At 32.6% G+C, this 463950-nt stretch overlaps 21 protein-coding genes and 1 pseudogene across 27 annotated transcripts; 13 read left to right on the top strand and 9 right to left on the bottom strand.

Moving 5' to 3' along the window:
- Nucleotides 1-1692: 1692 nt before the first annotated feature.
- LOC130453154 (histone H2A.V) lies at nucleotides 1693-3179 on the bottom strand. Its single transcript, XM_056792762.1, has 4 exons — nucleotides 3028-3179; nucleotides 2820-2897; nucleotides 2278-2391; nucleotides 1693-2220 (listed from the first exon to the last, which is right to left on the bottom strand). Exons 1-4 carry the CDS (start codon nucleotides 3028-3030, stop codon nucleotides 2026-2028), a joined length of 390 nt encoding a protein of 129 aa, XP_056648740.1. The 5' UTR covers nucleotides 3031-3179; the 3' UTR covers nucleotides 1693-2025.
- Nucleotides 3180-27611: 24432 nt separating this feature from the next.
- Nucleotides 27612-62055, top strand: LOC130453153 (monocarboxylate transporter 12-like). Its single transcript, XM_056792761.1, has 6 exons — nucleotides 27612-27746; nucleotides 54004-54329; nucleotides 55861-56041; nucleotides 57829-58054; nucleotides 58112-59004; nucleotides 61681-62055. Exons 2-6 carry the CDS (start codon nucleotides 54015-54017, stop codon nucleotides 61956-61958), a joined length of 1893 nt encoding a protein of 630 aa, XP_056648739.1. The 5' UTR covers nucleotides 27612-27746; nucleotides 54004-54014; the 3' UTR covers nucleotides 61959-62055.
- Nucleotides 62056-86683: 24628 nt separating this feature from the next.
- LOC130453178 (monocarboxylate transporter 14-like) lies at nucleotides 86684-110688 on the top strand. Of its 2 annotated transcripts, none has more exons than XM_056792788.1 (6): nucleotides 86684-87006; nucleotides 92958-93668; nucleotides 99772-99964; nucleotides 100034-100191; nucleotides 101991-102213; nucleotides 104418-110687. In XM_056792788.1, exons 1-6 carry the CDS (start codon nucleotides 86998-87000, stop codon nucleotides 104714-104716), a joined length of 1593 nt encoding a protein of 530 aa, XP_056648766.1. In that variant the 5' UTR covers nucleotides 86684-86997; the 3' UTR covers nucleotides 104717-110687. The 2 variants fall into 2 exon arrangements, with proteins under 2 accessions (XP_056648766.1, XP_056648767.1); XM_056792789.1 differs by lacking the exon at nucleotides 86684-87006 and adding an exon at nucleotides 89893-89933 and having other exon boundaries at nucleotides 104418-110688.
- Nucleotides 110689-115758: 5070 nt separating this feature from the next.
- On the top strand, nucleotides 115759-117399 carry LOC130453189 (transcription factor Adf-1-like). The gene is made up of 2 exons (XM_056792805.1): nucleotides 115759-115891; nucleotides 117047-117399. The coding sequence occupies exons 1-2, from the start codon at nucleotides 115759-115761 to the stop codon at nucleotides 117397-117399; spliced, it is 486 nt and encodes a 161-aa protein (XP_056648783.1).
- A 2933-nt stretch (nucleotides 117400-120332) lies between these two features.
- LOC130452650 (SPARC) lies at nucleotides 120333-147936 on the bottom strand. Its single transcript, XM_056792007.1, has 7 exons — nucleotides 147812-147936; nucleotides 130643-130734; nucleotides 130460-130586; nucleotides 128165-128427; nucleotides 125246-125448; nucleotides 122254-122401; nucleotides 120333-120531 (listed from the first exon to the last, which is right to left on the bottom strand). The coding sequence occupies exons 2-7, from the start codon at nucleotides 130712-130714 to the stop codon at nucleotides 120469-120471; spliced, it is 876 nt and encodes a 291-aa protein (XP_056647985.1). The 5' UTR covers nucleotides 130715-130734; nucleotides 147812-147936; the 3' UTR covers nucleotides 120333-120468.
- An 8568-nt stretch (nucleotides 147937-156504) lies between these two features.
- Nucleotides 156505-159483, top strand: LOC130440432 (uncharacterized). The gene is made up of 2 exons (XM_056773548.1): nucleotides 156505-156878; nucleotides 158795-159483. The coding sequence occupies exons 1-2, from the start codon at nucleotides 156725-156727 to the stop codon at nucleotides 159421-159423; spliced, it is 783 nt and encodes a 260-aa protein (XP_056629526.1). The 5' UTR covers nucleotides 156505-156724; the 3' UTR covers nucleotides 159424-159483.
- Nucleotides 159484-161299: 1816 nt separating this feature from the next.
- On the bottom strand, nucleotides 161300-179205 carry LOC130453464 (sorting nexin-6). The gene is made up of 8 exons (XM_056793241.1): nucleotides 179021-179205; nucleotides 178528-178755; nucleotides 178239-178360; nucleotides 177858-178186; nucleotides 169354-169469; nucleotides 166150-166332; nucleotides 163292-163401; nucleotides 161300-163227 (listed from the first exon to the last, which is right to left on the bottom strand). The coding sequence occupies exons 1-8, from the start codon at nucleotides 179021-179023 to the stop codon at nucleotides 163134-163136; spliced, it is 1185 nt and encodes a 394-aa protein (XP_056649219.1). The 5' UTR covers nucleotides 179024-179205; the 3' UTR covers nucleotides 161300-163133.
- Nucleotides 179206-179949: 744 nt separating this feature from the next.
- On the top strand, nucleotides 179950-182240 carry LOC130452881 (methionyl-tRNA formyltransferase, mitochondrial). Its single transcript, XM_056792371.1, has 4 exons — nucleotides 179950-180441; nucleotides 180493-180693; nucleotides 180749-181050; nucleotides 181863-182240. Exons 1-4 carry the CDS (start codon nucleotides 180293-180295, stop codon nucleotides 182219-182221), a joined length of 1011 nt encoding a protein of 336 aa, XP_056648349.1. The 5' UTR covers nucleotides 179950-180292; the 3' UTR covers nucleotides 182222-182240.
- Nucleotides 182241-184125: 1885 nt separating this feature from the next.
- On the bottom strand, nucleotides 184126-200838 carry LOC130453364 (major facilitator superfamily domain-containing protein 6). 2 transcript variants are annotated; one of them, XM_056793067.1, is made up of 9 exons: nucleotides 200650-200838; nucleotides 198842-199105; nucleotides 198551-198781; nucleotides 195776-196068; nucleotides 194911-195251; nucleotides 194472-194837; nucleotides 194113-194406; nucleotides 193349-193562; nucleotides 184126-193239 (listed from the first exon to the last, which is right to left on the bottom strand). In XM_056793067.1, exons 1-9 carry the CDS (start codon nucleotides 200757-200759, stop codon nucleotides 193226-193228), a joined length of 2127 nt encoding a protein of 708 aa, XP_056649045.1. In that variant the 5' UTR covers nucleotides 200760-200838; the 3' UTR covers nucleotides 184126-193225. The 2 variants fall into 2 exon arrangements, with proteins under 2 accessions (XP_056649045.1, XP_056649044.1); XM_056793066.1 differs by having other exon boundaries at nucleotides 193356-193562; nucleotides 200650-200827.
- Nucleotides 200839-206694: 5856 nt separating this feature from the next.
- Nucleotides 206695-214107, bottom strand: LOC130452649 (acidic mammalian chitinase-like). Its single transcript, XM_056792005.1, has 7 exons — nucleotides 213992-214107; nucleotides 212509-212697; nucleotides 212214-212446; nucleotides 211961-212088; nucleotides 208605-208734; nucleotides 208318-208503; nucleotides 206695-206989 (listed from the first exon to the last, which is right to left on the bottom strand). Exons 1-7 carry the CDS (start codon nucleotides 214050-214052, stop codon nucleotides 206735-206737), a joined length of 1182 nt encoding a protein of 393 aa, XP_056647983.1. The 5' UTR covers nucleotides 214053-214107; the 3' UTR covers nucleotides 206695-206734.
- A 1994-nt stretch (nucleotides 214108-216101) lies between these two features.
- On the top strand, nucleotides 216102-217817 carry LOC130453050 (putative uncharacterized protein DDB_G0288959). The gene is made up of 3 exons (XM_056792642.1): nucleotides 216102-216398; nucleotides 216546-216741; nucleotides 216792-217817. The coding sequence occupies exons 1-3, from the start codon at nucleotides 216186-216188 to the stop codon at nucleotides 217604-217606; spliced, it is 1224 nt and encodes a 407-aa protein (XP_056648620.1). The 5' UTR covers nucleotides 216102-216185; the 3' UTR covers nucleotides 217607-217817.
- A 3973-nt stretch (nucleotides 217818-221790) lies between these two features.
- On the top strand, nucleotides 221791-326032 carry LOC130453065 (LIM domain-binding protein 2). 3 transcript variants are annotated; one of them, XM_056792657.1, is made up of 9 exons: nucleotides 221791-222152; nucleotides 243673-244285; nucleotides 303531-303627; nucleotides 306738-306840; nucleotides 313709-313881; nucleotides 317077-317286; nucleotides 319863-319995; nucleotides 320391-320518; nucleotides 322410-326032. In XM_056792657.1, exons 1-9 carry the CDS (start codon nucleotides 222119-222121, stop codon nucleotides 322686-322688), a joined length of 1770 nt encoding a protein of 589 aa, XP_056648635.1. In that variant the 5' UTR covers nucleotides 221791-222118; the 3' UTR covers nucleotides 322689-326032. The 3 variants fall into 3 exon arrangements, with proteins under 3 accessions (XP_056648635.1, XP_056648636.1, XP_056648637.1); XM_056792658.1 differs by having other exon boundaries at nucleotides 221794-222152; nucleotides 319863-319986; XM_056792659.1 differs by having other exon boundaries at nucleotides 221892-222152; nucleotides 320391-320522; nucleotides 322410-322526.
- LOC130453188 (ubiquitin-60S ribosomal protein L40-like) lies at nucleotides 326030-326360 on the top strand (annotated as a pseudogene).
- Nucleotides 326361-330035: 3675 nt separating this feature from the next.
- LOC130452827 (nuclear pore complex protein Nup154) lies at nucleotides 330036-351757 on the bottom strand. The gene is made up of 17 exons (XM_056792296.1): nucleotides 351300-351757; nucleotides 350810-351043; nucleotides 348783-348943; nucleotides 348290-348561; nucleotides 347787-348180; nucleotides 345445-345796; nucleotides 345147-345382; nucleotides 344838-345090; nucleotides 340680-340930; nucleotides 337510-337784; nucleotides 336529-336676; nucleotides 336213-336472; nucleotides 334226-334466; nucleotides 333407-333635; nucleotides 333234-333354; nucleotides 331217-331345; nucleotides 330036-330231 (listed from the first exon to the last, which is right to left on the bottom strand). Exons 1-17 carry the CDS (start codon nucleotides 351574-351576, stop codon nucleotides 330105-330107), a joined length of 3960 nt encoding a protein of 1319 aa, XP_056648274.1. The 5' UTR covers nucleotides 351577-351757; the 3' UTR covers nucleotides 330036-330104.
- A 241-nt stretch (nucleotides 351758-351998) lies between these two features.
- On the top strand, nucleotides 351999-363007 carry LOC130453332 (uncharacterized). Of its 2 annotated transcripts, none has more exons than XM_056793008.1 (8): nucleotides 351999-352166; nucleotides 353012-353242; nucleotides 353472-353829; nucleotides 354164-354342; nucleotides 354591-354696; nucleotides 354750-355000; nucleotides 359608-359732; nucleotides 361348-363007. In XM_056793008.1, exons 1-8 carry the CDS (start codon nucleotides 352124-352126, stop codon nucleotides 361495-361497), a joined length of 1443 nt encoding a protein of 480 aa, XP_056648986.1. In that variant the 5' UTR covers nucleotides 351999-352123; the 3' UTR covers nucleotides 361498-363007. The 2 variants fall into 2 exon arrangements, with proteins under 2 accessions (XP_056648986.1, XP_056648987.1); XM_056793009.1 differs by having other exon boundaries at nucleotides 352004-352166; nucleotides 354594-354696.
- Nucleotides 363008-369192: 6185 nt separating this feature from the next.
- LOC130440538 (beta-mannosidase-like) lies at nucleotides 369193-391446 on the top strand. The gene is made up of 14 exons (XM_056773777.1): nucleotides 369193-369345; nucleotides 370508-370657; nucleotides 370748-370896; nucleotides 371593-371798; nucleotides 373767-374019; nucleotides 374082-374229; nucleotides 375011-375296; nucleotides 375348-375455; nucleotides 379596-379789; nucleotides 382461-382738; nucleotides 383980-384127; nucleotides 385589-385809; nucleotides 387964-388164; nucleotides 388734-391446. Exons 1-14 carry the CDS (start codon nucleotides 369237-369239, stop codon nucleotides 388971-388973), a joined length of 2691 nt encoding a protein of 896 aa, XP_056629755.1. The 5' UTR covers nucleotides 369193-369236; the 3' UTR covers nucleotides 388974-391446.
- Nucleotides 391447-394939: 3493 nt separating this feature from the next.
- LOC130452974 (DNA polymerase iota) lies at nucleotides 394940-397215 on the top strand. Its single transcript, XM_056792530.1, has 2 exons — nucleotides 394940-395092; nucleotides 395190-397215. Exons 1-2 carry the CDS (start codon nucleotides 395082-395084, stop codon nucleotides 396856-396858), a joined length of 1680 nt encoding a protein of 559 aa, XP_056648508.1. The 5' UTR covers nucleotides 394940-395081; the 3' UTR covers nucleotides 396859-397215.
- A 2328-nt stretch (nucleotides 397216-399543) lies between these two features.
- LOC130453045 (exocyst complex component 1) lies at nucleotides 399544-423234 on the bottom strand. Of its 2 annotated transcripts, none has more exons than XM_056792636.1 (10): nucleotides 422553-423234; nucleotides 422189-422501; nucleotides 421349-421702; nucleotides 418955-419069; nucleotides 418696-418868; nucleotides 417144-417322; nucleotides 413158-413510; nucleotides 402392-402537; nucleotides 402207-402329; nucleotides 399544-399946 (listed from the first exon to the last, which is right to left on the bottom strand). In XM_056792636.1, the coding sequence occupies exons 1-10, from the start codon at nucleotides 423077-423079 to the stop codon at nucleotides 399722-399724; spliced, it is 2508 nt and encodes an 835-aa protein (XP_056648614.1). In that variant the 5' UTR covers nucleotides 423080-423234; the 3' UTR covers nucleotides 399544-399721. The 2 variants fall into 2 exon arrangements, with proteins under 2 accessions (XP_056648614.1, XP_056648615.1); XM_056792637.1 differs by having other exon boundaries at nucleotides 422718-423186.
- Nucleotides 423235-423475: 241 nt separating this feature from the next.
- On the top strand, nucleotides 423476-424220 carry LOC130453079 (TM2 domain-containing protein CG11103). The gene has a single exon (XM_056792670.1). It carries the CDS (start codon nucleotides 423519-423521, stop codon nucleotides 424038-424040), a length of 522 nt encoding a protein of 173 aa, XP_056648648.1. The 5' UTR covers nucleotides 423476-423518; the 3' UTR covers nucleotides 424041-424220.
- Nucleotides 424221-426512: 2292 nt separating this feature from the next.
- LOC130452900 (FAU ubiquitin-like and ribosomal protein S30) lies at nucleotides 426513-427880 on the bottom strand. The gene is made up of 4 exons (XM_056792404.1): nucleotides 427423-427880; nucleotides 427210-427290; nucleotides 426990-427155; nucleotides 426513-426751 (listed from the first exon to the last, which is right to left on the bottom strand). Exons 2-4 carry the CDS (start codon nucleotides 427282-427284, stop codon nucleotides 426588-426590), a joined length of 405 nt encoding a protein of 134 aa, XP_056648382.1. The 5' UTR covers nucleotides 427285-427290; nucleotides 427423-427880; the 3' UTR covers nucleotides 426513-426587.
- A 598-nt stretch (nucleotides 427881-428478) lies between these two features.
- LOC130452840 (cyclin-dependent kinase 8) lies at nucleotides 428479-434268 on the top strand. Its single transcript, XM_056792316.1, has 7 exons — nucleotides 428479-428875; nucleotides 428932-429231; nucleotides 429757-429898; nucleotides 429954-430167; nucleotides 430277-430458; nucleotides 430968-431209; nucleotides 434045-434268. Exons 1-7 carry the CDS (start codon nucleotides 428657-428659, stop codon nucleotides 434141-434143), a joined length of 1398 nt encoding a protein of 465 aa, XP_056648294.1. The 5' UTR covers nucleotides 428479-428656; the 3' UTR covers nucleotides 434144-434268.
- A 1427-nt stretch (nucleotides 434269-435695) lies between these two features.
- On the bottom strand, nucleotides 435696-456695 carry LOC130453185 (odorant receptor 59a-like). Its single transcript, XM_056792803.1, has 6 exons — nucleotides 456692-456695; nucleotides 456093-456465; nucleotides 447964-448063; nucleotides 447803-447907; nucleotides 442281-442439; nucleotides 435696-435767 (listed from the first exon to the last, which is right to left on the bottom strand). The coding sequence occupies exons 1-6, from the start codon at nucleotides 456693-456695 to the stop codon at nucleotides 435696-435698; spliced, it is 813 nt and encodes a 270-aa protein (XP_056648781.1).
- Nucleotides 456696-463950: the final 7255 nt, after the last annotated feature.

The raw sequence follows: 463950 nt of genomic DNA, 5'->3' as shown, positions 1-463950 counted from the left end.
AACTTCTTTAGTTAATTACTCCAGATCTATAAATACTATAATAGTATTTAAAGCAAATGAAGTCTCCAACATTCCACTCTTTTAGTAACGTACTAAAGTAGTAGGCAAATCTCCTGCTTGGTGCTCGTCACCAATAATGTATCATATATTTTTAGCCTTGATAAAGATCAAACAAAAGATCGAACCGTTGGCATTTTAAAAAACTTTTGGACGGTTTTATTTTGAGTCCTCAACCCGCAACACCATTCGAAATTAAAGGGAGTATTTGTGAACATCTGATTTATCTTCGATGAACTTTCGATGACTATTTTCCCAACAGATACAATATATCCATCTTAATCAACAAACACTTACTAACATTATACTACTCATTTATCCATTCCAACTTTTCATACCTGACACTAGTGTGGGGGAATGCTGCTGCCACACATCTATTGAATGTTCTGCAAAACAAAGCTATCAAACGAGTCTTTGGTTTGCCTCGTCTTCACTCTACATCAGGCTTATACCTCCCAAACGGAATTTTAAATGTAAAATCTGTATATACACAGCAAGCAGCCAACTTTATACACAGATGTCAAAGGAGAGAGTTACACTTCACAATCTCCTTTAATGTGGCTAGGGATACCATCACAGTGTCAGATCAGCAGACCATCTACGAATCACAACAGCAAGAACTACAATGGGCCAAAGGTAGATTGCATTTCGAGGACTTATCTGAAAGATAAATAGATAATATGATCTAAGATTAAAATTGAGGCGCCTAGAATCAAAATCCGCCAAGTCCATATCAATAATAATGTTTTCATTTTCTTCGTTGCTGAGACCTTCGGCTTCTTCTGTTTTCCAAACTTCGATAAAATTTTACCGTTTCGTGGTTTCTTCACCCTTATATACTTTGTTAGCAGTTTTACAACATCCTTTATTTTTGCAGCTTTAAGGCTAACTCCTTTGTTGATGACTTTTGAGTTCATGTGAGACATCAAACTTTGGTTTTGTGACAGATTTTGCTTGACAAGTTTCAGTTCTATAAAAGACTTCACACTGTATCAGAATGTTATTTTTCTTCTTGTTCTTTTTTAGCATAATTCTTTTTAATGGATTGAACTTGAAGTGCTACAAGTTCAGATTTTTACCCTTTTCCAGATTCAGACTTCCAGTCTTTAACCGGAACAGTGACTCCAACCTGATGAACGGTTCCATGTTTCCCCAGAACTTCTTCATTCTCTTCTGGCTAAGTATAGTGTCCTTCTTTTTCAATCAATCCAAACACCCTGTGGAAAATAAAGCATAAAGGGTAAACAACTAGCAGAGGACCATGGGTAGTCACGTGACGAAACCAGGCGCTCCTGAGCATAACTTTGAATTGCTTTGTTCTATCAAACAGCCCCAAATATCCCATTAAGAGTTTTTCAAAATGTAAAACATAATCAATTTGTTAAATTTATATTTTTTTAAACTTTTATAGCAATCATTTTTGTCTTATCAATATTTTATTTAAAGATTTCACAATTAATATAATCAATTATTTTGATGTATGAAAAATATATGTTCTATCAAATTTTATTGCTTTTTTTACCTGTCATTAATGACTACATATGAACTTCCTAAAATTTTTTCGGACCTTTTTTTAGGTTCGGTAGAAAAAAAATTGGGAAACACTGAATTAGATGATAGAAAAATACAAAAAACTCTCTTTGTAAGAAATTATTTTATTAAATGAACACAAAATACATTAAATTCTAAATGTAAAATCAACTATATGCTAAAATAAGAGAAAAAAATTTAATTACAAGGCACGTCAACGGAAACTTTATATTAGTTACACATGGAAAGAAAAAACAAAATGACTGTAGATTTTTGAAAAAAATCTCAGTCGTAATATTAAAATTTTTTTAGTACTTTTCTGCATTGCCTTGCATACAGTAACATATGCATCGAATAATATTAAAACACATCATCCGACACATTTTTCCAAGTCTTGATATTACTATAATATATGCGTATTAAATACAAAATTCAAACTTAAGCTGGTTGAGAATGTGCACCCTTCTTTCCGATAAGGGATTTGTGAATGTGGGGGATAACACCACCACCAGCAATTGTAGCTTTAATCAAGCTATCCAATTCCTCATCTCCTCTAATAGCTAATTGCAAGTGACGTGGAGTTATTCTCTTTACTTTTAAATCTTTACTAGCGTTACCTGCCAATTCCAATACCTTAAACAAAATATTTACATTCGTCACAAATATATAAGTTTTTTAAAATTTACTCACCTCGGCCGTTAAATACTCTAAAATAGCGGCAGAGTATACAGCAGCAGTTGCACCGACACGTCCATGGCTTGTAGTTCTATTTTTCAAATGTCTGTGAATTCGACCAACAGGAAACTAAAAACAATACAAACCAATCCAATACTACCAAAAAATGTACATATATTTTATCAAAATTGAAGAAATAAATGTTTTTATACATCCTATTTTGAAATATGATAAAAATATCTATAATCTTTTCGCTTTACATTAAGTTCAGTTAATCGGTTTAATAGTCAGAAATGACATTTGGACGATTAGACATTACCAAAAAGTACCCGCTAAAAACATAAACCATGAATCATATTAACCTAGATAAAAAAAATTGATATCGATTATAAAATAATTCTAGTTATATTTCACAAAGTTATAAATAATGACCATGAACCTTGTTTAAGTAAAATGAAACACCATTTATCACAAATTTTACGAATGGGGGTTATGATAAACTAACCTAATATTTTCAATACACTTTCACTTGATATAACCATAAAAAAATATCTTACCTGTAAACCAGCACGCGCTGATCTGGAAACGGCTTTAGCTTTTGCTTTTCCGCTATCTTTACCAGCTTTACCACCAGCCTAAAACAATAAAACATTTTATTTATATTCACACTAATATCACAGGTTATTTTTTGTAATTTCCAATGGAATACATACGACGTAAAACTTATAAAAATAACACTTGCATTAAATTTACATGAAAACTTACCATATTACTAGTATTTTGTCGACTTTAAAATGCAAACGATTAGTCTTGACAGCTTTGTATAAAATGTAGCATACGCAACGCTAATGGCGCCAAACGATTAATCTAAGCAAATGACAAAAATCCTAATCATGCACGTGACTTATGGCAACCAATGGTATTATGAGAACGAAGCGGGAAATGACTTTATTGATTGAAGTATGGCTTGGCTTGGATTTTGTGAAGATGCGTTCCGTTACTTAAGTATTTGATAACTGCGTTTTTTTGTGCTTATTCCTTTACTAACTATGATAATTAGAAATATGGGAATTTTATATTCTAATCATATTCTGCGGTATTCAAAATACATTACCGTATGTTCTAATTGTTGTAATTTAATATGAAGTTTCGACATGGCTATTTATTAAACGTATCTTTGATAGTTGTATATTATGTTTACAATGGAAAATGATTAAAAGAAAACTAATTTTATAAAAAACTTTCCAAGATCAATCAGAAAATAATTTTACTGTGTAATTAATTGGAGTACGAAGTAAAACAAGTAACATTGAACAGAAGTATTTGAACGCAGGTGTAATGTCATCTGCGTTTGACATTTTTGACAGTGAAAGGTCGAACTGAAAAATTTTGCTTTTAGAATATATGAATTTTTGAATTGAATTCGATTTTGTTTGAATATATTTGATATTATTTAAATTTTTATTTAATAATATGAGTGTATTTGACGTAAAAAAATGTTTAGTGAATATTACTCTTAGGCACAAAGTATTTACGTTGATTTATGTTTGTGATTGATTATTGCAACAGGTGAAATACAGTGAATAACTATTGGGATTTTTTTTAAACAATCACGTGTGGTAAATTAATAACACTTATCAATATATAATAAAAATATTTCGTGAATATTGGCTTTGTCAATATAATATTGAAAATTGTTAATAATTCTAAATTTGCCTTTTGGGGAGCTCGTGGAACTTATAATTGATTTTATGTACAATATATATTTTCAACAATTTTTTTCCTCTAATTTTTTCCTTCTATTGTATCTTTCATCTCTCTTACTATTTTTATTATCCCTTTTACAACCACTTATATAAAGGAAATATTCATAGTGGCGAGTTTTATTTGAAAACCACGTCATAGTACAGGGTAAAAATAAATAGTGTTCAAATAAAAAAATAGTATTCTTAACTTAAATTATGTTAATATTTACCAATATTTGTATACAGTTAATTTTTACTCGTAACAGTCGAAAAAAACGATCTAACATTATAATTACAAAATATTCTACATTCCACGATTATTTTATCTGATGAATATTTATCTTAACACTCAAAACGCCTCATAAGCCATTCTACTTAAGTTTACGACTATTATGCTCTGGACTAAGGGAAAGAACTGGTCATGAACATGATTGTCGAGAGTACTTAATGGAATGCGCCCTGAATGCATCTAGCCGAATAACTAGTCAAGACTCAAAAAAATGCGTCACAATTTAAAAGTATAAATAAAAAACTCAACTCCATACAGCCATTTCGTTTAAAGTTTCGCACTTTCTGTTAATTTACTTGAACTGTTTTTCTTCACTTATTTTTTTGATATTGATATCTGATCACTATTTCAATTCTTTATTGGAAAAAAACAGGGGCCAAGTCTTCATTCAACTTTTTTAATCTCTTAAGTTTTTTGTTCCTACTGTAAAATTTGGGGCTATGGAGTTACGAGATTAAGTAGCATTTTTTCAATGAATTGTGAAGAGTGAAAAGAAAATAAAATCAATAAAAGAGAATAAATGAATATGGTTCAATCCTAATAGCACGTAGGCCCTCCCTCTACTTCTTATCACTGTATTCCTGCGTCGCGGCATGCTTAATATAAAATTTAGGGGACTATGACTTTGAATCCTTTCTTTGAGATGGTCCCATAGATGTTCTATAGGATTCATATCCGGCCTGTTAGGTGGCCACTCTAAGGGATATTGACATTATGTTAGTAGCTAATAGTTTGTCTAGCCAAGAGCGTTATCCTGCGTAAATAAAAAAAATTGCTTGTTCGAAAATCATGTTCAAGCATCTAAACAAATTCCTCCCCAAAACATTTCAGAGCCACCATCAAAAGGCACTTTAGGAGAAATATTACAGCTGACATACCTTTCTCCTTGCCTTGGCCAGACACGCTCACATCCATCTGGAGCTTTAAGGCTAACAGTAGTTTCATCAGAGAACAGAACCCATTTCCAATCAGTGATGGTTCAATGCTGATGTAGTCCTGCAAAATTTAATCTTTGAACTTTGTGTTATCTAGTAAGCAAGTGTTGCTTAACCTTTCTTCATGCAAGCGTCTTCTAATAGTTCGGGATGATATATCGATGTTTCGAACATCTGATATTTTTAATACAGATTGCTGGTGACTCTCCTGTTTCTAAAAGCACGTTGTCTAAAAAAAAACGATTATCAATTTGATTAGTGCAACGTTTTCGCCCTTGTCCTGGTCTGGTATGAACCCATTCCGTTATGTAGCCTCATTATGTGACATATGCTGCATTTATGTCTTCCTAACAAACCAGTAACATATCGCTTTGAATATCCTTTATTCAGGAGAGTCGATGCTCGCACTGCCTCCTCCATTAACAAATTTTTTTGGCAGTTCATTTTTTTAAATGATATTTTGCTTTGTCAGTACTTTTTAAAACTGTTGACACAGTTTTAGTCTAAAACGAGGTTTAATACGAATTACAGATAAAACTAGATTATGCGTAACTATAGTTAATTTAAATAACAACTGTCATTGTCAAACAAGGTCCAGATGTTTGTCCATTACCATTACAGCACTGTCTGGCAATTTTTTTAGAAATTCTTGATCATCACCAGTTTTTTTACCTTCATCTATCAGCAATTCATCTTTAACTTTAAATCCATGCTTAAATCCCGCATGAGGGATTATTGGACGTTTATCTTTCCCAGATGGATTTTTCCAAACTGTAGAAAATCCTTTAAAAAAGTATCTACTTGGAATATTATCCGAGTCTAATTTCAAACTAGACCTGACAAGAACTGTTTTTATATTTTAATAAAACATTATCAACAACGCAAGAAAGAACAAAATATACATTATTTGTTTACAATTTATAGAAGTGTCAATCATAATGTACATTAAAAGTGCTGTGTAAAGCCGGCTGCGATTTGACCAATCAGGAATCAACAGAATTGCCAACTTAAATTCAAATTGATTCATCTGGTTGAACAACGGGATTAGTGCGTAAAGTCAGTTTAATTTTGCATTAGAAGAAACTATAGGCTTTTATTCATCCCTTATAAAATATATTATATATTTATTCATAATTTAAACATTTTAATAAAGATTAGAACAAATTAACAAAACAACAGACGAATTCAATTATTAACAATACTAATATTAAGGTGCGTCTACACGTGAGAGGAACTCGCCGAGAGTGCTCTCGAGAGATTCTCGCGGAGTCCTTTACACATGAGAGTGAAATTAACCCTAGTCCACTCTCAGAGAGCTATTCGCCATGGCAACTCTCGAGAGTATCCTCAAACCGTTTACACGTGCGATTTCTATTAGTTCTGAGAGTTACTTAAGCCAGTAAACATCTCGTGATTTCAGTTCAGTGCTATCAGCTCTAGAGTTTTAATTCAATATATACATTATTCAAGATGTCTTCAAGGAATCGAGAAATAGCAACGGCTTTGTTGATTTTGTGTATGTCGAAGAAAAACGAATCAGAGAAGGAAAAAAATGGGTCAGGTCTTGGGTCCAAAGACAGAATAATTTAGGCGCTTATCACACATTGAATGGAACTAGAAGACGACCAGCAGTTTCGAAATTTTTGTAGATTTTTAAGTGTGGAAGTTTAATTAATAGTACAATTAGTGAGCTCATTAATTTTTAAAAAGAACACTCCAATGAGAAAAGCAATTTCTGTTTAGAAGAAGCTTAAAATATTTATAAATAAAAACGTATTCAATTGAAATAAAATGTTATTAATGTACAAAATCACACAACTCAACAAATTCTTGGGATGGTGGGTTGTTCTTATTTTCGGGCTCAATGGGTTTTGAGAAGGTGTCGTCGGGTGGAGAAAAAATGACCTATGAACTGCTGGCAGGAGAACTCAAATACTCATCGATTTTAGTTCGTACTCTCCGAATTTGTCGTGATCATCGGAGTTTCTGGTGAGCACTTCTAGTACTGCTTTAACACTTTCACTGCCATGAGCTCATAGAGAGGTCAACCTGTGTGCCATGCAGTGATTACCAAAATATGAATTTTATGTTATGTTATATGGTTTTGTTTGTACAAATAGACTAATGTACAACAATTTTTTTCCATAAATTGACAAAAAAATTGTGAACACGGGAGCCGTGTTCAAGGCACCCAGTATGATATCTGATGGAATGTGCCACCGATAGGCCTAACGCGTCCATCACAGTTTTTCAGTAAACTAATAAAAACACTTGGAATTATGAATTATAAGGTATATTTGAACAATCAAGGATAATAATAAAATATTCTATAAAATCTACAACTGTTCGTGGTAAACTCTAAAACGGGGTGTTAAACACAATCCGGGTTCTCCAGGACATTGAGGACAAAAATATAGTGATGCTTTTTGCACATTCCGGGTTTGCCAGCAGTTCTTACATCTGCGCCTTTTTGTATTACCCTTTGCATCTTTTGGACAATGGTCTGGCAAATGAAATAATGCAGGTTGTCTGCGATTTGCTTCTGGTAGAGGATCTAATAGACTTGTTGTTACAGATAATCTGAGGTCGTAAAGATTTAGCTTCGTTAGTGCATCTTGATTATGCATAATATATGCATTTTTCAACATAACTTGACTTATGTGAATAACCAGCTTTTTGTACCAGCGAAGAGTTTTATGTTCACAACTGTAATAACTAATAAGCTGATCACAATGATATATACCACTCTTAAACTGATTATATTCGTTAATTAGCTGTGGTTTCAGTTGTTCCCTACCTCTCTTGGAAACAGTTGGTACCAAGTCGTCTCCAAATTCCGTAGAAATTGCGAGAACCTCCCTGCGATCTCTCCATTTACATACACATGCAACAGTTTTTTAGATAATTCGACGCTAGTATAAAAATTATCTAAATAAATCGAGTGACGCATATTAATTTCATCCTCCAGAAGCTTCAGTACCACCTTTTGAACGTGTTTTCTTCCGCCTACATATATAATTTTATACCGTATTTGTGGCGTTTTCTCTTGACATACTGGCGAAAATTAATGACACCGTCATTGTCCAAATATTCCTTTTCTTCGCACATAATTTTTCGTTTGATGTGATAATTGGAGTCGCTTCATTAGAAGAGACTGTGGCGTTTTCCAAATGAATATGCTCGACAAAATTGGCATCTAAAAATGGATATACAATATTAGTGCACTTTAAATATCACAATTTAAACAACTGCTATTATTGGCAAATCCAGCCCAGTATTTATGAAATTCACAAATATTGGTTAAGTTTTGAATCATTATGCATATTATTTATTTGATTTTTGCACATTTGAATTATAAACCAAGTCAAATTCGGAGAAAATATTGAACCAAGTGTCTCCACAGAATACAATCAACCCTTGTATTGTTGTATAAGCTCTTCCTTCCATTCCAACTGATATTTATACCTAATTTTCTGTAAAAATTGTCTTAGAAAAACTTACTAGATTAAATTGATAAGGAGCGGCTTCAAGAGATGGGACATTAAAACTCAATACCGAAAAATAGCACAAATAGCAAGTTTTCGTTTCACTGGTTCCATTTCAACTCTTCTTATTTTTCATTTTTTTTTTGAGTTCCTGAGAAATCTGTAATTATTAAGAAAAACAAAGTTTGATAAATTGTGAATTGTTAATTGAAATGTACAATTTTTATTGTTTATCTGAAATAAACTTACTTGATTTCTCAAGTTGTGTATTTTTCTACTTATTTCCACTATATTTCTCTCAAAGTCTTTGGCTAGCTTTTCAAGAAGTAGGTTTTTTTTAATTCTATTTTTATAGTCGCGCTCCTTAATGTCCCAAAGGATTGGATTAAACTCATATGCTTCGATGAGTCTGCAAATTTTCTCGTGCGTCCATGAAGACATTCTTGAGAGTACTCTCAGAAATTCAATTTGAGTTTGACTTTCTTTACACTTGCTACTGTGACGAAAGAGGAGCAGTTCTCGGAGAGTTTCCCTTCTATTTCCAGCGAGAACTATAAGGACCCTTTACACTTGCAAGTTTTCCTCTTGAGTTTCTCTCGATAGTGAAAAACACGCACGTGAAAACACACCTTTAACGGGTGCACTTGTGCAGTCATTAAAGTATGTTTCACTAGTGCCTAAAGTAGAATTTTACGCACTCTAAACTGTATCTAAAGTACGTACTTTACGCATGGCAGTAGAAAAAATATTTAACATTTAAATCTAAATAATCTGATTAGAAAAAAGTTTTTAGCGTTTTTGAATATCATGTACTGCACGTTTTGTTTTCTTTATGTTCTTTAATGAACCATTCGATATTTATGATCATCTGGTTAAAAGGAATTAAAAACAATTTCTTTGTTATTGTAACAATGAGGATGATGAAACTAACGAATCTTCTGCATCATAATTTTTTGTTGCACTAAATCCGCTAAGTAATGACACACTTTATTTCTGTTTTCAATTTCCTGGTTAACTTTTTATTTCTCGAATATTGCATTCAAAATATTAGCAGCAATTTCAATTTAAATAACCTTCGAATTGGAAAAAATTAAACAAGGCTGTACTGAACAATTGTTATTGTTACATAAAGGAAACTAATCTAATTATTATCCTTCGACACTTTGTAATAGGAGTCATGAATGATTATCAATAATACAAAATATATCGATACATACATCAATTTAAAGATATACGCTGTTGCCAAATTCTTTGGAGATTCAGAAAGATCTGAAGACGCAGAAACAAAAATTATTAAATGTATTATGAAGTATAAACAAAATTTTTTAATGGTAGTTTTTCATTCCCATAAACTATTTAAGACGTGTCCAAAATTGACGATATCATATGCAAAATTACAAACCAATATAATAGATGTATTGTTAGTTATTGTTATTAATAGAATCTAAAGTTTGACCCACGTGCGTTATTTTTATAGCGGCAATCTCTTTATATTTTTTTTAATACCTTATTCACAGTACGTTATGGCCGTTTTTGTAGAATCAATTTCTAGGAGGCCCTTTTGTTTATTTACATTCCAGAACCGAATTATCGAGAAATTCATTTTGTATAAATATGCCCCAGTTTATAAGAGAGGAAGATCGTCGGTGTTGCAGGTTTTCTGCGGTTTTCCTGTAATCTGGTACATCGGTTCATCAGACAAGTGGTCGACGATAAAGAATAATTCAACCACAGCTGAATTCGCCCTCCAATTTACCCGCTTCGCTATTAAATAAAGAACAAAAAAAAAATAAAAGAAAACAACTAAAATCACAAAATATATCCCCAAATCTGTAAAGAACCGCTTTTTATGAACTTTCCTTTTTTTCTTCTTTCTCCAAACCCCGTTTGGTTGTTCGTTGTGTGGCCTGGAGCAGCACCACAACCCCAGCCTTGCAGAGGACCAATCCCTATAGCAGGGCGAAATCCAATGAATCCCTCTCATTATGAAAAAATTTCCTCATCCCTTCCAAAAATAAACGAATCCCTCTCTCTCTCTTTCAGTGAAGAAGTCATTAAATAATCTGATGTCATTCCAAATACATCTGGATAGAAAAGTAAACTGTGGATTTGAATAAATTATAGTTAGTGAATAGTTAAGTCTTAGTGGATATTTTAGTGAATAGTAAATAGTTTAGTGTACTTAGCTTAAGCGTATAAATAAACTAAGTAAGTAAGTAAGCTAGCTAAGAGACTAAGTGACTTGAAATGAAGTAACAAAAATCCAATTGATAATTGGTGCGGAAAAATTCACGCATAAGGTAATTGTAGCCGACATGATTCTGGGAAGGACCATAATGAATCTTCGTGGTTTTCAATTGGACTTTATAGAAACAGAAACATTAAAGTGGGTTCTGAAGAAGAGTTCCTTCATCCATCTGAGAGTAACACGGTGGTTGCAGCTGTAGAGGAAGATACTGTTCTACTTGCACGAAGCGAAACCATGATAGCAGCGCGGCTACTGGGATCATGAAAAAGATAAGCTGGTCATGACGGAGCCATGGAATCACGACGGAGAGGCACAGGAGTACTAATTGGAAAAGGGTTAGTTGCGTCGGCGAAGGAGACCTCAGTACGTGTAATAAGCATAAATGATTACCCGATTACAATTCAAACGTCTATAGTCTACTAAACGACGACAACCGAAATGCCCTTATTCTTCTTTTCTCAGCTTGATTCAACGATGCACCAGTTGCTGATATCACCTGTTCGAATCAGTCTTGAGAATTGTCAGTTGTCGTTGTTTGGGCGGAATATGAATGTTACTGGTACGTAGGATCCAGCCCTTGTTGCCGTATAGTAGAAAATGCATGAAAACATAAAGTAAAATTATTTGATCTTCTTCAACAACTACTTTTGCTTATAAAATTACTACCGATAGGAAATAAACAGGACTTAAGGGCGATTCATAAATTTGTCTTTCCGTTGTTTGCCGTTTGACGTTCGTAGCAAATTCTACACCCTAATTAAAAACTTGACGTTACTAACGTTAACCTAAAAATTTTGTTATCCTTTTTTGACATTTCTACTGCTTTTTGTTTTGGTGATATTTTGTGTTTTTGTTTGTAATCTGGTATTTATGAACGATATTATGGGAAATAAAAAAGAGTTTTTTTATTGGGAGCATTATGTCTTATCGTTTGTGCAATGGCAATAACAACACTTGAAAATGAAAAGAATATGAGAAGGTTCAAAGTGAGACTAATAAACAGAGGTCTAAAATTTAATGTTCCAACTTTATACGTCATATGTCAAACGTCAAACTTCAAATGAAAACGGATGTAACTACGAAAGGTGTTATGCATTTCAATGCTTTTAATTTTGTAACCGCAAACGGAAAGTCAGCAACGGCAAACGGAAAGTCAAGTTTATGAATCAACCTTAAACATTCTATTGGAAAGAAAGCTGGTACACCACTGTGCTTTTTAAATTACGTTAAATGTTTTTAGTAGCAATTCTTAATGTCTCAGTTGATAATTGAGGTTAAATAAAATGTAATTACCAGTTGAAATATCCGAAAAAAAAAACAATACCCAGTTACGAAATCCTAATGATGCAGAAGATAGTATAATTTCATCATCTTTTATTTATTGGATTTAATTGATAAAACTGGTTTTGTCTGGGTCTTACTGAACTGTTACGTGTCATGAATATTGACAATAGATTTCCGATGAATTGGGCGGTGTGGAATTTTGTTAGGATACACGGAATTGTGGAATTTCTTTATGACCCGTTTTAATAATTATTAGGAAAATCAGTTATTTTCCCACGTAACATCTATTTTTAACCGGATTGAAATTTATGATTTATTATATACAATAAAAAATTGAAAAGTATACGTAAATATTTTCATGAACATTATTTTTTTAATATTTTTGTATCTGGTAGCTTCACCTTGTATTAGGATGAGTTTAGAGTCTTTTCTATTGACAACCTCAATCTACACCAAGAGTGAGAAATCATACGTGAAAAAAAATGGTCTTACTGCGATATTTTGGGTCATAACAGCTAAAAGAATAACTTTAAGTGAAAAATTTAAACAACCTTTTTTATAGAGCTATTTATGAACTATATTTTGTGTTTTTTTTTCTAAAATCATTATTTTTCGAGATATTTAGGGAAATCGTGAAGGGAGCTGGGGGCAAACAGGGCTTTTCCGGTAAAAATCTTCAGCAACAGTTTCAGCGAAATAGGAGTGTTCATTTTTTCAGAATTTTATCCGTATTTTTGGTAACATCGAGCACCTAAAGTTTTTACCACTAGCCACCAATGTCTTTAAGGGAGGGAAATAATAATTTGATACTTTTTCGCAAAATATAAAACGTTACTAAACGCTTTGTTATGAATTTCACAATATAATGATAGAAAATGTTTTGGAAATATTTTCCATCATGAGCTGCTACTGCTTGAAACATTAGGTGTTATCTTGCTTCTAGAGTTATACGTATTAATTATGTATATATGTAAAATAATTAGCGACAAAATCAAAAATGGTAATGGACTGCTCTGAATTCGTGACAAATGGAGTTAGCCTCTGCTAGCGACCTGGACTCTAACAACAAAGCATCGGGCAGATATGGAAAATCCTTCAGGTCTAGAAACACCGAAATGTTTTACAAATGAGGAGTTGGAAATTGCTATAAGTAATATGAAGAACGGTAAGGCTCCGAGATATTTTGACAATCGTGTCTCTAATTGCAGTAAAAACCAAACCAGAAGAAGTTTTGAACCACCCAAATAATCTATTAGAGAAGCAATGGTTCCCGGATGCACGGAAGAGAGCGAGAGTTGTATTGCTTCCAAAGGAGGAAAAAATTCAAACGAATCAAACACCTACAGACCGATATGTCTAATTAATTCCTTTGGAAATTTACTGGAATGCATGATTGCGAATAGACTAATTAAGGTGATTGAAGAAGAAGCAGTACTTCCTCCGAACCAAACACTCAACGGTGTCTGCAGTAAAGGAATTGCAAGAAAGAATGAAAACTAGCAGTCAAAAATGGGTGCTAATAGTTTGTATAGATATTAATAACGCTTTTAAGACGACAAAATGGACGAGTATTGATATGGTCCTTAAAGAGTGGAAAATAAGCCTATACTTCGTCAAGTGTACGATGGATATTCCACAGGGTTCGGTTTTAGGACTAGTACTATAGAATGTTACATTTAACGAGATCCTCGAGTTGAAATGCAAACCTAAAGTGGAGGCCATTGCATATATTGGCGACCCAGTGTACTGTATGGAAGGTAATAAAAAACGAAGATCAGAAACAGCGGCTCTAGCACTCCAATGACGAGCAAATGGCCTAAAGGATAGCTCCGCAGAAGACAGATATTGTAGTTATAAAGGGACCCAGAAACACAAATGGTCCTCTTAGAATGGTGGTTGACGGATAGATAATCGATGCTAAAAATAAAATCAGGTATTTAGTATAGTATAGTATATAGGTATAGCACACAGCATACGTGGTAGGAAAGGCAAATAAGAAGTCGGCGCATCTACAGAGACTGATACCGAATGAAGGAGACTCTGGGTATTGCAAACGCATGGTATTGTAATGGAGATAGATAAACATAATTTCCACGCAAAGAAAGGGACTGTTGAAGGTTACAGCGAGCTATAGAGCCGTACCGACTGAAGCAGTCCAAGTGATATCGGGATCTTCCGCCCCCATGATAGCCGAGATATGCTTCCTATACAAAATAGAAGGTAGACTTTTGGGTAATATGGCGCGTGAAAGGATGGGATAGGCTGGACTCTAAGGCTCAATGAACGAAACAGGTTAAAAAAATTATAAGATCGTTCGGAACCTTATAAAATTCGGAAGACATCTAATGATGCACCACCTATGGGAAAAGGGACGGCTCAGGCCATGTCCTGTATGAATGTGTACGATGGAATATGAAAGAAATGAGCTAGAGGAGGGAATTGGAGAAATATCACCAGTCGCAGAGAAAGTGTGGAAATAGGTAAGTGATTTCATGATAGAAGTGGTGAAGAGGAAAGAGAGGGAGGGCAGAGAAGGACATGGGTAAGTAGATAGGTGATAGATATAATGGGAGGTACCTTGATGACATGACAGTATTTGTTTTCAGGCGTATATCACTTGTGAATGATGGTTTAGTAAGTAGAAAGTCCTACAGATAGCACCTCTTTGAGGAAGAACTTAGCATCACACACACCTCAGAGGACAAAAAAAAAGACACCTGGACACTATGAAGTAGAAGGGAACTACTAAGGTAGATAGGATTGCTAAAGGTAGAGAAAATGTCCTAGAGACAGAAGAAGTGCTACTATAAAATCGCATTGAAACAGGAATTAGAGTCAAACATAAAGTTATATGGTCAAGCTGAAATCACTGTTCACACTACCACTACACCTACACTCACAATCACACTGTCTGACGTGCGTTTCGATAACCAAATTATCGTCTTCAGAGAGTAAAGGTAAACTGTTTACCTTCAGCCACATTTTATTTAAATTATAGTTTTTAATTAAATAATTCGATTAAATAGAATTCTGAAAATTGTCAACGTGTTAATAGGTTATAGTCAAGATATGTACATGTACACCAAAGTTCAAAATATAGAAGATATATAGAAGATTAGACAACTCGTGATGTAAGATTATGCAGCTCCGAATTTTAACTATGAAATGAAAAACGTAACCTAACCTCCATTGATATGGCTTTGCTTTACATCCTTATACTGCAACTTTTTTGAAATTTCTGTTTTTTAAATTTAAAATTATTGATTGTAAGCAATTTTTTTTTAAATTGGCACAAACACCCAAACCACGTTATTGGTTATTTATTTATTGGATATTATTTAGTACCTACCAATGTTAAAATGGAAAAAGTCGAATGAAAACTGCACACCATTTTTTGTTTAATTTAAATACCAGCTTCAATAGTCTGATGATAATTATAATTAAAATAAATCTAGAGACCTTCAACACGAATTTAAATTAATGTCTACGAACTAAGAACGCCCTTATATATACTAAGTGGTGAAATTAACAGTCCCAGACATTCATTCATAACGTCCAATATTATTCAAGTGGTTTCTATAAAAACAAATACAAATTTTTATATATTATTAACAATATTTATTATGAGATCGTAAAAATAATTAAAATAGTTGAATTAACATTAATTGACACCTTAGTGAAAGTAATTTTTATAAGGTCGCCTATTTTAAATTGAAAATGATAATTATTCATAATTCACTGGTTTATTTCTGATAACTTGACTAAATAATCTATAATAAATTAACATGTTTTTCCGTATATACATTTTAGTTTTCTACATTCTATGGTTGATAAAGAAAGCTTATTGTTTGTTGTTAAAAAATTTAATATAGTTTAAATCCAGAATTGTATAGAACGACTCGTATTTCATATTCCGATCAAATTAAGATGTACGCCCTCAATCAAAAAGAGGAGGATACAGTACTAGTTGATATAGTTAATAAAAAAGTCATGTCTACTCCAACACAGTTGCTGTTAGAAAAAAATCTTTAAGATGATGCTGGAATGATCACATCCACTTCTATAGTCTATTTTGAGAGAGTATTAAATAGACTATAGAGTATTAGAAATAGAGAGTATTAAAATAATAAAACATTCGTAATCCATAGGCGTATCGCTTCTTTTAGCAGAAGGTTAGATTATTTTTTCAAATTATATCTTGAATATTCAGTTTAATTTTTCCACAAGATATGAAGAACATTGTGTCGCATTGGTTATACAGGTATAAGGGTTTAAACAATCCTAACAGGTTCATAAATAATAATTTCAACATAACAACTCACCAGTATTCGTAAAGCTACTTTTTACAAATCCAAATCGGAATCAGAACATGAACTATCGCAACCAATAATTACAATTAGTGGCTGTATCATTTTTTCAGTAAAATTGTCCAACTTCCAAGTTTTCTCTTCTTCTTAAATATAGGGAAAAAATTATGACAAAAGTGGACCCAAGAAACGCATAGAAATTATTATAAGAATTTTAGGTCCACCACTAGAACGCTTATTTGAAAATATAAATTTAAAAAGTATTTCTGTGCATCTCTTCAAATAAGAGATGTTGTTTGAAAGGGGTAGAGGGCACTGTTTCATATATTTTAGATATTGCGATTTCTCTTGATTGGAAGTATAAAATTACAAATAAGTATTTTAAAAGTAAACTTGATTAACATTATACATATATACACCTTACATCCCCTGCGGATAATAGCCACCCTTTCGGGCTCTATGGATTCTCCTTAGGCGGCGAATCACTCCGTTTTGAGTTTTCTAGGCCTACTCTCCAGCTTGTTACAGCTTCCTGTTTGCTTTTCTCATTATCCTGTTCCACTCTATCCTTCACGATTTTTCTCCAGTTCCTCATCCCCTCCTGTAATATCCTGCAGTTGCTCCCAACGACCTCTTGATCGTTCTATGTCCAGCTTCCACACTGTCACTTTTCATTTCATGGCTTTCGGATATTTTCTAAGTATATGTTCAAACCATTTAAACCTTTGGATCTCTATCACGGCCATTATATGACCATATTTCACCTCGTTCTTGATCTCGTAGTTAATTAACCTTCTTTGGTATCCTCCATCGATCTTTCTCTGCATTATTGGAAGACTGGTCTAATTCTTATTCTATATATTTTTAAATTTGTGTTCGTGCTCAGCTCTTCATTCCTTAGAAACCTCAAATACTCTCAGTACGCTCTATTTGCCGCTCTGATTACATCCATGTTTTTATTATTTGCTTCGCTTAATGTCTCACCTGAGTATTTGAAATCTTTCAACTTTCGCTCTTTGGAATTGATATCCTCCAAGAATTATCTCCTTCTCTATATTTGTTCTTCTCCTAGTGATCAACATATACTTTTTGAACATTAACCTTCAACCTCATTTCACCAGCTTTTTCTATTAACTGCAATATAAGTTTTTCTAAGCTTATCTTACCCTTTGACATAAGCGCGAGGTCATAAGGCAAATCCTACTATCTGCGTACTGTTTTGAGATAAAGTCTCTCCAGCATCTATCTCATATATTACTCCGTCTATTGCGAAGTTGAGCAGAGTCGTTGAGAGAGCGTCCCCCTGCTCTCTTTATACTGGAATCAATTCGTAAGCCCATCCTCTGTCAAGATGTTGATTTGAGAACCGCCTGCTTTATTCTTTTCCTGTTAACATTATCAAAAGCCTTTTTAAAGTTCACAAATATCACATGCAGGTCCATTCCGCGTTCATAAAACTTTTCTACTGTCTGTGACATCACATGCACTTCATCCATTGTTGATGTGTAGGCTTTGAGACTCTACTGATAGTCTCCGAGCTTCTCTTAGATATATACGATTATTTTATCTCCTATGAGTGTGCTCAGAATTTGTATTTAGGAGTGTTATTTGTCTATAACTATTGTACAGCTGGAGGTATCTCTTATATCCCATTCTGTGGGCATATGGTTCTTTACACATATTTCCTTAATAATGTCGTAGATTTTTGTTATTAGATTTTCTCCTTCATTATTTATTATATTATATGTGATGCCATCTAGTCTTGGTGCTTTCCTCTTCCTCAGCCGGTCAATTCATCATCATGTCGCTAAATCTCTTGGATTATGGCTAGCGCTTGGTGCGCCTACATATCCCTTTATTGAGGTGGATTACTCCCGTTGCTCTTTTGTTATAGTTTTTTGTTGGTCCTAAATTCGTTTGTCACTTTATCCAATATCTTCTGTTTTTGGATTTGGCTATCCAGTCTACTATTCCTAGGATTTTAGTATCTTCTTCAATTTGATGTCTCCAGATATTTCTTGGTCTGCCTCTGCCTCTTGGCCAAAGAGGTATCCATTGTGATATTCTCCTTCTGTGGGTTTCCTTTTTATGATGTGTCCTGCCCAATTTAGTCTTTATCCTTTCACATACCTTATTATATTTGCTCTATATATGTCATAATAGAGGAATCCATATTGGGAGTACAAGATAAAGCCTTTCTTTTTGACGCCATATTGTGAAGAAAGAAAAAAAATATTTTTAAAAATAAATACTATTTAAATGTATAAGTGATATCAATTTAATTAATGAAACCTAACATCATTGGTAATTTGAGGTGAGGGTGGGACAAAAATTTATGTACCACATATTTCACAATAAATCTTTTACCGCATTAAAATTGACTGCTCCGTGATAAACTCTTTACAAAACCAATCAAGCAATTCGTAATGGTGTATGGAGTACTCTTATGCAGGTTGATGAGGTTTTGGTTCTTGATCCATCCATATTATTTCCGATATGTGCAGAGCATTTTATAATGCGATACAACATTTTGTTTTCAACAAATACAATTAAACGATTTCAAAGTTCTTTAAACAGAACATCATGCAACACAACATCATTATAGAGCTGCTATAGAATTTTTATGAGATTGCTTTGTTATAAAATCTCTTCAAGATATGCGAGAACGTTTATTCAACAGTTCTATAATTGTTTCCTGCAGACCTTACAGAGCAACTTGAAGAACTGAAAAGTTCTATAGAATGGAGCCCATTTTTATGTTGTAAGAACATTTTGAAAAATGTTCTTAGAACAAACAGTGCTCTATAAAATTTGTTCTGAAAACGTTCTTACGATTTTTATAGAACATGAAATTGTTAGCTGGGACATTTCTTAAGATATATCAGTCTGCGCCCCTTTTCTGATGGTGGATTTATTTATGATACAGCTATGCAATTCTTAATACAAAGGGCTTTTGTCCAGTCCAAACCATATCGTTCTGTATATCTTATTGTTAAAAAAGACCAACTGAAAACTTGTATTAGCCCACATGATATTTATATTATTCTTTAATAATAAAATTTAAAATAACCGTACTAAGTTTTGCATTAGAAATTAGGTTTTATAACTCTTTCGTAGATAAAAATAGACTTTAGGTAACTACATATTGATGGTTTTAAATCTAATCTAACCCACACTTGTCATTGGAATGATTATATTAGGATCGGGGAACCGCCCACACCAGGAACCGGAATACGTAACACCTTTTTGACGTCAGCAGATATATTCCAACTTCCGATAACTGAATTACTTTTTTTTCTAGTAAGTTCACGAACACTATCAATGTCAAACTACGTTAATTATTATGATTATCAATGGTAGTAGAGCATATGGGAAAACTTGAATTTATAACAAACGTTGTGAACTTTTTTTTCCCATGGGTTTCAAAATCAATTTATTCTAAAAAAAAAAAAAAAATAAATACATTATTCCAATAAATTAAGATACTGGATTACGTAATTTTTGACGTAGGTATAAATTATAATGTATATATTTTTCTAGTAAATTATAAGTAATGAAATGTATTGGGTTTTTTCAAAATGATAACCTTTATTATGGTGAAAGAAATGATCTACTCTAACTCAAATAAATTTATATAAATAAGTCAAAATACTGGCCTCAGGCACAAATAATAAACATCTTGATGATGAAATTACTGATACAAACAAGGCAAATTAATACTATATTATTAATATATAGTTAATTCGAAAAGTACGTAAAGCAATGAATCCTAATCAAATTTTGAATAATCGGTTATATTTTCACTTGAATGATTGTGTAGTACTGCAGAACAAAAAAATTTAGTTTTAAAATAGAAAAGTTTCAACAACCCCGAAAGAAGACCACCTATTCGTAAACGATGGCGAGAATGCTGGACTTAGTCGTCCGGGGAAGACTTCCTAACAATGTTCAGGTTATAGCCCACTAATACGATCACCCATGTTAGAAGGAAGAAGGATAAAAGATCTCGTTTACACCAAGATGAGATGATTGAAAAAATACGACAGGCAATATAATGTATTTCAATTGATTCTGCTGTCCTATCCGCCCGTCAGCGATTGATTTCATGTGTAGAAAATGATGCAAGACGTTTTGAACTATTTGAAATACACGAATCTATTCTACGCGATTTTTTCATGTACCGGGTGGACAACTAAGAACGGCTATCGTCATATCTCTGGAACTGATTATATTATAGCTTCAGACAAAAAATTATGACAGGGCCTCAAGAAACACGTAAGAAAGCAAAATTTCAAAATTTACCTAATTCTGTACAATAATCGAAGACAATAATCTCTTAAAATATTAGGTTGGGAAGAGTGGAAACCTTATTATGAAAAAATGCCTGTAAGTACGGTTCTGCTCAGCCGATTTTTATAAACCTGTTATTTTGGAAAAAGCCTTTTTCCAGCAATACAAAATATATAAATTCTAAGCAATTAATGGAGAAAGGTATTGAGACTTTCCAAGAAACGAAATGCCACTTTTTTTAAACATACCCTTAGCTATTATTTATTTGGTTACCCATAATACCAAACCGAGCTTACTTATACTTTCATTTATGATACAGCATAAAATTCGAAAATTCTGGAACAAACATATAAACAGAATGGAAGACAGTACACTTGTTAAGAACGCAAAAATGAACAGCCCAGGAGGAAGAAGACCACCTAAACGATGGCGAGAATACTGGACTTCGTCTTCCGGGGAAGACTTGCTAACGATGATCAGGTTATAGCCTACTAATACGATCATCCATGCTAGAAGGAAGAAGGATAAAAGATTTCGTTTACACCAATAGACCCACGACTAGATGATTGAAAGAATACGACAGGCAATACGAAGTATTTGAAGCTGTCCGTCAGCGACTAATTTCATGTATAGAAAATGATGGACGACATTTTGAACAACTAGGGCACTACTAATTAGGTAGTAGACTAATTAGTCTAGTTTGTTAAGTTTTAGATTTGTTACATGGTGTATTAAATGATTTTTCTCATTGTTAGTAATATTAGCTTTACATTTAGAGGACGCCATCTTGAGGCAATAATAAGACCATTATGAGAACTGTTTGAATTATTGCAGTTAGGTTAGTATAGGAAATTTTTATTCAGAATAAATTTTTAAATTCCGTTAGGACGAACCAGCCTAGTAGACGTTTGAAGAAAAATTCTCGCCGTTTACACATTTTTCAAGATATCAAAACTGGTCCGAAACTCTTGCCGACAATTTATTTGACCTACCATGGGCTTAGACACCTCATTTTATTAATTTATTATTTTTATAAATACTTTTAAAAATATGTAGTTGTAATTGTAGTCCTACTCTGAAAAAAATCATTATTATATCTCGTTAATTTGCTACAACTGAATATTAAATTATAAAACGTAAATAGACGAGTAAAATGTACCTACCTGTAAGAGCGTTTGGCTTAAACAGGGTACCAGACGTGAACTGAGCCCTTTAATAATCATGGTAGTAAGAATCGTCTGAACTAAAGTCTTCATTTGATTGAATTATGAAGGGTTGTAAAAAGGGGGATACCACATACTAACATATTCAACACAGTTTTTCCTAAGTTCTTTTCGGTCTGCTGCTACAACTTTCTTAAGAGTTTACATTTTCGTAATTTTATTTCTATGTTTGCCCACATACTCTAGTTAATTCAACAATTCTTATTATGATTGCTGAATATTTTCCTTTTTTAAACTTGCCGTCTTTGTATATATAAATCATATTATATTATTAAATTCATACCTGTCTTTATTCTCACTACACTACGCCATTTCATTGTCTTCAATCGCCTATGGTCTATTTATTTATGAATCAAATGAATCTTACCGAGCGACCCCACTGCTTATCGCAGACTGTCTTGTAGGAATATTTCGAAGAAATTGTTTACATACGCTTCGGTAATAGAAATACATTTATGTTTACGATTTGATGTTTTCATTGATAAACAGTGGAGATGATGAGTCCACGTGGACTGACATTCTTTTTCAGTTCTCAATTTGGTATGAGTGCCGTGCGTATTTATGAAATATTGGCATTCGGTATTTAATGTTAATTTAGTTTACTTTTTGAAAGCCTATTCAAACTATTATGTTTCTATTTAAATTCTTAAGAGAGATATGCGAATATCTGAAATAATGTTAAACAACGCCCTCTAGCATTCACGTTGCTAATTAAATTGCTTAGAATTTATATATTTCACATTGCAGGACAGAGTGTTTTCCAATTAACATAACAGAACTGCACATTCGGTTATTTTTTAATAAGAAGGTTCTCACCCTTGCCCACCTTTTATTTGAAGAGATAGATTAAACCTTGTAGAATAAAAAATGCGCAGAATTTGTTGAAAAATCTTAATTGCCCATCCGGTACTACGTTAACTGACGCTATAGTACCAGTGGTCTTATACACTGGCAAACTTAATGAACGAAGTTTGTTATTGCTGGATAGACGCCGAGTTAATAATTTTTTATTCGTAACTTTCCGAACTGTTTAGTCCTATAGAACGATTTGAATTGAATAAAAATATACATAATGATCCATAAGTCCTTTAAACTGAAAATTGACGAAATAATTTTCAATTCTTTGTAATTTGAGCATATAAACATAAAAATTGTAAATGTACGCAATGAATTGCAAAATAAAAAAAAGCATATAAAAGATTACGTTGTATTAATCTATTATCATATCCATCCCAAGAAATTTGTAATAGTTTCTTGTTTGATAAGTGCTTATTCTGCACTATCAGCGTCTTTAAAAATACATTATTTATCACTATATTGTCATTGTTTGTTATACGAGGTACATCCACAAAGTAAGTTCAAACGTGATACAACAAGAATTTTTTATGTAACGGCATAAATTTTGAAAGACTTATCACAGCATATTTTGTCAAGCTCAAACAGCGCAATGGCGCATCCAATGGGGGTTTTGGGGGAAATTTAAACAAAAATATATTTTTGGGATATAAGTACTTATAAACTTTCCATTTTGTATAGAAAATACCTTATTAGTACAATATGGAAATCCCTGAAATCTAGAATCAAAACATGGAAATCCGGCAACCTAGCATGGTACATCATAATCAAATCATGTACCAACTACGTGTAAAATGTAACGTGAAATACTATAAATTGGAAGACGAATTTTATTTCGCCCAATGTCAATTGCAGAAGACAGCTATGCGAGGAATATTTCATAAATACGCACGACACTCATACCAAATAAAGAAATGAAAAATAATGTTTACTCCCCGTATAAAATTCGGTAAACATCTAACAAACCGTCAGTCCACGTCTATGGTAGATCAAACAAAATTGTCGGCAATTGATATTGGAAAAACTATAAGTACAAAAGCTATAATATTAAAAATGTCAAAGCGGCAGTTAGATATGCTGATTTTTTTTTCAAAAAAGTTATTTTACAAGTTACAGAAGAATTTGAAACAGAAAGTCATTATAATGAAGGTTCTAAAGGTAAGCACCCAGTGTTTATTTATTCATAATGATTTTGTTTTCTTGAGTTGTGTACAAACTATAATCTAACCTATACAAAATTAAATTATTATGCGACATTGCAGGATATCGATGATGCGCTGTTGCCAGTTCTAACTTTGAGGCTACCAAGTATTAATTTCTTAGCGAAACTTTTCTTTTATTTATTTAATTTTTGTTTCTTTCAGTAATAATAAAAGTTGAGAAGTATCTCTATTATCTTTTAATTTAGATAAAACATTTATTAAAAGAAAGTTAGTTGAATATTACACATTTACGCGTGATCAATCCGTGATCTAACAAATATTTTTTTCAGTTTTTACTTCCTGTATATTTTAATTTTAGCGATTGATAAAGATATCCCTGAAAATGACCATCAGACTAAGCAAGTAAATAATCAGATGATAAGTAATGAATGCTGGGATTTCTACGATATAGCTAACTTTTTAAATACAAAATTGACAAATACCAGAAAGAAAAAAAGTTTTAAACGAAAAGTGGTATCCATCGGAGACGTTTTCCTACCCTTTATCAGGTACTAAGAACTTAAAATTTCAGTCCAAAAGGCTTCACAAGTGGAAATGGTTAAGCTATTCCAAAAAAGATGATGATGCCTATTGAAAATAGTGTGTTTTATTTCATAAATTAATCAGTGCAGATTTTGGAAAACACGAAAATTTAAGGCAGTTACGTTTGGAACCTTTCAATAATTCGAAGAAATCAGCAGAACGTTTTCACGAGCATGAGCAGCGCTGCTACCATAAAGAAAATGTCGAAGAAGCTTTTATAATTTGGTGAGGGTTGTTTGCCATAAATTTGAAAGAAAGTATTTAATTTAAATAGTTACTTAAGGCCGCTTGACATAATGCAATTTAACGTGCAAGAAATTTCATGCAAGTCTCTGCAAACAGTAAAAGTAAACAAATTGCTAACCTCAAATTTTTACTTATAATTTGTACATAGTTTAACAATGAAAATAACGAAGCTAAGTTTTACTAAAATCTGATGAACTTGCATAAAACAATCAGCTGGAATTCATCTGCGCATGCTTTTGATCAAGAAATATTGCGTATTGCATTGCATTGCACCTTGTATTGCATCATGTCAAGCGGCCTTTGAGATTATATTTTGTAGGTGTGCAAGAGCCAGAGCATTTTCAATTAAAAAGAAAAGAAATAAATTATGGGAAACGGAAAGAGGGTGCAGTCGATTATAGAGAATGTTTTATTCTGCGGAAGGCAAGGACTACCACTAAGGGGCCACCAAGAATATGACGACCACCTAAACAATGTACTTTCTAATGCAAAAAATAACGCTTCGTATACTAGTTGGAAGATACAGAACGAAATAATTGAAATTAGTATCGATTTAATTCTTGGAAATTTAGTTGAAAAAATTGATTTTTGGTTGTACTTTTCCGTACTTGTCGATGAAATTTCCTGCATAGAACAAAATATCCTGTTTATTCGATACATTGATTCAATATTTTCCACTATAGAAGAGCTTTTTTGCAGTTTGCACCACTTGAAAATATGACAGGAAAAGAAATTTCAATGAAATTTATAAAAAAAAATAAAAGCGTCGGAATCGACTTTGATAAAATGCGCGATGAAGGGTATGACGGTGCAGCAACAAAGACCGGAAAGTTTAATGGTGTTTAAAGGCTTTGTATGTCCTCTGTGCGGCAAATTTCTTGAACTTAGCTGTTTCAAATTCCTGCGACTTGTCTTTAATAAGGTTTAGGTACTATAGGAAAATTGTAGGACTTTTTTCACATTCCGAAACCATAAGCTATTATTAAACAGTGTTTAGAAGCATCAGATGTAGTTTCTGGCCTTGAAAATTAATTAAATTATTAATAGAAAGGTATAACTCTGTTATTTAGAGCTCTATGATCCTGTTGTACTAGCACTTGAAAAGAATGGACAGACAAAGATTCAGCTAATGCAGTAAATCAGTTAGGAACATCTATAGAAAAACCAGGATTTGTTATTTCTTTAGAAGTTGTAAATCAAGTATTTAGCTTTAGTAGTATTTTATGCAAAGCTTTCCAGCAGCGAAATATTGATTTGAAACGGGCTGCAAATTTGGCGGAAGATACCATTGGTGAACTCCAGAGCTTGCGTGAAATTGCTAGCTTAGAATTCAAAGAACTATTTTTAAACGTAAAAAAATTGGGCGAAAAGTTTGAGTTTTCTATAAATAAACCGCGGACTAATCTACATCAAACGAAAAGGTGTAATCCCATTGCAATAGAACGTGCATTTATTAAGTATAGGCCAAAAAATAAATACATTAGGTATTGTTGAAATAAAAGATATCACGTATTGGATTGCGCTACGGACAAAAGCCGTAAAATCCAAGAAAACAAGCAAGAAGCTGACATCAGTATACCGATTGAGTGAGTGCAGTCCAAGTGGTAAGTGCATTCCGTACGATTTCGAAGGAGGCCGCCGAGGTAATTAAGCAACTAGTTTAGGAAAGGAAGTGAATATATCTCCGAACAAGAAAGGACAATGGGGATGTGAACTATATCAAAAGTGAGAAGAGACAGGCGAATATGAAACGATGACAAAAGAGTCTTCCAAGGAAAGGTGGACTTACCGTTTAATTCCCAAGAAAAATAAGTGGATACAGCACAAGCACGGCAGTGTTAACTACTACCTGACGTAGATACTATCTGGATATGAGTGCTTTCGGGCATACATGTACAAATACAAGTACGAGAAGTTCCTGGTATCTCCAGATTGCGGAGGGATGAATATATAGATACACAAATGGATTGTAACGAAAACTTTCACAACAAAAGTCCTCCAGGACCTTCGACGCGAAGAGTAGGACGTGTCACAATTGATAAACAGTGCGAGATGCCAGGCTATGTAACAACAAGCTCCCTACTCTGATGCAGAGAAACGTAGAAAGTTGGTTCGTGTCCAATTGACGACGACGAAGAACAAAAAGCGCCCAACTCGTCATCCTGAACCTCCAACCAACCAACATTGATTGGGGGATGCAGGGAAGAGCAAATTATATAATGCCTCCTTTGCAAAGTAGTACCTGATGGAGTATTATAGGCCTAGGGAGACATAAGTGGAATAGGTTTTAGTGCATGCAAAGTGCAGGAAAACTTTACACGCGCCTATAAGTCACTTATGCGTCTTTTCTACGTTTTCTATTTCCATGGGGTTCCTCCTAGAACCTGAAGACCTGACCAGTCTACGCTTTTAAGCAAATCAATCATTAGAATTTTCTATTGAAATATATTCGGCTACAATTAATGTTATTTGCCTACTTCTCCATTAGGAAAAAAAGTCACGTGAGCTAATGCGTCTACTAAGAGACTATATTCTCGTTTCTTTTGCGTATTTAAAACTATGTATTTCCAGAAATTGATTCCCAATTTATACATCAACGACAAATGAAAAAATACAAAAGGAAAGACGTCTTTTCTTTGACGGTTGTGATATGTAGGAGGGGGTACAAATCTAAACACAGAGTAACACACCGCGCGCATTTCGATTTCAGTTCAGTTTCGAGATCTGAGCGCGCGAAATCGAAGCTTCGACTACAACCAGAGAAATTTTTATATTCAGTGTTGATTAGTGGGATTGTGTTAATGTAGAGGATTGATTTCTGTTTTCAAACAGGTACGTCTTTAGTTGAATCGATTTTATTATACCGAAAATTTGTTGTTATATGTTAGGAATCGAAATTTTGTTTTAAATGTATAGAACATTCATTGTATTTTAATTTTTTTGAATATCAAATGTTTTTAATAAACGAGGTCTTGAATTTTAACTATTCGTTAACAAAAACTGAATTAAAAGGTTGTAGTAATTCATATTGATTCTAAGGAAATTAAATTAATTTAAATAAGTCAAAAATAGAAATAAAATCGTTATAAACAACTTGATTTTCGAAATAATGACGTTATTTGACGTATAACAAAATAAACTGAAACTGAACAATCGAAACGCTATAATGAGAAAAGTATTTTCTTATTACAATTATATGAGACTGTATTGTGTAATAAATTATTTAAATATGGAAAATGAATAAAAATACACCGATTTACACATCTATTGAATGCTATTAATAACGATGTATAATTAAAGACTTTAACCAAATATATACGAAGGGTAGCCAAAAATAACCGGAATTATTTTTTAAATGCTATATGTTTACAAATATTTACAAAACAACCTTATCCCCTGCAAAATATTCTCCATTACAAGTAATACATTTGTCCCTACTGTGCTTCCACTGTTCGAAACATTGTTTGAACTAATCTTTAGAGATGGCTGCAAGCTCCTGTCTCGTTCTTTTCTTGATGTCTTCGATGTTTTCAAATCGCTATCCTTCCATGCTCATTTTCATGCGTGGAAACAATAAAAAGACGCACGGAGCCAGGTCAGGCGAGTAAGGTGCGTGGAGCAGCGGAACCATGTTATTTTTAACCAAAAACTGGCTAACAGTGATGGCTGAATGTGCATGTCGGAAGAACGAGTCACCTGTTTGCTGAACCGAGCTCCAAGATATTCCACTGATTTCAGACAGTTGATCAATTGTCTGTCGACGGTCTGTGCGCACAAGCTATCGAATTCTATCAACGTTTTCATCGATTCGGGCAGTTGATGGACGTCCAGAGCGAGGTTTGTCATCAATCGACATGTCGCTATTTTTAAATCGAGAAAACCACTCATACACTTGAGTTTTCCCCATAGCTTCATCTTTGTAAACAGTTTTCCACATTAAAACAGTTTCAGCAGCGTTTTTACCGAGTAGAAAACAAAATTCTCACGGCGGCACGTTGTTCACTTAAATTTGCCATCATAAAAAAACGAAGCAGCACTGAAACAGCACTACCAAAAACGGTCACTAGTGACAAACAGAACGTCGCAGGTCAACGGCCCGCGCGGCACTCAACTGGCGACGAGTTGCCTAGCGCAGGCCCTAGCGGCAGAAGTCAGTACTACAAAAGCTCCACCAATGGCAATGCTATTCGGGTTACTTTTGCGTACCCCCTCGTACGTTCAAGATTAGTTCATAGTAGCGTTTTGAGCGGCAAAGGGCCATTAAGCACACGCCATGTGCCATCGCCTTTACGAATACGTTGGTACACATTTCTCCTTTTCCTTCCCCAATAAAACAATAATCTTTCTACCCCTAACTGACCGATACCTGACCCAGGAAATTCCAAGTTACTTTCTTTTGGGAATTCCAAGTTTCCTCTCTTGAACAACCTTTTTAATGGCACGCCAATAATTTAATTCTCTCCGATATACCTGTTATACCCAGGCGAAGCGTTTTAAATCGAAGAGAAGCTCATTTTCTCTCGGGACGGCGAAGCGAGTACTTTCCTACGTATATATTGTTTTGTTGACGTATATATAGTAATTTTTAGTAGTCATCAAACTTTGTTTATTGTGTTATATCTTCATCATCCTAAAACTAGCGGCCATAGGCTCGTCGTGCCCAAACTTGACACTAACAAAGGCCGATGTCCTTTGAGAAACCGATCAGGCACTTTGACTTGAACCGTGTGATGACATTAAGCAGGTTGTTTGTGAGACTAATCCAAATGTTTGAACCGCGTAGGTTTAGGTGCTAAGCACTCAAAGATGACGTGCTCCAGCAGCACTCCGAATCATCCATGATGCCCATGGTGTGGGCGTCTAAGATAACCGTCTCACTAGTCGCATTTCGCTCAAATTTAATCAGAGCATTTGTTTGATAATAGACCCGATACCTTGGAGGACATGTTCACTGCTTTTTACTCTTTGGTTATTTTGACTATGTTCAAGATATTATCGTCTTGTGTTTCAGTTTTTAAAAATCTTAATCATTAATTTGATATATTAGATTTCGAAAAAATAAATTATATTGGCGCAGTCAATAGGACTTTATCACTTCAAGCAAGTACAGTTCGCTTCTCAAAGCACTTAAACGTTTAGCTCATAGGTTTTTTTAAATTTACGAATATTTCAAAATTACCGAAAGACATTAAAACTGCCTAATGAGTTATTAAAATTTTGAGAAAGGTAGTTTAGAACATTGGTCGCCAAAATTTTGAGTTAGTGAGCCATCCTAGCATTTATAAACGTTTTAGCGGGCTACCTAGTAATATTGGGCCAAAGAAAGTACCCAAAATGGGATTTAAACCAGTTTATTACAAACGAACATTTATTTCTAGTATTAATCAAAATATATAGGAAGTGTAACAAAGAAAGTCTAAGTGTTTATTTCAATAAAAGGAGTGGAACTCTTTTTAGCCATCAAGTTTGGAGAGTATCTTGTAGCCGCCATTCTGATGCAGTTGTCCAAATGTTCATCACTCAATCTGTTTCTATATTTGTTTTCTATAAACTTCATACTTAAAAAAGATGCTTCACACAAGTATGTAGAACTGAACATAGTTTTCAATCTCATTACTGAAAATCAACAACTTCTATTTCAACGGCAGCCTGATCTCCACCAAAATGTTTTACAATACAAGCTGAAAAATCTTCTGTATCGATCTCTATAAAGGGAGAGTTAACGAACTGTGATTTTAAAATCTTGGAATCGTTGATTAAATTGTTGTCTGAAAGAATTTCCACGTATTCTTGGTAATTTCTAGGGTTTTGTGGAGGATTTTATTTGTCAACGATTTGCTTCAGACTAGGAAAGTGCTTGTTCTCAAACTGGGTTATATTTTTTTCTCACAGCTTGAGCTTTTTTAAAAATGATGTTACATCTGAAATTATTCCACCGATGTTCTTATCTTTGCCTTGAAGCTGCAAGTTTAAGCCATTCAATTTTTCAGTTACATCAGTAAGAAAGGAAAAATCTTGTAGTTATGAGGGATCTTCCAGTTCGGTGAGATGCTCACCCAGATCTTACAAGAATTTCACCAGCTAGCAACTCTTTGAAACGTTGCATAACTCTGCCTCTACTAAGCCTGTATGAAGCAGCAGATCACCATACTGGCATTCTAACTCTTCAATTAGTTCTGTGAACAGTCATATTTGAAGTGCATTTGCCCTTATTTTATTCACTATTTTGACATTGTTTATACTTGAGAACTTTCCACACAGTGACTGCCGGTGTATGATGCAATGGTAAGACAAACATTTTGGTATGTCATTGTCTTTGACACCAACTTCTTCACAGGAATGTTTTCAGATTCAATGAGCTTTTTAAATGCTAAAAATATATCATTTCTAGTTGTATGAACAGTAAGCGGCAGAAAATAGCCAACTGAGCTGTATTTATCAAGTTGTAAGGAAAAATAACTACAAATATCAAAATCAGTTTTAAGCTGCGAAACTAAATCACTGTATTAGCAAAAAGCTGAACAGATTTAATAGCAAATATGATCGCTTTTTCATCAAAGTTATCAAATAATGTATCTGAAGCTTTTAAAAATACAGTTTTAATCAACTCACCATCTTCGTACGGTTCCCTATGTTGAGCGATGACCTTGGAAACCCTGGAAACCCGTAATGATGCCTCGGTAGCTGCCTTGTTCTTCTCTAGTGTTTTAAAAAAAGTTGACTTTTGTGCATTTAGCTGAGATTTTAACTGCATTACCTTCTCTCTTCTCAGAGGTGAATTCAGTGGATAATGTTTTACAATTCCACTGTGAACTGTCTTTAAATGACGCTCAACATTTCCTTTCTTTCCAACAGAGACATTACAAAGTAAACACACACATTTATCTTTAACTTGCGTAAAAAAGTAATTGGTTTCCGACTCTGCTTGATAGTGATAGGTTTTCGGCTTTTTGCTTGAACTAGCTATAGTAAAAACAAACAAGGAAAGAGCTTAAACGTGAATTAAACACATACCTCACTATGGCTACACACTTGACAATAAAAGTCTACAAAAACGTGTAACTCTGCCAATGACTAATCGACTGCAGCGCTCCCAGACACTCAGTGTTGCCAACCCGCGTCGCCGCGAGCTACCCAAAATTACACAGCGAGCCACCGGCTTGCGATCGACTGTTTGGCGGCCACGGGTTTAGATTAACAAAAATAATCAGTTAAAATTTGGCAATAATTATGTAAAAATCAAGAAAAATAGACTGACCTCATTTTTTCAAAAAAAAAAAAAAACACAAATAAGAACAGTAACCTACAAAATAAGAAGTAGTGGTGACAATACAAAGAAAAAAAATTCATTTCCCGCCTGATCTCAAATCGAATCGGACGTTTGCCCCACGCGGATCTCTACCTACTTGATCATGATAGAAGAGCGGACTTTTTAATAGCACTGTATATAAAAAATCGGGAAAATACTAATGAGAATTTTCCAAAAAACTATTTTTAAATATATTATTTGAGAAAATAAAATATTAATGCAAAAGTTTTTTGCCGATTTTCATTAAAATTATGTATTGGATAGTTTTTATGCCTGGAGTACACATTTTGTCGCAATGAAATAGAAATCTTCTTTCAGTATATTTTTTTCTGCCATTCTAAATTTTTTCACTTCTGATTTGCTCCTCGGGTTAGTCTATATTTCAGTATAATTTTTGTATCAAACACCAGTGATTTCTAGTGAGTTTTGTCTCACTAAAACTACTGAATCTGATCTATTTTAAGTTCGTCTAAATCCGTTGTGAAGGTCTAGTTTCGAAAAAGAAAAATTTAATTGTAATGGTATAGTTATATTTTCGTTCGGTAATTTTATCGGTAATGTAGTAAATGACCTTCCCTCCGGTCAACTAATACACTGATAATTCAAATCAAAACAATCACATGTCATGTACTATAACCTAACAATTTACACTAATGATTTACATTTTAATTATGTTGAATATTCATTTAGCACATTCCAAACTATTTGTGTTTAGATATCAAATTTGGAAATATTTTTATTGATACTAATAGTACAGTGAAATGAGATTTTGAGTGAAAAAATGTTATCAAGACGCTCAAAATTCATATACTTTTTTGAAGGAAATATTGCTTAATACGAGGGTTGATCCTTAAGTTTTGAGAAAGAAAAATAAGAACAAATATTTAGGGGGTATAAAAATAAATCAGTGTGGGTCAGACAAGGACTGTACGGCGGATGACCTATTAAATCGATGTTTTGACTGTTCAAAAACGTTTTTGTTTGATCTGATGTGCGAGAGCTCGCATTGTCGTGGTGGAGAATGATTCTTCCATTGTTGTAACTGATTATATCTAACACTACTGGCTAACAAATGCTGGTGTACCATTCAGAATTGATCGTACTACGCTGCTCTAATGAGACGGTGGCGATATATCCATTTATTCCGAATAAACAGTCCAAAAGCCAGCGAAACACGGCGGTCGCGTTTCATTACCAAAAGTCTAATCGAGTTGATTGGCACACTGCTGTTGGTTTAATCCACATCGAAAGTCATAGAATTTTATCACACGATTTAATTCCATTTTTTGGCGAAGATGAATGTTTCAACTCTCTGTAAACAACTCAAATACCACCATTATGACAACACGTTTTGAGTACGCTCATTAAAAATGTCACACTTCATGATGGCGATGTCAGATTTGACATATTCACAACTCAAAACTTAAGTAGCAATCCTCAAACACTTCAAGTGGATTTGTCTATTGGTATGTCGAGACGGGAACTTAACAATTCGATATATGTATATCAATTTGAAGCTGTTGGTCTATGATTTCTGCTAACATGATTCTAAATATAGTAATTGGAATACAGCAGGGATTTAGTTTTTGTTGGTCATATCAAAATTTTGTTGATTCTTCAAAATTCCCAAGACATTATTGAAAAGTACATAAATTTATTCCTCTTTACCACATAAAGATTATCTCAAAATATTAACAGGAGATTAACACAAGATTAACACAAGATTAATGCAATTACTTTTTTACCTCTTTTTGGGTTCCCCAGTATTCCTTATTTAGAATTAATAACAAATCAGTTCAACAGTGGCATCTTTAAAAAAACTTTAATTGGAAAATAAATTGGAGGTATTCGAAAACGCAACGTACTTTGATGCTTGTCTCTACGATTATTTTATGTTTCCCGATATACCATTTCATACCAAAATATTCTGATCAGTTTTATCACTTAATTTAATTCGTTTGCTTGAACAAAGATCAAGAGTTCAATTCAACACACTATTAGTAGTAGTTTTAGTATATTTTGATAATTAAAATAATATATGTTCAACATTTTATACTTTTTAGGGTCGGTTTATCAATTTATCTGCGAGATTAACTAAGTTAACCTTGAATCGATAAAAGGATAACTTTTATCTTTTTTCCAGCTGGTAGATAAGTAACTGATTGATATCCATAGTATTCAACTTCCAAAACGGACATCAAATTCTTTTGTTTTTTATTTACATACTGTATTTATATTTTTGTCAAAGATGACCTTTACTTGTTTGTTGTACAAATCATTTATTTCGAGATATTGGATGTTTTGGGATTCCAAAGTTTATCCATTATTTAGAAAAAAAGAAAACGATGACTGGCCAATATGACTGATTCACTTACACTTTACAATTAGATAAACTGAGCGTATAGTTGAGTTGATGAAGATGCGTGAAGATGAAAAACATTACGAAAAGACTCCAAACGAGATAAGTGAATGTTGCAAAATATAGAAAAAAGAAGTAAACTGAGAGAAAAGCGAAGATAAGAAGAAACCACTGACCCGACCGGAACATAAAAATCAACGACGAAGAAATCTTTTGGAAAAAAAAGATCAAATACATAGACGTAACATTGGATCAAGGTCTCACTTTAAACGAATACGTGAAAAACACTGTCGCCAATGCTGAGACAAATACTATTCGTGAATGTCCAGTGGACAACAAGAAATGAGTAACTTTCTGGAGAGACAGGACCCCATGAACGACATGGCAAAAAGCTATTCAAGGATCTGGCAATACAATCTAACGAGGTATTAAGGCAACTTATCAGGTACACCAGAGATGATTATAGAAAATAAGGGAGGTCGATTAGATAACTCGTTAATCGATAGGTTAAGTTAAATTAGTAAAAAATAAAAAAAAATCTTCCCAGATCCTAGGTTTTCCGCACTTCATACGCAACTGCCGAGTTGTACATCAGGAACAGCTAAAAGACGACTAGAACGAGACAACGAGAAAACACAAGCACAAACACATCCACACAACCAAGGAGACAAGATTTATAGCCAACAGGCTAACTCTTAACAAACAGTTAAGACCTCCAGAATCTCCCATAGAACTCAGAGGAGAAACTGCGACGAGGATGAAGACCTGTCGAAATGATATGGAGTGGCTTCTTCGTATCCATCTATAGATTTATCCAGAGGTGGATGTTTAGACATAAGGGCTTTCTCACACGAGTGCGCGCGCGAGCGTGTGGGTGTCTGCAACGAGTTAGCTGATACAGCTGCCCATGAAGCAACATAGAAATTTATGAAATATTTATTATAAATTCAACCAAAAATAAATATTAGTCGAAATATTTAATGTTATTTTTGCATGATTTCCACTAGGCCAATTATTTCATCATCTTTCTATTTAGAGTACATTAAATGGCCTCGCATCTCTTTTACAACGTTCGTTTATAGTAATTATAAGATCATAAAAATAAAATTGTTTAGCGTATTAATGATTCAAATACGATGAATCAAAGGAAGTTCTAGTTAATTAGTGAACGTAATAATCTTTTACCCTTGAAAAGATCTTATTAAGCAACATTAATTCATTAATGATTAGCGTAGTAAGAAAATTATTCGAATTAACGATAGAATAAATAAAAATAATGAAGAGTCAACGATATTAGAATTCCTTCGTTACTAATCCAAAACGGTCATTTTGAATACGGCTTCGTTTTTTTGTGATTTCGCTAAGAACTTCGATTGTGTTGATCATGAAATTCTGATTAACAAACTAGAGTATTTTGGCATCCGAGGTGTTCCTTTAAAATGGTTTTTATCTTACCTTGAAAGTAGAAAACAACTAGTAGGAGCTAATGGTAATGTTTCCAGTAATTGGCAGTTAGCAGTGGTGTACCTTGGGGTCTTAATCTTTTTAATTTGTATTCATTAATGATGTCACAGACTTACGAACTAACGGTAAATTCACTTTATACCATTACTATTAAGTCCTGGCCTGGTTTAAACACTGAGAAAACTTTAGTTTTGTCCTACAAAGCAATTCTACAGCCTCTAAAACTCAACAATGACTTGATACAATAGTCAAATTCGATCAAGGCTCGCTACATTTATGGTTTAAGTAGTAATTCTATTTTTAAAAATATAAAATTTTAACCATCCCCGCTCTTTTCATTTTTTTTTCAAATCGTCGGCCATTTGGCTGTGGAACCGGTTCACCAGGTTACAGGGAAAGCGCAGAAAACCTGCATGACAAATACATTTAATAAATTTGGGAGATTAGCATTTCTTCTTTAAAGACCTTATTATTTTGTGACAGAATAATCTAAATATTTTCTGAAATTTTCATAAAGCTACCCGAGCTAATACAAGTTTTTTTAAAGAGGGATACAAGAAACAGTTTACAAATATGGATTCATTTATTAAAAATTATTAGTTTTATGATAAATACGCAAAATGTGGATTTATAATTTAAACGATGTAAAAAATCGAGCTTATCTTGGTAATCTTTGCAAGGATAGAGAACAACTTATATTGTCAGCTGTCTTGGACACAGGTGAGCAAAATTTGATCACACCGGCCTACAGCCCCGCCAGACTTCTCTTTGTCCCTTTGCCTTAAAATATCGTTTAAAGGACAACATTGAAGCCTATATAAATCTGGATAGCAAAAGTAGTATGACAACAAATTATACCGATCAATATATTTTTAAATCTAGGTCTTGACGTATTACTTTCCCGATATACCCTGTACATTGGAAGGTAATGAATGGAAGTCAGTTTGTTTCAGCTTCGTGAATGAACCCCACCAACTATGATATATTATCAGTTTGGTAATATTCCTTAGCTTTTCTTAGTAACATTATGATACTTTTGAAATTATAAATAATCAATTATTGTAATTAATAATATTGAAACGATAACATCTTGTGTAATACCGATTTATTTCGACATTAGCAATAACATTGACATGAACAAATTTTACGAAAAATTAAATAATGACAAGCAGAAAACATTTACAAACAATTAATACAATAAAAGATATCCAGAAATTTAATTCCCGAATAGAAAATATCAAAATAATATCAATTTAATTGAATTTATATACAGGGTGTTTCCAAATTCATGCGACAAAATTCAGGTGATGGCTCGTATGAAATTAAGATGGGTCTTTCCTATACCAAAATTTCTCAGTCCACCCGTTTTTGAGATATCGCCGTTAAAGGTGGTGACTAATATTCAGTACTTATTTTTTTTTCTAACATTTCTGTAAGGCTTGAAACTCAATCGTTGCTGATATTTTTTCGGCGTAAAGACGTATAGTTTATCGATATTTGCCCTACCAAATGAAATGCATATATAACGCGAAATAACTAACTTCAAACTACGCACGGCACTAATACCAAATTAAGAAATGAAAAATAATGTTTACTCCTCGTATAAAATTCGGTGAACATCTAACAAACCATCAGTCCACGTGGACTCATCATCTCCACCAATGAAAGCATCGAATCGTAAACATAAATGCATTTCTATTGACCGAAGCTGTATGTACATGCAATCATAATTGTTGAATTAACTAGAGTAAATAAATTTTACATTTATCGAGAAGTCACGAGTTGAACATGTTATCAAAGAAGAAGATTCAATTACAACCGTTCATAATTGAATCAAATAATGATTCTAGTTCGGAAGATTCTGACTACCATTATTATTTATAAAGATACTTTGGGATTTGTACAAAATTTATTTTCCTTCATAGTTTTTGCTTTGAAATTTCGTTTACCAGATAAAAAACGATTGGGGTACAAAAGGGCTCAGTTCATGTCTGGTACCCTGTTTAAACCAGACGCCATCACAGGCAGGTACTTTTTACTCGTCTATTCACGTTTTATAATTTAATATTCAGTTGTAGCATGATAACGAGGTATAATAATGAATTTTTTCCAAGTTCCATGTAGGACTACAATTAAGTGCATCTGTTTAAATAACGACGTATAATGCCGTCCAATTTATAATGACTCGATTGGTTTTTAACGAATACTTCCTCACATAAGATAAACATATTTTTAAAAGTATTTATAAAAATAATAAATTTATAAAATGTGGTATCTACGCCTATGGTAAATCAAAAGAAATTGTCGGCAAGGGTTTCGAACCAGTTTTTATAATCTGCAATTGATATTGGAAAAACTATAAGTATCATCAACAATGTTTCACATCAGTCTATTGCATTTTGAATAAACATTAAGTAAATACGGTAAATGAATGATCGAATTGACAACAGCCTATTGTTCTAAAACTTTATATGTAATTAAAAACAAAATAGTTTGTCATTTCCAGCATTTATTATGAATCGTATTATATTTTACATCAAAAATAATAAATTATGGTGTTTATTTTTTTATTTTTTTTTTCTCTGCAGCTATCGGCTTTAGGAAAAAATTCTTAAATAATTGTTTTCCATAAAAAAAGTTTTGGTAAGTATTTAGTTTAGGTTGCATACGCGCCCGATTTGAAATTTGGGTTTTTTATGCTGAAAAAGAATATATATGTATATGTTGGCCGCGGAAACGTTCCTTCCTTTTAAGGTTTGAACATTGGAAAATGTACACTATCTTCTATTACTGAAGTTTCTATCTTTACTGAAATTTAAAAAATAAAAAATAAAAAATTTGGGTCACCACCAACCTTAATTTCATCCGAGTATTCACTCCTGAATTCTGTCGCATAAAGTTAGAAACACCCTGTATATATAACACAGATGAACAGGTCTTATAGGCACAAGCTTGGAGTAGATCTACTGCTTTCCTCTATTTAGTTTTCTTCAACGCTAGTTCTCTATTCGTATCCTTTCTAGACCTTCCATACAAACTTTTTTCCTTCTCGCCCCTAGTCTTCTTATTAAGGATCTTTTCACTCAATTATCTTCGTCCATTCTGGCTATTGCTCTGATTACATATCCCATCCCAGCATCTGTCCTCATCAATTCGTTTTGCTTCTATACTCCTCCAAAAATCCTTCTAAATACTTTTTTCTCCGATATGTTTATTTCGTTTTGTTATTTTTTGTTTAGTTGACAGCAATACTCGCTGTCATATAACACCGTTGGTTGTATACTATCCAATAAATGTGTAATTTGGCAGTTCTTGAAATAGTCCTCGGTATCCAAACATTATGTTCTCTCTCCCCAGTTTTTTGTCGATTTTCCTGGTCTCATCTCCTTGGTTTGTCACTGTCACATCTAGGCAATCGAACTCCTAGACTTTATCAAATCTAACTCTCTGTTTGGCTCTGTCGCAACTTTTAATTGATTGGAGTTATTCCCTTCCCATCTCCATATATTTGGTTTTGGTAATCCAAATTCTGTTTCTTTCTTTTCAAAGAGTAGTTCCTCTTTAGTTCTACTTATAAGTACTACATCATCTGCGTAGGCAAGGATTTGTATTTTTTGTTGTAAATCATACCCTGGGTTCGGATGCCACTACATCTCAGGATCATTTCTTATAAAAGATTGAAGAGCACTATTGATAGTTGGGTCTTCTTGCTTTAAACCTCTTTTTGTACCAAAATTTTCCAATAGGCTTACCTCGACAATTACTTCAGTATCGGTGTTATTCAACAAATGTTTTTTACTAAATGAATCATACGCTTGTTTGAAATCTACAAAGAGTAGCTGCAGGTTTAATCCTTGGTCATAGATATTGTTCTGGATTGCCTCTAAAATGAAAATTTAATCGCTAGTTGACTTTCCTTTTTGAAGCCTCCCTGGTACTCACCCACTTGTTCATTCAAGTATTTCCTAATCGACTTTTTATGATTATAGCTAAGAGTTTGTATACGACTTCCAATGAAGTGATACTTCTATAATCCACACTCTAATCGAGAGAGTATTAAAATAATAAAGCATTCGTAGTCCATAGACTATAAGATTATTTGAAAATAATCTTATATAGCCAATAACATTAGAAAAATGGGATGAGTACTTCTCCAAATTGTTTACAGAAACAAGACCAGAGTTCAAAAATCAAAAACAGGACAATATAAACATCATCACATCTCCGCTTAGAATTACAATTAAAGAAGTAAAAGACGTTTGTCAGTCACTAAAGAATCGAAAATCTCCAGGCCCGGGTCAAATAGCACCAGAGTTAATTAAAAATGGCACTGAAAAACTTTTTTCTCATCTGCAAATGCTTTTCCAGAAGTATATAAATGGGGAAGCGCTACCCCAAGAGTGGAAAACATCTTATATGACTACCGTATATAAAAAAGGGGGCAGAGAAAATTGCGACAACTACCGGGGACTTACAGTGCTGTGTACAATATCCAGAATTTATGGAAAAATCATAGAAAATAAAATCGAACAGGAATATTGCAACATGGAGGCAGAAGAACAGGCAGGCTTCAGAGCGGGGAGGTCGACTATTGATCATTTATTTACGATTTCGCAAATAATTGATAAGAAAACCGCCAAAAATCAAGAACTCCACCTTTTGTATGTTGACCTTAAAAAAGCATATGACAGCGTATCGCAAACAAAACTATGGGATGCCTTGGAAAGAACAAATATAAATGCGGCCCTAATAAAAGCAGTACAAAAGCTTTATGAAAACAATAAATCACAAGTAAAAATAGGAAACAAGGTCTCAAAAGGATTCTCCATCAATAAGGGGTTGAGACAAGGATGCTGTCTGTCACCCATACTCTTCAAGATATACCTGGAACACGCACTAGCACACTGGAAAAGGAAATGTAAGAACACGGGCATTCCATTAATCGATTCCACACTATATACCCTGTGTTTTGCAGATGACCAAATAATCTTGGCACAGGACTACGAAGACTTAGAATATATGACAAGAAAGCTAGTAGAAGAATACAGGAAATGGGGTCTAGAAGTAAATTTTAGTAAAACGGAATATATGTGTATTGGAGGAGAACAACAAAATTTAATACTTGAAGAAACACAACACAAATAAGTCATTGTACAAAATACAAATACCTAGGCATGATCATCACTAATGATGGAAGATTAGATGAAGCAATAGCACAAAGCAATAACCAAGGAAGACAAGCAATAAGACAACTAAATAGTGTATTGTGGGACAAACAAATATCCAAGGAAAACAAACATCGAATATACAATAGCATAATAAAAAGTATAACAACATGTAGTAGCGAAGTCTGGCATCTAAAAGAAAAAACAGTCAAAATGCTTGAAGCCACAGAAATGGATTATTGGAGACGCGCGGCAGGAATATCAAGACTGGAAAAAATAAGAAACGACAGAATCAGGGAGATCATGAAGGTGCAATACACGATTACGGAAGACATTATGGTGAATCAGTTAAGATGGTACGGACATGTCCAAAGAATGCCTGAAGACCGCATACCCAAACAAATTTTAAATTGGGCACCACAAGGAAGAAGAAAGAGAGAAAGACCAAGATTAAGTTGGAGAGAAGGTATCGAGAAGGATATTCGAGAGAGAGGATTGGAAGAAGATCTTTGGGAAGATCGAGAAAAATGGAAACTGGGAATCGGAAGACGGCGAAGAACGTTTTAACCCGATTAATAATATAAGTCCATAGACTTCTTTTAGTAAGCAGATAAACTATTTTTTGAGTTATACATCGAGTATTTTCGTCATCTACAACTACAGCTTGGAAGTAAAAAGTGCAAGTTTTTCTAAAACATTTTATTTTTTCACTAGGTATAAGGGTTTAAACTTTGACTTTTAAACAACATTACGTTCAAAAATAATGATTTATTTTAAATTCAAATCGTTATCATAAGATGAACTGTCGCAATCAATTCACAATTAGGGGCAAAGAGAAACATTGTCCTACTTCCACATTTTATTTTCTTCTTTAATTTACTGTATTTTTCCAGTTTTTAGACTTCATATTATTGATGTCCTTAAACAACCGTTTAACATCACTCATTTTGGAAAAACTATTTTTTTTTAAATTTCTACGTATATCTGTACTCATGCCAGTTCAATCGGGTTTAGATCGCAATCAAACCACCGCCATTTCACGATTTTCTGCAATTCCATCAATTTAATTTTTTTTAAATTTCTCTTTGATAAGATCTATCATTTGTACGAACCATTCTCTAAAGATATCAGCATTGCTGTCACCGGTACGAGTAGATTCAATAGTCAATAAACCATCTTTAACAAAACCGTTTGCATATAGCAAAATTTTAAGATACGGCTACGTAATCTTTAATACAAAAGGCTTTTAACAAGTCCAAATGTGTTTCTATTGATCTTTACAGCTTATGATTATAAAAGATCAATAAAAGCCCAAAAAATTTTATTAGTTTAGGTACATTTAGATTATTTTGTAGTAATAATTCTAATGACGTTACTAAGTTTTGAATTAGTAGTTCTCTTTAGGGCCCCATACACGGTCAATATTATCGTACAACCCACAGTTCAATAAATTTGCGCAACCCACAGTTGAATAGTCGTCCATCTTGGTTTGAGTGACGAGATTTAGTTACCATGTGTGATTTGGATGCTGCATCATGTGTGGTAGTTGCATTGCTAACGAAGCCGAAGAAGAGGAGGAAGCGGATATGGATGAAGGAATGGTTGAAAAAAAGGAGTGAATTTACTCATGAAAGACTGCTGAATGAGCTTCGAACAAGTGAGCCAAATGACTTTAAGAACTTTGTCAGAAGAACACAATTTATAAGACACACAATTTCAAACAAGACTAACATAAGAAGGTGGGCAGAGAACTGGCAGACTGACATTATATTGCACAATTTATTTCTAAACTTTTTGAATTCACTCAATATAAAATATTGCACAATAATATTGACCGTGTATGGGGCCCTTTTTTCGTAAATAAAAAAAACTATAACAAAATAAACGAATGGACTATATCAAATGTATTTTTTGCATGCTACATTTCTAAATTATTATCAAGATCGTATTTTTTCCCTCATCAATATATTTGGTCATGGTTATCACCTTGTGAATATTTCGTTACGATTTAGCGATCTCTTTTATATCATTAATGAAAAGTGGAAACAGGTTAAACAGTAAACTATTATTATTATGATTTTATCAATTATTATTTTACATACTAGATAGTTGTTACAAGGTTAATGAAAATAGAAATCCAACATTTAGATGAGAAGATTCTAAAATGGACGTTAAACAGTTATCAGTGTAATTAATCCCACTTTTTCTTAATTTCTCACCTGACAAACAACGTGTTTAACGTTATTGCTACTTTTTCAGTGTAATTATGCGTTATGTTTCCTTACATTGCCTAAGATTTATTTTTAAAAGACACTGTTTATTGTTTAATTACGTGTTGTGACTTTTTGTGTTTGTCTTTATTATTACGAACTTATCTCCGCCCTGGGTCCGGTTCTGGATATAGTAGAATTCTAAAATTCGGCGAAGGCGACATTTTTGATAAAATTCCCGGAATTCATTTAATCTTTGATTTTATATCAGTTTTTATAACAAGCGGTTTATATACATTATTTCTTTTGAATAATTTCTAGGAAGGTTACATTATATTCTAAATCTATTACCCAAATCCTGGTAAACCAGATTTAAATGTCATTTTATTATTATTAGCAATATCTGTATTTTGAAGAGAAGAGAATGAATTACTGTGTATGATTCAAGGAAATCTACAATAATTTCAAAAACTGTGTAGTTATTTAATTTTCTTCTCAAAGTTTTTAAAGGTTCGCTAGAAACTATAGGTTTTAATAATATATTGATACGAGCTAACTAAGTGAAAGGATCAAATCCGTCTTCCTGTCTTCTAATGATAAATCTGTCTGCACTTTTTGAATATATCCTCATGGAATTTTTCCAGCAACATTTTCTGTATATGTATATGAAGTTTGAATCTTTACTAGTAAAACTTGAAGATATCCTTCTATAAAAAGATAATATTTAATTAAATTCTACTCAATTAGAGTTGAGACTACGAATAGAAAAGAAGTAGGTTTGGTCAAGCATCTTTCCTGGTAACCTTTCACAAAGACAGAATTGATTATTTTTTGAAGATTCCTACTCTACAAACTACAAATGTGATATACTCTAAGATTATTTACACCAAAGTATATTTTTTAACGTTTTTTCCTCATTCATATCTTTTTTGTTTCGTGTGAATGAAGGTTTCACCTGTTATATAACCCATGTTCAAACTTGGACCCAATCAGATGTACCATAAAAGAAGCAGAGGCCGTTTAGCTGTATCTAGCTAAAATATACTTATGAAAATACTTAACAGTTTACTAATCATACGCACGTTCCTGAAATAAAATGTTTGCATCATAGTTACTTGTATATCTCGCTTCTTCTGTTAAATCTACTCTTCTTAGGGGCCATCCATAAAGTACGTCACACGTTAATGGGGAAGAAGGGTATCACCGAAGTATGGTATCGTGTGACAAGGCCACATGTTAAAATTTAAAATACTAAAACGCAAAGTTTGAAAGTGAACTGAAATTTAAAAAATTTTATGAAATGTTGGACTTTATACTGATTTTATTAGATTATTATTTATAAAAATGTGACAACCAGTGACAAGAACGAGGTGAGGGGTTCAAAAGTCCCTTATAGCATCTAGCCATCGTTCACTACGTTTCTTTGACAGCTGGTTAGGATGCAGTTTATGTTTGAACGACGTATTAGCCGGAAATCGAGAAAAAAAATTAAAAAATTGACAGTATCCCTTTCAGATCAACTTCCATACCTCATCACCGCGCAAAAGTAGTTTTTTTCGAATGAGATGGACAGGTTAAACAAAAGTTATATATATTTGTCGTCCATCAGCCATATTCGTTTTCAAGTGGCAGCTATTTGAAAAGGTTTATTGTATATGAACTTATAAACTATATAATAAATTTGGCGTTTGTCAGAGTTTGTTCAAAATTCTCTTTTTCAATTCTACTATTTTTTTTTTAATTGTTCGTGAGTAGTTGCTTCCCAACCTTCAAAATATACGTTTCGTTTAAAATTTAGCACAAAAACGTTCAATTGACCTAAATTAAGGCACATTAGCAACATTCCTTGACTTCTCAATAAAAGAATAGTCTCCAACAACGTCATTTGCGTAATCAGTAGTTGCCTTATATGGAAAATACACAATACAATATGATTAATGCGTTAATTTAGATCTACCATTCTTTTCCATATATTTTGGCGGTTACAGAAATTGCAGAAGGACAAATCGATGCTGAAGAACGACCGGAAGAAAATCTCACCAACCATACCATCACTTTCGAGTTGAACTTTTTGTCTTTTGAATTCACTTTCTTGCCTTTCTGACAATAATAAATCTTCTTATTTGCTGTTTCACTCCCGACAAAAGTAAAATATGACTCGTCGTCGATAACGATTTCCAAATCTTTACCAAGCGAAAACTAGTTGTCACTGAGACTTTTTAAGTTTTGATTTTGAGACAATTTGTAGCTTCTCAGAATATTTGGATACCGGTTTTCTTAATTTATGAACTCTATACTTTATCTTTTGAATTTTTTACCCAATTTTCTCAAACTGATTTTCAGTTTTTGTAAGCTCTTTGACCAAAGCTTATCTCTTCTTTTTTTGCTCTTCTGTCTGATCCTGACTTTCTTCCAATCGAAATAAATGTTCATAAACCTTGTCAATAATTATTTTACATCGTTATATTAAGTTATAAAATGCTCCATTAACGTACCGTCTCGGTTTACCTTATTTTTGTCTTACATTAATGTGAGTGTGAAGAATCATATATCTACCTATTTAACTTTTAGTTACTATTGTTTTCGTTAAGATTTATTGTAAATTGACCCACCCCTGACGGGATCCAACGTAGTTAAGTGATTCCATATGTCCCTTAGGGACTTAAAGTTCCATTAACTTATCAAATTACCCTTATTCATGTATTGATGTAATTATAACGACCATAAATATATAATAATTTGTATACAATAGAATTAGTATTTAAGAGAGCATTTACACGCATAGTATGTTCTTAATCGTCTTGACATCCAACGAGGATAGTTAGATTATTGAAACCACTTTATTTATTTAGTTTTTTTGCTTAATAAATAGTTTTTTACTAAGTTGTGAATTAAGTTATCCAACTTAATTAAATATTCTAATAGAGAAATAAACTGTCAAATTACGAGAAACAACATTCTGTCAACGCCCTCACTTGCTAAGCTGTCAAAAAATATTCGGATTTTTGTCCCCACACCCTTACATATTAAAATATCTACTAAATTACTATTTATATTCCTATAAAAATTGTATTGGTTTTCCCTATTATTTATTCTAATGATTATAAAAATCCATTGAACAACAACGTTTAGTTATTTATTATTTCACCTTCACATTTTTCATTTGATACAAAAAATGAGTGGAAAAAAATTAAAATTGTTAGTTATCGATAGTTTTGCCAACAAAATGTAATATAATAATTAAAACAAAAAACATTATTAACCGCAAGTAGCTTCCAGTAGGACATGATGTCAAAATTATAAGTATTGCATCATTTTTCTAAACTGGATTTGTAACACGCACGTAGGGTAGAGTGGGGCACGCTGCATTAGTAGGAAAATTCAAGGTCGATATTTTCTTATCCGGACAGTTGAAAAAATATATAAATAAAAATGCCTCTCAGATTATAATAAAGGCAAATTTATTTTGCTATTAACTAAAATTAGGTAATTACGAAATGTGTAAAATAGAAAAAAAATTGGGGAATACAAAACTCAAATCGAGTTTACTATGACGATTCTAACCTTCTACTTCTATGTTTTTAAGGAACAGAAAGCTTATTGTATAGATTTGGCATAAAAAAATTTGGATAAAAATTTCTTTTTTGTTTATTAGGACCATAAAAATTTATTTTCAAAAAATATTCAATTTCAATTTCATTTCACGTTTTGAACGTTACTTTCTTGACTTTTCTAATATTGTGAAATCAATCCTTTCACGTCTTTCTAAAGGTGAGAACAGAACAAGTGAATGGAAGAGTCCAGAACAGATAAATAGCGGTGAAAATTTAGAATTATCTCGAAGGTTTTAATCGATGCTTTCAAAAATCCAATAACTTTATTATTGTATTGAGCTCATTTAGTGCTAAATAGAGTAATAACGCAAATGCAATCTCGTTATGTATTCCTAACATCGACCGCGACTTAGAAAAGCTATTTTTAGCCAAAAATTGTTGCTGTGTCAGCTGGTGCATTGTCATCGTGGATGAATTAGTCCCTTAACTGCCACAAATCGAGTCTTTTTTCAAGAACACTGTTGTTCTATGTTCAGAAAACATTCCAAATAAAAAATTTTCGTCTTTGTCATCAATCGATATTTATAAACCTTACAAATCACTCGTATCCTTCAGTCTACTAGTAAAGTGCAGTGCTATTTCGGTTATTGCTGGAACCCTATCGTGTGAATAGATATTTTATATTAAAGCCTAGTTAATTTGACAAACTCGCTACTATACCTCGAATTACGACCACCATTGGGGTCCCAAAAAATCAGTTATTGAGGTTATGCTTTATTATTAAATTGGAACTACAGCTGCATCAAATGGGTCTGATGATAAACGCCATTAGATATCTATGAGTGAATCTTGAGCAGCCGGTTCTCACCTTTCTTACAATGGTTAAGTTTTGTCTAGAAAGTCCTGCGAAGTTACATAGTTGAGGGTATTGTCTAGAATGTGAGGAATTATCAATGGTAATCGAGTTTTGCTGCCGCGTTACTCTGCTTTTTCTTTTGAAGTGAAATTTTAAGTCCTTATGGATAGTTTTATAGTCAAGTTATATAGTAACAAATTAATGGTAACTGTGCTTGTGAATTATATTTATATATACAGAGGGTGTCTTTCAAGTAATGTAAACGAAGCTCTCATTTTCGAGATATACAGTGGAAAGCTGATGTGTTTTTAGTATAGGCCAGTATAGGCCATGTATGTACGACTCTATCCCTAGCTTGGAAGCCATTATTGGCCCAGACTTGGTGGGACTCTGGAATGATAACAATGTTAAACCCAAAACTGGTCTACATCCCAGCTGGCTGCTTGTAAAATTTTTAATATATTGTTAATGAAATTTTAGTTTTGTGACAATTTTTATTAATGCATTCTACTAAGTATTAAGTACATAAAAATACTAGTTAAATAATTAGACATATAAAGAAAATTTTTATTGTCTTGTATGCATAAAAGAATTTTATTCATGAAAACATATTACTTTTAATGTTAAGATATCTATTATAAATAATATATTAGAATAAAAGTTATTCAGAGTTCTATTAAGGCTGGCTGACTATAGAATGACCGGAGCTAAGTTACCCAGACTTCAATCAGGCTTGGTTTGCCAAGATCGGGTTTCCCAGCCTTGGTCCAAGCTAAGCCCCGTCGTTCAAGTTTGATGGGCTCGCTCATACATGGGATATTATTTTTTTCTCCTATATTCTATCTCCTGCTATCATTGAGCCGAGGTATTTGAAATATTCTATTTGTCTATCTCTGATTTATATTTTGATATCGCATTTCTTCGTTTCTGAGCTTATTGTCATCATCTTGATTTTATCTTTGTTATCATACTGTATTTTTTGATTGTTTGGTATTACAATTCGGGATTTTGGTTTATGGTCTCTTCTTCCTTTGCAAATTTGATCGTGTTTTCAATGTCTCACACTTCTGTTAATGGAACTTTATACATTTTTCAGTGCCCTACTTTATAGCTTTTTGATAAGTTTTTATTTCTTTTACAGCCTCATAGAGTTATGACGTATTTTTTTTATTAATATTCAGACCTGTTCTAAGTTTTGGTTTATTCCTTTCCCGGTAATATATTTTGTTTCCTTAATTGGTCATCCTGAACACCGTCCCTGTATGGAAAATGAGATAAAGCTAATACAAGTATGCCGCACTTGATAAGCTTATTTTGAATAAATGTTTGTATAGAAAAACATAAAAATGTTATTTTTTTGGTCAAATTTATTCACATGGTATTTATTCTAGTTATGAAAAAACCGGAAGTTACTATTTATCGTTTCGATCTAATTTCCTGGTAAATAAACTCGTCTACCTTTTACTGGTCTTGAAATATAATACAACCGGAAGTAATAGGAACATGATAAATTAGACGGTTTCTAAATTGTAATTTAAAAAATCGAAATACAGAAGAAAAGAAATTCATTTTTTTGTTCTAAATTCCTAAATTGTATTACCATCTTCTTCATATTTGTAATGATCTTAAGATAATGATAAACTCAAATTTCCTCATTTAAATATTTCTTCTTCTACTAATAGAGTACTAAATAAAGATCTAGTAGTTTTTAATTTCGACGATTATTGAATCTCGTCTAACGTTGAATGCGACAATATCGATATTAACATCTTTAATAGTTCGATCTTAAAAAAAAAATAATAATCTCTATATCGGTTTCGAGTTAATTGAGTCTGGTCAGAATATAGTAGTAAGCTTTTAGAGTCTGTAATTAGAATTGGAATCAAAAATAGTTCGAAATTGTTGAAAATTTTGTTATGAGGATCAGGTATGACTAGGAAAATGAATGTAAATAATAATAAGGCAGAAAAAATAACCTTATCCATACTGACACATGTATCAGAAACGTGGACACACAAAAAAGCCCAGTACAAAGTAGAGAAACGATAAGATGTTTGTCCTGAAAATGGAAGAAGAAAGAATGATACGGAAGATATATGGAGGATGAGTTTACAACAACAAGAAAGGAAGAACGAAATGAGACTCGTGATTTTAATACCCGCCATAAAATTTTAACTTCTGTTACAACGTGCCAACTCGTGATAGTGGTTGTCATTAAGATTAGACAACTCGTGACGGAAGATTATGCAGTTCAGGATTTTAATCATGGAATGAAAAACAAAACTAAAATATATATCTACAGGATATTTCAGTTCCAAATATATGTTATTAATTAAATCATTGTCCAATAAAAAATATTCCCCCCGGTTAGTTAATGTATTATTTATAAAATTGTGAATTTACGTTAGATAACGTAATCTAACCTAAGAATTTAGAAATTCTAGGTTTTAATTTCTGGATTTTCCAACTTTAGAAGGTGGATTGAGTACTAAACTCCAGGTAATACTCCAAGGGAATCCGTTACGAGATGTATTATGTACTCGGATTACTTTTTCGTTTACCTAAAATATGACCGTCTCGAGTTGAGGCATTCTTAATTCAAAAGATTGAAAGCGCACCCCAAAATGGAGCCGAACAGAAAAAATAAAGTTGGTTGAGGAAAATGAGGATCAATATGGATGGAAAAAAACACAGGATGGGAGAGGATGAAAACAGCTGGGGAAAAAGCAATCAACTCCAACAATATTTTCACTTGAAAAGATCTAAGATATTTGAAAACTTAGAAAATATGAATCATATGAAAAAGTTATTAAAACAATAATATTAATGTTTATACAAATCTCAATCCGTACTATCAAAGCTATTGTGGGGTTCTACAGACTTTTTTTTATAACGATCATTTCCCAAACAAGTCTTATAATCGACATATCTATACATGGAGGCTTCTTATAAGATTTTTGACACAATTCACATCCGAAACTACTCATCTTTTTCCGTTTCATTAATTCATTCTTTATTAGTGCAAGGTAGTCAATTATTTATTAATTATAAAATATATTCAGTGGTTGTTTCAATAATATATCATTCGAAGCAGTTTAATTAACAAACTTTTATTTTATAATGAGATATTTTTTACCCCATCTTCCCCTACGTGGTAAAGAAAGATGCATTCTACCGCTATCGTATAGGTAAATAATTTTGTGACGACTACAACGGCACAATTTTCTAAAAATAGAATTTCATCTTCCAAAGACTTTTTATTGTAGACAGGTTGTAAAATAAATGCTACAACTAAAATCAGTGGCGTTCATAGCATTTTTACACTTTCTCTTTATGAGTTTGGAATTACTATTTGCCATTTTAACATTAAAATGGTAGTGAACGAAACTTTTCAACCACTAGGTATACTCCAATGGAACAAACGAGCTTTTTGGTAAAGAAAAAATATCAAACAAAAATTAATAGTAGAAAAAAATAGTTTCCAATCGAATTTTCATGGATCGAATAAGTGTCGATCTTGCTCGATGTTACTTCATGGCTGGTACAGAATTTCCAGCCCGAACTTTTCATATCATAAATGCTCAATAGGATTTAGGTCTGGGTTACGAGCTGGCCAATCCATAGAAGAGATTTCGACATTTCGATTTTTTCGCTTTACTTTTTTGATTATTTCTATAAAATCTATAAAATAACAAAAAATCGTCTCTTTGTTTATCTTTTCGATACCCCTCGTAATATAATACATCCAAACTCTATCTAATAAAAATATATTTTCACTTTTTTGGTTCCCCTTGTAATATGGACGATTTTTTAAAATAGTAAATTTGTAGAAAAAAAAAATAATACGAGGGATTAAGATAAAGTAACAAGCATTTTAGCCAATGAGTGGGATTAGCATCGCCATTTTGGTTTTATTTATAGGAAATCACTCGTAATTTATACATTATTCATAATCGAAATGAAAAAATAGTTTTCTATTTTGTCCCGTTCACTATGACTATTTGTTATAAACTAACTTTCGCCTCTAAACAAGTCGAATATATAGCAAAAACGAGATTCATAAAATTACAGAAAGTGAAAAAACACGACCTTCCTAGAAATTACTTCAAAGAAAAAATGTAAACAAATCGCCGCTATGATAAAAACACATATAAAAACAATCCTCAAACGAATCCCGCTTTCGCCAAATTCAATGAATATGGTCTTCAAAATTTCCTAGAAATTCACTTTTCTAAATTAAGTTGGAATTTTGGGAACCATAGGTTAGTACACTGTCTAACCCGAGTTTCGATAACCAAGTTATCGTCTTCAGAGACTGCTATTTACAATTTTTCAGCGTACATAATCACAATATTTTATAAAACTAAAAATTAACAGCTGTCACTACTTTTTCAACTGATATTTTTTTGGCTACGTCTAGTATTTATGAAGCTCGCATCCACGCTACAGTGTTTCAGGACTTCGTCCATTTGAACTGAATGTGAGAAAATACCTTCTCGACATAGACGTTATATAGATATTGGAGTGTCATATACACTGCGACCCAAAGGATCTATCTTGCTGCGATAATGGGGAACATTGTGTTTACTGATGATGTGTTCATCCCTTTCATTATAACAAAAAAGGGCCGGCTTCACGGCACAAATCGGAGACGAGTTTGAAACGATATGTTGGAAAAATTACAATTTTGGAACTAGACGACATACTTAAATATTAGTTTGTAAACAATTGAAATATATAAAATATTTCTTGCCACATTGTAGCATTTCATTGAGCTTCTTTCGTTTATCGAACTTGCTAACTTCATATACGATTTATTCGACATCATAACGTAATTGAACAAAAATTTACCGGCCGAATGTTGAATTTCTTCTGTTACCGAGAACATAAGCCTTTGTATTTCCCTCTGAAACATAACATAAAATCGAATAAAAGGATTGAATAATGATAACATTAGGTCCAAGTGCTATTAAATTTTGAATACAAACTTGTAATGCCATATAGTAATTAAGAAATTCTTTTAATTGGTTCATATAATAGACATTGGGGGAGCCCTAAACAAAAATGATTGAAAATTTCACTAAATGTTCATATTTAAGCAAATTTCTTCATTTTTCCAATCACTACACTAAAAGGAACGAAATTCATATAAAAAAGTTAATTCTATTATTTCCTTTTGAATTTTGAAATTATGAAGATAAATTTTATCACTTTGTTAATTTGTTTGGCATCCTTCGTAATATAGTAAAGAAATTATGTTCAACAAACTTGCATGTAAGAAAAAAAAAAGATTTCTACTTTTTGGTCACCTCTCCAGCCTTAGGATGAAGTTTTCGCCGATGAAACTGGTGTAGAGAATGACGTGATCCCCTAAAATTTCTTCTATGTATCGCTTTTTGCTTCCATTGAAATGCACGCATAAGCCAACCATGAACCTCCTCCTGAATCCTCGTTGTCTTTAATGCGACACTGCGTAAATTTTTCTCCTAGTCTTCTGTAGATTCATCTTCGTCTATCGCTACCATACAGACACCCTCAGCTTTCGTCTGAGAGGAGAACGTCAATCCAATTAATGTGCAACTGGCAAATCTTTCGGGTGGGTTAAGGTTAATTTGAGGCCAGTAGCTTATCTCTTTGGCTCAAGGTTAACTGCATTGAGTCTTCTGATTGTTCAGCCTCTCAGAGCTACTCATCACGTTTCTCTGAGCTCTGTTGGCACTTGAACACCAGTGAGGACCCGATTTCTCAGCGATTTTCTTGATAATGAATCGGTCATCTCTTATATGCACCTTTTTCTTTCGGAACGTCGTCTTCGATGAAAGTTATCAGTCTCTCGGTAACGGCGGTAAACTCTGGAAACAGAGCATTGGTCACTTCTCGCTGCATCTGGCATTGTCGCAATATGGTGACCACCACTTGAACAGCTTATCATTTGTTGTGAAAGCAAGAAACTTTACAATATTTGATATTATATTGAAGCTAATGCGATTAGCTAAAAGATTTTAGTTTTAGTAAATGTTGAAAGGGTACCAATTTGATAAATCAAACGAAATTTGTATAAAAAATTTTATATTCGTCGTGGCGTATAGATAGGAAGTAGTTGGTTCTTTCTTTAAATAAAATGTTAATTTATCGACTTGGATAAAAACGTATTATTTTTACTTATTTTCAGATAACCTCAAAATGCCTAATACAATAACCGATACTCCAGAAAAAAGTGGATACCAAAAAGTATCTTTAGTGGAATCGGAAGAAACAAAAGACTGGAATGAAAAAATAGATAAAACTGTGATAAATAACGATGAAACAGATCCTTTAGCACTAGAAGTTTCAAGTGATCCAGATATAATCATACCACCTGATGGAGGTTGGGGATGGGTAGTAGTAATCGCTTCTTTTGTTTGTAATTTGGTTGTTGATGGTACAATATTTTCATTCGGTACATTCCTTGAGAAAATTGCCGAAGAATTTGGAGTCGAAACGGCGGAAGTAACGTTGGTAAGTTAAATGTTTGTCCTAGAACAAAGCAATTGTCTGTATATTAAAAGAGATGCTTAATTTATGCGTTTTTATGTATATCCCTACTCCGACATTGCTTTGCTATTTTTTCGAAAAATCATGACGATTTTCCGTCGATTTCATGGCTAGTTTTTGTATGTAAATACAAAGTAATAGAACTAGATCAAGCAATTCAAGCATACAATTCTATGGAACGGAGTACCTCAGGATAATATTTTCTGTTCCTAAAAATTATCTCTCTCTATTATCTCTCCTTATATATTGCTGGTCAACGTCTCTTGTCTTGGAACCTGGTGAACATAAAATGGATTTATACAAAAAAATAAAAATAGGAATTGGAATAAAAGCAAAAGTTGACCTTACGACGTTTATACATCATTTAAAAGTGTCCTTTCAACTTTTACTTTTATCTGAAAACTAAAAAAGTGAACATCTTGGCGTTTAGAATCCATTTATATACGGAGGGCACCCGTCGAGCTTTATGTATCAAAATAATATAAAAAGAAATCACAATAGCGGAAGGACTATTATGAAACTGCGCATGCGATCGGTCCCTAAACTAATTTGGAATCAAACCCGCGAACAAAGCTAATATAACTTTCCAGTAAACATTGAAAAATTCGTATTGGCAGTGTTTTAATCTTTTTATCACAGTATAAACATCAATTTTTTGGCTATTTATATTTTATTCTCTGTGCGAAACAGATATTAGTATTTGTACTGATTCTAGATTACCCATATCGTACGAACTACCTTTTAATTCGATTGGTTAGCGAGCTACTCTAGATTCCTAGACATAGGGGATAATGTTAGAAGGAAAAAAATCGAATACGTAACATCCTGGGACAAGAGATCCGAATGGGAAAATATAATCAAAACAGCGAACTAAACAGAAGGACATGTATTCGAGTCAGATATACCGTCATATCTTCTCAGTATTGACTTGAATTTGACATTGACAGAAATAACTGAGAATAAAATAATTTAATGAGTCATGGAGACGTCCATGATACTAGAGGAATTTCGAGGTAAAATATAAAATGAAGAAATGCGTAGAAAAACAAAAGTTATGAATGCAATTGTCGTACATTTAAAATTGAACTGATAGATAGATGAAGAGAATGGTGTACCAGGTTAGGTACTGAAACAGGGGACGACCGCCGATGCCATGGACGGAAGATTTGACATGGATATCTTCCAAATGGATCCATGGTGCTTGAAATCGAGTAAAATGGTCTAGGTTATGTCCAGTAGTAGAAGATACGTGCTAAAGATGATGATGTTTCAAAAACAAATCTCTCGGAACTCAATTTTTGCGAATATAATTCCCAATTAATTGTTGATATCTCAAGTTGAGATCGGTAACTTTTCAGATAATACAGTTCAGTCACTTATTTAATGAATTTTGTCAAAATTGTGTTTTTAAAATACTTGTACCACAAATTATTTAAGTTTTTTAAATATTAATTCTTCAAATAACGATATAAATATCAATTATTTTATTTTCTAGATGGGGTCATTGATGTCCGGTTTTTATTTAATAGTTGGACCATTCGTTAGCGCCATTGTAAATAGGTACGGTTTTCGACTGGTGGTGATCTTTGGCAGTCTTCTTAGTGCAGCAGCATTTGCCGTTTGTAATTTTGCCACAAGCATTACTGCCCTCTGTGTTGCCTATGGATTTATTGGAGGTAAGTTATTATGTAACATAAAAAACAGCATAAGCTACATAACATTTATTGTAAAAGCTGCAATTAGATTGACGAAACTATTTATTGATGAAACTGATTCGAAATTCTACAGATACCCCAACAATTTCTAATAGCTTAAGTAGCGTTCCGAACAGAAATTACTATTGGGTGACCTCATGAGATGGAAGAAGGAAGATGATCGTTCGTTTTCATACACAATCAACACGACACATAATTGCTGCATGCTTTAAAACAGCAAGGAACCGTAGTGAAGAACTAACCTCTAATATTAACATTCATCAATGCTGGGATTGTACTAAGGGGTGCGATAGATAATTCAGATGGCATTTTCATCAACAATCAACACATTTCTGCATGCTCTGAAACAGCCAGTACTCGTACCGGGGTATTCTGTTTGACAAAATTGGTAGTGGAGAACTACCCTTGACACCATCTCTAATATTAACATTCATCAATGCTGGGATTGTACTAAGGGGTGCGATAGATAATTCAGATGGCATTTTCATCAACAATCAACACGACACATTTCTGCATGCTCTGAAACAGCCAGTACTCGTACCGGGGTATTCTGTTTGACAAAATTGGTAGTGGAGAACTACCCTTGACACCATCTCTAATATTAACATTCATCAATGCTCTGGGACTGTATTAATAAGTGCACCATATTTTTCCAGCCTATATCTAGCAAAAGGGCGATAGATCTTTTAGTCTAAGTTTACCTGTCAGCAGAATTCTTCTCCTTCTTTTGTTTTGATCGGACGTGCGGAACCTTTAATTTTTACTCGTGGTTACCATAGATAGAACGTCTTTGTTGATATTGTACGAGTTTGAACTTGGACCGTCTTAGCAGAGTACCATCCTACGGAGCCAAAACAGTAATAGTCTGTAATATATTAGAGCTTTCTCATCTCTTTATGCAATTTGATTAATTTTTGGTACAAATATCTATTGCTTAGATTTTAGTTTCCATTCTTCTTTTAACTATTTTTTCCACTCTTCCCGATCATTTGCTACTTCATTCATCTGCTGGATTGTTTTCACTTGTCTTCCTTCTTTCTGTGCTTCATGTAACCAAGCTTTTCTAGGTTTTCTATTTCTTTTTTCCTTATATCTTTTTGCTTCTGTCCCTTCTCTTATTAGGCTTTGTTATATTCGTACTTCAAACGTCTTATAATTATTTCTTATGCTATCTATTCTTGTTTTCTCTGCTATCTTCCTTAGCTATTTGCACTCTGCTGCTACCTCCTTCCGAATACGAGAGTTGCTACTTAAGTTTTGAGATCGATAAAATTTTGCATACGTTTGAACCAATTTTCGAAGTATTTTGGTTTAGAAGTACCAACCGCTTCTTCAGGTGTAGAAAAACGTTGACCTCACAATTTATTTTTGATCTGCGGGAATAAGAAGAAATCATCGGGTACCAAACAAGGACTGTGCGGCGGATTACCCATCACTTCGATGTTTTGACTAATCAAAAACATTTTTGTTCAAATTGATGTGTGAGAGTTTATTATCGAGGCATTATCGTGATAAGAATGATTCGAATTATACCTCAATCTCACAGTATGTTACATGATTTCCATTTTCTATTATCTAGTTCTTCTTTATCATCTTATCCATGACGAATATAAATAGGAGAGGACTGAGAATATCTCTTAGTTTTACACCCATCTCCATCCTAAACTCTGTCGATCTTCTACCTATTTGATTTTCCTCTTTTACATTTTCATACTTTTCTTTTGTTGTTATTTTTTATTTATTTTCAGGCATTGGTTTTGGATTTATTTACGCCCCATCTGTAGTAATATTAGGTTTCTATTTCGAAAGATGGAGGGCATTAGCTACAGGTATTGCAGTATGCGGTTCCGGTATAGGAACTTTCCTTTACGCCCCTATGACTGCTACATTAATAACCAAATTTGGATGGAGACAAACGCTGCTAGTTCACGCTGCTCTAGTACTACTTTGCGCCGTTGCCGGCTCCTTATATAGGTAAATAAAAATTAATAATCTTGTTTTAGAAATTTTAGAATTAATTTATATTTTCAGACCTCTAAAACCGGTGAAAATAGACCCCGAACCCACAACTGAAGAATCAAAAAGCGAATATCAACTACCTACAGCTACCCAACAAAAAATGGAAGCGGCCATTAGGATGATGAAAAGAGGCTCCGACGCGTCAGTTTTAGATCACCAAGCATCAATTCCTCGTCTTCTGGGTGTTAATAACAACTCTGTATATCCCAGGATATCGGATGTTTATCACACGATATGCGTCCCGAACGGAAACGTAACTTCCAGACCGCACGTAGCTTGGACAAGAGAGAGAAGCAAGACTGAAGGAAAATTACAATTGACTCATTTACAAAAACTAAAAATGCCGAAGGAAAATCATAAGAGCCACGAGGTAGTTCGACCGTTATATAGAGACGATATTTTCTTTAATGCTAGTTTGAAACGTTTGCCCCAATATACGTCACAAAGTTCGGTACAATATAATTTATCAGTTACGAGAGCTCCTACTAAAAACGACGTAGAAGAAGAGATAACGAATAAACGTTTATTTTGCCCCGAAGCTCTTAGAAGAGTTCTGGGTACCATGTTGGATTTGAGCTTGTTTAATTCACCTTCGTTCATCGTATTAGCTATCGGTGGGTTCTTTACCATGATGGGTTTCTTCGTACCATATATGTTTTTGGTTGATAGAGCGAAGAGCGGGAATATTGATAAAACGACAGCTGTGTGGTTGGTTTCTACGATGGGTATAGCGAATACAGTCGGAAGGGTGTTTTATGGTGTTATTAGTTCTTTTCCTAAAGCAAACGCTCTTGTTATCACGAATATCGCTTTAACGATCGGAGGATTGGCTACCATATTCAGTGGATTACTACTGACTCCTGCATATCAGTTCAGTTACTGTGTCGTCTTCGGTCTTGCTATTTGTAAGTATACTTTTTATATATATATATATATATATATATATATATATATATATATATATATATATATATTAGGGGAATGTGGCCTAAAAAGGCATACCATTTTTTCTATTGAGTGCTACTTGCAAACTGGGAACTTCTAGTTTAAAGTGAAAAAGTTTTATAAAGCTTCAGGAATAGTACTTCCATTTTCAATTTAGAACGACGTTCATTTTAACATTTTATCTTATTGCAAACAAAATGAAAAATGTCATTAACTATTTTACCTCTGTATGGTGCTATGGGTAAAATGGCATATGGGGTTACTACTTAAGTTTTAGGATAGACAAAACATTTTTTAATTGAACCAATTTTTGCAATTCCTATTGAGGTACTTCCAAAACATGTGACCTAACCACTTTTTAAGTTATAAAAAAACGTTGAACTTGCAATATATTTTTGATCTGCGGGAATAGAAAGGAATCATCAGGTGCTAAACAAAGACTCCACGGCGGTTGACCCATCAATTCGATGTTTTGACTGCTCAAAAACGTTTTGGTTTCAACTGATGTGTGGGAGCTCGCATTGTCGTGTTAGAAAATTATTCATCTTCTACGTTTGCCCTGGTTTTTTCGAACATTTCTGGCAAATAAATGCTGATGTACCATTCAGAATGGACCGATCTACGTTGTTCCAATAGAACGGTGGTGGACATGTTCAGTTATTTTGAATAAACAGGCGACCACTTGCTTCTGCAATTGGAATTTTTTGAGCGATTGTCTTTTTGACATCCAAATGCTCATGTAATATTGAATGTATGCGAATGAAACTAATGCTCACGTATGCCTTAATCTCACGGTATATCACATGATAATCTTGCAATGTCAGTTTATGCTCAGCATCGATGTTTTCTGGCACGACAGCCGATTTTAGTCGACCTTCACAAAAATCATCTTGTAGCAAAATATGACCAAGTTTTTAGTACGCCCACTATTAAAAATGTCAAACTTTATGATGGCAATGTCAGACATATTCACATCAGTGTTGCCAAATCTCAAAACTTAAGTAGCAACCTTCGTACTTCGAAGAAAACTCTTAACAACATATTAAATATAAGTAATGAAATTCTTCATATCAAAACTAAAGAAAAAATGCATAGGGAACACATGGAACTACTCAAAAATATACACAATAGAATACACATACAATATACCGGTCAAAAGTTTTGCCCTACAAATCATTGACAGTAATAAACTAATCGTTAATAATCGATTTTAATGAAAAAAATAATTTTTCCAGAATTAAAGAATTTATTCCAACGTTATCCTTTATATATTTACATTGTTGCCAAGCAGATATTTTATAGAAATTCAAATACATTCTCTGATAATAAGAATCCGAACAATGTTTGTATTTTGTCGGGGAGTGTCTAGCTATGAATTATTTTTTTGTGTTTATGATTGTAGTTTAGTTCCAATTAGCCCTGTGAGATGCAATAACGTGCTGTGATTTGTATTCTTTGGAATAAGACATCTTTTTGTGAAGTTCGTATACGAATTATCTTCGTTCTCGTAAATTCAGACTTGTAAGTTTTAAAATGGTTAAATCACAGATCACTCGTTGAAACTCGTGCATTAATCGCAATTCTTCATTTCCTATGCAAAAGTATCCGTACCATTGCCGCCGAATTAAAAATACTTTGAAGTACAATGGAAAAATGCATCGATCTAGAGCTTTGGCGATAGAAAAAGTTCAGAGCGACCTCGAAAAACAACAAAAACGTGAATGCCGACTCATGGGCCCAGAGATAGCAGCTCAGATCAATGAATCTAGAAATCTGCCTTTGTCTACTTGTATAATGAAAAGGAGTTTAGCCTTTTTGAGAGGGCGGCATTGAAAGTCTAAGACGTCAAAATAAAATTAAGAGGTTGCAAGGGGCTAAAGAATATGATAATTGAACACATGAAGAGTGCGAGAGAGTTTTATGGAGTGATGAGTCAAAGTTTGAGGTTTTTAGGTCTAAGAGGAGAGTGTTTTGGCGCAAGTCAAAGGAAGAACGATTGTTAGATCTATGTGTAAACCCGACTGTAAAACACGGCGGAGATTCGGTGATGGTTTGGGGATGTTTTGAAGGAAAAGCGACTGGAGACCTGGTAAAAATTGAAGTAATTTTGAAAAAAGTAGGAAATAAGAAATATTAATGGAAAATGTAGTACGTCTGGACAGTGCCTGATCGACAGACAATTTATTGTCCAGCATGATATCAATTCCAAGCATTTTTCGAAGTATTTCGATCCTTAAAAACGATTATTATATTATAATAGAAATACCATAGAATACTAAAATTGTGTACAAAAGCTATAAAAGCAAAAGACAATTACATCAAATCTTTTTTATTTTATTATTGAAGAAAACTTAGAAATCTCATCTCAAATAACGTCAGGTAAATAGTTGCTATTGCGGCCAGCTTTTAAGTCTACTAGATAGTTTGTTTATTGACTTATGACACGATTTGAGCGGAGGTGGATATGTTCTTTAAAATAAAAATATCAAAATCGATCGCTTTTTTTATTTGTTGTGTATCACACAAACTATAGGGTGGGAAAAACATTTGACCAGTAGTGACAAACCACTAATTTATAGCTAACTAAAAAGTTGATTTTATAACTTTAATAATCATATAAATATTCATTGTTTCAGCTTGTTTTGCATCTATAAGACCGATAGTAGTAGTGGATCTTCTGGGATTAGAAAAATTGACGAACGCTTTCGGTCTTCTCCTCCTGTTCCAAGGAATTGCGGCGATCATCGGAGCTCCATTAGCAGCGGCTTTTATGAACGCTGCCGGAAGCTTCGACGCTTGTTTCTACTTTTCCGGTGGATTGATTATATTTTCGGCAGTTTTGTGCTACCCTTTGAATTACATTAACGCTTGGGAGAAACGAAGAAATTTAGAGAAAAAAAATTTGTTAGTATAATATGTACATATTATATTTATTTTAGAGTATTTTTTCTATTTGTAAGAGACTCTTTCTATATTATGAAAGAAAAGAGATTAAATTATTTATTTTTTTACTTTTTGTTATTATTTCACATTAAATTTGAAAAGATTTTGGGAGTACGAGGAATGTTTGAGAAGTTTACTATCTCAACCAGAAGATGGAGAAAACTACAGACATTTCTGTTGCATAGTTTATATTTGACTATCGAAAAGGTAAGTCAATGAAGAGATTTTTTGAAAATGAAAAAAATTTGGTATCGAACTCTAATATTTGTTTTTGAAAGACAATTTCCAATACCGTGAACCGAACCAACGTCCTGATTTTTTCCACCATAAATCCAACCTTTATCAATAGCTCAATATTAATATCAATATCAATAATTACAGCCAAAAATTTCCGATTAGTTTGGCCCGAGCGAATTTTAAGTAAGCATATGTTTTTCATTAATATTCTAACAAGTTTGAAGCCTGTATTTCAAATACCGAAACCACAATCAAGATCTAAATTTTTTTCAACGTATATCTAGCCTTTATCAATAGCTCCTTATAATTACAGCTAAAATTTCCAATTTTTTAATCAAAAGCATGAATTTCATTAATATTCGAACAAGTTTGAAGCCTTCTATTTCCGATACCGTGACCCCAACCAACATCCCAATTTTTTTCAATACATATCCAACCTTTATCAACACATCTTCATAATTAATGCTGAACATCTAATTATTTTTACGTAAGCGATTTTTTGAACAAGCATATGTTTTTGCTTATTCGAATAAGTTTGAAGTCTTGTATTTCCGATACCGTGACCCCAACCAACATCCCAATTTTTTTCAATACATATCCAACCTTTATTAACACATCTTACTAATTACTGCTGAACATTCTAATTATTTTTACGTAAGCGATTTTTTGAACAAGCATATGTTTTTGCTTATTCGAACAAGTTTGAAGTCTTGTATTTCCGATACCGTGACCCCAACCAACATCCCAATTTTTTTCAATACATATCCAATCTTTATCAACACCTCTTCATAATTAATGCTGAACATTCTAATTATTTTTACGTAAGCGATTTTTTGAACAAGAATTATTCGAACAAGTTTGAAGCCTTGTAATTCCGATACCGTGACCCCAACCAACATCCCAATTTTTTTCAATACATATCCAACCTTTATTAACACATCTTACTAATTACTGCTGAACATTCTAATTATTTTTACGTAAGCGATTTTTTGAACAAGCATATGTTTTTGCTTATTCGAACAAGTTTGAAGTCTTGTATTTCCGATACCGTGACCCCAACCAACATCCCAATTTTTTTCAATACATATCCAATCTTTATCAACACCTCTTCATAATTAATGCTGAACATTCTAATTATTTTTACGTAAGCGATTTTTTGAACAAGCATTATTCGAACAAGTTTGAAGCCTTGTAATTCCGATACCGTGACCCCAACCAACATCCCAATTTTTTTCAATACATATCCAACCTTTATTAACACATCTTACTAATTACTGCTGAACATTCTAATTATTTTTACGTAAGCGATTTTTTGAACAAGCATATGTTTTTGCTTATTCGAACAAGTTTGAAGTCTTGTATTTCCGATACCGTGACCCCAACCAACATCCCAATTTTTTTCAATACATATCCAATCTTTATCAACACCTCTTCATAATTAATGCTGAACATTCTAATTATTTTTACGTAAGCGATTTTTTGAACAAGCATTATTCGAACAAGTTTGAAGCCTTGTATTTCCGATACCGTGACCCCAACCAACATCCCAATTTTTTTCAATACATATCCAATCTTTATCAACACCTCTTCATAATTAATGCTGAACATTCTAATTATTTTTACGTAAGCGATTTTTTGAACAAGCATTATTCGAACAAGTTTGAAGCCTTGTATTTCCGATACCGTGACCCCAACCAACATCCCAATTTTTTTCAATACATATCCAATCTTTATCAACACCTCTTCATAATTAATGCTGAACATTCTAATTATTTTTACGTAAGCGATTTTTTGAACAAGCATTATTCGAACAAGTTTGAAGCCTTGTATTTCCGATACCGTGACCCCAACCAACATCCCAATTTTTTTCAATACATATCCAATCTTTATCAACACCTCTTCATAATTAATGCTGAACATTCTAATTATTTTTACGTAAGCGATTTTTTGAACAAGCATTATTCGAACAAGTTTGAAGCCTTGTATTTCCGATACCGTGACCCCAACCAACATCCCAATTTTTTTCAATACATATCCAATCTTTATCAACACCTCTTCATAATTAATGCTGAACATTCTAATTATTTTTACGTAAGCGATTTTTTGAACAAGCATTATTCGAACAAGTTTGAAGTCTTGTATTTCCGATATCGTGACCCCAACCATCATCCCAATTTTTTATACATATCCAACCTTTATCAACATCTCTTCATAATTAATGCTGAACATTCTAATTATTTTTACGTAAGCGATTTTTTGAACAAGCATTATTCGAACAAGTTTGAAGCCTTGTATTTCCGATACCGTGACCCCAACCAACATCCCAATTTTTTTCAATACATATCCAATCTTTATCAACACCTCTTCATAATTAATGCTGAACATTCTAATTATTTTTACGTAAGCGATTTTTTGAACAAGCATTATTCGAACAAGTTTGAAGCCTTGTATTTCCGATACCGTGACCCCAACCAACATCCAAATTTTTTTCAATACATATCCAATCTTTATCAACACCTCTTCATAATTAATGCTGAACATTCTAATTATTTTTACGTAAGCGATTTTTTGAACAAGCATTATTCGAACAAGTTTGAAGCCTTGTATTTCCGATACCGTGACCCCAACCAACATCCCAATTTTTTTCAATACATATCCAATCTTTATCAACACCTCTTCATAATTAATGCTGAACATTCTAATTATTTTTACGTAAGCGATTTTTTGAACAAGCATTATTCGAACAAGTTTGAAGTCTTGTATTTCCGATATCGTGACCCCAACCATCATCCCAATTTTTTATACATATCCAACCTTTATCAACATCTCTTCATAATTAATGCTGAACATTCTAATTATTTTTACGTAAGCGATTTTTTGAACAAGCATTATTCGAACAAGTTTGAAGCCTTGTATTTCCGATACCGTGACCCCAACCAACATCCCAATTTTTTTCAATACATATCCAATCTTTATCAACACCTCTTCATAATTAATGCTGAACATTCTAATTATTTTTACGTAAGCGATTTTTTGAACAAGCATTATTCGAACAAGTTTGAAGCCTTGTATTTCCGATACCGTGACCCCAACCAACATCCAAATTTTTTTCAATACATATCCAACCTTTATTAACACATCTTACTAATTACTGCTGAACATTCTAATTATTTTTACGTAAGCGATTTTTTGAACAAGCATATGTTTTTGCTTATTCGAATAAGTTTGAAGTCTTGTATTTCCGATACCGTGACCCCAACCATCATCCCAATTTTTTATACATATCCAACCTTTATCAACATCTCTTTATAATTACCGCTGTGATTTTTTAAAGAAGCAAATTTTTTGAATTAGTATTCGAACTAATACATCACTCAATGTATTTGTTAAATTTTATGACATTTCGATTAATCCGATAAAAGTGATAGCCATTTAAGTGAAGTTACTTTTGTTATTTTCAAAACAATGGATTTATTATTGCTTCTTGATAAATAAATAAAACTGTACATGGTCAGCAATGGCTTCAGAGTGTTATCCGGACTCTGCTCGATTGAAAAAAACTATTTATTATTACTTTGCTGAATTTAAACGTGGTCTTACAGATCCCGACGATAGCGAACGTTTTGGTCGTCCAAATGAGGTGGTTACTCCAGAAAATAGAAAAAAGTCCGCAAATTGGTTATGTCTAAACGTAAATTGCAATTTCGTTAGATATCTGGGGCCGGAAAGATATCAGAAGGCAATGTGTTCACAATTATGCATGAACTTTTGACCATGAGAAAAGTTTTTTTAAATTGGGTGGCCGCGTTCACCCACATCCGACCAAAAAAAACAACGTGTTCATGATTCAGAGCAGTGTTTGGTCCTTTTACATGTAATAAATCAAATTTTTTGCGTCAGAGTATTGACCTCTAATAAATAGAATAAGACATAGAGTTTTTGAATCGTTTGATTGCAAAAATCATTGAAAAACGGCTTCATGTGTCATGACATCGAAGAAAAACCCACTGTTTCACCAAGACAATGCACCGATGTACAAGTCGATGGCAAGGATGGTCAAATTGAATAAATTACACTTCGAATTGCTACCTTATTCACCGTATAGTTCAGATCTGTCCTCCAGTGACTATTGGTTATTCGCTGATCTCAAAAAAATGCTTGCCGGTAAAAAATTCAGCTCAAATGAAGAAGCAATTGCTGAAACTGAAACCTATTTTGAGGCAAAAGATAAATCTCTCTGCAAGCACGGCATCGAGAAATTAGAGAAGCGTTGGAATGATTGTATTGCTCTTCAAGGGGATTACATTGAAGAATAAAATCGATTTTTACCAAAAAAATGTGTTTTTCTTAGTAATTCACACGACTTGCTTGCTTGGAGACCTGGCTTTATGGACTACCCTCGTATCTAAACAAATTGATAGCTCGTATTCCCAAAAAGTGTTTCCATAAGCCTCATATTGATTGTTTTTCATATATTTTTCATGACTTCTATAAAACATTTTTTTGGAACATTCTATTCTGATCGATTCAACTTTAGTGACTTTTTGAACCAATTGAACATTTATGAGGCCCCGTTCTCCCAATACCCTGACCCTATGCAACTTCCTTGCCAACTCAGTCAGCCAAGGGCGCAATAACTCTTTAACTTCGTCATTAGTGTTGAATTTTTGAATTCCGATGGCTTCTTTTAGTAATCCAAACATGTGATAGTCGCAGTGTGATATGTCCGGACTATAGGGGGGATGTTCTAGTATCTATCACCCCAGTTCCGATATTGTACAGAGTATGAGACGCGCCGTATTATATGGTGATAGCGCGCGTTATCCTGAAGAAAAATCACACTTCGCGCTGGAACGCTTCTCTGTTTTAAGCGGGTTTCGCGTGTATTTTTAGAAGGTTAGAGTAGTATGCAGCATTTATGGAACATTGTGTGCGCAGGAATGCAAGCACTCCTCGTCGGTCCCAGAATACAGTGATGATTCGCGTTAAAAAAAACGACCCCTACCGCCTCGTGTTGCGTAAACAAGTGGCGGCATGAATTTTTGCTCGAAGTTAACAATTGGAGAACCCATCGTGCCGTTATTTTGCGATATTGAAGGTGTTCGTGAATTATAGACTTCACACTACCAATACTAATGCCGAGTTCAGTTTACGGTCCTCCAAAATGAGCTGCTCTACGCGACAAATGTTATCTGGTGTGACGCTGTTTCGTAGTCGACAGTTTCGCGGCCTTATTTGAACGCTTTAGCCCAATTAAATATAACACACCTACTTAGGCACTCACTACCGAATTGATTTCGTAAAAGCCGTGTTTTTAATGCCCTTCCACATCTAAAAAACGAAAGATAATACGTTCAGCAACGTCCGTCGGTACTTAACGTTCCCTCATGGTTGTAGAATGCGAGTGAAATATGTGTTCGCGACGTAAATTATGCCATATTATTAAGGTGATATCAGATGGTTCACTTTTCAGTTCATTCGGATGATCAAGGGAATGTTCTCTTTTTTTCATTCCACGCTCACAAGATACACACAAAATGACACTTTATTCGCTCATTTCCTCGAATATGTCGTCAAACGAACTCGAGTGAACGTTTTCTTCGTATTCATACATTTCATTTTTCGTTCATTCGGAGTGCGAGTAATTGATGCCGAATGCCGAATTCCAACATCGCTGGATTGGTATACTAATAGATTCATTTATCACTTTTGATTCATTTAATGCCTAGACGTTTCATTCTTAATGAAAGACAGAAATGAATAAAAATTGAGCCGTCTGATATCACCTTTAGGTCGGGCGCAAGTTGAGATGTGGTGAACACGTGCAGGGCAGCACAGCGCAAGGAAAGGCATCTCGAGAAAACTGTGTAGCGCAGTTGCCTCCGCATATTGAGACCAGTTCACTGCTGCATTTCGACGAAAGTGGACAAGTTTTCTCCTCTTTAAATTTCTCCTGACATAAATCACTTAAATTTGAGCTCTGAGTCGAATTCTGATGACGAGCTCTTAATAATACTTCTATTGTATCAGAAGTCAAGATCGAAACAGTACAGAAGTGAATTTATGAAAAAAAGCTCACGGGGAATTTTCGCTGTCGAGGGAACTCTCGAATGAACATTTTAATAATTAATTCCGTCTTAGCCGAGCTGAACTCGATGAAGTTAGGATGCAATCGTGGCCCAAATATCTTGCTTCAATTTAATTTTCATATAGATCGGTTCACTTGTATTATATAACACCGAGTGGTTTCGTACTAGTTCAATCAATTTTTCTTCACGAGATTTCATTTTTCCTAAACATCTGTAGGCAACTGTGTGAGTGTGATGCCACGTCCGGCGCAGTACTGCCCTGCCCTGCTCTGCCTCTCAATTCACGCGGGCCCATTAGATAACAAGAGTTACAGAAACTGTGCTGCACTGCACGGCGTCTCAACTTGCGCCCGGCCTTATTAAGGGAGTCAGTTGTTAACACATTATCAATCCGGGACTTTCAAAACATACAGGCGCGCCATCTACAGCGTTTGTCTTGATTATATTTGAACCTTCCTCGTATATATGTTTTGATGTCGGCAGGAAACATGACGTGTCATTTTTTTCATTCACATTATTATTGTTTGGTGGCTCTAGTTTCTAGTAAATTCAAAATTTTATACAATTTTTCTTTTGACAAAGAAAAGGTATTAACCAGTGTTATTAATGAGGAGGACGTTTGATCTCGATAGTTTGTGGTTTGATTGTATAAATAATTCGAATATTTCTGAACGATTCGCTTTATTTATAATTTATCAAATCTGAACAAATTTTTTATGATTACATAAGACGTTTAAAAATGAAAGTTCGTTAAAAGATACAGGGTCGTTGTTGTCTCTATACTAAAAGTCTTCGTTGCGGCTAAAATCCGTTCAAGATTCCGCAGATACAAAGAAATACGTTTGCTAAACAAAGATAACGAATGTTTCGCATGCCGAACAAGTTTGAAAATATGGCCCCTGAAGTGTGTGTACCACTTTAAAAGTTCTGTTCTAGCGACCAGTTGCAAAGTAGCGGTTGCTCGGGCCTCTGACGTTCTTACCATGTGTTTATTTATATCGTCTTTCGTTTTAAGATCTATTTTTGTTGTATTATCACCGATAATGGCTAAAGACCCACGACTGGTATGTATGAAGATACCTTTTGGTTTCGTACTTATATGTAATATTTTTCTAAAGTATCGAATAAAGCACGGTTATGTTTTCTTGAATGAATCGAAACGGGTTTCGAAACGTGGTAAAACTGTGTTTAAGACACGCGCTACCAACATTTAGTCATCAACTGAATATATATTCGAATGAAATTGATTCGTAATAGAAAGTGATGCAATTCGTTTGAGATACATCAGATTTTTTTTAAGTAGAATCGATTAAAATTATGACATTTTCATACGTTAATAATATACGGGATGTAAGAAATGTCAGAAATTGAGTTGAAATTGAATACATAATATTTATGGCCTGTCGGCATTTTTTCAACAAGCCAGTTTTTATCGAAATGTCGCCTCTTTTCCGTTATTCTTTGAAAAATGTTATACGCAGGTATAAAAAGTTCTAATAAGCGTAATTTTTAGAAATTATATTTAAAAACGATTTATATACTGATTAAAATATGAAATATGAATATTTTTCGGTCTTACCGATATAAAAAAAATATGAACTGGTTGTTTAACACGTTAATGCCCAAACTTTTTTTAATTGATTTTCGAAATGGTCTAGAACAAATAAATCAAAATCAATAAAGTAACGCCCAAGCAACTAAAGTTTCTTCTGATAACTTAAGGAGTAATTTCTATCGAATAAGTCAGGATTTAAATTAGGATAATGACCATCGAATAGTGTTTCTCCGAACGTCAACAATTTATATTTAGTCCAGTGAGTACACCCAATTAGAATCAAAACCCACGAAAATTAGTGATGTCGTTGATTTTCCGGATCTCTATCAATACAGTAAAAGTTCAAAATTTTGGCCGCTAAGCGATAATATTATTGTTTAAATTTTCAAAATTTCGAGTTTTGCATATAACTCGGAATCTAAGCCGAATATCGAAAAAAGTGAAGGGATCAAAAATAGTTCAAAAAAATTCCTACAAAAAAGGTTCCTTGTGATTTTTTCCTAATCTCAAAATTACTCTTATAAAAAGCGAATTTCGTGTTACTGGATTTTTTTAACAGTGCATTTTTTGCGGGTAACTCAAAAAAGACTTAAAATTTACAGATAAATTTCTGAAAAAAAATGCCGAGCTGGAAATTACCTTCGAAGAAGTTCAAATATGTTTTTTCCTAACCTAGAAAAAACTCTAAAATTCCAGAAATGCTCTTTTAAAATCTTTATTATTGTAAGTACTCTAAACGATAATCCTTAAAAACGCTATTCTTGTGAGAACTTTATTTGAATATTTATCAAAAATAGAGAACATATTAAAAATCAAATATAAGAAATCCATTGCAATCTAGTCGATATCATCATCACTCTCGAGCATTTCTCCAAGAGAAATTCCGTGCTCGTCAGGGTGTCTTCACTGTCTTCTCCTGCAGGACTGGTCTCTCCGTCAAAAAATGCTTCTTCCTCCAAGTCAGCAGGAATGAGATTCGTGTTTTCCAATTTTAGGGTTCGCCATTTAAAAGTTTGAAAATCGGTACAATGAAAATACTTGAAACCGTATTCACGCAAAGCCAAAATTCCTATTTGCTGATGAATTTCGTGAAATAGAGGCTCTACAGAATCAAATTTAGTAGGTTTATCAAGATCACAGTTGAAGATTGTATAATCCATAATTAAATTATAAATATATAGCAGCTCTTTGTTATCCAGCATGCCTGCCCACTTAACTAAACTGCTATACTAACCACATTTTGTAGTAAAGCCGTATTTTACGACTTGATACTCCGGGCTACATTTGCTATGAATATTTACATCAGATTTGTGAAGAAAGTCTCCTTCATTCTTATATTTATCGAAGAAAATCGCGATCAAAACAATTAACCATTTCACTAATCAAAGAGTGTTTTAATGCTGGCATTTACGACACTTTACGTACTACAAAAGAAACACAATTAATTTTTTACCTTGAAGCACTCCCATTAGGTTCCTTTTCTGCCATTTCATTATTTTTTTTTTCACAATTTTCATTCAACAATTAACATTGAAACTTTACACGTGCACTAATTAGATGTCTTTTGTCGTCTGTTTTCCTCCGACGGCGCCCTCTACACCCGTTGAATCTTCGGTTGATGTATTAAAGGAACTCTCCCAGTAGGAAGAGCGTTTCTTTTTTATATCACGTAAGCTTTAGTTTTCCCCCGTATGATGAGTTAAAACCAAACGCTCGAAAATCGCAAAAAGATTTAAGAAAAAAATGTCGTTTTGGAGCTCTTGGCGAGTTTTCAGCTTTTTGATGGGAAACCGAAGGTTTTACGAACTTATTTGGGGAGGAAATTGAAGCTCGACAACTCAGCTTCAAAATGTATGCTTTATTTTTCTCATTATTTTGCGAAAATGTCTGGTATTCAACAACTTATAAAAAAGTAACCAAACTTGTCAACTAAGAAAAAATCTAACATTATTAAAGTAATTTTTTTCCTATCACAGAGTGAATTCAAAGGTATAATTGGTCTCATTTTAAAGGTAATTGTCTAATTGACGACCTCAAGCAAGGGGTCGCTGCTGGGTGTAGCAGAGTCACAGGCACATGTTCATCCAGGCAACCAACAAAAAACAATTCCGTTGGTTTTGTTTTCAAAGAATTTCAAAAGAATTTCAAAGTCTGAATTTTTTTGCACATGCAGTTGTAGACAAGAGACTCTAATGAGTAAAATGCACTTTCTTTCGTCCTTAAATGTTGAGTTTTCGAGAGGAGCAGTTCCTTCTTCAGCCGGGACGTAATTTCCCTCAGACTCTATGTTGCGCGAAAACTGTTTAGTAAGATACGACTCCAAAGTTTAAGCGTATTTTACAAAGAAATTACAGATCTTAGAGAAAAATCACAGAGAACCTTTTTTGTAGAAAATTTCCTAAACTACATTTTTGACTTCCCCACTTTTTCCGAAATTTGGCATTGATTTCGAGTTATTTGCAAAATTCGGAATTTTCAATTTAAACATAAATATATCGCTTAGCGGTCAAAATTATGATGTTAACTTTCATTGTATCGATAAAGCACCTTAAGAACTAGCTAAATACAGAAAATCAGCAACATAACTAATTTTCATGGGTCAGGAGGTGTGATCATTGGACTAATTTTATAGTTGATGGAACACAAAAAAAACTACATTTTATGTTCGTGATATATAGAAAATTATAGTTTTTTCTCTCCTCCTGAAAAGTTGTCATTTTTGACTTATGTCAAAACGGGGGTCCATGAAAATTTATTTAGTTTCGATTGTTGAGACTTACCGTTACCGCGCCGGCCGCTGTCTCGTCCGCAACGCTTGTTCAGACATGCAAATTAATACGACTTGTAGTGTATGTGCTTGCAATCTTGCATGAACTTGTCTGATTCTTCACCAATAGGAATACGAAAGTCAAAGATAAACGTTGTTTCCGGAATTTCATAAAGTCAATCGATATTAGTTTGTACAGTGACTAAATTTGTACCCAGAGTTTCGAAATGAAAAGTAAAGTGAATAGATAGGTATTAGTGATTTCCAGTGTCGGAAAAATCGATTCCAATCGCAAAAGTTACTTTATTGGCAAATAAATGGATCTCCTGACATGGTCGGGCTATATCGTGGATTTATAAGTCATTTTAAAAGAATTATACCACAGGTAACATCTAGTCGCTTCAATTTGTTATTGATGCAGTTATCAGAATTACAGGCAATGTATTAAATATGCGCATGAAAATGATGAAGACTTCCAACGGTTGCTGTTACATATCGAAGTTGGTTGACGAAAGATTTTATTTACTTGTTGACTCAGTTTTAGAGTTTCTGGAACTAAAGATCCTGATTTAATAAAAAACCTGAATTTTTAAGCAGACTTCGCAGATTGACAGATTGGTTCAAAACATTTAATGTTTTGGAAGGAAGGAAGGAAAATATTGATCGTCGCGACTTTTCAGTTTTCAAACTTGTCGCAAGTAGAATGCCTTGATGAGGATATTCAGACATACGTTCAACATTCGATTGCCCTGCATGATGATTTTAAAATCAGATTTGAAGATATCCTATCGATGGAAATACCACCATGGATCATAAATTCCTTTGATGAAACGAAAGTGGAGAATGTGATATTACAATACCCTCGTCATATCTTCTCTAAAAAATTTTAGTGCCTTATTCACAATAAAAAGGAGCAGATTGAATATCACAGAACAGGGAGATTATTACTTACAAAACTCAAGCCAAATATTGATAATTTGCTGTCAATTCATCAATTATATGCCTCTCATTAAATTTGTATTTTTTTTGTAATTACCATTGTAGAAGTTACATTACAAGGGCTTAATTTTGTTTTTATAATACTTGTAATATAAATTCATGGAGTAATTTATTTCAACTGTTCCGAATGGGAAGTTTTCTAAATAAAATTAGTAAGAACTGATTGGTGTTTGTACTGTGAGTCACTGTATATTTCAAAAAAGTGTAGTTGGATGGAGTCACTTATCCAACTTCGCTTTTTTGATATAGCATAATCAATTTAGATTAAATCGAAAGTTTGTTTAATTGATTTTATTATTAAATTACTGTTTAAAAGTCTTAGAAACAGAGCATAAAGTGTTTGATAGAAAGCTCTAATACCTAAACTCCACCTCTTTTAATTTTTGAAAACTCGAATGAAACGACATTTTATTAAAAATGTATTCTAGCTGGATCGATTTATCGCCCTCGAAACCTTCTGTATATTAAAACATGACGTTCATTTTTTTATAGTTTACTTTTCAAATAAAGTGTAAAGTTATTTAAAAAGTGCTTAATTAGTTTACTATTGTATATATAAGAAGTGTTTTGTGCCAGAAGGTACATTTTCGCAAAAAGTATCAAAGAAAAAACAAAAAAATCACAAATCACTAAATATATATATGATTATCACCACAGTTTAAACTTTGTTTGGAAAGTGATCCCTGACCTGCCATAACAATGGCTGTGTGTGACCTATAGTACTATAGTCTACTGTAGCACAGATAGACATTTCCAAAATAAGTGTTTTTTGATCCCAATGAGCATTTAAATATGATAAAAATAAGTGCAAGGTGGTGCCTCGAGTTCCGATCGTAGTGCAAAAAAAGTCCTGATACGGTCCTGTTACAAAACATTAACGAGTGTGTGGAAAAAATAACCGGCGATTTATAAATTCAAACAGATGTGTTGTGTAGGTAATTGTTGAAGAAGGAGTGGTCGATTAACAGCTACGTGGGAGAATGCAAGAGAAAAAATATAGTAATTAGAAAAGATGTATTAATTAGGTGGGCGAAAGAGAAGGTAATGTCTGCCTAAATATTATAAGACATATGATAGAAAAACTAGTACGTCAATAGTCTAACAATTACACAGATAATAATACAGGGGGCTTTAAAGAAAAGGGATCCCGTCTCTAGGATAAATATAAAACTGTAATTATTTGTGGTTTGCTTAGTAAAAAATATTATACATATTTTCTACGGTTTTACTGCAACGGCGGATTTACGAAAAAAATTATGGAAATAAAAATAAATTAGCACCGTGTAACTAATGTTCTCTATGGAACACAGACATAAAAACAAATTCATTGGAAGTATCAGCTTCCAAAACATATTCGTAAAAAATTTAAATACAAAGTAGTTGTGTGTAGTAGTGTCATTTGTCAAAGTTTAACCATTCAAAAAATTCTGCAAACTTCGAAATAAATGATAATCAGATGGTGCCAGATCAGAGTTGTGTGAGTGATGTGGCATCACTTCCCAGCCAAGCTCCAATAGTTTCCCACGATTTGCCAAAGATGTGTGAGGGCTTGCATTATCATGGTGGATAAGTAAATTTGACAATTTTTCATCCAGTTTCATTAACTGTTAATAGTAAACATGAGAATTGATTGTTTGATTCCTTGGAAGCAGCTCAAAAAACACAACACCTTTGACAGCATGAGCTTTTTTGTTTATTTTCAGCTTTCGATGTGGTTTGTGCTGGTTCATCGAGTTTGATGCATTATTGTTTTCGAACTATGTCACTGTACAGGACTCATTTTCCATCACCAGTGATGATCCTTTCCAAAAAGAGTTTGCTTCAGTTCTTAAATGTTGATTCTTTGTGTTAAATGAATTTCTTTTAATACCCAAGACATTCAAGTGTTTTTCAATTGTTTTGTGCGATACATGTAGCCTCTTCGCACCTTTCGAATAGTTAAATGACGATCCTCTATTAAAACGGATTATTTTTACCAATTCTGATAGGGGTGCACTGTTAAGCAATGAGCACCATAAACTTCACATATTTCTTTGTGAAACGCAGCAACTTTCTTTCACGCACTAATTGCTTCTAAAGTTACATTAATGTGTTCAGTATCACGTGACAACGGCAAAGTACAGCACTAACATAAGTTATTAAAAAAATAAAGGCAGGCCCTCTATCAGTGAAAAGCGAAAGAACTTATTTGCCAATCAAAGGCAACGAAACTTCGGTTGATCAGTATAACTATTTCAAGCTAGAGTCGAGAAGACAAAAAGTAATAAAATGTAATTTCCATCAAGACAAATGTTACAGAACTTCAACATGACAATTCCGCTCTTATTTCACAGTCCCAAATACCGAAAAACTATTTATAGTTCGCATAGAGGAATATTACACCATAAATCTAAGAATAACAGAAAGTATATGACACTGTGTGCAACGTGTATTATCAGGCGACAACTTGACGTCAAAATTAATTATTCTATACTATAAAATGAGTATTAGTGAAAAAGAAATTATTTATTATTTTTTACCTGATAGTCCGGTCAAATTACACCAAAAAATAAGAGAGAAGCTACATAAATATTACCATCAAGCTGAAAATTAGTAAAATTGTTTAAAATACAATTTAAATTAGAATTTGAATGTTCCCCATCATTTCCGTGTATAGATAAATTTTATTCAAGGTGAAAGGTCAAAAAAAATGTGTTTTTCGCGATTATCGGCAAAACGGTAAGTTTTATCATGAAAATACCTTAGACAAAAATTGTAGATCATAAAATTATCTACAAAAAAATGTATCAATACTTTTATTCTGAGATATAACGATTCAAAAAGTTGTAAAAGTTATGTTTCAGATTTACTGTCGTATTTAATAGCTATAATGATTGCATGAGATATACTGCAAACAACATCCTGGAACTTTAGAAACATGTCCATCAATTGATAATTTATTTAATAAACTTATGACAGTTCCCACCAGTCAACAGAAATTTCTTACAAATACTCACAACAAATCTCGGTTCATTTCATTGTTGTAAGAAAAGTTTACTGCTGAAAATATATTGGTGAAACCATTAAATACGACAACTTTTACAACTTTTTGAATGATTATATCTGAGAAACAGTGGGGAAAAAATATTGATACGTTTTATGGAGATAATTTAATAATCTACAATTTTCGTCTAAGGTATTTTTATGATAAAACTCACCGTTTTGCTGAAAATTGTGAAATACTCATTTTTTGACCTCGAACAAAATTTTTTCCATACCCGGAAATGATGAGGAACATTCAAATTGTATGTTCAATTGTATTTTAAACAATTTTACTGATTTTGAGCTTGTTGGGAATTTATGTAACTTAGTCAAGTATTATTTCGAGATGACAAAATTTATTTTTCATTTCGAGAATTTGTTGTCATTCCACGATTTTCTGCGATTCCATTAATTTTATATTTTTTAAGAAGGGAACAAAAATAATATAGTTTCTCACCGGTATGGAACTAATATTCTTCGAATTTAACATATTCTCCAAATCTTTATTGAAGATCTATCATTTATACGAGCTATTCTTTACATACATCAGTATTTGTGTCCTCATGGTAGTCACCTGAACGAGTAGATTCAAAAGTCAACAAACCACACTGCCAACAAAACCATTTCAACTGCCCATGCCGATGTGTACTATTATCAGTCTGCGCTCCTTTCCTGTTGATGGATTTAAACCAGTAGATGAATTATTTGGAAAACTTTCTCTTCAAGTTTCATCCTGCCAATATTTATTTGGTGTATGTTCCTCATTCAATCTAATCAAAATATATTTCTTCTTTGATTAGGTACTTTCTTTTCGGTACTACAATGTTTCTTATTTCTATTAAAACAGACTTTCTGGAACGCTTTTTCCACCGTAAGCCTATTTTTCCTAAAAGTTTCCAGTGCTTCGACTTTGTCTACTGTCGGAAATTATTTTCTATAGAAGAATGCATCTACTTTTCCTCGAAGTCTTTCTTTCAAATGTTTTTCTGTTTGAAATTTTGGTTTTCGTGGAGTTTTTTGTGCTGTTCGAAACTCACCACATTTTTCTTCTTTAATATCTTTGTAAATCGTAGTTCCTAGCAAAAAGGATCGATTTTTAGGTGTTTTTGCGGTCTTTTCAAATTCCCCATAATCACAATATGTTGTATACTACACCTTGAGAGTTACAACTTAAACTGTTAAGCATATACAACTTTGACCTCGTTACTATATGGAAAAATCTAAAATCGTATTTTAGGTGAAATTTTTCGGGAAAAGATTCTTGGAATTATAATAAAGCGAAATTTCTAACTTTTATAGGCAAATAGGCACGAGGATGGTCCCAGAAGTACCTGGCCTGCCCTAGAGATGATGGTAGTTGCTCGAAAACTACCATTGTATTAGAAAGTACACAATCTACTCAGCACATGTTTCAAGTTTAAAGACGCCACGTTGTTTAATATTTGTTTGGCAGACATCAGTAGGGAACGTTTCCAGTGAATTTGTAAATATGGGAAAAATTGGTCATCGTTATGTGATACATTACTTTTGTTTGAAAGGCATTAGCCCAACCAATAAAGAAGCTGAACTAGATTCTACTCTGGGTGAGACTGATCCTGCATTATCAATAGTAAAATATTGGGTAGCAGAGTTTATACGAGACCGTACACCTGCGAAAACCATCATCGCAGTGACCAATGGAAAAAAACAGTGTTGTGAAGATGTTTCCATCGAGTGTTTGGCAATGTTTCAAGAAATCTTTGCGCCATTTCATAACCATAGATGGAACGTTGGTCCATCACTTCACACCCGAAACAAAAGCACAATCAGAACAATGGAATGAAAAGGGACAACCGGCTCCAAAGAAGTCAAACCCTTCAATCTGCAGGTAAGGTCATGGCAACGGTTCTTTGGGATGTGCGTGTGATAATTTTCATTTATTATTTTGAAAACGGAATAACTATCAATGGCGAGTATTATACAAACTTATTGCAACGTTTGAGCGAAGAAATCAAACAAAATCAGTTGCATTTGCGTGAGAGGAAAGTGTTGTTTCCTAAAGACAATTGCACCAGCTCACGCATCCCTTATTGCAATGGCCAAAATCAATGAACTGAAGTTTGAATTCGTACCTCATGCAACCTACTCCTCCTAGGATTATTTTCTGTTCCCAGACTTATTAAAATGGCTAGGTGTTCAAAAATTTTTCAACAATGAAGAGATGATGTCGGTAGTTAATGGTTATTTTGAGGAGATTGACGATTCTTATTATAAAAAGGGATTACGTTGAATAATAAATATATTTTATTCCAAAATTTTTGTGTTTTCATTGTTGGGCGAGGTACTTCTGGGACCATCTTTAACACACATATTTTTGCCTTTTTCTAAACTCTTTCTATTGTTATGTATGGCTATAAAAGACCAATAAGAAAACGAAAACTTGTATTAGCTCAAGTACATTTATGGTAATTTTGGATTAGTAACTAAGTTTTGGATTAGTCACCGTCACAGTACCTCCCGCACGTGAGTGGTCTTCTAAAGATACTCGTCTTCAATGAATCAACATAAACCAATTTTCAATTGTAGAAAATGATGGACAACGTTTAGTCAAAAATTTTATACCTCAATTTAAGACATTTTCCAATACAACTTGACTACTGAGTCAATAATCGTCATAATAAAATGGATATAAGCAGCAAGTTGTAATTTTGTGTCAAGCTTGTTGAGACTTTTCACTGACGCGTGCATGAAGATTTTTGCGAACGCACTCTATTTATCACAAATGACGAAGAGCTCACGGACCCTTTTTCTTAAGGAATGCTTGCATCGAGCGCACGTCAGTCGAGCGCTCGGTGCATCGAGCGCACAGATTATATAGAAGGGTGCATCGAGCGCACATTTGCTGGTATTAAGACGGTATCTCCAATCCCTGTAGCTTGAAATGTGTATTACTGTAAATAAAAGAAGAAAAATTATAAAAGAGTTAACAACAGAGTAACAAAGAGTTAATACTTTCTCATCAATGCGATTATAGCCATAGTCTCCTAACCTAACCTAACATAACCTAATCTAACCTAACCTAACCTAACCATTCTTAAATTAAAAGGCTTTTTTGTGGACAATTCAAAATACGCAATTTTTCAACTATTTTGAATCTAATACCAAAAATGAACTAATTCTTAGAAAATATCATTTTTTCTATCAATTTTTGTTCAATATTTTATATAATATTGAACATTTGCTCATTTTGGAAAATCTTATGTAATTAAAATTATATTTACAATTAATTATAAAATGTTGCTGATGGTTTTTCGTTTCGTCTCAATGATAATAAATTTTGTATGTTTGCCCATCTTTAGGATTCACTTCGGCAGATCAAATTTTCTTGTGCTTTCGTCAAACGATATTTCGGATTCGACACTGGTAGTGTGTGCGCTAGATGTACGAAATATTTTCTAAATGTGCCTGTGCGCTCCTCGTATCCAACGTTCTTAACGACCACTACTCTAGTCTTTAGTTCAAATAGATAAAAAATTTTGACTATTCCCCGGGCGCTACGTTGGACGACAGATAGTGTTTTCGTTATTATTAGAAAATGAAAACTTCCACTAACTTTTTGTTTTTAAGTTATTCTAGCTATTTATTCCCTTCAACAAAAGGATAAAAGTAAGTCGTTCAATGAACAGTGATAGTTCAGATTGAAGTTAAGTTATCATCTGCCGTCCTTAGTACGTCTAGCTCCAAGTGACATTTTTCTCAAGAATCTGACTCAAGATTTATTGAAGGAATAGTTGTATGCCAGACCAGACATAAAAAACCTTTTCAATGATGTGAAAGCATTTCTAAGCCTTCGTTATTATAAAAGGGGTGTTGATGACATTGAAAAGATTGATACATTTTCAGATGCAGTTCTCAATGGAAAACGGCTAATAGGTATAAAAGTGTGGGAAACATTCCAAAATAATATGCGAAGATTGTTTGCCTTGAAAGGCAATAAAAATAAGATGTTTTTAATTCCTTTTACCACCTAAAAATTAACAAATTATTAATAGCAAATAAAATCATCATCAAGAATAATAGTTCTTCCATTATCAATTGCAGAAGACAGTTATGCGAGGAACAATCAATATTTCATAAATATGCACGACATTCATACCAAATTAAGAAACTCCCCGTATAAAATTTGGTAAACATTTTACAAACCGTCAGTCTACGTGGACTTGATGAATGTGTGTCAGAATCCATCATTTCCACATTTCTATTAGCCGAAGTTGTCGGAGGGCGTATGTAAACAATCTCTTCGAAAAATTCTGCGATAAGCAGTGGCTTCGTTTGGTGAGATTTCTTTAATAAATGAATTTCTTTAAATAAATAGAAATATTGCGTACTTTAGACCATTGGCGAATGAAGACAGTATAAAATTACTGGATTACAATTGAGTGCATCTGTATAAATAACGGCGAATAATGATTCGATTGCCTTTTAAAGAATAGTTTGTCACATAAGATACACATATTTTTAAAAGTATTTATAAATATAATAAATTCATAAAATCAGGTATCTACGCCTATGGTAGATCAAACAAAATTGTCGGCAAGGGTTTTTATAATCTGCAATTGATATTGGAAGAACTATAATTAAGTTAAATAGAAGAATAATGGTGATTTTGCCAAAAACTTAACCGCCTGGCGGAAAGTTCTATTATAGGCGGAGAACACTGGGAAGTCCTGTCATAGCGGAATCAAAAAATTTTTATTCAAATAAATATAGGAATAAATTAAGCTCGGTAAGCGTGGATTCCTATTGCCGAAACAATGTAAAAAAAAATTATTGAAAAAATGGAAAAATGTTTTACCTGCATCGCGGATATTAATTTTTTTTATGTATTCGACACTAAATTTAATTGGATTTTAGAAAAAATCACGCAAACCACTTTTTCTTGCCGGAAGGGTCTGACATACCTATTTGAGGTGTGTAATGGCTAAAATTTGTCCATTAATCGGAAACTCCTTTTTTTTAAATTTTATACATTTTTATGTAATTTTTAAAAATATCTTGTTATGTTCGCTCAAAACCTGCCGGAAAAATCCCGCATAAACTATAGCATCTACTCCAAAATGTACGATGTTCAATACATTTATTTTGGAGTAAATGTTTTTTGTCCAATAAGATATATGTTTCTCTGCTTAGATTTAAAAGAATATGAGGATTAATATGATTTAAGGAATAATATGAGAATTTTTAATTTAGATAATTGAAACAATTAAAATAATATTGAAATAATTGACAGGAGTTTATTCTCAAACTTAGTATTATTGATAAGCAGCAAAATCAATTTCATCTATATCACAACGGATCTCATTTTCTGATTCTTCACTTTCTTCTTCATTTAATTGGCCACTGAGAATTTCTTCAGCTTTTGAAGATGCTGCTGGGCCTTTTTACCACAATGGTTCCATGGCCATTTTCTTGATTCAGTTGCCATCCACATTCTGTTGGTTCAAATGAAATGCAAATTGGCTCAGTGGCATTTTGCCACATTGCGTTTATAAATATGGCGCATAAAACTTTTTGTGACAAAGTTTTCTAGCATGGAGGAATATTGCTAGAATTTAAATTTATAAGACCTTTGTAAAATTTTTCTTTGTCACTGGTGCTTGCAAAAAATTTCAAGAATAATTCAAATCTTACACTAACAACCTTATTCTCTAAATATTCGTACGAAAGGAGACATGTAGCAGCTCTCGGTGATTTTGGATATGTAGCTATATCTCGAGGAATAACATCAAATTTACGTCTTTTATTTGATCTTGATACGGATGTACTATTGTCTGATGATTAATATTTATCAATTGTTCCTCATGATTGTCAGCTTTGAATTAATTGATAATGCCAACAGTATCATGAAGTGTTTCTTTGCCATTTATTGTATCGACAAAACGATCACAATTGTCGAATGCGACGTGGGTACATAAATCTTTATCTCGGATGATGCCTGCTGGGATTATACTATTTTCTTCAACTGCAGTATAAGTCATTTTTGTTTCTAATTCCTCAGCTACAGAATATTACACACAATGGTCGTATTTATTTAAAATTTCTACTTCCAGTTAATGATTTTAATGATGATCCCAACATTTGCTGGCTTTATTCTTCCTTTATTCACTATATAAATCAAATCGCTGCATATTGATTCTATTCTTGTGGTATCTTCATCCGATAGTTTCCTGCGTAAATTTGAACCTTTTATTAAATGTTAAATGAATGACTGCAATGAATCTGATATATCACAATCTCTTTTTGTGATATATGTCGAATTTATTTTTCGTGGTTTTTTAGTCCTTACGTTTAATATATCATAACGAAGAATCAATAGCTAAAACATCATCATATTTATATAAAATTTTAGCTTGTAATTGCTCCATTCGATAATTCTCAAAATCACAAATTATTTCACGTTCTGCAACTACAACTCACTAAATTAATTGTCACTATGACACAGTTCAAAAATATAAAGATGCAACACTTGTATCTAAAATAGAAAACGAAACCACATTCGACACTTGAGGTAAAGAAAACTGACGGGACAGAATAGCTTGTACCTTATAAATGCACAAAGACAACCGTACCTGAACTAGAGAAAAAATAAAATATAATACTACAAAATTCTAAATATAATATACATATAAAATAATATAAAAATATTATAAAAAAATACAATAAAAAATATTTTTTTATTCACTAAGTTAGTGACTTATTTGGCTTTGTTTTTTTGTTTGACAGTAATTGTATATTTGGATCAAGCTTCGTAACACACAGCTTTAATTGATCCTCTAAATGTGCATCTGTAACTTGCGTTCTTATATTTGTTTTTATTTTTGACATTAGAAAAATTTTTTCTAAACGCTTGGATCTTTTGCCACATTTCATAAATATACCTCGTTCCACCTTGCAGGCAAATATTTAAATTGTTTTGTTTTGTCATCATATCAGACAAAAATGCAAGGTTTCTGAGAAATACTTCTTCTGATAGATCACAATGTTTTCCTTGTTCTTGATAAAAGCATGTCGTCGTAAAAGACAAAACTTTTATCAAAACCTGACCTGTTGATAGCCAGTAGTATGGTAGGTCAACACTATACGTTTCCTCATCTAAAGAGAGCATCTGCCGAAATTCACGATAACGCATTGCATTTAAGCGAATATAGTTGACAATGGCAATGGTTCTATCCAGAATGTCTTGCAAAATGTTAGATTTTGCGCAAAGATTTTGCTGATGCAAAATGTAGTGAAATGATATCAATTTGTTCAAGTTTAAGTTTTCCTTTTTTAACAAAGCAACGAATCCTTCTTTTTTGCCTCTCATGGAAGATGCGCCATCGGTGCAGACACTGACTAAATTACTAACATTCAATTGTAATTAATTACATATTTCTTTAAAGTTTTCGAAAATATCGGCTCCGCTAGTTCTTCCAGTTAATGTACCCAACGCAAGTAATTCTTCGTAACATTGAAAATCTTTAGTTATAGCACGAATAAAATATAAAACTTGTGCCGAATCAGTTTTATCAGTGCTTTCATCTGAAGCAATTGAAAAATAAACATCTTCATTTTGTATAATTGTATAAAGTTGCTCTATTACATTTTGCGCTAATTCGTGCTGTCGATCTGTTACAGTTCTTCTGGAAAGAAGTAATTGTTTGTATTTGTCGACATTTCTTGGATCTAGCATACTCACTGCTTCAACAATGTCACTAAATGGTTTACCTCTTTTTCCAAGTATATGTGCTATTTTATACGTAACAGTAACTGCAGCGGAATTTTGATTTACAAAGGCACTAAAAGATGCCTGCTGATGATGCTTCTCATTTTTCAACTTTTGAAGAGCAGCTTTTCGTGATTCACCTTCTAAAGCGAAATATTTATGTTCTTTACGAGTCAAGTAGTGTTTATTTGCATTCGCTTTTTTTAAAATACTTAAAACTGTATTGCACAACAAACCCATCATTTTATCTTTCTCAGCAGTAAAGAAAAAAATCTAACTCCCATTATACATTAAATGTTAATTAAAAATGTTAAATTAAAAAATAATACCTTTAACAAAGTGTATACTTTCTAGAAATACAATAAAACCGTGTAACTGTTATAAGCACGCACTGTTAACTACAGTTTGCTGAAGATCGCAACAGGGAAGCGTTGAGAGATGCGAGTCAGAGAAGCCAAAGCAAGGTGTGACACTCAAATGGGAGATCTGAAACCGAGTTTTGTTTACTTCTTAGACAAGGTAGTTGGCGCTGCTAGCGCTACTTTAAATTTTTTTGCAAAGACAATCAGCTGACTAATGAATGGCTCTGTGTGATCGATGATGCAATCGATTATGGAGTGTAGAGAAGGAGGAACATCTCTGGGTTAAAAAATGTGAGCTGATTTTTGATGGGTAAATAGGTGGCGCTGATTATAGAGGGTATTCGCTTGAATTTTACGCGCTGATTTGAAAATAACTGTATAGTAATGCTTTAAATAATGCACCGTGATAATGAAATTAGTAGTGAAACGATTAACAAAACAGAATCTCGTTAAATTAACTTTATTATTTAGCTATTTATTTGGTATAGATAATACATATATTCTAATATGAAAAAAAAGTAGAATCATGTAATAATAATGAAATAGTATAAAAAAAACATTTTGGTTGATTAAAATAAAATATTGAATTTTATCCGTAACTAATATAATAATTATAGCGATATAATTAGATTAATAAAAATAATAGAATAATAAAAAAAAATATTTCGGTTCATAAAAATAAAATATTGTACTCTATCCGCAACAAATATAATAATTATAGTTTTGTTAAAATATCATTGGTAATTAGCTTATGCAAGCAGGTACAGAAATATATCAAGATCCTAATAAAAAATAAAAATCTAATAAGATATTAAGGATTGCACAGCTTTTCACATGAATATAATCAGCGCCACGTATTATCCCTACAGAATTCAGACCATATTTTAAACGTACCGTCCATAAGAGATGTTCCTCCTTCTCTACACTCCATACAATCGATGATGAGCTAGCATGTGGCTGCTCTGTATGACAAATTTTGTAAATAGTATTTTGTAATTTTAATTTATTTTCAAATAAATATTACATAGAATATCATTCGTTTCTTTTAGATATGTAAATTACATAAACAATGTGGAATGTTCAGTAAAGTGAAAAATTATTTATTTGGATATAAAACCAACATTTCGGCAATACTCTGAAAAAAGCATAATTGATTTCTGAAATTCTGAAATCTCCGAATAAATAATTTTTCACTTACCTGAAAATTCTACAATTTTTTAATTCCCAATATTCCTTCTAAATAAAAAAAGAAAAAAATAAGAAAAAAGAAAAAACACACACACATAAGCCGGCTTTTTTTTCGTTTAGTTCATTCTTATTGCAACTTGGGGGCGCTAAAAACTGTTTAAAAAATTAACATTGAGTGTCCAAGTCTGAAACGGATGGTCTGTGGGACAGAGCTTCGCTCATGCGTGTTAGTATCCGTTTCAGACTAGTATTCTGACATCATCTTACAATATGACTGTCTTAGGCGGGATTTTTCTTGCAATAATAAAACATTTTTCCATTTTTTTAATAATTTTTTTAAAATTGTTTCGGCAATAGGAATCCACCCATGCCGAGCTTAATTTATTATATAAATATATTATATAATTTATTCCTATGACGGGACGTTCAGTGTTACCGGTTTCTGGACTATTAGTACAACAATATAATACACGATAACGATAAACATAATGTCGATATTTATTTCTTGGACACCCCCCGTATGTACCTTATTTTTAGATAAGAAAATTATTGAGAACGAGACATTCAGTATAGCATTGTTATCGTTAAAGATAAAATAAAATCTACTTCCGTTGTGATGCTGAAAAAAATTTATTTTAAAAATCTTATTGCAAATACTATGACGTATTATCAGTTTCATATTAAATAAATATGGTTGTTGTTAAAAATAACCGTTGAAAGTACAAGAATTGAATAAATTACAGAAAACAATTTAGTGATAACCTTAAAAACTGCTGCTTTATCTCGGTTTGTCCAATCGCTTATAACGAGCAAGCCGATCAACATTATTATATATTCATACAAAAACCATACTTAGTGTGTTTGTCGCCTTTTCAAAAGTCAAAAAGAGGTGAAGGTTGTTCGATAAAATAATACTGGAATAATTAAAACGAGAATTTATACAATTCTACTGTGTGTTGCATAAGTACTGCACGAGGAATTCTTCGAGGCGGAATAGAAAGCGGTGAACAACAGACAAATCGCGAATCAATTTTAGGAGATTGTATCAATGACGAACGTAAGTTCACTACTTTTTTATATTTAATAAATCAAATACTTTTTATTATATTAATAAAATGATAATGTTACATTGTCCTTTATACTAGATTATTTACGTGAAAAAATATTTTTATTATCACGTGTGTTATACAATTAACAAAATCAAATTAAAACTGTGTTTAAGAATGTTATTTTACTTTAATGATTAGTTCAATATATTAACAAGTGTTCGAACAAAAATCAGTAGATTAATTATACAGAGGTAAGTTGAAAATATTCTATATTTATATAATGATAATATACGGTGTTTCAAAAGAAACATTACATTTATAAAAAGGATTTTAAGAAATGTTTAACGAAAAAATGTTTATTACATATTAAAATATATTGCTTCGAAATTTATTTCTTAACAATAACATCGTCCAAATGTAAAACGTTCCGATGACAGCATTCATTTAATTAAACACCTGATGGCCGCCATTTCGTGACAGATATTTTCTTTTAATTATCTCAGGAAAATCGTGAAATTTAGATTTGACATAACACCGCAAAAAAAATCCGTAGGTGTTAAATTGCGACTGCATGAAGGCCAACTTATGTCACCTCTCCTGGAGATCAATTTGTCAGGAAAAATTCCTCTCTCGACAGAGGTCTATTAGACGTTTGTGAAATTGGTCTGTCCTGCGCTACAACCATGTTCTTGGTTGTATTGATTGAAGTTTTGCAGTTTAGGCATGGAGAAGCCGTCTAAAATAACGTTACAAATTCACTGAAAATGTGTGATAAAAATGAGCTTCATCCGAAACCAAGATGCTGGTCATTGTTGGAAACCGCTTAACATCTGATTTAAATCAAGCCTCTTAAGGCTTAAATTCTTGCACCAACTGATTTCTGTAAGAGTACAAACCCAAATCTTTTTATAAAATGTGGTATTACGATGATTTATTCTCCTTTGAAGCAACAGCATGCTTTCGAATAGCTGCGTTCACGCAAAATACAATACAAAGGTGAACTTTCTTTTGAGACACCTTGTATTAATTGATAAACGAACTGGCAGTTGAATTAAAGAAGATGATATACCTTAAAAATCCATCCTATAAACATTCAAACGAGCTCAACAGAAACTAGCTTTCATAAGGAAGACCAATACATCAACTTACAACGATTCTGCAGCTTTCTCTGTCAGTGATTGCTGTCAACTTAAATATCCTCGGGACGTTATTACTAAATTTAAATTTATTTTTTAGTAAAAAACAATAAAAACATTTTTTTATATTAAATATACATGTACTGTGTCGGCAGGCGTCAATAACGAAGCAAACTGATAATTTTTATAGAAAAGTATGGATTTACAAACTTATTACGTGATATTTTAATTTGTATAGATGATTAATTATATCATAAATCTTCTAATAATATAAATAACAAACTTTATGTTGTATTCTGCTACTTTCCCTGAGACTTTTTAGACCTTGCATAATACTAATTATTCGACGAGTGGTAGTTGTTTTGAATGAAAAGAAATATATCTCTCTATTTTCACAATAATTTCATCTCAACATTCGTTGAACATATGTATTATTTGTGAGAAAAATAACTTGTCTTAAAACAGAGTTAGTGATAAATAAATCAGAACAAAAACTTTTTAAGACTTGTTCAGAGTATCCGATATTGAATTTTGTGATTACTCTAGTTATTTCTTTATTCAATATAAGTTGTGAGCAAAACAAAAAAATCGTCTTAGGCGCTACCACTGCTATTGCAAGTCACTGGCAAAAAAATCAAATTATATTTTTCTTGATGAAATATCAAAGCTAATGACATTAGCTTCAAAATTATATTAATTATTGAACTCCTCCTTGCTTTCACAGTCCAAAAATATGTTGACGCACCACTTGAAAGTCTTGAAACCGATATACATGTCCGAGAAGTAGCCTATGCGATGAACATGAGTTAGTCTGCTGTTTCCATAGTTTTTAAAAGGGGCAGAGATGACAAATTCATTGTCAGCACATCGCTGAGAAATCTGGCCATCGCTGGTGTTCAATTCCAACTAGAGCTCAGAGAAACGGGAGAAGTGAATGAGCAATCAGAAGAAGACTTAAGCAGCTACCTTTGAACCAAAAGGCCAGCTACTGGCTCCAAATTGAACAATAACAACACAGACCACTCATTAGAAAGCTAAAGGCTTTGGGATGTGGAAATAAATTGTTTTTTAACGACACTTTAATTTCTTACGAAGCTTACTAATAGGAAAAATTTCCTGTTTTGTCGTGGGGATGGGTATTAACAAGGCTTCTTTAAAACTAGCTATTAAATCCCTTCCGTGTGTATGATTTTGCTGGGGGTTATCTCATATCCCCAAGACCCCATGGTTCCAGTTGGGCGCTCTAAATTTTCATACCTAAGAACCTCTACCCACGAGAAAAAGTCCATCCATAGCGATAAAAAGAAATTTGTTTATGGTATAGCCTTGTATAAAAAATTGGATTAAGCATAGGCATGTTCGTTTTCAAATACATAAAAATGTAAGTCGGGATTAAATTTTATCACATGGTAGCTCTCGTATTTGGAGAAATTATTATATTATGTTATCCATTATGTTGATAATAAAAAAGGAAATTTGTGTCAGAGATTTCTTGTTTGTCGCCAAAATAGACTTTAATATAAATCTATTGTTTTAAGTAATGCACTAATTATGATAATCCAATCTAAATAACATCTGACCATTACAACTGAAACGTTATTATCTATATCCTCGTTTATTATTTAATAATGTTATTTGAACTAAATTGTTGTTATTTGGAAAATACTTATCATTATATTAACAGCAACACTAAACGTTGAAACTGGTTTACAACTGCTGATAATACATGATAACAAATTTCATTTATTTGTCACCTTTCAGTCGTTTATTATAATAATCAAGAATGTATATATACAGAGGTTAGTACGAGATATGTACATACTAACTTTTTATACTGTTTGTCGTTAAGGCAGTTTGACATGGTGCAAGACAACTTGCAAGAAATTGCATGCAAAATATTTCATATATTAAAATTGCAAGTCTCTTGCCATTTCATCAAGCTACCAGTGATAAAAATTTCATAAATAAACTAAACAAATTACTAACATCAAATTTTATTCAATGTTTTGTTTTTATTTGATAAGTTGTAGGCTAACCAAATAATTTTTGTTACATTTCAATTTTTTCCTTAAGTAACTAACAAGATGGTTGATAGTATGCAGTTCAATTAGAAATGTTTTCATAACTCCTGTATGTACAACAATATAAAAATCTACATATCTCCTAAACCGTGAATTTTATCGAGTATCTTTTGTTGAAAAAAGTCAAAGAATCATAAAAAAAAATTTTATTCCTTGTAATTTATGAAAGCGGAGCACTGTAAACCGTTTCAATGGGAAATTACGAAAATATCTCAGGGTGGATATAATAATAACATCTACTAACTCTTCACTAGCAAGGTTATACATTAAATATTATCGTTATCCGTTTACAAATAATTTATGACAGTAATTACCTATTAGATCAAAGAATAAAAAATGATAAAATTAAAAAAAAATGTACAATAAAATTATTTCTAAATTCAGATAAAATGGTGTCAATAAAGGGACATACCAACGAACTGGTTTTAAATATGTCGACGTGGTATTTAGATATTGTTAAATTTATCGATTTATAACTATGTATACAGTGTGTGTTAAAAAATTTTGTATCAAACTACACTTGTAAGGAAAAAAAATCGACTCAAGTCGCACGCTCGCGCTCAAAAGTTTCTAGCAAAAAACTTATAGCTTCCATTCTATTTCTGACTTTAGTATCTCATACCCATTAGTCATAGATCTGTAATGAGTGGTATATTTTTTTGGTAAAGAAAAACTTGCAAACTAAAAGTTTCAATAAAAACCAACTCGGTTTTTGCTTTAATTGAACCGCCCACTCAAACCATTCAGGAACCGCCTCCAAAAGCAATGTTTATCAAACAATACGCGAATTTTTCTCCAAGTCTTCTGTAGATTAGTCGTCTTCTATCGCGTCTTAGAAGAGCCCCATTTGTCGTTAGTCCAATTTACGCGATCTCTGGCAAATCCTAGACGAACTTCTCGGTAGGCTGGGGTTAATTAGGAGCTAGTAGCTTTTTGGCTCAAGGTTAGCTGCCTTGAATCTTTTCTGACTGTTCAGCTACTCCTCGCATTTCTTTGAACTCTTGTCGGAGTTGAACAGTAAGGGGCCGATTTCTCAGCGATCTACTGACAATGAATCGGTTATATCTCTCGAATGTGCACCTTTTTCTTCCGGGATCGCGTATTCGGTGGAAGTCGCCAGTCTCTTGATAACGACGGTAAACTCTGGAAACAGCAGATTGACTTATTTTCAGCGCAATTGACTCTGACCTTGTCACAATAGGGTGACCGCTTGAGCAGCTTTATCACTTGTTATGTCCATTTTTAAGTTGAATTCGTGTTCGTTGTTGACGGAGATGTGTATTTTATAAGGATGTTTACTGATCATAATATATTGTATCAATTTTTTTCTCGCGAATGTATTTTTCAGCGTTGTATAATTTAATTTTTCAGTTGTTTTACATTGAAACTAATCTTTGAGATAGAAATTTAAATTTTCCTGGACTATTTATAAAAAAGTTGACCCGTGGAGGGATAATCGTTCTTCTTAACGCGAGTTAAAAATTTTTTAAGATTATGTCGAATATACTTGGCAACAATGCAATGATACTCCTACAAAATAAAGGTGTAACATCCTGAAGAAATATTATTATTCAATGACCTTTAAATGACAGAAGATTATTGATTTAGTTGTTAGAACTAGTAGAAGCAGAAGCAGTGGTGCTAAAACAAGAGATACGTTTTCCATTAAGTCTGAAGACCACCATATTTTTTATGAGAAAAACTCATTAAATTGGTGGTCAGTCTTCTTACTGGTCAAATACTACCTTGAGATGATAACCATGGCAGAAATCAACTGCAAATTCTGCGAGCAAGTCATAGAAACAGCAGAGTATCGAGTCCGCGAATTTCCTTTCCATTTAATCAAAGGGTTTAGGCACCTCGAAGGAATAATGCTAACACCTCACGAAGATATGAAAACCTCTTGTACAAAATATCTTCTATAATTGTTATTTATCAAGTATGAATTAATAAAAACATGGAAAAGTGAGTTTATCTTTGAGAAATAGAAAGTCAACTACAAACTAATATAGAATTGAGTGTATGCTCTAAACATACTGGGTGACCATACTAAAATATTTATAACAGGATTGGGTACAATTCTAAATTATAGTAAAAAAATTCACTAGATCGAAGATAAATGAAACGTTTCATATTTCCTCATTAATTTAATGAGCATGCCGTTTATGATGATAGGCGTAGAAAAGGCAAAGGACTAACTAACTGAAGGATACAGACTCTAAGACTTCTTAAGATCTGAAAATATCGTAGTGGAATAGACCACAAATCACAGGCACCTGAATTTATATGGTTGACAGAGTAGATTCTGTTGACCAGAACTACATAAAATATTAACCAAGTTAACAGCATTCATGGGGTTTAGTGGCTCCAAGCTTAGCCAGATCGTCGGCAATTTCAATGCACATTTAGTCCTCTATGCCCAGGGATCCAGAACTGCTTCACCAACCATTCGCCAACCAGCTTATTATGTGCTTCGAGGTATACCTATCGATAAAATAGTATAAAAATTTTTATACTCTTTTTGTACAAAATTCTTGTATTATAGAACAGGTTAGGGCTGCATCTGCCACCACCGTTGAATATAGGAGGGGATCTCTCTGAGTCAGGGTACTTCTAAAGACGAGAATATGTAACCACTATCCATCGAACTCTCAACAAACGAAACATTAACTAAATACAGTCATTTTTATTTTAACGTACGACCTGATATTTAAACAAAGTAAAAATTCTATTTTTTTACAGGACAATTCAAAAGAAAACCACCAACCAGAAGAGTCCGAGCATGAAGATTCAATTCCAGCACCGCCCGATGGGGGATACGGATGGGTGATCGTTTTCGCTTCGTTCATTTGTAACATGTTAGTAGACGGTATCATCTACTGTTTCGGAATTTTTCTAAAAGACTTATCTATACATTACAAAGAATCGGAAGCTAAATTAGCATGGGTGGGTTCACTATTAGCCGGCGTAACCATGTTAGTCGGCCCCGGAGTTAGTGTAGTCACTAATAAATACGGTTGCCGGATATCCTGTATGTCAGGAGCTATAATAGCATCAGCATCCTTCGCTTTATCGACTCTATGTCCTTCCGTGGAATTATTAATGTTCGTTTACGGTGTATGCGGTGGTATAGGATTCGGTTTAATGTATGTACCAGCTGTTGTGTGCGTGGGGTATTATTTCGAATCGAAACGATCTTTAGCTACCGGAATAGCCGTTTGTGGTTCCGGTGTTGGTACTATAGTTTTCGCGCCTTTCGGAAGGTATCTATTGGTTACTTTTGGATGGAAAGGGGCGAATTTAGTACTTGCAGCGGTATGTCTCAGTGGTGTTATCTTTGGATTCCTCATGAAACCTATTGAATATAAGAAACCGGAGAAGACGGTGACTATGGTCTATCAAAATGGAACACCTGCTATAATGGGCGATTTGAAGAAAAGCTATACGAGCCTTGTAAGTAAATTCCGATACCAGCTTTACACTATCGAATTAAAAATGTAGACAAATATTTATATGAAGGATCATTCAAGAATTTATCTGCATTTTCATTAGATTTCAGTATAATAGTTTTATTTTAATTTACTATATATCTGTATGCTGCTTCGTTCAAATCTTAGTACCGAAAGTCGTACAAACTGTAAGCAGATGCTTGTAAGAAACGATATATTCAGAAAGTAAAACACAATCTTCTCAATTGCATAAATGGATCAAGGTCTATCTGGTCCTCAGTGATAGCAAACCACATGGCAAGCTTTGGATTAGATTATACGGAAGATTGTACCATTCCTGCACCAGTATGTCATGAAACTCTCTAGAATTTCAAGGGGCATGCACATGTCTCCCCGTCCCATCCAAAATGTGTTTAATGGGATTCAAGTTCTGTATATAGGTTCTGTAGTCTCCAATAATAAGCATGAATGATAAACATGATTTTCTAGAATTTCTATCAGGTACTTGCGCGCAATTAGACTAATTCCGTGTTAGCGTCAAAAGATATGCTTCCCCATACCATAACTGATCCTCCACCAAATGGAAGACGCTCGGCAATACACGCTTGAGTTTATCTCTCGTCTAGTCGTACGCTACACTTTTACACATCTATCTGATCCCATAAGGCATAATCGCGATTCATCGGAAAGGAGTTCTCGCGCAAAATTTAACTTGACAATTTGGTGTTCACGGGAAACCGGTGGTCCAGTAACACTAGTTTGAGAAGATGATGTATGTTTAATACATTTCTTAGTTCTTGAAGATGGTTTCTAAGGGAAGCTGCAATGACTGTTCGGTTTCTCAAAACACTAGAAACTACTGTTGTAGTCTTGCCTCGTCCTGAACCAGTTCTTCTCTTCGTATCACTGCCATATGCATTGTACATCTTGCCGTTTCGCGCTGACTGCGGCCATCTTCATCACAAACAATTTACAATAAACAGATGAAAAGACAAAAACAAAAAATTTGTGGGAATGGTTTTTGTCAAACGCTTATCAAAACAACAGGAACTTTCTGTTTATTCAAGCAATCAGGTACAAATTTCTAAAATAACCTAACCCTAATTTTATGTTCAGTAGTGTATATAAGTGTTACAAATGATTATAAATTTTACTAATGCTCGAAATATTTCAAGAAAAGGTCATCATTCCGTATCTTGGATTGGTAAAAACGAAAAATAATTGGGAGTTTGACTAATAAAAATATTTCGTAACGCCATCCGTATTCACGATAAAGAGCGTTGAGATTTATACCAGTTTTTGCCCTTTTTTCCTACATTTGTTTTTATACCCCATTCTCATAGAGGGTGCTTGTTACACGATTCCTAACCAAGTATTATTGAACATAATTTTCCTTGAGGTTAGTGAGCATCATTCAATATTTCACCAAAAAGGTACTATGTACTATTTTCGGAATATTTTGATAGGAAAATTATGGAGTAATAACGATACTGGTATGAAATAATGATTTTAATTTCAAGCTAGATTTTTGCTTTTACCGAAACATCCTGTAGAATAATAATTTAAACTTCCGTATTTAATGAACCATGATCATTAAAACTTGAAATTAACCTCCATGGGTCGCGATTATTAAAATGAGAATCAATATTTAAAATTAACATTCAATATTCTGTCCTGATTTTCATATTATTTTTATTAAACGCAAATCAAAGACGAAGCAACAAACTAATCGTCAATAATCGACATTAATGAAAAAATAATTCAATATTAATTCAATAATAAAAGACGAAAGAATTTATTTCGAAAGTATTCCAACGTCATCGTTTATATATTTACATTGTTGCCAAGCAGATATTTTGTAGAAATTCAAACATTCTCTGATATAGTTCTTCCAATATCAATTAGCAGATTATAAAAACTTGTCGACAACTTTGTTTGATCTAAAACATCATTATTATATCTCGTTAATTGCTACAACTGAATATTAAATTATAAAACGTAAATAGACGAATAAAATGTACCTGCCTGTAAGGGAGTTTGGCTTAAACAGGATACCAGACGTGAACTAAGCCCTTTTTGTATTCCATTCGTCTATTAGAACTTCGATAGTCTTTTATCTGACCAAAATAATTTTGTCGCCATCGAACTATCCTTGACAATTCGGTTATTGCCATCCGTTTATTCAGTTTTTTTTGTTTAAATCCACATCTGCTACTTTTTGCTGTATTACTTCTAATGTCTCCTTATATAAATTATAAATTGTCCTACGTATAAAATCTTGAGTAGCTTTGTCAACTGATTCCAGATTTTATGTAAACGATCCACAGCAAACACTTTCGTTACAACTCGATAAATGAAAATTCATTATTATACCTCGCGAACTTGCTACCATTGAATATCAAATTATAAAACGTAAATAGACGAGTAAAATGTATCTACTTGTAAGGGCGTTTGGTTTAAACAGGATACCAGGCGAGAACTGAGCCCTTTTAATACCCCATTCGTTTTTTTTTCTAGAAAACGAAATTTCAAAACAAAAAATCATACATAAGATACAGAAGCTAAATAATATCCCCCAGAGTAGCTCAATCAAAATACTCTACTCCAAAAAGAAAATGAATTTTAAGAAAAAGTTTTAAAAAACGATTTTCGATTACCAGGCTTTAAAAATGTGAATCTCTCTTGACTATTGACGTTCAAATAAAAACGGGAGATACTATTAGATAAAGAGCATTGAGAAGACCTATTTTCAATTTTAAATGCGGACGAACTAAAAAAGACAAGCCCCATTTCACACATGATATTTTTAGGTTTCACTTCTCTACCACGTAAGAAATTCTCAACAGCACATACATAATTTAGTGCTGTTGTAACTATGCATTCGTATTTAATTGATAACGAGGTCAAAAGTCTAAACAATGTTTAGAATGCTTCAATTAACCAACAAAAGTCATTTTATGGAAAATATACTTAATTCTAAAAATATTGTTAACTTTGCCAACTACCTTTTATGGTTTTGCCCAAGCTTGTCTTTAATTGCGCGAACCAATTCATCAGTAACCAAAAACGGATGGCGATTCTTTCCAAAAAAGATCGATTATTGAATCGAATCGAATCTTAATCTAATGAATCGATTCATAAAAAAATCGGGGTCTAAAACAAGAAAGGCACCATAATAAACATTCTCTGGGATCTCTTATCAATAAAATCAGGGATTTTTTTAGTTCAGGGAATTCGATAATATTAATTATATTTATTACTATATCAAAGTATGAGATCAGATATAAAGTAAAACATTTAGTACAGTGATCCAAGTAAAACACCTCGCAATTTTAAAGACCTTCATGGATTAGTTGGAAATTTTGACAGAAGATCAAAAATGATGCAAATAACAAACCCGATTTGGTGCCAATGTATGCTTCTACCCCAGGGGTGAATGCCACCCTTACTCCGGGGTGGAAATTTGAAATTTTAAAATAACACCGGGAGTCGATAGAGAATCGAATTTTATGCACAAAATGCGGAATGAAGTTTTTTATTTAACTCAATAATTTCTGAGTTATTCAAGATTGAAAATTAAAAAAAAACGGGTTTTCCACCATTTTTCACGAAAAACTCGAAACTACGGATTTTCTGGAAAAAATTATTCTATCAAAATTGAAGCTTATAAAAAAAACAAAGAAATTAGTCAGTTTAAATTAAATTTTTTAAATAATATTCAGCAACTTATGAGTCACTGAAAGCCAATTTTTTCTTTTTTGTAAATTTATGCAGAGGTGTGAGCTCAAATAATGGAAAACATTTTTAAAGTACTTTTTTAGACCTTTAAAATGACCTTTTATAAAACATGAAAATTAAACGAATTATGACTAAAATAAGTTAAGTAACTCGAATTTGAAAAAAAAGTTTGTCGGTAAATTTGACACCAAAATTAAAATTAATTGTAGCCCATGTAAAATTATGTTTAAGCCCTAACAATACATTCAAAAGTTTGAATGGTTTGGAACACGTATATTTTGAAAAAAGTTATTTAATGTGAAATTTTTTTTTCAATTTAAAAAAAAAAACTAACGAAAATCAACGAAAAAATTTTTTTGGAACTAAAATTTAGCTTTTATTTTACTGAAAATTTGGTTTTTTTAAAACTCACATAGCTTGAAAATTAAACGAGATATAAGCGTTTAATGTATTGATTTCAATGCTAAGGGAGAGACTTTTTTACCCTTTAACATCAAAATTCTCTGAATAAAAGGGCCTAGAAGAGTTGTAATTCTCATGATTTTGTAGCTTATGAAATTTCCTACAAAATGATGTATGGATGAACGCAAAAAGCTTAAAGGGAAGCGGAGTTATTATTAAAAAACCGAATACATTTTTCTAGAGATAATGCTGGATAATCACGAAACGTCTAAGTTTTGATCTTTGTGGAGTATTTATATAATACATGCAAAAAATAATGTTTGAACATAATGAACCCAATAATTGCTTCCATTTAGTAATTTGCAATTTTTCCCATTCTGAGGGGTGGTTTTTGGTGATGGCATTATTAAAAATATTGAGGGTCAGATTTCTTATACTTGAAAAAAAAATTCTCCTATCACTATACAAAATATAAAAAATTTCATGTTTTTTACCACATTTTTTAAATAATCTTTGTATGAGGGGTTGTTTCTAAAGGTAGGTGAGGTGTAAAATATCAAAATATTAAAGTCATAATACAGAATAATCAGCTATTAATTTAAACATAACTATAGCCAATTACCGCTTCAATTCATTAGTTTTCAATTTATTGGAGTAAGGGGTGATTTTCACCCCTTAAAAATAAAAAGCATACTTTGCGACCAAATCAAGTTGAAGAGCAGAGTAAGATGAATTTAATTCCAAATTTTCAAAAGATCGATTTAAAATTGGTTTCGGTAGATTTTAAGCTTGAATTGCTGTACTAATTTACTTATATTTGTATTTGGTACATTAAAAGTTGAGATAATAGATAATATAGCTTATAGTTCCTAATGCTTAATATCTAAGCTTTTTAAAAATAACAGTCTGTCTAGTCTACTAGGATCCGAGCAGTTCCAACCATCAATTGCGATGTTGCCTGCAATTGAAAAAAGCCGTTCACATGAACATGAGATCCCTCGATACTCAAATAAATCACGGCTATCGAGTGAACATGGCAATAGATTGTTATTGTCAGTAAATATAGGATCATATTTTGTGTGCAAAACTGCCTTTTTTACCAAAACAGAAAAAATTGAATGTCGATTTTCAAGGGTGAAATATCTATCCAATAAATCGATTCAGTACAACATATCGATTTAAAAAATCAATTTATTTGCTCCGAAAAATCAATTTCAAATCGCCATCGACAGTCTACGTCATTCTTCATCGTGTACTTGATCATGCTCTTTATCGAGCTGTCTGGTCCATCTTCTAATAATTAAATCACTCATAGCATTTTGTCTGTAAACATCCATGCCTTTTACCCACAAAATATAAGTTAAATACGTTGTTTGATTTTACCCAATTTTTACTTTAAACCTCAATTCCTCATCGACTTTGAAACAAAAAACCAAGTTAATTAATCAGGATTTAAGGGGGTCATGACCCCCATGACGCCCCCCTGGATTCAAGCTTGCTGACATTATAAAGAACCACACAAAATTCTAATTCTTGAGTTTCTTCTGCTGACGAACGTTGTTCACCCTGTATATAAGATTATAATTTGATAATCAGTAAATCAAAAATAAAGATATATTTTAATTTCACAAAGATTACTTAACACGGGATGTCCTGGATAAGAACACAGAGCAGAGTCATACAGGGGAGCCCAAAATATGACGATTAGGCATATTGAGCATTGTTTACACTACCACTACACCAACACTACACCAATACTACACCAACACTCACAATTATACCAATTACACTGTCTGAAACTCGTTTCGATAACCAAGTTATCGTCTTCAGAGACAATTTACCTTCAGTCTTTGAGGACGATAATTTTAAAGTCTATAACTCATTATACAAATCAATTGTCATATTTTGAGCTCCTATACACATTTCGTTTTTAAAATTTTATCATATCAATTTACTATGTGTTACAGACAGATTTATCGGCATCAAGACATTCACTAGCTAGTAACAAAAGTAAAAAAAGTCAAGTACTTCCTCCATTAGCGAGACAAGACGTCCTTTATACAGGTTCAATAAGGAATCTAAAAGAATATCAATCTCAAAAATCTTTACATGATTTCAGACAGAGCATGTTGAACATACCCACAGACAAATCAAAATACAGTAAGTGAATGAATTAAATAAGCATTGAAACAAAGTTACATAGTGGATTTGTAATAATTTTTCTTTTAGGTGTTAGTTCATCAAGACTGTGTAGAATTTTTGGCGATTTATTAGATTTGAGTTTGATCAAGAATCCAGTTTTTATAGTGATCATTCTATTAAATTTTATGGGTTTTATAGCTCTGTACATTCCATTCGTTTTTATAGGGGAAGCAACAGAAAAAGACGTAAGCATTTTTTAGATTATCAAAATAAAAAAATAACATATGATGGATTTGGCCAGTGTTAAAATAAAACATTAATTAATGAATTAACATGGAATAAAAATCGAAAAATGAACAAAATTAATTTATTATTTAATTTATTCGTGAAGTTACTGAGTATCAAATTTATTTTCAAAAGTGGCGCTAATTGTCGATATTGCTGGTGCAATAAGCAAAAATTGTGTCAAATAAAAATCAATGACGTCGAACATCTGGAATCTGGAATCTGCAGCTCTTCTTAAATTTCCGAAAACCTAAACGAAACAATCAAGATCTTTCACTATAATTCACTATATATAGTGATGACCTCTCATACGACCCCTCGTTTCAAAGTTATAGGCCTTTAAAGTTGCGTAATCAAAACATTTATTTAAATATATTTTCTAAATTACACATTCGAACATTATGAATGTTCACTACTAACTGAAAACCAGGGGCGGCTGAAGTCCAATGGTTAATAATCCGTAACCTGTACAATCTAAAGATAGTAAAAATTATTTTTTTAATCGATTTTTTAACATTTTGTTTAACTCAATAATATTTATGGTTTAGGAGACATGTAGATTTTTAACAATACTTCATTGGAAGCAAACAACGATTTTTCAAAATAATATTATTTAAAATGTCTTCAGCTAGCGATTCAGTCATTCTATTTGAAGTAAGAGAGTCTGCAAATGCTGTAATGGGTAGTATAATACCTGAAAAATCAAGAAGTAGATAGGCTTTGGCCTACCAAAAATTTGAATAATGGTGCGATTTGAAAAATATAAAGAACATCAACGAAAAGGTACTACTTGCTTATTTTGAAAATTTATTTCATTTAAAAACTTTAAGGGCGTCGACTTTGTGGACTACATATTAAATGTTGAAATCTGAAGTCATGCTTTTGGCTTGGCTGAAGAGACAGTTAGCAGGATACTAAGCGGAAAAATTTTGACGAAGGAGAATGTAGAAAGATTTATAAAAGAGACTGATGACGAAATATTTCTATTTGCAAAAGTACCACTGTTCCTTAGGACGCAATGATTATAGGGATTGCGGAAGTCTGTAGGAAGGCTGAAATCACGTTCCTACGATAAGACGTTTTTGATGAAGGCACCTTTTTTTTCAAAATTACAATTCCAGAAAGCAAAACACACGTTATTCGTTAATTTGTAGTCACTGCTGGAAATAATATCAATCTTGTTGACCCCTTAAAAAGTATAAAAATCTCATTCTGTAAAGAAATACAGATTTTTTATGCTATATTGTAATGGAAAACGTGGCATATAATCCGTTGGCATAAATACCAGTGCTTAGTACCTGGGTCTATCTAATGTCAAAGGAAATTTTGGAAATAAAGCAAAACGAAGGAGGGAAATCCAACAGGCTATGATGAGAGTTCATTGGAAAATAACAGAAGAATTTCAGAAAATATTCTGGGCCAATCCCCTGGCATACATGTAGATATCACAGCTTCAAATGAAATTAACATTAGACAAGAAGTTCAAGAGAATATTCACCGAGTAAATGGACTCACTTTAAATAACTGTTTGTTTAATAATGTTATTTTCAATGATCTTGAAATACTATTGAATGAGTTAATTGTCAGTTTTTACAGTAATTAATAAATTATTCTTTGAAACTTAAACAGTTACGCAAAGATTTTACATAACTACTTTTCATAACTGATATATAAAGGTTACGAAAACTGTGCAGTTAAATATCATTTTCCTCTCTCGTTATGTAATATATTATTTCTCTATTGTATTATATATTTTTAGGATATCAGTAAGGATCAAAGTACGTTACTTATATCTCTTATGGGTATAACAAACACCGTGGGACGAATAGTTTGCGGTTTCATTGCAGATTTTCCAAAAGTTAATACTTTATTAGTTAATAACGTTTGTATGATAGTTATGTCGATTGCACTAGGTGGAATAGCTTTTTGTCATCATTACATTTCGTATGTTGCTGTTACTTTCATCTACGGCAGTGCGATGGGTAAGTTTTGCATAAAAAATTATATGTATAAGGTGAAACGCGAAATAATACTCAACCAATTTTAAAACTAATGCACTACACAAATATTTACCAGATTAGTTAATAGAGCTCGTCACCTGTCGTTTCTGTTATTGCAGCGCTTATCAAAGTCATCACCAGCTGTGGTGAATTTCGTTTGTTGACGACGGCTCTCCATTTCTTTCTGCTTTGGGTATTTATGTAGTCTTCTGTTAAGTTTATCTGATGTAGTTCTTTCTTGGTAGTTCTTCCCCATTTTCGTACCGATCTGCCACCTTTCTTTCTACCTGTTCTATTTCAAACATATTTACAGTAACCTATTGACATGAACATCTCTGAGTCCAAATTCTCGACTAACACTTTTTATAGTCCTTTAAGTAAAAATAGATAAACTACATCCCACTAGATTACATGATATCAAAGAGGAACACCCCCTTCTGATTACACAGATAACACAGTCGTCGTAACATGTTCTGCCGAATACGTGTTTGAATTTTTTTGGTTTTGGTGAACCAGAGATTGTTGTTTTGTTTCGGGGGTGTAATGAAACAACCACGTTTCATCTCCTGTGACGATAGAGTCCTACAACTTCTCTTTGTTGCTTACCCCCTTATATTGTTGAAAAAACACAGTCAAATAGTTTCTCCTTGTGTCCTGGTTACCTTGTTTAAGCATTCTCCATTGTGCCATCGGAAGTTTCAAGTATGCGCTCAACAATGTCAATATTCTTATATCATTTCCAGTTTATTGAAAATATGTGATTTTTATATGGATTTGATCATCCATTTAACACATTTTTGGATCTTACTGCAATTTTAATGCCAGTTAGGGGGCCTAAACGTTTATTTTCAGATTTAAAACGGATCTTCCTATTTTCACATTTTCGGGTGTAACCTCAATTTTTAGGCAAGTTATTGAGCCTAAACGTTCATTTTTAGCGTTGAAATAGATTTTATCATTCATTTTTTACAGTTTCAGGTCTTACTATAATTTATAGGCCAGTTAATGATGCTAAACATTCATTTTTAGCTTTGAAATGGATTTAATCGTCCAATTTTCACATTTTTGGGTCTTACTGAAATTTTTAGGCCAGTTAGTGAGCCTAAACGTTCATTTTTAGCTTTGAAATGGATTTAATCATCCAGTTTTCGCATTTTCAGGTCTATCTCCAATTTTTAGGCAAGTTATTGAGGCTGAACGTTCATGTTTACCGTTAAAATGGATTTTATCATCCATTTTTTACAGTTTCAGGTCTTACTATAATTTATAGGCCAGTTAATGATGCTAAACATTCATTTTTAGCTTTGAAATGGATTTAATCGTCCAATTTTCACATTTTTGGGTCTTACTGAAATTTTTAGGCCAGTTAGTGAGCCTAAACGTTCATTTTTAGCTTTGAAATGGATTTAATCATCCAGTTTTCGCATTTTCAGGTCTATCTCCAATTTTTAGGCAAGTTATTGAGGCTGAACGTTCATGTTTACCGTTAAAATGGATTTTATCATCCATTTTTTACAGTTTCAGGTCTTACTATAATTTATAGGCCAGTTAATGATGCTAAACATTCATTTTTAGCTTTGAAATGGATTTAATCGTCCAATTTTCACATTTTTGGGTCTTACTGTAGTTTTTAGGCCAGCTCTTGAGCCTAAACATTAATTTTTAGCTTTGAAATGGATTCAATCATCCAATTTTCACATTTTTGGGTCTTACTGTAGTTTTTAGGCCAGCTCTTGAGCCTAAACATTAATTTTTAGCTTTTAAATAGATTTAATAACCCAATTTTCACCAAACATGAATTAATCTTTAAGAAGCTGATCTTCTGGACAATCAGATCCGAAGCCGGTGGTCTTCCACTCCGTTCTTCATCGTAAACTTCCATGCGACTTTCAGCAAAAGCATTGCACCATTTGTGGACGTGCTGAACGGACATGTACTCTTCATTATTAACCTCAGTCAGTTACCGATGGTTCTCCAAAGATTCGAGAGTGGGGTAATAACTGCACACAGCACTGTTGTCGGATTTAGCCTAGCACCTTCCTTCGACGCTGTAGCTCATTGAGACCCTTACTTTCGATACAACCCTAGTAAATGAAACGTGAAATGATATAATTATATTTCTTAAACTATGAAAATTATTGTAGAAACAATTGAGATGTCGTTATAAGAAACATTTTCTGTTTCAGCTGGTTACATCTCATTGACATCGATTCTATTAGTAGAGTTCCTCGGATTGGAAAAATTAACGAGCGCCTTTGGACTTCTAATTCTCTTCAGAGGTTCCGGAGCTCTAATCGGACCACCTGTACATGGATTAATCATGAAATCGTTTTCATATTCGCACGGTTTTTTGGTAGCTAGCGGTTTTTTAACTATTTCGAGTCTATTGTCGTGCTCGATTCCATTTATAAGAAAAATTAAAAGAAACAACACCAAAGATAGATCGTTAGAACCAGTGAATTTAAACGTTGAAGAGGCAGCATAGAATAAATTTAAAATGTTTTTAGAACTCGGAGAATGTACAGTAAGAGGAAATCAACTACTATGCCTCATATTAGTCGAATATATACGAGGTTTGATCAAAAAATAGAACAAAAAAAATTATTAATAACAAAGTTGAAAAAAAAATCACATGAAATTTGTATTAATCTCATTCACAATACTGCCTAGGTAAAAACGAAATCATACCCACGTTATAGTATTTTTTACGACTGTTGGTGTGAAGACGTTTTCCTTGTCGAACATTTTTTATTCTCGGGAGGAGAATATAGTAGAGGAAAATACTAATATCATATTTATAATTAGACAATTGATTTTTATAAAAATATTAAATTTTTTGAGTGACGTTGAAAATCACATAAATACATGTATTGTTTACACAGTAAGACCAAGAATTTATGTACGACATTTCCAATCTCTCAAACGAGTGTTCGACGCGAATAAAAAATTATTAATAAGTTGATTTAATAGCTAAAATTCGACGAAATAAACGTTTCTTCGTATTTCTACGTTACGAGAAAAATACGAGAAACACAATAACGACAAAAGAGGTAATAACATTTTTGGGGGAAAGCCCTATGTGAGTGCCGTGTGGAGACGTCTGTTGATATTGATCTTAAGCTTCAGTAGATGGAAGTGTTCGAGAAAGACATGCCTTAGAAGCTTATTCCATAGGCTTGCTCTTCTCCAAAGAAATGTCCCCCGATAAAATAGAGTGAGATCAATGGCCTTTCTCCTATGCTCTAAACTGTTCAAGATTCTGATCAACTCTGGATCGCCTATAAGTCGAATGTCTCTATTCTGTATTGAGTCGAGCATCTTCAGACCTTTGAGCCGAGCTCCAAATGTGCGAGCAATACTTAAAGATGGAGAAATATGAGCCTTGTAGAGGATTAGAAATTGTATTGCTCTAACCTCAAAACGGAACAAGCGGTTTTCCGAATTGTTTAGAGAGAACCAAAATCTGAGCCGCAGTGTCAGGCTTTTTTGTAAAAACAGTATCCTAGGACTTTGTTGCATTGAACTTGCACGGTTCAGAGGACCGGAATCCTAAATATGGATCAAAAGTAATTTTTTGTGTTTTTTTTTTAACAAAATTATATAATGTTACATTATTTAATTGATTTGTGATAATATTTTGTTTCAATATGAATTTACATCATAATTATGTTACAATAATTAAAACGTCAATATTTTTTGCATACACCCATGTAAATACAAAAAAATCTTAGGAAATAAATAAAAAGAAAGAAAATAATTATAAGAAACTATAAAAGAACTTTTAGCATACATTTTCATAACATGAATTTCACAATGCTGTTACATGTTCCAAACACAAATATTTTGCACATAATTGGTAGTAATATTTAGTTTTCCTATTTTTCCGCCAATCACATACAGTACAGCGACCTTGAACTCCGGGAATTCGGGTTGGTACTTCTTGTTCTGCTGGTTCTTGGTAGATTACTAGACACAGCCCGTACTTTTCGGTAGTAATTTACTAGTAACATTGATAGTTGCAGTAAAAATTCTCTATGTTGTGTCTTAGATTCATCATCTAAAGATGTGTAAACTACAAAAGAGTTTATCCCTGCTACATTCAACAAACTAAAACAAGGCACAATAGGCCATCATCTTGTAGCACCACATCTACTCCGCTTTTCGTCTGATTATAATCTATAATCATCTCAGGTTTAATGTCATATCCATGATGCATTGTAGAGATAAGTAAGACATTCCGATTTTTTTTTTGGAATATGAGAAACTAAAGTAATTCCTTCATAAAAACCAAACATCGAAGAACCAATGCATCTACCATTGTTTTGTACAAATTCTATTGGCAACTGTTTTTTATTTTTTCGAATAGTACTCAGTAAAGTAAATTTTTTTGATTTAAGACTATCAGCTAGTGGAATACTACCAAAACAATTATCTACAGTAATATTTCTATTGGTACCATAAATGTGTTCACAAAGTCTTTCTACTACTGCTTGCGAATCTGTACTCACTTGAAAAGGGCCATTGAGCTGCTTTCCAACGTAAACTTCCAAGTAGCTAGTATAAAACTGCTTCGCATCAGAAATAGCAAAAATTTTAATGCCATATTTATTTGGTTTACTAGGAATATATTGCCTAAAACTACATTTTCTTCGAAAAGCCTCAAGTTTTTCATCTATGGTGACGAAAGCAGAATGAGACTAACATTGTTTGATATTGTTTTTGAATCTATCTATAATCGTTTTTTCTTCTCTGGTATGAATATTATCAAATCGAATACAGCGCAAGAGAAACAGAAATCTTGCCCTATTCATTACAAGCCTGAAAGTTTCAACACAAGTGCCATCTGCTCTTCTGAATTCATGTGATTTGCTTTTCTTACACAAGCAAGAAAAAGAAGGCCAATTAGGGCTTTAATTTCAGCAAGGTTTGTAGGTTTCACATCTCTTTCTCTGCTATATTTATTTCCAACATTCTCAATTTTTATATTTGTACATTCCACAACTATATCTAGCATTTCGAATTGTTTGACGGTTGGCAATCGTACATATTTATTCGTGGTACGTGTTCTTACATTTTTCGGTGATTTTTCCACTTTGTCATTTTATCTCTACCTATAAAGTACGGGTTTCTCCTGAAACTATCATCATTTCCCTCTGTTTGTTCATCTTCAAACTCTTGTTCAGTATCACTAGATTCAGATATTTCTTCTATATGATCAATTTCATTTTGTTCATCCTCATCATCTTCGTTGTCATACGTCTCTTCTTCAGTCGAAACTTTCTCAAATAATCTCAATAATCTTTCTTGTTCCTTCTCGTAGTCCATATCTATATAATATATATAAATAAGGAAGAAAAAGTTGAACTTCATCACTTACCGATTAAAATTTACCAGATCTTATAGAAAAGAACAAAAATGTGTACGCAACAGTCGCGCCCGGTGTACTAGAACCTGTTCCCTAATAACGAAGTTACAATATTGTATTTTACTCAGCACACGTACTTCACCGGTGGTGGATTCTCTACTATAGATCGAGTAGATCATTGATGTACAGGATAGAAAGAGTAGGTGTTAAAATCCATCCCTAGGAAACACCAGCGATAACCTCAAACCTTTCTAAGGTGTGACCGTCGATAGCGAGCTGGATGGATCGGTCATTGAGAAAGCTATTAAGCCAGTCGATAGGTGAAATAGAGATAATAGAGAAAAGAGTTTGCATAGAGAACCTGTTAGTTCAACTGCGCATATATTTAAACCGATAGGTGGTATTCTATCAGCGCCAATGGCTTTATTTATGTCCAAGCTTTGCGAGCTTTTGTCACATCTCTTTTTCGAAATTCCCTTTCTGACATCGATTGAACAACTTCAAGTAGGCTGAGTGGTATTTTCCTCCGCGAATCGAGACTTGAATTTGAAGCTATCATGCGAATAAACGTGAAAAAAGAATTCAAGTTTAAAAAAATTAATTTAAGATCCACGATGTACAGAAACTTATTGGTTCCTTTATGAAGGTAGCATTATGATTTTGAAAACAAAAAAAAATTATTACCTAACAATTATTTCTCCGTCCAACGTCATCGAACTAGAGAACTGTATGGAGAACTTTCCAAATGTGTACCCAAATATCATAGCCAAAGTCAGGTTGAATTATAGACAAGACCGCACGTTTTGACAAACTTACGGTACAAAAGAGAACAGATTTAATTGGTAAAAAAATCGCCTTATGTCTCATGTTTACGATTAAGAAGTACTTCGACACATTTTTCAGGTCTTTATCTTCAAAGTTAAAGTGCCAGTAGCCCCCTGTAAAATTCAGAATTTTCGTTCCATTTGAATCTCAATTTATCCTCACAATTAAAAAAACTGATGACTTGGTGAACGACTTTGAATGGCATATTTATTTAGATCGATTTGAGTCACTAAGATTGTCTTAATTTAACTTAAAGTAACCGGAACATTACAAACTTATCACTATTTACCTCAACACTAGTTACTATAAATACTGCCATGAGAATCTATTTTTTGACCACACCTTGTATAAAAGTAACAGTACAAAATATGTTTTTGTCACTCTACTTAGAATTATCGAAAAAATTTTTTGAATTTTAATATTAATTTTGATGAAATTTAAATTCTGTTTGTTTCAAAAATATATTATGTAGTGACAAGAAGCGAATCTGCGCGTTATATAATTACGCCGATCTCTCCTACAACTTCGGGTAGTTTTGGTTCAAATCATTCAGTAATCGCTTAAGGGGGTATTCTGGTATAGAAAACATTTTTACTCACAATTTTGTTATGATATTTATTGACTTTTTAAAAATATACAAAAAATATAAAAATATCAGAATTTCAATAAATTACAGGCCAGTAAGGTGGGGGCTCCAAAAAAAGAGTGCACTGTGGTTGACATGATTCCAGCCCTTGTAGTAATATTAAACAAAAATAAACGGGGCCACTGGTTCACATAATTCCAGCCCTTGTAGTGATATCAAACAAAAATAAACGGGGCCATTGGTTGACATGATTCCAGCCCTTGTAGTGATATCAAACAAAAATAAACAGGGACATTGGTTGACATGATTCCAGCCCTTGTAGTAATATTAAACAAAAATAAACGGGGCCATTGGTTGACATGATTCCAGCCCTTGTAGTGATATCAAACAAAAATAAACAGGGACATTGGTTGACATGATTCCAGCCCTTGTAGTGATATCAAACAAAAATAAACAGGGACATTGGTTGACATGATTCCAGCCCTTGTAGTGATATCAAACAAAAATAAACAGGGACATTGGTTGACATGATTCCAGCCCTTGTAGTGATATCAAACAAAAATAAACAGGGACATTGGTTGACATGATTCCAGCCCTTGTAGTGATATCAAACAAAAATAAACAGGGACATTGGTTGACATGATTCCAGCCCTTGTAGTAATATTAAACAAAAATAAACGGGGCCACTGGTTCACATAATTCCAGCCCTTGTAGTGATATCAAACAAAAATAAACAGGGACATTGGTTGACATGATTCCAGCCCTTGTAGTGATATCAAACAAAAATAAACAGGGACATTGGTTGACATGATTCCAGCCCTTGTAGTAATATTAAACAAAAATAAACGGGGCCACTGGTTCACATAATTCCAGCCCTTGTAGTGATATCAAACAAAAATAAACGGGGCCATTGGTTGACATGATTCCAGCCCTTGTAGTGATATCAAACAAAAATAAACGGGGCCATTGGTTGACATGATTCCAGCCCTTGTAGTAATATTAAACAAAAATAAACGGGGCCACTGGTTCACATAATTCCAGCCCTTGTAGTGATATCAAACAAAAATAAACAGGGACATTGGTTGACATGATTCCAGCCCTTGTAGTGATATCAAACAAAAATAAACAGGGACATTGGTTGACATGATTCCAGCCCTTGTAGTGATATCAAACAAAAATATACAGGGACATTGGTTGACATGATTCCAGCCCTTGTAGTGATATCAAACAAAAATAAACAGGGACATTGGTTGACATGATTCCAGCCCTTGTAGTGATATCAAACAAAAATAAACAGGGACATTGGTTGACATGATTCCAGCCCTTGTAGTGATATCAAACAAAAATAAACAGGGACATTGGTTGACATGATTCCAGTCCTTGTAGTGATATCAAACAAAAATAAACAGGGACATTGGTTGACATGATTCCAGCCCTTGTAGTGATATCAAACAAAAATAAACAGGGACATTGGTTGACATGATTCCAGCCCTTGTAGTGATATCAAACAAAAATAAACAGGGACATTGGTTGACATGATTCCAGCCCTTGTAGTGATATCAAACAAAAATAAACAGGGACATTGGTTGACATGATTCCAGCCCTTGTAGTAATATTAAACAAAAATAAACGGGGCCACTGGTTCACATAATTCCAGCCCTTGTAGTGATATCAAACAAAAATAAACGGGGCCATTGGTTGACATGATTCCAGCCCTTGTAGTGATATCAAACAAAAATAAACGGGGCCATTGGTTGACATGATTCCAGCCCTTGTAGTGATATCAAACAAAAATAAACGGGGCCATTGGTTGACATGATTCCAGCCCTTGTAGTAATATTAAACAAAAATAAACGGGGCCACTGGTTCACATAATTCCAGCCCTTGTAGTGATATCAAACAAAAATAAACAGGGACATTGGTTGACATGATTCCAGCCCTTGTAGTAATATTAAACAAAAATAAACGGGGCCACTGGTTCACATAATTCCAGCCCTTGTAGTGATATCAAACAAAAATAAACAGGGACATTGGTTGACATGATTCCAGCCCTTGTAGTGATATCAAACAAAAATAAACAGGGACATTGGTTGACATGATTCCAGCCCTTGTAGTAATATTAAACAAAAATAAACGGGGCCACTGGTTCACATAATTCCAGCCCTTGTAGTGATATCAAACAAAAATAAACGGGGCCATTGGTTGACATGATTCCAGCCCTTGTAGTGATATCAAACAAAAATAAACGGGGCCATTGGTTGACATGATTCCAGCCCTTGTAGTAATATTAAACAAAAATAAACGGGGCCACTGGTTCACATAATTCCAGCCCTTGTAGTGATATCAAACAAAAATAAACAGGGACATTGGTTGACATGATTCCAGCCCTTGTAGTGATATCAAACAAAAATAAACAGGGACATTGGTTGACATGATTCCAGCCCTTGTAGTGATATCAAACAAAAATATACAGGGACATTGGTTGACATGATTCCAGCCCTTGTAGTGATATCAAACAAAAATAAACAGGGACATTGGTTGACATGATTCCAGCCCTTGTAGTGATATCAAACAAAAATAAACAGGGACATTGGTTGACATGATTCCAGCCCTTGTAGTGATATCAAACAAAAATAAACAGGGACATTGGTTGACATGATTCCAGTCCTTGTAGTGATATCAAACAAAAATAAACAGGGACATTGGTTGACATGATTCCAGCCCTTGTAGTGATGTCAAACAAAAATAAACAGGGACATTGGTTGACATGATTCCAGCCCTTGTAGTGATATCAAACAAAAATAAACAGGGACATTGGTTGACATGATTCCAGCCCTTGTAGTGATATCAAACAAAAATAAACAGGGACATTGGTTGACATGATTCCAGCCCTTGTAGTAATATTAAACAAAAATAAACGGGGCCACTGGTTCACATAATTCCAGCCCTTGTAGTGATATCAAACAAAAATAAACGGGGCCATTGGTTGACATGATTCCAGCCCTTGTAGTGATATCAAACAAAAATAAACGGGGCCATTGGTTGACATGATTCCAGCCCTTGTAGTGATATCAAACAAAAATAAACGGGGCCATTGGTTGACATGATTCCAGCCCTTGTAGTAATATTAAACAAAAATAAACGGGGCCACTGGTTCACATAATTCCAGCCCTTGTAGTGATATCAAACAAAAATAAACAGGGACATTGGTTGACATGATTCCAGCCCTTGTAGTAATATTAAACAAAAATAAACGGGGCCACTGGTTCACATAATTCCAGCCCTTGTAGTGATATCAAACAAAAATAAACAGGGACATTGGTTGACATGATTCCAGCCCTTGTAGTGATATCAAACAAAAATAAACAGGGACATTGGTTGACATGATTCCAGCCCTTGTAGTAATATTAAACAAAAATAAACGGGGCCACTGGTTCACATAATTCCAGCCCTTGTAGTGATATCAAACAAAAATAAACGGGGCCATTGGTTGACATGATTCCAGCCCTTGTAGTGATATCAAACAAAAATAAACGGGGCCATTGGTTGACATGATTCCAGCCCTTGTAGTAATATTAAACAAAAATAAACGGGGCCACTGGTTCACATAATTCCAGCCCTTGTAGTGATATCAAACAAAAATAAACAGGGACATTGGTTGACATGATTCCAGCCCTTGTAGTGATATCAAACAAAAATAAACAGGGACATTGGTTGACATGATTCCAGCCCTTGTAGTGATATCAAACAAAAATATACAGGGACATTGGTTGACATGATTCCAGCCCTTGTAGTGATATCAAACAAAAATAAACAGGGACATTGGTTGACATGATTCCAGCCCTTGTAGTGATATCAAACAAAAATAAACAGGGACATTGGTTGACATGATTCCAGCCCTTGTAGTGATATCAAACAAAAATAAACAGGGACATTGGTTGACATGATTCCAGCCCTTGTAGTGATATCAAACAAAAATAAACGGGGCCATTGGTTGACATGATTCCAGCCCTTGTAGTAATATTAAACAAAAATAAACGGGGCCACTGGTTCACATAATTCCAGCCCTTGTAGTGATATCAAACAAAAATAAACAGGGACATTGGTTGACATGATTCCAGCCCTTGTAGTAATATTAAACAAAAATAAACGGGGCCACTGGTTCACATAATTCCAGCCCTTGTAGTGATATCAAACAAAAATAAACGGGGCCATTGGTTGACATGATTCCAGCCCTTGTAGTGATATCAAACAAAAATAAACGGGGCCATTGGTTGACATGATTCCAGCCCTTGTAGTGATATCAAACAAAAATAAACGGGGCCATTGGTTGACATGATTCCAGCCCTTGTAGTAATATTAAACAAAAATAAACGGGGCCACTGGTTCACATAATTCCAGCCCTTGTAGTGATATCAAACAAAAATAAACAGGGACATTGGTTGACATGATTCCAGCCCTTGTAGTGATATCAAACAAAAATAAATGGGGCCATTGGTTGACATGATTCCAGCCCTTTACAATAATTTATTACAATAAAATTAAGAACTTCTGACTCATCGGCAGATTTTTTCTCACCGCTCATCTGTATGAATACCATGATGCTTATTAAAATTTGCGAGCCACCCAACACAAACTTGAAAATCGTATTTTGTCCTAATTATTGATAAAATTGTTGATAAAAAAAATTGGCTTCTAAAAGAATGTCTGCAGAAATTGGGACATGTCTCTTTCTCTGTTTTTAGAGCCATGCAAAGATGGCTTCCGCTATTTGAGGATTTTTGTTTGTTTAGAGAATTTTTCTTTTAGAATTGTTTTTAACAGATCTAACGAAATTTTCAATTTTTTCTCTATTTTTCAAAAAGTCGCGAACCGTAGCTCTTCCAATGCAACCAATTTTAGATATGGCTGCTCCACCATTATCTGAAACACTTCTCAAAAGTAAATAAACGCAGATGTTTGCTATTGGTAATACATAACAAGAAATTAACGGTATAACAGACTAAAATGTCGCCTATTTTCGTTCCATTTCTTCGAATTATCTGTTAAATTAAAATACCATTTGTTATATGTACAGCTAGATCAAAGAAAAACACATAAAAACCAAGAAAAAACAAAAAATCCCGAATTTTAACACAATTTGCATGACGTCTGATTACTGAGTGTGTCGGACTGACGTGTTGTAAGATTGTCGAATGTCAACTGTACTGCCACTTAGCAAAAACACAAAATAAGTGCCATTTTGGCTAGTTACATCTTATTTATATGTTATATATTATAAAAACGGCAAATTTAATGACGGATTTTTTTATCAGAACTACATATCAACTCGTCCCTGTTGTTAGAAATCTCCATAAGGTTTTTTTTCCTGAATTTCATTTAAATGAAAATCATTTTTTGTTGCTTTTTCTACTGCCATAAACTTTGTACCCTCGAAAGGTTAGTCTAGTCTAATCGAATTTTTATTATTTTTTATAAAAACAAATCGAAGTTTTACGTCAATTTTGTATATTGTTTATTAATATTGTACATTATATATTATATATTTATAGTATTTATTAATAGAATAATATATTTTGTATATTTTAATAAATATATTAGACATGCGTTATTGTTTTTTTAACCCTTAAGTAATTAAAAATGTAATTGGAAAACATTAAACAAATCGAAAAATAAATACTATTCAGAGTGATTGAAATGATTTCTACTATTAATTTACTACCAATAAGCATAACTAAATTATATCCTTTCACAATGATAGTCCTGTGAGCTGTAATTTCTAAAAAACTTGATATCGTTTTCGATGATCTAATACTTTTTAAATCCTTTCATCATTTGCATTCAAATATATTTTATAAAATCGTTTTATTTTTCCTATTATTTTTATTTTACGGTAATTAACTTCATATTTATGATAAAATTGGAAAACAATCCTAACTACTCTTAATACAGACCATTTCACAACACGTGACTTTGGCAAGTCGGCCATTTTACCTGAGTTCCAAACAAATTAATTATTCTCCATTTGTTAAAGTGCGTATTTTGTGTTTTAATTATGACTCTTGTTTTATTTCGACAAAATAGATCAGATCTGACCTTAAAGGAGTCTGCCCACATGACCGTAATAGGGAACGTGTCAGGCAAAAAAATATTCTTTGTATAGAAAAGCATAGCACTACGTCCACTACCGTTCCGTCACCGATCCGTACCGTCGCGTGCCATGCAAGGAGCGTTGATAATTGTCAGCGAGAATATTTTGCCGGTGCCGATACACTCATAGAGATATTACCATAGAGTAGGCATGCCTACAAGTGAGAACGTCTCGCGAATGAAAAGAGAAAGAGAATCATTTATGTATTTTTATCTCTTTCTATTGTTGCGTACTGCGCATGCGAGTCTCTGATTCAACGGGCAATGGTAAAGTGCGTACACGAAATCTAATCAACGCGCATGCGCCATTAGACAGAGACAGCAATACATAAATTATTCTCTCTCTCTTTCTATCGGCCAGACGCTCCCACTTGTATGGGCGCCTATAGGATGCCTACTCTATCTGTAACATCTCTATGGATACGCTCCGCGCATGGCACGCCACGTTGTCCAGCCGATGCGCGCAGGCAGCAAAAGGGTGATTATACGGGTTACAACCGCGTATGAGGACCGTTATAAACGCGCCTCAAATGCCTTCACTGAATCTGGTTAAGTCACATGTTGCCAGTTGAACAGGACGCACGTATCTATACGGTGTGAAATGGATGACGAAAAATTAATTGAATTCATCCGTAAATATGAGTTTTTATATAATCTACAACACCCGAAATATATGGATACTGCGAAAAAGGAAATGGCTTGGAAGGAAATTTCGGAAGAACTGAAACAATCAGGTATGTTTATTAAATTATTATTTATTTGAATAAGCAATTTGATTACATGGTTATCCAGTCCAATTGGCCTTCAGTTGTTTGAAAGAAATCTGCAAATTGATCGCGTACTTCAAAAGCGGTAGAAACTGCATTACCCCCTTGGTGTCTTAGGTTCTTAAATTGTACGGGAGTATTTGTTTCCGTAATGTGTACAGTTTCTCCGCGTCTTATAAAATTATATAAAATACAAGTTATTAGTACAATTTTCTCCGCAAATTCTGGCTTCAAATGCAAACGTCTATTATAAATACGAAATTTCTGGCTTACAATACCAAAGGCATTTTCCACTACGCATCGTGCTCGGCATAGAGCCATAGACGATAGTTAAAGTGACGTTTCTTGTCATCGTTAATCGATTGTTGTGATGGATAAGGTCTTAGGAGATTATTTTTCAAAGGGAAAGCTTCATCTCCTAATATTACACACGGTGAAGTTATATTACTCCCCGGGAAAAGTTTGCTACTCGGAATATTAAATTTATTTTCGAAAATAGCTTTGCCCATTTTTGATTTTGACAAAATACCACCGTCACTATCTTTGCCGAGAGCTCCTACGTTAACGGCTATGAAGTTATAATTAGCATCAACCAAAGCTAAAAGTACAATAGAAAATGTCCTTTTATAATTAAAATACAAAGAACCACTGATAGGTGGTGCTAAAATAATGACATGTTTTCCGTCTATAGCACCTACGCAGTTAGGAAAATTCCATTTATTCCAGAATTCTTCTACATTTTTTCCCATTGTTCTCTGCTAGGCGTAGGAATACATTCTTGCAATAAATTTTTTATTATAGCATCACATACTTTCAACACGGCACGTCTTACGGAACTGATACCCATACGATAGCTAAAAGCAATAGTTGTAAACGAATCGCCAGTTGCCAAGTACCTGTAAACAAAATATTATTTGACTAAGTAATTATTATGTATATGTTGTAGTGTATAAATATATTTGTGGATTTATGTATTTATGTATGTTTGTCCATCGATTTTCCGAAACTATAAGTCCGAATGCAAATATTCTTTTTGTGTTGGGTTAGGGTATAGTTCAACTTTAGGAGCAGTGCGTATATCAGTATTATGTTTTTTAAAATGTATATTACGTTTTTTTACAGCTGCAGCTTGTAAACAAAGATGGCAAGGGCTAAGAGATGCATATAAAAGAGCAATAAATAAGAAAAAAGGCAAAAGTGAACAGGCAGCCAAGAAAATTAAGAAATGGAAATATGAGGATGAGATGTCTTTTGTGGGTTCATTTTTGGTCGCAAAAAAAACTTTAGATAGCGTTGACTTTTCGAGTGACGATGAAGAGTCTCAAGAAGAGGTTACTGAAGTCCAGAACTTTAACTCCGGCAATAAGATCAACAGTACCGACGCTGTGGATGTGGCTGCTCCTCACGATACTGAAATTCGGAGTGAAAACGACAGTATTGTTCATAATATATCGTCACAACCACAACCAGAGTGAAGTAAAAAAGGCAAAGGCAATAAAGAAGGCGAAAGTTCAACCGAAACAGTCAGCATCCGCTGTTTTGATGTCTAAATTGTTAGACGAGCAAATGAATGTTTCACGACAGTGTGACCACGACAAACTCGATCGTTTCTTTTTGAGTATATCAGCAACAGTAAAAAAATTTTCACCTTACCTACAAGCAATAGCAAAAAATAAGACATTCAGTTTCGTTTCTGAAATGGAGTTACAGCAGCTCGCACCACCTACACCTTATTACAACTACACCTCAATATACCAACACCCTATCTCCAGCATCGAGTTCTTCAAGCGTTGAAACAAGTGCTGCACCTATACCTACGTCTCCTTGGAATACAGCTGGCAACGATTGGAATAATCGGTCTGAAAATATGTTTCAATACGTCTCTAATTCATTTTTATACATAATTGAAATAAATGTTTCATTAATAATACGTAAAAAATTTATTTACTTACCTTAAACACACAGCAAGCTTTTCTTTAGACATTCGGAAATACTGAAAAAACTTTTCTTCGTCTTCAACTAAGTGCCTGTACAACGTCCAATATTCTCCTTCAGTTTTCCGTTTTTTTATAGTCTCGTGAATCCAATAGCGTCGAGTGGGTTTTTGATTCTCTTCTTCTTCCACATCCAATATTATTGCCATTTGTCTCACAGTTAAACTTTTAATAGCCATATAATACCTATTTTATTATTTTATAACTCGATAACACTCCCCAGAGGTCCAGGCAGTACTGATACACATGCGAGAATGAAACGACTTCTTATCAATTTTACATCATAAAAATTGCGGGTGGGCAACATACGGGTTACACCAAACTGGCATCATACGGGCATTAAACGCCGTCGATTCGTTTCAGTGGGCAAAGCAAGCCGTATCGTATTGCCTTACGTGCTTGATACGTTCATAGCACGGTCATGGTATGATACGGTGTAGTGGGCAGACTCCTTAATAAGCGTTGATGTAAAGTGGCATGCCACGGGATATCAGATGAAAACCGTTACTAAAAATTAATTTTCGTGGGAGAAGATTTATTGGAAGGAAAATTTAATATAAAACCGGTAAATCAAGTCATTAGGTTTTAGTTCACCTTCAATCTCTGAAGACGATAATTTGGTTATCGAAACGCGCGTTGGTGTAGTGGTAGTGTAAACAGTGTATTCAGTATGAATATGGTCAACGGTTCCAGAAATTCCAACTGAACTATATATAGGTGTACTTTTAACGTGAATTCAGGAAACTGCGAAATCGGAACTGGATGGAAAGGAATAACATAGAATACAGTGAATATTCTGTGTTGTAAATTTAAATGACCCGTGAAAATAGATTATTTGTGCCACGTACCATCGAGGGCACTGGCATCGAAAATCCGCCATGTTGTTTCCACTGAATAACAACTAAATATGCATTTATTCTTAGGGTATGTTCTGAGCCTAGCACTGCGCAGAATTTCGGTAAATCCCCCGGTTATAATTGAAGAATACTAAACCGAAACAGTGCTAAACGAAACAGCGTTGAGCAGGGTCTTACTGTAGTTTAAGGCTGCTTAACATGATGCAATACAATATGCAATGCTATGCAAGACGCAATATTTTTTGATAAAAAACATGCGCACATGAAAATCAGTTGATTGTTTCATACCTACAATATCTTGACATTATCTGTTTTATGCCGTTTTTATTGCGTGCAAGCTGCAATTCTGGGAAGTTAATTTTGACTTAACAACCAACCTATCCATCAGGCTACAAAACCAAGGCATCAGCAGATATAATTATTGATAGTGATACACTGACCACTTTTTCACTTCGTTACTTAATTATTTTTGTTATCATCATTGTTAAACCGGTCACAAAATAATGAAACAAATTTTAAATAAGATATTTGTTTAACTCACTTATTGAATTTTATTTTTTTATTTTTTTAAAAAGTTGATGTTAATATAAATATCTGTTAGGGCAGACATCTCAGTATTTAGAAAATAGACTAAGAGGTCATCAATACGATAAAAAATGCCATGAAATATCAAAAAACTTCAATTATAAAGATTCAAAAATTCTTGATACGGAATCTAATACTCGAAAAAGAGAATTTTTAGAAATCATTCACATTCATAAGAACGAAAAAGCTATAAATGATAAAAAAGACCTGAATAGTTTAAGTAAAATTTATATTTCTATTTTGGAAATTCTAATGAAACTACAAATAATGTAATTGATTACTGATACATATCTGAGGTATAAGGACCGAGGAAAAATTAATTTTTCTTATTAGAACAAAGTTCTATTTTGATATTTATGATGAAGGTGATTTATTGTTCAATATAAATTGTCAGTGTCAATATCATATCTTGATAAAGACTTAAAATTAGTCGAAACTTCAATATTAATATCTGTTACTTAATTTAATTACTTCGCAACACAAGAAGTCTTCTAATTTATAGAGTTATATTGGTCTGAGGTAATTTTTTGTAAAATGTATAAAAATAAGTTATAGAGCAAAAAAGAAAATTTTTATAAAAAAATTTTCACTTTTTTGCTTATAACTTCTTTAATTTTAAATTTAGGCCTAAAAAGTTATATGAACATATTTATAGGCAAAACATTTTGCAACAAATTATGTCTTTACGAATTTTTTGTAAGACGCATAGTTTCTTAGATATCGCGAAAAAGGGGTTTGCACCCATTTTTCCATGGTTTAGCTTCTATTAACCCCCACACATGTACCAAAAATAAAATGTGCTCTGAAAAATTCAATATTCGGTCCTTAAATTGTAATATTGCAATGAACTATGTAGAAAATATTTTGACATAAAAGTAAGTCATTATTTGTGTAAACTGATACTAAGATTCTTAACAAACCTTAAGAGCTTAATATATTGATTACAGGAAGGATTTAATTTAATCTTAGAAAGCAAATTAATACGTTTATTCAAATTTACAAATAAAAACTTAAGCTACATTAAAAATGTTAAGTTCCAAAAATAATATGGCACATTTTTAGCACGAATTCTACAGCACTTTAGGCTTATTTACAATTTTCGTTGTATTTATTGTAATTCTAGGTTATCTTCAGCTTCGGCTATTTCTTCACATTGATGTTCAATTTCCTCCTATAAATATAAAAAAAAAATAATGTTGATAATGCTATTTAAATTCAATACTGTTGCCACTTTTGCCAGATGACAAATAATTATCAATTTTTATTATTTGGTCAAATAAAACTACGCGTGTATAGTTCTTCTAGTATCAATTGCAGAAAACAGTAATATTCCTTCTAAACAATCTGCGATAAGCAGTGGTGTGGCTAGGTGGGATTAATTTAATTCGTACATTTGTTCAAATAAATAGAAATATGTCGTTCTATAGAACATGGGCAATGAAATTGCACAGTGTAGTGAAAATGAAGACAGGTATGAATTTAATAACAAAGATTTCGATATACAAACATAGCAAGTTATTTTAAATATATTCGAATGTTTAGATAAGAAGTGCTGAATTAATTGCATTATTTTCTAAAATGCCGTATGATTACAATTTATTAGCACAAACGTAAATGCCTCAAACATACGCGATCACGACTACTATGATTTGGATAATGCAATTCTGCAGTTCTAGAAATGTCAGTCAAAAATTAATTTTGACAATTAAACAAAATTGAAATGGCTCGAAAGGCATTTGTCAAGTACTCAATGTTTGCAAACAGAAATCTAAACCTCCAAGTCAGAATAGAATTCATGGAATGTTATGTGTGATCAGTACTGCTGGACAGAATGGAAACTTGGACCTTGAAAGCTCAAACGATACCCTGGACAGACAGAATCACCGACGACGAAGTACTAAGACGCATTGGTCGCAAAAGAAAGCTCTTGACAACAGTGACGGACTAAACCCGTCAGAGGTTCGGGGCGATAAAGTTGAATGAGGCCCCCCAGCTTTAAGAAATGCAATTTTACAAGTTTTTTATTCAGTTCACACTTGAATGTGTATAAATAAGTGTTTATGTTTATGTTGTTAAAATCTGGTAAGTGAAATTTAAATTCTTAAATTATTTAGACCAAATAAACATATATACCTACAATATGGAATAGTCAGTCGTCAAGATAATTTTTAATCAGTTTAAGTTTATAAAAACTCCTCTCGCATGATGCAACCGAGATGCAAATGTTCAAAAAGTATTGAAGTATAAGCGATATACAGGGTAACGATTCACTGAAGTCCCATTTTATTATAAATTAAAGGATTTATTGGGCTCTCCATTTGGCAGCAACGTCCATACACGGTGGCTTTTACATGCCCGCGGTACGTTAATTTCGCAATGGTGTTGCTGGGTTGTGAACTCGAAATAAAACTGTCCAAGAGTTTTTTAAAATGCCAACGTTTCGATCTTAGTCGAGGCTAAAAATATTATAAATTATAACTAAAACATTGATAAAGATGAGTTATAATGTACAAAATATTTTTAGCAGTGATAAAGATCGAAACGTTGGCATTTTAAAAAACTCTTGGACAGTTTCATTTTGAGTACTCAACCCACAACACCATTCGAAATTAGATACTAGGAAGGACAATAATGTCAACAATGACATTTTAATATAATGTTTAAAGAGAAATTTGGCAACACACCGCAATAATTTCATCATTGTTTTAATTTAGTGAGGGCGATGAACGTATCTGGCAACGTTAAATTTTAAGAATCAGTCGTGAGGTTACTATTTGAATATTAATTATGTGTTAAGATAAAATGAATAAATAATAAACTAGCAATAAAAAACAAACTTTCAGTGCATTTAAAGAATCAACACAATATAATAAAATTTTAACAATTTGCTTACCTCTTCTAATTGAAGACATTTTGCCCATTCCTTAAGAGTAATACGGTGATTGTTATCGGCATCGCACGAATTCAAAAACGGACTAATGCAATGTTCGAGAGCCATCAATGGGGCTCGAATGGGGAATAGTTCATGACGAGAAACAGATCTAAAAATAAAAATTGACAATTTTGAGTATATATTTTTAGATATATTTCAAATAATAGTAATAGTAAGATCCCCAAAGATGGTATATTGGTTACCGAAAATTGCAGATAAAAAATAACTAATAAATACTGACTATTACAGACATTTTCAAAGTTTTACGTTGTTGAACATAACTTCAACCACAATATTTTGTTATTTTAGTGCGATATAAATTTATCAGTATTGTACTCGAATTCACATACTTAGGTACCCATATATTAGCAGTAGGTGTAAAATACGTTTATTGATATGGTAATATAGATTTAAAATCAAATTTATACGAAAAAACAAATCAAAAATCCTATTTGACGGTCCCTTGTACTTGCGATTCGGTAAATCCGCCCCTGTTCTCAAGTCGAATGTACCGGCCATAGACAATCTGAGTACCGGTTACGATGTTGCCGTAGTGCTTTTATATTCCTTAAAATTAATTCTAGCCTACACTAGATTTTCGTACAGTACTAAAAGAACGAATTTAGGAATAGTTGGAGCATTTATATATATAACAATAATAAAATGTGTGAATTTTATATTTAAATTAACCAATTAACGCCTAATTTACTTTTTTTCAAACGATTTTAATGAAAATTGCAGAATATCTTTAATTAGAAACTTACTGCGTAGAAAAAAAAATAATACTGCGTCTAAATTAATTCAAGTACTCATTTAAGGACGCCGGATGTGCGGGACTATAAATTTTATGTATTGAGACAATTCATTAATTGTTACTAATTGCTTTGTTATTGATTCATTGAAATGGGTTAGTATGTATACGGAGCAAACAAACCGGCCCTGTACAGATGAGAAACAATTTCTCGGAACTAAAGAAACAATACAATTAGGGCCGATCCTCACTATAAAGCCGTTCACAGTTCGTTCTCGGTCCAAACTCGGTTTGATAAAATATTATGAGGTAAATAATAATATATGTGTGCATTCATACTATCCGTAACAGTCAAGTTTCGCTTGAAACCGAGTCCAATCACGATCAGGTTCGAAGAAATTTTGTTTGAGCGAGATCGAACTTGTCACGACATGTACCGTTAGTGTGAATATTGTTTTGTTTCGGGTTCAGTTAGCTATTACCCGCTAAAGCGATCAGTATATCAAATGCAATAAATTTTGAGTTTATTTCTTTATTTTTACTGTGATTTTCTTCAAAATCAGTAGTAGTCCAATGCATTCGATAAGAATTTGTAAGAATTTTTCTTCATCATTAATTAATTGGGGATAGAGCGTGTAATATTCTCCTTTTTTTCGTTGCAATAAACTTGGATGCACCCACATTCATCTCATTACTTTATATTTTCTTCTTGTCTTAATAATATTATCTTTTTCGTCAAAAAGAAGACGTATAATCGCTAATTCTTCAATCGAAAAGTTTAATGACATTCTTTTTACTGCAAATATTATAATAATTTTTTAATCATTAATTATCTACGAGCCAAATACATCCGACTTTGATTATTGACAATTCAAGACTGAATCGTGAAATGAGTCAGATTGTATAATGTGAACACGATTCGACTTTACCAGACCGAATTCGGTCGAAAGGCCGCTTTACATAATGCAATACAACGTGCAAGAAATTGCATGCAAGTCTCTGTAAACAATAAAAGTAAATAAACTACTAACCTAAAATTTTTTCCAATATTTTGTATATAGTTTAACAATGAAAATAACGAAACTAAGTTTACGAAAGTCAACTGATCCGTTATGCCAAAAGTAACTAGATTGCAACTTGCATGCAATAAAAACGGCACAAAACAGATAATGTCAAAATCTTACATGAAATAATCAAATGAACTTCATCTGTGCATGCTTTCGATCAAGAAATATTGCGTCTTGCATTGCACTGCACGATGTATTGCATCATGTCAAGCGGTCTTAAGCGACGTGCAATATTCCACTATGTAATATTTTGCAAGGAATTGCATGCAATTTATTGCATGATTTAAAACGTTTACGTTATAACATTACAAGTGATTTTAAATTTTAGACGTATCGTTGTACTAAAGTAGCCTCCATAGAGTTGAGCTTAGTTCTTAACCTCAAATGAATAAAAAAAATCGGAGAGCTGTTGAAATTGAAAAATTGGTGGATATTGGAAAGAGTCAACCCGTTCACCAGTGAAGGCCAGGTACGGATGGAAAACGTAAAACAACAGCTCGGATGGATCGCTGTCTCACGATTGCTGCATTGTGAGGCCGAACGCAATCCGCTAGAATACTCCAAAGAGGCCTCCAACAAGCTCACATATGAATTGGACTGTGGACGACTGGAAAGAGGTATTGTTCACGGATGAGTGTAGAACGTGTTTGTATGGCAAAAATAAGGTGTACAGAAGAGCTGGAGAATGGTATGCCACCTGTAATCGGTTACCACGGGTTGCGTATGGTATTTCTTTTCAGGCATACACGGATCTCGTCTCATCTAATTGACAGAGGCGCGCTATGCTGGATTTGTTGCTAATGGTTTTCTATTAATACAAGATAATGCTCGACTGCATATGGCAAGAATGGTAACGGTGGTTGGTATTGCAAAAATGGACCGGCCCGCTCCGATGTCAATCCTATTGAACATATTTGGAACTAGCTCAAAAGACGCCGTATATCTGCTTCATCAACACGTGAAGAGCTTACTTTTTGTGTGTGCTTTGTTCATTTATTTTTGTGTCAACTGAAAGTGTTGTTTATTAATCAATTTATTAGTAAAAAAATCTAGAAACCATATAAAAGTGTGAAGAAAACATTCAAACTAGTTTTTTTAATAAATTAGCAACTAGCAACCTTTGTAAAAACTTTACCTGTCTGGTGGATGTCCGTCTAAATCGCAGAACTTCCAAATGGCGGCGTTCGTCCAACGGCGAGTCATATTAGATTCAGCTTCACGTTCCATATTCAAATAATGGGGAGTCAATTCTTGTCTGTCGGCCAAATCTCTCATGATGTTGAACAACCAATCGCGCATTCGTCGTGGAAAATCAGCCATTTCTTCTTGCGAACAATGCTAAAATTTCGAGGTAATCAGAGCAAAACTTTTCACATTCATTTTGGATATTTTTACACAACAAGCTTAAAACCCTTACAAAGTTTAAGTAATAACCGAAATAATAGTTTTAAAAGGAATTTGAAGATGATGAATTTTACAGTGTTTAACAGGAATTGCACGGTGAAAAAAACTATGTAAAAAATATTATAATATGAAGCATATTTTAAGGTCATTTGTGGCAGCAATTTTGGTTGCCTATCTGGTCAGTTGGAATATAATTCCTCATACCCCTTACCCCTCACATGGAACATACAGTCGATAAATAAGTGGCCAATAGCAGTTAATATCGAAACCATTAGTGTCTTTCTCTTTCACCACTGTCGTTTTATTTGAACATTATTATTGCAAGACAATTCGATTCTTGAATTCTTGGATCAATATCTCTTCTGTTTCTGGCGTTCTTGGTTTACAAAAGTCTTTCCCGAGCCCGTCGATATATCCTGAGTAACATCCACTTAACTGTTGTCTCGTCTCTTTCTTTTTCCACAGTTAACTTTATATAAACTTTAACTTCATATAAATACAAACAGCCCAAGCTCTTTGAGACCTTGTTATCTGTCGATGCAATGTCCAGAGTAAATACTGGATGTGGTTTAGAATTGTCTTGTTCTAAGATAATCCGCTTTCGGTTAACTAAACTTGGATACACACAATTACTTCGGCATTGATAGCTCGACCATCTTCAATTATTTCAAAGGACACTAAACCTTCATAATTCCACCAGACGCAGGTTCTGATGATTGCCCTTTTTTTAATCACTGATTTTCCAATATTGATTAACTTATTTTGAAAATTCTGCCTTAAAAAGTGTGGAATACATTGACTGTCATTATTGAGGTGTTCTGAAATGACTTGATCAAAATTGAACAGCATCTCCATTACAATTAAAAAATTTCCTCATTGATACAACTTTGTATTAGTCCCTCTGTATACCAAATTTTGACTCGCTGAAAATTGTATTACCGCAATCAGTCCCTCAACGATATTGCTCCATCTCTTTTTCTCACTATTGTAAACAGTTTGTTGTTACTCATCAATAATACAATTTTTTCATTGATAAAATTAGATGCGACTTGTCAATTGTGCTAGCATCGGCTCTGAGTAAACCTTAGCATTTAACAGGCATGCATTTAATTGATAGATTTCAATGAATGGTGGCAATTACGAGCTCTTACGACCAACTTGGAAATCTTAAAACACTTGGATACAAGTTTTTCCACCTGATAGTTTCGAAAATATTTAAATTATGAACTGACCACCCTGTATTTTGCGTAATAATGTATAAGAATCTTTAATAAAACTATGCAATATAACCTACTATATAAAAAAAAATGATAATTGAAATGAATTTACACTCGTAAGCAAAAAAATCGACTCAGGCGACACCCCTACAATCGCAAGTCACTAGCAAAAAACTGAATTCACTGACTGTCCAACAATATTTAAGACTTTTTTAGGCTTGTTTACCATAGTGCTAATTGGGGGTGTCTGAGCCTTATAAAAGGTTATCTACCTGACTTATCACTTATCACTTTGATCGTCGGTGTTGCAGGTTTTCTGCGGTTTCCCTGAACCGGTTGTCCACAAAAAACACAAAATTCAAAAAAAAATAATAATAATAAAACCTCTAAAAAAAAATTTTTACTTGCAAGCTCCACTTCATTTTCTTCGGCCAAAATACCCCGCTAGAAATAGTTAGACGAAACAACCACAAGCCCAGCCCTGCAGTGTAGCAATTCCTATATCAGGGTCTACTTCAAACAAACCAAATTCCTTACAAAAATCCTCCAATCCTACCAAACTTTGACCAACGAATCTCTCTCTCACTTAGCACTATCAGTTAGCCATCAAATGTTAACTGATACATATCTCCGTAGACACAACAAACAAGAATTCAACCTAAAAATAGACACAACAAGTGATGAAGCTGCTCAAGCGTGACAAGGTCAGAGTCAGCGAAAAGTGGCCAGTGAGCCGAACATAAATCAGTCTGTCGTTTCCAGAATCTACCGTAGTTACCAAGAGATTAATGACTTGGTTCTGGAAGAAAATGGTCCATATCCGATAGGAATTACCGATTCATTGTCAGCACATCGCTGAGAAATCGGTTCCTCACCGGTGTTCAAGTCCAAAAGAAACTCAGAGGAACGCGAGGAGTGACTGGACAGTCAAAAGAAGACTTAAATCAGTTAACCTTGAGCCAAAAGGGCCAGCTACTCGCCACAGTCCACCGAGCAGCTCAACTACGATTTGCTAGAGACTGAAGAACGTTCTCTTCTCATATGCAAGCAGAGCGTGTCTTCATAGTAGCGATAGAAGAGAACGAGTCTACAGAAGACCTGAAGAAAGATTCGCGCAGTGTTGCATAACCGTAGCTTTTATAGGAGGTTCCTGGATGGTTTGGGATGGCATTTCAATGAAAGCAAAAACCGAGTTGGTTTTTATTGAAACTGGCGGTGGAGCAAGGGATTAACGGCGAACCGATACGTAGAAGAAATTTTAGTGGATCACGTCGTTTCATAGGCGAAAACTTTATTCTAATGAACGGCAATACCCGTCTGCAGTTATATATTAAAAATTAATAAAATTATATAATATCAATTTCGAAAATTCTGCCTACAGGCTATTGCACAAAGTAAACATTTAGTTTTCAGTTGTATATTAATTCACTTACTGGCATTTCTCTACATTGTCCGTAATATTCAATGTGTACGTGTTTGTATTGAGGCCCTTTACATTGAGGGTCTCCTTTATCGCACAGACATCTTTGTTGATATATAGCACAATCTGACGACCAAGTTTCGTTGTGATTGGAGCATACTTTGCGTCTAGATTCAGTTTCTACCGGACATTTTGGAATACAAACACATTGAGGTTCACCCAATTCGTCAACTTGACAAACCCTTCCGGCTCCGCAACGTACTTGCATACATGGGTCTGAAATTCATACATAAATTTATTATCAATAAAAAATTTTTTCTACGCCCATGTTTGTAAACGTCAAAAATCGCACAGTCAACATACACGTGCGTTTTGAGAAGAAAACTTAAACTTCTTGATTTAATTAAATTACAATCAAATTTTTATTTACGTAAGAATTTATTGGTCTATTTACACAAATTTAGTCAATTAAAAAACATAAAAACTTTTAGCATTAGCGAGGTTTGAAAGAGTGCTGCACCTACATGTAGGCAGCACATTATGCAATTTCCTTAAAAATAGGATACGAGGAGAGAGTTTTATTTGCGCACAAAGAAATATCAAAAAATATGAAGCCATCTTCTCTATGGGCCATTTATTTGATGCTAAGAACTACACTAAACATTAATAACAACATTAACATAGCAAATTATCCAAAACTAATCGCTCTACTGAGGCGGAAATCGGATGGTTTTAGAAGTAAAAAATTAAAAATCCTTTCTACAGAACAAATTAATAAGTTTCTGAAAAAATGCCCCAGACGATAAACATTTGTTGTCAAAGGTAAACAATTAAAATCTCGTTTTTTATTGGCTATGATAAAGCATAAGAAAGAATTAACGAAAAAGATCATTAATAATTTCTTAATGATACGAGGACATTTTCTTGTCAAATGTTTCAATAGAAATGCTACAGAAATAAAAATTAAATGTAAAAAATGTTGTAAAAATTTCAAATTATATTAATAGTAAAATTATTTATCAATTTTATATAAATATTTAATTGGGTTTTTGAATATTTAACATGTTTTGTTTGTATCTTATACTATTTTAATAAATAAAATGTTTGACAATAATTTTTTATTATTTTTTTTGTCAATTATGTTTATCGTAATACTGAAAAGAATAGGCAACATTTGGTAATTTTTAAAAATATTGCAACTATTTAGTTTCTAAGAATATTTTTTTCCAGAGAGGTGTCAATAGCAATAAACTTCCCTCGTAAGAAATTAAACGAGTACTTCTTGAAAAATGGCGCACTCTACCGGCAAAAAAATTTGTCCCCTATATTGAGACCATCCTTTAACATTACGTCCAGAATCCTTATATCTATACTGGTGTTTTAAACACACAATCAAGAAACCTCAACAAATGCATACATTCATTATTCACATGTATTGTGCACTTTTTATTAAATACTTGTGTTCAATCCCCGCAATAGTAAATTTTTTTCTATCAAATGCATCTCCTTTCACTAAGTGAAGACGATCGAGTAGAAAACACAAACATAACTCATTTTTGATTAATGTTGACTTCGAAAACACTTTTTAGATTTCCAAAACACGAGCACTCATAACCTCTCAACACCTTTCAGTTGAACTGGCAATGGCGTTGTCAAGGAATTACGTGTTTCCATATACTCATATACAACTGTTGCGTACTCCCGATTTTAGTCGCGCTTGCGCACTGCAAGCAAAAGTGACGAGCCATGAGCGAGAGAGCGCTGTCAATATAGGAGTATTACATTTATGAATCCAGAATAATTCAAAGTACAGGAAACTGTAATGCATACCATCACATCCTTCCAATGTTCAGACGTATGTTGGAGCGCGAATCTTGGTGCAAACGCTGGACGCACAATTTTGATTTAATTGTGATATAACATAATGTAATACTTCTATATGTACAATTGGTACGGGAAAAAATGTCTCCACGTTACAGTGCCGTTATTAATTTTCTCTCTCGTTCGAGACACTTTATCTGTACTGCGCATGTTTGAGAATGCGCAGAACCGAGTTGGAACTTCGTAGGATAGAGAAATCGTTGTCATTCTGTCTTCCTTAGTCGAAACAGCTTTCAGTATAGAAATTGTTCACATAGAAGAATTACATATATGGGGTATAAAAATGCAGGGCCGGCTCGAGTAATAATTAAATTAAAAGTAAAAAAGAAATGATAAGACTTTTTCTGTTTATTTCAGCGGTGGAATAACTCATAAAGTGGATGCATTTAATAATAATTATTATATTATATCGTAGTCTTATATTTACCTACTACAGGAACTCTATTATCAATAACGTCTGAATCAGATGGTGGTGCTACGGGTGCATCTTCTTCTTTTCTTTCTTCTTGCGATTCGCTCGATATCACCTTTTTGTGTGTGTGTCTATGTTTCGACTAAAATTTATGAAGTTAATTAATATTGGTAAATAAGAATTCAATTGCTCACTTACGACTTTCTCTCCTGATATTTCTGAAAGTAGACATACGACTAAAAGTGTACACACATAGAATAGGAACTTCATTTTATCCGCTGAATGTCAATCTGCAATAAATTATCACAATTAACGTCAACAAAGTATAACAATCATTAACTGTTATTAGAATGAAAACTTTTATACTAGAAACAGATTGAATTATTTCGATTTTGACGTTTCAAATATCCTAAAATATCAAGATTTGGTTGTAATACCGACGAGAATTTAATGAAATTAAAAATACCGTTTACAGTAAAAAATTGGTGGTGACGCTCAACGGATTGGCAACACTGAGTATCTGGGAGCGCTGCAGCCGATTAGTCATTGCCTGAATTACACGTTTCTTTTTCTTAGACAGTTATTGTCACGCGTGTAGCTAGAGTGAGGTTATGTCTGTGCCGAATGAGTTTAATTCACGTGTACACGCTTAAACTCTTTCTTTGTTTGTTTTTACTATGGCTAGTTCAAGCAAAAAGCCGAAAACCTATCACTATCATGCAGAGTGGGAAACCGATTACTTTTTTACACAAGTTAAAGTTAAATGTGTGTGTTTACTTTGTAATGTGAGTGTCTCAAATACTTTTGAGATATAAGCAAAAAACTAAACCCTTTTTTTTTCACTTAATTGCTTATAACTTTTGTAATTTTGGGAAATATACTTCGCTTTTCGAATCTTTTTTCAGATTTAGAATATCTCTAAAAGGCTTTGAGATATGAGCTAAAACCCATACCCTCCGACAATGGCGTCGGTCAGTTTCCAAGCAACAAGCTTTCGAAATCTGTTACAAAATTTTTTTGAACAATTATCAATGTCATTGGGTTATTACTACTGGTAATCGATGAGTATCAAAACAAGAGGTATAGTTACAGTTGATTTAAAGTACAGAAGAAAGGACGTGGCTTCGTAATGGTATTAAATCTTGAATAAATAAAGGAAAAATCAAAATAATATCGGTAGTCGATATATTTCACATTTATTTTTTCTCGTTGTACGATCAAATTGCAGGAAGAGTTTATCATGAACCCGTGCCATCATCGACAAACTGTTGAGATATATAGCAGGATACGCAAAGATAATAATATTAATCAAAACTGTGTCACGATGAACTTAAGGTCAAATAAAATATAAAATAAACATTCTAACCTATTTTTGACGCTAATGTGCGTTAAGATAAACATTTCGTTATAATAATTTCTAAAATTGTTTTGAAAAATAAAAGAATATTGAGAACGATGGTAATGAAACGAAGTTTAACAATGTAAAGTTTTTCAGATTTGTTCACACTCTTTCTATTCGTGGGGTGAATTATACACTGATTCTTACGTTCTTAATTTATTTATACACTATACACTATTTTAATAATTTACTTATAAATGTCATTTTACTAATTCACTGCAACTATTTATTGAAAACTAACTCATTGCGTTACATAAACTCATTTAAATACCACAAATAGAATACTACTAACAAAAAGAAACACAAGAAATAAATAGACTTTCCTAGAAACTATTTCAAAGATATAATGTAATAAACAATAAAAAGCCTATCAAAGGCGCATCCGTCATCTACAAAAACAGACCAAAGGCGCCGCGCGAAGTCGCCTAACTCCAAAATTCTATTACAGTCGCACAGAGCCGGCCCAAGGACCCACCCCGTGAGCCTGTCCGCGACTATAATAACTGGATAACGTGATAACCTCTTTAAATTCATAAAATATTGTGTTCCCTTCCCCTCCCTACTTGAAGTAAGAATTAGGGCTTCGCACTTCAGTAACTCAAAGTTGTAACGACAACTTCAAATGTAAACAACAGATTAGAGTTTAATAGTCTAGGCTAACAAGGTAAAAATGATGTATTGCCTCAGATTTCAATAAACCTGCATCGATTTGCATGAAAATTTCTAATTAAGCTTGACTTACCCTTATCTTCAAAACATACCCTATGCCGATATGTGCGTGAGGGATGAAAACTACCCCTTATTGTAAAATTATAAGTATAAGCATTTAATGAGTAGAAAAGTACTTTTAAGGTCTTGATAAAAAGTTGTTTAAAACTTCAAATATAGTATTGACAATTTTCCAACCCTGCTTAAAGTATTTCATCCCTTATAAAGTATCCCCGGTTAATTTGAAATTATTTAATTACTTTGTGGTAGCTCACTTATATTTATATAATTGACTCAAATACTTTGCATCCCAAATGTTCAACCCTTATAAAATATTCCTTAATTCGAAAAAAAAAATATTTATATACGTATTTATTTTTTTTATGATTTATTTATTTTAATTTTTTTTATTATATTATTATTTTATTATTATTATTTTTATCTGTTTTTACTTGAATATTATGTATATCAAATTTTCAACCACTATAAATCATCCCTTACGACAAAAAATGAGAAAATTATTTACAAAATTTATACAATGTTATACTTATAAGTCCCTTAAAAATTATCTGTAATGGGAAAAAAATTTTAATTACACTGGAGATTTGTTAAATTAAAAAGGAAAATTCTTCTTTTTCGTTTCAGTGGCAGTTTATGCTGATTCTCCACATTCGCTTCTTCATTACCCAAGCAACAATAATTGTCCAATTAATGGTTTCAATATAATCACGTGTTGAATCACATTTTCTTAACTTTCGTTTTGTAGGACTAATATTTGTACGGCTTTCAGACATTATTAGTAGATTCAACATTTTTTTAATGTGTATAACGACTTCTACGTGCAGCATGAACATGCAGATCCTTAGACAGCTCCAGTGTGAAAAACTTTTTATCACCTCTCTCAAAAAGTATTTGAGTTATGCATGAAAAATCGAATAAACGAAATTTTTTTTGAGAAAAATTTACGTTTTCAATCACAAATAACTATGAAACTATTTGCTAAAAACAGTTTTTGCTCAAAAGTTGGTCCTCTATGAATTCCCGCGGTTATTTTCAACATAAAAATTTTCACCCCTTTCTTGGGATGGGACTCACCTCTAGGGTAAAAGCACACATCGACGTAGGGTAGATTTTGCTTTTTGAGGTATTCCCTACATGCTGACCAAATTTCATTAAAATCGATGCAGGTTTCTGGAAATCGGAGGTGAAAACCTTAGTAGCCTGGGCCATAAGTACAGTAACTTATTTGTATGTACATGGCCAACGACAGGGAAAAATATATCAGAGCCAATTCCACTACCTCCTATAAAAACTTTCCCTCATCCTAATTTTCCAACGAATCTCTCTTTATATATGTATCAGTAGCTTTTAGCGTTCCGGGAGCATCTCTTTGCATAATTAAAGAAGCAAGAATCGGGAGAAAGTCTTCCATGGAAAAGACGAAGAATAGCTGAATTATCTCTTTCTCTGTTCTTTATTTAAGATTGAAAATAAAATTGATGTAGAAAGTGTGATTAGTTTGAAATAAAAAAAATGCCGCATTTTTATGTGGAATAAGTTACTTTACTTTAAATGTAAAATAAAGTACATAATTTCGTACTCGAACTTTTTAAGATTTTCAAAGTTTCATTTGCATTTAACCTAGTTCTTCTATCTTTATAAGTCCCAAAGAAAGCTCATAATCGAACCTCTGTAAGTAAAAACCTTCATAACTCAAATTATTATAATAAAAAATAAACAAACAATATCCAACGCTGGTTTTAATCAGGTTTTCAGTTTCAAAGACTGTAAACATCACATGGAGATAAATTAGTTGACTCTGAAGATGAGATTGTGAGGACAATTTAGAATTAAGACTGAACCTCGCTTATGGAAACCCTGGAACAACGAAACTTCTACCGCTTAATGGCCGACACACACGTGTCATACAACACGGACTCCGGTTCGATTTTGATCCAAAGAACGGATCGGTGCGAGATCGGAAAGGATGAGCACACATGTCCTACACGAGTTCTTTCCGATTTCCAGCTCTGGCTCGATGTATTCGCCACCAGATAATAATATTATTTTTTATTAAAAAGATGACAAATATTATTATCTGCAATAATGACCTGTACAATTTTTGTCATACGATGCGCGGTTCGCGAGATATTTAATAAAAAGTGTTTTTCAAGATGGCGGCTGAAATGAAGCCTCCCACATGACGCCCACTTGGATTTACATTCAGGGGACACCTCTGAAAAAAAAATACTTGTTCCCGTACGTTTTTTACAGAACCTACTTTTTTGGTTGGGGCTGTGGGACTATTTATAAAAGCAACAAATTCAACCGTAAACTACACGTCGCGACGTACGAATCGGGCTTATTAAATTTACATTTATTTATTTTGGTTCTATTATAAAATTAAAATAAAATCTGTAAACAACTCGGACCAACTCCGTACTTGTCATGGATATTGTGTTTATGCGTCCACTTTGTATGTAATAAGTAAGGGTAACATTTAATCTGTTGTGTACCTTTGACATTTAATTCCTTTTCCAGATCATGTCTTTGTAGTTTCGGCGTTTCGGTACTGCTAATTTCTTTGGTCATACAGTACTGGATATTTCCTCACTTATTCAATAAGTTCTTCCGGTTTTATACCAGACATTATTACCGGACCTAGCACCACCGGATTTTTTTATGTGGGGATACCTGAAAAGTAGAATCTACTCCTAGGCTGCTTAACCCCAGGACACAGTGTGGCCCGCGAAGGAATCTTAAGTGGACCGCGCGCAAGTGTGGTTTAAAAATACGCAACAAAATCAAAAATCCCGCGGCGCACATTCTGGATCTAGTAGTACGCTGCATAAATTACATACGTGCAAAAGCTCTTAACAGATGTCAATTCGGGCTATTATTTGAAAAAAAAATCAAAGAATATCGAGAGTTACAACTGTATTGTGCTGTGCAATGGCTTTCAAGGGGCAGCATGTTGAAACATTACTGAAGAATACTTCATAGTTGAGTGATCTTGCATTGCCTCAATATTTTGAATCTCAAATTACAGGGTAAAGGGAGTTCACTTCCGACTATGTTTAATTTGATAAGCGGATTCAAAGCAAAACTGAATCTCTTCAATTAGCTCTCTTTCCCACACTTGAACATTAGAAAGGGGAGCTCAATATTGTTTCTGTTAATTACTCTAAATACCAATCTAAAATTAAATGCTTATCATAGTGATTTGAGAGGAGATTTCAAGATCTCGAGATTAAAAAACAATATGTAAATCCTTTCATAATAAGTTTGGCTGAAATAGTTACTTATCCTGCCAATATTCAATTAGAACTTGTTGATCTGCAAAATCATGATACGTTGAAAAACCTTTTTGCTAACAAATTGTCTTCGACAGCACAAAATTCTTCAGAAGATTTTGCAGATTTTTGGAAATTGGTACCAAAAGGAGAATTTCCAGCAATAACTGACCTGGAGTTACAGTTTTAAGTAGTTTTGGATCAACATATGTATACTTTTTTTCAGATCTTAATTATGTAAAAAATAAATACCGCACATCCTTAATTAAACAACATATTTGTGTCTTGTTGTTACTGTCAACGTCGGATTTGTCGCCAAACATAAGTAAATTATTAAAAGACAAACCATGGCAGAAATCACATTGATTGTATAAACAAATTTCCCTAGATTTAAGTTCAATTTTGTTCCTTTATTTAGATTTTACATACATACAATTTGTTCCTAATAAACAATAATTCAATTTTATTTTCTTAATAATTAAGTTTTTATTGCGCTTGTCCTGAGAGTAACTGAAACAGGAAATGTAAGTGGCCCGTCGTTAACGACTGAATCCACCGTTTGGCCCGACTCCTCAAAAGGTTGAGCAGCCTTGGTCTACCCAATAACCCAGACACGCTTAATCAGTTGAAGACTAACATCCGAGAAGAAATAGAAGGTATTTCTCGCGCAATGTGCCAGGGAGTTTTTACCAATTTGAGATCTAGATTCGAAAAAGGTTTGCAGCACGATGGTGCACACCTGGATTATGTTCTTTTTAAGAAATGAATTTCCCAGATGCATATTTCAAATAAAATAAGAAATTGTATGTGGATTATATTTAGTTTTTTTATTATTACTGTTTAAATTCGCAAAACTTTCTAGCTCACCATGTATTTAGAAATGAGTCTTCAAAACGTGTTTCATTGGCACGAAACGAGGGCCATAAAAGATCGAAACGTCAATTTTTATCTTTCTTTCAAAAATTATTAGAAACGAACTAATTTTAAAACAGAAGAGACCTAAAATCAAGAACATTTAGAAGCATAAACATATCAAAATTTTTAGTATACTATTCAGAACAATCTAATTTAATCAGACGAAAACATTTATAATGGGAAACTTTGCAGCCATCGTTGTTGCCTTAAATAAACCTCAAACGAATCATCAAATTTCAAATAATAGGAAAGCGGTAGTAAAAAACGCATGTTGATGTATCATAAATCAGCCGATTTTTATTATATTGAAGTCAACAAGATTCCAAATGAACAGGAAATGTTAAATGAAACGTAAGCTAAAATAAATATACAAATAGCGAAACAAACAGTTACGTTAATATTACGAGGATTGTGTTTGTATTATAAAATAAATGAAATACTTTCTACATTTACAATTTCAAGATCTATACACTTTTACATGCAATTGAAGAGCTTAGTGGATGAACATGTTAAGTGACATTTTTGAGGAAATCGAGATTTTCATGTGGATGAACATGTTATTCTCTCCTTTAAACATAGCATGTTTCCCCTTTTCGCTAACCCTTCCACTAAAGCTATTTTCAGTAGATGAAGTTGTTATGTGCACAGGTCGATGCCAAGTTGGTAATGAAAGAACATGTTATGGGTACAAGACATCTTCTTCCACTTTAAAAAGTTACGACCTTGAGTATCATGGCATGTTCTTCCACTAACGAACATGAGGTCTTAGTTGCATGGATAACCTCTAGGTAGTTTATAAATATCTTCTCTAATGTGTAACGTGTTTCTTGATAGTTTCTTTCTCAAAAAATAATATTCAGAAGATAGTTTTAATAACTACAATGGAATCAAGAGGAAAACGTATGGTTAGAGAAGCTCTTAAAAGATTGAAAAGTGATTCTTGTGACAACAGGAACTCAAGCGGTAAGTGCAAACAAATTAAATTTGATGAACAAAATTAAATATATGAAATTGTATGCAACAGGTTATACTTTGTGTTTATTAGTTAATAATAGAGTACATCCTCGCTTTTCCTAACTAGTAATATCAATCAATCGGTTTACAGTCGGATTACCGGTAACGTAAATTAAAATAACATTAGTTTACAAATGAAGTTTTTATGAAAAGTGTTTTAATTCTAACAAAACAACTACCTAAAATAGTGTAAGATTATCTTATTTAATTAGATAGAAACATTTTTTAGAGAATAATCTTTGGTATTGTACTTTTGCCAATATCGGATTCCCGCAAGATAACGTAGAAGGTACTTTTTCAACGTTTTCTTTTGAGAATATAGGGGAGCTTCCAGACAACAACACTTGTCGGCTTTTCGGTTTGTTTGAGGGTATTAGATATTATACAGAACAGTGGAAGAAACAACCATGTTACTGATATGACTTCTCACTTCAGAAATTTTAAAGACCTCCCGAAAAAACTGAAGCTCATCAATCGAAAAAAGATCATTCTCACTGAAAAAGTAGCTTTCAGAGATGAGGTTAAATGGATAAGAGTTGAAGAATTTGGCTCATACCTATACAAGGATTGCTATGATCCGTATACTCTTTTCAAGAAAGTCAACTTGTTGAAACAGAATCGTTGTGCGACGAAACCCGTCCAAGTTGAAGAAGTTGACCTGGAAAGGACCACTGAAACCGGAGCTAGCTTGACTTCAGAAAAAATTCAAAACTTACAACAGCAACTTCCTTACATCAAAAATGAATATAAATATTTTTACGAATCGGTGATCAATAAGGAAAATGAAAAAAATCTCTTACCATGATTATAATTTTGCATTAATTTTTTTTGTCATGTTTTTACAGATCTGTTCAATAAATATTTTTCTTATATTTGTTTGATTTCAATAAATATATTCCTATTCCTTAAATGTAAATTATTTAGTTTAATGTTGATGTTGAACATGGACATAACAAGTTTTTCAACTAATACGTATTCATGTCTTGGAAATATGTAGGTGAAAGAAGATGTCATGTGCTATAAATTTTGAAAATTCTCTTTTATTTGAAAAGTCAATAAGGCACAAATATTTTGAGTAATCAAACTACAACAACATGCAAAAAAACTGCGGATTGTGTTATGTAGAGAAAAAGAGCAAGTTAAAAACTTTAAAGCTGATTATCTCGAATCCACTTATTTGTCTCATAACATCTTTATCCACTAAGCTCTTCAATTGATCATGGTCTGTATCTTTTTACACTCAAAAAATTATGTACGGCCCATATAATTTATAAATTTGATCTAGGTCACAGTTGAACAACATTGCCAGAATAGTAGTCGGACATTGTGAGGTTAATATCACCGTTTCTGAATGGAAGTTAACCTCAGAAATCGACAAATAAGTCAATTTTGATTAACAAATGTTTTATGTATATTCTTTATACTAAGTTTTCGACCCAAAAATGCATGTTTTTGAATTCTTTTGTAATAATAACAGAAAAACTATACATTTTAGAAAAGAAAATTAAGAACAAAGTTGAAGTATATAATTTGGCGAAGAGTTTGTTTTTTATAAATTATCATACCTGCAATATTTATCCATTGATTTTTTTTTTAAAAATCACGATTTATTTGATTTTTTTTAATTTGAATTTAAAATTTGAATATTTTGATTTTTTGAAATTATTGTTAATTATTTTAATGTATAAGTCTAAAAATTGTAATACGGTTTGCGGCTCCAAAACTTGTTATAACGCATTTGTCGCGCTTCTTGCAAGAAAATTAACTACTATGTACTATATCAGTTGCTCTTAATAGTGGAAACATCTACAATTCGCTCCGAGTATCACTTCAGCGTCACAGTAATTATGTTTTTCAATAGAAAACGGAAAAATTTTGGAAAAAGTATAATAAATAGTTATAAATTAGTCATCAAAAAAATGTAACAATTTAATACTTACTTCAATTTTATAATTATCTTGAACAAGCCAAAAACTCAAATATGTAAAATGATAAAATATATAACAGAATGCAGTAAACGTATATATGGTTAAGTTGCTTTAAACTGTTTTTTCAATTAAATAAGTAAATATTTTTTTATTATTTTTACCTGACCAAAAGACATGGATATTATTACAAAAACAGAATTTCAGTCCATCAGCCATCAAATAAAATTTCAACCAGAAACTATGACCAAGGGTGAAAATCTTGTTCTTGCTGGACATGTTAGAGAAGTTGAGGAACATCGACAAAACTTTGACAGCTTTTTAATAAAGTCAAATAATAATTTATTTTCTATGATGTATAATTACGTAAAAGTCAAAATTGTTGTGATTCTAACAACTAAGCTAATTAGTTAAAAGTCAACACAGTATTTTTATAATTAGTTATTGAAAAAGCAATATTTATTAAGTGAGTAAAAAGTGTTATTGTATGTTACAATAATGTCTATTTAAACGAATTTTATTATTCGTTACTAATTTGTTAGTTATAAACAAGTTTAAAAGAATATAAAGTTTATTACGAAAAGTTTAATTATTAATTTTATTGAAAGCTTACAATAAATTTACAATTTCTTACAAATTTTCGTATGTAATCATTAAAGTTCTCAAAGAACAATTTTCATAAGTAATAAAATATTTTTCATCCCTCACTTTCAGGATCTTTTTTATCAGAAATAATTGGAGGCTGTAAATTTACCAAAACACAACAAATATGCAAAATATCGTCAATGCAGTGGAACAAATGTCGTGGAATTTTATGCAATATTTGATAAGTCCTTAACTACTGCATAATTCTTTCAACGTGAATCCTAACCCTTGCAACACTGTATGTCTGTTGAGTTTCTTCACTTGAAAACTCACTTTTCTTCTCTAGAAAAGGTGGCATAACCATTTGCACTTTCTTACCACTTGCGTCAATCACTGTTCTAATTTCTGGAAAACCTTTGTCAGCCAAAACAATGTCACCATCTTTCAATAAATCCAACAACCCTGACTCTATATTAAGCTGAGAATCTGATTCAGATCAAAAAAATTCAACGTATATTTGTTTATAATTTCGGTTATAATAGCCTCTCGTAATGCTCAAAAAACTGTGGAATAAGCAAGCACTAACGCCATTTTATAGCGTATACGTTGATCCACAAAAAACAAAATACCAGTTAACACCAGAACAAAAGAATATAGCTTTAGAAACAATTAACGAGTTATATGAAAACACTGGACTGTTACCCAGGGCCGTAGCTAGAGGGGGGCTGGCCAGGGCAGAGCCCTGATAAAAAAAATTTGAGCCCTAGAGCCCTAGTAAAAAAAATACTATAAGCACGCGTCAAAAACTCTGGAGGAGTTGGCAGTAGTCAAGGATTACATACACAATAAACCAAAGTCAGATATTTTTGCTGAATTATATAAACAAAGGGAAGTATTTAAAAATACACACGCCCTGTTTGCGACAGTATATACCCTTGGGTGTAATACTGCAGTAAATGAATCTTCGTTTTCAACATTAACTGCAATTAACAGACCACAGAGATATTCTATGAGTCAGCCTCGTATGGCCGATTTAATTTACTTGGCTTTTGAAAGTCGAAGAACAGAGTCCCTCGACATGTAGTCATTTTTAATAAAATTTAACAATCGTAAACAAAGAAAATTGCAACTTTTTTAGTTTTAATCATTTTAATTATCTGTCTGAAAATTTATTTTATTTGTATTTGTGTTGTTTTTATGATTTTCTATGTAGATATTCTAACAATTCTAAGTGTTAAATGTTATGAGTTTTAAAAGTGTTCTGTTATTTTTGTTTTTTATCAAAGCATATTTGTTCACATGTAAGTCAAAGAATAAAATATTTTTTTCATGTTTGGTTCTAAAAAACTTTTAGCCCTGCTAAAATTTTGGTTCTGACTACGGCCCTGCTATTACCTTTAGTAATAAAGTTAAACGCCCACAGTGCTCCATTTAAGCAAGTTATGTTTTCGGACGAAGTAATAAAAAATGTAAACGGACTACAATGGTGGTTATCACAGAATAATGAGCCGGGAATCTTGAAACAGTTGCCAATAATAAAACAGTTCCTGTGTGCAACTGCTTCTTCAGCTTCAGTAGAACGCGTATTTAGAGTAGAACGCATATTGTATAAAGAAAATGAATAGATTGAAAATATACAGTAATAAAATTTAGGTCTTACGTTTAGTTTAAGAGTTTGGAATAATGTACTTCTTTTTTGTTGTTTTGGCTAAAAACAGATACTTCTTTTGATTTTTTGAGAAAACTTTTATATTATTTTGTTATTGAAATCTGGATAAAAAAGAAAAAAATTGATATAACGCATGATTTTAATTTTAAAAATCACGCAATTTAAATCATGATTTTAATCACTTGATTTTAATCAGCCCAAGCCTGATCGAGTTATGTTTCGTTAAAGTTAAAGAAAATTTGAAACTTGAAATTGTGGATTTTTCAAAGAAAACTTATACATACTTTTTTAAAGAGTTTGAAAAAATCTTTAAAGTGAACTATAATAAAAAAAATTTGCTTTATATGTGTTCAAGGAGGCTGATTTTGATTGTTTTTTGTTTGTAAAATTATGGAATTTATCTATAAAACAAAAATATATTATTCTCTATGTAAAATATGTATAATTTTCACAATTTATATGGTTTTGAGGGAGATGTATATTTATAATTGGACATTTAATGTTTTTCAAAATATTCTCCATTCAGATCAATATATTTTTGGATGCGTTTGAACGAATTCCATATATCCAAAAAATGTGATTTGAACACATCAACTGCCTCTTCAGATGTAGAAAAACGTTGACATCGCAATTTATTTTTGATCTGCGGGAAAAGAAGAAATCATTGGGTGCCAAACTAGGACTATACAGCGTGTGTCGACCATGCTATGTGACATAAATAAAACGAAAATCCATCCACACCTGACTGACCGATACCTGACCCATGAAATTCTAAGTAACCTTCTTAATATCCAAACAGCATACAATTAAATTAAGCCTCCCCAATATACCTAACTTTGGGAAAAACCAAAATCCTTCTACATAGGCGAGGAGTTTGGAATCGTAGAGAAATCCATTATGTCTCGAAATCGCGTAGTGACGAGATCTCGAACGCCGAGATTTTCGAACACTACAGGCCAACAAATGCTGGTGACCATTCACAAATAACGTTGCTCTAATGGAAAGGTGGCAACATGTCCAGTATTCCGAAAAAACAGGCGACCATTTGAAGTGCTTCATGCGAGAACAGCTTTTGTTGGATTCGGTCGTCTTCAAAGACCCATACAGTCGATTGTTGTTTAGTTTTGGGTTCATACGCATAGATCCATGATTCTGTCACGATATTGAAGCACCGCAATTGAATTTTTTCAGCATTTCTTCGCATCATTAGACACGAGCTTTTTTCGAGCCATTGGCAAATTATTCGGTTTCCAACAAGAATAAATCTTTTTTACAACCAAATATTAAAGAAATAATGAATTTAAGCGATCTGAGCTAACGCCCTCAACCACACGATATGTCGCATGACGATCTTTTAATATCACTTTATACATAGCGGGAATGTTTTCTGACACAACAGCCGATTTTGGACGATATTCACGAAATGGTAGCTAAGTGCGATTAAGATTGAATTTCGGAAAACCAACGGAAAACGGTGGACTCGAGATGGTGCTTCAACGAAAAAAATCAAAGCTTGTTCAGCACACTGCTGTTGGTTTAATCTACGTCGAAAGTTATAGAAAATCATTGCGATTCAATTTTTTGACCAAGATGAACGTTTCAAGTATTTGTAAACATCTCAAATTTTACTCGTATGACAACATGTTCTGAGTACGTTCACTTTATGATGACAATGACAGATTTGACATATTCACATCAGTGTTGCCGTATCTTAAAGCTAAAGTAGCAGCCATCGTACTTTGTTAAGATATTTTATATTGTTGAAAATAATTTTTTTCAATTCTATTTTCCGATGGTTAACGTGTTAAAAAATTTTTAACTTGCATTCTAAAACATAATATAGACTTCGTTTTCATAAAAATTGTGAGGTTATTGACTGTACTATAAATATGACCAATTTTTCTTTGTATTTCTTTGCCTATATGTTCACAATTCTTATTTTTTCAACTTTGTTATCATCATCATCTATGATTTAAATTAAAAACAACACCAAGATTTGAGTAAATAATATTTTTTTAATACATTTTAAATGATTTTTTCAATCGATACATTTCAATCTTTCGTTAAAGTTGGGGTGGACTGCTTTTGTGTCAAAAAGATTCATCTGTACATCGAAGCTATCCAATTATTACTATCTTTCATGAAATGTAAAATTAGATCAAGGATATTAAAACATCCAATAAATATTGATGTCGAAATATTGATTAAATAAATTGACTGTTATTAATCTCTGACATAGTTCAAGAAATGCACATCATTCTCGTTATATTCAAAATTTTATAATTTAATATAAAAGTTGTTTAGTCTATTTTTATGAATGACAATATATCGAAATAATAATTCAATTTCTATTTACTAAAAACTATTTTTTTTTTAAATATATAATTTTATTTAATTAACAACTGAATTGATACTTCACATCTTTAACACTCACACTAGATAGTAAACTTCTTTGGAACAAACATTAATAGGAAATAACCGGTAAAGCCCCAAAACTCCAGATGGTCTGCAGAAACTTCGCATGGAGGAATTGGGGTTGTAACCCAAAGATCTTACTGTGGATGTTCACGGCAACTGTGAGACCAATCATCACATATGGGGCATTGGTTTGGAGTACTAGAACTACTCTGAATATCACGAGGAACAATCTGTCAAAGGTTCAAAAACTAACTTACATATGTGCAGCTGAGGTTATGAAATCATGCCCAACAGCTACACTAGAAGTAATTATAAATCTCCCACCTCTCCACATAGTATTGGAAAGTGTGACAGTAAAAACATCACCAAAAAAACCGTCCCTAAAAAATGACCAAACTACCTTAGCTTTAGGATGGTAAATCAAAAAAGTTTGGCTTTAAAAAAATTTACTTTAATACTAAGCTGTAGAATTAAGTGGAATCAAAACACCATACGCCTTCATGGGACCTGAACCCTTCTGTGGTATCAGGTCCCAATTATTGAGACAATCTACAAGGGCTGAAATAGGCAAAGACTCTCCTGGGAAACTATAACCGGAGTATATCAGCCTAAGTAAGAATCACCTACGAATATTAACAAGATCCCTATCGGAGCACTGGACGCTAGACTTAACAGCTGTTGTACCTCTATCCACATTCTCTCGAAACACTACAGAATTCCAGAGCACTACACCTGGGAGAGGATGAAATAAAAGACGAAGATATCTGGCAGCTACAACCATCTCACATTCTAATCTTTCTGAGAAGACTGGGATGAACAGATCAGTTGTGAACATTGGGCTCCCCAGTATCGCAGTAAGAAATGGAACCCAATAAAGTCTCAAGTGATATTTTCATTATCCATTACCATTATATATTTCTGAGGAAGAAGATTTATTGTTTGTTCCAACCATTCTTTAAAAATATCAGCATTGATGTCCTTATGGTAGTCACCGGAAGGAGTAGATTCAAAAGTCAATAAACCACCTTTAACTGCCTCCATTTTCCTAATGGTTACGATGCTTTTTTCCAGCGAAAAACTATTTCTTTTAAAAGTTACCACAGTATGCTTCGACTGTTATCCTTATCATTGCGAACCGTGATAAGAAATTTGTAAGCCATTGAAAATTCTTTTCTAAAGAATAACGCATATACTTTAATTTGAAGTCTTTCTTCCAAATGATTTTCTATTTGAAATGTTGTTTTTCCGGAAGCTTTACGTGCTATTTGAAACTGGCTATTCTTTAATAACTGTAAATCGTAGGATTTCTCAATACCAAGCGTACAGCTAATTCCACTGTTTCACACTTCCATATATGTTTGTCTGTAACTGATTTGAAACAAATAAGGGTTCCTACTAAAGTTTTAAGTTATGGCAACACTGATGTGAATATGTCAAATCTGACATTGCCAACATAAAGTTTGATATTTTTAATATTGAACGTACTCAGAACCTGTTGTCATAGGAGTGCTATTTGCTGTTTACAGAATGTATTGGTCGCACTGTTTTACGTATAACGAAAGAAATTTTTCTAGAATAAAAATATGACGAAATTTTACACAATAGTGTTTGTCGTACTCGCGCGAACTCAGCTGAGTAGCACAATAGCTCTCAGATTGTTTGAATGCTGTCAACCTGCCGTATCGATACGCGCGACTCGACGAACGTCGCGGCGTAATTATTATTTTAGGTTATAAAATGCGATAATCAGCAGTGCTGCAGTCCACGTCGGAGTTGTTTACATTTCGTTCTTCATGAACGTTTTTTACCATCTCCATATCATATCACTCAAGTTAATGGACATCCGACGATTCCGGATGGTGAACAGCATGATGGAACAACATTTGCACCATTCTTAATTCGCCAATGCCTACCTATTCAACCATTACACACCTTCACAAGCATGCCTTACGACCTCTATTGTCCAAGTTTACGTCACGATATAGAAAAGAGATGCTGCAATACATGTGGTATTTATTTCGCATCCATCATAAAAGTTGCAGAACATCGACGTGCGGTTCATCATGCACGAGCTGTACAAAATCTTAAATTGCGACCATCGCGTATTGTTACAATACGGGCGACTGAGCTTCTATGTACAAGCGACAATGGTTTGGATTGGCTCAATCATAGCGAAGGTGAAGGAACAGATGATTTCATTGAAAATTATTTGCTTATTTTGGTTCCAGTAGTCACTCTTGAGACTGTGCACGAGTCTCTATGGGTTGAATTAGAATAATCTTTTATTAATTTACGTTGAAGTATCTATTATTTAATTTCATCACAGTGATTTTAAACTAAGGTAATATTCTCAAATCACATTTGTATACTAGGCTTTCATAAAAATAACATTATAAAAAATATCACCTAAGATTGGGGGAGGGGGAGGTAGTAAAGGAAAATCTTACGAAATCTCATCAGGGGGGGTGGGGGAGATGAAAAATCCTAAAAAATGTCTACTTAATTTATGGATTTATGAATTTATTGTCCCCTAATACAAAATTCATAACTTTTTTGGCAAATAACTACATAGCAAAAATTCTGGATATAATGATACAGCTATGTAATATTTAATATACAGACTTTTGGCCGGTACAAACCATTTTTTATTGTTCAGTAAAGTACTGTGACGAACAAGCTCGCGAAATGGGTCCTTAGACCGTCCCTGTCCAGTTACAATGGAAATTTAAAATTCGGCGAATTCTCTCGGCGCCTTTGATTTGTTTTTTTTTATAAATAACGGACGCGCCTTTGATGAACTTTTTTTATAAAAAGCGGTTTATTACAGTATTTCTATTAAATAATTGTCATTTCTAAAGTCTATTTATTTGTTTCTTGTATTTCTTTTTGTTCTAGAGCCTTGTAGAATTCTATGTTGGGCAGTAAATTAGTTTTAAATAAATAGTCGTAGCGAAAAGAATGAATTAGTAAAAGTGATCGCATAAATTGTTCAAGTGATATTTTTAAGTATATTATTATAAGTTATGTGTGTAAATAAATTAAGAACATAAGAGACAGTGTTTATTAATTCGCCCCACGAATAGAAAGAGTGTTAATAAATACGAAAAACACTAATAAAGTCCGAAAACTTGTATTACTTAAGTATATTTATAAAAATTTTAGATTATTCTGTGGTAATATTTAAAATGACCGTAGGATGTATTGGATTAGTAAGCCGGTTTTATTACTCTCTCGTAATTGAAAATAGACTATAACGTTTATGATTCAATATAATAAAAGTTTTAAAATTCAAAATAATTAACTTAATATTTATACTGAAGATATATAGAATTTTTAAATAAACGCCGATCAAAAATATAAAAATTTGTAATATCTCGATATAAAAAATGACTTCATCTGGATATGTATAGGATATTCGAAGGTTAATAAACGGAAACTTACTCAGCCAGATGTTCTCCTACTTCTCACTTCACTTGACTAACTAATCAACTACTGTTACTGCTTGTGTATGAATTTCCTATTTCAACAGTCGATCAAGCTCTCAGTACAATAAAAGCGCCCACATTGATGTTGTACACGACCCATGGACGTTCGATTTCAAGAACAATGGGGTACTTATCTATTTAATGAAATAATTGTTATATAATACAGTGTTTTTACGGATTCGGTGTTTCTTGCAAACAATCAGTATATTTTATTTGAATTCATTTCATGAAAAATACTCAAATTACTATTTTGAATATAAGAACAAGTATTACTGTCAATTGGGGTGACTTTGCCCCTCGGAGTATCTTTGCCCAGCTTTGGAGAAAATGTACAGTACTGAAGCGGGTGTGACTTTATGACTACTGGGTAATGTTGTTATACACCCAATTTTTGATATATAATATGTCATGGCTTCCAAATTACATATTGTAAACGCAATTTAACCCTGTCTACAAATAGGATATATATTCTGTGTCAACGTGTCAAAGTCTGCATTCATTTGATTGTCTTTGTTTTATTTGGTGTAGGTACGGCTTGTTAAGTGTCAAGCTAATTTCTGTCAAAATCACTAAACCTTGCAAACTTTGTTATGTTAAGAAAAAATTAAGTGCTGTTCAGAGCTACAAGTATGTTTTTATTATGTTAAATTTGGTAGTTGAAACTATAAAAGAATGTGATGTTATTGTTCTGACGTATTTGAAAAGTAATGATGTCGAACGTTAAAAATCGCAACATCTCGGGGTTTCTTTGGGACACAAGTAACGTTCAAGTGATACACCGGTAGGGTTGCCAGATTAGTGCCAAATGACCTTAAATATTAGGAATTTGCAAAGTATTGAATCTTTTTGACAAAAATTTCGGGAATCTTGAAGCGCTGCTTGTTTGGGAAATCGGGTCCAGCCACATACGAACTTAACAGAAGAAACGAAAACTATTTAATCGCAACTATTGAAGATTACACTGACTGACAAACTTTTTAACTAAATTTTTTTATATAAATCAAATTTGACAAGACACGAGTCTACTTCGACGCGATTAAAACGACAACAACCACTTACTTCACTATACCGACTACAACCATGACAGACACTAATTCCACAACACTTCTTTTCAGATTGTCACCTTTTGAATTAAGATGTATCATACGATCATATCTTAAGAAAATGAGCAAAAAAAATAACTTGCCAGGGGCTGACTGGGTTAAAAGCTTTATTAAGCGACATCAAACAGTGTTGTCACACAGGTTTGCCAAAAAAATAAAAAATGCACGTCCTGCCATAGATGCAAATGTGGTTAATGCTTTTTTCGACCACCTGGACAGAGAACTGAAAAACGTACCTGCCACTAACATTTGGAACTATGATGAGACAAACCTTGTAGATGACCCAGAATCCAAAAAAGTTATAGTCAGACGAGGCTGTAAATATCCAGAATTCAACAAAAGCCTGTACTTTTATCATGCTTTGCGGCACTGCATCAAGAGATGTCGCCCCAGTTTATGTAAAACTACAAGTCGCCATTGACAAAAAATCCTTTTTAATCTGTACCATGACAAATTTTGGAAGTGGCCACAGAAAAAGAATGAAATCTGGTACACATACGATATGGTGGTGAAGAAAATCAATGAACCCAAATTGGTAACAAAGAGGGGACACTATGACGTTCCAGAATTACACGACGACGTGTCTGATTAAAGTTACTTTGTTACTTTTAAGCATTTAATAACATTTTTTATCTACTTATTAAGCACATCTTTTGTAAAAAATACTTGTGTTTTTTTTCTTATTTTGGTAGTTTTTTTTTCTAGCGCAACTGGCAACTCTTGTGTTATTGCCCTCTTCTACGATGTTGGTAGAATGATTAGGCGGGGTTTCTTTATGACTGGGGTCGATTCGTATGGAGATATAGGCCAAATGATCACGCATCACAAATTTACCCCAAATCCAGTGAAACTTTGTGCCGCATTTTGGACGGCCGCAAAACCAAGAAAATAAGAGTAGTCGTGGATATTTCTGAATGAATATATACATTTATAGATATAAATTCCAGTAAAGGTTTAAAATTAAAAAAATATACTAAAAAACTATTCACAAAAAATATAAAAATCTGTCACAAAGTCACCCTCGCTTACGGTACTTAAATGTTGATCCCAGTGATCCCAGAGGCGCCTAATGTACTTGGATCAATCTTCCCAGATGTACCAATGGCACCACTGAGTTTTTGGCTGTCTAGGAATTTCTTATCATTCCAAACAGCTGTTTTCTCTACCAAACATTCAACAAGTGTTTTATAGTGGTGTTAAACTTTAGTTTGTGAAACCTCCCTGAACAAAAGGTTAGTTAAATCAACTATATAGTTTATTTAGGTATATAATGAAGATTGACTATAAGTTGTTATGTTTGTTTAATTCGTTTAATTAAAATTAAAAAACTTGGTGGGCAAAATCACCTCGTACTTCACCGGAAAACGGGGCTTCTTTGCCCACCTAGTTTTAGTGTTTAATCTTCATAAAATTACCATTTAATACATTACAAAGTGAACAAACCGTTTGATTTTAATCATTTATTCTATTCTCCATTTCGGAAATTTTTTACCTAGATCTCAAAACTAATTTTGAAATATTTTGTTGTAATAGTTTATTGTAATTATTTTCCTATTTTCTCCCTCGTTTCAGATATCCCCGCCATGGTACGCAACTACAAGGGAAAGCTACATAAATTATTCAAAAGTAGTTCTTCAGTCGGACCATGAAGAAGAAGATTGTAGACTGTTTCCTCTGGTATGGAACCAGATAGCATCACGTACAATGTTGGAGATTTCCTTGTTGTTGAACTTAAAGGAAAGAAATCAGTGGTACTAAGCTTTTGTATTGATGGGGACATAGAAGTTTCAGTCTTGTGAACATCTGACAAGGGAAAAACTTTCAGATTCCCTGAAATTTTAGATAAGGCGATCATTTAACGCGCAGACATTGATATCAAAGTAGATATTCCACAAGAAAGAAGAGGAGTTTTCAATTTTTTACGCCATTTTTCTAAATATGACTTTTAATTTTTTTGATGTGTGTATTAAAGTGCTTATTTGAACATCCTTTATGTTCATTAGGTATTTATATTTATAGTATAACTGTGATCTAAATAAGTATATAAGATTTTTCATTTTTCTATGAAAATATACACTGAATAAAGTAAATTTAATTTTGTATTCTCTTCAATCCTGGTCCTTCCAACATACCAGATTGTTAGATTGCCCACACCTAGAATATGAACCTATAAACATAGGAAAATGGCGGGGGGTAAAGTTACCCCTATCATGACGATGACTTTGCCCGCCCACTTTTTTATTTTTGTCGACAAGCTAAAATGATGTCATCATCAACAAACCTTCTAATCCTATGTGGATTATGGATATCACTTTTGGCTCTTTAAATCTTTTTTTTTTGAGGTGGATTACTCCTCGTTTTCTAATTTTTATTTTCTTTATAGTTTGTCGTTTGTTTTGGCTGTCTTTGTTATTATTTTCCATTCTTTTCGGTTCCGGCATTTTGCTATCCAGTATAATGATGTAATAGAAATTCAGTTTCAATTAATTCAGTAGTTTCAGATCATAGTCGTTCAAATGGGGTGATTTTTTTGTTCTGGAAAATCCATCTACTAAAATCCGAAATTTGATTGTAAACTTTGAAAATTGGCGCCGAGTCACCCCGATTGACGGCATGGAAAAGTTTCAATTGTAGAACAATGAAGCAGAAGGCATTAACCTTGAAGATTTGAATCTAAAGAGAACAAACATCACTTAAAACAGTGTTTTCTATTACGTATTCGTAAAGTACGTACTTTAAACACTTTCGAGTGCGTAAAACTTTACTTTAGGCACCAGTGCGTATAGAAACATACTTTAAGCAGCAATGCATGTAGTAAGTTATTATTAAGACGTCTTCGTAGGGTTGTAAATAGAGTACGAGGCTCAGATGCAGGAGGTTCCAGGTTTAAGTCGCGCTCATTCTAATTTTTTTCTACGTATGTAGTTTTGTTTTGTTAATTTCTTGATTTAAATATTCAAACTTTAATAAATATAAACTGTATTTTATAAGAAATCAATAAAAGCGTTATAGTTTCTTATACTTAATGAAAAATTAAAATTACTTTACGCACTAATGCGTAAAGAAAATCAAAATTTTTGCTGGTAGAAAAAATATTGTATGCAATTCGTGTGTAAAAGTGTTTCACTCATGTAATTGTCACATTCGTCGGAAAAAGGTTATTTTAAACGCTAAGCTATTGTGGTTCTTCGACTTTTTTATTTATCCCACTAGATTACTTCATTTTTCTGAAATTTCAAAGCATCCAAGTAAACCCATTTTTTTAGAAACTATTTTTATCGTTTTATATAACGATATAAATTTGAAAAATTTTGTAATTCACAATTTACACAATGAATCAGATGTACACCACTGCTTTATACATAAATAATATTATTATCTTCCTTCATTGCAAAAGCTATAAATAAAGTCGCCGACATCTAATATGGAACGCAGTTTTATTTAAATGTTTATACATATGCGACCTTATTACAATTAATCGTACGATTTCATTGTAGATTGCAGATTCAACTTGTTGAATTCAATTAAATAGAAACCATTTTGTAAATACATAATTATACAATAATATTTTTTCTTAAGCACAACCTTAAAATAATTCCCGCTCACATTATCTACTATTTATTAAAAACGTTAAGACGCTTTTAAATTGTAGTCTTAAGATATTTTAATAATAATGTTAGTATAAAAACAGTAATTTAATTATTGAACATCCCTCGTATAACAAAAGTTCAATATGTATACTAAAAAGTCACATTAGTTATACAACCTAATAAATCGCCTTGTAATATAAGTTGCATAAATGCTGGTTTTCAATATTTCTTTTTATAGTAAAATATTTTACCAACGGTTTCAAAAATTCCAAATTATAAAAGATGTACCTTCTCGCCATACTTAATACGTTCTAATTAATTATAATTATGCACTTTTATATTTTGTGAAACATAGATAAATTGAGAAATTTAAATTGTATGGATAGAGTTAATATTAAGAGGTATAGGTATAAGAACTTGTTGAAGAGGACCCGAAGAAGAAGAAAGAGAAAAAACATCAGTACACTAGTCTGTATCTCTCTCACTCTACTCGAGTGGTAGAAACAGCAATGGTTGAGAATTTTAGTTTTATTGGCAAGTAGAAGGAGATCGGGAGTGGTAAACCGCTGCTCTTTCTCCCTCTTCAAAAGTTCAAATCCACTCCCTCTCTCTCTCTATCTATCTTTAATATTAACTCTATGATGAATATTAATATTTATTATCAGTAATTACTCGTAAGATACGCAACAACAAAAAAAATCGCGGTGTTATATGAGTTGCATACGTGTTGGTTTTTACGATTCATTTATTATGAAATATTTTACTGAGGGTTTCAGAAACTCCTACTTAGTTATAAAATCTTAGCCAACTTTTTATACTTTTAGCGTCTAATAAAAACAAATTATTTCATTTTTGCATTTTATTAATACGTAAATAAAGTATTAAAGTGAAATTTTGTGGCTTTTCATATTCATACTAGTCAGAAGTCGTTAGATATGTAATATAACAAACCGAGGTATAATTAAGTTGCATACGTGTTGGTTTTCACGATTTATTTCGTATACATTATTTCAGCAACAGTTCCAGAAATTCCAGCATTGTTATAAGAGATTTGTTTTCTTGTAATACTTTTATATTCTTATCAGTTGTAATTGCGCATTTTTGCATTTTTTGAGTCCATAAATAAATTTAAAAAAAAATTGTGGATTTTCATCTTTGTAACAATGAGGAGTTGTTAGATATGCAACTTAACAAGCCGCTGTGTAATATCTGTTGCATACATTGCCACTATTTTATATATAGTATTTAGAAATATAATTTAAGAAGGCAGGATTGGATTTAGGTAATTTCAAATTCTTAAAATACCTTCAATAACACAGTTTTTATTATCACATTCTATAGTTTCTAGAATATATAATCGAATACATGGATTAATCATTTCTATAACCTTGAAACAAATTAAACAGTCAATTATAACTCGAAACTATAAATTACTATGATTGAGATTTTTTTTTATTATGCCATTTCTATTGTTGTTTGATTCCAATTTCAACATAATTTGAAATTCATTTTTGGATTTAGTTTATTAATAGATATTTATCGGTTTCTGTTAACATATTACTGAAATATATTGAAATTTTTTTTAATTACAATTTTGAAGATATAATTCTTGTTCAACAAGTTAATTAGATCTTCAGGGTAAATTATGTTTCATACACCGATATGAAAAGCAAAAAAAGAGCCGGCACTATATTTTTTAAAAAAATTTCTATTTACATAAAAACTAAAAACACCTGTTTCCGGTCATTATTGAGTTTCGTTTAAAAACTAACAAAAACAACACATGATTTTACAGACTAGAATTTTTCCTATTAAAATCTACAATAAAAAATATCGGGATACGACAATGCTGTTTCAGTGGGCGAGAGGTCATTCACAACAAGCTTTGTTTTTTATTTGTCAAATTAATGGTGCCACAATATTAATATGAAATAGATTTTATACTTTCCGTTGATTATTACGAAATGTCATATTTTAGTTCCAAAGAGATGAGAAAAACAAGTCTAATGAGTTTTGAATAAAATTAACAAAATTACGGATGTGAAATATATTTATTTTTAATCGTTGTGTCACGGCAAATTTTACCTAACGATCTATTTGATTTAAGCTCATTGAAATTCGCGTCATCTTCGTATTTGCTTGAGGAAAGAAAAGTATTTGGATAAAACTAGTAATGAATATTTTTAATAAAACACCTCATTACGTAACCGTCCCAGTATAGAAACTCTGTCATCTAACGTTTATATTGTACGTTAGGCCGGTTGTTGAAGAAAGCGCGCGAAAATTTTATTTTTAGAATAATGTTCGATATTTTTTATTAGAGTGAATCCAATGAAGCATAATAGAAACTGGAGTCCTCCCTATATTTGGTCATAAATAAATCAAAAAATAACAATTTTCAATATTTTTTTTCTCATTTTGTTCATTTTTTCGCCGCATTTAAGATAAAAAATTCCTCAGTTTGACAACCAAAATTTCAATTTCAATTTTTGGCCGATGATTAATATGAAAACAATGAATTTCTCTTGGTTTACGAAAACTGTTCTTAATTTTTTTTTTCAAAGAATGACGTAGTTTTTTTCGAAAAATGGATTTTAATAATATAAACAATTTTCACAAATTATTACAAATTTATTAAACGTATTATTACTATTATTGATAAAAAACAAATTTTTTATACGCTAATTAAACAATTGTGAAATTCGTGCAATGTTACAAAGTATGAAGCATAAAGAAAGGGAATCATGACCTAAAAAATTTTTAATAATTTTCATAAAATTGTTTCAATTATAATAGTGAATTGTTTTTTTTTGTTTTTGAAAATATAGATTTTTATAACCAAAAATAGGGTGAGCCGCACTTCCAAATCATGACAGATTTTATAATACGAGTGGAAATAGAATTATACACAATACAAATAAAATGTATTATAAATATCTAACAATGTATTAATGCCTTTTACAGCGTTAGTTAAGATTATTCACCCCAATCACACCATTTGAAACCACCACTATGCTGTATGACATTTTTATTATATCGAAAATAGGCATATACAGGGTGTGGTCTAAAATTGGTGGAATTTTTTCAAAGTAAAATTCCGCATCTACACACGGTTGCCAACGTGGACTGGAATGCTATTTAGGTCCTAAATCACAGCCTGTTAGATTGCCTCTACCGAGCCATGATGCTTCCCCTTGAGCGTCGATTTTATTTTCGGTAATGGAAGAAAGTCTAGTATGACCAAGAAAATTCTGGTAGATCGCTTTTCTATTGGCCTTTTGCTCCTCTGACAATAATCGCGCACACTTTCCTCATAACTAAGTTTTCTGTCACGATCTCAAAAACTCTTTCCCTACCTTCTCCGTATATCATGTGCTAACTAGCCATGACAGCATCACCTTAGTCCTCCTCAATCATGCCGTGAGTTTTTTTCTCCATTTTACGAAACTTTACACAAAATTTGATTGCGTATCGCTGCTCCAGTAAATTCTCCATGATTCTCAGGAGCTTACAACACAAGCGGTCTGCTTTTTTCAACTCTGCTCCAATCGTACATGCACAGACCGCTTCTCGTCCATACGTTCGTTCAGGAAAAAACAGTCCCACTACTTTCTGAACGGACCCTGCATCTTTTACGACACGTGAAATTTGAGACAAAATATAGTATTAATTCGAGTGGAAATTGTGAATATTAGAAATAAAATAGTAAATAATTACAATTTGAAAACATTCTCGGGTTAAAAACTGAGTTTTGTTATTATTTGTTGATTAACATTGTTCATATTTTATACACGTGTTAATTTACATCACCCTATATACAAATTAAAGTGTTAATTTCTAAAAACGAAAACGCATTGAGTCACGATCTATTATAATCGATTAGGAACACGATTAAAAATAGTCGCCAGCTTTTATTTCGAATAAAAACATTATGAACGTGTCTATAATTTCATTTCTAGTTCGAAGGTTAAACGCCGTTGCTACTAACTAAAGTGGTATCTTAGTAACAAACTGTGCCGCTTCCAAACCTACTAATAGAATCGAATTATTCAACTCGTCAGGTTATTAAAATTTGTATTTTGAAAATAGAAACACGGAGAGTGTTCAGTGATACTGTAGTCTTGAATTAGATTGTTTATATAATTTTTTATTGGTTAATATTTGATTTTGAAGATAATGTCGGAGAGTAAACCCGATACGGTGCCCGGATTGGGATTTAAGGATAAAGAAAAAGCATTGGATACGCTGAAAGTTTTGGAAGGAAGAGATCCCGATTACCAAAGATTGTCTATTAAAGGACTTATTGGGAGAGCTAAAAGGACTTTGACGTGTAAGTTTTTTTTCTAACTTTTCAATACTTCTTTCAAATAATGTTTTATATTGGGTGATTTCTCGGAAGCATTATTTAGACGTTGTTAACAAAATTGACATTGTTAAAATGTGAAAATGAAAGTTCTAACATACGAGGTGATTTATTCAAAAAAGTTAAGTGAAATAAGGTTTTTTTACACATTGCAAATTTGGGGTAATTCTTTTCTGAATTTTACGAAAAATTTTTTTAGAAAAGTCTTTTTAAAAAAAATTCTATAGTTTGCTCTAGAAAGTGATTTTTTAGTTCTATTCTAGTTGAAAAGTGGAAATAGATTTTTCCAATTCTAAAATTTCCAATAAAGTAGCTAGATCATACAAGGTGATAGCTAAGAATTATTAATGCATCTAAATGTTCTTGATTTTGGGTCACTTCTGTTTTAAAATTAGTTTTTATTTTTGATAATTTTTAAAAGAATGATAAATTTTGACGTTTCGACTTTCTTCAAGTCTTTATCAAAATATGATATTGACACGGACAATTTGCTTATTCATATTGATCTATAGATCACCTTCATTATGAATATCAAAATAAGGATAAAATTTAGAATTATTATTTAGATGTTGTGAAAATATGTCTTAAGGGGTTTTTGAAGGTGACAAAGTGGTCTATAATATTTGGAACTTCATTATTTTGAAAATTCAGGGATGGAAAATGATCAATTAAACTTTGAAAAACTGTTAAATTCATAACATACAGGGTGATTTATTTAAAAAATGTTTCAATATATTCGTTTTTTGAACAGAAAGGCAAACTTGGGGGGAATTTCCCCAGGAATTTAGAGAAATGATTTTTAACGGTTTTTTATTATAGTAACTCTAAAGTATTTCAAGTTTTTTGTATTAATATTTATTTATCGTAATTTTTGCTTTTAATTTATCCAAAAAATTAAATTTTGTTCAGATTTTGCGACTAATTTTTGTTGAAAATAGAAAAATTGGATAAAATTCGAAATTAAAATATTTTATTTATTTTATTTATTTAGGGAAAGAATAATTCAACCCTGTTTCTAAATACCCCGTAACTTTAAAAATTAGTCATTTAAACAAAGAAAAGCTAAAAGATGTTTTGAAAAATTGAGGCATCATCCTGTATATTCATGTAGGTACAAATTAAAACAATTTTTCAAAAATTTATAATATTTGTGATATTTAATCCTGAATATTTTTATAATTATACTGGTCCAATCGATCGTTATTTAAAACATATAGTGTATCATTAGATGGCTTTCAAATAAGCAAATAAACTTGAAAAAATAGTGAACTTTATAGAACTTCTACTAATTTAATGGTAAGTCCGGCTCTGCTTAATCAATACAACCACATTCTTATTAGTCATTTCAAAACAACATGGACGCTACATGAGGTAAATGTGCAGTATTTCATTTTGAATATAGATGTCTCTGATTATATACGATGAAATTTTAGTATCTTGAAATTTTTTTTGTCTTATCTATATCGATCTCAATATCATTATTGCCTGTTTTTTCAAAAAAAGCATATTGTTTAAGTTCATTTTTCAAAGTTTGTTAACACGTTTCGTAAATAAATTTATTATTGCTATCCCGCCCTCTAGTGGTGGGTATACGAATTTGTGGATCCCCGTTTTTTTCTTCAAGGTAACTGTATTGTTTTCATTATGTATTAGAAGATATGAAATAACCTGTTTTTGTTAACTTTATTGTGGATAAAAAAAATGTGAAATTTCATTCAAATTCAAATCGTGCTCATATCCTTAAAATAAACGATGAAACATCCACCCACTTTAACCTAGTTTCTATTTGTTCACTATCAACATGACCTTGACAACATAAATTTAAAAATCGCGCAGGACCGTACATAACAATGATGTTTCTAATATTTATTTTTTTATTATAGTAACAAAGGATAAAGAAAAAGTTCAAAATATCAATGATGCCGTAAAAGTATTCGAAGATTTTCTAAGAGACTTTGAAATCAACAATCTTTCAAAAGAAAACAGAGCTTACTTACCCGTAGCGTCAACAGAAGTATTCTTACCGCTCAAAGAAAAATATGGAATCGAAGATAAGCAAATTGATGCGTTTCTGGATGCATATTCCAAGAAAGCGAAAGGTGATTATAAGAATCTAAGGACCATTTCAAGTGGAGATGAAAAACCTACTTGGGATATTGTTAGGAACGCAGAGTTAAAAAAATTATTAAAAGCCATGGAGGAATCTCGGCCAGATTTGTGGGAGGATGATTTACCGACAAAAGAACATCTCGAACTTATTTTGTGGGCTTATAGTCCGGACGCTAGTAAAATAAAAAAGAATTTGGACACGTACGCTTCAAAATTAGGAACTAGCAAGAAAGTAGACAGCGAGAACGATGAGGAGATGAACGACGATGATGATGATAAGGAGGAGGAAGAAGAAAAGGAATCCGAAAAGAAACCGGAAAAAAAAACTAAAAGAAAATCGTCGGGCGATACTAAAGATGAATCGCCCGAAAAGAAACAGAAGAGGAATGAAGATGACGAATAGATTTTTTATGTTGTAATTTTTTTGTATTGTATTTTCAAATATATTTTTACTTATTTTTTATGTTGTTTAACTCATTCTAGTTTGTCATATTGGCATTCCCGACTGAGAGAAGTAAAAATCTCTTACTCCAGATAGTGCCCAGTGAAGACATCCTCCTGAGATTGCATGCTAGGAAGCCTTGTAATTAATAGGGCATGGTCGGATTCGTGGTGATATAACAGGACAACCCCATGAAGGTATTGGTCGAACTGGAATTCACAACTGTGACAAATTAGAAAAAACTTTTAGACGGGTCGAGGTTGGAGAAAAATCGAATTCCAAATCTGGTATTAAAAATTGAAGGTTATCTACTTATAATAATTTTGACCTTGATAAAATGAGATCAAAAGAACATTGGAATCTAATACAATGACCTCAAGGATATATAAATAACACACAGAAGAGTTGGTTCAACTTGGGTAGCATTTAGTCAGTTTCGACATATCTTAAACAGAATTGATTCATTTCCAGTAAACCAAAAAATAAAATATATGAATCGTGTAGCGACAAAGTGACTGGAAACAACAACACATTAAGAACAATACAGAGGACAATGGGAAAAAGAATTTCATTCAAAGATAGGATCCTTAACGGGGAGATTAGAAGAAGAAGTAGTGTTGGGAGACAAGACTTTAAAGATGGCAACCAAGAGACACCAAAAGAAAAATATGACAATATGAGAGACAATATTGATGATATTGAGACAGTAGCAGGTAGACACAAGACAGAATAATTTGGAAAACATTAGAAGAGGCCTTTGTCCAAGAGTAGATGCATAACAACGAGATAGGAGTCTTATTTTGAAGAGGAATATTTTTATGTAGATTTCAGGAATTGCCCTGATAGGAGGGTAGTGTGCTATATAATGAAATAAATGGAGAAAAAAAATTGATTCGACGAACCAACAAACGTTTTTTAAAACGAGTTTACCAGGTTACTGGAAAACTGTAGAAAACCCGCAAAACAGCAAAGAAGAAAAAAAATACAAATTCTAATACCATCGTATACATAATGTACTGAAATGATTGAGATGTACACACACTGTATTGAGGTGTCAGGAATTTTCCTGAAATAGGAAAAATTTCCAATCAGTGCTGGTATTGTAGAGGATTATAGAAGGGTTGTTTGGTATATAATGAAATAAATGGAGTAAAAAAATTGATTCGATACACCAACAAGCGTTTTGGAGAATGAGTTAACCAGGTTACTGGAAAACTTCCCTAACAGTTATCGAAGAAGATACAAATACAAATTGTAATACCCTTGTATACATAATATACCGAAATGATTTTATATATCGATATTATCACTTTTATTATAATACAGGTAGATAACGTCAGTCAGCTTTCCAGCAATTTATAAAATTGAAAAAACTTGTATTCATTTAGTACTTAAATTTCGGGGTTTATTAACAAGTTTACAATATACCGTTCAAACGATATTTAACGTTTACCTACATTAAGCAGAGCACAGCATAGTGGGAAAATCCGACAAGTTTCTCTACTATTCTAATAGCAGCTTTTTAATAAGCCATTTCGCAATAAAACTGGAAATAATAAGGTTTAAAATAAAGAAAATAAGTTCATAAACTACACAAAAACATATGGAAAAAGTATTTGTTTACCCCTCGGCGGCAATTTTTAAATGAGCATCAGCTGATTTTGACAATTCGTTAGATTATTCTTCTTTTCCTTATAACTTCTCCTCTACCTATACGATTATACAGTTAACGAATAATCTAGAGGTAATTGAGTTTTTTGCTATTATATATTATATTATTGACACTTTTTTATTATTATGAGGGAAATAAATAAATCAATAAAAAAAACTATATAAATAAATATAATTTCTTTTATTTAAATATAAACATACGATCATCATGTATATATATTATTTTCTTATAACATATGAAATATCCAAATGAAAAATTGGATTTTTGAATTTTCCGAGGCTGGTAGGTTTTTTGAAAAATAACAAATATATTATCAAGTGGTGAATAATGAAGATGGTGCTTCGAATTTTCTAGAAAAATCGAATTATAATAGATTTTTAATAAATCAACTTTTATATAAATTGATTTGAATATGAAGAATCAAATTAAACAGATTTTTAATTAAAAATTTTGTGGGGAGGTGAAAACTACATAAAAAATTTTATTATCATTTTTTTACAATATATAATATAAGAAAATTTTATTTTTTATGAAATTGTTAGTCACTTTGTTACTTTTAATAATATTTATAAATTTGAATTTTGTTTTTGTTCGGTTTTTAATCAAAAATTTTCAGTCGGGAATCAAATTTCCAATAGATTGACCTAACCGTATTTGGAAAATAAAAAAAATTATAAAAAAGGTTAATATTTTAATGATATAGGAAAAAAAGTAATTGGAAAATGAAAAAAAATTGAGAAAAATAAAAATATAAATATTTCAATTATGAAGGAAGAAAAAGTATTTGGAAAATAAAAAAATTATAAAAATGTATTTATTCTAATGATGTAGAATAAAAAATTATAGAAAAATATAAAAAATTGAAAAAAATGTAATTATTTCAACGATGAAGGAAAAAAGTATTTGAAAAATGGAAAAAACTTTAAAAATGAAAATTATTTAATGATATAGGAAAACAAGTAATTGGAAAATGAAAAAAAATGAGAAAAATATAAATATTTCAATTATGAAAGAAGAAAATGTATTTGGAAAATAAAAAAAATTATAAAAATGTAAATATTCTAATGATATAGAAAAAAAAGTAATAGAAAAATAAAAAAAATTGGAAAAAATTTAATTATTTCAACGATAAAGGAAAAAAGTATTTGGAAAATGGAAAAAACTTTAAAAATGTAAATATTTTAAAGATAAAGAAAAAAATATTTGGAACATAAAACCAATGATAAAAATGTAAATATTCTACTGATATAGGAAAAAAAAGTATTTGGAAAATAGAAAAAATTGAAAAAAATGATAAAAATGTAAATATTTTAATTATAAAGAAAGAAAATGATTTCGAAAATAAAAAAAATTGGAAAAATACAAAAATGTTAATATCTTAATGATATAGGAAAAAAATTAATTAAAATTTGAAAGGATTATGAAAATGTAAATATTTTAATCCTTTCCTTTTTGTTTTTACTAAACAATGTATAGCAATAAATTTTGAATCCAGGGGGCAGGAAATGATTAGAAAATAAATCAAAAAAGAGTTTTTTGAAAATACGAAAAAAATTCTGGAAAAAATTGAATTTACTATGAAATTGTTGGAAATGATTTTTGAAGTATTCACAATACAAAACGAGATATTTGCAATGAACAATTTAAATTTAGTTGTTTCGAATATAATGATTTAAAAAAAATAAAATATATTATATTTTTTTTGGTTTTAATAATCAATACTTTATTGTATTTATTTCACTTCAGGGATTGATACTAATAGAAAATCAACACAAAAAAGCTTTTTTTCAATATTTCGAAAGAATATAAATGGAAAATGGAGAAAATAAAAAAAATTCTATCCCCCAAATAAAATTAAATATTTTTTAATTATAAATCCATTTCCGGACCTATATTAAATAAAATATGAATAATCCTGAACAAACCAGCTCGGATTAAACAAATATCCTACAACTTGATATGAATTCATAATAGAAAGATTTAAAAAAAAAATAAAAATTCAAAGTAATTCGTTGAGATTCGCTATAGATTTTTTTAATAATTCGTATTGGCTACGGGCGTGCTTGATTTCTAATTCGGCCATTTCAATAAGACTGAAAATAGTAGAAAAAAACACGAATTTATTCACTTTAAATAAAAATCACTAACGGTGCTTACCTCTTCCTGAAAGCATGAAGCCTTCTAGTTTTAAAATCCAGTAACTCTTCTTTGGCTTGCGCGGATATAGATTCGAATTGTTCACATGCGATAGACTGAGCTTGTTCTGCCTATAGAAAATAATAAATACGGATATAAAATACGCACAACCCAGAATATTTTCTGTAATAACACAGTTTAATGCAAATATAAAATATATAGCATAAGATTCCAATGTGTGGTATTCAATCGACCCCGAATTGGTGAGTGACGGCTGCAAAGTCCAACTCGTTTAGATGCTGGGTCACTAGGGTTGATTTGCTCGCCAGAATGGGATCAGAGATAAGCCTTAAACTCACTCTTGGTGTATCTATTACACCTCTAAAAACAAACTCCGCAAAAATGCATAAAACCTCAGACATAAGACAAGCTAACGCTCTATACATTTTAGCAATCAATTTTTGTCTTCTATCCAGACCTTATCTGGAGGTGTCATCCATTAATCACGTTAGGCTCAAAAATAAGAGGATAAATTTCAGGAATTAATCACGAAATATCACAAGAGGTGGTTTTCTTTATTATTTTTATGCCAATTAGATGTTTTTAGATATATATTGCTAGCGACTAGTGATTGCAATCAAGCAAAGTGGGAACCAGCGGCATCCAGTTCAATTTTAGGCTCTGCTAATCAGCAATGCGAATCCGCAAGCATCAGCCGGTGCAAATTTATTCAAATGGCCGCCTATAGTCTACTCAGCAACGCGTTTTACGAGCGAAGTTGCCGTTCAATCAAAAGGCACAGGATAGGGTTAAGGAAGTAATCATGAAATGTCACATGAGGTGGTTTGTTTGTTTTCCACATCAATCACACAATCTTTATTATTTTTGTTCGGATTGCACGTACACCTATCGCGCCACCGCGACATGTCAGTTATAACTATCAGTTGTCAGTGTCACTTGTCAGTCAGTTGTCGTTCGACTCGTCAAGTCGTCACTCGTCGACGTGTTTTTGTTTTAGTCGATCTCCACTGCAGTAATAGTTATTATAAGGTTTATTTATTTGTCCTCGACTTACTATTCTTAATTGAAGATATCGTCCTTGTCCATTATTATATTTTATTATCGTTATTATACTGCTGGACTACCATTTGTACAATTTAAATCATATTTATACCCAACATTTTACGTGGGAACGACAAATTTCTAATTACTTTGAGGTTAGTTTTAAATTTGATAGATTTGATATGATTTTTTTATTTCAATCGCCAACTATCTGTACTAGCCACTAGTTATTTACAAAGTCAGAAATTATTGCTTCACGGGTACTATTAAAGGATATTTTTTTGAAAACCGGCACAAAAGGCTGTTGATGACAAAAACTATGGCATTATTTTAAGAAGTCTGAAAATGGAGGGAAAGCAAAATGTCTACTATGTTCTAATTTTTTTAAAAATTAGCCAATGTTCTACCACTGGCCTAAAAACCCACATGAGAACCAAACACTATTTAATAATAGGTCAATCATCAAAATTCAACGAAAAAAATAGGATGGTTTTAGTCTTAATTCATTTTGTACGTTTTCAGATTTAATTTATATCATCATCATGTCTTTCAATCCTTTGGATTATGGATATCGCTTTTAGCGCTTTAAAATCCTTTTTTTGAGATGAATTACTCCTCGTTTTCTATTTTTGTTTTCTTTATAGTTTGTCGTTTGTCTTGACTGCTTTTGTTATTATTTTCCATTCCTTTCGGTTCCGGCATTTTGCCCTCCAATTATCTATATTAAGTGCACTTATGTCTTCCTCTATTTCGTTTCTCCAAATTTTTCTCGGCCTGCCTCTTTTCCTTGGCTATGATGGGGTCTATTCCGTTATTGTTTTGATCCTTTCAGTTGGTTTTTTTCTCATTATATGCCCAGCCCAGTTGAGTGCTTTTATGTATCTCATTATATTTTTCTTCCTCAGCTCTTTCTCTATTTCTTTTCTTTGCTCTCCTTTCTCCCTCCTATGTGATGTTTGGACCTGTTATAGTTCTCATTATCTTTCTCTCGGTTCTTTCAATTTTTTCTTATTTTCTTTATGTGATTTTTACATTTTTATTTTGTTTTGGTTGGTTATGTTTTTTGTTTTTTTAATAAGTTTCTGTTTCTTTCTTAGGTTTGATAGCCTTTTCCTTTCCCCTGTCTCTGGATTTTTATTTAAATAATTTTATATATATGTAATTAATAAGTTAATAAAATCATTTTTGAAATAAAAAATATGAAAATTAACAAAAATATAATATTTAAGTTAATACCTCTTGTATTTCAGGCGCCTGTATGCATGGAAATAAAAAAATAAATAGATATGTGCAGTAAAAAAATGTAACAGATATATTGTTAATAACATAGCAAAACCTTTTTAATAACCTCAAAATTTATAATATTTTTGTTGCATCTCCTTAGAATAATTTTGAAACATCTAAAACTATATTTTATACGCTCAAAATTTTTTTTCTTCACTCGTTCGAAACTTAAAGTTCCTTTACTTTTGAGAAACCCTGAATGGTTATGTATAAAAAAAAATTAATGCATCTAAATGTTCTTGATTTTAGGTCTCTTCTGTTTGAAAATTAGTTTTTTTTAATAATTTTTAGAAGATAAAATATTTTGATAAAGATTTAAAGAAAAGTCGAAACGACAAAATTTATTCATTCTTCCAAAACTTATTAAAAAAACTAATTTTAAAACAGAAGAGACCTAAAATCAAGAACATTTAGATGCATTAATATATCAAAATGTCTGAGAAATAAGAAATTGAAGATGTTTAGAAAAATTATACTTATAATTAAATTTATGTTCGGTTAATGGCAAATAAAATAAATTGAAGTAAACTTACCGCGTGAATTTCTTTATTTTTTTGTCGAGATTTTTCTAGTACTTTATTGGCATTTTCGTAATTTGCTAAACACTTGAGGCGTCTCACTAATAAAGCTCGAGCAGCCTGACAATCCCTCATATAATACCACAGTGTATCTGCTAATTTTAAATCCTGATCGCTAGCTACACGACTTTCTAATTTCTGTAACAATGAAATAAATATAAAATTAATAATAATAATAATAATACCGTGAAACATCTCAAGTTGTGCACCTTCCTATGTTGTACACATTGTGATAGAACCAAATGAAATACATTGACTCTTATTGGAGAATTTGTCTCTAAGTTGTACACCTCTCTATCCAAGGGTGTCGTCGCCCCGCTCCCTAGAGATCAAATGTAGCGACCAAAATCCTAAGGTTGTGCGAGCAATTAACTTCCTCGCCTATTAATAAATTCCGCATCTAATGAAAAATTAAGGTATAATGTATATTGTAGAAAGACATCCGTTTTTAAAATCGCCGACATTTTCATCACGACTATATCAGATTTGCAAAAACGCAAAGCCATTAACAGTGTAAAAAGTGGGTAGGTATGGTGTGTGTGTGTGTGTGTGTGTGTGTGTGTGTGTGTGTGTGTGTGTGTTTGTGTGTGTGTGTGTGTGTGTGTGTGTGTGTGTGTGTGTGTGTGTGTGTGTGTGTGTGTGTGACCACCAAAAATACTAAAACTTTTTTCGGGAATCAGTTTTGAAAAGGAACTTGATACCTAATATTTCCAGACTTTGCGAAACAAGATGGAATCAAACACACAAAATCATCAGAGTTATTAAATAAAATCTTCCAGTAATTCTTAGTAAGTAAGCCTTAAAAACATTATCTCGGGAAGGAAATAGTGCAACTCGGAAAAGTGCCTTCCAACTGCATGCGGCTACTTCCAGAATTTCTTTAATTCTCGGAATTATGTTGGTAGTCAAATAGTCAGTTTTGATGGAACCCGTTGTCAACGTACTCCAATCTGTAGCTTTGGACGTGGCCAAAGCCTCGGAACAAGTTAAAAGGATGTAACGTTTTCACTGCTCACAGTTTGCGTTACTTTTGTTGTTATAAACATTATACAATGTAAACTTACCAATTTCTTTTTGTAAATAATTTTATTTATAAGATATTTTGTCATATATGTTTGAGTAGAAATATTTACATATTATATTTCATATCTCTTGTAGTTTTGTTTATACTTGTTGGTGACATACAGTTTAATTTGTCCTTTTGTTGAACTATTTTTATATAAACAAATTGAATGTTTGGTTTATTTTCTTTTGAGGTTAAGTCTTGGTCTACAGGACGCAAGCATTATTCCAAATTTGCCAGACGTGGTATAAGTGGTTGCAGAATTATGTTGTTTGTAACAGCAAAATTGCTTCCCCTTAGAAGGTTTGAGCAGCATCTAGTTAATTGTTCACGAATTAAGTTGTTCGTGCAGTATTTTGCAAATTTTGAGGATATTAAATTTTGGTTGTTCAGTCCGTTGAAAGGTTGTTTTGATGAGTGATTTGTTAGCTGGTGTTTTTGAAATTGAGCTATGTTTGCACCTGGCTTTGAATATAGAACCTTTATTGGGCTTTATAACTTAGACAACGTTAATTTGGAATTAACGTCAAACCTCGATTCGTGGAACAACCTAGCTCGGGACAACTAACTGAATGAACTTCTTTATTTCTTAACCACATTCCACGGATATGGTTGTATTTGTATTATTCTGACAAGTAGGAAGCCCTTATGTGTTGTTACAGGTCAGATCCACTCATATTAGTTCTTTTTGTTGTAAAAGTTACTTCATTATTTTCTGTAAACCAACAAACTCATGAGTTTTGCGGGTATTTTTGTTAACCTTGTTTCTTTTTTTATAATTTCAAATATAAATAATTGTGCCTGTCTTAACGTTTAGTTTTATTCCTAAAGATATCTCAACCTATTTCTTTACTTTTCTCAGTTTAGGTTAATAAATTAAGTGGCGCCTCATTTGGGAATTTGAAAACATATTAAAATTTTGTACATCATAAACACTACAAAATCTTGCAACGAACCCTGACAACACACATTTACATGATGAGCTTAGTCTGAGCCCAAAATGTGTTCTTTTAGGTTACAAGGATTTTACTTTTAATTAAAAACCACCGTGAAAATTCGGAAAAATTGACAGGCGAAATTATAAAGGAAGCTGATGTTGTTGCAGAGAAAGTCGGACTGGAGGAGGACATTACACTTCTATACCGCGTATTACGGGAAAACAACGTCATAGAAGCAATCATCCAGCAGAAAGCCCTTCAGATTACTGGAAGAGGTCTTTAGTAATACCATACTTGGATTCAATCTTCACTTCCTTTGAAGTACGTTTTTCTGAAAAAATCACGCCATCATTCGCATTATCTAAGTTACACCCGGTGTAAATGCAAAATATGACAACTGAAAATCTGAATCTATTGCCCAGTTTTATAATTTATCGAACATAAAGAATGAAATCGAGCTTTGACAGCACTTGTGGCACGATAGGCTTAATCTAACAAAGCTAAAAATTGTTGATGTCATAAAAGAAACAAATTCCGTCTTTCCCGAAATGGAAAAAGAATTAAAAATTTTGAGGGCTTTACCAAGCACGACCTGTACAGTAGAGCGATCCTTTAGCAGCCTCAAAAAACTAAAAACATGGCTAAGAAGCACCATGGTAGAAGATCGTCTTAATGGTCTGGTCATGATGAGTGTACACAGAGCTATAATAGATAAAAAACTAAATAATTTCAATGATAAGTAGTTGAAAGTTTTGTGAAAAATCCCCGCAGGTTATGTTTTGATTAAATATTATTTTTGTTAAAATAAATAGTTATTACTATGTTTAAAAGTTTGATTTATTTATTATTATTAGATATATGAACAGTGAATGTGAGGATGGTATATTTAGAAAGAATATGATACAAGCAAAAGTTAGTGATTTTTCCAAAACTGTTAATTAATTATTTATCTGTTGGAGTATTAACTCTTTTGTGACTATTAATTTGTTTTTTGTAGCATTGATATTTTAATTATTTTTATAAGTATGAGCAAGTAATTATTCAATAAATAACTATCGAAGATAAAAACATGTTGAAATAACTTTAATGATTGAACTAAAGGTGTACGAGATAGAGAGGTTTCACTGTAATAATAATAAAAAAAAATATGACACTTACCCTAATTTTTTCGAAAGTATCCGAAACTTTGGCGAAATATTTATCCAATTTACCGTTATCACTGTTTGCCAATTCGATTAATCCACTGGATATTTTGATATAAGTATCTGCCAATTCTATAAATGAAATAATGGTAAGAGTATGATAAGCCACTCCACGACGTTCATCATGAAACTCTATACATTGGTGTTAAGAGAAATCGATTTAACATATCTATTTTATGCGGAAACATTTACTTTCGGAGATACGGGAAGCGGCGGTTATCTCAGGAAGGCTAACAGATATCGAACCATAGATAACTTTGATCGATAGATCTCATCAAGATCTATCTGTGTGTGTGGAGTCACGATGATTGATGCATACGCAAAAGTTTCATCGGAAACAGTATTCGAGTGCATCATTTTTATCAAAAAACAATTAAATTCGATCAATAGATGGCAACAGTGCACTGCTACACTTTATCATTTGCAATTCGATGCTCGCGCTATCAACATCTTTTTCTATTGTCAGGGTGTCGAACGGATTTGGAAATTTAAATTCAAGGATTTCAAGGTCTAAGAAAATGATTTTTGAAGGAAAAATTTTAGTCATAAAATAAGCAATTAATTATGGAATAATTATTATCAATACAATATGTTAGTTTACATTAAATTATAAATGAATATGTGAGATCTGCATTATTTTGACATTTTTTTTAATCTGTCTTTGTTTAATAAGTTCAATTCTTGTTGATGTTCTTCTTTTAATCTGTTTTTTTCAACTCTGTATCAGCAAATTGTTGTTGCTCCTTTTTATCGCTTTTTCTTTTGCAATATCAGATTACTTTTCCTTACCTTTGAAAAAGCCTTAATCATATAGCCAGTAATATGAATTTCTTTAACGCTGCCCGCAGCACGAATTGCTTCGTGAACGCTACTCAGCGCTATTAGACTCTATTCTTGTTGATTTTCAACTAGAAATTTTTGTCAGTTTTCATGAATCTATTTGAAAATTGTTTTAAATATTTTTTCAGTCATATTGAAATTACTATTGTTATTGAATTATCGTTGTAAGATGAACTTTTTAAATGACGTATTAAAGGCGATAGATAATGACGACTGAAATTCTATTTTGACATTTTAACTTCTTGATAGCAAGCCGCTGCGCTGACTGACTCACGAGCCTCTCCTCGTAAGCCTTGCATCTTCGCCCGGATGTTTGAGGCTACGACCTTTGCCCGTCGCTACCTTCTTATTGCTTCTAAGTTTCGAGTATAGAGTTTGAAAAATGCCGACCTGTTATCAGTGTATGTGAGTGTGTGTGTGTGTGTGAGAGAGAGAGAGAGAGAGAGAGAGAGAGAGAGAGAGAGTGATGCTCTCTCTCACTCACTGATAATGGGTTTGGTCGTCAACCCGTTTCGCTAAGTGCTGCCCTTATTGGAATTTGTCTTTCATTATTCAATATAAAGCATAAAAATAGACCTTTTCAAGGATGCTCCTAAAAAATCAAAGACGTTTCCAGGTTTTCAAGGTTGAGATTGAAAATCAAGGACATTTCCAGGATTTCAAGGAAAGTTAGACACCCTGTATTTTTCAATCTTTCATTCATTTGAACCCAGGTATGTACGCTTTTTTACGCTAATTCATTATTTTTTACAGATTCACTTTAAATTTCATACTTCTTTAAACTCATCATGTGGTCACATAGACGCTTGACCGAAGAAATTTGCTTTGCGTAGACAATAACATCGTTTGCAAATGAAATTTTATCCATCAAGAGGACCCTTTGGCACATTTTGATGCCCTTGCAAAGCCTCACACTCTTCTTCTCGGCTTTAAGAACCAGGTTCGAGGGCTTGCGCTTACTTTTGAGGAATATTTAAAGATTAATGTTCGCTTGGTCACAGGATCTAGCTGAAAGTGATTGTTCCCATTCGACTAACGCAGAATACTACGGTAGATTTAGGAAGGCGATAACATCTGCTTTTTTATCCTCTCAAGAAGAGCGAGAACTCATTGGAGGTCCAGGCATTATCGTCTAAATTGACGAGGCTAAATTTGGACGACAAAATTTTTATAGAGGTCGGCAATTGAATTGACACTGGCTGCTTGGCATGATTGCTAATGGATCGGAAGCCATCAGATTTGAAGCTTGCTCCAACAATGAAAGAGCTTCTGAGGTCTTGATGCTTCTAATAAAAAAATCTATACTCATGAGTGGGTCAATCACAAAGAAAGTTTTGTTTCTGATACCGGGATTCATACACTTACAAAGGTGTGATTACAATTGAAGTGCCCAGAATCAAAAACTGCTAAGTCCATATTTTTTCGAAGTTGAGTTTGATATTGTTTCTTACAGATTTTTCCATGCTGAAATATTTTGTAGCATATCCCGCCACATCCTAGAGTGTTTTTAGGTCAGAGTTGAGGTTTAGTTGCAATATCCGCCAAGTTTAAAGGCAGTTACGCCATTTTCAGTTTCAAAATCATCCAAATCGGCCAATAGGAGCGCCTAGTTTCGTCAAGTGTCTACCCATGATCCTGTGCGAGTTGTTTACTCTGTATGCTTTATTGTCCACAGGGTGTTTGGATAGATTGAGAAAGATTTGAAAAAGAAGGACACTATTCTTAAGCCAGAAGAGTATGAAGAAGTTGTGGGGAAACATGAAGTCGTTTATCATGTTGGGAGTCACTGTCCCGGTTGAAGATTGGAAGTCAGAATCTGAAAATATGCAAATAAAACCGAACCTGTGGCATTTCAAGTTCAATCTAAAAAGGATTATGCTGAAAAAGAACAAGAAAAATAACATTCTGGTCCAGGGTGAAGTCTTTTATCGAACTGAAACTTGTCAAGCAAAAAAGCAAAGTTTAATATGTCTCACATAAACTCAAAAGCTACCAACAAGGGAGTTAGTCTTAAAGCTGCAAAAATAAAACACTTTGGACCAGGGTGGAGAAACCACGAGATGCTAAAATTTTATTGAGATTTGGAAAACCAAGGAAGAAGCCGAAGGTCTCAACAACGAAGCCGAAAATCTCAACGATGAAGAAGATAAAAACATTATTGTTGACTTGCGCCACACGCGCCCCTTGGGTGCATACACGACGCTATCCGCTAATCTCATGTGTTATTTTGGCGTGAGTCTTACATATTTTAATAAAAAGAAAAGAAGAATTAATTTTGCAAAATTTTTTTCTTAGGGTTTAGAATGTACCATTTTCTAACCTTTGACCCCTCATATCTCGAGAACCACTGAAGATATAAAAAAAATTGCTTCTGGCCACCCTTTCCCACGATACTCCACTTGACTTTCTAACGTCAATAATCTAGGAGGAGTTAGCGGAGACATAAAAACATTAATGTATTAAATATAAAGATGAGGAAGAGGAGACATTTTACAAAACATTAATTTAAGATACTTTGCAATAATTCTAATAATCTAACGCAAAGTTAGGAAATTACATTTAGAAAATACAAAAATTAGGTGCTTTTTAGGTGCCAAATTAAAAAATTAGGTGCTCTGTAATTTTAACAGCAACGGAATACTCAAAGTTGCGGTGCTAGGAAAACGTGATACTAGCAACGCAATGAAAATAATTACAATACATTAATTATTGAAGTAATAAAATAAGGTGCTTATTAGGTGCTAAAGAGTCAATATTGTGATAAACCAGTTAATTTCCGTGAGACAACGAATCTAAAAATCAGGTATCTCTATCTCTAAAATTAAAATCGATACTCAATCAGATATCAACTAAGTAGGAACATTAGGTGCTAATTAGGTGCTTGTGGAAAATTTAGATATCGAAAATCATATGTGAATGGAAGAACAATTCAGGGTACCTAATACTACTAAAAAAAGGCAAAATAAAAAATTTATTATTATATATTATTTAAAATGTTGAATAATTAAGTGGTTTAACGGAAAAAAGAAAACATTGCAATACATTCGACTTTATGGGTGATAAACAGAACTTTCAGAACAAAAGTTAGTGAAGAGATCTCTGAATTTCAACTTATTAAAGATGGAGTTCCACAAGGCAGCGTCCTAGGACCAGTCCTGTACCTGATATATACCTCTGAAATTCTAACCTCAAACTACACTATGACAGGCACATTTGCTGATGACTCAGCGATGCTGGTTATACATGAGGATCCAATAATAGCTACTGCCAAGATTACTTAATCTAGATCGAAGAATGGCTCGAATAAAAATTAACGAAAACAAATCTCAGCACATAAAATTTACCCTAAGAAAAATGAAAAATCCAATGTCCTCCAGTTACTATCAACAACATATTGAAACCCATAATATATATATATATATATATATATATATATATATATATATATATATATATGTGATGCCAAAAGTTGGGTTCAAGAAGATTTGAAATTGTTTTTTGTAAACTACTTCTTTCCTGATAGTACATGAGAAAATTACAAATATATCCAATTTTAGCTTCATAAACCATTCCTATGAGCATTGTAAAGTTTGAATAATAGCCGACCTCCACGATAATTCTTTCTCTGGTTTGTTGACTTCCTTTTTAAAAATCGATCTCTATCATCCTTGTTGTCCAGATTCGCCTAAATCTGTCCATGCTTATAACTTGAACAAAAAATTGGTGTTTCGATAGTTTTATAATTGGACCAATATTCATAACTTGTGTTCTTACATCTTCGCTCCATTAGGAGTAGTAGTGCGAGCTTTTGTTTTCATTCCATCACTATCACATCTTGCCATAAATAAATCATCCCCAAAAAAGAGCTTGTTACACTTTCAGGTTTATTTAGCTTTACAAAAACCCCATGTTGTCTAAAGAATTGTTCAATAAAATTGGAACATTATCAGTTATTAACCTATAAAATACCCCATTATCACTATTTTCAGAATCACTTGATGGAATTTGTAAAATACGATTCTGTCTAGGCTTAAATACTTCTTTCGATTACTAATTCAAGATATCAAGGATTACTTGGTGTCCTGAGTCACTATCAGAATTCATTTTTCATTGAATAAATTTTGATTAAATTCAAACTGCTTAGAAAATTGTTCTATAATAATTAGATGTATTTTTCATAATTTCAGTTTTCTAATGTGACAAAAATAACATAAAACACATAATAAATGAAAAACAATATGAGTGAATATACACTATTTGATTTTTATGTTCCCCTGAAAGAAATGTAATCTGTTTCTGTTCCATTCAATATTTATAATTTCTCTATTTGACACTATTTTTATATTTGTAATGACGGGGTCCTGAAGATTATTCCATTTGTTTGAGTTTTAGAAGCACAAGAGGAAAATGTGTTACCAGGGAAGTAACACTATTAGACTTTATGAAAGTTGGACAATTTGATTTGATTTTTTTACAGACCTTGACAATATAAAGAAAAATACTTTTTTATTTCTTAGTGCTTGTATCAACGGGTCAAAATAAATAAAACATATACACCCCTATTAAATACTGATTACAGTTATAGGAGGTATTGCTTACATGTTATATGGTGTTTCTGTGTTGTTTTACAAATAGTTTTAAATATTAATAATTATACTCTGTTATTTAATCTTTTATTTATGATTTGATTGATATTTGTAACAAAACAGCTAAGTTATTGTTTTCAAAATGGGCGAAAAAGCCACTGCGCAATATGGGATGAAACAGTGGCTGCTCGTGGGAGTTGTGAAATAACATCATACATTTTGAAATGGATACAAAAAAATTTAGGTGCTGAAATAGTGGATCTGACTGACATACCTATATGGAAGACGATGAAGTTCATTCCGTGATTGAGGGGGCCAAAAAGCTGGTTGGTCAGACACAAATGATAGTGCCATGAGACTGGCAACAGTTCGTTCGCTAGTGCCGATTCAAAGATTTGATAGAGGGAATGACATAACCCTCAAAGAATTGAAAAACTTTAAGTTACTTTATGAACAAAACAAAGCACTCCTTAAAAATAACAAATGTAAACACCAACAGAGAGAAGTTTTTAATAGTAGTGAAGCAGTAGAACTGCAACTTAGATCATCTGAATCAAACAAGCTTTTATATAAAACCAACTTCCAAGAAGAATATAAAATTGTAGACCTAGAATCTAATCGGCGGAGGAAAGAGTCCCACCAAGTATGGCCTACAGAACTATCAGTTATAAATACAAATCCTACGCCTATGAATGAAGATTATTATTAATGCATTATTATTATTATTAACACTAAGGATTTTTTATAATTTTGTATGTACAGTTTAATAAACAGTTTTCTTATAATAAAATGAGTTTTTATAACCTTCTTCTTGATGACCTCTAATTATTATTGAAAATCGTGAACAACAATAAAAAGGAAAATTTGACATTAAAACTGCTCTTCTGTAAAGATTGCAAAATGTCAGATATATAAATTATAGTATTAAAATATTTTTTATTATACAAAATACAGTCAGTCTTCACAACTTATTTGTGTACCTGACCCACCAAAATGGAATGATTGAACTCCTGAAGAATATTTTGTATTATAATTTTCTGAAAATTCAATATGAATCACAGCATCTTTATCAGTTATATTTTATACTTTTAATTGTTTGATATTGATGGATTATATTTGCTTCATGCTTTAAAAAATTAACAAGGTTTTCCCCAAGTTTCTTCACAATATTTTTTGGAGCATGATTGAATGTTATATTGGTATATTTTCAAACCCTGCGTTTTTCTGATTTTCGTATTCAAAATGTCCTCTGTAATACACAAACACAACTGTCGAACTTATTATAATATATTTCCATTAGAACATTCTCCCATAAGACATTTTTCATTGTAATCGTCACGACATAAAAAATTAAGCATAGCTTTGAAAACCTATGATGTTTGCTTGTTTGAGGGAAGCCAAGGTTAGCTCCATGTTTGCATGAGTTATACATACAAAAGTGTCTCTTTGCTGGATGTTTGGAGGTACAGCCCAAAATGGTCGTAGGCTGCATTTTAGCTGATTTTACCTTATGTAATACTGTCATTTTTACCTGGACATAATCTGCTATTGCAATTTTCTTCTAAAAACTCTGACTATTTTCTCTAACTTCGATTTCGTTTTATCATTTCTTATCTTCCGTGTTATATCTAACAAACTTTTATTTCTAGTACATGACTGTCTTTTAGGTTTCATATTTATTTCTTTCAATACTTGACTATTGGATTTTAGATCATCTCAATGAATAATTGTTTCTTCTTCCCCTCTCCTACAATCTTTCTGTGAAAGATCAGTTACTTTTGAGTTTGGAGTCATTTCCTGTTTTCAGATGCACCGTAGTTTCTTTTTTATACACATATACTTTTTTTACATAACTCCTTAATTTCACATTTGTTTTTTGTAGTTCATTTCGTATTTTTCACTGAATTTCTGATCGACTTTTAGCAGCAAAAGGGATATTGTTATGTGGAAGTGGAGGCTTGTATTCATCATCACTCAGGTGGTGTTGCCAGATAGTTTCTGGTTGATTGTAACTTTACGCGATCTCTATGATTTCTAATCTTCTATCTCCATACTTTTGTGATTGCTCTTTGTTCCCTTTCACTATGCTTTTAATTTGTCCCTTCTATTTTCTCTTTTTATATTGCTGCCTTTCTTTTTCTTTTAATTCAGCATTTTTAACCAAATCATTTTTAATTCTTTGGTAATTTTCTAGAGTAACTAAAACACATGAAATGAAGCCTTAGCACATTCAATATTTAACGAAACAAAATTTTGTCACTTCTCTGGCGATCATGTATTTCCTTTGGTAAGAAATATACCAGAGAAGTGACAAACTTGCACATAACTTACAAAACTAATATCACTCGCTTGTTACGTCTTTTTTATTAATATTTTTATTTTGACAGAATATGTTTCGATGTTTATGAAAACATATGACCATTTTAAAAAATGGCATTGTATTTAAAGTATTTGGCCATAAAATCATTATTATTCTTAAATGGGGAAGTCAGAACAGAGGTGTATACATTTATAACTATTTTAAACTATTAATGCCTTAAATTGAACAATTATTGTGAATAGAGTATGTGGGCAAAATAAAATGCCATATTCTTTATTACTCAAGCATAGAGAAACGATATTATAGTAAGTTGAATATAAAATTCGTCTATGGACCTATGGAATTCAAATAACGTGCATTCGCCCATATAAAGTATACCATTTTAAGTGTAAAATATTTATTATTTGTAATTTCGGTTTTTGAAAAAAAGGTTTCAAATGAAAGTTACTCAAAATTTAAATACCTGAAAAAATTCAATATCATGTCTTCACGTTCAAATTTGGGAATAGTGGATGCTTGGCTTGTGCCAAAAATGAATCCCATGAGTCTTAAACTCAAAATTCCAAAAATTTATGAGAAAATCAGTGTGACTTACTTACATACCATAATACATAAGTACAGAGGTCTGTCTGAACCTTGGTCAAATCATCATAAAAGTTCATGATGCAATAAAGGTCCCAAATTACCACTAGATGGTTAAATATTGTGACTTACCTTTGTGTTTCTCGGTCATTTTATCTGTCCGATGAGTAGCTTCCTTCAATTGGTTATAATATTCAGTTAAAGAGCTCATTTGTTGTTCAAAGAAGTCATTAACATCCCTAACTGTGGCATTCAAATAGTATTGATCTGTGGTACTACCGACTGATCTAAATAATCCACCCAGTTGCTCCAATTTTCCTTTAGGACGAGCGCAAAGGTCCTGATCATATTCTAGGAAAACTTGCAGATGTTGATCTTCTCTAAATACCGAATGACTTGCCAAACGCGTAAGGAATACTTCGTGCATTGCAACGGTTTTTTTAAAAGTAGCTAAATATTCACTAAAATGAAATAGTTGATGAAAACGTATTTAAAAAAAATTGATCAACTTACGCTTCTAATTCCTGTTTCATTTTGGTGAACTCCTCTTTGGTCATGGTACCTTCGCCTTCACCGAGGCGTTGTAATTTTTCACGGGAGGAATCAAAATTTGGACGGGGAGGCGGAGGAGGTATCTATTATCAAATATATTGACAATTTCTAATCAAATTTTTTATCTTTAAACTAATTTTATGTAATTCACTTTCACTAAGTATTTAGTTACCAAATTTATCAAAAATTCATTCATTTTTATTATAAAGATAACTTCAATTTAACATATTTTACAAATTATTGTACTCACAATATATCCGGCATATTTGGGTTCTTCTTCATATCTATCATGCAGCCAAATAAATTCCTCATGTTGTCTCACAACCAAAAATTCAGGTTTTTGAAAATTCTTCATAGTGGTACGAGTATGAACAGTGAATTTAACTTTATCTTTTTCACTGAGAGCATCTGATATATCTACTACTAACGAATTATCAGTAAGTGGAACATTATTTCCTTCCTCTGGTGATTTATCTGTCTGGAATGTCAATAAAAATTAACCGGCTGCTATATTAAAAACATAGTTATATTCTTAATATAGTTTTTATAACTTATTTTTTTATAACTTATTACATTTAAATAAATACTGAATATTAATTTTTCATTGCCGGTAAATATAAATGAATTAATTTATTTTCCTTTGGTACTTCGGTATATTTATTAACTCTATCAGAGGTTCAAATAATCACATACGCCCCTCAATTGTTAACATTAACAAGTTTTTTTAAATACATAACACTTACCATGATTGAATTTATAGCAAGACCTAAGAATAACAACGACGCTATAATTTAATAAATCTAATCACTCCAATTATACTAATGAATATAAATATATAATCATTGAAAACAATTTATTTAAATCGCTTGACAAGTCAGCAAACGCAAAACACTACAGTAAATCTGAATTTGTCAAAATAAACAATGTCATTGGAAGTACGTTCCACTAGTATTGGTGGATTAAATTTACTCCATCTTCAGAACGAAATAAAATTTTTCATTTGTGAACAAACTTGTAAATTCGATTTATGAATCCATGGAATTCTGCTCCGAATACAAACAAATATTAAATCATGTTTATAAGATATTTCTGCACTTATTTTCATCATTAGCAGTGCCAATTCACGTCATTGTGATTATTTTCCAAGAATGATTCGATTTTTCGATTATTCTAATAATCAAATAATCAGTTCCTTTATTCGCAAGACAAAACGATGAGCAACGTAAGGCTAATTTCACATTTAGCGAACTATCGTTTAATAGACTTCTAACCGACAAATAGCGGACGTCGATACGGAAATTGGATCTTTTTACATTCACCTGGCTGTCGGTTGTCGAGTAACCGAGATCTTCATTCGGTACTGGTTCGTGTTGAGTAATGGATGGCAATAAGCTTATGGCGCTGTACAGGTGTGCTGTGTGTAGAGACAAGTTTTTCAACTATTCCAGTATGAGTATTATACTTTTGCTGATTTATATGTAAGTAAACCTGGCGCCATTTAAGCAAAAGTCGGCTAAGTGTGAAACTACCCTAATAAAAACCCGAGAACTCCTATGATTGATTCGTAATCGATTATTAACGGAGTCGATTTGACCCGCGAATGCAAAATTCAGAACTAAGGTAACCAACCGTATGTGATGATTCTGCGCAATATTAATTACGTGTTACAACAGGGCAGTTACCATTATACGAACTATTCTGTTTTGTTCCAACCGACTTAGGTATCGTGTTTGAACCGTTTCCGGGACAGTCTTTTCGACACTTGGTTGATAGCAAGTACTGTTACCAGAACCGTGTATAGCCGGGGTTGCGTAAAAAATATTTAAACGCTTTCAATAACCGTTTCAAGAATGGTCCAGATTAGCAAGTTGGAACAAACTTCGTGATGAAAGTTCACTGTGATCGGTCACTAGAGTGATTCCCAATCAAATCCGCGAACAAAGCTATTGATGAAAAAAATAACCTTTTATCAAGTCTAACCTAACTTTTAATACAATGATAAATATAAAGTGGAAATGATATATTTAAATATAGGTATACCTATAAGAATTAAAATAAGTGTACTTCCTATACGTTATTTTGCGTCTAAACCGCCATGGAGTGTTTTATTTTTTGGGACAGATCAGTTTTCTTTGTATACTTTGAAGTCACTTAACAATCTTTAGTAAGTTTTTACTGAGATTCCAAAATTAAATGATGAGTATTTTAATTTCAGTTCTAAATCTAAATTAATTAAAAAGCTTGATGTAGTTACCAGCTTTAAGCAAAATGCTAACGCAATTCAGATTTACGCAAAAAAATACAATCTTCCATTATACAATTGGCCAAATGTTCCCGAGGAAACTGTATACGATGTGGGATTAGTAGTGTCGTTTGGTTATTTGATACCAGAAAGAATTATAAAAAAGTTTTCTTAGTTAGTATATCTAATAAACACCCATAGCTAGGTTAATATAGTTGCCATATTGTAGTGGTATTTTGAATGTACACGCGAGTCTTTTGCCGAGATGGAGAGGTGCGGCACCAATTATTCACGCTATAGCAAATGGTGATAAGGAAACTGGCATTACTATTATGAGAATTAAACCTTATCATTTTGATATTGGTGAAATTCTCTTACAAGAAAAGGTTCCTATTGGAAATGATACGGAAATGCCTGATTTATATCAACAATTAGGAGAATTGGGAGCGAAATATTTGATAAAAAGTCTCGAAAATTTATCAGAATATATAAAAAATGCTAAATGCCAGTCATCAAATGATGTTACATATGGTAAGTGATTTCTTTACAAATACTTTATGGTATATTTATTAAAGGGGAGTTATTTTTAATATACAGGGTATTTCATACTACATACTACAAGCTATTTTAATTAAATTAAAATGTGTTTTTATAAGGATTTTCAATAATAGTCAACAAAATATATTCATGTTGGTTTCTTATACTCAAATTAGATTGTAGAAAAATCAACAATAGTGTTATAAAAAGATTTATTCACATTTTGACTCACCCTATATTATAAATAATTAATTAAAACAAAAACCAAATATTTTTATTTATTTAAATTGAATTTCAAAAATTGGTTGTCAATGTCAATATGTGACATATGACTTCATAGAAACCTTGATATAAAGAGAGAAAGAACATCTGTATACCACTCACCATCTTTCTTTTCTGTATTTTAATTGGGTGGCCATGATGTGATGTTTTGAGCGGTGGGGATGGCAAAAGCAGAGAATAACAAATTTGAATTTTAATAGCAAGTAGAGAGAGATAGAAAATAGTAAACCGAAGCTCTTTCTTTCTCTGTGCCAATAATACAATTTTACCTACATGCCTCTTCATCTTTAATATTAACTCTATGATCAGCAGCTCATTCAAACGCCATCTATTAGAAAACTGTGGCTTTTATAAATCATTGTTCTTTTCTAGACATTTTCTACTATTTGTAAGGATTTTCGTGCCTTTTTTGAAATATTGTAATTTTGTATTGCCATATTCATGTACCAAAGAGATTCTTAAATATGAAATTAAGTACAGGGCGTTTGTTTTCAAAATACATAGTTATTTTTTTTACTTCCTAGCGCCAAAAATTACACATGATTTCACAACTATAAACTGGTTCAAAATGACATCTGTTCAAGTTTACAATTTATACAGAGCGTTGAGAGGCTATTTGGTACCAGTTTCAACCTGGCAAGGGGTACCTATCAAATTACTAGAAATAAAACTTTGTAGTGACGTTTCTACGAATTGTATAGATAAGTATCCAGGTTATGTTATGTACGACAAAAGGACTAAGAGTTTAAAAGTTTTGTGTGGAGATAAAAGTTTTGTAACTATCGGTAGTGTAGGTATTTTCAGTAAACGTATTATGAACGCAACCGATTTCAGTAATGGATATTTAAAAAAAGTGCCATTAGAATGTAGATATTTTAAATAAATTCTTGATTGTTGATAAATTATTTTTTATTTATAATACCCGATAATAATTTCCAGTTCTATTAAAACTAATTTTTTGATAAACTGTTTGAAAAAATAGTTCATAACCTAGCTTTGAAAAGTGCTTGACATATAGCGAGATAACGTGATGTATAGAAGCATGCGCAGAATAAACATCCATGCAATTATATCGCTTTGTTGCCATTTTTATTGTTATATTTCTAGGAAAAAATCTAGTTACTTTTAGATTAACAACAAACCATATGTCATTCATATCAGTTGACCGAATTAAAGTACGTTCGTCTTCTGTTGTAAATCTAACCCGGTAACTTTGTGACTTTTGTTACTGTCATTTGTTTGGTTTACTGTCAATTATGGAGGTTTGACAGTTGGGATAGGGTTCGATTAGTAACAACCCTGAGGAAATGTCAAGAGTCTTTCATAGAACATGTGATATTCCGATCTCGGAAGATGTCTTGTTCCATGTCAAGTTGCCATAATATATTCCAAATCAAGTATAAAAAAATCCATTTCAAATGTGCAGGTGACTTTAAAAATTGTAATTATATCTTTAGGATCGCTCTAAGAACCAATTATTTCGTATTTTTTATTATATTTATGCTTGATGCGTTAACTTCAAAACAGACTGGTTCAACTGCATTATTCTAATACACACGTGAGCAAAAATTGTATTTTTCTTAGTAAAATATTAAAGCTAATAGCTACAAAATGATATAATATATTGTGATGTTTCTTGCTTTCACAGCTTTCTTTATGCTTGTTTATAATAGTTTTAATAACGAGTAACTGACCCTTATAAAAGGTTATCTACCTGACCCACTACTATTAGTTACCCATTAAACGTCAATCGATACGCAACTCCCTTAACAATAAATAAGAACTGAAAATAGACACAAGAAGTGAGCTGTTCAAGCGGTCACCCTATTGCGACAATGCTAGAGTCAGCGAGAAGTGGCAAATGCGTACTGAACTGGCAACTTTTATCTAATACGCGGTTCCGGAAGATTTCTCAACATATCCCTGAGAAATCGAGCCATTACTGGTGTTCAACTCCAACAAGATCTCAGAAAAATGCGAGGAGTGGCTGTGAGTGGCTGGACAGTCGGAAGAAGACTTGATGCAACTAACATTGATCTACAGACCCCAAATCAAACCCAGCCCACCTAGCAACCGGAGAACACGTTAATTGGACCGGCAAACAATGGGGCTCCATTCTCTTCTCAGACAAAAGTAATATGTGTCTGCATGGTAGCCATAAAAGAGGTCGAGTCTCCAGAAGATGCGCGCAGTGTTACATAAGAGAAAACGTAGTTTTTGGAGGATGTTCCTGGCATTTCAATCGAAGCAAAAACAGAGTTAGTTTTTATTGAAACTGGTGATGGAGCGGAGGAAACGGTATATAGGAAATATTTAAGGCGAAGGGCATTGCCTATCCACATACTGCAGGTTTTGTACGGCAGTAGTTACAGAATGTCGAAATCGCCGTTATGGACTGACCAGAGCGTAGCCCGGAGTTAAATCCTTAACTTGAGAGAAAAATTCGTGCTAGAAATTCTGCACCAGCCACACACTGAAGATGGGATAGCATAGGACAAGATCAAGTAAAGAAACTTATTCGATCCATGAAAAGGCGATTGGAAGCTTATTTTGACGAATTTTAGCTTATATTTTCATTGCTCAAGATTCCTTTTCGTTTTGATATTATTTCTTTACCAAAAAAATAACTCAAGAACAACATACACCACTCAAAATAAAGCTAATGGAAGCTACAGATTTTTGCTAGATACTTTTGACCGCGAGCGTGCAACTTTAATCGATTGCTTTCATCACGAGGAATATTTTTAATGAATGAGGAACATTTTAGGGATTTTAATAAAAGTCATATTATTATCTATATTATTATTGAACATTCAATAGACTACATAAACAATAACCATTTTTATAAAACATTAGAATAAAACGCTTTTACTCATTTGCAACGATATTCTAAAAAAATTATAAATCTTCACGTGAAAAACAAACGCAAGAATAGAACACAAGACTTTGGATATTAGTAAAATATTTGTTTTCCTTTTATTGAATATTTTATTAATAATGATTGTTATATATAGTTTGTCCTACACCAATCCTATGTTAACACTAGACGGCGCCAATGCCAAATGCCAAAAAGCTGACAAAGATTCGAAAAATGAAGGTTTCAGCTAAGGATCTTTTTGCAATGTTTAGTAGGATACCTTAGTCATAATAAATTCCGGCTTCAAGAGGCTTTAGAAACATCGCTCCACGATGTGCACATACAGTTTAAAACGTATTTTACCATGGATTCTCCTCCGTAAGGTATCATCTAAATAGTAGGGGAAATGAAAATTTGGTAATAAATAACCTGTAAAAAGTTATTAATCATGAAATGGGGGTAATTTTTGTACTATAATTTTTTTTGTTCCTATATTATTTGAAATTTGGTTTTTATGATGTTCTATGAATGTTTAACTTTTGAAAAATTGAAGAATTAGCTGCGCCAATCTACAACCTTGAGTGTAATGTTACTTTTTGTGCCACGGTGTCAAAAATAGCGGTAAGTTAAGTTCGGTAATGGCGTTATTTCAACACATATTCACTAAGAAATTCTATTGCAATATACAAATAACCAAAAGTTTTTTATTATTAACAATTTCCTATCAAATTATTGAACATTCTTAGAGTCCTGCAGATGCAGTGTCAATGACTTGGAAGTGTCTGTTTTCCTTACCGAAAACACGTATAAATGATGAAATATAAATTATGTTAAACATCTTCGAAAATTACGTTTCGTTGTGATCGATGGAGATACAGACATGAAAGCCCACCGCTCAGGATGCAACTGTTTTGAAACAAAGGCTGCAAACCAGTTGATCTTGGAACGGCTTGGCAACCTCGGCAACGTATAACAGCGGGGAATCACTCACGAGGTGATTCGAATAAAACTAGTGTGCAATCGGTTGTATGTGACCATGATTCCGCGATCTTAGGTGTTGTTTCATTTGATTCTCATATGTTCATTTGGTTTTTTTTTTCAATATAAGTGATCAAGAACTAACTCTCAAATTTGTGGGGGAAATGATTTGTATCGAAATTCGATATAAATCTATAAATGGATCTAATATTCTCTCTGTACCCTGCGTTATCTGCGGTATTGATAATAATCAATGACGTATTTCTCATCTGAGTCTGAATACATTGAAAACTTACGTTTCACTGTTGCACCAACTGATTTAATACCGTAAACAGGGATTACTTTATACTCACGGGGTAACTTTATAAAAACCTGTTTTTTATTTTTGAGCCGTTCTGGCGGGCTTAATTTTACAAATAGCGATCCTCTGGTGGTGTCGGGGTTTCAAGAATCAATTATCAGAGTGCGCTGACATCGCCCGTCGATTGAAACAGAAAAAGATTTTTCGCAACACTGATTTATGTGTTATTAGTGATATCAGCTGTTTTCAGTTTGTTGTCGTAACCTCTTCTGGTGCCATCAACTGAGCAACCTGTTGAATTCGGGTGAGTTATTTTCTGATTACACAAGATGATTTTGCCTTTTTTTATTTATATAATTCAATTCTACGATTTACTATGAATTAAAACATAAAACAACACAAGTTAAAGGGGTAACTTTGATACATGGGGAATTCTGAACATGGCCATGGGGTTACTTTATCATGTTTTATTTATCACTACAGTGCTGAAACTTTGTATGAAGCTGTGGATAAATATCTCAAACGTCAGATAACAATCAGAGCTGCTGCTGAAAAGTAAGTTTAACTTCCTATGTTGACATGGAAATGTGTTTCTTGATGAATGCATTTGATTTATACAGGTATCTTTTTGTTTGTTATGCATACGGTATTCCAGTTGCAACTATAGCATTATACATAAAAGCAAAAAAAGCAGCGAAGGAAGAAGCCTCAGTCTTAGCCAACCTCAAGTCGCCAGGTCGTCCAACAGTGTTCTCCCGTGAGGAAGAGGAGGTTCTGACTGGTTATATCCTGGCAGTGGCAACCTATGGCTTTCCTCTTTGCGTGAATGACCTAAAAGTAATTGTCAAGTCTTAACTGGAAAAGTGTGTCCGGAATGTTTCCATTTTCAAAGATAACCTACCTGGAAGTGACTGGGTCAAGCTTTTCATGGGAAGGCATCCTGAAATCACTCAAAGAGCGGCCAAAAACATATCATTGAGCCGTGCCTCTGTGGATAAGACTGTGATTGAAGACTATTTCAAACATTTTGAAAAAGGGGTTGAGGGGGTACCACCTTCAAATATTTACAACTATGATAAGACAAATTTCCAGGATGCCCAAATGCTCTTGTGAAAAGAGGTACCAAGTAACCCTGAACTTATAAGAAACGCAACAAAAGCCTGCACCATAGTAATGATGTGTGGGAATGCTGCTGGAGATTTGGTACCACCATATGTCATCTACCGAGCAGAGAACGTCTATAATACTTGGAATGAGGGAGGGCCACCAGGTTGCAGGTCGTTAGAAGGCAACAGGGAAAAAAGGTTCACCTAAGAGACAATTTATCTTCTCATTTCAATTTTGATGTCATCAAAAAATGTGAAGGAAATGACATTGTCTTCGTAGCTCTTGTTCCCAAAGCAACCCATCTTCTGCAACCACTAGATGTGGCATTTTTTAGACCATTAAAGGTTGAATGACGAAAAACATTGGACGCCTGGAAAATGACTCCTCAAGGCAGAAGGTGCGGGACTGTGCCGAAGGATATGTTACCCAAATTGATCAAAACCACCTTAGAAAACTTTGAACACCAGAGCTACACTATTCAAGCAGGATTCCGAAAATGTGGAATTTTCCCATTGGATCCAAATAAAGTTCTCGAAAGGTTAAGTGACTCTGTCTGTGATAAGTCTGACTTCAAAGACAAGATTCATGAAAGCTTTGTCGAACACCTGAAAAATATTCGAACTGAGTGTGTTGCAAAAAAGACATGCAAAAAAAGCTGATTATCCACACTGGGAAGGGCATTACAGCGGATGATCTTATGGATCCCAAAGATATTCCAGCTGTTCCCGCAAAGAAAAAGAAGGGGAAAGGCCAAAATGTGAAACCTAAGGGCAAAAAAAGAACCAGGCGTGCCTCTTATGAATCCGAGCGCTCCACGGCTGGTAGTTGCAAACCAAGATCTGCTGCAAAATTATGGTCCACATATTAGATCCGCCATTTTTTTTGGGGGGGAAACTATTGCCTAATTCGTAATCAGCGAATCAGTCGATGGACAGAAAGTAATTTTATTCACTTCTAGAATATATGTACTAAAGTGAAATAATTGTTTTCATTATCAAAAGGAAATTTATGTGATATTTGAATATGTGCAAATGAGTATATTAACTTAATAGAAGTATAAATAGTGTTTTTTGTGAAAATAAAAAAGTGCCAAATAATTACATTAATAATCAGTCAAATAAATAATATATTATCTATGTTTTTCTATATTTAGACAAGCATCAACTTATCACGTATATGATTGAATTATTTTTAATTCTTTGAATATTTTCAGATACATTTTTCTACAATATTTGTACTAAAGAGAAATATATTGTTGTGATTGATTTTTTATATCAAAACATGAAAAAAAAAAGTATAAACATCAATCTATACAATAATTAGGAACTTCGTCGATGTTAGTAAAACCGATTTTGAGGTCTATATCGTATAGTTCTAGTCACAGAACATATCCTAAGGCCGCATGAATAAAGAAAACAGATTATCCAGCACCTATTGTAGGCGCTAAAAACCGGCGTCGATTTTTCTGCTGGTGCTGATTGCCTGTCAGTGATAAAGCCAATTTGATGGAGTCAGGATGTCGAGTTATGGCTACTACTACTACTGGAGTAGTTTATGGAGAATATCATCATCTTTTCTCGACTTTGAAGCAAGATAAGCAACGCTTTTTGGCAGTACATAAAGATGACATTAGACGTATTTAATTATATCATAGTAAAAAATTAACAGCGTCTGACAAAAACTTGTTGCAACTGGCACGAACAGCCAATTTTTCTCGAAGAAAGACTTGTTATTACTATCAGGTGAGTAAAATCTTATTTGTTTAACTAATTTAACATTTATTGAACACTTCAATTATAAGAATACAAAATTATAATGTGATTCAAGAAAATAAAAATCAACACGAACTAATTAGTCACACAGGTATAGTCAGTTTTGTGAAGACAAAAAATATTGAACTGCAAGAGTAGGCAGAAACTTAGGAGTTGATGTAAAAAAACGACCCAGCCCGTACGCGTATTGCTCAACAAGTTTCTGCACGCGTCCTCTAAATGACAGTATTTGGTTTGCTGGTATTTTACGCACATGGGGCAGCAAACTTGAAAAAAAAAAACATTTGTGATCATCGTTTTCCACTGTCTCCGGCGATCGCTTAGCTTTTTGTTGTAAATATTCCATTTTTTGTTGCTCAAATTTTATAATTTCATCATTTAAACTTAGAGTTTCCCTTTGCGGCAATCAATATTTATGTAGTGCAATATATGTGGATTATGAACCATATGAACTGCTCAGCTTTTTGTTGTGAATATTGCAAATTTTATAATTTCATCATTCCAACTTAGAGTTTCCCTTTGCAACAACAACAAGCGACCAAGAAATGAAAATTCATTCAGGTAAATTCCTCTGTGCCGGTTTAAGCTTGTTGCAAGTTCCGACAAGTTTTGTCTTTGTCTTAGCTGACTAAATTATCGATGCTTAACTGCGCCTATTGCCGGTAAGCAAGTAACCTGCTTTCTCTATGTGTACGGTATAAGAAGAAATGCAAACTTAGTTGTTATTCAGTGGAAACAACATGGCGGATTTTCGATGCCAGTGCCCTCGATGGTACGTGGCAGAACTAATGCATTTTCTTTCATTTCTAGTCACAAAACATGACTAAAACATCAAAATATACCTAGTAGAGTATGTTCTGTGATTCTCGTGTACTTTGATGTCACATATTGATTAAAACCGGCACCATTTGGAGCCTATTTTCAAAACATTGTAAAGTTGCAAATATAAAAAAAGATACATAAAGCAATTGCGGAGTATGTGTAGTATATTAACATGTTTGGAGTATAATTAGTGGTTTTTTAAATTTAATCTAGCATTAACCCGATCATAGTTTCCATAAATCTCCATTATAAAATAGATACAGGTCCGGCATAAGAATCAACGAGCCTTAACACGATTGTCGATTGAATTTCATGTGATAATGAAAGTTCGTTGAAAATTTTTGAAAAATGTATCTGAAAGTTTACGTTTAATATCTAAAACAACAACGTATGTTAAACGTTTATGATATGTCTTTTTATACCTACAATATTATGAATGTTTATACACATTAGATGTTAATTTATCAATCACATTTTCACCCACTATTTACATTTACATATATTTTTTGAATAATCGTCAATTAAATTCTCACAATTTCTATCGATTTATTTTTTTAAACGTAACAGTAGAAAAATGTATACACCTTTAAGCAAAAGTGATCGCCGACAATCTGACTTCGTAAGCGAATGGTGATGGATTGTGCAATGAAGCTTTTCCATTTTTTAGATAATTCCGAGGATCTATACAGAGTGAGTTTTACATATGGAACGCCTCAATTATCTCGGAAACGGCTTGTACGATTTTTATAAATTTTTGTGTACAAAGGGTCTTATGGTACTTCCGGTATTATGGTGGTATATACTTGTCAGATCTTTACTTTTTCCGGAAAAATAATGAACTTTGTTATTTCAAATAGATCACCTTGTATATTTTTCGCATATCAAGGCGCAGAAAACCAGTTTTTCGGGATATTAGGTGTGGGATTCACGCATCCAACGAGGATTGCTACGTGAACAGTATCTACAATCATGCCGATTTACGTTTGGATAGTTTTGATTGCAAAATTAGGTCTGCAAACTGTTTACGTCTATCAAAATCGTCATCTGACAACTCTTAACCAACGTTACTTTATATGGATGGAATTTATTATCATGTAAAATTTTCATTACGGATGTTTGTTTTGTTTCTTAAGAATTTCGAAAAGCAAAAAATATACAGGGTGAACCATAATACCGGCCGTATTACAAGACCCTTGCGCACAAAAATGTATAAAAATGGTACAAACCGTTAATGAGATAATTTGGACGTTCCATGTATAAAACTCGCTGTATATTTATCTTTAAGGAATAGACTCGTGTTACCGGGACAAAGTTTCTGCGTTGCCATTTCTGGTTTATCCGGAAGTAATTTTTGAAATTAGAAAAAAATTATTCATATAGATTAATCCGGAATTTCTCTACATTGCATAGTGGACTTTGTCACTCGAAAATTCAAACTATTTCATTAATATACTATGTAAATATGGTAAATTATTATAGAGAAATAATTTTACTCCCAGGAATATGAAAATATGTGATTAAGTCATCATTCTTAATTATGATGTTAGGATTTACAAAAATACTAATTTTCCCTGATATAAGAAACCTAAAATTATTACCTATATTGGGTTTCAAAAAAAAAATTATCACCAATATCTGTACATCCAATTTTAATAATTTTTGTTAGATATGAACCCCGATTCCTTTTAGTTCAGTTCCATTGAAACAGAATGGACTATGTTGGAGGTAAAGGTGAACTATTGATGTGTCTGAAGCTAATAAGGTTGAACATTTCAACATCATTAGGCAAATTATAAGGCTTGCCCATGGGTTTGAACCTTACCATTTTAAGCGATTGGTACTCACCGACGACTTGATGCAGTTTTATCCCCTTCCAAGCACTAGCAGCATTCCGTATGCGTATAGACTATATACTAAACAACGGGGAGGCATTACATTTCAATTTTTGTCACGGGGGATGAAACTTGGATATCTTACGAGACCCCAAAAACTAAACGGCAATCATTTCAATAGAGACACACTTCGTTCCTAAGGAAAGTTAGGCTTTAGCAAATCTTGACACCTCGAAAATTTGGGCACCGTTTTTTGGAAAAAAATGAATTTTGCTCAATTAATTTCTTACTACGAGGCGAACCAATCTATGCAAATGTTTCATAGGCCAGTTATTCAAGTATTTCCCCTCCGAATTTTTTAATGCAGCACCGATTTATTTGAAATTTTGACAGATGATAGGTGTGTATACAAAAAGCGAGATCTGCATGGTGCCAAATTGTGCAACCCCCCACTCCTTTTCGGGGATGGAAAATATTTAACCCCAAGTAACCCTAGATATCGAAAGATCAATAAATTTGAAGTAAAAAATATCATATAGAGTTTTTTGGCCAGATCAATAGTTTTTGAGTTATTCGCAATTGAAAAGTACGATTTTTCATCGAAAAAACCGTATTTTTATATTTTTTATTTTATATTTATAACTCTGTAATGCATTTTATCGAAAAAAGTGTAATAAACAAAAATGAAGCTTATAAAAAACAAAGAAATTTAGCTATATTTTACGATATTAATGTTCTACCTAAAGCAAGTTATAGATACTTGAATAGCTTTTATTTTACGTAATTGAGCATTTAATCTCAAATAATGGGAAAAGGATACATTTTTCAACAAAAAGTCATAGAATACTTTTTAAAGAGCTTAAAAAGACCTTTCAAATGACCACTGATAAAAGTCGTTTCGACTGAAATTTCAGTGAGATATGATGTAAAATAGTTAAAGCTAAAAAAATGCACTAAAACTAATGTTATTTCATTAAAAATCAAAATTATACTTATTCCTTGTACCAAATACTTTATTTGTTGTTATTTACGACATCTGAAAGTTTAGCTGATTAGAAATGTATAATTTTTAAAAAAATGAACATTAAATAATACTTTTTTTTTTGATTTTCCAAAAAATTTTTTTGCGCATTTTTTTCTCCATAACTATACGAAATACAAAAACAAATAAACAGTCAAATTAAAATATTTTTTTTGACGATTATTTTGCTTTCTTATCTTTTCTGTAGCATAAAAATTGACGGAGTTATAACCAAATTAATCCGTCACTATAGTGCGATGATTGCTTATCCACAGCTCTTTGACCCTTTATTAATAAAATATGGAGGGTCTTAAGCCCTTCTAACATACATAGGTTTATAGCCCTGAAAATTACCTTTAAAATTATTTATTATACAATATGTCAAGATATGTATGCTGTTTAAATGAAAAACATTTGAATTGAAAAAAAGTAGGAAAAACTATAATATTGGCATTTTTCGATAAGGGGTGGTTTTCACCCTTTAAAAACAATTTGCACACCTTGCGAACATGTAGATCTTGATATGAGCTTAATTATAAATATTCAGGAAAATTGGCATCAAAGAATTTGGAGGTTTGACATCATTTTGAGCTTGAATTCCTGCACTAAACTTCGAGACCTTTAAGGAATTTTAGTATAGAGCGGTCGTCAAAAATTACTGTCAAAAAATGTTCCCTTCCACCTCACAATACGAACGTAACAAAAAAACTCTTACAGAATCGTGTTTGTTCATTCTCCGTACATCCCAGACCTCGCTCCTAACGACTTTCATTTCTTCTTACACGATGATGATGAGCTGAATGTATATGATTGAAAACAGAAGCGGTAATTTTCTATGAAGAAGACATTCAAAAACTAGTGCCACGCTATGACGAGTGACTCCAAAATTTCGGAAACTATGTAGAAAATTAGTTTAACCGTTATAAATTTTTGTACAATAAATACTTTTTCTGTATCTGTACACTTTTTTTTTATATAACCAAATGGAACTTACTTCCTGGGTATGCCTTATATCTCAATTATTAAAATTAAATGTATTTCGAGATAACATCATTTCAAATACGTTAAAAGTATGAATATGTTTTATCTGATATTTTGTCATGTTACCATTCATATGTAGAGTTAGTAGTAGATATCGGCTGCTGTATCATCACTGTAGTACTAGCTTCTGGGTAATTACATCTTGAAGAGGCCGTCTTAGTAGTTACTGTCTAAAATATCAAACAAATATTTATAATAAATACTCTCAGACAGCAAAATACGTTCCTCGTTTTTAAAAGAACTAATTATTCTAAAATAAATAAAATAAAAATTACTTACTTCTTACCTCGTATCCAGCGTATTGCTGTGATTGAGTTTGAGTGCTAAACGGATTCGCCCCCGGAACGTTCAAAGTACCACCTTGCCCCATTTGATAGGTCGCTCCGTATCCATCTTGATTACCTAATTCTTGTAATTTGGTACTAGATAAAGCTCGTGGAAGCGGATTGCTTGGTACACCATGTGGAGCCAAATGAGATGTTTCTTCGGCCACCTGTACAACATTAAAATCAGAAAATGAAAGGATGAAGATAAAGATAAACACCTAGAGATACCATCAAATGATATACAGATTAATAAAACTGGGATGGAAGTGGGAACCAATCGTTATAAAAGCTTGGGATAAACCCCAAAAGGTATTGAAAGATGTGCCCAGTTTAATATCAATAAGAAATGTAGATGATAGACTTATTAAAACGATTAATTCTTTCATAATCAGGAATGCTTATACATACGAACTAGAATGGAGTAACACACTGGAGTAGAAGGAAAAAAGTAAAAAATAGGACCAAAATCATTTGATGGAATCAGCATCGATTCAATAGAAATTTATAACAGAGAGAACAGTAGAATTGAGACAGTACGACAAGAAGATACTGGAAGAATGCATTGACAAGAATTTCAACAACAAATTGCTCCTAAATGGACAAATTTTGAATAGAAATAAATAACTGTTGGCAGCCAAATGGTTGCCCAATTAAGGGTAAGAGAGAAGTTGGAGAAACGACGAGTTTAAAAAATTGATGAATTCTATATTATCATACTTGTCTTGGATCTTCCGTCTGTGGTAAATCCGAAACAAATCCTTGATCGACCCTATAGAAATTGATGAATATGAAAGCTCCAAGTACTACTAGACATATAATTCCATATCCTCTAAAAGTAGCCGTTGATCCGAAGGAACTAACGAAGATACCACCAATAACAGCACCACAACCTCTACCGAGTCCGTGATGAATACCTTGTAGAACTCCTTGAGCGGATGAACGAAGTTCTATTGGGGTGTTATGGGCGATGTAGGAACAACAAGCTGCCCATACCGCTGCGTGAGTAATTCCCTGAAATAATTGGACGATTCATTAAAAGCAATTATAAAGTATGACTTTCGAAAACTATTACTTACTTGCATAAATTCGAAAGGTAAGACCCACCACGGATTGGTCAACCATGATATGTATAAGAATCGTAAGGTATTGCCAATAAGGCCTAGGCACAGCACTTTAACGTGTCCCATTTGTCTGATAAGTCGGAAACTGAAGAAATATGCAAAAATTTCTGATACGTGATTGATAACTGAAGCAACTCCGAACAATGTAGGTGATCCACCGTAATCTTGTAAATGCCAGAACAGAAAGGTGAATATCAATCCAATTCCAAAGCCCATGAACCATGCGACGAAGAGGAAAGACGCGCATTTCAGATTCTTGTATTGTTTGATTACTGTTAACCATTCGGGAATTTCTCGAGTAGTTTGAGCAAATATTTTGGACTGAAAACGAAAAAAAAATCATCCTTTTTGTCCACAAGGGATATAAATTTGTAGCTGGAATATTTTTATTCACCTTTTGTTCCTTAGGTGCAACCGGCTGACCATCAACAGCTCTAGTATCAGCTAAAGAAGGAAGGTTAAGCTGTTCAGCCAGTTGAGCTTGCATGCGATCCTCTTCGGTGGGCGTTCGAGTCTTGTCATCGACTACTGTGGATTCTGGTATTGGTTCTTCATATTTGAATGTAATTTGAGTAGCGCTGATTAAAGCGGCGCCCATGAGAACGGAGAATGTGGCGAAGCAAATAGTGTAATTCTTTTCCTTTTTATCGGGCCCACAAGGATGGTTCGGAAAAGCAGTCGAATGATCTAGAGCTATACCGACGAAAAACATAGCTAAACCCCAACCGAGTGATCCTGAAAAAGATTTATAAAAGGAATTGAAAATCAAGATGTATTTGGTGGGCGGAAATATTCGTAGGCGGCTCACTAGTATTGAAGATCAGAAAATACCATATGGATACAAGAAAATTCATCGACTGGAGTCCCATGGGTATAAGATAACGAGGAAGACCTTTGAGAGATAATGTCGATGAAGCGATGAGGAATAGAGAATTGAAGACGGCGACTGGGAGAACAGAAATAGATGGAGATTAGTTGATTGATATAGTATAGTTCAATAGAAAACATGCTCTAACCTAAATTTTGAAGAAAAATATCCAAGCTGGCATCACTGTAATTGTTATGGTCAATATTTTAACGATTTTTAGCTTTTCTATTAACAGTAATTTACTTGTTTAGTCTTTAAATAGTTCAAAGGACCTATTGCTATAAAGAAGTTAAGACAAACTGAAACATTGTTGTCTGTTGTATTGCATTGAACGTATAAAAATTAAAAAAAATAAAAGAAAATGGTAGTAAAGCTGTAAAAATATGATTACCGAACATTCTTTGGTGGCCGTATGTATCTGCGTCTTCTCCCAGTAAAGTCAAAACCGCCGAATCTGCTAGAGTAACTGCTGGAGCACTAAAGAATTCCCCGATAATCACAAGTAGCAAAAGTAGAAAAAAACATTTTTGGATATCTTGAGTACGATAAACTATCGATGATATGATAGGTTGCACCCAACTTTCGTGTTCTTTTTCTTGATAGTTGGATGCGTACTGAACGTTTATAGGTGATTGGCCCGCGTTTACCGACACTGATTGAAGATCTCTTGGTTTCCTGGAAAGTCTGAAACATATTCAAAATTGTTGATTTACTTTCCAAGACAATTTTAACCCTATTTTTTGAATATCCCAAAATATTGCAAATAAACATGGTTTGATTAAACTTGACCTAGATCTAAGTTGGTGATATTCATACTGAACTGTTTACACTACCACTACACTCACAATTACCATATCTAAGCAAGTTATCGTCTTCAGGGACTGAATGTAAACTATTATTCTCTGAAGACGATAACTTGGTTATCGAAACGCGCGTAATTGTGAATGTTGGTGTAGTGGTTAGGTGTAAACAATGTGCTCAGTTTGACTTGGACCGATGCATTTAAAATGCATGCGTTAACATTTTTTTTCTCAAATTAATTAAATGTTGTGGGAATTTTCAGTGCTTTCTGGGCTGGAAATTTTTTAATTTCCACTCGAATGACCGTTGTGGAATCGTTAAAAATAATTCAAAAGTGATTTGGAGATTCTACTTTATCACTAAAGCAAGTATTGGAATACCACAAAGCGTTGTCGGGATGTCGTTGAAAACACCTCATGCGAGTCGCCCATATCGAGAAGATGGTTCTTGAAAATCGTACCCAAGATATATCATTAATGTTTTGGGTATGAAGTGTATCGTACTAAAAGACAATAATAACGAAGAGAAGAATAACCTAGCTGAGGATCTTAGATTCATCAAGCGCATCATAATGGGCGACGAAACTTGGTCAGGTGAAAATCAATAATACTCTACTATAATATTGGTCAAACAAGAAATATTACTAGGCCGTTTTGGAGCGTATACGTGAACCAATCCATGATAATGCGCTGTCACATTCTAGCTTTACTGTGACGAAATTAGAGACATCGCCCAGCCACCTTTTCGCCAGATTTGATTTTTCGTTACTTTTTCTTCTTTTAGAATCTCAAAAATTCGTTCCGGAGAACGCAACATGAGTCTATGGAAAACCAAAAAAGTAATTCGTTTAAGATACTGAAGATCAACTCGTTCTAGGTTTACAACAAGTGTATGGGAAATAAGATTAAGCAATAGCATGTTTATATTATCTCAAAATTTAGTCTTATCTATCTGGAATCGCATGGAGATTTGCATCAAATTGAGAGGAGCTACAGTCAATGATAAAAATAAAACTCAATATCAAAAAAATAATAGTATACATTTGGAGAATGACGCATGAAAACTCTCAATGAGAAGGCAGGTTATAATCATGGTTATATTTAATTGTGAGGATAGAATATCAGAATTATTTCAAATTCCAAAGTTTAGAACAAAGAAAGCCTCTTAAGAATTAGATATTTCGCGCAGTTTCTGTCTTTAGAAAACGGAACAGAACTCTTGACCGTGTCCTCTTGGTGTTAGAACTCGATCGAAAGGATCATTAGCGATTGTTTTACTCTCTGTGCTCAATTATGTTTTCATAATAAACTAGCTACATAGGTCGGCATTTACATTAAGAGAAAAAAGTGCAGTGTCGTAATGAATGTATTGAAACAAATTACAAAAAAAAAATCGAAAAAGAGTTACTTTAAGTATTCATATCGATGCCCATATTGATCAAAGCGTTTACGGCAACGTTTTCCAACCGAGAAGTTGATTCGGCGAAGCATGTTAAGCTGTCCGCGAAGAGTTTCAAATTCTTCTTCAATTGCAGTTCGGAAGTCGGGAAGGAGGCGTCTACTTGCAACAACGAGGTCCTTAAGAAGGCTCTACAAGAATAAATCACAGGGTGTCAGTTCACATGACTGTGCGGGCCACTCAAAGAATCCTCATCTGCCTATCCATTCTCCAAAATGAACAATAAGGTTCTCCCGCACACATAACGAAGCTCCATCTTGCATGAAATGGCGGATGTTCGCGAGTGTTGCATCGTTGTCCATTTGCCCACGTAAAACTTCGAATATTTTTAGATAACTTGTAACAAGTTCGAATCCACGCGACCTCCCGCATGGATACCTGCCCACACACACCCCGCAACCGTTTCCATATTTTCGTTAGTTGTTATAGACGCCCGTATTTAAGAATTTCTGGTACGTCTTCCATACTGTTGAACGATTTGGTAGCGGCGAGTTCGGAAATTGTTGTTGAAATTCGCTAAACACAGATTCGACGTACCAAAAAAAGTCTTGTAACGGTTATTCATTCCGAAAACGTTTCTCTTCGATGAGCACGTATTATCATGACACAGACACAACTGTCTGGAACACGAACATGCATCGTTTCAATTTTTTTCGACAGCATTGCCTGACTTATTTACCGATTTTTTGAGAGAGTTGCTTGGCTTATGTCGACCTCTGTATAAATGAAATTTATGGCGTCCTATAAACTCATCCTACGATAATCTTGTCCATTTTTTGTGTGAAGATAGTTAAAATTACTAGTTTCTTGAACTTGGAACGTCCATAAATGTGTATGACACAAGACAAAAGCTGAAGATACACCAAAAGTATCTCATAATAAAACTAGAAATGATTGCGATACTTACGTGGGGGTTTGTGATTCTTGTTTGAAATAAGCCTCCGCTAAATTTTCCGTTTGAATCGATCTCTTCGTTATGACAACTCTTCCGATTTTAACTTCCGGAGCGGTAAGCAACGCAGTATTATTCTTAATAACCATACAAGACGTAGCAGGAGGTTGGATGGAACCGAGAGGAACTGTAAAAACTATCCAAGAAGCTAAGGAAGCCAAAAGTAATATCTTTCCCTTTCGCCACCTGAAAAATAATCATATGTATTTATAATAATTTGTATTAGTTTTCGAATATGTGGATTACCTATCAGCGAGACTTCCCCAGAAAGGCGCCGACAGGAACTCGACGAAAGGTCTTGAACCGATTAAAAAACCACTTTGACTCGCATTCATTCCCATTTGTTTGAAATAAACACCCATAAGAGGAAAGAGAGATCCAAAAGCGGAATAGAAGAAGAAATAAAAACTTTTTACCACCAAGAGCTCTTGATCTACAGGACCAAATAACATCTCCAGCATATCGCTCTTTCCGCGAATTTTATGAGTAGATTCCTTGGGTTGTGGGTACCTGGAAAACCAAAATAATATAATCAGAAAACGTTTACATGTTGCAGCATTTAAAAGTAGTTCAACGTGTTAATCGGGGTTTTATATACACTACGACCCAAAGGATCCATTGTGTCCTTTTTCCTTGCTTCGGCACTGGGAATGTTCAGTTTTTACAACAGTTCTATCAATCCCAATCTTTTCAGAAAGTTCCAGATGTGTTTTATACACTCCCAGATGTAATGTGGTAGAGGTTTCATCCTAAATATAACGTCTTCATGTCTCCATTGATACGGCAATGCCCTAACAAGATTTATTTTCACTTAGATTGATGCATTCCTCTTTGTTTACAGTCTCCCTCATGTATCCTTGCCTGTGTCAACTCCTGTAGATTCCAAAAACTGGTTTTTTCATTATCTAACTTCTTTTCTAGCGTTTTCTTACTTGTCATGTAGCCAAAACCATAAAAGTGTTCACCTATAAAGGTGTTATCGTATTCTTTTCGTCTATCCTTTAACTTTTCCAACCATTTCCAGCTAGGATCTTATGAAATTGGAGCTCAGAGCTCTAATAGCTGCTTGGCTATGGCACAAGATGATAAATCTTCTTATTGCGAACTGAAGTTGAACTGAATTGTCCTTTGTCTAATCACTGATTTTTCATGCTCGGATTATTTAAGTAAATTCATTTTCCATCGTATGTAACAACGCATCTAAAATTATCATCATCCTTGGCAGGGCTCCTCTACTGAAGGTTTAGCTTGAATTTCGGATAACTCGCGTGGCACTATTCGAAAATTTTATAGATTTTACCTAACGGTTTTAAATGGTAATGATTGATATTTTTCGAAAAAAGCGAAAATGAAAAACGAAGTGAATGTGTGTCAAATTCTTTTTCTTAAATACTGATTGTGAACATACAAAAATCGTCACTAATAAAGGTAAAGAATCATAAAAAAATTTATATTTATACTCATAAGGGGTGGTGTATACATAACCACAATTTTTATAATACGCGATAGTTTATAATTAGATATAATTAACTTTGTTTTATTACTAAAAATAATTGATATATAATTCATACTCTCAAGGGCTGATTTAAAAGAGATGAAGCGTCTCGAACAACAATAATTTAATTCAAATAAATTGCAAATATAAGTTCACTTCGACGCAATGCTTAAACTTATTTTATAATTTGATACTCTCTAGGGATGATTTGAAGATATTGTGTCTGTCGAATTAATCATAAACTTATTAGAGGAAAATTACCAATAATTCATTTCGATTAAATAAGAGCTTAGATCATGAATATGGGTGTTGTTTCTCAAAATTTTTACAATTTAACAGTTAGTTATTGCTGGTGACTGGACTAATTTGTGTTGATGCAAGAATTTCGAATTAATACAAAATTGTACATATAAAAATTCATATAAAAAAAATGTTTTAATATTAATATGCAATAAATTACTCTATGGACTTGTATATGAAAAAATTTTGATGATTTTCAATATATATATCACAGTATTGCAAATGACACACTCTCGACATGACGTAAATTTCAACTTACAATGAAGGATCTACTTCGCCCTCGGCTTCAGGATCGACCATAGGCCGAGCTGCAAACGGTTTCGGTTCCATTCTGCTACTTCTATTAGACTGAAAATCCGCATTTTCCATTTCAACTAGATATTTTCGACTAAATTTTCACACGGACAGACAATCACTGCTTTCGTTGCGCGCCAATCTATAGCGACGCATTGTCAGACGGTCGATAACACAGATGCGCGTTGGCGGAAAAACCGTTTCCCTATTTTCTTAGTTTAATAACGCTCCGTTATTTTTCTGATCTAAATAATAATAAGACCCGTTTCGTTCAATGAATACAAATTATCTGTTAATCACAATTATATGGGAAATATTCCATACAAATGAGAAAAAAAATCGTCACGTTTCCTCGAGTTTGTTGCAGAGTTAGTTAGATGTTTCCTGGCGGGGATGAAGTTGTTGGTATTAAATTCCAATAACGTCCTTTGACCACTAGATCGAAAAAGTCCAGTTTCCACACAGTTATCAGAACGTCTCACTTAAGCTCCTCTGCCACTATCAAAATATCTATCACTATCTTTAAGAGTCAAAATTTCGTACACCATCTGTTTAATGGTTGAACGGGGCCAGATCAGGGCTATAAGGTGGGTGTTCAATCTCTGAGAAGCTGCATTAGCATTGCAAAGTGAAGCAGTGTAGACATGAAGTTACCTCACACCTCAGCTGATTTTGCCACGTCTTTTGTCGATAATTTTTGATGCAACTGACTTTAGTAACTTAAGTAAGTAATTTATACCTTGTTCACGTTCGTATTTGATTCTTTAAATTCAATAAAAAGGATAACCTCGTAGTTCCAAAATATTTTAGCCATTAATTTTTTGTTGATTTTCGTAATATTTTTGAAGCCAATCCAAGGAATCTGGTTTGGATATCAGATCATAGTAAAAAACCATAGTTTCATCACTGCTACTTAAGTTTTGAGGTATGTCATACGAGTGTTATTTGAATTGTTCACAGATACTTACAACGTGGATTAAACCGATCAACTCGCTTCGAATTTTGGTGATGAAGCACCATCTCTAACCTCGTGCTTCGCTGGTTTTCCAAAAAACATCGATACTGTGCATAGACTAATATTGCAAGATCGTCATATGACATATCGTGAGAGTAAGACGTACTTGTGCATTAGTTTCACTTGCATACATTCAATATTGTATGTACATTTAGCTGTCGAAAATATTTGTTCGCGCATAATTTGACAATCGCTCGAAAAAGAAGCTCGTGTCGATTGGTGCAAAGTAATGCTGAAAAATTCACTCGTGACTATTGAAAAGACGTCTGTGAAATCATGACAGGCGACGAATCATAGATCCATCCGTATGAACCCGAAGCTAAACAGAAATAGACTGTATGGAACTTTTGATACGAGCCAAATTCAACAAAAGTTGTTGGCGTACGAAGCAATTGGCAGCATTTGTTTGCTAGACATGTTCGAAAAAATCAGGGATACCAATCTCACACATCAATTCAAACGAAAACGTTTTTGAACAGTCAAAACATTGAATTGATGGGTCATCCACCGTACAGTCTTTGTTTGGTAACCAATGATTTCATCTTATTCCCGCAGATTAAAAAATAAATTGCCAACTTAACATTTTTCTATATCTGAAGAAGCGGTTGATTCGTTCAAATCATATGTTTTGGAGGTGCATCAATCGAAATAGAAAAAATGCTTCGACAATAGGGAATATGTATTTTTTTATATTTTTAATTTATTCTTTGGTAGGTATATCTTAATAAAAACTATAAATTCTGTCAAAAAGGTCAAAATAATTATTGAAGTAACCGATAAATTAGGCTTGGTTAATTGGTTAACTTTAAGGTTATTTTTCGCGGGCTTTGGATCACGTTAATTGCCACGTCCACTATTCGTGTACCTCAAGCGTGACAGTCACTTTATACACATTTATAATATCGATAAAAGTCATGGAAAAAAGTTAAAAATTGTTCTATTGGTATTGTATTGTACCTAAGTGTGAAAATTATATTAGAAGGAAACCTGATAAAGTTCAGAGACGCGAGAAAACAAGAATGAAAAGAATGACCTCAACTGATGTAAAATCTTGATTGCCAGATGTTAGAGGACTAAACAGAATCTAAAAACACTCCTGGTACACAAAAATAAACAGAATTTTTATTCCAAACACAATCAATACCTGATGGAACCTTAATAAACGTTTATTGAATTTGAATTTCGCTCGCTTATTTTGTACTCTTTAATACTCACCAATGCGAACAAATGAAGTGCGAAAATATTCATTTTATGATAATATTGGGAGTTGATCGGCGAACTCACCGATGGGCCCAGAATCCATCCTTGGCATTGCTATCGCGTCTCTCAACAGTCTACTCACAAGGCGAGCTTAACAGAGATGGATAGAGACACCTGGCAATAACTACTCCAACTAAACAAGCGCGAAATCGGACTGTTGACTGGACTTCTAACTGGACACTACCATCTAAGACGCCATCTTGGGCAAGCCTCACAACTTTCCTAATGATATCAAAGAGTTCAAGCCAAAGCGCATGATCGTCTTCTCAAAGGATATCGGCTTTTGATAACGTCAATTGAGGCACCTCACAGGGACCTATCTACAGGCTTATGTATTCAACTATGATAAAATTGGGACTATAATGTCTTTGGTAAAAAATAATGAATATTTTGAAACACGATGAAGCCATATCCAATTTTAAATATTTGTTTTCATTTGTCCAAAAACTTAAGTAGTAAACCTCGTAATCAACGATGTTTCTGCACTATGCTGGGAATTCGAGGTAATCACCACTGTTCACTAATTTTTGTCATATTTAAACGTTCATTTAGTATCCTTAGAACACTAGTTTTGGAAATACTTATTTTGTTTTTAGACGCCAATCATTTAGAACACTTTTTTCCACTATTTTAAAGTTTTCTTGAGTAATCACCGTCATTTGACATCTAGCACGTGGGTCATCTTGTAATGTTTCTCGTCTCCAACGAAACAACTTAATAAATATAGTAGGGTCTTAATTATCCGACCTAAATCGGCCGCACCAAGGTCGAATAACACGGAAAATGATAAAAAAAGCCGTGAGCAGCAAAGCTCCATCACGAAAGTTGACTTTTTCGTCGAATGAAGAATTTAACTAATACACAAACAAATCTTTCGATAAAATGAATTTCTTGGAAATGATATCAATTCTCAATCTTATTTCTTCATATGGAAAATTTGCTATTCCTCAATAACTTTTCATTTCACAAGTTAACTCTCTCTCTCGAATGAAAATTCATAATTTCAATAGACGTGGTTGTCTCGAACCCTCTTGATCAATTCCAATTGACAACAAAGAAAAAATTGTCATAATGACAAGAAATTTCGAAAATGGGAAGTAAAAAAAATCATCCTAGCAACGATCATACTCGTATTATTCATTATAGGAGGCGATCCAGTTCAACAATTACAACGATCAAAATGATTTCGGGCGTTTTGAGAAGAAAACTTTGAACTTGAGAAAGACAATTCTTCAACATCACCGCTAGTTGCATGCGAAGTTCGAACCCTGTAGTTAAACTTTTTCTGGCCAAAAAATAAGAAAATATAACAAAAATGACCATAAAATGGAAAGGGGTGGAGATGGAAAGTTTCGACTTTAGACAGGAAATCATCTCGCAACTAATTGAACCTACATGTGAAATTTCATTTTTCAGTCGCTTTTCGTTTGACCTGCAGAGGTGAGCAAAGGTCAAAAACCACTTTTTTGCACTGCGACCCCTCGAAATATTCATTTGTTTTCAACCAAACTCTAATAACATCAATCCGCCGTCCAAAAAGCCATGTATGCTAATTTTGAACCAAATCGGACCCATAGCAATTGCTCGATAGACGAAAATAAGAATTGTAGCTTAAACAGCTTTATATATATATATATATATATATATATATATATATATATATATATATATATATATATATATAAACTACAGACATTCGAAAAACCATCATAATCGTGTTCAGGAGGTCTGAAAACATGGGAAAAATGATGTGTCCCCGATTTTTCTTCTAGTCATGCCTACTGTAATAGTCTAATTTTTGCTTGAAAAATTCGACTAAAAACGACGTTAATTTTATTTAAACATTGAAAAATTTCCAAATACATAGCTGAGTTGAAACATAACTGAATTAAACAAACTAAAACATCTAACAGATAAGTAATAATATTTATTTTAGAATAACTAAATACTCACGTACTGTACAATGCCGTGAACCATGAAACCAAACTTAGGCTTCAATAAAAAAGTTCGTAATAATTCGTTTTCTGGCCGCCAAATCTCGTAGTCTCCTCAGAAGTAAAAACTCCGTAGAAAATGTTCCCCCAGCTGCTCTCCATACTCTAACGCTATTTCTAGAGCTTTGTGTCCTTTCTGTACACTGTCTTCAATAATCATATCCTCTTCATCGTCTTCTTCTTCTCTTCCGTTTACCAGATTACCTATTTCATCATCTGTCATTTTATATTGTTCATCTTGGGCCAACAACTCATTCACATCCTCTTATTTTGCTTCCGAGCAAACCGGCATTTATTGTAACAATGGAAGTAGTTGTTGACGGATTTAGTCTCTTTCTGTAAATTTCCTCCAGCTGGAGATTCTTGATTTTCTTGGAAAAAAACTTTCAATGATTTAGAAATGGCGTCTGCTCCAACACTCGCCCATGACTGAGTCACGTAGTAAGCAACGTCTTGTAAATTAAGATGTCCCCTTATCTATAGGTTGACCTAAGGAAGTTGCATTTGGAGCCAAAAACATTACCTTTATATCCTCATCTTTAAGTTCTTCTTCACCAGGATGGCATGTAACATCGTCAAGAAGCAATATTGATTTCCTTGGATTGTTTTTGGATTCCAAAAACTGTTCGGTTTGTGGCACAAATTTTTGAAAAAACCAAACCATTCTTTGAAAATGTCTGAGCTATTCCAAGCATTTTTTTGATTATATGTAATATTTCAATTTGTAATATTTCAATGCTGAAGAATTTTTGGAAATATTCTTAACCGCTCTAGGATTTTTCGATTTGCCTATCATAGCCAATTTCATTTTCATATTTGCCATAGCATTACTGCATGAAAAAATAGTCACTCTTTTTTTGCTGTCGCTTAGATACAATTGTAATTATTACAATGATCACAATTTGTAATTAAGACCAGTTTCATCACAATTGAATATCTGATCACCTGTTAGGCTTTCCTTGTCCAACAACGTATGCAGTTTATCTCCAAACGAATAATTACCTTCAGAATTTGCTGAAAGCTTCTCGCCACAGTCATTAAGTTGCCCAATTCCGTATGTCTTTTTTCATCTATCGAGCCAAGGTTCACCTTCATTTAATGCCTTTTCTTGTAAGATTGGCCCTGATATCGGTACACCTTCATCCCTGTGTTGAGTAAATCACAGGTTCAGAGCTTCATTTATTTTTTCATATTCACAATGCTTTTGCTATGAGCCGTTGTGAACACTATTTTTGATTTTGCTTCGATTCCTCTTCCAGTCCCCTACCGTTGTTTTTTCTACGTTGTAATCTTGTAAATTGTCAAATTTCTTCAAGGTTTTGAGTTTTTTTTCATTGATTCAACCACCTTATAACATTTTGAAGCCATCACCACAACTTTAAGAGACCAAAAAATCTAAACACAACCAACAATCTAACAAACAGCACAAAAGAAACAACTCACAACACGACTTCTTGGTCTACGTAAGCACTGATTGACGGCGGGTGGAATGCAGGGCTCAGAAACAAAGAGAAAGTCCGGTCACCGATCTGTCGCCTGGCACGAGAATACAATGCGTACAGTCAGGAAAAGGCAAGAGGCTGCTTCATGCAGAGCCTACTATGGAAAATCATGTTATTGTACTGTACATTGCCACAGTAGGTCGAATAACTCGCAAGGTCGGATAAACTAAGATTGGATGACCGAGAATCTACTGTAGGATGAAAAAAACAGGTAAAGTTATATTAAGTACTTATTAAAATGCTTCTTGTATACGTTTATTAAGTATATATTTTCAAAAATTAAGAATATTCTTTAAGAACAGAATTGACAGTTTCTAATAACAAATACTTCTTTCCGCATCTTCCTCTAAAATCGTCGTAGTCCAAAGACCAAATCATGACACCTCCTAAATCGTTATCGATGGCGTATTTAACTTTTTCTGTCAAAGAACGCGGATCTTCAAAGCCAGCCCATTGGTCGTCCCAATAAATGTGAGGTACTAATTGTTCTTCGTCCCAAACGTATGTAGATGAATTTAAATGAAATTCGCAAATCTAGAACAAAACCAAAGAAGATAAAAACTTTAGAGAAACACCTCATGTCAGTATTGGCCAAAATTGAGTTATACATATCAAATTGTTAGTTAAGGTTAGACAAATTCACTTTATTTTAATTATGTAGGTCAAGTTGAACTTGAAAAACTCTATGGATGGAGTCAATGAAGGAAGTTTTGACTTGAAAAATCAAACAAGTTTACCAGAGCATGCAATAATCAGTGACTACCCGCAAAAATGTATACTTATAAATATGAACAAACAACGAAATGAAAAGTTGAAAAATCAAAGTAGCAATGTGCAAAAAAGAAGTAAAAATTTGTAATTGTTTAATCAGCTTCACACAAAACGTATACTTAAAATCAAAACCCAATAGGAACACGCCACGCCACTCCACGCGATGCTACGTCGGTTCACGTGGTAAGCCATGTGACGACACGCTCATTTTATTCTATAATTTTAAACAGAAAAATTTTCAATAGCTTTGAGTACGTTATGGAGAGCAGCACCAGTACTTCGTCTAGTGACCTAAAGTTTTTAGAAGAATGTGCTGCTGCCGCTGTGGTTTTGCACAATAAGAGAAAAAGATAAATTTGGGTCCATAAAATTAATGAAAATCGTGAAAAACATGGTGGTTTTAATCCGAGAACTGGAAGCAAATTATAATCGGTTCTTTGAACACTACAGGATGTTTTAAAAAAACGTGATCCTGTTTCTAGGATAGATAGAAAATTGAAAAATATTTGGTGTTTGCTCAGTACAAAATTATAGACATTTTTTACGATTCTGCCACAATTACTGACAACATGATATTGAAATTTTTTTGTTCTTCAACGTCCTTTATCTTGAATACGGATGCTGAATTTTTTACCGAGCAAACCCCAAATATTTTTCAGTTTTCTATCTATCCTAGAGACAGGATCACTTTTTTATAGCCCCCTATATATTGTACAGAATGTATATTATATAAGAAATCATATTGACGCACTTTTTCTATTAACAACTCTTGTTGCATTCCGAGTCAATCTTCAATATATACGCAATGCGATAAAACTTGCTGAAAAGTTTAAAGTACCCCATGTGGGCGATTTAAACGGATGGCGTGTGGTGGACTGAGTATGTACGCAGAAAATTGAATTGAATGGAAAAACATATGCGCACATATTCGACACGTAGCGACGTGTGCCGTGTTACTAGTGTAAACATGTTACAGTTAACGAGGACAGACGGTATACATAATTTATTGAAGTGGCAAAGTAAACCCACTAGTTTGGGCCATCACCAGTAACATTTCAATTATTTGATGTAATAAAATAAATTTTACTCACTTCGTGGTATCCTAGGTAACCTTCTTGATTAGTGTATGGTCCGGCTTTCCCTGGACCTTTTATAGGAGCATAAAGTGACGTATTTCTATTATCTGCCAATGTGAATGTCCGTGAATAAAATACGATGCCCAAATTTATCTTTTCTGGAACACTACCTAAATTCAACCAAGTTTGGATACCGAAATCCTACAAAACATTAATATTAATAAAAATCCATTCTAGTCAGACTTTACGGAATTTGTTTTATTCTAGTTTTTCTTTTGTGAGATTTAGAAAGAAGAACATACCACGTTGTAAGTTATATTATCGTAATAGAGTCTATCCACGTCGGCAGCATATAAAGGAGACAAATGACCGACGTCATATTCAAAAGCACCATGAAAATCGAAAACCATAACGTTTATCATATCCACCACCCTATAAAATAATTAAAAAATATTATTTTTGTATTAATATTTTCATTAAACAACGCACTTTATAGATAATACTTTTAATCTCCATTTAATCTAATCAAATCGGTGTTAATTTTCTTCGACTTTTTACTTCTTGGACCTTTTCATATGTTTTTCTTCTTCTTTCGTGTCTTAGGCGTAGTCGCCTGTTTTATCTTGGACATCCTTACCTCCTTCGGCCTAATGGGAATTTATCGCGCGCTGTCTTGACCAATCTGTTGTTGTCCATACGACTTATGTGCTCATTCCATTCTTTCTTTCTCGATAGAATCCATTCGTTAACGTCATCTATTTTTCACAATCTTCTGATATTCTCACTTTGTTCCCTGACCAGTAGAGTTTTTCCGGCTATCCTACGTAGCACTTTCATTTCTGCTGCTTCCATAATTCTTTTGGTTTTCGCCGTTTCTGGCCGTGTCTCTACGGTGTAGGTTGGCCTCTATTCCGATATTTATTTCGGTTTATTTCACCATATGGTTTCGTTCAAACATGCTGCTATTCTTAAGGCTTTAGTTGTTTGCTCTCTTATTTCGTTCTCTACGTCTCCAAATCCTGAAATCTCGATTCCTAGATATTTGAATTTGGTGAATTATCTGATCGTCTACATCTTATCGGAGTTTTGGATGTGGTCATACACTTTGTTTTGGACGCAGATATTAACATATTGAAAGATTTAGCTGTGCAGTTAAACACATGTAAAAGCATTTGAAGATCATCCTCATTTTTTGCGACGAGAACATCATCATCAGCGTAACATAATATTGTAATATTTCGGTTCCCCCATCTGGTAACCCCTTAGCTTTCTTATTTTCTTGATTATTTCGTACACAATGATATTGAAAAGCAAGGGGCTTTAGGAGTCTCCCTGGCGAATCCCTTTGTACACTGCTATTTGCTCCGTTAGAACTCCGTTCATTGTGGCTTGGATTTTGTTGTTAATGTATATGTTACAGACCGTTTATGAAAAATAGACCATATATGAAAGGACTAGTTCGTAGTTACCTTTTCGACAAGCACATTTCTTTGATTGGCATTTACCCTTAAAATTACATTTTTTAAAACCATGCCCATGTCCTCTCGATTGAGCAGTAGCCACCGATCTAAGAGAGATATCCCTGTCTTTTTGAATTTCTGCAATTTTCAAAATGTTAGCAGGGCACGTACTAAATTCTAAACAGCTATAGTATTTTAAAATCACTCCTTGTTTTGTTCCCAAGCGGTAAAATCCATCTTGTGTGGAACCGTTCCATCCACCGTCTGGAACGGAAATTCTTACAGTTGATCCGATTTTCGGTTTTGGATGGGTGCTATCTGATATAACTGTAGCTGTAATCCATCATGAGCAGCTTTTCTTGCCATTTCTATGTTTCTGTTTCTAGTGCAAAAACTGCAAATATTTTCCGAACATGGGTTTCCAACATCGAAACCTTCTTCATTCGCGGTATTGAATGATTTCCGCTAATACTCCTTCCAACTGCTCTTCTATGACCTCTTCTGTTTCTGTAACAATTTCTATCTCCGATTTATGCGACTGCTCGATTTCTGCATTACCAGCAATGTCAGCATGAATGGAATTAATCACATTTTCTTCTTCAGTTGTTACGTCGTTGAAATATCACAAATCGGGTTATTTTCAGATAAATACTTTGTAAACAACAGCAAAAAAGCGGTAAACTGTCCACGTGCTTGGAAACACTGCCATGGAGCATATCACAATAGTCCGTATATAAACGGTTTATGAAATACCATATGAATAATAATTATAATTATAATTAAAACTAATAATTAATTATAATAGACCGTATATTATTTAGACCGTATGTATACGACCATATATAGTCCGTATATATGGTCTACATATAATTATATTTTCAATGGTTTTTATCAAGTCATAAGGGATTTGTTTGTCGTATAGTAGACGTACTACATCTTTTAGTTGTACTCGATCGAACGCTTTTTGTAGATCTGTAAAGCACATAAATGCTGGTCTGTTGTACTCAATCGATTTTTCTCTGCCTGATGACGAAGATCGCGTCTGTGCACGACCTTCCCGATCTAAACTGTTAACGTGATAAGACTATTCATTTTGTTTGTGATGACTTTTGTTGTAAGTTTCAGAGTGCTACCCAGCAAATTGATTCCTCTAATATTAGATGGTATTTTTTTATGTTCTTTTTTGAGCATGATAATCGTAGTACTTGTTCTCCAATCGTCTGGAATTTTTTTATGTGACAAGATCTTGTTAATGAGAGTTGTTAGCTGCTTGGCAAGACTTTCTCCCCCGTATTTGAGTAGTTCGTTAGCTATGCCATCTTGACCTGGGCCTTTTCTGTGTTTGAGCTGTTTCATAGCCGCTTGCACCTCTGTCAATTTAAACTGTAGATCTTCGTCTGAAGTTATTTCAGGCGTGTTTGGTTCGTTTCTATTTTCGTCTTCATTACCGTACAGTTCTTGGAGGTACTTGACCCATGTTTCCTCTTGTATTTGGTTTGTCTCGAAGAGCTCATTGACTTCTTTTCTTTGTCCCTTCATCATTCGCCATATCTGTTTCTGGAGGCCGTAAAAATCATTCTCCATCTGTTTAAAAAATTGTTCCCAATATTTTTTCTTGATTTCTCTTACTAATGTTTTTGTTTCATTACGTACTCTTTTGTAATCTTCATACGAATTCAGGGTTTTTGACGTTCTGTATTTCAGGTAGGCTTCTTTCTTTTCTTGGCATTTAGCTCTCACTTCCTCATAGAACCATGGTGTTTTAATTCATTTCTTATGTTGTCCTGGATCCAAGTGCCTCTGATGCCGCTTGTTTGATGTTTGTTTCTATCTTTTTCCAACTGGTGCTCACGCTTTCCTCTGTCTCCATTGGGTTAATGTTGTTTTTATCTTTTAATCTCTCTTTCTACGGTATATATCATTAAAAATATTTTTTTAAATGTACGTGCTCCGAATTTGGTACACCTATGTACCGAATTAACTGATTCAGAAAACATTTCATATACAATCGTTTTTGTTATGGATTTTCTGTCAAATTCATTGGTTTGAATGAAGGCTTCCCCAAGTGGAGGTGTGTTTTCAATCCTCCAAGATCTATTTGTGAAGTTTTCCATGGAAATGCTACAGGGTGTCGTTCATAATTCTATGGTTAACTCTTTCTTTGATGTCGAAAAACGATTATATCAATAAATACTTACTCGTTAATTGCGGGTATATCATATCCAGGAATAATTTTATCGTAACCACCAGCTGCAGCAATGGAAAGCAAATAACCTTCAGGATGCAGAACGTTATGAAGTTCTTTTAGAAGTTCGGTTAAATCATCCTAAAATAACGTCCCAAAATATACCTTAATAGACTTGGATTTTACACAATAGAGTGAATTGGATAAAGCAATGTTGCTGACCGTGGAGGGTTGAAATAATAACGATAACTAGAATTGACGCTTACTTTATCAATATCATTTCCTCCTCTTCTAGTGGGATATTCCCAGTCTAAATCGAATCCGTCAAATCCCCATTCTTTAATAAACTTCAAAACATTTTGAGCTAAAGTTGCTCTTTTTTCTGGATCAGCAGCTACTTTTGAGTATGTCTTAGAACCTTCGTTCCACCCACCCATGCTAACACATATTTTTAAATCTGGATTTTGTTCTTTCAACGCCACCAAATGTTTAAAACCCTCTAAAATATACGGTTAAAAATGATAAATTTCTTTTGATATGAAAAAAAAGAATTATTTTTACCATAACCGCCTTGGGCATCGGATTCCCACGAATCCAATATGTGGATGGAGGCATCTTCGTTTAATCCGATAAAAGCAAAGTTAAAGTGAGTACATAGAGACGGGTCTATATTTGAAACGTCAAATTTACCATAACTTGTTCTATAAACCGTCCAACTGGCAAAATAGCAGATTATATTTTTTCCCGAAACTAAAATAAATCAAAATATTTTATTTTCACATAAAAGAAAACTCAAAAATAATAAAAATAATATTGTTTTTTTTTGAGCATAAATGACGTCGATCGATTTTGTGTTCGTGTTTATTAAACTTATATCTTTTGTTTGCATTTTGTCATTCTTCCGTATATTTAGTTTACAAATCCTGGCCTTTTCCACACCTTTCTGTTTCATTTTTTAATTCCTTCATTACTTTCTAGTTATATTTTTGTTCATCTCTTCTTACTTTCCTTAGCCTTCGACTTCAATGTTTTTTTCATCCTGTTATTAATTTTTTGTTTTATCTGAGGATCTCCCAGAGTTTTATCCCATTTTGAAACTCGTACTTATAAATCTTTAGTTTCCAAGGAGAAATTTCTAATCCGGCAACGTTGCATTTAAATATTTCGCTATCGCAAAGCGGTAAAATTACCGTTATATTTAATGCTTTAATTTTTTCAATATCTTGTTTCAAATTCATCACTATTTCCTCACTAAACTTTGTTTTTTTACCAATTTTAACATCAACACCTTTGACACATCCAGACAATGTAGCCGATTACGTATTTTCACTAACAATACACGGTTGCCACGATTAAAAGCTTTTTGTTTATTATGTAACATTTTGTCAGTATTCCTCAATGATTTGCTGTTTAAATAATCAATACCTAGATGCTGGTTAAATGGCAAAAATTTTGACTTTAATTCCAACTCGTCTTCTCACCCAACAACCAGAAACTATTTCTTATGTCATAGCTTAAGAGCGTAATGTGGTGGTGTCACATTCTTCTTCTTAACATCCATTTATATTTATTTGAAAAAATAATATCTCCACCATGATCTACTACTTAATTAGATAATTATGTTGCATTCCAAGGCATCAGACAATAGTAATTAAAATCGCGTTCTAGAATTATTTTTAATACTATATCAATATAGGTACTTGAAATTTTTACGATAGTACAAAAATGTCTAGTGGTTTAACCTATTTTTTTTTTTTTTTAATAAAGAGCGAATGTTTGTTAAGATCTTACAAAAAAATATTTAAATATATACCGTAAAACAAATTGAAAGAATACCAAAACCGGCCACTGAATCGATTGAAAACAGATAACAATCGACCCTATCACAATAAGAAATGGATTCGTCCGAACAAATTCTATCTACGCCGATAATGTAGCCGTGTCATTCTCGAAATAATAAACGATCACTTCTAGTTTATTGTATATTATGCATTTCAAAAATTGAAAAAAGTCCTTTGCAATTTGATCTTAATTTATTACTTACCAATCGGGAAACTAATTCCGATTATTATGGCGAATAAAGACAATATTGATAAGGACTTCATTTTACTGATACTTGATTTTTTTCACGGCCCAACAAGTATTTATACCCATTTTTAATCATATCAGTTGAGAGATTAAAATGATGATTAATTAAACAAAAGCATCATTAACTACTTAATCAGAATCTCTGATTCTATCGAAATACTACGAAAATTGTTTAATATTTAAATGTATCATAATGAGAATTCGCTTTTTAAGTATTCACACAAAAATTTTTATAAGGGTCCGTTTATTGAACTTATTTTTTATTTAAACTGTAAATTTTTTATAATAATAATGATAGTTTAAGTGAAATTTCAAACCAAGGTACCATTTTCTAAATTAAAAATAATTTTGAATGTCTAAATGTCGGCAACACATTATACAACTACGCGAATTGTCCAAAGAAATTTTACAGGGCCGGACCTATTGGGAAATTCAACCAGGGGCCCACGGGCGAGAAAAAACAAAATATTTAAACAAGTATTAATCTGAGTTTGCAATCGATTTAAAAGAAATCAGTACTCTCCAGAGCGGAATTTTAATTATTTAAATCTCTCCTTAGGACTGAGGATCGGTATTGCGAATATAATCTAGATGTTGTATCACGTACTGTACGGAACTGATGTTTGTGGGTATGAAATTTGAAGCTGCTGCGGCAGCAGTAAAGGCGATACTTTGTTGCAGGAATGCTCCGTGGTTTGAAACGTTTTGCTTCAGAGCCACGAATGAGATCTCACTATTTAATACATAAAATTGCTTAAACTGTTTCAAATATACATTTTGTTTAGCCCTGAACCAAGTATATTCTTTCATCGTGGAGTCAAGTTTAAACAATTTACATATAGACGTGATAAAATTTTTGGATAATGGTTTTTAGGAAAGTAGCTTTAACAAGAGTAGGGGGGAAATTATTGGGCATAGGGGCGACAAAATGCTGGAACCGGCCCTGAAATTCTATATTAAAAAAATAATTAAAATGATCATACAAATAATTAGTTACACATTCAATAATAAAAAATTAGATAAAACAGATGAAGTTCCTCCTAATAACGTCACAATTCACACTAAGTATTATCCAATTACGATTTTTTGAGATGAAGAATAATTTTTAATTCCTAAATGTCGGCAACACGTTATACAACTACGTGAATTGTCCAAGACACAACATATTGTGATAATTAAAACTATAATACAAATAATTAATTCACACAATCAAAAGTAAACAGCAGTTGAAATTCTTTGTAATACTAAACACTAAGTATTATGTAATTACAAATTTTCGAGATGAAGCATAATTTTGAATTCCCAAATGTAGGCAACATTGTATGAAGTTGAGCGAATTATTAAAAGCACTATTTGTAAGAAAATTAAACTTATGATACAAATAATTGATTCACTCACTCAAAAGTGAAAAAACAGTAGAAGTTCTTCGAATGAAAATCATAATACAAATAATTAGTTCTCGCATTCCAAATTAAAAATAAATTTTAGATTTAATTCACATTAAAAATTATTTAATTAATTAAAAATTTTCCTACGGGCCCTATAATATTGTCTAAAGATTATAAATATAATATGTATTTAGTGGTATAAGTAATATTGTGTAATTAATTTGTAATGTTGGAAATTGCTTAATCAATCCGTACATCTATTTCTGTGTTCATGTCATTCCACGAAATTATTAATATTATTAATACTATTTCCTTTTATTGTGAGTTTCAAAGAAATATTTGAATCAATTGTTTTTCCTCAGTATATCAGTTGTTTTTTTCCTATTAGTAAATGATCGATCATTTAGATTTATAAAATATAATACAACTGACTAAACTATGTATAATAAAAATACATAGAATTTTTTCATTTCCATTCATCGTAGTAAATTAGACATTTGAGCTACTAAATAAAGGTGAACAAGAAAAAAATTACTTTAGAAATGCATCGCTAGTTGTCCAGAAAATTAGTTAAAAATTGTGTGAGCAAATAACAGAAAAACATTTTATTTTGTTGTCTATGTAAGTTTAGATACTGTGCGTCTCAACGAGAAGAAGAACCATTTTGACAGTTACCCCACATAGGTTAAAATGTTTATTTATATTTAGGTTTATACATTTTTTTACAATGTTTACTTTTCTATAAAATAACAATTATTAAAGATGAATTTATTAAAACACAAAGACGATAAACGACGCTATTCGAAAAAAGATAAACAATTAATGAAACTTATTTCATCAAATGCTGAATCCGAAGATGAAAATAGCGAACACGAATTATCTTATTATTTAAATGATAGAGTAAAAATGATGAAAGAAATATTAAAAATAATAAAACCAAGAAAGATAAAAAGTATGGCACCTGATTGTATGAAAGTAAGTTGAGGTTGAGTTTGTGTTTATAAAAATTAAATACATAAGTTTTTAATGATTCCCTCATTCAACATTATTGAAATACTATTAACAGCTATGTATGTATGAAAATAAAAATACATTTCTTTATTTTTCTTCCATTTTCTATAGAGTATGGATATAGAAGAGATTAATTCAATGTTATTAGAGGAATTATTAGGTATATCAAATAAAAGACTTAAGTATATTTTTAATGGTCAAAATTTGAATGAAGAAAGCAGTTCTACTGATCCTGAAGATCAGTCTGTTGATATTATATCTTTAGATGACATTAGCGACGACGATCTGATCATAGATTTAGATTCTGGTAAGTTCATTTGTTTTGTTTGAATCTTTTATTTTGATATTATTTTCTAGAGGGTGATTCACAAAAGAAAACAAAGAAACACAAAACAACAGTTAAAGAAGAACCTAAAAGGAAGAAAATAAAAAAAGAGAAACGAGATAAAAAGAAAGAAGTTGAAATGAATCCTATGAGTGAAAAGAATCTAATGAGTGTTCTAGAATTGCTAGAGCTACAAGCGAGAGCTAGAGCTATCAGATCTCAGTTAGTATTAGAAAGTCAGAAAGCTCCTGATGCTGAAAAACCTGAAGGAAACCAAGAAGATGATGATGATGAAGATGCGGTTATAGTTGAGAGTCCGAAAAATATTGAAATTGTTATTACTTCTAGTGAATCGGAGAATGAAGGAAACTCGGTACAAATTGAGAAAAATAATGAAAATAGAAATATTAGTGACAAGAATGGGTTAGATAAAGATTCTAATTTAGATGTAAACAAACAGGTAGAGATAACCAATGATGATAATTTGATAATACAGGAAAATATCAAAGAAAAATACGTAGAAACAAAAGAAAACGGAGTAATAATAGTAGATAAATCTAGGAAATCGGTATCTTCAAATGTATGCCAAGGAGAAATGGAAAAAGATAAAACAAGCGACGATCGAGATGAGAATAACGAATTAACTTTATCTTCTTCAGAAGAAAACTCCAGTGGGTTGAACGGTACGAGAAAACGTAAAAAAGTTTGTTCGAAACACGCTTGTAGGAGAAGAAAGTTGAATGAAGATAAAAAAACGACAGAAGAAGATAAAAGTGGTTCAAATAATGAAGACAGTATTGTTTTGAATGTCGATCGAGATGACGCGGATTCTATATATTTGGATTAAAAAAGGAAATTATGGTGAATTCATTCAAGGAGAACAATTACTTCTTTAGTATATGCCACAAAGAATATTGAATTACATTTAGGAGAATGTGAATAGTGATGGACAGTCCTATTTGAGTTTGCATAAACTACCTATCCAAGTTTCGACCTACTTAGAATCATCAGTATTGTATATATGCAAATAAGATTAAATTATTGAATTAAACTTTGTATACAAATATTTATTAAAATATATATTATTTATTTTACTTCTTACTTTCAACCCAAATTCCTAATTGAAAAAATTGTCTAGGTTTACATAAATTAAAGGGATATAGTTAATTAAAAAATAAAACAATGGATGCAAATATTCTATTTCAAAAGGAAAAGGAATATCGATTTTTTTTTCGAATATCGAAATATATTTGGCAAAAATGAATCAAAATCAATTTAGAGACAAAAAATTTGATGCTTCATGACATTACTCCAATGGAAAACTGTACTTTAATATATTAATTTTTTTATAGCACACCTATGGTAAAGCGTATATTGCCGTCCGCCATCATGGGCATTGAACTTTTGTTTATTGCTTCCTTTCCTTTTAGCCTATGTCTTCTATGGTTGATACTAGGCAACCAGTAAAACAAAAATATTGCTATTATTAGGTGCATTTTTAGTTGCCTAGTTGTTTCTTATTTCGATTTAATTAAACAAAATTTGTTATGATGGGAACAATTAAAATTAACAAATTTATTCAATACCCACAATATTATGAAAAGTCCACAAAACAAGGACAAATAAACATGATAAATATAAGAATGATAAGATAATTTGAAAGAAAATCAGTGGTGGAGATATTCTAAGAATTATTTACTTTTAAAACTGCCGTTGTCTATCGCCATAGATTAAAGACATACAATTAGTAGGATTTGTAGAAACATTATCTTGAGGAAAAACAGCACGAAAAATGCAAATATTCCATTCTATTTCGAAAAGAGGTGAAAAGGTGGATAGATTGTTTTTTAAATGTCAATGAACTCTGATGCCACCTCACAATATTTTAATTAAGACGGAAATAAGTCAAAAGAGACATAAAATAAATACGATTTAACAGGAAAAACATAGTAACATATAAAAAGATCTAAGAAGTAAAAAAGTAGATATTTTAGAAGTAATTTGACATCATAACTTGAAATTTTATGAAATTTAAAGTTATTTTACGATACTTCATACCGTCACATTAGTAATAAAATTTTAATTTTCTCTTTCCTTAAAATAATGAAATCTTAATAATTAAATAAAAAAAATTAATAAAACTGGAAATTTTTGAATAGTAGTATTAATAAGACAAATATTTACATGTACAAGCAACTTTTTTCTTATTCAAATTATTAGGTGCATTGCTGATTGCCTAATTGATTTTATTAAATAATATTTATTTGTGAAGCTTCATTGTATTTGTAATGTGGGTTGCAGAGCTACACGGGTTTTAAAAAAGAATTAATATGAAACAGTAGCATTGCAATGCGAATTGCAGAGCAGTATGTGTTCGAATGAAGAATATAGAATAAAATATATTTTTTAGTAAATTATAGAAATGGTAACATTCCACATAATTTGAAACTACATCTGAGGTGAAGATGTAATGTAATTAACATTTAAAGTTTATTCATTTTTAAAATTGCCTGAAAATATGTACGAAAATAAGCAGTCATTTGATTTGTCATAAATTATAATATTTAATAATAATGGTAATTATTAAATTTTCATGGAATACGTTTACAAAAATGTTAAATAATTAACAATGAAATTGGTATAAAAATTATATAGACACTGTTTTATTCATTGTATCCATAGATAAATTAATACGTAACATCAATACGTTACTCATTATTTGAATATTCAAACTCTCCCTTTCCCCTTATTAACAAGGCGCTGTTTGTGGTGGGTGGGGTTTGTGGTGTGTAGCTCATTCATTCCTCCTGAATCCAGCCCTGGGATTACTTATTCGAATTCACACCATGGGCGTAGTAACTTTATAATTAGAAGTGATCGAATGTAGTTATAAAATAAAATATTATTGCCTCTAATAAATATTTTAGAAAAGAAAAATTAATAACTATCCAAGGACAATTTAGTTACACAACTTGAAACCTGCTTATATTACAAAACAGCAATGGCCGATACAGGATAAGAATTTAGAATGTTTGTTAAAATTTTTCTCTCTGTAGATCAAAGCCTAGGTATCTGCGACTGCCTTACAGCTGTTTGCGTATGAGGTTTTTCATTGATACGATTATCGGCACTATTTCCTCCTTTTGTTCGTTATTATTAGTTTAATGATCATGAATTATTCTCAAATGAGCACAAACTTAAGTAATTTGGAATAATAACATAATGAATTTTTTTCCATTTTGATATGGAAATTTATAGTATTACAATATTAATATTACAAAGTTCATTAGAAATTTTTATTTCCAATCATTGTTGAAATTGAATTAAATTTATTTTTCTTCTATTTAAGTAATCCTCGCAAATAGTCTCAAAAGCTTTTTATTATTTGTAGAGGCAGTTACAGTACTGCCAAGTTTTTTATGCTTCAATTATGAAGATAAATAGTCGAGAGTACCCAAACAATTTTTACATTACATAAATTATTAATATCGTATAAAATTTTACTACTGAAGAAGCTTTTCAAAAATACATTGTATATACATTCCACCTCACTGTATTTCTCTGCAAGTACTTTACTTTATCTATTATCAACATTATTTTATATGTTTTTGTAGGGGTAGTTTTAAATCTCGTCCATTTTTGTTGTCACCTACGCCTATGTTCTACTTTGACCTTTGATTTATAATGTTTTTAACATGTCTCAATTGAAATCTTTATTTGTAACTATTAAAATAGTGTCAACATTTAATATTTATAATATCAATGGATGATTAATGGAACCTAAGCAACTAGAAGGTTTTAGCTCGCTATCTTCCTTCGGAACGATTAAGCCCATTTTGACAAGTCAAATCAACGCAGTAAAATGAGTATTTATAGGTTGTCAATTGTCACGTCATCCCCTCTATTGTTTGTCAGCGACGGCAGCCCATGTGCGGTCGGGTCGCTACTACTCGTCGGTCGCACTTTTATACTTCAAGTTGCTTTTTATGCGAATGAACCAACAGTGTAAAGTCACGCTACGAGCGTGGTAGTAGTCATCCGATAAACAGAAACCGGCACATCGGCACGGCTGCTCTACTTTATACGTGGCATAGCTGTCTCTGTGACAGAGAGTGACGTCCCGTACTGGCCTAAGGTGTTTGTTCTTCTGTATTCTTCCAGACCTCAGTGCAACGTAATCCCGCCGATCTAGAGATCGAAAAACCCGGCCTGATTTGACGCGCGGTCCCGTCTGCTAATGATGTTCATGTTCAATGAGCAGCGGATGGGGAAGGGATAAAGGGGGTGGTTAACTCTATTGATTTTTAGGGTGACACTACTGTCAACTCCCGCCGACTTTCGCGGAGGAAAAAAATCTACACACGGGTACATTTTTTTTTCAAAATTAAGTTCTATTCTTCGATGGCTAATCTCGCGTACGGTGAGTTGCGACAGTTTCCACCAGTTTTGGAAGTTTTCTTTATTAAATATTTTGTGATTGTGATTGTGTTTTGAATTCAAAACCGGTGCGGTGTTATGTGTCGTTCGTCGGGTGTTCACGGCTCGAATACCGCTGATGTTCGTCTCATCAGCATTGTTCTGTGAAAATGGCAGCAGTTGGAGGATTTTCGCAGGATCATTTTTGCAGGAGACCTAAGAAGAAGTTCAGTTGACGCTTTTGCCATTGCTCCCTTACTAGAAAAAGCTTACGGCAAAGCCGAACAAGGTGGGCATTTATACTTTCTTAAATTAACCATAAATAAAAATATTGAATTTTAATTAATCCTCCCTTACAAATGCGAAAAATAAATATAATAAACTTTTGAAAATACACACATAATTGTTTCTAAAAATAAAACAAGTTCCTATCTAAATACAGTTCTAACCTAAAATTCGTTAAAATAAAGCATCATCGTATATATACAATAAAAATGCATCCAAGTAAATAAAATTTAAAACGTGTTTCCAAAAATTATTTAACAACACGAAAATATTATAATTATTGTTGCAATTGACTACATTTTTGATACAGAAATATTTGACCGGCGAAACATAGTGCTGTGGTTGTGTAGGTAGGTGCTTTGTAAACACCTAACAAATGGCGGCTCATAAACATGCGCCTTCTACAGATTCTGTTTATTATACCTCCGTTGGTGAATCTCGTGTGAATCTGTAAGAAATTAATGCGGTGTATTTCTGTTTTATTGATTGAAAACAACTGTTTGATTTATAAAAGTGATATTAGTGACATTTCTTGAGTTTAGTCTAGATTTCTTAATAAAATCCGGGTGTTCGCGTGCGTAGTTATGTGGAGTTTTATAACAATTAACAAACTGCACCCCAGTGACGAAAATGAAACGAGAGAACGGATATTGAAACGATGAAACAAGTTCGAGTACCCAGAAAGTCAAAATGTAATACATATTTTATTATTTATTTTCAGAGGTTAAGCAAACTATAGTAAACATAACCTAACTTTTAACAAAAGGTGTACCTAGACGTTGTTTGTTATAAATTAATTTTTACTACTGATGTGGTTTGTGTTTTATAAACAGGTACATCATTGTTTTATTTGCAAATTAATGAGTCACTTTACTAGTAACTTATACATTTAACACTAATTTGTTGCACAAAATGATGGAAACCTTTAGAACGTTGAATATTATAATAAATAGGTTTTATTATAAAGTAACTTTTGAAATGTACAAAATTCATCATTTTTCATAAATAATTAGTTTATTATAAAAAACATATCATTTAGGTATATTTGAGATTATTATTTATTTCATTTTATATCCAAAACATTTAAAAATAGGTGCTCTAAATTAAATCAAAATTTTTTGAATAAGTTTTGTTGACTTACATGATAATGGTTGTATAGGTATTGCAATTTTAATTATAATTTCTACCGGATTCTTCTAATACCTTTAAGTTTAGTCTACGAGTTAAAATCGGTATTAATTAGGCATACTATTACTAAAATTATGTACTAGAATAGCACATTCCATAAGGAATTATGTCTAAATCATTTTGTGAAAAAAATTAATTAGTCTTTAAAAAATTTCATAAGTTATAAACACGTTCAAAAAATACTGTTTGCTTTTTCGCTAACAGCTCGTGAAATATAAATATTTTTGAATTTAAAAACAAATATTCTCAAAGAGGAGGAAATAGCGGGAGGACGAAAATGTATCTGCATTATTTATAGTTTTAATTTATCGATGAAAACAGCCCTCCCCGCGCCATTGCTAGATTGCTTGTACCGCCATGAAAGTGAACTTTTTTTAAGGTACTTGAAGTAATTTGGAAAATCTAAAAAAATATGGTATAATCTGAACACTTTAGAGAATTTATTTACGTTAGAATTTTTCATTTAAGTCAATTTTTCAATAAACCAGACGAAATTAAAAAAAACACAAGGAGGTAATAAATTTTGTTTCTTTATTATTATATTATTGTTTTTATGTCAATAAAAGGCATTTATTCATATAATTATTAATTATTTATAAAGAAATTGACTATTTTGATGTTTTTTCTTTAATTGTTAAAATAAAAAAATTTAAACATTTATGTTTTTGAAACTTTTATGACTCAAATTAGAAATTCTAGTGGTAATAAATTCTCTGAATGAATGTTGAGAAAATACCACAATTTTTACAAATTTCACTCTAAGTACCTTAAAAAAATCTCTTTCGTTTGGATCAATTTTCAACAAAAAGAAATACAACAATGTAATGAAAATATTTTCTCTTTTTCATTAATTAAAAATATTTATTTCATAAACAATAATTTTCTACTTCATATAATTATTAATTATTTATAAACAAATTGACTATTTTCTTTTTTTTTTCTTTTATTGTTAACTTGAAAAAAATATAAACAAGTATTTATATTTTTAATAATTTTATTACTCAAATTAAAAATTCTCATGTGAATAAAGTGTTTGGATTATGTCATAATTTTTTCGAATTTTTAATTTCGATCTCAGTACCTTAAATGGGACTATTTTCATCATTAAATTGAAATTATAAATAATGAAGGTATACAGACTAGCTCCTGAGTTGACCAACTCAGTTGTCATCAATATATTTTGAGGAAAAGAAAAAACAAACACTTTGGAGAATCAATATTTTCCCATTAAATGAATTTTTTATTTTTATTTTTACTATTTCTAAGTTATTCTTTTTTTAAAGAGATATACTATCGGTCGAAAGTTCTTGCCCACCTTATATTTCAAAGAATATATATAGATAAAAGAGAGAGATTAGTAGGATAAAGAAAATTTTAATAGGAGGAGGGTTTGTTGGTGCTGGCCCTGATATAGGAATTGTTTCTCTGCAGGGCCGGGGTTGTGGTTGTTTTTATTTTAAAATTTTGTGTTGATTTTAAATTTGAAACGGGGCGGGCGGATACGGCTATGGCTGCGTTTTACCTTTCGTCGGCCGTTTGTCTGGAGAACTGGTTCACCAGGTTGCAGGGAAACCGCAGGAAACAATCAACACATACGAAATAATTTTTACAAATTTAAAAATTTTGATTCGTCGATGTAACCCCTATTTTACTTTTATTATTTCGGTACACAATTTTGGTATTCTCTGTAATAATTACGAGAAACAATCGTCGTCTATTTGGTTTTATTATTTTTTCAGCATATTCCAAAGATGTGACACTGCTTTCTAATTTCCTTGTCCATCTTTTCCCAACAACTCAATCGAGTTGATGTCGGGCGACTATGACCATCAAATAATTACTTTTAGTACATTCTTTCTTTCTAATACTTTCCGATTTTCTAATACCTTCAATTTTTACCAGGTCTCCAATCTCCCTTGCTCCAAAACATCCCTAAACCATCACTGAGCTTCCACTGTTTTTTACAGTAGTTTTTCGTTTGACCTACGCACAAACACTCTCCTAGTAGACCCAAAAACCTCAAACTTTGAGTCATCACTCCTTAAAACTCTTTCCCACTCTTCATACGTTTTTAAGTTCTTTAGTCCATTGCGACCTCTTAGCTTTCTGCGACCTTTCCAAAAAAACCAGATTCTCTCAATTTCTTTTTCACTGTAGAAATATCCAAAGGTATATCCCAAGATTCATTGATTTGAGTTGATAACTCTGGGCCCGTCAGTCGTCGATCACGTTTACTAATCAATACAATACGTTTATCTTCAGCGGTTGTGGTTTTTCGAGGTCGCCCTGTAAGTTTTTTATCACCAGAGTCTCTGGTGGATAGATATTGTTTCGTCGATAGGTCGAGGTATTTTTAATTCGGTGGTAACTTCTACACAGACTGTGAAGACAATTTTTGTAATACTGACCCGTATTTTGTGATTATTATTAGCCAGATAAATTATTTCAAGAAAACTAATTTAAAAGAATTTAAATTTGAGTAATTAATTTAGAATTACCAATTTTGAAATAATAATAAATATAGGTGTGTCATAACCCCATTAATTCATATATTAGAAATATTCTAATGTAATATTTCAAATTGTGGCTGAAGATTTGGCAATAGCGCATATTTTACGGAAATTACTATACCTTATACCAATTTTTTATATCCCTCTATACTATCTTAATCTATAGGAAACGATATTATGCGAAAAATAACTTACAGCGTTGCCAACCTTAATCGTAGTTGAAACGAAAAATTTCTTTGTTTTTTATGTATGTCCTGTCGAAGTTGATTAAAACAATTTTTAATCAGTTACTTCCTGTTCGCTCGTATACTAACTTTGGCAACAACGCTTTTTCATTTGCATTTATTATGAATTGCGTATAATAAATTTCCATTGGTCAAATTTAAGGAATTAAGTCCTTAAAAATCTCTTGACAATTTTTGATGAGGGTTATTTATCACTGGACCCGTTACTAGTGATTAATTTGATTACTTTCCTACGGGGTTACACAATTGACCTTTTCATTGAATAACACAATAGTTCCTTGCCAATTTATTAAGCACGAGACCCATGACACTCATGAGCTTGGCACACAAAAATCAATTAGAAAAAAAATCCCATGAGATTTGTGTTAAGTGTCAAATTTTAAACTACAAATTATTTGTTTATTTGTCTCCGTATTCGAAATTACTGCGTACAAAATTTGAATACTATGGAATAATACTTTTTGATTTAGTTGTTTTCAGTACCACTAAAATGAAAGTTCTTTGTGTTTTAACAAAGTTAATTATTATCCTTATTATTATTATCGTTATAACCTAATTGCCAGCTACACAAAAACTTGAAACTGATGTTGCCGATTACTCTTTTAACACTTTTTAGTTATATATTACCTTCTTGGGCGCTTTTATAGTGTCATTTATTGAGTAATAATTCATATTCCGAATATTGTTTTAAGTTTGATTCCATTTTCAAAGCATAAATGTTCATTTAAATCGAAATAAATACCTACATAACCTCAATTTTACAGTTTCTCTTTAAAGCGCAATATTAAAGATCTTGAAGACCAAGCATCTGGTGTGAACATTAAATTTTTTCTTTTTATTTAAAAAATCATCGTTCGATTTTGTCGAAAATCAATGATACATAGAGTGAGTTTTATGTATGGAACGCCTCAATTATCTCGAAAGCGGCTTGTACAACTTTTATAAATTTTTGTGTGCAAGAGTCTTGAGATACGACCGGTATTATGATGGCATTTACATTGTTGTCAGATCTTTTCTTTTTCCGGAAAAATAATGTATTATTTCGAATTGATCTTCCTGTATATTTTATGTTTTTAGAAATCCTTAAGAAATACTGATTATTTTTCATGTAATATTAAAAATTTAACGAAATTGAAGACAAATCTTTAAATGTTTGTGTTATGTTAGAAGTAGATCCACATTTGTGAAGTAGAAAAATTACGAATTTTAGGAAACAGGAATACAGTAAAGGCGATTACAGCAGATGCTTAAAATGTTGTCCATTTACTTGAATACAAAAAACCATGGGATTTTCAAAACTTTGCAATACATTTTGCAATATCCCTGATTTCTTATCTCTGTGGTAATCATATCTTTTAATTCCTGAATATTGGCAGGTTTTGTTTTATAAACGATGCTTTTAAGTGGAAATAGTCTAAAGAATTCATGTCGGGCGATCGTGTCCATCTTGTGGGAAGCACATTATTTAGGTATTGCCTCACCACACACGCATAGTGAGGTGGGGCACCATCTTGTTGTAGCCAAATATTGTCATTTGGGATATTGTTATTGTCTGAAAATTTCTAATAATGAAGTTTTCTTCAAATGTAATTGAAAGTACTCACTTGGATTTGGAAATATCCGAGCCAACTCAGGTTTAATACTATTTTCCATAAAAACTAAAGACGCCGGACCATTTAAGTTACCCTTAATGAAAAAGGGACCAATTATTTTGTCGCCCATACATTCAGTTTTTCGGGATATTGGGTGTGGGATTCACGCATTCAACGAGGATTGTTACATGAACACTACCTACTATTATGTCGATTTACGTTTGGATAGTTTTTATTGTAACATTTTCCATTATTAGGTTTGCAAAATCTTAATCTGAGAACTCTTAAACCAACGTTACTTTGTATGGATGGAATTTATTATCACGTAAAATTTTCATTATGGATGTTTGAGAAATATCAAGTTCCCTGGATATTTTTCTAGTACTCAAGTGTGGATCGACTTCTAACAGGACAGAAACATCTAAAGATTTGTTTTCAGTTGCACCCTGATTTGGATAAATCTTTTACTAAACCAGTTTTGTTAACCTTTTTTACTAATTCACTGACATGAGATCTTGTTAGGATTTCGGTTAGGATATAAATTATTAAAGATATTACACGTTTCTTGTTGACTTCTACGCCTATCACCATATCCTAATATTATTAAAATATCTAATAGCTTCTTCCTAAATGACCAACTGGTTTTAGGGATTAGTCGATTTCTGGAATGGTGACTTCTACGTTATTCTTTGTGTGTGGTATGTTGGTTTTCTTAATATTACCTTCTCCTTTGAATAGTTCTGTTACGGTTGCCCTTAATATTTGACTCGATTGACAGAGTTCAGTTATTTCGATACGCTGTTATCATTTTCCATATTCGTTTTTAGGCGCTGTAGAAGTTCGCTTTTTAACTGCCTGACTAGTTTCTATATTATGTTGTAAGCTTCTATGATTAATTGGGTTGAATATAGTTAGATAGTAAGACAGCTGACACATTCATACACGTGTCTTTTGTAGGTTAAGCCTAATTCAAAATCATATGGATTTAATATTAGTAGCCCCATCTATATACCAATACATGAAATTTTCAGTCCATTAAATAATTATCTTGTACTAATTGTAGGATTATCAATTACCTACTCAGGTAGGTAAGTATCTAATGTTTCGAAGTATTACTATTACTATTTCAAATTTTATTTATTATCCCAGTAATTTCACTAACAAAAATTTATGCAAAATGTGTGGAGAAACAAAAATTGTTGAAAAAGTAAATATTATTGTTTAGTATCTTATGTATGATTAAATACACTGGCGAGCAAAAAATTGAGGTCACCTTAAAATTTTCATGTTTGAAATTTTACGTTTTCAGATAGTTTTCGCAAACTGTGCATCGTTGCACTCTATACTAAAGAAATATACATTTTTTCTTGGATTCAATAATTTATTCTGAAAAACCAACAAATTAACATTTTGGGCGAAATTCAACATTTTGTTGTTGGGGAAGATATGGAACGAACACAATAAAAAAACTTGAAATAGGAAAAATTAAGTTGCGGATCACATTCTGGTCGACGTTATCCCATTTCTGCAACAGCAATCTTCTCAGCTCCTGGGCAGTTCTTTGTGCTGGTGCGTGTCTGCGGGTATCCCAATTCGTCCCAGACATGTTCTATGGGATTCATGTCTGGGCTGCAGAATGGAAAGCCTTAGAAAACTCACATCAAATTGTTGCAGTGGAGTGATGGCTGTTTAGGTTAGAGTAGACATTATTTAGTAGGGAGAATCCACGGATTTTTGACACGAATATTTCTTTACGCCATAAACTGAACGTTGGAAATAAATCTTAATAGAAAAGACATGAAATGATGTGTGAAGTGATTCACGCAGGCCTTTTAGGCACTTAGCATGGAAGTGATTGGCTTTCCACTCTTTCCTATTTTTTGCTTTCGTTATCCAGTCCAGAATTCCTTTCTTCCATCACCTCTGCGTATTATCTTTTCTTTGGTCCTTCTTGTTCCTTGTTCCATTTTTTTGTTGCTCTAAAATTTGGTATTCTTTGTATGTGACCCAGCAACTCTATTCTTTTGGATCTTACTATTTTGCTCAGTTCTCCTTTTCCAAATGGTTTCTTTATTTAATTATTTGTCCTCCTCAGCCATAAATCTCCTATTTATCGCCTATTATTCTTTGATTTGCCTTTACCTTCGTTTTGTATGTTCGAGAATAATTTTTGTAAGACTTATAAGTTTTTTTTGAATACTAAGCTCGTTCATAATGCTGTATAAATGGTTTTTGATCACAAATTCGTAAGCTTTTTGGAACACTATGAAGGCAAATCGTTTTCATACCTCATCACAGTGAAAATGTGGTCTGCGGCTGATCTTCCAGATCTAAACCCTCATTGGTAGTCTCTGAACATGTTTTCTCCATATTTTCTCAAACTTTTATCTATGGCCTAAGTCAAAATTTTGTAGGTTGTATCCAGCAGCGCATTTCCACCATATTTGATTTACTCTGGCTCTATTTCGTCCTTTCCGGGGACTTGCCTTTTTTAGCCTCTGAATTATTTTCAGTTTTTCCTCCTTTGTTGGTGTTAATATATTTTCGATATTATTCCAATCTTGGGTTATAAGCTCTTTCCATTTTTGGATCATATTGGTATCATCTATTATTATTCTCCTTTTCTTATTTTTTATATACATAATGTTCTGCTCAGCTTGCCCTTTATTGTATTTTATTTTTTCACAGAAATTCTTCATTTCTTTGTATGGAAAACGTTCTTCAATGCATCTAATTCTCCTCTCCATTCCTTTGCGTTTCTTTGCTCTACACGTCGTTGATCTCCTTTGCTCTTCATAAAGTTTTTTATCTGTTCCGTTCTGTAGCAATTTTTGTTTGGCTCGTTTCCTCGTATCAATTTCTTATTTACATTTGGCATCGAACCATTCGCCCATTTTTCCCTGCTTCATTTTCTGTGGTATTATTTTACTTACCGCCTTTTTATGATTTTCTCTAGAAGTTTCCATTCTTCATTAATAACCTCTATAATTTCATAAAATGTTGAGTTTCCTTCCACTCGGAGTACAAAACTTCTTTTACTTAAAATACTAAACCTAAGTAATTCAAAGACGACCTTTGTAATTTCAATCATCTATCAATGAGTTATTTTGAATGAATGTGCAAACAGAAAAGGTTCCATTGCTGACACGTGTTTACCCAATGGTTTCAAATGTAAACAACAGACTAAAGTCTAAGTAAAATAACTTATTTGCATGTGTTTATGTATCAGTAGCTTTTAGCCTTCGGCCCGGGAGCATCTCTTTGCACACTGTGAGTGAAAATTGATTCAAAACCAAAACTGAAAGCACTAACTGAGAAGTTTGAAGAGAAAAGACGTTGTAGACCAGTTTGGAATACATCATATTAAAAAACGAACCCGAATTATTGAAGAAGCAAGAATCGGGAGAAAGTCTTCCATGTAAAAGATGGAGAATTGTTGTATTTCCTAATTTAGAACAATGCTAGTTTACACGTTTTAAATCATGTAGAAATAAAAATACTAAAGGAAAGAGCTGAAGACTTTGCTAAGTCACTGCAAATCCATAATTTTGAAGCTGGCAATGGTTGGTTGGAAAATTTCAAGAATGATTTCGCCAACAAATATTCCTTTAAATGTAAAATAAAGTACGTACGTACTTGTACATTTTAAAATTTCATTTGCATGCAAGCAAATCTCATAATCGAAAAAAAATAAACCAATAAAAACTCTTTAACTTAAACCATTCGTTAGTAAAAACGTCTATAATTCAAGTTATTTAACATTTCCCTTGGTCTTAATCTTAACGACGTTCTCTTGTATATGAAAAAAAACTTAAAGATCGTATTTTCAGTGATATTTGTTGGGAAGTTATTTTTTGAATTAAAATATAAAACAGAATATCTAACTTTTTTGGCAAATAGATACTTATAGATTTTATCATACGGCTGTATAATCTTTAATATACATGGCTTTTGGCCTATCCAAACCATTATTTATTATTCTGTACAGCTTATAGTTACATTAGACCGAAAACTTGCATTAGCTCAGGTACATTTATGAAAATTTTTGAAATATTCAGATTATTCTGTAATAATAAAATTTAACCGTACCATTTGGATGTCCGGTCACTCGGGCAACAAAGTCATCGACGAAGCGGACTCGCCAGAATGGGATCGGCGAACCCACCAATTGGCCCAAAACCCATCCTTGGTGTTGCCAAAAGCGCTGATATCGCGGCTGTATCTGCCAGTGTTACTGATGACTGTAAAATGTCGATTCGCTGCCGTTCGCAGCAATTGGGCCTCTGTTACTCCACTACGTAGAAAATTTTGCGAAAGGATTTAGGCGTAAAACCTTATAAAATACGGCTGGTGCAAGAATTGAGTCCACACGATTCCCCACAACGTCTAACATTTGGTAAATGAGGGCTGGCAAAGTTGGAGGGAGATCCGGAGTGAAGACCAGCCAGAAGCATTGCAAGAGCTACCAATACATCCCGAAAAATCAATGTTTGGTGTGGATTATGGGCCGGTGGCATCATCAAGCCCAAAAGCGACGATGGCCGGAACGTTGTGAATGGCGGGCACTACCGTATGATGATTGACGATTTTTTTTTTCCAAAATGGAAGAATTGAACATGCTTGACATGTGGTTTCAACAAGACGGTGCCACATGGCACACGGCACGAGAAACAATGGCCAAATTGAGAGCCGCCTTCGGTGAACAGATAAACCAGCAAAGATTGACGCAATGGTGGCCAATATTGAAGCATTTATTCGTGAAATACCGGCCGATATGTTGAAGAGAGGGTGCCAATATTGGCCTTTGCGCATGAGCTGTCTAAAGCGGAGCTCGGCCAACTTTTGAATGAAATCATCGTCAAACATTAAATTATATTGATCATTCTATCGATTCCAATGAAAATTTCATCAATTTTTTCAAATATTTTGTCGTTTTTTTCAGAATCGAATCCTCTATATCTCTTAAAAATCACTAATTATTAGAGATATATAAATTCTTGTTCTACTAATACGGGTGTCCCACGACGAGTTAAAACTATCTGTATATGGCAAAATAGTAAAATTATGAAAATTTCTTCGTTTGGTTTTTCGGATACGATCTTTTTAACTAAAATATTTTCAAAGATGGCCGACTGTAACTTTGTTATTTTAAATGGAACACGCTGTATATTAATACTTTTGAAATCTACGTAAAATTTTAGTATACTTTTGTCTGAAAACATTTTTCGAAAAATGCATACTTTTTGAGTTATTAATTTTTTTGTAAAAAATTTGACTGATTCAGCCCCTTATAAATTATTATTTTACGAGGATACCCTTAAATATGTGCTTTTAGCAAAGTCAGACGTATTTGAATCTATGTTGAAAATTTTTTTATTTTATACAGGGTGTGTATAAAAAGTGTTCAATTTAACTTCATAAATATAAAATGTCTTTATTTTTTTTTTAAATAATCTTACCGTTATCGTAAGTAGTTAGTTAAAAATATATAACCTAACTATAAATATATTTCCATATACATAATATACAGATAGTATTAACTTGTCGTGGGACACCCTGTATATCGCAAACGATATAATTTTTTAAATTACAAAATGCTAGTCACAACGTCGTACTGTTAGGAAATGTTGGGGAAAGGCTTACGACTTTTCCTTGAAAATAACAAAGTTTTATGAAATATTGCAAGAGCAAAATAAGTTATATAATAAATTATCCATAGTATGAAAATATTTTTATTTAAATCAATTGACTGATGAAAAACTTTTGTGAAATTTTAAGGTTATGTCACAACAATGTACCAAATTTAAAATTTTCAAGTTAAATAAAGCTTATTCGAAATTTTAGTCCCTATAACAACTAAGGGACTTGGTATAGAGGTAAATTGTCCCCAATCACTATAATAAGTGATAAGATTTGAATTTCAGTACATATTTAGATTTTTACCTGTGAGCGGGAGGGTTTAGGATTTAGAGGTAGTAATGGAATTGTTTACTGTCATAAACCAAGTATCAATTAGTCACTTTGAGGTTTATATTTTATATTCCTTAATATCCAGTTATTTCTAGGTACAATTATTTACTTCTGTAAATATTTTTAGTATAGTTCCAACAGTTTAGTAGTGGCAAATTTTTAGTGCGCTTTTGATTTTAGTTAGTGAAAAAATGGAAAGTATTAGAGATTTATACAAGTTCTATTCTAACGTAAAATGTAAGTAAACTAAAGCAATTTCTATTATAAACTATATTATATATATATATATATATATATATATATATATATATATATATATATATATATATATATATATATATATATATATATATATATATATATATATATATATATATATATATTAGATAAACAATTAATTTTTTTTAATTTGCCGCTCATTAAATGGCATTTTAAACTAGATACTTTGTATAGCTTTATCACAAACTCAAAACTTGTTCAATTATTGAATTTTTATAGTTTAAAAATAAGCAACAACCATTTTTTTACCAGTTGAATCGAAAAATTCGTAGTCTAGCATAAAAAATCTATTTTTTTTTGAAATTTGATTTTATTACTCAAAATAGGACGATACACTGAGTGTCCTCTTTAAATATGAGGACACAAAAGTCACTGGTGGCCAGATATGGACAAATTTTCCAATTTGTCCAATTTGTCCATATCTGGTTTTTATTGTATTGCTGAAACAACACGTTCTTTTTTGTCTTTAAAACACTCCAATAACGCTACGTGATACGAGGATTGCTACTTAAGTTTTGAGATATGGCAACACTGATGTGAATGAAGATTGAAGTATGCTTGGGCATTAGTTCCACTCGCATACATTGCATGAACTTTTTTCTGTCAAAAAGATTTGATAATCGCTCAAAAAACGTTCGTGCAGATTGGTGCAAAAAAGTGCTGAAAAAATTCAATCATGGTGCTTAAAAAGACGTCTATAAGATCGTGACAGGCGATGAATATAAACCCGAAACTAAACAACAATCGAGTGTATGGATCTTTCTAGACGAGCCAAATCCAACAAAAGTTATTGCGCTCGATGCACTTCGAAGCAAATGGTCGCCTGTTTTTTAGAATAACTGGACATGTCTCTACCGTTCCATTAGAACAACGTAAAACGGTCTATTCTGAATGATATACCGATACACCAATCGCAAAAGATGACTCATGCGAGCTCTCGCACATCAGTTTAAAGAAAAACGTTTTTGAACAATCAAAACATCGAATTAATGGCTCATTCACCGTACAGTCCTTGTTTGACAATTAATAATTTCTTATTCCTGCAGATCACAAATAAATTACGAGGTCAACGTTTTTCCACTCCTAAATAAGCGGTCGATGGTTCAAACGCATGCAAAAGTGTTTTTGAAAAACAATAAAGCCATATTCAATTATGAATATTCGTTTTTATTTGTCTACCTCAAAACTTCAGTTTGAATCCTCAAACTCGCTGTTTATTGTTTTCTTCTCGATGACTATTATACCAAAAGCATCTCAAAAAACTAATGTCATAAAGTAGCCAGCCGAATTTCACGCTTTTGAGTTGGTTCAACACGTGTAGTCCACTGTCGATGTGAAATGATAAAGCCATGTTTCATCCATTGTCACATATCGATATGAAAATTGTGGTTTTTTACCATTGAGCAGCTCCAAACAGTGCTCAAAATAATCAATTCGTTGTTGCTTTTGGTCAATTATGAGCTCGCGTGTCTTTTACTTTGAATACAGCTTTCGCATACCCAAATCTTCAGTCTCGTTTATACTCAGCAAACTACTTCTCAACGGTTGATTTTCCTGGGCTACCTGAATATCATATGGATTTAATACTAACATCGCCATCTGTGTGTCAGTCTACGAAATTTTTAGTCTGCCTAATATTGATATTAATAATTTATAACACATTTATGGGAAGGGTACAGTGACCGTTATTTCAAAAAGTTAGCCCAAGATTCGCGTCTAAAATGGAGTTTTATTGCTTTAAATCTAACATAAATGAGTTATATTAATTATTTAATACAAATTTATAAAATCATGTTAGGAATAGAAATATTTAACCACAGTCGCACATTTTTCATTGCCGCTGATCGAGAGAAATACAAAATGTCAATTGGATTAGGGTCGGGGTCTAAGCTTGGACCGAGAGAATGCTACCAGAAAGTTTAGTTGTTGCTGCCTATTTATGATAAGCTATTCAAAAATGTAATTGGAAGATTTTTATCATCTGTAGTTTCTGAGCTACGTAGAGAAACATGTATTCACTAAGACAAACTTTACTAATAAAAGTTGATAATCAAGTTCGTTTCAATGCTATTCTCTGATGTATAAACTTTGGAAAATGATGTATCAGGGATCAACAATAATGGGACATCTCATTTGTATCCCAGAAACCCTGGTAGCGCTTTTCCACGATCCCGAAGTCCTGATGCATCGTCTTTTCCTGTCCAGGTGACTAGTGGATGGGAGGAAGTGCATGCTGCGCCCCATATTTTCATTTGTAGGATATGGTCTTTTACAATCATACAATTTCTAAATTGAGTATCTTGTATAAGTTGTCCCTTCTGGGGTCATCAAAAAAATCGACTTTAATCTTTTCCATAGTGAGCTGAGATAATTTTTGGCAAATGTAATAAGATCCAGTTGACGAGTTTTATATGTAATGGTGGAAGGATCATTCTCTACTAATCCCTGAGACATATAAAACGGGAAAAGTTGTGTAACCAACTAGATATTAAAAGATGAAGTAACACGTTTTGATGAATTTTCAAGGTAGATTTGACAATAATAAGCCATAAGTGAATATTATCAACCAAAAAATTTATGGCAAAAGACAAAAAGTTGAATTTTGTAAACTAGTGTTACAATTTACGATTATGATTAATTACATAATTTATTCAGTGTACAATGTGTTCCCGTATAGGTGAAACGGCTCTGTTAAAAAATAAAAATTTCCAATTTTTATTTTTTGTTCAGCCCTGCTTGATAAAAAACTAAGTTCCAACATAATGTAGATTTCGAAAAATCAAGTAAGTACGCTTTGGGAATTTTTCAACAAAATGAACTAGTTTCCTGTGAAGTGCCTTTTATGTGGAATATATCAAAAAAGTATTGGGAAAAGACAACAATCAGGCCCATATACCAAATTTTGAAATCAGTTGTCCACTACGAGGGCTGCTACTTAAGTTGTGGGATATGGCAACACTGATGTGAATATGTCAAATCTGATATTATCGTCATAAAGTTGGACATTTTTAATGGTGAACGTATTCAGAACTTGTTATGATACGAGTGCTATTTGAGATGTTTATAGACACTTAAAACATTCATTTGTGTGAAAAAATGGAATCAAATTGAAACATTTTCGTGCGATGATTTTCTATGACTTTCGACGTAGATTGAACCAACAGCATTTTGCCGATCAACTCGCTTCGACTTTTTGTGGTTGAGCACAATCCGAACCATCGTGTTTCGCTGGTTTCCCGACCGAATTCAATCGTGGTCGCACTTCGCTACTGAATGAATTTCGTGAAAGTAGTCCAAAGTCGTCTGCTTTTCAGAACACATCGAAGTTGGGCGTAAACTTATATTGCAATATCGTCCTGTTCCAACCGTTATATTGAGGTATTCGTGGGCATTAGTTCCACTCGCATATATTCAATATTGCATGAACTTTTTTCTGTCAAATGATTTGATAGCATAATTTGATAATGGCTCCAAACAAGTTCGTTTCGACAGCTGTTGTCGTTTCTGGAAGGAACCAATTGAAATTGGCGGACACCTCCTTTGGGAGTACGAGGCAAAAATTATAATTTTATGAAGTAATTTTCGAAATAACCTACTCCACGTCACTATTACGTCAGATAAACAAATCTCGCCTTCTGTAATTGTTTTTCCGCTACGCCATGTCTGTAAACGTCAAAAATCGCACTGTCAACATTCCTTGTAAATGACATTTAACAATAACATACACGTAATGAGATCTCATAACATACACGTGCGTTTTGAGAAGAAAACTTAAACTTTTTTGGTTTAATTAAATTACAATCAAATTTTTATTTACGTTAGACTTTATTTGGTCTATTTACACAAAATTAATCAATTAAAAAACATAAAAACTTTTAGCATTAGCGAGATATATTTAGGATAGAAAGAGTGATGTCCCTAAATGTAGGCAGCACATTATGCAATTTCTTCAAAAATAGGACACGTTTTCTTAAGTAGCATGCTATGAATGGGCGTAGAAAAAGTATAGTACGTTACAAGAGTTGTAAGCCCATTACGCACTCGTGAAATTTTTCACCTCGTGCCTAATGGGTTACTTACAACTTTTGTTGCGAAATATACTACTAATGATTTAGAGAGATGATGCAACGGAGGTAGTTATAGTTTGGTACCAACTACTCTCCATTAACCTACGGTTTGGTTAATAAATTACTTGACTATACTCTATTTGGAAAGAGCGTAGAGTAATAAATGCTCATCATAAATGCAAAACCCTGAAATTTTTAGTACGGTACTTTACGTCCAAAATTTGGAATATTTAAATATGCCAATGATAAATAGGAAACTGGACAGAGATATATTTTCCCCATAATTGACCGTACTAAAATGTAAGCGGTTACCTAGATAATCCGAATGGCCATCCTTTTCTTTCCAAAATTTAATGATATCTTTATTTCACTCTCTATTTTAATACTTCACACCAACCTCTGAATCTCCCCAAAAGTAAGAAGACCATTATTATCATAGCCGTTGCAATGGATTTTTCGTAATTAATAAAATATTATTATTGTTTTTTAATATATAAAGTTATTTTTAATTAATTATTTACAAATACGAGTATATACAAAGGAATTGTTTTGGCCGATAAGTAAACATAATTGGAAATTTGAACTTGATGCAATAACTTTCGTAGAAAATAAATGTTGGATTCATTTGCTAAGGTTTAATAAAATATAAATTGTTCTTAAATGTGACTACGGCTATGATGGCCAGGAGAGGGATTGATTTATTACTCTACACTCCTTTCGAATCGAGTATAGGTATTTTTTATTACATTTACTATAAGGTATTTTCACTCAGCGTTACTGTCCCCCGCGTTAATGGTAAATATCTCATATTTCATCAATTACCATTTTCTGTGAATATTTTTTTTATTTTGTCCTCGATGTGGGGTAATTAATCTTCAGTCAAACATGGTTGTTAGGGTAAAATCGTAATGGAATTGAAAAAAGGAAGTCGTTGGTCTGATGTTAGCAGTGACCAAGAAGCCCTTATCACAGTCACTACCGTATGATATACATTCTGAATCAAACTCCGAAAACTCAAACTATCCAGAAAGAAGTACTAAGCGTGAAAAACGAGCATAGGTTAAGAAATCTACAGTCTATTTAAGAAATGTATAGAGTAATAAAATGGGGAATTTCGTCCAGTGCGGCTCAATTTCGGTGTCCGCCATAGGTGTAGGTCTTGAAAGATTGTGTGAGGGTTGCTTAGGTAGTACCCTCTTAACCTTCTACTAGTGCCTCTGCCTAATTCCAAACCTATTTCAGATTCGGCTTTCCTTTTTACGGGTATCCTACCGGCACACCTTTGGCACACTATTTTCAGTGTTTGTGAATGGATAACAATAGGCTAAACACATATATTGACCCCAACCCGGGTGGCACTACCTGCACTTGATAAAAAGAAAAAAATTTACAATGAAATCAATGCCAAACTATGAAAGTGGCTTAAATATTCGTTGGGCCACTCTGTGGTCCCTTTGCATACCTAATGAGGTTTCATTACTCTATACCTTTTTGAAATAAACTAAAATTGGTTTGCAGAAAGAAATAGAAAACTATGAGAGGCTGGCAAAAAATATTATGGAAACAAAAGGTGTACTTAAGTGTTCCAATTTGACAGAAGAGGACAGAAAATATATCTTCAAAACCTTTTGGGGTATGAGTTGGCATTAGAAAAATATTTACGTTGACAGTCTTGTGATATCTGTACCTGTGAAAAGACAGAAAAAATGCTGAGAAGTCTAGAAGAGCCCGGTCTTTAATCTATTACCTAAAATTACAAGATCAACGACTAAGAGTTTGTAGAACAATCTTTCTTCATAATCTTAGCATTGGGAGATGGACGGTCTTAAAATGGAAGAGCAATGTTTTCATCCGAGGCAAAGACAAAAATCATGAAAAAATCAAAAGCAATCAACTACTTCAAACCCTTTTGCAAAAGAGCCTCAAGAGTTATTAAATTTTTTGAATTCATTACCCATCATTACTGCCGAGCAATAATTGAAAAAAAATACCTTTTACCAGAATGAACATCAAAAAAAGGTGTTTGTGACTTTTACGTAAAAAATTGGTGTGAGCAACAAAACATAGAGCCTCTTTCTCTCACTATATTGGCATTTGATAAGAAAAACTTCATCCCTAAAAAAGATCAATGTGAGCGGTGTGTTGTATACAAAGTTGGAAAATTGCCTGAAGTAGATTAAATAGAGCATCAAACTATAAAAGGAGAAGCGAAATCAGAGAATGAAAAGAAGAAAAAAAAAGAGAAAAGATTGTTCTTACAGTAGACCTACAGGCTGTAGACAGCTTGCTTTACCAAACAAAGCTCCAAATACATAACCTGACATTTTAAAAATAAAGAAGGTGTCTGTTATTTATGGAATGAAAGTGAAGGAGGCTTAAATTCCGAATAATTTCCTAGTATTTGGATGGATTTAATAGAGAACAAAGTTGTATTCCAGGATGAATCTGCTCAACCGATGAAATTATTATAACGCTTTACTCAATACAGATATGAATGAAAATATCGTGGAAGAGCAAAAATTCCTTAAGGTCGGGCATACGCAAATGGAGGCTGACTATGCATTCCACCATAGAGAGGGCTTTAACCCTCTGATAGGCGCATTATGATTCGTAACTTGATCGGACGCAATTCATCTGAAAGATCAAGTACATTTATTTTTATTTTAACCGAAAAAGAAAGGATGAAAATTCTAACGACGGTAGACTGAAGCATATGCTTCATTTAACAAAACGAAGATCGTTCAGTAAACAGAATTATTGTAGCTCAGGGATGTTCAAAAATCTGGAAGACCAGGACTAAGCGACGATGCAAAGTTATATATTTTGCTGTCATTAGAATACGACCTTCACGCAACTACGAGGATGGTCCTAGAAGTACCTGGTCTAACCTAGAGAAGGCGATAGTTGCTTGGAAAATAAGTTGGAAGACGCCACGTTTTTTGCTGTTTGTTTGACAGCCATCAATAGTGAACGTATTCAGTGGATTTATAAACATGGAAAAAATTGGTCATCGTTATATGATACGATAGAAGATTAACTAGATTCTACTCCGGCTCCTTCGTTACCAACAGTACAATTTTATGTAACAGAATTTAAACGAGGCCTTCGAACACCAACATCGCAGTGGTCGACTAATTGAGGTAACGATTCCAGAAATTTTGATGTAAATCCACAAAGGAAATAGGCTCTAGTTTAACTTTTACTAAAGAAATAGTATTTTTATACGAGTCAACGTCTTGTTTAAGTAGTATAGTAAATCGACACAATTCTCCAGCGCCCTTAACAATTATGCTTTTGTAAGAGTCGTCAGGGGAAAAGTTATTGGTCCTTATTTCTTTAGCGAGAATTTAACAGCGACGCGATATTTGGAACATCTTTGTATACCGATGCTTCTAATTGCCCGATTCACATACTAGGGAAAATTTTATCTATATCTATCTAAAAATGATTGAAACATATAGTTTACAGCTACCAATTTTTCCTGAACTTTTTTGGTGTTAATATTATCAAATCAAGGGCATATCACAAGAAATTTGAAACCGTTTCACTCCATACCCGTCCTAACCCCTCAATTCTTCCAAGGATTGTCGATCACCCCTTAGTATCTTAGCCGGGTAAAGTAACGTCACTAACTCTAAGAAATCAGTTGAGAAGATAGCTGGAGGATCTGCACTCTGTTGTGAAAAACTGAAACTTGGTAGTCCAAAACATTACTGATCTCATAGATTAAATGCACCTGACGGAAGTTTAAAGAACAAAGTTATTCATTACCAGCAGTACATATATTTGTTGTAGGTCAATAGACAAGTTGGGATTTTAGCTAATATCCCAGTAAAATAGGCAGTTGGCTGATGCCTATCCTCCCGGAGCATTAGCTAAATGCCGGACAATAGATTATTCGTCGAAAAATGACCAAGCTTTTGTCTATTCTCCTGGGACCCCCTGGGTTTTATACCTCTATCCGATGGTCTATATTTTCAATGACTCTGAGATATAATTGAGGTTCAATGTCTGTAATGTCCTTTAGCTCTTGAATTGTTCTTGGCTTATTGACGTACACTTTTTCTTTCAAATATCCCCGAAGAAAGAAGTCCAACCGGTGTCAAATCACATGATCGTAGCGGCCAATTAACATCGCCATGACCATTGAATTTCTCGCACCAAAGAGCCATTGTTTAGTTGGCTGTGTGCAAGTGGCACCATCCTGCTGGAACCACATATCGTCCAGGTCCATATCTTCAGTTTCTGGCCACAAGAAGTTATCATCTCGCCATAGCGAACACCATTCACGGTAACTGCTTGGCCGACCTCATTTTCGAAGAAGCACGGCCCGATGACGCACCAAACAGTCACTCTGTCTGTTCAACCAACCATTCGGCGTATTGACGAAGCTTGAAATGGTCAGCAGGCTTCAGCTCTTGAGTCAATTGAACCTAAGTGTGTAAATTCAATTCTTTATTCAAAATTCGCATCAGTGATGTTCGTGAAATGTTTAATTGTTGGGCACGACGACGAGTCGAGATCGGCGGCTCTTTTGCCACAGTATCCCGAACAACAGCAATGTTTTCCTCAGAACGAATGGGACGAACATGCACAGGTGTTTATATATTTCCTACAGATCCGATTTGCCGAAATTTGCGCACAATTCCCCCGATTGTGGACACATTTGGTCGATTATGCTGACCAAAAAAATTCCGAAGTGCACGAAATGCATTTTGATTTGAACGCCCATTTTCATAAAAAGCTTCAACAATCTTAACGCGCTGCTCAATTGTCTACCTCTCCATGGTTGAATTTGTCAAACACTGAAACAAAGAAATATTATATTAAGTTGGGCAAAAAACTTGAGAGGTTAAGGTGCGACTCACAATTAACATCGTGCATTATAGTTGGACCACCTTTTATAAGAGCTCTTGCTACACTCCAAATGATGATATTTATTGCAAACTTATATTACCACAAAGAAAATCCTCATTGATGACGCCTGTGCCATTTATTGCTCTACAAAATTTATACAGTTGCTGGACAAAAATTGCCACGAAAAAGTTCGAAGACCTATAATACTTAAAAAATGATTAAAACTTCAAATAAAGTTTTAATAATAAATAATTAATTAGTATTAGGGAAAAGAACAATAATAGTGATTTTTAACTTAAGTATTATTTTACGAAAAGAAGATTTAAAATATTTATGTTGTTTTTTATTCCATTTTTAGTTTTATGTCAAAGATTTTTGATTAAAATACTGATTAATTTAATAAATAATTTACCAAATATATTACCGTTATTTTACTTACCCTTGAAATCTTTAGAGTCAGGAAAATAAAGCGATTTCTCACAAAAAAACTGCTTAGTCATAAAAGCAATTATAACTTATTAAGAATAAAAAATGACTACTACTACTACTACTACTATGTAAATTAGTTTCTAATAATGTAGAATATCCAAAAATACACCAACTATATTTTTGGTTTTAACCTAAAATTGCAAAATTCATTTTTATTAAGTTTTATTCTCCTGCAAAATTGGGTTAAAGTGAGTTTACACTCTTGGCCGACGATTTTATGCAAGTTGTCCCTGTTACACTTATTAACCACTGGGCATAAACCAGCTCTGTATTTCGGTGTATAATGCAGAAAAAAATTTAGTGGCCTGTAAAAAATACAAAACAAATGCCAGTTTCCTAGAAATTTTTTTGTACTTTCAATTTGGCCTCTATTTAACCCCGAAATTTTGGGTTTAGTTTACCTTGAACAGGTATACACATTGAGAGAAACTACAAGAATAATAGTCAAAATAATAATTTAAAATGATATTAAAAACAAGATTTGCTTTCAAAGAACCAATTTGAATAAAAATGTCAAATTTTGCGACATTTTTATTAAAGAAGACTCAATATTATATATTGACAACAATCGCTTCGTCATTTTTTATATAAATATAATCTACTTATTGTTAACGATTTTTTTGAATGACAAAAAAACAGCATCACCCAGTGTTTTTGATTATTTTCTTGAAATTATTATCGTCGTGACTTATTTACTATCTGTATGAAGTTCATATAAAACTATTCTATAAATAATAATAACGACGATAAGGGATGTGTAACCCTGTGAAGTAATTTACTTGTTTACTGTTTATTTACGTAAATTTAATATTATTAAGAGCAATATGTATTTAATAATAATCAGAAGAACATCTCTGATGGTACTAATAAATTTCGTTATTTGAATATATGTAATACAGTGTGAGCTACAACTTATATAGTACTTAGCAAAAATATTTAATGTTATGAAGAACTCCTTTAGAGATTTTTTAACCAAACGTTTCACTCGCTTTCTTTTCTGTTTCGATTGTTACAGGCCCTAGCCGTCGAGTAGCGCCTTCCATCACGCTGCCAGTCACCCTGGAGGACCCTGCCACTAATTGGAAGGGACCGCCGCCCGGTTCGGAACCCCAAAGTTTCGCACAAGGGCCAGCCAATTCGTTTTCAGGGCCACCGGCTGGCTTCCAAGGACCCTCGCCATTTCAAGGCCCGCCGGCGGGGGCTGGGTCGCCAGCCGGTGCGCCTCCATACCAGGGGGGTCCTCCACCGGGTTCAACTACACCCCAATACACCGCTTCACCGGCTCCATCAGGTTCGTCGACCCCTGGACCTGGTCCGCCGCCTAACGCGGGTTTTCCACCTCCAAATAGTGCCGGTCCGCCGTACAATGGTCCAGGACCGGGTCCTTTCGGTTCTCCGTCGGCGGGAGGACCTCCGTTCGGCCGACCCGGGTCTTCAGGACCTCCTTTTGTTGGAGGCCCGGGTCCTACCGGTAACCACTTTCAACATTTCGGTCCCGGTCCTGGTTTCGGAATGCCACCGGGGTCACCATTCGGGCCTGGTCCAGGACACCCCATGTCGGGACCCATGGAGCCGGCTCACGGAATGATATCTAGGCAAATGGGCGGGCCAATACCTGTTGAACAAGGGTAAGTACTGATATTTTATGATTTTACCAATATCTCAATCATTATCAGTTATTTTTGTCGAATTTTATGAATATTTAAACTTTTTCGGTTTAAGAGATAAGATAAACATTATACACTAAAAATAATCATCAAAAGCCAGTTTTTTCACTGCCGACAATTATAATATCGAAATGATATGTTTTTAAAAAACTCTTAGTAATTAAATACTGAAGAAAAAAAATTATTTCAAAAAAAACGGCATATATTGGGTTGGCGACAGAGTAATTTTGGCTCCGTAGTATAAAACACTTTGTTTAACAAAGAATACTTTTTAATCAATTATATATTTTCCATTTTGCTCAATGACCTTTTGCCAACTTTATTTCATCGTCTTTTGTCAAAGTTGAAGGTCATCGTCATTTGTGAAAGTTTGACCATTCAAATAATTCTGCAAACTTAGAAATAAATGGTAATCGGATGGTACCAGATCAGTGCTGTATGGGGGATGTGGCATCATTTCCCAGCCAATAGTTTCCCACGAATTGTCAAAGATGTGTGAGGCCTTGCATTATCATGGTGGAACATCAAACCTTTTCGATTTGACAATTCTAGCTTTTTTCTTTGATTGCTTCATCTAGTTTCATTAATTGTTAATACTAAACATCAGAATTGATCGTTTGATTCCTTGGAAGCAGCTCAAAAAACACAACACCTTTGACAGCATGAGCTTTTTTTATTGTTTTTCAGCTTTCGATATGATTTGTGCTGGTTCATCGTGTTTGCTCCATAATCGTTTTCGAACTATGTTACTTACAGTGATGATTCTTTTCAAGAAAGGGTCGCTTTCATTTCGTTTAAGGTGCATATAGCAGATGTTGATTGTTTGTGTTAAATGTTTTTTTTTTTTCAATTCGTGAGGTATCCAAATATCAAGCTTTTAACTAGCCTAAGACATTTTAAGTGTTTTTCAATGGTTGTGTGCCTCTTTGCAACCTCTCGAACAGTTGTATGACGATCCTCTTCAAATATGACTTTGATTTGGTCATCATCAACTTCAGTAGGCCGACCAGGACGTTGCTCATCTTAGGGGGAAAATCTCCAGAACGGAATTTAACCCACAACTAATAGCTTCAATAAAATCAGGCACTACTTGCTTCTAAAGTTACGTCAATGTGACCAGTATTACGTGACAAATGGCAAAGTACAGCACTAACATAAGTTATTAAAAAAATGAGGCGAGGTCCTCTATCAGTAAAAAGCGAAAGTACTTAGTTGCCAAACTCAATGTATAAAAATAACAGGTAATTTTATACTTTCGCGGTCTTTCTCGTGAATGATTTTTTTTAACATCTTCGTTTTACGGCGGATTTACAAAAAAAATTATGGGAATAAAAAAATGAAAACTTATATTGCTTTCGGGGCTTTAAATGTTCATGAAAATGCACTCATTCACGTATAATTATTGATAACATTTTTTCAAATAATCATATTTGAAATTTTCATATGAAATTTTTTTTCATAATTTTCCCCAAAAAAAAAATAAACAAATTTAAAAAAAAATATACAAAAATGTTGATTTATCATGTTTTTACAATTAAAAATAATAACAGTTTCTCTTAAAATTGACCTTTTCTCATATATAATCGTTTGTACCTTTTTTAACAAGTAATCATTAAAGTTATATGAACAAAAACATTTTTAAAATCACTTATTGTAATAAAGTGTCTTATTTTTTTTTCATAAATCCGCCGTAAAAACGAAGATTTAAAAAAAATCATCGAAATCGGATTTTTCGATTTTCTAGAACCAAAAAACGAGGGGACCGCGAAAGTATAAAATTACCAAATAACATAAAATGACACTCCTCATTCGCTAATAGATGGCGCCGAATTTATTTTATTTAAAACAGGTTTCATTAATATCACCTAAAAATCTCGCATTAACCCCTTGTTAGAAAACACATCGTATAAAAACACCCAAAAAAACAGCAAATATGTAAATTTTTTTCTCTTACATTTTGCTCTATCTCCGTTCTACCCCAGTTCGGGGGTTGGTGTGGGCAGCTCTCCTCTCGCTAGGTACAGAACGCTACTGGCTCAATACGTCTATAGTGTAGTCGTCGCGTCGGGGGCACCTGTTTTTCCTTTGCCTGGTTCTCCTATTAGCTCGCTCTTTAATATTATTCGCTGATTAAAAATAAGCATTTAGGGTAATACTTAATGTAGAAATATAAATCGACAGTACGAAACGTACCCCAATGTGTCCCTAATAAATGTTTTGTTAAGAAGCAACTAACAATAATCGGTGGCGGTTAAGGTGACCATACACTAAAATTATTTTTGCACGGACGCTGAAATTACATCAATAAATAAACGATTAAATCATTTTTTCATTTTTTTTATAGATCAAAATTGAGAAAAAAGCCTGTTGAAAGAAAGAATGATGTGATGGTGAACATATTTTTTGTTTTAATAATTCTATATATTTAATGTAATGATTTTTTTTTGAATTTTCTCGAAAATTGTGTGCTCCTCTTACGGATGTTTAGAAAATGACGCAGTGAAAAATTAAAGGGCAGTTGATTTAACTATTGTTGGATTTTTGATGGGTTACAATTTGCTTTCTTCCCCCCGAGAGCGTTTTTGATAATTTAGTTTAATGAATTATAGATATTTTCAGTTCCTTTTAAACAGTATGTTTGTTTTCTTTTTTATATATGAATGTGTTTTGACCTACTTCCCGCGATAAAAGTACAAATTGTCGGTTTTATTATCGGGTAGGTAACAGACAAGAACTTTATCAAACTAAAATATGTGTAAAAGATAATTAAAAAAAAAAATCCGAGTTGACATTATTTAGTTTATATCAAATACGTAAATTTGAATATATCGTTTTATAAAAGAAAATATTCAAAAAACAATATTTCACATTAATTATATTTGTCAAATATACATTGTACTCCGAAAATATTTACAAATTATTTTTCCGTCCTTGGTACGGTGACGATTCTGCGCAATAGAGATTACGTGTTCTAAACGGGCGTTTACCGTTATACGAACGATTCTATTTTGAGTCCCAACCAACTTAGATATCGGTTGTGAACCGTTTCTAGGACGGTCTTTTCGATACTTAGTTGATAGCAATTACTGTTACAAGAACCTTGCATAGCCGGAGATTGTGCAGAAAATATCTATAAACGCTTCCAATAACAGTTCCAAGAACGGTCCAGACTATCAGGTTGGAACAAACCTGTAGATTTGGGGTCTCATATCCACTGTGATCCAAAGGATCTATTGTGTCCCATTTTCTTGCTGCGATACTGAGAATCCTCGATGTTTACAGCTTTAATCCCACTCCTAAAAAGAATATAGGTTGACTTTAATTGCCAGAGATCTTCGTCTTCTATTTTATACGCACCCAGGTGTAGCGTTCTGGAGTTTCTTAGCGTTTCACACTCCGAAAGAATGTGGATAGAGGTTTTGTCCTGCAGATTGCATTCTCTGCTGAATCTAGCATCTTCAGGAGTTTGTTGAGGCGACAGTGCTCCGATAGAACTTCTGTTAGTATTCGTGAATTACGTTAATACATTTAGCAGATTTACTCTGATTAGAGTTTTCTCAGAAAAATGTCGAAAACTCAGTTTTCTTGAAAATATTAATTGAAATAGAAAAAATTATAAGATATACGAGAGTTGTCCATAAAATAGGATTCCCGAGGAACTGCGGACGGTAGGAACGCTCTTAGACGGGATTCGGTGAGACTGGCGATGGCGTCTCCCAGTTCATGCCCCTGCGAGCTGACTACGTTGTTCATTCTTGTCTTGGTATACGTCAAATTGGTGCCAGGACGTCAGGAATTAAGTTCTGAGATTCGTTTTTTGTTGCAAAAAACGTTTCTCCTGTGGAAATTCATTCCCAACAGTATATGAAATGGGCAACATGTGCTCAAATTGTGCATAAAATTCGAAGATAACTTGCAGATTTGTATGGAATATTTACAGCCCAGACTTGGCCCCTAGTGATTATCCTATCTTCCTTAAATTACACTTTGGAGGGACGATTTCACACACGACGAAAAGCTGAAAGAAGAGGTTTTAAGCTATCTTTGTGGCGTGGTCTAAACAGCGTTTGTTTTGAAAATAGAAGGAAATCTAAACTCTCCAGTTATGTATTTATTAATGCCGACATATTTTTCATTGTGAACATTCTTTGGGAACTTTATTTTATGGACAAGTTTCTTAGTACTAGTAACATTTTGAAAATCAAGCAAGACTTAAAACGAAGTACCTTTAAGTTCGAAAATCTTTATTTCGTTTTATTTATATTTTCATCTCAACTTTCAGAAATACGACTAAAAATAAACATTTTTTGATAAGTTATTGAGAATATTTATAATGTTCATATACATCCCCCATTCTTGCGTAAATTTTTTTCACAGCATACATATTTTTGCTTTTCTTTGTTGATTCTCCTATGAAAAGAGAGTAATAAACCTCAAGAGAGGTAACTTGTTAATTTTCATGCTTCAACACTTTTACTAAATGAAATCGATCAACTAAACGATGTTTTGATTTAGACAAAAGCGCAGTGACCGAAAAATATTTTTTTAAACAAACTGCATACTTTTACTGTTATTTGGATAGGTACAAGAACATCAGCATGACCACCTAGGCTATCAGATTTATTACCAATTGATATTTTTATTTAGATATCTGAAAATCTAAATATATGCCGATATAATGATGAATTATATCAAAATGTTGATGAATGTCGAAAATCAAACCAGAAATATTAGATAATACGGGTAGAATTTTATTATAACTTTTATACGAACGAAAAGACTTTCCCCATTATAAGATTTCTTTGAAGTGTTCTATACATTTTATTATTTGACACTATTTTGTTGGAATTAGGTAATTTCCGCAATTATTATCTTCATCAACAGTGTTGCCAAGTTTTACATATTTTACAATTTTTTTTTCTATGCTTCGAATTCAATAATTACCGATTTTCAATTTTTATATGTTAAATTTGTATTTTGCATTTAAATATCGAATTATTCAAAATAAAAATGTTGATATGCAGAAAAGGTACACCCTTTCTACAACCTCCGTCTCTAATTACAACCAAATACATAATTACTCTGAAGAATGTACAATATCTAGACTCCAAGTTATATAGTTCCAAAATGCTGAGTATAAATAGTTTTAATTGAGACATCTTGTACCTCAGTAACAAGTTTTATCTTTCGATATTGGTAATGGGAAGTGTAGAAAAATCGTAGCTATTCATCTATAAAAACTCGAAGCCTTGGAAAAAGTCGTAAAACCTGGATGTAATATCTTTCAAGTGGAAACTTACGCAATAGAGAATGTGAATGAAACAGGAATATAGAAATCTACATAGACAATACCATCAAAATCGATAAAATCAAAGGTGGTAATTAAAAATCACGAAGCACTCTCCTGAATTCGTGACACTGGAGTAAGCCTATGCTGGGTACCTGGACACTATGAAGTGGAAGGCAAGGAAGAGTCAGGATAAATTAACGAACAGAAGTGATTGCACGATATCAAGAGCGATTTGGCCATTGTATTGTTGGCACTAGACTACAAAAATGTAGAATGACAATAAATAATTGTGTAATGAAGAAAAACATACGATTTGCTCTCCTGGTGCTGTGCGTTGACTAGAAAAAGACGTCAAATGCTGAGATACTACACAATAGATTATTTCCAAGATGTAACAGATTTTAGAAAGATCAAAAAATTCATTCTGTGCTGGAAATGCTTCAAAACAATCTATAAAAGGAAAACAGATAGGAGAGTAGTTGGCTAGTTAACTGAATTTCTAAATCGACACAACACAATACGCTCCAAGCCTCCTAGTGCACTAAGATCAATCTAGATCGAGGTTACTCGTACTAACCTAACCTAAAAGATACTGTTTATATCCATTTTTTTAACAACATTGGTTGAACCAAAAAACCTTGAAATTTGAATATCTATGGAAGGTTATATTAAGCACCTGTTATTTGTGAATGGGTAATCTGATGTCCATATACAGGGTTCCTAGAAGTCCCGAAAACCGGGAAAAAACGGGAATACCACAGAGTCGAAAAAAACTGGGAATTCGACGCGAATTTTCAGTAATTTTGAGTGAACCAACTAGACATAGCAAGTTGATATTGGTATAGCTCAAAAACCTTCCGACTCATCTCGAGAATCGCATCATCCAATCGAAACAACATCTTGAACCTTCCTCTATTTGCACTCTTACGGGCCCGCGTATTTATTGATCGCATAATTTGAGAGCATGTTACATGTTGTTCAGAGACAGTCCTTCCAAACGAGGAATGTTCTTATCCACTACTCGTTGCTTTGAGTTCCCTCCGAAATTCTGGCTAGAAGACATACCTGTTTCCAAAAAACTAAATCCGCCCTTGAAAAAAATTGTATATTCTTTGCAAAACATGAATCAGAAGCCATCATATTCTTCGAAACACTCCTATCCACATTTTCAAAATGCAAGATATCGATTTAGTATACCGCAAGAGCAGCATTGAAAAAATTCATTTCAAAGATAGAACATGTTGATCTTTCCCAAGGATTGAAAAAACTGTTTGATGTATACGGTTTCCAAATAATTAGAAAAACGACCCTTAGAATTCAAATTAACCGAAGCAATACGTTTCCTTGATCCCAATAAGACTGACAACTATCGAAAAAATCCGTATAACTGATGTCTGAAGTATTTGACGTTTTCTGACAATAAGGAGATTTTGGTTGAAATTTTGAAAAGAAAATCACTTATAGGCCAAAGGTTAGTGCACAATTCTTCACAAAAAATTGGTAGATTAAAAAATCTAGATATTTCAAAATCTTTGATATTCTCGATGAGGAATGCTTACTCAAGATATGGCTCAGTGCAAAAAGACAAAAAATCACAAGATTTGCTTGGAATTGAAAAAAGAAAACTAGAAACAAAAAAGAAAAAAATTCTCAAAAGTCTCAAAAACGGCTTGCTTACAATAGTGGAGCAAAAATTAGTTAAATTAAAAAAATAACTTGGTTATTTTATTATACCTGTATTTTTAAAATAAATATTCGTCATAGTAAAAGTGTAATAAATTCTCGAAATTTCAACCGGGAAAATGTGAAAACCAACCTGGAAAAACCAGGAGAAAGACTGATTTTCAATATTCATTAGACACCCTGATATGATGAATATTTTTAAAAATATTAACCTATAAAATCGGAATCTTTATGAACCGCCCTGTATATTAATATTTAGATCTCAAGCTGCTACAGTTAGAATATTTTCAATTATTAATGAAACACCGTGTATGAGTGAATTCAAACAAAACGGAGACCGTGTAAATTAGGAAAATCATTTGATTCAATACAAACATTTACATAGATCGTCATTTTTGTTCTTCAATTTCTTGAGACAAATATGAACACTCGATTCGACTTGAAATCACAGTAAAATTTCTTTTCATAGTTAGCAGACTGTTGTTGAACCATCACTCTTCAAATCGTTTCGTTCAATGTTGATATGCGACAAGTTTTTATTTTTATGAAATTCCATAATATTTCTTCACTAAATTACCTTGAAAACATTTATCCTCTGGTAATAAATTGTATTCTGAACTTCCACCAGTCCGCGTAAATATTTTGCCGTTTTTAATTTCCTCATTTCTCACGCAATACAGACGAAATCTTTATATATATATATATATATAGTATAATTTTATTAGGATCCTCAAAATTAAATATACAGTAGATAAGTTGATTCCGGAAAATAATCCCTAAAATTATTTTTACCGACGAAGCTTCGTTCACCCCCTAGCCCCCCATAATTTGAATAAATATCTCCGAAGATATTGATTTTAAAGAAAAAAGATCAGACAAAAAATGAAGCTCATAATAAAATCTACAAAAAGGGTAAATACATTTTTTGCGGAAACCTATTGTTTTGACGGGTATGACCCAAAATATCTCGACTTGAATCAAATTAACTAACCTAGCCTAATGTGTAATGCCCCTGACTATGGGAACTTTCAGAAAATAAAATTTAAATATAAATATCAACCTACCAGCTCATGAAGTAAAATTTTTTAGGTAGTGTTAGGTTAGAATTCCCTTTCTGTGACAAAAGTTTGTCAAAATTTCAAATAAATTGTGAAAATCATTTAAATTATGATATTGATAAATCTTCTTTCAAATTGTCCATTTCGCTTATACATTCCGAAAAAAATAATATTTTCTTTTATTAAAATTTTAAAGGATACAGTTTTCGAAGCCAAATCGGAAATTTATGGTTTTTGGTTTTTTTATTGACCCAAACAATATTGGAATTTTGTTTTTCAAAATTGGGTTTCATTTTTATCTCAAATATAACAAAAAAATAAACAAAATGATTGAAAATATTGTTTTTCGATTTTTTATGAACAAAAATCACTTTCCAGGAAATGATTTTCACACAATCAATAATTTGAAGTTGAGCGTTGAATTTTATAAAATTATTTTCATTTAGAATGTACACCAGGAAGGCGTTTGAGAAATTTAAGCACATGATTATTTATCTGACAATTGACATTGACAGTAATGTCGAAATCTACCTTCTTTCTGTGACATAACCTTGTCAAAATTTCTAATAATTTGTGAAAATCATTTAAATTATGTTATTGATATATCTTCTTTTAAATTGTCGATCTTTGCATATACATTACGAAAAAAATACGATTTTCTTCTATTAAAATTTTAAAGTATACAGTTTTTTAAGTAAAATCGGAGAACTTGTAAATTTGGGTTTCATTTTTATCTTATTTGCAACAAAAAATAAACAAAATGGAAAAAAAAATATTGAAAATATTGATTTTTTGGTTTTTTATGACAAAAAAATATGGTTAAATTTACCAAATTGTGTGGCCTAAACATGCCTTAATTGAGAATATGAAAATTTATTATTTCGAATTATTTTATTCACGTGCGATTTCGGTTTACCGATTTTTTCCCTTTGTATAATATTTTTGCTTAATTGGCAATTATTTAAGTACTTTTGTATTTTAAAATTTTTCCTTCAAATGTTCATTCACGTATAATTGTTGGTAACTTTTTTTCAAATAATCAAATGAAGTCTTTATATTTTTTTATATAATCTACACAAAAAAAACGAATAAATTGAAAAAAAATTATACAAAAATGTTGATGTTTTTACAATTAAAAATAATAATTTCTATTAAAATTGACCTTTTCTCACATATAATCATTTGTACTATTTTATCAAGTAATCATTGAAGTTATATGAGCAAAAACATTCTGAAAATTACTTATGGTAAAATTTAGAAAAATTGAAAATTTTCACCATTAAAGAGAATTCAAAGTCATAAAAACGTCAAGTGAGATATTTCCTATATTTATTCACATAAATTTGGAGTAAAAACGGAGATTTAAAAAAAATTTCAGATGATTTTTCGATTTTCCAGAACGTTTATGATAAAATTTAAAGCTAGAAAACTATATGAAACCTTGTTTTTTTTCCAAAATGTTTTTTCCGTAAATTAACAAAATACGAACTGCGTATGATGCTTTGTAAAAAAGTTATGAACGATTATATGCCAAGAAGTGCGTTTATGATCACATTTAGTCATAAAACTATATAAAATCTCCAGGTGAGATATTTTTCATATTTTTTTCTTAAATCCGCCGTAAAAACGAATATTTAAAAAAAATTCATCGAAATCGGATTTTTCGATTTTCTAGACCCAAAAAACGAGGGGACTGCGAAAGTATAGAATTACCAATAATTTAAATACCATCCAAAATATTATCGAACTATAATATCTGTACCTTGGAACAAAAAGGGCCAATGTCCAAAATTTCAAAATTTGAGTTAAATGCTCAATTGAATTCAGGATGCGACATATAGTAATTGTTAAAAGGACCAAAGTCCTCTTATTATTAGATCATTGAAACTCAAATATTTTGTCACGACCAAAGTTATTTACTGGAAATGCAAAAATGGCGAATTCCTCAAATTTAAATTGGGTTTCCTGTCATTTGACGAAAATAGACATTGGCCCTTTTTGTTTCAAGGTACAGATATATATCTTTGTATATATACATTCCGAAAAAAATACGATTTTCTTTTATTAAAATTTTAAAGGATACAGTTTACAAAGCTAAATCGAAAAATAATTTATAGTTTTTTCGTTTTTATTATTGTCCAAAAAAACAAGGAGACCGCGAAGATATAAAATTACCAATAACCTAAATAGCATTCAAAATATTTCATATACACCCCGAATATCGTACTATAATATATAAATAAACGACCCCTTTCTTTTATTTGTTGATTGTCGTGTGTGTCTAGCCTACGTTCCTTGTTCGTTCCGCTCTAGCCTTACTATGTAGCGTTTACGTTCATATTACGTACACACAACCAAGCACATAGAGAACAGCACAGCAAATGCGGCATCGTGATAGTTACTCTTTAGCGGGCCCCCGACGCGCTGACGACAGTGTAGACCGCAAGGGGATGGTTATGGCTCGGCGGGGCGCCAAAGCTGGGCTACATTGCCGGAGCGAAGCACACACACACACATACACTCTTCTCCTCGCTCTACACTGTTTCGCGCTGTTGCCGTAACTTCAAATAAAAAATTTTTAAATTCATTATGTACATTAATCGGTGTACAAAAACCGAAAAATAATAGATTAGGTTTTATTTTTATGTTGTTCAAATAGTTTTATGGCGTTGGAAACTTGGTAAACTATATATTATGTTATTGAACGTACTGGATTTATAGTATTGTAATATTACTCAATATTTGCAAGATTTAAATACCTAGAAATCGTTTTGAGGAATAAAAAAGAAGATTTGGAGGTTTCACTTTATTTCGTGAATAACCGCATTGTTTTTTAAAAACTATACTGTTATATAAATTTAATCTCCCTAATGTTTCAATTAATTTATGATTTATAATATTAGATACTTTATTATAAATTTTAAGATTATAAATTAAATTTCATAATTTTGAGTTAGGTATGAATGGAAACTAAAATTAGATGTAATTAGGGTTGCCAGGTGGCCAAACCTAATAGCGGGACAGACCAGCCAGTTTGGCCGGACACATTTGGATAGAAAGGCCGGACTTTGTCTTATTATTAATACGGCTCGACAAAAAATGAGATTCTTTTAACTGAAAAAAAATAATCAAAAACTTCTTCTATTTCAGTTAAATATTAAAACAAACAATAATTTCTCTGAGTTACACAATTAAAATAATTATTTGTTTATTTGTAAATATCCTTACATGTCAAATGTTATAAATTAAATTCTACAACCAAAATTTTGTCCTTAGTATCAACATGTAATCTGTTCTTTAGTCCATCGCTGACCTATCAAGAAGAAAGCTCGTTCAACGTTTGCGTTATGTCCTGGGATAGCAAAGTAATACTAACAACTAGTTAGAAATTCTGAAAAGCAATCTTGACCTATCATTGATTTAAAATGGGCTACTCATTTTTTTTAGAGAACAGCTTCTTGAAATCAACGTTCTTTTGGGACTGCGTGATCGACTGACAGTCGACTCTCGTCTCTTGCGCTCGGCTACGCTCGTTTGCGAAATGTAAAAAGCCTGACAGTTTATTTTGGCCGGACACACAATCAAAAAGCGGTCGTATTCACGCAAAACTGACATATTGTATTTTGAAACTATTTGAATTTATTTATTTACAACCCTGTGACATTCAGAATCTCTTGTTTTTAGGGAAAAAAAGTAAACCAGAAACTACATTAAACTGGAAATATATATATATATATATATATATATATATATAAAGCTTTGGAATTTTATTTTTCAAACTTGGGTTCCATTTTTATCTCAAATGCGACAAAAAATAAATAAAATGAAAAAAATTAATGAAAATATTGTTTTCGATTATTTATGACCAAAAATATGGAAATGTTTTTCACACAATCAATAATTTGATGTTGAGCATTGAATTTTATAAAATTATTTTCATTTAGAACATGCACCAGGAAAACTTTGGGAAATATAAACAAATGATTATTTATCTGACAATTGACATTAACAGTAATGACACATTTTTATTACATTAGCGCCACAATTAGTAAATAGCACAACTAAATTTGTGTTGCTGAAATTTTTATGCAAGTCGACCTTCTCTCTGTGACAAAACTTTGTTACAATTTCTAATAATTGGTGAAAATCATTCAAATTATGATATTTTACTACCACTAGAGGGCACAAATATAAAATTTAAAAAAAAAACATATTTTTCGAACATTCTTCAACAAATTTTGCGCATATTTCATTTCACAAGTCTATTTTTTCAAATGAGTAGTTTGGGTGAGTAGGATCCTCCTTTTTTATATTAAATATAACATGATAGGTGGATATGACGTGTAAGTCTATTTATTTAGCCAACCAGTTATCCAGAATCCACTTGCTTAGATTTTTATTTGTGGACAACATATTAAATACACGTTATCTTAGTTGTTAATTGTTTGATTTGTTAAATGATTTATTTAATGATTTGTTCTCATTATTAGTAATATTAGCTTAAAATTTAGATATCGCCATCTAGCGGCCAGAATAAGTCTATTACGAGAACAGTTTAAATTTCTGCAGGTAGGCCAATGTGAGAACCATCTAAAATAAAATTTCATTTCATTCATTTTTATTTGGGCGAAACAGCCTAACAGACGTTCGAAGAAAAATTTTTATTATTTATTTTAATGTTAATTTAGCCTACTTAAACTTTTACGCTTCTATTTAAATTGGAAAGAGAAATTACAATATTTATCTATATATGAAGCAACGCCGTCTAGCATTCTCCTTGCTAATTAAATTGCTTAGAATTTGTATTTCTGAACAAAAGCTTTGTCAAACAACATCTAGTTTATCGGCTAAACAGAACCGGAATTTTTTCATAACAAGGTTCCCACTCTCCCTTCACAGAAATTGTTGGTGAATTTGATTTTCGAATATAAAGGTAAAAATTAAAAAATAATCAATATCTAATTTTATATTTTCAAATACGCCCTCTGGTGAATAGGATAGTAGTTTTAGTTTCTGCCATTGAAATACTTTATGTTGACTGTAGTATTCTTTCAATCATCTTCACAAATAAAAAGCAAGTTCAGTCTGGATAACTGCATATTTGATATAAATGTCCAATATATATATCAAATAATGTGCTGGGTAACAAGTTTATAAAAATCGGCTAAACAGAACCGGACTTACAGGCAAGGAGGTTCCCACTCTTCCCTACCTCTCATTTGAAGAAATAGACTAAAACTTGTGAAATGAAAAATGCCCATAATTTGTTAAAGAATATTTAAAAAATTTGTTTTTTCTAATTTTATGTTTCCCCTGCTGTAATGTAATCCGTTCTTGAGATATGCACGACGGCCGTTCTTAGTTGCACACCCGGTACTCTAATCAAATTTAGATAATACGGAGATATGTTTTTGATATCATCAATATAAACCATGAAGTACAATATTTCATATTTTATCAGTAACAAATTTGTTCGATAAAATATTTTTTTGCGCATTCCAAAAATGTTCATCATAAAAAGTAATTTTGGTAAAAATGATGAAAACATCGAAGTTCCCATCATCTACCGCAAGACTTATGATCACACACTATTGACCTTACTGGAGTCCTTACCTCTAAAAAGCAAACTAATTCTTTTTAGCGATCTCCAATATTGATTAATCAAGTGTGTGTGCTGATAAAAAATGTCTTCAATCAATTTTTGATTCTTTTGGTATGGTCTTATAAATAACGGCACCAACCAGAATAATTAAGACAAGTTCTAGTACTATAGACGAGCATAATTTCTACTTCACCTGATAACCTCAATAATTACTTTGTAAATGTAGCCGAAAATTTATCAAATTCTTTAACTCATCATCATGATCCGCTTCTATTTCTCCCTGATGCTAATGCTACCTCAAAAGTTTCTTCTTTATGCCCTTTGTTTTAGCAGAACTTCGCAGTACAATTGATAACATCAAACATAAATACTCATCTGGAACTAATGGACTCACATCAAAACTGTTTTCGAGTCTTCCCGATTGCACCTCACCACTTTAATTAACGTTTCATTCCAAAATGCAGTACTACGATCTCAGGGGAATACCTCTCGCATGGTTTAAGTCATACATTAACAACAGAAATTTAACTTATAAGGATTGATACAACGATGTCTTCTTGCAAGCCAATAGAATATGGAGGGCCCCAAGGATCAGTACCAGGCCCTTTTTTGTTTCTTCTGTTTATAAACGCTTATTTAGACATCAGTGGTAACATATGTCTATTTGCAGACGACACTAGTTTCTCTTGTAGCAATCCTGATCTCATGACACTTCATGGGACCAAATCTAGTGACATAATCACCATTAAATCATGGTGCTATTCCAATTCTCTCTGTCTCAACGTTTCTAAAACTTAAGTTTTATCATATAACATCATCATTGACGTCGTTGAATCTGTAAAATTCTTAGGGCTTGTTGTGGTAAATTCCTTGAACTGGGAGTTACATATTACCGCCTTATCTAAAAATTTGCGGAATGAAGTTCCTCCTGTTTTGCGCTGAGATCAGTTTCCAAAAAACTGAATCTATCCACCTTCTTAACAGTTTATTATGCCCTTATTGAGTACCATCTCCGATATGCCCTTCTGAGGTATGGGTGGTGTCACAAAAGAGAGATGGGGCTTCTTTAGAAGATTAAAAATTCTGACTCTTCTTTCCTTTTTCATCTAAAAAATCCGTTTGCCTAATTCTAGAGCACGATTCTCTAATTTCAGAGAGATCGTTGCACGGCTATCCACTTAGGAACGCAGAGCACGAACTTTACGTACCTACTCCACGTTCAGAATTATTTAAGGACTCAATATTTTACAATGCCAAAAAATGCACCATCACTTGACAATTTAAATCAAACGTATAACATCTTTTCCCGCATTCCGCAATAATTTGGGGGGAGAGTATATTTTGAAATTTTATTTTATTTGTAACTTAATTTAGTTATTTTTTAGTTTTTATAAGCTTTTGTCTAAAAATTGTAACAATTTTTTGACAATAAAGCATATTTCTCTCTCTCTCTCTCTCTCTCTATCGTGTTTCATGTGAATACGGACATAAAGTCGACATTATCAACGTCTCCTTGACATGACGGCGTGGAATAGCGGCCGGCTATTTTACCGGCAAATCGTACAAGCCTCAAGCAGTGGTGCTAGCAACAAAACTCGACCAGCTAGGCAACCACGTGGTCGATCCCCTCTCACCAACAAACATATACACCTGTAAGCTGAACGCCGGCCGATGCGATGTCGATATAGTGAAGTAGGTGAGAAAGAATACTCACCGCTGTTGCCGCTACCACACGTTTGTCGCAGAAGAGGCGAGAACAGTCGATTATTGAATGGAAATAGGTTTTATTGTTTATTGAAGATATATAGGTGGTCTATATTCACTTTTATTATCTTTCGTTGTAAAAAATAATTTATCTAATAATATATTAATTACCTAAATGCTCATTTACTTGTATAAACGAAATTTCAAATGAGCACTTTCTATTTTAATAGTGGTATCATCAAAAACTTTGTATATTTTCTTATCTGCAGAATTTGTTATCTCATATAATTTACGAGCGTTTCAAGGCGATTCGTTCGTTTTTATTATTATTATTTATTGCACAAATGCGAAAATACACATAGTGTTACCTATTTATAAACGAGGTTATATTTGTAATCTTAAAAAATTACAGCCATCAAATTTTTTTTATTTTGGTTACATTACGTAATTCGCCTATCAACCGTTTATAATTAAGTGTAGATTCAACAAATTAAGGTTTTTTTATTTATGTTTCACGTGTAATTGTTCAGATTTTTTATTTAAAAACTATTTTTGGTACTATATCCGAATTTCTGAAACAGCGGCAACATTTTTAGATTGATTGAGGTAAATGAAAGAAATATCTGGTTAGAATGCTGCTAAAAACCGTTATTTCGAATTATTTCAGATTATATTTAGTAAACGTCATCCAGGAAAAAATGCACCTGTTAAAAAATATTAATGAGTTTCTACTCATTTGATAATACTATTATATAAACAAAATTTATAAGACTACGAGTAACTTTTGGCATATTTTTTTGAAAATTAATTCCTCTGATATAAATTTTTTATTCATACTCAATAACGATGAAATTTAATAAAAAAAAGAACTAAATCTCTTTGATGACTTCTCGTATATATAGATTATACTATATATGTATAGAGTGAGGTGTAAATAGTTTTGGAAACTTCGGAACTAAGTTGTAAAGTGGGTGGATCCGCTGACCTTAGAATGAATGTTCTCATTCTTGTTCTAATCGTCTTTGGAATTCACTGTTCTTGTCAGTCTTTGAAGGGGAAGCGAGATAGAGAAAGGCCTTGACAATTTCGAATCTTTCGATGCTCTTGGTGCTCATAAAAACTAGTTATGCCGCCGTGCGCGCTAGCCAGAACGGTCGATCACACCATTTTTTATGGTAGTTTAGACAGGATCGGATTCAATATTAAATTGTGTCACATAATTTTCTTTTTATTGATTAGAGAAGATAATCCTTAAAAGGACTTGTACAGACAAAGCTTCTTTTGCTCTTTACCCCATTTGAAATTGATAAAAATTTTACTGAATATCTACGAAAATATTGATTTTACAGAAAAAAGTTTTGAACAAAAAATTATACAGAGTGTTTCCATTTATTGCGAAAAAATTCGAGTAGATGACGTGAAAATAATGCCGTGGCATTAAAAAATTTTTTCATACGACTCTCCGTTTTTGAATTATGAGCCTTTAAAGTTGCGGAATCAGAACTTATATTTAATTATATTTTCTAAATTATAATTCCAACATTATGAATTATTGATGATTGATTACGTATGTTCATGTAGTGTATTTGACAGAATAAATCATTCTACACTACTATGCGCTGGTCAGGGGCGGCTCACGCCCAATGGTTAACAATTCGTAACTATTACAGGGACGAACTTATAATCTAAAGATAGCAGAAATAAATTTTTAATAGATTTGTTAACGAAAAGGTACGCTTAAGAGATATGTAGATGTTTAGATCGTTGTATATGTCTCAATAAAGAGACATTCTGAAGAAAATTATCATAAATAGTAATTATTTATTGAAAATACTTACATGAGGTACCAAAACACAACGAAACATTTTTTGGAGAACTAATGAATAAATAAATAAATGTTTGTACTACATACTATCGAAGATCATACTACTGGTACAGGGTGCGGCAGCATAACTTCCTTTTTTAAAAAGTTCGCCATTTAGTCGGTAGATGTCGTAACGGAGTGCTAGTGGTCTCGTTCGAGAGGGGGGACTATAAAGTTTTGTCCCGGCACAGTTCAGTCGCCATCATGCGTTGGAACAGTGAGGAGCGTGCGTTTGCCGTTGAGGTTTACTTTTCGAGCGGATGTTCTGTGATCGCAACCCAGCGCGCCTTTCGGAATCGCTTTAATTTAGCCCCCTTGGCCCCTGCCCCGGACCGGAAATCAATTGTTACGTGGGTCACTACGTTCAGATAAACTGCAAGTGTGACAAGACGAAGAACTGGAGTCCCTCGGCCCATTAGATCACCGGAGAACATTGAGTTAGTTAGAACTTCAGTGTTGCGATCACCATGGCGTTCTGCGCGCAAACATGCGTCTGCCCTTGGACTTTCCGATCGTTCTGTGAGGAGAATACTTCATGATGATCTTCATTTTCATCCATACAAGATGGCAATTGTGCAGGAACTTTCTGAACGTGACTTCAATTCTCGGAGGAACGCGTGTGAGGTTTTTCTGGAAGTCGTTCCTGAGGACGCTATTGTTTTTTTTAGTGATGAAGCCCATTTTCATTTGTGTGGATCCGTAAACAAACAAAACATGCGCTACTGGGCTGATACCAATCCTCGACAATTGCATCAACGGCCTTTGCATTCACCTAAAGTCACAGTGTGGTGTGCAATTTACTCACGTGGAATTATTGGTCCCTGGTTCTTTGAGGAAAATGAAGTCACAGTGACAGTGAATTCGCACCGGTATGTAAACATGTTACAGGAATTTTTTTTCCCACGGCTAGATGAGTTGGACTTAGGGGACACTTGGTTCCAACAAGACGGAGCAACGGCACACACTTCAAGAACATCGATGGCTGTTTTGAGGGAACACTTCCCAGAGCGCCTTATCTCAATTAGGGGCGATTTGGAGTGGCCAGCCCGCTCTCCCGATTTGACCCCTTGTGATTATTTCCTATGGGGTTTTTTGAAATCCCGTGTGTATGTGAACCGTCCAAGGACCCTACAAGATTTGAAGACGAACATCCAGGAAGAAATTGCCAACATAACGCCTGCTATGCTGGCAAGAGTCATGACAAACGCCAGAAATCGGTTTACTCAGTGTATGGAGAATGGGGGACGTCACCTAACTGATTTGATCTTCAAAACTCAGTAAAACAAAACTTTATGTATGTGCCTGTATTATAAAAAACGAATAAAAATTTTCTGATTCATACAATAAGTTTTATTAACTTTTGAAAAAAGGAAGTTATGCTGCCGCACCCTGTATAAGAAAAATCTTTAAAGAGATTAACATTTGTATTTCATCTTCATCTTAATAACATTTTTCCTAATGAGTGGATTGGTTGAGGAGATCCATTTGCATGGCCATCACGTTCCCCTGAATTAAATACAATGGATTCATTTTTTGGGGGATATCTTAAAAGTATGCAACATCTGTAAATACAAGGAACGAAATGATCGATAGAATAAATTTCCATTTTGACGCTATAACACAGAATCTTGGAGTGCTCTTCCAAGTTCGAAGAAATATCCTCCGTAAGCTCCGGGAGTGGGTAGAAATACAATGTGTCCTTTTCGAACATGTCTTATAGTTTCTTTTTTGTTTTTATTTGATAAGTTATACTAAATTTCGACAGTAAGCAGTTCAGCTAGAAAATATTGATTGTGTTTGAATACCTCTCCTGTAAATATTTTCAATAAATAATTACAATATATGATAATTTTTTTCAGAATGTCTCTTTATGGCGAACAGTTCTCTTAGCGTGTATAACGATATAAAAATCTACATAACTCCTAAACCATAAATTTTATCGAGTTGAACAAAGAGTATCTTTTTGTTGAAAAAATCAATTGAAAAATTCATTTTTGATATCTTTAGATTGTACAGGTGGTCCCTGTAACAGTTACGGATTGTTAACCATTGGGCATAAGCCGCCCCTGGCCTCCAGATGTAGTGTAGAATGATTTATTCCGTCAAATACACTACATGAAAATACGTAATCAATCATTAATAATTCAAGATGTTCCAAGGTATAATTTAGAAAATATACACAAATATACATTCTGATTACGAAACTTTAGAGGCCTATAACTCAGAAACGAGGGCTCGTATGAGAATTTTTTCATATCACATTATTATTTTCACGTCATCTACTCGCTCCCGAATTTTTTTCATCAAATCCGGGAATACTCGGTATACAGTTTTTATATAAGCTTCTTTTTGCTGTTATGACCTATAATACGTCGGCGGGAGTCATATCGATTATTTTTTTTTTCGGGGTTACAGAGAGGACGGTGGTTAACGTTCGCTTATACATTTGGATGTGTCGCTACCATCGTTTCTACACCGAGAGAAGATTAGGTTAGGTTCGTCAATTTGACGAGATTTGTCAATATATTTTGGGTAATAACAACCAAACGTAAAAAAATGTATATAACATTTTATGTAGAACTTTTTAGGAACATTTTTTGTTTAGGGTTTAACTTAATATTGAAAATAGTAGAGGAATAAAAATATCTGGTTTTGATGGTCTTCTCATTGAAACATATTATCAAAATATTTAACTTTAGGGTTTCGTATTCCGAAAAAAATTACAAGAGTGATATTCAATATAAAAAATACTTATATATAAATAATAATAATAATGATGATGAGGCTAAGGCTAGCGTACGTAATTCATCAAGTGTACCTCGTTTCTTGTTTCATTTTCCTTCCAATCTTTTCTATTTTTTGCTTTTGTTTTCCAGTCCTGAATTTCTCTCTTTCTCTTAGGTCTTCCATCACCTCTGCGTACCATCTTTTCCTTGATCTTTCTTTTTTCTTGTTCCTGTCTGTTCTATATCCATAATTATTGTTGTTTCTCTAAAATTTGGCATTCCCTGTATGTGACCCAGATACTCCTATATTGGATCTTATTATTTTGCTCATTTCTGCTTCTCCAAATAATTTCCGTATTTCATGATTTGTTCTTCTCAGCCTCCTTTTCATCGTCTAGTATCCTCCTTTGCCATATATCTAACTTCTCTTCCTCTGCTTTGTTAAGAATCCAAGTGTCGCTTCCATAGCTCACTTGGTCTTATTATTGTTTTGTATAGGTGCAGCTTCGCCTTTCTGGAGATTTTGTTCGTTTCATGTTATGTACGAGGATGATCCCAAAAGTACCTAGCGTGACCTAGAGATGGCGGATTTGCTTGTAAATACCGCTGTATTAGAAAGTACACAAACTATACAGCATATGTTCGAAATTTGCAGACGCCACGTTGTTTAGTATTTGTTTGGTAGCCATCAATAGTAAACGTTTTCAATGAATTTGTAAACATGGAAAAAATTGGTCATCGTTATGTGTGGCCAAAATTTATAATTCAAAGTTTGAATAGCTTCCTCATGCACCCTATACGCCAGATTTAGCCCCTCGGATTATTTTCTGTTCCCAGACTTAATACATTGGCTCGATGGTCAAAGATTAATGGCTATTTTAAAGAGCTTGACGATTCTTATTATAAAAAGGGTATCGAACTTATTGAACTTCATTGGAAAAGTATATGGAGCTAAAAGGAAATAACGCTGAAAATTAAATATAAGTTTTTTCCAAAATTTTTGTATTTTTTTTTGTTGGGCCACGTATTTCTGGAACCATCTTCCAAATCTGAGAAAACACTTTACGTTACTTTCAAATGTGTTTCAATATTTTTTCTAAAGGGACTATTACCGTTAGGGGCTTGCGGCTATTGGTAGATTGTATTATTTAGATAGTGTGATTTAAATCATAATTGTTACGTTGAAATAAAATATTTCAGGACTTCACCATAAATAGTAGCATATGATGTGAAAAATTTCGTGTAATGAATTTAAACATCGATACGATTCCGTCGAGAAATGAAGAAATAAATTACTTCATTTCCTTTTATCTCTCGCTCTTTCCTTAAACGAAAAGAAACAAATTAATTGACATTTTATTACGATTTAACAATCGTGACGTGCGTACACGTTGAAAGACATCGCAAAAAAGCTTACGAAAAACATAGGTACGATAAAAATCGTTATTTATTCAGTTGAATCGATTACTTCATTTATTCGAATCGATATCAATGAAAAATCTGGTTTTACGTGTTGTTTCTTCACATTTTTACTATGGATCTAAATTTATTAATCATGTTCTAAAAAAAATCATCGAAAATTAGATAAAATGTCATAAACTAAACTCAATTTATGAAGGCAGCTCCTTTACACAGTCGTGTTAAGCAAAACAATTTCATTTATTTTTGTTTTAAGTCAGCTTGATAAAAATTTGACGAAAATATCATAGTTATATAACTGACAGCCTTTTTAAGTTGATTGATATTACTGTCAATATTCATAATTTGATGCATTTAATTCACACATCTTTAAAAGGAAATCAATTACATGTGAAAATTTGTACGCAGGCTACAGGTGAATGTCCAACCATTTTGATGGAAAGTGAACAAATGTATGGTCATACGAGTGCTATTTGAGTTGTTTACAGATACTTGAAGCAATAATTTTGTCAAAAAAAGAAATTACATAGCAAACATTTTCGGGCTATGATTATCTCTGACTTTCGATGTGGATTAAACCAACAGCACTGTGCATATCAACTCGCTTCGACTTTTGGTGATGAAGCACCATCTCGAGCCCACCGTTTTTCGCTGCTCTTACGAATTCAATCGTGGTCGCACTTCGCTACCGCATAATTTGACAATTGCTCATAAAAAAGCTCGTGTCGATAAGCGACGAATCATAGATCTATGTATTTAAACCCAAAACTAAACAACAAACCACTTTATGGGTCTTTTAAGACAATCCAAATCCAAAAAAGTTGTTCGCGCACGAATCATTCAAAGCAAATGGTCTGCTTTTTGGGAATAACTGGACATGTCACCGTTCCATTAGAACAACATAGAATAGTCAATTCTTGAGGATGCACCAGCATTTGTTCGCCAGGAATCATGGATCCATGCATATGACCAGGAAATTGTAATCGATTGTATCGGTCTTTCGAATCGAGCCAAATCCAACAAAAGTTGTTGGCGTACGTAGCAATTGATCGCCCGTTTTTTGGGAATAACTGGACATGTCGCCACCGTTACATTAAAGCAAATAGAACCGTCTACTCTGAATGATACATCAGCATTTGTTTGCCAGAAGTGTTCAAAACAATCAGGGATACCACTCGCAGGAGACGAATCAGTCTCCACCACGACAATGCGAGGTATCACACATCAGTTCAAAGGAAAACGTTTTTGAACAGTGAAAACATCGAATTGATGGGTCATCCACTTTACATTCCTTGTTTGGTACCCAATGATTTCTTCTTATTCCCACAAATAAAAAAAACTGAGAAGTCAACGTTTTTCTACACCTGAAGAAGCGGTTGATGCGTTCAAATCACATGTTTTGGATGTACCTCAATCGTAATTGAAAAAATGCTCCGACAATTGGTTCAAACGCTTGCTAAAGTCTATCAACCTTCGTATTTTGTGTACATCCTTCTAAAGACTAGTCTGATGGAGATAAATCGTGAGATTTGTCTGGCTTCTCTTGTGTATCCCTTCTTGCAACGATTTAACATACACGTGGTTTCATCTAAACACAATTCAACCTAATAGTTTTTTACTTAAACATTTTTTTAATAATTTTAATTCGAAACTACTTTAACATTGAAACTAGGGCTAGTTTTATTCTCATTGTTAAGTTAGGCACAAAATATTGAATGAAATTTGAGGTTAGGATTTTGATTAATACTTTTTTCTGTGTATTACACTCCAAAAGCAAAGTGGCAAAAGTTATAATTAATGCTAGTGATGCACTGACCACTTTCTTCTTGTTTACTTTACCTAGTTTTATTATTTTCATTTTTAAACCTCACACAAATGTTAAATAAAATGCAATAAATTGCATGCAATTTTTTGCATGTTGTCTTGCATCATGTCAAGCGGCCTTTAGGCACGAAACCGTTTTGATTCCAGCGGTACTATTATAATGCTTTTCCCATTAGGCCCATTCAAACAGCAATTTTTACTATTGTCAACCCAATCGAAATTTACCACATCGTGATTGTCAAACCATATTTCATCTAGATAAATCATGGGTCTATTAGAACTTTGGTAGTTTTTTATCTGGCGCAAATAATCTTGTTGCCATCGACCGATCCTTGACGATTCGGTTAGTGCCATCCGTTTATCAGTTTTTTGTGTTTTATAACACATGCTGACAAAACTTCTGTTCGCTTTATATAAACTAAAAATTGCCCTACGCATAAAATCTTGACTTGTCAACTGATTTCAGTTTTTCTTTACATGCTTTTCTGTTCTATGAATGATTCAAAGCAACCCCTTTCGTGACTACTCGTACTCGATGGAGAATTTATTTAATCTAGTTAATTCAGCAATTCTTATTATGATTGCATTATCAGATTGCTAAATATTTTCCTTTTTAAAACATTCGAAGTTAAAACTATCTGTCATGAAAATTTCTGCGTTTCGGTTTTCGGATACGATCTTTCTAACTAAAATATTTTCAAAGATGGTCGATTTCATGTTTACTTTTCTATACCTAAACTTACCGTTATCCAGATATTAAATGTTTACTGTGAATTTTTAGAGGTGCAGGTGCGGTCTAAATTTTATTTTGACCTATTGCTACAAGCACTGAGAAATAAAAAAGTATTTTTCTTTATCTTGTCAAGGTCTGTAAAAAAAATCAAATCAAATTGTATTTACTAATCCTATTCCAACTTTTAGTCGTTTCCGAGATTTTTGAGATTTTAAATTATTATTGTATTATTTTAACAAGTTTTAATTTTTTATGCATACTTTTAGTAGGCTTTGTAATAAATGATTATTTAACTGTCATTAGTCAATTGTCGATACTTTCGAAAATCGTTAAAATGGCTAGTTCTCAATTTAATAACGAATAAATAAAATTTAGACCACACCTGCATCTTTAAAAATTTACAGAAAAAATTTAATATTTGGATAACGGTAAGGGAAAGTATACATGAATTTACCTCATTTTTCACCTCTGAATGCATTAAAATAGAAAAAAATAGAAAAATTTGATATTTATGAAGTTAAACTTTGAACACTTCTTATACACACCCTGTAAAAAATGAAAAATTTGTTATCATAAATTCAAATACGTCTGACTTGCTTAAAGCAACTGAATAGAAACCATTTTCATATCTTTAAGGGTATCCAAGTAAAAAAATAATTTATAAGGGTCTGCAACGGTCAAATTTTTTACAAAAAAATTGATAACTCAAAAAGTATGCATTTTTCGAAAGAAGTTTTCAAGCAAAAGTATACAAAAATTTTACGTAAATTTTATAAATATTTTAATATACAGGGTGTTTCATTCAAAATAATAAAGTTACAGTCTTACAGTTCTACCGGAAGTCGGCCACCCAAACGTAGAAATTTTCATGATTTTACTATAAGTATTTTGTCATATACAGATAGTTTTAACTCGTCGTGGGACACCCTCTATTTAAAATAACTTGCTTTATTATTAAATTCATACCTGTCTTCATTCTCACTACACTGTACAATTTCATTATCTTCATTTGCCCATGGTCTAAAGAACGCCACACTTTATTCAAAGAAATTTATGAATTAAACAAATCTCACCTAGCGACGCCACTGCTTATCGCCGGCTGTCTGGCAGGAATATTTCGAATAAATTGTGTGCATACGCCTTCCGACAGCTGCGGCCAATAGAAATACATTTATGTTTACGATTCGATGTTTTCATTGGTAAACAGTGGAGATGTTTACCGAATATTATACGGGGAGTAAACATTATTTTTCATTTCTTAATTTGGTATGAGTGCCGTGCGTATTTATGATATACTAGTAATATTCGTCGCGGCTTCGCCCGCGGTTTATTAATTCAATTTGGAAGTGTTATAAAGAAAAGATCAAATCGATTCCTGCCACTTTCAAAGATTGACCTTGTGATTTATTGATTGTCATAGCAAAACAGACTCTAATAGGGAATTGTATTCTTTTAAATTGAAAAGGGTAGTCTGAAGGTATAAGGGGTATGCGTGGAATAAAGACTGATTCCCCTCTGGCACATCCGGTTATAATTGTAGCCTGGATTACGTTTTTCTGAAGAGCGTTCACATACACGCAGTCTCGTACCGTTGCACAGTTTCAAAAATTTTTGTTCAACTCTTTGAACTCTTTCCAAGTCGAATTTTGAAAATCGCAGAAATTGGTTTTTAGGTATTTGTACAGAGAATGTTTTAGTGCAAAAACGATATCTGAATTAGCGGCCGAAAAAAACGAAGACAAAATCCTTTCTTAGCGCACACACCGATACAAACATACCCTCAAAATTTCATGTCTCTATCTTTAATAACCTTGGCTCTGGGCGTTGATGAGTGAATGAATCAGTCAGTCAGTCAGGACATCCTCTTTTATAGATATAGAGATTGATTGTTCATCGCACAACTGTCTTCTGCAATTAATATTGGAAGAACTATAACATGTAATTTTCTAGGTTATAACAAATGCAAATATTTAGTGTACCCTGTATACTTCCAATAGACTTTTTTATTATATTGTAAACTTAAAATCAAATTACGATTCTTTATATATGCGTGTCGGCAGCTAAAATATTTTAGTGTGATTGAAAGAAAAATACGATATACAACAACTTGAAAATTGGGTTAATTATTAACTTCCGTTACATTTTTGGAAATTATGTAACACGCATGCAACAATGAAATATTTCTAAATATGAATGAAATTTATTTTAAAATCAAAATTTGTACAACAATAAAAAATGTTTTCGTGAACTTTGTTAATGGTGAATCAGAGAAAAACGTGAAAATGGAACCAATTTATCATTGTTACTTTTTTTCTATTTTTAAACGTATACAGTGTGATCTGAAAATTATAGAACGTTGTGCTTGGGATTATTAATCAATACAATTATAGAAATTAAAATGTTTGAACATAATTATTATATTACACGTTGAAATAATGTAAAAGTACAATAATTCATTACCTTTGAACATAATTATGTAAAAGTATGTATATGTATAAAATAATGTAAAAGTACAATAATTCATTACCTACCGGGTGGGCAACAAAGAACGACCGGCGGCCATATCTCGGGAACGAGTTTTATTACACATTTGGTCCACCACCATTAGCGGCGTATTTGAAAATATAACATTTAAAAAAAAACAATTTTTTCAAAATTTATATCGATAATCGAATTCTTCAATTCTTCAAGTCTGTTTTTCTCATTCTACAAGTTTTAGGTTATTTGTTTAAATAAGAGGTGGGGGAGAGTGGAAACCTTGTTATGAAAAAATGCTTGCCCGATGTTGATAAACTTGATGTTTTCTAAAAGAGATTTTGTCCAGCTATACAAAATATATGAATTCTAACCAATTTAATTAGGAACTTGTAAACTAAACTAAACTAAACTAAACTAAATTAACATTGGAATTGAAAACATTGTCGATATCTTTTTTTGTTCCGAGATATCTTAAGTAATGTGGGCGCAAAATTTATTGAAAGAATCGAAAATCTTATATAGGGTGTTCCGGGACATTATACAAAAAATTCGAAAGTGAGTAGATGAAGTGAAAATAATGCTGTGACATAGAAAAAAAATTCTATTACGACCCCTCGGGCCCACAGCTTCAAAACTTATATTTAAGTATATTTTCTAAATTATTCATTCGAGCTTTATGAACTTTTAATGGATACATATGTCCATGTAGTATGTTTGAAGGAATAAATAATTCTACATTACTACCTGAAGGCCTGTGGCGGCTCATGCCCAATGGTTAACAATTTTTTAATTTTAGGACAACCTGTACAATCTAAGGTAATTTCATACTATCGCGGTCCCCTCGTTTTTTGGCTCTAGAAAAATTTTCTTTAAAATTTTCGTGTTTACGGCGGATTTGTGAAAAAAAAATTTGGGAAATATCTCACCTGGAGATTTTATATAGTTTTATGACTAAATGTGATCATAAACGCACTTCTTGGCATATAATCGTTCATAACTTTTTTACAAAGCGTCAAACGCAGTTCGTATATTTTTTTGTTAATGCACCCAAAAAAACGAACATTTTGAGGAAAAAAATTGAAAAATGTTTGTTTATCCATTTTTTATCTCCCTTAAAGATTTCATAAGGTTTTCTGACTTTAAATTTTATCATAAACGTTCTGGAAAATCGAAAAATCATCTGATTTCGATGCTTTTTTTTTAAATATAGGAAATATCTCACTTGAAGATTTTATATGGTTTTATGACTTAAATTCTCTTTAACAGTCAACCTTAGTAAGATACCATTTTTTTAATGGTGAAAATTTTTAATTTTTCAAAGTTAACTTCTAATATTGTACACTTGATTACAATAAGTGATTCTAAGAATGCTTTTGTACATATAACTTTAATGATTACTTGATAAAAAAGGTACAAACGATTATATGTGAGAAAAGGTCAATTTTAATTATTATTTTTAATTGTAAAAACATGATAAATCAACATTTTTGTATGATTTCTTTTTCAATTTGTTTGTTTTTTTTTTGTGTACATTATGAAAATAAGTATAACAACTTTATTAGATTATTTGGAAAAAAGGTGTCAACAATTATACGTGAATGAGTGCATTTTCATGAACACTTAAAGCCCTGAAACCAATATAAGTTTTCATTTTTTTTATTCCCATAATTTTCTTGGTAAATTCGCCGTAAAAATGAAGATTCAAACAAAAATTCATCGAAATCGGATGATTTTTCGATTTTCTAGAGCCAAAGAACGAGGGGACCGCGAAAGTATTAAATTAACCCAATCTGAAGATAGCAAATATGATTTTGTCCATAGATTTTTATACGAAAAGGTACTTTTTGTTTAATTAGATAAAATTTATGGCTTAAGAGGTATGTAGATTTTTAGATCGTTGTACATTCCTTGGCATGTATCGTTCGCCATAAAGAGACATTCTGAAGAAAATTATCATAAATTGTAATTATTTATTAAAAATACCCACAGAAGGTATTAAAACACACTGTATAGAGTGCGACTCAATTGGATAAATTTAAAAAAAAATTTTTTCAATTTCATATTCACAAATATACCTTCCAGTGGTGGATATATAATTTTAAAAATGATTCCACGTGTTTCTCAGGGCAACTTTTGTTACAATTTTCCCTGATGCTGTAATATAATCCGTTCCTGACGACGGCTATTATTAGTTGCCCACCCGGTATATATACAACAATTTCTCTCCTCAATCTTATCAAAAGTACTATAACATCTTTCTACAAGTTGAATAAGGATGTGAATGAGGGGTCTGTTTGTCGCAAACCTTTCTGTGTTGAATTCGTTGGAAGTACTGCCCTTCGAAGTTACTTTGCTTTCGGTTTTTCGTATCATTCCACTATTCTTCTTCATTAAAATATCAAAGGCCTTTCTGTAATCAATGAACAGCAGATACTGACTTGATTTTTTTCATAAGCATCCTCTTGAAGTTGTTTCGTAATGAAAATTTGGTCTATTGTAGATGAAAGCCTCCTTGGTACACTTATATATTTTCTTTGTGGTATTTGTCCAATCTGTTTTTCAATTTAGTAATACTGAGCGAAACTATTGTCCCCTCTCTATCAATCGCTTACGATAAATTAATTTTTTTTCTGTATTGAGGTTAGTTAGAGTTCAATCTACTTCAAAGTCTTGCGCTTCCAACAGTTTCCTAACGGACTTAAATGTATCCTAACGGGATGTTCTTTATTATTATCATACGATTGCAAATGACGAAATTACGCATTACGAAATTGTGTTAAAAATAAGCATCCATTTGGTATTTAGATGTACCGTTACGTGACCGTTAGACGTGAACAAAAATAACAGTTCTTTTTATAATAGAAGAAGTAGGGTGGAAACTTACATTCAAACTCGATGACTGCACAAAATTTGTCGGAATATTTTAAGACTAGATTGATTGCGATTCATTTCATTGTGTATTATAAAAAAATTAGAAAGTTTGCTATAATAGTCCGGTAACCATGGGATTTGCAGACAAATACGAGGGTGGGTTGAAAAATCGGTTTCATTTTGAATTTTCCCCCATTTAACCAGTGTCGAAATTGGCGGCACGACTACGATTTCCTTGGCGCCTGGATTTGACTATGCCATTTTGTAAATCGACCCAAAATAAGTCGAAAATGAATTTTTCAGTATCTCGCTTCGTTTTCGAGATATCGATACTTGAAGTTGGAAAAACTTATTTTTATCTAATATTTGTATATATCAACCTAACCTAATATAACCTAACCTTCTCGAGGTGCACTTTGAGTGTAAAAAGTTCAAAAATTTTTTTACAGCAAAAATTTTTTTAGACAATTTTTTGTGAGGACTATTTTAGTTTTATTTTATTATTACTATTTTCTTATGGGGGGCTTCGCCCTCCACATGTGAGTTTCGAGAGGGGAGATTGGGAGTAGATAAATTCGGAGTGGATAGATATGGAACGATTTTTACAGTCATTTTTCTTATTCGGTTGATTTTGTCGTTAAAAATAGGATAAATGGTACAAAAACAATTGCTAGAGAACTTTTTCAGGATAATTGTGAAATACTACAGTCGTGTGGCTTTTCAATTAAAAAATAAACGAAAATAAATAACTCTTAAAATCATTCAGAAAGTACTTTTTGCTCGAAAGAGAATATTTTTACATTAAATTACTAATTAAATCTTCAAACTATCATTAAATATTTTTTTTATTTTATAAATAATGAACAACCAACAATTCTTTATGAAAAATATCAAATTATTCATGTATTTATCGTATGTCAAGTTATATTCATTACAGAGTGATGAAAGTTATCAAAAATGGCTCTTTTTGTTATAAAAATCTGTTTTTTCAATATAGTTTTGGAGTACCAGGGTAAATAATATAAAAATTAAATAAAAAATCTTTTGTTTATTGAATTACAACATTCATATTCAATTTGAAGTGATAAAATATTCATTTAAAACAAAGTATTGAACGCCATCTGTTCGAATTTTGAACTAAAGCTTGATTATAACTTTAAGTATCGATATCTCGAAAATGAAGCGAGATATCAAAAAATTTCATACTTCATTTTCGATTTATTTTGATAATTGCCTAATTAAGCCAACTCCGCTGTTAAATTGCGGCGCCTCGGAAATCGTACTCTCCCCACATTAACAATCACAAGATCTGAGTCGAGATATTTTTGCGAGACTTTTTTTATACTTATTAAACCCCATCTCTTCCTTCTCCTGCAATAATACCTGCATCGTCAATTCGTCAAGCCTAGGCATAATCCCTTGACTCTTCGCTCTCCATTCACCTCTGCGGCGACACTACTAATCACTAAACATTCTGCGTGCTCTTTTGGGAGCAACAAATTTGGAAAGCTTCAATATTAAATTTTTTAAGTTCGCATTTTCATATTTATTAATTTGCCTCTCACGAACGCATTAACACAACATTTAAGATATTTGATTTCCCAATTAGACACTTTAATTAATTTTAAGTAGTTTGTATTTTAAATTTGAATATTTACATTGAAATACGCTCAGAGTTTTGAGTAAAAATTATGTATATATGGATTTTGGGGAATCGTATACACAGCGACCCAAAGGATCTATTGTGTTCCCCTTACTGGAGAACCCAGTTTTTCCATTAATACCACTCCTTTTAAAAAGTCTAGAATGTGGGATGGCTGTAATTGTCAGAGATCTTCGTCTTCTATTTCAAGCGCTTCCAGGTGTAGTTTTTTTTGGCCCTGAGGTGGGTTGGAAGCTAATGGCCGTCCTCACAGCGGGCTGTGAGTATGTGTGGGACTCTCACCCACTAAACCACCCTCCTCCTTCCTAATCCTTTGGGAGTGTCGTACGCCGGGAAGACAACAAGTTGTCATTATATCAGCGTACCTCCCAATCCCAGGTGAAGTGCTCTGGAGTTCCTTAGTATTTCGAGAGAGTGTGGATAGAGGTTTCGTTCTATGTGGAAGAAAATCTGCACGCCGTATTGTCTGCTTGGTCTAGCGTCTTCAGGTATTTGTTGTGTTCTTACTTAGGTTCATACATTCAGCAGATCTACTCTGGTTATAGTTACCCAGAAGAGTCTTTGCCTTTCTCAGTCCCTGTAGGTTCTCCCAATAATCTGTCAATAGTTATTTCACTCAAATTTCCACAAACTGCGTTACATAGTTTGTATTTGATAGTAGTGATTGGAGGGGTGAGATGAGACTCCCATCTCACATGTCTCAGTGATTTTGAGTTATCAGTTGGGTATAAAGAATTCTGAACACACTACACTGACACCACACCAACACTCACAATAACACTATGTGACCAAGTTATCGTCTTCAGGGAATTCGACATCGAATGTGACTGGAATTTTTGGCGTCTTTTCGTCAATTACAACACACCAGAGACTAGGAATTGCAATGAAAATAGTGGATTGGCGCCAAAGAATGCCAATAAACTGAATCAATATTGACTAAAGTATTGGATTTATTCACGATGTAACTCTAAAACGATCGCATTTAGTCAAGAGGAAAGCTCTTTTATGCCAGGAAAATTCAGGAGAACATACACGTTCAGTTTCTAATCTAATCAGGCTTCAAGTTGCTTCATAAATTCTTTTAAATTTTTATTTATTTTTATTAACAGTGAATACCCTGTTTTCACTACCACTACATCAACACTCACAATCACCTTTTTATTTAGCTGCTAATTTTTCATGACGATTATTTTCTTTTTTATTTTTTTTGTAGCATAAAAATTGACGGAGTTATAACCAAATTAATCCGTCACTATAGTGTGAGGATTGCTTATCCACAGCCCTTTGACCCACGTGGAGAGTCTCAAGTCCTTCTAACATACATAGGCTTGTAGCCTTGAAAATTACCTTTAAAATGGTTGTTTGTGAATTAGGGGATATGAAAAAGTTTCTAATTTTAGCGTACGGATTTTTTTTCTGTTGATGCTAAGTTGCATGTAGATACATTTGAGAGTACCAAGAGATGATATACTTATATTCTTGGCAAAGGGGTGGTTCTTAAGGGGTTTCAGGGTGTAGAGACTGAAAACTCCCTTCGTGTTTGGAAAATACACTTGAATACAGAATTCAAAATCAAATCATTAACAGTCATTAAAATGTTTTTTTATTTTTTATCAAAGGGGTGGTTCTTAAGGGTGGACAGGGTATGGAAAATTAAAAATTACTTCAAGTAGAAACAGGAGATAACTTTAACACCAAAAAGAATGCAAAATCAAAAAGTTGGCAGTTATTAGAATTATTTTTATTTAATTCTTAATAAAAATTAATAACCAATTAAATTTTATTAAAATACTATGAATTTTTCACAGTAAAAATGAAATTGCAATGTTTTAAATCATTAAAAGATTTGTATGTGGTATTATCCTCTTTACAACCCGTCATAATTCAATCAAATGATGACTCTAGTTCAGACGATTCTGACTAACATGATTATTTATAAAGATACTATGGAATTTTTTATTTTATCTGCAAAGAATTTATTTTCCTTTATGGTTTTTGCTTATTTCGTTTTCAAGAAAAAAAAAACGAATGGAGTACAAAAAGGACTCAGTTCACATCTAGTACCTTGCTTAAACTAAACGTCCTTACAGGCAGGTACATTTTACTCGTCTATTTACGTTTTATAATTTAATATTCAGTTGTAGCAAGTTAGCGAGGTATAATAATGATATTTTAGATCAAACAAATTTGTCGACAAGTTTTTATAATCCGCTAATTGATATTGGAAGAACTATATCAGAGAATGTATTCGAATTTCTACAAAATATTTGCTTGGCAACAATGTAAATATATAAACGATGATGTTTTTTTCTAAATAACGGCGTATAATGCCGTCTAATTTATAATGATTCGATTGCCTTTTAACGAATACTTTCTCAGATAAACAGGTAAACTGTTTCTTCAACAGTTAAACTTCAGTCTCTGAAGACGATATCTTGGTTATCGAAACGTGCGTCATACAGTGTGGGTGTTGGTGTAGTGGTGGTGTAAACAGTGTATTCAGTATCATTGTAAAAATATGTTTTTTTGTCTATAACGCCCTTTATCGTGAATACGGATGGCGTTACGAAAATTTTTTACTAAACAAAAAAACTTAATTATTTTTCCGGTTTTCTAACTATCGTAGAGACGGAGTCACCTTTTATACCATTTATACCTATATATACATCAATTCTTTTTATAGGTCGAGCAAAAATAATCCACTCACTCACTAGAATCGTATATTATTAAGAAAAATATACTGTTTGTTTAATAAATTATTTTGATAAGAAATAACAGGTACTTCGAACGAATATCGTCGCCAATTTATTTCATTTCGCAGGTTTTTATTAGCTTTATATAAATATCTATGTGAGTGTGTGTATCTATGTTTAAACTGTTTGGTATTATTTGTGTTACGGATGCGAAATAGTACGCATACCGTGCGTCATCACGAGAAAACATTCGATACAACAATTTTATATACACTAAATTCATAAGATCTCTCACACAAATCTAGTTTCCTGGCTACGATGCCAAATTTACACGAAGTTCATTGTACCGATGCAACTATAAAGGTCGACGAGTTTTTTGTTTAGCAAATGTATGGTCATTTCCGTAAATTATCCCGTAAAAACTCACTTATCCGCAACCTCTTCTGCTTACTGTTGATCCCGTCTCCAGTTCAGTCCTCTTTTTCCCCGGTTATTTGTTATTTCTGTATTCCATTTCCTTCTGGGTCTGTTCCTTCTCTGGATATCTTTTCCGCCTTTTATTCAAACCATATCAACTCTTGATCGATTTTTTACATTCACATCTAATTGCACCCTTCGTTATTTTATCCAGAAGTCCATTCATCCCCGCTATTTTTTTCGTTATCTCCATTTAACACATTGTTGTTTTTTGCTTCAATTTATTGGTTAGCAACGATAATGTAAATCGCAATAGTTTTGGCACAAAATTTATGGTTTTAAAAATAGGTTCTAATAATACAATATCAAAAGAGCTAAATAAATAGAAAATTGTTTATTTTTTTATTACATCACACAATAAGTCGAGTGGCTGAACCACAGGTGGCGCTACCTCTCAAATCTATATGACGTTTATAAAGTATCAATTTTCAAAAAACTATGTGGAAAATCTCACGACATTTCGATTGGTAAGAAAAAAGAGACAGCCATTTAAGTGTGTTAATTTATCATTGCTTATTGATGAAAAAATATATTGTTCAATCTCAGCAATGGCTTCAAAAGTGTTATCCGGACTCTGCTCCATCATTGGTTTATTGAATTTAAACGATGATGATGAACGTTCTGATCGTCCAATTGAGGTAGTTACTTCAGAAAAGTCCACAAATTGTTTATATATAATCGTAAATTTGAATTGCGTGAGATAGCTAAGGCCGTAAAGATATCAGAAGGCAATGTGTTTATAATTATGCATAAACATTTGACCATGAGAAAGGTTTATTCAAAGTAATTGCCGCGTTTACTATTGATTACGTGTAGATAATTCATAACAGTGTTTTGCCATGTTTACACTTAATAAATCAGAAACGATCATCATGTGAATGGACTGCAGCCGGTGAACCACGTCCGAAACGCTTAAAGGCACAACAGTTAGCTGGAAAGGTTATGGCTTGAGTATGTTGGGATGTACATGGAATATTGTTCATCGACTATCTCCAAAAGGAAGACAACCAGTAGCGAATACCAGATAGAGTTGTTGAATTCGCATAAATCTAGGAAAAACGGCCTGATATATCGAAGAAAAAACCACTGTTTCACCAAGGCAATGCATCGATTCACAAGTCGATGGCAATGGTGGTTGAACTGAACGAATTATACTTCCTCATCTACCATATTATCCAGATTTGGTCTCCAGTGACTTCTGGATATTCGCTGATCTCAAAAAAATGGTCGTGGGTGAGAAATTTAGCTTAAATGAAGACGCATTTGCTGAAACTGCAGCTTATTTCGAGGCAAAAGACATATCCTTCTACAACCACGGCACCGAGAAGAGTTGAAATGATTGTATGGATCTTGAAGGAGATTACATACAAAATTGAGTGAAAAAAGACTATATGAAGCTGCAGACTAAACGAGAAAGTGTTTTAACGAAGACAACTTTATAATAGAAGTACTTAAAAATTTCTCACTGTCAAATTTCATTATGAAAAGTTGCAGGAAATGTAGATTGTATCCATTTAATCCTGACGCTGCTGTATATAAAGCGTGTGAAAAACCTAATAGTGATTTGAATATGGTTCCTGATGCTTCTTGCGAAATATTTAAAACAGAACTTGAAAATATCCAAAAAAGTATTAATTGAACTGCAGAATAAACTTAAAGAAAAAAAACATTGAAAATTCAAAGACAATTTTTGATTAAACTATTTATCTGTTAATTTTTTTTTGCTTGAACATTTGCGGCTTTAAACAGTTTTTTGAAGACTGACTACCAGACATTTCTCAAATTGTAACTTTGATCATTTTCCTTCAAATTCCTCAATACCAAACGCAAAAAACGATGAAAGTAGTAAAAAATTTATATGTATTAATATTTAACCTAATAAAATGATTAGTCTTTGAATTTTGATTTATTTTTTTTAATCATCGAAACTACTGCCCAATCCACAAGTCAGCGACTAATTTCAAGTAATATGAATGAAGGTCGCCATTTTGTACACATAGGACGTCACTAATTACATTGTTGATTCTTAGATTTGTTACATGGTTCATTAAATAATTGTTAGTAATATTAGCTTTACATTTAGATAAAGCCATCTAGCGGCAATAATATGATTATTGTGAGAACAGTTCAAATAATGTAGAATTGTCCATCCAAAATAAATTTTTAATTTCCGTTTGCGATAACTGGCCTAATAGAAGGAAGATTCTTATCGTTTACACATATCAAGATATATCGGGAAAATATTTTCATTTTAATTAGAAGAATGACAATATCTAAAATATGTGAAATATATATATATATATATATATATATATATATATATATATATATATATATATATATATATATATATATATATATATGTTGTATTGTTGTACAAGTGTCTTTCAAACAACATCAAGTTTATAAAAATCAGCTAAGCAGAACCGGACTTACAGCCGAAACCTTTTATTTGAAGAGAGAAACTAAAACTTGTGTTTGCCCTAAAAGTTTGAAAATCATTTCTACGTGTTTCTCCGTTCCTGATATATGGCCATAGGTATGTGAGTCCAGTCCTAGTAGCAAAGAAAATCATAAAAGAAAAATATGCATTAGGAAACTGTATATTATTAACCCGTATATATTTTTTCACTAAATCCGCGTATCCTGTCGAGTGACGTCAGTTGAAGGTCGACCAGTCTTTCAACTACGCTGCCATTACGTTTCACTTCTCTGCTGGTTAAACCACTTGTTTGTCGCCATTTCAATCAGTAATCCCACCGACTGTGAAGTTCACTCAATTATTATGTCTTTAAATGTAAAAAAAGTTCTGTTGGTACTACCGGCAGCTTGATGAAGTTTATGGTGAAGAACCTAGTGTCTTGAATAAAGAATTTCATTTTATATTTAATCCTAATTCTCGGTGTTTGATAAATGATTTTTTTTCCTAAACTTATTCCTTTTCTCTAAACTGCTTCTCTCATATTTTCAATCCATTGGTGCTCCTCTATAATATTTACCTGCTATTTTGGTTTCGCAAGTGTCAAAACCATCTCAATTGTATTTTATTGCTTTGTCTCGAAAGTTTTCCACCTCAACTTGAAGATGTCAACACTTATTGTACCCTGCGCATCCGCCAAACTTTAGATCGTATATAATACAACAGGACCGACTTCACGGTCTATGTCAGTTCGTAACAAATATAATCGATACGATTTATTGTTTGCCTGGTGAGGTTGAATAGCTGTGACTCGACGTTCTATTGGAGAAGATTAAAATACCTACTAACACAAACTGAATTTTTCTCAGCTTAAGTCCATCAAAAATAGAACAAATTATATTAAACAAAATAATGTATACATACAATTTCGTTACATAAACAAATTTTCAATGTAAAGTGGTTTAAATGTACTTAATTGATAAGTAGATAATATATTCCCAAGGTATATCGAAGTAATTGATTGGTCTCAAACTTTTTTGAGTATTAATGGTCGATATGTTCAAGGTCCACACAAAATATCTTACGAAATAAATAATTAGATCATATGAAAGTCGAAGGCGTTCGGGTTATCGTTAAAATATTTTTATAATGCTGTGCGGAATACATTTTTCTCCACTTATATAAATTTCGCATTTAATTAGAAACACTTTGAAAAAATGTGTTTTTATTATTATCCAAGCGATTTTCTATTATACAGGGTTAGGCAAAATAGGTAGAATATAGAATTATTATAAACAAATATCTCAAATGAAATATTTGTATTATTTATATACTATTCAATGGTGATAGCAGATTTTCTGTTTATGTCACATTTTTTGAGATAAGTCATCGGGTAATATTTTAAATGAACTAGATATCAATACATCCTCGTATATTGTTTAAGTAGATATGATCTGTAATTTAGAGAGTCTCTTACCACGGTTTAACAATCAAATTCCAATGTTTTTTTAGAAAGATGCGGAATCTAAGTAACGGCTTCCACTAAAACAGCTGATAGATATGTTGGACTCCCATAGCCTGGCCACTAAACCGTCATGTTCTGTCATCTCCGTTCAACCATGAACTCTGATCCCTGTCTCTGTCCCTGTAAGTCTGGTTATTCCGTTTGTTCGTTTTCTATAATAATATCATAGTAGGCAGCCGTCTAAATACTTTTGTCTAAGAATTGAGTGAAGGTAGCAATCAGTTACACCACCATTTTATCTTGTGCAGCATCACCTGGACTATATTATCAGGTACTAGGCTGTCATCAGTCTTCTCAAAATCCTCTTTCAAATTCCTCCAGTAATTATACACGAAGAACTTGTTTTCGGCATCATCTGGCTCGTGTTCATAATACGAATACTCGGGTATTTGTACTTTTTCCAATTTGTGGAGATACCCGAGGCTGCGTAATGTAGAAGTTCATATCTCCTAACTTTCTTCCGGTCCTCTATCAGTCGTCCTGTTCATTCACCTGATTTTTCTTCTGTTCACCGATGAACTACTTCTGTATATTCTCTTACGCTCGAAAGCCACGGGATTGGCACCGGCTAGGACAGCGTGTGCAGAGACAGGCCGGTAGGAGCTGGCGATTCTCAGCGTATCATCGTCATCGTTTTTCAATATTTCTTTATCTCTTAATGTTTGCCATTTAGTGGCTCAAGTATGCTGTCCTCTCGGCTGCTTTTCTATCTTTCGTAAATGGGGCCAGATAGAGATATTTTGATTTAAGGTTACCCCCAAATATTTCTCTGGACTCGATTTCGTCTATCTCGATTCCAATGGGTAATATTCGTTTCCTTGTGAGAAATAACAGCTCAGTTTTTTCTGTATCGTGTTGAAATCTGTCTGTTATCCATTCCCTTACTTGTCTTATTGTTTGGTTCAGTTTTAGCCTGGCTAATTCTACAGAATGTTCGGTAATCACCACATCATCATTGTAAGCAATTAGAAGTACATCAAGAGGCAACTCCAATCTATTCAGACTATCATATTCTATTATATTCACCACTTGAGTCAAATTATCTGGTATTCCGAAGCGGTCTTTAACGGCTTCTAGGATGTCTACCCACCAGGCCGAGCTGAAGGCGTTTCGTATTTTTAGTATTGGTAGCATCACGATTGGCCAGGCCGTGTGGCAGTGTCTGTCCAGTTCCAAAAAAGGGTCGAAGACTTTCTGAATTGTTCCGATTGTTTAACGACCCTTTCTGAAGCCGAATTGTAGGTCTGAAATGTTTATTCATTTTGACGTTTGTGTCAAATATTTGAAATAAATACATTTTCTTAATTATGTCAAAACTAATTTGATTTGATTAATGAATATATCCTAACAGAATTTCTTATATTTCCAAGTCAAAAATGTCTCGAAATTTGATTATTGAGTATTCCGCACATTTTGCCAGACTTTGTATAATTAAAATGGAAATATGCGTGGTACTTCCAAACTAACTCTTTTTCATTTTATTAATATATCCAAAATTATTATACAATTTTATAATAATTAATTCATAATAAACCACGTATATACTACCAACACAAAATAAAATTCCGTTGTTCATTTTCTATGTCTATTGTTATTTTAACATATTGACGTACAAATCCCAATAAATCTATTCTGAAACGTGTCAACAGCGCAACGTTGTAGATATGTAAGTTGACATTCGATTCAGTATATCCCGGTTGTGTGTTGCGGACGCCGGATCGGAGCTACATAGCTTGTTGGAGTCGATCGACGCCGGGCGTCGTTATATTCAATACATACTTCGTCGTTAAATACATGTGACTGTTGTATACGATTTTTAGGAAATTTCGCGTTTAATATATATTCTTTTTATCCCAAATTAAAACATTAATTTCGTTTAAAGAAAATTTAATTATTGTGGATAGCATATACGTGAATATAATTTTTATATAATAAAAATAGATTATTCTAATTAATTTGTATTATGAATTATTTTTTTATATATTTTTTGGTAAGTTGACGTTATTATTACAAAGAAAAGGAAGTGCTATAGAGTTATTTCATTCAAGCTAATAAATTTTATAAATTTCTTCCAACTTTTTACTTCTTAGATGCTTTCATATGTTTTTTTTTATTATAAGTTTCTTTTAATAGAAAATCAGTTTCAATTAACAGGTTCTTTCGACCTTCATCAAAATATGATTTGACATTGACAATTACCGCAATTATATTAATTAATAAATCCGTTACAACATTAATAACAAAATAAATATTTGTTTTAACCACAAGAAAAATTAATTTTTCCTGAAAAAAATCGAATTATTAATTTCACTCAAATTATTTATAGACTAGAGTCGATCATTTTTGACACCAAAATAAAATAATAGTACATAGAATAAAACCCATTGGAAATGGTGGAGAATATAATAAAAATTAAAGGAAAAATAATTTACGTACGATCTGGGGTCGGGAAGGAGAAGGGGGTGATTTTTTAAGGGTAAAAACGGTTTATCTCGATTTTTAAACAAAGCTGATATTTTGACGGAAGAATTGGGGTTGAAAAGTGGGTGCTTGTTCGATAAGTCAAAATACGGTGAAAAAGTGAATATTTCAAATCAAATAACATACAACGTGTTTGGGGTATAATAAGGCCAGTTTTCACTAAATTTCGTGGAAAAAATATTGTTTTTTTTTAAAGATAAAATAAAAAACCAAAAACTTGGTTATTTACATTTTTCACATAACTTTTGAGATTATGTCAAAAAAGTGTATGAACAATAGTTGTAGATCCTTTTATTACCTACAACTTGGCTGAATAACTTTTTTCCACAGGACTTGTAATTTTACCGGAAATCGAGATAAATAGTTTTTTACCTTCAAAAACCCACCCTCTTTCTCTTTCCGGTCTCAGATCGTCCGTAAATTATTTTTCCTTCATTTTTATTAAATTCTGCTTTTCATCATACTATTTTTTTTCACTTTTTATCATATTTAAACGCTTCTACATTGGTATATTAGGTATTTTTTATCATTGTCAGCATTCTTGCTAGTATGCCATTTCTAAAAATTCTCTTTTGTTTCTATTTATTTCCGTTTCAAAAATTCTAGAATTTTCATAATTCAATGTATGTAAAATGATCAATATACAGTTTATACAATTTACCTCTATACCAAGTTTTTATAGAGACTAAAATTTCGAATAAACCCTTCAACTTAAAAATACACATTTGATACAGTGTATGAGACTGTTAGGGAAAATTAGGGTTGACATAAACTTTTTATTTTCATACTATATATGTAGTTTATTCTTAAACTTTTTTCCAACCTGTAATTTTTCATAAAACTTTGTTATTTTCAAGGAAAAACCGGAAGTATTTCCCCACATTTCTTAACATTGAGACTTGATTTGCGTTTTGTAATTTACGAAATTATATAGTTTACGATAGAGTTCCGGAATTGATCCAAAAACTTCGAGAGTAAGTGACTTAAAAATGATACTGTGACATAAAAAAAATTGAAATTGCGAAATCAAAACTTATATTAAAGTATATTTTCTAGATTATACTTTTATAGGACAACCTGTGCAATCTAAAGGTAGCAGAAATGAATTTTTCAATAGATTTTTTAACAAAAAGGTACTTACCCTTTGTTTAACTCGAAAAAATTTATGATTTAGGAGATATGTAGATTTTTAGATCATTGTACATGTGAGAAAAAAAAATTTTGAGAAAATTATTATAAACTTAAATTATTTATTGAAAATGCTATTAAAACACAATCAAACATTTCTAATTGATCTGCATACTGTCAAACATCGTGTTACTTACATGAGAATAAAAAAAATTGAAATGTAGAAAAATTTATCAAATAATAACAAAATAAAACTATAATAAATGTTCGAAGTGATCACCTTGCACTTCTGCACACCTCCGAAATTTCTTTGAGTTTGTTTGGAAGAGCATTCCAAGATTCTGCCCCTAGATAGAATTAACTTCCATTGTGACGCTACGTACTTTGAAACTTTTATTCTCTTTTGGATGCGTTAAATTTAAATATGGCGCAATTAACGATGGAATTTTCTAAAAGTATTTTGTTTTGTACATTTTCCATTTTTATATGATAGGAAAAAGTGGTTGCTGGTTACGTTTTTCGGTCTCAAATTAGCATATTTTTTTTATAAATGTATTGAATTCATATCTGAGATGGTTTCTCCATCCAATGACTGTAAAACGCTGACTTGTATGCGTTTTAGATTCTGTAATCGTGATGAGTAAAAACACTCCCTTATTTCCAATGTAATCAATTTTAATTTTATGCAACTCTTCTTCTCGACAACCTCCATTTATTTCGTGTATTATCGTAATCTATGAATTTATAAATAAAGTAACAAAAAACTAACTTAATATTTAAAGCTTTCATCTTGAACATTAAATATTTGTCGTCGGGAAAATTCATTCAATAAAAACTTTTTTATTTCCTCTCTTGGGAATGTATTAGATTTTTTATGGTGGGTTCACACGATACAGACTTTTGTTCGTACAGATATCTGTACAGACTATGAGTAAAAAAATTTACTCAAACATTTGGATAGAATGTCTGTACAGACTTTTCGTTCGAAAATACAAGTTAAATTTCTTAGCTACGATAAATACGTAGACTTACACGCAGATTTACATCTGTACTGTACTGTCTAGTTAGCATAGACAAAATTCTATAGAATTTTATGGAAGTCTGTATCGTGTGGAACCACCAATAGGTTTGTACCCAACCGATTTTCATTTAATGCTATTAATTTGGCATATTTACTTAAATCTACATTATCATTTATAATTAAAGTTGCTTTTAGTTTGGAATAGCTGGACCATGGTATAGTGACTTGAATTTTTTAGACCTCTCTTCAAAATAAGCTAATAGCACGCGTTCTGCGAAGCTATGAATATTATTTTGTTTCCGCTATTTCATAAAAGTCGGTATATTCCTTTAGATAGTTTTCTTCAGATTTTTCCGGAAACAAATCGAATTACTGATTAATGTCAAATCAGTGGAGTAATCATGATTGATTAAGGTTAAAGGTAGAACAATAACTCGAGATTACTATTCGACATTATTGACCACTTTACGGGAAAAAATTAAAGAGAAAAGACGCGGAAAGCTATCCAAAGGTGTTATGTTTTTGCAGGACAATGCCCCTGCACACAAATCTCCTGCTGCTATGCAAAATATTCGTGATTTAGGATTTTAATTACTAGAACTCCTCCCTTATTCTCTAGATTTGGCTCCGTCCGACTATCATCTCTTTCCTCAACTGAAAAAAAGTTTAAAAGGTCGTAAATTTTTTTCCAACCAGGAGGTAATAAAGCCTGTGGAGGTCTGTTTTGCAGAACAAGGAGAAACATTTTTTTTAAAAGGTCTAGAGACGTTGCAGGTTCGCTGTAATAAATGTATACAATTAATATGAGAATGTGATGAGTAATAAAATATTTTGAAATTGAAATTTTGTTTGGTTCTAAAGTAGGCTAAGAATTTTTCAATATATCTTCGTATAAGGTACAGCATTCGTGCAACCACTTCCGCAAATTATGCACCGAATCCAGTCATCCTTGGATTTAGTTGAATACTAGTGCTCTCCACACTCAACACAATCTGTATCTTCAAAGTCTGAAATCTTCTCTGAAGATTCGCAATGCATATTCACTGATGAATCGGGAGAGGAAGAATAACAGCCCTTCTTATTTTTCGCAGAGGATTTCAGACCATTCTTCCCTCGCACTGGTTGTTTAGCTTTGATACCAGATGAACCAGGTAAACTCAGATCTCGTTCCAAAACATCATCCCCTTTAGTTTTCTTCTTTTAAGATAGGACTTGACGCTTGACTTTACGTTTAGGTGATTTAAGGATTGTGGCAGACTCCTTTCTCTTAGATGTTGTTCGGTTTGGTTGAAATAGGATTAAGCTCTCTAAGATATTTGGATGGAGTATCCTTTTCTTTTGGTTTAGACGTTATATATAAATATAGGTACCCAAAACGTTTAGTTATATTTATATTTATCGTAAGAATAAATTTGCTTTAATATAGCTGATGATTTCAAGTAAAAATGAAACTCTTGGCACGTTTTTTTCTATTCACCTTAATTGTTAACATCGCATTTAGAACTGAAATTTATAACTAGGTTTTCTCAGATGTCCAAAAATTTGTTCATAACAGAAAATACTCTTTCTACTGGAGCATTCGTAGCAGGCAAACATAAAATATATGTAATTAAAATAAAAAAGTTTTCATGCTGAAGATTGCTGGTGTGAAAATTCTACAAAAACTTCACTATATTTATTACATTCAATATATTGCTTCTCAAAAAATACATCCAGAGATTTTTTATTGTCTTCATATCTTCATATCTTTGGTAAGAAAGCAAGTACACTGCTCCATATTTTCACGGTTTGTTTTATAAAATTCTGTAGCCGTCCTTTTCACAAAATCTTCATCGATATCAGTACCATTATCTTTCAATTTCAACATTAATGACGGACCACAATTCGAATGTGGAATCTTCAAAAAATTTTTTTAGTAACAGGGGACATTTTTCAATAATCAAAAAGTAACTTTTTAACGGCTGATACATCTTTAAAACCCTTTCCAAGGCTAGTATAATAGCAACCCACCTGGTTTTATATATATGTATATATAGATTTGGAGTCCCGTATACGCTGCGACCCAGAGGATCCATTGTGTCCCCCTTTCTTGCTGCGATACTCCAGAACCCAGTGCTTACAGATGATCCATCAATCCCACTACTCTTAAAAAGTCTAGAATGTGGGATGGATTTGATTGACAGAGATCTTCATCTTCTATCATCTTCTACCCAGGTGTAGTTCACACTTCGAGAGAATGTGGATAGAGGTTTCGTCCTATGTGCAACAAAATCTGCATCTAGCATCTTCAGTTGTTTGTTGTCTTCTAGTTATAGATTCTCAGAAGAGTCTTCGCCTGTCTCAGCCCCTGTAGGATGCCCCAAAAATTGGTTTGGCTCCTATCTATTTTCTTTTCCAGTGCTTTTTCCATTGTTCTGTAGCTGATACCACAGAAGGGTTCGAGTCCCATGAAGGGGCAGACACCCCGCTTTAGTGAGCTTATCAGCCATATGGCATTGCTATAAACGAGCATTTGTTGATATTCCATTTTAATTTTGGCGCAAAACTCCTTTAGAGCTTCAACTCTTATCGTGTACATCTAAAAGACAAATGTATCTTTACAATAACTCTTTCGTAATCGACTAGTAGCCCGTCTGCAGTAGATTTTATTGCATTGATAATTACATGGGTTTCACATCCAATACCTATTAATTCTTTTTTTAGAAATGATTGTAATTTCGTTAATACATTGCTAGTTCCTCGCCTAGCTATACCTCCGAAATTGACGTTGGCATTGTCCCCACAAAATGCCACGATTTTTGCTATCTGCTATTCAAAGACAGTCCCGTTCAAAATGCAACATCTGGTCACGTTAATCATGAGTGCCGTTGAATATTATGATTATTTTTTATAAATCGACACACAAATTTTTTATTTATTTATATTAATGGTATATTAATATAAATGTATATTAATGGTAATAGAAAGAACAGTTTGAATTATTAGGCACTGAAACTGTTTCACTACACTGTCGATTTTGAAAAAATATATGGTGAAAATGAAAATATTCTATTTCAAATTGATGCGTTCTCTAAAGGTCATCTCTAACATTTTTGTGCAGCCCGTTAGGGGGCAGGCAACTACGTATTCCCAACACAACAAATATAAAAATAATATTTTCTTTAATAGCTATGTATCCCTGTAATGGCGTAGGGATTTTATTCAAAAAATGTCCTTGCTGTAATTATCTAAACTAAAACGAATGTGTTGAATGAATTAGAATATAATAAATAAATAAAAACTATTTGAAAACTCTATGACGGTGACTGTGCGAAATTTCGGTTTCCCTTCATCGGACACAAGCACGATTTGCAACGGAAATCAAACACTGGTGGGGGCTCCGGCCTCCCCACATCCTCTTACTCACGTGCGCGGGGGAATTGCCGGTCTTCAAGGATGTTCCGTGTTACCGCATCTCCACAATGAGCCTTTCTATTGTTCTCCATTTGGAAACAATTATTACAGGTAAGGTCATTAACCAAAGAACTTGACATACACAAACAAAGTTTTTATTTTTATTCTCTAAGAAAATAATTTGAAATCAAAATGAATTATGTCTATTTATAGAGCATCAATATTTGTTTATAACAGCTCAAATTCAATATTTTTTATTGTTTTTACGACCGACTGCCGTTAAATGTGATCATAAATCTAACAGAAAGAAAAAATAAGCATGGCTCTAATTAACTCGTACTCAAGTTGACTTGATATTCAAACACTCAAATCTTTTGAATGCAGAAAAGTAATTGTGAGTGTTGATGTAGTGGTAGTGTAAACAGTGTGTTCACTGTACGTAAAACAAATTTACAAAGAATTTATTAAACATACAAAATTTATAAGTACAAAGTCAAAATTGTTAACATTTTGGTAAAAGATGACTAAGCAAAGCGATTGCAGTTCTGTTTGTCTTTAGGGGAGATGATTTCATCAAACAGATATTTTTATAAATTGATAATTTTTACTGTTGTTACTAATTTTGCCACAAATATTGTTACGTCTTCACAAAACTGTCGATTTTGGAATCGGCAATCACGATTTACCCTAATCTACAGCAAGAACGCAGTATTTCAAAAAAGTGAATGTTTGGTGGGCCACGTTAAATCATCATACTTATTTACAAAATCTGCAAAGATTTATTGACGAACTTCTGTAAACATTAGACAGAATCATTTTTCTCAATATGACAGCTGCCCTGTTCAATCTACCTAAATGATTATAGATTGATGAATAAGCAGTTTGGTGAAAGATTGGTTTGGATGTTGATTGTGGCATGTCCGCCCGCTAGATCCCCGGACCTTACAATACTGGATTTTTTGTATGGGAGAGGTTAAATGAATAGTTTATTAACAACATATTCGAAATGAAAATATAGAACCAGAAAAACTCATGCATTTATTCATAGGTTTTCAACTTACTTTTAGTTAGTTATCATTAATTAGTCTTTAGCTAGTAGAAATGAGTCGTATCAATTTTTTTATCATAATAAAAATTTAATTTAATATTATATATCGAAGATTGATATGATATGATGATTCTTAATAGTTTTTCCCCAATAAATTTTTGCCATATAAACTTTACCGAAATAGTTAATTAGGTATCGAGGCACTAAAGCCATACTTTTAGAGTGACAAAAAGAGACTTTAGTGCCGAGTTACATATTACATTTTTTTCGAAATTGACCAGATTCGAAAATTCGTGCGAAAGAAAATATTTCGAATCGACACACACACTCACACGTGCACGTAAGAAAACCCGTCCCTCTAAGCATTCATCTACGGATGGGTGCGAACCTCCTGTCATTTCGACAGGTTCTCATCCTCATTCGCGTCACAGTTTCGCGCATATACTCCTTCCTCTCCCCTAAGAGTTAGCCTTTTGGCTATACACTCTTGACTTCTTTTTCTGGACGTCTTTTTGTGTGTGTGTGTCTGTGTTTCGTTGCCTCGGATAAACTATTTCCAACCTTCTTCGGCAGGACAAGATCTAATTAGAATGATCGTTCGCCTTTTCTGTGTCGGGAGGTGTCCTCTTGTGTGTCGCGTTTAGTTACACAGCTGAATAATTATTTTTAAAAATTGGCATGAAAATATTTTTTTTTTTTTCATTTATTTATATTAATGGTAATAGAACAGTAGCAAATATTCGTAATGTTAATTAAAAGTGTTTAATCGAACTGTAAACTGTCGGAACATAAAGCGAATGACAGTTCAATTGTTTACAACCATATAAGCAATGATGTCATTAGCAACGTCATTAAAGGTTAGAAAGTATGATATTACACACCTCTACTTTCTACCCTCATTTATCGCTTTCACTTCCCGCCATCTAAAATATTGTGATTTTAAAATTTTTCTCATCTATTCTAGATGAATATTTTTTATATTTAAAAATATAACACATTGATAAATATCATAATATCTATTCAATGGCAAACAATAAAAACCAACCATAAACTAAAATACAACAAAATACTTATTGAAATTAATGGTTGAATTTGAATTATTATAAACGTTTATAGAAATATTTGGGTCAGTACCAGCGCTGGCGTCTCCAACAGTTATCTCTTTGGTCGATAAATTAGTTTGCTATTGAATGACTAAGATTTGTGAACTACTTTGACAACTTCATAAGACATGGCACATTGGGACAGCATATTGGCAGCTTTGGTTTTATTCTCCATTGAGCTATCCACATAACCTCTCACGGGCACAGTACTAGATTTCCATCCTCCCAGCCTTTTTAATTGGAGTACATTTGCACCGCTGTTGGCAAGTAACGAAACGTAGGCTCTTTTTAGAGCGTAAAGCCTTTCGAGTACTCTAAATTCAAAAAAGTAGCAATTTTTTGGGATAAATTAGCAATTGTATTGTGCTCAATTGGTTGATTTCTTACTATTCCTATTCTAAGTTGAACAAAAAATCTATCGAGTCCCATGTTTTTCCTCAAATTCATGTAGTCTCGAATGATCTTCACCCATTCTGGATCAGTAATTAAAAATTATCTATTTGATTCCAAAACACATAGTTTTGGAATCTGGAAATTCAACCGAAATTTTTCCTTAAAAAAAAGCAACATCAAAAATTCTCATTTTCATTAATTCGTCAGTCCGACATGCCCCTGATACGCCTATTATTGATGCGATTGAAAACAATAATACTTATAATAATAAATACTTATTTAAAGTTCCCCATATAGGACTTTACGATGGGCCAGTATAGGCCCAGACTTGGGCCAAGTATGTACAACTCGGCCCTAGCTTGGAAGCCATTATCGGCCTAGACTTTGTGGGACTCTGGGATGATAACAATGGTTGATTTGAAACCGTGGGCCAGGATGGTTGCTTGTAAAAATAGATTTAGAGTTCTGCCAAGTCTGGCTGACTATAGAATGGCCGGGGCTAAGTTCCAGACTTCAACCAGACTAGGGCCATTATCGGTTTGCCAAGACCGGGTTTCCTAGCGTTGGCCCAAGCTAAACCCCGTCGTTCAAGTCTGGGGGCTCTTACATGGGTCATAAATAATAAATTTTATCGGAAGAAATTCATTTGGAGCATTGTTTTGAAAATCCTCTATACTTTTCCTGGAAAATACGTCTTGGGTCTGATGCCCACATCTTGTCGTTTTAAGAAGGCCAACAGTTTCCCATGTTTCGTTTTTTCTTCAATTTGTAGCATCGTTTGAATCATACTGTACATTGTCCATAAAGTTTTCTAGTTTTTTCTCCAAAATATGCTAAGAATACACTTTCGGAACTGGTATTCACCTTTTTTTCTTCGCACCACTTCCTATATAATTAGCTTTTAGGTAGCGATGCTTACTTTTTTCTAGCACCAACCCGTGTGCTGCTGCGTCATCAGTCTGTCTGGACGGGTACAATCCATCAATTCTTCATTGGAGGACATTTTTCTCAATTTATTACTCGCTAACTTAATATTCATCCGACTCTATCTAACATTTATTTATATTGGCGACAGCTGTTTACCACATAGCAACAGTAACAATATGTTTGATTATTCTGAGAAAAATGCCTGGTAATTTTTTGTTCAATGTACTCGTAATATTTTAGGTATGTTCAGAACGAAACAAAGGTTTATTAATTTTGATCCCTCGGTAGGAAGTTTCATTTCTGTCTCGAGATCATAGCTAACCTCGACGCTTCGCTTCTTGGTTAACAAGCTAACTTGATTTTTTTGCTGGTATCTTTTTGGTTTTTGACATATCACGCGTCTTGTGTCATTGTCATACTTGTTCAGTTTGGTCTATAATTTGCAAAATTTTGCGAAAGGATTTGGGTGTAAAACCTTATAAAATACGGCTGGTGCAAGAATTGAAGTAACACGATCTCCCACATGTCTAACGTTTGGTGAATGGGCGTTGGCAAAGTTGAAGGGAGATCCACATTTTTATTGAAAAATTGTTCAGCGACTAAGCTCATTTCTGGTTGAATGGATACGTCAACAAGCAAAATTGCCGCATCTGTAGTGAAAACCAGCCAGAAGCATTGAAAGAGCTACCAATGCATCCCGAAAAAGTCACTGTGAGAGCGCTACAGTGTGATGATTGACAATTTTTTTGCCCAAAATGGAAGAATTGAACATGCCTGACATGTGGTTGCAACAAGATGGTGCCACATGCCAATCGGCACGCGAAACAAAGGCAAAATTGAACAAATTAAGAGCCGCCTTCGGTGAACAGTTCATCTCACGTTTGGGGCCCGTCAATTGGCCAGCCTAAATTGTGTGATTTAACGCCTTTGGATTTGTGAGCCCATGTCTACAGGGATAAACCAGCAACGATTGACGCACTGAAAGCCTTATTGAAACATTTATTCGGGAAATACCGGCCGATATGTTGAAGAGAGTTTGCCAAAATTGGACCTTGCGCATGGGCTGTCTAAAGCGGAGCCGCGGTCAAAATTTGCATGAAATAATTTTCAAACATCAAGTTATACTGATCATTCTATCAATTCCAATAAAGAATTCATCAGTTTATTCAATTTTTTTGTGTTTTTTTTTGTCAAAATCAAATCCTATACCTCTTAAAAAATCACTGATTATTATATCTAATCTAAACAGTTATGGAATTCTTCCCTGTGTGTAATATAATATTACTCTAGTGCCTAGACACTGAAAAGCGATTTCACTTCTGATTTAGTAAAACTGTACAGGTTAACATTTAAGAGACATTCTTGATTTGTAAAAATTAGAACTATGTTAGAAATTAATCTTTTGTCAAGCAAGACTGAACTCAGAGTCGTTTTACCTATCTGGGGACACATTCTATAAATAACTGCGTTTTTATTTAAAAAAAGTACAAGTTAAAAGACAAACATGGTTAAAGGTGTTATTTTTTATTTTATGTATAACAAAAAAAACAAATTCTAATCTAATGCAATTTGAATATTAATTTTATACCGAATTAGATTGGACAAGACATCGAACTAATGCTTTCCCATGAATTTTAAAGAGAAAATAAAAATGATGCAGTTACGTATATATACAGAAAAAAGCGATAATTCCCAGCGAAGGTCGTTTGTTAAATTTGTAAATTAATAATTCCGTTCGTTTATTCACGTAACCATTAATATTCTTCAAAGATTACTTCGCTAATCGCAACTTTTTATGTTTATTTTTATATAAATTATCTCCATAGAGATTGTCCACTTTCTTTTTTTTCGAAATAGAGTCTAATAACATTATTTTTGTTACACGAACTTTGTGATTATTTTCATTATTGTTGGTGTACCCTCATTAACCATTGTATATATTAATTTTGTTTCGAACACGTCCAGTTTTTTTGGCCCTATATACATGACTTTTTTTGAATAATTTCATTTAGACAACTGTATCACTATTGCATTCAACTAAACCCATACGAGGTCTGGCTATTAAATAACAAGACTAGTTACGAAAAAGGGGTTTTATTATAAAAATTATTCTACATTCTAATGCTCCCCTTCAATATACTCCCCACCCCTCGCTACACACCTTTTCATACGTTTTTTCCATTGATCGAAGCAGTACTGGAAGTCTTCTTTGGCAAGGGTTTTTAGGAGCTCTGCCGTTTTTTGCTTTACCACTTCCACCGAATCGGGTCTCTTTCAAAGCAGATTTTATCTTCGGAAACAAAAAAAGTCACACGGTGCCAAATCTAGTGAGTACGGCGATAGGCCGAGCACTGGAGTGCACTTACTGGTCAAATACTGTTTCACAGTTATGGGCAGGTGCATTGTCCTGGTGCAAAATCCACGAGTTGTTCTTCCACAACTCGGGCCGTTTATTACGAACTCGTTCTCGCAGTGTTGCCAAAACTGACAAATAGTAAGTCTGGTTGACAGTCCGACCATCTGGAACCTGGTCAGTCATCGCGATACCGTTAATGTCGAAAAAAACAATCCACATTGCCTTGAATTTTTATTTGCTCTCTCAGCCCTCACTAAAGTGCTTACACCAATCAAAAACACGCGCACGAGATAGAGAATTGTTCCCATAGGCCTCTTGCAACAATTTGTAGCATTCCTGTTTTTCGTCACTTATGGTTTTCGGCACGAGAAAAAAATACGTTAGTTTCAAACCGCTACTACACAAATACTGGGACGTGCATAGACAAGATGTCAAGATACCTAACACACTACTCGTTTTTTACCTCACCCGTCTAGGGCGCCCTCTAGGCGCGCAGTCTCGTTATTTAATAGCCAGACCTCGTACAATGCGTTCAATGTTTCCAACGTTGTACGCTGGTATGATCGGAATTTATACCTGTTCTGTTCATATTCATCACTTTTAGGTGGTTTTCATTCCTTTAGGTAAGTTTAGGTAACGTTCCATCTTTCATCCAACGTTGGAAGGTAGATACTGGCGTAAACGTTACACGCGTCGTGTAGTACCGACTTAACATCCATACATACAAGTTTGTCACATCAAGTGTTGTAACAAACCCCACCATGTGTGGAGCACCAACTTTACATCGTCGTCACATCATTAATTGAACAGTGCTATTTAGACTATTTTGTTTTTCCTGTAAGAAATCATGATAAACCCCGCGTTCCATATAAATGTTGGGTAACGTGTGTGAAACCACTATTAGGTTAGGTTCAGAACCCAAATCCATTTGCTATACCAATAATTTGGACCAAATCAAAGGATCGTGTAAGTGATTAGTGGAAGAAATTGTTCTGAGTGGCCGGTGGGCGTCAAAGACAGGCTTTCCCAAAACAAGTGTTTTAAGGATCATACATGAGCATTTAAATAATGCCAAAAATTAGTGCAAAATGGATGCAAAAGCAGCGTCGAGTAAAATGTTGTGAGGAATTTTTAGAACTTTGCCGCGAGGACCAAGGAGGTGTAATCCTATTAACTGTAACGGCTGATGAAACTGTGGTCTTTTACTATGATCTGATATCAAAAAGAGATTCCATGGAGGGGCATCATGCCAAATAAAGCGAGGGTGCCATAAAGCAGCAAAAACGTGATGTCTACAATATTTTAGGACTGCGAGGGTATCCTTTTGATTCGCTTTAATTAAGGAATCAAATTGTCGGCCCAATTATCAGAAGGCGTAACTATATACAACATCGAAAATTGACTATTAATGTGATCTAGAGGATATTATGAAGCTTATCCAGTGGATTACTTCTCACGCCCTATAAAAATATCGCTAATGAATCAATTAAAAAAGCACCACCTGCCGGCCACCAAAATACGCAAAACTATAGTTTATTGTAGAAAGCTTTCTACTAAATTCTCAATCAATTTATATTGTACAGTGATGGCAGTTCTGGTTATAGTTTCCCAGAAGAGTCTTTGCCTGTCTCAGCCTCTGTAGGTTGCCCCAATAATTGGTTTTGCTCCCATCTATCTTCTTTTCCAATGCTTTTTCCATTGTTCTGCAGCTGATACGCTAGAAGGGTTCAGGCCTCATGAAGGCCTTGTCTGTCCCCGCTTTATCGAGCTTATCAGCTATTTCATTTCCCTTTGCTCCGGTGTGTACTGGAATCCATTGTAGGGTAACTTTATTTTTCTTGCCTGACTCGTTTGTGATAGTTCCTCTCTAGATTGAACTGAACACATTTTTTAATTGCATAAATTTCTACTTGAAAAATGCTTGGTATGTGCCATTATTTAGAAATGGGTTTTCTTTGATGATTCCGTCTCTGAACATTCTAAGTGATGTGGGAGTACTACCAGTTGCTGGTAATGCCTTTATCTTAATTTGAATCAATAGCTCGAAGCATATTTTTCATTTTTTTTGAATCGAAGTTGTATGGTTCTAAATCGGGTCAGTAAGGCAAGTGGGACAAAAAAGAAAAGTCTTAGCAGTCAAAGTTCGCTTATTGAAGGCAACACATCGTTCTTCTTCTTCGCGTACCGCTTCGCAAACTTTGAGCACAAGTTCATCCAATTTTTACACATTTTTTTAAGTAGAAGGAGAAACGCTTCTTTACCTCATATCCACTTGAAACCAGTCGTAAATACTGTTTTTATGCTACATTGTCTAAATGAGCTTTTTTTAACATTTAGTGAGCTTCTTCTCTACTTTTCTCAAGGTAGACATTGATGATCTTACTATTGTATCAGATTGCTAAACCAGATAGGATTGTGGTGCCTTCAGGATAGCTTCTTACTTTCTTGTGATTCTGAGAAAGGTAATCAACCACATCGTCATTTGCTGGAGTTTCTCTTTGTGTGTCAGACTAAATAATGGTTCTTATTATTACCAGGACCTCGTTCCGGTTATTATTTGGTAACGACAACAATTCTGACAACAACTGATACAATGTTACTGCTTAAATCGAAGGAAATAAGTAACATTTAATAACTAGGTTAATAGATTATTTTAATGAACTAAAATATGAAGAACCACTATAAAATTACCATTGTTTGCTTCAATATATGCGCGTATTGGTTGATATAAGTGCAAACTAAATAATGGCTGCTAATAATGTATGTATATATATATATCCCCTTTTATAGCGTTATACGCCTTTGGGTTCCTAATCTCCAGGCCTGTCTATCTTGCCAGTCGTCGACTGCTAGGTTCCTTTCGGACATTGCTCTAGTGATTCCTTGTAGCCATGTTCTAGGTGGTCTTCCCCTCTTTCTTTTTTCTTTGGGGGTCCATTCTAATATTATTCTTGGTAGTCGTTCTCTTCCCATTCTCTTAACGTGTCCGTACCAAATCAACTGTTTCTTTTCTATATCTTCTACTAAAGTTCTTTCTACTTTCAATTGTCTTCTTATTTCCTCGTTTCTTATATGTTCCGTTCTAGATATTCTTGCTGCTCTCCTCCAGAAATCCATTTCCACTGCATTTAAGTTATTTTTTTGCTTTTCTGTAAGTTGCCAAACCTCGGAGCTATATGTAATTATTGGTTGTAAAATGGCGTTGTATATTCTCTTTTTTGTTTCTGGTCTAATATTCTTTTGCCACAGCACTGAGTTCAGGGCTCTTATTACTTTTCTTCCTTTGGTTATTCTGTCCCTAATTGTTTCCTCGTTTCGTCCTGTTGTTGTTAGTTTTACACCTAGGTATATGCATTCCTTACAGTTTTTAATTATTTTTCCCTCTAGATCTAAATTCCCAGGTGAATCTTCTGATCCTATACATATGTATTGTGTCTTCTCCGTGTTAACCTGTAGACCCCACTTTTGGTATTCTTCTATAAGTTTTCTAGACATGTACTCCAGATCTTCTTTTTCCTGTGCTACCACTACCTGGTCATCGGCATAGTGCAGTGTATACAAGGTGCTCTCCCCAATAGTTAGTCCCATTCCTTTACATTTTTTTTTCCAAACTCTTAGGGCTTCATCTATGTATATATTGAACAGAGTTGGGGATAAACAACACCCTTGTCGCAAGCCTTTGGTTGTTTTGAAGCCGTCTGTCACCTTGTTACCTATTTTTATTTTTGCTGTTGTGTCTCTGTATAGTTCTTTTATAGCCTTTATTAGAGTGGTATTTATGCTCGTTCTTTCCAGAACCTCCCATAATTTTGAGACAGGTACTGTGTCATACGCTTTCTTCAAGTCTACCAATAGTAGGTGCACTTCTTGTGATCTTACGGTTCTCTTTTCGATTATTTGTGATAGACAGAAAATACTATCTATCGTCGATCGACCTGCTCTGAAGCCGTTTTGTTCCTCGGACTCGTATGGGTGATATTCTTCACAAATGATCTCCTTTATTATTTTTCCGTATAACCTACTGAGCGTACTAGTCACTGTAATGCCCCTATAATTATTGCAGTCTTCCTTATTTCCTTTCTTGTATATGGACGTGATCCATCCTTCTTTCCACGTTTGCGGTATTGGTTCTCCATTTAGATGTCTATTGATAATTTCTGTTAGGATATTAAACAGCCTATTTGTTCCTGCTTTTATTAATTCTGCAGGTATTCCCTCTGGACCAGGAGCGCGCCCATTTTTAAGTAGTGTTATAGCTTTCTTTGTTTTTTCTACGTTGATTTTTATTGGTTCACCTGTAATCCGTATGTCTTCAGCCGGCATGTTACTATATTCAGATCTCTGTTCTCTGAGTAATGAGCGGTAATAGTCTTGCCATTTATTTGGTGATATGGTGCCTATTGGGATATTTTCTTTTCTGCCAGATCTAACATTATCTATAAATCTCCACGATTCCCTGGATTGGCGTCCTCCTAAATAGGTATCCAATTCCTTGCATTTATTTTCCCAGCTGAGGTTTTTGGCCTCTATCGCAGCGGTTTTAAATTTTGATACAGCTTCACTATATTGTTCCTTATGTTCTGCTTTTTTAGTGCTTAGCCAGGTATGATACAATCGTTGTTTTTGTTCTTTTAAATTTTGCAGTTGTTCAGTCCACCAATAATTTCGTGTTCTCTTTTTCATTTCTTTATATCCTAAGGCTTCTTTGGCTGCTTTGTGTATGCTGTCAATTACTACTTTGGTAAGATTGTCTGTTGGTTCTTGTTCGTACTCCTGTGGGAGGTTTTGGTCCAGTCTTTGTTGGTATAATAATTTTGTGCTCTCGTTCATAAGGCTTTCTATATTATAGTTTGGTATATCTATATCTGTTAAATCTTTACTGTTTTGCAGTTGATTCTTTTGTTTGTTGTCTTTGATTATTGGCATTATTAACTTAGCTTTTATCAGATGATGGTCACTTCCACATTCTGCGGATCGATATACTCTGACATTGTGCACTTTTATCTTCGTTTTTTGTTTCATTATAAGATAGTCGATTATTGATCTTAGATTTCTAGTTATTTGCGTCCATGTATATGTGTGTATTTCCTTATGTTTAAAATACCCATTCATTATTCTTAGTAAGTTATGTTGACAGACATCTATCAACCTGGAGCCATTATCATTCCTGGTATTTTCACCGTAGGGCCCTATTATCTCATGCTTCGTTTCTTTGCCAGTTCTAGCATTTAGGTCTCCCAGTATTATGATTTCTCGATCGTTACCTGTCTGAGATATTAGCTCATTTAGCGTTTCATAATACTTTTCTTTTTCATCTACCCGTGCGTCTTCATTAGGTCCATAAGTAGCAATTATTGTTATTTTGCAGCCTTTTAAATTGACATTAACTTTTATTGTTCTATCGCTTATTGCTTCCCAGCTGGAGACGTTCTTCTTATACTTCTCATGTATAAGGAGCGATATACCCCTTTTTGCATGTTCTTCTTTGTTAACGCCGCTGTATATGTGGATATATTCCCCGAGTGTTTGTGTACCTTGTCCTTTTTTCTTTGTTTCAGAGAGAGCAATAAAGTCCAGTTTATGTTTTTTAATTTCTTGTAAAATGTCATCTACCTTCGTTCTAATTTCCTGTATATTCCATGTTCCACAAATCATAGTCCGTTTTCGTTGCCATTGTCGTTTTCCATTTTGATCATCCATATTCCGAGGCCTAGTTTTCGGATTTTTAGCCAAAAGAAGTTTTTTCCAAGTGATAGGGGGCTGGCCTATCGACTTGACCCTCCTCCTTTACCCGGGCTTGGGACCGGCAGTTGTGTCCAGCGGGCTACTCAATCCACCACACCGAAACACACCAGGCGGAGTTAATAATGTATGTATATAGTGTTATAATCATTTCTGTATGTATGTATTGGGTATGATTGAATAACCCCGGTTGCACATGTCTTTGTATCATTGAGAGATTGTTCCTCGTGGTATTCAGACTAGTTCTAGTACCTCAAACCACTGCCCCGTATGTGATGATTGGTCTCACGATTGCCATGTACATCCACCGTAGGATCTTCGGGCTACAACTCCAATTTCTCCCTGTTTCTGTACACCATCAGGGCTTCTCTATTTCTTGTTTGTTCCAGAAAAGTTTACTATCTAGTGTGAGTCCCAGATATTCCCCCTCTGAAGTACCTCATTTTGTGAAAACTTACATTTATTATTTTGGAGTGCTTCGATTATGTTGATTTATTTTAATTTTATCCTATTTTATATATTTTAAGAGAACTGTATGTACATAAAATTTGACCAAACTTCTAGGCTGATTTTGTGCCATTGCTACTTAGCGTAAGTAGAAACTTCATTAAAAAGTTAATTGATTATTAAACCACTAGGTACCTAAGATTTTATGAAAACTTCTAAAATATCTTTGTTTTATATTTCATAAGATAATTGATGAAAATAAAGAAGTTCAATATTGAAGGTTGTGTCTAAATAAACAATAATACTAAGAGTTTTGTTGAAAATTTTTGTTAATTTTTATTCTAGACATTTGATTGTGATTAAAAATGCTGCTCTCTGTGAATATGAAGTTTTTGTAAAAAATTCTTGACTTCTATAACAAAATTATTAACTAATATGTCGTAAGAAAAATTATAAATAAAAAGAAAAGAAAGAAAAGTCCATTATCTTAATAATGTAATTTGCAAATTTAGAAATAAATTTTAAAATTGAATTCCTTGATATTTATTACTACTACATTAATAATTGCATTCAAATGATTCCATCCCCATGCATAGTAAAAATAAATAGTTTGTACTTGCTCCTGTAAGATTCACCACAAAGGAGTTACGCATTCCGATAATTAGTCTGATGAAATAGAATCTTGAACGCTGCATATTACTCTGATTTACTAATGCAGTTGCATCAAGAAATTATCGAAAGAATGCGCGTCAAAATCAGCTGGGGTGTGTGGTTGTTTCATGACAAGGCTCCAGTCTTCACTGCTTCGCTTTCCAAGGCTACTGGCAGAGATTGAAAACCCACCATATAATCTTGATCTGGCCCCGGCCGACTATTTTTTGTGTGGTAAAATATTTAACAGCGACGATGACATTAAAGAGGCGGTGTACGAACATTTTGAAGCTAAAGATGCGTCATATTTTTATGGTGGAATTGAAGCTTAAGTCAGACGTTCTGAAAAGTTAGTGAAAATAAAGGGAGAAGATATTGACAAGCGATTACAATTTTTTTATTTATGACTTTTCTTTTTTTGTTATGTTAAGAACTAGAAATACTAGTAATAAACAAATGTATTAAACTTCTTTTTGTTTATTTTCAGATCTCTTCCTGTTCCTAGGCGGCATACACCTTATTTTGGTCAACCAGATTATCGGATCTATGAACTAAATAAAAGGCTGCAACAGAGAACTGAAGTAGTGAGTAGGACTTTTTATATTGTAGTATTTTTCTTATTTATGAATTTATAAACTGTCTTATACTCACATAATTTATTTAAACACTGACACTAGACTTATACAATTATTAACTTACCACTAATACCTACTTAACTAACTTATATAAGTGATTCAAATTCATCAACTAACTCCGCTAAACAAACTCAAGTATATACCCAAAATAAACGTCTCAAAAATTCTAGCAAATAAACAAACAGAACAAATAAATCAAAAGACCTTCCTGGAAATTAGTTAAAAAAAAAACAATGTAAAGCCTGTCATAAAACAATATCAAATTAATTCCGCTTTCGTCAAATTTTAGACTTAGAACAAGGTCGGTTATACGGCCAATGTTATGGACGAGTTGCTAACAATATTTAATCAAACTCGTACGCATTCATTCGTTGATTGATTTAAATAGTTAAGACATAGATAAGTGATTATACGTTTGGCAAAGTAGTTAAATCACTTAACTATACTAAGTACCTTTTGATATCCTTGAAAAATTGAAAAATCGCTTCAAATTTGGAAATAAGCTAAACAATTGAATCTTCAACGATTCTGTGCACGCTGAAAAAGTGAACATTTTATAAACAGCAAGGCAGGTATTAGTAAAAACTGATATGAAACTAGCTCATGGCACCGATTTTAAGAAAGGATTGTGAAAACGAAACTGACCAGAAGCTCTTGCGGTTGCTCTGGGTATATTCACCACAAAAAAATACACAATAATAATTGAACCTCGGGAAATTGTTGAGAGTTGGTTGAAGGTGTTTCAATACTGAATCAATTCTAAAAACCAATTTAACACGGTATAGGCCGTTAGACATGATGCAATACAACGTGCAATATATCTTGATCAAAAGCATACGCAGTTGAAGTTAAGCTGTTGAATGTTTCATGCAGATCTTGCACTTATTTGGTTTGGTGTCATTTTTATTGCGTGCAAGCTGCAATTCTAGTGAGAAATCTAGTAACTTTTGGCTTAACAACCAACCTGTTGAGCAGGCTCTAAAATAAGACAGACAAGATATAATTATTGACAGCGATTTACTGACCACTTATTCACATCGTTACTTAATCAGTTTTGTTATTCTCATTTCCAAACTGGTCACAAAATATTGAACAAATTGAGGTTAGGAATTTGTTTGCTTTTAGTGATGGAATTTTTGTTAGTGGCAGCCATAATGCAATGGAAAGAGACTTGCATAATATCAAGTGACGTGCAATATACATCTATACAATATTTTGACCCTGTATGAAATTGCATGCAATTTCTTGCACGTTGTATTGTATTATGTCAAGCGGCCCCTCACCATTGCATTCTCTAATATATTTCTAACCTTTTGTCTTTGAGCTACGTTATAGATAGTTCCAGCTACTAGTATTTGAAAATCTCTAGCTTAGTATAATTAGGATATAAATTTGTCAAAATTGACACATTATTTGGTAGCAGTTCTAAATATTTATCTCCATTCAAGTTGCCTTCAATGATAAATGAAGCTACGATATGATGCAATTCCTGCAATTCCTGTCGGAACATTAGTTGTTCAGGATATTGTGGTGTATGTAGTACTCTCAATGAGAGTGAATATCGTTCGCGTTCATATCATCCACCTGGGTGGAATATTGTAGTTACAAGGGAAGCAGTATTCTAGTGTTTTAATTGCCGTTTAAGTTTTCACAAAAAGTGAAACAGAGATTATGGAAACATTCCTTCTGCTCTGAAGAAACTTCCTGACGTGATGGCAATCACTGCCCACGCATCATATGTTTCCCTTTTTTTGTCGCACCTAAATGGTCATGCAAAATAGATTGTATTGCAGTTCGCGATATCCTAAAAGCAGCTTGACATGATGCAAAATTACGTGTAATGCAATGTAAAACGCAATATTTCTTGATCAAAAGCATGCGCAAATGCTGAAGTCATGCTTGTGTCATTTTTATAACGTGCAAATTACAATTATAAGGATTTTTCACCTGCTGATATTACGTGCAATCTCTTGCTCGTTGTCTTGCAATATGTCAAACGGTCTCTAGGAAAGCATTTATCTGTCTGAAAGTCATGGTGTATATGTGTATATGTTACGCTCAAAGACCCAAAACGGGCTGCAGCCGTTTAAAACAGCCACAACGCGTTGTGTGAGCCTTGCGTTTGCCAGAACGCGATGTGGCTGTTTTGATATAACCAGAACCCGAATGAATTTATTTTAGGTTTAGAAGACGTTAGCTCACGTAATATAAGACTACAATACTCATCATTTGAATACATTATTTATTTATATATGTTTTATATCCATATAATCAATATAACTAACCTAACTTAACTTAACTGCGTCAAACATAAAGTTCAATGCAATTCAAAATGCCACAACAATTCCTCGTGCAAAAACAAACAGGTGAATATGCAGCGAGGATTGATTTTAGTAATATACTTTTTAACATTAAAAATTAATAATTTATATTAACTATTGACTATATGGATATAAAATATATATAAATAAATGAATAATTTATTCAAATAATGAGTGTTGTAGTATTATATTACGTGAGCTGACTTCTTCTAAATCTAAAATAATTTTATTTTGTTTCTGTCTATATCAGAATAGCCACAACGCGTTCTGCCAAACACAAGGCGCACAGAACGCGTTGTGGCTGTTTTAAATGGCCACTAGCCGTTTTCGGTCTTTGCATGTAACATATATACGTGGCGTACGCATGCATATTATGACGATCAAAACTTTTACAACTTTTTGAATCGTTATATCTCAGAAACGGTGGTTCGTAGGAAAAAAAATGTTTTCTTGTAAATATTTTTATGATCTAAGAATTTTTGTCTGTGGTATTTTTATGATAAAACTTGCCGTTTTGCTGAGAATCGCAAAAAACCCATTTTTTGACCTTTGACCTTGAATAAAATTTTTTCCATACACGGCAATGCTTGGGGAACTCAAACGATTGTACTGATTTTTAGCTTGGTGGTAATTTATGTGGCTTCACTTTTATTTTTTGGTCAATTTTACCGGACTAATATTGTTATTTACGTTTTGTTGGTTCTAATATTTTTTAAGAGTCGTTTTCTTTTCTTACAGGATAGTGATAATCTTTGGTGGGATGCATTTGCAACGGAGTTTTTCGAAGACGATGCATCTTTAACTTTAGCATTTTGTTTAGAAGATGGTCCCAAACGATACAGTAAGTAACATTATTTTGTTGTTCCGAAGCAAATGACAGCGTAAAAACCAAATTGTTTTTAAACATTGCGTATATAATAAATTTGGAGAAAAAAATTATTCGTTCAAATTAAATTATACATTCACAATATTTTTATATAGAGAGACTCGCCTATTTTGTAAATGATTTCAGTGGTTTTTGTTAATGTTGGAGCTTAACAGATCGGGTTTTATGATGGTTCTAGTTGCTCCAGTATCCACCAGCAGAGTATATTTCTTCCCATTCACATATACACTGTCGTTGCATCTGACATCTGAGAGAACCTATCAGTATGAGTAGGTCTCTGGAACGATCTTGGGTCGGTGCTGCCTCCTCGTAGCCGACGGGTTCTAGTTTTCTTGCGCCTATGGGTTTTCCTTTGCGGGAGTTTTGGAACGCTTGCACGCCCTAGCTCTCCACAATTCCAGCATCGAATCTTCCTGGCTTCTTTTCAACCATATCTTTTATCAAGTTAACGATCTTCGTCTACTTTTTCGTGTATGGATCTGACCTTGTTATATGATGCCATCGTAGCTGCTTCATATTCAAGAGCAGTAGTCAGGGCACCTACTAAGGTTTTCGGATGGATTAATCGAAACGTCCTCTGGAGTCATGAACGCGCAGGCCATCAACGAATGCGTGGATGCCCAAACATTCCATCCAGTTCTCTGGTCTGGCAATGTCTACCTTGTCCTTTTGAAGAGTTTTGTCACTTTACTGCCTTCTGTTCTTCAGCTGCGATTGGTACAGGTGTTTTAGATGTTCGTGACAATATCGCATGTCCAACATCTTTTTCATCTGTTCGAAGACATCAGTTTTTTCGAGAGGTATCGCCTGGAGTACATCTAAGGCGTTTCCTCGCAATGCAATGGTTAAGTTCACTGCCTTTTCTTCATTAGACCAATATTTCACTCTAGTGGCTGCCTCAAATTATTTAACGTAATTGGTCCAACACGTCTTACCGTCAAACGTTGGGACCTTGCCTCGGGAAAAACTGCCATTGTCTTCGGTCTTGAGTAGTGCTTGTGGATTGCAGGATTTCATTTGATATATCTTCATTTCTTCAATTTGCAATCCTCTTTTTTAACTCTTTTGATTTTCCATCGTTGTTATTTCATTTTTCATATAAGATTGCATCTTCTCTTTTATCGTTTTTATCTTTTTGTCGATATTCGATTGTATCTGCTCATTATTGTTGTCATTTTATTCTCACTATCGTAAATTTTAAAATTTCATTATAACCGAACAGGGCCAGCTTCATGCCGGAGACGAGTTCGTAACAGTAATATGACTGATCTTATAGTTTCATTAATGTTATGTTGATATTTCAACACCAGTGCAGCAAAGTAAATCTATTATTGCGATTTCATTGTTTGGTTAGGGTTGTGCACGATTGTTGTACTTCGTTAGACGTTTTAGCTCGCTCCTATCGATGGAACGTTCTAGACGGCATTGTCACTGGGGTTTTTGTTGGTGTTATTAGTACGGGTAATTGTCACGGATATTCGCTAATTTTATATTGCAACAGCTTCACAAAAAATAAGTGAATGAAGCAGCTTGACCATATCGCATTCTTAGCAAAGACTTCCTATTAACGAAACAATATTAATGATATTGTTAGAGTTTTTTTTTGGTCCTCAGTTTAGCTGTTTTTGTTGATTTGATTGAAAAAATTTTTTTAATCGAATAAATTAGGAAAATTGAGAATTTTCATTGGATTGATTGAATAAAAATAATTTTTCAACTCAAGGAATAAGAAAAGTGGAAATTTTAGTTAAAGTAACGAAATTTTCCCTTAAAATAATTGTGTTAAAGTAATTTTTAATCATATTAATTGAGGAAATTCAACTTTTCCATTTAAATTGAAGTTGGAAAATAATTTTTGTTCGCATAAATTATCCAAATTGAAATAATGATATTCGATTATTAAAATTAAAAACATTCACATTTTTCATTATTGTTTAAAAATAATTTTTGATCACTTAAATGAGAACAATTGGCATTTTTTATTTTACTTCATTTAATTTTTATCATTAAAATTTGGAACAACTACAGTTTTCATTAAAAAATTCTTTAAAATTATATTCAATTATATAAGAAAATTGGTAGTAGCAATTAAAATAATTATTTAAATATATACACCCCACAAAAATTATCGAATCAGTCATTATTTTTAAAATATTTTAAATGTGTTATCTGTTTTTCGAATTTTATTATTATTACGAATTAAAACAAAAAGTTTGATTTACCAAAACATAGAAAATATTAAAAAAATTGTACAAAACATCTATACAAAAAAATGAACGGTGCTCAAACTAAAACCAGCCAATGATTTTCTATAAGCGTGCGTTGCCGCCCCTCGCTCTAATTACAGCTTCCATTCGTCTTGGAAGGCTTCTAAACAGGTTCTGGACTTATCCTTGCGGCATGTCTTCCCAGAAGCTGAAAAGAACATTTTCAAGTGTTCTTATTGGCACTAGATGTTGCTGAATTTGCCATCCTAGATGGTCCCAGATATGCTCTATTGGGTTAAGGACCGGGTTACGTGCAGGCCAATTCAGGGTGGGTATCTCGACCTCTTCTAAGTACTGCCGAACCACCCTAGCAGCGTGTGGACGAGCATTATCGTGCATTAGCACAGAGTTGTCACCGATATGAGGCATATAGGGCATTACATGGGGCTCTAGGATATTGGTTATGTACCTGTCAGCATTTAGTCTTCCATCATTAACTGGTACTAACTCCGCGCGACCCTCGAAAAAAATTCCCCCTCAACCATGATAGAGTCACCACCAAAACTTTCAGTATGACAAAAATGAACCTGATCGTGCCGTTCACCACGTCGCCTATACAGTGCTTTTCAGATAAAAGTAACCACCTTTAATAACTTTTGTAATACTGGTATTTAGAAAAAATCCAAAAACACGTCAATTTATGTTGGAAGGGGCAAGCATTATGGCTTATTTAAACTTACTGGAAAAGCCACCCCCTCACCCCTAGCAGCATCCCCTTTATTTTTTTAAATTACTTTTCATATTTTTTATGTAAAATTTGGATACTCCTCTTTGAGCTGATTTGAAAAATGTATAATACTTGTAGGTTAAAGTGGTTAGTTTATGAGATAAACAATTTTTCTTTTAAGAGCATAAATTTTACTTATTATTTACTTTCACCTTATTTGCCTGTACTAAAATGGGTTGTACAACAGTTCAAACTCTTTAATCTTTTTAACTGTGCTCTTTATTATGAAGTTACAATAAGTGTTCAAAATGAGTACCATTCACTTCCATACAATGGTATAATCTATTTTGAAATGCCTCTCTGACATTGCTTAATACGGCTGGATTTAATTGTCGACATTCATTTTCTATCCTCTCTCGTAAATCATCCAGAGATTCTGGTTGGATAGCATAAACTTTTGTTTTTAAATACCCCCATAAAAAGAAGTCTAGGGGTGTTGAATCCGGTGACCTAGGTGGCCACTCCATCATCTGCCCCCTTCTACCTATCCAACGAGCGGGGAATGTTTCGTTTAAAAATTGTCGGACAGGCATAGCATAGTGTGGGGGAGCTCCGTCTTGTTGAAATACCAGTAAATCTTCGGAAAGGTTATCATCATTTTCTATTATTGTTGTAAAACGTGGGTCAACCCCTTCCCTGAGTAACTCAAGATATGATTCACCATTTAAATTTCCGTTGATGAAGAAAGGTCCGACAATGTGGTCACCTAGGATACCACACCAAACGTTTAACTTTTGGGGATGTTGTGTATGGAATTCACGCATAATATGTGGATCACTTTCAGCCCAATATCTACAATTATGCCTACTTACTAAGCCATTTAATGACCATGAGCATTCATCAGAAAAGCAAATATTGTTTAACAATTGTGGATTGTTATTGATAATTTGCGTCATTGATTCGCAAAACTCTAGACGACGATCAAAATCATCTTCATTCAACTCGTACACCAACTTAACTTTGTATGAGTGGTACTTGAATTTATGTAGGACTCGGAAAACTGTAGAAGATGAAACACCGATCGCTCTACTTATTGTTGACAACGATTGGGGTTGTTGAGCCTCTAAGCTGACTTGCCCTAAAATTGCCACTTGGATTGCTTCGTTATTTACGAGTCCCTCTCGCTTATGCACTTTATTGCAAACAGACCCTGTTGTGGTAAATTTCTCCATCAGTTGAATTACATACTTATGAGTTGCATGTCTTCCGTCATGTAATTCGTTAAATATTCTAGCAGCAGCTCTTGCACAATTATTATTTTGGTAGTATAAACCTACAATTTCAATTCTTTCTTGCAAAGAGTGAACCATTTCAGAGAAACAAAATAAATAATGTATCAAATTACACTATCAATAGTGACTACAAATTCTAGTTGACAATGTCAAACTTTAATAAAAAGTAGAGTTTTTTGTTGTTTGGATTTTTTAAGTAGAATAAATAGCACAGTTAAAAAGATTAAAGAGTTTGAACTGTTGTACAACCCATTTTAGTACAGGCAAATAAGGTGAAAGTAAATAATAAGTAAAATTTGTGCTCTTAAAAGAAAAATTGTTTATCTCATAAACTAACCACTTTAACCTACAAGTATTATACATTTTTGAAATCAGCTCAAAGAGGAGTATCCAAATTTTACATAAAAAATATGACAAGTAATTTAAAAAAATAAAGGGGATGCTGCTGGGGATGGGGGGGTGTCTTTTCAAGTAAGTTTAAATATGCCATAATGCTTGCCCCTTCCAACATAAATTGACGTGTTTTTGGATTTCTTCTAAATACCAGTATTACAAAAGTTATTAAAGGTGGATACTTTTATCTGAAAAGCACTGTATACTGGTACACGCCTATCTGATGAATACAAACAAAATCTTGATTCATCCGTGAATAAAATATCGGACCAATCAATTCCAATTTGCGTGTTCTCGAGCAAATTCCAATCTTGCTATTCGATGTTCTCTGGTAAGACGAGGACCTCTAGCTGGCACTCTGGCTCATATACCTGCTTCTCTCAGCCTATTTCGAACTGTTTGTAGGCTTATTCGGACATTACGAGCAGCCAACAGATCTGTTTGCAATCTTCGAGCGGTGGTATGCCTAAATCTTAACGCCGTTAACCTCAAATAACGATTATCTACTACCGAAGTTACCCTTCCGCGACCTTGTCCGGGTCTTCTGGTTAGCTGCCCTGTTTCTTGGTAGCGAACAACAAATCTGGATATGGTGTTTTATTGAACTCCAATTACTCCGGCAACCAATCTTTGACTGCGGCTATCTTGTATGAGCGCAACTTCATCCGTTACATGTCTTGTTAAACGTTGAGGCACATCCATTATTAACAAAATAAATTTAAATTTTCACTATACAATAACACAATTTGCTTAGAAAGTTTTCGATCTCAATGCATTCTCCAAGAGAGGAATGATTTACTGGAGCATTTTTGCTTCCAAAAAAATTTGTAAGAAATTGTTTTTTTGCTCATGATAACAAACCAGGATATCTATTAAGTAAGTATTAAAAATATCCTAAAATACCAATGATGCGATAATTTTTGTGGTCTGTATATTTTCTAATCATTGAAATAAACGATATTTTGAATTTGACTAAATTTTAGTTTTTGTAAGGGACAATCCCTTATAATAAATGATATAATTTATTTTCGTGATACATAGAGGTGAGTTTTTCTCCAAGAAAGTTTCTAAGTCATAGATAGTTATCAATTCCTAGAGTTTTGAATTTTCCTATGTTTAAGAAAGATTCAAAAGTTTTTGATAGACGGCGGTAGTGACGCCGTTTGCATCAATGCTTGAGTCAACGCCACTTAAGCCTCTTATTTTCGAACAAATGTCAAAAACATTTCGATGTAAGTGGGTGAGATTTTTTTTCAAAAAGTAAAACTAAAATTTTTGTTTAAAAATAATTTCAATCACCTTAATGAAGGAAATTGGCAGTTTGTATAAAAAAATTGAATTTTCATAGCTTAAAAAGATATAAACACATAAATCAAGAAAATATGTAGTTTCAATTGATTATCAAAAATAAATTTTAATTCCTAAAATATAGAAAACCGACAATTTGAATTTGAATCATTACTTAACAAAAAAAATAGGAAATTCTACATTTCCTTTTAGAATTAAAATTCGAAAATAATTTTTCATCTCATAAATTATGGAAATTACCAATTGAAATCTTAATTGGTTATTTGATGGTGATTATATTAAAATTCAGACTGAACACACAGTCCACAATAGCACTACACCAACACACTGTCTGACGCGCGTTTCGATAACCAAGTTCAGAGATTGAAGGTAAACTTAAACCTAATGACTGACTTACCTGTTTTATACTAAGTTTCCCCACCAATTAATCTTCTCCCGAGAAAATTAGTTCTAGCGGGAAAACCTCCTTGGCGGGATTTTTCAATAGTTCAGTAGTCAAGATTCTCGCCAAGGAAGTTTTCCCGCTAGAATTAATTTTCTCGGAAGAAGATTAATTGGTGGGGAAATATAGTATAAAATAGGTAAGTCATGTCATTTAGTTTTTTGTTTCCCCCGTCTCTGTAGATGATAACTTGTTTATCGAAACACGCGTCATACAGTGTAATTGTGAGTGTTGGTGTAGTGGTGGTGAAAACAGTATGAATATCACCACAGGTTCCACAAACTCCAACTCAGTTATAATTGAAAATTGGACTCATTTTTCATATAAATAATTGTATGAAAATAACTTTGAGCTACATACATTTAAAAATTGAAAATTTCTATTTAATAATTGGAAAATTACTATACCTAATTTTTAGAATTTAGTGTAAAAAATGTTTTTTCTTAATTTTTAGCTATTGGAAGGACGTTAATTCCAAGGTATTTTAGGAGTATTTTTGAAGGTGGAGTGACTGAATTGTATTATAATATGAAACACCCCAAGGAGTCCTTCCACAATACTAGTATTACTCTAGACTGTGATCAGTGCACTATGATAACACATCATGGTAAACCTTTATTTACCAAGGTAAGTAGTCAATCGAATATTCCAAATACAGTACAGACTCTCGTTAATCGAGTAGATAGACTAGGAGTGAGCTTTATCTTTAAGTTTTAGGTAAAAAGTACATATTATAGACAAAAAGGATTTAATTGTCTCTTTTAAAAAATGAAGTTTTCAAAATTCTATTATGGTGGACTATACCATTTGAGTAAATAAACTGTCAATTTTCTTTTGCTTCTTGGTTTGAAACGACACTTTTAACACATTGAAGCCTCTTTAAAACAAGAATATCATTTGCGGAGTCATCATTCTCTTCTGCCCACTTTATGAAAGTAGCAAAGTCAACGACTGCAGCATCATTGCTAACTAAATGAACAGACGTTTCATCTCAATCATCACCATCTTCTTCTTCTTCTCCCCTATTCAACACATCTTCGATTATTTCGCCGTCTGTCATAAACAGACTCGCCGGCACTGAAGTTAAATTTTCGCTCTCATCAACGAGTTTTTCGGCAAGTGTTTTTCTTAGCTCTATCAGTTCACAATTAACATTTTCTTCGGGTTCTTTAGTAGCAAGAGAAACTTCCTTTTCTACATATATATTCCTTTTTATATGTATTGCTCCTACAATGTCATATCCGGCCATAAGTTGCTCCATGAACAAACAGGGACGTTTACGAGATAGATTTTCCCAAAAGTTCGCAAATGAAAAAAACCACGTTTCTTTTAATGAATTCATGGCTTTATCTTCCTTTGCCAAAACTAAAGCAAAGCTTTTTTGTATTGCATTTTTACTTTTTGGATGATATTCTGATCTATTGGTTGTAAAAGAGGATTTACTTTTAAGGGGCAAGAACATCAATTGTATGCCTGAACATTTTAACTCGGATTCTTCTGGGTGACCAGGACAGTTATCCAAAATAAACAGAGCTTTCTGTGGCAATTTCATTTTCTTACGAAATTTTTTTACTCTTGACACGAATATTCCATAAAACCAGTCATTACAAACAGCTTGCGTTGTCCATCCCGTACTTTGGTTTCTACCAGTGCGGTTTTTTTTTCAACCGTGCAGACGGTACGCGCACAGAAGAAAGCAGACATGCGCTGTAGGCAATTGCGAAGCTCTCGCACTACACACTGCGTCATTGTTGACATTCAGGCATCAGTCGGCGTTGTGCTACAGCCACGTAAACATGTCCGCCATTATTAATGCTCCTGCCAAGTATAAATTACGAAGTGAAATTCGTTTTTTACAGGCTGAAAGCCATAGTGCAGCGGAAATCTATCGGAGAATGAGTCGTGTGTATGGGGAAAACTTCATGAGTGATGGTGTTTTGCATGAATGGTGTCGAAAGTTTAAAGATGGTCGTAATGATGTGCTTTACGAAGGGAGCCAAAGACGCAAATCTGTCGTTTCAGATGACCTGAATGGTTAAAGATAATCGCAGGTTATTGCTTTGTCTACGGAATTTCCACAAGTTTTAAGGTCTGTCCAGAGATATGACAAATGTCTCGATATCTTTAGTGATTATTTCGAAAAGTATTAATCTTTTGATAGTAAAATTATTGTTTTATATGAAAAGGTAGATTAACATATTTGAATATCCCGGAATTTTTCGCCTTTTCAATCACCAATAGATTCAATTTATGTGTGCCACTTGCATTCGAACATGGCATAAACGTTATCCTGTCTATCGTCAGTTTACGGCCCGGACAATTTGTTGCAGCTTTTAGTAAAAAGCCGCCAAAATAAATCGCTCTTATCTGCATCATAGATTTGGTCAGGAGTTAGGCTTAGTTCTTTGACGATCTTCTCAAACTTATCTTTATATCGGTCGACCGCTGCGGCATCACAAAAGAGTTTTTCGCCCGTCATACTTAGCAGACGAATTCCAAAACGCTTTTGGAATTTTTCAAACCATCTTTTTTCACTGGCCTGAAAATCATCTTTCCCCAGTATTTTGGCGTAGAATAATCTGGATTTTTCTTTGAGAACTTCTCCTGTGATCGGTGTATGCCTATTTCGCTCTTGGAGGAACCAGGACCTTAAGGTTTTTGCAAACTGATTCAATTTTGTAACTGTTTTTTCGTATGTCGTGTCGCGTCGGATTACTGGAATGCCGGTCTGGGGCAGTGCAGGATCGGATTATCCAACCATAAATATTTGTTTTTATTAAACTGTTTACGTTCAGTCTCTGAAGATTATAACTTGGTTATCGAAACGGCCATCAGACAGTGTAATTGTGAGTGATTGTGTAATGGTAGTGTAAATAGTGTGTTCACTATGAATATCACCAACGATTCTGAAAACTCCAGCTTAGTTGTTGAGCTCTATTAGTAAAGTTCACGTATATAGATATGATAGATTTAGATTGAGCTATTTTATTCCTCAAATGTTTGTCCATTTATCTCAACTGTTCCAATTTGAATATATTTACATAAGTTGTCATCCGTTTCCTCACTTCTCACAGAAATAATACCTTTTACTCTACTATGAAATGTTTTGTGTAAATTTATGGGTGAAATTATACACAATCACATAATATTTAACAAGCGTCTTGAGGTTTGAATATTATATGGTAATTCACCACGTAGCCATTGATTTGACTCCATATTAGTTAAATAAAGTGTTAACGATAATTTCATGTTGTCTTGCTATTTTCTACATCTTCTTAAATATTTGTAAATGTTGTTTACACAACTGTTTTATCTCTTTTTTGAGTAATCCTTTTTTTGCAACTATTTCTTTTATTGTTAATCAATCGGAGAGGTGTAACTTTTCTCATTTAGCATTGTATATCAATGCCTTTAATTTTGAGTGGTCTTTGTTCATATTATATATTTTTTTAGAACATTATATCCTCGTGGTACTTTTTTGTGGAATTTGAAATAAATTTATTTCCATGACACTTATACAAAAAATCCTACAGCTTCTTGAATATGAATGATACTTGAACGGTATATTTTACTATTTGAAAATTCTAGTACACAAATCGACTATAAATTTTGTTAAACTACCTTCACAGAATGTACATTTATTCAAGTTTCCTCCAAACAAAAAGTATTATCGTCTTGATTTTTTGATCTCTCATAAATATTGCCTCTTGAAAATTAATTCAATCACTGCAATCAATCACATTCACTGTACTTGAAAATCGATAACGATCTCTTTTATTCGTATGCAATTTTTTAAAAATTCTTCATTTAATTTCGCTTTAGGTGTGTACAGAGGGCCGCTTAATTCTAGAATTTACTTTCGACGACTTGATGAGGATAAAGTCGTGGCATTTCGCCGTTAGGACGCATCGAGAATTAATTCCAAGAACGGTAGTCGGTATGCATTCCCAACAGGATCCCAGTATGTTGGACCAACTATCGAAGAACATCACAAGGCAGGGCATCACCAATTCTACGCTTAATTATTTGAGGGTAAGTTTAAAATTATTCATTTATTTCGAATTTTCGTCTCAAACTTCCAATAACTAAGTGCACTAATTGCAGTAAAATGATTATAAATTTAATTTTATTGGATTTACACTAGTTTGCATATTTTTTTGGTTTTTTTTATATATACCTCGAAATGATTCTGGATTCTGAATCGAAAACCCAAAATAGGAAATAAATTATTTAACTATTACAAAGTTCACCTAATTACAAAACAATTAACAAAAAATTGTGATGTAAGAATTTTTTTTGACGCCAAACAAATTCCATAAAGTTTATGTTTGAGCGCTGACGCGCACCGTTGCCAAAATTTTTCGTTCGTTTCGGAGTCGATACCCCAAAATTATTGTAAATTCTCTCCAACTATTGCGAAGAATACTTTATGAGGAACTTATTACCAAAAAAACTGACATGCAAGATTTTTGACGCCAAAAAATATTCATAAAGTTTACGTTTGAACGCTGACGCTTATCGTTCGTTTTTAAATGGAAACCCCAAATTTTTGACAAATTTTCTGTAACTATTGCGAAGGATACTTAATGAAGAACTTATTAACAAAAAAACTGACATGTAAGAATTTTTTATAAAGCCAATAGAAATTTATAAAGTTTTCGTTTGAGCGCTGACTCTTATCGTTCGTTTTGAAATCGAAGCCTCAAAATTTTCGGTTAGGTTACTTTTTACGTTGGAACGAAGTGGAAATTTGAATCGTAAAGAATGTGAATCAGTAATGATAATACATACAACTAATCGAGAGATATTTGAGGTTATGTATTGAAGAACTGCTGATGTGCAGTATTCGTTTTGAAATCGAAGCCCCAAAATGTCTGCAAATTTTCTATAACTATTACATAGAATACTTAATAAGTAATCTATTAACAACAAATTGTGATGTTAGTATTTTTTTAACGTCAAAAAAAATTCGTAAAGATTACATTTATGCTATCACGCACAAAGTTTTGAAATCGAAGCTCCAATCTGCAACAAAGAGTTTCATATATCTGGGGAAATTTCCCAAGGGATAGTACAAACGGCCAAAATGCAAGAATTTGCTCAAATTTACAGTATCCAGAATTTGGCTATACAATGTAGACAGTAATAAGTTTTCTCATTGAAGTTGAATGAGGTAGGGAAGGGATGTCAGTGCTCAAACCTAAGTTTTATAAATATTTTTTGACGTTATTAAAAAAATACTTGGATCTTGAATCAGAATCGTGAAATATGTAAAAAAACACATATTCAAAAATTTTTTATCCGCTTAACTCTTAATTTTTGGTAGTAAAATTATGTAGCCTATTATAAATTAACCTAAATATATCTCGAAAGGTCCCATTATATTTTCTTAATTTTTATTTTTTACGTTTTTAACTGTCAATTTGTTTTCATACCAAAAATAGCAAAAACTGGATCCATCCTCTCTAGAATAAACAAAAAACTGACATTTTTCAATACATAACCTCAAATATCTCTCTCTGGTTTTATTTTCATTGCTAATTCACATTCATTACGATTTTAACTGCTACTTCGTTGCCACGTTAAAAAAGTAGAACCTATGCTTAAAATAACCAAAAAATCGCCGATTTTCAATACATAACATCAAATATCTCTCGACTCGAAATCGTCCAATTATCTTACGATTTTTTCTGTCAATTCATTACCACACCAAAGAAGCCTAAAATTAAAATCATATGTTCAATATGCTCAAAAAATAATCAAAAAAATCGCCTTTTCTCAATACATATCTTCAAATATCAGTCAATTGGCCGTATTATGATTTTTAAATTCATAATCTTAACTATTTTAAACGTAAATCCGTTTCGACACCAAAAAAAAAATAGTTCAATATGATTAAAAATAACGAAAAATCGCTACCTTTTAATACATAACCTCAAATACTTCTCATATTAACCTCTTCAAATCTTTTCCTGAGGGTGCCATCTAAGATATCTTCAATGGTGAAACTCTTGATAGATCTAGTGGGTCCTGATGTACTAAGGTTGCTTGCTACAGGAAATAATCTGCTGATCCTGCGATTACTCTTGGTAGTGTATCCCAAAATCGTAGATACATACAGCTTGATTGGGATAAGAGCAACCTAGATGCACTTGGTCTCTACTTCCAGCTTGGATCGTGTTTCGATGAATCCTAGCAGTTGTCAGCGCACACATCTTATATTGCAATGGCCAAAATTAATGAATTAAAGTTTTAATTGCTACATCATGCACCCTATTCGCCCGATTTAGCCCCTTAGGATTATTTTCTCTTCCCAGACAAAAAAGGTATCAAACTTATTGAACATCATTGGGAAAAGAGTATGGAACTAGAAAGAAATAAAGTTGAAGAATAAATAAATGTTTTTCCAAAATTTTTGTGTTTTTTTTGTTGGGCTAGGTACTTCTGAGACCATCTTCATACACCATGTAATGAACGTGTCCAGGTAGAGATGCAGGTTTTTTATCTTGGTGGTTCAGGTATCCTTCGTGGTATCCTCGTTGTCTTTTTGTTATTTTTGAATAATACGACTTGGGTTTTTTTATAACTATTTTCTTTTTATCTTACAGTTATGTGTGATATTAGAACCTATGCAGGAACTTATGTCTCGACATAAGGCATACGCTTTAAGTCCCAGGGACTGCCTGAAAACGACGTTATTTCAGAAATGGCAGAGGATGGTTGCGCCGCCGGGTAAGAGAGGTACCAATTTTAATTGCACTATAGGATTATTCATTTATGCTTTACCAAATTTTTCCTCATACCTTATTTCCTTTTTTTTATAATTTAGTAACGACAGAACGACGTTAAAGTGAGTCTTTTATCAAATTTATAATTTTCATAAAATTCATATTCACCACAATTTTGCCCAACCATATTTTTATATCGTAAACAATTTTATTTTGGAAAGTTTCGTCAGTGTTACAGTCAAACTTCTTCAGTGCTGTAAAATGTCTACTTAAAAATGTTGATGATTAATTTTGAAATATCTTTTTTGTGTATAGCAAAAATGAAAAGAATCCTGACAAAATTCAAGTTTTTGCACGTGATTAGATAAATTTTTGATGATGAATGTTTAATTGACTGTGTCCGTACAGAATCTCAAAGGCCGGCGAATAAACGACGAAAAAGGAAAGGATCGAATTCAGGAGGGGCGGCCAATAATGCAGCACCGGCGCCAAACAAAAAAAGATCTCCGGGGCCTAATTTTTCCTTAGCGTCGCAGGTATGTACGTTGAAATTTTCATCTTTTTTTTAATCACAAAATAATGTATCAAAATAATTTTATATTCTATTTCATCTATTTTTATATTTAGTGTCAAAAACTAAACTAAACTGAACTTTTCCCTTTGATACCGAACACACTGTTTACACTACCACTACATCAACACTCACAATTACTCTGTCTGACGCGCGTTTCTATAACCAAGTTATCATCTTCAAAGACTGATGGTAATCTTAACAGTTCCTGAAGATGCAGAAGGTGCCAAAACAAAAAAACCAAAGGACAAGATTGAAGAATGAAGAAATAGGAAGAGATATAGAAAACATAGTAACAGAGAAACTGAATAAAAAACCAGAAGTAGAGGATGTTGACGTAAAAATAAACACATTAAGGAGTAATTTGAAGGGGTAACAGAAAAGTATATGAGTAAAGAAATGAGAAATCTTTACCAGGAGGTGAGAAGAGCACATGATAAAAACCCAAGAGAGCAGAAGGACACTGAAGAGATAAAGTAGAATATTTTGATATTATGTTAAAGGACAACCAAGAAAACTCATGGAACAATCAGCAGTAGAACAGGTTGATGTTAAGGAACCAGAAGAACCTTTGGGCACAGAGGTATAATGTGAAATATGGAAAATGAAAAATAATAAAAGTGGAGGAGAAAATGGTATTACAGAGGAGATATTGAAAATAGGCGAGGGAGAACTGCATCATAAGAAAAATTTGAGACAAAGAGTGGTTATCAAATGTCTGTCTATAAGAAAGGTGACAAAACCTGCTGAAAAACTACTGAATGTGGCCTACAAATAGTGGCCAAGTCAGAATAAGAAGAATGTCTACATTTTTTGTTCAAGCACTACGGCCCTCAAAGAGCCTTGGCCTCGTCCACCACATTCCTCCAGTCATCACGGTCCATCTCCTCACACCTAGCTCTTGAAGATCCTCTTCGACATCATCCAGCCATCGTTTGTGCGGTCGTCCAGGCAGTTGTCGGTCCTCGGATGTATGCGTGTACGCTTTGGTCACCCCACGCTTCAAGTGGCCTGCACATGCTGGGGTCTTTATAGAACCACATGCTCTGCTCGCATACTGCGATAGATCCGCTTTTTCGTTCTCCAATTACATAAAGTTTTTTTGTCAAAGACTTCTAATTTTTTTATAAAGTAATATGATTATGGTTGTCTTTAATTATTTCCTACCCCTATGACATGGAAGTGGGCTAGCTACGTAGCTAGATTTGGACAAAAATTATTTTGGAGTGGAGACCTCGCCAAGGTGCTCACCTTATGAGAGGATGTCCATCAATGAGGTGATCAGACGTTATTAAGATAATGCAATCATACAAAACTGGATGAATGGGCATCCCAATGAAGGATGCTTATATCCAACAGTATGTCCAGATGAGCTGAATGATGCTGACCTCCAAATGGAGTTGAACAATTCCTTTCCACAAATTATTGGTGATCAAACAAAAAAAAATCTAAATTTGTAATTTTTTACTAAATGCGACTGAGCTTTTAATTCGAATTGTTTATATATGAACATGCAAATACACAAAATCTGAATATGTACAAAAGTGGTTCCATACAATTTTGTAGAAAATTTCTATTTCTAATATTTTGACACTTTTCTAATTATTCTCTCATATCCTCAAAATATATTGAAAAAGTAATTTTTAAATAATTTTTAATTTTTATCAACGGATCAAATAGAATTAATTCAACATTTTTCAATTATAAAAGCTTTAAATGACCGTACATTCAAAAATGCAATCGTTTAAATTTGACATAATAATCATGGTGAAAAAAATTTTAATTAGGTTAGTATCATAAAAATTAAAGTTCGCATGAAGATGAAATGTTGAAATGATGATTTTTTTTAATTATAGGATGTGATGGTTGTGGGTGAACCTTCATTGATGGGTGGAGAATTCGGAGACGAAGATGAGCGACTGATAACTAGGTTAGAAAACACCCAGTACGACGCCGCCAATTCCTTAGACCATGACAACCATGGCTTCCACGCTGCTGACTCGCCGATGCCAGGATCAAATTCGTGGGGAGCGGGAGTGGGGGATAGGGGCGGACCGGGAGGAGTCGGTTCACAACAAGGGAATACCCCTTCCAACCAGGACTCTGATAAAAAATCCCCGGCAGTGAGCCAGTGATAATAGTTTTTTTTTTCTTTATAAAAACAATGAGAATCTCCGAGTCAGTATTTTTTTATTGTACTTCAAGTATTTCAGTGGTTAGATTGATTTTTTTTTTAAATTGGACTTTTTTCACTAAAAAAATGACATTTTTTTGTATACCAATGTTTTTATTAAAATATACGGAAGTAGAAACGAATTTCGTCTTAAATATATGGCCTTATTAGATTAAATAAGTTTTAAATTTATTCTGAAGCCAACCAAGATATTTGTTTGTTTTATAATTTATCGTAAAATTGTTCTACTTCCTGTATATGAACCAAATTTGTTATTTTGATAAAAAATTGCAGTGTTTAATTAAATTTGATAAGGTTCCTCCAATTTTACTGTAATTTTCGCCAAAGCTTTTCCTTGATTAAAGAAAATAATTCCTTAAAGGATTTTTACCAACAAAGCTTCGTTTATCCCCCAGCCCCCTTCATCTTTGAAAATAATGATTTTAGATAAAATAGTATCAAATACAAAATATAGCTCATAAATAGCTCTATAAAAAAGATTATGTACATTTTTCACATAAACTAATTCTTTTGGCTGTTATGACCCAAAATATATCAGCAGGAATCAAATCTATTAGCCCAATCTGATCTCTTCCAAGTGTTCATGAAAAAAAAAATCAATTTCATTCTTACTGAAATATTTTGGGTCATAACAGCCAAAAGATTAAGTTTGCGTGAAAAATGTACATGACCTTTTTTATAGAGATATTTATGAGCTATATTTTGTGTTTGAAAGTTTTTTCTCTAAAATCAATATTTTCAGAGATATTTGAAGAGGGCTGGGGGCCATCAAGGGTAAAATTACTTTTGGAGAATATCTTCTCTAATGACGAACAAGCTTTGGCAAAATTGGGAATTTCATTCATTATTCACATAGTTTTTTTTATTTTTCTAAAGAGATTAGCTATTTTTGAAATATCGACTCCATCCTTCAACTTCTTTTGTTTTAAATAAAAGTCCAAATAACCAAACCGTTTGAGTTTGTGGTTGAATGGAACGATTTTTGGTCTGCCAGGCAAAACGAACTGATTTCAAAATAAGAAATTTGTCATTTCATGTGATGAGCATGTTTTTACTGCCCTAACAACCAATTTGTATATTAATTGTTTATAAAAATGTTCAAAATTTATTATTTTATCCTGTTCTTGAGTCTATTATATTGTGTACAATAATGTCTCACCTTGTGTAAATATATTTCTAATTTCTTTTTATTTCTAGAATGTTTTAATATGTTTTGGTTGATTTTAGGTCTCTTCTGATTGATATAAAGTTTTTTGAAATAAGTAAAAAATTGACGTTCCGACAGAAATAAGTCAAAATGACAATTTTTTATGTTTTTTAAAATTAATTTTCTATCTAAAGAGGCTTAAAATTAGGAAGATTTATCGGGAAAATGAATTTCTAATTTTATGAGTTTTAAAGAATATGAATTAATAATTTTGAGAATTAATTCTATTTTAATTTTTATAGAGAATGTTTTCGTTGTTGTTCCCCCAGTTGAAATAAATCATTTTTTAGTCATTTTAAGAACAATTTGTGTCATTTTCTAATCAATTTAAATTTTGAACATTTTTATATGAAAAAAATATGCTGTAATTATTTTTAAAATAAATTTTAATAAAATCCCTGCAATGTCTACTTGAGAAATAATCGAGTAGGTGAAATTTAGTGCAAAAATGTGGTAAGAATAGCAAATTGTTTTGTCTTTATTCAAACTATTGTATCATGATAGTATTTTTTTTTAATTTACGGGCGTAGAAAAGTAGCTTTTAAATTTCATTAAAAATATAATATTTCAATATTAAACCGACTACTGCTACCTGTCTACGCCCCCTTGTGTTGTGTACGTAATTTAAACAGAAAAAAAATACAAAGGGGTACATCGTAAAGTTGATTTTTTAAACAATAAATGTGTTTTAAAATTTTTATAGATTTTATGATGTAAATAGTTTTTTTATTGAAATATTAATGTATAAAAAAACGGTTTCCTCAAAAGTGAATTGAATTAAAAATACTTGAAGTATAAAACGGAAGTTACAAGAAATTCAGGAAACGAGTAAAGGTAATCAACATTATTTTCGATATGAATACAAAAAATTGGTCAAAAGGAACAAAATTACGATAAAATTATAAATTGTACTAAAGCAGAAGAATTGATCTGTGGAATTAATCATTTCCCTCCTCAAAAAAAACTGACGAGGTCATAAAGAATAAGTAAATATCAATTCGTATTAATTATAACAAACAGTGGAATTCACAGTGTTACTAGAACGTATAAAGAACCAAAAGTACAAAAATTATGAAATTATAAATTTATTATTTATATTTTTTTGAAAGATACTAAAAACTAAACATCTAACAGTGGAATTCTTCAATCAATTCAATAAAGGAACTGAAAAAGGATTCAATGAATAAGGAAATTATGAAATTCGCGAAGTTTTCAAAATATTGGAATTGAAAAATTTATAGTTTCCCTCATGAAGAAATGAAAAAAAAAAAAAACAACAACCAGAGGAGTCCTAAAGAAAACGTGAATTATAATTTATGAAGTTTAAAATTTATTAGTTTTTAGAAAAATATTTATTCATCCAAGAATCTTGTTGTGATGTATGTAGCAGTACATAACATCAATCCGTCTACTTCTAACCTGCCCCTAAACTTTTTGAGTAGGAGAGAAGTTGGGACAATAAAAAGACTTCGCATCAATCATACAAAACTTACTATTTGATGTTGTTAGAAAGTCGTCCTGTCTACCAAAGTTGTCACGTTCCTGTTTCTCTTAAGCACATCTTCCCTGACTGCAGATACCTCATACCAGCAGTTTGATATTAAAATCACTCCCCTCAAAATAATCAACAATATAAAGAATAAAAAAAGGGGTATTTAAAATCAGTTTACAATTATTTTGAAGAATTTATATCCTTATTAGCAAATTTTTATTCAAATATAGAATGCCAGAAATATTTTTATCATTAATAAAAACCCTTCGGAACCCACACCTGTAATTGTACTCCCACCAAATGTCTAAAATCTTGGTGTAATATTTACAAAAAAAAAAATGTTCCAAATAAAACTCTTCTGCATTGCTTAACTTGCCCTAAAGCAGTTTTTGATCTAAGCATAACGATTTTTTAAACTTTACACACCTTATGATTCTTCTTGAGTCTCAACAGTTGTTCCCCTTATTTCTACGGTCGATAGCCACTTCATTGTTATCCACAATCCGAAAGATTTCTATAATTCTGTCTCAAATTTGTCTTGGTACATTAACATTGTGGAAGAAAATTTTCGTGAAAACTTTTAATAGTAAAAACCTTCACCCTCAAAGTGGAGTTGTCACACACAATTGATAATGTGAAAGCAAAAATCCATGATAAAGAAGGTAGTATACCCCTAAATCAACAATATTTGATTATCGTGGACTACGACATCCAAAAAGATACTACTCTTCACCTGGTGCTTCCTTTGAGAAGCCGTATCGTTGAACTGTCTCTTCGTGTATTTGCTATAAAGTACAAATTTGACAAGGTGATTGTCGTAAATCTACGCCAGATTACATCCTGGAGCTACAAACTGCAGAAAGACCAAAAGTGGACATATAGACAACTTTCATCGCAAGAAGAAGATCAAGTAGACATGTTAATATCACACGTGGATTTCTTGTACATAATCTATCTCGTCAATAATTGTAAAACTGGACTGGTTTGGCCTTTTGTTTTATGTATACAATCAAATAAAAACTGGTAGACGAATTGTCTATGTTGCTTTATTCCAATCAATGTTAATGAATGTGTTTGCCGTATTTTACCATTTACAAAAATTGATGGAATTTCTACTCTACTTTTCTTCAGTATACGTACCACGGTTAATTTCTGATGTTTTAAAAAGCTAAAATCTAAATCAAAACTGGTAAAGCAATTGTCTATGGTGTCACAGATTGAAGAACACAATCTAACAATTGCTTTATAACAATTTGGAACGGAGTATGGATCTTCTGGTTGTCATTATAAATAAATATCAAAAGCTTTCGTACAGAACATTTTGATATCTACCAAGGCAAATGTTTTATACCATATTTGCTGGGTTTAAAGTTACAAAGTTCCCTAAGAGCCTCCAACTGCTCGTCTACGCAAATATTGTGGAGGAGGTAATTTTTATAATTTTCAATAAATAGCTCTCTAATTAGAGACAGTTTATCAATCTACTATCTTTTGTCATCAAATCTAATGTACTTCAATAAAAATGTAAACCTACTTTTAGTAAATTTTCTTTTTATGCTATTCTCCAATTCACCTGTTTACTAATTCCACAAAAAATTAATCTAACAAAAAGGATACCATTTTAATAAAATTTGAAAAAAGTGTTGATAGAATCCCATGAAGGAGGCTTATTATTTTCTAAATTTCTTGTAACTCGAACAGATAGCCAGTGACGTTTTTATTTTCCATTATTTAATTATTTTCTACGAGAGAATTAAAGAAGTGCAAGACGAAGATTTCTTTTAGGAGTGAGATAAGAAAAATAAGAGACAGTGTGCTAAGAGTGAAAACAAAAAAATACTAAATTAATTGAAACTTGATTGTGCTGACAATGCTAAAAATGGACCATACAGACGATTTGTTTTAGTGTTGACATTACAAACAGGAATCTACAGTCGAGGCGAACTTTATTTATAATATAAATATTATTTAATTATCGATTTTATTGAATATATTGTTTGATTTAATTTATTTGTTAATATTAAATTGAATCATCGACTACACTACAAAAACAGTTGTTATTTAAAAATCATTTAATTTTGTGTTTAAATGTGACATTAAGATCAAAATATACCTTTTAATTGACAATTACAGTGCTCATGTATTTGTCAGTTACAATGCTGTAATTCAAATTGTAACTGCAACTTCCCAAGGTAAAAGAATGAAATTTCCTAAATCCCATGGAAAATTCTTATTTTCTTGTAAGTTTTTTTGATATTTCATACAACTAAATTGTTTATTACAAATATGTCAATTGAAAATTATTTGAAATCTTTTTCTCCTCATCTTTTCATGTTTTATATATAGGTTGGCGCATATTTAAAAAATAGATTAAAGCATAAATATGAAAGGTATAATTGAAATAAAACTAAGGAATTGTAAAGTAATAACTGAAGTTTATTTTTTTTTAAATAATACCATCTAAATGATGATCCTTTCCACGATAGTACTCCTTTAAGTGCGAACGGGAATTATTGTAAACTTTCTTTGGTAATGCTGATGTAATTGCTCTGCCATTTTACCACGGATATTCTCTGTACTATACTTTGTATTTAAAATATTCCTTTTAAAAAGTCAAGAGGTATCAAATCTAGACTACGAAGTAAATCTGCTTGGAAAGACATATTCCACAAGCGTGTGACTAGTAGTTCCGTCTTGTTAAAGTCATTATTATGTAATTCTGGAGCTAAAGAAACCTTCCAATATTGAAACAGCGTTCGGTAATAATTTTGACGTTTTGTACTCGCGCATTCACAAAGAAAGAAAGGAACAATTCTTCCTCTACCTTGCTGCTTATACTGTCACATTAGAACTTTGCAGTGGTTTCTGGTACTTTACTTTTGAATACTTACTGTTCTAGTAACGACCATTTTGACTGTTTATAAACCCATTGATATGGAAATGGGCCTCATCAGAGAGAAGGATATTGTCAAAATTGGAAAATCAATTAAACATCTTATAACCAAATGGATCCTTTCTGTGAAGTCTTATTTTTTCAAATTGATATCAAAGTTCAAAATACATACAAGTGACTGGCTATAATCTTTTCTTCAGAGTAGTGAGATCAACTTTACACCCTCTTGCCTTCCTTGTCATGTTCCCTAAGTAGTCAACGTGGTCCTTAAACTTCAGTCCTTAGTCTAGGTTTTTGCCTTTGTGATCTAGATGACTACTTTTTTCACCATATCTATACTGTCTTCTTATTTTTTTTAGTACTATGGGGATTGAGGATTAATAGAAGATATTTCTTACTGATATTTTTTTGGTAGTTTTTAATTATTAAATTCAACACTTTTATACCAAAAACCTTTTAAATGTATCCTAAAATGAACTTAGGTAATTTGAATTTTTATTTTCTCGAATTTTATCAATTTGGTACCATTTTGGTATGGTATAAAATATTTCATTCAGTAAATTTCACAAAATAGCCTTACGACTTTCTATATTCATATCATATTAAATATACAATGTAAAACATAAATAAGTCTATTGTTACTTTGGCAGTTCTTATATTATGATTCTTTTCTTAAAATATTTATTTGCTTTTATGTTTTTATATTTATATGTTCACGAAGTTCGCCTAGACTGCCTCTATTTGCACCGGAAACAGTGCAATTTAAAAAATAAAATTGGTTTCTTTTCGAAACCGCCACCATATGTACCTCTACTGAGTGAATGCGAAAAAAAAAGGTTTTTGAATGGCAGCTCATTTGTACAGTAGTTTATAACATCACACTGTATGTTGTTTGTGTTATGAAACACATTTACAGACACACACACATAACACACACACACAGAGAAAATTGTCCAGGTATATTGTGTAAGATTAGAAATTAATTATTAAATTAATATGGTGAAATTCTGTTGTCTTTTTGTTCATCGAATTTACTTCTAGCGTTTCAAGACTATTTAGATAATTTGATCGATTGGTATATATGTAATATAATATTTTATATTTAGTTCTTATGTTTATTCGTTTTAGCCAACCTTTTAACTAAGAATTTTGATAAGGTAAGTCTTGGAGTAAAAATTATATCCCGTGATTTAACTTTGATATAAGAAATGTATTTTTCTGACTTTCCACACGTTCCTAATATCGACAATCGTGACAGTTATGGACGTTGGTTGGGGTTAAAGTATTGGAAATTTCATTCTTATTCTATCAATTGGTCCCAAAAGTTAATTTCATTATACAAAGATTTACTGGTACCATCATTGGACACTGGACACGTTGAAAAGACTCCCGATAGCGCTTGTCGTTTCTGCAAGGAAGCAAAGGAACGTCTCCTTTGTGAGTGAAACACTTTGAAATGTAGTTTCTACTGACCTGTAAACATTTCTAGATGCACGATAGATCAAAGTGTTGCGAGGTAGATTTACGGCCTTTACGTACTGACTCACATATCCAATTTTGTTTTTAAAAGTGTTTTCTTTGTAGATCCAATCTGAAAGCATCAGCCTTTGAGGAAGATATTTATTTCAGCATCCAGATGACATATTTTATATGGTAACAAATATAATGCGAATTTTATTGAGTAAATAAAACGAAAGCATATGTAAATTTATTTATTATAATAATAATAATTAAAAAAAGTTCATATTGACAAAAATATATTTTATTAAATTCTAGATAACTTGGCTTGTATATTTTTCAGCTTATTAATTAACAGTTCTGTATTCGGTTTACTGTATAAGTTGGATAATAGAGCCACCACCGTATCTTGACATAATGAAGTGATTCTCCTCCTAAAAATACACAATTAATCGAATTATAATCAACATTTTTTTTTATTTTATTCAATATTTCTAATAATAGTAGAAGATGAGAAAACCTTGAACTCAAACTTAAAACTATACAATGACAGTCTACATACAAATAATGATTATTAAAATAAACGAACAAAAAACTAAGTCAACAATAATAAACCAAAAGATAAAATTAGAAGAATCATATAAAGAGCAGGTCGAAATACCTTGCATGACATCAACACAATAAGGAAAGTTGGAACAAGAAATAAACGAGAAAATTGGAGGAGCTGGAAGATTATTTAATGCAATTAAGACAGTTTCTAACCAAAAAGGAAATACCAAAACAAATAAAAATATATGAAGTAGTAGCTACAATCATATTGACACATGGATCAGAGACATGTACACTGACACAGAAACAAAAAAGTAAAATACCAATTACATAAAGAAATTAGATTGCTAAAGAAAATAGATAATAAATCAAGACATGGCAAAATAAGAGAAAATTTGAATTTAAAACCAATTCAAAACAAAAGAGGAGAATTTAGATGGTTTGACTATGTATGAGATTGGGAGAAGAACAATTATACAGAAGATATATGAAGCACGAAATATACAAAAACAAGATTGGAATACTGATGAGGAGAGGAGATGGGCAGAAGAAATTAAGATGGCAGGGAAAAATCGAGAAATAAGATGGCAAGATATTAAACAAAAGAAACAGGATAGGGAAGAATAAACACTGATGTGGAAAAGGGAGCCCACATATAGACTCAACTCCGGAATGCCATGAAAAGGTAGAATCGCTTCAGAATCAAGTAATTATTTCTAAATATATCTCAAAATCATAGTTTTATTTATTATTGTCCCTCGTTTATTATTATTTTTATACATTTATTAGTGCCCAAATAATTACTCTTTTTGTTCAGTCTACTTCGGAATAAGATCAATTATTATTTAAGTTAAAAAAATGTAAACTTACTTTTCAATGCTGTTGTATGTATCATAGTTACTCAGAAAACAATTTATTAATGCGGCAATGGCTTCTGATAAGTGAAATTCATTCTCTTCCAGTTGCCAAAAATGGTCATTGACTGACAATGTATTTAAACTGAAAAACAACAAAAATTAACAAACCAGTAAAAATTGATTCAAAAAATTGTACATTGCTACTAACTATAGTGGTTGATCACGTTTTTGATTATTGATGCGGGAAAGGCGGTGTCTTTACGCTTGCTGTTATGGTCGAAAAATAGCTATTTGCTCATTTTATAATTACGAATGCGACACGTTCACTTGTCGCACTCAAATTTTGATCAGAACAAAAAAACACAATTGGAATATTAAAAATTAATTGATATTGACGTGACAGTTTAATTGAGTTGGAAATAATACAGAAAACCGGAGAAAGCTCCGTAGTCATATGTTCCGAGTTTATTAAGCCCTTCGCAATAAAAAATAGTTTGTGCAACTCATGTATGTGATGTTTTCAAAGCTTCACCTTTACAATTATTAATTTACAACAATATGTCAATGAATTTGACACATTTTAAAATGTTCTCAGTCATTATTTAAAAAAGTGGTAAATAGTGCGTTCCATGAGTTTTTGTACAAATACTGTTCTTTCGCACTCAAAGTTTTAACTATTATAGTATAGATCAGTTGAAGTTATTTCAAAAAATGTCTCAAATTGAGTAAATGTATCCTACATGACCATTTAAATATGACACAAATTTAGTGCAAGGTGGGTGGAATGTTGTGAGCGATTTTTAGAAGCTTTACCTTGACCAAAAAATTGTTATGGATGATGAAACTATGGTAATTTACTACGATTCGACATCCAAATGATTCCTATTCCATGAAGTGGCATCAGAAAAGAGAGCCAAGAAACCAAACGTCCCGAAAAGCACCAAAAAAGTGATGGCTACAGTATTTTGGGACTACGAGAGTATCGTTTTAATTGACTTTAAGGAATTAAATACAACCGTGATCGCGGCAAATTACAATGTTTCACAAAAATAAAGCAGAATTTTTTATTCGTTTCATAACCTTAGGTGAAACGAGAAGAAGGCAAAGACCGTTCCATCTGCAGGCAAGTTCATGGCGTCGGTTTTTTGGGATGCGCGTGGGATAATTTTCATTGACTATCTTGAAAAGCGAAAAACAATGGCGAGTATTAAGCGAACTTATTCCAACGTTTGAGCAAAGAAATAAAGCGAAAATGGCCGCATTTGGCTAGGAAGAAAGTTTTGTTTCATGAGGACAATGCATCAGTTTACAATCCGTTATTGCAGTGGCCAAAGTTAATGAATCAAAGATTGAATTTCTACCTCATGCATCCTATTCGCCAGATTTACTTACTAAGGCAGTTGCGTAAAATTTTATCGAAAAAAAAAAAAACGGACAAAATCAGCCGAGGTGTGCGCTTGCTTTATGACAATGCTGCAGCGCACACGGCTTCACTTTCCAAGGCTACTGACTTCACAGAGATTGAACACCCACCATATAGCTCTGATCTGGCACCGTTCAACCATTAAACATGTGTTGTACAAACATTTAATCTGTAAGGATGTAGCATATTTTTATAGTACCATAGGAGCTTTAATCAGACGTTAGGAAAAGTGTAGGGGAATAAAGGGAGAATATATTGGAAAATAATCAGTTTTTTTTCAATTGCGACATTTGATTCTATGTGAAGCTAAAAAGTTATGGACTAAGTATGGACTTATCAGCCAAAAAAACTATTATTTTCATACTAATTGGAATAAAAACATTATTTTATTTGTATAAAAAGAAAATATGTTTTCTCTTAAATCACCTTTATATCCCATGTTTCCAACAAATATAATGTGATTATTATTTTTTTATCAGTTTTATTTAAATTACAATTACTTTTAATGTCATTTTTCCAAACAAATCTTCGCATACTATTCAAAGAAATAAAACTTTCGCACTTTTTTCAAATTTAAGAAAATAATAAATAAAATTACTATACTTACTTGTTATAAACATTAATCAGACTTTCAAATGGAATATTCATACTTTCTAGGGCAGTGGGTACAAGTTGTTTGTCTCCTTTCAATTTTGCATTTACTATTTCCAATTCGTAAACAATGTAACCTACAAAAATGCGATACTTACAACAACATTAATTGCACATTAAGTTACTTACTTAAGGGGAAGCAGTTGACCGATTGAGCGTATTGTTTAGCCAATTGTTTAACTTTATTCAAAAGCTGACACACTTTGTCAGTTCCAGTTCCAAAAGTTTTCTTCAATTCTTCCGTTAAAATTTGTTGCCATATAGATTCTATTAGATTTTGATCGGTATATCCGGCACAATCGATGATAGCTAATTGGCATTCTAATAATTTAAAAGGCTCAGCGAAATTTTCATATAGCTGAAAAGAAATATGATAAAATCACGTTAAAGAAATCAGAAATTTTAAAATATATCCTTGACTTATGCACTTTTCCCAATGTTAAGTTATCTATTAGTTAAAATAAATGTGGCGTTAAGTTACTACTGCTATAAAAATTTATTTACCCCTAATCCATTAATGAGATTTTTATATTCTACTTAAAGTTTATCAGCACTATCTATTTTGTTCAAAACTATTGAAAATGCTACATGTAATGGCCAACTGTTAATTGAAAACACCATTATTTTGTCCCAATAACTACACACTTTTTAAAACACTGAAAAAGGATAAATAATGTGCTTCCCGTATTGAGTTCTTACTTATGAACGATATTAAGATCAACTAAAAATATATCAAATCTGGACAAAACAAAAGAAGCAGTAATTCCAATATGGATCTAAAGTATCATTTCATAGTTAGACAAACATGTGAGCAATAATAAAAATCTCAACCAGATAGAACAATAAATACCCATATATATTAACCAGTTTTGTAGCTAAATCGAAAATTGTGATTGCTATCGATAAAATAAACATCTCAAAATTAATTTGTAAAAAACCTAGTCATACCTGTGATATTTCGTACAGTCCGGAATTTAAAACATTAATGGCTTCTTGCGCGTTCGGTATTTGACCTTGTAAATTGATAATAGCATTTAAAATTTGTTCTTGTACTTTAGCAACTTCCATTCTATCTTCTAAATCTCTAAGGAATACGCCCAAGTATGGGGCATAGCCTATTTTATCACTGCGCATACACATGATCGCTCTAGCCAAGTACGACAGTCTTTCTTTAAACAGTATATTCACCCTAAAGATAAAACAGTAGAATCAAGTAAAACTTGTATCATTTAGAGGAGAATAGAAAATATATGCAACATAAACACAAAAAAAGGTGGGACAAAATAAATCGATCCATGATATTGGAAAAGAAACATATCCATATGATGAACATAAATCAGAAAGAAAGCGGAGGATGCTAACACCATTAAAAACTAAGAGGAGAGACCAAGAAATGGATGTATCGAAGAAAAAAAATGAAGATTAACTGATAAAGATAATAAATGACAGTGAGCAGAAGAAGATATATGAACAAGAGGGATTGAAACTATCATTTGACACCTGGGAATGTAAGAAGAAAAATATGATCTGTTAAAATGGGTACTAGACATTTTGAAACAATATTTTTTTTTATTTAAACATACATAACTCCGCATTATCTACTAAGAGTTATTAGCAGGGAAAACATTTACAACATAGTAGTATAATTTATAATAATGAGACATTAGATTTTAGATATAAAATTTTTTTCTCTAAGATAACATAGCACCTTTCCGGATGAAGAGAGAATTGATTTCAAACTTTTTCCTAGCTTGTGTTCTTCATTTTGAGGACATTCGATTAGTAGATGCTTCACTGTGAATCTAATAAATCAATAAGTAGTAGTAATTGTATTGGCATCTACATTATTATGCAAATAGAATACAATACAATGTCATTGTTGATATTATTGTCCTTCCTAGTATGTAATTTCGACTGATGTTGCGGATTGAGGTCTGAAAATAAAACTATCCAAGAGTTTTTTTAAACGTATCGATCTTTTATTTAATTTTTATCAAGCCTAAAAATATATGGTACATTATAACTAATCTTTACCTTCGTCAACGTTTGAGTTATGTACCATATATTTTTAGACTCTATAAAGATCGAAACGTTGGCATTTTAAAAAGTCTTGGTCAATTTCATTTTGAGTCCTCTATACAGCAGCATCATTCGAAATCAATACATTACAATGAGAAAACTATGCAAGAAGTTACAGTACCCCAACTGGTCCAATCAATCTGTATTCAAAAGGCAGAATTATGCTAGCTAAAATATAAATTCCAGAGACGCATGGACATGTTCAACCCATAACACTTTTGCTAAAATGTTCTACAGGACTTAGCATCGTTTCTTTAAATGTAATTATGATTGTTTAATTATATTCTTCCTGAAGGAATGAATTAATGAGGATATTCTTATATTGTCCCAAGCCATAACCCACTAAAATACAGATATTTCAAGATTTGTTCTCATAGACTTTCAAGACGAAGTACCAAAGGAGGGATGGAGTATAATGATATTTCCCCGACACTATAAAAGATCAGTATTCCAAATGTAATAAACAATTTCTACATGGGCCGCGCATTCCAAAACATGGATCAAGTGAATGTGTTGGACTTAGAAAAACAATGAATCAATTTACATAAGAACTAAATTGGAATTTATGGAACCGTTAGTGATATTTATACTGAACACATTGTTTACACCAACACTCACATTTACACTTTCTGGTTTACCCTCCGTCTCTAAAGATAAAAACTTGGTTATTGAAACGCGCGTTAGACAGTATAATTGTGAGTGTGGTGTAAACAGTGTGTTCAGTAACTTACATAAGAGTTCAATAAATTTATGAGCCTCTTCACATATTAATTTGGCTAATTTGAGTGACAAAAAGTAAAAAAGGAAACTATTATTAAAAGTACGTGTTGAACGATTTTAATGATACAGCACTTACCCCGTACGAGAAGCAAGATTATTTAAAATTTTAGCAGCCGCAGCATGATTATTTTTATTTTCGTAGTATTTCCAAAGGAGGTCCATCGAATCTATATTATTGGGATTTTTAGCAGCAGTTCTTTTAAGGTAGGTTTCCAAAGATGAATTATGTATTTTCAATAAATCGCCCATCATATTTTTGGCTACTAACCAATCATATAAAGAAATATGCATGATTTCATCTGGCGTATCCAAAATATCGTTGATAACTTGATTTATCTACAAAAAAGGAAGAGTTTAATACCTAAATTTATGATTAAATAAATTCAACACACCACATATCCGGCTTGTGATTCTTCCTTACCATCTAATATTAAGGACTGATTGTTCGAATAATTATAATTTATCGACGATTCTCGAGTTTGGTTTTGCTCTGTATATAAAGAATCCAACATATTTAACAAATGTCTATAAATTTCCAATCTGAAAAAGAAAAAAAATCCATGTTTTTCTTTGTCACAGTTAAAAAATTACTTCCTGGACCTTTTTAAGCTTTCAATATAATTACAAATAAAATTGATTGAAGTTGGTAATACAACAATCTTTAAAAATAATAATGTAAAATTGCCTATTTATTGCACACCTTCATTACCCGATACCTGAGTCACAATTTGTAATGTCCACTGTTCTGACATTAATTTCCAATTTAAAATTAAACAACATTGCACGAATGTAACCCAGACAGAGATACAACCTCTTGTGTTCTAGTTAAGTGATACAAAGTGTCCCTTATTTTATCCTCCATTAACGTATCTTCTCAGATTACCTAATTTCTGTCTTGTATTAATGTGATTGTGAAGAATCATAAATTTACCTACCTAACTTCAAGTTATTATTGTATTCGTTAAGATTTAGTGTACACTGATCGCTCCTAATGGGAACCAACGTCATACTTAAGTGTATATAAGTGTCCCTTAGAGAGTTGAAGTTCCATTCCATATCAAATTATTTACTATTATTTTATATTGTTGTGACTCTAACGACAATAAATATGATTATTAAAAGCTTTTGTGTACAATAGGATTTTGGTATTTAAAGCGGTTTGCAAACAGATACGAGGTTCTTAATAGTTTGGTATTCGTCGGATTATTGAAAACTAGTGTAATTAATTATTTTCTTACATAATAAATAGTTTGTTACAAAGTAGTTTTAATGTTTTAATACAAATATGGTTAACTATCATTGATTAGCCCGAAGATACATTACATCCCCTATTTTAGAAGATTAAACAATTGAAAGATAAAATATTTGTTTACCTTTCCTGGTAAAAAGCATATCCTTCTTGATCCCCACTATTATCAGCGGAGTTGTAGTAATTTTCAGCAATGCTATCGGGGTCGATTTTTTTGGCAAAATGGGCACATAATTCAATAACAGCTTTATAAGCTTTCAAATTGCAAAGTTCTTTACAAACGTCATTTATATTTAAAGTGGGTCCAATAGATTTACATATTTGTACTGCGGAATAGATCATTTCTTCTTTATCATCGATATTTTGTGTAGTTCGAACCATTTTCAGTATTTCAATTGCCTAAAAAAGATTTTAATGGTATGTTTAAACTGTACAGCTCATTTTATTATAATAAATCAACAATGCAACTATTTTTCCTATATTTTTACAAAATCAGTAAAAAGATGTCTAGATATTTTAATATAGAAAAAAATGTTATGTTTCATTTTTTACTAAGTGTAATGCTTCTCTTATTAACCATAATTCTGTTGTTAAAAGGTTATGATCCCAGACATAGTGACGTACAAATATAAAATAGAAATTTAAAGAAACACGAGGAAGATAATATCTAGTAAGATGAATGCAAATTCTAAAAACAGTCTTAATATTGAAGTATTAAATAATGATAATTACGACACGTGGAAATTTCGAATGGCAACTTTATTGGAAGAAAAATGTGTCGCAGTATTTATACAGAAAGAGTTCCTTGCAAGTTATTACGATGATTCATGGAAATCGAATGGCTATGTAAGTCCCTAATTGTGCAATATTTAAAAACCAAATGCATATACTATGTCGAAAAAATTGGAAGAAAGATAAGAAAAAAAAAGGAAACTTTGGACAATTTTTTCTTCACAAAAAAATGAAGGGCATGAGACCGAGGGAACAAAGAATCGAACCAATTCTTCAAAGAGTATGATGACATTATTAGGCAATTAAGAGCAGTAGGTTGTAAACTAAATAAAAATGATATTGTCTCCAGCATCATTTCAAACAGTGATCACACTACTGGAAAATATACCAGAAGAACTTACTCTAGCTTTTTATGGAAGTATGGTATGTAAAAGACAAAATTTGGAAAAACCAGCAATATTTTCTTGTTAATACTTGTGGGGAATAAGGGCACATAAAAATAAACTGCGGTAGTTTTGAACACGACAAAATTATTTAAATAAAGATAAAAAAGTTCAGAATAGATGTAGAAGCGGACATAGCCAAAGCATATTCTGTAGACGAGGACTTAAACGAATTTGAAAGTAGAGGCGGATTGAACAGAGGCACAACCAGCAGGGCTCACAATGGAATTCAGAGAAGGGATCAAGGGATAGCTAATCACAGAATGGTAAATTATGCTGAAAACAATGAAGATGAAGTGAAAAATGGGAAAAAAATTTTTTTACGACAAATTTGACACACAATAATGTGTGCATATAATTTATTATTTTATATAGACTCTGGTTGTTCAGACCACTTGGTCAATGATAAAAGGTACTTTTCCACCTTAGTATTATTGAATAATTTTATTAAAATTGCGAATGCTGAAAATAACTATCATTTAGAAGGTACCATAAATGCTATAAGCAATGTAAACAGCAAAAAAATCAAATGTACTTTAACAAATATATATTATGTTTCCAATTTGAGAAGTAACCTACTTTCGGTTAAGAAACTAGAAATGACAAATATAAAAATAGTGTTTAATAACAGAAAAATAAATTTGTTTGAAATTTTGATAGGCACAGGCTTCCAGAACAACCTCTATGAAATTAAATCCAAAGTAGTAGATTATGAGTGTGAGTAGAGACTGAGTGTAAGGATTTAAAATTATGGCACAAAAGATCAAGACATATTTGTGATTCTAATTCAGAAAAAATAATCAAGCACAATCTTGTTCATGGTTTAGAAAATGTAATTATAGGTAAAATTGGATTTTGAGAAACGTGTGTAACAGGTAAGATACTAGACTAACTTTTGGGGACACAAACTAAAGCTAAATGATTACTTGAAATTGTTCATACAGTTGTTGCAGGACTATAATACCACAATCACATAATGGTGGTAAATATTTTGTAACATATATTGATAATTACAGTAGAGCATCGATTATTTGTGTAATATGAATAATATATTGTAACTCAATTTTTTCATCAATATATACACCATAAACAAACGATTTTTAAACCAAAAACAGAAAATAGAATTTAAAGTACACCTATAATTATGCAAATTACAGCACTGTATGTTTAAGGATGCTGACAAAAAAATTTTTTTTTAGCTAAAATCTTAGTCTCTTAAGGACAAAAGCTGTATGGTGTTACACTCAGCTTGACGCTCTAGCCACATAGCTTTTTCCAAATAAGTAGACACCTCATTGTGGGTTGGAACATCATTTACTACTTCAGTGCCTTCTCCACCCTCTTCTTCCTCTCTTACTTCGTGATTATCGTTCTTTTTCTGCTGCACAATTTCTTCATCAGAAAGAATCTGATAACCAGGATAGTCGACGTCGCAATTTAACTGATCGTTTATATTGGCATTATCACACTCTTCAAAACCTGGTGCTTCTTTGATGATTTCTCTTATTTCATGCGTATCATACCGTGCAGGCGGCGTCTATCAAATTCAATTTCTTGTAACTGCTTAGCACAGATTCTTCACGATTTTTCATATCTAGAAGCAGTATTTGAAGCATTTGCTTTCTGTAGAAACGTTCAAATGTTTCTAGACCCTGGTACATTGGTTGGTGGACTGAAGTCACATTTGGCGGAAGAAACAGCACATTGAACTTGTCATCATGTGAGCTTTAAACAACGTCTGATGGGTGAGTTATTGCATTATCTATGAGTAAGAGCACTTTACCGGTTGAACTTGTTTTAGGTTACTATTTTTTCACATGTGGGATAAAAACGTCATACCAGTCACGAAAAATCTGTTGTTTTAAATACCTTCAAAATATTTTTCGTTCCATCTTTCAGAATGTAGTTTTTCTTTATATTAAACAAAAAAGGTGCATATGACTTCACCAAGTAATTTGCAAGAGTCTGTACGTTCGGAATTCGGATAATTGATGCTCTACTGTACTCTAATTTTGTTTATGTTTATATTATTAAAAATAAAAATGAGGCTTATCAACCTATAACAAAAAATAATGGTAGAGAGAATGGTAGGAAAAATAGTATTAGAGAAAATACTTACTTTCGAAAACGCTACATCTTCAGTTCTGTACAATTGAGGACAAACTTCTCTTAATTTGCTGCTTATCGAATCAACGGATGCGTTATCTCCCAAATACGAATGGACCAATGCAGAAATGAGCAACGAGCATATGTCGTGCTTATAAAGGAACAAATCTTTAAAAGATGTGTTCAGAAGAATTTGTTGTTCATTTTCCGGAAGAGATGCTATTAAAGAGTGAAATTGGTGTTCACACAGGATACGCCATAAACCTATAAAATATAATAAAAGCCAAAATGAAACATACATTTCTTTTTGGGTTTATATTATAGACGAATTTAAACGTATCTACAGTTATGATATTTTATTCATATATAAAATTCTACAAGGCAGATAAGAAATTTTTAACTAGAGATGAATGAAAGCAATTATGAATAGACTTATATGCAGACTATTTAGGTCCATAGCCTTGTAATTTCTCTCCACTTCTTTCGGTCCCTTGCTTTTTCTCTCCAGCTCTGGATGTTTTTATCTCCAAGGTCTTCTTCTACTATTTTTCTCCACAGTTTTTTGTTCTACCTCTTTTCCTTTTGCCCTTTGGTATCTTCCATGCAACTTGTTTTAAAAGGCTGTCTTTGTCCATTCTATCTAAGTAACCCCTCTATTGTAACATTCTTGTCTTTATAAACGTGATGATGGGTGACTCATTGAAAAGTGTGTAGATTTCATGGTTTAATCTTCCATTCTATCCTAACTCTATCTGCTTTCCTCCAAAAATTCTTCTTAGTATTTTTCTTTCCCAGATTTCCAATTATTGTGTTTCAATGTTAATATCCTTCTAAGGCTGTCTGCACAGCTGTTACTACTACACCCAAATACGTGAAATTTTTTACTTCCTCGAATTCTATTATCGTCCCATCATGTTTATATACAGGGTGCGGCAGCATAACTTCCTTTTTTAAAAAGTTCGCCATTTTGTCGGTAGATGTCGTAACGGAGTGCTAGTGGTCTCGTTCGAGAGGGGGGACTATAAAGTTTTGTCCCGGCACAGTTCAGTCGCCATCATGCGTTGGAACAGTGAGGAGCGTGCGTTTGCCGTTGAGGTTTACTTTTCGAGCGGATGTTATGTGATCGCAACCCAGCGCGCCTTTCGGAATCGCTTTAATTTAGCCCCCTTGGCCCCTGTCCCGGACCGGAAATCAATTGTTACGTGGGTCACTACGTTCAGACAAACTGCAAGTGTGACAAGACGAAGAACTGGAGTCCCTCGGCCCATTAGATCACCGGAGAACATTGAGTTAGTTAGAACTTCAGTGTTGCGATCACCACGGCGTTCTGCGCGCAAACATGCGTCTGCCCTTGGACTTTCCGATCGTTCTGTGAGGAGAATACTTCATGATGATCTTCATTTTCATCCATACAAGATGGCAATTGTGCAGGAACTTTCTGAACGTGACTTCAATTCTCGGAGGAACGCGTGTGAGGTTTTTCTGGAAGTCGTTCCTGAGGACGCTATTGTTTTTTTTAGTGATGAAGCCCATTTTCATTTGTGTGGATCCGTAAACAAACAAAACATGCGCTACTGGGCTGATACCAATCCTCGACAATTGCATCAACGGCCTTTGCATTCACCTAAAGTCACAGTGTGGTGTGCAATTTACTCACGTGGAATTATTGGTCCCTGGTTCTTTGAGGAAAATGAAGTCACAGTGACAGTGAATTCGCACCGGTATGTAAACATGTTACAGGAATTTTTTTTCCCACGGCTAGATGAGTTGGACTTAGGGGACACTTGGTTCCAACAAGACGGAGCAACGGCACACACTTCAAGAACATCGATGGCTGTTTTGAGGGAACACTTCCCAGAGCGCCTTATCTCAATTAGGGGCGATTTGGAGTGGCCAGCCCGCTCTCCCGATTTGACCCCTTGTAATTATTTCCTATGGGGTTTTTTGAAATCCCGTGTGTATGTGAACCGTCCAAGGACCCTACAAGATTTGAAGACGAACATCCAGGAAGAAATTGCCAACATAACGCCTGCTATGCTGGCAAGAGTCATGACAAACGCCAGAAATCGGTTTACTCAGTGTATGGAGAATGGGGGACGTCACCTAACTGATTTGATCTTCAAAACTCAGTAAAACAAAACTTTATGTATGTGCCTGTATTATAAAAAACGAATAAAAATTTTCTGATTCATACAATAAGTTTTATTAACTTTTGAAAAAAGGAAGTTATGCTGCCGCACCCTGTACTATGAAATTGTTTTCTATTTTACTTCCACATTTATTCTTTATTTCAATCAACTTTGTTTTGTCCTTATTGAAGTTTAGGCCTATCTCTTCTGCAGCTGTTATTAGTTGTTTTGTGGTTTCTTCAAGCTTTCTTCTGTTTTTTGCTATCAAAGTTTTTTTTCGTGGAGGTTGTTACTGCTTGTTAACTTTTTCCTAGTTTTTTTAACAGTTAGTGTGTGGCTTTCTACTCGGCTGCTTAAGTATTCTTCAATGTCTATCGTATACTTTCTTTCAATATTTTTTCTCGTCAAATTTGCTTAATCTTTATTTTTGTTATTTCCATTTTTTTATTGTAATTTTAACACCTACCATAAAGTGATCCAAACTTATGTCTACTCCACGATATTATAAAATAAATTAAATTAATATCGTTATCGCTACTAAAATAAATGATTTTAATTAATTTAATGTTAGGTAATGAGAATAGAGCTATAGAATGGCTCGCGGCAATAAGGAACCTTAGCCATAATTTTAAAAATTTCGCGTTAGGAGCCCGGAAAGTTTTCCATTCGTACCTACTAGTACTACCAAAATATTACAGTTGATAGATATCTGTAGTATATTTAATTACTTATTTTTCTATGACGAATATTTTCAGAATTTTGTGTTTAGTAGAGTCTGAAGCCACATTTCAATTCAGATGATTCTTTAAAGGATGAAGGTTACCTTCCTGGTGGTACTGGAATTTAAACCGGTTCATCTTTGCCAAAACAGAGAAAGGTAAATGTATGTGGCTCATGACCCTTCTGTTAAAATTTATGTTTTTATTCGCACCAACACTCTTTAAGGTAGTTTTCTAAAAAATCCAAATATGTCGTATAAGACAGACACATCTCAAATCACCTCAACGCACTCAGTATAAAAAAATATATTTTGCAGGTGCTAAAACTGAGACGCTATACACGAAAAATTGGGGCCAACTACAGAATATATGATATTGGAAATTTAGAAAAAGCAGGAAAAGAGGAGTTTTATTCATAAAACCAAGGGACACTATAGACAAAAGGGTGAAAAATCGTTATTTGTTGAAGCCAGGTGGACAAACTGGTTTGACCGCAGCTTAAGGGGCTGAATTAGTGGAAAATATCCAGCTAAGCAGTGAATTGAGGTTTCCCCTAACTTCAATAGATGTGAGGTACTCCGTTACAACCAAAAATGTAATAATTGAAATTTTTTCTTATCTTTTTTTCACTTATCTTACAGTATTGCATTTTACTATTGTCATTTTAAAAGAACATGTCATATAGACGGCTAATAAAAAATTTTTTTACGTTGAGACAGATTGGTCAAAAAGAAGTTTTTATCATTTCTGTTTAAATATAAAATACTTACTACCCATCAATTTGGGTTTTTAAGTAACAAATGCACAAGTGATGCTATAGTCTCCCTCCTTAATAATGTGTACTCTAGCCTAAACAGCCATCACTCCACTGCAACAGCTTTTTGTGATTTTTCTAAGGCTTTCGATTGTGTTAAACATAATATTTAATTAACAAATTGCAGTACTACAGTTTCAGGGGAACACCTCTAGCATGGTTAAGTCATACCTTACCAACAGAAGTCAGCTTGTAAGGGTTGATACAACGATGTCTTCTTGCAAGCCAATAGAATGTGTAGTGCCCCAAAGCTCAGTACTAGGCACATTTTGTTTATAGTTTATAAAGTGGTACAATTAAAATCATCTGTGTCTTAACGTTTCAAAAACTTAAGTTTTATCATATAATAATATATTGCTGCCTTTTATATCAAATAACACCACCATTGACGTCGTTGAATCTATAAAATTCTTAGAGCTTGTTGTGGCCAATTTTATCGATATTTTGTAAATGTGGCTTAGGCACATTATTGCATCGAGCACTTTAACTATTATATCAAAATGACTCACCCAATATTTGACAACAATGGGACACGAATATTTTCAAAGCATTCAACGACATTCTCTCTTCTAATTGGGCATCTTGTATTGTATGATTCATCCTTGTAACATTCATAGACGTATTGTTGAAAGTAACATTTTGAATTTGGCTCTGACTCGTATTGGTTGCCGAAAGTTGAGTATTTTTTATAAGGAAATTGTGTAAGGCTGTCAAATTATTCAAGATGAATATACAATCATCTCCAGTTACGGTACTATAAGTCTAAAATTGAAAATGTTATTTAAATGTCCGTAAAACACATTCATACCTATACTTACTGTTAAATTTTTTCCATCTAAAGAAAGTCTATCGACAGTTCTGCGCAACCAAATCGGTCTCAATATTCTACTTAAATACAAATATAGTCCATTATGTTTGGCAGAAAATATGAATGGAGTGGATAGATCGTAAGTAGTAGAAGTCGGTGATATTGTTTGATGTTGATACTGTGCTGATGGAAATTGGTGTGGACTCGGTGTCGAAATTATTTGTGGAGCAAAACTTGTTCCGGAAACTAAAAGATATTAAATATGTATTATTGCGATAATTTTATTTGAAATTACTATTATCACTTACACATATTGTTGGACACCAATTTAGGCTCTCCTCCATACAAAAAGAAAGCTCTAGCAGCATATTCGGCTACCTCCAGATTATCCTCATTTTCCAATGATGCCAAAATTAAACAAGTAGCACAAGCTTGATCTTCCTTTTGAATTGCGAAGAATGTTTTAAGTGCTTCCGTATCTTGACCGTGACTGTCTTTTAATATCTGATTCAAAATATCGACAGGGCGCAATTTTATGAAAATTTGAACGCTATGAGATGTTAGTACTATGTACTTTTTAGGTGGTTCTGCATGTTGTCTAACTACAAGAGGAGGAGCTTCTTGGTTGTCAGGTAATTGTAACGGCATCGTACTTCTCACCTAATAAAAAAAACAGACTGTATAATACCTTCAAAATTATATATATAAAACAGTTCAAATCTTTTTGATACTAGATATTCTAACAAGAATTGTTTTGGGAAAAAAGTGTCTATTTAATCTGAATATAAAGTAAGATTAGCTAAATTCGCAACAAAATTTTTGGCCAAAAAAGGACTCTAGTTGGAACCATTAGAGTAATATCCAAAGCAGCCAAACATTAGAAGTTTGTTTACTCGGCTATATAAATCAGAGAATTGTACCCTGACAATTTATAATACCAAACCAAATAAATGAGTAGCTATACAAAGTATAAAGTGAAACTTGATAAAAATAATAAATAATGCTAGAGGAAACTATTCAATTTCGTAACAGCAAAGAATGTGCAGTTGATGTATTAGATAAAATGGTTAGAAAATTTATAGTGAAAGATAGTTCTTGTAGATGGCCTCTTAAAATATTTTTTCCTCTGTAAAGAAATAGCAGGAATACTAATACAACAAAAAGAGTTGTTTCAATAAGCAGAATAGTTTGCTACCAAGCTAAACACAATAATTTATCAGAACATCATTACTTACTATAAAATAAAAAAAGTCTTATAGGGTTTACTATGAATTTCAATTTTTGTGGAAATAATGTAAGTTTCATTATGTACTTTTTTCTAAAAACAATCAAAAGGGTCCTTTTATTTTCATATCATAACTCATTTGGTAGGTATTTCTGAGTACTTTAAGTGGTGTTCAATAAGTAAAAAAATATATTAAAAAATTACAATAAATTAACCCAACTTAAATTAGTATTAAAGGTTTTTTTAAGGAAGGAATTTATTCTTTTTTCTTATCAGCCTCAATTTTGGTAATGACAATTTACAGTTTTTTGAGTTATTTATGAAAAACGGCTTTGACGTTGATTAATTTTAATAACTTTATATAACAAATTTTGCTTAGAATTAGTCTCTATAGATTCCTAGGATTATTTTCAGTTGTCATTGTTGATATTATTGTCCTTCTTACTATGTAATTTCGAATGGTGTTGTGGAATGAGGACTCAAAATAAAATTGTCCAAGAGTTTTTAAAATGCCAATGACTAATCTTATTGGTTATTTAAAGAAAAAGGTGATCTTCCAACATGTATATCAGTGAATCAAAAGATCTATTATGTTCCCTTTTCTTACTGTGACACTGGAAATTCTCAGCGGTTATAGCTAATCTATTAATCCTACTCCTCTCAGAAAGTTCAGAATGTCGAATGGCTCTAGCAGCCAGAGATATTAGTTTTATATTTGTGTTAGAGCCATCCTACATTCTGAATTTTCTGAGAGGAGTAGGATTAATAGATTAGCTATAAACACTGAGGATCCCCAGTGTCACAGCAATAAAGGGGGACACAATAGATCCTTTGAATCATGGATGTACATATATACAACATTGTTGAAAGATCAACTCTTTTTGGATATAACCAACAAGATTAGTGGGTTATTTGAAAAATGTAATTATACTGCCTCTGTGTCTCTTATGATAAAGTATTTCAAAGATACACAAGGTTCATTCCAATCCATTAGAAAACCGTCCTTGGTACGGTGATGATTCTGGCAATAGAGATTACTTTTTCCAACTAGGTAGTAATCATTATAAGAATGATTCTGTTTTGTGTTGGTTGATAGCAAGTACTAATACAAAGTAGGTAGGTAGTATAAATATTTGTATCAAGTTAATCGATGATAATCATTAAATTTAATTGACTTATTATTAGTATAATAGTCTTTAGATGTTAATTTATTATCTTACTTTAAAAAGATATAGGCCTGCAGATCTGAAATAAATAGAGAAATTTTGAACTTGACTGGTTTCCTACCAGCAAATTAGTCTCTTAGTCAAAAAAGTAGCTAAACAATCCAAAACTTTAATTGCTATTAATTAAATAATTATATTACACATTACTGTAGGATAAGAACTGGTTTTTCTAAAGTAACAATTATATTCAACTACATACCTCTGATATAGCCAAAGCTGGTCCATCCAAAGTTACAACTGAATAAGCCTCCACTAATGATGGATTAAAGGGAAATAAATCTGAGCTCATACACCAAAGAACATCTTTTTCATTAACAGTTGAAATCAATACCAAATTTCTATCTCTATAATGTGACACATGAACCGCTCTGGGTCTGACTGAAATGTTGGCCGAATATCCTGGTGGCAATCTCACGTGAGCCAGAGTTAGAGTGTAGGGTCTTTGGTTAGGTTGTTGATTAGAAAGACTTACTACTGTGAGATAAAATCTAACTCCGGTCTGAGATACTGCTACTAAATTAAGATTCGCTGATTCAGAAGCTTCAATAGCTGATATACTTACTATTGGTCGAAAATTTTGACTGTCCAATGTTCTGAAATAAAATTTTTAAGAAATTTGAACATATTACAAAAGAGAAATATATGGACCTAGAATTAAACCATGAAATTCTAGTTATATAAATTAAAAGATATATTTCTTACTTGACTGTACTCATAGCTTGATTAACTAAGGTAGTTTGTGACATTTTAACAATTTTAGAAAAACTAGTTCCTTTTTCCCCCAAATCACAAACTTCGATGGTTCCTTTTTCTGTTAAAGTGTATAATATATGTCTACTTTCATCTATAGAAATTTGACAAATACCATCTTCTTCACTTAATGCTGCATTCAAAAATGATGGAACTAAAAATGATAAGGTGCTAGTAGAAAGATTGATTTTCTTACAGCGTTTTCCAAACCATCCACTTTCAGCCTAAAATAAAATGAATTCAAGATATATGCCAATTAAACATTTCTTTGTTTAATTGATACATAAATGAATTGAGATGTTAGTGAAAAGAATAATTTTTCTATACCAATATTATAAAGCTGACAAGATTGACTGAAAGCTGAAGACTATATAGCATCACTCTATGACCTTACAGAATTTAAAAACCTTTGAATTATCAATGCTATATTTGTAGTAATAATTACCTGATAAGAAATTTCGAATAGATTTCCTTCCTTTGTTCCATAGAATATCCTACCATCCTCTGTACTGTTTATAATTGTAACTGTTGCACCATCAGTCGTCAATGTGAATACTGGGTCTGGTATAAGTTGGATTTCATCAGTGTTTTCAGTAAATGTTACACCTAAAATAAGTTCAATTGGCATAATAAGAAGTTATAGTTATTTACGTAACTAGTTATGAAAAGAGCAATATTGTTCTTTAAGTGTAATATTTGCCAAAACGAGTGCCAGCACCTACGAATACAAACATTTGGTCTGTTTTGAACCAGATCGAATCAACTTATAATTGAAAGTGAAACATATTAGTAAAATCAGTTGAAAAAAAAATCAAAAGACAAGCATTTTGGACATCTACCCCAGAATCAACAATTAAACGGCTTCCTGACCAAGAAGACGTCGGCAATTCAAGTTAAGGTTAGTGGCTCAATTCCTTTCTCATTATTTCCTACCAAGACAATCTTCATTGTGTAATTTTACTTTTATTTTGATATCAAATTAAACTAAAATTCAGAGAAGGCGACAATACCTTCTCGTTAGAATCGCAAATTTTAGATCTTAAAGAAATTTTTGGAACTTATAATTCAGTACAAACTGATATTGAAGGGTTAATGTTCACACCTACACAAAAACAAGATAAAATCATTGCTTTGGAAGAAGAAGCCAATAAGAAAAGACACTAGTTCTAACGTCACAGGGACTTCCTCTAATCCTAATTGAACCATCATAAATATAAACAAAAATGGGACTAATCCAGAAAGCAGCACATTCTTAACACCTTTACCTCTACCAACATTCTCTAGTAATTATAGTAATTGGTTCTCTTTCTATGATTCTTTCAAGGCATTAGTACACGATGATACAAGTATGCAAATTTTATTATCTTCGTGATTGTTTGAAGGTCGAAATGGGACATACTATCGAACCATTAACCATTTCTAATGATAATCATGAAAGTGCCATTAGTTTGTTAAACAACATTTTGAGAACTAACAACTGATAGAGCACCCACATATGTTAAACATTTTAAATATCCAACCCTTAAGGCGTCAAGGAGTAACTTAAAGTATCACAATTGATAGCAGAATGAGATAAAATGAATAATCAATCTGTCAGATGTATCAGGAGCGGATTCAGGTCCGACTTAAGGGGAAATTTTAAATTTAAAGGTATGGATTTTTTAGGAAATGGATAATAGAGTAGCTCCCGATCAAAACACCATTTGCAAAGAATATTAAAACATAAAGATAAACTTACACTGCTTTAGTTTGACTTATGATTTGAAAAAATAATATGGAATATAAATTACCAAATAAATTTAGGCTACAGAAGAAAGAGAATATTGTACAAAGGAAATGTCATAAAGAAGCTAGAATTATCAGTTGTTTCACTCCAAGTGAATACACAGAAAACATAAAAACAAATATTGTCATATACAATTTGAGAGCTTAAAACATTTCAAAGCAGTTACTTAAATTCTAAAAATTACTGTGTAAATTTAAAAATAAATTTTTTAGTCTTATCTTATAAACTAGACAAAAAAGGAAATAAACTAAAGTAAATCAATAAAAAATACTATTTGACACAAGTAATATTAGAGACAAAGTTTTTGATTTTGCAAAACAATGTATAACATTTATGGGGTCAACTATGAAGAATGTGCAAACATGCAAGTCCAACCATTCTCTTCTACTCTAGTCCACAGCTTTAGATGCTACAAAAAAACATCTCTCTTCACTGGTGTTGCTTACTAGCAATGTACACAAAACTTGAAGAAGGGCATGGATTATCAAGTAAACAAAACTTATTCAATTACCAATTTTTATTGTTTGGAACAGAGCTCTTGGAGAACGTTCCCCCATGAATCCACCCTTAATGTATGAGCTTGTAGATTTTTTTAAGAGATTAAAATTATTCATTTACAACATTTAATAACGAAAAATATTAAAAATGAAAATTAGAATTACAAATAAATTTAAATATTCACTTACCTAATACTATGATATCAACAGAAGTTGCCAAAACGAGTAGATATTTAATAAAGGAATGGAAAACTCCAATTTTAGGTTTTACCAGACCCACACATACAATGGTTTCATTTATACCATCGAAATATGCTAAATCCGTATTTTGTTCATACGTCCATACATAAATATCACTGTCAACAGTTAACCAAGCTCTGTTTATTTCACAAAACAATCCCATCATACAGTGACATTGCACTCCTATTATCAATGGGTTAAGGATATAATCTTTTAGTTTAAGTATCAACACAAAGTAAATTTGATAATAGTGAAGAACTGATACTTGTTAGAAAAAAATAATTATTTATTTAATCCTGTATAATAAAAAATAAATTAGTATTATAATATATATATATATATATATATATATATATATATATATATATATATATATATATATATATATATAAATATATATATATATTTATATCAAAATTTACAAATAGTAAAAGGATACGTGCAAAGTGGTCAACAATTTCTGATGGCAAAGGGACATTATTCACGCATTTTATTTGCGTCATATGGTTCATAACGTGTGATACCCCACTAAACGTTGGATAGTCATGATCTGCAAAGCCACTAGCTGTTGATCCATTCTGGGGATTTATATTCATAAAGTCTATCAATTTTGGAGAGTTACTATCGAGTAGTAACGCATTATCTATATTTCTTGAAGTCAATTCCATTTTTTGGATTGGATTTTCGGTGATATTGTATGTTGATGTCTTATTCATATTATAGGGTTGCTATTTAATCTTACAGTTAAAATTATTTTCGTAACCACAGTTCCTTGCAATAAAATTTTGAACTTAAATCAATTTGTATTGCTAATACTGTAAACTACCGGTTCATTTTAATTTAAAATATAGTTAAAACCAAATTAACGTGATAACGACTCAACGGAACAAGCAAAAATGACAAGTTTGAATTTTTTGGCTAGATTAAGCTCTTCTTCGATTTTATACAATATGTCGAAAAATTATAAAATATAAACAGATAGTTTTCAATGTGATTTTCAACATTTACTGTAAATTCTTCGAACGTAATGAATATCAATTATTATATATTCCTGAATTTTTATGTTATTTGTTTGTATTTATAATAATTAAAGTATGACTATTGCAATATGTAGAGGTGACTCTTTATCATCAAGTGGAAAACAGAATAAGAATTGTCTCAATGTAAACGTCTTAGCGCGAAGATTTTTGTTCCTTTCAAAAAGTTTTATCACAATTTTATTTAATTCAATTTATTGAAATATTTCTCATAGTTTGATAAAATATGGATCCCGTAAATAAACAAGAAATGATAAAGGTTATAAAAGGTAATATTATAATATATTTTGGCTGTAAATCAAAACGTTTTTTCTTATAATTTTGGTTGAAGTAATTAATATTTTATTATAAAATTTTGTTTTATTTGTATGTGTGATGCGAAATTTCATTTGGAATGTCTATTGTGAGTTTCTAAGAAGTTTATATATAATATTATATATAATTGGTAATATACTAATGATACCTGGCTTGAGCTCTGATATAATGTTCGCTACCTTTAGTTGTTTGGATATGATTTAGTGTCTCAGTATAGCATTAAATCAGTTGGTTAGCATTATGCTATCCTTTTTTTGAAGAAATTTTTCAGAATTTTGTGTTAACTTGTTCAAGTCCTGGCGATGTTTTGTTATTTTTAAACGGAATATTTTTTTAATATTAAAATTTTTAATTTACTTAAGAGTTAACAGATCTGTGAGCTATTTAGTTTCAAAGTTTTGAGCTTGGGATTCCATTATATTCTAGTTCTATATCAATATTAGGTGTTAAAAATTTAGAAAGAGGTCCTGCAAGTAAATCCGCCATCTCTTTGTTACTCATTGCCCAGTGTTCAGTAGTGGGTGTTTGTTTTTGAAAAGGGGGCTTTGATTGGCACCATACATAATTGAATTAAATCAGTACAGATTTGTGACATAATCGTGGAATGCAGAGGTTTGGGATTCTTATTTTAATATAAGCCCCATCTGTTTGACATTGTTTTTCTTTTTTGGATACATGCAAACAATATTAGAGGAAATAGTATGATATATGAATTTAGTTTCTTTGGGCAATGACATTGTTAAATTGCACTTTTCTTTATATAAGAAATAGAGTTCAAGAATGAAAATAAACATTGTAGATGCTGGAATATATGAGGATAATATGTCAAAGGAGCAAATGGAACAATATTATAAAGCAGTCATAAATTCTAAAGATACATCTTTATGTGAAAAAGAACCACTGGTAATTCACAATAGTCCTGAAGACATGTTTGAATCGGATATTGATTCACAAACTCAGTTGGACAACAGTGATCTTGAAACTAGCTCTTTAAAATCGAAGATGGGGAATTGTAATAAAAAAAGCACAGGTAAGTTCAACTACTTCGTTTTGGTCTGTTCTGTTTTATATATGTTGCTGCACATCTCATACTCTAAAATCAGTTTAATACTTATTGCTTACATCAGATATCAGTAATTTTATATTTAAAATATTTTAATTGTAAATTTAAATATATTTTTCTACAATTTGATCAAACATTACATTGCTTATATGTACAATATAATATTTATACAAAACAAACTAATTTTCTACATTAGATAAGCGAAATTTTGATATGGATATCTTAGAGGAGAACGAAGATGACAGCATTCCTCAAGATGCAACAAAAGCTAGTTTTACTTTTAATGATATGCCCAAAGATGATGGCTGTCCTTTAGAAATAATTTTTCATGAACCAAAATACATAAGCGTACAAAATAGTAAAATATTCATTAATGCTGATGTACAGACTAAAGCGGAGATGTTATTTGATTACCATAGTGATATGGAGAAATTGAGAGCTGATTTATCAAGACAATCGTTTTTCTCGGCACCAAGACCAAAACCTATACAGTTAACTAATTTTAATTATGTTTCTGAAGCCTTTGAGGAAACCGAAGAAACGTATGTTAGTAGGTGAGAGAAAAAAGAAATGACTTAGTACATAGGTTTTCATATTTGGAAGAACTATTGCGTTTTGTATACATTTTTAATAGGAGAAATATTTATTATTTTCTTCCAGTTTTTTTAAAGCTACTTCTTGAAACTGTTACCTATTAAGTGATTAAATAATGATTGAAATTAATTTTTGGTAATCATTTATTTAAATAATTTATATTTCTTTTTTACTCAGAATATATATTCTAGAAACTATGATATATTTAACAGTTTTAAATATCTTTCTTCATTGTTATTAATTAAATTTAAAAATTCTTAGAATTCATTTATTTTTGTTTGATAATCTTTATAGAGCGGGAAGACAAACAAAAAGAAAAATATATAATGATGATGATGACGATGATATTTCTACTTCCCCTCCCAAGCAACCAAAATTGAAATCTGTAGAGAAGCCTAAGTGGCAATCTAAAACAAAACCCAATAAGAAAGTGGAATCTGCAGAGGAACCAATGGAGTCGGATTTAACTGATGGTGAGTAATAAATTTCAACTTATTATTAAATTGATACTATTCCAGATTTTTGTGTCTTAGAGGCTCACTTGTCAATTTTTGAAAAATTGGTTTTTATTCTGTCCTAATGGTTTAGTTGTAATTTTTTTGTGTTTTTAGTCTGTCTTAATGGATTGGGTGACATTTTAAAGATACTGCATCATATTGTGTTGCTGGAGACTAATTTTTAATAATAAATTATTTCTTTCTGATTTATTTTTAAATTTTAGTAGTTCAGAGTGAAGTGCCAAAAATATCTGCCAGATCAAAGAAAACATTGTCCAATATTGAAATAATGAACCGATCTACATTATTTGCAGATTCTCCTTTGAAAAGGTATATCGATAATCTATTTTTATTTGTAGCATCTATAAAATTATAATTTCCAGGTTAACAAGAGCAGAAAAATTATTTGATAAATTAAAAGAAGATGATTTAAAAAAACACAGAGAGGAACGAGAGTTGGAGGCTTTTGAGAAAACGTTGACATCCAATATTGAACAGTCAGAACAGAATGAAGGAGACTCTATACATGTTACCAATGTTGATATTGAGTTTCCTAAACGTGTGATTCCCCCTATTCCAACTAAAAGGAAGCCAATCAATACCAGGACACAAATCCAAAAAACAAATGTTAAAAGTATGTATATGTATAACTTAACTTTTCACATTAGGAAAAAGTTTATTTTCAAAACTACACTAGCTTACAAAACTTAATGTTTTGGCTGTTATCGTGAATTTTGTCTATTACAGAGCGAGTGAAAGCACATAAGTATAATAAAAGTATTGATTTTAAAAAATAAAATATAGAGGTAGGTATATATAAAAATACAAAATTCAATTTCCGTGATAAATTTTAAAACAATTATTGATACATAATGCTACACCAAAATCAGGATACCAGTAAGATGATTCTTTTCTAGCACCTTTTTTGTAACAAACTCGATATTTCCTGGATTTGGTTTTTCCTATATAGCTTTTTATTTGCTCTGTTAAATGTTTTTCCACTAAGCATGCTGGTTTAGCCTTTAGAGCTGCTAGTTGATGACTTTGGATGGGTGTTCACAATATTGTTATTAACTATTTTTTCTACACACTCTTATCAAAAAGTGTAATCGATCCAAATAACCTTTATATTTTTTGTATAAAATGTGCAAGCAGTTGTGTAGGCCACCATAACTGCATTTCCCAAATCTACACTGCCCATATTCTCGTTGTAATCCAGGACAACGTTAGGTTTTTCCTGTCATTTTCCTTTCGTCATTATCATTAGAACCGAGCATTAACACGTCTTTCTTATACTTCCATTTTAAAACTAATAGCTTGCCTTTGAATACTGGGGATCTGTTTATTCTCATAATGTCTAAATTGAAGTAAAAAATTATCTAAGTAAATTCTATATCCTTTATTTACTAAATCGTGAGTTAACTCCAAAACAATTCATGATGATTGTTTTTCGTTTGGGTAGTTTGAACTGTAGTTTGTGTCCTTTACTCTATATAAAATATTGTTTTGGACATATACAGATTGGCTTTCGTATAGAATGAATAACTTCATGCCAAATCTAGCTTGTTTCGTTGTTATATATTGTTTTCCTTTCCACAATAAAAGAAACACGTCTACATATGTGTCTCGTTCTTAAACATAAAATGTTTTAAACTTTTGTGTCAAACTATTTATGATTGGATCGGTTTTGGACGTTTTTCTATGAGATACACAACTTAGATAGACAATCTATCTTTTTACACTTTGAGGACAGCAAAGTGTAAAAACTTACATGACAATCCAAATCTGTTTTCGCTTATAGTTTCATAAAAAGAGTGTTACCTCTTGTAAAATTAGGAGCCCCAAAAATATTTTCATCTCAGCTTTATTTTCGAAGTCACAAACAAAGGAGGTCAAGACATGGAAATACTACAAGTACCTACCCTAAATTAGTGAAAATGATTACGGACCATCTGATGAATTTGAAATAAATGCTGGGGTAAGGCAGGGTGACGGACTCCCAGCAGTATTGTTTAACGTTGCAGTTGAAGGCATAATAAGGGAAAGTAATATCGATGGAAGTATCATTAATAAATCAAAACAAGTAATAGCATTTGCTGATAATTTAACTCTAATAGCAAGTGACTGAAAGAGTCTTGAGAGCACATTAGAAAAAAGTGTAAGAGAGGCAAGAAGAAGAGGAGTGAAAATAAATCTGAAAAAGACAAAATATATTAAAACTGAGAGATAGAACGAAGTTTACAAACAAGAAACAGTGAAAATAAATGACCTCATCTTCGAAGTAGTAGACACCTTTAAGTACTTAGGAACAATGATAAAAAGAATGAGACAAGACAAACAATTTATACAGTATACATGGCATATAATAAGTACAAAATTACAAAGCAGAGCAAGATAATTAGCCGAGCAACCAATTTAAGAGTATATAAGACTGCGATAAAACCAATAGTTACTTATGCCGCTGAAACTATGAGACTAACAAATATGGACGAAGAACAACTAAGGATATATGAGAGAAGAAAATGCATGGACCAGTGAAAGATGGAAATAATAAGTATATAGGACTTATGAACTATGAGATATATGATGATATACTGAACACAATTGAAGCAAAACGAATACAATGGTACGGACACATTAAAAGAATGGGAAAACGGCAGGGTACAAGGAAAATTACAGAATAGAGACCGAACAAGAAAAGATTACCTGGTAGACCAAAAAATAGATGGGAAGATCAAATTGTGCTAGATATGCTGAATCTGGGAGTACATGACTGGAACAAACAGATGCAGGACAGAAAGAAATAGGGAACAATAGTCGATGTTTCAAAAATATGTGATAAGCTGAAAATGAATAGGGGTTAAATTTGGGCTGACCACCCACTATAGTACAAGGTCAAAAGAGCTCAATTTGAGCGGCTACAATTCTCAATAGAATTTATAGATTTGTATATTTATGTGTGTTTGAAAAGTTATATTAGAGTTAATGAGTATTTTGTATTGCTCTTGGATAAAAATGAAAAGTTCCTAATTATGTTTTTAAATCGTGTGTGGAATATTGAAGATTATGTATGAGTGTTAGAAGAAGTGCTTTTAAATTTGGAACATAGACTATTTGGCAATAACTACGAAATCATTTTGAAGACTGTTATTTTTGTAGTGTGAACGTTAATTTTCTAAAAACTATAAATCGTGCTAGAAGGCAGTAAGTATTAATGCAGTGCAGTGCTCATCTGACTCTTCAGTGGCTAAAAATAGATCTTAACCCTTCGAACAAGTGATTGAAAGACCAAGCTCATCATAAAATGTTGCTGATTTTGAAAGTATGTCCAATGAGCCAAAATGTATTTCTCAAAATGATTTAGTTGATCTTCTTAACTTCTTTCTTTCTGTAATCTGCGCTACGGTCCTTTGAGAACCAGGGCCTTCTCAACAATCGACTGACAATCTCTTCTGTCCTGAGCACCTCAACGTGTCCTATCCACCTCAGCCCCCTCCCCGATCAACGCCACTAAATCTGGCTCACCATACATCTGTCTCAGCTCAGCATTCTTCAGCTTCAGAATCGTTAGCATCAAGATTGAAAGAAAGAAAAATTGCTTTCCTTAGATACTGAAATAAGATTTTATTGTGGAAGTATTCTATCATATAATGAAAATAAATCTTCTGGGATATCTATTGTCCACAGTACAGAGGTGGAGGAAAAATATTTCGCTATCGCATCACTCATTATTTTTTAAATATTTTAAATGTGTTGCCTGTTTTTCGAATTTTATTATTATTACGAATTAAAACACCAATAGATACGCCTTTTGCAACATTTATTTTATATCAGTTTAATCTACAGAGGACAAAAAGTTCGATTTACCAAAACATAGAAAATATAAAATTGTACAAAATATCTATACAAAAAAATGAACGGTGCTTAAATTAAAACCAGCCAATGAATTTCTAATAGCGTGTGTTGCCGCTCCTCGCTCTAATTACAGCTTCCATTCGTCTTGGAAGGCTTCTAAACAGGTTGTGGACGTATCCTTGCGGCATGTTTTCCCAGAAGTAAAAAAGAACATTTTGAAGATCATCTAGTGTTCTTATTGGTGACGGATGTTTCTGAATTTGTCATCCTAGATGGTCCCAGACATACTCTATTGGATTAAGGTCCGGGCTACGTGCAGGTCAATTCAGGGTGGGTATCTCGACCTCTTCTAAGTACTGCAGAACCACTCTAGCAGCGTGTGGACGAGCATTATGGTGCATTAGCACAGAGTTGTCACCGATATGGGGCATATAGGGCATGTCAGCTTTTAGTTCTCCATCATTCACAGGTACTAACTCCGTGCGAACCTCGAAAGAAATTCCTCCCCAAACCATGATAGAGCCACCACCAAAGCTTTCAGTTTGACAAAAATGTAACCTGATCGGGCCGTTCACCACGTAGCCTATATACTAGTACACGCCTATCTGATGAATACAGACAAAATCTTGATTCATCCGTGAATAAAATATTGAAACAATCTTGAATATTCCAATTTGCGTGTTCTCGAGCAAATTCCAATCTTGCTACTCGTTGTTCTCTGGTAAGACGAGGACCTCTAGCTGGCACTCTGGCTCATATACCTGCTTCTCTCAGCCTATTTCGAACTGTTTGTAGGCTTATTCGGACATTACGAGCAGCCAACAGATCTGTTTGTAATCTTCGAGCGGGGGTATGCCTAAATCTTAACGCCGTTAACCTCAAATAACGATCATCTACTACCGAAGTTACCCTTCCGCGACCTTGTCCGGGTCTTCTGGTTAGCTGCCCTGTTTCTTGGTAGCGAATAACAAATCTGGATATGGTGTTTTATTGAACTCCAATTACTCCGGCGACATATCTTTGACTGCGGCTATCTTGTATGAGCGCAACTTCATCTGTTACATGTCTTGTTAAACGTTGAGGCACATCCATTATTAACAAAATAAAGTTAAATTTTCACTATACAATAACACAATTTGCTTAGAAAGTTCTCGATCTCAATGCATTCTCCAAGAGAGGAATGATTTACTGGAGCATTTTTGTTTCCAAAAAAATTTGTAAGAAATTGTGATATTTTTTGCCCATGGTAAGAAATCAGAAATATCTATTACTTGATATGTATACAGATTGTCCCAAAAAACTAAAATTAAGTATTAAAAATATCCTAAAATACCAATGATGCGATAATTTTTGTGGGGTGTATAATTCAATTTATATTTTTTTAAGATCCTGCTCAACAGAAAGAAATTGAACTGTTCGAACCAGTTAGGCCTTCAACAAGTCAACATGATAATTCTACAAATGTGCAATGTCCTATTTGTGCAAGACTGTTCACAGAGGATGTAATCGAGGTATATGTAAATGTTTTTTCCATATTGTAGTATTTTATATAATACAGGGTGTCCCATACAAGACTGACATAATATAGGGGAGCCCAAAATATGACGATTGGGGACAATTTATAGGACTTCGAAGTACGGCTCAAAATTTCGAAAAAAATAAATTCCTTTGCAATCATTAACTTAAAAATATCAATTTTGGTGCACATGGAGTAAAACAAGTTTTATAATTAAATTATTTATGGTAAGAAAATAAAATTTTTAAAATCAACTGACGTATAAAAAACTTCTGTGAGATTTTAATGTTATGTCACCCCTAATCAATCCCCCCCTGATTAGTTCGATCATCTTCTACTTATGAAAGCGGGGAATAGAACATACTTCAGTCTCCAACGACTATTAAAGTCACGTTTACTGAATTGGGGAACGGAGAATCTATCGCACAATTCTACGCCCGGTCGTCATGTACAATAGCGAGACCTGGGAGTTGAACAGCTGCGAGGAGCGGCTGCTCAATACGTGGAAGCAAAAGATCGTCGAATATATGGACCAGTGTGCGAGCAGGCCGCGTGGCGCAGCTGTACAAACACCGAGCTCTAACGGCTCTATGAAGACCCTAGACTGGTGACAGAAGTCAAGAGGACCAGACTGGAGGAATGTGGTGGACAAGGCCAAGGCTCTTTGAGGGCCGAAGTGCTAGTGGTAGTAGTAGTAGCAGCCTTCTACTTCTCATTATTTAATGCAATTGACACCCTCAACATTGTACAACATTTGGTATGTCCAATTTTTTTTTGAAATTCGGCTCCCTACTTTGAGACTATCAGACTTTCAGGGATCCAACTTGGTATAGGAGTAAATTGTCCCCAATCATCATATTTTGATCTCTCATCTGTTCTATGTCGGTTCTTATGCGTCTATTTAAAAAAAAATAGACTCATACGGGTGAAAAGTCTCCAGAATTTGGCCAAATCATCGCCTAAATTTTTCAAAAACTTACATAGAGGCCTCAGAAATCCATTATATCTAAAATTATGTGAATCACTGTTTTTCAAATATCGATCCTATTCTTTTCAAAATTCAGTGGATTCTAAACTTGAAAATAAGGGGGTGTTATGTGTACAACCTAGTTTTTACCCTGTAACTCTTATAAAAATATCAAACTTTTTTTGGTGATTTATTAACGGTTAAGTAGGGACCAATAGGGTTGCTATAAGAGCCCATGAAGTCCAATTTTACAAAACAAAACAATTTTATTATAGTGTTTTCTACATGAAAGGGCAGTTTTAATAGTTTTATTTACATTTCAAAGCACTAAATATTCATAGCGAAATAGAATCTTTTTTCATGTCAAAAATATGAGAACATTTATTTGTGAATACATTCTTTTGCTTAAGTTGATGTCATTCGTCGAAGCTATGAAAGTTTCACGCTTTCTTTTATTGTTAATTTTATATCATTAAAATTATTAAATTTCAGTTTCTAGAACCGTTGATGTAAATCATACCAAATACACTGTTAACATAAATTTATACTGTTTGGTCCTTCGAACCGTATATAAACTAGTGGCTTATGAAAGACAATGTAATTGTTGGTTTAGTGTGCTGAATATCAGATATTATTGTTTCAGGAACACGCCTCAAATTGCGGTGAAGAACAAGTAATGGCTACAAAAGTTTTTACATGTAAAATATGCGACAAAGTGGTTTCATCTAATATCAGATTACATATAAATGTATGTAAAAAGCGACAAGAAAAAATAGTTAGCGAAAGGGAGTAAATTTTAATTTTTCATATATTTTATATATTGTTTTTGTTGATTATATGTAAGATTATTTTGTTAACTAACAACGTACAATTATTTGTTTTAAACAGGGGGTTAATAGAATAATACAAAAGTAAATTTAAGGTTCAAATGGTACTGTTAAAATTAAATCTACTTGAAAATTACGGTTTTATATAAGGATAATCGAAACTATTGCTAAAAGTTTGTTTTTGATCCTGTTATGATGATTATACAGTGTGGAACAGCCAAATGGAATAAATTCCACCACGAATGTCTTAACAATATGCAAATATGATATAGAAATGTCTTCTAACGTTATTCAACATCTCAGACGTGACTGATCTAATTGCAAGCCCTATTCGTCTTTTTAAGTTATCTAAAAGTTGAGTGATTTACTTTTGTATATAATACTTCTGATATATATCCACAAAAAGGAGTTTAATGACGTTAAATTAGGAGATTTATAGATCCGCGCTTCTCTATCCACCGATTTGGATAAAATTGGTTCAGGTACTGTCAGATATTGATTTGGTAATGGGGCATTGCTATTTTTTGCTGCAACCATATTATAATCACAGGAACGTGAGGATTTGCTATAGCAGACACGACATTATTTTGAAGCTATTCTAAATATTTATCTTCATTTAAATTGCAATCAATGAAAAAGGGGTATAATTTTCAACAATTCCTGCCCAAACATCTACTCTTTCAGGATGTTCTTCTCTCATCCAGTGAGGAAAACAAAAGATGGATCACATCGTTATTTAATATTGTCATCATTTGTTAACAAAAATACGTTCTTCTATCAAAATTGTCATCCATGAGATCATTTCATTATATGGGAATGATTTTTATTTTTCTTCAATATTCCAAAAATTGATGTGTGGCTAACCTTGAACAGTTTAGACCAGAATCATGTGGTTTTTCTTGAAATTAATGCATAATATTCTCTTACTGCATTGGCAGCTACTTTTTTCATCTGTCTAACATGATCAAACTTCCTTTCTATTTGGCTAATTGTTCTTCGGTATAAAAGGGACCAACTTGGAAAGTTTTCATGAAATAAACAAGCAACTTCCGTTTGAACTAAAATCTTAGCTCCAGTCTCTGAAGACTTGGGTATCTAAATGTGCGTCAGATAGTGTAGTGTTAGTGTAGTGGTGGTGTATTATTATTATATATAATTCTGTCTAATCTCGATTTAACTTCTATATTCTATCTCCATGCTCTGTTTCTTATTCCTTTGGTTTTTTAATGTGGTCCATGTGTCTGCCCTGAAAGTTAGTATAGGACTCGCTATTTAAAAAAAAATATGTTATATATAAAGTATTCAAAAAAAAAAAAAATTTTTGTCACAGTTTTGTATTAAAAATGACTTTTAATATGGATATTTTTCCCATCGAAACGATGTTTTAGGTTAATAATTGTCCGTTGTTTGTTGTTTGTTATTCATCATATATAGGGTATTATATTTTTTTACAAATTAAAATAATAATTTTTGGTACATTGTATCAGTCTCCCTTCTACACATGGAAACAGTACTAGAAGTAGTTATGGTCTCGAGAAATTGCGGATAAATTTGTAATTAATTTTTAAAAAGATCATATTGTGATTCACACTAACTTGTATTAAATTAGGAGTTTTAGTAGTTTTTTTAGTGAACTAAACTAAAAATCACAAAATTAAATTGGTTTATCAATTATTTTTAAAAATTAATGTTCGTCGATAAAATTTGTTTGAAATAACTTATCTCTAAGCCATATCTGAACTTGGCAGCGTCGCATATCGTTGAAAATAATGTAACATCTCATTAAAGAATCTTTTAAGAGACAAATGGAAAAAAACATAAGCACTGAAATGAATTTTACTATGATGCTAAGTAGAAGATACACTGAGAAACTTGAACTTTCACAAGATCATGTCCAAGCTTGGAGGCACATACCGATGACAAAAAATAGTATCGTAGTCGGTATCACTGAATAATGGAGCCACCTGCTACTTGGATGGATCCAGGATTAATGGCTCCTGTGGAAGATACCCCGATATAAATTGATTAGGACAAAGTATTCGCTGTGTTGAAAGATGGTCGTGCTAAATTCAGTGGAAATACATTAATTCCAATCTTCATATTCTTACATATTCCCTGAATAACACGATACGCAGATGATCTGGGTTGGATCGGACCAGGATGCGAACACGATTGAAAAATTGATTGATGTAGAGTAACTCTTGATCAACACCAGTAAAACAACACAAGTATTAATTACAAGGAGAAGAAACGCAAATATAAGCGTACTTATCCTTAATAGAATGCAATTGATACTTTCCAATGAAATAAGATATCTAGGAGTTATCTTGGATAAAACACTTACTTGGAATAATTATCTAGACAAGGTAATCTAAAAAGCCACTGCGGCTATATGGTTGTGTCACAAGCTTGTTGTCAAGACTTGAGCCTAAAATGGGTAAACCATGCAAACAGTCATGAAACCCATGATCACATTCGCATCAGTTGTCAGGATACAAATGTACTTAGGAGTGTTTGGATAGAAATATCTCTAGAAAGCACATTTTCTAAGATAGTCTGAAGGTCCTGAAAGCTATTGGGTGCACGTCCAAGCTAAAGTAGGAGTGTAAACAAACTCTAAAAGCACTAGCTAACAGGAATAAAATAACCTTAGTGTGGCTACCAAGCCACCAGGGTATACTAGGCAATAAGAAAGTAATCAGCCTCGACAAAAAAGGGGCAACTATACTTAGGACCCGAGCGATATTGTGAGATGCCACATCAATAACTTTTTTCTTCAGGTAGCTATGGAATATGATGGAGTATTACTAGGCTTCAGGCTTAAGACAATTCAAAAGGTTCATAATTATATCAACTAGTAAGTTTGAGGAACTTCTCGTGATGACCAGAAACGACATAAAACTGGTGGTTGGTCTTCTGATAGATCAAATACAAGACTATAACTAGGAAAACACTCTGGACCTAATATAATCCAAAATATTAATAATTATATCAGCTAATTAGTCTGAGGAACTTCTTGTGATGACCCGAAACGACTGGTTTTTTGTGAAATATCACCTTAAAGTGATAGGACGATAAAATTCTGCGAGCCAGACATGGAACCAGTAGGGCATCTAATCTACAACTGGCTTTCTCATTTCATCAAAAGGCTTAAGTACCTCGAAGGAGTAGTACTAACACGTTGGGAAGTGGGACACAAAATTTCCAGAAAAATAATATCGTTTCAAGGAAGCAGAATAACGAGATGTAGAGTCTTGTGCAAAATGTCATCTAGGTATAGTGCCTAGTGGCTGAAAAGTCAGAATATATCCTCAAACAATCTACAACACATGAAAGTTCCTAAATATTTTATTCAAGTCAAAAAAATTATACCGAGTGCAAGAAAACTCCTATATAATAATTTCCATAAAAATATTACAATACCTATTATTATTTATTATTATTATTGTTTGACACTGGTAGGCGGTTATAAAAAAACCAATGAAACTATTGTTTTATAAATTTAAACATGAAAGTTTTTCAGAATACTATACACACTTTTCAGTCTACTAAAAGTAGTGAACAATTTGATTGTTTGTAGCTGAGTGTCCAGTCTGTACTTGAAAATGTTTGTATTTGCAATAGTCACTGTCTCTTCTTCTAATGCATTCCACATATATACCATACGATTTGTCAAAAAGTTCTTCCAGGGCAACTTGCAGTTTCTTCCGTTAGATAGTTTTCTTGAATGTCCTCTCAACTGCTGATTTGTATTCACATGGAAAATGTCTTAATCGCAAGTGTAGGTATGTTTAAGAATTTTATAGGTTTCTATTAAGTCTCCTCTAAAGCGATGTTCTCTGAGAATGGGTAGAGCAAATATTCTTAAGCGTTCTTCTAGCATAAATCTCTAAGCGGAGGAGGTATACCCTGTATATATGCCACGCTGTGTAAAATTATAATATTTAAAAAATATAATTAATTACGATAAAATTGAAAAATAAGGTGATCAATATTGAAGCTTGTTTTAATATTCATATTTATCTATTCAAGTAGGTACCTAAAAGAAGATAATAAAATTAAATATTATCAATCTGTATTGATAATAGTTTATTTATATTTTAAAATAAAATAAGTAGTCCAGGAAATAAATCTCAAAAAAGGCAAAACCTCGCAATTTTTTCGTCCTGCATTGATTTGTACAAAAATTTGCGATTAGGCCCATTTCGCCCTCTAGCTCATTATCTATATTGTGCCGTTGTACGCTTTTTGTATGGTAAGATTAAGAACTGCCCCTAATTGTAAAAAATATAGAATAACATTTTAAACCTGAACATGGGTAAAATTGGATTAGTTAAATAAGGATTGTTTTATGCTGTAGGATATAATTTCATATTTCAATTCTTAAAAACCACCCTTAATAACATAGCAATTTTTATAATGTAATTCAAGTGATCTATATAAAAAAAGTAGAATTTCATAGAAAAAAATATATTAACCCATACTAGTCACGCATTACATACAATGAAATTTACAAATTTGGTTCATTAATTTTATCTTTATCGAAGTCGATGTCGTCTTCATCCTCTTAAATTACTGGTGGACTATTATTGCAGTCTTCACTCGAGTACCCACTCGAGTAAGTGGAATTGCAGTACAATGCACCCGCATAAAGTGCCGCACCCTTTTTGCATTGACATAAAATCATTTTTAAAAGTTTATCGGGTGCAGGCAGATTGTTTTATTTTCCAAGCCACTATTGAATTTGATAATAGCATCTTTTTGTGTGCTCGTCTAAGGCATCAACAGTGGGCAGAAGGAAAAATAGCTTCAGATCAATTTTCTAAAGCATTCATAATGATATTTTGCCTGCAAACTTACGAGATATCTTGTGTCGCAAAATCGCGTATAAATTTCTCGATTACAATCATGTAAATAAGAAAGTTTCTCCTATGTGTTATTTCTAAACTTTGAAGATTCAACATATTTTATGACTTTTTTAAGCTCTTGACGTTTTTTTATCTCATTTTCTATGGTAGCTTGTTCTCAACAGATACATTGAGATTCTCTGTATCGGTACAATCAGTTATCGAAGATCTTCCGTTTCGAAGGGCTAAATGAAATATTTCTTTTTTACACTTTTAACTTTGAACATTAATCGGATGAGTATAATAGCTTCTGTAGGAATTAAGAACAAAAACTTCATTCGAAAAGTGCAAATAAAAGATCACCCCTCTCAAGTGATACTTCTTTTCATCTTTTTTGCTCTTCAAAGTAACATTCACACGTTTTTCAGTGCATGCAGAGGCACACACATCGTGAGAACCACTAGCTTTTTTCATAATTGAAATTGAAATCTTATATTTGTAATATGATTTCTGAAAATATAATAAAATAAAAGTTAAACGAATCAATATAAAAGTAGAAAGTCAGTTTTTTAAACAATATATCACAAAATTTTAATAACGTATGAAAAATTTTTTAAGTGCGCTAAATTATCGAAATTTTACAATGTATAGTATTGAATTATCTACATTTAAAATTAAAGATCATATAATTGAAGTTCTTTGATACAACATTTTAATAGTATTCGTTGGCGTATGGCTTAGACGGAGACGTGTTAGAAGAACTTCATCTCTGTGATTTTTCGGTAGTATTGACCTTGATTTTACAAAAAGTTTGTGCGTGGACGTTGGTCATTTGGTCTCCCATTCATCGAGTTTTAGGATTGATTTAATATCGGCAGTAGTTAAAAAGTTCACGCACTTCGCACTATCACTATTTACAGCTTCCTTATCGACCAGGTCCGTGTCTTCGTTTCCTTTTATTCCAGTATGTGAGGGGATTCAACAGAATGCAATTGTTTCGTTGTTATCTTGTATATATTGCAATTGTTGCTCAATTTTGATTGTCAAAAATTTGTAGTGTTTGGATTGAGCTAAGGGAATCTGTGAGTATGAGGTAATTAGGTTCGTTTGATGAAACGGCCAAGTGGGTAGCTCGATATATTGCACATAATAAAACAATGAAGGAGTTGGAGGAGCTTTTAGCATATATTTGGAGGTTGGTGTAATGATTGCGATACCCATGTCATCATAAGATTTCATGCGTCTGTGTAAATGTGTACAAGCTTTTTGTACTCATTGAATAATGGCCGAGCCACATTTGTCATACACCACTCCGATCCGACACCAGTTCGATTTTGTTCCGAAGAACGGATCGGTGCGGGATCGGAAGGAATGAGCACACATGTCCTACACGCTTCCGAGCTCTTTCCGATTTCCAGCTCTGGCTCGAAAATGTGTTTGGCATTTTGGTGCAAAAATTTCGGATATTCATGAGACCTATCCAGAAAACATAACGAGCGTTGTAGTCGCAGCATGCATCTTGCACTATTTCATTCGAAATAACGATGGCTAGAGTGTGCCTGAATTACCTGACAGTACTGATGAACTTTCCTCGTAACCGCCAATGAGAAAATCGCGATGCAGGGAGTATTTTAAACAATTTTTCAATTCTCAAAAGGGCAGTGTAGAGTGGCAAGAATACCAGGCCCTCATGTTTTAATTTCGTTTGATTTTTATATTATCGTCCTGATGTCTTATAAACGTCTTCTCGGATTGATGTGTTGACGTCATATAAATGACTTCAAAATGAGTTTTTTTAATGCCATTGACGTCAGTTGACCAAAAAGACATTTATCAGACGTCAAATCGACGAAAGCTTTCTAGCTGGGTACCAAGACATGTGTTTCCCGAGCACTATAACCTGGAATCTCCACACGGCAGGCACTACTTGAATTACTTGAGTGTAATAGGTTGTACTTGCTTTTTACATAAAAAAGTCTGTGAGTAAGAGTCATTTGGATAAGTTATACTGAGGGTTGTTCTTGCTGTAGCTGCAATGAAACTGTACTGAACTGGATCAGTGCAAACTAATTCATGAGTGTATAGAATTAGTTCGATGGGATACAAAGAACGATATAGTGCAATGGAGCATTTGTTGATTGTTGTATTTGAGGTTATTTGATGTGATTCGGGCCTAGTATCAACAATAATGGGACATGATTTGGTACTTTGATATTTTACATTCGTCCGATGACGAAGATGTAGTTTCAGATTACACTGTCTTGCACTGCACTGGCTGAACTGACCCTAGGACTCAAAGCAAGCCGTAAAGTAAACTGGGTGAATTAGTTCTCTTGCACTACTACTAAGAACAGCGACACTATCGCTGCTTCTGCTACAAAGAACGCTTTAGTGTACACTTCTCGAACTAGTTCTGCCAGTGCAGCTACCAAGAACAAACCTTCCAAGATTTTACTAAGTTTCTAAACCGCGAGATATTTGCGAAAAACTGATTTTTGTGACCTTTTGACCTTTATAACTTTTTTGCCTGCACGATATCGATGTAGATTTTTCACATCTTCATTATAACAGCTTAAAAAAGGTGTAACAAAAATTCAGCTAATTAGGAATTTTCCGCAGATTGGGGTTAAAAATGCCTAAAATGACTGGACTATAAACGGTGACTAGGGATTAGATACATTATGATATGCTTTGTTCACCGCGATCTTTTAGTATAAAAATTTTCAAACATCACCCTGTAAATTAATGATTTAAATATTCTAGAACACTTGAGAAATTATCATTGATAAATCTTAATTGTACTTATAAAAATTGTTTTTCGAAAACAAAGTTCGTCAATATTGTCCTTTACATCCAGCATGGCGACTAAGTGGATACTTCTGGTGGTATCATTAATTTTAACGGATTGTTGGTGTGTGAATATAGAAAGTTTGAATGGAATTTGGACCGTTAGGTCTGACAATGGAGGTAAGTAGTATTTTTAATTGGCATCCATAGATACTGTCATTAAATATATTCTAATTAAATAAATTGCTAAACTAGTAACTAATTTAAACCGAATAAAAATAGGAAAGGATTTTCTAATTGAGATCGTAAATTATTATTTACAACTTGAACACTCTGTAACTCACATTTTATCCATCCAAATTTGAATATGTTTAGAGATGGGATTCTATTGAACAGTTTATAACTAATTTTTGTCCATTAAATCTAAATACTTGAATACTTAAACTTTATTCAATCTAAATTTATATAGAGATGGGATTTGCATTTTCTGTAATTGAATGAAGATGTTGAGATGGGATACTAGTTACGCTTCAAGTTTCTGTAACTCAATGAATGTTAATAAGTATAGAGATGGGAATATATTTACATTTAAACGCTCTGTCTCTATATTTTTAGCTACTGAATACTAAGATATATAGAGTTGGGATTCTTCTAATACTTGTAACGATTTGCAACTGAATTAAGATTACTTTTTATTATAGTAATTCGCTTAAAGCTCCTTTAATTACTTAATAATAATTAAGGAGATCACGTTTCGACCTCCCGGTTTTATAGAGATGGGATTATATTTACACTTAATCTTTCAGTAACTGAACACACATCATAATTTCACCTAATTTCACTGAAGTTAATTTATATCGAGATGGCATTCTAATTACGTTTTTAGTTTCTGTAACTCTACGAATAATACATTTTAACCTGTAATGTTAATATGTATAGAGATGAGGATATTTACACTGTATTTAAACAAAGATCAAATTTCTTGCTACTGAATGTATAGAGATGGCATCTCATGAACACTTAAATTCTCTGTAACTGAATAGATTCAATCCCCTAACGGTAATATATGATGAAAAATAATTTTTATTACATTTACATATTCTAAAACCTAATAAATATCACATTTTGGGGTACTGAGAGTGAATACGTATAGAAATAGGAAATGAATTTTGTTTTTACTCATTTTCTTTGTATAAGAAATTTATGTTACATAATTTTAGACGAATTTGTTTGTTGCATTTCATAAATTATGTCAGTTATTACAGCAGTATGAAATTATTCATCAGTAGACTTTGTTATTATAATTTCATCCCATTACTTTGAATTTATTTATTATTTTTAGAATATCATGACATACCTGCTACCGTGCCAGGTGGAATTTATAGTGATTTAATGAATTATGAAATCATAGGAGATATTTTTCATGGTTTTAACGATGTTAACACCAAATGGGTGCCAAGGCTTAACTGGACGTATTTTAGAACTTTCCAAGGTACCGATTCTTGATACATATTCTTATACCTACTAAGAAAAATTTCACATAAAATAGAAAAACAATTTGGAATCTACGTTCTTTTTTTAGTTGATGATGATCTTCTACGAAAGGAAAATGTCAATTTGGTCTGTGACGGTCTCGATACTTTTGCTGATATCTATATAAATAACGTTCTTATTGGTTCCAGTCGTAACATGTTCGTTAGATACATTTTCAATGTTAAAAATGCTCTAAAGGTGAGCCAGTTGTAACATTGTCCAATATTCCGTTTTCTGGAAATATAATTGACTTATTATTATTTAAAATGAATCACCTTGTATATATATTATTTATAATTGAAATTCTTGAAAATTATTGAATATTATATCAAAATTACTATTGGAATAATTTCGAAACTAAATATTCCGAAAATGTATTCTGCCGTTTTTCAAAAGAGAAAACAACTACTTTCCTGGCTAATGCCTCGACGAATATTGAATTACAACTCCTCTAAAGAGCGTGATGCTAATCGACCTTTTTGTCGTGGGGTGAGGTGAATAGTAGAAATACTTTATTTTGATACATTTTACACACCTCATTTATCATCGGAATCAATATTATCGACGACTACGCTAGATTTCTACCTGATCAATTGTTCGCAGTTGGAAGTGAGGATGGCGCCACTTAGCGTTCACTGGGGAACGTTCAACTACATGTACCAAAAAGTGACGTTCTTTGACGTTGTCTTCAGTTGGGAGTCTCAAGCCCGAACGAGGGTTTTTAAACTGCTCTGACGAGACGTCACAGAAGTTGTAATTCAATATTCTTCGGGAATTAGCCAGGCAAGTAGTTGTTTTCTCCTTTGAAGAACGGCAGAATACATTTCAGAAATGTTAAGAAAATTAATAAAGATAGACTTTATCTACAAATAAAATAATATACATAAATTTTAGACAGGAGATAACTATATTGAGGTAAGATTTAAATCTCCTATCGAAATGGGAGATGCTTTGGCTCAAGAACAAGCTAAATCATACGTGGTTCCTCCCGAATGTCCTCCAAATGAGTATAACGGGGAATGTCACGTTAATATGATCAGAAAGATGCAAGCATCTTATTCTTGGGATTGGGGTCCTTCTTTCCCTTCTGTTGGAATTTGGTAAGAATAATTTTTTGAAATTATATCTCTCTATCTCTATACGTTGAAAAATTGTATATTATTTTTAAATATGAATGAATATTCATCTTCATTTGTTTATACGGTGTGGAAAAGCCAAATGGAATACGTTCGATTGGATATAATACAGTTTTTATTTATTACTTATGTATAAATAAAACATTTTTCTATATATAAGAATAAAGTCAAATTTTTATAGGTTAAGTTCTTACATAATCACGTTAAAAGTTAAAAGCATAATAAAGTTAATTACTATAAAATATTAAGATTAGTTAAATGTGTACTTACATTAAAATGATCCTGGCAACAAGAACAATTACATCTCGTAAGATCGTTAAAACGACCAATACTTTCAAACCATTTTTGTTGTATATTCGAATTTCTTGGCATCATAAAAAAATTTCATCAGTTTTAGTCTTGATATTTTAACATCATGACACAAAACACGATTTATATACCATTTTTTGCAGATTAATCAAACTTTAATAATAACGCTTATATTAGAATAACTGTCTTATTTACTTTATATCATATTTTCAGTATTTTCAATAATTTTTTCTCTATAAATATTGATCAAAGAATTGAAAAAAAATTATGAAATATCCAAAACTATTTTTCTCTCAAACCATGCAAGTACTCTATTCATATGAGGATATATTGAAAAATTGTTAGCCTACTATAGAACTAAACAAAATTTCAATATCAAAATATTTTATTACTCAACATATTCTCCTCTTAATTGGATACATTTATTACAGCGAACCTGTAATGTCTTTAGACCTTAAAAAATGTGTCTTCTTGCTCTGCAAACTAGATCTCCACAGCTTTTATTACCTCCTCGTTGGAAGAAAATTTACGACCTTTTAAACTTTTTTCAAATGAGTGAAGAGATGATAGCCGGACGGAGCCAAATCTGGTGATTAAGGGGGATGTTCTAGTAATTCAAACTTTAAATCACGAGTTTTTTGCATGGCAACATGAAATTTATGTGCAGGGGAGCTGTCCTGTAAAAACAAAACACCTTTGGTTAGCGTCTTTTCTCTTTAATTTTTTCCCGTATAGTGATCAGTAATGTCGAATAGTAATCTCCAGTTATTGTTCTACCCTTATCCAAAAAAACAATCATGATTACTCCATGGCAATCTCAAAAAACTGAAGCAAGAACTTTCCAGCAGATTTTTGGATACAAAACTTCTTGGGTCTTGGAAAACCATCGATTGTTGCTTTGTTTCTGGATCGTAGAAATGTACCCACGTCTCATACATAGTAACAATTCGTTTTAAGAATTCTACATCGTTTTCAAATCGAGCACAGATCGAACGTGATGTTTTTGCACGCTTTTGGTCAACATTCAAACATTTGGGGATCCATTTTGCGGCAATTTTTCTCATGTCTAAATTAACGTGAACTATGTGATGAACGCGTTTGTATAAAATGAAATTCAGTTCCTCAGATATCCGTTTCAGCTCGATTCGACGGTCTGATAAAATCATGTCATGAACTGCATCGATATTTTCGGGAACTCACACAGAAACTGGCCTTCCCGATCGGTCATCATCTTCGATGGAAAATTTACCTCTTTTGAAGTTTACAGTCGCAAACGAAGGACATTGATCACCAAGGATATTAAGCATATCTTCGTAAATCTGCTTACCTCTTAACCCTTCTAAATACAGGTACTTGATGATGGCTCGATACTCCAATTTTTCGATTTTCACAATTTCGGTGGACATCTTTTTTCTTTTCATTTATTGCGTAACTCTGGTTACTTTATTGACGTCAAACTTTACAATGACACTTCTAATAAGTTATTGTTCGTTGCTATGGTAACGCAAAATTTTGTTTATGCATGGAACTGGTCTAGGCTAACTGGATTTCGATAAATCCTCGTATATATTTTTTAAATGGTACGCCCCAAATATAATTGTTCGTATATCATTTTTTTTTAAGGAAAAATATTTATATTGAAAGTTACACTGAAACTACTATAAGATACGTATCAGTAGACGTTACTGATGATGGAATTAATTGGCATGCGAATGTAGATGTTTATCTAGCTAATAACGGCAAAAATAAAGTAACGGGGCAATTAACGATAAATTTACAAACAGACGCTACACCTATTGACGAATACATTGATGTCGATGTGTCACCGAACGAATACGGTGAACTAGTAAAAAATTTCGAAATCGTCGTTCCCAAGGTAAATTCTATTATATTATTTGGAGAATCTATTGATGAAACAAAAACTATTTTTTCTTCCAGAACATAGTTAGTGCATGGTGGCCAAATGGATATGGAGAACAATATTTATACGATTTAACAGTAACAGTTACTACTAACGGACAGATCGAAGATACCAAGACTCAACATATTGGTTTTAGAAAAATTGAATTAATTCAAGACCAACTCAGTACGTGAATAATTTGTAATAAGTGTATTTTAACTATTACCTCGTATAAAAAAAAATATAGAGATGGAAAGTAACCAAAATTGTCTCAATATTTTTACTACCATCTCAAACAGTCTGTAGTACGACGGAATAATTGAAATTTTGGGCATGCAGTTATAGATTAAGATGGTGTCATTAACAGAACATCTAGAACTGACTTAAAAGATTAATCGGAAGCCTAGCAGATCATGTTCCTTTGCACATCAGATCTACCGAAAGTTCGACTAGTAGAAAACTGAAGAAATCATGGCGGATATTGCCTTGAGAAGATTAGAGGATCTAGTACCCACCTTAACATCCAACCTCAAGCATTAGACAGACTACACCAGGGAAAACTAGGCCATACATCTAAGAGTGGACCAAGATAAGCAGTGAAGACTAAAAAAGAAGAGATGATCACTTACTGAAGAATGTACCAATCCGATTTATAGAATTTCAAACAAGCGGATCCACTCTTCAAGTTCATTTTTGGTCGTAATGAACCAGCTAATAATTTGCCCATTCTAAAGGCTACGGAAAAAACGATAACGTCAGAATAAAAGCAAAGTGTTTCTCGGAAAACTCCATCGGATGAGACAAAGTTTGTCCTGGTTGCATTTTGCGTGCGTGCGTCTCAGTGTGGAAATCCAAACTGAAATAAAATATCTGAATTGACTACTTTACGTTTTAACTCAAATATTTATTTACAATACGTTCAAATTCAGCAACAACGCTTAACATTGATTTTATTTTATATGCATAGATTATGGAACGACTTTCTACTTCAAAGTGAACGACTTACCAATATTTATGAAAGGTACTAACGAAATTCCCTTGGATATTCTTCCGGAAAGAGGTCAAGATCCTACTCTAATAGAAACCCTGTTGGGAACCGCTAGGGATGCTCACATGAATATGATACGTGTTTGGGGCGGAGGGGTGTATGAATCGGATTACTTTTACGATGTTGCCGATCGATATGGAATCTTAATATGGCAAGATTTTATGTTCGCATGCGCCATGTATCCTACTTACGACAGTTATTTAGAGTAAGGTGTTATATAATGTAGAAATTTTTCTTTTGAATATTTTATTTGCAGGAACGTTTTAGAAGAAGTGCGGCATCAAGTTAATAGATTACGTAGTCATCCGAGTATTGCTTTGTTTGCTGGAAACAACGAAAACGAAGCTGCTTTACGTCAGAGTTGGTAAGCTTGAAATAAATTTCCTCTGCTTATCTAGTTTTACTGGATAGCTGTGTCTTTCATGGTCCTTCCAAGTCCTTGAGGGTCTTTCTCGTCTTTTTCGATTCTGCGGTTGATACATCAATGCTTTTTTCGGCCACCTGTTTTGCTCTATCCTCACCGTCGAACCAGAGCAATTTCTTAGTCTGTAATCTGTCTGAAGTCGTGTATACTCGACCTGTTCTTCTTCTTTTACCTTCATTTCGCATATACTCTGTTCTGGATCTCTTCCACTATCTTCTTAAGTAGTCCATCTCCACAGCCTCTATTGTTTTCTCGTATCTATCTGTCAGTTGTCACGTATGAATGCGAATTCATACGTTACTATGGGCTCCACTATGACTTTGTTTATTGTCATATTTGTGTTTAAGTTAATTTTTTATGACCACACCAATGAGTCCAGAATTTATGTTGTTTTTTTCCTTTATTGTACAATATTTCTTATATCTTCTTATGTTGTTACATCTTCCGAAGTATTTGAATTTTCTACTTCGCCTAATCCTCTTTATTTGCCGTCCCGGGTCTACCTGTGTGCGTCCTGCCGGTAGAGATTCTGTTTTGAAATATTTATTTTAAAACCCTTCTCCTTCGTCGTCCACTTTTTTCAGCATAAAATCTGCATCGTCCTCGTCGCAAGGTATAACAACTTTCTAATTTCATACTGAACACACTGTTTACGCTACTACTACATCAACACTCACACATACGCTGTATGACGCACGTTTCGATAGCCAGGCTATCGTCATCAGAGACTAAATATACATTTCGTATCAAAACCCCCGTCAAACAGTATAATTGTCAGTGTTGGTGTAGTGATAGCATACACGCCGGGAAACTTCACAAAAACTGTGAATTTTCTGCGGAAAACCTATCTCACTTTTCACTTTACAAAATACAAAGAAGAATATATCGACGAATATTGAATTACAACTCCTCTGAAGACCGTGATGACAATCGACCTTTTTGTCGATATTAACATCCCCAATGACTTGCAATTGCAAGGAGAGGCTGTAACTACTGATCAGTTTCGACGTTATTATGTCGCATCAGAGCAGTTGAAAAACCTCCTTCGGGTTTGAGACCCGAACTGAAGACAACGTGAAAGAGCGTCACTATTTAGTACATGCAGTTAAACAACTGCTCTGATGAGACGTAATAACATCGAAACTAGTCAGTAGTTACAACCTTTCCTTGCAATTGCGAGCTATTGGGAATGTTAATATCGATAAAAAGGTCGATTTACATCACGCTTTTCTTCAGAGGAGTTGTAATTCAATATTCGACGAAGCATTAGCCTGGAAAGTAGTTGTTTTCTCCTTTGAAGAACGGCGGAATACATATATATCTGCGAGCCCTTCTCCCACTTAGTGGATGTGGATGGCTATGTTTGTACAAATTTCTTCTATCCATTCTTATTATGAGCTAGGTCCTTTGCTTATTTCCAATTTATTCCTCGTTCATTGAATATTCCGGTTATAATTTAATCCCACGATTTTCTTGGTATACCTTTCTGTTTTTCTCTTTCCATATTCTTCTAACAGATAGTTCTTCATTCGTTATAAATGTTCCCATCGTCGAAATTGTCTTTCCTCAATATACATAGTATAATGTACGTTGTATATTTAGGTCTTTTCTTATTTCATTTTTTGTCATTCCTTTTAATTTTTTTAGGTATTTCGTTTATGTCGACTGAATTTTACTTTTTTGTCGTTCTTTCAATACCCAGCATTGACTTACGAATGTTAGATTTGGTCTATATATTGCTTTGAATATCTTTAATGTGGTGTCTCTGGATATTTTTTTTTATTTATGAATTTAGTGTCTCCATCTTATGTCCCGTTTAAATTTTTAAAAAGTTCATTATTTTGTTTATAATAATTTTTTAAACTTAAAAATTTATGAATTATTACAAAAGTGATGCTGAAATTTTTTTTAACAATTACCAAGTTATTGTCGTTTTTACATTAAGTAATGGCATAAAACAACACCAACGTAAATTTTTTTACGTAATATGTTTAGAAATTTTTATTCCATTCTATTGACATTCTATTTTTATTTATCTATTGACATTAACATTGAAAATTCTTGAAAACAATTTTAATTGTTTATAATCGTTTTTTTATTTTTATATTATTTAAATAATTAGTTGAGAAAAAAATATTTTTTTATATCATAATCAACATTTCCCTTTAAGATTCAAAAAAATTCCTTGTTTATTATATAAACAATTTGTTATAAACAAATTATGATAAACATTATATTTTTTTTCTTAATGCTTTTGGAATTCTAAAAAGAATTCTAAAATCGATTTAGTATGTCAAAATGTCAATGTCAAATGTCAAAATTTTTCTATTTTTTATGATTTTTAAAATATTATAGGTACGACTGTGGCAGCTCTATTTTTAACCAACTATCTGATATATCTTTTAAACTATTATAGTTATGACAATGAACAATCAAATCATTATTATTCAGAATTAATTGATCTTTTTAATGAGCTAAAGACCATATTTTTAGCTATTATTTATCAGTAGCTATAGTTATTTATTAATAAAAATTAAACGTTTTTTGGACATTTCGTATGTTATGTGTTATAAATTTTTTTTCAACTAATTATTTAAATTTTATAAAAATAAAAAAAAAGATTATAAATAATTAAAATTTGTTTTTGGGAAAAAAAATCATGTTATTTTCAGTGGGTTCTTTGTTGTTAATTGATGAATAAATGATACTTGTTTTGATTAACAAAAATCTTGCTGAACAATCTTAGGATTGTTACTCAATACTTAAAAGTTCTTAAAAATTACAAATTGTAGTACGTTTGCCACAATTTTTGTGTCACTACCTCACTGCCACTTGAACATATCTAAGAGTGCTTGTCCCCTGCCAACTTAACTAAATTAAAAATTAATTTAAACATGGCTACCAAATATATAAAACAAAATAGTAAGAGATAGGGATAGGTCGGGTCAGCTGTTAATTTGATCAATTATATTATAGAATGGAAAAATTTTTTTTGTTAATTAGTTTATTTGTTTGACAAATTTATAAACAAATAGTGTAAAAAAATGTTACTTGGCGTTGTTTTATGCCATTACTTAATGTAAAAACTGCAATAACTTGGTAATTGTTAAAAAAAATGTTTTCAACATCAGTTTTGTAATGATTCATAAATTTTTAAGTTTAAAAAATTATTATTAACAAAATAATGTACTTATTTAAACTTTTATCACGTGATCTTCTTAAATACATGTATAAAAAAAGGTGCACGAAGAACAAAAATTTATGGAACAATTATTTAAACTTTTAGACTGCCATCTACACAAATGGGGAATGCAAAAAAATTTGTAAGTTAACAATTGCATATCTTTTTGAAAAATGATGATAAAAGTTTAATTCCAACGGAACCTTATTGTTTAAAATGTTTAGAAGAAAACATAAAATTCTAAGTTTTTTTTAAATTTATATTTAATGCAAAAAAAGGTTATTTATCGCGGTGTGCTGTCTTCAGCGGCGATGCGCTCATGCCATAACGGGCGTGCTAATTTCCGTGTTAAATTAAAATTGTTGATAATGGAGATAGAGCTACGGGAGCTAAAGCGTTTTTATTGGAAATATTCTCCTCTTTACAAATCTTTTTATAAATTTCTTAACTATTAATATTTCTCGAGTTGTAAACAAAAACAAAATGCCTTTTTTTCGTCTTAATTTGTTAATATCAATTGGAATTTTTTGCGTGCTGTAAAATCCTCAAAACACCTTTTTCTAATTGTAATTCTGGATCGGATGAGCTATCGCTCGTATTTTTATCACTATTTTTTACGTTTTCGAACATGTTGACTAGACTTTGACTAGACTATTAGTATGTCATCGTCAGCAAATGCCCCTTCAATGATATTGTAGTTGTGAATGTTCCACACATATTTTTCTACTTAACACAGTGCATCTCTCTATAAGCTCGCCCATGTACATATTATTTTGAGAAATTACACATTGGGCTGCGGTAATTTTTCTACATTTAAAAATAATCTCTTGAATATATTTTAGGGTAATGATATTTTTATATGTCCCACATATCAATTTCTGAAATGAAATTCATTGCAGGTATGGTACATCTGACAATTTTGATCTATATTACAACGATTTTATAAAATTATACATCACCACTATCCAAACCGAATTCAATCGTATAACACGAAATAAAAGAATATTCTTAAGCTCGAGTCCCACTAATGGAGTCGAATCGATTAGCGAAGGATATGTAGCACAGAATCCTGGCGATTATGCTTACGGAGACGGTAAGTCGACTTAATCACAAATGTATCATTGTCGATCTATTCAACTAATTAACGACATTCTTCATAAATAAAGTTTCTATTTAATTTGCTTACTTTCATAACAAATTCTTCAAGTATACTTTTCTATTGAAGACATAATTGAACTGAGGTATATAATATGTTCTACTAAGTTTCTTTAACCTTCTTCTTCTTAGAGTGCCGTATCAAGTCTCCTTGACGTTGGCGATCAGCATGGCAAAACTCTCTCTATATTGAGCTAGTTTAAATTACTCTCCTGCTCCTCTTATCCCCGTCCATTCTCTAATATTCTTCAACAAAGAGCCTTGTTTCTTTCCAATTCCTCTACGACCTTCAACTCATCCCCATCATAATCAACTGGAGGATATTAAACCGGCTACCTCGCTTTATTTGTCGCAAATAAGCTATTTTCCTGCATTTAATATTATCCACCAACTCACGAACCGCATTTGCTCTGTTAAGGACTGCACCGTTTGTTTGCATAGCTGTTCACGGTATCTTGAGCATGCATCTATATAACCCCATTTCAAAAGTCTCTAAGCGATTAATGGTATATATTTTTAAAGTCCATGCTTCGACACTATATAAGAGAACTGACCATATGTAACATTTGATCATCCGTTTCCGGTGGTGAAATTTTAAATTATCATTAGAGAAGAGTGATCTCATTTTAAAAAATGTTGTACGAGCTACCTCAATTCTACATTTTATTTCCTTATCCGGATCCAGTTGTTCACTAATGTGGCAACCAAGATATTTGAAACTGGACACTCTTTGAATCGTTTGTCCGTTTACCTGCAACTAAATTCCATATATTTTGTTTTAGAATAGTTAATGTTTAGACCCATCTTTCTTCCTACTCTGTCAATAACGCTTGAAAGGCATTTCAGTCCAATCAAGTTGCTACACAGTACAACTTTATGGTCTGCGTATCTGATTGTATTTATAAGTTTACCGATAATTTTTACTCTATATGATAAGTTATGTCTAGCTTGCTTAAAGATCTTATCTGAGTACAAATTAAACATAAGAGGTGAGATTATGCAACCTTGTCAGACTCCTCTTAAGATTTTGCATTTTTCTGTCGATTTTCCGTTAATTCGAACGCCCGCTCTTTGGCGCCAATATAATTTTTCGTGGATTCTTACGTCGGAACTATCAACTCCTTTTTCCCTTAATATATTTATTAACTTGTCGTGTTGTACTCGATCGAAGTGCTTCTCGTGTTCCCAACCCATTTCTGAAGCCGAATTGATTTTCGTCTTGATCTTCTTCGCACTTATTTCTGATTCTAGCGTGGATGATTCTTAAGAATATTTTTATAGTGTGACTCATAAGACTAATCAGTCTATAGTCGCTACAGTGCTTTGGACGTTGTTTTTTGGCAAAGTTATGAATTCGGATTTTAACCCTTCTTCTGGAATTTCAGCGGTTGAATAAATATTATTGAAGAGTTTGAACAATATTTCTGTTTTCTTCATTTATAAGCTTTAGTATCTCTGTTGGAATATTGTCAGGTCCAACAGCTTTTTTGTTTTTACCAACATTGTAACTTCTGACTTTAGTATTTTTGGTCTCTCGCCTTCATACAATGCCATTTGTTTTTCTGATCTAGAGTCATTATATACATACCAAGTTGTTCAAATTTCTTCTTCATCTATGATTATTTTTCCTTTTGAATCCTTTAAGGTACGAGGAGTCTTCTTGTTGTATAGGCCAGCTACTTCTCTGACTTTTTTAAACATATTGAACGTGTCCTGTTTGTCTTGTAACTAACTCTTCCATTTCAATGCATTTACCAACCAATCTTCTTTGGCCCCTCTTATTTTTTTTTTTATTATTTTCTGTATCTGTTTATATTTTTCCCTGATATTTTTCTGCCGTCACATCAAAACTAGGATTTCGTCAGTCATCCATTGTTGTTTTTTGTGTCTTGGACTTGTTTTAATGTGTTTTTCTATTATTTTAGAAATGTAATTTTTAAAAGTGTTCCAGATTTCTGTACTGTCAACTACATGTTTTATTTGTCTCACTTAGCTGTTAATATCTTTTTCAATTTGTGTTTTGTTGTTCTCGGTAATATCCAGTTTTAATTTTATTGGACTTTTTTGAGCTTGATTTTTATATCGGCTATCAGAGGATTATGATCCGTTGTAATGTCAGCGCAAGGATATGTTGTTACTTTCCTGACACCATTTTTGAATCTCTTGTTTACTAGGATATAGTCAATCTGGTTTCTAATTATGTGAGGTGGGTTATCTCCTAGTCCTTTCCATGTATACAATCGTTTTTCGTGTAGTTTAAACCATATATTTGCGATTATCGTGTCATGCTCTTGACAGAATTGGTATAATTTATGGCCCCATTTGTTGCATTCTCCTAATCCGTATTCATCTACCAATTCAGAACTTTGACCTTGTCTAATTTTTGCGGTAAAGTTAGCTACGATGTATGTGACTCAATTTTTCTTTAGATTTTTAAGTATCTTTTTTAAATGACTATAGAATGGCTCTATTTCATTGTCATATTTCTTTTCAGCAGTAGGGGCATATACTTGAATAATATTCATATTCCCAGAACTAGCCTAGAGCATCTAGTGTGCAAAAAAATCATTTTATTTTAAATTTACATTACATATTATTTTATATTTTAGTCCATTTCTACAATTACGTAGCTGATCCTTGGGATTCGAATGTATATCCAGTATCGAGATTTTCTTCCGAATACGGTTACCAAGCATTACCTGGTTATCAGTCCCTTATAACAGCAGCCGATCAAGAGGGTGATTTAAATATGCAAAGTGAGTTTATGTACCACAGACAACATCATCCCGGTGGAAATGAACAGATGAAAGAATTGATCGAATTTAATTTGAACTTACCAGAAAATTATAATGTTAATTATTCTAAGGCTTTCATCTATAAACTTCAAGTAAGTATTTTTACGTACTTTTTATTATTATTTTTACAAGTTAATAATAATCATAATAGTGGATTGAATGAAATGATTTAAAAATTCATTGAATATCAAAAACCCCTGTTTCTTAGTATTGTCGATCTCGAGAGAGCATTTAATTGAGTCACATCATTCATATACTTCACAACATACAACGGGGATTAACCGAACAAGCTCCAATACAAATAGGAATTCGACAAGGTGACAGTCTCAGCCCTTTCTTGCTCAAAATAAAAAGATCAATGAAGGTGCTCTGCTACGCTGTTGATCTTGATAGCCGATAACAAGGATGGCCTACAGTATTTACTATAACAGTTCCAAACAACAGCCGAAAACCTTAATATGCAGATATCTGTAGAAAAAACGGAATCAATGCTAATAGCAAAAGAGCCTACAAGATGTAAACTAGCTGTGATCGACAACCCCTTTCATCTGTGTATGCAAAAATCTCTGGCTATCTGCGGGAACAAATTTATGTCCACCGATAGTAAAGTTCCCATATACAAAATAATCGTAAGACCCGTACGGGAAATTCGAGCGGTAAAAACAAAAACGAAGAACAAAATGAGAATAGCAGAGATGAAAACATTGAGAACTCTCGAAGGAGTGAGTCTAAGAGATCGATAAGAAGCAAAGATATAAGAGAAGATCTGAAAATTTAGGATAAAGTACGATTCACGAGATCGATATAAAGATATTGGAGAAACCACGTCGATAGAATGATAGGAGATCGATGGTCTAACAGGGAAAAGCTGAATAGTAGAAGAAAGAAAACTAAGTATTAAGAAAAGAGAAAGATGAATAGTGAATTTTTCATTTTTAACTCTAATTACATAATCATTAAAATTGAAATTACAAAAATTTTATTGAAAATATTCATTTATTTCCAATCGTCTCTGACATAAAGTTAAATCTGACAACGTAGCTTATCATTAAATTTGAATATTATACGGTAGATTTTATGATTGGATAACTATGTAATGCGTAAAATAAAAGTTCATTGAAAATATGATGAATATTTTTTGACAAAATCTTCGTTTTTCAATTTCTGATCTTCAATAATTTGTCAAAATTGAAATACTGAATACACTGTTTACACCAACAATCAAAATTACACTGCCTGATGCGCGTTATCATCTTCGGAGACTGAAGGTAAAAAAAAATGAAATAAATAAATTTGAAAGAGTGGCCCACATTTTTATTTATAATAATTACAGATTGCCCAAGCCCTCGGTATTAAAATAGAAACAGAACATTATAGGCGTTATAGAAGTACACTTAACGATCAAGGTTTGGGTGGTACCATGGGCGCCCTCTATTGGCAATTGAATGATGTATGGTTAGCTCCTACTTGGTCTGGTATTGGTACGTAATTATATTTTTTTTATTTTTGTTTATGCTAACATAATCTTATCTAGTCTTTTGTATTAATAGACTCTGACTTGTAATAGAGAAAAGTTTCCTTTTCATGGAACAAAAACAATATAACGTATGGTACTCCCATAATTTAGAACCTCGTATTACCTTAATACAAACATCTAAGTTGAAATTTGTGGAATCCCACTACACGTACATTCATAATCACACTGTTTGACGCTCGTTTCGTAAATCAAGTTTCATTCTCAGTGTTCGAAAGGCGATCCAGAGTTGATCAGAAACTTGGTCAGCTTAGAACAATGAAGAAAGGTCGCTCACCTGACTTTGTTTTACCGATACTTCCATGGCAAATACTCTTCCGAGTTGTTCAATATAATACCACCAAGAGCAGTATTTGCAAGACTTACTCGACAAACTGAAGATGATAATTTGGCTGGAGAAACGTGCGTTACGCAGTGTAATCATGAAAGTTGGTGTAGGGAACTTGAAAAATGTATTCAGTATACGTAATATATACATTTTAAAGCTTTTTATCTCTGTATGTTTAAAGGAAAAGCGACTTTTCTATGAAAAAAAAATTTCATCACCAAATTATGTTATTTAATTTCTTTACACATTGTATGAGGGTTGTACATGAAATAAGGTTCCCAAGGAGTTGCGGACGCTACGAACGCTGTAAGGCGGTATATGGCGAGACTAGGATGTATTTTGGATACCTTTCTCCTAGTTCTCGCAACGGTGGGCTGTCTACAACGTTCATTATTGTCTTGGTGGACATCCATTCCCAACTGTGTGACGTATATGGGGAAAAGTGTATAAGTATGATGCAGAAAATTCATAGACGGATCTACAGAAAGGGAGACGGTTCGGGACCTCAGCGAGATGATTCCTGGTGTGAGCAAGTCCTTCATTCACAACGTTTTGAGAGACAATGTTCATAAATACATTTATTCACCATACATTATAATATTCGTTGTAACGTGATGCCGGTTTTATGACACGTGGTGTTGTTCAGTCCTCTCACAGTCTAGGCTATATTTTGACTCCTCCATCTGACTTATTGCGCACACAACAAGGATGGAAAATATCATCTCCCCACACAACATATGAAAGCGGCCCCATCTCTTTTATAAATTATAGAAACACTTGGAAGGGACGCATTTCACAAGCGAGGAAAAGCTGAAAGAAGAGGTTTTATGTTATAATCGCGGTGACTTCTCCGAATTAGACATGAAGAAGGTGGTAAACTGCATGCAAAATTGCATTGTTTTAATCGGCGATTATGACGAAAAAAAAAGGGTAGTCTAAGCTTTCCAAACATGTATTTCATTGAGAAAATTCGTTGGGAACCTTATTTTATAGACAAGCCTTGTTTACCTAGTGATTCAATTTAGTAATATGTAAACTTATAAAATCAATTGTTGAGCAGCATATTAATTTATTTTCTAGATTTCACTGGTAAATGGAAAATGTTGCAATATTTCGTTCAGGAATTTTTCTATCCGATTATCATAACTGGTCATATAGATTCTCAACGTAATTTAGATGTTTACGTTGTACTGGATTCGATTTACACAATTGGAGAACAAAACGATTTAACCGCCTCAATTCAAGTTTTCAATTGGAATTCTTTGCAACCGATACACACTGACGAGATTGCCGTCGATGTGGTAAATATTCAATTAATTTTTCCTAATACTATTTTGTTTTACAATATTTATATTACAAATTTTATTCCAAATACGTTTCCTTTATCTCCTTTTTCTTTTATATCGATTCTGTACATCGATATTTATGCCTTCCATTCCATGTAGTAAATTTACTTAACTAGCTATAATTTCCTTCATCTGGACTAATAATTTTATTGAATTGACCTCGTATATTATGAACGATAATGTAGTTTTTAATCTTTACTTTCGAGAAGATCCAAACAAATAAACAGAAAAATATTTTTTCTGCTACCGTGCGTAAAAAACATACTTTAAGCAGGAGTGAGTAAAAAATGTATTATTAAGGTCTCCGTAGTGTAGTATATAGAGTGGGAGGTCCCAAGTTCAAATTGTGCTGATGCCATTTTTTATAGATGGCGGTAGCTACGCCGATTGCATTAATGCTGGGTCAACATTATTTAAGCCTCCCATATTCAAACAAACATTAGTAACATATCGATATTAGGGGGAGGGGTGAATTTTAATTTTTCTTCACAATTAAAACTGAAATATTAATCATAGCACATCATTTTTATATCCTCAAACTCAAAGCATGCTAGCTTGTTGGGAGACAATATTTTTTCTACTACCGTGCAAACTATACTTTAAGCAGTAGTGCGTAAAAACGTATTATTAAGGTCTCCGTGGTGTAGTGGCTAGAGCACGAGGATCACATGCGGGAGGTCCCCGGTTTAAGTCGCGCTGATGCCATTATTTATTTTTCTACTTAGTAGTAATAATTATTTTTGGGTGGCATTTATACATGCCAAAGAGAAGAGTTGACAATTATAATATCACAAATTCGATTTTGTTAACTTTAATCTTGATTAAAATGTTCAGAATATTAATAAATAAATAATATATTACTATGAAACTTCTATATTTGGATAAAATTTTCGTTAGTAGAAAAAATATTATAAGCAATTCGTGTGTAAAGGCCTTTTCTCGATTCAAGTGATTGTCGCAATATTCACTCTTTAAAAAATGGCTACTTTACACACATGTTACATAAATAATAGCAATTAGTCCGGCTAATCCGATCTAATTGGGTCCAAACACTGTTCGTATTAGCTGATTGTTCGGATTAGCCGAAATAATTAAAATAATCAAAAAGAATGCAATTTAACGTGTCCGTAGTGTTATAATATGATCGACTAATACACAAAAGCCAATTTCAATAGTCTATTTACTAATAGTTTTGAATGTTTTGAAGTGTCAAAGGAAAGTAAAATGGCTACTAAACGTAAACATGACACCTTAACTTTTAAAGACAAGATGGAAACATTAAAACGTTTTGATAGCGCTACAATATATGGCTGGTAAAAAACCGTTCGAAGCCTTAACAATATTGCGTAACGTCTTCTGATGCAACTTTAGAAAATCGGCAAACAGCGCGGCGGTCTCTGTATGACAAAGTTGACGAAGCACTTTTACTGTGGTTCTCCCAAGAAAAGAAAAGGGGAACCCCTTTAATTGAACTTATTGTTCAAGATAAAGCTATGCAGTTGAACATGTTATTAAATTCCAGCACCAGTTGGTTTGACCGACTGTATTCGCCAGTTAACTATAACTAAAGTACAACTTTCTTCTGATGAGAAGTCCCTGCTATATTTCAAAATTTGATAGTTGAAAGAAATTATTCGGACCAACAAATTTATAACGCCGACGAAACCGGCCTCAATTTAAGAGCTCTACCCTCAAAAAGCATAGCTTCCAAAGCACAAGCTCATGCTCCTGGTTTTAAGATGAGTAAGGACAGAGTAATGGCTTGTTCTAATGCTGTCGGTAACCAAAAACTTCCTCTTATGATGATAGTCAAAGCTGCTGCAAAGCCTCGAGCTTTCAAACATATCAATATGAAGTCACTTTTAGTCTATTATAGACACCAGAGCTGGAAGGATGGCAAATTATTTAAAAAATGCTTTCATGATCAATTCGTGCCTTGTGTTAAACAGTTAAGTGAGGAAAATGATCTACCCCCACGTGTAATCTTTTGATCGACAATGCACCGTCCCACCCAGATATTGAAGAACTTTCTTGCGATAAAGGCAGCCTTTTACTGTTGATTCTTTTTTGATGGGACAAGGAGCTTTAATTATAATTTTTTGTTTTCAGAATGAAGGTGAATCTGCTCTTATTAAAACAATTCCGACCGATCAATATTTGTCCGATCTGAACTGCGGTGACGTAAACAATGCGAAATTCAACTGCTTCTTCTCTTTGTCTATGAGGAATTCTAATGGTAATATTGGTTACAAAAACTACGTCTTTCCGGGTACACTCAAGTATTCGAATTTGCCACGAGCCAACGTTAGAGTGAGTACTAAAATTGTGTACATGTTGTGTCATGTTTTTAATTATCCATTTAACACTCGGGGGATTAATTTTATAAAATTATAATTCTTATAACAATTAAATAGAGCTAGACCGAGAGAAGGGTTAAGAATAATAGTAGAGTACAAGAGGAAGACCGAGATCGTGTTGGTTGGATGAGGTGAAGATTGATTTAGAGTGAATGGGGTAATAAACCAGGAACAAATTACTATGGATATGCAGAAATTAAGAGGAATAGTAAACAAGCTGAAAATGTAAGAAAACGTGGACTAAACTAAAGCGACCAATCTCCACATAAGGGACGTCGTGCCATTCCATATACAAATAATTATTTTAACAAATAACTGAGAGATTCTTAATAAATTCGATTTGCTGAAGGTTATTACAGTATCCAGTATTGATGTATTAATTCACACACCTTGTATATAAATGTTATTTGTTTAATCTACAAAAAATAATTTAAACTGCAATTTAGACTTTCTATATTTTTTTGTATTTTTGTTTTCTTCTACTCAATAAATTCGTTGGTATCAATGAAAAATAATTTTTAGATTGGTTCAGTAACTACCACGATGGAAGATCCGAGTCAATACTCTATAACTGTGATATCAGATAATATAGCGCTGTTCGTTTGGTTGGAAACGTCAGTCAAAGGAGAATTTTCACAGAACGGTTTGGTATTAACAGAAGGAACGACGAACATTATTTTCCATAGCAAAGAAGCTACGTCGGAGGAATCGTTAAGAAACACATTAACTGTAATTCATTTAATGGACGAAAATTACATGTAAATAAGTTTATATAAGTGATGGAATCATTTTCGTTTTTTCCTGATATTAAGAGCGCCTACAAAGCTCCCAAATAATTAAGAATTAAAAAAATATTAACTAATACATTTTATATTACTTATCCAACCATACTTTTATGTTTGAGTGAAAAATCTGTCAACACGTTTAATTTTCTGGAAATGTTAAATCTGTTTAAGTTTTCGGGACATTTTGAAAAATTTTTTTAAAACAATACTAATAAATTAGTAAATAGTTTAGTGCATACTTCAGTAAAGATGTAAAGTAGTGCATGATTTATTTTGTCTAATAACCGTTCCAATCCAATATTATAAAATCAATGGAAATTTGACAAAGACGACAAACTTATCTTTTGAAACAATTCAAATCATCTAAAACTTTTTACCACAAGCCGCTGCTGTATTAAATAAATTTATAGAATTTAAAAATAACTAGTCCAGGAGGAATCGTGCATGTTTAAACTAAAATTGTTCAAACAATGGCAAGGAACTCTTATTTTTCTTCTTCTTAAGGTGCCATCTCCATTCAATGAAGATTAGTCACAATTCCGGCATATTAATTTCGGTCGAATTAAAGATGATGTGTTCATACCAGTCCAATCACGTATGTTTTTTAACCATAAATGTTGTCTTTGGCCAGGCCCACGTTTTCCTTCAATTTTTCGTTCTATTATCAATTTCAGTATATCATACTTGTTGTTACGGTATATGTAACCCAGATAAGCGAGCTTTCTTCTCTTTATTGTTGTAAGTAACTCTCTTTCCTTTCCCATATGTCTAAGCAATTCATCTTTAGGTATATGTTAAGTCCATGATATTTTTAGTAGTCTACGAAAGATCCACATTTCAAAAGCCTCGAGTCTGTTCATGGTTTCCACTTAATGTCCATGTTTTTGCTCCATAGAAGAGAACTGAGTGCACGTGCGCCTTTACAAAACGGTATCTTTAAGCTCAAGGTTGCGTAACATAATAGGTTTTTCACCTTTAGGAATATGGCTCTAGCTTGTTCTATACGTGATTTTACTTCGATGTCAGGGTCTATATTTGTCGTTATGCAGCTGCCAAGATCTCTCGGTGTCATAGATGTTTATAATCAGTTGTGGGTTTGGAAGTCTTGTTGTGGCCCTTACTTTTGTTTTTGTTACATTAATTCTCATGCCTAGTTGATACCCCACTTCTAGAACTTTGTTGAATAGGCTTCTGGATTGCCTGCAATGATAACCGTGTCATCTGCATAACGTGTATGGTTTAATGTCATGCCGTTAATTTTTATTTCATCCTCATCATGGCCTATTGTTTGGTTAAATATGTGCTCATAGTACATATGAAATACTACAAAACACAACCTTGCCGTACCCCCTTTTCTATACACACTGGTTCTGATGTCGTTTGTCCATATCTAACCGTTGCTTTTTGGTTCCAATAAAGTCGATGTCTTGTTCATCTAACTCTTTTTTCTGGAGTAATATCAGAAGGACGGTATGATTAACTCGATCGAAGGCTTTCTTGTAGTCTATGAAACAGGCATAGACATCCTAGTTCCTAGAACTTCGCGAAATCCAAATTGTGTATCGCTTTGATTGGCTTCACATTTATGGTAGATTGTATAATTTTAAGTAGAATCTTAAGCACTTGACTCATCAAGCTTATCAGTCTGAACTCATCACATTTCTTGGTTTTTGATTTCTTAGTAACTGTAACAGAGGCAACAAAATTTCTTCTTTGCTTTTTTAAGCCGGACAATTTTTTTTATACTCCTTATTGAAATATAAATAAAAAAGGTCCTATGATTTTTCGCTATTAAGTTAATATTTTTAAAGATATGAATTTTTAAGGTTCGAAAAATCTCGAAATATATTAAAAAAATACAAATATTATTTTTTTTCCATTTTTTTTAAATAATTAATTTTGAGCGCCCACAAGTATACATTGCATACCTTTAAGTATCGCCGTCTCTCTCTCTGACTCATGCGCTGCATCGGCATCTCTGTGTCCTGAATCATTTTTTATCATGTATCTTATAAACTATTAACTTCATCAAAATTGTTAAAGAGAGCAACATTATTGATAATGAAATTGTCTACAATTAGAATGTATCAAAATAACACACCTCATGTACCATCAAAATCTATATTATCGACGTCTACGCTAGATTTCTAACTGACCAGTGGCCCGATCGATGGTTGTTAAGCTGCTCTGATGAGACGTAAGAACGTCGAAACTAGTCAGTAGTTATAACCTCTCTAAATATAAATGTAAAAACCCTAATTCATAAATAAAAATAGAAATGATCAATAAGTTTATAAGTAGAAGAAATTTGAAGTAGAATGACGAGACAAGATCCATTATACAGAGTGGGTTACAAAAATAATAAAACTTATTTACCTTAACGATAATGAGTTTGTAGTCAATGATAATATTATATATATGATAATTAAATATAATACTGAAATCAAAAACAGAAAGGACTTTCCTGATTTTGAAGCCATTTTCCCAATTACATTAAGGGCACTCACGACAATCATGTTCACGACCACGATCCTTCTCGTTTATAATCGTAAGCTCAGGAGGGGAATGGCTTACGAGGCGTTTTGAGAATAAATATTTACTAATTATAAAACAGAATAAATAAAACGAAAGCTTTAAGAGGTTATGTTATTGAATCTTTTAATGGAGTGCTTAACTGATTTACATTAAAGTGAAATAAAAATATCTTCTGCGGTGATAGTAGAATATTTGGTGGTGCGTCACAATAATGCTTTAAAAATACTTATAATATCCCATACCAGATCAAAAACTGAGAGATTCTCAGGGTTGTAATCTGAGTTGCTAAAGAGTGGTATATATGAAATTACTTGTGGTGATTGTGACGGAAAGTATATTGGGCAGACTAAGAGATCCGTTATTATCCTGTTTAAAGAGCATTAGAAATATTGGCGGACCGGAAAATCAGGTATTGCCGATTACGCTACCAGTCACGATCATGACATAAATATTAATAATGTAAAATTGTTGAAAAATATATCCAATAATAAATTGTTGGATGTATTTAAAAGCATTAAAATTACTAGATCTAAGAGTAGCTTAAATAGGGACAAAAGGCCAATTTCTTATAGCCCACTCTATAGTTTAGTAGTCAAGGAATGAATGTGAAGAATAATTTAGTATTTATAAAACAGGTAAGTCAAGTCATTAAGCTTTAGTCAACCTTCAGTCCCTGAACACGATAACTTGGTTATCGTAATGGTGGTGTAAACAGTTTATTTGGTATGAATATAATATCATAATCATGCATAAACATAATAATTTTTGATTGTGATGATTAGAAAAGTTTAATTTCTATTGGGAGAAAAAGAATTGTCACCGATGTTGGCATTCTTATTTGAAAAATTTGTATTCTAAATATTTTTTACGTTTTTAATCGATTTTTCATGAATAACTATTTATTTTATCAAAAAATGTGTGAGAAACAAAAATGAAGCTTATAAAAAATACAAAGATATTAGTTTTTTGCTTTAGGCATAGATCGAACCGAGTTATGATTTATTGAAGGTTGAATATTTTTAAATGTTTTTAAAATTCAACGTTGAGTAGGTAATGGAAAAACGGTCAACTTTTCGAGGTAATCGCATACAATCTTTTTTAAAGAACTTTTAAAAAGCTTTAAAATGATACTTATTAAAATTCTCTAGCATAAACATTAAGAAAGTTATGGCCGAAATAAAATTGATTTATATTTTTTATGCAGAAAAATACGTTAATTTCACCCTTAGCAATAGTACACAAATTGCAATAAAAATGTAATCCAGTGAAAAATTATTTTCGAAATTTCTGAAAAACTATATATAGGATATACATAAAAATTGATAGGGAACAAGAAGTTGGTATTGTTTTAAACAAATATTTTGCTTTTTTTACATTTTTTTAACTTCTAAAATAACTGAGAGGTGGCCTTACAAATCGTACCCTAACGTATGACTGATACCATTTTCGAACCCTTTAAACATTGCCCTTTAAAAAATAGCTGGCTAAAGAAACTTAAAACTTATAGGTCATAAAATTCCGTATAAATCTACGTTTCGAGCGACTAATTTGCTTGAAAGGTATCTGAGATTTGGCCAAAAAGCTATAATAAATAAATCGTCAAAAAGATTAAATATACTAACGGATAAAGGGCACTTAAAGATCCTTTGGGAACTCTAAGATGAAGTATCTCAAATAATCATAAGGAAAAGGAATAAACTCCAGATATAAATTCCTTTTATTTTGTCCTCTATAGCTCCATTCTTCTTATGTTGTCTCTCTTACACTGCGTTGACATCTATTTAAAATCGCTTTAGCTGGTCAATAACCTTTAATAAGTCGATGGTATTAACAAGATTTAGTGTATGTATGATTAGAACCAAAATATTTCAATTTCAACATTCATAAAAAAGTTGGAGAAATAGTAGGAATCAGAAAGCATAAACCGAACAGCTTATTAGTGGACACTCAAATAAATAAGAACGATGGACAGAATATATACATTCACTTTTTGATGATAACGGAATAGCAAGATTAATAAAAGGCACCTGAACTTGATGAACTACCGGTAGAACTACTTAAGCTGTTTGAGGAAGACCAATTACAAATACTGAAAAATATTTTCAATACTATTTATAAAACATGCACTATCCCATAAGATTGGCTAACATCCGTTTTCATAACAATCCCCAAGAAAATGCGGAAAATAACTGACTATTTCACTAATGAGTCACACGCTCAAGACATTCTTGAAAGTTATACACAACAGAATTTATCACAAACTGGAGGAGGTTATGAGTAACACTCAATTTGTTTATAGAAGTGGACTTGGTACTAGGGATGCCCTTTTCAGTTTTAATGTATCCATCCAACGCTGCCTTGCTGTTAACAGAGAAATTCATACGAGCTTTTTTGATTACGAGAAGGCTTTTGATAGAGTACGACGCGAAGAATTGATACAGATACTGAAAGAAAAACAAATAGATTACATAGACCTCAAAATAATTAAAACACTTTATCATAACCAGACAACCAAGATGAATATGGAAGGAGAACTAATAGAAGAAATACATATAAAACGTGGAGTACGACAGGGTTACATATTATCACTAATACTTTTTAATATATATATTCGGATGTAATTATCCAGGAAGCACAAATAGAAGAGGAAACGGGAATTCGAATAAATGGAATACCAAATGAATTTAAATAAAACTAAATACATGCACTTCTCGAAAATGCAAGAACAGAATGCAGTTACAAATTGGAAATAAACTCATTGAAAAATTACAAAAATACAAATATCTAGGGACTTGGATTAATTCGAGAAATGATAAACATAAAAATAAGAATTGAAATTGCTCGCAATGCTTTTTATAAAATGATGTAAAAACTAGAGAAACGAATTGAAAAAGAGAATGATAAAATGTTATATATACTCGATCCTTCTGCACGGAATGGAGGCAGCTACTTTAAACACAGTAAATAATGAAAAAACTGAAATGTGGATATTGAGAACAATACTACGAATATCATGGACAGATAGAATCGCAAATGAAGAAGTTTTATGGAAAATGGCAACACAAGGAGAATTATTGACTACCATAAAAGCTTAGAAACTTAGGGAATGGCTTAACTGCATATCAAACCAATTGTTTAGAGCAGCTGTTAATAAAATACAAATAGTCATGATGGTTGCCAGCCTTCGTCCGAAGATGCCACTTTAAGAAGATGAAGTGTATGCTTAGTTGTCTAAATTAAAATTGTGTTTTAATAAGGAATTTTTCATTTATGAATTATTAATAAAGTTCTGAAATCCAAATGGGACGAAAAGTTATTTCATGAATTCTCATTTTCGTTTTTAAAATAACACCTGCTGTTTTAATAACAATGTCTTGCTAATCAATTGGTACTTGTACCTAAATTTAAGATTGGTAACATGACGTAAATTTTGTTATGATGTATCACTTTAACCTTATTTAAATTTCATAGATACAATATATACAAAAATAATAATTCCAACATTAAAAACGTTTATTTTTGTCCCATAGAAATACTAATTGAAATATTTATGGATACAAAGTATGTAAAACATTATTTTGACAAATAATTTTTCAGTACTTTACAAAACTTAAGTATTACACCATAACTTTGTTCCTAATCATTAATTACATTTCAGATGGAAATCCGAACTAGAAGACCACTCCAGAACAATAATTCACATAGATATAGACTGTTTTTATGCCCAAGTTGAAGCGATAAAAAATCCTAAGTTACAATTTGTTCCATTAGGTATTAGACAGAAAGATTATATAGTTACTTCTAATTACATAGCAAGAAGCTACGGGGTCAATAAATTCGGACCTGTAAGTGAGGCTTTATTGAAATGTCCCAATTTGGTATTAGTAAATGGTGAAGATCTGCATGACTATCGACAAAAATCATATGAAGTTACCTCTTTAATACAGAAATATTCTAATTTAGTAGAACGTTTAGGCTTGGACGAAAATTTTGTTGATATTACAGATTTAGTTACTGAGAGATTTGAACAGAATTTAATAACTAATGTAGTTGGACACACTTTTGGTGAAACAGCTGACTTATGTGACTGTGGTTGCAGTTTAAGATTAAAAATAGGTACGGTGATAGCTCAAGAAATACGCGACGAAATTAAAACAGTATTAAAATTAACAACTAGTGCTGGTATCGCTCACAACAAACTTCTCTCTAAAATAGCTGGGAATGTCCATAAACCAGATCAACAGACAGTTGTGTTCCCAAACAATGCAGTGGAACTTATGCTGAGCCTTCCTTCCATTTCAAAGATTCCTGGTATAGGAAATACTCTATCTGAACAACTTGGTACTATTGACATAAATAGTGTAAAAGATCTACAGAATACAAGTCTTTCAGTATTAAGTAATCTTTTGGGAAATGAAAAAGCTAAATATGTTAAAAATTTAAGTTTTGGTATTGATGAAAGTGTTCTCAAATGTTCTGGAAAACCACAAAGTATTGGTATAGAAGATAGTTGTAAAGTTATAGGTGTGGAAAATGAAGTCAAAGAAAAATTAGAACAACTCCTAAGTAGGTTAGTGATTTTATTAGCTGAAGATGGAAGATTGCCAAAAACAATCAAATTGACAATAAGGAGGTTTCACAAGGAAAAGAAAAATAGGAGTACCCGTGAAACAAGACAGTGCAACATTAACCCATCACTGTTCAATTTCGAAAATAAAACTCAACTCTCTGAAGGAAGTATGAAAAAAATCATGACGATTATAATGCATTTATTTCACAAGATAGTTGATGCTAAAAAAACTTATCACTTAACTTTGTTGGGTCTGGCATTTACGAAATTTCTAGAAAAACCAAGTGTTACAAATGTTCTAACAAATTTTATTAAAAAAGATATTGAAGTTCAATCAGTAACAGATATAAAAAATAACATTGCTACCATCAAATCCACAGACCTTGTACCTACCACTTTAGATGTTTTTCAAGATAGTGACTCCGAACCTCCTGTTAAAAAATATAAAGTTACAAATCGTCATTTAGATTCACCGACAGATTTACCAGTCGCCAATTTGAATTTAAGTTCTGAACCTGTTTCCTTAAATAATATGAACCAAGTATTTGATGATTCGATTAGTGGTACTTCTGAAAGAAATATTGAACAAGTAGAATGTCCACCTAATATAGATCAATCTGTCTTCCGGGAATTACCAACAGACGTGCAACATGAACTGTGGGATGAGTATAAACAGGATAGACAAACTGATAGAAGATTTGAGAAAAACAAAAGGTTGAAGAGTAATAATATTTTAAATTATTTTTCCAAGAAATAATGTGGAATCAGGACAATATTCAACTATCTACAATTAGTTATGAAGTCGGCGTTGTGTATTTTTTTTCAATTATTTTCTCTAGTTTTAGATACATATATATGAAAATGTTGTTTTAATTATTATAATACAAATATTTTTTAATATATTAATTTTTTAATAAAGGATATTGTTTAAAGGAAGTCTAAGATGCTAATGGGAAACTATTATTATTATTTTATATCGATTTTTAATTTACATTGTCCAACTAAACAGACTAGAATCAAACCAACAAAATTGGAATAAAATATTTTAAAAATACAAAGCAAGGAGATATTATTATTAAGTGCTCGACAAATCAAGAAATTGAAAAGCTAAAGATGGCTGTTGTGAAAAGTCTTGATGTAGACTACTCTGTAAACATTCCCACCAAAAAGATGCCAGATATTGACGGCAACTTGAAATACCTTCTTTATCCACTTCGCTCCAATATCATTCTGGTCTACAACAACATTTCCTCTAAAAACCCTCCGAGAAGCCGATCTCCACACATTTATTACTTCTCCCGCCAATAATATACTTCTCATGCGCGGTAAAACCGGCTAATACGTCTCCAATAATTACAAGATCCAGGGGACTAGCTCCCCAGTTAGCTCAAGACCAGCAGTGAATGTGTTAGTTTCAACTGTGTTTTTGATGGTAAGTATACTATATTTATTTTCTATTTTAATCATTTTATATTTTTTTGTTTCAGCTTTTCATTTCCGCGGTGAAATTCCAAGGAGTAGGCAAATTGAGGCCTTGGAATCAACCAAGAAAAAGGGGTGATTTGTTGCGTGGAGTAGGCAGACCACGGAATCGGATAATTTCTTACCAATGTATGGAGCCTGTCCATATATCATGTTCGGAAGATTATGTTTCAGAAGATGAAGTTGAGCAGAAAATCTGCAGATTGTGTTTTAATGAACTTAATGTTAAAAGAGAAAAGTCCAAAAAATTTTTAGAAACAAAGTGTTTTTGTTTTAGAAATAATGTTCTTTGTAATTCCAAGTGTCATTTTAGTAATCCTTGTTGTAACGAATGATTTTATGGTACGTTTCCACAAACGAATCGGTTTTTTTAAACGGCCATAAGTCCATTTTTTTCGATTTTCAGGTTTTGTAGTCTAAACATTAGATTGATTTTTGTTAAAAGGGTGATTTTATCACGAATGGAAATGGGTCAAATCAGCATTTTATTTTTTTGTTTTATTTTAAAAGAGCGCCAGTACAAAAGAGTTTGTTCTAAAGACGTAAGTCCCCTTCCTCTATGGATCCTGTTGTTGAATTTCTGGACTTTCACCTTTTATCTACAGTCAGCTGTTACTGCTCATTTTTGTCTATTGTTATTATAACCTCCAAAATATTTAAGTGAATGTTACTAAACATCCTTGTACAGTCTTTGTAGCCTTACTTTACAGTTTTAATAGATTAGTATTTGTAGGTAGGCTAATGGATGAAAATATCGTATTTGGGAGCCCAAGAAAAAGAAAGGGCCAAAACCCCCAACGTTACAAAGTAAATATAGTAAAAAACAAGCAACCCTATATCAATCCCAGAAGACAGGAAATAACTGACATAATTTTGCAAAACTCATTACGATTTAATAAGTTCACTGTTCATGAGATTAGATGATCTGACATAGTTTTAGATTTCAAGAATGGTAAAATAAGTTTTACAAAAAATTGTGTATATCACAAGAAACAAAAAGGAAAAAACACAGATAAGAAGGATAAAATGTACTTTCAGATTAGTACTCTCTTCATGTTCGTTTATGAATCTTAGTTAAAAGGATGGGTTAAAGCCTATCCTACAATAAATGGTATTATTTATCAGAACTTTTTACTGTTTAAGACAAAAGCAGATACTCTCTCCTCACCTTCTGTTAAGGCTTAAGTCGAGTGCCAATAACAGCTGCAAAGATGGAAGATATTAAAAAACAGAAAGTCTACATTCCAGACGAGCATCAGGGATTTTTCGAAGAAATTTGTGACTTAAGAGATTATCAGCGATTTCGAGGTTGAAAAAACCAACATTGACCCATAAATCAGAAATTTGGTCTCATATCTACATCTTTCATTTTAAACTGATTTAAGTAATTTTACTATATGTTTAATAGATTGTAAACATTGTTTTTACAATAAAAATAACAGTTTTTACTTGAAAGTTAATGATTTTGTATCTCCTCGCAACTTAAATTTTTTTTAAAGGGCGCTAGTTTCATATTTTTAGAGCTATATAACTGAATTATTGATAAAGATACAAATTTAAAATTTTGAATCCTGTTGTAAATTGAATTTCTTTTCGTGTTGACATTTTTTAAATAATATTTTAAGTGAAATATTTTGATTCAAACAGTTTTTTCTAGTTTCCCGAAAGTTTACTTTCTTTGACTTACATTTAAAAAAACGATTCAAATACCATTTATACGCTGCATAAATTACTGCTGCATACGGCGTGACGCTGTCCGCGGCCGACGGACATGTTACTGCTTGAATTTAAATATATTCTGACAATCCTTGTAAAATGAGCATTGTTATTTATTTTTTGGACAGCGAGGCTCTTCAAAATAAATTGTATTTAATGACTTTTTATATTTTAAATGAAGCAATTTTCGGGATTTTGGAATTCACAACATATTGTATTAGAAAGAATTTGTAATGAAACTATACAAATTTGTAGTATTTTATTAAGAAACTGTCCTTAATATATCTAATATAATTATTTTTTGATATTTTCTCAATTTATAATTCCACCTCATTTTTGTACCATTCTAAAAACTCTGACCTTCTGGTTACAGCAAGCGTTTTTTTTGTCTAAATTTGTCCCTTTTCATATGAATCTATCAATTAATGAGATTGTGCTATATCTGAAAAAAACGTTAATATGTCGTCTATGGTAAATTCCAAACTTATCATCGATCCTGGATAACATTGATGTATTAAATCTTCCAATGTTTTATATTGTCTTATGAATTCCCCTTGCATAGCTCTCCAAACTACCTGTAATAGATTCTCTTCTTCTGATAAATGTTTTTCGACTTTTTTATAAAGTGCCTCCAAACCTTTTTTAACCTAAAACATATCCCAATAAACTTTCCATGAAAAGTAGTCAAATTCATGATTATCTTTCAAAAATATATTTTAAAAATGTTGCCTTGGTATTAGTATATAAAAGATTTATATTTGGGTACATTTGACAGCAGTGTTTTCTAACAAATTGTTCGTTTTGGTACCAAGATCAGTGATGTGGGCCCAATGGGTTGTCCTAATAATTGGTTTTGTTCATATCTACCTTCTTTTCCTGTGCTTTTTCCATTGCTCTGTAGCTGATATCACAGAAGGGTTCGGGCTTGTCTGCTAATTTTATTTTTCTTGCCTAGCTCGTTCAACTTTTCTAGGCAATCCCAAACGAGTTTGGATTTTATGATATTGAAGCTTAGAGTTCTAATGGCTGCTTGAATATCGGATACATTTTTCAATTTCTGCATGAAAAATGCTTGGTGCGCTGCCCAGATTTTTAGAGTGTTTGGTTCTGGGCCCATAGACTCCAATTCTAGCTCTGTCTGCTGTTTTTGATCCATCTATATACTATTTAATGGCATTTTTGTATGGTGTTTTGATCCCACTTGCTTTTACAGTTTATTATTGATCTGAAGTTTTTCTTAAAGCTAAACTTTTTCGTTGCAACGTCCTAAGGCATGTCCCAGGATTGGTCATTATTTAGGACCGGTTTTTCTTTAATGATTCTGTCTCTGAACATTTTAAGTTTTCTCTACCACGGTTTCCAGTACTATATGGAGAGGTGGGAGATTTAGAATCATTTCTGATGCAGCAAGATTTCATGGCCCCAGTTGCACATAAGCAAACCAGTCTTTGTACCTTTGAGAAATTGTTCCTCGTAGTATTCAGACTAGTTCTAGTACCTCTTCTTTCCCAGTGCTTTTTCCATTTTCCTGTAGCTGCTACCACAGAAGGGTTCGGGTCCCATGAAGGGCTTGTCTGCCCCCGCTTTAGCGCGCTTAAAAGCTATGACATTTCCCTTCGCTTCGGTGTGTCCCAGTATCCATTTTTTTGTTAACTGACTTGGGATCTGGTCTAATATATGTTATCTATACCAAAATATGTTGTATGTTTTAATTACAGAAATAGAAAGTATTACAAGATGGTGTTGACTGAAAAATAACGAAAACTTTAAATGAAAGCAGCTTAAAATGCTGCGAAAACCATTATTGTTTTATGTTGATAATTGTCACACTTGTATTTCCTATTTTTTCCTGTAAAAACATTAGACATTTCATTATATCAATCTAAAACAATTGTTTTTTGCATATATAGAGTTTCAACTGTCAAATAATACCCTCATCCATCGGGATAAAGTGCCAGTACACAAGATTTCAAAAAAAAAATTAATAGAAATTGATATCATTTAACCAGAATTCTCAATAAGTATCCTTAATAAATGCTCCTTTGACAATCATTCAATATTTTCTGACAACATCAATTTTAAGAATATAAATGAATTGAAGTTATAATAATTTTGTACCAGAGAAGAAACATTTATTAAAGAAAAATATTAAACCAAAACAATGATCAGTGCGTGATCAGCACGTGAACATTCCGGGCGAAACGCGGCGCGGAATCGTATTGGTACAAATCAGCGGCGCCATAACGGCATAGTTGTATTGCAGTGAGATTGTTTATAATTGTCTGTTGCGTTATTTTCTTAAACATGTCTGACACGAAGACAAATGATGAAGTTGTTGACATTAGCTATATTCTGCCTAAGAAGAGAACTAAAAAGCTTCATTTTAACGTTAGCGAAAATGATGACAGGAATGTTGATGACGTAATTTCAAAAATGGCAAATATTTCTGGAGTGTCTACCGAATCGTTCGTGAGTGTAGAGCTAATTATTCAGTAGTCGACTCAAAAAAGTATCCATCAAGAAAAAAAACTAACAATTCCTTTGATGATTTCGACAGGAATGCCATCAGAAGAATTATGCAAATTTTTTTCTTTTCCAATAAGGATTTTACAAGATAACATTTTATTATTTATTGAAAGAAATGGAATTTCAATATCAAAAAAGCGAGGAAGGACCAATTTATTATTAGGAAAAGCAAAAATGATTGTGTGGAGAATACCTTAGAAAACCTGAGAAATTTCGTGAAGAAAATAGAAAAATTTACTGTCTGGATGAAATCTGGGTAAACGCTGGACATACTAAGGATAATGTTAATAATTGTGTATAATTATTTATAATTCATATTATTATCTATGTTTTGATTTATTTTTTTTATAAATAGACTTTAGATGAAAAGTAATGACGTACTTGAGAGCCTGGGTATTGGTTAATAACCTTTCGTAACTCTTGTTTACTAAACGCTAATTGATAACTGACTTCTGAAGCTTTGATACCACTTGCCACTCTAGCTTGAACGCCTTCAAAGAAAGTCTGTAATATAAATGAAATTCGGTTACTAAAATTGATTAGATTCTAAAAAAAGAAAAACTTACATTTAACTTTTCCAAAGGTCTACCGAAATACAAAGTTACGTAAGCTGTTAGTGCATCATTATATTTCTGTTTGGCTTCTTTACGTTGATTATCTAACACTGATATTTTTAATTGGGACAATAAAGAGTATAAGTGATGATAGTTTTCTAAAATTTCAAAAGAAGATCACCAAGTATAAGAGAAAGTGTTAAGAGATAGGTTATGTAGATGGTAAGATAGACAACACTGATTGCATGACAAGATGGAATAATAAATCTAAAAGTCTGGACCAATTCAAGAAACATGGATAAAATATCCTCATCGTGGTCTAGACTACTTTCTGATTAGGGTATTGAAGGGAGACTGATCTTTCCGTACTTATACAAAAGACTAACGATGTCCTGTACATATATTAATGTTTTCAACAGACACTAGATCATCTACTATTGTGGAAAACGACACTGACGAAATAGACAATGATCTCGACCATAATTAGAGGCAAAGAAAGTTTTCATTATGTGACAAACATGATTAACGAAATAAAGTCTATAAAATAAAGGGAGGAAAGGAGAGACAAGCAGTAAACAATAAACCAGGATGGTCCTAGATCCTGGTGCAACAAGGATGGTTATAGATATTGGTGTAACAAGGACGGTTATCGATACTGGTGCAACGAGGACGGGGTGATGTTTAGTGAGTATCACCACCGAACATGAATAAGATAAGAAGATTCACTCTAGGTTACTTCCCTTGTTATGCCTATCTCTCTTGAATATACAAGAGAAGGGACGAACCTATCTCTGTTTCTCTATCTCTATTTTTTTGGATATGTGAATATTAAATATTTAATTATGTTAATGAAGATTGTGTGTGGGTTTTGATATTTGCAGCTACAAAATTTGTTTCAAAAGAAAATCAATAATTAGAACCATATCTTTGTATATTGGGATATTAGCACTAAAAACTAATTGAATTAATGTGTTTAAAATTATACTTTGTTTTCTAAGCTTAATAAATACGTTAAATTTATAGGAATATTAATATTGTTATGAAGAGTATCTACGAATTGGCTGATTTGTGTCGCATTATTTTTACAAGAAAATATTAGGTGATTTTGATCAGCAGTAGATGTATTATCACATGAGCATTTAGCACTGTTCAGTAAACCTATTTTAGGTTAGGTTAGGTTTTATTTTAATCAGATGCGCTGGAAATATACCGTGTTTGAGCTTCATTCTGGTAATTATGGTAGAATATTTTTTACTAACACTATATTTGAATATATGGGAAATATTTTGAGGTAGTTCTTTATTTAACAAAATGTAGTGGTTAGTTGAGCCCCGGATAAATTTTTTTCATGGTGTATGCTAGTTATTGAATTTTGTGTAATATTTTTGTTCGTATCACAATCTTGAGGTAAAGTTTGTATTATACCATGATCGGCGCTAGTTTATTAAAATAAAACGAAACTGTAAATGTAACACCATGTGTCTTTATTGAAATGTGTCGACGAAAAGCCGCGTATTAGAGTCGTCTTTTCTCGAGTCCAAAACACTGGCCTCAACCCCCCATGCCTGTTGAGCCAATTAATTGACTCGTACAAAGGTGGCGGGATAGCTATTAAACAAATATCTAATCTATAACCTATATAATACATCTCCTCCTATAAGTTTAGTTTGTACGGTTTTTTTATCACACGACCACATCTGGTTTTGATATCATGATCTAAAACTTTTGGACTGGATAATAAACATTCTGGGGGAGCCTTTAGCAAAGGTTTTTCATTCTTGAGTGACACAGCAGGCTGAACTAAAGGTTCACCACTACTCTCATTTATGTCAGGCTCCCACTTATTCTTTACATGGTCAAAAATCGTCACATTGGTTTTAGGTTCCAAAGGTTTTAGATCTTTACTTTTCTTGTCATAGTAAGACCTATAAATATTCTGTCTTCGCAATAGTTTCTCAGAAACGTCTTCACAGAGTTTCGGGTGCAAAAGACTGGAATTGATAGGCACTTTTGTCTTGCAAATCCTGCTCATCAATAACTCTGCAGGTGAATAGCTAATATACTTAAGTGGTGAATTTCTGTATTGCAATAAAGCAGTATGTATATCAGAGTTTTCTTTCAAACATTTTTTTAGCATATTTTTACCTATATCTACCCCTTTTTCTGCCAATCCATTAGATTGTGCATAATACGGGCTGCGCAAAATGATTTCAAAATTCCAGTTTTTTGCAAACGTCTTAAACTCTCTACTATCAAAAGGCACGTTATCAGCAGTTATTTTATCTGGTGACCCATGAACAGAAAAAATAGACTTCAAAGCTAAAATAACTGATTTCATCGACTTGTCTTTAATTTGAGTGGTTTACAACCAATTGGAGTATGAATCAAACACAATGAGAAAAATTTTGTTGGCATGCGAAAAAATATCTAATCCCAATCTCTCCCATGGCCGATTCGGTAACTCATATGGTAATAGCGACTCTTTTGGCTGTTTCTTCGCAAAAGTTTCGCAGATACTGCATTTTTTATGTAGGCTTCAATATCAACAGATTGCCCTGGCCAATAAAATATACGTCTTGCACGATTTTTGCATTTTTCAATCCCAAAGTGACCCTCGTGCAATAATTTGAGCATATCACCCTTTATGGCAGTTGGGACAACAATTTTCTCACCAAAAAACAGCAATTTATCAACATAGCTGAGGTTGTCTTTGATTTTAAAGTAATGCCTCAAAGAAGGAGACATGTGATGTTTATTATTGGGCCAGCCTTTTATATGGAAGTTGATAACTTGTTTCAGAATCTCATCTTTCACGATTTCCTGCCTGAATTGTTCCTTCCGCTCTTCAGACATTGCTAAATTTTTTGATAAAGAGTGTACTGCAAAATTAAATTCTTGATCAGTCTTTAGCCCAGTTTCTGGTAAAAACGCTCTTGACAGTGTGTCTGCCACATACAAAAATTTTCCAGGTTTGTAATTCACAATTATTTTATAATTTAGTAAGCGGAGTCTCATCCTTTGTAGGCGGGAAGAAATAGATGCTAGATCTTTTTTCATGATCGATTCCAAGGGTTTATGATCAGTGTTGATTTTCACATCAAATCCATAAATAAAATAATGAAACTTTTGAGTAGCAAACACAATCGCCAGCATCTCTTTCTCTATCTGCGCGTACTTTTGCTCGCAGGGGGTTAAGCTCCTGGATGCAAAAGCTATTGGGTGACCTTCTTGAGATAGACAAGCACCTAGACCGACCTTGGACGCGTCAGTGTCTATTTCTATAGGTTTTGTTGCATCAAAAAATGATAAAATTGGGGCATTGGTTAATGTATCTTTAAGTCTAGTTAAAGATTCATCATGCAATTTAGTCCATTGCCAATCAATATTATTCCTGGTCAAATTTCTAAGTGGAGCTGTTATTTTCGACATGTTGGGCAAGAACTTTCCTAAATACTTAGCCATGCCTAATATTCTTAATAGTTCAGTTTTATCTTTGGGTTTTGGCATCTCTAGAATCGGTTTCACATAATTTCTGTTCAGTTTGACACCTTCCTTTGAGTAAATTTGACCCATAAACTTAACACTTCTAGATTTAAATTGAATTTTGTCTCTATTAAATTTTATATTATATTTTTGTGCTCTTTCCAAAACTAACCGTAGATTATTATCATGTTCCTTTTCATTACTGCCAGTTATAATCAAATCATCAAAGTAAAGACCTACACCTTCAATGTCACCAAATATTTCATAGTTTTGTTTTTGAAAGACTTCAGGGGCTGAGCAAATTCCAAAAGGTAGACGACAAAATGCATACCTTCCAAAGGGTGTTCCAAAGACACAATATTCTTGACTTTGTTCATCAATTCGAATTTGAAAGTACCCGTCTTTCATATCTAAAACTGTGAAATATTCTTTATTATTAAGTTTAACAGCTATTTCCTCGGATGAAGGAATCAAAAATCTTTCTCGTTTTATTGCTAAATTCAAATATTTTGGGTCTAGACACAAGCGTAAATCCTTATTTTTCTTTTCAACTATCACCAGAGGATTCAACCATTCAGTCGGCTTATCAATTTTCCTTATAATACCTTGTTTTTCAAGATCATCAAGCTTAAGTTTTAAACGATCATGCAATGCAATTGGAATCCGTCCAAGTGGTTGAACTACTGAAACTGTATCTTCTTTTAAAGTAATGTGATGTTCTCTAGGAAAAGAACCAAGACCCTCAAAAACTACTGGGTATCTTTTAACAACATGATCGAGTGATATAAATTGACCAGAATTTTCAACAATTGAGTCTACTCTTTTTACTAAGTTTAAATCAACGCAATCAGCACAACTCAGTAGTGGCAATTCGTTATTATCACAAACTGCAAAGAATATGTTTCTAACATTATCATTAACTTGACATTTTAAAGTGATTTCTCCTAATGGAGCGAATACATAATCACGACTGCCATACGAAGCTAGTTTGACTTTAGATTTTTGCATTTTATCAAGAAGCCCTAGTTTTTTAACAATATTTAAAGTCAAAATGCTTACTTCGCACCCTGTATCTAGCTTAAATGTTACCTTATGACCTTCTACAATAATTTTCTTCAACCATGACAATGGTTTCTTTATACTACTAACAGAACCAACTTTTTTTATAGACTGAACATATAACTCATTTGAACTGCTCTCACATTCAATATTTTCTGATTCACTATCACTAAAAGTTTCAGTTTCTACTTTATTCACTTTTCTTCTGCCCAATCTTCTATAGCTCTTCTTTTTCTCCCATTTCTTCTCAGACTGATTAATATTATACTCTTTTTTACACACATTCGCAAAATGATTGCGTCCCTGACATTTTGCGCATGTTTTATTCCAAGCAGGACATGAATTTTTCTCTCGATGTACATAGCCACAGAATTCACATTTCCCTTCTTTTATTTCTTTCAAAAAATGCTTAGATTTTACAGAGCTTACACTAGCTTCATTCTGCAAAGCCTTCAGCTGTTTTTGACTAACTTCTCTTGTTCTACAGATGTCTATTGCTTGTGTCAACTTTAGATCAGATTTTCTTAACAATTCTTCTCTAGTGCTTTGGTCGTAGATGCCCATCACAATCCTATCTCTTATAAATTCTTCTAATAAATTACCATAACCAGTTGTTTTTCCCGCTGTTCTTAATTCTGTCAGGAAACTATCAAAACTTTGTCCCTCTTCTTGTGTTATACTGTTAAATAAGAACCTTTCATATATAACATTTCTCTTTGGTTCACAGTGATCTCTAAATTTTTTCAAGACATTATCAAGAGTTTTCTGGGCCTCCGGTAACGGATCAAAAGAGTTAAATAAATCAAGACCATCATCACCAACTAAGTTCAATAGAATTGCAACCTTTTTTTCATCATTTTCATTGCTTAAACTTGTAGCAGTCAGAAAATTTCGGAATTTTTGTTCAAATTTTTGCCAGTTATCAGCTAGGCTTCCTTCAATGGATAAAGGATCTGGAGGTTTGAAGTATGATTCCATTGCTGTTGGCTTCTACTTATATCGCAGCAAAGTCCAGCTTACTAATGTCTAAGTACGACTGTACGAAATTTACTCAAGCTTTTTTATCAAGTTTTTACACCTGACACCATGTATTATACCATGATCGGCGCTAGTTTATTAAAATAAAACGAAACTGTAAATGTAACACCATGTGTCTTTATTGAAATGTGTCGACGAAAAGCCGCGTATTAGAGTCGTCTTTTCTCGAGTCCAAAACACTGGCCTCAACCCCCCATGCCTGTTGAGCCAATTAATTGACTCGTACAAAGGTGGTGGGATAGCTATTAAACAAATATCTAATCTATAACCTATATAATACAAAGTTGTAACTAATATTTGGTTACTAAACGTTGGAAACAGGTAAAATGTGCATCTCAAGTCATCAGTCGCTCTCTTGCAGATGTCCTATACACATACACAGATTTCAAGGTTTTGCTTCCAGTAACAACACTTGATGGAATCCCAGAATGTACCTAGAAGTCTTTTATAACCCATTAGAAGTTATTTAAGCTTACGGTTTCATATGAGACTCCACAAATACCATTAAACATAATATTTTGATCTATATTGAATAAATTAGATTTAAAATATGAGATCTACTAATTATTGCAGCAAATAATATCATTATCTATTATGCAGTGATTAGTCGCTTTCTGTTTGTCTCTTTTTATTAAATTTATTTTTAAAAATTAAACCATTCGGGGATAGATGACGTTAACAACCCGTAAATTTTACAGAGACAACCTGTACAATTTAAATATCGCAAAAGTGAATTTTTCAATTTATTTTTCAAGAAAGAGGTACTCATTGTCGAACCTGATTAAATTTATGGTTTAAGAGATATGTAGATTTTTAAATCGTTTTATATACCAAGGAAACCGTTAGTCATAAAGAGACATTCTGAAAAAAATTATCATAAATTGTAATTATTAATTGAAACTACTTAAAGGAGTTATCAAAACACAATCAAACATATCTAAGCATACACTCAAAAATCGTGTTACTTACATAAGAAAAAAATTGAAATGCAGAAAAATTTAGATGGTCAGCCTATGGTATATGGTAGACTCTTGTAATGCTCTTCAAGTTTAAAAAAAAATATTCCTCGTAGACTCCGGAATTGTGTTGAAATGCAAAGTAATCACTTCGAACATTTATTTTTTTTGTTTTTATTTCATAAGTTTTGGGGTAACTAACTAAATTTTTCTACAATTGAATTTTTTCCATTGTGAGTAAAACGGTGTATGACAGTATGCAGTACAATTAGAAATGTTTGATTGTGTTTTAAGTATCCTATCCTATAAGTATTTTTAATAAATCATTACAATTTATGATATTTTTTTTCAGAATGTCTCTTTATGGCAAACAATTTCCTTAGGACGTAAGACGATCTAATTAAAATAATCAAAAAGAATGCAATTTAACGTGTCCTTAGTGTTATAATATGAACAACTAATACATTAAAACCAGTTTCAATAGTCTATTTACTAAAACCAAAGTGATATTACATGCACCAAGCATTACAGTCAGCTAAGTAGCCACCTGCGCCACTATTTATAATTTTGTGACGTTAGTGGGCGGCCAGGCTACGGTTGATGAATACTGGGTGCGGACTGTACGCACCTCTAACCGACACTGTACCCACCCTACCACCCACCCCACCGTGCACTCTCTCCCCCTCATATATGATCCAACATAACCTAAATCTAGTCCTATTTTGATTGTACAGCGGTCAGTCACTTGTGATATCGTGCGTGTTGAGTAAATTTCAAGATACAGTACTGTAGTGATTTTTGTTTGTTGTGTTATTGTTTGAAAAATTAGTGTTTTGAAGTGTGAAAGGAAAGTTAAATGGCTACTAAACGTAAACCTCAACTCTTAAAGACAAACTGAAAATATTAAAACGTTAGGAAAGGAAAGTTAAATGGCTACTAAACGTAAACCTCAACTCTTAAAAACAAACTGAAAATATTAAAACGTTAGGAAAGCAAAAGAGTTAAACGTTGGCAAAGCTACAATATGTAACTGAAAAAAAACTTCAGCTTCAGCAATATTGAACAACCTCTTGAAAATCGGAAATCAGCGTCCCAATCAGAAATTGAAGAAATTACTTGCAGCAAGATAAAGGCAGCCTTTTTACCACCAAATGTGACACCTTTACTACAGCCAATGGACCAGGGAGATTTATAGGTGTTGGAGTTGAAATACCGAAAACGATTTTTGAAATGTTTAATTGAAGACGATACCATCCCTTTGGTATCAAAGAAACAAATTTAAAGGATAATGTGTAGTTGACAGCGGAGTCTTGGGAAAATGTTACAGTTTGAACAATAAGAAAATCTTGGAATAAACTATGGACATCTTTGGAATTTGAAGAGCAGTCTACAAAAATGACACTGTTACCCTGATTCCACGGCTATAGAATATTCCAGGTTGTGAGGATGCAGTCGAAGCAGACGTGAATGAATAGACGGCGGCAGATAGCGCTGAGACTTTGATAGACGATGACATCAGCTACGTTTGACCTCTTCGCTACTTGGAGCAACAGTCTATTTCCACACCCGCGGATGTCATTTTCATGAGAAAATGGCGGAGCTATGCGGCTAAAAACAGACTATCGAAGTTATAACAAATGAAGATGAGGGATTTTATATCCAAAATATATTTTCACATTAATCCAAATTATATACTGTAACTACAAACAATTTTTGGAACGTGTTTGAATTAAGCGGATATTCGGATTAGAGGGACTCAAAGGTATCTCCTAAAACATAAATTTTATCGAGTTGAACATGGAGTAATTCTTGTTAATAAATAGATTGAAAAATTCATTTTTGCGATATTTAGATTGTACAGATTGTCTCTGTAAAAATTAACAGATCGTTAACGTCATCTACTCACTCCCGAATTTTTTGTATAAGATCACGGAACATCCTGTAGAAATAGGAAGACTAGATGAGGATTAGGAAATTGGAATCTATTTGTGATAGTGATGAAAGATGTATAAAAAGACGAAAGGATAAAAATACAATATATATATATATATATATATATATATATATATATATATATATATATATATATACAGTGCTTTTCAGATAAAAGTATCCACCTTTAATAACTTATGTAATACTGGTATTTAGAAAAAATCCATTATTTAAACTTACTGGAAAAGCCACCCCCTCACCCCTAGCAGCATCCCCTTTATTTTTTTAAATTACTTTTCATATTTTTTATGTAAAATTTGGATACTCCTCTTTGAGCTGATTTCAAAAATGTATAATACTTGTAGGTTAAAGTGGTTAGTTTATGAGATAAACAATTTTTCTTTTAAGAGCACAAATTTTACTTATTATTTACTTTCACCTTATTTGCCTGTACTAAAATGGGTTGCACAACAGTTCAAACTCTTTAATCTTTTTAACTGTGCTATTTATTATGAAGTTACAATAAGTGTTCAAAATGAGTACCATTCACTTCCATACAATGGTATAATCTATTTTGAAATGCCTCTCTGACATTGCTTAATACGGCTGGATTTAATTGTCGACATTCATTTTCTATCCTCTCTCGTAAATCATCCAGAGATTCTGGTTGGATAGCATAAACTTTTGTTTTTAAATACCCCCATAAAAAGAAGTCTAGGGGTGTTGAATCCGGTGACCTAGGTGGCCACTCCATCATCTGCCCCCTTCTACCTATCCAACGAGCGGGGAATGTTTCGTATAAAAATTGTCGGACAGGGATAGCATAGTGTGGGGGAGCTCCGTCTTGTTGAAATACCAGTAAATCTTCGGAAAGGTTATCATCATTTTCTATTATTGTTGTAATACGTGGGTCAACCCCTTCCCTGAGTAACTCAAGATATGATTCACCATTTAAATTTCCGTTGATGAAGAAAGGTCCGACAATGTGGTCACCTAGGATACCACACCAAACGTTTAACTTTTGGGGATGTTGTGTATGGAATTCACGCATAATATGTGGATCACTTTCAGCCCAATATCTACAATTATGCCTACTTACTAAGCCATTTAATGACCATGAGCATTCATCAGAAAAGCAAATATTGTTTAACAATTGTGGATTGTTATTGATAATTTGCGTCATTGATTCACAAAACTCTAGACGACGATCAAAATCATCTTCATTCAACTCGTGCACCAACTTAACTTTGTATGGGTGGTACTTGAATTTATGAAGAACTCGGAAAACTGTAGAAGATGAAACACCGATCGCTCTACTTATTGTTGACAACGATTGGGGTTGTTGAGCCTCTAAGCTGACTTGCCCTAAAATTGCCACTTGGATTACTACGTTATTTACGAGTCCCTCTCGCTTATGCACTTTATTGCAAACACACCCTGTTGTGGTAAATTTCTCCATCAGTTGAATTACATACTTATGAGTTGCATGTCTTCCGTCATGTAATTCGTTAAATATTCTAGCAGCAGCTCTTGCACAATTATTATTTTGGTAGTATAAACCTACAATTTCAATTCTTTCTTGCAAAGAGTAAACCATTTCAGAGAAACAAAATAAATAATGTATCAAATTACACTATCAATAGTGACTACAAATTCTAGTTGACAATGTCAAACTTTAATAAAAAGTAGAGTTTTTTGTTGTTTGGATTTTTTAAGTAGAATAAATAGCACAGTTAAAAAGATTAAAGAGTTTGAACTGTTGTACAACCCATTTTAGTACAGGCAAATAAGATGAAAGTAAATAATAAGTAAAATTTGTGCTCTTAAAAGAAAAATTGTTTATCTCATAAACTAACCACTTTAACCTACAAGTATTATACATTTTTGAAATCAGCTCAAAGAGGAGTATCCAAATTTTACATAAAAAATAGGAAAAGTAATTTAAAAAAATAAAGGGGATGCTGCTAGGGGTGAGGGGGTGGCTTTTCCAGTAAGTTTAAATAAGCCATAATGCTTGCCCCTTCCAACATAAATTGACGTGTTTTTGGATTTTTTCTAAATACCAGTATTACAAAAGTTATTAAAGGTGGATACTTTTATCTGGAAAGCACTGTATATATATATATATGTATATATATATATATATATATATATATATATATATATATATATATATATATATATATATATATATATATATAGTGTTGTTTTTCATGTTTATACACAGAACGGTAATTCAAATGCGATATTACTAACAACAAAATTTTCCCACCGAGTTTAAATACACATCTGCATAAAAACAAGACTCACCCATTTTTATAACTTGAGGTGGAGTTTTATGATCAACGGCATGAACGGCTATATATTCCAGCATGGTATCAACTAATCTGGTATACCATTTTTCAAGATCAGCTCCGCGATCACTTTTTAATAAACAATTGGCGTTTTTTGCGAATATTTCTAAATTCGATACGTAAGGTAATATTCCGCATTTCGATTTTTTCGATATTCTACATTCTTTTATGGATTCAATTTGTTGTTGCATGAAGTGATCCAAAGATCTTTTCACTTCGATGAGTAGAGACGCGAAAGTGTTGCTTAAAAACGAACTCTGGGCCGACATTACGTGTTGATTAAGTCGCACTAGTACGTACATGCAGTAACTAGAAAAAAACCATTCATATCAAATTTCAACGTTTATTATCATAAATGGTTTTGAACATACGAGTAAGAAATTAAGTTTTCATGGATTTACTAGAAATTTTCACAGAAGGTAAAGAATAGCTGAAAGATCATTTTTTTATATCGTGCCACCGTACGCTAAAACCTTGGGGATGGTTGCGACCCCTTCTCGGGGTGGAATTTTATTACATTCTGATTACAGGAATCGATGAAAAAAGCAATTCTAAGAAAAAAAAATGTTCTTTACGTCCTCGTAAAACTTTTTTTCGACAAAAATCGACATTATTAAATTTTTTTTTTGCGAATAAATTGAAAAATTTGATTTGATCAAAAAAACTGTAGAGAGAAAAATTGTAGCTTTTAAAAAAACAAATGAAATCCTTTTTTTATAATTTTTCTACGACTAACACGAACTAAGATACGGCATGTTAACAGTTAGTTTTTTTTTGTTAAATGCATTAATTTAAAGATTCAAAACTAAATAACGGGAAAATATTGCTTTTTCGAGAAAAATTCATAGAATCTTTTTTAATGTATATAATTAGAGCTTCAAAATAAAAAAAGTCTCTAGCCTGAAAATTGAGGGATTTATGATCAAAATAAAGTCGATTCCAACTTTTTTCTACGAAAACAGTAAAAACAACCCCCTAACTACCCCCCTAATAAAAATAAATCTTCACCCTTCTGTGATTATTTTTATATATGTATTATCAATACAATCAAGAAGTTTGACCAATCTAAAATGCGTAATTTCAGAAAAATTGGAGTTTGAAGAGCAAACAATTTGCAATTTCGTATTTTTCACCCTTCACTTTAAAGTATCTCCGAAAATACTGGAAATACGAAAAAAATTATGAAATATTAATTTGTAGTTTTTTTAATGACTGAAATTTTCCGGTGTGTAGATTTTGTACACTGTGTATATTTGGGGAGATATATCCGTTAAAAACTTGTTATTTACGAGCGAACACCACCTTATCTGAGCCCTTTAAACAAACCCCATTTAAGAATTAAGGGGTATTAAGGTATTTAAATAACATAATCTTGTAGCTCTTGAAAAGCCCTACAAAATCATGTTCGAAAAAACTTTCTATCACTAAAAATGAAGGAGCTATGTTTATAAAACCAAACAATTTTTTTTTTCGAATAGTCGCTTCGGAGCGTGTTAATCTACATAACCTGTATATTTGGCAATAAGACGTTATTCGAGAAAACTACGAAGTGAGCGACATCTGTTGTTTTTTGTTGTTTCATAAACAATAAAAAGTGTTATTTGAAATTTTAGTCTAAATAGTAAAATAATAATTATAATAATTTTCTGAGATAAAAACAACCACACATCCATAATGTGCCCTTCGAAAATAATAAAAACGTGGTAAAAGTTGTAGTGTTACAAATTTACTAGACATTAAAATTCCATTCTAGTGGCCAATAAAACTTTTATGCTCCTTTTTGGTAGTTTCATGTAGATATTCAAGTCTCTACCTATCGTACTTAGGTACATGAACAAATAACGCAGTTTGTGAAAATTTGCGCCAAATAACTGTTAACAGATTATTGGGACAACCTACAGGGGTCGAGATAAGCAAAGACTCTTTAGGGAAACTATAACCGAAGTAGATCTACTGAATGTATCAACCCAAGTAATAACAATCTACGAATATTAACAGGGGTTCTATAGGGACACTGTCGCCTCAACAAACACCTGAAGACACTAGACCTAGCAGATAATACGGCGTGCAGATTTTGTTGCGCAGAGAACGAAACCTCTATCCACATTCTCTCGAAGTGTGAAACACTAAGGAGCTCCAAAGCACTATATCTGGATAAGTCGAAATAGAAGATGAAGATTTCTGGCAATTAAAGCCATCCTACATTCTGGACATTTTAAAAGGAGTGGGATTGGTGGATCAGCCTTAACCACTGGGTTCTCCAGTATTGCAGCAAGAAAGGGAGACAAAAAGATCTGCTTTTGAGTCGCGGCGTATACGAAACCCCAAATCTATATATACATACATAATAATCAGATTAATTGTAATCTCATAAGGCTGGGAAGTTAGACCTGACGTCTGTAGAAACAAAATTTAATGGTTTTTGTTCCTTTTAGGCCACATTATACTACACGTTCCATTTTAAAAACCGCCTCACTTTCTTTTAGTGGTTTGCTTCTGACTCCAATATATTACATGATGTTAGAAAGGGTTGAATTTTAGTCATTTTTAGACCAATTCTTTAACACAACTTTTTGTTGTAACCACACAGACACGTTTAGGAAAGAACAGAAATTACAATAATAGAGAAAAACTTACGAAAATCACAAAAACACATAAAAAAACTAATCATCAAACACTTTACTGTACAGATTGTATTGTTGTTCACCGCTATGGAAGCCAAATTCAGCGCCATCTAGTGAGACTTGGTTTAGGCTAACATTTTCCACTTTTTCTACTCAACTTAAAAAACAGAGAAGAAACATCTGCTCATGTGACTGCGTATGTGTTTCCATGCTGAATTCAGTACAACTGTTATTTTGTAGCAAATCCTGCCACATCCTAGTGTGTTTTTAGGTCAGAGTTGAGGTTTAGTTGCAATATCCGCCAAGTCTAAAAACAGTTATGCCATTTTCAGTTTCAAAATCATCCAAATCGGCGAATAGGAGCGTCTAGTTTCGTCACGTGACTACCCATGATTCTGTGCGAGTTGTTTACTCTTTATGCTTTATTTTCCACAGGGTGTTTGGATTGATTGAGAAAGATTTGAAAAAGAAAGGGACTATTCATAAGTCAGAAGAGTATGAAGTCTTTTATTGAACTGAAACTTGTCAATCAAAAAACAAAAGTTTACAAAAGCTTATAAAGCACTCTGGACAAGGGTGGAGAAACCACGAGATGCTAAAATTTTATTTTATAATACTTTTTTAATTTTTGTAATAATTGAAGTCAAGATTTTTTACTAAAGATGTTAGGTTTTACTAAGCCTATACGTAAATTACAATTTGTGTAGCTTTTATAGCTCAACCCCTTTGCATCCCAAGCTTATTTTTGTTTCAAATCCCGCCAAATCCCAATCTTAGTATCAAAATCCGACATGTCAAATATTAATTTTAAATTTTTTAAATATTTATGAAACTATTTTGGGATTTCTATCATATATTATCTCTGTTATAAAGTAATAATTTTTGATTTTTTGGTAAAAACTCAATAATTTCTTATGACTGGTCTGTTTGTGACAGTTTTTTTCACTTTTCAGTAAATTTATTGAGATGGACTTAGCAGATTATATATGATATGAAATATACAGATGCCTCAGTATATTCCAGACCTTAATAGATATAAACGGCAAAACCGTCAATTGAGAGGTGAATTTGTAGAGATAAATAAGTGAATATTTTCTGAAAATGAGACCCTGATAATCCTATTGAATTTGTACTATACTAAATAATATTCCAACAATAAGTTACATCAGTTAGTTGCAATAATGAAAACTTCCATCAATACATTTTTTGGTTTACAAATTTAATTTTATTTAGGTTGGATTTAGTTTCATGTTATATTAAACCATTCCAAGTACAGGTTTTTTCTCATACTGTTTTTTTATATAATGAATAAACTTACAAATTATCCTGTTTCTTGATGTGATCTATGATCATATCAAGTTCTGGCTTCAAACAAGAAAATAGACTGCTCATCATATTCCTGATATCTTCGTCTATTTGTTTTTCCATTTTTCTTGTAGCCACAGCATCATTTTCTGCAGAAGCATTTTCTGAATTTGGACTATTTATTATGTCCAACTGTAACAAACAATTAAGTTGGAATTCATGGAACTGTTGATGGCATTTACACCATCACTCACAATTACCTTGTCTGGTTCACCTTCAAACTCTGAAGACGAAAATTTGGTTATCGAAACGCGCGTCAGTGTAATCGTGAGTGTTTTTGTAGTGGTGGTGTAAACAGTGTGTTCAGTATGTAACAAACAAAATGAAAAAAAATGCCATATACTGTAAAACCTCTTTACATTGTCTGGTCAACTTATAGAGATTCTACTGTATATAGATGCATTGAAAATTTTATTTTATATAAAATATTTTACACAATATAAATTCCTTTACAAAACGAATAAAAATAAATCAATGAAGTCGAAATTAAACGCAATAAATTTATTATATTTGATCTTTGTTTGAGAATCTGTTAACCATGTAAATATTGTTTATTGCTATTTGGAATCCACTGATCTTTTAAAAATCCCATATATTTTTATATGCATTGAGCGACGATTTGAAGGAATATGTTTTGACAATTTAGCAGTAATGGACTTGGATTCTCCAATAAAATTCTAGGTGAACAAAAAGAATATAAAATAAATAATAAACGGAAAAATTGGGGGTAAAATCATAGCAGTAATTTTTGTGAAGGGCCAGTTCTTACAATAGGAATATGGAGGAGAATTAATTAAAGGAATTGTTCTTCTTGGAGAAACATGGGTGTGAGGCAAATACTTTTGATAAATTAATCTCTATTTACAAATGCGAAAGAAATAATCAAAAATTCTCGAATAATTATGAACAGATATAACATTTTTTATAATATTTTATGATTTAATCACCTTGAAAACCAAAATCGAATGAATATGATTCAAAACCAGATCAAAAGGTGAGGCCTAATATGAAAGATAAGAACTAAGAAAGTGTATATTCAGTTATGGAAGAATAAAAATTATGATAAGAGAAAAAAGAACTTTCACAAAATAAATTTGAATATTTATCAAATGCTCTTGTACATCGATCAAAGTTACTAATCTGGAAAAACTTTAAACAAAATTGTTCTTGGAGACACACCAGTTCCAAGGAGGCAAACACTTTATTGAACAAACTCTATTTGAAAATAGGAAAGAAATTATGAGAAAAATAATTTCAAATAATTATGAACTTACATAACATTTTTTATATTTTATGAGTTAATCCACTGGAAACCCAAAATTAAATAAAAATGATTCAGAACCAGGTCAAAAGGTGAGGTCTAATATGGAAGATAAGAACTAAGAGGAAAGTCTATAATCAGTTAGGGAATAATAAAAATTATGATAAGAGAAAAAAGAATCTCTGCAAAATAAATTTGAGTATTTATCATCAAATTCTCTTGTGCATCGTAAAACGTTACTAACCTGGAAAAACTTCAAACAAAATTGTTGTTCTTGGAGAAACACGGGTTCCAATGAGGTAAGTACTTGTTCTAATATACTATCATATCGATCGCGATCTTTAGTACTAGTTTCTAAGGTCCATTGGTCTCTGTCAAGTCCTATTATTATTGTAGGTGATGTGATATTTCCATTTACTGTAATATCAAAATATAAAAAGGAAAAACTCGATTTTAAAGAAATAAAATGATTTTCCAATATTAATATGTAACATTATATTCACCTGCAATTTTTTCTCTAGCAATACTAAAGAGATTTTTCAAATCTCTATCATATAATTTCCCCATTGATGTCGTATAAACATCTTTTAAGGAATCATACATCTTCTTATCCATAACCTTCAAAAAAGTTTTACAAATTTAATAATAATGTTCGAATACCCGTCATATTTACAGTGGACAGATATTAGAAATAGAGGTAAGAAAAGACAACCAAATATACTATGCTTTAAATGAGATAATTTTCAGAGAAAAAGTTAAGGACATAAAAATAAAAGTATACAACTTAATAACAATCTCTATGTAAATATATGAAAGTAAAACTTTGGTAATGAACAAAAAGAAACTAAACAAAATGGAATCAAAATATTTTGATAAGACCAGAACAGGTCGAAACATCTAATTTTTCAAGAATTAAAAAAAAAAACTAACTTTAAATCAAAAGAGACCTAAAATTGAGACGCTTTAGGAACATAAACATTTAAAAGGTCTAAGAAATAAGAAATGAGAATTTTATACAAGGCTATATATTCTATTAAGAATTGGAGCCGCTTATATCGAGCTCTTTTGACCCTGTATTTTTGTGGGTGGTCACACATTTTTTCACTACTTAATTACAGCTCATGTTTTTTTCAAAGCATCAACTATTGTTCTCCATTTCTTTATGTCCTGCATCTGTTTGTTCCAGTCATGTACTCCCAGATTCCTCATATCTAGCACAATTTGATCTTCTAATCTTCTCTATTATGTAATTTTCCTTGTATCCTGCCATTTTTCCATTCTTTTAATGTGTCCATATAATTGTATTCTTTTTGCTTTTTACTATATCCTCATTTTCTAATATATTCTTAATTTCATAGTTCATAAGTCCTCTATACTCATTATTTCCAACTTACACTGGTCCAAGAATTTTCTTCTCTGATATATCCTTAGTTGTTCTTCGTCCATATTTGTTATTATCATAGTTTCAGTGGCATAAGTAACTACTGGTTTTATCGCAGTCTTATATACTCTTAATTTGGTTGCTCGCCTTATTCTATTACCCTGCATCATAATTTTGTACTTGTTATATGACTTATATCCTGCATGAATTCTTCGTTTTGTCTCATTCTTCGCATCATTGTTTCTAAGTACTTAAAGGGTTCTACTACTTTAAAGAAGACGTCATTTATCTTCACTGTTCCTTGTTGTGAACTCCCTTTTTTTTATTAATTTCCATATATTTTGTTTTTCCTGATTTATTTTCAATCCTCTTTTTTCTGCCTCTCTTACAATATTTCCTAATGTGTCTTCAAGTCTCTTTCGGTCCCTTGATAGTAGAGTTAAATCATCAGCATATGCTATTACTTATTTTGATTTATTGATACTTCCATCGATATTACATTCCCTTATTATGCTTTCAACTGTTCAACAATAGTTAAACAATACCGCTGAGATCCATCACTCTGCCTTACCCAACATTTATTTCAAATTCCTCAGATGGTCCATTTTTTGTTATTACCCTTGCCTTAGAAATTAGTCATTTTCACTAACCGTAGCAACTTTTAAGGTACTTTCAGTTTCTCCATGTTCTTTATAATTGTCCTCCTTTTCAGACTGTCGAATGCTTGTTTGAAGTTGATGAATAGTATTTGCATACTAAGATTGTGCTCATAGCTTTTATAGATCACTTGTTTTATAATATGTATTGCATCTTCTATTGATTTTCTTTGTCTAAAACCTTTTTGATATTCCCCATATTTCTGGTTCCACTACTTTTTACAGCCTTCCATTTATTATTGTTGTTAGTAAACAAATATTCTATTTATTTCCAAAAAAAAATTTATTTGGTGCTTAAGCAAAATATTAATCTACATATAGAAAAAAACTTGTCACCATGAGCTCTTAACATCAATTTTAAGTACTTAGAATTTAAAAATAAAGTTTTACCATTTAAAAGGCAAGTAAATTTTTTTTTCAAATTTCTAATACTTACTTTTTACAATAATGCAAATCAGTTTGATGGACCTAGTAGGGAATTTTATGCTCTTCGAAATAGCTTTGGAGTTTTTTGTCTAACTCGCACTGGTTCACCAATAGGAGAAAAAATTGTTTTTCACAAACTGTGCTTTAACGACTCCTATGAGTGAACCAGTGCAGTTACACATAAAAACTCTAAAACGATTTCGAAAAAGCATAAAATTCCCCACAAGGTCCATTAAACTTATTTGCATTATTGTAAAAAGTGAGTAAGTATTAGGAATTTGCAAAAAATTTTTTACTTGCATTTTAAATCATGAAATTTTATTTTTAAATTGTAAGTACTTGATGAGAATTTTTTGTTCTACATGTAGATTAATATTTTGCTTTAACATATTATTATAGGGATTTAATAAATGTTTATAATTGATTCAATATACCTTGATCCAATGTATGAGTTCAGTATAAGGGTATAATTCTTTATGAACTCCACTGTGTTGAGGTAACGTTAGACCTTCCAGGTTTTTTTCTCCTTCACCTTTATGATTTCCAAAGTGTATAAACAAATTATTGAGTTGTCTGCAAATATTCCGAGAAAATTTGTCTTTTAGTTTATCGAATTTTTTTCTTTGTTCTGACACTGCAGACATTTGAAGTAGAGATTTGTCGATATCTGAATTGATCACTCTTTTTAAAGAGTTAGCAGCATCTATGGCTTGCGCTAGTCCTTTGGCTGTTGTAAAATCTGCATCTTCCAATATTTTTTGATGTTCTGAGGAGAGATCTAATTTCATCTGTAAAAATTTTTTGTAAATCGAAAAATAATAAACAATTTTATGATATGAAAGCGTAAATAAATTAAAAATGAATAGCACAATATTTGACAGTCATTTTATGAAATATTTGGTCAGTTTTAGAACGCTGTAAATTTCAAAGTCAACAAAGTTTGGAAAACATAATTTATGACAATATTAAATAATAATAGTATCAGGTGAAAGGCTTATAGCCCAGTTGCAGGAGGGCACAGGTAAAAGTTATAAGCAAAAAAGCTGAAATTTTTTTACAAGTACTTTAAAGTTGCTAATAGATATAAGAAAAAAAAATTTATTTGAATATTTTTGGGAAAATTGGAAATTTTTCAGGTGGTATTTTTTATTTTCTTCTACTTTATCACAGACTGAAATAATGTGATTTATACTTTAAAGTACTTGTAGAAAAAATGAGTCTTTTGCTTATACCATAATAAACAACATGAATAAATCAAATCTAAGTGAATTTACCATCAAATCTTCTAGTTGCTTCATTAGCCATTGATTATTCATATTAGCTGTGGAAAGTGTAGAGTTTTTGTGTTCCATTTTTTCCATTGTATCCCTGACATGACAAAGTATTTCATCATAATCATTTAGTTGCGTTTCCATCTTTTCTACTTCATTTAATGCCAGTTCCAAATGTTCCATTAGGGCTTCTACTTGGTCTTCTGAAGCTAAAACACAATGAATGTTTTCTCCGTCTAAAAGTGATAAATCTCTAGCTAATACTTCCATGAAAGCTTCAGCATTACTAATCGCAAATTCACAGCCCGACATTAATCTAAAAAATATTATTGTAAAATGAATGCTATGAATATCCTCATTTTTTTACATTTTTAGATCTTCTTGTTCTTTTTCGGTATTTACTTGAAAATCTTCTACAAATTCATGATCTAGCGACAATAGATTATTGTCAAATTTCTCAGGTATCGTTGAATCTTCAGTTACCCACATTTTTGGTATGTTTTTAAAAACTGGTTTATCATGTAAAATGTACCTGCCAGAATATTTCCACAAATTATGTATAAATGCATGTCGTTCTTGTCCGTTTGAAGCTACCCATCTATAAACTTTATCCAAATGTAAATCAAACTCTAAATTGTCTGAAGATTCGTTATGCCCATCTACAGATTTCAATTCAATTAAACCCCAATTCCTTTTTCTCTTGAATATTTGCCTGTCGGCCTGTTTAATTTGGATTATATTTATGCTTGTAGGTACAGTTGTTACGCTAACTAGGCACAAAAAAGATATTTTCTTTTTCTTGAACAGTTTACTAACTTTGCATGATGATATCAGAATTTCTTCTTTACTGTTGAATACATAATTCTGTAAATCTCTTACTGTTGCAGATGACATTTTTTTAATAAATGTAATAAAATAGTAAAATATCGATTCTATGTCTTTTGCCCTATCATCAATATTTTTAATTTCTTCCCAATAAAAATAAAAAAATTACAAAGGGGAGTGACACATGTAAACATAGATAAACAACAAATTATCCTTAATCGAATGTTGTGGATTTTCACCGTAGTGGCGCTGCAGCTTATTTAATACTCAATTTTAAGTATTATTTATGAAAATTAGTCAATAATCATATGAATTTTAATAAGAAATTTACCAACTTTGTGATATTTATCATTTTTATCTTTCCATTTTGACTTTGATTATTTGCCATTTACTCTCTATGTTTTGTGATCTATCTATACTTGTCAAAAAATAATCATTTCAAATGTCAATCTTTGTTGTGGTTTATAAATGAGGTTATAATTTTTAGAATGTAAATATTGATACTAGAATGTTAAGTAATGTATTTATTCTGGTTTTAATTCTACAAATTTTGAAAACAAATACAGAAGAACCTTTCGATCCACGAGGACCATTAGTTAATTGTAGTTTTCTTCCATTTGAATTCATAGAATGTCAAGAACCAATCGATCACAAAGGAAATATAACGGCCCAAAAGGAATTACAATACGGTTGCGTAAAATTCGGAGGAATGAAATATCACGACGTAGAAAGGACTAAAGTCGTGTGCAACGTTTTACCTAATATAGAGTGTTATGGAAACAGAACTTTTTTCAGAGAAGGTGTACCATGCATAAAGTATTCGAATCAATACTTCACCACTACTTTATTGTATAGTATTTTGTTAGGATTCTTAGGAATGGACAGGTTTTGTTTGGGACAAACGGGAACAGCTGTGGGAAAGTTATTAACAATTGGGGGATTGGGGATTTGGTGGATTGTTGATATTGTATTACTTGTTATGAATTACCTAACTCCTGAAGATAACAGCAGCTGGAATCCTTATGTTTAAAATAAAATTTTATTAGTTCTTTTGATGTATTCATTTTTTATGAAGATTCCTGTATATAAAAACATTAATTGGAAAAATACCATTGCATAAAACTATTATGTTTAATTAATAAAAAATAATTATAATTAACACCCATATTATAACTTGTGATGGTTCACTTATTGCCGAAATGGAATTATAAGTAGGCCCTTAGATGTTAGAATAAAATTATTATTTCATATGTCGAGAATAAAAATGTTTTTTATGTAGAAAAAAATACCATTTTCAGAGGCCGGAGACTAATTAAACACTATCAGTTATTTCTGTAAAGGGATGTTTTTGTTACAAAGAGGGTAGATTAGGTTCTAGTTGAAACGGAACAAATATGAACATAATTTTATTGTTTGATATTCATTTGATGAATTGTCTGTACCTATTCTTTTATTTAAGTAGGGAGTGTAGAGTGAAGGAAAACAATTTGTGTATATGAAAAAGTCTCCATCAAAATGTATTTAGAAATAATTAGTTTCAGGGTGAATTTCAAAGAGTCAAATAATAATCACGCTTTGTAAAATTTTTCACACTTTGGTTTCATCAATGAAAGTTGATGAAATTTTCAATTTTATCTATGATATTAAATTTTTTAACTGGACATACTTGAATTCATCCATAATTGCTACACCAGCAAATTCTGTTTTTGTACTGTTATCTATAGAATACAGCTGGATACTTTTTCTAACTTTTCTCCTATATATGACACTCCTCGATGCCTCTACCTTCAGTATAACTTAGTTGGAATGTTTGGAATCGTTAGAACACTCTGTTTACACCAACAAAGACTGCCGAGGGTTTCAATAACAAACTAAAACCTAATAACTTGGCTTACCTGTTTTATACTCAATTTTTCCACCAATAAACCTTCTGCCGCGAAAATTAATTTTAGCGGGAAAACCTCCTTGTGCAGAAATCTACACATTTATTCCTTGACTACTAAAATAGTGTGGGCTGTAAGGAATTGGCCCTTTGTCCCTATTTAAGCTACTCTTACATTTCAATGCTTTCAAATGCATCCAACAATTCATTATTGGATACATTTCTTAACAATTTTACATTATTAATATTTATGTCACGATTATAACTGACAGCGTAATCGGCAATACTCGGATTTTCTGGTTCATCCATATTTCAAATGCTCTTTAAACCAGGCAAACAGATCTCTTAGTCTACCCAATATACTTCCTGTCAGAATCACCACAGCTAATTTTATCTTTTTATTTTCTCAGTGAGGGGAGGGAGATGTTGGAGGGTTCCAACCCTTCTTTCGTAGGGTTGTAACCTTGGTGTGGTATAGGTATGGTGTTCTTCTCCTTCAGGAAATGATTGATCTCATTTGTTCGGTGCCATGTCGTCATTTTCAGAAAGACCTCGTCAATAGATGACCCTCTTCTTCGTGCCAAAATAGGTGCAAACCTCTTGGGGTGAGCACTTACTTTTGACGAGCTCAATTCGGTTGCGTATTTACGCTATTCCGCCTCAATGGCTTCCTGACCTAACTGACCAATGGCACGACATCCCCGCGGCAGAAGAATCTTCTCGGATTGGATTCCTTCTTTTGTAGGGTTGTAACCCTCTGGCAAGCTCAGTGATATAGGAATGGTGTTCTTCTCTTTCAGGAGGGCCTTGTCAATAGGAGATAACCATCTTCTTCGTGCCATAATAGGTACAAACCTCATAGGGCGATGAACAAGGGCACTTGCTCTTGTCTCCTTTCTAACTAAAATGGCATCTGGTGTCAGAGGTCTTCCAAGGACGATATCTGACTTTTAACGAGCACAATTCGAGGTTGTCACGTATATATGCCATTCCGCCTGTATGTCTTTCTGACTAAACCGACCAATAGCACGGCAGTTTTCTCTACACAGTAGTATTTATATTATACAGGGTGTCCCGCATAATAGCCAGTACGTATAGGGGAGCTCAAAATATGACGATTGGGGGCAATTTACCTCCAAGTTGCATTCCTGAGGTGCTATAGAGCTTCGAAATTTCAAAAAAAAATCTTTATAACCCTGAAAAAGTACAGGAGTAAAATTTTATAATTTAATTATCTAGTATAATAAAATTTTTCAAATAACTGACACAAAAAACTTCTGTGAAATTTTAAGGTTACTACTTACCATTACTTAATGTCCCTACAATTTCATATAGTGTATTAAACTTGGTATTTTCAAGTTAAAGAGTGGCGGCAGCCTCTGCTGTGTGGTTTTTATATGGAAAACCCTGTATAAAAAATCAAAGTAATAGTTTTGGCACAGATAAAAACGTATCCCTATACTTATCTTCCTCTTCCATTAGATATGGCAACGGCCATACCACAATGAATATACCGGTTCTCGTCCGATCCATTAGATATGATGATGGTTAAATTAGTTATTTTTTTAAAACAAATAACAGTGTTTTTGATAAAAGGCAGTACAAAATAAAAATACATTATAAATAAAAATTAGCTTTAATCTTTTAGATCAACATCACATTTGGATTTGTTGAGATAAAAAGAAAAATAATGACTTAGGATCCTGGGGCAGAGTTAGAGTTTGGTCCTCGTCTACGTCCAAAAGATGCTACTACGTTGACAAATCGTCTGTTGTATTGAATACGTCTCTTAGCTCTTCCCGTCTTCTTCTTTTTCTTTTCCTGTTTTTCTACTTTTGGAGTCTGACCTTTTACTTTACCTATTACAATATATATTTTACATCAATCATAAATTAAGAATCAACAAAAGCAATATCATCATTATTTATGTAATAATAAAATAAAATCAATATGTTCGAGATGTTCTATAGTACCAAAAGAATATATTTCTCAAGGTACCTCAAACCATCCGACTTAATCTAGCAAATCTTTGAAAGGTTATTGCTAATTCGCAAAAACCTGTCATTATTTGCTGCAATAATGAAAATAACAATTTACCTGCACGAGCTAAAGATCCATGAACTTTACCACCAGGAAGGCCTACAGTAAGTTCAATGTCTACGTCTATAAAATCTGATACGAGTCTGTCATCTGAAACTGGAGCTCCAGCAGCATATAAACTGATCTCAGATGCTTTAAGGGTTTCCAAAGAGGCAATACGTTCCTGAAAAGTTGCAATATTATTTTTATGTTCATAAATACTAGTAAATAAACATACCCTAACTTCACCGATAGTTTCAGATCCTTGACACTCAAGGAAATGAGTGGAACTTCCTCTTAAGCACAACTGCATATTGTTCTAGAAGGAAAAAAAAATCGAATTAAAAAATATTACCGTTGCTAAATTAATTTCTTAGAACTTAAATTGATCAATGACTTTAAAATTATAATTGTTTGATGTATAATCTTTCCAATTATTCAAATAATTCACCTTTAAATAATTAAAACTTTCCAAGACCACCTCACACAATAAGACACTTGATAGAAAAGAAAACCTCACTTTAGTAATGACAAGGAAACGGATATAGCTTTGACAGTTTTCTTCTTTTTTATAATTATCCTTAAGTGCCTATGAAATAGTTATTTCATCTCTTCCATTGTTTTAAAAATATAAATTTTTTGTGAACTTAATTGTTAAATAAATACAATCTAGTATGAAAAAAACGTTTGATCAATTTTCAATATACTTTTATTAGCTTGGTGTGTATGTATCTACGTATATAGTATGTTAAGGAATTTGGATTTCCATAGTACTGATTTCAACACTTGTTAAAGGCTGATGACAATACACTAATTTAATAATTTTGATCAATAGTCATTATCAGCTTTGGAGATTTCCTTCCGGAGATGGGGCTTGAGAATCGGAATCTTATAAATATTCACATTAAATTAATAAAAACCGATTGAAAATTGTACGATATACGATCAGGAGAACTAGATTATGAAAGCTAGGTAATGGTGAAGTATTGGATGAAATGATTAGACCGCGAAATAATTTATCAGAAAACGCGCTTTTATAATTAAACGAACTAAAAAAAGGTGCGTTGTAAAACTAACTCTGAATTTCGGAATAAAACTAACTAGTGAGAAATTATAACGATTAACACTGAGCATTCTTTGCTACAAAAACAGAGACATGGTGTCAATTTATAAATTCTTACGCTCGGAACCCCGTTGGCGCCCTCGTTCGCTTTCAACATAAATTAAACAGATTACGAATTGTGATTTAAAACACAAACGTCGGCGCTCGCGTTCCAACACCTAACCAACGTAACGTCAATAAGAGCGTCAGCGCGAGCGCCATGAAAGATTTTATAAGTCCAATTAAATTTCCTTACCACTCATTGTATTCTTATATTAAGAATTATTTTTTTATATTCCAGTTTAACATTAACAGATGTTTTGTAATTTTTTAAACTACCTGTAATTTATTATCATATATCTAGAAGGTGGATGTTGATCAAGGACTCTTTATATTCTCTGATTTAATGCAAAGAAGAGCCTTTTGACAGTTATCTTATTTTTGTAAACAATAAAAATTTGGTATCAAAACATATAAGTTACTTCTATTTTATGCATTAAAGCAGAATTAAAAATAATTTAAATTATTATTACAACTTTAGCACTTTTTATTAAGTGCTTTATTTTCTCAAGCTCGAATTAGAATGACATGTTTGATGATGGATTACGAATTTAAAATGAAAACTCAGAATGAGCGGGTGAAAGTAGAGGATTTGTTTGATTACGAGGGCTGCAAAGTTGGAAGAGGTACCTATGGACATGTCTACAAAGGAAGAAGAAAAGATGGAAGTGACGCCAAGGATTATGCGTTGAAACAGATTGAAGGTACTGGATTATCTATGTCTGCTTGTAGAGAAATTGCTGTGAGTATTATGTATAACAGTGTTTTATTATCGACTATTTATTGAATAATTTTTAGTTGTTGAGAGAATTGAAACATGCGAATGTTATAAATTTAATTAAAGTATTTTTGTCTCACAATGATAGAAAAGTGTGGTTACTGTTTGATTTTGCTGAACATGATTTATGGCATATAATTAAATTCCATAGAGCAGCTAAAGCTAATAAGAAACCTGTTATGGTACCAAAAGGAATGGTTAAATCTTTGTTGTATCAAATTTTAGACGGTATCCATTATCTACATTCAAACTGGGTATTGCACAGAGATCTCAAGCCCGCCAATATTCTCGTTATGGGAGAAGGACCAGAAAGGGGGAGAGTAAGTAATATATGTAGGGTAATAGGCCAAAAAACGCCTATTTTTTTTAATTATACTGTGAAAATATCATGGAAGTTTGATTCTTTAATAATAATATTAATAGGTGTATCAATATGATTATTGATTTTTTAACAGTAATTGCATTTGTTACTCAAAACTCGTCAATTATCAATCTAAAAAATTTTAATGATGCATATTCTCATAGTAAATTAGATTTCCTAGAACAAAAATTTTTTAGTAAATTAATGTAAAACAAGTTGTTACCATATAATTGTGTCTTAAACATTGATTTATTTTTTCAATTTTATCAAAATGCAAATGAGTTTTGAGTATTACTGTTAAAAAATCAATAGTCATAAGGATACAACCCTTAATATTATTAGTGAGGATTCAAACTTTCACAATAATTTCTTTTATTATCACGAAAGATAATTTCACAGTATCCAAAAACAAAAAATAGTCGTTTTTTGGCCCAGTGTAAATTGTAGTTACTTGAAAAATGGCTTATATTCTATTAAATTTTAGGTTAAAATTGCAGATATGGGGTTTGCTAGATTATTCAATGCACCATTAAAACCATTAGCCGATTTAGATCCAGTGGTAGTTACTTTTTGGTATAGAGCTCCTGAATTATTATTAGGGGCTAGGCATTATACAAAAGCTATAGGTAAGATATAATTCCAAGTGATTTAAGTATTTTTTTTATAATTGATTTGTTTTAGATATATGGGCAATCGGATGCATTTTTGCCGAACTTTTAACCTCTGAACCAATCTTTCATTGCCGCCAAGAAGATATTAAAACTAGCAATCCTTATCATCATGATCAATTAGATAGGATATTTAACGTTATGGGATTTCCACATGAAAAAGATTGGGAAGATATAAAAAAAATGCCTGAACATCCTACCCTATTGAAAGATTTTAAAAAAGCAAAGTAAGTATTAGTAAATTCTTCATGCATATGGAATAACATATAAATTCATTTTCACTTACACATTATTATTTGATAGTTTATCATTTTTAACAGTGGATGCATTTTTTAGTTATGTGAATTGTTCATTAATCAAATATATGGATAGACATAAAATTAAGCCAGATAGTAAGGCTTTCCATTTACTGCAAAAACTACTGTTGATGGACCCAAATAAAAGGATAACTTCTGAACAAGCCATGCAAGATCCATATTTTATTGAAGAGCCTCTACCTACACAAGATATATTTGCGGGTAACAATTTTTTTATTAAAAAAAAATTCTTCCCGAATTACATATTTGTAAATATTGTCATTGAAATTTTACATCGCACCATGCTAGTTCCTTTGAGAAGTGTATCAAATTTTTGTCGTCGTCCTCGTCAAGGAATAAAACAACATGTCAGACATTTTTTGATGTCGGCTATTCACGAACTTCCAATCAAATCCATACCTCACCATTTTATATTTGAAAACGCTCACCTCACAAAACATGTAGCGTGTAGGAGTTGTGTTACACTACCTCACGCGTGCTATTCCTAATTTGTGCCTTCCCTTAGTCAGATGCAGTAGGGAAATGTTGAAAATAAATAAATAAAGTGGGGAAGGTGGAGGGACGTAGGTATGTCAGTTTTTATAAATATTTTTAATGATTTGTTGCATTCAACAAATATGCAGATTTATTATCGACCTGTCTTAGCAATAAGTTTTGTATGTCAAATTTGTAAAATAAAAATAAATTATGTGCTATTATAATCGATTTAGGTTGCCCGATACCATATCCTAAGAGAGAATTTTTAACTGACGATGATCAAGAAGAAAAATCTGATGCGAAGAGGCAGAATCAACAACAGCAACAGCAGCAGCAACAACAACAGCAACAACAACCTAATCAACAACAGCAGCAACCGTCACAACAGCAGCAGTCAAATCAAGATAATCATAATTCGGCTAAAAGAGTTAGATTAACAGGACCACAGGGTCATCCGGGACAAGTTAATCAGCAGGTATATTTTATTTAATTAAAGGGAGATAAGTAGTAGAACATAGATTAACAAAAAATTATGACAACTTGAAATTTTGTAAAAAAAAACTTGTTAGTTGGTTTATATTGATTGCTTTCCAAAACAAATGTATAATATTTTGTGGTGAATATCATTTGATTCTAATTTCGAATGGTGTTGCAGGTTGAGATCTCAAAATAAAACCGCCCGAGATTTTTTAAAAACATTTTGATCTTTTATTTGATCTTTATCAAGGATTCAACATTCGAGCTACCTCTATGCTATATGTGTTGTCGATTGTTTTGTGAAGATATTATTATTGATATTATTCTCCTTTGTAGTATGTAATTTCGAATGATGTTGTGGAATGAGGATCCAAAATAAAATTGACCAAGATTTTTTCAAAATGCCAATGTTTATTTGATATTCATCAAGGTTAAAAATATATGGTACATTATAACTCATATGTTGATGAAGATAACAAGTAAATAAAAAATTGTGTGAAATTAGAACTAAAACAATAATTAGAAAGTGTAACACAATATAAATATCTACAGCGGTGGATTTAGACTAGGGGCAGTCGGAAAAAGTTTTTAGGGCGGCAAAATTTTGAAATTGAGAAAATTTTTTTTTCTTAGTCTTATTATGATTGCTTAATATAATTAGTTAATTGTAGTAATTCCTAATTTTCTATTTAATTGATAATTAAATTCATCCATTATTTGTGAATTATAATTATAGCACTTTTAGTAATAATTAATAATTAAAATTATTTAATAAATTCATATCCTTGGAGATTTTGCATTTCTCAAATCATAACCTTTAATCAATCAACGAAACTTAAAAAAATGTTATAATTCATCTATTGAACCAATTACTTTCAATTTAAACGATAATCTTATATTTTTGAATTCAATAAATTTGAAACAGCGCATACTGCCACCTACAGTGTGTTTTACAAAAACAAATATAGGTTCCTTCGATGAAGTTTGTTTGGCATGTTTATATAAATAAAATAGATATAAAATAGCGGTTTTTGCTAACAAATTATTATCACCAATAACCACCATGTTTGTATATAATGTATAAAAACTAATGAATTTGTGGAGTAACAAAAGATATAACACTGGATAAATGTTATATTTTGATATCATTAGACATAGTATCACTTTTTACTAAAATGCCTAGAATTTTATCAAATTACATCATTGAGAAACATTGGAGATACATATCGGCATACACTAATATATAGGGTTCACACCAGCAATGAAAATTTAGTGGTCCAAAAGGACCAACTAAGTTATGATTTAGTGGTCCAAAAATATAATGTGGTAGACGAAAGTAAAAAAATTAACATATGCATGCTACACACACTTTTATACATATTTTTACGGCATATATAAATTATTTTATGCAGAAACAGCACAGTAAATATAAAACATAGGTTTTTTTAAAAATATTGTGGGCGACAAATTTGTCGTCGATGTGTATGATTTTGGCGACATTTCTTGATGATTTGGCGACAATTGTCGCTATGTCGCCATGCTGGCGTGAACTCTACTAATATAGTTTTTTCGGTTTTCCTTCTTTTGAAATCTTTGCCAACCACTCATCTGACAATCTGTTCACGTGGTCTCTCCATTCCCTTCGCCGATTTTTTGCCCATCTCACTACATCCTAGATGTTACATATCTCCCTTAATTCATCGTTTTTCTTGTGGTCAAATAATGTGTGTCCCGCTGTTGATAATAGTTCTCTGTTTTGGTCTCTTTCGCATATGTCATTCCTGGTCTCACACAGGTCTTGTGTATTCTGACTCTTATAATTTAAAAAAGTATGTTGTTTGCACACATTTTACTTATATGTGTATGTATTGGTTTCTTTGAATAACTTTTTCATTGTTCTTCTGTTTTATACAACAATGCTCTTATTTGTTAATGTTATATAGTTTGTCTTAGATGCAGTGTGTCATAATCATTTATGTATACATGTATAGATATTTATATTGTTACACTATCTAATTATTGTTTTACTCCTAATTTCACAATTTTTTTTACTTGCTTATCTTTACATCAATGTATAAGTTATGATGTGCTATATATTTTTAGCTTTGATAAAAATCAAATAAAATATTGAAACGTTGGCATTTTAAAAAACTCTTGGACAGTTTTATTTTGAGTCCTCAACTTGCAACACCATTCGAAATTACATACTAGGAAGGACAATCATTTCAACAATACCAAACTATTTAGTTAGAATATAACCATTATCCAGTGTTGTATCTTGTGTGTTGATTTTACAAATTCATATAAATTTTTTACATTATATAAAAACGTCGTGGTTATTGGCGGAATATTGGAATAACTTGTTAATAAAAACTGTTTCTTTATATGATGAAGAGTCAATACAATTCACTACTGGTCTCATGCTTAGAGTTGGTTTGTGAGTTTTTCGTAAGCTATACATTATTTTTTAACATAATTTTGATTTCAGCCTTTGAGACTATTCCAGTATCTTTTGATTTGCTGCCTAATTTATTCGCTCTCCATCAGTGTATATTTGTTGGATCCTTATACAATAATCCTTAAGTATTAACGTAGATATCTTTTCATTCATGATTACAAAATAATCCTTTTTATTGTTCGAATTTGATATAATGATATCATTTTTGGAACGATTTAACTTTTTTGTTTTATTGAAATCTCTCCTGACTTGAACAAGTCAAAGCGAACATTTTGCTAATCATTTGTCATACGGAAATAGAAACTTTTCAATATATTTATAAATTAATGTAATATATTATTTCATTATGGTTCTGATTATTTTTTTTGTTTATAGCAAATTCCAATTTCTCAACAGCAAGAATTTCATCAGCAACAAATGATGTACAACAACGGAAGTCAACAGCAACAGCAAAACTTTCAACAAAGATTTTAAAAGACAGCAATCATAATTTCAAATATAAATCTATAAATAGCTACAATTTTCTTCTTAATAAATTATTTTTTAAAATGATACATATTAATTTCTTCTTGCTAAATACTCTGTTTACACTACCACTACACCAGCACTCACAATTACACTTATCTCATGCGGTTATCAAAATGTAATTATTGTGAGTATTCCGTATGTATAGTTCTACTTAATTAACTATACTAATGTGACTATATACCAGGTGATTCAATAAAGTAAAATATTTATAAATGTTTTGAATGTGTGATCTGATAATTCCATAAACCACTGTATATGTGGCTTAATGTTTTTAACGATCATTTTAATTATTGCTTCGAGAAATATTTAAAATTAGTGCAGCTGAATTAGATGTTGGTTTGAAAAAAATCGTTTCATAAAGTGCTTAATAATTTTTTTAATTAGCTCAAATTCACATCTTTTTTGCCATAACACTTTGGTGGTCCAACAAATTTTAACAAATCATCCAACAAATCAAAGTTTTGATCTTTATATTCCATTTTATTATTTTGTGGTGGTTAACAGAGTATTTATATATTATATTCTTTTTTCGATTTTAGGTACAATTTTTTATGAATAGCTTGACCTTTTAATCGTTTAATTAGGAAAATTTTCAAAAAATCTTCCAAACAGAAACTTACTTCTCACAAATAAATTATACCTCAAATAATTGATGAATTAATTCCAACTATCACTTGTTTTAAATGAATAGAACACATAAAAGAGAAGCATTGGTTGTACGTATTGGGGTCTCGTATACACTGCGATCCAAATGATTTATTGTATCCCCCTATCTTGCTGCGATACTGGGGAACCCAATGTCTACATCTGATCTGTTAATCAATCAGAATGTATACTATAGCTACCAGAGATCTTCGTCTTCTATTTCGTACGCTCCTAGATGGAGAGAATGTGAATTGCTTTAGCGAGCTTATCAGTTATTTCGTTGCCCGGAATCTATTGCTGGGTAACTTGATTTTTGTTGCTTAGATCGTTTAATTTGTCTAGGTAATCCCAAACGAGGTATTTGAGGTTAAAGCTCTAATGGTTGCTAGACTATTGGATAGTATGAGGATTTTCTGTTTGAGATAGTTCTTGTCTAGATTGAGCTGAACACATTCTTCAATTGCGTAGATTTGTTATTGAAAAATGCTGGGTGTGTTATCCAGGCTTTCAGAGTGTTTGGTTCTGGGTTGGTATACTCATATTCCAGTTCTGTCTGCTACTTTATAGCCGTCTACTTACTTATAAAGCTTAGTATTGAGGTAAATTTTTTCTTAACGCTCAACTTTTTTGGTACTTTATCTCAGGTTTTGGTCAGAATTAAAATAAATGTTTCAAAATCAAATGAGAGAAATGATTTTAGAAATTGATTATTTGTATTTCTAGGTACTTATTTTTATATAATACATATATTGATGTAATTCACTTAAATTAATTAGTTTTTGAAACAAATAAAACAAAATGGCTGATTAAGGTATCTTTAATGGCAATTGATAACATTCTCTGAAGACAATATTTAAGTTTCCTTTGAAGTTAGTTTTGACATGTTTGATAAAAGTGTGTAAACGGAAAATGCGAGTTTTTGAATCTGTAAAAAAAATAATACATTTTGTCCGATTTTATAGATCGATATAATGTCTTTATAAGTGAATAGTGTTTACAGAAATTTGCATACAACAAGCATTTGTTAAAATATTTCTAAATGTGTATGATTTTCGTTTATGCAATAAGTAAATCCCAACTATTATTTTTTTAAATCTTTGATAAATTTGAATATAAATATAAATCTAATACTCTGCCGTTTAATTATTAGAGAGATTGTCGCTCCTTATCTTGCGGGGTCTTCCAACGCTTCGGCACCTTAAGGGCGACTTGTCTTTAGCTATTTTGACCATTCCGTCGTCATTCATTCAATCTATGTGTTCTTTCCACTCTCTCTTTCCTTCCAATATCCATTAGTTTATTTTGTCAATCTTACATGTTCTTCTAATGTCCTCGCTTCTCTCCCTGTCAAAAATTGTTTTTCCAGCGACCATGCGCACCATTTTTATTTCGTTGGTTTCTAATATTCTCTTTGTGTTCGATGTGTCTGGTCTGGTTGCCACTGTGTATGTTAATAAAGACCGGATGGCAGCCTTGTAGATTCGGGATTTGATCTCGATTCTTACCTGCGCGTCGATATCACCGTATCCTGATATTTCTATGCTAGATATTCAAATTTCATCTCTTGTTGTATAATTTCATCATCTACAACCAGTTTGCATCTGATAGGTGTTTTTGAGGTAGTCATGCATTTCGTTTTTGCTGCAGATATCTCCATTTTTAAACTTTTTACCGTTGTGTTGAATTTGAATGGTAATCTCTGTAGGTCATCTTCGCTTTTTAAGAGCTAGAATCTCAAAACCTACAGAGGAAGCTGAATTGAAGGAATTTGTCGGATTACTCTATTTGGGTGAGGTACTAAGGCAATCGGCAATCCTTGGATGAACTGAGAGGTTAGGATTCGATTTGATAATATTAACACCAGAAAAACTAAAAAATAATTGGCAGTCCACCATATGGTCCAATCATTTGTGAATAATTAGATAAAATTTTTCTTATTATTTGGATCTGGAAATCAATAAGAAGCACTGCCATACAAAGTTGTTCCCAATATCGCTCAATTGTTAAATTCCCATAAGATATATAGACCATTAAATTTCCCTACCCAAATAAAATTCTTCCGGGGCGCTGGGTGTGTTTTAATCGAATCCACTGGGGCTTTTCTCAAGACCAGTAGGGAGAGTTGTGTAGATTTACTGTACCACTTGAACAAAACGTTTTAAAATACTAAGGTATTTAGATAATTTGGATTTTCATCACAACGCCTCATGAATATTTCACAAAATTCCTTTTTCAAGAGCTCGTGAACAAGTGGAACTTTGTATAAGTACAGTTTTTATTTCTTTCAAAAACTTTGCTACAAACGAATGATTAATATTTTATTGCAAGGCAATTTCTGTTGCGTTGTCTTCTATTGACAGCAAAATATAAGGCTTAAAACAGACGGAGCGTTTTGTGCAGAGTCGGCTGCCGCTTCGGCGGCTCTGTTACGACACTTCTGTTACATAAAACAGACGGTGCATCGTTGAGTACCATGCGACGAAAGCGTTTTTACGACTCTAGTCGGCACATCAGTAAGTGTTCGCGTATGTGGTGAAACAGACGACGAGCGTTTTTGTTGCGTTTTTTAATTTTTGAGAGTCTCAGGGTTGCCAGATTACAAAAATAATGGAAAATTTGGACATTGACCGATTTATTAATGAGGTTCATATAAGATCTGCGATTTGGGATATGCGTTCAGATGAGTATTCCAACAAAATAATAAAAAACGTTGTTGGGAAGAGGTAACGGAAACTTTTGTTGGCGAGAATGTTACCCAGGAGGAAAAAAGAAATATGGGTAATTATATGAATTCAAATTTTATTTATTAATTTAAAAAAATCAGAAACAATCAGTATTCTCCATTTATTAGCTATTAAACCAAATGTGCATTCAACATATCTTCGGGCCCTTGACAATCTATAGTTAAAAATTCTTTTTTCAAAAGATAAATTTGATCCACCGTAGGGTCTAAGCAAATTTTCAGAGAGAGGAAAGGCTTCATCGCCTACGATTACAAATGGATAGTCTATCAAATCTTCTTCGATGGGCGTTGCTGCGGGTATGTTCAGTGTACCATTTATCATTTTTTTCATACAGTGTGGAATTTTTAAAAATTCAAGTCACAAGTCACTAGATTTTCCATATGAGCCAATATCAACAAATGTAAATAAATAATTGCTATCACAGATTGCACAAAGCACCATTGAAAAATACTGTTTATAACTAAAGAACATAGAGCCGCTATTCGCCGGTTTTATCAATCTGATATGTTTTCTATCGATCGCTCCTATACAATGTGGAAAATCTGCATTTTTCTTGAATCCTTCAGATATTTCGAGCACAACTAGACAACAGCATACGACTGTGACGACTGTGATTTTTTAATTTTGTCAGTCGGCAGCCGACTCGGCACAAAACGCTTCGTCTGTTTTAAACCTAAAAATTTGCATCGTCGCTTATTCCTGGTCTCGTTAAATGAAACTTATGTTTAAAGTAACCTACCGTCATTAAAACTTTTATCCTCTCTTTTTCGGTTAACGGAACCATAATAAGAAATATACTTGATCTATCAGATGAATTGCATCCATTCAGGTTAAGAATATTATAGCACCTGTTAGAGGGTTAAATCCTGACAAAATTCCTTGGGAGGCCTATTAGTGATTCATGAATGATGATTTATTCCAACTAATTGTAACAGAAACGAAAAAAAAAGCAGAAATTGTGATAAGAAATCAGCAGAATATAAGCAGAAATTCGCGAATGAGTAAATGGACTAATACTACGAGGATATATTGAAAAATTCTTAGCCTACTGTAGAACCAAACAAAATTTCAATGTCAAAATATTTTATTACTCAACATATTCTCCTCTTAATTGGATACATTCACTACAGCGAACCTGCAAGGTCTCTAGACTTTTAAAAAAAGTGTTTCTTCTTGCTCTGCAAACCAGACCTTCACAGCTTTTATTACCTCCACGAAGGAAGAAAATTTCTGACCTTTTAAACTTTTTTTCTGTCGAGGAAAGAGATGATAGTCGGCCGGAGATAAATCTGGTGAATAAGGGGGGTGCTCTAGTATTTCAAACCCTAAATCACGAAGTTTTTGCATGGCAACATGAGATTTGTGTGCAGGGGCGTTGTTCTGCAATTTTTGGACACGAAACTTCTTAGGTCTTGGAGAACCAGAGTGTCTCCATTTCATCGATTGTTGCTTTGTTTCTGGATCGTAGTCTCATCCATAGTAACAATTCGGTTTAAGAAGTCAACATCGTTTTCAAATCGAGCACAGATCGAACGCGATTCTTCTACCTTTGCACGCTTTTGTTCAACATTCAAACATTTGAGGATCCATTTTGCAGCAATTTTTCTCATGTCCAAATGAACGTGATCTATATGATGTATATATATTTCGTAGGGTTCCGCACACATAAGTTTTTCGTTTATTTAGCAGTTTTGTAAGAGTAACAGAATTATAAAAATTATACAGTTTGATACCATATTTGTGTTTTTTATTTTTTATATATTGGCGGAAAAGGAATCTTCCTCGCCATAGCATCAAGGATTCGTCAATATAAAAATGTTTATCTGGTACATAGTTTTCACGCATAATATTATTGAAATTATTTAGTATTGGTCTCACTTTGTATAATCTGTCGGCAGATGGTATTGAGTTATCAACCAAATGCAAATAACGAAGTAACAACTGGAATCCATTTCGACTCATATGTGAGCGCCAAAAATTTACATTATATACCTTGTTGGTGCTCCAGTAATGTTCAATTGATGGAAAAGTACAAGGTCCAATTTGCAACAGAAGTCCAATAAAAACTTTCATCTCTGCATTTTACAATTTTTTTATTTCATTGCGTTTTTCAATTTCTTGCGCAGCATATAAATTAGTTTGTTCCACAAGTAATGCAAGAAATTCATCCGAAAAAAAAAATAAGTCCACCAGCGTTTATACTATAAAATTTGTCGTATCCAATTTCACACTAACATTTCCTTGGAAAATAAATAATTCAGGATTTTGTTGAATTTCTGTCCACATATTATCATTCGCATTTGATGTTGTTGCTTGGGAATCATCGACATTATCTTCGGGATCAACTTCATCTTCACTATCACTTGAATTCTCAGAAGGTTCATAATCGCTACTGTCGTTACCATCCTCGCCAAAAATCCTGTCCAAATCGGAATCACTCAAATTTGCGTACTACTCAATTTTGAGTCAGTGGTCTTTTCTTATCCATATTGGATTCTTGATAATTTAATTATAACAATAATTATAAAACAAAACACTCAAGAAAGACGTAAATGTAATGCACTCGACAACATCTGAGATACTACTGACGAATATGGACGCGTATATATGATTAAGCTTTAGAGAAGCGACAGGTCGAATCGTGTCTGCGTACGAATTAACTTGTAGTTGGCTTCCACGAAGAGATTTATGTTACAGAAGCCAACTACGAGGTAATTTGTAACACCTTTTTTACAAAAAAAAAAAACACATTTTTTATGCCTTTTATAATAACTATGCACTAGTATATGAGTTTTTAATAATATTAATTAAATTATATTGTCATTTTAAACAGAATTCTGAACCTTGCCTTGGCAGTCAACGTGCTAAGATCTGTAAGAACATTTATTCAACAATTCTATAATTGTTTCCTGCAGACCTTACAGTGCAGCTTAAAGAATTGAAAAGTTCTATAGAATGCAACCCATTTTTATGTTGTAAGAACGTTTTGAAAATGTTCTTAGAACAAACAGTGCTCTACAAAATTTGCTCTGAAAATGTTATAGAATATGAAATTTTTAGCTGGAAAAGCTCAGATCAACAAGGAAATATTAGGAAAAAAGCCACGAAAGACAATGAAGAATCGGGAACAAAGAAAATGAAACCAAAAAGCATTACGGATTACAATAATCGAAAAACGTAAATTGACAAATTTGATCAAAACTGGCAATGGAATTACTGGGACAGGTCACTAATAAGAAAATAAAAATGACCGATTGCAGAGAAGAGGTATGCAGACCAATGATTTTTCAGAATAGTACCGAAGAAGAGTCTGCCTCAATAAAAAGAGTGTATTTACCACTCACATCCCCCGGTGCAAGAAAAAACTGCACAAAATACTATACCACTTTGAAGAAAAACAAGAAAAAAATTTTTGTGACGGGTGTTCATCGAAACCGAACATGTGCATGTCATATTAGAATTCATTCCAAGTAACTTTTGAATCAGATATATTTGTAGTTATATCTCTTGTTTCTGTGGGTTTCTGTTGGGGCCACCAAAAACATGCTTTGATATAATTGCACATAAAATAGTATACATATGCCTGACACGGCTTTAATCGTAAGGTCACTCCGTGGCTTAAAACGACTGAAATTAGTCCATATAAGTAAACGTCTGCCAGCCGCCAACTGTTTAGAAATTCACGAAAATTACCTCTGGCAGCATAAGTGTTAATGTTCCTTTTGGAAAATGAATGGCCAGTCGAGGATTCGTTGAGTGGCCTACACGGTTATGTGACCTGACACTATTGGGCTTCTTCCTGTGGAGTTTTTTCAAGGACCGCGTTTATGCAAGAGGACCACGCATACTTCCGAACATTTGAAGAAGAATTTGAATCTCTTCGCGGACAACTTGAGATGTTTCGTTGGACATGGCTCAATCAATCAATCAAGATGAGCATTAATTTAAACACTAACCCTTCTTCGAATCCCTTTTGTTATTTTTTTTCATAAATTCATTTTGACGCTACATTTTTTTCTCTTAAAGCAAATTTGTTATCTGACTTATGCCGACCTTTGTATGATAAGAATTGGAGATGTATCTATACCAAAATTTTTCGATTCTCGATACCGATACCTAAAAAATCGATTCTCAATTCCGATACCGAGACCATCGATGTATAATAGCCACTTGTAAAAAAATCCTCTTACTAGAGAAACATACCTATTCATAATTTGTTTGAACAACCTTCAAAACAATTTTAAAATATCTACGCCTATACAGGGATAAATGAGGCAATTTCGCAAATTTATTCTGAAATTAAATTGGACCAATCCTTAACAGAGGGAAGCACATGGTCTATGATAAGCTCTTTAGTTTTTTTGGTTATTGTATCAAAAGTCAAAATCATTATCCGAGTTATTTTGAAAGCAGGATCAAAGACGATATGGAACTACTTTGTCGGCGTAATAAATGTACCGAGGCAGCATGTTGTTCTAACAAAGACAAATATTTTAACAAATTATTTCTCAAAATATGATAATTTCATTTTGATAACAATAAAAACTGGTTTTAAACATAATTTTTCAGTCCATTTACTGGTATCGGTATAGACTTTTTGTGATCGATTTTCGATACCGATACCAATGTCCAAGAATCGGTGGTATCGAGAATCGATTCATCCCTAATAAGAATTTATTAAGAAGATTTGTTACCTTTAAGAACGTCGACATATTTAGCTCGTATAAATTGTAAGCAGTAAACTGAGGATAACGTTGACTAGTTTGTAACACGAATAATATGTCTTTTTTGAGATGATTGTCGTTTAACAATTTCCAATCGCTATGGAAAACGTAATCGGGTAGTAAAGTGGCCTACAATAGAATAATGTTTTTGTTTATTTATGTCAAGGTAAAATAAAAAATAAATCGTATGAAAAAATTTATATTTGCTTTGTATCCCCATGGGTCTTTTGTCCATAATAACTTGTCTGTATATCTTCTGTTTAACTTTTATACATAAATAATTTTTATATTTTACATATTCTTATTTCATAAACATTTTATATAATGCACGCATATACAAATTATGCCATATATTTTCGGAAAAAAGTTTTCAAAACTTCAGGCACAGTTGTCAAACAACTGACTGGAATATGTGCTCGGGTGATGTAGAGTTCGAATTTTCTAGATTTATAAAAACACTAAATAGTCTAGTATCCAATTCTTTTTCCCTCATGCGTATGAAAAATGAGCAGAATAAACCCTGGTCCACTAAAGGTTTACTTATATCTGTAGGATATAATAGGACACTCGCCAATTCTCGTAATGTGTCTAAAGAAACATGGTCCATTATGAATTATCTAAGAAATGAGGCTTCTTAGTCGAGAAAAATCTCTACTTCACCTGATAACTTCAATAAATACTTCGTTTATGTAACCAAAAAATTAATCAAACTCTTTCTCAAGATCCGCTTTCATATCTCCCTGATGCCAATGCTAACTTACACAGTTTCTTCTTTATGCCCGTAGTTTCGGCAGAGCTTCGCAGCACAATTAATGACAATAAAAATTAATACTTATCTGGAATTAATGGACTTATTAACATCAAAAATGTTCCCGAGTCTGCCCGATTGCGAATTAAATCACCTTACCACTTTAATTAACGTTTCATTTCAAAATGGCACTTTTCCCAATTGCTTTAAGACGGCTATAATTATACCTAAGAGGAGATAAAAATCAAGCATCGAATTATCGCCCAATTGCACTCCTCAAGTTACCTAAGATCATAGATAGATTGGTCAAAAAGAGGCTTTTATCATTTCTGTTTAAATATAAAATACTTACTATCCATCAATTTGGGTTTTTAAGTAACAAATGCACAAATGGTGCTGTATTCCCCCTCCTAAAGTATGTCTACTCTAGCCTAAACATCCATCAATCAACAACTTTTTATGATCTTTCTAAGGCTTTCGATTGTGTTGATCATAATATTTTAATTAACAAATTGTAGTACTACGGTTTCAGATGCGCGGCTAACCACTTAGGAACGCGGAGCACGACCTCTACCTACCTACTCCACGTTCTGAATTGATTAAGGGCTCAATATTTTACAATGCAAAAAAATGCACAATCAATTGCCAATGGAAATCAAATCGATATCATCTTTTCCCGCATTCCGCTATAATTTGAGGGCAGATTCACTGGAAAGTATCTTCTACTCTGTAAAGGACTGCTATTCTAATAATATTTCTAATTAATTTCGGACATACTGTAAACTGGTTTAAATTTTTGCTATGGACTTATATACTAATTATTACTTATTACTATTACCTATAATTTTGTTATTCATTGGGGTTTTATTCTGTATATTGAAATTTTATTTAATTTGTTTTATCTTTATTTATTTTGTTTTTTAGTTTTTACAAGCTTTTTAACAATAAATGATTCCTCTCTTTATTTCTCTCTCTGCCTCCCTCTCACACACAAATTCAGATTTTATGTAGATACTTGAGTGAACATTATTTTTCATAAGCTTTTAGTTAAATTTTGGCACACACACTGGGATAAATTTGGATGGCGACACATGAAACCATTTAAATCTAATCTTGTAATTTTTTGCGTCAAGATCTAGTGACGGATTGTCAGATTTGTTGCTTGTAGGCTATTCATCTTTTGCCGCTTCTACTGACCTATGAAATTAGCTCACAATCATAAACATTACGTTTTTCATCAATAAAACATTATAATTTGGGTTTCGTGTAAGATCCTTGATTATTTTCATGTATAGAATGGTTAAAAGACATTATATCAAGCAAAGAAAATTTGATGTGCTACTTTTAAACATAGGACGATATGTTTTGAAACTATTCACCACTTGTATGAATAAATATTTTTTTCTTGATTATCTATTGTTATTACTTATTTACCAATTAATGCCCACATCTATAAAAATGTTTTTAAATGATTAGTGTAAATGTATGACCTAGTGAATTGTAGTTTATATTTATCTAGGGTCGTTAACGACCCCTCGGGCACATATGGAAATAAAGATGACATATTATTATTATTATCAATCTCATTTTTTCTTGGTTTATTCCTAATCTACAAGTGTAGCCTCTTCTAGATTACAGAATGCTATTTCCATTTCTTTTTTTGTTCTGCTTATTGAAGCTAAATCGTCTGCATGTGCAATAATTTGTTGTTTATGGTGATAAATGAGCCCTGTTGTTTGTATCTTGCTATCTCGTAAAATTTTTTCCAACACCAGATTAAAAGCCACTGTCGATATTAGATTTTAATTCCCTTTTAATCCCTAAATTTGTCTGCAATTCTATCACTTGTTACTCTGCTGTGTAAGTTATCTAATGTCATTTTGACTAATGACACAATTTTTTTCAGGATTCCTAGTAGAATAAAAGCAGCATACATTTTACTTCTGTCAACTGTGTCATAAGTCTACTTAAAATCTATAAACATAATATGAAGGCCTAGATTTCGATCATGGATTTTATTTATGATCGTCTTAATAGTAAATATCTGATCCGTTGTTCCTCTTCCTTTCTTGACACCTCCTTGGTATTCTCAGATTATAACCTAGCCTAGGCAAAATTGAACGTAACGCCAAACAGAGCGTCAGTGCGGGCGCGATTGTAAGAGTTTATAAATACAGCTTTAATCCTGAGAATGAATTCTTTGATTTTCTGTTTCGGGGTGTCAATTACTACAACTATGCAGAATTTCAGCTGAAAGTGATTTTTGGTATCACGCTTAAAGTATATATTTTTATTTTTTGCACTAATTGGGTTAATATAAAAATACTAAGATGTACTTAGTAAAATGTTATTTAAATGCAGCAAGAATCATCATTATATATATATATATATATATATATATATATATATATATATATATATATATATATATATATTGTAATTATTTATTTCTATTATTGTTTTTATTTTTCTATTGTTGTCGCTAGCACGTTATTTGCCGGGCATGAAACTCATTCTCTCTTTGAGTTCTGGCATAAATAAATAACTTATGGATGTTTTTCCTTTTAACAAATCAATAAAAGTTTTATGTTAAAAGTTAATTGTATTATTTTTAATTCAAATAAAGTTTAATAAAATGTAGTTGAGTACGCCTATGAGTCTAACCTGAAGTTAGCCGTTCCTCTAATTTGATAATTCTACACAGTTCTCTGTTATAAATCGACTCAGATGAATATTCTATTATTTAGATGTACAATATAAGGAAAATACTAAAAAATTATGTCAATTTTATATGATATAATCAAGAAGTTCTATTTCTGTGGAAGGATTACATATGATACATTGAACAAAATTTAATTATACTACACAATTCATATTATTTCTACGGAAAAGGAAAAAGGAATCTTAACCTCACAAATAAGGAATTTTATCCATTGTCAAAGTAAGTATAGGTAATATTCCTTTTTTTTTATAAATTATTTTATATTGTTACTATTATTATTATTATTGGCCAATAATACGTGAAGGAACTGACCTGAGATGATAATATCTTGCAATATCAGATCTAAAACTTGCATTTACTTCTGTGAATTGTCAGTAACAAATCTTCAACTCATTGGATTAGTAACAAATCTTCAACTAATTGGATTTTCTTCAGTCCAGATATTTATCTTCCATTCATCTTTAATAATTCGCAATTATTTTGTATTTTGATTCAAATTTAACTTCTATTTCTTATAACTTTGCACTCCCCATTCTCTTTTCTGCTGATACCCTTCTTCCAATATAAATAATCATCCCCTTCTTTTTTTTTTCCTTAGCAACCATATAATATGACTGACTAGACTTTGCTCTTGTCTCCTCACAATGTCACTTTTCAAACACTTGTCGGTTCTTATATTTATGTTTTTAAATAAACTGTTATTTCATTAATAGTTTATGAATTTTCACTATTATGGGTCATTTTGGCAACAGTTTCATATATATTTTTTTAAAAAAATCAATCTTCCACTAAGTTTTATATTAATTTATAATTAATAACATTATTCTATGATACAAATTATGATTTGTACATATGCAATCCTTTTAGAATATATCATTTTTAATAAATAATTCCTTATATATAAAATATATATATATAATATATATATATATATATATAAAATATATATATTTCAATATATACAGTGCTTTTCAGATAAAAGTATCCACCTTTAATAACTTTTGTAATACTGGTATTTAGAAAAAATCCAAAAACACGTCAATTTATGTTGGAAGGGGCAAGCATTATGGCTTATTTAAACTTACTGGAAAAGCCACCCCCTCACCCCTAGCAGCATCCCCTTTATTTTTTAAATTACTTTTCATATTTTTTATGTAAAATTTGGATACTCCTCTTTGAGCTGATTTCAAAAATGTATAATACTTGTAGGTTAAAGTGGTTAGTTTATGAGATAAACAATTTTTCTTTTAAGAGCACAAATTTTACTTATTATTTACTTTCATCTTATTTGCCTGTACTAAAATGGGTTGCACAACAGTTCAATCTCTTTAATCTTTTTAACTGTGCTATTTATTCTACTTAAAAAATCCAAACAACAAAAAACTCTACTTTTTATTAAAGTTTGACATTGTCAACTAGAATTTGTAGTCACTATTGATAGTGTAATTTGATACATTATTTATTTTGTTTCTCTGAAATGGTTTACTCTTTGCAAGAAAGAATTGAAATTGTAGGTTTATACTACCAAAATAATAATTGTGCAAGAGCTGCTGCTAGAATATTTAACGAATTACATGACGGAAGACATGCAACTCATAAGTATGTAATTCAACTGATGGAGAAATTTACCACAACAGGGTCTGTTTGCAATAAAGTGCATAAGTTTAAATAAGCCATAATGCTTGCCCCTTCCAACATAAATTGACGTGTTTTTGGATTTTTTCTAAATACCAGTATTACAAAATTTATTAAAGGTGGATACTTTTATCTGAAAAGCACTGTATATATATATATATATATATATATATATATATATATATATATTATGTATGATATATTATATATTATAATAATAAATAAATAAAATAAATTATTATGCTTGCTGACGATGCCGGTGTTGCCGGTTTTACACGAGTACACTTTAATTGAAAATTGTTTTATTGTAATTCATAATATTTTTACAATATTATGCTTTTATTATATCATTTTATTAAATATGAAAATGATGTAAAAAAAATTTACCTGATAATGCAAATCCGTTCCAACTATACAATCTATAGCCAGTTGTAAAATAAATCCAAACAGATATATTGTTGCCAAAATACGGTCAAAAGTTGATATGTCGCTCTATTAAATATACCAAAGTTTTTTCTCTTTAATACTGTTATAATATCAATACGTACCATTGATAAAACAAAAGCTCCAAGACAAATTCCCATTATACTAATTACCAAATGACCAAGTTCAAACGGGTTCAAAACTTCGTTCATGTATCTTGTATATCTAAGAAATAAAAATTGTTTTATCGCCAATATTTCATTATAAATTTTCTTTCAATATTCTTCAGTGTAAGTAAATTGCTTTTCCCCCGTATTTCTATCCAACAAGTGAGATATGTTACATTGCTTATAGTCCAGTCAATCATGATTTTTTCCAAAGATTTTTGGTCCCGACAACCAATTGATATCAACGTATAACATTAAGTCAAAATCAATGTAAGGCCTAGACCCTACAATAACATTGCACAATATATTTTATTGTACAATAAGATTGAAAGGCGCTTAGAATCCGAACGGTTAATTAAATTGCACAATAAACGAACTGCTGCAATATTGTTAATCCCGTAAGCACTGTGCGTAAAGCAACATGTCCGAACAAGATTTAGTTGCTGCCTTAGTTGTGTTGCTTGTGGCTAAACCTAAAAGAACACGTCGGTGGTCGAAAGATTAGATACATAAATAAAAAATCTGTTTTCTTAACTTTTTCATTCTCTTTTCCCGCCATTGTGCACGTGCGCGTGTACTTCTCGTCAAGACGAAACACAGACTGAAAAATATTGCGCAATATTGATCCTACACAATGCAATGGAAAAATATGGTTCATTAAAAATTAAAATCACTCAAACTTTTGTTCAATAATTGTGCAATCTTCAATATTAACCCTAAACGGTCAATAATATTGTACAATTCGTAATATTGCAAAATAAAATTGATTGTCTAGGGGCCGCCTAAGATTCGATTTTAAAAGGGAGGGGAAATATAATCTTAAAAATAAGTCAGGAATGGATGAAAAATGTTCTATGAAAATATTTATTTAAGCGATTATTTCTTTAGTTATGTGTAGTTGAAAATAATCAATTTTCGTGTAAAAAAGAGTATTTTTGGACGGTTTTTTGAAAATAACTTTGAAAATGTACAACTTACAAAAAAAATGTGAGGAATAAAATTAGAACCTGTCAAAAAATGAATGAATTTAACCTAAATTTAGATATCTAAAAGCGAAAATAACTGAGATATAGCTAATTAAAGATAATTTCATCCCACAACTGTAAATATGATAACTATTTACGATATCAAAACTATTCAAAAATCAAATATTATTAAAAAATGTATTGAACATTTTTTGAAGGAAATTGAAAAAAATTTCAATGAATTTGATTTTATATCATTTGAATAAAAATTAATAAAGTTTATGATAAATATACATTTTTAAAATTTTTCAAAAAAAGAGATACAAAAAGTAATGAATTATCCATGAATACTAAAATTAAAGATAATTACTACGTAATATACTTTATTTTGATACTCACTATATGTTAAATGACAAATTGTGAACAATATTTTAGAAAATTTAAGTACTATTTAAAAAAATTATTCGAATTAAAGAAAAAAATAGTTTTTGGTTAATATCTCTTAAATAAAGCGGTGACAGAAAAACATTACAAGTGCAAGGCCCACTGTTCTTGAGATCTTTGACCTCGAGTTTTTAAAAAACGAACAATCATGTAATATTTGAATTTACAGGAATTGTAACATTTCAAATTTCTTTTAAAATGGTTTTTGGATAAATTTCATAGCTATAAAATTAAAAAAGTTATCGCAAGAAAACTAAAGCTATCTTGTTAATTAGCTAGCTTATTTCGGGCCGTCAGAACTTATACTTAGATTTGTCAAAACTACTTGGACTATCTTGCAATTCGGCATGTGGAACATTTTCTGGTGACAGCTGTCTAAATTGCCCCCCTATCACAGATGAAGATGACGAAGGAGAGAAAGAAATCGAAAGTGTCGATGAAATATAATGTTACACTCGATTTAATAAAAAATGATCAAAAATTTATTATATATATATATATATATATATATATATATATATATATATATATATATATAATAAATAAATAATAAAAAAATTAATTTTTACTTTCAATTATCAACAAAAAAAAGGGAATACATTTTTTTTCATGATAATAGGGTTGTTTTTGAAGGTGAAAATATTATTATGAATTAACCCATTAATGCCCAGAAGTATTTTTTATTTTTTTAAATTTTTACTGGGTTATATCAGTTGGGAATGGGGTCTTAAGACCAAAAAATATTCCAGAATATAAATGTTTTCGAAGACATAAATATTAGCTATTACTATATGGTATTTGGCGAAACAAGAAACACATAAACCAACATCACATTTTGTACACATGGTTATTCCAAAAGATTTACAGTCTTCGCCAGCACAACGGCGTCTGTTGCATGGACCAACGTAGTGGTGCATACTATCATAACGAATGGCTGAAAGAAAGGTTCTGGAAATTGATGTTTTTGCAGATCCTGGATTTTTAGGAGCTCCATCGTAACGCGCCATGTATACCTGCAATAATTCTCTTCTAAACTGTAAATTTGTTGTTTTGCTATGGTGTTTTCTGTACAATAACCAAGCGTTGTTTACTGCAGCATCTAATATCGATGTGAATATATTCCAATACTATTTTTCCTTCTTATACCAACCCAATAACTTGAAATACACTCATCCATGAGATCGGTCCCGCTCATATTTTGATTACATTTGGCGCCGCAATATGGGCGATCAACTAATATACTTTTTTTCTCTGTTTGCGAGTACCGTTTGACAGATCTCAACGAGGATACTCCTGCATCTGTGGAAGCCACAGCAACTACTGAATTATCTAGCCATCTCACTAAAAATATTCCAATTTTTTCCAACACGTGCTGATATTTTGGAAAAAGACTTTTTATTGATTAGTGGGCATGACTTTCGTATCCGGTTTTCTCTTGTGGTACCTATAGCACCATAGCGTAAATATCTTAGATATCCAAATAGGTTAAATCCGGTAAACAAATTGTCGAGATGAATATTGTAGCGTAATTCTTGATGACTAATTCTTTAAGCATCAATACTAATGGAGACGCTGATTTCCTAAAGAGTGCCTCGTATTTTTCATTCCCACGAGGATTTGTCCCATGGTATAGGTCGAAATTGACCTATACCTATGTCGAGTTCAAGGACCACATGTTGTAGCCAAATCGAATTGGCTTACCACAGATGAATTGCTTACACGTAGTATCGAATCATTGACTCATCGTAATCAAGGTTCTGAACAGGCACAAAATTATCCATACAGCGTTTTTTTTTATTTTATCCATCAGAGAACGAATCTTCCATACCTTATTTGAAGCGTCCATTTTAGTATTGTCAGCAAAATGGAGAAATCTTTGTATCAGTAAAAAGCGATTCCGCCTCATGGAATTACTAATCATTATATTTTTTGCATCGTCTTTTGTATCCCAATACATACCCTTTGATGGAAGAGTATTAGTAAACAGAAAAAATTTGATTTCAGCTGCTGCAATTTTTGGATCAAGTTGGTTCAAAAAAATTGCGTATATTTGACTATTTCCTTCGAAAAATTTAAGCCAACCAAAAAGCTGTAATATTTTATGTTTACCTAGCAACGATCAAATTTCAGCGATAATACTGCACTAGTGCAAATTATGGATAATTTGCACTAGTGCCAAATTTTCGTCTAGGATTAATAAACATCATTTGGTTTTAATTTTATATTTTAAGAAAAGGAACAATTATTGTTTATTTTGATTTAATTTTTCTCAGGAAATAGTCTGCCAAAATGCCCTCTAGTGCATGTCAAATTGTCTCATAATTTCCTCTCGTGCGCATTCGCGAACTCGAGAAAATTAAATTTGACATGCACTCGGGACATTAATATTGATAATCTCATTGTCAAAAAACATTTCAAATATGTCGGTGCATGACAAGTTGTTATACTGATTATAACTAGCCTCTGGATATATGTGAAGTCCATTTTCCAAATCACCTTCAATGCAACAGCAGTCCAGTTTCTCACCAAGACGCTCATTGATCCAAGTGTAGTATAGTTGTTCCTCTGTCTGATCGGTCTGACTAAGAGATTCTTCTAAAGCCTCAGATGTTGAAGCAAGATGTTCGTCAAGTGCCGCCGAAGGTTTGACACTATTGTTATTCACTCGAGTGTTGTCCACCAGTTTGATTTCCACAGGTGTCCGTAGCGGTCTACCCGTTAGATTATGTACCATACCTCCTTCATCCTCATCTGCAGAGTCTTCATTTTAGTCTCAGGGGGCTCAATAAATATTTCATCTACTTGATTAGAAAGATCTTCGTCGCCATAGACCATATCCAAAGCTTCGGACAAAATTAGCCCTCCTCTGAGGGCATATTATAGTAGTTCAAACGCTCAGTGATGCCAGAAATTTATGAATCATATGTTCATGGTCTTTCGAGGCTAGAAAGTTCCTAAATTCAAAAACAAGTGATCAAAACTATCACGGAAGCGTAGCGTCTACCTCGAACGTTATAATGCTACTAATGGTCTATCGTTCAGCCAGATCGAGAATAAAATTTGACCCCCTACTAATTCCAGTGGAATGCTTGCCCCGTTATTAATAGCTGATTTGTCGATACCACTATCACTTTTTTTATGGGTTAATGTTTGGACCACTAAATATTACAATAATTATTTGTTATGTGGCATTGAAAAAACATTTTAAAGCTGAAAAAAGGCTTTTATTTCTAATGTTATCATTAAGGGCAGTTTATAGAATTTAAGATTAAGTTTAAGAATTATATTCCGTGACCGAACTATCCCAGTAATGCGGCGCATGGCGGAACTACTGTAATAATCAAAGAAAATAACCAACATTACGAAAGAGAAAAAAATAGGGAATAGGGAGGATTACCTACAACCTACTAGTGTCACTATCAAAGACAAAATAGGGCCACAACTCTATCGGCAACCTACTCTCCACTCAAACATAATAATAAAAAGAAGCAGTATGAAAAACTCTTTAAAACACTAGTCCATTCGTTTTTAGTTGGTGGCGACTATAATGCCAAGCATGAAAACAGGGGTAGAGTAACCAAAACCAAAGAAGGAGGATTATTAAAAGCAATAACTGACATTAACCTAAAATATATCTCTACAAGTGAGCCAATCTACTGGCCCCCAGATGTAAACAAAATGCCAGAATTTCTCGACTTTAACTGAAATTACCAAACGAATTGACATCAAGAGATGGACTGCTGAAAGCTCCATAGAGTTATCGTCGGACCACACACCAGTTATAAACACTTACTATTCTAGATTTATAGAGAAAGATAAATAGCCTTCTCTATGCAATCACAAAATGTTGTCCAAGAAAAGCTATCAGAAAAACGAAGATTAAGGAAAAAATGGAATGAAAACTAGAATTGCCGAAAAAACACTCTATTCAAAGCTATCTGATAAAATTAACACCAATAATAGAAACAAACCACTATTTGTGGAAAACGATTTGAAAATTGAAAAGACCAACACAACATAATCCCCCAATTAAGGATACTCGAAATACAAGGGCAAGGAGTAACAAAGATAAAGCAGATGTTTTTGTAACTCACCTACAACAACAATCATATCCGCAAGACATACTCGATGATGAAAAAATTGAAATGAGGTAATTTCTAGACGCACCACACCAAATGGATTTGCCACATTATGAAATCAAAACATCTGAAGTAACAGAAACAATTAAGGCAGAAATTGACATTAGAAAGGCACCAGGTTTTGGCTTAATTACTGGTAAGGTGCTGCAAGAATTATCTGATAAAACTTATAAATACATAATATTCTTGTTTAACGCAATACTTCCCATTAACTATTACCCAAGTACCTGGAAAGTAGCTCAAATAATTATGATTCCAAAACAAGGGAAATATCAACATATAGCCATATCTTATTAGCTGTCTTGTCCAAGGTATTTGAAAAAATCTACATAAAAAAAACTAAATGGCATTATAAAAGAAACAAAGTCATACCACAACACCAATTCGGATTCCGAAATAAGCATGGCACAATAGAACATGTACACAGACTAATCAATGAAATAAATAGTGATTTTGAAGTTAAAAGATATTGCTCAGCAGCCTTCATGGACATCTCACCTAACCACAAACTGAAAAAATACCTACGAATTACTAAAATCTTCCCTTACTAATAGATCTTTCCTTGTAAACTACAATAACACACTAACAATCATCTCATCTGAAGTCCCTCAAAGAAGTGTCTTACGATCGGTTCTGTATTTAATCTATATACCGCCATATTATTGTCCCACAGAAATCCCACAGCTGCCTCAAGGAATTTGCAGATAAATCTAAACAGGATCCAGATATGGCTCAAACAATAGCGTATTAAAGCCAATGAATCCATGTCCGTCCATGCTACGTTTTCACTTCGAATTGAAACATGTCCTCTTGTAAAAATTAATGAAGCAGAACTCCCATAAGCTAACAGCGTAAATACTTCACTTAGCCCGAAGGCTGACTTGGCAGAAACATATTCACTAAGCGAAAGCAGTTAGGACTAAAACTAAACCAAATGTATTGGCTTATAGACAGGAAATCCCAGCTATCAACTGAAAACAAAGTGTTACTTTATAGAAGCATCCCAAAGCCGGTATGTACTTACTAGATTCAGCTCTGGGGGATAGCCTGAAATTTCAACATAGAGATCCTGCAGAGATTCCAGAACAAGTTGTTGCACATCATTGTCAACGCTTCTAGATATGTGCACAATAGTGTTATAGTGCGAGACATTCAAATTATATCAGTTAAAGAAGTCATTATACAATTCAGTGACAAATACCTTTTCAAAAATTTCCTCGTTTACCGCTACATATTTGAATTTACCCAATCCAAAAAACTGCACTGGGCATACATTTCGACGCTCTTCAGCGTCTCTATTAGTGGATTCCAATGGTGATATAATTCAAATGAAGAAAGACGGTGGGTGGGAATCCAATACAGCTGCGGAGAGTTACGTAGCCGACTCAATAAAAAACAAAATGGATTCCGCAGTGAAAATTTTATTTGATGTTATTTCTTTGAACTCGTTAAATGTTGCTAATTCAAGTACCAATAGTAATGTAACTTCTTCTTCACTTCAAATTAATTACCAAATGGAAATTGATCAAAGTTTTGTCGAATTTTTTCGTGAAAAAAAAGTATGAATATACTCACTTGTTGCATAAATAACTATTTTTACATAGAAAAGTTTGATTTTAATTCATTGTAAGGAATTTTTCCAACTTTTTTAATTATTCTACATAAGAGTGGTTTTCACACCTTTAGAATGAAAATCCGTTGCTAAAAACTTTTAAAAAATGATGATGATGGGATAATTTAAAATTAATTCCAAATTTGAATAGAAATATGTAGCGGAAAACTCAATTCTATAATCGTTTATCTTTTTTCTCCTGTTTGAATTGACTATTATATCAATAGTGAAACTGCCTGTTTTGTTCTCTGGTAGGTACACCTTGTCAAGGTCGGTTTTGATCTAATATTGAATCAGTAAAGGAAACGTTTGATTCCATCGAAGCGGCATACGATATATCGCTATTGACATGCACTCAAAAGAATTTTAAAGTTATGACTCGGAATATTAAATTTCACAACATTTTTTTTTCAACTTAAATAGCATTTATATTTTCAATCCATGCTAACTTCCATTATTTTGCAATAGTTTCAAATTAAATATGATCACAACAGACTCGTGGAATAGGCCTACTGGAGAAAACGCCCCAAGTACAATACCTCATAGGTGGCATGGAAACGTGTGCATATAATGACGATTATAACTTTTTGAATCACTATATCTCAGAAACAGTGGCTCGTACGAAAAAAAGTATTATAAACGTTTTTTATAGATAATTTTATGATCTACAATTTTTGTCTGAGGTGTTTTATGATGAAACTTACCGTCTTGCTGAAAATCGCGAAAAACTATTTTGGCATTGAAAAAAATTTTTTCCATACATGAGCTTTTAAATATTTTGAATAATTTTACTGATTTTCAGCTTGGTGGGAATTTATGTAACTTCGAATGTCTAAATTGACCGGACTATTGTAGCTTATAGATACTAAATAAACAGGGGTGTGAAATTATAGTGAAAAAACCAATAAACTCTCCATAACGACTTACCTTAATAATACATTATGATGTTTTATCAATCTAACCAAATATTCTTTTTCCAAATCGTATTGTTTCATAGAAACTTTTGATGTGGTTCTCAAACGGTCATTAATTTGAATCATATCGTCGGTGTTGTATATAAGAAAACATTTTCGAAGAACCCTATATTGATTCGACGTACACAGACATAAAGATAATGTTAATATATCTATTCCTACTACTGCAAAAGCTACTCCAAATTGGAGACATATGAATTGTAAGGCGTATAGAAATGCGTAGGATAATTTATCTGTCCAACCGAATGGTAGTATACAAGGTAGAGGTAATGTTCTTTCTGTAAGAAAAGCTGGTAGTATCAGAAAAGCTCCATAGTAGGTTTGAGCTAAAATATTTCATTTGAATCAACTCACTTTCGTATAATAGAAGGTGGTATAAAATTATGTGCGTAATGTTTAGAACAATTTTTTTTGAAAAACTGGATGATATAGTAGATATTGTAACTATTCATAGAGGTAAATTGAGAAAATTTATTTTTCATATATCTACCAAAGTTCATATTTTGAAAATAATCATAAAACGTTAATGATTCATTTTGTATCATATCTAACCCATTACTAATAAAGGGGAGTTTTGGAGTCTAAGTAAAGTTTATTGGGTTATATTTTTAAAAATTTTGGAAAATTATCTCCCTGAACTATCAAAAACGGCGCTTTTGTAATAATAGGATGGATATAATAATTTCCTAAATTAATTTGTTTGATTTATTTATTGTGAATGTGATCACCACTATTTTAAATTCATCGAGAACGGTACTACAGAGTTCGGCATAAGACAAGCAATAAATTTTTATTGAGAGAAAGAAATGCAGTATCAAAATTAATTCATTAAAAGAAATTACAAAAGGAATCCGAAAAATGGTTACTGTAAGTGTTCAAATTGATGGCCATATTAACCAATGCGTAAACGCCAACATTTTTCAACCGAGAGGCAAATTCGGCGAAGCATGTCAAGCTATCCGCGAAGAGTATCAAATTCTTCTTCAATTGAAGTTCGTAAGTCGGGAATGGCGCGTGGTCCTCTTGAAAAACGTGGTCTTTTGGGATGGCCCACAGGAAGAAATCACAGGGTATCAGGTCACATAACCGTGTAGGCCACTCAACGAATCCTCTTCTACCTATTTGGACGGATGTATGCGAGTCGAGGCCTCCTGCATTTATACAGGCCGACACAGACAGGTTTAACTCTTCTTCAATGAAGATTTTTTGAAAGCGTTGCCGGACTTATGTCGATCTCTGTATAGATCAACAACACGTTTTCTTCCGCATAAAAGTTTAATATTTAACAATTTTCAAGAGAATTTCTTTGGAGGATTGGAAGTTGAAAATATGTAACGTAATAACCATCATTCGTATTTTAAATTTCTAATATATTCATATACGATGATCGTATGAAATTATACTAATCATAACTTATCATAACTCCAAACCACTTGGCAGATATTTTAAAAAAATCACTTTATTCTTTGATTTGTCACTTACCTAGAATATAAAAAAATAACATGAAACCCACGGTTAAAGAATAAATATATGTCAACTCTTTTTTCGTTTCCATATCGACGATATCATACGGCCAAAAGTCATCTTCAATTTGATTTAAGAGCTTTTTTATTGCTTTATATTTATAGCCAATTAAAGGAGTTTTCAAAATATTCTAAAAATAAATTAAGTACATGACCTATCTAATCGAGACCTTGTTACATTGTAACCAACGAATTATTAAGGATCTTGAAGTATAGATCAACAAGTGGCTAAATTTTTGGCTTTTCCAAAAAATTATCCATTATCATGAAAGTACCATTGAAAACTATGGAAACATGGTAACCAAATGTGTTATTACAGTTATTTTTTCTTTTTTTAATTCAACATCTACATATTTTATAACATATCCCGTTGAGTTGAGAATAAAACAATAATAATTTTGTCATACATCGAAAGCGTGGTGAATCGCGTTTGACTTTTATACGTGATTGAAAACTGAGAATATTGGTTAATCATATTGTTGACGAGTCCCGACTATACAGTTATTTTAGTTGCGGCTATCTGCGGTTTTTCGTTTTGAGCGGTTGGCGACCCTGCTTATGACATTCAGTGCTGTCATCTTGACTTTTATTTTTTACTTCATATATTCCAGTTCGTTTACATTTCAAATTCATTTTCTCAAGTAATTAACCATAAATCGTATCGGTCTGAGTTTGTTTAGAGTAGAACATAAAAATCACATCAAATATGAGGGTTACTACTGAAGTTCTGAGATATGGCAACACTGATGTAAATATGTCATATCTGACATTGCCATCAAAAAGTTTGACATTTTTAAGAGTGAACATATTAAGAATGTGTTGTCATATGAGTGCTATTTGAGTTGTTTACAGATACTTACAGAAAATTCATCTTGGTCGAAAAATTTAATTAAATTGAAAATATTTTCGTGCGATGGTTTTCTATAACTTTCTACTTGATTGAACCAACAGATCAACTTTCTTCGACTTTTTATCATGAAGGCTGTTGTGCCACAGAACATCGATGCTGTGACATGTGACATACTGTGAGATTGAGTACTTGGGCATCAGTTCTACACGCCATAATTTGACAATCGCTCAAAAAATCCTCGTGTCGATTGGTGAAAAGAAATACTGGAAAAATTCAAAAACGGTGCTTCAAAAGACATCTATGAACTCTCACACATCAGTCAAACAAAAACGTTTTTGAAAAGTCAAAACAGCGAATCGATGGGTCATCCGCCGTTCTATCCTTGATTGGCACCCAATTATTTCTTCTTATTTCAACATTTTTTGCCTCTCCCCTCGTCCTTGTTACAGCTGGTTACATTTGCGAGACTCCCCCCTCCTTAGCTTAGTGTGACGTCACCCTAATAGGCATAGCAGCCATTTCGATCTTGTTTGAGTTGTTAATGTCAGGAATATTAGTTGTGTCAACATCTTTTTTATCCAACCATACAGCATCATCGACATTATCCACACAAAGGAGTTTTCTGGCACGTTTAGCAGCAATTCTTTGAAGACGAAACTGCGCGATAGGTAAAAATTTTCATTGGTAGAGATGATGAGTCCTCTTGGACTGGCGGTTCGTTAGAATTTTATACGGGGAGTAAACATTATTTTTCGTTTCTTAATTTGGTATTATTGGTGCGTATTTATGAAATATTGATTGTTTCTCGCATTACTGTCTTCTGCAATTGATATTGGAAGAACTATAACTCTAGTAGAGGGAGTGGTTGACAACAGATATAGTTTTATATGTTTTTGATGTTTTCGTATAGTAATAGTTTGAAGTTTGTGTTTTAACATTTAGATTATAATAGATTTTGAAATGTGTTGTCTCGAAATTGAACACCTTTCCCCCCTGTCACACAAAGTAACAGTTCCCCGACCCCCTTCCCTTAACGTGTGACGGCCCCTTTTCGCAAATCAAAAATAAATTGCGAGGTTGATATTTATTGATATTAATGAAAAAATATTCTGAAAAACAATAAAGCCATATCCAATTAAAAATATTTGTTTTTATTTGTCTATTTCAAAACTTAAGTAGCAGTCCTCGTATTTAATTTTGTTTATTATTTGAATTTGAATGAACATATCACATAATTTGAATAATTGTATTTCTGGCATATTTCTGTTTAGGTAATAGATTTAGTAGCTATTTTTTCAATTTCAATAAAAAACTTGAAACAAAAAATTTGGTATGTATGTATTTTTTTTGTAATCACTCTTTTTTCACTTCCATATTATTTTCTCAGACCATTCTAGTCTTTTGATATGTTATGATGTGGAATCAACCATATTTTTAAATAGAGATCAATTTTTTTAGGTTCAGAACTTACCATTGTAGGTAGTGCAAGTAAACATGTTCCGTAAATGGCTTTATTGAAATTATTGATATTTAATATATAGAATAGTATACCGAACCATGTAAAAATGCCACTAAATGATATAATAATAGTTGAAGCGATTAGCAATTTAGGACGTTTAGTATCTGGCCATATTAAAGCACCCTCCATCAATAATTTTACAAACCATAACATCGACTTTCCATAATCTGAAGTATGCGAAAATCGTTGCGTAAAATCTAAAAATAAAATTACTTGAATGGTTCTAAGGATACATAAAAATTGTTCTACGTACCGAGGAAAGACATGCCAAATTTTCAATATAATTAACAGCATCAAGCATGGAAATGTCTTATTTTATATGAAGCAAACCAGTAATAATTTATGAAGTTGTAGAAACTACGTAATTACCTATAGGGTGTCACGTTGTATCCAATGAGCTGTGTGTGAATATATATATATATATATATATATATATATATATATATATATAAATGCATCTTAATGTTCTTGATTTTAGGTCTCTTCTGTTTTAAAATTTGTTTTTTCAATAATTTTTGGAAGATAAAATAACGTTTTGACTTTTCTTTAAGTCTTTATCAAAATTTTGATATATTTCAATTAATCAATATTTCTATCAACTTCAATTTGAATATCGAATTTTGAAACTTATAAATTTGAAATTTTTACTAGAATAAATACGATTCAAAACCACCGACAATCTTAATTAATTATTTCCCATATGATGAATACACAAGTATTCGAAAGCTCGGAAATTATATTAAAGTTAGTCCACTTTGGTGTTTCATTGCCACGTTTCCAATAAGAAACTGGTCATAATATAGCTGGCAGAGACCTCGTAAAAAAAGCTGAGCTCTTATGAAAGTAAAAAATGAAAAATAATTCTTAATATAAAAATAAAGTGAAAAAACTTATGTCATTGTTTCGTACTTCATCTTTTTTTTAAATTAACTACTGAGTGTCATGAATTTTCTTGCCCATCATTTTATTCTTATCGTAAGAATAGAAATTTTTCTTAACTTTTTAATTTTAGTCTAGAATATCAGGTCGTAATTTTGAGATCGCTATCATTTCACTTAAAACCTCACTGTTGTATAATACCTTGCCAGTCAATTTTAGCTCTCAATTTCTTCTATTTTTATACCGTCTAACAGCACTAACTGTTAAGTGCTACTACATAAGTTTGTCCAGCAGTTGAGAGCCTAAACAAACGACAACCTAGTTTTGCTTCTTGTTAAAAGCAAATTCCACCAATTAATAAATTGTGGTACTGATATTGGGTAGGTAAAAATCAAGTTCAAAGGTATGTATAGATTTGGGGTCTAGTATACAGTGCTTTTCAGATAAAAGTATCCACCTTTAATAACTTTTGTAATACTGGTATTTAGAAAAAATCCAAAAACACGTCAATTTATGTTGGAAGGGGCAAGCATTATGGCTTATTTAAACTTACTGGAAAAGCCATCCCCTCACCCCTAGCAGCATCCCCTTTATTTTTTTAAATTACTTTTCATATTTTTTATGTAAAATTTGGATACTCCTCTTTGAGCTGATTTCAAAAATGTATAAATAATACTTGTAGGTTAAAGTGGTTAGTTTATGAGATAAACAATTTTTCTTTTAAGAGCACAAATTTTACTTATTATTTACTTTCACCTTATTTACCTGTACTAAAATGGGTTGTACAACAGTTCAAACTCTTTAATCTTTTTAACTGTGCTATTTATTCTACTTAAAAAATCCAAACAACAAAAAACTCTACTTTTTATTAAAGTTTGACATTGTCAACTAGAATTTGTAATCACTATTGATAGTGTAATTTGATACATTATTTATTTTGTTTCTCTGAAATGGTTTACTCTTTGCAAGAAAGAATTGAAATTATAGGTTTATACTACCAAAATAATAATTGTGCAAGAGTTGCTGCTAGAATATTTAACGAATTACATGACGGAAGACATGCAACTCATAAGTATGTAATTCAACTGATGGAGAAATTTACCACAACAGGGTCTGTTTGCAATAAAGTGCATAAGCGAGAGGGACTCGTAAATAACGAAGCAATCCAAGTGGCAATTTTAGGGCAAGTCAGCTTAGAGGCTCAACAACCCCAATCGTTGTCAACAATAAGTAGAGCGATCGGTGTTTCATCTTCTACAGTTTTCCGAGTTCTACATAAATTCAAGTACCACCCATACAAAAGTTAAGTTGGTGCACGAGTTGAATGAAGATCGTCGTCGTCTAGAGTTTTGCGAATCAATGACGCAAATTATCAATAACAATCCACAATTGTTAAACAATATTTGCTTTTCTGATGAATGCTCATGGTCATTTAATGGCTTAGTAAGTAGGCATAATTGTAGATATTGGGCTGAAAGTGATCCACATATTATGCGTGAATTCCATACACAACATCCCCAAAAGTTAAACGTTTGGTGTGGTATCCTAGGTGACCACATTGTCGGACCTTTCTTCATCAACGGAAGTTTAAATGGTGAATCATATCTTGAGTTACTCAGGGAAGGGGTTGACCCACGTATTACAACAATAATAGAAAATGATGATAACCTTTCCGAAGATTTACTGGTATTTCAACAAGACGGAGCTCCCCCACACTATGCTATGCCTGTCGTTGGATAGGTAGAAGGGGGCAGATAATGGAGTGGCCACCTAGGTCACCGGATTTAACACCCCTAGACTTCTTTTTATGGGGGTATTTAAAAACAAAAGTCTATGCTACCCAACCAGAATCTCTGGATGATTTACGAGAGAGGATAGAAAATGAATGTCGACAATTAAATCCAGCCGTATTAAGCAATGTCAGAGAGGCATTTCAAAATAGATTATACCATTGTATGGAAGTGAATGGTACTCATTTTGAACACTTATTGTAACTTCATAATAAATAGCACAGTTAAAAAGATTAAAGAGTTTGAACTGTTGTACAACCCATTTTAGTACAGGCAAATAAGGTGAAAGTAAATAATAAGTAAAATTTGTGCTCTTAATAGAAAAATTGTTTATCTCATAAACTAACCACTTTAACCTACAAGTATTATACATTTTTGAAATCAGCTTAAAGAGGAGTATCCAAATTTTACATAAAAAATATGACAAGTAATTTAAAAAAATAAAGGGGATGCTGCTAGGGGTGAGGGGGTGGCTTTTCCAGTAAGTTTAAATAAGCCATAATGCTTGCCCCTTCCAACATAAATTGACGTGTTTTTGGATTTTTTCTAAATACCAGTATTACAAAAGTTATTAAAGGTGGATACTTTTATCTGAAAAGCACTGTATAGTGAGACCCAAAGGATCTATTGTGCTTTCTTGCAGCGATAATGGAGAACCCAGTGTTTACAGCTGATCCATTAATCCCACTCCTTTTAAAAAGTCTAGAACGTGGAATGGCTTTAATTGCTTCGTCTTCTTTTCCATACACACCCAGATGTAGTTCTCTGGAGTCCTTACTGTTTCACACTTCAAAATCTGCACGCCGCATTATCTGCTAGGTCTAGCGTCTTCAGGTATTAGTTGAGGCGACAGTGTCTCGATAGAACCCCTGTTAGTATTTGTAGATTTTTCTCACTTAGGTTGATACATTCAGCAGATCTACTCTGATTATAGTTTCCCAGAAGAGTATTTGCCTATCTTGGCCCCTGTAGGATGTCGCAATAATTGGTTTTGCTCATATCTACCTTCTTTTTCAGTGTTTTTTCCATTGTTCTGTAGCTGATCCCAAAGAAGGGTTCGGGTTCCATGAAGCTTCAGCGAGCAAGTTCAAAGGTAACTTGTAATAAGGGAATATAGTAATCAGTCTACATGTTTTATGAATCATACTTTAATTAAATCAGAGAATACGAAGATAATGGACGATTTGCAAAATCTTCAATACGGTCCATTTTACCTGCACAGGCAATTTTTTTTAATCCTTGTATATAAA

This window comes from Diorhabda sublineata, chromosome 2 (genome assembly GCF_026230105.1).
Source record: "Diorhabda sublineata isolate icDioSubl1.1 chromosome 2, icDioSubl1.1, whole genome shotgun sequence".
NCBI classification, from domain to species: domain Eukaryota; kingdom Metazoa; phylum Arthropoda; class Insecta; order Coleoptera; family Chrysomelidae; genus Diorhabda; species Diorhabda sublineata.
Note: the sequence above shows the minus strand (reverse complement) of the source record. Positions and strands in the feature narration are given on the sequence as shown.

Coding starts and splice junctions, on each gene's coding strand:
- LOC130452900 (XM_056792404.1), bottom strand. CDS start 427,284: ATGCAGTTGTGCTTAAGAGGAAGTTCCACTCATTTCCTTGAGTGTCAA. Junction 427,156..427,209: donor AAACTATCGGTGAAGTTAGG/GTATGTTTATTT, acceptor GCAACTTTTCAG/GAACGTATTGCCTCTTTGGA. Junction 426,752..426,989: donor TGGATCTTTAGCTCGTGCAG/GTAAATTGTTAT, acceptor ATATTGTAATAG/GTAAAGTAAAAGGTCAGACT.
- LOC130453153 (XM_056792761.1), top strand. CDS start 54,015: ATGCCTAATACAATAACCGATACTCCAGAAAAAAGTGGATACCAAAAA. Junction 54,330..55,860: donor AAACGGCGGAAGTAACGTTG/GTAAGTTAAATG, acceptor TTTATTTTCTAG/ATGGGGTCATTGATGTCCGG. Junction 59,005..61,680: donor CGTCTTCGGTCTTGCTATTT/GTAAGTATACTT, acceptor TCATTGTTTCAG/CTTGTTTTGCATCTATAAGA.
- LOC130453364 (XM_056793066.1), bottom strand. CDS start 200,759: ATGGAAAATGCGGATTTTCAGTCTAATAGAAGTAGCAGAATGGAACCG. Junction 199,106..200,649: donor GGCGAAGTAGATCCTTCATT/GTAAGTTGAAAT, acceptor TTGGTTTTCCAG/GTACCCACAACCCAAGGAAT. Junction 194,407..194,471: donor TACCTTTCGAATTTATGCAA/GTAAGTAATAGT, acceptor CAATTATTTCAG/GGAATTACTCACGCAGCGGT.
- LOC130452840 (XM_056792316.1), top strand. CDS start 428,657: ATGACATGTTTGATGATGGATTACGAATTTAAAATGAAAACTCAGAAT. Junction 428,876..428,931: donor CTGCTTGTAGAGAAATTGCT/GTGAGTATTATG, acceptor AATAATTTTTAG/TTGTTGAGAGAATTGAAACA. Junction 431,210..434,044: donor CGGGACAAGTTAATCAGCAG/GTATATTTTATT, acceptor TTTTGTTTATAG/CAAATTCCAATTTCTCAACA.
- LOC130452881 (XM_056792371.1), top strand. CDS start 180,293: ATGATATATTTAAATATAGGTATACCTATAAGAATTAAAATAAGTGTA. Junction 180,442..180,492: donor AAGTCACTTAACAATCTTTA/GTAAGTTTTTAC, acceptor TTTTAATTTCAG/TTCTAAATCTAAATTAATTA. Junction 180,694..180,748: donor ATTATAAAAAAGTTTTCTTA/GTTAGTATATCT, acceptor GCCATATTGTAG/TGGTATTTTGAATGTACACG.
- LOC130453189 (XM_056792805.1), top strand. CDS start 115,759: ATGGATGACGAAAAATTAATTGAATTCATCCGTAAATATGAGTTTTTA. Junction 115,892..117,046: donor GGAAGAACTGAAACAATCAG/GTATGTTTATTA, acceptor GTTTTTTTACAG/CTGCAGCTTGTAAACAAAGA.
- LOC130452650 (XM_056792007.1), bottom strand. CDS start 130,714: ATGAAGTTCCTATTCTATGTGTGTACACTTTTAGTCGTATGTCTACTT. Junction 130,587..130,642: donor AAATATCAGGAGAGAAAGTC/GTAAGTGAGCAA, acceptor CATAAATTTTAG/TCGAAACATAGACACACACA. Junction 128,428..130,459: donor TAATAGAGTTCCTGTAGTAG/GTAAATATAAGA, acceptor TATGAATTTCAG/ACCCATGTATGCAAGTACGT.
- LOC130453185 (XM_056792803.1), bottom strand. Junction 448,064..456,092: donor CATCATAATGTATTATTAAG/GTAAGTCGTTAT, acceptor TTTATTTCTTAG/ATATACAAGATACATGAACG. Junction 442,440..447,802: donor GAACGGATTTGCATTATCAG/GTAAATTTTTTT, acceptor ATTCTATTGTAG/GCCACTTTACTACCCGATTA.
- LOC130453332 (XM_056793008.1), top strand. CDS start 352,124: ATGGATCCCGTAAATAAACAAGAAATGATAAAGGTTATAAAAG. Junction 352,167..353,011: donor AATGATAAAGGTTATAAAAG/GTAATATTATAA, acceptor TAAACATTGTAG/ATGCTGGAATATATGAGGAT. Junction 359,733..361,347: donor TCACAGAGGATGTAATCGAG/GTATATGTAAAT, acceptor TTATTGTTTCAG/GAACACGCCTCAAATTGCGG.
- LOC130453079 (XM_056792670.1), top strand. CDS start 423,519: ATGTTAAGTAATGTATTTATTCTGGTTTTAATTCTACAAATTTTGAAA.
- LOC130440432 (XM_056773548.1), top strand. CDS start 156,725: ATGTCGGAGAGTAAACCCGATACGGTGCCCGGATTGGGATTTAAGGAT. Junction 156,879..158,794: donor AGCTAAAAGGACTTTGACGT/GTAAGTTTTTTT, acceptor TTTTTATTATAG/TAACAAAGGATAAAGAAAAA.
- LOC130453045 (XM_056792636.1), bottom strand. CDS start 423,079: ATGTCATCTGCAACAGTAAGAGATTTACAGAATTATGTATTCAACAGT. Junction 417,323..418,695: donor TTTGTTTGAAGTTTTTCCAG/GTTAGTAACGTT, acceptor TGTTTGTTACAG/TTGGACATAATAAATAGTCC. Junction 402,538..413,157: donor ACCTCAAGTTATAAAAATGG/GTGAGTCTTGTT, acceptor TTGAAATTTTAG/AAAACTATCATCACTTATAC.
- LOC130453178 (XM_056792788.1), top strand. Junction 99,965..100,033: donor CACAGACAAATCAAAATACA/GTAAGTGAATGA, acceptor TTTTTCTTTTAG/GTGTTAGTTCATCAAGACTG. Junction 102,214..104,417: donor CATCTACGGCAGTGCGATGG/GTAAGTTTTGCA, acceptor TTTCTGTTTCAG/CTGGTTACATCTCATTGACA.
- LOC130453154 (XM_056792762.1), bottom strand. Junction 2,392..2,819: donor CAGCGCGTGCTGGTTTACAG/GTAAGATATTTT, acceptor TATTGTTTTTAG/TTTCCTGTTGGTCGAATTCA. Junction 2,221..2,277: donor TAGAGTATTTAACGGCCGAG/GTGAGTAAATTT, acceptor ATTTTGTTTAAG/GTATTGGAATTGGCAGGTAA.
- LOC130453065 (XM_056792657.1), top strand. CDS start 222,119: ATGAAACAAGTTCGAGTACCCAGAAAGTCAAAAT. Junction 303,628..306,737: donor TGCAACAGAGAACTGAAGTA/GTGAGTAGGACT, acceptor CTTTTCTTACAG/GATAGTGATAATCTTTGGTG. Junction 319,996..320,390: donor TGCGCCGCCGGGTAAGAGAG/GTACCAATTTTA, acceptor GTGTCCGTACAG/AATCTCAAAGGCCGGCGAAT.
- LOC130440538 (XM_056773777.1), top strand. CDS start 369,237: ATGGCGACTAAGTGGATACTTCTGGTGGTATCATTAATTTTAACGGAT. Junction 370,897..371,592: donor ATGTTAAAAATGCTCTAAAG/GTGAGCCAGTTG, acceptor CATAAATTTTAG/ACAGGAGATAACTATATTGA. Junction 374,020..374,081: donor TCGAAATCGTCGTTCCCAAG/GTAAATTCTATT, acceptor TTTTTCTTCCAG/AACATAGTTAGTGCATGGTG.
- LOC130453464 (XM_056793241.1), bottom strand. Junction 178,361..178,527: donor CCAAATATGCCGGATATATT/GTGAGTACAATA, acceptor ATTTGATAATAG/ATACCTCCTCCGCCTCCCCG. Junction 163,402..166,149: donor AAAATAAAGAAATTCACGCG/GTAAGTTTACTT, acceptor TATTTTCTATAG/GCAGAACAAGCTCAGTCTAT.
- LOC130453050 (XM_056792642.1), top strand. CDS start 216,186: ATGAATTTATTAAAACACAAAGACGATAAACGACGCTATTCGAAAAAA. Junction 216,399..216,545: donor TGGCACCTGATTGTATGAAA/GTAAGTTGAGGT, acceptor CATTTTCTATAG/AGTATGGATATAGAAGAGAT. Junction 216,742..216,791: donor GATCATAGATTTAGATTCTG/GTAAGTTCATTT, acceptor ATTATTTTCTAG/AGGGTGATTCACAAAAGAAA.
- LOC130452649 (XM_056792005.1), bottom strand. CDS start 214,052: ATGAAGTCCTTATCAATATTGTCTTTATTCGCCATAATAATCGGAATT. Junction 212,698..213,991: donor CGGAATTAGTTTCCCGATTG/GTAAGTAATAAA, acceptor GATTTATTTTAG/TTTCGGGAAAAAATATAATC. Junction 212,447..212,508: donor CGATGCCCAAGGCGGTTATG/GTAAAAATAATT, acceptor CGTATATTTTAG/AGGGTTTTAAACATTTGGTG.
- LOC130452827 (XM_056792296.1), bottom strand. CDS start 351,576: ATGAATAAGACATCAACATACAATATCACCGAAAATCCAATCCAAAAA. Junction 345,797..347,786: donor CAGCTTTGGCTATATCAGAG/GTATGTAGTTGA, acceptor TTTTTTTATTAG/GTGAGAAGTACGATGCCGTT. Junction 331,346..333,233: donor CTGATTAATGTTTATAACAA/GTAAGTATAGTA, acceptor GTTGTTTTTCAG/TTTAAATACATTGTCAGTCA.